At 39.3% G+C, this 496222-nt stretch overlaps 3 protein-coding genes and 2 long non-coding RNA genes across 10 annotated transcripts; 3 read left to right on the top strand and 2 right to left on the bottom strand.

Moving 5' to 3' along the window:
* Nucleotides 1-66854: 66854 nt before the first annotated feature.
* On the bottom strand, nt 66855-103298 carry Arl5b (ADP ribosylation factor like GTPase 5B). Of its 2 annotated transcripts, XM_042686082.1 has the most exons (7): nt 103176-103298; nt 86522-86582; nt 84294-84441; nt 81283-81366; nt 79666-79817; nt 78831-78870; nt 66855-67337 (listed from the first exon to the last, which is right to left on the bottom strand). In XM_042686082.1, the coding sequence occupies exons 1-7, from the start codon at nt 103219-103221 to the stop codon at nt 67236-67238; spliced, it is 633 nt and encodes a 210-aa protein (XP_042542016.1). In that variant the 5' UTR covers nt 103222-103298; the 3' UTR covers nt 66855-67235. The 2 variants fall into 2 exon arrangements, with proteins under 2 accessions (XP_042542016.1, XP_042542017.1); XM_042686083.1 differs by lacking the exon at nt 66855-67337 and having other exon boundaries at nt 77831-78870.
* Nucleotides 72998-76059, top strand: LOC122113134. Its single transcript, XR_006148387.1, has 2 exons — nt 72998-73712; nt 73973-76059. It is a non-coding gene; the product is annotated as an uncharacterized LOC122113134 (long non-coding RNA).
* Nucleotides 103299-103698: 400 nt separating the features above from the next.
* Nsun6 (NOP2/Sun RNA methyltransferase 6) lies at nt 103699-155352 on the top strand. 3 transcript variants are annotated; one of them, XM_042686035.1, is made up of 13 exons: nt 103699-103856; nt 104850-105021; nt 106125-106825; nt 108500-108652; nt 112238-112314; nt 114583-114692; nt 115672-115825; nt 118265-118346; nt 125180-125299; nt 128650-128794; nt 149408-149556; nt 152354-152479; nt 154210-155352. In XM_042686035.1, the coding sequence occupies exons 3-13, from the start codon at nt 106751-106753 to the stop codon at nt 154441-154443; spliced, it is 1425 nt and encodes a 474-aa protein (XP_042541969.1). In that variant the 5' UTR covers nt 103699-103856; nt 104850-105021; nt 106125-106750; the 3' UTR covers nt 154444-155352. The 3 variants fall into 3 exon arrangements, with proteins under 3 accessions (XP_042541969.1, XP_042541967.1, XP_042541968.1); XM_042686033.1 differs by having other exon boundaries at nt 103700-103856; nt 112235-112314; XM_042686034.1 differs by lacking the exon at nt 104850-105021 and having other exon boundaries at nt 103798-103856; nt 112235-112314.
* A 195-nt stretch (nt 155353-155547) lies between these two features.
* On the top strand, nt 155548-160783 carry LOC122113101. The gene is made up of 3 exons (XR_006148378.1): nt 155548-155862; nt 157109-157181; nt 160748-160783. It is a non-coding gene; the product is annotated as an uncharacterized LOC122113101 (long non-coding RNA).
* Cacnb2 (calcium voltage-gated channel auxiliary subunit beta 2) lies at nt 158385-461621 on the bottom strand. 3 transcript variants are annotated; one of them, XM_042686032.1, is made up of 14 exons: nt 461586-461621; nt 453316-453408; nt 261386-261505; nt 189619-189741; nt 187837-187973; nt 185068-185144; nt 178688-178749; nt 175824-175904; nt 175286-175344; nt 167888-167997; nt 163996-164147; nt 162483-162578; nt 160983-161168; nt 158385-160584 (listed from the first exon to the last, which is right to left on the bottom strand). In XM_042686032.1, exons 1-14 carry the CDS (start codon nt 461619-461621, stop codon nt 160093-160095), a joined length of 1824 nt encoding a protein of 607 aa, XP_042541966.1. In that variant the 3' UTR covers nt 158385-160092. The 3 variants fall into 3 exon arrangements, with proteins under 3 accessions (XP_042541966.1, XP_042541965.1, XP_042541964.1); XM_042686031.1 differs by lacking the exon at nt 178688-178749 and adding an exon at nt 179362-179495; XM_042686030.1 differs by lacking the exon at nt 178688-178749 and adding an exon at nt 179362-179495 and having other exon boundaries at nt 160983-161171.
* Between the last annotated feature and the right edge of the window lie 34601 nt (nt 461622-496222).

Genomic DNA, 496222 nt, shown 5'->3' on the forward strand with positions numbered 1-496222 from the left:
GCAGTGGCTCAAAGTGGTAGAGCACTAGCCTTGAGCAAAAGAGCCCAGGGGTAGCACCCAGGCCCTGAGTTCCAGCCCCACAATGCCCCAGTTCAAAAATACCCCAAAACCATAGAGCATGAATAATATAGAGATCATGGAAAACGCCATCAGCAAGAAAAATAAAAGTTGACATTTTCTAGGCATGTTTTACACTTTTGGATGTTTTAGGACCATAGCTAATCAACATAGCACAAGAGGTGTTATTGAATCAGGTTTTCTCAATAAAAGCAGGAACGAGATAGCTTTGCTTAGTTATATGAATTATTACAAACTTTAAGTGAAGCATCACCAACCAGTGATGTTCAAAATTGGCATTACTTTCTCCAAAGTAAGTCTCAAAGTTGGATAATATTTTGTGTAGAATTACTAGAAGAAATAATCTAATTGTACTGCTTTCATATATTGCTTAGTTTTTATATGTTGCTTAGTTTTTACATCTTACAAAAAAAGAAAGCTGGAAGTGGTGCTGTAGCTCAAGTGGTGAATGCTAGCCTTGGGCAAAAAAAAAGAATACTTTGGGACAGCACCCAGGGCCTGAGTTCAAGTCCCAGAACCAGCCCCCAAAACAAATGAACAACAAAAATAGAAAGCTACATCAATTTTTATTAAAGAGCTAGGACATGTATTGATAGAATTTTAGTGTACAATTAGTTTATTGCAAATAATCATTTGCTCTTATTAGAAATTTCACACATGCACTGCAATAACCTGTGAGTTTTGAAGGCATTCGAGGAAGCTGAGAAGCTAAAATCTCCTGACCTTTCCCAAGCCCTTCTCCCTCATCCTCATTCCTATTCCATAAGCCGTAGAAACCTGAACTTCTCATTACCAAGTTGCGTCAAGAAGACACAGTTCATATTCTTCCCAAATTCCATGACAAGCATAAAAATATTATTCTTTCTTCACCTTCTGAGTAGTGTTTGGTCATAAAGAATTCCTCTGACATGAAGTTTTATAGTAGGTCATAAGATTTTCTATTTCAGAAAGGATTTTGATCTTGCCAATAACCAGAGGAAGAAATGCTGCACAGAGCCATCAAAAGGATCTGGAAAGCATTGCTCAGTTCCCCTCTTATTCTATTCTAGTGGACTGTGCTATCTTTTCATGGTCTGGGACTCATAGAACCTCATGCATCATAGGTAGGTGCTCTGTCATTGAGCCATACCATAGCCTTAGGTGACACATGCTTTTCCAATCACATTTCTAATAGGCTAATCATGTTTATAGTATCAAAACATTTTAAAAAATGGATGGTTTATCCTAGGTCTTTGAGTAACCTGCCTTTTGTTATGTGAAAATTGATCATGGAAAGGAATCATACATTATCCCAATTCTATCTACAGTATAAATGTGCATATAATAATACATATAATCTATATTGCAAAAAATAAATAAATACATGTAACTATAATGCATAAAATGAGTAATATTACTTATAATTATAATTCTATACTCACTGAAATGACTCTCTACAAACTGACTTTCAATTTATACCAACCACATCCATACTTAACAAATAAGAAACATAAGCAAAAGAAAATATCTTAGTATTCCTTAAACACACGTGCTCACATTCAGCATTCAAAGTTTGGGGACCAGATTTTACTTGGAGTTGTTGATATTTGTATCCTTCCATAGTAGGTGTCATTGAGGAGATTGATAAAACAGTATTTATCAAAGAGTTTCCAGAATTTTCCTCCAAGCTGCTCATACTCACACTGCAATGTTTGACACTGATACTTTCTTGATCTTGCCAGCAGATGTCAGGGGAAGGTTTTCAAATAGCTAAGACTCAGATGGCTTTTGGAAGAGCTTAATGACAGGCTGTCTGAAACATCAAAGGGTTGCTGTTACTAAAATATGTCATAAAGAACACTCAGCAAGTTGCATGGTTCTGGTCTCCTGGTCACTCTATGGCCAGTGTTGAATAGCTGTGTTACAAGATATGTTGTTAAAATGGAAAGGTAATTTATCTGAATCAATAAAACATGGTGTGGTTTTATTCTCTTTGATAAGCCTGAGAAATTGGGATAATCAGTTCAAATCAATCTCTGTCTATAACTATTACTGATATAGTGGGGCATGCTTTTTCTCCATGTTTGAAATGGTAACAGTAGATAGGAGAAAGGAATCGATCTATGTCACTACAAAACAAAAACCATCAAATTGTAAAGAGAGACTGCAAGAGAGGAAGAGAGGAATAAGAAAATGTCAAAACAGAAAACAATTGACAAAATAATAGCAGGTCCTTACATATTGCTGTGCTTTGGTTGTTTAATTTCCCCAAAAGACCCAACAGCTAAATATTTGGTGCCGAAGGTAGTGTTTTGGGGAAGAGGTGGAGTTATTGGAGGTTTGGGCAATATGGAGGCCCTTAGGTCATTGGGCACATTCCTTCAAAATACAAACTGGAACAATGAAATGAGATGTTAGAATGGCAAAATAAAGAGAAAGAAAGAACTAGGTGCCAGTAGCTCATGTCTGTAATCCTGATACTCAGAAGGCTGAGATCTGAGGGTCAAAATTCAAGGCCAACCCAGGGCAGGAAATTCCATGAGACTCTTATCTCCAATTAAATACCATAAAACCAGAAGTGGCACTATGGTTCCAAGTGGTAAAGTGATAGCCTTGAGCAAAAAGAGCTCAGGGACAGTGCCCAGCCCCTGAGTTCAAGGCACATGACTAGATGAAAAGAAAAGAAGAGAAAGAAGAGAGGAAGGGAAGGGAAGGGAATAAGAGCCAACAATCTCACTTCTGATGTGAATCCAAGGAAAGTAAAAGGATCATAAAGAATGATATGAATTTCCATGTTCACTGCTGCGCTGCATGATTCACAATGGCCAAGACATCAAAGAACCCAAAGTTTCATCATGAATGAAGGGATGAAGAAAATGTGATATGTACACACAAGAGAATATTGTTCAAAATTAAAGAAAATTATGCCCTTCCATTTGTAATGATATTGATGAACTGAAGAACATTGTTATGTTCCATAAGCCAGACACAGAAAGACAAATGCTACATTATCTTTCTTACATGAGGAATCTAAAATACCCAATCAATCTTGTAGAAGTATTGAGTTGGATTACTGCCAGGGAATGGAGGAAGGTGTTTTCTGGGTATTTGTCAAAGAACATAAAGTTTCAGTTATGTGAGCTGAATAGAGTCTAGGAACCTCCTTGAACATACAGCTTGGTGGCTAGCATTAACAAAATTCCATTGTACCTTAAACCTTTTCTAAAAGCATAGATCCTATGTTGTGTTCCTGTAGTGGAGGAAAACATGAAAGACAGGAGATGGACAAAAGGAGAAAGGAAGGAGGGAGGAAGGGAGAAGGAGGAAGGAAGGAAGGACAGAAGGAAGGAAGGAAGGAAGGAAGGAAGGAAGGAAGGAAGGAAGGAAGGAAGGAAGGAAGGAAGGAAGGAAGGAAAGAGGGAGGGAAGGAAAAAAAGAATACAGAAGGGAATTTTAGAAATGATGTTCATTGACTGAAGAGATGATACCTTATCTCTGAACTCACAGTAAGCATTAAATATGTACAATGTTTGTATATCAATTATATTGATAAAATGGTTCTCTCTCTTCTCTTGGTGGTACTGGAGTTTGAACTCAGGGTCTCATGCTTGGTAGACAGGTATTCTACCACTTCAGCGATATGCACCACTCTTTCATTTTGCTTTCTTTCTTTTTCTTTATTTTTTTAACCTTTTCCTTTAGTTACTTTTCTGGTAGGGTCTCAGTTTTATTTTCCACAGAACCAACACCAAACCTAGATCCTTCTACCAATAGTTGCCCAGCCTCCTCGGTAATTAGGTTCACCAGCATGCCTCATCGGATAGAGATGGCACATTAACTTTTGTCTGGAATGCATTTCTTTTGAAATGGTAACAAGAACTTTCATCCTCCTTTGAATGTAACATCTCTAACAGGAAATATCTAACATCCACTCATTTTATATTTAATTCCTATTGTGATACAGAATTTTTCTTTGCTCATTTCTTAATGGCACTTAAACTTTTGATTCAAAGTATGAAGAATATAAAACTCCTGAAATCGTTTTGTCCAATTACACAGAAGGAAAATACATATCTGGAGAATCTATACTACTGTTTTCAAATGGTTCCTGTGCCTTAGAAACTAACAGGAAAATCTCCATGGCTTCAGAAGTACCTAATTAAGGTGATTTCTAGCATGGACATACTCTGTAAAAATACTTGCTCAGGCTGGGTGATGGTGGCTCACATCTGTCATCCTAACTACTCAGGAGGCTGAGATCTGTGAATCTCAGTTCCAAGACAACTCAGGTAGAAAAGGCCATGAGACTTATCTCCAAAAAGCCAGAAATGGAGCTATGATCCAAGTAGCATTGAGCACAAAAGCTCAGGGATAGTACCCAGGCCCTAATTTCAAGCCCTAGAACTGGCATGTGCACGTACACGCGCGCATGCACACACACACACACACAATTCTTTTTTAGAGTCTTTGATTCCATTTAATTCAAATAAAGTCTCCCTTGAGTGAAAACTTAATATTTCTTCTCCAAATGGACTTAATTACCCGAGGTAGCATTTTATTCCTTTTTGAATAATGTTCACAAAAAGATAAGAGTTCAGAAACATTATAACATGGTAAATTCCAAACAGTGAAACTTCATTTGAATTCACCTTGGAGAATTAAGGCTAGCTCCCTGCAGGAATCATTGGTACATCTGTGATTGCCATTTGCTTTAAACCAGAACTGAGGTTTTCAGGCAACATTAGAGCAGGAAGGAGAAAGCTATTTTCCTTGAGAAAAAAGAATGCAGCTTTACTTGGAGAAAAACTTTCAAACCCAATCTTTACTCAAAAGAAGAAACACCCTGCTTTTAAACACAATTTGTGACTGTTATCTGTTTTGACTATGATTCCCCTTCCTAGGCCATTAAACATAAGAGCTGGACAAACTTCAAAAAGCCATCATGAAACAAGGATAGAGATTGAACAAACTACACTGAAAAATAGGACTCATCGGACAATTCTTTTCTTCAAAAATCAAGGACCCATTAAAAACTTTTGAAAGTTTACTAAGTTAAAAAGCATCCTGTTTTTAAAGCTAGGAAATGGTGTTAATATCTGTTATTCCAGCTTTTAGGAGGCCACATCAGGAAGAGCTAGAGTTCCAGAAAGGAGATTGCCTGGGTTGCATAATGAGAGTTTATTTCAGGGAAGAAAAAATTAAGATCTTTCCCCTTGTCTTGCACCATATCAATATAGACAACAAATTCACTGAGTAACAACAACAAACAAAGAAAACCAGTCTTTTAGGATTGATAAAATCTGAAGGGATTTCAGATTTCTTCTCTACACCATCACAAGCACATACACACAAAAATGAAAAACTCATTAGTCCAACCCACAGCTAACCATTATGATCTTGATCTAAGTTATTAAAGACCCATAATTGTCTCATCAGATACAAGTGACAAGCTGGGTGGCTCATGCCTGTAATCTTAGCTACTCAGGAGGCTGAGATCTAACGATTGTCATTTGAAGCCAGCCTGGACAGACAAATCTGAGACTCTTATCTCCAATAAACCAGCAAAAATGCAGAAGTGGAGTTACCACTCAACTGGTAGAATGCCAACCTTGAGTGAGAAAGCCAAGGGAGATCATGAGGCTCTGAGTTTGATCTTTAGTGCTGGTGTGCACGTGCATGCACACACACATACACACACACACACATACACACATATACACATGCATACACATACACATGCACACATATACACACATACACACACACAAACACACACCATTACAGCCTTTCACAGGAGAGAAGATACTAAAGATTGTTTCATCAACTTTCTCTTGCTTTAATATGGAAAGTATATTTCATTTTCTCTTACATAAGCTTTGAGGAAGTTAAGGGAAGAGAGATTTTGGCTGAAGAGTCTATCTGTCTGGGTTGTATCATAAATTGCCTGTGGCCATGGCACTGATACTTGCTAAACAAGTGGTTGGGCATTTTGGCTGCTGTGGCAGTGGACACTTATGCAAGCCTCCATCATCACTGATGGAGGAAAGATAATTGAGCTTACTATTTGTTGAGATGCCCAGAAAAGCAATGGCCTTTCCTAGCTTCTAATATGCTGAGCTCCCAGTTGCCAGAATTTGAAGCTGAATGCTATGATAAAATGAAAACAATAACAACAATAATAGCAGCAGTAGAAAGTCTTATCAAGAATTCAAAACTAACCATGAGGAGAGATTGAAGCCAGTGAAAAGTTAACAAAGAATTGATCCAGCCAGGTCAAAACCAAAATGCACTGAATATCTCTATCCCAGCATAAAAGACAAGACTGAGGTGAAAGATCAGAGATGGAGAAGAGAAGGGGTAACAACAGAAGCAGCCTGCCTGACACAATGAATAGTCAAGTGGAGCCAATGGAGCGCAGCAGGTTGCTTAGTTCCGTTTCCACCCACACTGGCCCAGTCAGCCAGCCCCGTTCTGTATGAGCAGCAGAAACCAGAATGGACACCTGGCAGGTGCACTTCAGATGTCACCAAATCCACTTGGCAAGCTCGTGGGAATTTGCCCTGGACATGTGGAGAGCAGAGTGCCCTTGGCATTGTGTGCTCGGCCCGATTTCTTCTTAGAGTCTTTCGCACTAGCAAAATCTCATCTCCCAAAATAAGTACCATTATACACACAGGTCCATTCAGTGGGGCCTCACCAAGCTTTGTCAATTTCCAAGTGAAAGTTTTGCTCTTACTAAATGATGTAGTAACTGAAGCAGAAGCTTGGTAGTGTGAGCAGATACTAAAAATAAAAAGAAGTGATCTGTGGTGCTTTGTACCCAGAAGCAGTTCATTCTGTGACTTCCCTGACTGCTTGGGAAGGTGGACAAGAAAGAAAGAAAGAATGAACGGAAGGAAAGAAGGAGGGGAGGATGGAAGGAAGGAGTGAAGGAATGAAGGAGAGAAAGAAAGAAAGAAGAGAGGGAAAGAGAAAGAGAAAGAAAGAGGGAAAGAGAGAAATAGAAAGAAGGAAGGAAGGAAGGAAGGAAGGAAGGAAGGAAGGAAGGAAGGAAGGAGGAAGGAAGGAAGGAAGGAAGGAAGGAAGGAAGGAAGGAAGGAAGGAAGGAAGGAAGGAAGGAAGGAAGGAAGGAAGGAAGGAAGGAAAGAAGGAAGGAAGGAAGGACTGGGAAGGTGGTTCAGTGGTAGAGTTGTTGCCTTGCATGCATGAGGCCCTGGGCTTGATTCCTCAGCACCACATAAGCAGAAAAAGCTGGAAGTGGTGCTGTGGCTCAAGTAGTAGAGTGCTAGCCTTGAGCTGAAGAGCTGAGAAACAGTGCCCAGGCCCAGAGTTCAGGCCCCATGACAGGAAGAAAGAAAGAAAGAAAGAAAGAAAGAAAGAAAGAAAGAAAGAAAGAAAGAAAGAAAGAAAGAAAGAAAGAAAGAAAGAAAGAAAGAAAGAAAGAAAGAAAGAAAGAAAGAAAGAAGGAAAGAAAGAAAGAAAGAAAGAAAGAAGGAAGGAAGGAAGGAAGGAAGGAAGGAAGGAAAACAAAAATTTAAAAAGGGAATTCTCCTGCCTTTGCTTCCTGAGTAGCTAGGACTACAGGCATATGCCACTCTACTTGGCTTACAATGATTTGGCATGGTTATTTTGTGTATTTTCTGGGGGTTCATTTCATGTACTTGGTAAAAAAAAATCTCCCAATACGAAGTTTGAGGCTGATAAATTTCAGAAATATGCAGTTAGGGATATTTTTAATACAAGGTTGTTTTTCTCCAATTTTGGGGAATCGAGAGCACATTAAATAAGTCATCAAAAAGATTAAGTCCCCAAAGCTAAAGGAAACTATTAGTAACAAAGAGCTGCTAAACAAGAATAGCCTAGCTTTATTATAATTTCCTGCAGTACTTTCAGAATTGTGAAGTGATTTATAATGTTCTGACAAGGGAATAATATGGCATCAAATGCAGACTTATTAACTATAAAACACCTAATTTCTGAACAGATGCACTATCCCTATTCAGCCACCCCCTGGGGCTAATTCAGAACCACAGGGTTTAATGTGAGGGAAAAAGAGGGTTTTTTTCCTCTTTAGAACAGTAACAACCTAGTCTGCTTCAATTATAAGAAGACATACACACACACACACACACACACACACACACATAGAGCATTATTTGTGTCTCATCAGTGAAGGGCTTTTGAGTATTAGCATTTTTCAACCTAACTGCAGAGATCTAGAAAGATCAAGAGTAGAAGAAGATAAAATAAAAGCAAATAGGATCTGGGTTTCTAATGAGACATCTTTCAGCAAGAGACAGAATTCCTGATCTTTACACAGCCAGCTATGAACACCAGATTCCTGAAAAATGAAATAGGAATTCTGTTCCTTTGGAAGGTGTAAAGACAAATAAAAGTGAACTTCAGCTTTTTAGAGCTGTGCTTCAGATAAACCATGACTTTTGAACTGCTGCCTTCTTAAGATCATTAAAGGAAGTATTAGGAAGCTCTGCTTATACCACAAAGATAAAGGTTGATTGTTCATTTCCCCCATTAGTCAGAACTATAGCAATGTTACAGAACACTCTAAGATTGAGGTACATAGCAGAGATACATATACATATATTAACAAATTATTTCTTTTTATCTAACCATCATGTAACTGAATCATTAGCAATCAGGGAAATGAAACTCAATGGTCACAATAAGAAACTACTTCATACTAACTAGGATAGTTAGAACCTGAAACTCAGGGAAGGCCAGACTTGGCTGCCAACTCTAAACCTAGCTACTTAGAAGGCTAAGATCAGGAAGGTCATGTTTAAAGGCCAGCACAGGCAGAAAAATTCTGCAGGAGTTCAACTCCTCTGAGGAAGATGAATGTGGTATCATCTCAGTTACAGTGGGAAATAAAAAAAAAAAAAACCCAGAAAGAAAGAAAGAAAATAGGAGGATCACAGTCTCAACATACTCCCAAGCAGGAAGTGAGGCTGTATGTCAAAATAACCAGTGCACAAAAGAGCTGGAGGCATGACACACTGGCAAAATACCTGCCTAGGGAGCATAAGATCCTGGTGCTGGGACATCCAGATAAAAAGAAAAAAAACTTAGGTTAGTGTTGAGAAATATGCTGCTGGTAGAAATAAAAAATAGTATGGTCACTTTGGAAAGCAACTTGGTGGTTTCTTAAATGATTAAATATAGAACTGTCACTTAGCATGGAAATTCTACCCTTTGTATACACAAGGTAAGTAAAATGTATTCCACATAGCAACTAAATGTGAATAATGTTGTCTTAAATTTTTCATGTACTAATTAAAATTCAGAAACTAAATTCCCACTATACATATAAAGATATTAATTAGTCATTTAAAAAAGGAATGAAGTATGGCTATCATGCTACAATGTGTTATCATGGACAAATGTTGAAAAGTGAAGGGAATCAGTTACAAAAAATAGCATATATTACATAACTCCATTTATATAAAAGCCCAGATTTGTGTGAGAGCGAGGAAAGAGATAGAGAGAGAAGAGAAAAAGACAGAGAGAGGGAGAATTCAGGGCCTGGACACTATCCCTTAGCATTTTTGCTCCAAGCTGACACTCTACCAGTTGAGCCACAACGCCACTTCCAGATTTTTGGTGGTTAATTGGAGATAAGAGACTCACAGACTTTCCTGCCCTAGCTGTTGTTGAACTGCAAATCTTAAGTGTCAGCCTCCTAAGTGGCTAACATTTTAGCCATAAGCTACCACTACCCAGCTTCAAGATTTTCTGGGGGTTTTTTAAGTGCTGAAAATGTCCTACAATTTACTGTATGCATAGTTGTGTGTATTTGTGATTATGCTTAAAATAACTAAATTATACATTTTAAATATGTGAACTGTGTAGTATGTGAATTAGACATCAATAAAGCTGAATATTTTTAGTAAGGCAAGTTACATACCTATTTTCTTTCTTATTATGAACACCAAGTTCAGAACAGTTTTAGCAAATGGACCAATTTTACAGATTATTTTCAAATGAAATATTTCACTCTGGCTTCTGCTAAAATTTCCCTGCTACTGTCTCTCCATCTCTCCTCCTACTGACTCCTAAGCCTGATTTACTCACTCACTTTTTTTTTCTTGTCTTCACAATTTGCACCTTAAGTGTCTGCTGAAATCCATGTAGCATAGACCTGATCCCTAGGGAGATGCTACAGGATGCTAATAGAACCATTAATGGGAGGTTTTTAGATCATTGGGACATGCCCTCAGAGAAGACTCTGCAAACCCAGGCTCTCCTTTCTTCTGTCTTTTATTTCTCAGTAAACTGTTATTACTATTAATATAAATATGCTTTGGTCTTCCAACTAGTTTGCTGAGTCAAACTAATCTTATATAAATATAAATATATATATATATATATATATATATATCATATTGACAGTTTTTAAATGAAGTAAAATTAATACCCATGCACAAATTTAATTTGTTGGGTTTTACCTCTTTGAAAAAAATCTCATCTTCATATAATCTTAGAGTAATATTTTTTTCACTTTTTGGCTAATATTTATAGAAATTGGCTACATCTGTACTATCTTGGGGAGCTCTTTATATTAGAAATGGAATGACCAGAAGTATTGTCAATAATATCACAAGTTTCAAGAGCTGATAGATCTGGTAACTGATAGTGGTGGTAGTCCTAAATGAGTACTACTCCTCCAAATCCAGTTTGTTTTCATCTGAAAAGTGTTGTATAAAGTTAACCATGACTTTAAAATAAGCAAATCATCCCTAAAACTTACATAGAAGGGAGATGGATAATATTCAATAGTTTTGTTCTTTTAGTTTTATCTTTTTATTATTATCTTCAAGTGATTGTACAGACAGATTTCAATCCAACATGTCAGCTTATGAATACAATGCATCTTGAACAAGGTAGAATATTCAATATTCCAATCTTCAATTGGAAAAAAACCTGTATTTTTCTCAAACATGTGGGCATCTACACCCCCACACTTTAGTACTTCAAACTCAGATGTCTTTTTCAACCATCTGGCAGAGAACAAGAGAAGCTGCAAACTTCCTGACAGTAAACATGAATAAAATAATATTTCCTTACCAAACTTTCTTCTGTTTGCCCATTTCAGCCTCGTGTGTAATTTCACAGATGCAAGAGGCAGAGATTCTCCTGAAACCATGTAACTGATTGTAGTTGCCATGGTGATGGCAGCATCCTTGTCACTTCAGTTTTGCAGAAAAGAATTCATTCCACATAACTTGGTCACTTCTAAGTGTGAAAAATATTACTCTGTTGAAAACCTAGTTAACATGCTCCCTCTGCTGGTTAATAGCTCACTGTCACTTTCTTGACTGTTGGTTCATGTACACGCATTTCCTAATTCACTTGCTTATAAAGAACCATGTTACCTGTACCAAGAAGCCCTAGTGTATCCCCCATCCCTTCCTGTAATAGTTCTAGGGTATCTGCTCTTACCTTGAGGTCTTTGATCCATTTGGAATTGATTTGGTGCAGAATCATTATAAAGATGTAACTTCAGTTTTCTACAAGTGTATAGCCAATTCTGCCAGAACCATTTGTTGAAGAAGCTGTCTTTCTTCCATCCTGTGTTTTTGGTTCCCTTCTCAAATATTAGGTGGCCATAGGTAGGAGAGATCATTTCTGTTTTTCTTTTATTCCATCCCATTGGTCTTAGGCCTGTTCATGTGCCAGTACCAAGCTGTTGTTATTACTGACTTTATAATAGAATTTGAAGTTTGCTCCAGCACTGTTTTTCTTGCTAAGGATTGTTTTTTGCTGTTCAGGGTCTTCTTTATTCCATATAAATTTTTGGATTACTTCTTCTATTTCTTTTAAGAATGTGGTTGGGCAGATGCTGGAAGGGATATGACCAAAGGGAACCCTACTTCATTGTTGGTGGGAGTGTAAACTTGTTCAACCACTTTGGAAACCCTTATGGAGGTTCCTCAAAAGAATCCACATAGAGCTCCCCTATGACCCAACAATACCACTTCTGTGCATTTACCCAAATGATCACAAACAAGGCCATACTAAAGCTACCAGCACAACTATGTTTATTGTAGCATTATTTACCATAGCTAAGATATGGAACCAACCCAGATGCACCTCAGTAGATGAATGGATCAAGAAAATGTGGTATATATACACAATGGAATTCTATGCCTCCATCAGAAAGAATGACACCTTCCTATTTGTTAGGAAACGGAAAGACTTGGAAAAAATTTTATTAAGTGAAGTAAGCCAGGCCCAAAGAAACATAGGTCCCATGGTTTGCCTTATTTGCAATAACCTGTATAAGTCTAGGACAAGCAGAAAAGGTAAAAAAAACTATATACATATAACCATATAAAATGATGTTAAATGAAATGAACCCCAAGATAGGGACACAAGTTTTTTTTCCTTTCTTGCTATTATTTTTAATGTATTTAAAATGTACTATGTGATTTTTTTTTGTTTCTCTTGTATGTTCTTCCCCCACGGTATAACCCCTGTTTTCACTGTATTTGATATCAGTGCCCTGCATCTTGTACATACATTTTTCTTACTTGGGGAGGGGAAGAGAAATAACAAAATGCTGAAATAAGGTTACAGGTTGACCCACTGTAACAATGAGATGTACAAGACACCATGTTGAAAACAAATTTTACAACTTGCAGGGGGGGTTGGTGGTGGAGGAGTTGGGGAGGTGGGGAGGGAAGGTATGGCAGGGGAAAAACAGGAGGAGGTAACAATGCTCGATAAGAAATGTACTCATTACCTTACTCATGTAAAGTATTTTTACAATAAAAAACATATATAAAAAAGAATGTTTGGGGAAATTGATGGATATTGCATTGAATTTGTTTAGATAGCTTTTGGCAGTACTGACATTTTCACAATGGCAATCCTCCCAATCCAGGAGCATGGGAGGTTTTTCCACTTCCTTAAATCTGTTTTAATTTCCTTTTTCAGATTTTTAACGTTTTCATCATAGAGGTCCTTCACCACTTTGATTAATTCCTAGGCATTTTTTGAGGCTATTACAAAAAGAGTTGCTTTTCTGATTTCAGCCTCACTTTTCTCATTGATGGCATACAGAAAAGCTACTGATTTTTGTGGGTTGATTTTATACCCTGCTATTTTGCCAAAGTTTTGGATCAGTTTTGGAAAAGAAACCTATGGAGTTCTTTAAATACAAGATCATATCATCTGCAAAGAGGGAGTTTTTTTTTGTTTTTTGTTTTTTTTGTCAGTCTGGGCCTGGGCACTGTCTCTCAGCTCTTGAGTGCTCTACTACGGCACCACTTCTGCCTTTTTCTGCTTATGTGGTACTGAGGAATCGAACCCAGGGCCTCATACATGCAAGGGAAGCACTTTACCCCTGAGCCATCTTCCCAGCCCCGCAAAGAGGGAGTTTTGTGTCTTCTTTCCCTATTTGGATCTCCTTTATGTTTGTCTCTTGCCTTATATTGAAGAGGAGTGATGAGAACAGACATCCTGTCTCATTCCTGATTATTAGAAGAAATGGTTTTAAATTTCACCATTAAGTATAATGCTGGCTGTAGGTCTGTCATACACAGCCTTTATTATACTGAGGAATGTTCCATGGATTCCTGGTTTCCCCAAGCTTTCATCATATAGGGGTATTGGATCTTGTCAAATGCTTTTTACTGCATCTATTGAGATGATCATGTGGTTCTTGTCTTTGCTTCTATTGATGTGTTGAATTACATTAATTGATTTGTGTATATTGAGCCAGCTTTGCATCCTTGGAATGAATCTTCTTTGGTCATAGTATATGAGTTTTTGATTATTTGTTGAAGTTGGTTGGCTAGAATTTTATTGAGTTTGGCATTGATGTTCATTAAAGAAATGGATCTATAGTTCTCTTTCTTTGATGGGTCTTTATCTGGTTTGGGGGTGAGGGTTATACTGGCCTCATAGAATAAGTTTTGTAGTGATATTTCACTTTCATTTTCATTGAAGATTTTGAGGAGTATTGGAGTGAGTTCTCCTTTGAAGGCTATATAGAAATTGGCTATGAATCCATCTGATTCTGAGCTTCTCTTGGATGAAAGGTCTTGTATTTTCTATTTCAATAATGGATATGAGTGTATTTAGTTGGTATAAATCTTCTTGGTTTAGTTTGTGTATATCAATATTTGCTAGAAATCTTTCTATTTCTTCCAGATTCTCAAATTTGTTAGCATAAAGGTTTGAAAAATATTCCCTTATAATGTTCTGAATCTCGCTTGTTTCTGTCATGATGCTGCCATCCTCATCTCTGATTTTATTTATCTGGGTGTGTTCTCTGATTTTTTGCTCAGATTTGCTAAGAGTCTGTCAAACTTGTTAATATTTTTGAAGAACCAGCTCTTTGTTTCACAAAATAAATGGGATTTACTAAACTGCAGAGCTTCTGCATGGCAAAGGACATAGCTAGCAAGATATATAGAAAGTACACAGATTGGGAGATCTTCACTAGCTATACAATAGACAAAGGCCTCATATTAAAAATATACCTAGAGCTCAAAAAATTAAACCACCCGTTTCTGCTTGTCTCAGACATATACAAGTTGATATTAGGCAAAATGGACCCCAAGATAAGGATTCAAATGTTTTTTCTTTCATGCGATTGTTTCTAACATATTTATAAGATGATTTCTTTGTTGTTTTGTATGTCCCTCCATGGTATAACCCCTATTTTCACTGTATTTGATATTGGTATAATTTGTGGAGGGGAAGGGAAAAAACAAATTGTTTAAATAGGGATACAGGTGGACCCATTGCAACAATGAGATGTACAAGACGTTATGTTTAAAAACGAACTTTACAAATTTGGTTGGGGCAGGGGGTGGGGGGGAAGAGATGGAAAGAGATGTGAAGGAGAAACAAAGGAGGAGGCAACAATGCTTGATAAGAAATGTACTCATTACCTTGCCCATGTAATTGTAACCCCTCTGTATGGTATGTTCACAATTTAAAAAATCAGTTATTTATACTGAAAAATAATTAAACCACCGAATCACAAGCCCTCAAAGAAACAACCACCCCATTAATAAGTGGTCTAAGCAATTAAAAACAGACTTCTCTGGAGAGAAAATAAGAATAGCTAATGAACACATGAAAAAAAGTTCAACATCTCTGGCCATGAAATAAATGCAAAGCAAAACAATATTGAGAGTCCACCTCAACCCAGTTAGAATGGCTGTTACCAAGAAAACAAATAATAACAGGTGCTGGCAGAGATGTGGCCTAAAGAGAACGCTACTACACTATTGGGGAGAATGTAAACTTTTTCAATCACCCTGGAAAGCATTACGGAGATTCCTCAAAAGAGTAAACATAGAACTCTCCTATGATCCAATAATCCCACTCCTGGGCATTTACCCAAACAAGGCCACACTAAAGCTACCAGCACAATTATGTTCATTGCAATATTATTTACCATAGCTAAGATATGGAACCAACCCCGATGCCCCTCAGTAGATGAATGGATCAAGAAAATGTGGTATATATACACAATGGAATTCTATGCCTCCATTAGAAAGAATGACATTGCCCCATTTGTTAGGAAATGGAAAGGCTTGGAAAAAATTATATTAAGTGAAGTAAGCCAGGCTCAAAGAAACATAGGCTCCATAGTTTCTCTCATTTGTAATAATTAGTATATGTCTAGGATCTAGGATAGTCCTAGAAAAGGATTACAATAGCTCAATAGGTATGTACATATATCCATATAAAATGATACTAATTGAAATAAACTCTAAGATATGGAAACAAGAGGTATTTTTGTTTTTGTTTTAGTTTTTAGTGTACTGTATAAAGTTATTTCATTTTTCTTTTTTCCCCCCTTTGGTTTCTCTCCTGTTGTTGCTGTTTTTGATTTTGGTGCCCTGTGTCTTGTATATATGTTTATCTGATTTGGAGAAGGGAAGAGAATCACAATATGGTGAGACAAAGGACAAAAGGTTAAAACAATGTAACAGCAATACTCACAGACACTATTAGAAATGAACTTTACAACTTGTGGGGGAGGCGAGAGGGGGGTGGAAAGTGGGAGAAAACAAGGGAGGGGGTAACACAGTTCTATAAGAAACGTACTTGTTTTGTTACCTTATGTAAGTGTACCCCCTCTATACATCACCTTTACAATAAAATTAATTTTTCAAAAAGAACTGAGCCACCAACATTACTTAGGAATGAACAAGAAAATGGAAACTTAATAGCATAGGATTTTAATGAACTCTTCATTATTGAATGCATGTAATGAACTCTTCATTATTGAATGTAAAATCTTTCCTCCTTGGCAAATTCCAACTAGTCTGAGTAAATTGATAACATGTACGATCATATTTTTACACTTTTGTTTCTTCATTTAAAAGGACTACTTCTAAAAGATTTTTTCCCCTTTGGAAGTTTGCAAGTTTGAACTCAGGGTTTTGTGTTTGTTAAGCTGATACTCTACCACTTGAGCTACACCTCCAGCCTCTTATTCTCTGGTTAATTCTGAGAAGGTCTTGCTTCCTTCACAGGCACATGCCTGAGCCAGTCTGCCTTCTTTGGGTTTCCTGTCATTTCTGGATTGCAGGTGCAAACCACTGTGCCCAGATTCCCTGGTTAGAGATGGGTCTTGCAGATATTTTCTGTCCAGGTTGGCCTAGAACCATAGGCCTTACAATCCGGCCTACTACATATGACAGACATGTATCATGTACAGCTCAGCTAGGTGTTGAGATAGGCTCTTGTGAACTTTTCTGCCTCAACTGGCCTCAAACCACAATACTTCTAATCTCAGCCTATCAAGTAAATATAGATGGATGAGCCACCAGTACCTGGTTACTTCTAAAACATTTTATTAGGCTTTCTGATTCTGAGATAGCTGACTACTAAATCTTCTGACATCATAAAATACTGCCTAAAATATCTGGAATATTAAATACAAAGAATAAAATACCTACATGCAAAATTCTTCTTTATAATCCACTTACAGACTCATCTTCAGCTAGTTATTAAATAATATTTTATACTTTGAATCTCCATTCTTACAACTGCCTTCTCAGTACAGAGAGTCTTTTATTTAGATTTTCCTATTTCCAGTGGATTCTGTTTCCTAGTTCCAATCATTCCAGTTGTACTACACCAGGAATTTTTCCCTAAATTAGGTAAATATCCCTAAATTAAAAGCAATACTCCTATGTTCATAAATTTACGGTTATTTTGCAACAAACTAATGGTTTATTCCCTCCATATGACTACAAGGTTTGTGAAGCTCTAATTTTGATCATACATTTTGCACCTGTATACACACACACAGACACACACACACACACACACACACTAGGATGAAAAGATTGCCTACTTTTCTTCAGATTATCAGAGAGTTATGTCACCCATCCACAGTATAAGCACTCATTTCTTCACTATCTCCATATATACTTTATCCTGATACATATACAAGTGATGAGATGCATCTCACAGAACCTTTCCCATGCCCAGAGTAACCTCTTTTCTCTATAGCCTGTGTCCTAGTCTACTCATCATAAGACACAGTACAATACTCCTTCCACCTTAAAGCTCATCCCAAGTACTTTAATCAACTGGAACCTCTGCTTTCTGACTCCTATTACTCCTGTAATAGCACTCTATTTAGCACTTAATTATTCTCAAATAACTTTCCAGTTATAATCAAATAACCACCTCCTAATAATTAGGTCATGCATATTGATTTTATTTCCTCAACTAGACTGCACATATAATGTCTCCATCTTATCCCTTGGTGTGTCTTTTTTATCAATTTTCTCATTCCCAGAATACAGAAAAGATGTGCTTCATCTGCCCATTTCCAATCCATCCCAAGCACCACAACTAACCTATAAAATACCCAAATTCTTCATGAATAATGAGCTATGAATTCTCTGAAGGCACAAACATCTCATTGCTTTGTTTTATTTAATTATTCAAGCAATCAGACTATTTATGGATTTTAAAAGAATTTTGTTAAAATATGAGTGATCTAAGCTTTTACCTTACTTGAAAAATAAGTCAAGAAAAGAGGAACCTCTTTTGATTTTCAAGTCCTTGGAAGCTCAAAGATATAAATAATTGAGTCTCCAAGGAATATGCATAGTTCACGACAAAATATATAGATTCATACAGGAAAAAAAAAGAATGACAACAGAAATTCCAAAGTAGTGGGTATGAGAAACTACATTTCTATTTCCCACAGGAACTACAGTATATGGAGTTAAGCAATTGCTTAGGTTACAAGGTAAATGTATTATGTATGTATGTATGTATGTATGTATGTAGAGGTCACTGCAGAAATCACCAATTTGTATACATTAAAAATTAGAACCTTCTAAAGGCTTATCACAGGGTTTCATTGTCATTGTCCATGTCCAGGCAACATCTTAGCATCTCATTAGAGGATGTCCAATGTTACATCCATGATTTATTTCTGCATTAGAAAAGAGAACAAAAAAGGGCAGAATGCAGAAAACCCTCCATTTGAGTGTTTAAAACTCCATGCACAATGACATGCTAATTGTTCTCCACTCTAAATACAAGCTAATTGTTCGCCACTCTAAACACCATTAGAATTAAATGGAAAGTTTTCCGAAGCAAAGGGCATCAGGAACCCAGGCGCTGGTTTAATTGCTCTAAGGTAAGGAGTATGTGAGTGTTGTAGTTCCCATAGTAATTTTTAATGTAAGATTAAGTTTGAGAACCTCTGCTCCAACCCCAATCAAAATCATATCTAGATAGTTTTATTCTGAGATATATTAAATAATTTATTTTTAGTAGTGTATTAGTTCATCAGAAACAAACAACAAAAGCCCAAGCAGGCAAACAGCGACTTTTTGCGGGGAGGGGAGGCGCCACAGGATGAAATGAGAAATGAATGCCCATACTGTAGTAAAACTAAATTCTGTAAAAGAGATTACAGGTATGAACGAGAAGAGGAGAAGCAAGCAGTCAAGCAAAAGGGGGAAAGGGAAGATGGGAGAAATCATAAAGCAACAGAAGATGAAAGATATGTGATATAAAACTTATCTTCACTGTCCTCAGACCAATAATTTCCAAAACAAAATTGTTATAGAATTCTACAGTTTCCCAAGTGTTGCCTTGAAGTAAATTGACTCTTCGAAAGACTATTTTGTTAAGGGGATCTTATTAAATCTTTTTTGCCCAGGCTAGCCTCAAATCAAGATCCTCATACCTACCCTACCTCACACCTACTGTAACTGGCATTACAGATGTAATATCCTTGAAAAATAGAGGTCTCCAGGATGAGTGCTCAGAAACAGAGCCATTATTTCTTAGACAGCAATTTCACATCTGTTCCACTAACCCAACCAGAAATGAACAGAATCTGTTGTAGCATTCATGATGAATAATTAAAGTTCCCAGAACCTTTTAGCTCTGGGAAATGACCTAATTTTGTGTCAATTGCATGCTATACCTCTGCTTCCAAATATAGTCTCCCTTTCTTTGAAATTCTGAAACAAGACCAGAGCCAGAAGATACTCTCTCATTCATCTAATTCATCTTTTTCAATGAAAAATAAATTAACGAAAAAATGAAGGCAAGTTCATACTCAAGGTGACATGGCTAATTTGGCACATGCATCTTGTCCTTTCTAGTATAGACTTGCTAATTCAAACCTCAGCTTGTGTTGCTGTCGTTAATGAAAAGCTTAACCTAGGAAGTTTGACAGCAAGTTCTTAAGGCTTTTAATACACTGATTTTCATATACCAAGATGATATTGGTCTAATCTCTGAAAAAAAATTGGTGGGCTTTTGTCCTTTTTTTTGGATTACTTGCTTGCTTTTCTTTATTTTAAACAAGGAGAGAGGGGTTTGGTTTAGTTGCAGCTTTGGTTTTCAATTTTACTCGCTGTTTTCATTCTGTGCTTGGACTTAAGAAAAAAAGATTTGCTGTTCCAGCCAATCTCCTTCCCCAGACCACTAAAGGTGACCTTGATCAAGATTGATCATATTTACAAACTACTGTGCTTAGTGGTGACTCCTTTATACTACTACTTAAAGATAAAATAGTGATAATGATGATGATGATGATAAAAATAAAAAGAATAAAAAGAAATTTATGGCACTGAGTGAGAGTGAAACCCAAGCCTTTGGAGAAACAAACTCTAATGGCATGCTTGCTGGTGGTAAGCATGGTTTGACCTTCATGGGATAATGTTAGAAAGCTAGGATGGCACTGTGTCAGGCAGGTACTCACCTTCATAAAGACATTTCCTTCGCGACATTTCCTAACAATACTTCCCACTTCTCCTGGTGTGAATCACTCCTTCCTGAAAATGTGTTTAGTCCAAAAAATCCAAATATAGACCTAACTCTGACGTTACACTGTCTGACTGAGATTCAAATAGATCTCAAGAAGAAATGATGCTTTCTATGAGAGGTTTCAATCTGCAACTGTGTTATTCCTAAATATTTCTGGTGATCCATGAATTTTTTAACACTATGTACCTGTGATATCTACTGATTTTATGCATATTTGTATCTATTTTTTTCTTTTTATCTTCACCAGATTAACAGTCTCATTAGAACCCTTCCTAAAAGTCTGATAATGATAGCTCTGAAAAAGACTTTATTAACTTCCTGCAAAGAAACTCCTATAATCATCTGAGGCTGGGAAGCTGAGATAGCAAGTACAATTTTACCTGACATTCTGTTCCAGAAAAGGATATTTTACTAGAATTTAAATAATGTTGTGAACAGATTTGTTTTGTGGATTTTGTGTGGAGAAGCTAGGAATGTGGCTTAGTGGTAGAGCGCTTGCCTAGCATGTATGAAGTCCTGGGTTTGATTCCTCAGTACCACATAAACAGAAAAAGCCGGAAGTAGTGCTGTGGCTCAGGGGTAGACTGCTAGCCTTAAGCAAAAAAAAAAATTCAGGGGCAGTGCCCAGGCCCCAGGCCTGGCAAAAAATAACAATATATAAAGATAGAGATATATTATGGGATAGCTAAGGATGTATGGCCAGGTGCCAGTGGCTCACATTTGTAATCCTAGCTACTCAGGAAGCTGAGATATGAGGATTCTGAGTAAAAGCCAGCCCAGGCAGCAGAGTTCATGAGACTCTTGTCTCCAATAAGCTACAAAAATCAGAAAGAGAGAGTGAAAGTGGATCTGTGACTCAAGTGGTAGAGCACTTGAACAAAAGAAGCTCAGAGATAGGGCCCATGCTGAGTTCAAGCCCCAGGACCAGCACACACACAAAAAACAAAAACAAAAAGAGAATATAGTATGATATATATGTATATATGTATATAATGGATAGATACATAGATAGATGGATATCAAATTAAACAATCATAATAAAGGAATCCCATCCCAAATCTTGAAACCTGGTATGATTTCCAAGGTTTTGATGAAAAGTTTGTCAACTAAAATCATTCTGAAGAGTTTAACTAATATGGATTACATTTTTAGAAGGTAATTTATACTTCAGAAGATAAACACACATAGAGCAGAAAATATATTGGCAAGCATTACCTATTGGCTTTTCCTTTAAATCCATCAGTCAAATGATATAAATCAGTTGATTATTTACTCACTGTTTGAATCTTTTACTGTCAATCAGAGAGAAAATTTTTTTTGTTTTTGGGTCCGGTCGTGGGGCCTGAACTCTAGGCCTGGGCGCTGTCCCTCAGCTCTTCAGCTCAAGGCTAGCACTCTACCACTTGAGCCACAGCGCCACTTCCGACTTTTTTCTTTTATCTTATGTGGTGCTGAGGAATCAAACCCAGGGCCTGATGCATGCAAGGCAAGCGCTCTACCACCGAGCCACCTTCTCAGCCCCTCAGAGAGAAATTTTTTAAATTTATTCAGAAACATTTTCTGAATAAATTAAAGGAAAACTAAGAGCTGAGCTCTACCTGTCTATAATGTGTTGACATTATAAGAAAATAGTCACAGCTGGGGATCAAGGCCCATGCCTACCATCTTGGCTATATGGGAAGCTGAGATCAGGAAGACTGGAGTTGAGGGGATTTTTTTTTTTAGACAACAAATGTTAAGTATAGTGTCTTGAGTCTACTATCCATGCCTTGATTGCATATGGGTGTTTCTATCCTTCCATGCCTGAAGTCTCTGTTCTATACTTCGATTACTCCATGAGCTAACTTCTACCACTGTCCACTTGTAGTCTGTCTCCTAGGATCCAGAGTCATCCCTCTTCCTCGTATCATCTAGAGACTTCCTGAGTAAGGCAAACCAGGTGAATGCCAACTGCAAGTTCATCTAAAAATAAAATATAAATACATAGACATGCATCTAGTGATATGAACACCTAATAGGAAAAACCCAGTGGTAAAGAGAACATAAATATAAAAATGTAACTTAAAGGGCTTTTCAAGGTCTACGAGAAGTCATAATCATTTAGCATACTGATGGATGAAAATACTGATTTCCATGAAAATACCGACTTCCATTTGGGCCTTTCCAGGGCTGCTTTACATTTTGTCCTATTAGTAGATGGGTTACAGATTTCAATCCCTTCCCTATGTACTGCCCATTGCATGCACATACACACACACACACACACACACACACACACACACACAGTCAAATACATACACAGATTCACACACTCACTCAAGTACACACTCACAAACACAGTTACCCACATGTACATGGTAAGAAACACATATCAGGGATCATTAAAATTGTAATAACAGAGAGCTTTCCATAGTCTTTGCTTGCAGCCATGATTTCCCATGAACACTTCTCTCTTGCACAGATAACTTCCTAGTCTTCTCTCACATCCCTCCAAATAACCTGTATTGGCTAAATCCTCATTGGCTATATCCTGCATCTCATCACTTGTTTGTACTTCCACTTTTCAGAATTTTGTAATAAAAATCAGAATACAGAATAGAAAAATGAGCAGGAAAGAAGCGCTATAATGTGCATATTATAAATGTTTAGTACTACATTTTAGTACAAGGTAGTAATGTTGGTACTACCAAGCAAATGATCGATGAAAAACTCAAAAGGACAAAATGTATGCTTGTCTCCTGTATAGTGTTTGGATAACACAAACAAATATTTTAATTACTTATGTTTAGACTTGGTAATTATGTACACTTTTGACTGACAACTGTATTTCATGTCTATACTTTATGAGATCTAGTTTCCTGAAATTCCTTTAGCATATCCATTGTTTTTTTGTTTGTTGGTTTGGTGTGTGTGTGTGTGTGTGTGTGTGTGTGTGTGTGTGTATGTGTGTGTGTGTGTGTGTGTGTGTGTGTGTTTGTGGGCACATGTGCGCGCCAATATTAGGGCTGGAACTCGGGGCCTAGTTTCTGCCCTTTAGCTTTTTCTGCTAAAGACTAGAACTTTACCACTTTCAGGTCTTTGGTAGTTAAATTACTGCCTGGGGTGCCTTTGAACCTTGATGTTAAGATCTCAATCTCCTAAATAGCTAACTTCACAGGCATGAGCCACTGGTGCCCAGCTTCTGTTAGTGATTTTAAATTATTCTGATGGCCTTTATATTTCTCTTTCTTTTATATATCTCCAATCACGGTTTCTGTCCTGAGTACCAGTTTTATATTTTGACTGCCTATACATCAATTAAGTAATCAATTAAGTAATTTGCCTGTGTTCCTTCTAAGCCTTCTTCCAATCTCACAGTCTATGTGAACAGCCTCCATTCACCCAACTCTACAGCAGAAACTTTGATTCTCTGCCTGTGAAGTCAACTTCTCTCTAACACTTCCACCATTGTGTCACTACTTCCATAATGTAGGTCCTGGCAGGAAATAAGAGGATATACAGATTAGGCAATTGGAAAGGATGTTAATAAATAAAATTAATACAATAATATGATAAGGAACATGAGAAAATAATATGACAAAAAGGGTAGAGCCTATTACCATCCCTAATTCCTCATTTTATCCCAGTAAAAAGAGAAAAGGCATGGAGGAATTTACATAGAAAAAGTTTCTGACATGGTCTCAAGTCACATCCAGATTATGGCAAACCCTGACAGAAAGCCCGGGGATTATACTATTTGGCACCCCTTTTTATCCCTTCAACGTCCAGCTGAGGCATCTCATTGGAATCCAGAGTTCTAATACTTTTAGATACAGTCTAAATTAGTAAGTTTCTGGGTTAAAATGCCCTAGAGAACTGACACAACCTCAGGAAGTTACTTCACTTATTCAAGACCCTACTACTTCTTTCCTGCTCTGTTACCTTCTAAAAAGTTGCCTCCTAATTCCTAGTCTACCAAACAATTCTGTTTTCTACATTGAAAGAAGACCCTATATACCTCTATAAAAATTCTCCAGCCAGGCACCAGTGGCTCACACCTGTAATCTTAGCTACTCAGGAGGCTGAAATCTGAGGATCACAGTTGAAAGCCAGCCTGAGTAGGGAAAGTCCATGAGACTCTTATTGCCAATTGAGCACCAGAAAACTGGAAGTGGCACTGTGACTCAAGTGATAGAGTACTTGCCTTGAGGTGAAGAGCTCAGGGATAGAATCTAGGCCCAGAGTTCAAGCCCCATGACCTACAAAAAAAAGCAAAAAACAAAAACAAAAACAAAACCTCTCCAAAATAAGGTAGACAAAAAGCTTCCCATGTGTCTTCTCACAAGAAATACATGAATGGAATCAATTTATGGAGACTTGTCTCCCCATCAATGCCACCAAGGCTACTTGGAGGCTCTTTCACAGTCTAGGTAATTTCAACAACCATCCCTCAGTGGTCTAGACCCTAGTCCAAGATGACGCACACAAATTCAACTTGCCTGCTCTGTGAATTGTCATGTTATACTCTACCCACATAACTGGTGAAACCATTAAAGGACCAGACAGTCATTTGGTAACTACAACTAAAAAGTAAACTTATTGCTTACATAAATACAGGAGAACTGTGCTGACTAGGCACTGTCGTTGGGTAAACTACACACTTTGATTTTAAGGAGATTTTAAAGGAAACATCCATTTTGGAATTGTGCTCATTATGGAAACAGGAGTGAGTTTGTGTAAACATGGGTGTTTTGCATTATTATAGAAGGAAGCCCAACATCAGTTGTATCCCTTTTATCTCTTTCAACATGTAAAGCTCAGTTCCCTTTTAGATTTGTATTTAACTGAAGTGCTTTGCTATTAGCCAACTAACGAGGTTCAAAACTTGGTCTGGTGGTTAGTTACCATAGCTCTGTAACTGTCACTGATTAAAGAAGTTTAAAAGCAGTGTTAAGGCTGGAAATGTAGTACTGTGGTAGAATGCTTGCTTTAGCAGGCACAGAGCCCTGGTTTCATCTCCAACACCATTTAAAAACAACCAACCTTTATTTTACTATGTTTTTGTGGTGGTCCTGGGGTTTGAACTCAAGACCTGAGTGTTGTTCTTGAGCTTTTTCACTCAAGGCTAGCACTCTACCACATGAGTACTATACTACACTACACTACACTACACTACACTAACACTACAGTTCTACTTTGAACTTTTTTGGTGCTTAATTGGAGACCAGAGTCCCACTGATTTTCCTGCCCAGGCTGACTTTAAACCTCAATCCTTACATCTCAGCCTCCTGAGTTGCTAAGATTACAGATGTGAGCCACCCAGTTGAGGTTCCATGATTTCTCATCCTTATGGGTTAAAGCCTCATTCCCATCTCATATCTAAAGTATCTTTTCTCATCTCTGATATGACAATCATATCCCTGACATACAAGGGATTCGAGAGATGAATTAACTCTAGAGAAATAGTTAACTCCAAAGGAAAGAAGTAATTCTAACATATCCTAAATGATTACAAAGAAAATGGAACCATCTACTTGTCCCTGGTATAAATCCATACATATGGATCCAGAAGATAAGCCTGTTCATGACATTTCTTGATCCTCAGCATCATTGTATTACATCTGCTATGATCCCATCCACCTCAACCACTTCCCAGTCCTTAGAGAGCTAAGTCTGACAAGAAGATAAATGGAGTTTGCTTCAGTCAGTATATAAGAGGCTCAGCAGCAACTCTAATAGGTCTCCTTAAAGTAAGAAGGCCATAAATCAAAAGGTAATTCTACATTGATGTTAATCTAAGAACATCTGCTCCATATACCCCTAATGGAGTACAAATGTTTGACACAGTGGAGAACCCACTGTGCTGTCTCAGTTTCCTTTCTTGCCCTGCTACTTCCTTGCATATTCCTTCTATGTCCAACCAGACCCAATAAGTTTGGGTCAATTGGATGTCTCATTATTGCTTTAATTCTTTAGTAGAAAACTCATTGTAAAATACTAAGAATATTAATATAGTTGTAAGTTTTTAATGAGTTTTAAAGATATATAGGATTTTGAATCATACCACTCCATTGTATTCTTGCCATTCTTACATTACGCATAAAATAAATTCAGAGATTTGTATGGTATAGGCACCTGTTTCCCAGGATAGCAAGTTAAGACTAGTCTGGGCTATGAAGAGGAAGCTTGCTAAAAGGAGAAGAAGGAGGGGGAAGAGGAAAGGGAGGGGAAGGAGGAGCAGAAGGAGAACTAGGAGGAAAAGGAAATAAATCAATCCTACAAAACTTAAACACTTGGGCTGGGAAGTTGGCTCAGTGGTAGAGTGTTTGCCTCGCATGCATGAAGCCCTGGGTTCAAGTCTCAGGACCACATAAGCAGAAAAAAGCCAGAAGTGGCATTGTGGTTCAAGTGGTAGGGCGCTAGCCTTGAGCTGAAGAGCTGAGAGGCAACACCCAGGTCCAGAAGTCAGCCCCCATGACCGACAAAAAAAAATTTTAAACACTTACTAGTTTATCTCACCAATTAATAACCACAGAAGTGCTCTTTAAATACTTAACAGCACCAAAGTTACTATTGTCAGAGAAGATATCAGCCATCACTTTGCCAAGGAAATGCACACCTCCTCAGTCAACTAAATCCTCTACTCCGGTGCGTGTCCAAGCTCATTGGCATCATACTTGTGGAGACAATTTTGTGCAACTGACACAGAGCACTGCAGTTGAATGATATAAAAGAAGCACTGTAAAACAATTACAGAAATGGAAACCTGAATTAAATGACTCTTAAGACCATTATATGCCTTCAAGACATTTTCAGAAAGCTAAGAAAAACTAGGTGTGAAAGTATTCAATTCGAAGTTGCTCAAGTGAAACAGAAAGCATAGTTTTCTGGCCTAAAAGCAGTACTATAATTTGGTGGAAGAAAGCGAATGAACAAATTCTTAAAAACTAAATAATGTGTAAAAGGAAATCCAAGTACACCTTACCCTCCTCTCAGCTTTCAGCTCAAATGCTAGTTCTTCAGACAAGTGTTATGACTACATTCAATGTGTTCTTGCTCTGAGAACACTATATTTTTCTTCATGTTATATCACCTGTTGCAGAGCTTTTATGTGTGTGATTAACTATTGATTAATGTCTGGCTCCTGCACTGCTCTGTAATCTCCAAGCAGATAAAGTCCATGATACCTACTCTAGAGCCTGACATCCCTTGGTATTTCTTTTTATTTATTTATTTTTATTGGTCATGGGGTTTGATGTCAAGGTCTGGGTGTTGTCCCTGACCTTTGTCTCTCAAGGCTAACACCCTACCACTTTGAGCCACAGTGCCACTTCCAGTTTTAAGGTGGTTAGTTGGAGATGAGAGTATCATGGGCTTTCCTGCCCGGGCTGACTTCAAAACACAATCTTCAGATCTCTGCCTCTTCAGTAACTAGGATTACAGGTATGGGTCACCACCCAATCATCCTGGTATTTATATTTTATTTAGGCCAGTACTGGAGCTTGAACTCAGGGCCTGGGTGCTGTCCCTTAGATTTTGTGCTCAAGGCTTGCACTTGAGCCATAGACACATTTCCACATCTGGCTTTTTAGAGGTTAATTGGAGGTAAGAATCTCATGGTCTTTTATTTCCAGTCTGACTTCCAGCTATGATCCTCAGATCTCAGTCTCCTGAGTAACTAGGATTATAGATATAGCTGCCAGTGGCTGGCTTATTTATTTATTTATTAATAAGTTTTTTATTGTGAAAATATTGTACAGAGGGGTTACAATTTTACATGAACAAGGTAATGAGTACATTTCTTATAAAGCATTGTTGCCTACTCCTTTGTTTCCCCTTCCCATCCCTGCCCTCCTAGGCCGCCCCACCACACCAAAGTTGTAAAATTCGTTTTTCAACATAACGTCTTGTAAATCTCATTGTTGCAATGGGACCATCTGTATTGCTATTTAAACATTTTGTTTTTTCCCTTCCCCTCCCCAAATTATACCAACATCAAATACAGTAAAAACAAGGGTTGTACCATGGGGGAAGGACATACAAAGCAAAAAAAATCATCTTATAAATATGTTAGAAACAATAGCAAGAAAGAAAAACCTTTTGAGTCCTTACCTTGGGTTCATTTCACCTAATATCAACTTATCTGACCTTTTCTGCTTGTCTCAGATATATACTAGTTATTGAAAATAAGGGAAACCATGGGACCTATGTTTCTTTGGGCCTGGCTTACTTCATTTAATATAATTTTTTTCCAAATCTTTCCATTTCCTAACAAATGGGGCAATGTCATTCTTTCTGATGGAGGCATAGAATTCCATTGTGTATATATACCACATTTTCTTGATCCATTCATCTACTGAGAGGCATCTGGGTTAGTTCCATATCTTAGCTATGGTAAATAATGCTGCAATAAACATAGTTGTGCTGGTAGCTTTAGTATGGTCTTGTTTGTGATCATTTGGGTAAATGCCCAAAAGTGGGATTGCTGGGTCATAGAAGAGCTCTATGTGGATTTTTTTGAGGAACCTCCATAAGGCTTTCCAAAGTGGTTGAACAAGTTTACATTCCCACCAACAATGCAGTAAGGTTTCCTTCTGTCCACATCCTCTCCAGCATCTGTTGTTATTTAGAGTTCTTGGTTATAGCCGTTCTAACTGGGGTGAGGTAGTATCTCAATGTTGTTTTGATTTGCATTTCTTTTATGGCTAGAGAGGTTGAGCATTTCTTTATATGTCTATTGGCCATCCTTCTTTCCTCTTCAGAGAGTTTCTCTTTAAGTCTTTTTTTTTTTTTTTTTTTTCAGTCGTGGGGCTTGACTCTGGCCTGGGCACTGTCCCTCAGCTCTTCAGCTCAAGGCTAGCGCTCTACCACTTGAGCTACAGTGCCACTTCCAGTTTTCTGGTGGTTTATTGGAGGTAAGAGTCTCACAGACTTTCTTGCCTGGGCTGGGTTTGAACCATGATCCTCAGATCTCAGCCTCCTGAGTAGCTAGGATTATAGGCATGAGCCACCAGTGCCTGGCCTCTCTTTAAGTCTTTAGCCCCCTTATTTATTGGGAGGTTGTTTCTTTGAGGATTTGTTGTTGGGGGATTTAATTTTTTGAGTTCCAGGTATATTTTAGATATGAGACCCTTGTTGATTGTATGGCTAGTGAAGATCTTCTCCCAATCCGTGGGCTTTCTATTGATCTTGCTAGCTATGTCCTTTGCCATGCAGAAGCTCTGCAATTTCATGCAATCCCATTTGTGTTTCTGGGTCTCTATTAAGAAAATTTCTGCCTGTGCCAAGGAGACCTAGGGTTTCTCCTATTCCGTCCTGTAATGTTTTCAGGGTGTCTGCTTTCACTCCGAGGTCTTTGATCCATTTGGAGTTGATTCTGGTGCAGGGTGATATATACGGCATATTTATTTTTTATCTTACCATCACATTTAGTCCTGTATAAGGCTAACAATGAGCCCATAGTCAAACTGCCTGTTTTCATATCATGTCACTACTTCAGTATTAGACTCAAAGAAAAACCAACTCTTAAGATCTATAATATAATGCCTGTAATTCTAGCCACTCAGAAGGCTGAGATCTGAGGATCACTGTTTGAAGCCATCTTGAGTAGAAAAGTCCATGAGACTCTTATCTCCAATAAACTACTCAGAAAAATCCAGAAGTAGCACTGTGGCTCAAGTAGTAGAGTGCTAGCCTTGGGCAAAAGAAGCTCAGGGGCAGTGCCTAGGCCTCAAGTTTAAGCCCCAAGACCAGAAAAAAAAATCTTAGAAATATACACAGCAACTTATAAGTCTACAATTTTGCTTTCTTAAATCATGGGCTGATTTTGTTTGCACGTAAAAAAAAACATTTTCTATTCAGGCATGTATTGTAATTTAATCCGTAGAAATTATTGCTTAGGTATATACACAATAAATTAATACCATTTGGGGAAAAACACAGGTTTTGTTCCAGTTTGGTTTCTTTTTCCCTCTTCTAGATGTCTATTGAGTCTAAAGTTTACATTTAAAAAAATCTGTTGGGTTTTTTTTCCTCCTAGCAATTCTCAAGTTAACTTGATCTGCTCTTTATCTATTAACCTTAAATTGTTGTACAGATGGGCCATCTATGCCATATACTTCAGCATGGGAATAAGATTATTTGAGGACATAAAATAACACAAACAAGAGCTAATTGCTCAACAGAATTTGCTCAAAAATTCCTCTTAAGAAGAAGAGCTTAAGAAGCCTTAAGAAGAAGAGCTTCATTCCTGAAAGGCAGCCTCTTTCATGCAGTCATTGATATTCTTGTCACCTTTTGCAAATAATGGCGAATGGAAGGAAGAACTTGAGCCCTTGTACTTCAGTAGCCAACGTGTCCAAAAAATCTCAGCACAGCAAATGAAAATTTCTTAAAAATAAGTTATCATGGGCTGGGAATGTGGCTTAGTGGTAAGAGTGCTTGCCTAGCATTCATGAAGCCCTGAGTTCGATTCCTCAGTACTACATAAACAGAAAAAAGCCTGAAGTGGTGCTGTGGCTCAAGTGGTAGAGTGATAGCTTTGAGCAAAAGAAGCTCAGGGATAGTGTCCAGGCCCTGAGTTCAAGCTCCAGGACTGACAAAAAAAAATAAAAAAATAGGTTACCATTGTCTATTTCACATTACTAAAATGATTTTCTATTCTTATATAATCAAATCATGTGTATTCTCTCTTGCCTGAAATAAAATGTGCTTTAAACTAACAATAAAGTTAAAGGAAACTGTAACTGAGAGAAGATCAGGAAAATATTCTCATTTTGAGGTCTTGAGCTTTTTCCTAATCTCTCATCATTGACTCAGAGCCACAAATCTAGTTAAATATTGTAGAAATTAAAATGTTTTGCCAGTGTTAATTAGTCTTTGGTATGAAGCTATTAAAATGTTTATAAAACAACTTAAAATTTTTCCCCAAAGAAAGATGTAAATCATGTACTTATTAACATATGCCAAATGAGAGATTGTCCTCTCTTTAAGTATATAATTTCCTACTTAAGGAGTAAGAACTTCAAAAGTGATAGATAGGCTTTTCTCTAAATCTCTTCTGACTTCAGACATAAGGACTGTATGCACATCACAAAGATATTCAAACTTTCTGAGCAAATTTTCCACCTTTAAAAGGAAAATGCATGGGCTTTCCTACAAAACCTACAACCTACTAATCGGATATGTGCAAAAGGCCTGAATGATTCATTAACATGAATAGTTTCTATTGCTTCTCTGAAATCTGATACTCTACCCCTGAGCCATGTCCCCCAAACTGCCTTCCTGATAAACTAACAAATCAAAATGCAAATTTTGATTCTATTAACATATTAAGCTTACCATTTTCAAAGCAGTTGAATTGACTTCAGTGGCCTCTGTACTTTTGAAAACAAAGTCAGATGTTTCAATTTTGTTTCCATCACCATCTATGAGGAGACTATTTTCTATCCTTCACTCAAGAAAGATGTACTGTTTAGTTAAGCACCAGTGGTTCATGCCTGTAGTCTTGGCTATCTCGCGAGGCCAGGACTGGAAAGCATGACAATTACACTATAAATAATAAGTACAGAGAGTCGCTTGAAGCTTTGCAAACTCAGAGTGAATCAGTGTGTCTAAGGGAATGCTCCCCTTTCTAATAAAAGTTCACTCAAGGTCTCCTGAGGCCAGACTCTACTGGAATACTCACTTCTTATTTCAAGTCTATAAGTACAAATACCAAGTCCAAGCTTTGCTCTTGCACTATGGTCAGACTTGAAATAAATTAAAATAACCATCATGGAAATTAGCATGAACTGTCCTCAAAATCAATACCTTATGACTCTGCCATAACATTCTTGGGTAGAGATATAGATATAGATAGATATTCACACACACACACTCAGATAGATATATATATATAATATATACACATATACCATACACACACACACATATGTATATATATATGTGCACACACATATATACGTTGAATGCGTTAACTCAGTGCCTTAAACTTCTTCTCTACACAAGTGCAGACTTATTCCACTATTCCCTGTCCACTCCAGGTCTTCATTCAAATATTTCAGACTTAGAACTTCTGTGACTACTCCAGATAAAGCAGAGTCAATTATATTGTTTTTCATTTTATTTTATGTTGTTTTATTTACTGGATTTACAAAATTAGAACTTTTGTATATGTATATGTTCATGCTACAAAAATTAGAAATTTTATATATATATTTATTTATACTACCAAAAATAAAAGCCCTAAAGAGTAAGGAGTCTTGTCACCTTGCCACTATGGCCTCTCGAATACCAGCTAACATAGACAAGAAGCACAAGATATATTTTCAGATGAATGGGCTAATATGTATGTATATACATATTTTACAATATGTATAAATTTAATTTACTTCATTGCTTCAATTGAATCCATAAAATTAACAGTTATCATTTTGTTCATAAATGCCATAGCTGGATATAAGTGGAAACAATCAGCTATTACATGACAAGGCTGACAGCAATACAGAAAGAGATGGTTTAATTATTCTCATACACTGCTTTATAATCTGGATGACCCCTTGATCCAGCGATATCCGTTTGGACTGGGAACAGATCTGAGGAAACAGATGAGTGCTCAGAGTCTGCGCAGTCCCCGGCATTTTCCCCAAACTTGAATGGAAAACAACAAAACTGACTAGCAAGACTCTCAATCTCACTGATCTGAACCACTGCCCCCACTGTGCTACTCATGCGTGTAGCAAATTTCTAATAATTTCTTTATATTAATAAGTTTTTATTGTGAAAATACCATACAGAGGGGTTACAATTACATGAGCAAGGCAATGAGTGCATTTCTTACCAAGCATTGTTGCCTCCTCCTTTGTTTCCCCTTCCCATCCCTGTCCTCCTATCTCCCCCTAATCCCCTGATAAAATAATTTTTTATTCACCCACATTTTTATACCCAATGTGGATCAGTAACATCTCCATCACCTTCTTCCACCCAAAGACAGAGTTTAAAAATTAACATAGCTTTTGTATTCACAGGTTCCCTTCATGACTAGACAATGCCAAACTATATACAAATCAAATCATTTCTAGGCCTTATGAAAGAACAGATTTTGTCCTGTAAATGGCAGGTCCCCAAATAAACTGTAGGGATGCCCAGTCTCACATGGCATCCTTCACCATAGCAACCCAGCCAATCTGGAACCCAGCCAATTAGAACCTGGTTTCAAACATTATACCCATGTCTTTTGTGTTCAAAATGTAGTCGTCACAATAGCTATGTGCATATGATTATATAAAATGGTATTAACAAAATGAACTCCAAGAAATGGAAACAAGAGGTTTGTTGCTGGTTTTGTTTTCTGTACCTTTTATCTTGTTTGTAAGTTTATCTGTTTTGGGGAGGGTAATGGGGGAGCATAGAAATGGTGGGTCAAAGGGTGAACAAATGCAGCAGTGATACTCACTGCACACTATGTTGAAAATGAACTATACAACTTGGGGAGGGGGGGGAAATGGAAGGAAAAACTGGGAGAAAGCCAGAGAAGGGTGTCACGTTGCCTGAAAAGAAATGTACTCTCAGGCTGGGAAGGTGGCTCAGTGGTAGAGTGCTTGCCTTGCATGCATGAGGCCCTGAGTTCGATTCCTCAGCACCACATAAGCAGAAAAAGCTGGAAGTGGTGCTGTAGCTCAAGTGGTAGAGTGCTAGCTTTGAGCTGAAGAGCTGAGGGACAGCATCCAGGCCAGAGTTCAAACCCCACGACCAATGACAACAACAACAACAAAAAAGAAATGTACTCTTTACCTGACTTATGTAACTATAATGCCTCTGTGTCTCACCATTGCAATAAATATTTAAAAATTTTTTAAATGCATTTCTCATGTTTTGTTTAGAATAAATAACAAGCTAACTATTTCAGCCCAAGGCAAAAATTATGAGTAATAATTTTACATGGAAACTAGTGTAGTGTTACAGTAGCATTACTGTAGTATTACTGTAGTGCCTGGCCCAAGTCGTCTGATTTTGTATGTGAAAAATGCATGGACTGGAAAAAGAGAAGGGAATAAGCAAGAAAATAAGTGGACTATAGGAGCTAGAATGTTCAGATTCTTTGTTTTAATGTTTTTCTATTAAATTTAAAGCCATATTTAATTTAAAATTATACAGCTGTGTGGGTTAATCACTCCCAATTTGTGTGTGTGTGTGAGTGTGTGTGTGTGTGTTTGTGTGTGTGTGTGTGTGTGTGTGTGCCATCCTGGAGCTTGAACTCAGTGCCTGAGTGCTGTTCCTATGCTTTTTTCGCTCAAGGCTGATGCTCTACCACTTGAACCACAGCTCTACTTCCAGCTTTTTGGGTGGTTAATTGGAGATAAGAGTCTCAGGGACTTTCCTGCCTAGGCTTCTTCAAATCATGATCCTCAGATCTCAACATCCTGAGTAGCTAGGATTACAGGCATGAGCCACCAGCTCCTGGGTATCTTTATCAATTTTACGGTAATATATTTGCCTACATTTCCTTTTATATCTATTTCTTATATTCCTCCCCCTAAAGTCTCATAAAAAGATATTAGAGCTTTTCCAAATGCAATATAAGTATCAAATCTTTAGAATAGAATAGAACAAACATTTCACAAATAATGTTTGCTAAATACAGAATATTTTAATGAGTGTGAAATCATGTATAACACTAATATTTATTAATTTCATAATTTAAGATATTCATTTGGAGAAGTAACCAATCTCCTATTGTAAGATGTATTTCATTGTGGCTTTTCTGTCATTATTCTAGTAATACCTTTACTGAAAGCAAATGCTTATCTCAACTGATCTGTAAGAATATTTACTTTATCATACTCCCTGCTTAAAAAAATAGCAAAACTCTATCAAACATTCAGAATTACCTATAATTTCTCCATTTTCAGGATTCATTTGAAATAGCAGATTTAATTTAACTTCTGTCAAATGGTAACTTGGAGAGATGTATATCACAAAAATCCTATCAAATCTTGAATTTCTACCAGTAAAATGTATTACTTTGATTGACATTTTATTTTGGCTGAAAGCAATTTTGATAAGCACTAAATACCCAACAAAAATTTTGGCTCCGAAATCAAATTTGGACTTTTCCACATAATAACTGTCCTTATTTTAAGACAATTTTAAACATGTTCCGTGGTATCTCTCCCTGCCCTAAAATAAAAATAATCATGTACAAAATGAGGTCTCAGAAAGTAGTTAGGAGGAGTTGAAAACAAACTCTGCTCTTATGAAGAAGTGAGCAAAAAGTTCAACCCTGATCCACTGTCTCTAGCATTTAGTATAATCCTTCTTTACTTTTTCTTGAGCTCAGGATAGAAACTCAGGGTGAGGCTTCATAAAGCTGATTAATCATAACCTGTAACCAGTATGTTACAGATTATACATAAAAAAGCCAAATACTTCAATATACTACAAAATGTTCACTATTCATTTATTGATTTAAAACAATGCTGAACATTTTACAACATACGTGGGGCATTTTTCCAACACTGAAGGTCTAGTTTGGGGACACAATGGTTACTTGCCTGCTATTTATTGTATTGGAGAAGGATAGCCATCATTCAACCAAATTAAGGGTAATTAATCCTGATGTGTGTGCTAAGGAAAATAAAGGTGGATAAGATAGATAGTGGTTAAAACACCAGTCTACTTTTAGTCTGAGGCCAACTGGACAAAAGCACAGAAGTGTGAGACCCCATGTTGAAAACAAACTATTCAACTTGTGGATGGAAAAGGGAGAGATTGAGGGAGGGGGTGACATTGTTCAAAAAGAAATGTACTCTTTATGTGACTTATGTAACTGTAACCCCTTTGTACATCATCTATACAATAACAATAAAAATTTTTAACAAGCACAGAAGTGCAAATGAGATCCTATCTGAAGAATAAATTAAACCCAAGAGAACTGGAGGTGATGCACAAATCGTAGGTTACTTGCTTAGCATACAAAAAGTCTTCAACATAATCCTTAGTAAAGGAAAAAAGGAAGAGAGGAAAGGGAGGGAGGGAGATTGGTTTTCTCTTTGACAACACTTAGTCTATAAGATTACTTGCTTTTTTAAAAAAGGTTTTTCAGAGCTGGGCACTGGTAGCCTCATAGTAGTACTGAGGGAGCAGTGATCAGGAGGATCACAGTTCAGGACAACCTAACCAAAAAAGTTCATGATATCTCCATCTCAATAGAATAAGCTGGAAGTGGTGATGTGCACTAGTCACAGCTATGGCAGCAAGTATAGATAAAATTGTGATCTAGCTGGCCTGGAAAAAAGTGAAACCCTATGAAGAAGAAGAAGGAGGAGGAAGAGGAGGAGGAGGAGGAGGAAGAGGAGGAGGAGGAGGAGGAGGAGGAGGAGGAGGAGGAGAAGGTCAAAAGGGCTAGAAGTATGATAGTAAATAGAACACTAAGTACAAAGCCTTGAGTTCAAACTCCAGTACTTCAAAAAAAAAAGTATTTGGTTTTTTTCCAAGTTGATTAGCTTCAGCATCCTCATGTAACATAGCCTGAAGCTGGGCCCACCCTTGTTGAGATCTATCAGCATCTGTGGTGATGATTTTGCTCACCCTTATTCAAAAATGGTTGACGTGTTTCATTGGAAATGCCAAAAGCTCTCTCAAAATATACTACAGAATACAGCATTTCCCCTAAAGTAGCCACGGCTAAACAAGTTCATGTTATTTGTTTAGCCTCTAAAGTGCATGCATGTCTCCTGCAATGCCCTATTTCATCAGATGGATTCACTTTTGCTACACTTTTAAGAAACTATATCATCTTTTCTTAAACATAGCCCAAAGTAAATGCAAAGCCTCTTCAGCATAGCGATGGTGCACAAATCAACCTAAAAGAGGAGTGATCCACAGAAGTTTTCCAGATGGTGACCAAGACTGCTATAGTCAGGATTCCACAAGTTTCTTCTCTCAAGAGTACACAGGCTTGTGTTGAGAAAAGATGGAGGAAGAAAGCAAGCCTGACATTGAGGCTTAGAAGGGATGAGCAGGCTCAGAAAAGACTCCTTGACATGCCTCTAACCACCCTATTTCTAGCTCCAGGGAAGCTCAGAACACCCACAAAAATGAAATACCATCACTGCCCAGAACTCGATCGACTCTTTTTTTAACCACACTTGGTGTGGAATGAACTCTCGGCAGGATTACAGGGCAGGTTGGGGGGGTGGGGGGAGTGTTAGATTTCTGATTTTCCCCCAGGGCTGAGAAAGGACACAGGACTCATGATGCTTGGTGGGAGAGGATTTTTTTCAACCATGCAGTTTCTGGGAAATATGTGCTTTATACATCTCCTCATTATTAATAATAGATATGTATATTTCATAGAGAAACTTCTTAGTAAGAAACAGCTGTTATTATGAAAGAAAACAATGCAAGGAATTTCCTAGAGTTTTTGTAAGACCTAAGGAGTAAACATGGTGTCAGAGACTGATGGATAGTCTTGGTTTCTTAATATTTATTTGGCCGAGGCTCTGTGATTCATCAGCCCTGTGACACCCAAGATACAAGCAAACCATGCACATGCACACACGCGCACACACACACACACACACACACACACACACACACAATTTAGTGTACTGAAAATCACATTACTGCTGATTTTTAAACTTCAAAGCATTCAAGGACAGCATAAACAAACGAGCACATTTTAGAAACGATTCAATTCAGACTTAGGTTAATACAAGCCAGAATGGCTTACTGCAAGAGAAACAATCCCATTACAAGTATTACATTTGAAAGGCACACAAGTTTTTATTATCACTTGCTTATGGGGATGATTTTAATGGACCGAGACATCAACAGATAGGCATTGTGACTCAAATGCAATTCTCTGTGAACCAGTCATCTTCTCTGCCTATCTGTTTGCCTCCGAGTACCTCACAATGAGAATATCATGGATATTCAATAAATATTATTTGAATTGCATCGAAGTCAATAATGACAAAGCAGATACAAAGTATGGAATTTGTTTGAGAGAAGTTCAATAAGCCTAGTGAATCAAGAATCACATTCACAGCCGGGCGCTGGTGGCTCACGCCTGTAATCCTAGCTACTCAGGAGGCTGAGATCTGAGAATCGCGGTTCAAAGCCAGCCCGGGCAGGAGAGACCGTGAGACTCCTATCTCCTATAAACCACCAGAAAACCAGAAGTGGCGCTGTAGCTCAAGTGGTAGAGTGCTCCCCTTGAGCTGAAGAGCTGAGGGACAGCGCCCAGGCCCAGAGTTCAAGCCCCACGACCGACAAAAAAAAAAAAAAGAATCACATTCATGACCAGTTGACCGGCAAATCTAATGCAACTGCAATTGTCTAGTGTAAATGCTCATGTCATTTCTTACTTACAAGATAATTCATTTTTATAATTTTTTATTATCTTTAAGTAGTTGCACAGAGAAGTTTCAACTCAACATGGAAGTTTTTTGTAAAGAGTAAATCTTAATCAATACTTCCGTCATTCTCCCCCAATCTTCCCCTTCATTTTCCTAGTTCCATTTTTCATATCTATGCATTGAATATTGTGGCTGTGTTCACCCAGTCTTCTTCTTTCCATCTAATTGTCCTCTTCTCACCTGACCTCATCCCTCCCACATGTCCTAACTTCCCACTTTTCATTTTATTAAACTGAAAGTAAATTAGTTGTTCAAAGGAGTTACACTATTGGAATCTTTCCCTATATTATCATTCTTCACAAGAGTATGGTTCCCAAAAGAAATATGTATTGCAGACATTTCTATAACCTGACTTTCATTTTCATAATACTACCTTCTGGGAAGCAAAAACATGTGATTTTTTTTTATTAAGTCCAATAGATTGTCTTTTTTATAGTTCATATTTTTTGTTTCATATCACAAAACAATTTCCAAGTAAAAGTTAAAAAAAGTTTAATCCATGTTTTCTTCCAGCAATTTTAGATTTTTAGGTTTTGCTCTTCAGTCTATATTCCATTCAGATTATTATTGTTGTTGTTATTGTTATGACAATTTTGTGTGTGCCATCCTAGGGCTTTGAACTCAGGGCTTGGGCGCTGTCCCTGAGCGTTTGTTTTTTTTTTTTTTTTTTGCTCAAGGTTAGTGCTCTACCTGAGCCACAGCTCCATTTGCAGCTTTTCAGTGGTTACTTGGAGATAAGGGTCTCACCAACTTTCCTGCCCAGACTGGATTCAAACCACAATCCTCACATTTCAGTCTCCTGAGTAGCTAGGATAACAGGCATGAGCCACTGGCACCCAGCTTCAAATTGTTCTTATACATCTGCTAAGAGTTGGCATAACGTTTTGTATATATATTCCAATACAATAGAGATATTCATAATTCTAATGCTGAAAAGATTTTCCCCTTTAAGTTGATCTAGCACTTTTGTTGAAAAAGCATTCACCATACAGGTGTACATGTAAACTGGACTTGCTCTGCAGTTCTATTGGTTCACATGTCTAATCCTTTACTAAACCATAATAGGGGAGACATTTGCAGAAATTATAAAATACAATGATAAGGAAAATGGGGTCACAGATGATTCAATCCTATTTGTCCAGGCTGAAATTTATTGAGGGTATAAAGTAGGTCATATAAGTAAACATACTATTTTGAACACTTTTTAAAATCAACCTCTCCAATGTAGTATTTCTCAACAGTTAAAGCATTCAATATTTTTCCTAGAATGGTTAACTTTCTCTTAGAATGTATTAGGTGAGAACTCAGGGAATAACTTGTAGTAGAGCAATTACCTAATTGAAGACTAATAGAAGACTCTGGCATTAAAAAAAAAGTATTGTGTAAAACCATACAAGTAAATGGAAGCATAGCTTTCTGGATAAACTCTTATTTGAGAAATAAAATCAGACTGCCAGAGTATCTAAGGATTTTGAAATTAATTCTAAAGTTTCATCCTTTTTCTCAAATTATGAGTCAAAGGAATGACTCTGTGATTGGCTAAAATCACCAGAAAAAGCACAGTTCTACCATGAGGAGATACATCGGGCTAAAGGGTTAATGATAGTTTTGATGTATGTAAAATGTAAACTGAAATTCTACTTCTTGGAAACACCTCAAAGGAATGTGACTTCTCTAAGCTTTGCTTTCCCAACAGTCAAAAGAAATTTATTTTATTATTTAGTTATTTACCTATTTGTTTTTTGGGGGGGTGGAGAGCTTCTCAAAATATAATTTAAAACTATTTTGTACCAGTACAATATATTAATTTTACAATCTTATCAGCTGTTAAAGCATTTGCAAAAAACCACACATTCTACTTCAGCTTTATTGCACAATATCTATAAGAAAATATTAATTTTTAAACTAGAAAACAAAAAGCTTTCAATATAGAAGAGATGATCTGATTTTAAAGACAATACTCTATAAGAATGTCTACCCAGAAGACAACAAACTTTCACAGGTTACCAAGAGCTGGACAGATGCTTCAGCAAATCCGGTACAAAGCTCTGTTTAAAACCAGTCCAAGATACTTAATCCAAACTGTAGCATCATTCTTCATTAGAAATCTAAGACACCACTCAAGGTTTATTTACCTATTTGTTTATTAGTACTGGGAATGGAACTAGTGCCTCATGAATGCTACGCATATTTTTATCATTGACCAGTAACACCAGTCTCAAAATTACCATATGAATATCCTCCTCATAACTAATTGAACAGCTGTTCTTTATGAATTATGGCTCCTCTAGTTGTCATAATGGGCTGTTAACACTGCGCTCAAAGACCTAGTGTTAGACTGAAGGAAACTTGCTGAACACATAAAATGCAAAGGATAGCATATTACTTATTGTCATTTGTGGAATTATAAATTAAATATATGGTTGCTAATGTAACTAGTCAATTGAATTATCTAAGACAGGGTCTTAGCTCTTGGACCAGGTGGAAAACCTGACATGGAAATGTCCTGCTTTTCAGTAGACTTGCCATTTCTATCACTAAGGAGGGTATGTGAAGCTACATGTTATTCAATAGGCAGGAAGAGACAAATGTATTTCCTTCAGGGTCAAATCTGAGTGCAGGTGAGCAGTTGAAGAAAACCTGTGGCCAGCTCTTGGCACAATTCTTGCTTCATTGGTTTTCAGGTCAGGTTTCCTCCAAGAAAAGCTTCTTTTGTATTGTTTTATCTCAGCCTCTGAAACTCTAGAGCACACATTTCTAGAGATTTCTGCACAGCAATTATAATTTTTTCCACATGGAAGCAATGTCTTAGACCTTTGTTGTTCTGACAGAATCCTTTGATCTTTTTCTTCTTCAGACACCAATGCTAAACTCAGGGGTACCTTATTTAAAACAGTTTGTTTTTTACTCCCTTTGTAAGTTCCAGTCAAAATTACTCAGCCTAACTTTTGAACACAATTGTGTGTGTTAGTCTGCAACGTATTCTGCAGGCCTAAATACCACTTTTAAGCACCTTAGAAGTAATGCTTAATCAAGTATAATCTGCATTTAAAACTGAATGCAAGCGTACAGTAGATAAAAAAAAAACTCTGAGTTCCAGTCTGATTAAACTATAAAATCTATTTTAAAAAAGGACTTATGGCAACATCTAATAGATACACACAGGTAAGGTTTTATCTATATTACATACGTTGTATATAGAAGCATGTATACAAACATTATATATATAAATATATGTAAAGGTTAGGTTAAAAGATCTTTGGTTACCTCTAAAATTTTCAAATTGCTCTCGAAATATCACAAAGTACTTCTCAAAAACATGTCCCCCCAAAGCTACTTTGCAGCCATTGGAATTCATGCTTCAGTTATGGGACAAGCTCAAGCAATACTTGAATTAGAAACCTGCCTGCCTTCAAGAGACTCTCAGCACCGAACAAACTCTCTCGGGTGTAACTTTAAACACTGTGAAGATTTTCAAAGATTGCAGACAAGCCACCTGTTTCTACTCCATGTGTAGAATCTCCACAAAACTTTCGCTGGATTTCTCTATTACGAGCTCCTGATTTGAGGAGTATCTTCCTATGAGTTGTTTGGGACACCTCGCCCCACCCCCACCCCCCTTTCATGGTTGGTAAGACACACTGCAATGCATTTTTCTGTAGTCAACCTAGAAAAGGAGCAATTCCCCTGACCTGTGCTTGGTGAGTTGATCATGTAAGACCATTACAAGACAAGTACCCCGAAGGTCCTGCCTTAAGTATAAACCTCCTCATGAGGCCCTGTCCCTGTCCCTTTCTATGCTTCTCAGCTACAGGTGTCTCTCAAAGACCCATCAACCTAGAGTGTAGTAAAGGATTCATTCTTTACTGATTGGGTCCTCGTCGTAATTCTTCTGTTGAACCCCTAATCCCCAAGATGATTTATTTAAGAGATCGAGTAGGTAAAGAAGAAAAGTAAAGAGGTCATAGGATGAGAGCCTAATGCAATAACATTGCACAGGCTACGGTAGGACTGGAGAAGGCAGCAATCTGCAAAACCCAGCAAACAGCCTCAGGGGAAGATAAAATTTCCCTCTCTGGGTTTGAACCCAGGTCCTTGCATTTGCGAGGCAAGTGTTCTCACACTTAAGCTACACTTACAGTGCTTTTAGTTATAGTTATTTGTCAAATAGGAGCTCATATCTTTTTCCCCCCAGACTAGGCTAACCTTCAATCCTCCTACTTAAGTTTTCCACACAGTTGGAATGGCAGGCACATACCACTGTGCTTAGCTTTTATTGAGATGCACTCTTGAAAACATTTTGCCTCATCTGGCTTTGAACCACCATCCCCTCCCCGGCAATATCCACCTCCTAAGTTGTTAGGTTTGCAGACATTAACCACCACATCCAGCTTTCATATACCATTTTCATAGCTGTTATATCCTGGTTCACTGGGAACACTGACTTTCAGATGTGCAGGCCTTAACTGGAAGCTTTATAAATTCTAAATTGCCATGTGCATATTGTCTAGAAGGAAAAGAAAGACTTAGAGATAATATCTCTTCCTCCTTTTTCTCCTCTGACGTCTCTGTCTTTTCTTCTTTCTCCTTTTTTTTTCTTTTTCTCCTTTTCCTCTTTCCTCCTCTGCATCGCCCTCTTTTCTTCTCCCTTTCCTCCTCCTCCTCTTCTTCCTCACTAATGGTATACATTCATTATGTGACAGATAGCTAATAGGCCAAGTCAGTCCTGTCAATGCATTTTCCCTCCTGCTCCTCATAGGAAGCTTTTAAATTAAGCATCATCACGATACCTTTATCATGGACTGGGGACACTCAGAGAAGCTCAGTTACTTTATTATTGGTTCAAAAAGAAGAGTTGAAGGGGCTGGGAAGGTGGCTCAGCAGGAGAGTGCTTGCCTTGCGTGCATGAGGCCCTGGGTTTGATTCCTCAGCACCACATAAGCAAAAAAGAAAAAAGCCAGAGTGGTGCTGTGGCTCAAATGGTAGAGCGCTAGCCTTGAGCTGAAGAGCTGAGGGACAGTGCCCAGGCCCAGAGTTCAGGCCTCACAAATGGGCCCCCCCCCTCAAAAAAAAAGAAGAGTTGAAGTTCAGATTATGTCCCTATTTATTTATTTATTTATTTATTAAGTGTAGTTTTACCCAAGTATGTTTTCATCCTGTGTAGCATTATGTTTTCAGTTTCAACTTCTTGTTTATCCATTTATCTCCCTTAGAAATTGTGTTTTTATTATTAATACTACAGTTATCAAGGGTCAATCGACTTGGAATAGTTTTTTACATTTTATTGGCCTGAAGTATAAAGCGGTTTGCTAATTAGGGCAGCGATATGAACTTGGGTTACATTTTTCTTTTTCCCCTTCATTTTTTTAAATTAAGCAGTGGAAAGGGAATTATTGCTATCTAGAAAGGAGCTGGTTAGACTGCACAGGTAGGACTTACTGTACCATTGCCAAACATAAACAGCATCTAGAACATCAACACCAGGACATCCTGTAAAATGGTGGATCGAGGTGAAAAACAAGTGCCTGTGTTTCTCAGAATATGAGCAAGACATGAACTTTGCACGGCCACATTAATAATTAAACATGTCCCTCTCAGGAGTGGCTTTCCTGCCCTAATCTGCCCTCCATTCTAGATAAGCTTTGTAAGCTTCCTGTAATGGGATGAACACCTCTTCCTCAATTCATATATTGACGTCCTAACTTTGACTGTCGCTGTATTAGAGTGTTATATAAAATGTACCCAAGGCATTGGGTTAGGTTGAGTTCCTATTTCAACAGACCAAATCAAAATAGAATCACTCATGCTTTGTATTATACAAGGAAAAGAAAATTTTAAAAGAGCGGGAAAATCCCAGACTCCTTTTTGCCCCTAAGATTAGTTGATTCCCAGCAAACCAGTCAGAAAGGGCCTACTCAAGGTGAACTGGCTTGATGAGGAATTCTCTTCTGCTTTCCCCTTCCGAAGAAACTAACCTAAAGCGACCTGTTGTTAATCATTCTGCTAAGATGATGATCATGAAGATGATGATGATACTTCCTCAAGTAGCCCTTTACAAAAACTTGTCCTAAATATTTAGATGAAATGTTAACCAATTCATGAATTGCTAATAAAAGCCAAATAAGTCTTCATTAAATTTTTTGATTCATACCAAGAACTAGGTCTCTAGAGACATTATTAATTTAAAAGGAGGTGCACATGAATGAATATCTTACATAGAACCCCACCCCCCTTGGACAACTATTGGAATATAACAAAGAAATAATAAATAAAATAATAAATAACTCAAAAATACTGAAAATAATGATAACACTTGAGAAGAATAAAAGTTAAATAACTTTGGGTTTAATTCTTTTTGTTTGAACATAGTTAAAACATTTGTTTGCAAAAGAGAATTCCCAAATATAATAATATTCCAAGAGCCACTATTTTCTTCGATGATTATATCTGCATCAGCATGCTTTTGTTTGTTAGTTTGTGGGATTTTTTTTGTCAGTTGTGAGGCTTGAACTCAGAGCCTGCGTATTGTCCCTGAGCTTCTTTGTGCTCAAGGTTAGCACTCTACCGCTTGAACCACAGTGCCACTTCCGGTTTTTGAGTGGTTAATTGGAGATAAGAGACTCACAGGGATTTTTCTGCCCAGTTTGGCTTTGAACTGTGATCCTCAGATCTCAGTCTCCTGAGTAGCTAGGATATAGGCATGAGCCACTGACTCCCAGGTCAGCATGTCTTTTAACTTTCAGAAAAAAGCTGGGCACTCATGCTTATAATCTTAGCTACTCAGGAGGCTGAAATCTGAGGATAGTAGTACAAAGCTAACTTGGACAGAAAAGTCCACAAGACTCTTAACCTCCATTCAATTAACTACTCAGAAATGGCGCTGTGACTCAAGTGGTAAAGCACTAGCTTTGAGCAAAAGAAGCTCAGGGATTGAACAAGTTTACACTCCCACCAACAGTGCAGTAGGGTTCCCTTCTGTCCACATCTTCTCCAGCATCTGTTGTTATTAGAGTTCTTGATTATAGCCATTCTAACTGGGGTGAGGTGGAATCTCATGTTGTTTTGATTTGCATTTCTTTTATGGCTAGAGAGGTTGAGTATTTCTTCATGTGTCTATTGGCCATCCTTCTTTCCTCTTCAGAGAAGCTTCTTTTTAAGTCTTTTTAGCCCACTTATTTATTGGGCAGTTGTTTCTTTGAGGATTTGTTGTTGGGGGGATTTAATTTTTTGAGTTCCAGGTATATTTTAGATATGAAACACTTGTCCATTGTATGGCTAGTGAAGAGCTTCTCCCAATCCGTGGGCTTTCTATTGATCTTGCTAGCTATGTCCTTTGCCATGCAGAAGCTCTGAAACATCATGCAATCCAATTTGTCCAACCTTTCTTTGATTTGTTGTGTTTCTGGGTCTCTATTAAGAAAATTTCGGCCTGTGCCAAGGAAACCTACGGTTTCTCTTATTCCATCTTGTAATGTTTTCAGGGTGTCTGCTTTGACTTCAAGGTCTTTGATCCATTGGGAGTTGAACTACTTTGGAAAGTAGTATGGAGGTTCCTCAAAAGACTCCACATAGAGCTCCCCTATGACCCAGCAATCCCACTTTTGGGTATTTACCCAAATAATCACAAACAAGAACATACTAAAACTACCAGCACAACTATGTGTATTGCAGCTTTATTTACCATAGCTAAGATATGGAACCAACCCAGATGGCCCTCAGTAGATGAATGGATCAAGAAAATGTGGTATATATACACAATGGCATTCTATGCCTCCATCAGAAACAATGACATTGCCCCATTTGTTAGGAAATGGAAAGACTTAGAAAAAAATTTTATTAAATGAAGTAAGCCAGGCCCAAAGAAACATAGGTCCCATGGTTTCCCTTATTTGCAATATCTAGTATATGTATGAGTCAAGCAGAAAAGGTTAGATGATTTTAAGCGAAATGAACCCCAAGATAAGGACACAAGTGGTTTTGTCTTTCTTGCTATTGTTTCTAACATATTTATGAGGTACCACATGATTTTTTTTGTTTTGTATGTCCTTCCCCCACTGTATACCCCTGTTTTCACTGTATTTGATGTTGGTACAATTTGGGGAGTGGAAGGGAAAAAACAAAGTGTTTAAATAGGGATACAGGTTGACCCATTGCAACAATGAGATGTACAAGAGCTATGTTGAAAAACAAACTTTACAATTTAGGTGGGGGACATGGGAAGCATAGTTGTGGAGATGGGAGGGAAGGGATGGTAGGGGAAAAACAAAGAAGGAGACAACAATGCTTGATAAGAAATGTTCTCGTTACCTTGCTCATGTGATTGTAACCCCTCTGTACAGTATTTTCACAATAAAAAAAAACTTATTTTTTTTTAAAAAGCAGCTTAGCGATAGTGCCAGGCCCTGAGTTCAAGCCCCGGGGCTGGCAAAGAAAAAAACTTTCAGAAAAAGAACTAAAAATCTTTCAGCAAAATCATCTTAATTGCCAAGATCACAGACATCCTGAAGCAAAGTAAATAATATTGAACACCTTACATGAGTTACATTAGTTATTAATAAAGTTTCTTTTCTCTAAATTTAGGTCAAGAAAGAAAAATGAGGCCATTGAATTGAGTCCTAATTTAATCTTACTGGAGCCCTTAGTAGAAGACAGGCACATATTGCATTAGGAGACAAGATATACAACTCCAAGCCAAGGAAAGAGATCTCAGAAGAGAGCAACTAAAAAGAAAGATAATCTTGGCTTTCTAGTCCCCAAAATGGTGAGATAATAAATTCAATGGCTCAAGACATCTAGTCAGGTAATTTGCTACGACAGAATTATCTGGGTGTAGTGATGCACCTGTGTACTCCCAATTATTCTGTAGGAAGAGGCAGGAGAATCATGGGATACAGTGTAAAACCCTATCTGGTTAACAACAACAAAAACAACAACAAATAAACCCAATAACTAAAAATCAAAAAAAAAAAATTGGAGTGTGCTTCAATGTAGTAGAGTGCTTGCCTAGAAAGTTCACAGCCCTGAATTTAATTCCTAGTATCATCAAAAAGAGAAAGCAGAAGGAAGAGGATGAGGATAAGGAGGAGAAGGAAGAGAAGGAAGAGGAAGAGAAGGAAGAGGCATAAGGAGAGGAGAAGGAAGAGAAGAAAGAGAAATTGTTAATAAGCAAGAGTTTTGATACCAGCTCAGTTCAAATTCTGATCTCAGAATTTGGGAAGTTGAAGCAAGATGGCCATAATTTTAAAACCAGCCTGGGCTAGTATAGTTATACCATATCTCCAAAAGAAATTAAATTACAAAACAACAACAAATAAAAATTCTTCAAAAGCAAGCAAATCCTGATGGTTATTCCCTCATTGGCCATACAAGACTTGAAGGAGACCACAGAAAAACTTCTCAAAGAAATGAGGAACTCAAGGTTTAGACTCGGAAGGTGAACTCATTCAGCTTGACTTCTGGGGATACTCTCAGGATTCTGCACATATAAGTAGGGAAACAGAGAGTGGCATGGTTAAAGAACAGTCTTGAGACTAATAAGGTGAGCAGTTCTTGATGCCTGAAGATCGCAGAGTCCAGGAAGCCTGGTGAGGCTGCTCCAGGAGCCGTGCCTTCTCTTCAGTCCGCGGGAGGAGGGCAGTGGGGAGATCTGCAGGGCTGGCTGGCAGGGAAGGAGTCTGAATAACAGTGGCTTCTGGCTGTACATCCTTTCTTATCAGATAAGAACATGAAGTGCACAGCTCAAGAGGTCACTGCTACGCAAGTGCAAGCCACATTTAAAGGAGTGGTTGTACTGATTACTTTCTTCCCTCTGTACTGAGCTGAGGAAATTAAAAGACAAGTGAAATGTAAAGGATTTTCAGCTCCGGCTGACTCAGATGAAGGCAACTGGAACTAACTCCTTTTCTTCTATTTTAAGTAGGCCACTTTGTCTGATACAAAACTCATAGGTCTCTATGTATCATTAAAATGCCCACAACATTCAGACAGAGAATTTCTCTGTAAACCCCCAATATGACCCTAAGCTCTCAGAAAAGAAACAAGTGTGTTTTCATATCTGCTACAGAATTGGGCATGCTGTTTTCTTGTCTTGTCTTTCAGAGTAGGTAAAGGTTAACATCAGGCAATATTTATGAAATACCATTTGCCCAGCATCTAGGCCATTTCCAGGAAGAAGAGGTGTGGACTTTGTCAGGCTTACATGGTGATGCTTATTAAAAAGACTCACTCAGAAGGGCTAATGGGGATGGTGAATGAGGATAAATATGATTGAAGTAGCTTGTTTTCATGTATGAAAATAGAACAATGAGATTGGTCAATATTGTGTTGGGAATGGGATAAGAGAGAGTTACAGGAGGTGAAAGTGAGTAAAATACATTGTGTGTGGTGTGTGTGTGTGTGTGTGTGTGTGCAACTGTCACAGTGAAATTCTCTTGCCACAACTAATGTATATTAATAAAAAAATTAAATAAAAAGACTCACTAATGATTTTAAATCTATATATCATCTGCAAATACCAAACACACTATAGATGAGTTGAAGAAACCACAAAAGCATTGTGGATTTTGTGTATGTGCCTACCAGCTCAGGGCCTATGTTTTCCTTGCCTGGCTTTCTTGCTTGATTAGTACTCTATCAGCTCCACCTTGGCTTTTTGCTGGTCCAATAGAGAGAGTTAGGAGGAGGTCTTTTCAGAATCTCAATCCTCTGATCCCAGCCTTCTGATTCTACGATTTTAGGAGTGAGGCAGTTGTGTCTGGAAAAATCTAGGTACATTGGGTATTCCATTAAAACAGCTCATTTTACCTAATAAATCTAACATTTTGAGCCCAAAGTTCTAAGACAATAGGGACCTGATGTTTTATAATGAATGTCCAATAAACATTTTTGAGTTCTTACAAAAAAAAAAAAAGAATTTCACGAAAAGAGTTGTGCAGTTGTTTTAACTTGCAACAAGAAATGAAATTGTAGGCTCCTTGGAACCATTTCCTACCAAACCAGTGAATCCCTACTATAAAGTGCCGATTAATGATCCTTTGCTCTTACTGTAAACATTGACTGAAGGTGAGAATAAAAAGCATTTTCCTGGGGCTTCCAGTGGCATGAAAAAACCATACAGAAATAATACATTTAAAAAAAAATAGTTCCATCACACTTTCAGCTAATAGAAGCTTCTAACCACAACAATGACAGTTCCTGTTCCTTTTCTTTAAATTGTTGGTGCTCACACTGTCCATCAAAAGCACATTCAGAGCCCAAATCGATGCAAAGCAGAGACTTGTCTGCAGCCTTGTTTTTTGCAAACAAGTCACCTGTCCATCAGCCAGACTCCCCAGTCTTACTCACGCTGCATCTGAATGCTCGCTCCTTCCACGGTGGCTGACAGCCATGCTTATTTTGTGCAGAGCAGGACTCTTTGTCCCAGTGCTGCCATTCACAAATTTACCAAGCTGCACAAAGGCTTTGAGTACCAATTTATTTCCCCTGGGTGGATCGAGGATCTCTCTTGATTGTCACTACCTGAGACAAAAGTAAGAGAGCTTTCACCTACAAAGTGTACCATTAAACTAAAACATCCAGGGGTGTGGCTTGATATTTTAAACAACACAGAAAGTGCTTGCCTAGAGTGTACAAGTCCTGGCTTCTGTTCTCAACACCACATAAAAATAAATCAAAGGTATCAGCTCCTTTGGGAATCCAGGAGAAAGCTACAACTGTTTTCCTACAGATAGAAATACATAAATGTGGGGACACAGGATTTCCTGAAAACGGACATTCTTTCAGTTCATTCATCGGCTCCCTCCTCAGGTTCACTGACTTGACCGTGGCTTTTGAAATTGATTCAGCTGCCAGGGAGGTAACTGATAGCTTACTATTGCCGGGTCTGCTGCGCCGTTGAAGGTAACCACTGGATAGAAAATAGTTGGCTCTTGACTGTCATATAAAATAGCTGGCATCTCATTTTTCTCCAGTGAGTCTCTGAGACGGCACTCTACTCCCTCACTCTCTGTTGAGATAGCCCCATCCTTCTGCCACAACAATCTGATTTATTTTACCTTTCCCTGGAAGGCTACACAGACTCATTCTCTAACACAATGCACTGCTGCATTGTTGCATCCCCCTACTTTGTCTCTTACGGAAAGTTTCCCATTACTCAGTACTCATTGCTAGTTGAGTACACAGATCAGCTTTCCCACCCTGTGCCTCAAAGCAAAGGATCACTTCGAGGTGTTCTATACACAAGCCTTCAGATGTCAGGCCTACCTCTAGGCTTTGGCAATGACAACAGAAGTGTCTTGGCTAATCTCTAGTCCTGTCTAGACTACAACCTTGGCTGAACTCCTTCCTTCTACCCCTGTCTTTTTTGTTTTTGACAGTGTCTCTTTTTGTTTTTTTTGTTTTTTGTTGTTTTTTGGGGGGGCCCGGTCGTGGGGCCTGAACTCTGGGCCTGGGCGCTGTCCCTCAGCTCTTCAGCTCAAGGCTAGCACTCTACCACTTGAGCCACAGCGAGTGTCTCATGAAGTAAACCAGGTTGGACCCAAACTCCTGATCTTCCTGCCTCAGCCTCACAAAATACAAGGATTACAGGTGTGTGCCTGCATGTCTGGCTCTAAGCCCAGGATCTGAAAAACCACATGATTTACTTCCCTCCCACTGGTTGTGAACTGCTGGAAGGGCATTTCAAAGCACTGAGGCTGGAAGCATGACTCAAGCACCTAATTAGCAAGAATGAAGACCTGAGTTCAAATCCTGGTACTTCATGGACAGATTGTGTTATATTCCTTCACTGAGATATATCATTCAATGCTTAAGAATAAAGGAGCAATTGAGCATAAAAAGAAATGGAAGGACCCTAAATGCACACTACTAAGGGAAGCCAATCAGTGTGGAAAAGCTGGATTCAACTCTATCACATTTTGCAAAAGAAAAATCTGCAGAGACAATAAAGAGATTTGGCAAAGATAAGTTGGGAGAAAGATGCATAGGCCTAGAACACAGACTTGCATGGCCGTGGCACTATTCTATATGAGGTTAGAGCAGGAAACACATGTTATTACATAAATGTCTAGACTCATAGCCATCAAGTGACTCCTCATACATTATGGACTTGAGATCCTGCATCAATGCTGATGATTGTAACTACAATGGTAAGACAGAGAATGAACATTGAGAATACTTCACTGAAACAATGAAGTGGAGCAGTTTTATTTTGTCCTTGTTTTTCTGGCGCTGTAATTGAATATAAAAGTCTCACTGACATGCAGAAAAGTCCTTGGCTTTGAACTGTAATCCTGAAATCTCTGCCTTCTGAGTAGCCAAGATTCCAAGTATGAGCCACAGATACCTGGCTGATTCCTTACATCATTTCAAGTCCGTCATTGCTGACAATTGTAATCATGTTGATAAGGTAGGTGAGGGGTATTGTTTCAAGTCCATCAATGATGACAGTTGTCACTATATGGATGAGGTGGGTGACGCAGGTCTGTCATTGCTGATACTGTAAGTATGCTGATGAGATGGATGATGTGTACACCTGCAGGTCTCTCAATGCTGACAAAGTACATTGCAATGTAGATGGTGGTGGAAGAGGCTGGGCATTGGGAGACCTCTGACTGCTGATCAACGTTGCTGTGAACCCAAAACTGCTCACAAATAAAGTATATTATTTTAAAGCAATTGACAGAAGGAAAGAATTAAATTTACTAAGTAAAGAAATTACCTCAATTTTGTTTTTTATTTTGTGGTTCTGTGTATTTTTTTTTTCCAGTCCTGAGGCTTGAATTCAGGGCCTGGGCACTTTTCCCGAGCTCCTTTTGCTCAAGGCTTGTATTCTACCATTTGAACCACAGGGGCACTTTTTCTGTGATTTTAAAAAAAAAAATGGAGATAAGAGTCTCATGGACTTTCCTGCCTGGGCTGGCTTCTAACTTTGATCCTCAGATCTCAGCCTCCTGAGTAGCTATGATTATGGTGACATATGCCACCAGCGCTTGGCTTTTTTTTTTTTTTTGAAAAGCAGTACAAGATCTGAGAATAGTGCTTTGTGATATATGTAGATCTCTCTCTCTCTCTCTCTCTTTCTCTCTCCCTATGTATATGTATCACAAAAACATTGCTTATACATCATTATACTTAACAATTACAACATGATTGTGAGATAGTACTTTTACAATAATTTCTTTACAGATGTGGAAACAGAGAGATTAAGTAGTTTGCAAAGAAGGCAGAAAAATCCAAGGACAGTTGAGGGCTTTTACTTTCCAGGAAGACAAAAGACAGGACTCTCCTAAAACACTTTTTAGCTGTTGTTGTTGTTTAAGAATAAAGCTGAGTTTGGGGTCATTAAACAGAGTCCTCATAACAAATATCTTGAAAGTTTCTGTTTTTATACTAAGTTTTAAGACTGAGTAGAGAATCCAATTGTACATGGAACTATATTTTCAAGAGGTTCATGTAGTCTTTGTGGATTCCTAATGTAGTTTTTTTTCCAATCTATCATTACTTTGTACTTGTGCTTAGCTTGCATTACAAAGAGCTCTATTTCAAAAGAATGCTTGTTTTATGCTAATATAAGTAAGCCTCCACTAATTAGTTTATATTACCCACATTTGACCAAAGGCAAATGTAATCTATGAGGTATTTATTCAAAATTAATCACAGAAGAAGCTTAAGTCATTAGAATATTTATTGTAAAAAAATGTCCTCTTTGCATCTACCATTCAGAGCATGCAAATTCTAAATGAAACTTAAGGTGACAGTGGATAGTAAATAACTTCATTGAAGAACACACAGTCTTCCCTTCTGAGAGTCATAGCAGGTCCAGAGTAAAGGCAAAATAAATAAATAAATAAATAAAGGTAAGGTAGGGCAGATAAGCTGCTTTCAATGAAGAACATTTTTTGTGTGTGTGAAAATACCATACAGGGGGTTACAATTCCATGGGCAAGATAACGAGTACATTTCTTATCAAGCATTGTAGCCTCTTCCTTCGTTTCCCCTTCCCATCCCTTCCCATTGCCCCACCCCACCCAATCCTCCCCCCCACCAAAGTTGTAAAGTTCGGTTTTTCGACATAATGACTTGTACATCTTATTGTTGCAATGGCAACAATGAAGAACATTTTTATCAGTAGTACAGATAAATGAGAACTAGAAAGAGAGGGAACAAAATGAGGAATAAAGCAAAAAAAAAAAAAAAATCCAAAGTCCTTCGATTAGACCTTAGTCTTTTTTTTCCACTAATTTCTTTACTGCATTTTTTTCAGGCTCCATTCCTGAGGTTCCAGTATCATAAAAAAAAAAATCAAGTTCTCTATATTCCTTCTATTTATTATTTTTATTATTGTTGAATAATAATACATTTGTAATATGAAAGGGGTTTCACTGGAATATTTCCAAATATGTGCACAGTACCCTTTGAACATCTTCACTCCCTGATGCTGTATTCCCATTCTTCCTCGCCTTCCTCTCCAGTTTTTCAAACAATGGTTGGAGGTTTTATTAGGTAACATCATTAAGTAGCATATAGATATAAGTATAGATAGATAGATAGATAGATAATCATCATCATCATGTTAGATTTATAGTCCATAAATGAGTGAGAACATGCAATATTAGCTTTTTGAGCTTGGCTTATCTAAGTCAACATGATGATCTTCAGTTCTATCAGTTTTTCTACAAATGATATCATTTCATTTTTTGTGGTTTAATGCTATTCTGTATATATAAATATTGTACAAAGATCAACTCAAAATGGACCAAAGATCTTAATGTAAGAAAATTTGAAACTATTACAGAAAAGCACAAGAAAATCCTGGTAGATACAGGCATAAGTAATGATTTTAAAAGTTTCTGTGCATTAAAAACAAAACAATTATCTTGCCAGAATCTAGAGACCACTTCATTCTTCACCTCTGGTCTTCCTCAGTGCTTTTCTTAAAACGTGCTTGTGTAAAGTCTGATGCATAAACCAAACCAGCTTCCTCAGACAGTATTTCATTTTCCACGTGAAATTTATCCCTCTTCTTGGTGTGTACTATCCATACATTGTATAACTATGTAAAAATACATTATATTCTGCCTAATGCAACAGTGAGCTAAGAATATTCTATCTGCTTTGCAGGACTGAAATGTGAAAACACAAACCATCTAGTTCCTCTCACAACAGCTATTGCAGTACCTGGAATGCAAAATAATCCCACAGCCAAAAACTAAAGATTGGACAGAAATGTAAGGACCTAATAGAAAATGTCATGAAGTGCTAAAAAGTTTGTTGCAAAAAATGATGGAGAAAAAACATAGAGAAAAGGCTCAGAAAAACCTGATAATAATCATAAGTATTCATTAAGAATTTTATATAATAATATAGCACCTTTGTGTGATTTTTTTTAGTGCACAAATAATCACCAAAGCAGCACATTGAGTAGCCAATCCAAGCATCATAGCCACAATGGAGGAAGCAGGAAATTTAATCAAAAGCATGGATGCCATTAGGAATGCTTGCTAGAAAACCCCACAGTGCATTCATTTTCTATCATCTGTCTCTTATTTCTTCTGCTTTGTGATAATTCAAAGCAGGTTGCCTGTAGGAACAATTTTTAAAGATGATTTTTTTATAAACTTTGATGCTAGGCAAGCTTTCAGAATTTCCCATTCCAATCCAAGCTCAATAAAATCTTTATATAAACGATTGCGGCTGATGGTTTAGTTTTCAATTTTTAACCAGAATGGAATAATACCAAGTATGGATGTCATGTACATTCTCTGTGGTTACACCATGACCATGGTATTAAGTCTATATGACAGTAGGGAATACAGAGAACAGCTCCAATTTCCAAAAACAACTTAAAACTCAGCCCAATATAAAACTCTTCAAATGTGAGCATGGAAATGGGAATATAAGAAATATTTGACAAGGAAGTATAACATATATGCAAGCACACACATTCACACACACATTTCTCCCTGTTTCTTGCTCACTGCTGGGTGGGAAAGATTTCAGAGGCACCATTCACACTGTAGTCTAAGTGAATATTCCCACTGTGGATATTCTCTTTCTTGTTTATTACCTCTTCCATCAAGTGGTCTCATAATACTTCCAATTCCTAGGAAAACCAAATCTTCTGCTTTTCATTCATATTACAACTACCAGGGTTAATTCATACTTAAAGGTACACCTATCTTGGATTTTAACAGAAGCTACACACACACACACACACACACACACACACACACACACACTATAATAAGATTACATACAGCTTAAGGGTCAAGGCTCTGGAATTTCAGGCACAAACTGGCAGTTAACGTTAAGTATTGAGGGAACCTCCAGACTTCGTATTCTTCCCAATAGATTTCATAGATGTGCTAGCGCACAGCTCTCTGATGTCCAGCCAGCTCTGCTTATTTTTCAAGCGATCTCAGCTCCTTACTTACTGTGTTACTGCTGATAATCAAGAAATGTGTTGTTGAACAAAGACAGGCAGGGGAAGAAGCAGAAGGCCTGAAGTTTATAGCCATTATCACTTTTGAACTAAACCTCTCCCTGCTTCAGCCTCTTGAGTGCTGGGGCTACAGACTGTCCCAATGGTACTCAGCCCACCAGTACTTCTCAGTAGCTCCAGCCTCAATCTCTCCATCTGTAGCCACTGTATTGGTTTTGTTGTTGTTGCTGTTTTGTCAGGCCACTTCTGGCTTTTTCTGTTTATGTGGTACTGAGGAATTGAACCCAGGGCTTCATGCAAGCACTCTACCACTAAGCCGCATTCCCAGTGTCCTCTGGTTGTTTATGCATTCTTTCTTTTTATACTGTTCACACTCCAACAACAATAATAATATGATTTCACAGGGCCATGCTGAGCCTTGTCATGTAAATATTTGGTGAAGTTCTTCTGACACCCCTGTAAATACAACTAGTATTGTTTAAAACAAAATCCAAAAAGTTCTGTGGAGTTCTGTCTCTAAAGAAAGGGCCTCACGACTGACTTCTTGCTTACAAAAGCTTGGCCCTGTACGCCTAGCCCAGGTTTTCATCACTCCCTTCCACCAAGAAGACAGGACTCCAGATGGTGTTTCTCCTCTCTCAAATTGCATCACACCTCCAACACTTCACTTTCAATCAGGCCTAATAAGCCCTAATTGCACACATTATCCATGCGACTGCTTCCTGATAGATGAGCTGCCGCTCAGGGTGTCCTGCCACAGCATGAAGACGAACACAGAGCTAGTAGCATCCATCCACAGATCACCCGTGGCATCTAGGATGCGCGTGGTGGCACTGGGCAGCCTACTTGTTGCAGGCCACATTGGTTGGCCATGGAGGAGCTCGCTCTAGCTTTGGCTCTCTGTTTTGCTTTTGCAAAGAGATCAAATCTAAAATAGTCCAGTTCATTTCCAAGCCACTAGCAAACAGCGTTGATGTTGCAGACAAGAAGAGTAGAACATGGGGGTGGCTTTTGTATATTCTGGAATGAAATTAAGAAGAAAAGAAAGGAATAACTACAGTTTGACTATGGTTTGTGAACTCTCTCGTTTTCTCTCTCTCTCTCTCTCTCTCTCTCTCTTTCACACACACACACACAGCTCTATGCGACTTCTTTGGGCAAGGATTCTAAAGTGAATCCTTTTGGTCAAAATTCACTCTAAAAATGAAACGTTCATCACAGAACTTACCCTACAACTGTTTAAAGCTTGAGCATTTAAGCTCTCAACTCCACTGACAGATGATTTTAAATAAACAGAAAGGCAGGGAATGAAGGTGCTTGAGCCAAATACAATAAGCTCACCCATCAAGGAGAACTTGAGGGGGAAAAACAATGAAAATCATGTCTGTGATCAAATTCACTTTATAGAACGTGGAGGACATGTGTCAAGTCAGAAAGGGAGAAGTTACTAGATTGTCTCTGCTGAATTTGGAAACCTGTACTCAGGGAGTGTCCTGTGCTCTTTGGATTCCTCTTCCTTAGTGGTACTGGAGATTGAACTCAAGGCCTCATTTGTGCTCAGCAAGGGCTCTACCAGGTAAGTCATGCCCAACAGCCAGGCTGTGCCTTTTCTGTAAAGTGTCTCTGTCTATAGGAACGGGCTCAGTTAGGGTGGATGACCCAAAGCTTCTGTCTAGACAGGTCCTCCAATTCCTTCTTCTCACTTCAGGCTCCACATGCTATTCTGTTCTGTCTTCTGTTCACTGCGTCCTTCACCAAGCTAATGCCCAGTATCCCCCAGGTTCACTGTCACAGGGGTCAGGACCTGGCCCCTGTCACACACTGTCTTCTCCATAATGCCTTTCTCTCTTGTGATGGACGATCTCTCCAGATTGTATTCCTCAGGGCTCTCTTGCCCATGAGTGGCAGAGACCACGTCTTCTTTATCTCTGTGTCCCTGTCGTGGAGCTTGAGGTCTGGAAGATTTCATACATTAAATGAATGCTTCTGTTGAGTTGTTTGATGAATGTATGAATGAATGGAGAGAGATATGTTGCTGTACTTTTTAATTGTTCTTATAAAGGTGATTACAGAGGGGTTACAGTGACACAGGTCAGGTAAAGAACACTGCCTTTTGGATAATGTCACCCCTTCCCTTGCTCTCTTTGATTTTTCTTCTTGTCCCCACCCACAAGTTATACAGTTCACTTTCAACATAGTATCTAGTGAGCACCACTGCTGCCTTTGTTCACCCTTTGTCCCTCCATTTTTGTGTGTTCCTTACCATCTCAAAGACAGATAAATGAACAAATAAGGCAAAAAGAAAAGAAAACAAAAACACCAACTAAGAAAAAAAAATCCTCATTTCCAGGTTTCCATTTCCTGGAGTTCACTTTGATACACAGTATTTTATATGATCAGCCGCACAAAGGCATTGTACCTCTCTATTCCTCCCCCAGAAATATCCTCCTTTGGTCTCATTGTATGTGCATTTTGCTGACACCAGGAGATTAATTCTAGCAACCCAGATGTAGTTACAGCTTAAAAACAAACAAACAAACACAACTAGAAAAGACCCACACTAAGTCTTGGGCTATTTCCTCACTAATCCTGGAAGGTGTTCTTTAGTAAGTTATGTCTTCAGTTACATTAGATACATATTCTTGCCAGGTGTGGCAGTTTATACCTGTCACTGTAGCTATTCTCAAGGTGATCAGGAGGATGGTGGTTCAAAAGCAGCCTGAGCAAAAGGTTCATGAGACCCGCATCTCAGGCAATAGCTGAGCACAGTGACATACACCTGTCATCCCGGGTATGGTGGGAAGGGTAAAAAGAAGGACCACATTCCACATATACTCAGGCAAAAAGCAAGACCCTATTTCAAAACTAACCAAAGCAAAAAGGAGCTGGAAGCATGGCTCAAATGGTAGAGTACCTAGCAAACCCCAGTAAGTCTAAACCCCAGTAAAAGCCGAATATATGTATTCCTACTATTTCCCATTTTCTAAAGAGCTGTGGGAATGAAAAAATTATCTATTACTAAAAAAAATACACAAGCATACGAGATACTACTAAGAATACATGCAAGGGAGAAAATGGGAAGAACATGCCCCTGGCCCCAATTCCCAGGGGGCACAGACAGCACCTGGACCTCTAGATTGGCTCTTCAGTCAAACCATTGTGCCTGTACTCAGGAGGCTGAGATCTGAGGATTTCGGTTCAAAGCCAGCCTGGGTATGAAAAGTCTGACACTTTTAGCTCCAACTAACCACCAGAAAACCAAAATGGGGCTGTGGCTGGAAGTGGTAGAGCATGAACCTTGAGCAAAAGAGCTTGGGGCTAACACCCAGACCCTGAGTTCAAATTCAACGGCCAACAACCCCTCCCCCAAACCCCACCTGTTCTCAGAAATCTACAGCTTCACATTTATATTTTCTTGGTGCTGTGTTCTAGGATATACTTCAAGATATTGTTTTGCTTGTTTGTTTCTACATAAATTAGAAGACTTAGCAGCTCATGATGGCAATCGTTAATTGGCTCATAGTTTGCCCTGGGCCAGGAATGTGGTTGAGTGCTAGTTAAAGGTCTGACATGAGGCTGGATCATACTGATCATACTGGATCATTCTGAAGGAGGGCCTCCTTGGGAGAGTTCTCATGTGGATATTGCAGGAGTTACTGAGTCATCTGCTGACAGGGCACTGGGCTACAGCTCCTCATTAGCTGTGGCTTCACTGGAATCCTTTCTAGTTGCTTCCATAAGTCCCTCCCCCAAGCAACTCATATTGTAGCAGCTTAGCTTCCCCTCAGAGCAAGACAGTAAGAATAGCCAAAGATGCAAAATACAGCCTTTGGTAACCTAATAATTATATTAAGTGAAGTGAGCCAGGCCCAAAGAAACATAGATGCCATGGTTTCCCTTATTTGCAATAACTAGTATATGTCTCAGACAAGCAGAAAAGGTCAGATAAGATGATGTTAAGTGAAATGAACCCCAAGATAGGGACACAAGTGTTTTTTTCTTTCTTGCTATTGTTTTTAAGGTACCATGTCATTTTTTGTTGCTTTGTATGTCCCTCCCCCAAGGTATAACTCCTGTTTTCACTGTATTTGATGTTGGTATAATTTGGGGAGGGGAAGGGAAAAAACAAAGTGTTTAAATAGGGATACAGGTGGACCCATTGCAACGAGATGTATAAGGCGCTATGTTGAAAAACGAACTTTACAATTTAGGCGGGGGTGGAGGGTAATGGGGGGTCCTGGGAATGTAGTTGAGGAGGTGGGAGGGAAGGGATGGTAGGGGAAAAACAGAGGAGGAGACAACAATGCTTGATAAGAAATGTACTCATTACCTTGCTCATATAACTGTAACCCCTCTGTACGGTATTTTCAAAATAAAAAAAAACTTATTAAAAAAAGAAAAGAAGTAACAGCCAGAGTTGCCACGTGCCATAATGTACTCATTAGAGTAGAGGCCAACCACGTTCAAGGAAAGGGATTACATAAGACTGACTGCCAGGAGGTCAGAATCTCTGGGACTGCCTCAAAAACTGCTTCTATCAATGCATTTCTAGCTCATCTTACTTTTCATTATCTTAATTCAATTTTGGTATTTTGTTGTTTCCCTTTCCCTTAAGTATATTCCAGTAAGGTCACATGACTCTTATTTTTGTTAGTACCCCATGTGCTTGATTAGGATTAGATACATTGGACTTGGCATTCTTCTCAGGGCTATGTCACTAAACATGACCTCTAAGTGATGGGAATAGTAAAGAATCAATACATGAAACTGGGCATGTAGCTCAGTGGTACAGCACTTGCCTAGCATGCACACTAGGCTCTGGTTCTATCCGCAGCACTCAAAAAAATAAGCCAATATATGAAAGCTTCCACATAGTGCACTCATCTAAAACTGTAGAAATATAGCGTTAGCTGGGCACAGGAGGCTTATTCCTCTAATCTGAGCTACTCAGGAGGCCAAGATCTCAGGATTGAGGTTCAAAGCCAGCCTGAGCAGACAAATCCAAGAGAGTTTTCTCTTTAATTACCCAGCAAAAAACAAAAGTGAAGTTGTGATTCAAATAGTAGAGTGTCAGCCTTGAACAAAAAAGCTAAGGGACAGTGCCCAGCCTCTGAGTTCAAGTCTGAGTAATGACACAAAAAAAGAAAGAAATAGGGCTGTGAAGGTGGCTCAGTGGTAGGGTGCTTGCCTTACATGCATGAGACCCTGGGTTCGATTCCTCAGCACCATATAAGCAAAAAAAGCCAGAATTGGTGCTATGGCTCAAGTGGTAGAGCGCTAGCCTTGAGTTGATAGAGCTGAGGGACAGTGCCCAGGCCCAGAGTTCAGACCTCATGAATGACAAAAAAAAAAAACAAAAAAGAAAGGAAGAAAGAGAGAGAGAGAGAGGGAGGGAGGGAGGAAAAAAGGAAGGAAGGAAGGAAGGAAGGATGAAAAAAAGATAACCTCTTTTCAGTTATCTCTTGGTATGTTGTGAATACTTTCCTAGTTAATTTCTTAGTGGCCTTGCTGGATTAAAAATATATCTGATACTGTAGTACATTTGGGTATGTTATATAGCATATCAACAAATTTAAGTGAATGATTAGTTGTTAACAATGACATCGCTGATTGTAGAGAACTCTTGCCTGAATCAGGGAGGTTATGCTGAGTAACCACCAACCACATAGAATAAAACCACCAAGAGTGATTTCTTGCTTCTGGTATATTTCCTTCACATTTGAGATGCAGGGCCATGAAGGGAATCAGTGGATGGTAGTGGGGGGTATTTACTGGCATTGCTTGGAAACTCCAGTGAGTTGAGAAACACTGTCTATTACCATGCCAGAAGAGAAAGAGTTCTTCTAGGTCTTACACTAGCCATTAAAGGCCTTCCAATAACGACATATCACTTCCACTCCCAACTCACTGACCCGAACTACTTCTCATCTTTTGACCCACAAGAAGTCCAGTTCTTCTCTGTGTCCAGAGCTAGGGAAAAGGAGAAAGGCTTGTAAACACCACTGAGGACAAGCTCCACCACCACCACTCCCCAACCCCCCATCAACTTAAACCCTGAGGAAATCTTTTTTTAAAATTTTTATTTTTTGTGAACATACTGTACAGAGGGGTTACAATTACATGGGCAAGATAATGAGTACATTTCTTATCAAGCATTGCAGCCTCCTCCTTTGTTTACCCTTCACATCCCTTCCCCCCCACCCCCCACCCCTGAGGAAATCTTTGATCTAGATTTCCAACTTGAAGGTCAAACAAACCTATTAATATACTGAAATCTGGGACTTACAATGACAACAATGAAAATATTCTTTCTTTAATACCTCATATATTCCTGGAATTTCCATCTAAACAATTTGGCTTTCAAGTTCCCAGAGGCAGGTTCAGCTGAGACTAAGATAGTTATTTGCTTTTATCCCCAGAAATCTGGTACTAACCATGCCTCTGGTGTGTGTGTAGTCTGGTACATGGGGCCTGTATGTTTCTTTAGTGTCTCTGAATATCTACATGTAGAAATCATTGTTTAAAAATGTTCTCTACATTCTAAAATACCATATGGAATACAGATCTTTGAGAAATATTGCGCAGCACAAGGTCTAACTAGATTAATTTCTTAAGAAGTATATAAAATTTTGCTGGGTGCTTGTGGCTGACATCTAGAATCCTAGCTACTCTGGAGGCTGAGGTCTGAGGACCACAGTTCAAAGTTAGCCAGGGCAAGGAAGTCCATGAGACTCTGATCACCTATTACCAAATAAGCTGGAAGTGGAGCTGGGGCTCAAGTGATAGAGTGCTAGCCTTAAGCAAGAAAGCTCAGGGGACAGCAGCCAGGCCACGAGCATGAGTTCAAGCCCCAGAACACACACACACACACACACACACACACACACACACACACACACACACACACACGACTATACAAAGTTTCAATCTGAGAGTTTTGACAATATACACAGTTGTACATAAAGTTTAAAATGTAAAACAGTGTTGGGTGTTCGTCCGTCCCACGAAAGACGGACGGGTCCAAGCAAAGGTAAGTGCGGTGCTCAACCGTTCCCCAGCCTTCCTCAGCCCAGGAGACAATCAGACACAGCGGGGAGTCAAGTCAAGCAGGTAGAAAACTCGTTTATTAACAGAGAGCAGCCCTTTTTAAAGCGAAAAAGGGAGGGTGGCATGGCAGGGGAGGAAAAGGAACCAATCACTGTCAAGGTCACACCCTATCATGACCTAAGCTTTCCCGGGCTGGTTATGCACTGATCATAAGGCAAATTGGGCTCTGCCCACTCTACTCTCTCTCAGCGCCATCTTTGCTGCCCAAGTGCTCTGCAGATTACCCCCTTTCGTTTGTTTTAACAGGATTACATTGGTAAGAATAGCATTGGCCACGCAGGGGGTTTGAGGCAAGTCTGGGGGGCGAGATTCGCCAGACAAGAATAGGGAGGGCCTTGTGCATGATTCAAGAGCCCATCCCAGTTACCTCACATCCCCACCTAGCACAGTAATAAACATCAGTCCCACCACAGTTAGAAATGTCCGAAGCAGTTCAATTAATTCCTGGGCATATATAAAAGCCAGTATCTCGTGAGGTCGTCCTCTCCAGAACACGGGAGCAGCCTGGGTATTGGGAGTTCCACACATGGAGCACGGTACATCCTTGTGGGCCCCCACACTCAGGCTGTTCTACTATAGTCCAGAAAAACAAGGAAAATTTAAAACAAACTGCAGACATAGCAAAGCAATCCTGTGTCTTTTAAGCAAACCTAGTGTCTTTTAAGAAAGCCAGTTCCTTGTACGTGCCTATAAGTGAGCACAGGGGTCAAGATGACCTTTGAGCTTTACTGTCAGCTCCCAAGATCTCACAAAACAGTAATTTTATAATGGTGGTTTTAACTCTTCATCATTGTATTTTCTAGTTTCCGTCCTATTCCATCCTATTATCCATCCCACACCATCCCAGCCCAGTTCTCATCTTGGTGTTAAAATATATCACTTTTCTGTTTTCAGTTCTGTTTTCTCCACAAACACCGAACAAAATTGAGTTTTTACACCCACCTCCTGGCTGGCTGCATCTTCAGCTATGTATCTTAGCAGGACTTGAGCCACTGCCTCCACAATGCTTCCTGTATTCCCAAGCACCAGCCTCATGACTTTTGCCCTTGCTTGCCCTCTGCATCTTTCCCAGAACCTTTATGAAGGTCTCTCTTGCCTTTCATTCATATCTTTGTTTAAAACTCCATCTTCCTTGAAGTTCTTTTCACAGGTTACCTTGCACATTTCTCTCTAGTATGTATCATAGACATAGGACCATCAATTTGCTAATTAGTCTTCCCACCAAAATGAAAGCTTCCCAAGAGCAGCAACTTTTTCTTGGTCACCTCTGCCTCCCAGTACCTGCAATAATAGATGGCACATTGGAAAAGTCAAGCAGGGGCCTGGCTCAAGTGGTTCAGCACCTAACAGGTATAAGACCTGGAGGCCAAATCCCAGTACAACCACCAAAGAAAAACAAACCACAGCCTAAGAGAAAGAGACTTATATAATGCATACAACAAAATAATCTTAGAAGAGCTCAAATCCAAAAAATTTCAGAAGATCAAGATATTTTCCTCAGCACCATAAACTTTCATACTTAGCAAAATAAGTATATGTGATTGACTTTTAAGTAAGTGTTGGTTGTTGAAATTACTAAATAAATGCCCAAGCCCTAGCCTTGAGTTGAAAAGCTGAGGGACAGTGTTCAGGCCCAGAATTCAAGCCCCATGACAGACAACAAAACAAAAAAACACTCCTGGGTTCCAACTATTTCAGAATTTTTAAAAAAGAATTATTTAGATCTTTCAGGATCTGGTTTCTCTTTCCTGTGATACTGGATTGGGTGAAGTGCTACCTGTACAAAATATTTTACTAAAAAAATGTGAGTTAACAAGCTACTGAAAACTTGTGCAGTGGGAAAACTGCAATCAAACAGCCTAGAGGCTTTTATAGTGCAAAGTGAAAGCTTATTCTGCCACCTAGGGGACATACTCTAAAAGAATTTACCTTTGTCTCTGAAGCTTAAGACAAAAAGATTTACTGTTTTTGAACAAGTGAGAGGACACAAAGAATACTTTTTTTTTTTCTTGAGAACTGGGCATCAGTGGCTCATCACTGTAATCCTAGCTTCCAAGGAGGCTGAGAATTGAGGACCCTAGTTCAAAGATGTTTACCTACAATTAACCACCCAAAAGACAGAAGAGGTGTAGCTCAAGTGGTACGTAGCCTTGGGCAGAAAAGTTAAGGGACAATACCCAGGCCTTGAGTTCAAACACCAGGGTTGGCACATAGTTACCCCCCCCCCCCAAAAAAAAAAAAAGTGAGAGGGAGAGAGTTGGGAGGTTGTATAATTTTTCTGTTATTTAGAATAAATTTTACTTTATTGTTATAATAGAGGTGATAATACAGAGAGAGGGATTACAATTACATGTGTCAGGTAACGAGACTGTTTTAAAAGCATTTATAAAGCCCCAGGGCCGAATTAGAGAAGTGTATATACAAGATGCAGGGCACCAACATCAAATACAGTGAAAACAGGGGTTCTACTGGGGGGGGAGGAACATAAACAAAAAAATCACATAGTACATTATAAATACATTAGAAACAATAGCAAGAAAGAAAAAAAAATATTTGTGCCCCTATCTTGGGGTTCATTTCACTTAACATCATCTTATATGGTCATATGTACTAGCTTTTGGCCTTTTATGCTTGTCCTACACATGTACTAGTTATTGCAAATAAGGGAAAACATGGGACCTATGTTTCTTTGCGCCTGGCTTACTTCACTTAATAGAATTTTCCCCAAGTCTTTCCATTCCCTAACAAATGGGGCAATGTCATTCTTTCTGATGGAGGCATAGAATTCCATTGTGTATATATACCACATTTTCTTGATCCATTCATCTACTGAGGGCATCTGGGTTGGTTCCCTATCTTAACTATGGTAAATAATGCTGCGATAAACATAGTTATGCCGGTAGCCTTAGTATGGTCTTGTTTGTGATCCTTTGGGGTAAAAGCACAAAAGTGGAATTTCTGGGTCATAAGGGAGGTCTATGTGGAGTCTTTTGAGGAACCTCCATACTGCTTTCCAAAGTGGCTGAAAAGTTTACACTCCCACAAACAATGCAGTAGGGTTCCTTTCTGGCCACATCCCCTCCAGCATCTGTTGTTATTAGAGTTCTTGATTATAGCCATTCTAACTGGGATGAGGTAGTAGCTCAATATTGTTTTGATTTGCATTTCTTTTATGGCTAGAGAGGTTGAGCATTTCTTCATGTGTCTATTGCCATTCTTATTTTCTCTTCAGAGAAGTTTCTCTTTAAGTCTTTAGCCCACATTTATTGGGCAGTTGTTTCTTTGAGGATTTGTTTTTGGAGGATTTAATTTTTTGAGTTTCATTTTATTTTTAATAGGGATACAGTTTGACCCATTGTAACAATGAGATGTACAAGACACTATGTTGAAAAATGAACTTTACAACTTTGGCGGGGGTGGGGGAGAGTGTAGTTGTGGAGGTGGGAGGGAAGGGATGGTAGGGGGAAAACAAAGGAGGAGGCAACAATGCTTGATAGGAAATGTACTCAATACCTTGCTCATGTAACTGTAACCCTTCTGTACAGCATTTTTTCAATAAAATTGTACAAAAAAAAAGGTAAAAAAAAGCCCCAGGGATTACCTATAATCCCAGTACTCAGAACCTACACAGTAAAACTGTCTCAATCACCACCACCATCATTATCATCAGTAGACTGGACATGTACCAAGTTGAGTTTTGACACCTTTGTCAAATTCTTGGCATCACCTGCTTTGGTGAGATCCAGCCCAGGTTCCAACTCCTCACCCTGGTCCAGCCATCATAGTATTACATCAATTAAGCCCATTGTTGTGTCTGAAGTATTCATATTTCTTTTTTTTTAAAGTCTTATTTCCATTTCCCGGAGTCACAATAATTTTTGGCATACAAGTTTGACTTCACTGGTCCCAGTCATCAACGTTTCAAATATTGCCTATGAAGTCCTGATTCTGTCCACCAAATGACTCTTCCCAGATTCCTGCAGTCGATCCCATGATAACACGGGCGTTTTCAGCATCCACCTGAGTTGTGATGACTATAAATGAGAAAAAAAAAATTGTATTCCTCAATGGTATTGCAACTGTTTTTCCCTAGTACACCACAAGCAGAGGGCAGCAAAGTGAGGGATAGAGAAGACAAGGAGAAGAAAGGAAACATAGAGAAGACAGAAAAAGAAAGGGAAGGTGAGAAAGAAGAGAATAGTCAAGAGACCTAGAACTACTGATTGTGGACAACCTATTTTATGGTCTCATCTTGGACTATTTTTTGTGATTGTACGCTGTCAACTTTATAGTGTGATAATTGCAAAAGCTATGCAATTATCTGTGCTTCGTGACACAAGTGGTTTTTGCCTTTTTGATTTTTGTCTTTCTTCTAGCCTCTGACATTTTGTTGAAAGCCAGAGTGACAGAGGAAACTGAGGCAGATGTACCTTCAGTGTGGATTTTATGTTCCTCCGGCTAGGTGTAAAGCCAGAGATGAAGCTATGATGTCGGAGGACAATTTTTCATAGCATCCTTGTTTTTAGCCTCTCCTGTTGTTTTTTGGTTTCCCTAAAGACTGCTTTTTAAATAAATGATTCTTTCTCTGATTATCAATCTCCCCAGACTTCATCAGTCAGTAACACTCAACTACGAAAAGCAGCCTTCTCTGATCCCAGTTCTCGATGTCTCCAAGAAGTATCTGAAGTAGAGCTCTAGTCAGCCATTAGGCTGTATTGGTATTTGACCTATGTCTAGTATATCTAATTATGGGAACAGTTAGCACCTACTGTACAATTAATATGTTCTTGGTACTGCCCTAAGGGCCGTGGCTGACTTACTGAATCTTTTTAATAACCTTAATGAGGTTTTGAAGGAACTGTGGTTCAGTACGTGAATAATTTCTCCAAGGTCCACAGCTAAGGAGTAAGTCAGATTTCAGATACATGTAACCTGCTATTTACCAGTAAGAATATATATACCAACTTGTCCCCAAGATCAGTTGGGACAATTTAATTTGTCACTGGACATGGTGGCTCATACTTGTAATCCTAGCTACTTAGGAGGTAGAAAGATGAGAATCTTGGTTCAAAGCCAGTCTGGGCTAGAAAGTCTGTGAAATCCTTATCTCCAATTAATCACCAGAAAACCAGAAGTGGCTCTGTGGCTCAAGTGGTAGAGTGCTAGCCTTGAGCTAAAGAGTTGAGGGACAGTGCCCAGGCCCTAAGTTCAAGCCCCACGACCGACAAAAAAAAAAAAAAGAGGCCCAGGGACAGTGCCCAGGCCCTAAGTTCAAGCTCCAGGACTCTCCCCCACACAAACACTTCTTTGCATCATGCTAACAACAACTAAATTTGTAAGTTTGTTACCATGTGAACTTCACTGTTAAAGAGAAATTTATATTGATTTAGAAGCAATAGCTGCAAAAATGTTTATGGATTTTGTGTCAAAATGCTTTCCTAAAAATTTCCTTTCAAGTTGGTTTTGGAATAATTTTCTTTCTAACTTTCTTGGAGCTTGTAGACAGCTAGCTTCACATCATGTGGCATCTGGTTTTAGTCACAGGAAGCAGTCGACATTCAGTAATAGAATTGAAGGTGAGTGCTGGTTCATGATGTGGCTGTTTATTCCATCTACTCTTTTTGCTATTCATTCACATTTTCCATCAACCTTCCCCTCCCCCTCACCATGCAGCCACACAGATCTCTCTGTCTGTCTCTCCTGGAAACTACCTATAAGCTAGCTCCCTGATCCACTGCGAACCAATCAAATATACCTCCTCTCCAAGAAGTGTTTGAAGCATTCTGGCAATTAGTCTGCTTTTCTGTGTAGTTATAAAGCTGTTCAAATGTGAATCTAGAGTTACAGGTTACTGGCTTTCTACTACAAGAAAGAAACAAAGCTTACCGTTGGTAGGAGAGAATAAAGCAGTGATGGCAAAGATGACGTGAGAAAGCTTTTCTTGGTGTTTGTATCTCTGTTGTCCACCAAGTAGCCACATCATTGTCCTTCCTGATTTGCAAAGAACTATCCACCAGGTGGTTTCAACAGAAACCTTGTTGTCTCAGTTTTGCAAGACTCTATATACAAAATCAACAAGTCAGTGGAGCTGATTGTGTCTGAAGGCTTTGAAGGATGCAATCCAGATCTAGGCTTGGCTCACAGAGCTGTCTCTTCCCACTAGTGCTCTACAACTTGAGCCACAGTTCCACTTCTGCCTTTTTCTGAGTAGTTAATTGGAGAAAGGCATCTCAGACTTTTCTGCCCAGGCTGTCTCTGAACCATGATCATCAGAGATCAGGCTCCTGAGTAGCTAGGATTATAGGTGTGAGCCACTGGCGCCCAGCTAACTGCATTACTTCTGTAAGACTGTCTATAAATAAGGTCGCCCTCTGTGGAGCTGTGGGTTACGACCTCAACATAGAAATTTTAGGGGAAGACACATTTAACCCCTAATAATAAATGGCTACACATCTAGTTCTATCCTGTAACAAACATTACTGTACAACTGATTTTATAGATGTTTTTCATTTTAAATGTACAGATACTTTTCTACCAAAGTTCATGTTCTTTCTGAGATAGTTTTTTCCTCTTGCTCATTTAACAAAGGACTAAGATAATGTATGTTTTATGTGGGTGACAAGTAAACTAGACCTACTAATCTTAAAACAGTTCTTAGGCTTCCATTACAGTTGTTTATATCCCCAACTACATTGTAAGGGCCAAAATGAGGCTCAACTGATACTGGTCAGTGTATTTTCTTTTATTTTTACTCAATGCCACAGGATTCAGAAAATGGGATGAGCGATCAAAGCCTTTTCCCATCAGATTTCTTATCAAGATATGCCATTGGGCTACTCTGTGGGTTTGGAGGGAATAGTGTCACCACCCTAACTGTACTCCCAGTGCCTTTAGGTGTGGAACACGGTCTCTAGTAACTCTTGGAGGGTGAAAGTTAGATGCATAGGAAGCTGACCCTTCTCAGAAGGGATCTGAGCACAGCAGTGGTAGGTACATTATTAACTTTATTTCTTGAATTAAATATGCATTTTATGTTATACATTTAAAAAAGCAAAAATAACAACATTGGTAAGAAAATATAAGACAATCCAGGATAATCACTCTCATGTTGACATCCTCTTTAATATAAGGTAATCCATTCCCCAGCAAATAGTAGGGAATGCATGAGCACTTCATGGGAGCTCAAGGGGCATTGTCATGGGCTGAAACCACTTCATGCGTGCCAGTGGTTACTACTGAATCTGCTGTAATTTGGGGTAGATGGAGGGACTTCCTTGCAGCTGCTAGGTGCAACAGATCTGCTACACAAACAGCTCATTCCTAGTTACTTTGATTTTAGAAATGGTTCCATTAGAATACCCAAGCAGTACAAATTCCTACTTACACTCAATTTCACACACAAAAGTCTTGTATCATGATGTATACAAACAAAAGAAGACCACTCAGAGAAAAGGAATGGACTACTGGTGCACAGACTAAAATGAAAAAAAAAAATCTCAAAATAATTCTGGTGAGTGATTATGAGTAATTCAGTGGGAGTATAACAAAACAGCATGTCAGTGGTTAGCTAGGTGCAGGGGATAGCATGGAGAGAACAACTGAACATTAGGGAACCTTTGGAGAAGTAATGAGTTACCTATACCTGGTACAATTTAATGTGTTAACTATATGTCAGAAAGCAGGATTTATTTCATGCTGTCTCCTAAATTTTATTTTTACTAAGTCCTTATTTTCACCTTAACTTTTATGTTGTTGCTTTTCTTTTTCCTGGTCTGTGCTAGGTACCAATCTGCAATACAAGTGTTGTACAACTGAGATGCACCCCGAGCCTCACTTTCAGGAGGAAATAGAAAGAGAAACGATGTAAACAAAGAGAGTTGTTTTTAAAAATAGGCAGGGTGTACACTTACTGGTTCCTAATCTCTCTCAAATGATCATTTGAATGCTCTGTGCAGAGAATTCCTGAACTAGCTGAAAGTCCTAACCTAGGCATAATGTTTAACTCCCTATGTGTGCAACTTTTTCAGATACGTATCTTTCATTACATTCTCAGTGTATGATAAGTATCCCAACTGTAGAAAATTTTAGATAATGGACACAGATTTGCTGTCCTATTCATTATTCGATTACATCTCAAACTTTTCTATGAATGGGATTCGTAGCCAATTGTTTGGATCACATAAGGAAGTGACTCATCACTGGCTGTAATAAAGTTTCTTGGGGGAATATGGAATTGTATCCAAAAACCCAAGAATAATTAGACTTCCCTTTGTAGGCAGGTCATAAAGGGACTATTTTGCAAGTGAACCAGGAACACAAGTCTAATCTAATGGAAGATTAAGAAAGTGTTGGGCAGAGGAAGGTAACTTCCTCGTTCCTCCTCCTAGTTCCAGGCCTGAGGTTGGATTCTGCCCTTGGGGCTGGGTTTTAATCAGTTCCCCTCCCTTAGTCAGTTTAGGTGGGTTATACTTGTAGCAAAAGACCACTAGAATATTATTTGATCCTTAAAAGGAAATATTACATTCACTCTGTATTGGAAAAGTAATTATTTATTATGATAAAAATAAAATTGTAGACTGCAGACTGCAGACAGATGAAAGTTACACTATATTGCACCATGATTGCTAATGAGCCAAACCTGTCTAAAAGATGAACATTCCAGAACAAACAGCATCCTTTACTTGGGTAAATAGTCATGCAAAGAACTCATTACAACATAATTGCAGAAATAAAAAACGTTAAGTACCAGCAAACTAAACATATAAAAGAAGCATTTCATGACAGTAATGAAATATTACACTTTTAAGAACATGTCTTTTGACAACCTTGCCATTAGTAAAACATGCAAACCACTTGTAAGAATGAATTAAGTGAATAAATAAAGTAACTCCTTTTAAAATTTTCTTTGTTAGTGTTTAGATATGAAACCAATGGCACACGTTTCAGTTGCTGGGTTAGGGTTCAGTAGCAATTTCTGGCATGAAATACATTTTTCTTTCTTCTGTACAATATCAAGGAGCCTACAAAGAGATCCACTTCATAATATTGACCTTATTAACACCATCTATTTGACCATGCTGATAGAGCTTTTGAAGAAAGCCTAACACTTGATGGCTAACAGTTTGCATTTAGATCTGAAGAAATGAACATAATAAATATTAATACAGACATTTTGAAAGTGGTTTTACATTCTGAAGCAAGAAGCATATTGTGCAAAGGGCCTGCTGAATCCTCTTTAATGCTGTAAAGCACCGATTTATGTAAAGATGGTAATGTGTGATTATAATCATTATACCTGCTTAGGATAAATGCAAGGGCACGCCATATCTGCTTCTAGTCTTTGTTGTTGCTTCTTTATGTTAAATTATCTTCTGTGGAATAAATGACCTTGGTAAAACTTATAATTAATTCATAATCAAAAAGTTATAGCTATCATTTTATTTCACACTTTTCATGAAATAACCACCACTAAGGATTTGAAAAAAAATAAAGACCTTTTATGACCAGACTGAAAGTTTACTCCAAGAGAATAAAATAAAGGCTTCAGAGTCCCTGAATTTCCTGAGGGAACATGTAAGACCAAGAGAGTATACAGTCTCCTATGAACAAGGATTAAACATGCAGATACACACAAATGAGATAAAATGATGGTCTTTCGCTATCCTACCAAAACTGGTGAAAATATTCTCACAGTACATTATCTGTCAAATTGAAGGACAGCTTTTTTCCCTTTATGTCAAACAGCTAATTATTGACTAAGCACTCACTTATGTGTTTTGATAAAAACCATACGTGAATAGTTTAGCTGTGTGTTCAGTAGACAATTAAGAATAAAATAAAACCTCTAAGGAATGCTATTCCTTAGTTGTGAATTTTGCATATTTCAAATAAAGTTTAGGTAAAGAAAGGCCATGAACAACCAGATGCCTTAGGTCAACAGATAACTGACATTTATGGAATGGGACAAGATCGCTAACTTGGACAAGCACCTTATAGATTGAAAAAAATGAGGTAAGTTTTTAAAATTAAGATTTGGATATTTGTGCAAAAAACATTTTCATTGTTTTAGAGTCTTTGTTTTCTACTCTAAAATCTATGCACAGTATATTTTATGATTTCTCCACTTCTGGGAGAAAATATAGATTATAGGTTTAAAAAATGCAAAACCTACCCTATATGACTATAGTTCCAAATGATAAAAAGCTATGTTTTTTTGTCATATTAAATATTACAGAGGACACTCAGTTGTACTTGTAAAAGACTATACTTTCTAATAGTTTTAAGTGTCATAAATGGAAGAAAGGGGAGAATTTCGTTCTGCCTTTCACATTTTCTTCTTACTAATATTCTTTAGGCAATTTTCTACTCCAAGTTAGTCTATAATATTAAGTTTTGGAACCTATTTCTAGGTATGTCTCTAAAGCTCCACATTCTCATTTCCTAAAGAGTTCACCAAGGTATCTACATTTTGCAACTGCACTGAGCATGTTCTCACTACTTTAAAATGGGAGTAGTTGATTAAAGCCTTCTTACACTGACTTTCTCTATTTAGCTTTGGTCACTTAGAATTCTTAAAATATACTTTTGTGGGAGATTTTGAGCTTTAATCTTAGTAGTAATATTAACTGAATAAAGATGAGACAAACTGAAAATAAATAATCATTTTCAGGTATGTGCAGACATTTGTAAATACTAGCATCCTGAAGTAGAATATACTTTCAATTGCAAAGTCAAGTGGATTATAGTGCAGGATGGCATCTAAACGCAATGAAGTGAACACACTAACCAGTTTATCCAAATTAGCAAAGCAGGAAAATAAGCACAGTACGTTTTCTAGAAGAGTATTTAAATACACACCAGTGCTTGGTAAACAGTTTAATATCATTTTGTAAGGAACTTAGCTTGTTTTCTTGTTGTTCATTGTCATTAGTTCAAATTAAGTTGAACAGCAGCTAATTGATACCATCCCTTTAACTACCTGGCGGTAGTCATATTCAAATAAAATAATAATCGTGGTAGATATCAAATGCCAATAAAGTTTATGTCAGAACTCAAAATATTATAAACCAAATAAATTAGAGGCCTACTTTGCTTACAAGTTTCTCAGTATGGTAAAAACAAGAGAAAGGCCAGGAACAACTGTCTTATGTCAAGAGGTAACTGACAACAAGTGGGTAAACCCACTTCTTCCCACATCCAACACAATATTTTTTCTAGATACAAATGCCATGCTATTTCTGAACTATCTTGCCTCTGGAAAACTGTAAAATATTTTTTTAGCCTTGAAATTAGGTGTGAACATTTTGGTTCTAAAGCCATAGATAAAAAGTAAAGATATATACCGTTAGCCTTAAGCATAAATGCCAGCAAACCTAGTCATCTATATACCTTTTCTTATCTCTTTCTTTGCTTTTTTTTTTTTTTAAATGTGTCTCTGGTATGTGTGTGAGTATGCACTTTTTCATTTATGGCTTGCACCTTACCACTTCAGCCATGCCTCCAGTTCTGGCTTTGGGTAACTAGAGATAAGCATTTCATGGATTTATCTGCCCAGGCTAGCTTCTAATGGAGATCCTCAGATCTCCCACCTGAGTAGTTGGGATTATAGGAATGAGCTACTGGTGCCTAGCTTACCAGTACATTTACTAATGTATGGTTTTCATAGTTTGGAATTAAATGAGTGCCCTTCACAAACAATTCCATCTACAAGTTGTCCTAAGATACTACACCAAAAAGACTTAAAAGGAAAAGCCTTTATTGTTTTCTTCAAGATTTTCTTTGCTTGGAGACATTATAACTCTTTAGAGAATATTGTCTGCAGCATTACCTATATCACTCACTGTTTCCATAGGAAAATAATTACTTCACTTTATGCTAAAGATAATGAAAGTTAAAATTGTACGTAATGACTCTGGCAACCCCAGCACGAGGAGGTGGGAGGAAGGTCAGACTGAGGCCACAGTGAGACCCTGTCTCAACCATCTCCACCTCCCCCCAAAACACTATGGCTATAGGGTGATAATATTTAAAATAATTTTTAACAATGAAATGTCTTTTACCTAATGAATAGTAGAATAAAATGATACTTCTAAAAATAACACAAAAACCAAAAAATTAAATATTCAATTCTCAGTTCACAACAATTTTATATATATTACTATTTCAGGTTGTAAAGAATTAAATTATAATAACAATACAAATATTTGATTTAGTCCTTTAAAAAAGGACCATTATTTCTAATAAAGTTCTTGAGTGTCAGTAAGAATGGTGGGTTCATGTTTAGTTGAATGCAATATATTCAGAATTAAGAAAATTACCATATTTGAATTTGCAAGGTCACTTTTACAATTTAGTTATAACATATCAACAAGATCTTGGTTAAGATTTAATTTATTCTTCAATTACAATAGTCTCCTGAATGGAGGTGGACTCTTTGTTTTCTACTTTTGCTATACAATATGTGGAGTTGAAAGAAGGTGTAACAGAAATTACTCCCTTGTTGAGCCAATTAGTTGCTAATCTGACTTTCAAAGAATTGGCAAAGCACAAAATTAAGAATTTATCTCAAAACATAAATAAAGGCACTAATAACAAACTGTGTTTTCACCCAACAGTAGCATATATAGTTGGTTGACCTACAATAAATATAAAAATCAATGCTTAACTATCTGACCCTTGCTTGGTCAAGGCATTCTCTTGGAGTAAAGGATAATTTGTTTTATATTACTTTACAGGAAATATGTGATGAAGACCTTTTAAAAAGTCTTGCTGGGTGCATGTGGCTCATGCCTATAATCCTAGGACTCAGGAGGCTGAGATCTGAAGATCATGGTTCAAAGTCAGCCTGGGCAGGAAAGTCCATGAGACTCTTATCTCCAACTAACCATCAGAAAAAGGAAGTGCTGCTGGGCTCAAAGTGGTAGAGCATGAAAGCTCAGGGACAGCACCTAGGCCCAGAGTTCAAGCTCCAGACTAACAACAACAAAAATCTTACATGAACTTGCAATCTGAACTTTTCCCAATATTGGCACAATGCCTACTTGCTTGAATGCCATTTTCTTTTTCAACAAATACCTAACACACGTAAGTTCTAATCTGATACTAATATGATTTTTAGAAAGGAATTTAAAAATAAATTGTACCTTAACAACAGTAAATTTGACTTTATACTAGTAGCTGTTTGACAAAATACAATCAACTATTAAAAACACTTTTAATATAATGCTGATATGGTAATATTAAAAAAATAACTGTATAATCTGACAGAAGAAAATTAAACTACCCAATCTTATTTGATACAAGAAGGCAGACAATTATTTCATAAGAAAAAATACTAGAGTAGTATGTTTTTCCTCAGGACAGCTTTATGAGATTTACCCATGGAACTTATGGTAAACAATATATCAAAGCAAAGTTTAGGCAAAGTGTGCTTTAGGTAAAATGGTATTTTCTTAAGTCCCCGCCCTCATCAGTCACACACACACACCATCAAGCATCCATTGATTTATGTCTGTTTTCCTCTCCCACTCTTGATTATGGTTATATTAAGTACAAAACAAAATTAAACTCATCCACTACTTGGTACAGAGTCTTTAAGAAAAGGGTACAAAACAAAGTTAAACAGTGGTTTTCTAAAGTTCAGAAAATGTTTCTCTGGCCATTTTTTTTTCCAGGTCAAAGGTGCTACTAACTAAGTAAAAATCAGAAAAATGTAACCAAGTTCAATTACATTAATTCAATTAAATACAGTAAACTGTTTTCAGTGTGCCTGAAAACTGCAAAATTTAAGTCAACTTAGAATACAAAACATTACAATTAAAATACCACTTCTGAGCAGGAATATTGATAATGTTATAAAATACTGAATCTTATTTTTGATTCAAATAAAAAAATACTGCAAAAATGAAATCTTATTCTCTCAGAATTTTACCCCTTTCATTGCAGCAAAATCACACATTTGAAATAAACAGGATTGAAATTACAGTATTTGTACTTCCCTCTTACGTAGTACTGTTTATTATATTAGCTAACTGCCTTGAAACCTCTTAATGCTACCCAATAAACTTTTGATGAATAATTACTGCTCCTTCAAGGGGCTAGGAAGATGGCTCAGTGGTAGAGCGCTTGCCTTGCATGCATGAGGCCCTGGGTTTGATTCCTCAGCACCACATAAACAAAAAGAAAAAAGCTGGAAGTGGCGCTGTGGCTCAAGTGGTAGAGCGCTAGCCTTGAGGTGAAGAGCTGAGGGACAGTGCCCAGGCCCAGAGTTTAGACCCTATGACCGGAACCCCCCCCCCCAAAATAATTACTGCTCCTCCATTTAAATTTAACTTTTCATTTATAATTTGTAAAACAAAATTAACTGAGGCTCATAGTAGACCCTAAAAACCTAAAGTTAAATTTAGCAATTTCCTATAATATTTTAGAACATGAAGTATAATGACAGAGACATCAAGCCTTTGTAATCTATTACACAAAATTCTCAAGCAAATGTAATGAAAGCCCGTGGTGTAATATGCTAGTGGTAGTAGAAATGCCATCTTAATAAAAAGAAATGCCATTTTAATAAAAAGCACTGCTCACTTTCTGCTTTAGCTGTTGTTCTTAGCAGATGTGGTACCTCCTGAAAATAAAACAGTCAAAATTTTTGCAGATGACAAAAGTTGTTTGTAAATTGCTAGTGAAGTATGCTCCAAGTGTCACATTTAAATTTTAGTGTTGGTATGCTCTAGTAACTGTTACATATACATTAAATAATCTGACACGCTTAAAATACTAGATGCATCCAACAATATTTACCACTGAAGCTGGGCTTTCAAATAAATACTTTACCTTGATTTTTTATCAAATGTTGTAGGCAAAAATAAACCCCCCAAAACAAAAAAACCCTTAATTTCTTCAAGTAAGTAACCAGCCTACATAATTTCTATGCAAACAGTAAACTTAAAATTACTCCATGACAAGCAATAGTATGAGGGAAATTTAAAGGTGAATATTCATGATGTTTAATCTTCCTTATATGTATCTTCTAAGAAGGCATTTTTAGTTCTGATAAAATCTGCTCAAAAGATTAAAATGACTTACAGCATTCAGTGCTGGAGAAATTTACAAATCTACCACTTCTGTCAAATCAGTAACTATCTGAGAAGGAAGGAGTGGTGGCCAAGAATCGAAAGAAATTGGGCACAAAGATTATACATAACAATAGTTCAGAAAACACTAAACATATGACAAACTTTTTTTTAAACAAGGCAATCACTGAGTAATTAGAATAAGCAGAATCCTGTTGCTGAAAACAGTTACACATTATTTTCATCCAACTGAAGATTAGTGCATTAAAAAAAAAAAAGTTAGAAAACAGCTTTTATGTTCCAGTTCAGCTGCACTTGATTCAAGTGTTGCTTATAGAGGTTTGTGTTGTTATAAATTAAACATGCTGCTGCCTCAGCAGCCAAAAGTACTAGGAAAAATGTTCATGTCACAGAATAAATAGAGCAGTCTTTTTTTAAGACAAAAAGTTATCTCACTCCAATCCGGGATGTCATCCACTCCAGACCTTGGCATAACCTATACAAAAGATAGAAGTATTTTAAAAAATAAAAGTCTTTCTACTTCAAAACTGAAAATACAATTTGCAAGTCTTACCTATAGTTTACAATCATTATTTGGATAACTTAGTGACAACAGCCAAGAAATACTATGAGTAAAAATTTTAATGGAAGCTTTACTTAAGCAAAATGATCTTAATCATCTTAGGAATGTGGCCAATTGCCTGAGTTTCCTTTTTACAATAGAGCTTTGGCAGTTTTGTCAGAGACTGCAAATGTCTGCTTCTTCAAACTCTTAGGTGCTGGTGACTATAATATCTGTAATCCTAGCTACTCAGGAGGCAGAGATATGAGTATCATGGTTCATAGCCAGCTTAGGCAGTAAAGTCCACAAGACTTTTATCTCTAATTGTCCAGTAAAAGGCAGAAGTAGAGCTGTGAGTCAAGTGGTAGAGTGAGTACCAGCCTTGTATGAAAAAATCAAGTAAGGGAGCCCAATTATTGTTCAGCCTAGGTATAAAGACCTTGAGATGCTTAGCTTTGAATGAAAAATGCTGAGGGAGAATGCCCAGGACCTAAGTTCAAGCCTTAATACCAGGATACACAGATGTGTGCAGGCGCACACACACACACAGAAAAAAAATTGAATTGCAAAAACTTTACTGCCTTTTGTGGTTAAACATTAAGTTGGCAAATTATTTAAATGATCTATGGTTGAGAAATGACATGGAAGAAGGTCCAAAAATACACTTTTGCAAGTAATTGAGAGAAATCTCAAAGAGGGCATGCCTCCCTCCAGCTGATGAACACTTACCCTTCTCCTGTCAAAGCACAGCAGGACTGAATGTGCCACGGGTGATCCTTAATTGAACTAAGGGTGAGGTATTTAGAGATTTCCGCTGCTGTCATACACCCTTTCATATCCTGTTTATTTGCAAATATAAGGACTGCAGCCTTCCTTAAATCCTGCAATCAATACAAAATATTGCTAAGGTGTGAACTATGATATGACAGACTTAAATAAGGAAGAAGGAGGGTAAAAACTCAGATGGACAAGTTCCTACTTTAGAATTTTATTGAAATAAAAAATAATTTTGAGAAAATTAGCTGACTCACTCTAATAAGACGTTAGAGTAACCAGATGATTGAAAATTTCTAGTTTGCGGGCTAAAGGGGTCAAAACAAAAAGAAAACAAAAGTGATTTTTCTTGGTGGGTCATGGAGCTTGAACTCTGGGCCTGGGCGCTGTCCCTGAGCTCTTCAGCTCAAGATAAGCACTATTAACACACCACTTCCAGTTTACTGGTGGTTAACTGGAGATAAGAGCCTCATGGACTTTCTTGCCTGGGCTGGCTTTGAACCATGATCCTCAGATCTCAGCCTCCTGAGTACCTAGGATTATAGGTGTGAGCCACCAGCGCCTGGCTACAACTGAATTTTAAATATCAGTCTAAAATTAAATGAATTATATTTTAAAAGGTAATATACTACAGAACTGCAGTGCTAGGGAACAAATTGACAATCATTTGACCATGGAATCACATTTCTAGCCTTGAGTTCTATAACATGTAAAGAAAAATATGGGAAGTGGGTGATATCTATTATGTATTTGTGTTTGTAAAACTTAAGCTAATTGATTGATGTTTACTGTACCAAAACATTAGAAATAAGCTAAATGATTATCAGCACAAATAAGTGAAAGCAAAAATCTATATTGATTGTTATATTCATACAGTAAGATACTTTATCATCATTAAGAGAAATGTGTTGCATGTATTAACCTGGCTAAATATCAATCTTGTGAATAAAAGTACAAATTATATAAAATGTCATATGCATAAAACAACATATAAAGTTTAGGGAACATGGAATACAGATTCCACCTCTGTGTAATTTAGATGAATGAAAATGTAATGAAATTATAAAATGTGCACAGGAATAACAGGACACTAGATACTAGATATCTAAGATACTAGATACCTCTGAGACAGAAGAAAAGTGATCTGGTTAGAAAACTATCATAAGGATTTTGTACATTACCAGATATGAGTGTGTTCTGCTATGTAAGGATTTTTTTGTGTGTGTGTGGGTTGGGGACTTATTGAAGATATTTAGAAATAAGTGATCTAAAATTAGTAGTAAAGGATTTTTAGTTATTATGAACAATTGGGGAGAGACATATAAATTTTGCTTTTTTATGACCTCATCTTATCAAAAATTTTTACAGCAAAAAGTAGTTTTAACCTTGAAAAAAATATTTACAGTTAGTAGTGATTTATATATTCATGACTTACAATTTCAACAACAAAGTTTGCTAATGATGAAATAATCAACATTGTCTCATCTTAATCCTGGTTAAAAAAAAGCAAAACCAACAGACAGAAAGCTTTACCAACCATTATTCTTTTAAAGATTTGCTTTTAAAATTTACCTCATGAGCCAACATTCTGTATAATTCTTCTTTTGTAATAGCTAGTCGTTCTCTGTCAATGCTATCAACAACAAGAATGATGAACTAAAAGACAATTTAAAAACAAAGAGAAAATTGAGTGGGCTGTTTAAAGTTTTCTGTAAAATTACTCAAGTGATATAAGCAGTTTTTTTACATGGCATCATCATTATTATAAAACAGGTATGCTTTTTCATCACAGAGAGGTGAAATAAACCAAGCACGAAAATACAAATATTAATAACAAAATTGCAGTTTATACCTGCCTAAATAGTTGCTGCCTAAATAGACAATTCTATGCAATATAAGGTTTATTCTTAAATGTGAGAAATAAAAAGAGTAAAGGTATTACAAATAAGTCTAAATACAAAATATAAATATTGATAAGTAGTACTCTTTCATCATTTTTAAGATGAAATTTAAATAGCTCTCCTTCACTAAAACATCAAGTACTTGCCATCATTTACCACGCTATCAATATGTGTAAGAGTCTCCTGCCTATTAAAAAGAAAAACTAGTATGAAAGAAAAAGAAAACTATTTTTATGTAAAGGAATTTTACAAAGAGAGTATCAACAATAAAATAAGGTCAAGAAAAATGTGCTATAGTGTGCTGAATTATATACACTGGAATGGATATACTAAAGGAAGATGCAAGTGAGATTAGAAAAAGGGAAGAGAACTAGAAATGGAGAACCTATTGGTGAAGATGTACATGCAAAAAAGAGTAGGTCTTAAGGATTAAAAATGCATGCCACTGCAAACACAAGTAAAATGAAATAAAATGAAAGCAACTTTAGTAAGTAAAATTAAGGGGATAGTGAGAATGACATCGGAAAAGCTCAATGCAGAAGAAACTTTTTAAAAAAAAAAAAAAAAAGATTAAAGAATGTAGAAGGTTGTGGTGGTAAACACTTTCAATCCCAACTCCCAGGAGGAAGAAAATAGGAGGATCATTAGTTTGAGACCTGCCTGGCCTACACAGTAAGAAGCAAATGAACAAAAAAAGCTAAAGACCACATAGAGTGTACTGAAAAAAATTAAGACAGGAAGGACTGGATTAGGGAAAGACAACTGGATTAATATAAATATCAACCAAGAAGCACTGTGAAAAGGATAAAGGAGAAGAGAAAGAAATAGGGCAAAAGAAGTATGGACCAAATATTGGGAAACAGCTTTGTGTTAGCTCTTAGAGGTTACCACGAAGGAATAAATCATGAAAATTAAAGATGACAAGGACAAACAGTAATTAGTGAAATGCAACACAGATAAGATCTCTATGTGGAACCTAATATTGCAAAGGCTATGTGACACACTGGCGAGTTATAATAACAAATACATTCTTTGGAGTAATAAAATAACTTTTAATGCAAATGGCATTAATAATAATGTATTTCTTTGTGGATCCAGACTAGAGTTTCAGAGTCTTCTCCAGCTTCCGCAATTTAAACAACTATCCTGTTGTACTTATGTACACATGGAACAGCTAGAATTACCTCTGGCCTATTCATCAAAGATAAATGCTTTTCTCACAGGCAGAGTTGAGTTTCAAAAGCAGAATCTGTGCTAATTAACTCCTATGCTGAAATGTATTCCTGCATCTTTTTATTACATCTCTATCTTCAGTATTTTTTTTTATTGCACAAGGTAAGGTAACCTATAACTATAGTACCTGCTTACCAACTTCATCAGTCTCTCTCTATCCTCATACCCAAATAAAATAATTAAATCCTATAACAAGTCTTGAATATCTGTGATTTTCCCTTCAGTTCATTTAATTCTTTAGAATATATATGTATAAATATATATGCTATTATCATACAAATCTAGAATATACATTTTTTTATTTACAAAGCAACTTTTTCACAGAAATTGTATTACACCCTCCCCCAACTCCAATCTTTAAATGGTTTCATTTTCAAACAACACAGATAGTTAAGTGTACCTCTTTGCCAAGAAAAGTAAGAGAGATATTAATTGTATACTAATACTGTCAAGATAAACTCTCAACAGCACTACATGATCTTAAAAAATATGCCTGTATCCAGGGGAGGGAGGGAAAACAAATGGAGAGAGGATGGGTGAGGAAAAAAAAGTCATGACATTCAAGATATTATATGTGAACATAAAACCAGTTAACTTGAGGTTTGGCAGTGTTGGGGGAGATGAGGGAAAATGATGGAAGAGGTGACATTGATCAAGAAGCATTGTATTCATAAACTGACATGTAGAATTGAAACTCCTTTGAACAACTACTTGAAGGTAACTTAAAAATTTTATTTTTTTTAAAGTGTCTACAGTAGAAATAGAAGCACAATTAGAAAATAACTGAAATTGTTTTCTTAGGTTGGTTCAGAACTAACAGAATAACAAAATAAATAAGATACCTCTGGGGTGGCCTGTAAATTCTTTGTGTATGTGTGTGCCCATCCTGGGGCCTTGAACTCAGGGCCTGGGTATTTTCCCTAGCTTTTTTGTTCAAGGCTAGCACTTTACCACTTGAGCCACATAGAGGTAAGAGTTTCATGAATTTTCTTGCCCAGGCTGGTTTGAAAGAAACATAATCCTCAGATCTCAGCCTCTAGAGTAGCTAGGGATTACAGCTATGAGCCACCAGTACCTGGGCACATTATTTTTGGTTATTAAAATATATCTCAAAAATCCGAATGTTCATTTCATGTGATTTGAAAATATTATGTTAAATTACACTTCAGACCCAGCTGTAAAGTTGTGAGATCCTGGAAAAAGTTACACAATTTCTCTAACTTGGAGATTGACAGTACTGTGTGTATAAGCTTGGGTTAATACTCCACATTGAGTCAATAAAGCTCCTAAAAATTTCTGCCTTTTCTTATTGGAAAGTCATAACTCCTTACAAAAAAGTATCTTAAGAAGAAAACTGTCAATGTATGTATCTTATTTACAGTATCCTAGTTATTTTGTGTGTTTTTCTTTGGTCTTTTAAAATTCTCTACAAAAATAATTCTAGCATACCTCTGTGTTTGAGTAATAAGTATTCCAAGATGATCGTAGTGACTCCTGACCACCAATATCCCACATAAGAAAATGAGTGTTCTTTACAACTATTTCTTCTACATTGCTTCCTATGGTTGGGGAAGTATGAACCACTTCATTCATCAAGCTGCGGAAAGAAAGAAACCATTAAAAATTCTTTGTAAATCTTGAAAACCCAAAGCATGTTTAATCTCTATATTTTAAGATAAATCAACCTTCCTTATTTGTACCAATAATAATAATCATAAGTATGCAAAACAGAAACTTGGGAATTGTTTTGTGCAAATAAAGATTGAGAGAAAGAATAATTCTTGAAAGTTTTTATATGTGTGTGTGTGTGTATGTGTTGGTCTTGGGGCTTGAACTCAGGGCCTGGATGGTATCCCTGAGCTTTATTAGCTAAGGGTAGCACTCTATCATTTTAATCACAGCTCCACTACCAGCTTTTTGGGGGCTTCATGGAAAAAAGAGTCTCAGGAACTTTTCTGCTTAGGCTGGCTGTGAACCATGATCTTTAGAGCTCAGCCTCCTGAGTAGCTGAGATTACAGGCATTATCCACCAGTGCCCGGCTCCAAACAGTGTAATTTTTTTGATTTTATGGGAAAAAATTCCAATGCCACCAAGTCTTATTATCAGTTGGATGCGAGCCAATGCACCAGTATGAGAAGCCAATTTCTATACAGTAACATCATTAGTTGCAAAGTAGTACCCACTGAGTTAGGCTATGCAATATTTTTTAAAGTACCTATGGGAGAAAGTTGAGACTGTTTCTAGACATAAAAGTTAGCTCAGGTTTATTAAGTTATAGTCTTAAAAATATAAGATCAGGCTCAGCAGTAGTGGCTCATACCTATAATCCTAGCTAATCAGGAGGCTGAGATCTGAGGATCAAGGTTCAAAGCCAGGTTGGACAAGAAAGCCTATGAGACTCTTACCTCCAATTAACCAGTTGAAAAGCCTGAAGTGGAAATGTGGCTTAAATGGTAATGAGCTAGCCTTGAGCAAAAAATAAACCTATGGGGTAGCAATGGGCTCCTCAGGACCACACCAAAAACAAAACAAAACAAAATACATAAAATAAATTGTAAATCTATTTCATGAATACTGATAATCCTATAATTTGTGATATATCAATCATTAAGGTACATCAATTTACTCATTCAACCCATATATAATATGTCAAATACTACGCTGGAAAAGGCTTACAACTTTCTTAGGTGCTATGTATAATTTTGAAGTTTGTACAAAATTCTTACATCAAAGTAGCTTTTCTGAAAGATTTTAAGTTTGATGTTTAAAGGCTAATTCCTATTAAAACACATAACCGCCAATGAATAAAAATGCTATTTAACTCTGAAACAACAAATCACAAGTAATAGCTTTTTAGTTAACTAGCTGAAAAATATGTAATGTATTATTTAAATTATTATTTCTGGTAAGCTACAGATGGGTGCACTTTTTATTCTTTTATAGTGCAAGAGACAGAACCTGGACCTTGTACAAGCTAGACAACCTACAACCAAGTCCCTAGACTGATGGGACTTTCAGTGCATGACATGGGGGGAGGAGATAAGACCTTAGAATAGTGCAAAGTGTTTCATAACCATTTGTTAAAATGCTTGGGATACAGAGAGCTACTTCCCTAGTTTACTATTTCACTGGCACTGAAAGGATCATTTCATTGGCACTTAAAAAGAATAACAGAAAGTCCTTAGATAAGCGGACTGATGGGCTGCTGAAATTTCATTAAGAATGAGTATTAATGTGTTTCCCCAAAAGTTTCAAGCCTCTCTTTTTGCAAGTTAACTAATGTGGTATTTTGAACTGTCATCACTTTAGACAAACCTGGTTGTGTTAAACAACTCCAGAGTTCTTAGGAAAATGGAAACTTCTGGGAGAAGTCCATCTATTTACATGAATCGCAGTGTGAGAATAATCCACTTTATTGCCTCACCCCACCAGTATATGTGCTTTATTTCTTTTAGCTTAACATTATTCATTCTTTCAAAGCCACAAATTAATGAGTGTTTATTTAGGAAGCATAAAGCAGTTTCTTTTACTTGTTTTTTAAATAAATTTTATGTTTGGTAAAATATGAAAATTGAATGCTAAAGCTCTTCCATTCTATTACAAGAATGGCACCTTTATTAATTATAAAAACAAAATTTCAAGAACATAACACACACTATTAGTTATCTATACTTACAATTGATAAAGAATGGTGGTTTTCCCTGCATTATCCAGTCCCACTATAATTACTTTGTGTTCTACAAAAAGAAAACAAACCATAAACGTATTATACTATTGCATGCTACAATTACATGCTTTCAACAAAAATTATTAGCTTTCTAATGAGCATAATTTACTGGGCAACTACTATTAAACAGTGTGAACTGTTAAAGAAGGAAACTGTGATTGTTAAGGAAACACTTTATTAGGCTCTCCTCTATCCAGTTCTTTAAGAATGTGGGAAATGAGTTACCTGGACATATAGAACTTACAATGAATCTGGGGAAAACCCAAGTATTAATTTAGATAAGAAAGTGTAACTTTGTAAAGTTAGGTTTAAATATTTATCTACTTTACACACCTGCTTAAAGTCTCTTTAACAGGTTACCTATTTATCAAGTTTAACATATGCAAGTTTCCCACCTAAATGTACCAGGATATTGTTTTCTTTCACTTAGGAATTCCATTAAAAGCTATTAGCTCCCAGTACCAAGCCACACATACTTTCAATCAGCTTCTCATTCTTTCCACTTACAGGAATATAAGTAAATACTTAAGTCTTTCATGTTTTCTCAATCTGAATTCCACACTGGTGAGCAGATAATGTTTCTGCTGTTTTTACAAGAAAAGCCTCTCTAGTCCTTTCCTCCTTCAAGAGCCATGCACTAGTCATTTGTCTTATAGTTATTAAACCCTAATTATTGTGCAAAGTAGAAAACATTATGCACTCTCCTTGGAAGAAGAGAAAATGCCCCAGAAATCATCTTTCCTAGGTTTTAGCCTATTCAGTGTACACACTTGTCTTTCTCCAACAAAGAGATGGTGATGGGGAGTTGAGCGGGTATAAAGAGCAAGCAATAGAAAGGATCATCCTGATTACAATGTAATACATGCACATCTGAAATACCATGGTGAGACCATTTGGTACAATAATATACACTAAAAAAACAACAACAGGAATGAGTATGGTAGAAGTAGTTTATTTTCACAGATGAAAATCCAAACAATGAAACTTGTTGAACCACAACATGGTCTATGAAGCCAATAAATTAGCATACTTCATAGCCTAGTCCTCCAGATGAAAGTCAAAATTCTACAATACAACTAGCTAAATATCAAATTCCTGTTGAAATAAGCCTTAATGTTACATCAAAGCAAAAAAAGGGCATAATATGCAAAGCTGTGATAAGACTGATAAACTAGCTTAGCATGTTCTAAGGATCTAAAACTGAAGTATTGCCTATAATAGACATAGTCCCCTCGAAAGGCTATTGTCACTATGGCAGAAGCCACAGTCTGGGAAAAAACACAAAAAACCTTGTTTGATTATAATGCATCATAAGTTTCCATTTTAACTCTTTTGGCTCCTATTCCCCCCTTTTTTTTTCTTTTAGTCGTTTGTGGGGCTTGAACTCTGGTCCTGGGCACTGTCCTTCAGCTCTTCAGCCCTACCACTACAGCCACAGTAACACTTCCAGTTTTCTGGGTGTTTAATTGGAGATAAAGAGTCTCACAGACTTTCCTGCCTGGACTGGCTTTGAACCGTGATCCTCAGATCTCAGCCTCCTGAATAGCTAGGATTACAAGTGTGAATCCCCTAATTTCTAATTGAGCAGATCTTGAGGTGCTGGCTTATTTGTTCTTCCCTCTAGCATAAGAACAAAAGTAATCTTTATTAGCGAAGGAACAAACCAAATTCTTGGCACCACGGTTTCTTTGATACAGTTGTAAATACTACCTGCCTACCATCTGGGGACCACAGTGTCCCTGTAGCTTGGGTATATACATACACCTGGTTGGGGGAAAATGGAGAGTTCCCGATGGCTCATTGTTCAATAACACTTGCAAACAATCTTGCTTCACATCTTGTATTATGGTAATGATCATAGTCCAAAATGTCCAATGGCCAAACTCAAAATAAAACATCATTTTGAAAGGTTAATCCCCCATGTGAAATGAAATGGGGATATACTCTGCAAGTGAATGACATAAGGGTTTCATTAAAGTTGCATAAAATTGTAAATGCTTGGTTAACTTAGGATGTTTGTTTCAGATTCGTTTTTGCTTAGCGTTGATAGAGAAATCTTTAAATTTAAACAGAACACAATACCTTTATGCTAAAGGTATGTACTATTAATCTTTCAGATAAACACAGCTCTATCTTCTATTAAATTTCCAATAAGCGGGGTGCCAGTGGCTCATGCCTGTAATCCTAACTTCTCAGGAGGCTGAGATCTGAGGATCTCAGTTCAAAGCCAGCCCAAGTAGGAAAGTCCATGAGACTCTTACCTCCAATAAACCACTAGAAAACCGGAAGTGGCGTTGTGGCTCAAGCGGTAGAGCACTTGCCTTGAGTTGAAGAGTGCAGGGACAGTGTCCAAGCCCAGAGTTCAAGCCCCACAAGCGACAAAAAAAAAAAAAAAAAATCCAATAGCTTGAAAATACATAAAACATCAACAGAAACGGATCAACTGCACCTTTTTAAAAATCATGAACAAGGATTTAATTACCTTAGAAATTACCATGAATATCATCTATACACAAGAAAAAACAGCTAGTTCAAAGGTTATTGACTAGAAGCCAACTTAAAAAAAAGTTTGAATCAAACAAGGGTTTCTGTATTGCAAAGGACATAGCTAGCAAGGTTAAGAAAAAAGCCTACAGAATGGGAGATTTTTACTAGCTATGCATCAGACAAGGGCTGTGAATCTAAAATATACTTAGAACCCAAAAAATTACCCCCCCCATAAACCCTCAAAGAAACAACTCAATTAATAAATGGGCTAAAGACTTAAAGAGAGACTTCTCAAAAGAAGAAATAAGAATGCCAATAGACACATGAAGAAATGTTCAACATCTCTGGCTGTAAAAGAAATGCAAATCAAAACAACATTGAGATTCTACCTCAACTCAGTTAAAAAGGCCATTCTCAAGAAAACAAACAATAACAGATGCTAGCAGGGATGTGGCCAAAAGAGAATACAACTACAGTGTTAGTGAGAATGTAAAACTGTTTGACCACTCTGGAAAGCAGTATGGAGGTTCCTCAAGAGACTAAACAGAACTTTCCTATGACAAAGCAATTCTACTCCTGGGCATTTATCCAATAGACCACAAACAAGAAAATACTAAAGCCAGCACAACTGTGTTCATTTTTACAGCATTGTTTATCATAGCCAAAATATAGAATCAACCCAGATACCCTCAGTGGATGAATGGATCAAGAAAATGAATTATATATACACAATGGAATTCTATGCTTCCATCAGAACGATAATGCACCATTTGTAAGGAAATGTAAAGACTTGGAAAAAATTACATTAAGCAAAGTAAGCCAGATCTAAAGAAACATAGGTTGCATGGCTTCCCTCATTTGTTAGAATGTGCCTATAAAGCTACCAGTAAAGACAATGGATGGTAAAAGACAAAAAAATTACACCTGGACGTGATAAATTATACAGGATCTAAACATTCCCATAGTGAGGCCAAAGAAGAAGATTCTTAGGAGAGGATCACAAAGGCTCAATAACTATGTGCATATGATCATATAAAATGATGTTTATTGAAATGAACTCCAAGAAAACGAAACAAGAGGCTTTAAGTTATTTTTCGTTTCTCCTTTGTTGCTGTTTTTGATTTCTGTACCTTTTGTTTCATATATAAGTTTATCTGTTTTGGGGAGGGTAAAGGAGAGCCCAGAAATGGTAGGAAAAAGGGTGTACAAATGCAGCAGTGACACTCACTAGAACCTATACTGAAAATAAACCATTCAACTTGTGGGGAAAAAAGGGGAGAAAATGAGGGAAGAGATGACACTGTTCAAAAACAAATAAACTCATTACCTGATTTATGTAACTGTAATCACTCTGTAAAGCAGCTTCACAATCTTTTTTTAAAGCTGTTCGTACTTTTATCTAGCATAACCATTTCTTACACTGTTCTGTTGTATTTAGCAACTATTTCAGTACATCAACAATCCCCAAGGATTTCAGCTCACATACACTAGTTAATAAAGATTGCACCCATTTAAATAAGTGGGAAAAATGAAGGCTATCATTCGCGTGTGTGTGTGTGTGTGTGTGTGTGTGTGTGTACACTGTCTTAAAAAAACCAAACTGAATATAATGTCTTGCTTTTAAGGAGTGCCTAGATTTTCTGAGCTTACCTGTAATGTTAGCTACTCACAAGACTGAGCTCTGAGGATCTCACTTTGAAGTCAGCCTGAGCAGAAAAATCCATGAGACTTTTAACTCCAATAAACTACTCAGAAAAAGCTGGAAGTGGTGCTGTGGCTTAGTGGTGAAACACTAGCTTTGAGTAAAAGCAGCTCAGGGACAGTGCCCAGGACCTGAGTTCATGCCCCAGGGACAGGCACGGAAGGAAGGAAAGAAAGAAAGAATGAAAGGAAGGAAGGAGAGAAAGAGAGGGAGAGAGAGGGAAGGAGAGAGGGAGGGAGAGAGCGGGGGAGAGGGAGAAAGGGAGAGAAACAGGAGGGAGGGAGGGAAGAAGGGAAAGGAAAGAGAAGAGTCTAGATAAATGAAGTATGAAGTTACTCAAAGGCTATTACTGAATCCAGTAGTTTATACAATTTCCAATCAATGCAGAGCAAGCACAACTACTGTCACATAGTGATACATGATATTACTTGATATTTAAAAGGGGACCTCAGGCTTGAAAACTGTGACAGCAAGCTGGTTCTGTACTGTTGTCTGTTTGGTTGGACAAAATCAATAGGCTATTCATACAGCTCATGCTGTGATCTGAAACAGAGGTAAATTAACTAAACCATTAAGTGTAGGGATTTTCTACACAGTTGTGTTGGTTTAAATGATTTCCGATATAGCTAACTAAAGCAGATGTGGAAAAATACTTAGATTTATACAATGTGCATCATCCAGCAGTAATTTTAATTGTCTAGGACCCAGGAGGTAAGAAACTTCTTTCATAATATATCATTTGGGTTCAAATTACTATCAACAAAAGGTGAGAAGGGAATCTGTCCCTGAAGTTAACATGTATTTACTGTCAATCAGACAAACATTAGGCATTTACCATTGTTTTCAACTATAGGAAGTTGTAGAGGCTTCCATTCCCCTAAAACTGAACTATACAAAGTGATGAGTATACTTCAACTGATTCTCAAAGCTGTACGTAAGCTGTACGTAAACTATACATCCTTTACTTCTAACTCTTCAAACTATGCGCTGTGAAAACTAGGTATTCACTTGATGGGCTGAAACACTGTCAATGTCAAATAATGTTAGCAGGGCAAATGATCAACCCCCACCGTACCAAACTGTGAGTTTAGTTAGGGCAAATTTACCTTTTTAAGAAACATTAACAGAAGTGCCCATGTTTAGGGCAGCAATGTTTGATGGTTGTGGGATATGTGTAGCTTAAAATCTTTTGTGGCTAAGAAAACAATTTTAGGCTAAGACAGGACCATGATGATTGGAATTGTAGTAAACTAGAATTTTAAAAAAGAATCCATTATCCAGGACATCCATCACCTTCTCCTAGAAATATCTTCCTGGACACCAAGGCCAAGAGAGAACCCTTCTGTGTTACTAATCTATATACCTCCAAAGCTCAATGTATGCTTATAATTATAAGAAATGAAGAAAAGGATCAATCTGAGTTTTTATTTTATTTTGATCAAGAAGTTTCTCCATAGTATTGGCTATGGTGGTTGTTTCATTTTGTTTTTTTTTTTTTTGGGGGGGGGGGTATTTTGATTTCTTTAAATAACTGTTTACTTTTCTTTGCAAGTACTACATGAAGACAGAGAATATCCAAGATTAACATTCAAAACAATTTAGCAAGAGTCCTTGCTGTAAAATAATGACTAACAAAGGGGCTGGCAGTAGAGTTTCCATGGTGTACTCCCTCCTAGCAAGCTCAAGATCCTGAGTTCTAAGCCCTGTGCCACCAAGAGATTTTACTGCTGGATACCAGGAACTCATTTCTATAATTTAAAAATAAATTAAAAAAAAATGGGTGGCTAACATGAAAAACATGACAATGAACATCCCCCCCCCAAAAAAAAATAGGGAAAAAAAATAAAAGGAAAGTGATACCGCCTACCACATTTGTTTTCATTTTTACTAAACTGAACAAAAGAATATTCAGTTTTAATATAGAACACCAAATTCAACAACAGATCAATACCAAGGGGGAAAGAAGCATTAGAAAATATTAAATAATGACAGTGTTCTAAGTCTGGATTAAAAGGTTTAGGCAGTAAAATGTCCGCAGATATGATGTCAAATGTAAGATCTAAAGGCTTGGAAAGCAAGGATTACCATACAAGAAGTCTGGCTCCTAAAACAAAAAAAAGTCCCTAAACCTAACCCTACACCAAATTATACTAAACACAAAATTACAAATTGTTACAATTAGGAATGACTGGAAAACTTAAGAACTTGAGATCACACCTTCATCTCCAATTGGAGAACTCCAAAAAAGAACAAAACTACTGACTAGGCCACTGGCTGCCTTGGCTTGTCTTATCCAAAAAAAGTGAGTTCCTAAGAGGTTCCAGGTGGATAATGACAAATTTATTTCCCTGTTCTTTCTGCTGTCCAAACTTCTCTCCTTAGTTCTTCAATCTCTTCCCATGCAGGAACCAACTTCTAGACCTCTAAATCTTTTCCTAGCAGCAATGTTAGTCTGATGACTCAGCAATTCAACATTTATTGAGTCTATTAAGTACCTGAGTCAGAGATATTTGTGACTAAGATTAAATATGGAAAGGACTTTACCCTCAAGAATATTAAAGTAGGATATGTAAACAAGTACATACAAAAGAACTGCATTAGTATAAAATGTTTAATATTTAGGTACACATAGTAGTAGATTTAAGGATAAGCATGATCTAGAATCCAACAGATAAGAAAATGTCAGATATTCTAGAGGGTCATTCTATTTTATATATACCATATATGTGTGTGTGTGTATATATATATATATATATGTTCATCTTCATAATACTTTATGAGAAACAGGTTTTCTTCTTCATTTTACTGATGGAGAAACCTGAGTCTTAGATTAAATAATAACCAACATCATATTGTTAAATGGAAAGGAGAATCTTCACCAGGAACTTGATTCCAGAGATGGGCTGCTAAACTATTAAGGTAATGATTGCCTTTTCAATCATCCTAAACACTATATATTAGTAACAAACTAGATAAAAATACAATGTTTAAAGAGATTTTGCCTTTTAATTCCTCAAATATATTATTTTTAATTTCTAAAATGTGTGAATACAGTCTTTACTGATATTTAAAATTGTTAGAAAGTTTAGAGCCTATCAATTGAAAGAAAGATTTTATATTTTAACTTTCCCTCAATTTAGTACTAAATATAATAGGCTTTATTAATAACTTTTTTCTGCATTTGACTAGTATGGTCACCCAGAGTGATGCTACCCCACTTATGTAACAAATTCTGGGTCTGAGTGTTAGATAAGATAGAAAAACCCCTCTGGTAAGCAGATGGACTAAATACAGGTAAAACAGGAAGACCAAAGAGTGTGAGAAGGCCAACTTCAGCAACATACTTTAAGATCACAGGGTCAAGATGCAGAGAAGCCCTTTAAGAGATAACAAGGATGTACTACCCCAACTCACAAAACAAAAAGGATTATAAGAGTTTAACAAAAACATACCAAAATTGATCTAAGAAACTCAAACGCTACCAATAGAAAAATAATAATCTGGAAGCCATGTTAAGGGGAACAGGCAGTCTAACCTATTGTTTTTAAACTTGTTTGACAATAATCACAGTGTATTTATCCTGTGTATAAATGTATAATGTATACTGGAGCTGGTCTTGGGGCTTGAACTCAGGCCCGGGTGTTGTCTCTGAGCTTTTCTGCTCAAAGCTAGCACTCTACCACTTGAGCCACAGCTCCAACTTCTGGATATTTTAATAGCTAATTGAACATGAGAGTCTCATGAACTTACCTGCTTAGCTAGCTTTGAACATCAATCCTAATATCCAAAACCTCTTGAGTAACTAGAATTACTGGTATGAGCCACTTGTGCTCCAACTATCTGACATCACGACTCAGGAACACTTCACAAAACACTTTAGTAACTGAGATATATTTTGATTTTTTTTGGGGGGGAAGAAGGGGGTCAGTCGTAGGGCTTGAACTCAGGGCCTGGGCCTTGTCCTTGAACTCTCTTTGCCTCAAGGTTATACCACTCCACCACTATACCACTTTGACACACAGCTCTACTTTTGGTTTTTGAGTAGTTAATTGGAGTCTCATGGATTTTCCTGCCTGGGCTTGCTTCGAACCACAATCCTCAGACCTCAGCCTCCTGAGTAGCTAGGATTACAGGTATGAACCACCAGTGCCCAGCTTATTTTGATAATTTTTATTTCCAAAGGTTCATTCCTTTCTTAGATGCTGGTCCTAACTAAACTGACCTTAAAACTTACTAATGGATTTATTTTGGGCAGTTTTGGGAAAGTATGATTTAAGTAAGAAGTATAAGTTAAAGAAGTAAACTGTGTAAGTACAATGAGATGAAAAATATTCAAATCCAAAGAGTCCAGTAAGTTTCAAATAGGAAAAGCAAAGACAATTTGTTAAAAATTAAGCATAACTAATTTGTTAAAAATGAAGATAAAGGCTACATTAAGGTCAGTAAAGGTTAAAATGTTAGCTAAGGTGATATAAGGAAAGAAATGGAGGCCAGAAAGTGACATTTTTAATTCACAGACACAACTAAATCAACCTAGCATGCTGTATTTAGCAAACATAAACTTTATGAATAAATGCAAAATAAAAACATCTTGGGTGTAAGGTTAGTCACTAACTTACCTACATTAAAAATGCTAGAGATCTTCTCATTATTAGCACGGGAAATAAAAAGAGCAAAAACAGTAACATGGGCATATAAGAGGTAAAATGCCAGGCCCTGGTGGCTAATGCCTGTAATCCTTACTTAGAAGGCTGAGATCTGAGGATGGTGGTTCAAAGCCATTTCCAGGCAGGAAAGTCTATCCAATTAACTACCGGAAAACTGGAAGTAGAGCTGAGCTTTGGCTCAAAGTGGTAGAACATCAGCAAAAAAAATGCTCAGGACTGTGGCCAGGCCCTGAGTTCAAGCCCCATGATGGACAAACAAAAGAGAGAGAGAGAGAGAGAGAGAGAGAGAGACAGAGAGAGACAGAGACAGAGACAGAGACAGAGACAGAGAGATTAATTGACTTTTACCCTTCTCTTAAAAACTTTAAAGAACTTATGGCTGTGCATGTGTATATGTGTGTGTGATTAGAGAATGACATTTTGTTTTGCTGGACTTATAAAACAGACAGGACAAAACAGCACAAAGGACTTGGAATGGAGAACGTAGTACTATAGCTTCAGGGTCATACCTTTCAAAGGCATTGCATTAAAGTCTTCCCAGAGTGCAAAAAGGCTAAGAATGCATGTCGTAATCTCTAAAAGGCTTTATTTTTAAAAAAATGCAAAAGCTGGGCACCAATGGCTCCTACTGTGCAGGCAATCCTACCTACTCAGGAAGTTGGGATGAGATTATTTTAAAGTCAGACCTGGTAGGAAAGTCTGTGAGACTTGCCAATCAACCACCAAAAACCAAGAAGTAGAGCTGAACTAGCCTTAAGCAAAAAAGCTCAGGGAAAGTACTAAGGCCCAATACTGGCCAACAACAACAATAAATGGAATTCTAAAAACAACAAAGAAAGTAGAAACAAAAGAGGAACAGGATAACAATAAACAAAAGTATATGGAACAAAAAATAAACAGCAAAATAGCAGACTTTAATATATAACCAGAAACCATAAGTCAAATCCTATCAATTGCACTAAAGATTTCAATTAAAATGGACCTAAAGATTCCAACTAAAGTTGTTCAGAGGATTCTGATTAAGAAAATTTCACAATGGGTTAAAAAATTCAAGGCTCAGCGATATGCTCTTTAAAAGAGTTATGTTAAAACATTAAGGGGAAAAAGAGAATGGATGGAAATGGAGATCATGTTTATTTAAATTAACCACATAGACATTAAAGGACTAAACAAGATTGACAACTACCTTAGCCTAATGCAGATTTATACACACAAATACAAAAATCCACATTTTCAAGTACAATTGGTACATTGACCAAAATAGATCTGAGATGGACTATTAAGAAAGTCTCAGAGCATGTTAAATAAAATGAAAAATTTACAGTGTATTTCCAATCACAAAAAGGAATTTTATCCAAACTATGTGTGTATGTGCCTGTGTGTGTGTGTGCATGTATAAATCTAAGTTAATGGGTTTTTGAAATCTCATCTCAAAATGCTGGGTGTAGTGGTGTGTGCCAGTGATCCCAGTTACACAGGAAGCGCAAGGTAGGAGGATCTTGGTTCAGGCCTAACACCACCAAAGAGTTCAAGATCCTACCTGAAAAATAAACAAAAAGCAAATAGGATAGAGAGTGTCACCAGCTCCTGATAGTCAATTTTTCACAGTCTGACCAACAGGATTTCCAGAAAAGGAAAAAATCCTAAGATAATTTTACTTTTCCCAGAAACAAAGGACCTACATCTTCAGATTGAAAAAGTCAAAAGGTCACATAAAAATAAATGGAAAAGACATGTAACAAGCTACATCTATACATGTGAGGATTACATTGTGAAGATAGCCCAGGCAGGAAAAGTCCTTGAGACTCTTATCTCCCATTAACCACCAAAAGGCCAGAAGTGGAACTGTGGTTCAAGTGATATAGTGCCAACCTTGAGTGAACAGGCTCAGTTCAAGCCCCAGTACTGGAACCAAATAAATAATAACTGAAAAAAAAAACAACAAACATGGAGACAGAAAGTTCTAAGAACTAGTACAAAGAGGGGAAAAATAAAGGTTGATATAGGTCCTCTCAACAACTGGAAGTTAGAAGTCAAGGTAATGTCTTCAAGACTCTGGAAGAAAGGATTCCCAAATCATAATTTTATTGCCAGCCCAATTACAAGTCAAAAAAAATCACAAGGATATACCAATAAGTCTTCAGCATTTGGAATCTGCCACTAAAGAAAAACTAAAGAATGTACTTCAGCGAAGTTAATGTAGGGCTGGGAATGTGGCATACTGGTAGAGTGCTTGCCAAGCATGCATGAAGCCCTGAGTTTGATTTCTCAGTACCACATAAACAGAACAAGCCTGAAGTGGTACTGTGGCTTAAGTGGTAGAGTGCTAGCCTTGAGCAAAAGAAGCTCAGGGACAGTGCCCAGGACCTGAGTTCAACTCCAGGACTGGCAAAAACAAAAAGTTAATGTAAAGCAAGATAGAAAATACCTAGAATGACAGCAAATACCGGCCTTATCAAAAAGCAGAAGGAAACATCTGGTTTGGAGCAGGATGGAGGACCAAAAATGTGGGAGGAGAGACAGACTACATGCTAGATGTCAGGTGAGATACACCAAGTATTCTTGATATTGTGATATATCTTAGCCAAATGTACAAAGAAAACTAAAACAATCTTGTCATTATTTATTCTCAGGGGAAAACATTCAAAAAAGTAAACATAATTAGAAGACAGTATGACTTCACCATAATGAAAATTTATAGTCACAACAACGAAAACACAGAGGGGCAGGCTGGACCAAAAACTTTACCATCCCAATAGGCATATACAAATGATGAAGGAAACCAGATTTTCTCTTCTACTGGAGAAGTGATAATGCTTACAATTTCCATACATGTACAGTATTCAGTAACATGGAAGTATATAGCACCAGCAAAAATAAAGAGTATAAGTATTTCAGTTTTTATTTGAGAAACACTGGTAGTTGAGCCCATGTGGCTCATAACTAATCCTAACTGCTCAAGAGGCTGAGAACTTAGGATGGTGACTGGAAGCCAGGCAGGAAAAGTCCTTGAGACTCTTATTGATATTCAATGAACTTCCCAAAAGCCAGAGTGGAAGTAGAGTTGTGGTTCAAGTGAGAGTGCTACCCTCCAGCAGAAAAGCTCAGGGACAGCACTCAGGCCCTGTATTCAAGCCCAAACCAAACAGCAACCACAACAAAAAAACAAGAGGAGCAGGAGGAGGAAGAGGAGGAAGAGGAAAGAAAAGAAACAGTATACATGGGTTAGTTTTATATAAAATCTTATATAAAACAAAAGAACAAAAAAATACTAAGAGTTAGCATTCAAAATAAGCACATGTCCAGTGAATAATACTGAATAGTGAATATAATATAATAGTGAATATAATAGTGAATAAGACAAAGTTCATGCCTCAAGAAGTTATGTCTATTGAAAGAAAAAGATAATAAGACGATAAATGTATAATACAATTACAAGTTAATGATAAACATTACCCAGAAAATCAGCAATGCTAGAGAATGAGAGGTAGGGAGGGAAGAAAAAAGTACTTTTCTAAAGTAGTCAAGGAAGGCTTATCTGAGGAATAAGCCAATAAAAACACCTGAGTGAATTAACAGAGTGCACTTTACAAAAGTATAAAGAATGTTCTAGAAGATGGAACAGAAAGATAGTGTCAAGTTTGTGTGCAACAGAACCAAAGTCCATAAATAAGAGAATTAGTTAAAAGGAAAATATTAAAAGACAGGAGATCTGAGAAGTTAGAAATGAAAATAAGCTGAATATCATTTAAAAATATAAAATGAGCTGGATAGTATTTAAAAGAAGAATATTAAATGGTCAAGATAGGAAAACCACTGACAAAAAGAAAACCATCAAATTTCAATGTTACTGTTATATAGTTATAAAAGCGAACTATAAACAACGCTCATTTCATTTGTCCTCCTGAATAGCGCAAGATAAATTTGAAGACTAGTGTCAGAACATAGAAAGATGAAACTTACAAAAGTTTAACAAGTAATTAAAAAATAAAAAAGAATGGGGCTAAGAATGTGGCTTAGTGGTACAATGCTTGCCTAGCATGCATGAAGCCCTGGGTTCGATTCCTCAGAATCACATAAACAGAAAAAGCCAGCCTGTAATCCTAGCTACTCAGGAGGCCGAGATCTGAGGAGCATGGTTCAAAGCCAGCCTGGGTAGGAAAGTCCTTGAGACGCTTATCTCCAATAAAAAAACCACTAGAAAACAAGAAGTTGCGCTGTGGCTCAAGTGGTAGAGCGCTCGCCTTGAGCTGAAGAGCTGAGGGGCAATGCCCAAGCCCAGAGTTCAAGCCCCACGACCAAATAAATAAATAAATAAAAAGAAAAAGCCGGAAGTGGTGCTGTAGCTCAGGTGGTAGAGTCTAGCCTTGAGCAAAAGAAGTTCAGGCCCAGAGCTTAAGCCCAGAACTGGCAAAAAAAAGTCTAACTCCCATTTCCTGCATGGTAAGCAAAAATATTTCTCTACCATCTCCATTTAGCCAGACTTTCTCCTACAAATTAAGCTGCCCTCCCCAAAGGAATGTCAAACCTTAGAATCGAAAGACACCACACACACATATACAAGTATATATTTTATAAAAACACACATACAGAACTACAAATACATAAAGTGACATTTGCAAAGGAACTCAGATTGTGAATTATTTCTTATAATTGTGTTGAAGTAAACATTCTTCTGGCTTAAAATTATACAAAATTGCAAGGACTAACAATATTATGTTAAAATTGCTTTACTTACACAGTATGTATTTTAATATACTTATCCCAGAAAAGTATGAGAAGATGTTTGGGGTCTCTAAAATGCTACCCAACATGCACACACACATGAGCATACATACACAAAATACAAATTTTGAAAGGAAATAAGGTAAGGTTAGTTGTTCTTTAACACCAGCTGCACATCTGAATCATCTTTTCACTGATGCCTGGGCAACCTACTCCATTCTGATCTAACAGGTCTGAAGTGAGGACTTGGGCATTGATTCCAACACACAATAAAAACCAGCTCTCCCAACTGAATGTGTATATTGTAGTTATGCAATCAGGAAATGCTGAGACTAGTAATTAACTTGGTTAACAGAAAACAATACAGACTAAGATATGAATCTGATCCCATTATTGTTCCACTTTTAAAATCCATTCAATGACCAAATTCTTCAATGGCTTTTATTGCTTGTTTTTTTTGTTTTTGTTTTTTTTAACAGGCCCTCAGTGGTTTGGTTTCCTATATACCTCTCCAAACTTACTTCATTTAACTCTGCAACAAAGATATTGGACTGCCAAATGAAACTATTTTCAGCGTCCTGAAAGGTGCTAAACGATTTCATTCCTCTAAGCACACTAGTCCTTCTGCTTAGAATCACATGGCCCAGCTAGCATGTCTCCGGAATGTCTCAGTATACCAACTCTGCAGCTTTCCAGGATCCACTTGAGAAAGATTAACCAATTCCTTCATTTTGACAAAAATATGCTAAACAGCTCACCACACTGCATTTTTCTATGTCTGTCTAACCAACTCTTTGCCAGCTTTGAGAGCAATTAGGTTATTATTTATCTGTTACGAATCTTTATACATCTTCTGCTTAATTCAAAACACTGGCTTATGGACTATGCATAACTGCTGCAAGAGTGAGAATAAAACAACAGAATAAGCACTAATTGAAAATTTCCAGGAAACTTAAAGAGCAATTCTAAGTAAAAATGGAAATCTCAGAAATCAGAACAATTTTTGTGATTACAGAAAGCTGCCAGTGAATGTCTTACATCAGCTCTCTATCACCCTTTAAATATTTTACTGCCTTCCGGACTGATTATGGAAGCCTCAAATGAGAAAGACAAACATTAATTAAAAAAATAAAAAAGGGAGAGTGAGGAACCCGGTGAAGTATAAAGGGAAAACCAAATACTTTGATAATTTTTTTTTTTTTGGGGCTTGAACTCTGGGCTTGGGTGCTGTCCCTCAGCTCTTTAGTTCAAGGCAAGTACTCTACCGCTTGAGCCACAGCGCCATTTCTGGTTTTCTAGTGGTTTATTGGAGATAAGAGTCTCATGGATTTTTCTGCCCTGCCTGGCTTTGAACCATGATCCTCAGATCTCAGCCTCCTGAGTAGCTAGGATTACAGGCATGAGCTACCGGCATCCAGCTTCATTTTCTATTCTTCTTCTTCTTTTTTTTTTTTGCCAATCCTGCGCTTGAACTCAAGGCCTGGGCACTGTCCCTGAGCTTCTTTTGCTCAAGGCTAGCACTCTACCACTTGAGCCACAAACGCCACTTCTGGCTTTTTCTGTCTATGTGGTACTGAGGAATCGAACCCAGGGCTTCATGCATGCTAGGTGAGCACTCTACCGCTGAGTCACATTCCCAGCCCCCATTTTCTATTCTTATATAATCAAATCATGTGTATTCCCCCTTGCCTGAAATAAAACGTGCTTTCAACTAACAATAAAGGGTTACAGGCATGAGCCAACGGCACCAGGCTCACTTTGATAATTTTTATTCCTTAAACACAAGTGATATAAACAAGTGATACTATGAACTATGTCTCTTTGAATTTTTAACTCTGTATTAAAACTCCAACATAGTGAATTCATAGAAGGATCTGAAAATACAAACTGCTGAAAAAAGTAAAGGTCGTAAATTTACAGCGAAGATCCAAGAGACTTCAACTCTCCCTACTCCGAAATCACTGAAGTGACATTTGTCTGTGATAACTGCGGATACATACACACACGTCGCTGGGTGTGTAAGTACGTCTGGATCTATACTTGTAAGTCTGAAAAAAGGTTGCTTTCATTCTCTTGTCAATCTACAGAACAAGAGAACTAAAGCCACTTACAGTTTTCACGTTTTAAGTAAAAGATGTGAACATCAGTGGTAGTAAACTGGCACCACCGGGAGAAGCAAAGAAGCTTGCCAATTATGCCGGGCAAAAGAAAAAGTAGCCTGGACTGAAAAAAAACTGGTGGTGATTACTAGAAAACCATTCTCGTCCAGAGAAGCCCTCAACTCTTCCCGGCTTGATTTCCCGCAAACATCAAAAACATCACCGGTTCTAACTCGGAACAGGTTTCACAAGCCCTTTGGACTGGCAGCTTCCACACGCCTCTCAACCTGTGTCTGGACTATCTGCGGACACGTAACACCTTACACGGTGTCCAAGGCTTTTTTTTTTTTTGAGCCTGAGAAAAAAAAAAAAAAAAAAGGGGTGTGGAGTGAGAATGAAGAGCTCCAGAAAACCAGGAGTCTGAAATGAACTCGTCTCCGAGTCCCCCGGGCAGGCGCCCGGCGCCAGGAGCTGCACGCTTAAAGACAAGGCCAAGAAATCAGGAAGAGACGAGGGAGGGAAAAGAGAGGGGAAAAAAGGGGGGGGGGAGGTTGAAAGTTTTAGATTTTCGGGCACAAACTCTTCTGGGGCTGAACACAAGGGTAGGAGCTCGAACCGAGAGGGAAGCGGTCCTCCCGCAGCTCCCGCCCGGTGCCCTGGACGTTTCCCACTCTCCTTCGCCCCCCGGCCCCCAACTCCAAGAATACAGTTCGGGTTCCCAGACACTGAGCGCCTTCTTCCCCGTTCCTAGCCCTTCTCCCCGAACTTCGGGGTCTCTGCCATCCGCTCCCCCCAGGTCTGACACGCTCCGCGGGGTCGGGAGGCGCCGGCCGGTGGTTCGAGTCCAGCCGGCGCGCGGAGCCGCGCGGACCCCCGCGGTGCCCGGGCCGCGGCCTCCCCCCCGCCCCCCGCCGCCTCCTCACCTTGGTTACAGAAGAGGCTCCACAGTTTGGCGAGGAGGAGCCCCATCCTGAGCGCCGGGGCAGGCCGCGGGGGTCCCTCCGCAGCAGGTGCCGCGGCGCCGGGTCCCCCACCGCGGCACCGGCCGGCGGGCACGCCGAGGAGAGGCCGCCGGGGACCGCCACGCGGGGACGCTCGGACGGCCGAGGAGCCGCGGCCGGCCGCTCCGCCCGGCTCAGCTACCGCTGGGAAGGAAGGCGCCGCGCCGAGCGCCTACCGGATGGTCCTTTGTTCCGAGCCCGCTGAGCCCAACGCCGACCCGTAGTCCCCTCGATCTGAACCCACCTACCCATCAGAGCCTCCACCAGCCCCGGGCCCCGCCTCCGTTCCGCCTCCTCTCCGGATCCCAGCACCGCCCATCGCCGGAAGGACGCCGCGTGACGTCGGCGCGCTGACGTCAGCCCACGCCTTCGACGTGGCGTTCCCTCCCGCCGCACTTCCGGTGAGTCAGGCGTCTGGGGCGGGTCCCCTTCTCACCATCTCCCATTACCTTTCACCTGGGCGTCGGGGTCTCACGCCTGTAAATCCTAAGCTTACTCCGGAGGCTGAGAGCTGAAGATCGGGGTGTAAACCCAGCCAGGGCAGGAAAGTTCCTGAGACTCCACTCCAATTACCCACCAAACCACAAGTGATACCATGAACAGGTGACACTTTGAACTATGTATCTTGGAATTTTTAACTGTATTAAAACTCCTACATAGTGAATTCACAAAATACGATACAGACGGCTGAAAAAGTGGAGCTGTGGTTCTAGTGGTAGAGGGCCAAGCTGGGACAGCGCCCAGACTCTTGAGTTCAAGCCCCAGGACTGGCACCAAAAAGTAATAATAAACGTTCGCAGGACAGTGTCAGAACTGTTTCCTTCCCTGGCTTCTAAAACGGGAAGAGATCACAACTTTTGGTGCTGCAGCTGCTGTTTGCTGATCTCTTGTTTCGCTGAAGATGTTTTTCTTATTTGACCTCTTGGGTTTCTGCCATGATTCTTACTCTGGAAGGAATTGTTTGGGAGACCAGCCATACGATGAATGGCTGGTGAGTCCACCTTGAAATTAATACAATTTTAAAATAATAATTAAAAAATTTAAAGCTAAAATTTTTAAAGAAAAAGCAATAAAATTGCTGATTAGCAGAATATAATTCAGTATTACTTTAAAATCCTATTAATGTACTTATTGCTCAGTTGGGGAAAAATTCCTCAGATCATGTTGTACCCATAATATATTCAATTAAATTTTGAGAGTATTGTCAATAATTTAACCAAACTAGAGACTTCTGAAAATACGCTTTTAAATGGAAGAGTTAAAAATTCTAATTATCTGATTTTGTGTGTGTGTGAGACTAACATATCCGTTGAAAAAATTTAAAAACAATCTTCAGGGTAGCCTGTGATCTAAAGGAGGTAATATTCTCAGTTAGAATACTATTTGGAAATAAATTACATGCTAAATTCATGAAATGAGGGAACATGTCATTATAAAAGAAAAGACCTGGTATTATCACTAGAGTTACAACTTGTTTATAAAGTATTATTTGCGAATAACATTTTTCATTAAGATGGAATTCTCATAAAATCCGTGGTTTCACAAAATGCAAAAAAAAAAAGTTTAAAGTAAAACTACTTTTTATATTTCTTACAGCTGTTATAAACTAACTACAAATAATACTGGAAGAACTTGCTGGGGCTGCAACTGAATTCAATTTATTATTCAGTTAACAAGATCAATTTGCGCATAGTTTGAAGTTCAAGTAACAGTGTGTTCTGCCAGAAAGCATGAATATTACTCTTTAAAAAGCTTTTCAACCTTTAAGGTAATGTCCACTGTGATTTTAGTCTAGTTGATCATTTTCCAAATGGGCTGGTGTTGGTAGATTACCCATCCGGAAATAATCTGCCATATGGTGTAAGATATCAATATGGTTTTATTCAGTAAATATAGTTGAGAAACAAATGCTTTCTGGATGCTGTAGGGAATACAAAATTCAGTATATCGTTTCTTTTAGTGAGAACAATGTTGGTAAAATTCAAAGTTCTCTGGCACTGGTGGCTCAGGTCTGTAATCCTACTCAGGAGAAAGAGATCTGGAGGACAATAGTTAAGGCCAGCCCAGGCAAGCAGAAATGTTAGCTAGACTTTATCTCAAAAATAACCAGAAAAAAGTAACTCCAGAGTTATGACATAAATGGTAGGATGCCAGTTTAACATGCTATAAGTATGGTTTCAAACCCTAGTGCTGTCACACAGAAACAAAAAAAAAATTTTTTTTTGACCAAGTTGTTTGATATTCAAAAAGAAGGCTCAGAAGATCCTGAAGGTCAAAGCATTTACCTAGTCAAATTGTCCTTAAATTATATGACTTGGATCATAACTTAATCGATGAGGATATGGCTTTACTTTAGGGCTCATTAAGAGCAGTCTTCTTATATTAGGTAAATTCACTTTGCAACAGGTGCCTCAAGGCATTCATTGTAAACACAGGCCTTGCTTTAGAGGCCTCTGATTCTTTCTTGCTCGGTGGCAGTCATGGTGGCTTATAAATGACCGGTGTGAGCTCTGAAGTTTTGAAGCTGATCCAGTTTCTTAAATTTTTCAGGACCTCTCCTCTCCAGAAACTTTACTTCCCTGCCCTTTGTTACCACCCCGTTCTTGAGGGTGACACCTCACACACCCCTTCCCACAAACCCTCATTAAACCCTCCCGGAATCTGCACTCACGGTCCTGACCACAGAATTGGGGCCATTTCGGTTCCCCCACAGTATACTTGCATTGTCCTCGGCCCAGCCAGGCCTCCGACACGTGGGGAATAGCAATGTCTAACACTTACAGAGAGCTGACACTTTTAAGCATGGCACCTAATTCATTTATGATTTTAGAACTGGTAGAGGGAGAACTTACTAGTACCTCTCTTTGTTAGATGAAGAAAATGAGATGACAAGAACCAGAATTCGCACCCTAGCACCTGCACTCAGAAATCAAGCTCTGCCCTCGGGTGGGGCTCGGCCAGCAGCCCCGCTAGACCCGCCGCAGGTGGAAGCGCTGCAGGAAAGGACCCAGCTTCCTGACGGGCAGCGACTTGCGGCTGAGGATTGGACATCCTAAGGAGGAAGGGGTGGGCAGAACTCGTCCGGAAGTGACGCAAGCAGGAAGCGTCTGCCCGCGGAGGAGGCGTTGTCGGCGCGTATTTGGAAATGAGGACTTAAGCCTGGCGGCCGCGCTCGTCTGATTTCTTCATTTGGCTCGTGGAGAGCTTAACATCCAGTCACCAAGGCCTCTTCCTTGGTTCCCTCCGCAGCGTGACTGGCTTTACCTGACAAGGAACTGCCTGCGCCACTACGGTGGACAGAAGTCGTGGGTGGTGGAAGCGAGAAGTCGCTACTGTGGTGGCGAGGCCACCGAAACCGGGACCTGGCCCGACTCGGCGGTTTCCAGAGACCCGGGCGCCGGCCTACTAGTTGTCAAGACGGCTGTCAACTCGCAAAGGAAAACCACTGTCTCCCAACAATTTTCTCCGAAAGAGAACCTCAACAGGAAAAAAAAAAAATGTCTGTTTTTCCTAAGGTATCTTTGAGACCTGAAGTTGAAAACTACCTTAAAGAAATCTTTACGAATCAAGAGGTGGGTCAGATAATCGTATTTGATGACATTTTTGCATAGTTTTAAATAGTGTTCATTCTGAGAACAAGAGGGTGAATACGATGAACGTTTTAGCACTTAGCTGTGGGGAAAAAAATGTGTCATCTTATGGATGGTACAGAGGTGATGGCTAAGTCCACAAGACAGACACACACACACACACACACACACACACACACACACACACACACACACACACACACACACACACACACACACACACACACACACACACACACACACACACACACACACACACACACACACACACACACACACACACACACCCCTCCCCCCCCCCCCCCCCCTTTCGAACCCACATTCAGGAACGCAGGTGAACAGGATATTGTAATTTGAGTGCCTCTGTAAATGATTTCAGTTGTGCTAGATGGTTGAGAAACCTTTAACTTTCAGTCTTTTGTAATAGCGGGCTGTTCTCATTTTGAAAAAAAAATATTCGTACAAAGGAATTGGCATTCAAAGCAGTTTATGAATAGCATGCATCTTGATCAGTGTCATCATTCTCCTCCATGCCTCCCAGCCCCAAAACTTCCCACAGTTTTCTTAGTTCTGTGTGTTTTGTATTGAATTTTATGCTACTCTCATTTTAACAGATGAGAAAACTCAAGGCACAAGGAAGCAAGCTATTAACCTAATTTCACATAGCTATAAAACTACTGTAATCTGATGATAGACCATGTACAATAAAAAAAATATATATATTTAGGGTTAGAGCTAGCTGCTGGTGGCTCACACCTGTAATCCTAGCTATGTAGTAGGCTGAAATCTGAGGATCAAGGTTCAAAGCCAGCCTAGGCAGGAAAGTCCTTGAGACTCTTATTTCCAGTTAAGTACCAAGAAAGCTGTGGCTTAATAGAGTACTAGCCTTGTGCCAAAAGCTCCAGGACAATGCCCAGGCCCTAAATTCAAGCCTCAGGACTGTTGCAAACACACACCTTAGGGTTAGAATCTCAAACACAGGATTTGCATTTATTTTTTGCGAAAACTATTGTCACTTAACTTTGATTTCCCCCTTTGAAAATTGACAAAGGAATATTTAGCATTGACAAAACGAGAAAGTAAACGTTAGCATTGTTGATTAGTAGGTGGACAATTGGTTTTTGAAGATCAAGGCCTTGTATAGTCAAAGCTTTGGAAGGCTTCATGGTTAAGTCTTCATTTCTGATAGGTATGTTTGTTATTCATCTTTTCTGAAGATATCTGTTACATTTAACAATATAAAATTGATATCCTCTTTGGGTGACTGTGAGTATATCAGTGTATTCTTCAAATATTGGTAATCTTAAAGATTAGGAAAATGTGATACCCTAAAGATGATGTTAGAAGTGTAAGTGCTGAAAAAGTTGGTGGTTTTAAATATGTAGAGTAAAATCCTGAATTTACCTAGCTAATTGCATTAGATGTTTTCATCATGTTATGCTGGAAGTTGAGACTGTTTTTCAAAGCTCTTGATTGATATCAAGCATTTAGTTGCTTTTTACTACATTAAACTTGAACCCTGTGAAGTATATCATTACTAAACAAAACACTGAAATGAAATGGAGCTGTTAGAAAAATATGTTTTTTCATTAGATGGAAAAAATGTATATTTACATTCTGCTGAGTATGTAAGATTGAAATAGTGTTCTTTTTCAGATTGTATCTTTAAGCAAACAAGAAGCAGAAGAGAAGTTTGAAACTCTGTTAAATCACTTAGCCCACCCTCCATCATTCACAACTGTCAGAGTAAATACACATTTAGCTGCAGTTCAGCATGTGAAAAATCTGTTGCTTGATGAACTTCAGAAGGTTTGTACGAAGGTTTATACAATTGTATTTCTACAGTTTGTCATTGCTTCCTATTAAAATCCTATGAAAGCTACAATAATCAGACTTTATAGTTTAGAAACAATGTAAATTGTGCTAGGTTACATAATAATATTAAAACTTGAACTTATAATTCTGATTTAGGATGAGTTTCCAAGCCTGTTTGCTTTATCATTAAAATATGGATGTTTATTCTGACTACCATTTCACAATTAGCTTGTAATGATTGATTGTATAGTTGGAATACGCCCAGACAGATGCCAACCAAATATCGGTAGGCTTTTATTTTTAATGGAACTTAATGGAACTAACACACGGGAAAGTATCAGTAATAAAATAAGGAAATGAGAACAATATAAGGAATGTAGGGGTTTTTTGTTTTAAGAAAATATTGTAAAATTACACTCATCTTCTGGAAGAGAAAACTTTTAAAATGATATTTTATTATTTCCATTAAAACTGCAAAAAGTATTTGAGTTGTTTAGATAATTTCTTTGCTTTCTAAAACTTTGTATTTTGTATGAAGTTTTCCTATAAAGTATTGTAAGATGGGCAAAGCAAGCTGGGCGTCCACCCAAGTGGTACTGTGTAAGCTAAATAGTGTAGTTATTAAAGCTTGCTTAACAACTAATGGGAATCCACAGACTTATTTCTACCTCATATGTAACCAAACTAAAACCAAGAGGCTTTAAGAATGGTTCTATAAATTTCAAGTTTCAAATAGATGATGCAGTTAGAACAACAAACTAATGTGGGAATTTAGCTCATTGGTGGAGCATTTGCCTAGCATGTATGAGGACCTAGGCTTGATCCCTTATACTGAAAAATACAAAAAAAACAAAAAAACAAAAATAGCTATACTATGAGTGTAGAAACCAGAATTTATTACAATAATAAAGATTTGAAGATTTTGGCTTATTTGATATTAATCTTTTTTTTTTTTTGTCAGTTGTGGGGCTTGAACTCTGGGCTTGGGCGCTGTCCCTCAGCTCTTCAGCTCAACACGAGCACTCTGCCACATGAGCCACAGCCACTTCCGGTTTTCTAGTGGTTTCTAGTGGTTTATTGGATTTTCCTGCCTGGGCTGGCTTTGAACCATGATCCTCAGATCTCAGCCTCCTGAGTAGCTAGGATTATAGGCATGAGCCACTAGTGCCCGACAATATTAATCTTTTTAAGAGTAATATTAGACATATAATATAAGCAGCTAAAATAATTACTTTCAGTATTTTTTTTGTTTGGTCCTGGGACTTGAGCTCCAGGCCTGTGTACTATCTCTGAGTTCTTTTGCTCAAGGCTAGTGCTCTACCACTTTGAATCACAGTGCCACTTCTGGTTTTCTGATAATTAATTGGAGTTAAGGGTCTCACAGACCTTCTTGCCCTTGGCTGGCTTGGACTGGGATGCTCAGATCTCAGCATAGTAAGATCTGAGATTAGAGGGGTTAGCCACCAGTACCCAGCTGATTACTTTTTGAATAGCAATTTACATGTGTTTTTTCCTTTATTTGCATACATGTTTTACAAGGGGGTTCTTTGCAACAGTTTTTTGTTTTGGCTGGTTATGATGGGGCTTGAACTCTGGGCCTAGGTGTTGTCTCTGAGCTTTTGTGCTCAAGGCTAGTGTTCTTCCTCTTGAGCCACAGCTCTATTTCCAGCTTTTTTGGTAGGTAATTGAAGATAAAAGTTTTTGGGCATTCCTGCCTGGGCTGGCTTGAAACCATTATCTTCAGATCTCAGCCTCTTAAATAGCTAGGATTACAGGTATGAGCTACCCCACCAGTGCCCAGCTTCATCATGACATTTCTATACAAAAAGTATACTCAAATTATACTCACCCCTTCCATCTGTATTCTTCATTTTTTCTTTCCCCTTCAACAGCTTTCATTGATCTGTTTTGTATGTGCAAATTACTTTGATCCTCATTCACTCTCTTCATTGACCCTCTGCCCTCCCTCTTGATACTTGCCTTGGGTTACTTTTCTATGATTCATTTTTAGTTATTTTTAGAATAATTTACACAAATGGGTTTCTTCATTGTAACTCTTATATTCATGTTACATAATTTTGTTATATTAACCTCATCTGTTGATTGCTCAACAGGTTTCAGTAAGTTTCCTTACACTGTCTTTATACATAGGCCTCAGAAGATGTATTTTACTTTGCTTTTAACAGAAAAAGTTTTGACTACAGTCAGAATTTGGAGAAACTTAAATTGTTTTCATTTCTAGGAGATTATTTCTAAATTTGGGTCTTCTGGAGTCCCAGTCTGATAGAAATAAAAACTAAAGATGTAGGACAGAGCAGGTAGTCACTTTTGTAATGTAACAGATTGGTCACAAAGTTTAGGGTCATTGGCATTGGATAGGAAACTGATAGAGCAGTATCTAACTTTAGCAGGAAAGGACATTTAGTAATGCTTTATACTGAAAATTTTCTCTTCCACATTCCACACTTCATGTATATTCTAAAGAGATTTCCCTATTGGTATTAATAGGTTGTTTGCCTCAGATTTCTCTGGACCACATATTAGAATTAAATTTAAATTTCTCATGCTGATGAGGATAAGGAGGAAACTCAAGGCTTCGTTTTTCAAAGTGGTAATGTAAGTTAGCTTGATCTGTTTGTAGAAAAGTTGATCAATCTTTTTTTTTTTTTCTTTTGCCAGTTGTGGGGCCTGAACTCTGGGCCTGGGCACTGTCCCTCAGCTCTTCAGCTCAAGGCTAGCACTCTACCACTTGAGTCACAGCACCACTTCTGGCCTTTTCTGCTTCTGTGGTGCTGAGGAATCGAACCCAGGGCCTCATGCATGCAAGGCAAGCACCCTACCACTGAACCACCTTCTCAGTCCCAGTTGATCAATCTTTTAAAAACTTAAACACAGTCCAGCAATTCCAATCCAGCCAAAAATGTGTGCACACGTTCTTGAACATAAATAATCATAGAATTATTTTAAAATAGTCAAAAAGAAATATGTTCCAAATAACCCATCAATTAGTGACAAATCTAGAATAGTCCTATAGTGGGGTAATGCCCATCAATGCAAATAATTATTAATAAATGCTATAGCATGGAAAAAACAAAGGGAAAGAAGACACAAAACAATATGTTGTATTGTTCCATTTGTAATGTTGATGAAAAGCAAATATATAGAAAAAAATTAATAAGTGATAATGGTGTTAATTTGTATTGTTACAAAAGTATACAGTTTTGTGAAAGTTAGGTTTCTGTATGTCAGTATGCCCACAATAGAAAAGGTTTTTTTATTTCTTATTCAGAGGCTTAAAAATGATGTCTGCACCTAATTCTATATTGGAAATATGTTTTCAGAGTAAGTCCCTTGAGGTAAACATAGTTTGTGTTTATAAAGCATGACAGCAAAATTGAATCTTATCTAGAACTCAAGATATCCAGAATTAGAAAACATCCTGATCTTTTTTATTTTTCCAGTATTCATGGGATAAAAATTGTTACAAACCAAACTTCCTCTCATGTATAGTGATGCAAAAGAAAGACAACTCCACTATGTTGATTGCTTTCTAAAATCCGTGTTTCTTTTTAACAGCAGTTCAGTGAACTGAATATTCCTGTTATTGAACATCCAGACCTCCCGGACATCCTACTTATTCCTGTGATTGGACCTAGGTTTGTAACTATTTTATTATCAAGCTATATTTTTTTGTCTTCTAAGCAGATATTTGTCACAGGATCAATTATAACTGTTTAAGACACTAAGTTTGTCCATTGTTCACAGATTTCATATTCTGGTGTGGGATATATTACAAAAGAGGACTAGATATGTATCCATTTACCTTGACAATAATTCATGTTAGGTATACTTTGTAAAATCATTGGGATTTTTTTTTTTCACTTTCTGAAAAGCTTCCTTTCATTTATTTTTCTTTTATTTTCTTAAAAAAATTTAAGTGCCAAGTTAAAACTTTTTTTGAACTACAAGAGAAGTACAAAGAAAAACATTTCCTATTTTTGTAGCTGAGCTGCTTTGTAAAGTTTTGTTCATGATTTAACAGTCATGTTCAGTTATACCGTGCATTATCCTACTCCTATCTTAAGACACATTCTTTGAAAATCAGAAATAGATTTTATATTGAGATGTTCTATTACAGAGGACATTTTAATATAAAAATATGCACATTGCTAAATCATAAAGAAATCAAATTGATAGCAATGGAGTAGTGGTTTCTCCATCCTATAGATTATTATGTGGCATTCAGGGTGGGAAATTAAGTGTACTATTAAGGTGTTCGTGATTTGTTAAGTAGCTAAGATAAATTTCTATACTTAGAATAATTACAGAACCTTAGTAATAAAAAATTTAATGTATTTTTGTGCATCTACATATAAAATGGCAGCTATTACGTAGGCAAGTAGGCTTACTGAGAATGTTGGGTTGGGGAAAGAGAATAGTAAAAGGAGTTTTTTTTCTTATAATATTTCTGTTCTACTATAAATCCATATCATAATTTTTAATTAAAAATTGGTTTGGGGCTGGAGGTGTAGCTCAAGAAATAGTCGCCCCTGCCTAGCAAGCATGAGGCCCTGAACTCAAACCACAGTATTGCAGAAACAAAAAACTAAAATCCTAGCTGCTGAGGAGGCTAAGATCTGAGGACTGAAATCAACTTATGGAAAAAAAAAGAGATTCCATCTCAAGCAGTAAAAGGTGAAATGGAGGTATGGCTTAAGTGGAAGAGCAGGGCAGGCAAGCCTGAGTTAAAAGCCTAGTACCAAAAAAATAAAAATAAATAAAAAGTGGCTAAGTATGAGTAACACAGATGTGTGAGACCAGGAAGGTCTAAAGTGAAACTGAGGTGTTGAGCAAGATCTGATAATTGGATATCATGGGTGGAACATGAGACATAATCAGTTAAGCCATGAATTGGGGAACAACACATCTGATGCTAATAGGAGGGCATTAGATACTGTGCTTAGGATGTTTTTCAGGACTGGTCACATTGGCCTCTTTCTTTAGTCTTCTGAGTGTTCAAATGACATCTAGATTTTAATAGAGCACTGAATGAATAGAATACAAGACCATGGACAAGAACTCAAAGGTTGAGCAGCCAAGGATGGAGAGGAGAGAAGACTTACATTTATCTGTGCGCTGGTAGCTCATGCCTGTGATTCTAGCTATTCAGGAGACTGTGGCTCACAGCCAGCCTGTGGCTTCTGTGAGTCTCTCATCTCCAATTAAACAGCAAAAAGCCAGAAGTGGAACTGTGGCTTAGATAGAGCACCAGCCTTGAGCATAAAAACAGGGACAGTGCCCAGGATCAGCACTAAAATAAAATTCCTTCTGGGTGCCTGTGACTCCTGTAATTCTAGCTAATCAGGAGGCTGAGAGCTAAGGATTGTGGTTCAAAGCATTCCCAGGCAGGAAGTCCATGAGACTCTTCTCTCCAAATAACTGCTAAGAACCTAAAAGTGGAGCCATAGCTCAAGTGTTAAGAGCTTTGCCCTTAAGCGGAAAAAGCTCAGGGACAGGGCCCAGACCCTGAGTTCAACCCCAGGCCTAGCACCAAAAAAAAAAAAAGAAATCTTAATTTACCACATTTATGATTTCTTGTGTATTTTTTTGTGTTAGTCATTGAAGAGTAAAAATCTGATTTTCCCTTGATGCCATTAGGGAAATAGTAATACTTTTTAAGTGATTAAGCAGTTTTTATGCCACTCTCTTGCCTTCCACCAGATGGACCTCTTTCAATTTAAATTTTTCTCTGTGCCTTTCTTCCTTTTTTTTTTTTTTTTTTAAAGTATTGTTATTGTATCCCTCTTTTCAGCTTCCTCTTTTTTATTCAGAAAAATCAATTGCATATTGAAAGTTTGGAATGTTTATATGTATTGGAAAAGTGATTACTCTGTTAAATTTCTTTTTCCCTTTTACATTTCTAGAAAGGATATAAAAAAACAACAGTGTGAAGCTATTGTGGGAGCCCAGTGTGGCAATGCAGTGTTAAGGGGAGCCCATATCTATGTTCCAGGAATCGTGTCAGCTTCAAAATGTAAGTATAAGGCTTATTGGGTCCTCTAAAAGTCATGTGTGAAAGTGTTACCTTTTCACTCAAATGTATTTATCCCATGCTTTGTACTTAGTGTAGCCAAGATACCAGATGATGACTAACAAGTCATCTTGTCATCTTGTGCTGAGGAATCAAACCAAGGGACTCATGTATGCAAGGCAAGCACTCTACCACTGAGCCACATTCCCAGCCCTCTATTCTGAATTCCTGACTCTGCTACCTTAAAACCTTAGACTACTGTTCTGTCAGCTGTTAGAGTTGCATCCAAAAGCCACATTGAGATGAAGCTTGATACTTATTTATCTTGTTGATGACATATTACACATGCTTAGTAAGTTAGTCACTGTGTCTGGATGTGGCTAAGTCATTCAATGTGTAATAAGGAAACACTGATTTTGATCTGGTAGAAGTTTGTTCACTATTTTGGCCTCAGCTTGTGTGTGAGGTAAATACCTCGACTCACATAAGAATAGGCAAAGTGACAGGCTTGGTCGGCTCCTTGTTTGTTTTTGTCTGGCCTATAACCTAAAAACTTTTGTTTTTGTTTGTTGGTTTTTCTTTAACTTTTTTTAAAACTTTTTTTAACATTTTTTTTAGGTGTACATTTTTTGAGTAATTCATTTGAAGGCAACTTTTAGCTTTTTGAGTATTGAGCCAAGATATGAAAGCTTATATGAATGTTAGATTTGGAGGAAATAATTATTCTTCTCTGTTCAGATGGAGATTTCCAATTACTCTATTGCTTTGTTTTCACCAAGAAAAGAAAGAAAATTTTCTCATTGGATGTTAAAAAATATTTGAGAGCTGAGAGTTCTATCAATGATCATATTGACATAATTAACAGTTTTAAACTGCTCCTATCCACCATTGATATACTTAGAGATGCCCATTGTAGTTTTGAGGACTTTCTCTATTCTGCAAACGCATAGATTAGTGTAATCTGATTCTTTTCTTTCTCTAGTTATGAAAGTTGGCGATGTTGTTTCTGTATACTCTGATATTAAAGGGAAATGTAAGAAAGGAGCCAAAGAATTTGATGGAGAAAAAGTATTTCTTGGAAATGGGATTTCAGAACTAAGCCGCAAAGAAATCTTTAATGGGCTACCTGAACTGAAGTATGTTACCAAGTGCTATGAGAAATAAGTATCCTTTTTGTGGTTATAGAAAATTAAAAGCAGGGGGCTGGGAAGGTGTCTCAGTGGTAAAGCGCTTGCCTTGCATGCATGAGGCCCTGGGTTCAATCCCTCAGCACCACATAAGCAAAAAGAAAAAAGCCGGAAGTGGCGCTGTGGTTCAAGTGGTAGAGCGCTAGCCTTGAGCTGAAGAGCTGAGGGACAGTGCCCAGGCCCAGAGTTCAGGCCCCACGACCGGACCTAAAAAAAAAAGAAAATTAAAAGCAATATATAAAAAAAAAATCTTACATTGTGTTATGTGCATACTAATATTGGTATAAAATCAGCTGAAAAAAATTATTTGACTCATTTCTATCATTTTCAGAAAAGCCCTTTAGATCAAAATGGTTAGATTAAAAACCCTAAGTAATGACCTGGGAATATAGGTCAGTGGCTTTAGAATTTGTCTGTCATAAATGAAGACCTGTGTTTGATCCCCAGTATTGCCAAAAAGACCCCAAAATGTTCAAGTAAGCAACCAGTCGTGCTGTATTTATCAAATAATTATACTTGGCCTTTTGAATTTTAATTATTGATAACTTTTTGTATGGATGAAGAAGGATATTTACCTTGGTAAAGAATCAGCTTTTTTGTTGTTGTTGTGGGGTTTGAATTTGGGGCCTGGGTGCTCTCCCTGAACTTTTGCACTTTAGTGCTCTACCACTTTGAGTACACAGCTATCTGGTTTTAAAGTCATGGACTTTACTGCCCTAGCTGGTTTTGAACTGCCATCCTCAGATCTCAGCTTCCTAAGTAGCTAGGATTATAGGTATGAGCTACTGGCACCTGGTACCCGGCTTTTATAGATCTTTTAACACTCTGAATTTGTTTACAAAAAAAAATGAAAATTGAAATTTGAAAATAAAGGGCCAGGAATAGTTGCTTACTCTTATAAACCCACCTACTTGGGAGACAAAGTTTTGAGGCTTGTGGTTCAAGGCTAAGCAGTGTAGGATAAAGAGTCGGTGAAACCTCATAACAAGCAAGCTAGGCAAGGTAGATCAATCTGTGATCCCAGTTATGCAAGAAGCATAGATTAGAGGATGATTATGTGAGATAGTATATGAAAAAATAACTAAACCAAAAAGAACTGTCAGTGTAGCTTTAGTGGTGCTATATTTATTTAGCATACGCAAGACCATGAGTTCTAACTATGCTATCACTAAATTTTTTCCCTAATTTAAATACAAGTAAGTTTTCCAAGAGAGCTAGCATTCATGGATGTTTATGGGCAAAACTATAATTGTTCAAGCCAAATTAAAATTGGTTTTAAATCATCTCTGGTTGTTAGTCCTTCTTGGTAAATTAAATCATTCAATGAATTAGGCTCAGTTTTTGTTAGCCTCTTTCAGGAATGCTATAGAGAACTCTATTACTCCAAAGTTGACAGCTGGAATAGATAAGCAAGAATTTGAAGCCATCCATTCAAAACTGGACTATAGCCTTGATTCCTGGGACCGTTTTTCATGTTGTTGCAATTCTCTGTGTAAGTGCAACATTCTTATGAAGAAGCAGGTTGTTGGCATTCCCTAAATCTAGAAAGCAGTACTTTCCAAATGCCACGTGCTGTTTTCTTCTCTTTGGAATGCTTTACGAGCATGAAGATTATGACTACCTGCTGTCTTTATTTTCATTTTGTAGTAGGGAATTATTTTGATGGCCTCGGTTAATGGATGATCAGGGTATGCTCTTCCTTCAGTGTGTGCTGAATAACGTTTTCTGAGCACTTCTGAATGTGGGAGTAGAAAGCAGCAGTTTTTTTCTAGTGTTGGTATTCTCTGTGTTTTTGTGCTCTCTGCTCTTTGATGGATACTGCCTATCTCTCTGAGGTATATGTGTATTTGTCTTTTGAGTCACTAGCCATTGTTCTTTTTTGTGTCCTTGTCCCCTCTGTACTCACCAGCTATACTGCCACTCTTCAGGTGAGACCAGGGGCAAAATGGTCATCCTGGGATTGTAGCAGTCCATGCCTCTGACTGTGGAAACAACAGGAAAGTGAACGCGAGAGTGTGCGTGCTTTTGTGTGTGTGTGTGTGTGTGTATTTGTATGTATGTGTGCTTCACTAAATGGTTCTTGATTGGAAAAGCTAATAACTATAACCATAATTCAGTTGCAGAAAGATACAAATAACTCATTCAAAAACCAGGTGTGGTTTGCTTTTTGATTTATTCAGATCTCTAAAGATCTCTTTTACATAAATGAAAAAGTTATTAGTGTTACCCTTTTTAACACTGAAAGGGCCACTTGTACTCTATCTTCAGGTAAAAATTGAAAAATACCTCACAGTAGTATATTCCTAAAAATGTATACTTTGTGATTTATACAAACTAATTTATACTTTGTGATTTATACAAACTAATAAAGGACTTCTCATTTTTCAGGGGTATAGGCATAAGAATGACAGAACCCATATATCTCAGCCCTTCATTTGACAATGTACTGCCTAGTTACTTATTTTTACAGGTAAGTATTTATGAGAGTGAAATATTCAGTGACATTGCAACCTCAGTAAATTATTTGAAATTTAATTATTTAAAAAAAAATTTCTAACATATTTTGTCATTTATTTGTGGTTTGACCTACTTTTGCTTGAACAGCAAGAGAAAGTTTTGTAAGCACTTTGTTGTTTTCCTTTTTCTATATCGATCTTTATAAACTTTTTGAGACATAGCCTTGAAATGTGTCCAGGCTGGCCTCTTTAATGCTTGGTCCTTGTGTCTACCTCCTGAGAGCTGCGATTACAAATGCTATCACTACTGCAGCATTTTATGTTCTATTTTAAACTATACTCTTTTATGTCTGTTCAAAGGTGATTTAGTACATATTAAAATTACTGCTTTCCACTTCAGAATGTCCCTAAATAATAATTTTAATAATTATATATAGCTATATATAATTATAACAATGATAATAAATGTCCCATTTGTAATGTTGAGTAAGATTCAGATGGTTTTACTACCATCAGATTTTTTTCAGGTGATTACTGTGTTTTAGTAAATATTTACTTTGCCTTTGTTAGTTTGTTATGTTAGATCATTTGATTTTTTAAAAAACTAATTTGCTGCTTTAGTGATACCATTATTCCCAGTTTAAGATGAAGTTACTGAAGACTAGATCTGTTCAAGCTCTTGGCTAAATTCACACTAATGCTCAATAGAGTCTGAACACAAACCCAAGCCTGGATGGATGTGCTGCTTCTCATCCTGGAAATAAACCAAAAGCTATTTTACAAATACAAACATTTCTGGGTGAACAAACAGAAAATGATTGTTTATTACCATCTAATTGCACATTAGTGATGAAGTAGACACAAGGATATACAACTGAAAATATAATAGAGCTGTGTAAGCCACCCCCACCCACTTCTAGCTTTAAAACCAGCTTAGTGGTAGCAGTGACTTTATAAAATATAAATTGTGAAATGTTTCGTGATTCATAATGTCCACATTACCCTTAGAGTCATTTATCACTATTAATGAGACTTCTTTCTTTCCCTTCCTTTTTCTTTTCCTTCCCTCCCTCCTTTCTTTCCTTCTTTCCTCCCTCCCACCTCCCCCTTTCTCTTTATTGGCCCTGGCACTTAACTCAAGGCCTGCATACTGTCCTTGAGCTTTTGTTCTCAAAACTAGCTCTCTACCACTCAAGTCATAACTCCACTTCCAGCTTTTTGGTAGGTAATTGGAGACCAGAGTCTCATGGACTTCCCTCCCTCCTTCCTTTCTCCTTTCCTTCCTTCTTTCCTCCCCCTGCCCCTTTCACTCTCTTTGTTTGCTGGTCCTTGCACTTGAACTAAGGGTCTGGGTGCTGTCCCTGAACTTTTGTGCTCAAGACTAGCTCTCTACCACTTAAGCCACAGTTCCACTTCAAGCTTTTTGGTAGTTGAGGATCAGAGTCTCATGGGCTTTCCTGCTGGAGCTGGCTTCAAGCTGTGATCCTCAGATCTCAGCTTCCTGAGTAATCAGGATTACAGGTGCCCAGCAGGAACATGAGACTTTAAAAAGCTTTTGTAGAGTTTAACCCATCATTTAGTGGAAGCTATTTTATGTAGTATGTACTGATGACCACTGATTGGCCAAGAAGACATTAAAAATGATAATGTAGTAGCAGCTAATATTAAATGAATGACTTATTCCATAGTTTTATTTAGGATTTCATATTTTTCTTATAGATTCCCAGTTTCAAAGATAAAGAAATGGAGGCTTAGTAACATAAAATGCATAGCATATAATAGATACGCAATAATTTTCTAGTTATTGAGTGATTTGCTTACTGTGTCAATAGAAATCAGCAAAACCAAAATTTGAACTCAGCTTTTTGACTTCAAGTCTGTGTTCTTAACCCTAAACCAAGTCTGAACGTGCCCAATCTTGTCCCTTTGCTTTTAAGTGTCAGCATCTAGGCTTTTATAGAAGCTAAGGAGCATAGCCATGACATCATCTCCATTATGGTTTCAGGTTTAATTTGATCTAATGTAAGAGATACATAAGTTGCTTGCTGGTGGTTCACACCTGTAATCTTAGCTACTCAGGAGGTGGAGTGAGATCTAAGGAGGAAGATTCAAAACCAGCCTAAGCAGGAAAGTCCATGAGACCTATATCTCTAATTGACCACTAGAAAACTGAAGTTGATCTGTGGCTCAAAGTGGTAGAGTGCTAGCTTTGAGCAAAATAGCTCAAGGATAGCATCCAGGCCCTCAGTTCAAGCCCCAGGACTGCCAAAAAAAAAAGAGACAGACGCCTTTCATGTACCTATACAGAGAGTCCTATTTCTCAGAAATTTTGTAGTTTCTTCACACCAGTAATTGTCCACTCTGGAGTAAGATGGTATGCATCAAATCACTCAGAGAACATTAAAGAATCTCTAGGGAATATTATTAGAGATTTCTTAAATAATGTTTTTTATTTGAGGATGATTTTAGAATTAGAGTTGAGTTTTAGAATTACAGGTTCTGAATAATAATATGAGTTCCCGTATGGCCTTTATTTCCCTACAGTGAAATCTTATAGTGTGATGAAACATTTGTCAATATTTAGAAACTAATTCTAGCTACTTGGAGGCTGAGGTGGGAGTATCACTTGAGCCTTTAAGTTGAAGTCCAGCCTAGGTAACATACTGATGCCTCATCTTATAAAAACAATAATGTCAGCCTGGCACATTTATACATAACATTAGTATTTTACATATGCAGTATATAGACACTCAGATGTTGTGTATGTCACATTATACTTTACAAATTTTATTCAGACTTCAAAAGTTTTTTCTTCATGCCCTTTTTCTTCCAGGATCTAATCTAGAATCCCACACTGCATTTAATCCTATATCGCTTATTTTGCTCTGGCTTTGATAGTGATTCTTTTCTTTCCTTGTTTGTAAAGACCACCACGTTTTTAAAATATAAGGTATTTTGTAGAGTATCCCTCACCTGGACCTTGTCTGATGTTCTCATAGTTAGCTCGACATTTCTGATTTTAGTTGAAGATACACAGATGAAATGCCTTTATGTTTACTTGCAGATTGTGCTTCAGTAGGTGTGGGGTGGGTATAAGGCATCTATTTTTCATTTGTATATTTTGGACTTCACAAGAGTATTGTTACTTATAATCGTGTTTCGAAACTACCACATAGGAAATGTCAGACTTTAGGATTTCTTTTCCCTAAGAACATAAGGAATATGTTTTTTGTGTTATATGTTAGGCGCTGTGGTAAGTAATTTTCAAGTATTATGAAATCTAATCTTGTTTATTTAGCTCAGTTCTTTATAGTGAATTCTCACTGTCTATAATTAACTTCAATTTCTTCCCATCTTGCCTGAGTAAGACTCTTCTTATTTTATCTTCAATTGTATAATATAAAGTTATCCTATTTTGGAAAGTAACATTTTCTCTGATGTGCTTCCACTATTGCTGTTAGCCAAATGTCTTTTTTTTATTGCCTTGTTACATAAGAAACTTACCAGAATTTTTATTTTGTATTACATTTTTATATTGTATTACATTTGCCATTCTCTCATCAGGAGTTACTGATGCTTATGTTATGGTACAGACATGTAAGCCTGAAGGAATTATATTTGTAGTCATACAAAGTCCATGTGTCCTCATTGATGACTTTCATTTGCTCAATCTTTTTTTTTTTTCTTATTGTGACTGTACTGGGGTCTGTTTAAGACACCCTCTCAGTTCGTTGTTTTTTTTTTTTTTTTTTTTTCTGTGGGCCGTGGGGCTTCAACTCGGCCTGGGCACTGTCCCTCAGCTCTTCAGCTCAAGGCAAATCAAGGCAAGCACTCTACCTACCATTTGAGCCACAGCACCACTTCCAGCTTTTTCTGCTTATAAGGTGCTGAAGAATCGAACTCAGGGCCTCATGCATGTGAGGCAAGCACTCTACCACTGAGCCACCTTCCCAGCCCCCTTCACAGTTCTTTTTTACATTGGTTATTCTCAAGATAGTCCCCCTAAAGTTTGATCCTCCAGTATTTGTTCTTTGCTTTGTTGCTTGGATGACTAGGATGTGCCACCACACCCAGTCATCAGTTGAGATAGTCTCACAAACTTAGGTACCCAAGTTTATCTTGAGCTACCCTATTGCTAGGATTATAGGCTTAAGCCACTGTGTCTGACTCATTTTGATCACCTTATAGAGATGTTTTATTTTTTCCACAAAATGTATAATTATGCTTTTTCCTCTATGTCTCCAGTAATCTTTAGGAGAAACTTTAAAAATTATCAAAATATTCTGCTCATTAAAATTTCCTCTGAGCTTTATCATCTGTTGGTGATCTTTGTCTGAGGTAGTCATTATTGTTTAAAATAAAAATAAAAAAAATCCTCCTTTTCCAGTGTGAGCAGGAAACTCTGAGAGACTCTTATCTCCAATTAAGCACCAGAAAAGAAAACTGGAAGTAGAGTTATGACTCAAGTAGTAGAGCACTAGCCTTGAGCAAAAAAAGCTTAGGGTCAGTGTCCAGACCCTGAGTTCAAGCTCCAGGACTGGCACTTCCACTCCTTCCTTCCCCCCCCCTCCAAAAAAAAAGCTCCCTATTCTCAACATTTCTCACTCAACATTTTAATATAAAATCCTTCTTTTCCTCTCTGCTTATTAACAATTCAGATTCAAAAATTTGTTCTTAGTCAAATTCATTGCTGTATTATTTTTTGCCAGTCCTGGGGCTTGAACTCAGGGTATGGGTGTTGTCCCTGAAGCTTCTTTTGCTTAAGTTTAGCACTATACCACTTGAGTCGCAGTGCCACTTCTGGCTTTTTCTGTTTATATAGTACTGAGGAATTGAAGCCAGGGCTTTATGATGCTAGGCAAGCACTCTACCCCTAAGCCACCTTCCCAGCCCTCATTGCTGTATTATTTTAATGCTAACATTGTCCTAAATTTGACCTTCTAGGAGTCTATTTTCAATTTCAGTTTTTCTGTTTATGTAGGGTGGTGGTGCTCAGTAAGAAACCCAGGGCTCCTACAGCCCAGCCCCTCCATGTTTGTTTCAATCTGGATTGTATGGATCAGTATTATGTATAACTGTAATAACAATCTTGGAAAGTTTGTTAGAGTGAAAATTCATTAATACAGTTGAGTTGACACTAAGATTTTTATATCTTCTAAGAAGTTTCCAAAAGATTTGAATCCCTATGATAGGAGAAGCATACTTGAGTTACAAATCTTTTTATTATAATACTTTATATTCTATATGATAGAAGTGCTAATTTATGTAAATGTGTATTATGTAAATTTCCTTAGGTCGTTATTGTATTAAATGTGTAGGTAGGATGCCTTATTCATTAGAGATTTCTGCTCTGTTTCTATTGTCTATAATCTGTTCACTTAAAAATGCCAACAAGTTGGATGCTTTTACTTAGTGGGTTATTAGTGATGGACTGAATCTAAGGTATCTGACGGGCTGTGAGAGTATTGATTCCAGCCAAGCCTAGAAGAAAGATCTTATTTCCCCAACAGCTCGATGGATTTATTTCCTCTTACAAATAAGGAAACTAGGGTTGCTAGTCTAACTGGTTTTGAGAACTAGATCTTCCCTCTCTCCAATCACATAAACTTATCTAGCTTTAAAATGAGTGTAAAGACCTGTTTGTTTGTTTTTTCATGTAACTCTCCTAATAACTATTGTCTTGAACCAGCATATAGGATAATATTCTTTATTAGATGTATAATTGGAAGAGATATTTTCCCAGTCTGTGGGCTGTCTTTTATTTAGTTACTATGTCCTTTGCTATACAGAAACTTTTTAGTTTGATGTATCCCTTCTGACAAGGGCCTAATATCCAAAATATACAAGGAGCTTATGAAACTAACCCCTCTCCCCCCAAAAATCAGTCAATAAATGTTCAAAGGAGTTAGAGACTTTTTAGAAGAAGAGCACAATGACAAACAAAACAAAAACCACATGAGGAAATGCTCAACATCCCTGGTCATAAAGGAAACACAAATCTAACCAACATTGAGAGTCCATCTCACCCCAGTAAGATTGGCCAGCATTGACAATTTGAACATTAATGCTGGTGAGGATATGGGGAGAAAAGAACACTATTACACTATGATAGGAATGTACAACGATGCTGAAAGGTGGTAAACTAGTACTAGTTTCTCAAAAAAAACACATAGATCTAGCCTGTTGTCCAGCCATACTACGTCTAGGCATCTACATTACAAGTTAGGATACAGTTAAGACACTAGCATATCCATGTTCAATGCTGCACCATTCATGATAGCCAAGTATGAAAACAGCCCAGATGCCCTATCATGGATGAGTGGATCAAGAAAATGATGCTACCACATATAGAATGTGGTTTTATTCATCCATTAGAAAGAATAAGATGTCATTTGCCAGGAAAAGGATAGATCTAGAACAAAACATGTTAAATGAAGTAAGCCAGGCACAGAGTGAGAGATGGCGTGTTTTCTCTCATGTGGAAGCTATATTTAAAATATAGCTGTGCAAGATAACATGTACAGGGCTCTATTCATTTACACTCTGACTAAAGGAGGGTACACTTGGGGGAAGAACCCAAAGGCACAACTCTGAGGAACGTGTGTGTGTGTGTGTGTGTGTGTGTGTGTGTGCGTGTGTGTGTGTGTGTGTGTGTGTGTGTGTGTAAAAAACTGACTGAGTCCAGGAGGCTTTGAATTTGACACTTTCTGTCTCAGCCTTCTAAGTGCAGAGATGACAGCTGTGTGCCACCACATCTAATTTCAAAGGCTATTTTACATTCTGATTCTAAAATAAAAATGATTTAAAATTAATAATTATTGAATTGAGTGAGGTGATTTTCTTACAGAATTTGCCATCTGCTGTAGTAACTCATGTTCTGAATCCTCAACCTGGAGAGAAGATCCTAGATATGTGTGCAGCACCTGGAGGCAAAACAACTCATATTGCGTCACTAATGCATGATCAGGTGAGGCTCTAAACATGTAGTGTATTTCATTGGTTAGGATGGAACCTAGATATTCATCATCCAATTTACATCAATTCCATCTAAAATGAAGATGATTTGTGTCAGCTGCTAGGGTAGGTTCAGTAGACAGTTACTTGTGAAGACTGCAATACAGAACTATTTACTCACAAAACTAACTTCAAAACACTTAAGAGCTTTTCCTGTTCTTTATTATTCAAATTTGTACTTGGTACTATAAAACTACAAAGTAATCTGACAATACATTAGCTCTGTTGAAATAAACATATAATGCAATGTAATATGTATGTGTAGAATGTGTATGAATATCTTTAGGATTATATAAACCTTATGATGCTGCTTTATTGTCACAAAATAATGGAGCAACCTGACTTTATGTAACTTTAGCATATGTACCTAGGTATATATGCAAAGGTGTTTTCTGTTTTTAGAAATTTTTAAGTTTAAAAAAAAAATAAATGAGCTAGGCACTTGTGGTTCACCTGTAATACAGCCTAGCTACTCAGGAGGCTGAGATCTAAGGATTGTGGTTCGAAGCCAGCCAAAAGCAGGGAAGTCTTACAGACTTCCAATAAACTACTCCCAAAAAGCCAAAAGTGGAACGGGGGCTAAAGGGCTAGAGCACTAGCCTTGAGCACTGAGAGGCTCAGCGTCAGGGCCCTGAGTTCAAGCCCCAGGATTGGCAAAAAAAAAGAAAAAAGAAATTGTGTCAGTTCTAGGGCTTGAATTAGTAGGAGCCAGTATTTTTTGCTGGGCTTTTTCCATTTCAGTCTCAGCTGGCACTCTACCACTTGCGTTAACACCTACAACTGGAGCTATGCCTCCAGTCTGGCATTTTTGTTGATTAATTGGAGCTTTTGTGCCCCAGCTTGTTTCAAATTGTAATCCTCAGTTCTCAGCCTCCTGAGCAGCTAGAATTTCAGGCATGAGTCATCACCTCCCAACTAAAATATTTTCTTTTATTATAGGTAGGCATTATCAAAAGTTATTCAAGGCACTATTCAGAAGTCATTGTAGCTTTGTAATTACTCTTCAACTAAAGAATAACAATGTTTAAATCCTAGTGAAAGTAGATATATTAAGAGGAGAAATTCATAGTGCCAGGAGCAATGAGGATAATTTTTAGAACACATCTTTGTGTAGGTGAGATAGGCTAGGAATTACTGCTCAAGTGGCTTTTGGTAGTGGGTGGAGATTTTTATGAGTAGATCCATTTTTGATCAATATGATAATTGTAAGACTTTAAAGGGACTTATAATATTTTTGAAAAATAGAAATACAGTATAAATTGTGTTATTATCCAGATTTCTGGTGAAAACTTCACACTAAACATTATTAACCCTATAGTAATTTATGAAATATTCAGTGTTCTAAACAGAGACGATAAAAAATTTATATACATAAAAATAGGTGGTGGTGTTTTTTTTTGTTGTTTTGTTCACATTACTGAGGTTTGAACTCATGCCTTGTGTTTATTTGGCTAGTGTTCTGTCTCTGAGCTATACCTCCAGCCATATTTCTGCTGGTTAATTGAAAAAAAAATGAGTGTTGAGAATTATTTTGCCTGGTCTGTTGGCCTCAAATGTTGATTCTCTAGATATCAGCCTCCTGAGCAGCTAGGATTAAAGTTGTGAGAACCTCTGGTACCTGACTTAAATGTTTTATTTTAAGGTGGTGGGGTTGAATGCAAGACCTTGTTCATAGTAAGCCGGGGTCCTGTATTGAGTCACACGTCTAGATACTTTATTTGCTGTAGTAAAAAAGGTCTTTCTGAAGAGAGTCTGAATATTACCAGTATAGCCCTTTATACTTTGTTTTGTAATGTTATGAAAGAAATGCAAGACTCAGGTGCAAACAGCTTTATTAGGCTCAGGGGTTTGTGGCATTCACTTAATTTCTATTAGCCTGGCTCATGTATCTGGTCACCTGCAGTTTAGCAGGATGGTTCTGGAAAGTTTGAGTGGTCTTACTCAATGGGTTTGACTGGTTTTCAGTTATTTAAAGTGACCTTAGCTGAGACAGCTAGGATGTGCTGCCTTTCTCTTTTCCCCATAGGTCCTGAGTTAAACCCAGAAAAGTCAGTCATTGATGAATAGTAATGGCAGAAAGGAAAAACAAGCAAATCACCAAGTATTCAAGTGATTTTAATGTCTTTGTGGTAAATTTACTGTCATCCTGATGGCAACAAGTGCAGTGAGCCTTAGTTTGCATGGCAGTGTGAAGGAAGTGTGCATGCAGTGAAGAACGATCCACAGGGATCTTTTTCTGGCATTAAATATCACCATGATATTACTTGAATTTTATATGAATAAATTGAAAATATCAAAATGATCAGTTTTACAAATAGTGTTCACTTCCAACTAAAGGTACTTTAGTTATAGAATAGAATTAATGCTCTTGCAGAGATGATTAGGTCACATCAGATTGGTGATTTTTTTTTTTTCTGGTTTTAGGGCTTGAACTCAAGATCTGTGCTCTGTCCCTGGGCTTTTTTTGCTCAAGGCTCTACGAGATCAGCCACAGCTCTACTTCTTTTTGGTGATTAATTAGAGATAATAATCTCATAGACTTTTCTGCCAAGGCTGCCTTTGACTCACAGTCCTCAGATCTCAGACTCATGGGTAGCTAGCATTACAGGTATGAGCCACCAGTTCCTGGCTCAAATAGGTGATTCTTAATGTTTACCTTCAATGGATGCTTTTAAATTCCTTGAGAAGATTGAGAACTCTATTTTCAGTTTTCATTAGTGTTGGCTAAAATTAAGGAGCTACCATTACAAAGGTTCTTCATAGATATGACTGTGAATATCTTGCAGAGAGTGAACCATGCAGAGGGAGAAATGTGGAAAGAGAGGGTGATTGCGGAGATGAAGATAAATGAACTACGTTATGTTCATATAGAATAGAATAATGAAAATAGAATAATGAAACCCATTAATATTGTTAAAAAATATGAAGAGTAATGGAACCAATTAAAATTGTTTAAAAAAAAAAGGTGGGGGGAGGAATGAGAAAATGACAGGAGGCCAGTATTTTCAAAGTACTTCTAACCTTTTTGTACAGTTAATATATGCTAGTAAACATAGCTAGCTGTAAGATCAATTGACAAGAGTGCATTTTTTATGAAAGATTCAAGTATTTGGCATAAATTGAATTTTTGTTTGGTTGTCTTTGTAGTGCTGTATGCTCCTAGACAACACAATACACACGTGTTTATTAAATTTAGCTTTAGAAGTAGGACTAGGAGGAAAGTAGAGATTCTAATTTTTAAGGTTTTTTTTTTTTTTAGTTGTTTGTGACTGTTTTGGATTTATACTTTCTTTTTCTTTTTAGGGAGAAGTAATAGCCCTGGATAAAATATCCAATAAAGTAGAAAAAATAAAACAGAATGCTTTATTGTTAGGACTGAATTCCATCAAGGCATTTTGTTTTGATGGAACAAAGGCACTTAAACTTGATATGACTGAGGATCCATCAGGTGAGTTAAATTTTGTTTTTTTGTTTATTTTTTATTGTAAAGATACTATACAGAGGGTTACAGTTACATGAGTAAAGTAATGAGTACACTTCCTATTGAGCATTGTTACCCCCTCCATTGTTTTCCTCCTACCATCCCTTCCTTCCCTACCTTCCCCGAGGTTCTTTTTTTTTTTTTTTTTTTTATTGTGATTAAGTGATTACATAATTTCCCGAATTTCACAGTATTGTGGAATAATGATGCTCATTTAAAGTCACAAGTTCATTCTAACTTTCCTGGAGCAAATTGTCTATCACAGTCTATAACATATAACAGTGTACACATATACACCATACATGTGATCAGCAGCATGGGGATATTTAGTAGTGGTTCGACCGGATGAGTGGGAGTTCTTTGTTTCTTGAGTCCTGTTTTGTCATTTCACCTAATATTTTGGATTTAGCATCAACTTATCAGGGAGACCATGTACCATTTATCTCTTTGCTCTTGGCTTACCTCGCTCAACATGATTCCTTCTAGCTCCATCCATTTCCCTGCAAATGCCATTATTTTGTCATTTCTAATGGCTGCATAATATTCCATTGTGTATAGATACCACAATTTTTGGATCCATTCATCTGTGGTGGGGCATCTGGGTTGTTTCCATATCCTAGCTATTGTGAACAGTGCTGCAATAAACACGGAGGTGCACGTGTCCTTGTATATTGGTTCCTGTTGTTCAGGGTAGATGCCTAGAAGTGGTATGACTGGGTCATAAGGGAGGTCAATCTTTAGCTTTCTAAGGACCCTCCAGACTGCTTTCCAAAGTGGTTGTATAAGTGTACATTCCCACCAGCAGTGTAATAGGGTTCCTCTTTCTCCACATCCCCTCCAGCATTTGTCGTTTGCTGATTTGTGGATGTGGGACATTCTGACTGGGGTAAGGTGGTATCTCAGGGTTGTCTTTATTTGCATTTCCTTCACCACCAGGGATGATGAACATTTCCTCATGTGTTTCTTTGCCATTTTTATTCATCTGAGAAGTCCCTCTTTAGTTCCCTTGCCCATTTAGTAATTGATTTGTTAGGTTTGGGAGGGATTAGTTTCTTGAGATCCCTGCATATACAGGATGTTAACCCTTGTCTGATATATTGCTGGTAAATATTTTTTCCCAATTAGTTGGTTGTCTTTCTAGCTTGGTTGCAATAGATTTAGCTGTGCAGAAGCTTTTTATTTTAAGGTAGTCCCATTTGTCGAGTCTCTCTCCAATTTGTTGTGACCCTGGGACTCTGTTCAGGAAGTTCCTTCCTGTGCCTATTAGTCCAAGTGTCTCTCCTACTCTGTCCTGCAATAGTCTCAGAGATCAGGTTTAATGTTAAGGTCTTTAATCCATTTTGAGTTGATGTTGGTACATGGTGATAGGCTGGGGTCCACTTTTAGTTTTCTGCATGTGGGCACCCAGTTTTCCCAGCACCAGTGGTTGAAGAGGCTGTGTTTCTTCCATTGTATGTCTTTGGCTCCTTTGTCGAATATCAGCTAGCTGTAGGTCTGTGGATTTATTTCTGGATCTTCTATTTTGTTCCATTGGTCTTCGGGTCTGTTTTTGTGCCAGTACCATGCTGTCTTTGTTATTATAGCTCTGTAGTAGAGTTTGAAGTTCGGCATGGAGAGCCCTCCCATATTGTCTTTATCCCCTAGAATTGTTTTGGCTATTCTAGGTCTTTTGTTGTTCCATATGAATTTTTGGACTGTTTTCTGTATTTCAGTGATGTACGTCATTGGTATTTTAATAGGAATTGCATTAAATTTGTATATTAATTTTGGAAGTATTACCATCTTTACTATATTAAGTCGGCCTATCCAAGAGCATGGGAGGTCTTTCCATTTCCTAGTGTCTTCTGCAATTTCTTTCTTTAACTTTTTATAGTTTTCATTAAATAGTTCTTTTACATCTTTGGTTAGGTTAATTCCTAAATATTTTTTGGGAGGTTATTGTGAATGGGGTTGCTTCCTTTATTTCCCTCTCTTCTTGTACATTGTCAGTGTACAGGAAGGCAACTGATTTTTGTGGGTTTATTTTGTATCCTGCTACTTTGCCGAAGTGATATATGATTTCTAAGAGTTTGGGGATGGAGTTTTGGGGATTGTGAAGATATAGTATCATATTGTCTGCAAAAAGGGATAGTTTAACTTCTTCTTTCCCTATGCGGATCCCTTTAATGTCTTTTTCTTGTCTTATTGCCCTGGCTAAGGGTTCCAGGACTATATTGAAGAGGAGTGAAGACAGTGGGCATCCTTGCCTTGTTCCTGATTTTAGGAGAGTTGGTTGTAGCTTTTCCCCATTAAGTATAATATTGGCTATTGGTCTGTCATAAATGGCTTTTATTGTTTTTAGAAATGTTCCTCCTATTCCTATTTTCTCCAGAGCTTTTAGCATGAATGAATGTTGAATTTTATCAAAGACCTTTTCTGCATCTGTGGCGGTAATCATGTGATTCTTTTTTTTTTTTTTTTAATTTAATTTTATTTTATTTGAGAACATACTGTACAGAGGGGTTACAATTACTTGGGCAGGATAATGCATACATTTCTTACCAAGCATTGCAGCCTCCTCCTTTGTTTACCCTTCACCTCCCTTCCCAGCCTCCCCCCTCCCCCCCACCCAATCCTTCCCCCCCTCCCCCCCCACACCGACATTGTAAAGCTCCTTTTTGACATGACATTTTGTACTTCTCATTGTTGCAACAGGTCCACCTGAAAATCATGTGATTCTTCACCTTGGCTCTGTTGATGTGTTGGGTTACATTTATTGACTTACGTATGTTAAACTTTACCTGGTCATTGTGTATGATTTTTTTATGTGTTTCTGGATTCTGTTATCTAGAATCTTGTTAAGGATCTTTGCATCTGTGTTCATCAAGGAAATTGGCCTGTAATTCTCCTTTTTGGTTGGGTCTTTGCCTGGTTTGGGGATGAGTGTGATATTGGCTTCATAGAATGAGTTTGGGATAGCTCCCTCCTTCTCTGTTTCTCTGAAGAGCTTGAGGAGTATGGGTATTAGTTCTTCTTTAAAGGTCTTACAGAATTCTGCTATGAATCCATCTGGTCCTGGGCTTTTTTTTGTTGGAAGACTTTTGATAGCTTCCTGTATCTCGTTGTAGGATATTGGCTTATTTAATTGGTTTACTTCTTCTTTGCTCAGTTTGGGCAACTTGTATTTCTCTAAAAATGCATCCATTTCTGCCAGGTTTTCTTCCTTTAGAGAGTATAACTTTTGAAAGTAGTCCGTTAGAATTGTTTGGATATCTTGGGTACGTGTTGTGATGTTTCCTGTGGCATCCCTAATCCTGTTAATATGGATTTCCTCTCTTCTTTTTTTAATTAGTCTTGCCAACGGGCCATCAATTTTGTTTATTTTTTCAAAGAACCAGCTTTTTGTTTGGTTTATTTTGGCTATAATTTTCTGATTTTTTAATTGGTTAATCTCTGCTCTTAATTTGGTTATCTGGCTTCATCTAGTAACTTTAGGTTCCATTTTTTGTTTTTCTAACTGTTTTAATTGCAACATGAGATTATTTACTTGGCCGGTCTCCATTCTCTTGATGTAGGCACTGAGGGCAAAAAATTTGCCCCTCAGGACTGCTTTTGCTGTGTCCCAAAAGTTTCTTTGTGAGGTATTTTCATTTTCATTGAGTTGTAGGAAATGTTTTATTTCTTCTCTGATCTCTTCCGTTACCCAGGCATTGCTAAGGAGAGTGCTGTTCAATTTCCATGTATTAGAGACATTTCTGCGGTATGCTTTGTTATTGAGAACTAGCTTGATTCCACTGTGGTCAGATAGGATACAGGGGATTATGTCGATCCCTTTGTATTTGCTTAAGTTCCTTGCATGAACTATGATATGGTCTATTTTGGAGAAAGTTCCATGAGCTGCTGAGAAGAATGTGTACTGTGTTGTTTTAGGGTGAAATACTCGGTAGATGTCAGTTAATTCCGCTTGAAGTATGGCCTCACTTAATTCGGTAGCTTCTTTGCCAATCCTCTGGTTGGTAGACCTGTCCTTTGGTGAGAGTGGCGTGTTAAAGTCTCCTAGTATTATTGTATTGGGATCTATTTTATTCTGTAAGTTTGAGAGCATTTGTTTAACATATCTGGGTGCACCAATATTTGGGGCATATAAGTTGATGATGGTTATATCCTCCTCTTGGATTGTTCCCTTTATTAATATGTAGTGTCGTCCTTGTCTTTCTGTACTGATTTTAATGAAAAGTTTATTTTGTCAGCTATCAGGATAGCTACACCTGCTTTCTTATTGGGGGCATTTGATTGGTAGATCCTTTTCCAACCCTTTACTCTGAATTTGTTTGTATGTTTGGCTGAGAGGTTGGGTCTCCTGAAGGCAACAGATGGATGGGTCTTGTTTTCTGATCCAGTCTGCAGTTCGTTTTCATTGGCAAATTAAGCCCATTAATATTAAGAGAAAGTATAGAGAGATGTATTGTTGTCCCTGTCATTCCGTTTTCCTAAGTTTTTCTTCTTTCCTTTCCTCCTGTGCTTGCTAAGTTAGACTTTGATTAATGCCTGTCTGGGGCAGGTCCCAGTTCCTGGTTGCTTTCTTCAGGTTGTGTCCCCCCCTCTTAGAATTCTTTGTAATGCTGGCTTAATGTTTATGTATTTATTTAGTTTTTCTTTGCTATTAAAAATTTTCAGTTCTCCATCGAATGTGAATGCTAGCTTTGCCGGGTATATCAGTCTGGGTTGGCAGTTATTTGCTCTCAGGGCTCATATGGTGCTTTCCCAGGCCTTTCTTGGTTCATTGTTTGTGTAGAGAGATCTGCAGTGAGTCTAATTTTTTTTCCATTGCAGTATAGCTCCTTCATTTTCGCTGCATGCAGGATTGTTTCCTTATTATTCAGATCTTTCATTTTTACTATAATGTGTCTAGAAGTGTTTGTCCTGGGATCTTGCTTGTTGGGTGTTCTCTATATGCTTCTGTTATGTAGGTAAGATGTTCTTTTTTGAGGTGGGGAAAATTTTCACCGATTATCTTGTTGAATAGGTGTTGCATTCCCTTGCTCTGAAATTCCTCACCTTCGTCCACTCCAATTATATGAAGGCTAAATTTCTTGGCATTATCTGCTTGCTCTTGAATTTCCCTTTGGCTTAATTTGAGTGATTTTTCCATATCTGTCACTTTTGGTCCAGTTGGTGTATTCTGTCTTCTGTATCTGACACTCTACCTTCCATTTCGTTCACTCTGTTGACTGTGGCTTCTATTGTGGTTTGCATGGAGGAAATGGATTTCTTTATGGATTCGATGTTGGTTCCCATTAAGAGGTGAGATCAATATGTATTACCTCTAATTTGGCATTTATCTCACTTCTTACTGAGGTTTGTGCAGCTTCTATTTTTGCATGCGTCTCTTGTTTGATATCCTGTATCTCTTTTGATAGTTCATCCTTGTGCTCTTCTTGAGTCATTGCCTCCAGCAACCTTTGGATGTAGCTTTTGTCTTCCATTCCTGCTTTGTTCCCACTGGGGCTCTCCCCTGCGTGGCTGCTGGCTATTGAGGATAGCTTGCTATCCTGGGTGGTGGTAAACCTTGTAATTTTTCTGTGATTTTCGCATGGGGGTTCAGGAGACTAATCTTCAATTTTGTTTTGTAGTGTCTGTCTGTGCTTGGTTGCTGATTCTGTACTGGTAGAGAGAGTCTGTGCCTGATCTGGGTTCTGTTGGGAGCCTACCTCCAGCTGCTGGTCTGACCTACTTAGGATTCTTGGCTCTCTGCTGTAGATCGCTGGCAATTCCCGCCTTTGGAAGGGTTGAGCAGTCTAGACTGCTTGTGTTTGCTCCTACGGGTGCTCTTGGCAAGATCAGATGCTCTGGATGCACTCTCCCAGATGCTGGAGTCTGCTATGGGCTCCTGATGTTTTTTTGTTTGTTTTGGGCTGGTTGTGGGCTTGAACTCTAGGTTTGGGTGCTGTCCCTCAGCTCTTCAGCTCAAGGCTGGCACCCTACCATTTGAGCCACAGCACCACTTCTGGCCCTTTTTGCTTTTGTGATGCTGAGGAATCAGATCCAGGGCCTCATGCATCCAGGACTATCATCTACTGCTGAGCCGCCTTATCAGCCTGAGCTCCTGCCTACTATCAGGTGCTGGCGGCCTGTGTTGCCCAATTCCCAGGCTAGAGTATATGGGTGGGGTTTTGGTGGGGTTTGGGCTTCTCTTGTCCTGATCCTCCAGGTCTTTTATTGTCACAGGTGTGCTTCCCAGAGGGTGCAGTTCCCTGTTTTTCTCCCCTCTGCTGAGGCGTATGCTCAGCTTTTGACTTCAGTTGGGAGGAGTTGGTTGTGTTGTTCAGGCACAGGATCCCCAGGCCTGGTTCCGGCCCCCGCCTGGAGCGCGCCGGTTGGGCCTGTGCTGCTGTGTATACCACCTAGGTTATGCAGCCTGGGGTACACAGTTCAGATTTCTTCTATTGTTGGTTGTCTTGACCCAGGGGCGCTGTTCCTGGCTTGGGCATTTAAGCTCCCTTCCAGGGGCGCTCTTGCTCTAGCGGAGTATGCTCCACGGGCTGGTGGACCTCTCAAACAGTTCCCAGTTTTAGTGGGTCCTGTGTCCTGGGTGTTGTGGTAGGGAGTCTGGGTCAGGGTCTGGGGATTCCCTCCAGCTCTGGTCTCCCTTGAGGGATACACTGTCCCCTGTGGGGTACTCACCCTGGAGCTAGTTGTTTCTGTGTGGTGTAGGTCGTCAGTTGCTGTTGCAATCCGAGTTCAGTTGGGGTGGTTGTGGGCTGGGCTGGGCGGTGGTGGCTCTGTGTGATTCTCTTCTGTCTCTGCCTCTGTCGAAGCTGTCGAGTCCACAGTGTCCCCGCTCAAGTGGCTTCAGTGCGGGTGATCTGCAGGCAGCCCCCTGTGCCACTGGGACTCCGGCGGCCCCCGCCGGGTCGTCGCGATCGGCAGGTCTGACACCGGTGCCTCAGGTGGCTTCTGTGCAGGTTATCTGCAGGCAGCCCCCTGTGCCTCTGGGACCCTGGCGGCCCCCGCCGTGTCGTTGGGTTCAGTGGGTCTGACACCGGCCCCTCAGGCGGCTTCTGCGCGGGTGGTCTGCAGGCAGCCCCCTGTGTCTCTGGGACCCCGGCGGCCCCTGTCAGATCGTCGCATTCAGCGGGTCTGACACCGGTACCTCAGGGGGCTTCTGCTCGGGTTGTCTGCAGACAGCTCCCTTTGTCGCACTGCTGGTGCTGGGAGGCTTTGGTGGGATGGAGCCTCTCTGCTGGGATGGAGAGTGAGGGGTGGGGGTGGGATCTTCGTGGAGACTCCTGGCTGGTAGGTTTCTCTGTTCCTGGCGATCCGCTGTTCTGCAATCCGGTACCTGGTGATCTGCAGGCGGCCCCCTGTGTCTCTGGGGCTCCGGCAGCCCCCGCCGGGCCGGCTGGCCTTGGCTTGGCCGGCCAGTGAAGGTTGGAGGAGGGGTCTTCGCTCTTCCTCTGTTCTGAAATTCCTTTCTCTCTCTTTTTTGTTATTTTCTACCTCCTGTTTTTCTCTGAGTGTTCTTTTTGTTGTTGTCGATCTCTTGGGGAGATTAAGCGTTGGAACTCGAACTCTTTTTGGTTGGGGAGAGCTGTGGCGTTTCCCTACTGCCCCATCACCATCTTGGTCTAAATTTTGTTTTGTGTTTTATTTTTAATTGGAAAGTTAATAGCATGTATTCATGTGGAATGTTTTGGCTTAAATATACATGCAGAGTGATCAAAACAAGCTAATTAACATCCGCCATTTGTTTTGTGTGATAAAACATTTGAAATTCACACTCAGTAATTTTGAAACATGATGTACATCATTACTAGCTTCATTCATCTGTATAATAGATCTCAAACACTTCACCCTTTTTGTCTAGCTGACTGTATATATATTTCTTTTTTTCTTTTTTTTGTCGGTCATGGGGCTTGAACTCTGGGCTTGGGTGCTGTCCCTGCGCTCTTCCGCTTGAGCCACAGGGCCACTTTTGGTTTTCTAGTGGTTTATTAGGGTTAAGAGTCTCAAGGACTTTCTTGCCTGGGCTGGCTTTGAACCTCGATCCTCAATCTCATCCTCCTGAGTAGCTAGGATTACAGGCATGAGCCACAGACGCCCAGCTTATATTTCTTTTAGTAGTACTGGGATTTGAACTTGGGGGCTTGTGGTTGGTAGGCAGGTGCTCTACCAGTTGAGCCATGCCTTCACCCATTTTTAATACTGGTTGTTTTGGAGATAGTGTCTCATTTCCAGCCTAAGCATGTGCCTGGATTGTCATCTTCTTAGCTGAGATGGCAGATCACCGTACCCACTTTCTTCCATTGAAATGGAGTCTCATGGACTTTTCTTTCCAGTTTAGTCTGGAGCTCAGTCATCCTGATCTCAGCCTTCCATGTAGCTAGGATAACAGTTGAGTGCCATGGCATTCAATTTCTTTCATTGAGGTGGAGACTCACAAGCATCTGCCTGGGCAGGCTGGCCTCAGACCATGAGGGTCCTGCCTCATCCTCTCAAGTACTAGGAGTGCAGCTGGCATTCAACCTGAAATTTCTTTTTGAACAATATCTCCAGTTGCTTCTTTCCCTTCCATACCTCCTCTCTGGTAACCACTATTATAATTGGTTAGATTCTAAATATAAGTGATATGAAATATTGGTCTTTTTTGGCTCTTGGCTTATTTCACTTAGTATAAGGTCTTTCAAGTTCACTCATGCATTTGCAAGTAACAGAATTTCTTTTTGTTTTAAAGCTGACCAACGTTTTGTTTTATTGATGGCCGATGGATACATGATTCTGTAACATGTCTATAGTGAATAGTGTAATGAACATGAGAGTGCGCAATCTCTTCAACATATCAATTTTACTTCCTTTGCAAATATCCACACTAGTGAAATTGCTGAATCCCCTTGTGATAGTTTCATTCTTTGTTGAAAAGCTCTACCATTTTCCATAACCTCTGTCCTAATGTACATTCTTACCAAGAGGATTCCTTTTCAATGCTCTCATTAAGTTTTCTTTTGGTGTTTTGATAATAGTCATCCTAACAGGTATCAGGTTTTATGTCCTAGATTTTTTTTTTTTTTTTGTAGTCCTGGGGCTTGAACTCAGGGCTTGGGCACTGATGCTGAACTTTAGCACTTTACCACATGAGCCCAGCACCATTTCTGGCTCTTTCTGTTTATGTGACACTGAGGAATCAAACCCAGTACTTCATGCATGCTAGGCAAGTTCTTTACCATTAAGCCACATACCCAGCCCTATGTCCTATCATTGCTTTGAGTTTCTGAATAACTAATGATATAAAACCTTTTTTCTCACCATGTACCTGCTGGCCATTCCTTCTTTTGAAAAACTGCTAGTTCAAGCCCTTTGGGCATGTTTTAATTTGTTTTCTTACCATTGATTTGTTTGAGCTCCTATGTTTTTTGATATTAATCCCTCATGAGATGTATGGCTTGTGAATATTGTCTTCCTTTGTGTAATTTTCTTTTCTCTTTGATTGTTTCCTGGGCTTTTCAAAAGCTTTTTAGTTTGTTATAATCACATTTATCTATTTTTGCTTTTGTTGCTTATACTTGTAGAGTAATATGTAAAAAATAATCTCCCAAGCCAATATTTTCAACTTCTCTCCTCTTGTTGGATTTAAAACTTGAGCTCTTTAATCCATTTTGTGTTTACTTTTGTATATGGTGTGAAATATGGATGATATTTCATTTTCTATATATGGATATTCAGTTTATCTAGTGCTACTTATTGGATACACTGTCCTTTCCCCATTGTTCATTCTTGACACCTTTTTGAAAATCACTTATATTTAAGAGAATGGATTTTTTTTGGTTGGTCCTGGGTCTTGAACTCTGGGCCTGGGTGCTATCCCTGAGCTCTTCAGCTCAAGGCTAGTGCTCTACCACTTGAGCCAGAGCGCCACTTCCAGTTTTCTGAGTGGTTTACTGGAGATAAGAGTTTCTTGGATGTTTCTGCCCGAGCTGGCCTTGAACCTCAATCCTCAGATCTCTGCCTCCTGGGTAGCTAGGATTACAGGCATGAGCCACCAGCACCTGGCTGTGAATGGATTTGTTTTTGGACTCTTTTCTGTTCCATTGGTCAAGTTGTCTGCTTTTATGCCAATATCATGTTTTGATTAGTAGCTTTGTAATATATTTTGAAATATGTGATGCTCCAGCTTTATTATTCTTGCATAAGATAGATTTTGGCTATTTATTGATTTCTGTGTTCTATAATAACTTTAGGATTTTTTTTTCCTATTTTTACATTGAGAGACAGGTATGGTGGTACAGTCTTGTAATCCCTGCACTTGGGAGACAGAGGCAGGGGGATTGGCTATATTAACAAGGCTCTGTCTCAAAAAAAAAAAAAAAAATTGAAAGTGTTTTTCTGTTGTTTTATTTTTGTGCTGGTCCTGGTGCTTGAACTCAGGGCCTGACCTCTCCTTGAGCTTTGTTGCTCAAGGCTAGCACTCTACTACTTGAGCCACAGCTCTACTTTCAGCTTTTTGGTGGTTAATAAGAGTCATAAAATTTCCTGCCTGAGCTGCCTTTGAGCCATGATTCTCAAATGGTCAGCCTCCTGAGTGGGATTTATGGCCACAGGTGCCCAACTTGGAAAATGTTTTTAATATATGAAAACATTATTGAATGTTGCACATTGACTTTATATCCTGTAGCTGTCTTTGTTTTATCAGTCTAGTAGTTTTTTGGTGGTACCTTTTCGGTTTTTCAGATATAAGATTATGTCATTAGCAAACAGTTAATTTTACTTCTTTTCCTGCTAGGTGCAGTTTACTTCTTTTTGTTGCCTACTTATTCCATCTATGATTTTACCCTCTTGTAAGGAAATGCTGAGAGTGGGCATCATTGTTTTGCTATTGATCTCAGAGAAAAAACATAACTTTTCATTGCCTTTATTGTATTAAGGTATATTCTTTACCTAATTTGTTGAGTTTTTAGTAATGAAAGGATATTGACTTTTTTCTAATGCTTTTTTCTTACAAGTTTGCTACGTTCTATGTGTAATTTCAGTAGCTAAATCTTGATGATTTGACCCCCTTTAATATTATATAACCTCTTTTTTTATAGTTTCTCTGGCTAAAAGGCAGTTTTATATAATATATGTGTAATCCCTTCTTTCTTTTGGTTTTCATTTGCATGGAATATTTCCTTAAAGGTGAAGGAATGTTTGAAGGCAGCATAGTTGGGTATTTTTGACTATTCTATTACAGATCTTTGCTTTTGCTGTCTTTTGGTGCTTGAATTATTCACTTATTGTAATGTCCATTAGTGTGCAAGATAGTACTTCTGTCTTTGTAATCAGGTGTCTGTCTCTAGTGGTGGGCGTTCATTGTTGTTTTTAAAATCTCTTTTCGATTTTGGTTATCATTGAGCTTGCACAAACATTTAACAACACGTTTAAGCTGTTAGATAAACTGCATTAAAAACTCAAGATCTCCTCCTCTTGGTTTGTTTGTATTGGCATAGTTTTTGTCTTATATGTCATTTAGCTAAATATGGTAGCTATTATCAATAGTGTTGTCATTTAACCTTCAAATTGAAGGTGCTATTTCCACACCATTATTATATATAATAGTAGAACATTTTGTATCTGACTATGTACATACATTTATTGATGGGCCTTATGCTTGTATGTTTTTGTGTTACTTAGCATATTTTTTCCCCTTCCTGAAAACTCCTTTTTGTAAGGAGGAAACCTGCCACACGGTTCAGGCAGAAAAGATTTTGTGTGTGTGTGTGGGGGGGGAGCACACTGCTGGCCTGAAAGAGATGGAGGCCCATGAAGACAGAGGGAAAGGAAATGAGTAAGAGGAAGGGGGGGAGGAGAGAGTGAGAGAGAAAGGAGGGAGGGGGAAAGAGAAAGAGAGAGGAAGGGAGGGAGGCAGGGACTCCCATTGAGCTGGATTGTATAGGAAAAGGCTGGAGGCAGGACCCCAGCAGATGTAGAAGTGATCTCAGAGTCTGCGGAACCTCTCATTGTCTGAAGAAGGTCTGACCAGGGTGGTTCAGGAAATGACCTCAGCTGATGAGGAAGTGACCTGAGAGTCTGGGGTCCTTTGCTATCTTACAGTCAGGTGATTACTGGTTTCTGGCCAGTGAAGAGGAAGGGGCTGTTCTCCTGGCAGACCTAACACTTTTAGCATTCTTTTTTTTTTTTTTTCCGGTCTGGTCATAGGGCCTGAACTCTGGGTCCTGGGCACTGTCCTTCAGCTCTTCAGCTCAAGGCTAGCACTCTACCACTTGAGCCACAGCGCCACTTCCGGCTTTTTTCTTTTTGCTTATGTGGTGCTGAGTAATTGAACCCAGGGCCTCATGCATGCAAGGCAAGCGCTCTACCGCTGAGCCACCTTCCCATCCCCACTTTTAGCATTCTTATAAAGTATCTCTGGTCAGTTATAAATTGTCAGTTTTTGTTTGGAAAAACTTTAGAACTTCATTTTTAAAAGACAACTTTGCTAATTAAATATGCTTTGTTTCTTGTTGTTTTGTTCAGCCTTTGATTATATCATCAGTCTTTTCTGGAAGATAAGGTTCCAGGGGAAGGGGAGAACCCTGTTAGCCTTCTTGGAGCCAGGGTTATGTGATATGATTCTTTTCTCTTGTTCAGAATGCTCTGTCTTTTATTTTTGCTATTTTATTATGTCTTTGGGTTGAATCTAACACTAAAGATCTTTAATGTTGTACCTGAATGTTCTTATTTTTTCCTAGATTTGGGACGTTTCATTTTTATTATCATCATCATCATAGCTGTTGTTGTTATTGCCAATCCTGGGGCTTGAACTCAGAGCCTGGGCACTGACCTTGAACTTGTTTTGCTCAAGAGCAGTGCTTTACCATTTAAGCCACAGTTCCATTTCCAGCTCTTTTGGTAATTTATGGAGAGAAGAGTCAGGGACTTTCCTTCCCAGGCTGACTTTGAACCTGGCTAAGATCTCAGCCTCCTAAGTAGCTAGGATTACAGATATGAACCACCAGCACCTAGCTGTATTATTATATTTAAAATCTATTTTGTGGTATTTTTTTCTCTTTTCCTTCTTGAAGTTTTAAAATTGGAAAATGTAGTCCTTTGAAGTTTTCCCATATGTCCTGTAAACTTCCTTGGTTCCTCTTTTTTTTTTTCCCTTTCTCTAACTGTATAGCCTTTCTTTCTCTTTTTTCCTTTCTTTCTTTTTTCCTTTGTTCATTCATTCATTCTTTCTTTGTTGTTGTTGTTTCGTTGGGGGGTTTTATATTGCTCAGACTAGTTTTCAATTCCTGGAACTCAGGGAGCTGAGCATACATAAGCCTCTCCAGCACATGTACCCATTACCACCACACCTGCTAACTGTACATTTCCAATAATTCTTTGAGGCCAAATATTCTGTCTTTTGCTTGAATGGTGACATGCTATCATTTTTCTTTCTATTATATTTTTCATGTCCAAAATTTCTACTGAAACCATAAGAAAATTGTTATTTTCCTTGTTTTATTAAATTGTTTCTCTAATTCTCTTTTAATTCACTGAATTTCCTTAAAACAATTTAAATTCTTTGTCAGGCAGTTCATACATCTTCATTTCTTTTTTTGGGGGGGGGAGGGGTTCCGGTCGTGGGGCCTGAACTCTGGGCCTGGGTGCTGTCCTTCAGCTCAAGGCTAGCGCTCTACCACTTGAGCCACAGCGCCACGTCTGGCTTTTTTCTTTTTGCTTATGTGGTGCTGAGGAATCAAACCCAGGGCCTCAGGCATGCAAGGCAAGCGCTTTACCACCGAGCCACCATCCTAGCCCCATACATCTTCATTTCTTTTTTTTTTTTGGGGGGGGTCGGCCATGGGGCTTGAACTCTGGACCTGGGCGCTGTCCCTCAGCTCTTCAGCTTAAGGTGAGCGCTCTACCACTTGAGCTACAGCGCCAGTTCCGGTTTTCTGGTGGTTTATTGGAGATAGGAGTCTCATGGTCTCTCCTGCCCGGGCTGGCCTTGAACCGAGATCCTCAGATCTCAGCCTCCTGAGTAGCTAGGATTACAGGCGTGAGCCACCAGCGCCTGGCTACATCTTCATTTCTTAAGGGCAGGTTATAATGGCTTATTTTTGTTTCTTTGTGCCATGTTTCTCTAGTTTTTCTTTTTTAAAATTGTGCTGGACCTGGGGTCTTGAACTTAGGGCCTGGGCAGTGGCCCTCAGCTTTTGTGTATAAGGCTAGTGGCTCTACCACTTGAGCCACAGATAAGTTGGAGTTAAGAGTCTCACAGACTTTCCTGTCCTGGCTGGCTTTGAACCATAATCCTTAGATTTAAGCCCCCTGAGTAGCTAGGATGGCTTCTAATTGTTCTCATTGCTATGCACTGGTGGTTGTATATTTGAAGATGTAAGTACTTACTAGTCTTTGCAGATTGGCTTTATCAAGAAAGTCCTTCACAATCAGTTCATGGGAAACCCATGTGATATGATCTATGAGCCATCTTGTTCGACTTGTTGGACAGTGTTGTCTAATACTTTGGGTAGGCAGGCCTGGAGCTTGGGTCCCTGAGGATGGACCTAAAGTCTGGTTCCTCTGGAGTGGACCTTTCGATTGGGTCTGCAGTAGTAGGCACACAGACACACACACACCCCACCTGACCCCCACAACCCCCACTCCCACCACCCCACTTTGTTTAGCATGGGTCTGTAGGAGCTGACTGCATACTGAAGTGTATCCTTAGCTTAGTCTGCAGACTACAACCTGGTCCTGAGAGAGTTCTGATGCCTGAATCCAGTGGAATGGACTTAGAGCTTGAGTCCACTGGGATTTTCCTGACAATGGGTCAAGAATTTACTCTTAGTCTGTAGCAGCAGGTGTGAAGCTTGAATCTGAGTTGGTTGTCTTGGAGCCTCACTCTAAAGGGGCAGTCTTTCACCAGGAGGTAGGCCTGGACCCTAGATCTGCTGAAATGGATTTCATCCTTGGGTCCTTTAGTAATAGGCTTGTGGCTAGGACAGAATGGATCTTGGGTTTGTGGAGCACCTAAGAAAATAGATGTCTGACCTTTACCTAGAGTGGTAGGTACAAGCACAGGGCTGGGGGGGCTGCCTGCAGCCCAGCTCCTTAGGGTTCTGCCTGGAAGCTGACTGTGCAGGTTCTACTTTGGTGGCTAGGTCAGTGAGTGCTGGGTGACTGAATGGTGTCACACATTTCTCTGGGACTTGTCATTTTTCTTTTACACTCAGATCTTCAGATTTTATCATCTGTGCTCATCTATCTATATAAGCAGTTTCATTTTTAAATTTTAGCTTACCTCTGGCTGGGTTTTCTAGTAGATTTTCCCTCACATTATTACTCTTTCAATTTCTCAGTTTTCTTTTAAAACATAATTTGTGTTCATGAGACATTGTCATCATATCTCCTTTTGATTTTTAAGTGATTTCCTTTACCTCAATTTTTAAGCATATTTTTATTGGATACTTTAAAATTCTTGTCTATAATTTGTCATCTAGACCATTTTTTGTTTATATGATTGCTTCTTACACCATGTTTCTGGGGTTTTTTTGCATTTCTCAATATGTTTTGAAAACTAGACATTTAAAATGACAAGTTGTAACACATATTGGTATTAATTCACCCCCATCCAAACTTTTGTTTAAAATTTTAGTGAGGTACATTTCAACTTCTGACCATTTCTGCTGTTATTCCTTCAAAGCCTTGGGCTTGTGTACAGCAGATCTCTCTAGGTCTCTTTCTCTAATCTTTGTTTTTCAGTAGATATCACAAACTTACACTCTGCTAACTGTAGGTTAATTGATCTTTTTTTGTTTTGTTTCGTTTTTAACAATGCTGTGGGGTATAATTTGATCTCCTATCTGATCCAAAGACTTTGGGTCCCTTTGTATTGGTAATCCTTGAGGCTAGCACCTGAGGCTATATAAGCCTCTTCCCGCCCCCGCCCCCGCCCCCCCAACCTTCCTAAGGCTCTTCTCATTACATCACTCATTCCTTGATTCTTTGGTAGTTTGCTGCCTTGTGTGTTGGTTAGCTCTTGCTCTCTTGGAGCTCCTGGCCTCCTGTTAATTGCTTTCTGCTCTTTCATTTTCAAGAGTGTCTTGAGTTTTAAACTTTCCAGTAAGGTCAGTTCATTTAGAGAGGTTTTCAGAACTGTTCATTCTGTTTTCTCCTTGGATAAAGCTCTGATCATCTGCTCCAGAGCTGGGGGCAATACAGTGACCTGTTTCTCTAAGAGTAACACTATTGGCTCAGGAGCCCCATGGGACTGGATAGCAGCAGCCTGTGGGAGTTTTGACCCACCTCCCCTAGTTTTGAACCTCTTCACCATGAATGACTTGATGCTTGAGCAAATCGGTTTTAGTTCAGCCTGCTCTGCTTAGGGTACAACTTTCCACCTGCCGTAGGGTCTGAGTGAAGAGAGAGAGAGAGCTGCTCTTACGTGGAAGTCAGCCTGTGTGCAGAATGGAGATAGGCCAGATGAGAAAAGCTTACAACACTACACCTGCTACCAAGCCACCACATTCCTTGCATTCTTTGACCTGGAGCTTTAGGAGATAGGAGAGACTCTTCTGGGCTGTGCCAGATGAGTTAAACTTATCTCCCAACTTCAAATAGAAAGGAGTGTGTCAGAGTTCCAATGCCATAGGTTATCACTATTCCTAAGTGATGTATTCAGAAGACATTTCAAAATAGTTACTACCAAATTACACACCTCCCTGAAGTAAAATTTTTTTGTAGTTGCAAGAGTATATATTTTGTGGAAAAGCTGTGGTGTGTGTGAGTGTGTGTGTGTCTGGTCCTGGGGCTTGAACTCAGGACCTTGTGCTTTTTCACTTAAGGCTGATGCTCTACTATTTGAGCCACATCTCCATTTCTGGCTTTTTGTTAGTTAATTGGAGAATTAAGAGATTTATAGACTTTTCTGCCTGGATTGGCTTCTGTGATCCTCAGGTGTCAGCCTACGTGAGTAGCTTAGGCATGAGCCACAAGTGCCCAGCAAAAAAGCATTTAATAGACAAAAATGCGAGTTTAAACAGTATAAATACTTCTTAGAAATCTATACTCTTTCTAGTTTTGAATAAGAGACTATTTGCCTGTCTAAATTCACTAGGAGCCCTCCGGTGGTGTCCTTGATGAAAGTAGTCATGCTGATCTGGAGTGGTGAGGTTAGGCACTACACTGCCCTCTGCAGGGCTGCTTGTGTGGTTGGGCTGTGCACAAGTGAGTGGAGTGAGAACCTGGCTGCCTTGTCATGGTTAATACAGACCTCAGGCAAAAAGGAATTTTGCAGGCTTATAGTGTTTTTGGCCATTAAGGAAACTAGTGACAGCTGCTTTAGACAACTTCTTTTGACCACAGGATTTAAAACAAAAAGACCCAAACTGCAAAGTTTCTAATATAAAGCATTTAATGTAAATTTACACTAACAAGGGACAATTTAGTGTAAATAAGCAATATGAGGAACCAGGTAAATAGATGTTGTAAAGCAAAAGGGCAGCAGTGTGGCAGCCTACAGGTGACAACTGCAGGGAGCAACCCTTCCTCTATCACTAGAGAAACAGAGGAGTCATTCACCATGACCAAAACACTGTTTGCATCTGGGCTCGGAAACTACCAGGAATGGCATACTGCCTAGCTGTGGCTTGATCCTGCAGACTTTCAGAGCAGGGTACTTGCGGGAGTTGTAGTATCCCTGTAGATGGCTCTGTCTAGTCCATACTAATACTTAAAGGTAATGGCTGCAGAGCACTAATAACAGGGAAACAAGCTATTGCTAGGAAGACAGCAAATAATCTGTAAGGAGAAAGTGCTGTTTTATTCTTCCTGCTTTCCATCCTTCTTTCCTCTCCCATTATTCCTACTGGTGGTTTTTGAAGCCAACAGAGAAAAGATTGTTTTGCTGAGTTCACACCCCAGCATTATCACAGAGAATATGCAAGGATAAATTTATAGTTTATAGTTCAGAAAAAAAATAGGCTAATACCTAGCAACTTCAGGGCAGAACAAAACCACTAAGTCAGGTGTGTACAAATAATTTTGAGTATGATAAAAGCATTCCAACTCCAGAGGAGAGAGAATTGATCAATAAATAGCTTTGAGGTTATTATTTGTTTTGCTTTCTTGGGTTTTGTGTTTTGTTTACAAAACTTGAATTTCCAGATGATTAGAGGTTAATGTCAAGAGTTAAAACTGTAAAACTAACTAGAAGCAGATGTAGATGAACATTACGTGGTATCATAGGAGAGCATTTTAAAGAATGAATGCAAAGATAGAACTCAACAATGAAGAAACCGTTCATATTTAACATTAATGTAGGTGTGTTAAAATGTAATACTGTGGAAAATATTTGTAAAATATAGGGAAGATTAATATCTTCGTGTACAAAGGGTTTTTCTGCTTACTGAAAGTCTGGAAAGGAAAAAGCATATAAAGGATGTGTGGGCACAAAAAAACACATGTTGTAGCTTATGGTGCATGCCTATAATCCTAGCTATTTGGGAGGCAGAGGTGTAGTAGCATTGTAATGTAGTAGGATTGAATGTATCCTTAGCCAGAGCTAAGGTTATTACTAAACTAGAACGACAGCCAAGAGACTGGGAAAAGATTTTTACTAGCAATACATCAGACAAAGGCCTAAATATCCAATACATACAAGGAACTCAAGAAACTAACCCCTCCCAAGCCTAATAAATCAATCTAAATAGACAAGGAGCTAAGGAGACACTTCTTAGAAGAAGAGGTGTAATTATGACAAAGAAACGCATGAGGAAATGCTCAACATGCCTGGCCATAAAGGACATGCAAATCAAAACAACTGTGAAAGTCTAACTTACCCCAGTTAGATTATCCAACCTTGTGAATTCAAACAACAAACGTTGGCAGGTATGTGGGGGGAAAAGGAACCTTACTGCACTTTTGGTGGTAATACAGCAGTCTGGAGGTTCCCCCCAAAACTAAACATAGATCTTCCCTATGACCCAGCCATACCACTCCTGGGTGTCCACCTTCAACATCATGAGCCACATCATGAGCCAGGGTATGATAAGGACACCTGGGCTGATATGTGGCTTAGTGGTAGAGTGCTTGCCTATCATATATGAAGCCCTGGGTTCAATTCCTCAGTACCACATAAACAAACTGGAAGTGGTGCCGTGGCTCAAATGATAGCGTGGCTATGAGCAAAAGAAGCTCAGGGACAGTGCTCAGGTCCTGAATTCAAGCCCCAGGACTGGCCAAGAAAAAAAAAAATCACCTGCACATCCATGTTCATTGCTGCATTATTCACAATAGCCAAGATGTGGAAACAGCCCAGATGCCCGACAATAGATGAGTGTATTTAAAAATTGTGATACCTAGCTGGCCACCAGTGGCTTATGTGTGTAATACTAGCTACTCAGAAGGCTGAGATCTGAGGATTGCGTTTCTGTCCAGCATGGGCAGAAAAGCTCATGAGACTCTTAAATAAACCACTCAGAAAAAATTGGATTTGGCACTGTGGCTCAAGTGGTAGGGCGCCCAGGTCTGAGTTCAAGCCCCAGGATGGGTGGCGTGGAGGTAGGGGGGAATGTGGTACCTATACACAATGGAATTTTATACAGCTATTAGAACAAAATAATGTTATTTGCAATGAAATGGATGGAACTAGAACAAATCATATTAAGTGAAGTTAGCCAAGCTCAAAGAGATAAATGGTACATGTTCTCTCTGATATGTGGAAATTAGATTTAAAATACACTGGTATATGATAAATTATAAAGGATTCTAGATGCAGTGAGACCAAAGTACTCCTAGGAGAGAAACACAAAGGCACAATGCCTGTGTGACTCTTTATATAAAATTATATATATATATATATATATATATATATATGTGTGTGTGTATATATCAAAACGGCCTCTAAGATGGAAATGAGATCTCTTTTTTTCTTTTACTTATTTTTGTTTAATTTTTATTTTTTGATGTCTCTTTATGGTGTGTTCATGTTTATATATTTGGGAGGGTGGGGCATCAGGTAGAGAACTCAAGGGAAAAAAGGTGAAAAAGTGCATCAGGGGAGTTCACTGGACCCTGATGAAATGAATTATACAATTTGGGGGTAGAGATGGCAGGGAGGGACTGGGAGAAAGTAAGGGAACAAAGACACTGTACAAAAGGAAATGGACTTGTTACTTGACTCACGTACATCACCTGCTGTACATCATCTTTATAATAACAAAGTAAACTTTTAAAAACAGCAAAAGTTAGTGAAGACTCTCTGAAAAATGAACTAAAAGCCAAAAAAGGGGCATGATTTAAGTGCTGGAGTGCTTATCTAGCTAACAAGTGCAAAGGCCTGAGGTAAATCTCCCAGACCATAAAAATAGAAAAAGAAGATAATATATATGACCAATTAAATAACACCAGTTTTGATTTAGAATTTTTGGAAAATAGTATGCTAGTGGTAATGAAAGTATGGATTGGGATTTTTCTTAGAGAGATTTTACCAGTATGTGTCAAAATGCTTATAATTAATCTCTTTGAAAAGAATGTTGGTAGGTAAGATTTTTAAATTGCTAGCCATTGCTTGTGTCTTCAGGATTTTTCTGTGTTATACCAAATACTACAGAAAAATGTTTATATTTATTTTTATAGATGTACCTCCGTTCTTACCAGAATCATTTGACCGAATTCTCCTTGATGCACCCTGCAGTGGAATGGGACAGAGGCCTAATATGGCTTGTACTTGGACTTTGAAAGAAGTGACATCATATCAACCACTGCAGCGGAAACTCTTTACTGTGGTAAATAATTACCTTTTGCTGTTAGCAAAGTTGACCTTTGCTAGTTCTATGTTCATATTCCACTGAGAGCAGCATTTATAATAGGTTTATAACAGTGTTTATAACACTGTTATTCTAAGGTGGAATCAATCCAAGAATCCATTGACAAATAAGTGGATAAGCAGAATATAGTTATGTCCAGACATGAAATACTCAGTCTTAAAAAAAAATACATTATTAGGGGCTGGGAAGGTGGCTCAGTGGTAGAGCGCTTGCCTTGCATGCCTGAGGCCCTGGGTTCGATTCCTCAGCACCACATAAGCAAAAAGAAAAAATCCGGAAGTGGCGCTGTGGCTCAAGTGGTAGAGTGCTGGCCTTGAGCTGAAGAGCTGAGGGACAGTGCCCAGGCCCGGAGTTCGGGCCCCACAACCGGGCCAAAAAAAAAAAAGAAAAAATATACATTATTGCTACAGTATATAAACTTTGAAGACATGATGCTAAATACAGTTATCCAGTTTTTATGAAACCACATAAAATAGGTAACTAGAATAGGTAAATTAATAAAGACAAAATTAGATCAGAGGAAAAGGTAGAAGAACAGGGAGGTAATATTTAGTAGTTTCTGAGTGAGATGACGAAAGGTTGCTAGAAATAATAATCCCTGTCATTGAATTGTACAGATAAAGTGATAAAATAGTAAATTTTGTGTTATGCATATTTCATTACGCACAAAGATAAGACTGAGATGATCTGGGGATTTTGTTTTAGTCTTGTAGGACTAGTCTAATTATGTAGCCCAGTTTGGCCTTGAACTCGAAATCCTCCTTTCTCAGCCTCCTGAATATCAGAATTATAGGCCTGTGCCATTATACCTGGTCCTGGTTTTTAAATGTAAGGTACTTTCTTCTATGTTAATTCACTCTTTAAATAATACAAGCAAAAGTAGAACTTTTTCATAAGACATTTAACAAATTTCAAATATTGTGTCTGTCTTCAAAAAGTGAGTTGTTCACGTATAGTTTCTAATTTTTTAAAAATAATTTTATGCTTAACTTACTTTTTTTTGTTGTTGTTGATCATAGGGCTTGAACTCAGAGACTAGCTTTTGTGCTCAAGGCCAGTACTTTCCACTTTGAGTCACAGTGCTACTTCTGGTTTTAGGGTGGTTAATTGGAGATTAGAGTCTCATGGACTTTCCTGCTTATGCTGGCTTTGAACCATGAGCATCTAGGATTATAGCTGCTGGCTATAATTACTTTATAAGTTTTGGGAGACATTTTAGGTAGTATATTAGGAGTAGGAAGTCTAATAATAGAGGCAAAAATATTAAAAATGGGAAGTGATAGTTTCTAATGCAAATGTAGGAGGACCATAACACTTGACAAATTTACTCAATCTCCAGTATATTTCAGAAATTTAGGTAGAACATTTGAGGATTTCTGTCAGTCTTGAACAATAACTGTATTTTAGAATTTGTATAGCACTCCTAGCACAGGAGGATCACAAGTTGAAGCCAGTCTGAACTATAGAAGACCTTATCTAGAAAACAAAAAGGTTTTGTGCTTTTATTCCTAGAGTTTCTATTTTAACTGGGGAGAGATATAAACTAGTGTATGACAAGGCAGTAGTACTATGAAGTAAGTTAAAGCAGAGAAAAGGGATTATTAAGAGTTCTGGTTTAGACAATTTAGGATTGTCCATGAGGTAGTTGGGAGTGCATTACTGAAATGGTGACATCCATTGAAGGAGAGGATTGTGAAGGAGCAAGCAATGCAGAGCAGTGGGACCTCATCCCAAGCTGGTGCAGTATCCTGAGGGGGCTTAAGCCTTGCATGTTCCAAGAGCTGAGGGGGCCCGAGTTGCTAAAGTAGAATGAGCAAAGGGAGAGAAGTGTTGAGAGGGGGCAGAGTAGCACACTTATCTATGTAGAGCCTTGAAGTCTTCTCTAAGGACTTTGGCTTTGACTCTTTTTGTGAAGGAGGGCCTTTTTTTTTGGGTCCGGTCGTGGGGCCTGAACTCTGGGCCTGGGCACTGTCCCTCAGCTCTTCAGCTCAAGGCTAGCGCTCTACTACTTGAGCCAGCACCACTTGCGGCTTTTTTTCTTTTTTGCTTATGTGGTGCTGAGGAATCGAACCCAGGGCCTCTGGCATGCAAGGCAAGCGCTCTACTACTTAGCCACCTTCCCAGCCCTGAAGGAGGGCCTTTAAAGGATACAAAGCTGAGAAGTAACACTATTAATATGACTGCCATAATCAGACTAGATGATGGGAGGCCTGAGAAATAAGCAGGTAGATTTAGCTGTTGTAGTAATTGAGGTAAAAAAAAAACAAAAAAAAACAAAGAAAACCCAAAGTGGCCTGGGCCACAGAAGCAGTAGAAGGAATGAGACATATCCAGAGCCAGTAGTGCTGACAGGTGGATAAGGGGAGTGTGACAGATAAAGAAGTAAAAGGGTATTCTAAGGTTTGGGCATCTGGAAGGATAGGAAGACTATACATTAGTTGTGGAAGAAAGACGTGTTGCTTTTTGGAATTTCAGTTGTCATAGTAGAAATGTTAAGAAGGCAACTGATTCAGAAAGGGAATTTGGTCTAAAAGTAAGTTTTGTGAGTTTCCGGTATAAAGGATAATATCTAAAGGCATAGAACTTAAAGGTAGTATTAGAGTCTTGGTCTAATGAAATGATCGAGTCTGGAATGTGAACTAATTGCACTCTCAGGAGTAAATCATTATTTTATTTCTCCAAATACTTTAAAGGTCTTTTCAGATATTTTTTTTAGTCTTGAGGCATGCATGGTCTTGATCATATCTTTCTTTAGGCAGTTCAGCTGCTGAAACCAGGTGGTGTGCTGGTTTATAGCACATGCACTATAACGCTGGCAGAAAATGAAGAGCAAGTTGCCTGGGCCCTTAAAACATATCCATGCCTTCAGCTTCAACCCCAGGTAAGACTAACTCTGTTCTTTCTAATTTGGTAAATCACAAACTGAATTGTCATACATATAGGGTGCTACTTGAAGAAATCTGTAAAACTTCTGAAAGACTAACAAATTTCTCTGATTAGATACATTTTAAACTACCCATGAGAAGTTTGTTCACATGACAAGGTTTCCCCCTTTGCATTTTTCATTATGTGAAAATGGCAGAGCTTGTTATATATTCTGCCTTTGTATTTATTCCGTGTCTACCTATCTTACATGTTACTTAGTACTTTGTTTCTTAAAAAGTCCTTCTCTACCCTGTTTATTTTTCTGATAAGGAAAAAGTGAGTATCTATCTCAGACCTTAAAAACTGAGATATCAAAAGACCCAGAACAAAATATGGTTCAGAGCTATTGCTTACATAAAATATGTAACATTTAAAAAGCTTTCTTTTAATTTGTTTTACATAGTACTAGTTATGTTTATTGTTAGATTATGTTCAAATCTCTAATTAAGTTCACATTCAGAAATGTTTAACATTTAACTTGGACTCACCTACAATATTAGTAGGAAACTTGAATATATAAATTAATCCAGAAATAGCATCTAAACTCAGAAATTAAGACAACTACATTGTAATGAAAGACTTAAGAATTCACATGGAATTTGTACATAAAAGAAATGGAGGGGCTGGGAAGGTGGCTCAGTGGTAGAGCGCTTGCCTTGCATGCCTGAGGCCCTGGGTTTGATTCCTCAGCACCACATAAGCAAAAAGAAAAAAGCTGGAAGTGGCACTGTGGCTCAAGTGGTAGAGTGCTAGCCTTGAGCCGAAGAGCTGAGGGACAGTGCCCAGGCCCAGAGTTCAGGCCCCACTACCGGACCCCCCCTCCTCCCCCAAAAAAAGGAAAGAAATGGAATGTTTCCCCTTCAATCTCATGGTATATGTTAAAATCCTGTCTTCATTAATATACAGAAGTATCTGTGTAATGATTACTTAAACTAGGATTAAAGATCTTCTACTGTCGTAATATATAAGAATCCCTGAAATATTTGATTGTGTACTCCTCTAAGCTAATTGATGCATCCTTAATTAATATATCCATTTATAATATTGTTAACATTCTGTTTACCACTATGTACCAGGCAGGGTACCACCACCTTTATTTAAGATTCAGAATTGAGAATTTTATCTTTTTTTTTTTTTTTTTTTTTTTTGGTCGGTCGTGGGGCTTGAACTCTGGGCCTGGGCGCTGTCCCTCAGCTCTTCAGCTCAAGGCGAGCGCTCTACCACTTGAGCTACAGCGCCACTTCCGGTTTTCTGGTGGTTTATTGGAGATAGGAGTCTCACGGTCTCTCCTGCCCGGGCTGGCTTTGAACCATGATCCTCAGATCTCAGCCTCCTGAGTAGCTAGGATTACAGGCTTGAGCCACCAGAGCCCGGCGAGAATTTTATCTTTTACATAGGAAGAAATGGAGTAAAATGAAATTGCTGTTTAAGCTCACAAGCTAAAAATGTGTGAATTTGTTTTAATTCATTTGTTTCTTACTCCAAAGTTTAGGCCTTTTGTAATATCACACTCAGGCATGATCAGGTGACTACATATTCCTGTTTTCCCACTGCCCAAATAATGCTGTGTACATTCCACAAAAGTAAAAGGTATTTTTCTGATATAATAGGAACACCCCAATTTGTGTTTTGAGTTAGATGTGCCCGGCCCCCTTACTGATACCATTATTCATTTTCTCCCAACAGGAACCACAGGTAGGAGGAGAAGGCATGGTGGGAGCCGGCCTGTCACTAGAACAACTGAGACATCTGCAGCGATTTGATCCATCTGTGGTGCCATTACAGGACATTGACATTGATTCCCTCAGAGATGCCAAAACAGAGGACATGATCCGACTTGCAAATAAGGATTGTATAGGCTTTTTCATTGCAAAATTTGTAAAATGTAAAAGTACATTAGAGAAGAATCCTCAGAAGTGAAAATTCCATACTTACTTGTTCTTAAATGAAAGTATTTTCAGACCAACTAAATGTAACGGTTGCTAATGAAACAAAATTTCTAGAAATTTCACTAGGGGTCAGAGAGAGAGAGAGAGAGAGAGAGGCCAGTGGTGGGGGCTGCTTTTGCTAAGAAATTGTATCCTTGGTTTATAAACTTTTTTTCCAGTATGGGCACTAGATTTAAAGGAGCTGCCTATGGATGTCCAAAACATTTTCAGTTGGTATATTGTTTTGATTTACGAAGTCTTTTAGTATACCAAGTCTTCAATATATTAGTCTTTTTAAACAATTGTTCGTCTTAATAATAAAATTAGTAGTCATTGTGGTTACAGAAAAATGTTTTGTTTCCAAGTTCCTAAAAATTTTCTAAAAATCCAGGAAATGGGAATTCTATCATTTACCATGGCAATAATTGAGATGTAAGTACTTTGTTAATTGATTCTGCTTATAAATTGGTATAGCCTTCTTTATTTTTGTGTTGTGAAATGAGTACAGTCTCTCCCATAACTGTGTTCAGGAGCTAGATATTTATATCAATTTACAAAAAACGTTTAAAGTCAGAAATTAATAGGACATTGTGTAAATGGTGATGGGTCATTCTTGCTTTCTGTTCCTGATACTGTTTAGCTTGATTAATAACCAGGATTGGGGCTTCTTAGCAATACTTCTTGTGACCTTATACAACTATACCAGTCCTTGAAAACTTCAGTTCTACTGGCATAGCCCTCTTTTTAAATGAAGTTAAACCTCTTTTAAAAGTTTTAACCTAAAAAATGATTATTTACTTTGTAGATAAAAACATGTGAATGAGAATATTCCTTTTATCTTTTGTCGGAGGATGTGTTATCCAAGTTACTTGAATGTACCTGGTGAGAATGAGAAAAACAGCCATGTTACCAAAGAACTGGTCTGTCTGTCCCTGCTGGTCCACAGCATGTTCTCCTAGTGAACAGAAATCATAGAACATCACCTTCAGAAATCTATATCTGTGATAGAGTAAAACAATAATAACTATCTCCTCAAATCTGAACTCAGACGAAATCAGAATATCGTTCAGGTTTTAAAAGTGACCATATAGTCCCCTTGTGATGGCCAGTGTACATGTCAGCCTTTAAAAAGCAGATTATGACCTTAGCTTTCATTCTAAATGCTTTTTAGATAAGGTATATTGAAATATCTAGAACCCAGGCATAGTTGAAAGTCTGTTTCATGTCTTAAACATATCAGTGTGTTTTGTTAGCTTTCATTCTATAATCACCCAAAAGTTACTGGATATTGGGTAAATGTAATAGGCAATTGGAAAACAATTACCTAATAGTTTTTCTTTACCTCATAGGTTTCCATTAGGAATTTTTCATAGATAATTATTCCTAATGATAAAAAGGTTCCTGGGATAAGGTAAGATGGTTTGTTGCTTGACAAACTCTCTTGAGTACCATCTGTATCCTCCTAGTACTCCAGTCTGTTTCTCTCATGGCTCTCAGCAAGCTGGAATCCATTTTACTAATTATTCCTCCTCACATTATACTTGGGGAGCATCGTGGATCTAGGATCACTTCTCAGAGCAAATACTCGATATGTATTTCTTGAATGAGAGAAAAATTTCACATTTTCTAGTTTCAAATACACAACTCCTTACATCCTTCATTCTGCCCTGTGTCTCGATGTCATGTCCTTAACATACCACCTCCAAATTTACATGTATTTTAAGAAATTCTCTAAAGTCTGTTTTCTTCTTGTGCTTTCTGCAAAATCTAGTGTGCTAAGTTGGGATCAAATTATACAAAAGCAGCCTAGCAACAAATGTGTGCAATTTTTTTTTTTTCTTTTTTGCTAGGTCGTGGGGTTTGAATTCTGGGCCTGGGCACTGTCCCTGAACTCTGTAGCTCAAGGCAAGTGCTCTACCACTTAAGGCACAGTACCACTTCTGGTTTTCTGGTGGTTAATTGGAGATAAGTCTTACGGACTTTCCTGCCCTGGCTGGCTTTGAATGTGATCCTCAGATCTCAGCCTCCTGAGTAGCTAGGGTTACAGGCATGAGCCACCGATGCCTAGCACAATGTATATTTTTGACTAACATCAATAAAAACAATGCCAGCAAAACTGAAGAAAAATATTTGCATATTTGAAACTGGACAAAGAACATGGATAAAATTTTTCTTTTAGTGTGTTTCTTCAATTCAGAAATTAATCAGAAAATAAAATGTTCTTGAGGGACATAAAAATATAAGAAAAAAGTCATGGAAATAGGGAGTACAGATGATTCTATAAAAACCAAAGGTGTTTAAACCCCCAACAGTGAGTTAATTTTACTTCAAAGCTCTGTCACATTTTAAATAGAAATATAAAGTACCAATATTTAAAAGTACAGTTTGGCAGAAATGAAACTTACCCAGAACCATCAAGTTACTTTTCTAATAATGTGACTATAATAAAATCACTATTTTGAAAACTACTAGAAGCACATCAGTGAGCAAAAGGGAAAAAGGTAAGGGGTTAAATTTCTCATTAGATCTTAATTTTAAAAATAAAGTTTAAGCTTCCAAATATGAATAAAATGCTGTGCCTGTTAAAGTGAGGGAGATTATTCTGCTGTATCTTGTTAAAATCTTTTCCTTACCTTGAGCTGTTTCTTTTAATGCAGATAGATGGAAGGAGTACTAAAGGAATATGAAGTCATAGTCATTGCCCTAGAGAAGATACTCCACTCCACAAAGGTAAGTGGTGGTCAATGGGTAACACATTCTCAACTACAAGAATCATTCCTAAAATGGAAATTAATACTACTAATAAACAGTGCAGAAGCCAGCTCTTTATTTGTTTTATATGAATGACTTTAAACCAGGCTTTTTAAACAGTTCAGTGTAGCTGACAGTGATGGTTTAACAGGAATGCATAGCAGACCGTGTTAAAAATGTGGCATTGTTCCACAGTACAACACAACTAAGACATCCTACATGTAGCAGCACCTTTTGGTAACAGTAACTTAATGAGCAGTAGAGAAAGGAAAAACTGAAATGAGTATGACAAAAACCATATAACTATTGAGTACATTTCCAGCATTTCCTAGGTTGACTACAAAAGTCATGATTCTACAACTGAGTAGGCTAAGATCAAGCCTTTGCTGTGTGAAAAGACTAGTTTTACATTCCTTGAGTCAGTAAATCATCCTAGGGATGATTTCATTTATAGATTCACTGCAGACTGTTTACACATACCCCCACAGTTACAGCTTTCACATAGGAAGGTATTAAATGAAATCTTTCAGTGTAGTGGATTTGTGCTACCCTACTGTAAAGTGAGAAACTGAGACTCAGGACCTAAATTTAAAAGATGGGCTCCTAATTAACATTATTCTTTGAAAGGGCTTAGTGAGGGCAGCAAGTTAGGTAAATAGCAGTTAATACTAAAAGAATTCAGTTAGGATGAAATAACATGTAGGTAAGGATTAGATTGGCGATCATCTTGATACGATGGAAGCTTAACATAAATAATATATAACAAAACTTTAAATGGAATATGGTTTCCCAATGATCCTATGACTTTTTTTTGGTCATGGGGCTTGAACTCAGGGCCTAGGCACTGCCCCTGAGCTCTTTTGCTCAAGGCTTGTTCTCTACCACTTGAGCCACAGTACCACTTCCAGTTTTCTGGTGGTTAACTAGCGATAAGAATCGCAACAGACTTTCCTACCCAGGCTGATTTGAACCACGATCCTCAGATCTCAGCCTCCTGAGTAGCTATGATTACAGGCATGAGTCACTGGGGTCTGGCTTCTGTAAATTCTTAGAAATAGTACAGAGCTAATTAACAGGTTGATGAAATCACTACGAAGTTACTCATTTTAAAAACTTGTTTTCTTGGACATAATGGAAATAATTGTAAAACCGTTTTACTTATAAACTTGCAAGAATATTTGGCAAGAACCTGGAATAATGGGGAAGCAAAACAAAAGATAGGTTATTATAACTGCTGATATTTAATACATATATCTGAAGTTAGGTATTTTCTGGGACATGCACACTTAATACTGTCTTACCTATCCAGTCATAACTGGACACTTAGACATAGAAAAGAAAATTTAGCCTCAGTACAGCAAAATTGCAAGCTTCCAGCAGTGTAATCAAGAATGGAGATAGTGTCTTCTAGGTTCTCCTTTATAGGTGTCTCAAATAGGAAAGTATTCTTAACGTTTACTTCAAGTCACCCCTTTTTGCCCTGATAACTTCTGAAAAGCAGAAACTTTGGTTATAAGAAGCACTTATGGGTTCTGACAGACAGGGAAGTTGTTCACATTGGTGGTGGGGTGGAACAGGAGGTGACTGGGAGATAAACAACAGGAACAATAGGCAAGGTTAGAAGATGAAATGGGAGAAGTTATAAAAATTTATTTTCCTATGAAATAATTCCACAAGCAGTGTAAACAGTTCTTACTAAAACAGGTACTCTAACACACAAAGATTGTACATTTCCAGTGAAACACTCACAGTACAAGATGCCTGCATTTTTACTCTCTATGAGCAAACACAAGGAGCCGGCAGATGAATGCTTTTCCTAGTTACCTTTGGCAGCAAGCTTTCCTCACAGTCCCCGGCTCTGAAAGGGTTATTAAAGCCACATAGAGCACAATACAAAGCTAGGTGGGCAGAATTCCAGACATCAGTCACTAGTTTCTTCATCCGTCATCAGCATTCTACGTCACCTGAGTTACTCACACACACTCTTGCATCCAGACACACACGTGCACACAGCGGGTTCCGGCTTGTATACTCCAGTGCAGTGACTATCACAGACACTAGCTACTAAGAATGTGTTTGTCACAATCAGTGTGGACTCTATAAAGTAGAACAATCTCTGGAGTTTGGTTATATTTACCATAATTTATGGTTAAAATTATAAGGATAACATTCGAAATCAAACCTGTTCAAGTCAAGCAATCACACGTATTTACAGTATGTACAGACATTAGAATGGGGTAAGTAGATGTTTAGACAATGTTAATACAAATTTCCTGAATGTGGACATTTCTCGTCCCTGTAATTCATAAAGCAAATCTGCTGACTTGGCATTAAGACCCTAAAATAGTGTGATCAAACTGATATATATATTATATATAATTATATATAATAAGGTGTTTGCAGAAATAACATTTACAAACTGTCTATACAGTACACAGTACTAGTACATAGAAAATAGATTCTAACTTTATGATCCCCTTGTGTAAGGCAAGACTGAATCTGTCCCCAAATTTAGTCAGCCAGAGGTACAAGCAAGAAACAGTGGTCCATGAATGAATGGATATGCCAGTCAGGTTTCTGGGTATTAAAATGTGATGAAACAAGAAATTTCCACTTTTTTTCTGGTTACATTTCTTAATACCATTAACATCGTCTGGTTGGCAGCTATCCAAGACCACAGTAACTGCATCTGTACCAAGCCAATTGGTATAGCACTTACAAAAAAAAGAATGTATATTAATACTCTTATTTCATGCTATTGCCACTTATGCAACAGCAATAGAAAATATACAAGACAGGTCATATATGATTGTAATTAAGACCCCAAAGATTTTGAGGCTGCTGTTATACAAGACTCGGGGAGAAAGGAAAAACACAAAAGGGTAAAAAGTCATTGGCGGATGTAAACATCCCTGTTCCACTCCCCAGCATCGTTCCGCTTTTTGGATATTACTTCTCCATCCCTGTCATAGTAGCGATCCTTGGATTTGTGACGGCTCCGTTGTTTGTTGCACTCATTGTGGTCCTGCTCTCGATCCACGTCCCTTGAACGATGCCGAGGCTCCCTGTGTCTGTGGTCACTGCTTCCATGGGTCTCATCCTTGTGGTTATGGTCACGGTGTGAAGCATAGTGGTCCACATGTTCATGGGAATAATCTTCCTTTGGCTCCACATAGGCAGAGTCTCGACTCTCCTGTGTTTCAGAGTCAAATGTCTCCTGCCTGGAGAGGCCTCGACTTGTGCCACTGCGATGGTTGTGGTGTGGGGCTGAGGAAGAACGGTGCTGGGATTTCTTGACAGGTTCCAGGGAGGGTTCTTCTTCCACTTGGGAAGTAGAACGTGCAGGAGCAGAACGATCCATCCTCTGATCACCTTGAGAACCCTGGCAGCAAGTGGAATACACATGCATGTTGACTAAGGTCAGCGTATAAAGAACTAAGAGGTGGGATTTGAATTCAAACAGCCTGCTATCTTAAAGATCATGCAGTTGGTGAGGTATAAAAGTCTGTTTACAGCCTATTTGATTTAGTGTTTTGTTTTTCCAGAGCTGAGGATTGAACTCAGGACCTCTGACTTACCAGGCAAGTGCTTTTCCACTGAGCTAAATCCCCAGTCCCATCAGTGTTTTGTTTTTTTTTTAACAGCTACACAACTCACACCAAAGTTGGTTTTATTTTGGAGAGCATTAGATAGTCTGAGTTTTGACCCCAGTGAATCGCCTCAGATTTTTCCGCCCCCCCTCCCCCCCTTATGGACAGCATGAAAAAGAACTGTACTTACCTGTGAGTTAGAGGCTCGGGTGGGGCTAATAGGCAAAGTTGAAGTGGCTAAAGTACGGCTAAGGAGAGGGTTGGGGAGGCTGCAGCTGGGAGGGTGGGTAGCCTTCCAGTAGGCCTCTAGATAGTCTGCAAGGTGCTCACAAGCATCCTCAAGCTGGTTCTCATCCAAGATCACGTCAAATGACTCCTGCTGAGGCAAACATTACAGACAGCATACTTATACCAGTCAGAACTGATTTCCCATTGTACTGCCCCAGTCTCATATGAGAAAGGAGGAGCTGGTAAGCTGTAGCTCTGTGTATTTGCTCCTGTTATGTGTGGTACTGAGTCCTTTTGGAGACCATCTTGGTTGTTAATTTATCACTGAATGGTTAACCACACAGTACAGGGGGTAATAGAGCGCGAAGGATATGATATTGTAGGAAAGTTACCAATAAGTGATACTATGGCTAAGGATAAAAATCTGAACAGTTTGCTGGGTGGCTCATGCCTGTAATCAGCTACTCAGGAGGCAAAGATTTGAAGATTGCTGTTTCAAGCAAGCCCTAGAAAGTCCATGAGACACTTACCTCCAATTAACAACTCAAAAAAGCCAGAAGTGGTATAGTGATAGCCTGGAGCAGAAAAGCTCAGGGACAGTACCTTAGTGCTGCACCAAAAAAATTTTTGGGAGAAGCATCTTGATACAACGACTGCAAAAAGCCTAATTTAAATGATTGAGGAAAGACTAGCACATAAAATGTAGCTGAAAATATTAACATTTTGACCTGGTCAAAATTTTATGCCCCTCTTAGTTTTTAAAATAAGTAAAGCAAATTTAAAAATAACTATAATATCTATACCAGAAAACACTAGAAGATATCTGTAGTCTCAAGATATAATATGTGAAGTATAGATTAGTGTCAATGTGTTCAGAGCTAAAGACCTGATTAACTTATAGTTTAAAAACTGTTTTACATGGGAGTGGGAAGGTGGCTCAGTGATAGAGTGCTTGCCTTGCATGCTTGAGGCCCTGGGTTCGATTCCTCAGCACCACATAAGCAGAAAAAGCCAGAAGTGGCGCTGTGGCTTAAGTGGTAGAGCGCTAGCCTTGAGCTGAAGAGCTGAGGAACAGCACCCAGGCCCAGAGTTCAGGCCCCACGACTGGACCCAAAAAAACCCAAAAAACTGTTTTACATGATCTCAAATCAGTTTCTCAGACAGGTGCTGGGAACAGACTACTTGCTCCCTGTAGTCAGAAGTGAATGAATATTCCAACGCTAAAGATTTACAATTTACATATATTTGGATCCACAATCTCATATTAAAGCACAAGGATATATACAGGCTGTTTGAAGGAGATGATCACTGGCTGCTACATACTTAGCGCACATTGTGGAAAAGTCAAATTTTACTTTTTGCAGTATCACTGTAAGAGTATTCTCTCTCCTGAGAGGCACTTAACTATTTCGTTTTTTATTCTGATCTCGTCAAGCAGATCTACTCTAGGGAGAGAACTTACTGGAGGACACTGAGCCAGTTTATCAGCTGCCACCATCTGGACATTTAAGTGTTTAGCTTGAGATTTCCCTCGTGATTTTATTAATCTTTGCAAGACCTGTAAAAGAACAGAAGAGTATCTATACTCAGGTAAAGTACAAGATGCATTACTAATTCCTGAATTGGGGAGCTTTTTTGTCAGTCATGGGACTTGAACTCTGGGCTTAGGCGTTGGTCCTGAGCTCTTCAGCTCAAGGCTAGCACTCTACACTTGAGCCACAGTGCCTCTGGTGGTTATCTGGAGATGAGAGTCTCATGAACTTTCCTGCCAGGGCTGGCTTTGAACCTCTATCCTCAGATCTCAGCATCCTCAATAGCTAGGATTCCAGGTGTGAGCCACTGGCACACTGGGAAGCTTTTTTTTTTTTTTTTTTTATAAATAGCTCAAGTCGTTTATGGTAGATTGTTATAAATATCAAAAGACTATACACAAAGTTGACATAGTAACAAGTCTGTTGCAAGCTTTAAACACTAGCAGAGAACTTACTTCTAGGCTAACAGTTTTCAATCTTGTTATCTCATGACTTCAATATTTCCAACATGATCATACTGGGAACTTAATCCATTCAAAAATTGTGTTACATATTAACATCAAAGACTATTCTCTTTTTCAGTTTGCTACAGTGGTCTGTTTTGGCTGAAATAAACAAAACCAATACGCCTATCTGTTGCTGAGAACTATTTTAATTGCATTTTTTCAGATAATTGTGCATATTCTTTCTTACTACACTCAAATTCACCAAATGGTGTTTAACTCATTAAGTTCTGTGGTTTTATATTGGAATTGGAATGGGTTTGTGATTTGTAAGTTTATTCAAATGATAACAGCTGATTCTTTTAAATCTGCAAATGTTGACATGTTTCATTATTTAGTATCAACAATGACATTTTCAGTATTAGCAAAAGGAAGATATTTTCCTTGATTTGTTCTTTGAGATACAAATGAAAGTAGCTGTTATTCAGTGTGTAGTTTAGATCCTAATTCAGTCACACTGCAGTCCCTTTAGATTACTTTTGCATGCTGCAGCTGACCTTTATATAATGCAACAAAGGATACATAGTCTATGTATCCTTTGTTGCATTATATAAAAGCACGTTTAATAACATAGTTTATGTTATTAAACGTGCTTTTAAAAATGTATTTTTAACTACAAGAGCATGATGATAGAGTAACTGCTAGTGTGTTTGGTTCCACACTCTTGAGTTATGCTTAGAGTCATATACTTGGACATTGTAACCAGTACAAAAAGGGCAGATAGCTTAGTATTATCACAAATAATTGTACTTCCTTTAACCTCTAAAAGTACCTGAGCACCCTCAGGTATGGATGGATTACGTTTTAAGAATAGCTGCTCTGAGCCCTGAAAAGTAACCATGTTCTGCTGCTTAGACGAATTTCTTTCTTCCAAGGCTATACCCATTTAAGACCTGGCAATGATTGCATAGCAGACCAGACAATAGTAAACCCTACTTACCTTAGGAGAAGAAATCTTCACATATACAATAATAGGGGCCAAAGAGGTTTTACTGAGTTGTGCTGGATGATTGATAGTGTCTGCATCGAGGACAACCAGTTGTAGTGTTCTTGCAAGTTCAAAAATCCTCTCAATTTCACTCTGAACTTCAGCTATGAAAGGTCAAGCATAGTTCAGTTACTCAGTTATTTAAAGTGTTTTTAAATCTAAAATTCTTCAGCAGAAGAATTGTCAATGTAGGAAATGCAATTGATGAACAATATTTCTTCACACCTTCAGAATTTAAAGAATTGCTCCTGACTACCTCTAAAATTTGTTTCTGGCATCATGCTCTTGAAGGGTTTGGGGGATAGGGTTAGCCCCATGACAGACAAAATTACAAGAGGAAAACAGTAAGTGCCATTATAAGATGTTTGTGAATCTTCTGCTCAGATATTCTGTGAAAGGCTGTGCAAAAATCAGATAAAGACCTTACAAGTGTGTAATGAAAATTGTGTTGCCTTGTGTTACCATCTTGGTTATGAGGGGACCCTGCAAGGTCTCCCTAGTCAGGTGTTTCCAGGAAAAGCCTTCCCTTTCTTCAGGAAACGCTCCAAATACAGTTAGGTACATTCTATTAATGTAGTACTGTATCTGACAGTTCGGAGTACTAGACTGATAGAGCTATCTACATGGTTTTCTCTAAAGGTCGACTTTCCTTTACTTGCTTATAATCTTGCTGTGTCAAACTCCTGAATTCTCTTTTCAGTGACACCAAGACTCTCCATGTTTTGATGGTGAAGTTTTTTGTTGTTTTATAAAATGTTGTATGAGATAGATCTCTTGTCTCTTTTTATGAAATGTGGTTTGTATGTTTATATAATTATTTTCCCATTGACATGCAGACTGAAGTATAGACAGAGTAGCTATAACAAACATGTCCAAAACCACACTTCCATTTCCCAGAAGAATGCTCATGTAATATCCATGTTTAAGAAAAAGCAGTTTCTGTAAGACAGCACTACTCAAATCCAAGTCAAATTTTATACAAAACTTAACAATGAAGCATATGAAAGTCTACTTGAATGCTCAAGAAGATGGGACTGCTCTCTCTCCAGAGATTCTGAAACAAAGGCTCTCCAATTTTCTTTGTCCTGGAGTTTGAACCTAGGGCCTTGCACTTGTGAGGCAAGTGCTATACCACTGAGCTACATCCATATCCTAATCCCTCATAGTTTTTGTTTTGATGGTACTGGGGTTTGTGTTTAGAGCTTCTTTGCCTGGGATTTTTGTTTTTGGAGACAGCTGTTAGCCACATTCAACATGAATGAGCAACTAACTTTAAAATTTTACTTTTAATAATTTAAATAGCCAGAAGCTAACATATTTAAGGTAGTTTAGCTCTATAAAGGATAGTATGTACCTTGCATTTCCCACTGCAATCATGGAGAACAATTCCATAGGCTCCATTAGGCCAGCAAATTTCTCTTTACACCAGGTATTTGCTGGATATATGATTTTTTTTAATTGTGAAAATACTGTACAGAGGGGTTACAATTACATGGGCAAGGTAATGAGTACATTTCTTATCAAGCATCATTGCCTCCTCCTTTGTTTCCCCTTCCCATCACCCCCCACCAAAGTTGTAAAGTTTGTTTTTCGACATAATGACTTGTACATCTTATTGTTGCAATGGATCCACCTGTATCCCTATATATATGGATATATGATTTTTTTTTTAAGACAGGGTCTCATTTTGTAGCCTTAGCCACTCTCAAAACTTATTCTCCTCTTGCTTTAACTTGTAAAGTGCTAGATGTGTTTCATCATGCCCAGCTTGGAGATTATTTTAGCGAATATATCATTCTAGAAAAACCAAGTCAAGGACTGATAGCATGGCTCAAATGTAGAGTGCCTTCCAAGCAAACATGAGGTTCTTGAGTTCAAAGTCCATATTTCAAAAGAAAAATTACATTAAAAAACACTAATGATTTACTCCATAAAATAAGTCCTTTTATTTACCTGAATGAATTTGAGAAAACTGAATTCAAGCTGCTTGTAGTACTAGCTTTAAAATAACCTACTACCAATGAACAGTCCTGGCTAAAAGAAAAAAAAAAAACCATCAAACTCAATTTCTATCAAGTTTCTGCACTTACCAGTTTAAGAACCACAGACTATACCAATATGTTGCAATTAGCAAAACTTCTGAGAAAATAAGAGATGTACTAGACCAGAACTACAATGTTTAGACCTTACTTGAATCCTGATATCATTTTTTATATTCATAATACACTAATGAATCTACTTGATAAAACAGGTGTGAGATAATAATTATGTGGGTAGATGAAAGGAGACCATAAGGAAAAAAGCACTGTCCTTGGCTAGTTTGTTTGGCTTTGAAATCACCTGAGGCAAATGTTACCAATACGGTAACTATCACGTGAATCATTGTGTTAATCTCCCATTAACTTCCCCAATCCCTCCATTCTCAGTTTATTCCTTGGGTCTGCTGGTTCAGCACACTGTCAGCTATTGATCAATCATAGATTCATAGGCTTATTTACATTGGTAAGTATTAGTCCATGTCTTTCCCATGAAACAAAAATTCTGAGAATAAAGTTTATGTTCACTTCTGCATCTCTAGCATTTGTAAAATGCCTAGTACCTATTAGGGAGATAATTGTGAATGAACGCCTAAAGCTACATAGTTCTCTAAAGCCTTTAACATTAAGCTCCAAACTAAGAGTTTTTTTTCTTGCCTGTCTTTAAATTCTACACTTCAGCCAAGGTGAAGCATAATCTACTGTAATCATTATGACTGCCTTAAACCCTTATTTGTCTTGGTTAAACTTCATCATGCTTCCAAGTCTCACACCAGCTCGTTGGAAGCCTTCCCCGGTGGCCTGCATCTCCTGCAGTATTTGCTCATCAGCTCAGTAGAAGACCACTTTCTCAGTCACCTTGTATCCCAGTGGTTCTTATCAGTACTGAAAACTGTGGGTAGGAAGGGCTTCACCTAATTCATCTTATTTCCAGGCTTTACATGCTATTTGTTATCTAGCATATATGCTCAATAAAATATATCAATAGTTGTAGGGAGTCTTAGCAACCAATCTCACTGATTCAGTTCATGAGTCTAAATAAATGACTTGACTTTGGTAATCACTTGAATCTGTGGCATAATTATTTTGTAGCAATTCCTTTGGAAATCAAATAGTGTGAAAATGCAGTTGTAAGTTAATGTTTTCCCCTCACATTTCTAAACCTATATTACTGAAATCTCATCAGTAAGGGAATGATGATAAAACAGTTTTTTATTTATTTTTTTTGAATTGTATTTTTTTTTAATTTAATTTAATTTTATTTGTGAAAACAGTTTTTTATGTACCATATTTATTACTACATAACCACAATTCAGAGTAAACTAAAACTTACGTTGTTAAAAGCCAGCCACTCAAGGAACAAACTAACCTCATGTATCTCACACAACTATTAGAAAATCTACTTTATAAAACCCCAAACTGAACAATCCAGTAATATAATGAGATTTTAGAGAGACGAAATAGCTGCTGTGAAAGGTTCTAAGTTAGATCCACCAGCACATTAATAAGCAGGTTTCAACCACCACGCTGTAAACACAGTAATCAAAACACATGTTATTCTGAATAACATTTTGTTCAGGTATTCAGCCGACATAAATGAAAACAAACTGGAACCAAAACGTCAATGCTAACAGCATATGGAGTTTTTAACTTGAAACTATCATAACCAGTCTTTCCACATTTATGAAATCATTAAGATTGTAGATGTCTCTTTTTTTGGTACCTAGAATTATCTAGTTAGATTGCTCACTGACATTTTTCATACAGCTTAAACTCACCAATGTAGCAGACTTCCATTGCACACTTACCCAAGCTTGACCTTGTATTGGATCTCTCAATTATTGCATGCTTACTGGGATTGTTTAATACTGATCGTTTGGCAAGGGAGATGTCAGCAGTGACCCTTGTGATAGATATCCTGTTGGAGAAAAATAACAGACTAATACTCTAATTCAAAAGGGAAAGAAGCACATGTCCTCAGATTACCAGGTAATATGTATATTTTCAAACTAGCTATTAGAATACTTAATTACTTGTTTTCTTTGCACCTGCTTTGCTTAGCATTTATTGATTATGAAGTACTACATATATATTAAGCACTTTATTTAAATTGTCTCAAAATCTTACAATAGAATTTTATTATCCCGCTTGTGCCAACAAAGAATGTACCATGGGTAGATTATTTACCAAAACTATGTATTTAGTAATGGCAAAACTGAGATTTGAACTAGATTCTTTTTTTTTTTTTTTTTTGGGTCCGGTCGTGGGGTCTGAACTCTGGGCCTGGGCACTGTCCCTCAGCTCTTCAGCTGAAGGCTAGCGCTCTACCACTTGAGCCACAGCGCCACTTCCAGCTTTTTTCTTTTTGCTTATGTGGTGCTGAGGAATCGAACCCAGGGCCTCAGGCATGCAAGGCAAGTGCTCTACCACTAAGCCACCTTCCCAGCCCCTGAACTAGATTCTTAAACCAAGATTCTTCAGCCTTGTGGCTTAGTTCACTGCTGTGACAAGCATCAATCAGAACAAGGCACCCTAGGTCTTCTTTTGGTGAGCTATAAGTCCAGTGGTAGCGAGGAATAAAAATTCATGAAGGATGAAAAATTTTGATGATTTTTATGAAGAGAAGATAGAGGGTATTGAAAGCTAAATGGCTGCTATATGAAAGTAGAACAAATTTATATGTAAGAAATCAGAATAAGGAAGTGGCGCTGTAGCTCAAGTAGTAGAGTGCTCGCCTTGAGCTGAAGAGCTGAGGGACAGCGCCCAGGCCCAGAGTTCAAGCCCCATGGCCGACAAAAAAAAAAAAAAATCAGAATAAGAAAGCACTTTTAGAAGTAAAATATGACACTGACCATCAAAATTTGAGGGTTACAGAGCACAGTTAAAGACATCTCCAAAAGAGTTAACCAAACAAACAAAACAGATGAAAAGCAGCAGAAAGCTAATAAAATAATCAAATAGGAGATAAATTCCAAAGAACAGAAGTTCAAGAAGAGAGAAAAAAGTAAACAGCAGGGGAAACTAAAGGATGAACTTCAGAATTATCTAAATTGTCAAACTGAGATTATCTAATTCAGTGACAAAAAGATCCACAGCAAGACCTGTTATACATTTCATAACACAGTAAAGAACAAACACCTCCAGAGAAGAACAAGTCTTGAAGGGTCAAAAATTGGAATGCTTTGTACTTCACATTAATTACAGTGGGAGTTGGAATGCGATGGAGAAAAAAAGGCCTTCAAATATCAGAAGGAAACTATCCAGCTAAATTCTATACTGTTTAAACCATCAGTTAAAGGAGACATTTTGACATTCAGCGTCTTGGGACATGTCTTCTTTCTAGAAGAGGTATTCAAGATATATTTAAAAAAATTTTTTTTTCTTTTGGCTAAAGTATCAGAAGAAATCTTGACAAAGTCCAAAGTTCTAGGCAAGAGGTATATGAACTCTAGAAGAAGTTGATAGCAGTGGCCAAGAATAACGATGGAGGGGGGCATCCCAGAACATTGCCTGGTAGGGAGAGAGTTTAGAATGCTCCCAAAGAGGCTCAAAAACATGGATAATTTTTGACTTAGAGTGAGGTGAGTCATTAATTTTACTTTTCTGTATTTAGAGATTTTCGTTTTCTATACATTCGGCATTAGTCTCTATTCTCCCTCAGCTGTAAATATTCACAGGATGCAAACATGCATTTATCTAAAAATTTGTCAACATTAACTTTTGGGATACCGGAGGATGAGACAGCTACCAGTATGAGTGTGAGTGTTTGGGAAAAGGGGAGAAATTGGCTTGAAAGGTCAATACTCTTCATGGTAGCAAGTTAGAAGATAATATGTACCACTGAAAACTCAAGCAGCCAATTAAGCACTATAGAGTTAACTAGGAAATATATATTAAAAAAAAATGTAGCTGAAATAGTTGAAAGTGACCGCTGTCTGTACAGGGCATTTTCCTTCTTTCTGGTTTACACTGCCATGTGTTTATACCAGCTCATGGAGAATTGTCCTAAGATTCCCAAACTTCGTCTTTGCTGTCCTTTTGAGTTCAGTCCTCCCTCCAGGGCACCTGCAGAGCTTATAGGTGTTCTGTCCCGTCTGCCTTTTCTACAATGTCATACAAATGGAGTCATATGCACATAGGCTTTTGGGGTAAAATTCTCTTGAAAAACTTTATGAGACAGGTTTAACATTCACTCATGTCATAAATACCAATAGTTTTTATTATAGGGCTATAATTTTTTTTATTTTTAACCTATTTGTACTTTGATGACAATCTGATTTTTGTATTTATAAAACAGCCATCAGAGCTGGAGAGGTAGCTGATAGAACAGTCCTTTCCTAGCATATGTGAAGCCCTGGGTTTGATTCAGAATGAGAGGGAGGGGGTGGAGGAGAAAGCGAGCCCATAAGTTTAAAGAAAAAAAGATTGTTTCATTATTATTTCACAGTTCACTCATAAATGAGATTAGGCTAAATGAAGGAGCATCTGAGGCCTACTAGTGATTATTTTTATTTCTTTGGTTTATGCGGGTGGATGGGTAGGTAGGGAGAAGTCCTCTGGGAAGCTCCAGCTTAAGTCAGCTAATATGATTCCCTACTGTTGATCCAGCATAGCTGTGGAGGAGCCATTGTTTCAGTGCAGGAGTGCACACTATGTGTCACATTCTTCAAGATGCTATCATGCCACACACCTGTACTTCCATCTGCCCAGAAACTGAGGGAAAGGATCCCTTAAGCACAGGAATTTGCGTCCAGCCTGCGCAGTATACAGAGACCCTATCTCAGCCTTCACAGTATCTCAGAATTGCCATATTAGCTTTTAAAGTTATAGACATCCATTCATGCTCTGTAGATTTGGTCTCATTTAGTCAAGGGTGGCATATGGGCCTTTGGATTTTTTTTTAATATGCTTCAGATGATTTGAATATCCAGGCAGGGTAGGACAGCATCAGTTTTGAACATATTACATCTAAGCAAAAAAACAAAACAAAACGTGATGTTTCCCAGAATTTCTGAATTCCAATATGATTTTCCTCACAGAAAATCGTGGCAACAGTGTATATAGCATCTCTTGAATTGCAGACACCACAGTGCTAGAGCTAACCTTTTCAAAATCCCTGGGAAAGAAAACAATTTATCCCATTGGGTAGCTTTCCTTCTGGTTTACAATTTGCTAGTGAATTACCCGTCATTATTCTATAAACTGAATCTGAAGAGTGAGTTTTTCCATGACACAGCTGGTCAAGGCCAATCCAGTTTTAACTAGGCTGCTCTTGCACACAAAGAAGTTGATGGTCGATAATTTCTTTTTCCACCTGACATATTTAAGCTGTTAAAAAAAAATGGAATAGTGGTCTAACAACTCTCTAAGGGTTCCACATCTTTATCATCAGCATTTCAGTTTCTTCCTTGTGGGTTTAGAAACATTTTTAATATATTTACTTAATGGGTTATTAAGAATTTTCTTTTCTGTTTTAGAATGTCATGTATACCTACATGCCTGAAGTTCCTGATGACTTTTCACCCTTTGTTGCTGTTTTGTTTTGCCCAATTTAATTATAGTCACTCTGGATATGTTGCCATGGTTATGAAATAAAGAAGTTTCTATGTCTTGAAATTTTACTTTATGTCTCTTACTTCCTTTGAGAAGCTTTAACTGGCGATCACAGCCCTAGATTGTTGAGCACCAGCTCTGTGACTCCAGAGGAGCTAAGACGTGTCCATTAATTACTAATGCCATATATAAATGACATTGGACCACAAATAATAGATTGATCTAACAGTCAGATATTTGTTTCCTCAAGGAACTCAGTCTGGATGGCTGATACCCCAGAATATAAGTCTGACTGAAATCTCTTTCCCAAATTCAAAACAAGCTCAGGTTTAACTCAAGCTGGTAAGTCAATAAATTCCATCCCATTTCTCCATCTTTGGCATTGAGAAAACGACAGTGGGTTAGCATTTATGGACAGCATATGTCTATTCTAACTGAGGAATGCATGCTCATTTCCAATCTGTCACAAATGACAGAGCCAAGACTAAGGAATAAATGGGAAATTTGGTAGATTAGGTATGCCTTTTATCCTTGGCTAGTGCCTGGCATTCTTAGACCAATCCAGACTATATTTCTTGGTACAAATTCAAAGGTATTTCATAAAGTTATGGGACATAAAAAGAATTTAAGTAGGAGAATTTGTTTAGGCAGATTGTAAATACTCAATCTTTTTGTACCTTGAAACAGTTTGTCTTATTTTATTCATTGGCTTATTTTTGCTATGGTTGTTTTCCTGGGGATTGCCCTTCCATGCATGCTAGCTTACTTGTTGAGCTAGGTCTTGCTTTTCCCCCAGGCTGGCCTCAAAACTCCATCCTCCCTATCTTTGACTCCCAAGTAACTGGGATTACAGCCATGAGCCAACATTCCCAGCCTCTTTCACTTTCTGGTCATTTACTAAGAGTATTTGTTCTGCAGTAAACATTTTCCTCCTTGCTTTTGCCTCCTCTATTGAAAGTCAGTATAAATTAGAAATCATTGTAGGTATAGGACTGGTCTAGAAAATACTATATTTTAAATCTTAAAACTCCTGAAACCCACAGATAAAAGCTATTATACTAATGCTGTAGAACAAAGAAAGAGATCATGAAGGAGAAATACCACTAAACGTATATTCCCAGGTCTTCTATAATGTATTCTTAGTTTAAATCTAAGGTTTCTATTTTGGACTCATGTTTTTGGTATTCAGGAGTTGAATTAACTTTTACTATTGCCAACCATTAGTTCAAGGATGATTTTCACTGGACTATAAGTAAGCTTCATAAAGTCATTTTTAGCTCCTCACAATGCTTAACACTTAGGATATATGCTCAATAAGGATTTGCTGGGGCAAGCTGAGGAAGAAGATGAGACAGGGAAAGTATTCAGTCAATGTTCATGGACAAGTTATTCTACAGGTGACCTCTGGTTTTGCTACCAGTCACATTCTCTGCGTAGGTGCTTAACTACCTCGGGCTGGCTTGCCTCACACCTAATTCTGTGTCATACCTTGATACAGTTGGTAAGACCATTTACAAATCTTTTTTGGATGGGGACATATTAAATTAGTGTTGTTCACTCCCCATATTACCTACATTTTGGACATCTATGTGCCATACTGCATGTTTCATTTATATTCTGCTTCTATATGTTTCAATTTAAGGCTCTTCAGATGAGGGACAGTTACTTCAACACCTGCCTTTCTCTAGCAAAGAGGCATTGATTCTATCTCTTGTTTGTGTTCAGACATTCAAAGTACAACAGTTCACAACGCATTAAAAAAAAAAAAAACCCTGCATGGGTGCTGGTGGCTCACAACTGTAATCCTAACTACTCAGGAAACTGAGATCTGAAGATCAAGGTTCGAAACTAGCCTGGACAAGAAAGTCTGTGAGACTCCTTTGCAGTTAATCAGAAAAAGCCCAAAGTAGCACTGTGGCTCAAGTGGTAGAGTACTAGCCTTGAGCAAAAGGAGCCCAGAGACAACACCCAGGCTCCCCCCCTCCCCCCCAAAAAAGAGCCAGGTGTTGGTGACTCAAACCTGTAAATCTTCTAAGGATTGTGGTTCAAAGCTAGCCTGGGTAGAAAAGGCCATGAGACTCTTATCTCCAAGAAACTACTTAGAAAAAGCCAGAAGTGGGCTTGTGGCTCAAGTGGTAGGTGCTAGCCTTGCAAAAGAGGCTCAGGGACAGAGCTCAGGACCTGAGTTCAAAACCCCACGGACTGGCAAAAACAAAAAGTGGGGGGAGTAACCCCTGCCTTCATGGGGTTTATATTCTAGTTAGAGAAAAACAAACAAAATAAATATGTGAAAGAGCACTACACTAGAAAAAGTAAGAAGGGAAAGAGGACGTGTTTTGTGGCATAGGCAAGTGCAGTGTGCAGAGGCACTTATGTGGACAGGTATCTGGCTCTGTAGCCCTCCCTGGTGGTAAGAAGTATTGGTGAAAAATGTAACTGGATAGACCTAAGAGCATAGAAAAGAGGGCAATTGCACTATACACCACCCATTCAATGAGTTTTGCTGTTTTGCCTAAAAAGTGAAATAAGATAGTCGGAAGGGTCAGATTTGTATATGGTTTCTTTTTTGTTGTTGTTGGTCATGGGGTTGAATTCTGGACCTGGGGCACTGTCCCTGAGCTCTTCAGCTCAAGGCTATCATCCTACCACTTGCATCACAGAGCCACTTCCCGTTTTCTGGTGATTAATTGGAGATAAGAGTGTCACTGGACTTGCCAGCCAGGGCTGGCTTCGAACCATGAACCTCAGATCTCAGCCTCCCGAGTAGCTAGGATTAGGCATGATCCACTGGCGCCCAGCTGTAGTTAGTTTCTATTAAAACAGGAAGTACTGATGAGAAAGAATAGAGGATGTTGATGGCCACATCTGGATTGTATGAATGGGAAGGAGTTGGGGAATAATAGGATATGGTTGGCTGTTACAAAGAACATCCTAAGGGCAGAAGATCAGATAAGCAAGTAGATGGGAATGGGTGTACTGGTGGGAACTCAGGAACACTCTAGTTTCCTCTATCTTCTTAGTGAGACAGGAATGAAGATATATTGTGCACGGTGAGATAAAGAGTAAAGGTCTAAGCAGTGAGAGGAGATGGTAGTAAAGTCATTTGGAAGAGTGGGAAGTTGAATGGAAGAAGGTATAGTTCTGACATCTGAGAAGCAGCAAGGGCCAGATGGGTCACAAATTGAGAGGGAGACTAGTTAGCAGTGCCAGGCCAAGTTCAGTTTATGGTCCCAGGTGCAAGAATTACACCTTGTGTGCAAAGCGGATCTCACAAATACTACTGTATTGAATTGAACTGATTGAGACCCATTTGTCATTATTCAGACATCAGGAGATGTTTTCTGTCCCACCACAGTGTGGTCACTCTTTTTTTTTTTTTTTTTGGTCAGTTGTGGGGCTTGAACTCTGGGCCTGGGCGCTGTCCCTGCACTCTTCAGCTCATACCGCTTGAGCCACAGCTCCACTTCTGTTTTTTTTCCTACTGGTTTATTAGAAATAAGAGTCTCACGGATGTTCCTGCCTGCGCTGGCTTTGAACCTCGATCCTCAGTTCTCAGCCTCCTGAGTAGCTAGGATTACAGGCGTGAGCCACAGGCGCCTGGCCCAGTGTGGTCACTTTAAAATACACAAAAAGCAATCTCTTGAAATACTCACCGCCCTTCAAATCTGTGTTTTAGAAAATCAAACAGTGCTTTCTGCATCATATCTGTGACCTGCAATTAGGCAAACAATAAAATGATAAAAGTATTACTAAGTATGATAAAATTATTCCTACTATGATAAGACAATTCTGCTTGAAAACCTGACTTTGTCTTTGCTTTGTCTTTGGAAAACACAGCATGTGATATTATATGTTCTGTTTCTTAGTTCTGATGAAATAACAATTAAAAAGAATGTTCCCAAGATTTATAGTGGCTTAATGATAACAAGTGCTTTCATGGTCACTCTTTTTAATACTATTTCCTGAACTTAGTAATTGCAGCCAGCAGAACTCTCCTAAGCAACATTTAAGAAAACAAAACTGTGCAAAATGCTAAGCAACATTATCACAGGTTGGAGAGAGCACAAAAAGCAACGTGTTTTGCTTCTGTGAGCTCTTTAGTTTCTAATTGAAGAGCTCAGAATAGGATATAGAGCCACAAGGCACTTCAGCATGAAAAGATCAAGTGCATTACACAGAGCAGTCACTTACCTCATACCCCTTCAGAGAAGGGCCCACGAGGACCACTGGCCTCATGGAAGGTACTACATCATAAGGAGGAGTGTGCTCTGTCTGCAAAGAGAGGAGATACTTTTAGATATTTCTGTAGACATCAGGTACTGAAATATTCTGTGTATAACAAAGTACTCCTTGTTGCAGTCTGTTAGAGTAGGCACTGGCTTTGCAGACATTAAAATGATTTTCTACTTGCCTCAATTCTAAATAAACCCAATTAAAGATTAGTGGGTTTATTTTTCTAATGTTATCAAGTTCCTGAGTGGCCTATGATTTTCTTGTTCTTCCCAAGAAATGCTTTTGTTGTGTTAGTTTCAAAAGCAGGAAGTGCTGCTTTTGAAAAAAAAATAGTTGGTACAACAACAAAACATGCCTCATGCAGGATAGCTTTAGGCTCACTGAAAATTAATATTGTCAGATGCATTTGAATTTTCTGCAGATTTGAGCAGCTCTAACATAGTTACTTAGCAGCTTAGACATTTGTCTTACCTGCACAAAACCTGAATCTCAAAACTCTGACTTTCACTGTCAAATATTTTAAAATTCCAGTTAAATTGTGAGCATTTAAATGGCTTGTATTGTCCCAAATAACATAATCACTGTTCACAGCAGTGAATAATACTTCTGGATTTGGGGCATTTGATTTCTATATAATGGCCAAAGATAAGGCTTATGTGTCTTGGAAGGAAGGTAATAAATGTGTTAATAACATATCCAACATGCTTTAGGAACGTCAAAATGTTCATTGTCAACTTGCGTATATCATATGCTTTTCAAACTTGGTTTAGGTAGCATTTCTGTTATGTATCTAATTTGTGTTCTTGTACAATAGTTTTTTTGTTTTCCTTTTGGAAGAACAGTGGAAGAGATAAATTGTCAATGCTTTTCCACTTAGTTGCTTAAAGTAATTTCTTTCAAAAAAAAGTAATATTAATTTGTTTCATTATATTAAAACTGGCTCTTAAAGTTACAGAAAACAGTAAATTGACACAGTAGTAACCTTTTTGTTAACCTTTTTGTTAATGCAGAAAAGAAAAGCAAGAGATAAGGCTTTTGCCACTAGGATAAGGAAATTATTTGCTTTTAGCTTTATAGGGATCTGGATTAAGCAGTATATGAAAGAAAAAGTATCTTAAAGAATTCCATGCCCCAAAAGAAAAATGTTCTTTAAACTACTTTTAAGAATTTCATGAACTGATGTATTTTTTGTATCACCCTTTCACTCAAAATCATTATTGCTTAACATTTGCCAATTGCAAACTTTCTGGCTTTATTTCAGTTTAAATTTGCAGTGTACCTGTGGGGGGGGGGGGTTTAAAAAGCATTTCAAATTCAAAAGCTTCCATCTGAGATTTTATTAGTAGTTGTAGACTGAATGATAAGAGGGGAGAAAAATATTAACCATGATTGTGCTGTCACATTGATTGCATAAAATTTTACTTAGCACTCAGAATTATTTTAATAGACACAATAAAGGTAAAATACAATTTTGAACCAAAGAAAAAGCAAGACAAACATACAGTGACAGCACAAATGCCACACAAGCACCACCTAAAAGCAATCTAAAACACAGAAAACAAATCTCATGGATTGTCAGGTTGATTCTGTCCCTCCCTCTCCCCGGCCCCAGACTCTACACTGAAGCTTACTACATCATTGAGAACATAAGAGAATGAATACCAGTGCCGAAGGCATCATAAGCATATTTACCAAATTAGTATATTTTATCATTCATTTTATATCACCTGGGATTATATTGAAAATGTTTGGAAACTAAGTCCTTATAACTATACAGTATAAGAACAACTTTCACCATTATAATTAGGAATATAAATGGCATGCATTTTAGTAACAGCTAACAAATTTTATTTCAAGTGTTAAAGTCCTAAGTGGCCCAGTTATTTCATAGCTTTTTTTGGTTCCTTTGATCTGTCCCTAGCATCTAACAATGGTTTACCCATGCTGGAATCAATCGACTTCTTAGTCAATAAGGATAGCTACAGAAATTACCTTATTTGATGGAATAGTGATTTTTTTATGCCCTTTCAAACTTGACAATTTTATCTACTCCTTTCTTAAAAACCCTATTTTGTGATAATTATTTCGAAGTTTAGAAATGTACGAGCAAGCAAATTTCAAAATAATATCATGGTTTTAGGTGATGTTGCTAGTCTCTGAAAGCTAGATCATCTGAGCAGTGCTGATATTCTAAATGTCCACACTATGGACACTGTTATTTGGCTGCAACTTTTAGCTATGATGTGGAAGTAGGACCAGAGCTTAACACATCAATCCAGGTGTTGGTAAGTTTTATCTGGAATACTGAGGGCTTCTCTTCTTAATCCTAATTTAAAAAATAGTTTTAATATCTGACATTTTATTAATAACCTTAGAGCTCTACTGCAGAGCAAAAGTCTCGGGGAGAGAGTAGGTTTTACTTCGTATGTGTGTGTCTGTGTCAGAAGCTACCCATGGTATAGGACTTGATGACATTTGGGAAATACGAGTTTAAAAGACAGCATAGTAGCTGTGGAAAGTGGTATGTAAAAGCTGGGGGAAAGAGAAATCAAAGGGGGAGTGAATGTTCCTTTAAAAAATAATTCTTTGTAGCTACAGAATACATTAAGAGGAAACAGACTATCTGTTAAAGAGGAATTCCAGGGAGTTTCCAGTCAGGGGGTAGGTATCATCAGTATGTAGCATCTTGGTTGGCCAATGGCAAAGGCGCTATACATGGCCACCAGCCCCATTGTCCAACAGGTGAGATGCTGAGATCTGACTGATGGAGATAGCAAGAACATTGGGAAGAGTATTTATATATGACAATAGGAAAAACTCACAGTAAACCGCCAAAACAAGCCTGCAGTTTTCCATTGGTCCTGTTCATCTGCAGATTTTGCACCTAGTGGATTAGAAGTTTAAATACTGACTAAATTAAAACTTGAATAACCTTTTTTTTTAGAACAAGCTATGTATCTGGATATCATAAATCAGACTCTAGTAACTGCTTTATTATGCTTGATTATAAATTAAATTTCTGGAAAAAAGCAAGAGACAAAGACAGTATAAGCATGCACAGTTGAGGTGCATTATATGGAATTGTCAGTGTTGGACATCCTTGAATGTTTAAATAAATTCCCTTAGTGGTAGATATTATTCCATCAAAAAGGATAAGTACTGTAATGATGTTTTAACAGGTCACTCACTAAATTTAGTTGCTTTGAAATGCATGGACTCAATTCATGGCTGATAGATTGTTTCTTAGGACAGAAATTATTTAATAAAACTGGGAATTAATGCTAATGATGCCAGTGGCAGGATAGACACAGCTTATGTCAATGTAAACTTACCGATTTCTGCTTCTGCTTAGCTACAGCAGCATGGAAAAGAAACAAAGAATAACAGAGCATGCATGTTATTGGCTTGTCAAAAGACGCAGACAGTCAACAGGACTAGAAATGTGACGCAGTGCAGTTGAGCAGGTGGACAATGGGAGCTGGGAAGTTCATGTTACCTTCTTAAAGAAGGGCATTCTTTTCTCTTTGGAGTGGGGTGACGTTACACTGTTTGCACTGGGTTTAGGGGAGCGGTGGTTTGCTGGAATATCATTTTCTTCTGCATCTAAGCCAGTAGCATCTATGTCTATAGCTATATACAGACAAACAATTCAAAAAACATCAGGTGGGCAGGAAAGGAAAGACAGGTTATAAAAATAAAATGAAAGCAAATAAACTAACCACTGTAAACCATCTATTGTGAGTTCTCAACACAGTACACAAAGTAAAATTTAAAAGTTCAGAATTTTAAGAATTCAATGTAATCAAACCTAATAAAATCGAAAGATTCCCTCACCAGAACAGTTTGCTTGAGCAAACAGTTGTGTGCTAGAAATCATGAATATTTTAGGGAAACACTTTTAATTTGTAATTTCAGATATAATACTCTCCATATTAATGGTATAAAAGTATAGTACAGAATATACTTGGTTTCACTTGGTACAATATCTCAACAATAAACAGACAGCTGAATTGGGATTGTTGGACACAGTGTCTCAGATTTCTTATTTTACTGATTAATAAGAGTCATGTGAAAAGCTTCACTGAAATTACAACAGACATTTAAGAGAAAGAATTAAGAATTCAATCCATGCAATGCAGAGAAGTCATATAAGCAGGCCCATCATTTATCAGATTGGGTTCCAGGATGAGCAGGAATGAAAGGATTTCAAGATGTATGCATTCTCAGACCTCACTGAAGGCCAATTAGAAAACACTGGATCTAATGATATTCGAAAGAATCCAATCTCATAAAACCAAATGAAAAACCTCTGGTGATTTATAAAGCCACTGGATATTACGTAAGAGACCAAGTGGATGGGTATAAAGACCCATGAGACTGTGCCACTGGTTTCCTCATCTGTCAACAAGCCATTTCAAGTTTGTTGCTCAGCATGCTTCCACTTGAAAAATTTCAACCTGAAAATATAAGTCCTTAATAGTGATAAATTATTTTTTAAAAATGATGTAAAATCTCACCTTGGAGTTTATACATTGTTCCACCTGGAATCCCTCAGATTTTATCAACTGTAGAGTTGGAAGTACTTTTAAGATCACCCTCCACCCTTGAATTTTATTTTTTATGTATTCATTGAAGATTTAAAAGCTGAACTCACAGGTTTTAAGGGACTTTTTCTTGGCAAAACCTCAGTAGCAACAGGACTCAGAACATAGAGAGTTCACACTTGTTTCTATATGGTGCTGCCCTCCAGTGAGGTCCCTTCTTAATTTGGATAGACTCTTTCATTCCCTACTGCCTTCCTCAACTATGGTCATGGCCTCAGTGTCTGGATGCAGAAGAACATAATACAGTGAAGCCTGATAGAAGATTACTTCGGATATCTGAGATTAGGTCAAGGAGAAGAAAATTTAGTCCAGAAAAGCATTTTAAAAATGCTAATGTAACTGCAGTACATTCACATTTAAGGAACAAATTGCCATTTGGAATAACAGCTAGTCTAGTATTGCAACAAAGCTACCATTTTCTGTATTGGTAGCTGAATTCATCTCAGCCTCTTCTATCCTTTTCAAAGGACCAGCGATCATCTGATAGGCATCACATTATTGTTCAGTGTTGCAGTTATTACAGATATTAGATGACTCAGCCTTTTGAAAATTCAGATCTTGTATTTCCTTTTTGTTTCTTATTTTTTTGTTTGATTAGATTGAAAGCCTGTGATAGAGTGAATACCTGGCATTGTTTACCCAGTGTTACAAAGACCAGCTTTGCTTGCATAATAGAGGAGGTCTGATTTTCTACAAAATGAAGGTAATAATAGATTGAATGAATTCCAGGTATTTAGACAGGCTTTACCTAGTAAATATATCTTCTCTTTGTCTATGCATACATACTGGTGAGCTATAACATTTAGTGTGTAGTATGCATCATAAAATATGCCCATGCGTTTGAACCTAAAAGGCTTTTTAAACCACATAATAGCTCATATAGGGAAATTTACTTATGGGCTTATTACATGACATAATTAACCTAAAAGGACTTAGAGAAAAAAATTCCAGAAGTTTACTACATTGAATTTCAATAATGAACTATATCATTAACACTTTCCTAGACATGAAGAAAAGGAGCTGGTTCATTATTTCCAAATTTTTCTAACAAGTGTTAACCGATATCAAAATGTGTTTCCCTTCTGGTGGTAAATACCCAAATACTTTATCCTCTTCATGTATTATGCAGTTTGAGAAGGCAACACTCAAGGCAAAGGATCCTCGGAGCTTTTCTGAAAGCAAAGCTCAATCCAGTTGGGTATCAAGAGTTGACAGGATCCTAGGTTGGTACCAAGTTTGTAGACTGGATTGTATGATTTGTCCATTGACTCTGATCTGCTATGGAACTTAGACTGATTTGTTTTAGTGAGAACAATGGGAATCCTTGAGAGTGAAAATACATAGATATTCAGCTCTAACACTGCCCAGATGTTTGGTTACTAATAACCTGAGTTTGGGATTTAAATTTCTACCTTTTTATTATTTTTCAGTAGAACTGGGAACTGAACTCAGGCCTTCCTTGCTGAGCAAGTCCTCTATTATTTGAGCCATGCCCCCAGACCTTTTGTTGTATAGTTTTGTTTTTGCTTGTTAATTATGGTTTTATCTTGAGACTATGTAGTCCAGGCTGGCCTTGAACTCAAGATGATCCTGCTTCTGTCTCTACAGTCCTGAGATTATAGCTATCTATATGTTGCCATTCCTAGCACGGTTCTTTTTATTCAACATTTCTTCTTTTATTGAGAGATGTTACTTACTCTGAATTTCTTATTTATTCTGTACTTTGGCAACAATACTATTTACTCAGGAAAAAATACTTGTATCCATTTGAAAATATTTTTTCTCATCCTATCACACTAGCATATTTGTTTGTTTATATAGATAACCATGGAACATTTCTTGAAATTTAACTTTTGGCTTAATCTTACAACTTATGTTTAGTTGAACAGAGTTCAGGTGTGAAGTATATACAAGTGTGTAGATGTGGTTACATGTATTATACAAATTTCTACTACCCTGTTACGCAGGTTTTGAAGTGGAAATTACTCCTTGGTCTAGCAACAGGTAGGGAGAATTATAGATAAGGTTTTTGGAAAGCAAAAAAGATAAAAATTGTGATTGTAGCCAATCCACACTTGATAAATGTGCAGCAGAAACTTATGAAGCTTTCCTTTAGGTCACTTGAGCTATTAATATGGAAATTATTAGAGTACAATGTCCTTATTGTAAGTTTGCCAGCCCCATCAGTCATTATATCAAATTATTTATTTTAATAAATATCAGTATATTATCTATGCAGTTCTATTTTTAGTAATGATGAACATATGACCACAAAATGATATTTTATATCTACTAAACATATCTGGCGGCTGGGAAGGTAGCTCAGTGGTAGAGCGCTTGCCTTGCATGCCTGAGGCCCTGGGTTCGATTCCTCAGCACCACATAAGCAAAAAGAAAAAAGCCGGAAGTGGCGCTGTGGCTCAAGTGGTAGAGTGCTAGCCTTGAGCTGAAGAGCTGAGGGACAGCACCCAGGCCCAGAGTTTAGGCCCCACGACCGGACTCAAAAAAATAAAAAAGTTAAAAAAATAAACATATATTGCACCTGGTATCTATTATACATAGAACTTTGTTTTTCTAAAATGCATACACTATGTTGGTAAAATAATTAAAAGAGAAAATGGATGATTTTTGCTGATTTACAAAAGCAAATGTGATTTATATTTTTCCTTCTCATTTTAGGACCAGCTAACAGTCTTCAGGAATCCTTGAGGTAATCTTTAGGGTATACAGGGAATAGGTAAGGTTTGCATAGGAATCCTTGCAACTTCTCAGGTTTGAGATAGAGCAGGGTTAGGCTCCCTGCTTCTGTACAATCCTAGAAGTACTAGCTTCACATAGTAGCTACCAGAGCTTTGATTTTCACTGCAAGCCTACACATTTTACTTAATGTTGAGCAATTTAGAATTAATCCCAAGTTGTACAGTGATACCTTTTTAAGTCAATATGCAACCTAAAGATTGTGCTCATATTTTGCTCCCTTCAAAAAAAAATCCTATAGTTTTTGCTGTCTCTCGTTCCTAATAGCCTTCATGTTCTGGCAGTAGGTATAACTACGAGGAATAATAGAGAAACTAATAGAGGAATCATGTTCTTAAAACTCAATTAACTGCAGTGGGTTCCTTAATTTCTTCATAGACTCACTGTCCTTTCTGATCTCATTTCCAGCTCTCCAGAAACCACACAATCATTTCGCTCTCCTGACCTGGCAACCAAATCCTTAGAATCTTATCGAACTCCCAATTACACATTAGCAAACTAAGACTGATCATGGCTTTCATATAGCTAGCTTTCTATTTATGTAAAATTCTCAAGTTCTCCACAAAATGGTGGAGCTGTCGGAGTTAGGTAGTTAAATTTATTTGAATGTCACATAATTTTTAATGTATCCTGTAACATAAGTATGTCCCATGAAATACTGATATTTGTTTACTTTATTTCAAATTTATTTGGGTGCCCTTGTTTTAGCAAGCCCATGTGTTCATGGTATTATTGTTGTTGTTTGGTTGTACTGAAGTTTGAGCTTTTAGTCTGCTGTTTGCAAGGCATCTGCTTTACCATTTGAGCCATTCCTCCAGCCCCATTTTTTTCTTGTTTTTTCTTGTTTTTTAGGATAGGGTATTGTTCTTCTCTAGGGGTACACCTGAGCTGCAGTGTACCTATTCTGCCATCATCACTGATATATCACAGATAGCATATATATGCATGAACATATTCAGCTTCTCTCCATAGACATACGAGCCAGTTGGGATTTACTGCCTGGGCTAGCCTGGTACCATGAGCTCAGTGTCCCACTGTGGGCTCTCCCCACTGTGCTGAGCTGTGAGTTGCAAAGGTTCTCCCAGTTTTTTCTGCTCAGGCACCACTAAAATGATTCTGTCTATTTCAGTCTTCCAAGTAGCAAGGATTAGTCTGTGAGCTCCTGTGCCAGGCATTGTTCTAATTTCTGTGCATTCCATGTCTTCCACAGTGTCTGACTGGGCACTCACTTTGTCTTTACCGCATTCTCTGTTCCTCACCTTTCTAAAGTTTGGATCTCTTTTTCTGTAACGTTGGTGCCTACCCATCACATTGAGTGACATGCTAGGCACAATGGTTGGGACTAGGGATAAAAAAAAAAAAAATCACATGGCGGCCTGGGAAGGTGGCTCAGTGGTAGAGCGCTTGCCTTGCATGCATGAGGCCCTGGGTTCGATTCCTCAGCACCACATAAGCAAAAAGAAAAAAGCCGGAAGTGGCGCTGTGGCTCAAGTGGTAGAGCGCTAGCCTTGAGCTGAATAGCTGAGGGACAGCACCCAGGCCCAGAGTTCAGGCTCCACAACCGGACCCAAAAAAATCACATGGCATTCATCACTTTGATCTACAGCCAACTCATATTATTGACATACTTCCTTTTTTTTTTTTTTTTTTTTGGTCAAGGCCAGAAAAAGGAATTCTCCATGTTGTCCCTAGTTTCATAGGGCCTTTTATTTCTGATAGTTTAGTATTTGTAGGGAAACAGAGTGACTCAATACTTTGTGTATCAACTCACAAAACTCGGTAACACTATTGCAGAAGCATGAAATGCAACATGTGGTATCTTGCACTTAGCACCTACTTACCAGATGATGGAGGTGTAGATTTTCTGGAACTAGGTACTATGTCACCCAAACTGGATGATGAATTTCCTCCTGATTTACTGAAGTAAAGCAAAAATGCATATTTAATCAGGCACTTATTTCAGATCCTAAAACATTCATCTTGCTCAATATACATGATAGTATGTTGTATTTTTGTTAAATAGATCTTTCTTACAAGGAAGCAAACAGTAATTACCAAGTGGAGATTCCTGGAGTATCTGAAACAATTACGCAGTAATCTCCATTTTCAAACTCAAGCATTCATTTAAAAGGCCCTAAGATAATGGAGAGAATGCTGATGATTTTTATAGCCCTCAGGCTTTATGGCTAGATCACAGATTTCCTTTGCTCTGTATTTTAGAAGCCTTCTGAGACAATTTATAGACTTTCAAGGCTAATGAACAAACTCAGTGAGTGTTATCTTCCAGCCCCTTTGTCTTAGATTATTTTTTGTATAATAAGACAGGTTACTCAAGCTTTCATAGACAACCTGTAAAGGAAAAACACATCAATGAAGGAAAAACAGAGCATTAGGGTTTAACCAGCAAATAGTACACAGAGCATTCCTTAACCATGGCTAACATGGAGGCTTAAACTTGGTTAAGAATGTTTTGAAGAACATATTCTTTAGAACTACCAAATTTTAAAATTTGATAGAAGATATTTGTGCCTTAAAATCTTGTGAGTTAATGTGAAATAGCATTTACGAATTTCACTCATATACAAGAATGGTAATATCCATATTACTAAATAGCTCTTTCACACAAAGGTGATGTGAACATCTTAGAAGAATGGCCTGGAATTTGGCAAGGCGCTACACTCCTTGATGGGCCAAAGTTGATCAGGGCTGGGAACCACTGGCCTGAGGGCTGTCTTAGGCCTACAAAGTCATTTAGTAGATGATGGGAGAGACATATATACCTGAGCTGTCCTGGGATCTTCTGCCTGTGTTGACCATTTTGTATGGTCAATTACTGATACCACAAATATAAAAATGACCTTTAGCAGAAAAAAGTTTTCTCACCCCTGAAAGGAATTTTCTAGAGTGCCTGTGCATCAAAGACCAATATTTCTCCATGTAAATACTAATATTACAATATAAGTTCTGTCAGTAATGGGCTGGAATTTATTGCTACTACTTTGGCATTTTAAAGCATAGAACAAGCATCCAAAATTTTATGAAACAACTAGCAAAAGGACTATCATTTTAACGTTTTTGAGAGACACCCCTCTTACATTTAATAAAGATACCAGATAGGATGTAAAATTAACAAGCAATACTTGGAAAAGCAATCTCTGGCAGTTACATAGGAAATTTACTAGAATTAAAATACATTCTTCTGCAAGTTTTTCCCTCTAAAGTGCTAAGCCTTAATTTCAGTTCAAACATGAGTTTACAGTCCTTTTAAATTTTAATAGTTAATAGACCACAATAGACAGTTTGCCCCATGAAAGTTAGAATGTGTTTGTGACTTTAAGCATCACTATCCCACAATACTGTCAAATTTGGGAAATCATTTAATCACAATAAAGACCTTGAAAAAAAATAATAGTTAAGATATTATTTGAGTTATGTAAAATTGTGACAGACATTACAAGTAATCAACATGGTCATGATGCGTATTGGCCCTTTTAGTTCTCTAAAAATGAGAAGTTTTTCAACTGTGCCCCTCATTTTCTTTGGTTTCTGTCAGGCTTTATATTATACCATGCTTATTAAACACTGCTTAGTTCTGATAATAACCTTTAAAAATAAGAAATGTGAAAGTCTGTGGAAGCAAGCCACAAGTATTTTTCCATAGTTAGATAAAAGTATGGGTCAGGAAATGGAACAAAAGAAAATCAAAGGAAAGAGGATACTACCTTTCCTAGAATAGGGTACAAGTGTGAAAATTACAAAATGCTAGTTAATGAGGATAGACATTCCAACCTCCAAAACATTTGATATTTCATTTGATACTTGAGGGGGGAAAAATCCTGCTAACATTAAATTTGCATTATTATATAGACAAATATACACCGGAAGAAACAGAAACCACTGTAGTCACATTTAAGAGAAGTCCTGCTTATTTCCTACCCTTTTATGTATGGAAAAAGTATGTCCCACTCTGGACTTGTGTGTCCAGGGTTTAATATCACTGCCTGTATGAGTAGTCCTCCCGGTGAGTCTACAGTGCCAAGTAAACAATATCAAGCCTCCTAGAAAGGCTTAGGCAGCCCCAGCCTATTACATAACCCATCTAATTGCTATCTGCAAAGGCAATTTTGACTTGTTTTATACTTAATGTCTATGTGCATAACAGTGGGTAGAACTGAAAATCGAATTTCTCAGGTGAAAATGAAACTAACAAATAACAGGAATTGCTATTTGCCAATGATGTGTGGGGCTGTCATCTCCAAAATGTGTGTCTGCCATGCAGCCAGCTACAGATGCTGGGATTAGTCACCGTGGCTGTTCAGTGCCAGAGTATTTTCAGCAAATGATTAGGACCTCAGAATTTCCTCTGCACTGAGCTGGAATTGAATCTCTATGACCTTAGCTATTTTCATTAATGACCATAATTAATTTGAATCTCTCTCAAATGGGATGAAAATAGAGTGCTGGGAAAGTTTTTAAATTCAGGTGTTTTTAAATTCAGGTAATGCTACCAATAAAACACATGATCTATCTGCTTTTTGATACATAAGATAGTGGGATATGACAAACAACAGTCTTAATTTTTATATAAGTACTTGACATTTTCTTCATACCTGGAGTAGAATTTCCCTTGCTTGGCTCTCTGTTCATGCTGTAGCCTCATGTTTTCTAGTTTTACTGGGCTTGGGATGAATCCGATTTCACAGCCTTCTTTAACTAATCGCCCTATCCACCAGTCATTATTAAATTTCTAAACACAATCACAAACATTAAAATTAGTGCACACAGAAGTTCATGCCTTTGACTTGTTTCCTTCCACATTAACAATATCCACCAGGAAGAAATGTAGCAATCCCAATGATTTATGCCTCAGATATCATAATTCAAAAAACCCTTGGGTTCATGAGATTAGCACACTAGATTGAAAGTCTGTTTGGCATTGTCAGCCATCCATGACAGCTTTGTGCTTTCTTCTCTCCCCATGCGGACTTTAAGATCAGCCTAGATTCTATCACAACTGCTGCTGAACCTAAGAAGGCTGAGTCCAAAGATATATAGTCCTTTCTAGCAAGAGTCCACTAGGAAAATAAAAGGTATAACAGCTTTCTCCCTTGTATAATCACATTAGAAGTATTAAGAGTGAAAGGTAAATACTGAAATCTACCTGAAGCATTTTGTGTCACCACCAAATTCACCTGTATGTAAACAACTGTATAATTATGCATTATAGTGTTTATGATGATATCTCTATATTAGTGTTGATGTGTCTCTTGCAAGTAGAATATTTAGCTAGAATCTGTATGATTTGATTTGATTTTTCTCAACAAAGTATTTCTGAACACTACAAAGAATATTAATTGTTTTCTTCCCATTGGTATAAAGAGATCCTCTTCCAAGCACCGGTTGTATTAATCTAACTTCTTGACACGCAAGATTTAGGCATACCATTACTTGTAAAAAAAAAAAAAAAATCCTACCTTTTCCATGTAACCAATATTTGTATGCATCTTCCAAAAAGTCATTGAAATGGAAGGCTATCCATATATCTGGATTTGGGAATTGTACCCAGGTCTTTGTGAAGGTAAGCACTCTACCTCTTGAATCATACCCCCAGTCCTTAAATTATATTTAGTGCACTAATCAGTTAAATTTTTACATTTCCTGTGACATATCATCCTTTAAATAGAAGTGTAGTCATTGTAAATCCCTACAGATTGAAGAAAACCTCACATGCATGTTAAGAGTATGATCTAGGAGGAATGTCTGTGTTTCTATAGTGTACCCCAGGGCAGGCATTAGATACACATTGACTCTAAACAGAATTTAAGTCAAGGTGAAGTTTTTCCAATTTAAAGATTGTATTATTGTTAATAGAAAGGTAGAGATTTGGAAAAAAAAAAAAAAAGGAATTTTCTTGATAAATCTGTTTCTTGCCTTCTTGGCTCTTAATTTCTCCAGTTCAGAAATTTAGCATCTCAGGAGGTTACAGGGCACCAGTGGTATGAATTGAGAAGTTGTCAGCAGAGAATAGAGCCATGAGAGTTCTAGATATTAAACCTTCCCCAGGTGGCTAAACTTTAGACATAAAGAAACTTTACACCTAGTCAAGGTTAAGCCTTAAAGCAAAAAGTACAGGTTAAGCATAAAACAGGACCATCTAATAGTTACCCAATCTCTAGATCACAAGGCCCAAGGGAGCCCTGAAGCTATTGCCAGAAGTCTTAACTTTTTTTCACTTTCAAAATGTATATTATTAGAAGAAGGTTGAGAGCCACTGCTTAGCATGCATGTTACGTTACACAACTGCAACTAGACGCAATGCTATTTCACCACAGAAATAATTGTTGTTTCAAGGGGAAAATTATACTAATAAAAGTTGAAATTGTTGTCCTTACTTCCTTAACATGCAGAAAATCTTTCGCCTCAAATGAGATGGCCATGCCTGGCACTGGAACATCATCTTCATGGGCTGCACTGTAGCTGACATTTGTCCGAACTGCAAATGCAACGGGTTTTGTCTAAAGAGAAAGGAAAGGAAAAACATTAAGAGGTAAAGAAAAATAGAGCTCTTCCCTTCTTCCTCAAATATGAAACTACAATCAGAAACTGGTATAATTGTCATTTTCCCACTGTTTCTTTATCACAAACAGCTTGTTAGTATTCCCACTGCATGAAATAGCTCTCAGCTACCAACCACCCATTTCTGAACTAGAAATAGGCCATTATTCTCTTCGAAAGCATGAGCAATAAAGGTGAGGAAGTATGAGCTTGCAGCACCTGGAAATCGGGAAACACAAACATAAATAGAATGCCCAGTTCTGTAGAAACCACCTCCCTTTACCAGACTTCTATCTACTTCAATTAATCATTAATGTTGCAGTGTTTTGGATGGAATAAAAAGGACTAAGGATTTATATTCAATGTCTTTAGCAGCTGTTATGCATGGCTACAGGGAATTATTATACCACTGACCTTTTATTTATTTTTTAGTCTTGAGTTAATTCAGCCACTAAGGATAATATTAATTAAGTCATCTCATTATCTGTTACCTGGAAAATTCACAGGTAAACATTTGCTCTTTGCTGTCAATAAATACCCACGAGAATAAATAGGCTCATCAATAGTGAAAAGTAGTGCTCTGACTGGCATTTGTATTTCACATTGTGGGCAATGAATGTCTTCTGAGCAGTTTCTCTTACTCCACCTGCTCTTCATCATGACCTGCTCCAAAGATGAAGGAATCGAAATAGAAGGTCCATCTTCACTGTCTCAGATAGTCCTCAGTTAAAGCATTCTCCATGATTGTGCCTGCCTGTCTATCTGCGTCCCTTGCTAACTTGTGACTGGGGGCGGGGGGGGGGGGGGGAACCAGACATAGGAGGTAGAAACAGACTTGTATAATTTTTTGCTGTACACTGTTCTGCATTAAGGTCAAGATTGTGTGTGTGTTTAATGACTGGGCCTATGTACAAAGGCTGGCCTGAATTGATCAGTGCTCGAGTGTGTGCGTGTGCATGTGCATGTGCGTGTGTTTAATGACTGGGCCTATGTACCAAGGCTGGCCTGAAATGATCAGTGCTCTTGTGTTAGGCTCCCAAGTGCCCAGATTACAGTCCCACACCACCACATAAGGCCTTTAAGGTAACACAGAATCATTTCCTTTTATGAGTGTATATGCTACATAGCTTAAAAGTAATGGGTAAATTGACTCTGTTCTTTGGTTCCCTGTGTTGCATGTAGAACAGACACTTCTTTTTTTGTCAGTTGTCCCTGAGCTCTTCAGCTCAAGGCTAGCACTCTACCACTTGAGCCACAGAGCCACGTCCTGTTTTCTGGTAGTTAATTGGTTATAAGAGTCTTACGGACTTTCTTGCCTGGGCTGGCTTTGAACTGCAATACTCAGATCTCAGCCTCCGGAATAGCTAGGATTACAGGCATGAGCCTGGTTAGAACAGACATTTCTTATGCATACTGTCTTGTGAGTTAAAGCTGAACAGTCTCTCACTGATAACAGTAAGTACCCATTTGAAGGTGGGTGGCATGATAAGGTATAAAAGTGCTCTGTAAACACCAAGGCTATGCCTTGTTTACTACACTCTCTTTGACCTGTTTCTAATTAATATTTTTAGGAAGATAGGAATAAGTGATACAGATCGTCAGAATCTTGTATGTCTCCCTTCCAGGTCCTTCTTCATCATGTATATGACATGATTTGTAGTGAAACTGCAAACCAGTAACTTTGGTAATGTCTGCCAAGTGACAAGCAATATATTGGATATTGTACATGGATTGGTAAATTCATCCCAGCAACAATCATTTTATTCCAAATGACAAAACTGAGTCCATAAAATGTTCTCTTAGCTTATAAACAATGGAGGTGATATACACAAGCAAGTTTTTTTACTCCAAAACCCAAGTCCTTTTGGTAATCTTACAGGCGTTTACTGGGAGGTTAAAGCCATGACTTAGTTGGTAGGTGCAATGAGTTAAATTGTCAGGTACCCTGGAACAAAAAGAAAAGAGCTACACTGATAGTAGTTTTAGGGCACTTAGATATTGGTATGAAATTCTGAAGATCTAGAAGTTGTATTTCCTGACTTGTTTTAAAAATCCGGTTAGTAGAAAATGTGTATTAGGCCCAAGTCTGCCTTTTTGCCTCACTCTAAATGAGCAGTTCCACATGTTGAAACTATGGGTATTTATTCTAAATGTAACACACTTTTGCATTGTTGTACTTCAATCAATTTGAGATCTAATAAATCAGCAGCAATGTCAGATCGGGATCTTTGTTCCTTTGGGTATAACTTTTCTCTCTTCATCTCCTTTTTTTGCAAGCCATATAAATCATATTTCATACAGTAAGAATTGAGATGTTAAAATCCACATGATATTGCAGTTCCTAAAATTGGCATAAGGATAAGGAGAACTTGTGAAAGACCAGAAGTACTGGAGTTCTTAAAAGTAGAGAGTAGAGAGCCAGGCAATATTCCTCACAAAAAAGTGTCTTAAAGGTTGGCCTTAAGAATAACTTGAAGTTATTTCTAGACCTCTCACTGTAGCTTCATTTTGCAAGTTGGTTACTTTTTGGAGGATTCATCACCAACTCTGCCCATCCTGGAATAGTCCAGGATGCACCAAGGATGTCCTTTAGGAGCCCTTGGATTCCCTCAGGCTTGTTCACAAAGTTCATTTAGGTGTAGAGAGACTAAAGTCCAAATCCTACATTATACCAGGCTTCACCATCTTCCTTCCCACTTAGACTCTATTACTTACATTATCTGGCCAAAAGGCCCAAGATGACCTAGGTCATCTACAAAACTTTCACTTTGGCTGATCCAGGCCCTGTAACCATATGGTCCTTAATTTCATATCCAGGGAAACTATTAGCTCATCAGAGGCCTATACAAGCCAATCAGGAAATGTGTTGGTTTGTAGCAAGAACAACTTTCATTTTCTCACAGCTTTTTACAACACAAGGCCTAAGTCTACTTAAAAAATTATGAGATAATTAACTTTAAAAATACCTTTGGTAATAAAGTATGCTAAATAATCATAAATTATTGGTAGTGTATTTACTCTTATTATGAAATAATTATTTCTCCATAAACAATTTGTAAGTAAAATTTATTAAAAATGTACTAGTGTCAGAAGATCGTCGAGTAAAAAGCTGAAACTCATGAATAAAAACCCTTTGATCATGATTAGATGTTCATGCATCAATTTCTTCCTACACAGAAGCATTATGCTTTGCTAAATAGCAAACATACATTTCCATTTTCATTATGATACAACCAATAGTGAATAACAGAAAATTAATATTTTCTGTTTAAGAACTGTAATGGATTAAGTTTTAAATATTAACTACACCCAACTTGCAACCTTTTAAATAAAATTTAGGGGAAAATACAACCTCATTTCCTATAACAGACTAGAACAGAGAGATTAAAAATATCTAGTCCATTTCCTTGATCCAGTAGTCTTGTGCTACACACCACTTTCTTATGAAATGTGATCTATTTAGAAACTTTTAGTTTTCCATACAATAGTCATATAGTATTCTTTTAGACTCTGCTTATAGCACAATCTAAATCTGTCATTAGATTTATAAATAAGAGCAAGACACAGTAAAGAAACTATATATATATAACAGTTTCCAGAAATGCAAAGAGCTTATAAGCATAAACTGTATTAAGTTTATAAATATGTAATAAAATTGTTGTTAAAGAACAAAGGTAGCCATTGAGTCTTAGGGGAAGACTAAGTTGCTGAATAGAAATGAAAATAGTTATATGAATATAGGATTCAGACCACAGGTATCTGCCTTCTTTAGTACAGGATACTTTTATGTACCAGTTATTCTTTGCTGGTTACTATTTCTCAGCATCACTACTTCATTGATAATCAAAAACCCTTCCAATACATATAGGTAAGTTTCAATGCCATTACTTATAAATAGGGAAACATTTCTATGTTACTACAAAAAAATAATAATCTCATCTTCTTCATCAGTGAAATTTCAGAAATCTTTGCTTAATTTATTATAAATTATCTAAGCCAGTTAGAGTAGCAAAACATCATGCTACAGTGCTAAAAACAAGGGAATATGCATCTTGATGACCACTGAGTCAGACTAAAATAAGCCAAGAGTCACAGGCATGAAAATATACATAGGCATGACATGATCTTGTACTTAAATAACCCCATGGACTCCACTCCCAAGTTACTTGAACTGATCCAGAACTTTGACAAAATAGCAGGGTATAAAATTAACCCTCAAAAATCAATGGCTTTTCTATGTGCCAATCATGAGAAGAGCATGGCTGAAAATAGGAAAGCAACAACCTTTGTAATAACCCCACTTAAAAAAAAAAAAAGAACACATAGGAATTAACTAAAGAAGTAAAGGACCTCTATGATGAAACTTTAAAAACTTGAAAAAGGAAATTAAAGCCGAACAAAGGAAGTGGAAAAATCTCCCATGCTCCTGGATTGGGAGGATTAACATCGTGAAAATGACAATACTGCCAAAGGCTATCTACAAATGTGATAATCAATATCCTAACCTCATTCTTCAATGAAATAGAAGAAGCAACCAAAAAACTTATATGGAACAATAAAAGACTCCAAATAGCAAAAAAAATCCTTAGCAGAAAGAACAGTGCTGGAGGAATATCAATACCAAATTTCAAACTCTAATGCGAAGCCATAGTAAACAGCCGGGTACTAACACAAGAACAGACCTGAGGACCAATTGAATAGAACCGAAGAGCCAGAAATGAACCCACAGACCTATAGCAGCTAATCTTCGATGAGGGAGCTAAAAAAAAAAAAAAAAAGAATGGAAGAAAGACAGCTTCTTCAGTAAATGGTGCTGGCAAAATTAGTGAAACACAAGTACAAAACAAAAGCTAGATCCCATATATCACCTTGCACCACAATCAACTCCAAATTGATCAAAGACCTTGAAGTCAAAGCAGACACCCTGAAAACATTACAGGAAAGAATAGGAGAAACTAGGGCTCCTTGGCACAGGCTGAAATTTTATTTTTTTATTTATTTATTTATTTATTTTTTGTCTTGTGAAGTCTTTTTTTTTTTTTTTTTATTGTAAAGCTACTATACAGAGGGTTACAATTACATGAGTGAGGTACTGAGTACACTTCCTCTTGAACATTGTTACCCCCTCCATTGTTTTCCCCCTACCATCCCCTCCCTCCCTCCCTTCCCCAGGTTCTTTTTTTTTTTTTTTTTGATTGTGATTAAATGATTACATAATTTCAAAGTCACAAGTTCATTCTAACTTCCCTGGAGCAAATTGTCTACCACAGTCTGTAATTTATAACAGTGTTCACATGTTATATACCATATTTGTGATCAGCAGCATGGGGATATTTAGTAGTGGTTCAACCAGATGAGCGGGAGTTCTTTGTTTCTTAAGTCCTGTTAGTTTTGTCGTATCACCTAACCTTTTGGATTTAGCATCCACTTATCAGGGAGACCATGTACCGTTTGTCTCTTCGTTCTTGGCTTACCTTGCTCAACATGATTCCTTCTAGCTCCATCCATTTCCCTGCAAATCAGGCTGAAATTTTAATAGAGACCAAGATTGAACAAATGGGACTGCATGAAACTGCAGGGCTTCTGCATGATAGAGTATGATCAATAGAAAGCCCACAGATTGGGAGAACATCTTTACTAGCCATACATCAGACAAGGGTCTCATATCTAAAATATACTTAGAACTCAAAAAATTGAATCCCCCAACAACAAATCCTCAATGAAACAACTGCCCAATTAATAAGTGGGCTAAAGACTTAAAGAAATACTTCTCTGAAGAAGAAATAAGAATGGCCAATAAACACATGAAGAAATGCTCAACTTCTCTAGCCATAAAAGAAATGCAAATCAAGACAACATTGAGATTCTACGTCACCCCAGTTAGAATGGCTATAATCAGGAAATCTAATAACAAGAGAAGCCGGAGAGTATGTGGCCAAAAAGGAACCCTACTGCATTGTTGGTGGGAGTGTAAACTTGTTCAACCACTTTGGAAAGAAGTTTGGAGGTTCCTCAAAAGACTCGACATAGAGCTCCCCCGTGACACAGCAATCCCACTTTTGGGCATTTACCCAAATGATCACAGATAAGACCATACTAAAGATGCCAGCACAACTAGGTTTATCGCAGCATTATTTACCACAGCTAGGATATGGAAACAACCCAAATGCCCCTCATTAGATTAATGAATCAAGAAAATGTGGTACACACACACACACACACACACACACACACACACACACACACACACACACACACACACACACACACACACACACACACACACACACACACACACACACACACACACACACACACACACACACACACACACACACACACACACACACACTGGAATTCTATGCCACCATCAGAAAGAATTAATTTGCCCCATTTGTTAAGAAATAGAAAGACTTGGAAAAAGTTATATTAAGTGAAGTAAGCCAGGCCCAAATAAGTAATAAATGATTACGACAAGCAGAAATGGGAAAAAAGCCATGTACATATGACCATATAAGGTGATGTTAAGCAAAATGAAGCCCAAGATAGAGACACAAGATTTTATCTTTGATTTGTTGTGTTTCTGAGTCTCTTAAGAAAACACAACAAATCAAAGAGAGGTTGGACAAATAGGATTGCATGAAATTGCAGAGCTTTTGCATGGCAAAGGACATAGCTAGCAAGATCAATAGCCCATGGATTGGGAGAAGATCTTCACTAGCCATACAATGGACAAGGGTCTCATATCTAAAATATACCTGAAACTCAAAGAATTAAATCCCCAACAACAAATCCTCAAAGAAACAACTGCCCAATAAATAAGTGGGCTAAAGACTTAAAGAGAAGCTTCTCTGAAGAGGAAAGAAGGATGGCCAATAGACACCTGAAGAAATGCTCAACCTCTCTAGCCATAAAAGAAATGTAAATCAAAACAATACTGAGAAACCACCTCACCCCAGTTAGAATAGCTATAGTAAAGAACTCTAATAACAACAGATGCTGGAGAGGATATGGACAGAAGGGAACCCTACTGCACTATTGGTAGGAGTGTAAACTTGTTCAGTCACTTTGGAAAGCAGTATGAAGGTTCCTCAAAAGACTCCACATAGAGCTCCTCTGTGACCCAGCAATCTCACTGTTGGGCATTTACCTAAATGATCACAATCAAAACCATACTAAAGCTACCAGCACAACCATAGCTAAGATATGAAACCAACCCAGATGCCTTCAGTAGATGAATGGATCAAGAAAATGTGGAATGGAATTCTATGCCTCCATCAGAAAAAATGACATTGCCCCATATGTTAGGAAATGGAAAGACTTGGAAAAAATTATATTAAGTGAAGTAAGCCAGGCCCAAAGAAACATAGGTCCCATGGTTTCCCTTATTTGCAATAACTAGTATATGTCTGAGACAAGTAGAAAAGGTCAGATAAGTTGATGTTAGGTGAAATGAACCCCAAGATAAGGATTCAATGGTTTCTCTTTCTTGCTATTGTTTCTTACATATTTATAAGGTGATTTTTTTTTTGTTGCCTTGTATGTCCCTCCCCCACAGTATAATCCCTGTTTTCACTGTATTTGATGTTGGTATAATTTGTGGAGGGGAAGGGTAAAAACAAATAGTTTAAGTAGGAATACAGGTGGACACATTGGAACAATGAAATGTACAAGATGCTTTTTTGAAAATTGAACTTTACAACTTTGCTGCAGATGGGAGGGTGGGGATGGTAAGGGGAAACGGGAAACAAAGGAGGAGGCAACAATGCTTGATAAGAAATGTTCTCATTACCTTGCTCATGTAATTGTGTAACCCCTCTGTACAGTATTTTCACAATAAAAAACCTTATTAATAATAATTTTAAAAGATTTTATCTTTGTTGCTGTTGTTTTTAATGTATTTATATGTACTACGCTATTTTTTTGTTTCTTTTGTATGTTCTTCCCCCATGGTATAACTCCCGTTTTCACTGTATTTGATTTCACTGCCCTAATCTTGTATATACATTTTTCTAATTTGGAGAGGGGAAGGGAAAAAACAAAATGCTGAAATAAGGATACAGGGTGACCCATTGTTAACAATGAGATGTACAAGTCACAATGTTGAGAAGAAACCACAACTTTGCGGGGGGGGGGGGGGGGGGGAGGGAGGAAGGAGGGGAGAGTGGAGGATGTAAGTGGGACAGAAAGGGATGGTAAGGGTAAAACAAAAGGGGATAACAATTCTGAGTAGGAAAAGTACTTATTATTTTACTCCTATAACTGTACCCCCTCTGTATAGTATCTTTATAATAAAAAATATATACACAGGCTTGTTTTTTTTTTGTTTTTGTTTTTGTTGGTCGTGGGGCTTGAACTCTGGGCCTGGGCACTGTCCCTCAGCTCTTCAGCTCAAGGAGCACTCTACCACTTGAGCCACAGCGCCACTTCCGGTTTTCTGGTGGTTTATTGGAGATAAGAGTCTCACAGATTTTCCTGCCTGGGCTGGCTTTGAACCGCGATCCTCAGATCTCAGCCTCCTGAGTAGCTAGGATTACAGGTGTGAGGCACCAGCGCCCGGCCTACACAGGCTATTATTAAGTACATGGTTACTATTACTATACCAAGACTGTCTTCAAGTAATTTAGCATATCCTAAGGGAGGACAGCAAATGATTTCGAATAATGACCAAAGTTATGTGCACAGTGAGCAATCAAGGAAGAGAAGACATAGGCAACATGAAACTTTTTATATCAGTCATTAGTAAACAAAGATTGTGAAAAATTTCTACGTGCTTTTTCTGAAAACATAGGCAAAATGTAAGACTAGTAAAAATCAGCTCTTCTGCCAGGCACTGGTGGCTCATGCCTATAATCCTAGCTACTCAGGAGTCTGAGATGTCAAGATTGTAGTTCCAAAGTAGCTTGAGCAGGAAAGCCATGACTCTCTCCAATTAACCACCAAAAAAAGTAGAAAGTGGAGATGTGGCTCAACAGGTAGAGCACTAGCCTTGAGCAAAAAGGCTTAGGGATAGGACCAACATCCTGAGTTCAGATTTCAAGCCCCAGGATCTGCACCAAAAAAGAAAAAAAAAACTTTTCAACTATTTACTTAGCCTCTAGTGTTATTTGAAACCCAGTATCACAAAGGACAGAGTTTGTCCTTACACTCTCATGGGGAAGCTCGTGTCAATAGAAGTTTTTATATGGTTGTGTGTTTGGGTATGTGTAGTGTGTGTGTGTTGGGGAAGCTTGTGTCAATAGAAGTTTTTATATGGTTGCGTGTTTGGGTGTGTGTTTGGGTGTGTGTGTGTGTGTGTGTTGCTGGTCCTGGGGCTTGCACTCAGGGTCTGGGCACTATCCGTGAACTTTTTCTCAAGGCTAGCACTCTACCACTTGAGCCACAGCTCTGCTTTTGGCTTTAATTAGAGTCTGGCTTTGAACAGTAATCCTCAGATCTCAGTCTCCTGAGTAGCTATGATTACAGGCATGAGCCACCAGGGCCTGGCATCAAAAATTCTTAGGCTATGGCTTAAGAGTCTTCTGTTGCTGCATTCAAACTAACATTAGCTCTACTGGCTGGCTATCTTTTTCTGTTTTTGCTACCTCCAGTATGAGGGGTAGACGACTATAGATTAATCTTAGTGACTCAGACTATGGAACCACTTTCCCCAGTCCTTTTGCCTTTAGATTGTTTTTCAGATAGGGTCTCACACTGTTGTGTGGACTGTTAGGATTGTGATCTTCCTACCTCTGCCTCCCCGAGTAGCTGGGATTATAATCATTTGTGCCACCACACCCAGCTGCTATCCATATCTCAAGCACCTTTATATTTTCTGTGCTTATCTGTTGTACTTCACCCATATAGCTGTTCTTTTCCTTGGGTGGTTTCTCCAAATACTGCTTGTTTTTTTTGTACTCCCTCTTTTCCCCCAAGCCCAGAATGACGTCAGGCCATCTCCTTAGACCCCAGTGGCACCGTTCTCTGTTGGGCCCAGCAGCATTTAGAACCTCAAGTCCTGAGCACTGATACCTTCACCACCATGGTTCTGTTCAGTATTTAGTTCTGTCCCAAAGATGAGAGTGGCAGAATTGAGAAGAACCAATAATGACAGCCCTTCTAAACTAGTGCTTGGCATTTAAGTGGTTATAAAATGCCTATTCCATCCTTATTTAGGAAATTACACACTACAAAGAATTTCTAAAGAAGCCTTCTAAACAAATGCAAGGAAAATCCTTACAAAGTACATGCTGACAACCACAGGCAGACACATTATATTTTGTGTTAATTCAGTAATCTTTACTTTCTTCTCCACTCTTAGCAGCTGTGATTTTTTGCTAGGTTTACAGAGTTTGAGAGCTCAAGAGTTACACAAGTTTTAGGATTTTTTTTTTTTTTTTGGGTCCGGTCGTGGGGCCTGAACTCTGGGCCTGGGTGCTGTCCCTCAGTTCTTCAGCTCAAGGCTAGCGCTCTACCACTTGAGCCACAGCGCCACTTCTGGATTTTTTTCTTTTTTTTGCTTATGTGGTGCTGAGGAATCGAACCCAGGGCCTCAGGCATGCAAGGCAAGCGCTCTACCACTGAGCCACCTTCCCAGCCCTAGGATGTTTTTTATATTGTTTACTTCACATGGAGTGTTTCTGTTTTTCTTAAACACAACAACTAAGCAAAGAGTCTCATGGTTAAAAAAAAAAAAAACCACCACCACCACCAAAACAGATAAAAAAAAAAACAAGTGTTTTTGCAGAGAACTAGTGTACAGTTATGGGAGCTTAAGTTCCAGACATGAGACTGGTCTGTTCACTTACTCTAGGAACTCATTAAACTCTTTGTGGCTACTTTTACTTCAGTGGGGTAGGAATTACAGCTGATGGATGCTTGGCTTGAGAAGGAATAGTTAGGCCCAAAAGAGTGAAACCAGAGGAAGGCAGAAAATAGCTTAATACACTTGCTGATTGCGAAGTGATCACTCAAACACATGCAAATGAATTCTGATAATTAGCTGTGATGACTTTAAAGGCCAGAGGGGAGCCAAATAATTGCCACTGCCATCCTCACTCAGGTCAGGGCATTTCCAGCTTCCTTTTGGCCTTTTGAAGCTAAGGCTTCAAAAACACTCAGACATCTAAGAAAGATCAGTTTTTTACTTACTTGGACCTCATCTGTGGTTGCTATGGAATTTAGCTTATATACTAGCTTATTTTTTTTGCAAATATTTTTAGATCATGATCACTAATAATTGGCTCAATGTGAGCCCTTACCACATGGCAATGACAGTGCTTAATTTATCTCATGTACTTCCTTAAAGCCTCTGAAGTGTAGCATCACTTCCAGTTACTAAAAAAGAACCTCAGCAGGTTTAAATGAGTTGCTCAGGGTTCTGTGTTTGATAAATGAGGACCTAGGACTCAAACATCAGGGATTTTAACTACAAAACCATATGCTTTCTCATAGCCACTGAAACATCAAGAAATCACACCTACTGCAATATTTTTATTTTGGGGCTGGGAAGGTAGCTCAGTAGTACAGTGCTTGCCGTGCATGCATGAGGCCCTGGGTTCGATTCCTCAGCACCACATAAACAGAAAAGGCCAGAAGAGGTGCTGTGGCTCAAGGTTGTAGAACACTAGCCTTGACTTGAAGAGCTCAGGGACAGCGTCCAGACCCCAGAGTTCAAGCTCCGTGACCGACAAAAAATACATACTTTTTTATTTTCATTTTTTCTATTCATTTTTACAAAATTTCTATTTCATGACATTATAACATAATTCATGGAAATAAAGCTCACTGATTTCTTAATATTTTTATCAATTCATTTTTACAACTTAAATTTACTCTTAATTATAAATTTAATATTATATTTTAATAAATATTAATGAATAATCCATAACAACTAAGATTTACTGTGCTTTTGTTATACATTTTAAAGTATAACCTTTATATTTTCTCATTGAAATATTTAATATATATCTATTTAAAATTTCCCTTAAAATTTTTAACCTTAAATTTAGAAAATTGCGTGAAAAGGTCATAATTAAATCCACTGTAAAAATCAAGAATTTTTTTTTTAAGTGGGGTCAGGATGGAAGCAACCCAGATGCCCCTCAGTAGATGAATGGATCAAGAAAATGTGGTATATATAAACAATGGAATTCTATGCCTCCATCAGAAAGAATGACATTGCCCCATTTGTTAGGAAATGGAAAGACTTGGAAAAAATTGTATTAAGTAAGCCAGGCCCAAAGAAATATAGATCCCATAGTTTCCCTTATTTGCAATAACTAATATATGTCTGAGACAAACAGAAACTGTCAGACAAGTTGATGTTAGGGGAAATGAACCCCAAGATAAGGATTCAAATGTTTTTTTCTTTCTTGCGATTGTTTCCAACATATTTATAAGATGATTTCTTTGTTGCTTTGTATGTACCTCCCCCAGGGTATAACCCCTGCTTACACTGTATTTGATGTTGATATAAGTTGTGGAGGGGAAGGGAAAAAAACAAATTGTTTAAGTAGGGATACAGGTAGACCCATTATAACAATGAGATGTACAAGACATTATGTTGAAAAACGAACTTTACAACTTTGGTGGGATGGGGGTGGGGGGGTGGGGAGGGTAGGGGGGTGTAGGGGTCGGGGTGGAGAGGGGAAGGGATGGGAAGGGGAAACAAAGGAGGAGGCAACAATGCTTGATTTAAAAATGTACTCACTATATTGCCCATGTAATTGTAACCCCTCTGTATGGTATTTTCACAATAATAAAAATAAAAAGTACCATCAGGGAAGGAGATGGTAAGAGTAATAGAAAGGGTGAATATGATCAAAGTATAAAAATATATAAAAAATTTTCATCACATTATAGAGACCATATGCATGCTTTAAAAAAAGTAAAAAAAAATACGATCATATTAGAGAGACAATTTTTTCATCACATTAAAAAAAAACAACTGTTGCCTTCTCTTTTGAATGGCCGTGCATAATTATGTTCATTGAAGAAATAATGCCAAATATTTAGCCAGTCAGACAACTTCTCTTTTCCCTAGAAAGCAGAAGCTGGGGCACAGTGTATGTAGGAATCCATCCATACACAATCTGTCCTTGCACAACCCAGGAAGAAGTAGGCAAGCAGGTATAGGGAAGGAGGGAGGGAGAAAGAGAGAGAGAAAGAGGGGGAGAAGGAAAGAGAGAGAAAGAGAGAGAGAGAGAGAGAGATGGTTACTGACTTGCCTGCCACTAGGTGTGATTGATTGCTTGAACTTTACTCAGAGGTATCACATAAACCTTGTGTCAATAGAGTCTGTTAGGGAGAAGATGTCATTTTTCAGCCTGTCACCCCTGGCCTCAGGTTTGCCCCTTTAGTGTGACTCCTGGCCTCCACCATACCACTTACAATCCACAGGGAAGGCCTGTGGACTCCCCATTCAGGGGGATCTGCACAGAGATGCTGGGCAAAGAAGCATGAGACTGAAAAGATCTTATTAAGGGTCACCTAAGAGATGCCTACAATATTATTAAACTTCATTTGAGATTTTAAAAATGTTTAAAAATTGTCTATACTTCTTTTTTAAAAATGTGAGATCAACAGGTGTTTCTATCTGAATAGATATAGTTCCCCAGGAACAATCTGTTAAATCTCATGCCAACTAACATGGAATAACTTTCGAATGCTCTCACAGCTTGTAAGTCCTAGGAATCAAAAAATGAGCTGAGCGAACATGAAAGTTCAGGATTCTCTTGTCTGCAACTGAGCCCTCTTTCATCTATCAAGCTTTCTCTTGTCTCTTACATGCAACATTCATTCTCAGCAACGGGAACATGGAATTAAACAAGAGGGAAGCCGGGCGCCAGTGGCTCACCCCTGCCATCCTAGCTACTCAGGAGTCTGAGATCTGAGATTCAAAACCAACCCCGGGCAGGAAAGTGAGAGTCTCACCTCCAATTAACCACTAGAAAACCAGAAGTGGCGCTGTGGCTTAAGTGGTAGAGCGCTTGCCTTGAGCTGAAGAGCTCAGGGACAGTGCCTAGGCCAACAGTTCAAGCCCCATGGTCTACAAAAAAAAAAAAAAAGAGGGAGATAGTTTTACTTGAAAGGTGATATTCTGATAGGAAAACAAAACACTGAACTTCATCATTCTTTATACTTGTGATAAGCTGTGCAAAGGCCACACACTGTATGTGACGGCATTTACCACATCTAAATATAGGTATTTATCTTATTCTGGAGAGTTGGGAGGGGCATCAGCCATTTTTGCTTTTGGTGCCTATGCCACTACTGGGGCTTAAATTGGGCCTGAGTATATCTTCCACTTCAGCTACGTCTAGCTTTTTGTTCATCAGTTGGAGAAGATAGAGGACTTTCCCGCCTAGGCTGGCTTTGAACTGCAATCCTTAGATCTAAGCCGCCTAAGTACTTAAGTATTTGGTACCAGGATTTGGTACCAGCGTCTTTAATAAACAGCCAAAAGAGAAATGAAATTCCCACATCTGTAATATTTTCAAGAAACTTTAAATTTTATGATCTTCAAATAATTTGAGCATTTAAATTAAAAATTCAAGTGAAAGTTGGCCCCTCAAAAAAAAAATAATTAATAAACACATATATTCCAGGGTAGCTTTTACAATTGGAAGTTTCTAAAAATTCATTGTAGTGGCGCTGTAGCTCAAGTGGTAGAGCACTCGCCTTGAGTTGAAGAGCTGAGGGACAGCACCCAGGCCCAGAGTTCAGGCCCCACGACCAAAAAAAAAAAAAAAAAAAGAATATGTAGATAGCCATTTGTGTATAGTCTTGGCAGCAAGAAAAATCATTGAAAGCATTTCAGTAGATAAAAATATACATACACATACATACATAGACATGACACATTACATATATTTACCCTCCCACATGTCTATACACATACACGTACATATATACATATATCACAGCATGTGTCCACATATCATACTATATGCATAGTATGTATACTAAAATTCTACATATTTTTCATAATTTTAAGCACTCAACTAGCCAGAGATTTGTAGAATGTTTTCCTTCTCTAATATATAATGACAAAATTGGAGTCAATAATAACAAAGGGATAATTTGCTGCTTTTATTTTGCCTATCCTGCTTATTTAAATTCAGGTGTCATGTTAGCTTTCTCATCATTGTTTAGGTAGATAAACAAGTAATCTGTAATACTGTCAAGCAGAAAAAATCCTGAAATTCATTTTCTTCTAAATGGCGCTGTTATTTGGAATAGCCAAGTCCTCAAGTGATTTTTTTTTTTAACTAGAGAAACATCTGACATTTGTTTTCAATATTTATTTTGAACTGATATGTAATAACTGCACTTATATACAGGATCCAGTCTGGTATTTTGATACATGTATATTTTATGTGATGATTAAAAGTAATCATACCTCATTATTTTTGTCATGAGAACATTCAAAATCTACCTTTCTATCTCTTTTGAAACCTTCAATTTTTAAAATTAACTATTGTGCAAGAGAACAGCAGAAATTATTCTGGAAGGAACTTTTAATCTAGATCTTGACTAGACAATAGAAGAAAACAAAAACCTTCAATATATACTAAAATATACATGCAACCAATCTCATTGCAAGTACTGCTACCTATAAGTACAGTATAAATGGTTTATTCCAGGGTTTTGTACTAATAGACACTTATTCCTGCCTATGGTCTGGAGAAATGCTCTACCCTGATCTACTCTAGAGCTTTCTTCTTTTCATGTCAAGGCTAAGCTGGCTTTTCCAGCTGCTCCAAATGACAGCTTTAGTCTGTCTGTACTAATTACTATTGGTATTACTAAGGGCAACCTATCACTAATAGTAGCATTCACAGTGGTCTAAAGTTCACTATGAATAGCATGCTTCATCAGGTTTTCTGCAAACAAGGTTGTTGTCCTGGTGGTTTCCAAAATAAGAGAATCTGATTGCCAATTAATCTGGAACCTAAGAATATTTTCCTTGTCTAAGAATGTGGCCTTTGCTTTGAGCATGTGATTGCCCTCTGCCTGCTGCCTCTCTTCCTCCTTGAGGCAGTCTGCCCGAAGCTTCAAAGTGGCTGGGTCTGCCAGTGCTAGTAGAATGAGGAACTTCTCAAGAGAGTTATCTATGGATCAAACAGATGGGGCCAATCACTGGGCTCCACCTGTGTGGAGGAGGAGGGAACAACTCCCGGGAAAATGGTAAGTTGGTATCTAGACTTTTGTACAGCTTAGTAGTTCACACTGATTGGCTACTGGCATATGACTTCATGACTCCTAAAACACCTCCCTTGCCATGAGAAGGTAGGGTTACAGAGCCAGAGTCTGTGGTCTCTTGAGACTCACCCTTTGCCGTCCTGTACATGAGCTAAAGGGCACGCAGGTGTCCCTGTACTATAATGTCACATCTTGCCAGCTGTGGTCATGTTCAGATTTGCAGGCTTTCCCTTACCCCACCATGAAAATGCCTTCCTACCAAAATGTATTAATTATATCCTTTCAAAAGACTCCCTTTCTGTGCAAGCAATTTCAGTCAAATATCTCAAAACATCATATTTCAGTATCTTGACTATTAGAGCTAGGAGAGTCCTTTGCCAGAGAATCCAACCCTCTCATTAAAAAAAGAAAAAAACAAAACCCAAAGCCCAGCAACTTTGATCTCATCCAAGGTCATAGCAAGCAGCACGGCAGGGAAGCTACAATTGGGACTCCCAGCCCTGGCCTGATCCAGGACTTTGTCCAGTCACATCTGGTCCTGATAGATGGAAAACTCAAGTCAAATAGCAACAAAGTATGTGTCATTTTAATTGCTGTTTTACAACCCAAAGAAAAAGAAACATGTATTTTTTTTTTTTTTAGAGCAAGAATTGTAAGGCCAGTCTTCTCTCCACTTCAGCTATTTAAAGCAACTTACGTTAATTCTCTGTGTGACTGATAGGGGAACGGACACATTTCTGGCTTCACTTACCAACACACCAGTGAACCAGATGAGTATTGACTGATGGCTTCAGACACTAATAAGTCCACAGTCTGTTCCTAGGAAAATGCTTTGCATGCGTCATTAAGGCTATTTTCAGCGTGGCTGTCTTGAAGTGAATGTAAACTAGCACTGGTGATTCTGAATTTAAATGTGATTCCGGTGAGCCAAGGAGAAAGCCTAACATTATTTTCAGGTGTTAGATAGTGGTAATGATTTTTTTAAGGCCATAGTAAATCTATTGACTCTTACAAGACTTTGAAGCCATTTTGATAATAATCCCTCTTATTAGCTTTATACTTGTCAGTCAGTATTTACATTAGCTTAAAGAGAAATACTGCTGTCTAAAACATGCATTTATTTCCACTGGAAGTCGATCCTACCCTACTACATTGCTATAGTTTGCTAAGTATTCCTCCCTTAAAGGTCTATATATTAAAGTATTGGCTGCCAACTGTGGCACTCTTGGGAGGTGGGAGAACTTTTAACAGGTGGGACCTCGTGGGAGGGAATTAGAACCTGGACAGCATACACAGGCTGAGACAAGAGGCATGAAACAGTGACACCCAGATCTGGAGATATTGGGGTCCTTGCTCTTTAATCTCTCCGTTACTTCCTTCTGCCACACTCTAAAACATCTTCCCACTGCAACATGCTGACCCCAAAGCAATAAGCCACTGACCACGGCTTATTCAGCCGTGAGCTGAACAAGGATTTCTTCCGGTATCTTGTCACAGTAAAAATAAAGCAACTGCATATACTAAATGGGAATGACTTGTGTGACATTTTTCAAGCGAGGTAGACCTGATGTGAAAAGCACTGTCCTGATTGCCACTGGGCGGACACTGGCATGGAAAATTTTCATTGATAACCATTAAAGTCACCAGAATTGATTTCCATGCCTGTCTTTGGTGAAGAACCAGCAATACCACAACAGCCCTGCAAATCCTGCCAAAAACACTTTTATCATTTCACTGAGTTTAGGAAAGGAAACATCCATCTGATGAAACAGAATGTCTGTTATAGTAGTGATGCTCAGATTCTATTTTATATCAGCGTCAGCCACTGGGGTGAAACTTGTAAAAATGTAGAGGGTAAGGCTCACCCCCAAACTCAATTGAAATCCCTCAGAAAAATGAGCTCAGGTAGCTGCACGTTAAAATTTTACAGAATGATCAGATATACAATAAATTCAAATTTCTGGAAGTTGTCTTTAAGAGGCCACTTGTTTTCTAAAGATTGAACTAAAAATAATAAAGTAAAACATTATTAATGAGATATGGTTGTGTTAATATCAATCTAAACCTGAGTTTAGACTAGGACATTAATAACTTATCAGCTCTCCAAAGCTTCACTTTTGGGGTACTCATTAGGCTAAGGAGGTGTGGCGTAGGTGAGTAGGGTAGAAGTATGGGTTTGGTGTGAAAGAAATTAAGACTCCTTGTTAAAGAACAGTTCAGCCAGCCAGTTGTGAAGCTTAAGAAAGACAAGACTAATGAAACCAGTGAAGTATGATACACAGAAAGAAAGTGGGGAGATCTAAACACGTTAGGTGCACACAGATGAAAGAATGGATGTAGGAGGAATCAGTGTTCCAAAGAGCTGCCTAGAGAAATGAAATTTCTAGATGAGACAAGACTTTTATCTTTAGGGGCAGGTAATCTCAAAGCAGTTAAGCAGAAAACAAATGTGTGGGAATGTCCGGATGTTGGATGGCAAGTGCATGGTATTTGGTATGGTATGGAAATTTCATAATTCAGAAAACATCCTTGATACATTGTACAACTATACACATCTTCCTATCTAAACATTTCTTGTATTGCCTTAATGATAAAACTTTTAAGGTCCCTTCTGTATCAGAAATTACAATACTTTTGGCAGACATATGAAGTATGGTGCCTAATTTGCAAGTGAAAAAAAATCGATGGCAGTCCCCAAGCCAGATGGTTGCACATGGTAAAGACTCTAACCCATAATTGTAGCTCTACAACCCCATAATTTCTGTTCCACTTTTAGGGTTGGCTAACTAGTGCTCTAGAGGAAGTGGAAAATCCAAAGACTTAACCATGGGTAATTCAGTGAAGATCAGTGGCAGCTGGATAATGGCTTCCTTTTTTTTTTTTTTTTTTTTTTTTTTGGAGAAAATGATAGTTATGAACAACAGTGAACTTTCAATCTGCCAAGAAAAATACTTCAATAAAATTTTGTGCTAAAGAGGCAGTCATTTTTTATTATATGTTATTTCTTAATTTTGATGCCTCCTGAAAACAAATTCTGACAAATTTTCCAATTCTGTATAATACCTTAACATCTGAACCCTAGTGTGGATGGAAGTTGATGTGGCATTGCTGTAACATCACAGTGATTTGTCACATGATGAGGAAAATAATATAGAGTGTATTTTAAGTTGTTGGGTTCTATCCAAAATGAATAATATCAGGACCCTTAACCTCTAAAGCATGTGATTTTTAGGGTGGAGAACTCTGTACATAAGTAAGTCTAGATGTGATTAAATACATTTTAGTCAAGGACAGACAGAAGGGAGATAAATTGTATCAACTATTCAATTTATTTATGTATCGAGATGGTACTGTGGATTGAATTTATGATCTTGAGATTGCTGGACACCAACACTGATTTTCAGCACTCAGTCATGCTCCAATCTTTTAATTTGTGGTTAGTTTTTGAGATAAAGTGTCACTAACATTTCAAGATGTTTACCAGTGTGGCATTACGAGCATGTTCCACTATGTCAAGCTCTTAATTTACTCTTTTTAGTAACTAGATAGTCCTCCTCTGGTTGTTGGAGTTTGTTTTTTGGTGGTGTTTTCTTTTTTGGCCATGGGGCTTGAACTCTGGGCCTTGGTGCTGTCCCTGAGCTCTTTAGTTTAAGGTGAGCACTCTATGACTTGAGTCACAGTGCCACTTTCAGTTTTCTGGTGGTTTATTGAAGAGTCTCAGGGACTTTCCTGCCCAGGTTGGCTTTGAACCACTGTCCTCAGATCTCAGCCTCCTGAGTAGCTAGGATTACAGGCATGAGCCACTGGTGCCCAGCCTTGGATGCAGGATTTTATAGTAACTGCTGGCTCAAACCATGTGGACCCAGTTGAACTTGGTCTATTAACAGTAACTCTCCATCTCAGAAAGGTCAGCATTCCTTTCTGGGTCTCAGTTTGCCTAAGTGTAAAGTAAGGAGGTAAGAATCACATTATTTATAATCCCCTCAAGTGAATTATTCTATGAATTTTTGTTTCTAAGTGCATTTAACTGGGAGGTTGTTGCTATTGGATGGACAACAGTAAATTATTCTGTTATTTTTATTTCAGTCCAATAGAATCTGCCCCTCCACTTTCAACATTGAATATATGTGTTACCTACAGCATTTAATATATGTTACTCAGTTGGCATTTGATATCTACTACTTTGTATTACTCTGTACAAAGTGTATGTACATTCACTGAAGTATATGTACATTCATCAAACTGTAAGTGGTTGGGAGGTGGGGGGGTCTTTTAAAATCTTTAAAATTAATTTCCTCTTCTTCCCCTTCCATTTCTACCATGATATCCATTTTCTCATTCTACTTCTTTACCATTTTGACAGGCTCAAGATTAGTTGACAATGGTAGCACCTAGGATTAGTGCTGGAATGCTAATTCTGAGTATGTCTCAGAGACAAAGCAATAAGAGCTACTGATGCTGGTGCTATTGCTGAGAGATCTGAAAGAAGAACATGTTGAGAATTACTCTGATTGGTCAAGTTCACTTGGAGGTCAATGTATAAAACAGAGGGCATCTCTCGGCAGTCCGACACAAAGAAACAAACTCAAAAGTGAGAAGCTATATAGAGGGCCCAAATTTCGAGGGCTGCAGAATTCTAACAAGAATATAACAAGTGGGTCCCCTGGGCCAAAACAAAAACAAAAAAACCATCTGGCAAAGGATGGCCAAAGAACATCATGCCACAGAAGTCAAGAGTGGAGAACATGGCAAGCTGAGGTTAGTAATCGACTATTCTGAATGTTGCTGACAGCTTAAGTGAGATAAGGCAGAGCTCATGACTTACCTGACAACACAGTGACTGTTAGTGACCTTGTTGGAAGTCACTTGCTGGAGTGGTTGGTTTTGAGTCTGGTCATAAAGAGGTGAAGAGGGGAGAGGTTACATGGGGACCATTCAGTTGGGGAAAGTCTGGCTTGGGAGGGGGAAGAGAGATACTGAGACTGCATGTAGCTAGAAGATGTGGGCTATAGTTTTCAGGCTCTTAGGAGAGGTAACTCCACAGTATGTCATGCTGATAGATCTGTAAATGAGGGGGGATGAGGATGAAGCAGAAAGTACTGGGAAATAAGGAAGGGACAACAAGAAGACCCTGACAAAAGAGAAATGCTTCTTTTCTAACCAAAATTGTGATCATGCGTGAACTTCTATTTTCTCAGCGGAAGCTGAGGTGAGGTCAACAAATTAAAGAAGTGAAAAACAGAATAAAACACTACAAGTGGGCTAACTAAAATTAACTAAAAGTTCAAGAGAAAATAATCCATTTGGAGAAGAAAGGATATGAAAATCATCCTAAAGCCTATGGAAGAGAAGACTGGTTAAACTTGCTTAATAGATAGCTGTCATTGGAATTTTTTCAGTCATGCTGTCTGCAGAGTTACAGACTTGGTAGAAGAAAAAAAAAGCCCCTCAAGATAGAAAGCCTTTATAAAAATGCTAATGGATACACACTCTGAAAACATAGGTATTTCCCTAGGTTCAAGGTGAAACATAGCCCTGGATTTCTAGGAACTGGTAAAGAAAAGGCTACCAAATAAAGTTATAAAGAAAAGGGTTTACTCCAGTGATAGGTCTACTGCAACAGAACCATTCTGGACGAAGTGCAAAACACTAGTACACAAAAGTCCCAGTGCCTTTACAGATGCAAAGAATTGAGCTTAATTTTAAGAAGGGACACTGGTAGAGAAAATAGAGCTATAGGAAATCTTTGTTTAGCAAAGGGTTTCAATGACCTTGTTATAATGTGCCAGAGAACAATCACTGAACTCAGCTCCACACGTGTGTACATCAGAGTTCTACAGGAAAAAGAAAGTGAATGATTCTGAAGTATTCCTACAAATCTAAAAGAAAAACCCATTTTCCTAAAACATCAGAGCTGTGTAGCAACCTTGTAATGAACTGGAGAAATCCCTTCTGCTGAATTTATCTTTACCCCAAATCTGAGAACTGATGATTGAAAGAAAGAAAAGTATAATAGAAGTGGTAAATTTGATCAGAGTACAGTATATGTATAGAAATAGCACAATGCAATGTCATGGTACAATTTATGCTAATAAAAAGGACTGCAAATGTAGAAACAAAGATCTTTGCACCTAGTTTTATGTTAAGAGAACCAAAAATAAATTAAAAATAAGTAACATGAAATGATCATCATAGAGTTTACATAATCAACACAAGTAGAAATTCCCAGTATGCAAAGTAATAGTGAAACATGAAAATATAAGAAATGCTTCACATTTTTCTAAATTTAACTACTACTTGATTTGCTTGGGAGCTCAACTGCTATTGTGCAGGAAGATATTAATTCATTTGCAACCAACTATTAGTAAATTCCATTATGTATTCTCAAACACAAATGTCAAATAGCACAGGACACTTGTATACATTTTTTTTTTTGCCAGTCCTGAGGCTTGAACTCAAGGCCTGGGCACTGTCCCCTGAGCTTCTTTTGCTCAAGGCTAGCATTCTACCACTTGAACTACAGCAACACTCTGGTTTTTTCTGTTTATGCGGTACTGAGGAATGGAACCCAGGGATCTTTGCATGCCAGGCAAGCACTCTACCACTAAGCCACATTCCCAGCCCCAGTTGTGTACATTTAAAATAAAAACTTCATGGAACCAGTAAATAAGAGATTGGTAAGCTGATTTCCCTCTGGGTCAAAATATTTGAAAAAGAATTTGCTGGGCTGGGAAGTTGGCTCAGTGGTAGAGCGCTTGCCTTGCATGCCTGAAGCCCTGGGTTCGATTCCTCAGCACCACATAAGCAGAAAAAAAAGCCGGAAGTGGCATTGTGGCTCAAGTGGTAGAGCGCTAGCCTTGAGCTGAAGAGCTGAGGGACAGCGCCCAGACCCAGAGTTCAGGCCCCATGACCAGACCCCTCCCCCCCCCAAAAAAAAGAAAAAGAAAGAAAAAGAATTTGCTGGCTTAGCAAATTGTATTTGTAGGCTTGATTGGTAATTATCTATGTCAATTAGCCATGGTGAGAACAAATACATTATACTAAAGAGATGATTTCTAAAATACTTGTTTCTTCAACTATGTTTTAAGATTCTCTTCCCACTTAAAATAGCTGCTCTGAGAGATCACCAGTCTGCCACAAAGAGCTATTACCTATTTAAACTGGATATTCTGACCAGCAGCATTTAAGTGTATTGAAGTGTAGGAAGAACGAACTGATGGCATACAAGCTATAAAGCCAGAGCATATACATTTTCTTTTCCTTTTTTAGGTCTGAGACCAGTGCTTGAACTCAGTACCCATCACTTTTGCTCATTGGCTAGTTAGTGCTCTGCCTCCAACCCCAGGGCATATGTTTTCTCAATGTTACTAATAGAGTTTCTTTCGAAAGTTTTCAGGGGCAGACACAATCACAATAGTATTCCTAATAATAACCAAAAGGTAGAAACCACCCCAAGGGTTTATAGACAAATGAAACCAAGTGTGACAGAAACATACAACAGAATACTATTTGGTCTTCAAGAAGAGAATGCTATCCCTGCCACAGTGTGGATGGCCAACGGTGAAAGGGCCATGCCTACTTCCAAGCCTGGAGCCTTTTGCATTGATCCATGTGTTTTATTTTATATTACACATATTTTACTAAACAGAAAAGACAAAAATAAACATCCTGTAAAAATAAGAAAGCCAAAATAAGAAAGGTAGTTCATCATGGTCATAATCTATGACACTTTGGAAGCAAGAAGCTTGTTCCATTTCTACGGAACAATCTCTGTGCATAAACTCATCTAAACCTATTCATCAAATACCTTCTTTTTGCAGGGAGGTGGGGGGGGGGGGGGGAGCGGTCGGTCGTGGGGCTTGAACTCTGGGCTTGGGCGCTGTCCCTGCACTCTGCAGCTCAAGGCGAGCACTTTACCACTTGAGCCACAGCGCCACTTCTGGTTTCCTGGTGGTTTATTGGAGATAAAGAGTCTCACGGACTTTACTGCCCGGGCTGGCTTTGAACCACGATCCTCAGATCTCAGCCTCCTGAGTAGCTAGGATTACAGGCGTGAGCCACCAGCGCCGGCATCAGATATCTTTTGTTATTTGTGAAAGCACCTTTCCCAGACAGTTTGTGAAATGTCCCACCCTGACACAGTTACTTATAGGAAAAGAGGTTTACTGCCAGCCAAGGCTGATAATGCCACCTCTCCCAAGGCAGAGGGAGAAATGGTGCCCATCTGTTTTCCCAAGGGGCCCCCTTCTACAGTCAAGAGACTAGAAGCAGGAGGCCCTCAACCTGTGCAGCTGGTAACTGAAGACAGCCAGTGAGGAGCCAGGGAGGAGTTTAGGTCTGGGCAGGGGGCATTCTGTGGATACAGAAAGGGTTAGGGATATAGTTACAATTTGCAAGTTGAATGCTTAAATGGCAGATAAAATCCATTTGGTAGAGCCACCATTATATATGTCTACTATGGTAAAGTACATAGTAGCAATAAGAGAAGTCTCAGTGTGGCTCAAACATCCAGTGTGGTGGTAAAAAGATACAATACATGTTGAGTAAATTCACAATATTAATTTCTAGCAACATCAAGAGAAGAATGAAGTAGCAAATGCTGGAGAGCACTGACAGATCTTGTGTTTGGAGTGCTTACCATGAAGTTAGCACAAAAGGGATTCATTATGTATTTAGATCATAACCTGTATCCAGTAACCTCTCTAGTAGTAGCAGATACTACAGGGCAGGAAGAACAGTAGGAAGGCTGTAAGTAGGCAACAGGAGAGAATTTAAGGGAATAAGAACCAAAGGGAATAAACATTGAAAAGGATAAGAAGATTATAGCTCAGAGTTTGTATTTGGAATGAATGAAAAAGAAGATTGGAGAAAATTGTGTATTAGCCAGTGAACAGAGTTCGGCATGTCTGTAAGCAAGATAGATTGGGAGGAAGGAGGTTTCCTCTGAGATAATATGAAAGTGGTAGTTTACATTATTCCATCAAAAATGTGAAGATTACATTAACTAGGTGAAGAAGAATTGGCAGTAAGATGGCTGGACTGGTTGTAAAAGATAAATGGAATTCAAGTGAAGCATGTGCATGTCCATAAAACCAAGATATCTCTTGTTTCTGTCTAACTATACATGCTATTCTTGATAGAAGGAACACCAGTTCTAACAGAACTAAATGTTACCCTCACTGAGTACCCATTATCACACTTTATTGTGCTGCACGATAGTAAGGCTTGGATCTGCTTGACTAATGAAAAGAACCCAACAAGGTGCTGTGGGTTCAGGCCTATAATCCTAGCTATTTTGGAGGCTGAGATACGATGATATCAGTTCAAAACCAGCCCAGGCAGAAAAATCTGTGAAATGCTTATCTCTGAGTAACCACTAGAACTCGAGTGGTAGAACACCAGCCTTGAGCAAAAAAGCTAAGAAATAGTGCCCAACCCCTGAGTTCAAGCCCCAGTAATGGCAAAAAGAGCTTCAGCTAGAACAGCAGAATTCAAAGTCCTCCACTTGTTTGGTCAATTCTTATCATCAGACTGTTAACTTTATCCCTTTGTGGTTGCCAGATAGCTGCCAGAATATGAATGGAGTCTACAGAGTTAAACCATTTAACAAATCTTAGTGCTTTAACCTGCTTAAAATTCCTAAGAGATAAGCAAGTAGAAAGTGTTGAGTGATACATAATTTGCCCTTGAGTTCAGTTTCATTATTTAAATCTCCTTTAGTAACATTCCCCAAACCAATCCACTATTTATCCCTCAAGAGAGTCATTGGTATTTACGTGTTGATGTAGATGTTCCAAGCAGAATTAACTGCTAGCACTGCAGCATGTAATTCACATTAGTCTCTGAAAGTGCTTACTGTGTGTGTGTATGTGTACACACATGCACCCATGTTCACTAGTACTAAAGCTTAAACTCAGAGCCTTTAGATCTTAAACAAAATTTTTGCCAGGCCTGGGGCTTGAACTCAGGGCCTAGCCACTGTCCCTGAGCTGTTTTGCTCAAAGCTAATGCTCCACTTGAGCCATAGCTTCACTTCTGGTGTTTTGGTGGTTAGTTGGAGCTATGAGTCTCAGAGTTTTCTGCCCTTTGAACTGTGAGGCTCAGATCTCAGCCTCTTGATTAGCTAGGATTACAGAAGTGAGCCAGTAGCACCTGGCTTCTGGTGTAGCTTTTTGATCCAGGCTGACACTCTCCCACTTGAACCATACGACCACTCTCAGCTTTTTGCTGGTCAACTGGAGATAAAGAGTTTCTCAGATTTGTATGCTCAGGTCGATTGAACCAGGTTCCTTAAATGTCAGTGTCCTGAGTAGTTAAGATTATAGGTGTAAACCAGCAGTAACCAGCCGTTTACTTATCTTCATGAATCTTTAAGTATACTTACCACTTATCCTTAAATCTTCTAAGAAATTTCATCAGCACTTTTTAAAATAATTTAAATACCATTAAAATAATGACTATTTCTAAATCAGTATCTTAGGCAACACTTTACTAATCACCTTCCCAATATATCAGCAAGAACTCCTGCAGCCAGCCAGCCCCCACAGGCTCCTTTCCACCCCCTGCACTGATTAACGTGCATTCACTGTATTTCCTAAAAATACAAGATCCTCTGATGCAAATTTAATGCTCCTTTTGCAGACCTTTTGTGACATACTGGTGCATATTTTTATGTGAACTCTATGACTTTTGATAGTGACTTTCCACTTCCATGAGCACAGATCACATTTTTAATTTTAAAAAATCACGATTCTTTATCCTCCAATGGAAAGAAAATCATGGTTTTCTTTTTGTAAGCATTACAAAACACTAATATTTAAAGAGCAAATACAAGAAGGATGTACCACATGCACTTCTTTCAAAACTTGCCCCGGTGAGTGACATTATATGTTGTACTAGATGTATTTTAACACAGGAAAATTTCATTTCCAAGTTGGCAGATATTGGTGTAACTTTTAAATGTATGAAATACTAATTCTAGATATAGCTCAAAAATGGAAATACAATAAGCATAAATGTCTGCAGTATTAAGTCCCAAAGGTAATAAAACATGTTCTTGAAAAGGGTCATTAAAAGGGCTATGATGTAAAGAACTGATGACCACTGCAACATTCAATGTACTTATTCACTAGGGATCCTTGAAATCTGTGCCTATCATGTCTCTGAACACATTTCAAAATTCTCAACTATTCAATCGTACTTTTGGATGCTAAGAGTTTGAATCCTTCCCCTGTGAGAACACCTATCACATCATGTTATAACTTTATATTGGATTTTATCTCCTTTTCTGTACTTATGCATGCATGGAAGCCAAAGTACTCTAGAGATCGTAGACGCAGGAGGATAGCAATCCAAGGCCACCTTGGCAAACGTACAAAATTCTAACACACACACACACACACACACACACACACAAAGTGTGGCCTGTGGGCATAACTTGAGTTTGCATGTCTGTTCATCATGCATGAGTTTAAATTTAAATTCAATTCCTAGGACCACCAAAATAAGAAACCTTAGCTCTTGTGACATTTGCATACTGCCTATGAAAAAAATGAATTCTATAGGAAAACAATACATAAAATGTTATGTAAGCTACAGGATGAGAATAACTTATCTGAGATGCTTGGGATAAGAAGCATTTCAGGTTTTGAATATTTTGAATTTGGGGGTATTTAGAATTTTGAAATTAGGACTATCTTCAGCACAAAATCCATTCATGTGTACGCAGCTTGTATACAGTGCCTGAAGTCACTTCAGGAATTTTTTCAATATGATCCATCAGGGAAGGTCAGACATGGGATTTTCCACTTTTGATATTATGCTTTTTCTCTATAAAAAATTTGGTTTTTGCACTTTTAAAATAGGGATATACAATCCATATCTTTAGGCTAAAGTTCAAGGTAAGAAATAAGAATGGCACAACAGACAATTGTTATGAAAAAGGTGTCAGCTAGGCATCAATGGTTCACATCTGTAATCTTAACTATTCGAGAGCCTAAGACATAGTTTGAAGCCAGCTTGGACAGAAAAGTCCAAGAGACTCAATCTCTAAATAACCAGCAAAAAATGGAACTAAGCTGAGCACCAGTGGCTCATACCTTCCATCTTAACTACTCACCAGTCTGAGATCCGAAAATCATGGTTTGAAACAAGCCAGGGCAGAAAAGTCCCTGAGACTACTTTCTAATTAACCACCAAGAAGCTGGAAGTGGAGCTGTGATAAAGCATTAGCTTTGAGCACAGAAGCTCAGGGACAGGGCTTAGGCCCTGAGTTCAAGCCCCATTACTGGAACCAAAAGGAAAAAAAAAAAGCTGAGCTGGAGGTATGGATCAGGTAGAGCACTTGCTTAGTAAGCACAATGACCTGATTTCAAAACCCAGTACAAATAGTGGGGAGGGGGGGAGGGAGAGAAAACAGAGAGGGGGAAGGAAAGAGAAGGGAAGGGGGACAGAAGAGAGAGAGAGAGAGAAAGACAGACAGAAAAAATCAGATAAGTACACTCAGCAAAAGCATCTACCTTGCTGCTAGCATGCCAGGGAGTTTGTTTATTTTGGGTGAATAGAAAGACAGAAATGATACCAGGTAAAGAGTACATCTATTTGTAAGGTCAACCTTGAAACCCGGTGACTGTGAAGATCAATGAAGGGCATGCTAGCTAGATTACTGCTTTAAATGTGCTGCAATCATTCTGCTGAATGTTTTACTTTATTATAATGTACACTGAAAGCCCTTCATTTACTGAATTGGAGGGTATAGAACCTTTTGCAAGGGAAGGAATAGAGACATGGGACAAAGAAGAGTGTGTGGGAAGGAATGTGGCCTGAAGTGGGGCCAAACCACCTTGCCTCCCCTCACTGGCCTTGATTTACTTAGCTGTTAAAAGGCTGAATTGCAGCTCAAAATAGAAGCCCCACATTGTAGCTGACAGATAGGATGCCTGGTATCCCAGGAAAACTTGACTTTTCACAATATCCAGTCTAGAACAGTACTAAATCCACATGACAAACGGATACATCTTAATGAAGAAACCCTGTACCCATGCCTGCAATGTGCATGAACAGAGTTTGAAGCAAACTCCAGGGTGGTGGAGCTTCTGTGAGTCTGTTGTCTACAAATGCCATCCTGCTTCCATAATTCTGAATTTCTTCTAAATTGAATATTTTTCAAAAAATTTTTGTGGGGGGTAGGGGAAGTCATGGGCCTTGAACTCAGGGCCTGGGCGCTGTCCCTGAACTCCTTTGCTCAAGGTGAGCGCTCTACCACTTTGAGCCATAGCACCACTTCTGGTTTTCTGGTGGTTAATTGGAGATAAGAGTCTCACAGACTTTCCCACCTGGGCTGGCTTTGAACCATGATCCTTAGATCTCAGTGTCTTGAGTAGCTATGATTACAGGAGTGTGCCACCAGCACCTGGCTTGAATTGAGTATTTATAAGGGAAATAATCCAATTGGATGTTTTTTATATTTTGGATCTCATCAAAGTACACTATATGCATGAAAACAGAATACATAAAACAAGAGTAAATCCATTAAAATTATAAAAAGACAACATCATTCTCTAATGTACTACAGAGTATCTTGTAACTGCTCCAGAAAAATCTAAAAATCCTTTCAAAATACTATTTAAAAAAGATTTCTATGGACAAATGAAATTGAGCAGCAAGACAGTAATCTTCTAGAGGTTCACAGTGCATATTGACATAGGCTCAGCTGGGGACAGGTGGCTCATGCCTGTAGTTCTTAGCTACTCAAAAAGCTGAGATCTGGGGATCACAGGTCAAAGCTAACATGGGCAGGAAGGTCCACGAGACTCTTATCTCCAATTAATCACCAGAAAACTGGAATAGCACTGTGGCTCAAAGTAATAGAGTGCTAGCCTTGAGCAAAGATGCTCAGGGACAGTGGCCAAGCCCCGAGTTCAAGTCCCACAACCCACAAAAAACAAAGAACATGGGCTCTAAGAAATCTTGCACGTGAGAAATGGTGCATGTGTTTCCAAATGAACCAGTTTCTTTCTTACTGTGAATACCAACACTACTTTTATCACCTATGTCTCTACCAGATCCATGGACTCACCCAGCCAGCCCCACTGACTTTTCCTTGCAGAGATTTTATTTCCAGTCCTATTTCATCTCCTCATTACAAGCTGCTTCTTGCCTGAGTATTGCAACTTGTCTGTTCACTTTGATACTCTTGAATCTTTAATCCAGCAAAATTAAAGTCAACGATTAAGCTGCTTCAAGACTGTTTCTTACTCCCTGGTTTACAATTTTCATTTAGTGAAAGAATAAGTCATGGTATACAAAATAACATGAGGTACTTTTTTTGTTTTTGTTTTTTTTCATCCCAGTCCTGGAGCTTGAACTCAGGGTTTGGGCGCTGTCCTTAAGCTTTCTAACTCAAGGCTGGTGTTCTGCCTGCTTGGGCCACAGCTCCTCTGGCTAATTGGAGATAAGAGTCTCAAGGACTTTCTTGTCATTGCTGGATTTGAACTATGATCCTGAGATTTCAGCCTGGTGAGTATATAGAATTACGTGGGTGAGCCAATAGTGCCTGGTTTAAGGTCATTTTAAAGTCAGATCTGCTCCTGCTTGCTTTCTACCTTTCTCTCCATTGTATGCCCTATGTTGTATCTCAGAAGAATCTTTGACTCTTCAATTTCCTTACATCCATGCACTGGTTCCTGTATTTTTATTGCTTCGTTCTGAAATGCCTTCCTTCATATCACAACTTCTCAGATCTAACCTATTCTCTCTCAGCTCAGCTACAGTTCCACCCCTTCTACACAGAGTGATGATATTCCCTTTATGAATTATTTACTGCTCCTTTTGAAATCCTAGAGTGCCATACTCACTGCACTTGTTATCTCTGGTTTTCTTCTTCAGAACCAAGCATAGTAAGGACATAAACTGCCAATCATATTCATCTTCTCCCTTGCACTGAACACTGTGTCTTGTTCAGAGAACTCTAGACGTGACCTGAGTAATGAATAAGAGGCACTTATGTTGATCTGTTCACAGAAAAGGAAACTTGGGCTCTTCAGTTCAGAGCCAATGACATTGCTAAGTCAGTATGTGGCCAACGGAAAAGAAAATTCTCCATGTTCTTCCTCCAAGTGTAACCTTCTTTAAATACTGAGTGCTGTAATCTTGTTAAATTGAGGCTCGGTTGGTAGCTATAAACACCCAGTTCAAGATAAACTATCAGCCATAATAATTGACACCAATTTCCAGAGTTCCAGCTGTTCTAGCTTCCCAAAGTAGTCAGAGGGCTCAAATTTCCAACAAAACTTAAATACTGAACCGAGAAACAGCAGAATAACATTAAAATGTCAAATTCTATGCAAAACTACCAGGACCAAAAGCAAAACATGCAAATGATTCTGACTTCTATCCTCCTGCCTTAGACCTGTCTAGTGAGGAAAAACTAAGGCAAGTTCAAGATGGTTCTAACAAATAAACTACTAGTACTTGGGAGGAAAAACAAATGCAAAACCTCAGAGCTAGCTCACTAGTAGTTTCTCATTCAAAGAATATGAGTGAGGGGCTGGGAAGGTGGCTCAGTGGTAGAGCGCTTGCCTTGCATGCCTGAGGCCCTGGGTTCGATTCCTCAGCACCACATAAGCAAAAAGAAAAAAGCCAGAAGTGGTGCTGTGGCTCAAGTGGTAGAGTGCTAGCCTTGAGCTGAAGAGCTGAGGGACAGCATCCAGGCCCAGAGTTCAAGCCCCACGACTGGACCCCCCCCAAAAAAAAAAAAAAGAATATGCGTGAAATCACATAAAGTCACTAAAAAACATTAAACATGGGCTAATTCTGTTCTTTGTCTTTGTTCCTTCCATATAGACTTTTTTTTGTCAGTCGTGGGGCCTGGGCACTGTCCCTCAGCTCTTCAGCTCAAGGCTAGCACTCTACCACTTAAGCCATAGCGCCACTTCTGACTTTTTCTGTTTTATGTGGTGATTAGGAATCGAACCCAGGACCTCATGCATGCAAGGTGCCTCCACTGAGGCACCTTCCCAGCCCCCATATAGCCTTTTAATGGCATGGTAGTTCCTGCCCTTTAGCCAGGATATCACAGGATCTTCTCTCAATATGAAAACTAGAGCTCTCTGCCTTTTTCTAGCTCTCTCTCTCTGTTCTTTTCTATCTCTCTCTCTGCTCTTGTCTAGCTCCTCTCAAGCTCTTTTCTCTCTCTTTCTTCTCTCTCTCTCCCAGCTCTCTCTCATTCCCAGGCCTTTCCCAGCCACGTGGAGTGCCAACCTTGCCTGGTCCCAGCAGGTCTACTGAATAAACCTACCCCTTACCTGAAAAAAAAAAAAAAGAAAAGAAAAGAAAACTAGAGGGAGAAGTTGTGCAAGGCGATCGTTCTACCACTCACCCACACACAAAGCCCTGAAGTTCACATTTACTGAATCATACAGGACGCTTTACCAAATGGTTATTATTTTACAAATTATAGAAATTTGCTGAAGCAAACAGAGCAAAATGGACTACTGTTAATGAAATATGAGTTCAAATCCTGCCTGTTCATTTTGGTTGTATGGCCTTAGCCAAGTTACTTGTAGTTGCCAACCTCCATGGAAACTAGGGCACGACTAGTACCTACTTCTTATAGTTATTACAAATATTAAGTGAGATAATATCTGCAAAATGCTTAGAAAAGGCCTTGGCAATGTTGTTTATCTAAATAGTTACTAAAATAAAAATAGAATATGCAATCAATTCAATGGCTGGCTAAAGGACACATAGGTAAATAAATGGAAGAATGTCATGTGGGTCATGGGGGTAGAGGGAGGATAGAGAGTGGAGGAGGGTGAAATGGTGGAAATACTTTATACAGATCTGTGAACATAGAGCAATGAAGCTTGTTGAGATTGGTTTAGGGATGAGGGGGAGTGACAGAGGGAGTGAACTGGATCGAGGGTTCATTGTGTGCATATGTGGACATGTGCAAATAGGATCATTTCTACAACTAACTGTTGCTAATAAAACATTGTTTTAAAAAGAATGGGAGATTATGGATGGAGGGAGGGACAGTGCTGGGGATCAATCTCAGGAATTTTCTACACTTGGCATGGCTCTACCACTGAGCTATATCTCCAGTCCTAGGATCAAGATTTTATCTTAAATCCTCCTGAATCATTTTGTTTCAGTCCATCCTCTATCTTCAATGAAAAGTGTGCTTAATAAAGTGAAGAAAAATATACCCCAAGTCTATGGCCTACTCTCTAGCTAAAAAGGTATCTGTCATAGGTTGAATTATGTCCTACAAAATTCTGGTGCTGAAATCCTAAGCCATAGTACCTTAGAATGCAACCTTATTTGGAGAAAGTGTCCTTATAAAGTATAATAGCTTGAATATGAAATCCTTTCCTGAGGCCATGTGTTGGGGTCTTTGGTCCCCAATTTGCAGTACTATTTGGAGAAGTCCTGCAAACTTTAGAAGACAGGAACTTGCTGGAAGACGTAGGTTATTTGGAGGTGAGCCTTGAGAATACCTTGTCCCTGGTCTCTTCCTTTTGTACTCTGTTTCCTGTCTGCCCTGGGGTGAATATCTCTCCTCTACCACATGCTACTGCTGCCATGATGTTCTGCCCAAACACATGGAGCCAAATGACCATGAACTTTACCCTCTGAAACTGTGAGCCAAATCACAAAACAAATACATACAAGAAATCAGGTTACAATGAGGTTATTAGGTAGGCCATCTTGCAAAAATGCCATCCTCACTAAACCAGAAAGCTGGCTAGAGAAGACCTATATAGAAAGAAGAGATGAGAAAAATGTGGCGAAAATGGCCATCTGTAAGCCAAGGAGAAAGGTCTGAAACATATCCCTCCTTTTATAGCCTCAGAAAGAACTAGCTCAGGCTATGTCTTCATTTTCAATTTTTAGCCTTCAAGAAAGACAATGACTTCCATTGTTTGGGATCCCATTCTGGGGTATTTTTGTATGGTAGCTCTAATACAACCTATGACCACAAACCATGTTCAAAACCACAGTCTAGGAAGTCACCTCCTAGAACTAATCCGACCATTCTTGTGAGGGCATTTCCAACACAAATTACCTCAAATTGTGTGACTTACACAAAAGAAATCTATTGTGTCACAGATGCGCAGCTGAAGACTAAGACAGGTACAGAAAGTTTGGTGAGGACCCTCTTTCTGGTTCATAGCTGACATCTTCGTGTTCTGTTCTCACATGGTAGGAAGGAGGAGATGGCTTTATGAGAACTCTTCCATGAAGGTCCTTAGTCTCATTTATGAAGAGTCTTTATTATTACCCATCACCACTTTCTACTAATCTAGACTTGGATGATAGGGTAGGTCAGAGTTTCATCACAAAAACTTGATGGGGAGAAAAACACCAGATTAGCAAAAAGGATCAATAGGCCAATGGGAAGGATGAAAAGGAAGTGTTTTATAAGGTCTGGTCTAGTAAAGAATCATCTAGTCAGTTTCCAGCACCCATTCAGGAAACAGAACACTCTTCTGATGGTATCCTGAATGATCCTAGGGAGATAAAGAGCGTTAATAGGATCCTTATCTTGGAAAAACAGTTTGGCTAAATTAGTTAATGTCTTTTAAGATGAGCTGGCAAATTGAGTCTATGGCTTCCTCTTCCAGTTGCTCAGGAAACAGAACAAAACAACAAGTAAACAATAACAGAAGCCAGAGAAACACACAGTGCTAGGAAGATTCCATGGAACCCTATCAGAAATGTTGATATCACTCAAGCTGACGAAGATCCCCTGACACTCTGGGGAAGCTAATGACTGCTGGTCAGTGATGGTAGTGCTCTCCTGGAAAAGAGTGATTCACTGAGTCACTGTAAATGCAACACCCCATTAGGGCTCCAGGCAATAGACGAGGACATAAACATTAAGGCAACATATTAAGCCTTTCAGCATTTCACAATCAGTGAACGGAAACCCAGAGGAAATTATGATTGGGTAGAAATTGAAACCGTTGAGCCAGTAAGTTGCAGGAACTTTATACACTTAAAACTCGTTTTGTTTTTTGTCGGTCATGGGCCTGAACTCAGCCTGGCCACTGCCCCTCAGCTCTTCAGCTCAAGGCTAACACTCTACCACTTGAGCCACAGTGTCAGTCCTGTTTTTTCTGCTTATGTGATGCTGAGGAATTGAACCCAGGGCCTCATGCATGCAAGGCAAGCGCTCTACCACTGAGCCACCCTCCCAGCCTACTTAAAACTCTTTAATGGACTCCATTTTTGTTTTCTGGAGAACTATTACCATCTTTATTTTATGCAAAAGAAGACATCATTTTATTCTATTTCAACAGAAAGAGCCAAATGCAAACCAGGTGTATAGACTTTTATGCTACCTAATATTGCCATTGTTCATGGAGAACTATCTAATCATGGGAGGTTATACAAGGAATTATGAGAATAGCTTAAAGAACTTAGGAAAATGAGAGCAGATGTATCAATGTACTTGTCTGTACACACACACACATATAGATATATATGCATGTGTATATATGTGTATGTATATATATATGTACGCACACATTTGCATATATATATATGTATATATGCCACACTGTGAGGCAAGTATGGTGGCACATATTTGTAGTCACAGTTAGTTGGAAGGCCTAGACTTACCTGAGACCAAGTAGACCTTCTGGGTAAAGGCCATCAGATCATATCTCAAAAACAAAATACAAACAAAAGGGCTAGGGTATGGCTCAAGAGGCCCTAGGATCCTCAGTAAATTAGAGAGAGGGGGGAGGGAAAGAGAGGGAGAGAGGGAAAGAGGGAGAGAGAGGGAGAGAGAGAGATCACATCACATCGTAGATCAATAATAAAATACACTTTGTAACTTTTCTCACCCATACCTTACTAAAGCTGGAAGAGGTAAAGAATTTTGTTAATAAAGAAAATGAGAAAGAGGAAAGTATGTGAGGATGGCATTGTAAAGCAAAGGGGCATCATCAGGAGATGATGAAAAGCAAATCCCACCAAGCTAGCCTTATCCCTTGATGGATGGCTATTACACTGGATCCAGGACTAAGGGTAAAAGACTGTGCTTCGACCACCTGTCCTCCTGCCCCACTTGCTCCTAATCCCATGGCCTGTCCCCACAAACATCCAGTGCTTTTCTTTTTCTCTTCCCCTCCCACTCAGTGCTCTTAAGAGTTAAGGTTAAATCAAGTCATGTCACTCTAGCTCAACACCTTGTAGCTGGTGTTCTAAACAATCAAATACAGCCCAAAGGTGCGTCTCTAAGTCCCTGTGTGACCTTCAGCTTGTCACCTTTTCCCATTCCCTGTGCTCAGACATACATGCAGTATGCTGGGTTGTCTCTAGAATGTGTGTTGGTGCCTCTGCCTTTATCTTCCCCACTGCCTGAAACACTGGACTCCATTCTCCAAGTACAACCCTCTACAATACACACACACTACACTCAGAGACCTGCTCAAATGTCATCTCCATAGAGAAGCCATTTCCAATCACTCCAATGCATCAACCCAACCTTCTTCTGATATGACCCCCATTTTCCCTGGAAAATTCCTAATGACTCCCATTTTCCCTGGAAAATTCCTAAGATGACACAAATCCCTGAGATATTAAGTGATATGGTCCTGAGGGTAGGGGATGGACCATGGATTAGAACTTTTCTAAGGTACATAGAGAAGCCCATTCTCATTTTCCCCCTTTCCATCCCTTCATCTATGAAGAGATTGAATGTTTATTCAACATAAATCCAAATATATATATAGCATATATATCAAATATATATGGATATATAATATATTACATATTAAATATATATAATCATTTACTGTTACATCGTAGTGTGTGTGTGTGGCCTAATTCCTCCAACTAGACTAAACTTGTGTGCACATACTTTATTCCTGGCAATTGGAACAAGGCTTGCATAAAGTAGGTGAAGAGGACAGGCAAGGAGGAAGAGGAAGATCAATATTGCAGCTATGAATCAGAACATTTTGTTGGTTCGTTTATCTGTCTTGGGGGGGAGTGAATAAGGAGGGCTCAGCTGGAGGGACAAAGGGTGAACAAATGCAGCAGTGTTATTCACTGCTATACAACTTGTAGGTGAGGATGGGAAGGCAAAACAGAGAGAGAGCAAAGGAAGGAGTGATATTGTAACCCCTCTGTACATCACCTTTACCACGACAATAAAAACACAATAAAAAATTTAAAATTTTTTTAAAAAAATCAGGAGACTAACATCTCTTCTTCTCCAGATGACCAAATAATTAAGCTGACTTGTAGTTGTCCCAACCATCAAGGATCTTAATGTGTGATGTGAAACTCTGAAGAGATATTCAGAACATGCCTTTGAAAATGGGAATGGGAGGTAGGAGATGTGCATAAGTTCCAAACAGCTGATATGTAGATCAATATCATATTATACTTGAAGGGGATGAAGCTATCACCCCAAATAAGTTACTTGGGCATCAAGGTCATTTTGACCTGCAGGAAACAGAAAATAACAGAGATGTGAGATCTGCTTTCCTCTCAGCTACCAAGGAACCAAGCTTTCCTAGGGACCCCCTATCCTACACCAGGAGCTCGAGAGAGTCCTTGTCACAGGTAGTGGAGGATTGGTGCCAAGATGAAAACAACCCCATCTCCCCACTTACAGCCACTTACCCATGATGCTTCCAACTCTGAAGCCCCGATTCCCTTTCTTTTGCTAAAAATGGTGTGTTGCCAATGTCCATAGCTCATGCTTGTAATTCTAGCTCCTCAGGAGGCTGAGATCTGAGGAACATGGCTCAAAGCCAGCCTGGGCAGGGCAGTCTGTGAGACTCTTATCTCCAATGAATTTTCAAAATGTCAGGAGTGGAATGGAGCTGTGGATCACAATGGTGGAGCACTAGTCCTGGGCACAAAAGTTCAAGGACAGCACCTAAGCCCGAATTCAAGTCCTGGGTCCAGCATGTACAGAATTTGTGTGCAAATCGTCAAGCCTACCAACTCTATTTCATTTTTTCCCTCCGAACTCCTGTACATAAAGGTCCATAAAGTTCTATGCCTTTTTCTCAAGATAATCTGTATTTTATCAGTTTAATTCATAGACTTCTATACAAAACCTAAGATATCAAAGCATTTTTTCCTCATTGACAACCTTCACTGAGCCAGTAATTCACATGTATTTCTAGTTCATTCCATTCAGTACTTGGCTAGATCATAACCCAAGAATTTAATTTGATGTGTGCTCTACTTTGTTCCAGTCCTATTTATAGCACATTCAGAGAGAAGGAAACCAGGTAAGAGGGTATAAAAGCTTGTCACATGAGGGTTAGGGCATTTTTAGGCCAGGAAAAGAAGTATAAAGAAAGATGATCCTATACACTCCATGAGGCTCAGAGAGAACAGAACTCAAGCCAAAGCATCAGTGGTAAAGCAAGACAGTCCTTTGTTCTGTGTAAATTAGAAGCTTTGACAGCGCTGTTGGCAGAGGACACAGGCACCCAGCCAAGAGGAGAAGAAATGGCCTTTTTGGAGGGCTGTGGTGCTTCACAGCAGATGGATAACCGGCTTGGAACACCACCGTGGTGTGTGATGTAAACACAGGCAGAGCCCTGGTGGTCTGGGACCTGGTCATCCAGCGTCCACTCACCAGCTGTGGGGCCTTCATTGCCAATGGACAAATTTGGGCATGAGCTTCCTCATCATCAAAGTGAAGATGAAAGTGGTGGCTGGCCAACCTGGCTCCTGAGAGCCAACGTCCTGAGGAGACAGTTCAGGAAGGACTTGGTGGTAATCGGAGATGAGAATCCAACTGAACCAGATCATTCGAAACCCCAGCATGAGGCCACCACTTCCAACTAGTAATGCAACTGATATTTCAAACATTGAGATTTGATACAAGATGATCTTTGCAGGAGAGGGAAGACTCTGCTCACCAGAATATCATTATCTTCTCTCACTTCTGAAATTCTGCACAATGATACCACTAACTACCCTCAATGTTTTAAAGGAATAAGAAACAGTTGGGCACCAGTGGCTCATTCCTGTATTCCTAGTACTCAGGCAGCTGAGACCTGGGGATAGAGGTTCAAAGCCAGACCACACAAGAAAGTCTGTGAGACTTTGATCTCCAGTTTATCACCAAAAAGGCAGAAGTGGAGCTGTGGCTAAAGTGGCAGAGTGCTAGCCTTGGTCAAATAAAAGCTCAAAGACAGAGCTCAGGCCCTAAGTTCAAGCCCCAGGTCTGGCACATATGCATGCACCCCCCCCCCCACACACACATATACAAACACGAAAAAAGAATGTGAATGTAAATTTAGAAAATGGAGCTTAGTATAATAAACAGTCATTCACTCTTTGTAGTTTAATCTATGTTGGCAGAAAGGTCCATTAGAAACATTTCCATCTTTCTTGTTATATTTGATTACAAAATCTCCAGGAAAAAAAATCTAGCTTCTTTTTTTTTTTAAAGAAAAAAAATCTAGCTTCTTTTTTCCTCTATGATCTTAGAGGTTGTAGGCAACTTCTGTCTAGGCCCAAGGAGACCCCAAAGGTTAGGTGATCAAATGACAAACAGCTCTTCAGATGGTAAAAGATAGCCACAGGTGGCAAAGATTCCAACTCCAACTCCATTTTACCCTTGTAGTTAGGTAAGGTCCAAGTAACTGACTCTTGGTTATTGAAATGTGGGTGAATTTTCTATCTTCCACACTTTAGTCTGGCAAGAAAATGTCCCATGGAGTTGTCCCTTGTTAGTTCTCCTCTTTTTTTTTGAGACAAGATTATTAGATCATTCACTATGTAGCTGAGGCTGGCTTTGAACTCATGATCCTATTGCCTCTATCTTCTGAATGCTGGTTTCATGTGGCACTAGGCCAACTAAAATATTTTCTGGGATTTTTCTGTAATGATATGGTATGGCTCATTCAAGACAGGTGCTCTACCACGAAGCCAGAACTTCTAGCCTTCCTTCTGTTAGATTAGCTCCGGAAGCTATGTTTTGAAGATGGCAGGATCACAGGTAGAACTTAGAACTCCACACACCGCCAAAAGAAGAGTGACTCAGTGGGTGTTGGATTGAGACCATATATGAGACACACACACACACACACACACACACACACACACACACACACACACACACACACGTGGTATCTAGGATTGTTATAGCAGGTAATACTATTATTCAAACATAAATATCTAAAATTTATAGACAAATTGATTAAATGGTACATCATATAAATCTATACTAATGATTTCCAAATCCTTATTCATATATCCTAAAGAAACTTCCTATGAAATTTTTACCTGCCTTAAGGACAGTGATGGAGATATTAGGTCATTTCATTCTCTTATAGAGGAACCCATCCAATTTGTTGGAACCAATGCTTATGTACTTCCTGAGTTTACTATGACACTAATACTTAAATTGCAAGTTCATATGACTGGAAACAAATGTGAAATTTCTACTGAAGTGATTAAGACAAATTTATCAGGTGGCTTATATAAACGCATCACAATAAGTTTGAGATCATTCAGACCAATGTATCTTCAGCCAACAATACATTGTTGTTCAAAACAAAGTAACTGAGAACACGTTCCAGAAACCATGACAGATTTGGGAGGTTTCAAAGACAAGGTGACATTTCCATTTCTGAGGAATCACTGGGAGGAAAAAGAAGTCTTATATATTCAGCCATACGTGGTAATCTCAGGGAAATTTTTATTTCTGAACACTTACTTCTACATATTCTCTAAGTGTAGATGGAAAAAAACATAAGCATGATTTATTTTTATCGGCTGTATAAGCTTATTTGGTTTGGGCATCTTCATGGAATGGGAATTCAGTAACACTTTATATGCACAAAAATCTCTGATGATTTTTTCAGCTGTTTTGGGGCTCAAAAAATACCAAATAATGGGGGAGAATGATGAAGAGGCGACATAAAAATAGTACCAAGTGGGCTTTCCAAGCAGCAATACTTCTGATTATAAATTGATATTAAGTCAGAGGCAATCCACACACAGATTTTCAAGGACAAATTGTTAACCTACTTATTTTTTTCTAATGTATTTAAATTATTGGTAGAGGGCAGAGAAGAGAAATGTGACACTGATTAATAGGAAGAAAATAACATTGTTTTGATTACTTGATTGACTGATTTTTTGCTATTATTCGCCGCTTTGTTTACCATGATCCAACCCTTCCAGAGAATTTAAGTTTATATTTTCTTGCCAAAAGTACTGGGTCAGCAATGTCTACTTGATATGACTTATTTTAGTCAGATTTGAAATTAAACAGAAATCCTTAAACTTCTCTATCATAAAGGGTAAAGTGTTTATTAGACTAACCATTAGTCATAAGATACAAATTAATTCACTGTGTTCTTTTTTATAGCATCTGATTGGAGATTTTCAAGGTTATGTATACCTATTTTATCTTTTAAACTCTTCTTCATAGAAGGCAAAATAATAGTTGTTTTTATTCTAAACTTCTCTTTTTACTAAACTGTCTAAACTTGATCTACAATGATTCTCTAGATTCTGTTTTTGTGTGTGTATGTTGGTTCTGGGGCTTGAACTCAGGCTTTGGTGCTTTCTTTACGCTTTTTTGGCTTCATGCTAGTCCTCTACCACTTTGTACTACAGCTCTATTTCCAGCTTTTTTGGTGCTTAATTGGAGCTACGAGGGTCCTGAACTTTCCTGTGTGTGCTGGCTTTGAACCACCATCCTCAGATCACAGCTTCCTGACTAGCTAGGATTACAGGCTTGTGCGCCACAGGTACCCAGCTGTATTTTTTCTTTTTTTTTTCTCTCTCTCTTTTGGGTCAATCATAGGGCTTGAACTCAGACTCTGAGCTCTTTTTGCTCAAGGCTAACACTCTACAATTTTGTGCCACAGTACCATGCCACTTCTGGTTTTCTAGTGGTGAATTGGACATAAGAGTCTCACAGACTTTGCTGCTCATCTGGCTTTGAACTGTGATCCTCAGATCTCAGCCTCCCGAGTAGCTAGGATTATAGGTGTAAGCCACCAGCACCCAGTTAATTTATTTTATTTTTTTATATTGTGAAAATACTGTACAGAGGGGTTACAATTACATGGGCAAGATAATGAGTACATTTCTTATCAAGCATTGTAGCCTCCTCCTTTGTTTCCCCTTCCCATCCCATCCTCCCCTGCCCCCGCCCCCAGCACCCAGTTAATTTTTTAATTGTTATTATAAAGGAGATGTACAGAGATGTTACAGTTCCATAAGTCAGGTAAAGAGTACATTTCTTTTTGGACAGTGTCACCCCTTTCCTTGTTCTCCCCCAGTTTTTTCTCTCTCATCCCCACCCACAAGTTATATAGCTCATTTTCAATGTAGTGTCCAGCAAGTGTCACTGCTGCATTTGTTCACCTTTCCCCCTCCATTTCTGTGCCTCTCCTTACCCTTCCAAAGACATATAAACAAACAGAACAAAAAGAAAAGAAAACTGCTTTAAAAAAAAAAACCCTCTTATTTCCATTTTCTGAAGTTTATTCTATTGCTATCATTTTTTGTGCCTCTTCCTCGCCTAAGATTATCCTCCTCTGGTCTCAATGTGTATGAATGCTTAGAGTCCTGCATGATTTATCATGTCCCCTTGTATTTTAGTTCTAGATTCCACTTATATATTCTCTAGATTCTTTAAAGAATCATTTTTCTCCCAAGGCCAGTCTGCATGATAAATGCTAATATTCTGAGCCCACTGGCGCTATGAAGCCTCCAAATGGACCAGGATGCCTTGGGTACTAAGGAGATTTTGTAGTTTTTATGTGTGTATGAACATAAAAAAATAAATAAACTCAGGGTAGATAAATCCACCGAAAAGTCTAGGGGAAAGTAGTCAAACATCTATTTGGTGATTATTTCACTACTTTATTATTGTCAGACTGAGTCAAGAGAGTGAAAGTTGGGAAGAGTTTGGGAGTTTAAGGGACGTCTATGACTTTACCCTCAATGAAAATTGTCCCTTCATGCAGGTACAATATTGTCAAATCAATACGTTCAAGTCAGGTGGCTTTTCATGTCTGCTTAATGAGCTATATTGGATTATTTCTAACTCACACTTTGCTTCCCTTTGCCTCATTTTTTTTTTTTTGGTATATCACAGGGTGTGGATACCTGATATATTCATAGTTATTGAACCTCTGTCCCTGGTTGGATTCTCCCAATGAAAGGTACTGGTGAGATATAAAACACAGGAGAGCCAGGCACTGGTGGCTCACGCCTGTAATCCTAGCTACTCAGGAGGCTGAGATCTGCAGATCACAGTTCAAAGCCAGATCGGGCAGGAAAGTCTGCAAGACTTCTGGCTCGAAAAAAAGCCAGAAGTGGTGCTGTGCTTCAAGTAGTAGAGTGCTAACCTTGAACAAAAGAAGCTCAAGGACAGGGCCCATGTCCAGAGTCAAAGCCCCAGCAAAACCAACCAAACAAATAAATAAAACACAAGAGAAAATCTATATAGTTACTTAACCATCCACAGACAAAAGATTTTTTCAGTTCACCTAGGCAAGCAGTTCTCAAATTCTTCTTCAAGAACCTCTACAAATCCTTAACCTCTACAAATCCTTGAGACCTGTTTTGAAATCCCACAACGTCAAACCCAGTTCATAATTGTACTAAGACACCATCAGCCTTTTCATATGGCATCTCTTGTGACTGCATGGTGAAATTTTCCAGATGCTGTGTGACCAGAGATAACTTTATCATTGAGAGTTAGAGGAATGGGTGCCATGTAGTCTCACGGTTTCCATTTTCCCATTTTGATTTCTCATGCAAGAAGTATCAACAGATGTGACCTGTAGAAACAAAAGCTCTTTGGGCTCTTTAGGCATTTTCAAGAGTGTGAAGTGATCAGGAGACCAATGGTTTGAGAAAGGCTGTTATTATGTTCCGAGGATCTGTTGCCCAGTACTTCAGGTAGCTCTATCATTATTGTAACAATGTCAATTTTCAAAGGCTACTACTGGCTAAGCTGAGACCTGGGTTTTTTGTTGTTGCTCATGGGGCTTAGACTCAGGATCTGTATGCTGCCCCTGAGCTTTTTTGCTCAAGGCTAGTCCTCTACCACTTTGAGCCACAGCTCTAATTCCAGTTTTTAGGTGGTTAATTGGAGATACAAGTCTCGTGGCCTTTCCTGCCTGGGCTGGCTTTGAATCATGATCCTCCTAGCTCAGTAGCTGGGATTACAGGTGAGAGCCTCCAGTTCCCAGAGAGACCCGACTTCTTTTCCTCACTTTGTTCTTTTAATCCCCTCAGGTTTCCTGTATCCTATCACTTTGTTTCTGAACTATTTGCAGTGATTTTGTTTTCCTGACCAAATGGGGAATAGATCTGAATGTGTTTCTACTAAATCTTACAATCTTGCCATGTTGGAAAGCTCTTCTTCATCCCCATTACCAACTAGAAAATATCTTCCCTCAAACCACTGGCTTCAGGTTGGTGAGACAGACTCTTGATATACTTTGTTTTTATATGATTACTCTGCCTAAAGCATTCCACCTGCTCTTTAAAGCCCAAACAGAACAAAACTGAAAAAGCTCTGCACAAAACTCTACCATGATCCTTACACATGCTAACACTGTTTCACAGTTTGTTCTGAGGCCAGAGTGTTTCCAAGAGGGTCAAAGGTATTCAATCAAATAAGTAACTGATTAAATTGTCTTGATTGTAGAAATAAGTCATAAACTTTGCCATAAAAAAATCATTGTTCCCTGTAGGTATTTACAGTGCTGTTTTAAAATTCTTATAAACCCCAAATATCATGATCAGACCTATCATCTATTAAATCTAGTACTCGCAAGACAAGTGGCTTTTCTTTGCCCATACCAGCTATCCCCAGCATCTCCAGATGTTCTAATCACTCCGTGCTAATCCAAAGCAATGCAAACAACACTGCTGAGTCCCAGAAACACCAGCCATGGGCCTGAAGTTCTTCCATGCTTTGTCAAGAATCAAGGACAACATAGCAATCAACCTCTGCATAATGCAGAACTGTTTTAATCCATTGCCTGGCTTCCACTAAAACTGATTTATAAGGAATGACAATATATTAACGTTGCCCAACTTCACAAGAGGAATGGCTTATTTATGGCCAGGAATCCAGTTCTATTAAGCTGCGTGCTGTTCCTAAAACAAAGCTTGCTGTTATTTGCATAAAACAGTCCATCTTGATCACGCTGTATCTACCGGCAGCACTGGCATGCTGCTTTGTACCTAATGGGCTCTCGAAGATGTGTGTTCATTAATGAGTTAATAGTACCATCTCAAGGTGAAAAAGAAATAGCAAGCACAGACTACTGAGAGAACAATAATGAAGCATGCTGACACTAGCCATCGACCTCTTATCTCTTCAAGGTCAAACATGTATTTTGTTGGCTATATTCCCTGTTGTTTTGAGATATAAAAATATAAGGGAGCTTTGTACTGAGGGCTTGGTGGGACACACACAGCACACATATCCACAAACCACACCCTTTCATAGAGTCCAAGTTGTTAAGTTTTAACTTCTCTAACTTCCTATGAAAACCTTCACCACGACCAACATACCACATATGAGTAGCAGGACAGACAAGGGGACAGGATGATAAAGGAATGTCAGGGAACTTTGGATGACAAATATGTCTGTAGCTTTAAAATTGTAATTCTCACTTCACATGAACATATGTTTGTCGTTGTTGTTGTTTAAACTTTAACTAGTTTCAGACTGAGGGAAAAGTCTTAGTAAGTTAACCAATAGTTTAGAGTATGAAAGAATTATTTTTAGGGGTTGGAGGCATGGTTCAGTTGGTAGAGTGCTAGCCAATGAGTGAAAGCAGCAGGTACTGAGTTCAAGTGCAGATCTCAGACTAAAACTAAAAGTTCTTTTTTAAACAACAGTATTTGTAATCCCAAGTCTCCTTTGAAAATCAACTGATGCTTCTTTGCAATGATAAATAGTCGTCTGGAGAGAGAAACGTACTTAGGAAGAAGAAACCACAGGGTCAACAAAAAAGATCTTTGTTGTTTATTTTGCTTTCTTGAATGTCACAAGCGGAGAGTGATTTGATCTCAGTTCATTTACTTGTTTCTGGCATTTTAACAGGAAATATATTGTGATTTCAATGTAAAGCTTTTAAAGAGGAGAAAAAACTTGGTCAGCTCTTAATGCTTAGATGGAAACTCTGTGCTTACATGGACAATTTTACGCTAACTCTCAGAAAGTTCACTCTAGATGACAGTGGGTTTGATAATCTGTCTGAGAGATAATCTTGTGAAAAATCAAGGCAGGTATTTGGGGCAGATTAGAGAAAAGGGGTCTACTTTAAGCATCAGTAGGATGCCTAAAGATTTGTTCAATACCCAGGAGCAAACAGGAATGATGGAGAAGGCAAACAATTCAACTTTCACATAGGGTTGTTTGTAGTGTACAGATCTCAGATAAAGGAGGCCTCTAGACAGAAATATAAAAGCACATGACTCAAATTGGACATAAGTGGTAGAGAACATCTTAATGTGGTCATTTGGTTGATGTATTTCAAAGTGAATATGTGAATGCTTTTTGGGTCATAAATAGAAAACAGGTAATAAGTATAATACCTGCATCATACTTCCTCCAGGTCATTTACATATTTGCATTATACCCACTCCTTTTCATAGCTTCCTTTTAAAACATGTCTCAAGAACACAACCACACGTCAGAATACACAAGTCAGAATACATCATTTTACCCAGCCGTTTGCAGAGACATTACACAATAATGAGGTATCTTTATATTTGTGTTCTAAGACAAGTTCTTTCCTATGTACTCTAGAACAGCCTTGAGCTCATGATTCTCCTGCCTCTGCGTCTCAAGTGCTGAGATTTACAGCCTTGTACCACCATGTGTGGAGATGAGATACCTTAAGAACTTAACCTGCAACCCCTAAAAAGCCCTTGTATGTAACTTTTAAGAGATTAGAAACAGCTGTTTTGGTCACCTTCCGTGCACCATAGAAATACAGAAAAGGGAACCAGTGGGAGGGAAAGAGAATGCAACCACAAAGGTCAATACATATGCTACCAGATTGCCACTGTACTTGATTTTGGTAACCTGCATCTTGTATATACATTTGTCTAATTTGGGGAGGGGAAGGGGAATAACAAAATGCTGAAACAATGACATAGGATGACCCATTACAACAATGATACCCACAAGACGGTATACTGGAAATGAACTTTACAACTTCGGGGAGGGGGAAGGAGTGAGGGACGTGGGGGAGGGAAGGGATAGTGGGAGAACAACAAGGGAAGGGGTAACAATGCTCAATAAGAAATGCACTCCTTGCCTTACTCATGTAACTGTAACCCTCTGTACAGCATCTTTACAATAAAAGAAAATTTTTAAAAAGAAAGAAAATGGAGGGAAAGAGCACAGGTCTGGGGAGATGGAGGGAGACTACTGAAAGGGGTGACATTAGTTGGGTGCTGGTGGCTCATGCCTGTAATCTGAGGATCTGAGGATCACAGTTCAAAGCCAGCCCAGGCAGGAAAGTCCATGAGACTCTAATCTCCAATGAACCACCAGAAAACTAGACGTTGCACTGTGGCTCAAGTGGTAGAGCGTTCACCTTGAGCTGAAGAGCTCAGGGACCTAGGTCCAGAGTTCAAGCCCCACAACTGACCCTCCTCCCTTCCCCCCCCCGCCCGCAAAAAAAGGGTGCCATTGATCAAGATGCATTGTATTCATAAACTGCTTTGCTGAATGGACAAAGGACAACTACTTAAAAGAACAAAAAATATTTAAAAAATAGAAACATAGAATTATATACAATAAAGCCATTTGGAGTGACTATGCAGTTCTTAGACAAGCTTGTTACTAGATTCAATTGCACTATAGTAGAGAAGCTTTGATGTCTGGAATTAAACTGTACTTTCAAAGTTGGATAATGTCTATTTCTTATTTACTACTTTGGGTAATGGGATTCTTTTCAAACTTCTTGATGTTTTCTGTAGAATTAGGAGGTAAATAGAATCACTGAAGTCATAGAGGTACATTATATTCTGAAAAGCAATGTCATCATTGTTCAAGCGTCAGTGTCTTTTCACACACGCTTCCATGGCTAGTAACTTCATGAGGCCTCCTGGTGCAAACAGGGGCACTGTAAGCACAGATGGATGAAGAGGCTGCCAGGCTAACATAGCAGCGTGTCTCCTAGGAAACATTTTTAATCAGCAGAAGGAGCACACCCTAAAATAATAAAAGCACATTACAGTAAGCCCATAACACAGGCATTAAGCATTAAGGTCTGTGGTGTCCCTAATCAACAGTGCAATAAGTCAGCTTTACTGCACTCATGTCAAATGCCCTTCACAGTAACAATCTCATGGCTAGCATATCGCCAAATGAAATTTTCAGTCCCATTATCTTACAGGAGCACTGTCTTGCACATCATCTGTCACTAGACAAATCATGGTTCTGTAGCCTGTGACTGTGGTTGTAAATAACTGAGTTCGGATAAAATAAAAACTCATTAATGTATGTGCCAATTGTGGCAGTGAGGCTGACTTTACATGTTGCGCAATCATCCCATTGGAAGATAGCTAAGAACACATGTTGACTGCATGACAGGACAGATAATGGTAGAAATTTTCCAAGGTTCCTGAAATAATCAAATCCTCAGATTGAACAGGCCTAATGGATCCTAAGCAGGAAAACCCACTAGGGATGACACACCTTCACAGAGCCTCATGAACCTGCGCCACAAAGAAAGGAAGAAAGATCTGAGGGGAGTGAGGTAGGAAAGAAAGATAGGATACAAAGGATTAGCAACTATCATGGCAGCTGGCTCCTTAACAGCCAAGCCAAAACGTGGTAAAATGTTGTAGTCCCAGTGCTTGAGAAAAGTAGACATGAATGGAAAACTATTTACAAGCTCGGTTATCTTTCAGAAATAAATTTTTGCAAAGACTGAGAAAGTGCAGCAGTAGAGAGCACTGGACATGGATGAAAGTGAACTATGCAACTCATGGGTGGAGATGGGGGGGAGGGAATGGGAGGGAGAGAACAGATCATACTATGTGAAAGGAAATGGACTTATTTATTACCTGACATATGTAAACGTGAGCCCACTATACATCACCTCTAAAACAACAATAAAGTATTTTTAAATGTTCTCATGAATTTTAAGAACAATAATGATCTCAGGAGGTGTCTCTAACACTCAAGACAAATGGTAAGCCACTCTTGGACATATACTCAGAGGAAAGTGATTCTGCACACAACAGACAGACCTGTGCACCCATGCTTATTGCAGTGGAATGATTCTCAATAGCCAATTTGCACAATCAGGCTAGGTGCTCATGGGTGGATGAGTGGCTAAAGAAAATATGGTAGATGGGGCTGGAAAGGTGGCTCAGTGGTAGAGTGCTTGCCTTGCATGCATGAGGCCCTGAGTTCGATTCCTCAGCACCACATAAGCAAAAAGAAAAAAGCCGGAAGTGGCACTGTGGCTCAAGTGGTAGAGCGCTAGCCTTGAGCTGAAGAGCTGAGGGACAGTACCCAGGCCCAGAGTTCAGGCCCCATGACCGGACCACCCCCCCCCAAAAAAAAAAAAGAAAAGAAAAGGAAATATGGTAGCTATGCACAATGGAGTATTATTCAACAATGACAAAGAATAAAATTACATCACTCACAGGAAAATGAGCATTCCTGGAGATCATCATATTAACAGAAATAAGCCAGACTCAGAAGGAAAAATTTGCATGTTTTTCACTCATATGTGGGATCTAGAATTTTGTTTCTTAAAAAATATAAATGAATACAAGTACAGGACTATTAAGGTGACTGGCAGGATGAGGAGAGCCCTGAGAAGGAAGGAGGAAGAAAAGAGATGAGGGGAGAATATGATCATATTTACATATAAATATGTATATGAATATGCATTATGTATACATATAAAATCATAATGAAACACAGAAACATTTTGTAAGAAAGTTAAGCAAAGGCAGCGGGTCTGGGAGGGTTTCTTCTAGGAAGGAGGATAAGGAAGTGTAATACTGAGCCGGGCGCTGGTGGCTCACGCCTGTAATCCTAGCTACTCAGGAGGCTGAGATCTGAGGATCGCGGTTCAAAGCCAGCCTAGGCAGGAGCGTCTGTGAAACTCTTACATCCAATAAGCCACCAGAAAACCAGAAGTGGTGCTGTAGCTCAAGAGGTAGAGTGTTAGCCTTGAGCTGAAGAGCTGAGGGACAGTGCCCAGACCCAGAGTTCAAGCCCCATGATCGACAAAAAAAAAAAAAAATAGTGTAATAATGTGTAAATATGGTCAAAGTATATTATAAGCATGCATACAGATGTCACAATGAGATAATTTACCTTGTTCAATGAACATATACCAATAAAAAGAATCAGTAACAAAAGGTAGTCGAAAGAATATAAACAAATATACAGGGCTGGGAAAGTGGCTTTGTGGTAGAGGGCTTGCCTAGCATGCATGAAGCCCTGGGTTCAAGTCCTCAGTATCACATACACAGAGAAAGTCAGAAGTGGGGCTGTGGCTCAAGTGGTAGAGCACTAGCCTTGAGCACAAAGAGGCTCAGGGACAGTGCAAAACACCAGGTCCTGAGTTCAAGCCCCAGAGCTCGCAATATATATGTATATATATATATATTATATTATATATATGTTAAAAAGGTAAATAGTATTTAACATGCAATGTCAAGAAACAGATTAAAGTAAATTAAGAGCTAAGAATATAGAAGACATGCAGGAGCTGATCAGGCTTAAATGTCCTAAGGTCGTTATATTTCCAAAAGAAGGGTGAAAGTACAGATTATGTCTAGGTGATTTTAACAATGCTTGCTGAAATTTCTGTGGTAGCCATTTCAAATCATCAAATAAATCCAGGGTGGTAAGGTAAAACTTTCCAATATGATTAACAGAGAAGAGCATGAGAAATAATGAGCTAAGTACTCAACTTAAGTAAGAGAGCCAAAGAAATTAGAACCAGTCTTATAAAGAGGAAGAACTAAGGAAATAGAAAATAAACACAAACTGTCATTCTTTGAAAGTATCAATAATTGTTAGATTTACTAAATTGAGAAAAGATATAAAAGTGCTAGAGACTGATAAAAATGACATTATAATAATATATAAGAATATAAATAAATCACATATAATAAGACCACACATAAAATGGTGAAACTACAGCAATTAAAAAAAGCTTTAAAAACTATCACACTCAAACTGACTTTATAAAATAAAAACACTTGTGTTCCATAATAATTTAATTGAATCTTTGTACAATTCCTATACATTATATATATATATATATATCATCTGTATAGGAATATACCTTAGTGACCTCTAGACATTCTTAAGATAAAAAAAATCAAAAGCAACAAAAGATCAACATAAATTGGAACCAGTGGCTTATTTCAGTAATACTAGCTAATCAAGAGGATGAGATCTGAGGATCATTGTTTGAAGCCACTTCAGGCATACAAACTCATAACATTCCTACCTTCAAAAAATCTAAGTGAGGGCTGGGAAGGTGGCTCAGTGGTAGAGCGCTTGCCTTGCATGCATGAGGCCCTGGGTTCAATTCCTCAGTACCACATAAGCAGAAAAAAAAAGCTGGAAGTGGCGCTGTGGCTCAAGTGGTAGAGTGCTAGCCTTGAGCTGAAAAACTGAGGGACAGCGCCCAGGCCCAGAGTTCAGGCCCCACGACCAGACCAAAAAAAAAAAAAAAATCTAAGTGAGAGTACAAGATTCTGAATTCAAATCCCAGTACTAGCACAAAATAAAAAAGATCAGTATATGTGTATACATATATATAATAATAAAACCTTGTCTTCTTTAATATATATATATATATATAACCATTAAAAGAAAAAGAATTCTGATCTTAGTAAAGGATGCAAAAAAGGGGCATTTGATTGAATTCAATATTGATTTGTGATGCACTCAAAACCATCTAGCAAAGCAGAAATAGAAGAAAACTTCTTAACGTGATAGTGTGTCTATAAAAGTTTATATATTTGACTAAATGGCAAAGTAAAGCACTGTCAATAATATGAGTAAAGCAAGAATGCTCAATATTACCACATGTGGTGTCACACCCAGAGAGATCCTTGCCAGTGCACAAATTGGGATAAAATTCAAAATAGAAAGGATTTAGTTTGTCATTCATGTAACAACATTGCCCTTTCCATGACTCTTAGAAAACCCAAGAATTTACAGAAAATATTTAAGCACTTGACAAGGCTTAGAATGCAAAGATTTTTAGAAAAAAAATCTAGGTGCAAACCTAAATAATGTAGTCATGACTTTAAAAACAATTTGTGTGCATACACACACACATGCAAAGGATCTAACTCAGATCCTCAAGCATACTAAGCAAGGTCTTTACCAGTGAGCCAAAGAGTAAGCCCCTAAGAATAGCTTTTATGTAAAAAATTATAAAATAGTGATGAACAACATTCATGTGCTACTGCTTTATCTTCCTGGGTAAGATGACCAAATAAAACAAAGTAATCTGCAAGTTTAAATGCAACCCCCAGTGAAATCTCAGCTGAGCATGCTTCTGTTCTTTTTCTTCTGTTTAACATCATATATGATATCTAAAATCTAAAATCTGTAATGCACAAAGACTGTAAATTCTGTCCAGAGAGTGCTGATATTAGACCCAGGATACATCAGAATTTCAGTTAAAACTATGACAACAAACACAGAAGAATGCCAACCTTAGATAAAGATTCCAGAAGCATATCTATACATTGGTAGAAAAGAGATGTTTGGTTGAGACACTTATTTTTATATAAAGCTCTGGAACAAACAGGTATCCCATATGAAATCAGATCCCTACCTCACTCAATATAGGAAAGCTCATTCTAGAGAGATCACAGGGATTCAATTTGAAAGATAAAAATTTTAAGCTGTTATAAGGGAACATAAAGCAAACTCTCGTGCTATGATGCAGACTGTAAATTCTGACTACTCTGAAATCCAACTCCCATCGCTTACTAAAAGTGGGTTTTTTTGGTTGGTTGGTCGTGGGGCTTGAACTCTGGGCCTTGGCACTGTCTCTCAGCTCTTCAGCTCAAGGCAAGTGCTCTACCATTTGAGCCACAGCGCCACTTCCCAATTACTAAAAGTGAGGCTGCATACACTTCATCACCCAACAACTCCACTGGCTTGGTTCCATGCACACAAGAGAAGGGCCTGCACATGCGCATATGCACAAATACTCCCACAGCACAAATAAAACAACTCAAACATCCATTAATGAAGGAACGGAACACCTGGGGAAAAATCCATTCTGAATTGCAGGCATATGTGAAGAAAATAAATTACCATGACACAAGTAAAAAAAAAAGGATTTATTTCCACCCAACTCACAAAAGAACACATTAGTCTTAGTTCTTCTTAAACAATGGCTTGAAAATACAAAAACCAAGGGACATATTGCATGAAGTATACGAAATATAGTAAGGAAGCATTTGATTATACTAAGTTCAGCATAATGATAATCTCTAACAGAGGTAGATGGCTTAAGGGAAGAATAAAATGGGTGTCTTCAAAGCTAGTACTGAAAGTGTTTTTTTTTTTTTCTTTTTTGCAGAACTCATATTTGAACTCCAGGCCTTTTAGTTGCTAAGCAAGCAATCTATTCCTCGAGCCATGCCCCAAATGTTTTTTTGCTTTAGTTATTTTCAACAGTGTCTCACACCTTTTCCCTGGACTAGCCTCAGGTTGCAATCTTACCTACACTTCCCAGATAACTGAGATTATAAGGGGCTACCAACATACACAGTTTGCTGAGATGTGGAGGCCTCACTAGCTTTTTTTGTGGGGTGAGGGAGGCGGGTTAGCTTGAAACTATTGTAACTATACTATCCTTCCTACCTATACCTGCTGTGTAGCTGGGATTACAGGCATGTCACCCAGTATGAAGATCTTTTCTGACTGCAAGTGCTCCCATATATATTATCAAATTTATTAAAATCTAATTGGAAAGCCAAGCAGACCTCCTTATTTTCAATCAATTACAATATATTTTCAGGCAACTCCTGAACAAAAATATTGCTAATATATCCTTCAATGGTAGCATATTTATCCAAAAAATCCTCTTAGTCATGAAGTCATGTATTTACATTTTGTTTCTTCAGCTCTCTTCCCAAAGGAAACAAATGGAATGATCCAATAGTCTGTACATGACAGACAGTAAACATTTTATGCCTCACGCCTGAGTCCTTCATGTTACTGTTTCCTAATTCCATAATTCTCCTAAACATGTCAAACATCAAACTCACAGGGAACAAGAATTTAGGACCCTTGTTTCTGGGATATGTACAAGGTAGATTTTATAGAGAGCCCTTCCATTGTTGTATAATGTCACCACAATGGAACACCTCTTCACAAAGGAGGCTGGGATGTGCCCGGTCCCTAGCAGCTGCAAGGGCCACCTGGATAGGAATTCAAGCTTTGAGGAAGATCACCTCAGCTTCATCAGGGTCCCTCTGCTTTCCTCTGCCCCAGGCCTTGTTCACAGTATGGTGACAGGGCAGCAGTAGCCCCCCCAGCCTACAGGCCATGCTGTGATAAGACCTCTTCATATCATTTCTACTCCTAATTATGAAAGCAATGGTTTTTACTAACGGTTGCACAAAAGCAGCCCAGAGTCATCTTGCTTGGGACTAGCTACACTGAGGTAGATGCAAAAAAAAAAGTCACCTGCTTGTCCCCTAAAGCCCCATGTATTGGAGACATACACAATAGCATTAAATACAACAAAACAAAACAAAAGAAGGTAAGTTATAAGGCAAAGGTGGCACAGTGTGATTACTGGTTTTTAGGATTCCCTTCACAAATCACTGTCAATTCACTCAACAGATCATCTGATTCATTCCATTATATATACATATATATGTATGTACATATATATTCAATTATATATATTTCGACAAAGGATTTTAATTATAAGGGTCAACAACCCAGGCCTCAGTCCAAATTCTTCCAAGTTGTGCGTATTTGAGGAGAGAAAATATGGGTCAGAATGATGGGAGAAAGTCACAAAGAAGCTTTTGGGGATTAATAGTGACAAGGGCAGATGGAGGGCTGGTGGGACAAAATGGCACCCACCAGAGCACATGGCTATAGAGTGGAGGGACTCAATGGAACTTTGCACCTTTGGGCTGGAAAATGTTCTTTTGCTGCAAGCAAATTAATAATTCACTTATTTGTCTAAGAAGGCAGAAAGATGACGGAAGGCTTCTATTTAAACCAGGGGGAAAAGGACAAATGGGAAACAGTCTTGTCTTCTGACTATTCCCTTTGTAAATTGATGTTTCAATGATCAAAGCAGATAGATAACAAAAGCCAGATGATATGGGATAACTATATGGAGTTATAATAAGACCTTTTCATGTCATTTCTACCCTAAACCATGCAAGCATTGCTTTAAAGGTTGCATGAAAGTAACCTAAAGGCATCCTGCCTATGACTTTATGGAGTTAACAGGAGTTAAAGCGACTGAGCAGCCCACAGACCAGTAAAACCAGGCACAGAGCCAGGCTAGACCACAGAAAAGGTTAACTTCCTCTATGAGGTATAGCTGACAGATGTTTCACCGAGGTTCACTTTCACAGAGTGCCGTGAAAAATCTCAGCAAAACATTGAAATCACTAATCATTGACAACTGTTTAAACTAGAACATGACTAACAGCTATGGCATATGAAAGCACTTTCAGTACTGTATATTTGTCCTGTCTACCACCACATCAGACTAAACAGGATCGCTAAACCCAGAACTTGAAATTTATGGGGTAATTTCCTCAAGTATCTAAGAGCAAAGGAAAACACTCCACACACTCAAGGAGGCAATATCCCACAGATTCTTGGTCTCAATCATTCTTTTTTTTTTTTCTTTTTTGTCGGTCGTGGGGATTAAACTTTGGGCCTGGGCACTGTCCCTCAGCTCTTCAGCTTAAGGCTGGAGTTCTACCACTTGAGCCATGGCACCACTTCCAGTTTTCTGGTGGTTTATGAGAGATAAGAGTCTCATGGATTTTCCTGCCCAGACTGGCTTTGAACTGTGATCCTCAGATCTCAGCCTCCTGAATAGCTAGGATTACAGGCTTGAGCCACCAGTGCCTGGCCAGGCTTAACCATTCTAAGTAGAGGAAGAGGGTCTCACCTCTCTCTTCACTCTCTGTGTCTGTGTGTGGGAGAGAGAGAGAGAGAGAGAGAAAGAGAGAGAAAGAGAGAGAGAGAGAGAAGGAGAGAGGAGGAGAGAGAGAGAGAGAGAGAGGGAGAGAGAGAGAGAGGAGAGAGGAGGAGAGAGAGAGAGAGAGAGAGGGAGAGAGAATATCCTGGGGCTTGAACTCAGAGCACCAGGTGGCTGTCCCTTAGCTTTTTCCCTCAAGGCTGGTGCTCTGTCACTTGAGTTACAGCTCCATTTCCAGCTGGTTCAAAACTTGGTAGTCAGATCTCAACCTCCTGAGTAGCTAGGATTACAGGCATGAGCCTCCACTGCCCAGCTCTCATTTATTATTATGGGATCTGTGAGGACCCTCACATATAACCAAGCTCTGGGGATTTAAGTTGACCATATCTCTGGAGAAGGTCTCCAGGTTTTTATCATATATTCAAAGGCATCCAAGATTCAGAGAAAAGATAAAGAACTACAGTTATGGGTTGGCTCAGTGGTTCAAGTGATAGAAGGTTTACTTAGCAAACAGGAGGCCCTTCAGTTCAAATGCCAGAACCACCACCAAAAAATCCCAATCCTTTATGAAAAGGTGGCATGTTGTGAGCTATTAATATAAACATTTTTCAGTCAAGGAAACAGCACATGTATTTTAGGGAAATGTAAATATTATATCAAGGGCTACAATTATAAGATTTTTTTTAAAACTGGAGTTAAAGAGTTTCTCTTGGGCCAAAGTCAAAGGTTGATAGCCTTTGACATTTTACACACATACAAATGTCTCGAAGACAAATATTCAAACATTAGTTTGAATATGGTTCAGTTCCTACTTTTGTATTTGTACCAAAGTATTTGTCAAAAATATAATATTGAATAGTTTATTTTTGTTGAGCTTTAATTCTTACAACATTCAGGGTAAAGTATCACTTTGAAATATACATTTTAAGGTAGAAGACTGCTGTCGGTTCTTGTATTTAATACAACTTAAACTCCTGTGTATAAAATCAGACTTAAGTATTAAATACCAACTAAACTCTACACTGAAAAAGTTTATATGGTTACAGGTGAAACCTCAATTAGACAACTGTGATTGTTATATTGGGGCTAACTTGATTGGACTTCTAGGCTCCCAGATTAAACAAGATTTCTGGCTATAATTGTGTGGGTGATTCAGATAAATGTACTCGATTTGAACTGGTAGACTCAGTAAAGTACAATGCCCTTCCCTTTGTGGGTCTGGATCATTCAATCTGTTGAGATCTTGGGACAGAAAAAAAAAAAAAAAAAGGTAGAGGAAAGATTTGGCCTTTAAAAAATCTGACCTGTCTTATGGAAGGTAATTAGGACACAGGACTTCTCCTATGCTTAGATTTGGATTTTTGTTATTACGTGGGATTTTTGGCCTTTGAACTCTAATGGAGATTTTGCAACAAGTTGTCTTTCATCCCCAGCTAACAAGTGGAAAATCATGGTATTTTTCAATCTCTCATAATACTTCCCTCCTCTTGTTTCATAGATAGATAGATATACATAGAGATATAGATATTTCTGTCTTTCCCATTGGTTCTGTTCCTTCGTTGATTGATATACACACTCATGCTCAAAGAACAATCTTGGTTTTGTGGCCAACAATACCAGAGAATACATTGATCCATGCAGTAAGCTTAAATAACACCTAAGCTTTGAATGTATTCCTTTGTCTGAATTTTGAATCATTTAAATAAGAAGATATTCACTCAACCACCACAGCCGGAATGTCAACTCAGAGGCTGATCATTGGCTAAAAAGGACACCAAAACTTATGGTGACTGCTCAGCCTTCATCTTTGGTTGCCATGTCACATGGACTTCCATATATCTCCTACTAAGTCTCAATTTAAAGTGAGGAATTGATGAGGATGGTCCTGTATAGCCATAGTTACTATCTAAATTATCTTCTTAGATCAGGGACCAAGGCTTAGTCATTCTATGGTCCCCTGGCCCCTCACATATAGATGGGTGACTTTATAAGTATGTTGAGCAAACAAGGCATCAATGGAGGGCATATGGAGATGTTATTCAAAAGATGTCTGTACTGTACTTTATTTATATGTAATATGGTGAGTTACTTGCTTGACAACAATAAGCAAGTCATCATACACTGAGCGGAGGAGCAAGTGGTACTATGTCTAACTGGGCTACAGTGACATTCCTTGTTCTGTTTATCATAGTATAGGATTCCTTTAATTTTGTTCTGTGTGTGTGTGTGTGTACATGTCTGTGTGTATGTGTATGTATGTGTGTGACACCGGATTCCTTGTAAAAGAACCTGTAACTTAACTCTCATTTGTAAGGAGTGCAGGCTGACTCAAATCTAAGGTAACAATTGGTCTAATAAATATTGCATTCAAGGATGATGATAGCTACTCAAAGAGGACAAGGAAATCATTAAGTTGTTTAAAATCTAGGGAATGGAACTGGATGCCAAGGAAGACTAGCTTATCTTCATTTCTGTCTACCTCCCACCAGGTCCAAGGAAATAATAGGAAGATGGTTTGGGGCATGAAATGTTCAAGAGTAGGCATTTCCTTTTTTGAAATAATAAATAAAACAATGATAGATAATCCTTCCAAATAAACACCTGCACTAAGAACTCTTGGTAGGAAGCCAATGGAATGCAAATGATTTTGAAAACTGATAATGTGATATATCTTCCTTCCTAAAAACAGACTTCAGTTAAAAAATTTTTTAAGCCTCAAGTATTCTTTTTAAACATCACAAAATAGTTTCCTTATCTTCCTTTGTAATCCCTTCTCACTTTGCTCTAGTTAATTGGAATACCTAACTTCACATTTTTGTCTGCTATAATTTTTAGACTGTTCCTTTCACCTCCTCCCTTTTGAGAAATAGGTGACAAGTTAATGAACTTCTTTTCCAACACTTTCATTGTAATTCCAGTCTTCTCTCTCATCCCACATAAACACACTTTTTCTCCCCTGTGGTCTTCATATACTCTACTTCCAGGATATTTTATTAATTTTCCACTTCTCAACAGGAAGAAACCCATGACAGTAGTTTCAAGCACATGTTATATTCAGTTAGCCAGGGACAGAGTTGCATATACACTGGCATTTTTCTATTAACATATAACTTACTAGATTTGAAAATTTTTTTATACTCTATAACTGAGTTTATTTTTTCAGCATTCTATTTCTTTTTCATATTTCTCCCCCCCTAGATTCAAGAATTTTAACTAACCATATTTGTTTAATGGAAATATGGGACCCTGTTTAATCCTAGCGTACCACAGTCTAGGCAAAAGCACAAGACCCTATTTGAGGAATAAGTGAATTAAAACAGGGCTGGGTGTGGTTCAAGTGATAGAATGTCTGTATAACAAGTATAAGACCTTGAGTTCAAACCCTAGTGCCACAAAAAAAGGTTAAAATATACAAGTGGATTTATTCCAAATATGTATCAGAAAAATCTGAAGTTAAACTTAAGGCTGGGTGCTGGTGGCTCATACCTGTAATCCTAGCTACTCAGGAGGCTAAGATCCAAGGATCAGGGTTCAAAGACAGCTTAGGCAGGAAAGTCCATGAGACTCCTATCTCCAATTAACCACCAGATAACCAGAAATAACACTATGGCTCAAAGTGTTAGAGCACTAATGTTGAGCAAAGAGAGCTCAGGGACAGCACCTAGTCTTGGAGTTCAAGTCCCACTGCCAACAAGAACAACAAAAAGAAGTTCAACTTAAAAAGCAAGATTTTTTAAAAAGGTGAGGATTTTGCTTGTTCAGTCTACTGTGGTATTTTTATTTTCAAAATTGTTTTGATGGTTGCCTTACTTTATGTTGGCTCTTATGGCAAATACTTCTTTTCCTTTAATCCCTCCACAGCATAAAATGAGGGGAAAGTAATAGTGAGATTATAATTTGTCCATTGATTTCAAGAAAGGAGGTAAAAAAATAAGAGCTTATGAAAGAGAAGCCTGGAGTTTGCCCTACACTTAAGAGCCCAAGGGCCTTGGGCATAATTCTTCAGAGTCTACTACCATTTCTTCGTCTAGAAAACAGGATGGTCTATCTCTCCTTTGTCACAGAGTGGTCACATGGAGCAAGAAAAGTTACCCAATGCCATGCTAAGCACTGTGACACTGCAAACACAAGCTCTAAATTGGTCAGGAGGCTTATTTTGTTTTGTTTTGTTTTCTCCGTCCTGGGGCTTGAACTCTGGACCTGGACACTGTCCCACAGCTCTTCAACTCAAGGTGAGCGTTCTACCACTTGAGCCAAAGCACCACTTCCAGTTTTCTAGTGGTCTATTGGAGATAAGAGTCTCATGTACTTTCTCACTGGAGCTGGCTTTGAACCATGATCCTCAAATCTCAGCCTCCTGAGTAGCTAGGATTACAGACATGAACCACTGGTAAAGGGCTCATTTTGTTTGTTTTTTGTTTTGGTTTTTTAAATATTAAGCAAAAAGGAGTTTACAGTATTATTCACAAGAGCCACAAGGTAGGCACAACCCCATGTCCCTTGCCAAATGGATCAACTAAAAATCAGCCAAATCTGCCGCAGAGAAACCATCTCTGGAACCCAGGAAGACCCCAAAGGTATGAGAAATACCGATACTTTATACCTCTTGGCCTGGACACTTCAGTTGGCTTACAGCATTCCTGGCCACCTTGATTTGAACCCATTTCCAGTGAATTGCGGGACTCTCCTCTAGCCTACTTCTGTTCCCTAAATGACACTGAATTGCACAAACCCACTCCTTATCAGCGGTGTCCAAGTTTACATTTTCTCTGCAGAACATTGGTTCTGTTTAACTGAACCCGTTTCATAGTTTGCAGATTGATTCTGCACCCATATAAAGCAGCCTTTGCTCTTATCTTAACTTCATTTATGACCTCTTGGCTTATAAGATGAATAGACTGCATATGTGGTACGCACATTCAATGGAATGCTATTTAGTCATAAAATGAAGGAAATTCTGTCACACCTACAACATGGATGAGATTTCAGGACACCGAATGAAGTGAGTCACAGAAAAACAGTGCTATGATTCACTTAATAGGCAGTATCTGCCTTAGGGATCAAAATTGCAGAAACAAAATGAATATTTTGGTTGGCTGGAAGAGATGAAAATGTTGTTTAGGATTGGTGCACAGTTTCAGTTTTTCAAGATGGAAACATTCTGTAGATGTGAATGTAGCAGGGTGAACACAAAGGACATTCCAGAATCACTTAAAAATGGTTTAGAAGGTTAAAGCAAGACTTTCATGTTTATATATACTTGCATGTTAAGACTAATTGACACAGGGTGCCAGTTGATCACACCTATACTCCTAGCTACTCTAGAGGCTGAGATCTGAGGATCAAGGTTTGAACTCAACCCAGATAGGAAAATCCATGGAATTATTTTCACCTCCAATTTTAACCACCAAAAATCTGGAAGTGGAGCAATGGCTCAAGTGGCAGAGTGCTAGCTTTGGGTGAAAAAGGGTCAGAGCTCAAGTCTTGTGGTCAAGCCCCAGAATGGACATGGACATGGACACACAGACACATGGACACACGGACACACGGACACACACACACACAGAAATAGAAAATAAAGTGAGATTCAAAACAAAATTCAATGTAAATAGCAGCATCTGTTGAACGGTTCAGTGAGCATGATTCCTGGCCGACTAATCATTAGTAAAGATTCTACCCCTACAGAGACATTTGCACAACAATGGGCCCTGTGTAATCCAAATTGCCCTCTGCACCCTCTCCCTATTCTTGGACTGTATCAGTTGCTATAACCTGTATCAGTTGCTGTAACACATTACTCAGTTCAGTGACAAACATATTTCTGTTCTCACCATTAGACCATGAGCATCGGGAGGGGGAAGCAACATCTGAGATGGCACTCCTTCAACGCCTACTCAATAACACAACAGGTCTCATCACTGAATGAGTTAGTAATTTCTCACCATCACAGTTTCAACACCTTTACTTAGCTCTGACACACTCAGTAGAACAAGGAAAGGAAAGGCTGGTGATATTACACTCTCCATAGAGCTCTGTGTTGTTTCGTGTTCATATGGAGTAAGGAAAAAAGGAAGGAAAAACATGGAGCATCTGTAGCTGTTTACAATGATCTAACAAAGTCATTCAGTTATAGCTCTTTTAGATACAAAGACCGGAGCCACAAAGTTTCTAATAATCTTTCCCCAATCCATTTATGGTTTTGAAATAGCCAGAACCCTGTATTATATTAACAATCCTTATAAGGGTTCTGGAGTACAGTTTTAAATGTGGGCAAGCCCCAGACCTCTTGAACTTCCATTAATAAAACCCATAAACGCATGGAGGAGCCTGGTGAACTAGACAAAACACTAAGTTCTTTTTTAATATGTGTAACTCTTCACCCATAAGAAACTTAAAACCTACTTTTTGGGGGGAGGGGGGTCCGGTCGTGGGGCCTGAACTCTGGGCCTGGGCGCTGTCCCTCAGCTCTTCAGTTCAAGACTAGCGCTCTACCACTTCAGCCACAGCACCACTTCCGGCTTTTTTCTTTTTGCTTATGTGGTGCTGAGGAATCGAACCCAGGGCCTCAGGCATACAAGGCAAGCGCTCTACCGCTGAACCACCTTCCTAGCCCCTTAAAACCTACTCTTAAGTAGACTGTCAAAATAACTGTAACCCTAAAGAACTAGGAAGCAACCACTGATTTTATTTCCCCAGTATTCAGATGCTTCTCAAAAAAGAGCCAATGAGAAAAGCCAAGAGTGTATTAAACATGTCTTGCTAACTAGGGAAGAGATTGGAGTTAGTGTGATATAGTGTGTCCAAGGTCAGTGCCTATCTATATGCTCCAGGGGTTCACCGTCCAGCTGAGGAGAAGGGATGCAAATCTGAGTCACAGGTGGGGATGCGATGTGACTCACCACCCAGCTGCTGAGGGACCAAACCAGTGGCAATGTCAGGTCCCACTCAGATCTGCAGCCACTCAATGCTCCAAACCAACATGGCGGCATAGAAATTAATAGATGCTCAGCCCATAACAACTATAGAAGAGGAAAGAAAAAAAGGAGTATGTGACAGCCAGGTGCTGGTGGCTCATGCCTGTAATCCCAGTTATTCAGGAGGATGAGATAGGAGGATCACAGTTCAAAGCCAGCCCAGGCAGGAAAGTGCATATGACACTTATCTCCAATTGTCCACCAAAAAGGCCAAAGTGGAGCTGTGGCTCAAGTGGTAGAGGGCTGATCTTGACCACGAAAGCTTGGGGACAGCCCCCCAGGCCTGAGTTCAAGCTCTAGGACTGGTACAAAAGAAAAAATGGGGGGCAACATAACAGTGAAAACATTAAAGTCAAAGAAAATACACTTCTGACTCTCCATAGAGCTCTCTCTATTACACACTTAGCTCCTGGATGGGAAGAATCATGCCTTCCAATTGCCTTTCCCTCTCCCATGAGGCCAAGCACAGTGGGAGAAAGTTCTAGAAAACTCCTTCTTCACATGGGTCAGCTTGTTCCATTACCATTGCAGTCTTTTATTTTACAAAGGGCAAAGATGACCTTTCCATGTGATTGACCCGAAGGTCAAGATGCCAGTCTATGACAGAGATGAATTGGAGTCCATGACCGAGTTCAGTTGTGATGAAGATCATGTAACTTATGGTACGGAAAATATTTCCTGTTCTATCCTATGTGGGGGAAAAAAATGTTGGTTGGGCCTTGCAGTCAGGATTCAAGTTAGGGAATATCGCAGATGAACTAATTCAAGGGGAAGATTCAGGCAAGAGAGGGTTTGAAGGAAAAGGAGAACTCCCTTCTGATGGGTGACAGAATTAAAAGATGTCACAAAGGACAGGACTGGAGGTCCACACACAAAAGGAAAGGAGTCAGAATAAAGAAGGAGGTGGGTGGTGATGGCTGGAGCCACAGCAGCATGACACAGTAAAAGAGGGCATCGGTTCAAATCTTACTCTGGAGACAAAATGCTCTGATCAATAGAAAAGTGACATAGAATCCCCCATCACTAGCATGAGTGGGGGCCCCTCTACCTTTCCGGCAATCCATGGACTGCTGGGACTCTGTAGAGTTCACTGAAAAACTAAGAGCTAGCTCAAGGCACCAACTGCAAGAAAGTCAAAGGCCTGAGTGTTTGGTTAGATGGACTTCCTTCTTTCATTGGAGGGAACTAAACCAAGGCAGACCAAACAGGAATAACCAGAGTGGGAGCAGAGGTGGGCTTCATGCTGTAGCCAGCTCCTGGAAAACCCGTCAGCTCATTAGAGAAGGAAAGCGTGGCTGTAGTCAAAGGAAACCGTAACTCAAGGTCAGTGGATTATACAATTAGAAGGTCACTAGAAGCCATCAGGAAAGAGACAAAGACCAAAGTCACCTTCAGCAGCCAGGTGCCGGCGGCGCACGCCTGTAATCCCAGCTACTCAGGAGGCTGAGATCTGAGGATCACCATTCAAAGCCTTGTCAGGCAGGCAAGCCCGTGAGACTCTTATCTCCAATAAACCACCAGAAGAAGGAAATGATGAGTGTGACAGAGCAGAAAAGAGCTGCCTCATTTTCCCCTGGCCCCTACTCCAGGCTGTGCACTCACTCTGAGCTCAGCCTGTGATGGGCCCGCCTGTGACCACTGGGACATATGCAGAAAGAACAAAGAGGAGACTTGATTGTCACCAGCTCAGCTTGCTCTCCCTTGGTGCAGCCCTGACAGCAGCGTGTGACCAAGCGCTCACCCTCCCCTGCAGGGAAGATGAGGGACCACAGAGAGAGCAGCTGCCGGCCAAGCACACCTGCCGGAAGCCAGCTCAGATCAGCCAGACCCCCACCTCCCACATCAGCTGGGCAAGGCAGCCTGAGAAAGAGCCAGCACCTGAATTCTATGTGACCACCTGAAGACTTTTGCCCTTCTGCAGGATTCAGAGGACTTTTTGCTTATGAGGATTCTGCCCTACTTATTTTTAAATGATCTACGATGTATAGTCATTAGGCATCAGAAGTTATGACTATTGCCATGATAATTACTGTCTATGTGCAGGTACTAATGCAGACACCTAGCAGCTCCAAGGCCCTCCAGACATATGCTTCAGGACCTGCAAAGAGGAAAATGCAACCTAAGCTAATGTGTCTTTGAACACTTAGCACATCCAGACTTCTGGAAATGAGCTAACATATTAAGCCAGTATTTATTTATTTATTTATTTATTGGGTCTGGTCATGGGGCCTGAACTCTGGGCCTGGGCACTGTCCCTCAGCTCTTCAGCTCAAGGCTAGCACTCTACCACTTGAGCCACAGCGCCACTTCTGGCTTTTTTCTTTTTGCTTATGTGGTGCTTGAGGAATTGAACCCAGGGCCTCAGGCATGCAAGGCAAGCGCTCTACCACTGAGCCACCTTCCCAGCCCCTAAGCCAGTATTTTTTCTAGCTCTTAAAAGCTAGGCTTTTTGACAAAAACTAAAAATTTTAGTAGCTTGGTCAAAAGAGAAGTAGGGAAAAAAAACCCTCAAAACAAGAAGACGGAAAGAAAAACAACTGCAGGGGCTGGGAAGGTGGCTCAGTGGTAGAGTGCTTGCCTTGCATGCATGAGGCCCTGCTTTGATTCCTCAGCACCACCTAAGCAGAAAAAGCCAGAAGTGGAGCTATGGCTCAAGTGGTAGAGTGCTGGCCTTGTTCCCCAGGCCCAGAGTTCAGGCTGTATTCAAATACCTGATAAAGGTGAAAATAAGAAGAACAGAGACAATACAGAAGAAGAAATTAACAAAGCAAAAGATGATTTCTAGAATGGAAATGGTCCTTCTCAATGGAAAGGAAGTAGGAAGCCAAGCACATAATAAACAAAAAGATCCACAAGCCATAACCATGCCAAAATACCAAAGGAGGAAGAATGTTCAAACTGTTAGAATTACAAATACCAAAATCACACTCAAAGGCACAGTGCTAAAAACTAGAAAACCACAAGTTACCCTATGGGGCCAGGGTCAGGGCTGGGACACTGAGAGCAAGGGAAGGGGTCACATTGCCCCCAAGAAATGTACTCATTGCCTGACTTTTGGAACTGTAGCTTCTCTGTACAGCACCTTTATAATAAAAATAAATATTTTAAAAAGTCATCCTATTTCAAATCTTAGGGAATGGTTTTTGCTCTTCCAAATTTCACCCATCTGAAGTCTTAGTTGAATGTGAAGGTAGACTATCTAGCTGGCAAGATCTTGAAAAATTAACCTTTATTTTTTTTCTTCTGGAAAGTGCCATGTTTTCTTAGCCTGGCCCCCACTTCCACTGATTTCACTTCTTGGCCTTCACTTTCCAACCTTCACTTCCTTCACTTATATCGCTTTCTAATTTTTGTCTGACCTTACCACATTCCAACTACAGTAAGTACAATGTCTTTAGTATAGTAGCTATTCAATGATTGAAAAAAAGGCTTAAAATGCAACCATCAGCCAGGAGTTGGTGTCTCATGGCTGTAATCTTAGCCACTTAAGAGGCTGAGACCTGAGAATCATGGAAAGTCCACAAGATTCTTATCTCTAATTAACTACCAAAATAAAAACCTGGAAGCGGAGTTGTGGCTCCAGTGGTAGAGTGCTAGTCTTGAGCAAAAAAAGCTTAGGGACAGCAAGCAGGCCCAGAGTTCAAGCCCCAGGACTGGAGTACATGTGCATGTGCACACACAAGCACGCACACGCACACACACACGCACACACGCACACACACGCGCACACACGCACACACGCGCACACACACACACGCACACACGCACACATATTTAACAATCAATTCTACTAAAAACAGTACACTGAACCCATTCTATCTCTGTATGTAGATTTCCCACCTCACAACCTCTGAATATAAAACAGAAAGAAAGGCACATTTTTGAGAAGGGCATAAAGAAAATTGTATTTACAATTAAAATACAAGGTGATCATTTGATTTTCTAATTTCAGCTCTACATATTTGCACATGAGAAATCAGAACATATGCAAACAAACTTCTATATAAATGCAGATAAGAACACTACCCACAATACCTAAAATATAGAAATCACTCCAATGTCCACCAACTGGCAACTATATAAATAAATAGAATAAATAGAATATGGAATATATAAACAATGGAATATTACTGGGCAGTAAAAAATGCACCTTCTGATACATAATGTAGCATAAACATGAAAAATGTATAACTACCAGGTACAGAGGCCTACACTTGTAATCCTAGCTAATTGGGAGACACAGATAGGGAAATCACCATCAAAGGCAGCCTAAGTCAATGACAGCAAAATTCCTGAGACTCCATCTCAAAGGCTCTAGGTGTTGGAATGATGCATACTAGGGAAGCACAGTCACACACACCTGTTATTCCAATAGCATAGGGAAATAAATAGGCGAATCACAGTTTAGGCTGGCAAGACCAGATAGGGAGACTCTATGTTAAAAGATAACCCAAACAAAGAGGATTGGGATTCTGGCTCAAGTGGTAGAGCTTGCCTGGCAAGAACGGAACTCAAACCTTAGTACTGCCACAACTGAAACCAAAAAGGGATTTAGATAATACTCACAGAGGACCCAACTACTTTATGGTTCTTTTTAATAAATGCAATGTCTAGAAGAGAGAAATCTAAAGAAGGTGACCAGCGGGTTTCTAGGGTTGATGGAGCTAAGTAGGGAGAATAACCATTTTCCATGGAGTTGGGATTTCTCCAGGGAATAATGACAACAACAACAAAATTTGACCAGACATGGTTGCACAGCCGCAAACACATGAAAAAAACCACTGCCCTACCCACTGTGAAAGGAGAGAGTTTATTGAGATACAGTTGCTTTTACCAAAAAGATCATTGTGGGCATAAATGAATTTCATAAAACTTGCAAGTAATATCAAAGGACACAATTTTAAGGAAAGATGGTGTCTAGTTTTTCCACACTGAACCAGATCAGGATACATATATGAGATCAGAAAATGCCAAGTTCACAAACAAGGTCATGCCAGTTGATTATTTGCCTCTATATTGCTTATGAACTCTCTTCATTGTACCAGTTTAAGAGAGACCATAGCAAAGTGGTAGTGAAGAGTTCTGGGGGTTTATTGGCAGCTCAGTGTGCCTCGTTATATAACCTTTTGTAGGTCATTTAATTTCAAAAGGCAGTGAGTGTCTCTAGTTCCACTACTTGCCAATTACCTTATTTCATAGAGCTATTATTAAGGCAATTAATGGATAATGGAGTTCATCTTTCTATGAGATCAGAACCGCAAATCACAGCTGCAGTCTCTACCAGGTGTTTGCACAGACTCTTGACACTGGATCTTTAGGGTGAGTAAAAACACTAACTTATAATGTCTTTGTACTGTACAGTATTTTGTACCGTAGGAAACATTTGATTATTCCCAAATGGAAATACAAATTGATTAAACTATTTAAACAATGAATTCTTGTTTTTAAACCTCAAGGTTTTGTTTTGAAATAGGTCCCAGTAACAACAGATGTCTGATGACATTCTGTCAAAGGAGAACAGATTAATTCAACCTAATGAAGAACTAGACATCTAGAACCCTTCTTTTGTATTTTTCCTCAAAATATTGGAATAAGCCATCTCTACTAAGCCATAATTTTAACATAAAATAACTTAAATCTTAATCCTTTATCTTCTTGCATAACATATTCAAATCCTCACATACTCATTTGCATACATCAAAAGTTTAAGGCAATGACCCAATTAAAAAACAAAATGAATGTCCCCAAAGGTGGAGATATGGCTCAAGTGATAGAGCACCAGCCTTGAGCAAACAAAAACTCAGGGACAGTGCCCAGGCCCTGAGTTCCAGCCCCAAGATCAGCATAATAAAGATTTCAAAATGGATATAAACGTTTTCATTAAAACATGGAAAATAGTCCTAGTATTTTGCCTTCACTTAAAATTTTCCTCTTGCTCACTCATGTTCTATGTAATTTGCATCTGTAAAGTTTTTTTTTTTTTCGATCAGTTGTAGGGCCTGAACTCTGGGCCTGGGCACTGTCCCCTTAGCTCTTCAGCTCAAGGCTAGCTCTCTACCACTTGAGCCACAGCACTACTTCTGGTTTTTTCTGCTTAGGTGGTGCTGAGGAATCGAACCCAGGATCTCATGCAAGCAAGGTAAGCACTCTACCACTGAGCCACCTTCCCAGCCCTACCTGTAAGCTTTTTAGGCAGCATCGTCTGATTTAGGAACAACATTTTAAGCCACACTAGGTTGCAAGATTTAAAAGTTCTCTCAAGTTATGCCACTTAATTCATGAGTTAGAGCACACTATCATGGTGGGGGTAGGGGGATGCTCCATTTAAATAACTGAATATTGGAAAAGCAAATCTTTAACACACTGGGTTACATGATGACAAGATAGGAATTGAAGCAACTGTTTGATTTGGGTGAGAATCACATGAATAAATTAGCTACAAATAGAACAATCTTATTTCTGGAATACAAGCTGCTATTTTTTTCCCCATGACTTTTCTTTACATCCAGGTATAAAATACGGAATATAGGATTTTCATTCATTCTTTCTCTCCCTCCCTCTCTTTCTCTCCCTGCCCCCCATTCTCTCTCATCTTTACGTGTTGCAAAAAGGGGCTTCAATTTAACACGTCAGTTTGTGAGCACAATGCATCTTGGCAATGCACCCCTTCCATCCTCCTCCCCCATCTTGTATCCCCATCCACCCCTTCAAGTTAGCAGAATTTTGCATTCTCAGTTAGAAAACGCACTTTCTCCTGTACAAATCTGGGGCAATTCCCTTTACCAGACTCATTAGTTAATGTGATTGATCTGCACTTTCAGTGTTTGGAATGATGACTTTTGGCAGGTGGATGGCTTTGAAAGCAGCAGAATCCCACCTGGCCTGGTCCATACCCACTGTCACCGTTGTCCCCAGTTAAGACTGTCAGACCTGGAGATTTTCCCACCAGCCCAAGTGAGATGATTGTCTTGATGGACAGCAGTGTTGTGCTTTTGAGAAGTCAAGGTCTGGGCTGAGAGGTCATGAGTGTTGTATAAAGGCTATCTAAGCTTCTGACACCAAATTCCAAGGCAGGATTCCCATAGCAACCCACACAGATTTCACTCAGAGATGCAACAGCTAACAGGGACCTTGTAATACTACCTTAATTTTTCTAATAAGATCAACATACCACTTAACTCAATTCCAAAGCCGTAGTTTTGTTTGTTTGTTTTTGGAAAGGTTACCACTTGACAAACTCAGGTCCCTTAAATTTGGACAATCATCTACTCTTTAGAAATAGTTTACATTCAAGTGGATGCATGGGGAGGGGGGAAAAGAATTCAAGTGACAATGACTTGAGTCATCATTTCATAATGAAATGAAATTCAGCCTGAAATAAATTCTTCCTCAACTTCCTATCTAGTTTCCAGTTTCCTTTTTCTTTCCTCACTTTAGTATAATTCCATAAAGAAGAAACAATTCCAAGGGGAGGGACTTTTTAAGGATTAATAAAATCCATTGTTGCTGGGCATCAGTGGCTCACGCCTGTAATCCTAGCTACTCAGGAGACTGAGATCTGAGGATCGAGGTTCAAAGCCAGCCCAAGCAGGAAAGTCCATGAGACTCTTATCTCCAATAAACCACCAGAAAACCAGAAGTAGCACTGTAGCTCAAGTGGTAGAGCACTAGCCTTGAGCTAAAGAGCTGAGGGGCAGCGCCCAGGGCCAGAGTTCAAGCCCGTGACCAACAAAAAAAAATAAATAAATGAAATCCATTATTACAGCATATACTTATTTGTTTAATTTAAAAGAAACCATTAAAAAATACGTAATGGGGTTAAATTTGTAGGAGAAGACTGTTGAAGGCTAAGAAAATAAACATTAGCTTATAGGAAATTTGGTGGTTTTTTTTTTTTTTTTAAAGAACAGGGTTAACTAGGAAAATGAAATAAATATTTTGATATGAGATGCAGCTTTTCTTTTTGTATACTTGAGATCCTTTTGTCTGGTCTAAATAAACCAGCTGCCCTTGGAAAGAAGCTGCTTAGATTATGAAAGAGCATAAAAGTAAAAATCCATGGTTACACACTACACTTCCTTTTTTTTTTTTTTAAGCCACTGGAAGAAACGATTCTATTCACTGTACCTTTTGAAACCAGGTAATGCTCGGCTCTGACAGAGCAAAATCCAAGCTTCAGGAGACACTTCCACAGGTAGTCCATTGCCAGCGCAGCCCCACCTACCTCTCAAAGAAAGGCCCTGGGAAGCCAGAAACAGGCTTACCTTTGCCTTTTCCAACTGGGCCTGGGCCTGCCGCTCTGCCTCTCTGCGCACTGCCTCACGGTCCTCCTCCAGAGACACATCTGAATCGGATGGACGGCTGGTGTAGGAGTCTGCCGAACCCTGCAGAGGAAAAATATATAGTTTAATACAAACTCACTCCATGATGTGTGCCTTGGAAAACTCTCATTGGCCTGGCAACTTGCTTCCTGGATTGTTCTATCAATTCCTGAAAAGAGACAAAATGGATTATTTATTTATTTATTTATTTTTGCAGTGACCCACTTAACAAAACCCACTTTCTTTGTTTGCCTTGAAGGCCATTCCCTAGGGTAGCTGAACCTACCAAGTTCTCATTCCTGCCCAAGGTTTCTCTTCCAAAACAACGAGACAAACGGGAACACAGAACAAGTGTTTTAGAATGCAATCAGCTTGGTACTGCAATGCTGAACAAGCTGAAGGGCACAGATGGCTTTCAAGGATAGTCTCAGAAACAATCTCCATTCTAAAGCAAGTATGGACCACAGGAAAGACACACCAACCTACCAAAATGCACACAGAAGTGGGGCTGTGAGGGGTTAGCAATTTGAACTCTGCAAAAATGTCACTGCTGTGATCATTCCTCCCCATAATCACAATAATCCTTCCTTACCTTTTTCTCCACCTGCTACCTTCTCCCACCGCACTGTAAGGCGCTAGCAGCCAGCTCCATTCCCGTCTTTGAGCAACACATTTAAAAATACCTGTGCATGGATATTTAACCAGAGCAGCCTACAGCAAACACCTGCGTGAGCGATCTCATTTGGCAAGAAATCACAATGCAGAAGGAACTGGGGGAAAAAAATATAGGAATCTCTCTCTCTCTCTCTCTCTCTCTCTCTCTCTCTCTCTCTCTCTCTCTCTCTCTCTCTCTCTCTTTCTCTCTCTCTCACTGCCTTACAATCAGGAGCATATTAACTAAAACAAACCACCCTCTCCATCAGCACGCACTGCAACAACAGCAAAGCAAAAGCAAACCACGTCTCTGGGAATGGAAGCCCTTTGCACTTACACAGATCTCAGAATTCCTCAGCCTTCCTCCCTTGGCTCTTTTCAGAAATCTGATCCAGGTGGCCTTCATTAGCCAGACAGCGCCTTTCTCATCCGCAGCTGCAGCCCCGGGCACAGATTCTCAGCTTGAACTGAGCCCTGGAGAATGCCAGCACCTTTCCCATCCATGCTCCAGGCAAGCCCCTCTTCTGTCCCCTGCTGCCTCCCCGGTGTTCATTCCTTGCCCCAGAAGCCTCTCATCCAGGCAGATTCTTATTTTCCCATTCCAAGGAGAAAAGGGGTGGGGGAGAGGAAAAAAAAAAGCAGCACACACTGGAATGCTTTCAAAATAAAGAACACCTCAAGTGCATTCAAAGACCGGTATCAACTCGTTCTAAACTTAATGCACCTTATTTCCTTGAATATTCTCTTCCCATCTCTTGGATTCTTGTCGGAAATGAATTGTGAGGAGATCTTTAAAAAAGCAGAAGTGCAGAAAATATAGGCAGCGGTATTTGCAAGTGCAAAGTTCAAGCCTTATCTTTAGAGATCTGGAGGGGGAGGGTGGAGGAGGGAGAGAGGAGGGAGAGAGGAAGGAGGAGGAGGACTTACTCCCCAGGAACTGGGCATGCTCCACATGTAGCCCTTTTACGCAAATGCTCACATCATACTGTTCGTCTATGTCAAATTGCCATTTTACATCAAAAGTGTAAACAGCTGGGAGAGTCTCTGCTTCTATAGTAACAGAGAACATGGAATGTTGATCGAATTTCTGTTTCACTGGGAGGCTGCTCTCAAAATCCAAGCATGCACTCTTCATTTAATAATCTTTTTTCTCATTACCTGTTACAGAAAGTATATCCTGTGCCATGAAGGTGATCTGCCTGTCCTAAATACTATAGACAATATTAGATGGCAAAATAAACAAACCCTGCTCATCCATCATCCTAATACTGCTTTTTATTGCTTTGTGACTTCTTCAGCAAGATGTAACAGTGAGATCTGGCCATTTAATTAGGACACCAAAGTAATCACAGCTCTATAAAGCAAAGAGTTTAACGGAGCTCAAAATGACTTTGGACTGCTTCTCCAACTGAGAAACTACCATTTGAAACAAGCCACTGGAATAAATAACTGAGTTGTTACAGCAATACTTCAGAAGAAATTTCAAGGCTTAGGTGATTTAGTAGCTTGTGTTAACAGTCACAGAATACAGTAATTGAGTCCAAATTCTCCTTGTGGATAAGGGAACTGAGGTTTGAGAAAGAAACATACCAGCATTATTCATTTCCTGTGCAAACTGAATTACCTTAAGACTTATTTATGAACAAGTATACACAGAGAATTTTTTTAAAGAAAATTCTAATATGGACTGCATATTTATGACTGTAACAAGAGGTCACTGTAAATTCTCATGCAAGTAAAAGAAATGTGTTAAATCTGAAGAGTAAAGGAGATTGAGAAAGAACTAGAGAAGAAAATAAAAAGTAAAAAAAAAACTAAAGAGAAGGAGAGAAAAAGAAAAAAGACATATAGACAGAAAGAGAAGGAAGGAGAGAAGAAAAATAGAGAGGAGGGGAGAAAGAATCTTATATTCTTCCTGTCCTCCTTTGCATTCTGGGCTAATATGAATCATCATGATTTAAATGCTAGAAAAAATTCAGAATAAGGGTTTCAGAATAAAAGCCAAAGTTTGTACCTCAATTCCACATTATTATATAAATCAATATTTTGATGTCTATTGTTATAAAGTGCATGAATATAGAAATGCATCACAAAATTTGTTCAAACACAATATACAAGGAACAAATGAGTCTTTCCACATTGACTTAAATGGCAGGTGAAGTCTAATCTTCCCAGGAACTTCTCATAGTAACAACAGCATACTACAAAATGACTAACAAGCACAATTTGACTCTATATTGGGTCACAGTCCCCATGACTACCCATCTTGCCAGTCACCCAGTTGAAGGTTTGGGTCATTTCTCTGCTAAGGTACAAAGTTTGTGTCATTCAGGGACCCATTATTTCAAGAAGTGCATAAGGAAAGGAAGAAGGTAACACACACACAGTGTGATCTCATTCCCTTTTAAGTAAAAAATTTTAAACCCTTGACTAATAATCAGATGTAACTTTGACTTTGCGTGATCCTGTTGACACCAATTTTCAGGTTTAAAATTTAAGCATTAGGGCTGGGAATGTGACTTAGGGGTAGAGTGCTTGCCTAGCATGCATGGAGCCCTGGGCTCAATTTCCAGTACCACATAAACAGAAAAAGTGAGAAGTAGTGCTGAGGTAGAGTGGTAGAGTGCTAGCCAAGAGCAAAAGAAGCTCAGGGACGGTACTCAGGCCCTGAGTTCAAGTTCCACGACTGGCAAAAAATAAAATCAAATTAAAATTAAGCATTAAAGAAAAGGTCTTCACCAAGTTTTACTGAGGATGTTTTGAATATCTGCCACAACTTACTAACATCATTTTTCTAGTAAATGATACAACTATGCAAGTGAGCTTTCCTATTAGCTTACTGAAGGACCCAGGTTCATTCCTTGCCTCTGTAGCGGTATAAACAAAAATTGAACGCATTTTTCAGAGCGAACTTAAAAATACCCCAATACAACTAACCATCACAAAGACAGTCACTGTTACAAGAGACTCCTGTTTTAGCCTCTCTTGTGGCTGCTGCATTGGGAAAGTCACCCTCTAAATATATGCATTACAATTAACCTCTTTCCCTTTGGGAGTATGGATTTGTGCAGTTAGAAGTGCTACATCTAATTAAGCGTTTGCCTTTGCTACCATATGGACTTTCTGGGTCATCGTGCCTCAAGTTGTCTTGAGTGAGGAACATCTGGCAGTCATTTTCATAACTCCTGAGCAAGTTCATTACAAGATGTACCCTGAAGCTCTCCAGTGCCTATAATGTGATTATTTCATCTTTTACAATATCTGTCCTGGTAGTCACATCCCATTTTCAGCCAGGCATATTTCCTCTTCTACAGGATAATAGTCACATTCCTCATTGCAAATTCCCAAGGACAACTGGAGCCTAATGCCTCCCCCACAGTTTATTCTAGACCTTCTCTTTTCTTCCAATCCTTAGAACTTATGCTACATATGTGTCCTTTGCTTAACCTCAGATTCATCCAGGCTTTTCTCAACTCTCCAGTTCTTTCTCCACTTTTGGACCAAATATTTGCAGAAGAAATCATCACCCTTTCTTTGCTTTTTATATTTTTTACTTGTATTTGTAAAGTAAGTTTGCTTTCTTTTTCTTTTGATATTGTACTCCACTGTTTCTATTCTTTTTTTTTTTTGCCAGTCCTGGGGCTTGGACGTTGTCCCTGAGCTCTTTTGCTCAAGGTTAGTGCTCTACCACTTGGGCCATGACACCACTTCCAGCTTTTTCAGAGTAGTTTATTAGAGATAAGAGTCTTATGGACTTTCCTGCCTGGGCTGGTTTCAAACCTCAATCCTCACATTTCAACCTCCTGAGTAGCTAGGATTGTAGGTGTGAGCCTCTGGCACCCAGCTGTTTCTAGTCTTCTATATTTCCAGCACTCATTTTCTTGATCCTTCTTGTATTTTTTAATATATTTTTAAAGATACTGTACAGAGGGGTTACAGTAACATGAGTAAGGTAACGAGTACATTTCCTATTGAGCATTGTTACCCTACCCTTTGTTTTTCCCCTATCACCCCTTCCTTCCCCACCTCCTCCCTTTCCCCTTCCCCCCACAAGTTATAAAGTTCATTTTCAACATAGTATCTTGTACATCTTATGGTTACAATGGGTCAACCTGTATCCTTGTTTCACCATTTTGTTATTTCCCTTCCCCTCCTCAAATTAGAAAAATGTATGTACAAGAAGCAGGGCACCAGAATCAAATACAGCGACAAGGTATTTTTTCTTTTAAATTCAAAATGGTAAGAGTTGTAAGCCTGTATCAGAGTGGCATGTGTGTCATTGAGTTCTGTTGGAATCTTCATATGAAAAGTAAAGCAATGCTCTTCTGCATAACCATTTTGTCATAATATACCAAGGATGCGGATTCTTTTCTTTTTCGCCTGAGACTGGGACTTGAACTCCATACCTGCTGGCTCCTTCCAACTGAGCCATGCCTCCAACTCCAGAATTCTGATTCTTGATGAAACTATGTCCTCTTATACCATCTCTCAAACCACCTCCTCATACATAGGACTATGCAACTCAAATGCCAACTCAACTCTGTTATTTTCCATGGCTCTCCCATGAGACAGGCATGCCCTCCTGGTCAGGCCCACATTTATTTTTTAAAGAATAAATAGAAAAAGACAAGGACCAAGGGGAAAGGTTCTATCTTGTACTGTCTGGAGGTAGATGGAGATCATCATTTGTTTAAATATATAATCATTTTCTTGTTTCTCAGAAGAATTAACTTTTGTACTTTGAAGTGTCCTAGCTTTCTCCTAAGACATGGGAATTGGTATCAATTAAAACAATTGATTAGTTTTAGTCTCTTCATAGGCAAAACCATAAATGACTCGCTGATAAGGAGACATCTAGACTGCAAAGGCCAAAATGATGCAATGTATTGAGATAAATTTAAGCTTTATAAATTTAATATTTTCTTACGTAGTCTATACTCCAGTTTGCAATTGTGAGGTAATTCATATAACTCAAAATTACACTATAATGAACATCTCAAATGTGATTGGGCTATCACCTGGCTAAATATCAAAATAACAGAAGTAACAGGAATCTTTACAAGGTCTGCCCTGTGTGATACTTCTGATTATGTTAAACCTACAATTAAGTTTTCACTGGATCAGAGACTAGGAAAATCTGTAAGCTTTGTGTAGCTATACTAGACAGTAACCAAATGATCAAATTTTCTAAGTTAAAAAGAAATCCTACCTGCCTGCCCAAACCACATACATTTATTAAGCACAGATTACTTTCACATTCTCAGTGATATAACTATAAGGCTAATACTGGGAAATACTTTTTCTTGAGCACTGATTACTTTGAAATTCTCAGTGATACTACTATAAGGTGAAAGCTAGAACTATGGCTATAAAAAAGAATAAGATGTTCCAGGCACCCATGGCACATGTCTGTAATGCTAGCTACTCAAGAGACTGAGACATGTATAATTGATGTTCAAATCCAGCCTGAGCAGAAAAGTCTGAAACGCTTATCTTCAAAAAGTCAGAGCGGAGGTATGGATCATGGCTCTAGTTGTAGGGACCAGTTGTGAATAAGCAAGTACAGTGCAGAGTCCTAAGTTGAAGCCCAGGTACAGGCCAAAAAAAAAGGATATTTCCTTTCAATCAACTTGATATTGTAGTGGAGGATTCTATTTTTTACAAGCGAGAGGAAAAATATTTGCTGTGGAAGAAAATTAGAAAGATTGAGATAATAGAATGACGTTGGGAAAAATAGCATTTCAGAGATGACAGTAAGACAAAACCAGAAGAACAAATGGGAAAACGCTTGTAAGGAAACATGCAGGGAAGAGAGAGGTGCACAGAATATGCTAAGGCCCTGAGGACAAGACAGCTATGACTGACAAAAAAGAGTAACTACTTTTCAGGAAGGCCGATTTATTTTCTCTCTGTCTCTGTCTCTCTCTCTCTCTCTCTCATTTGTTACATGTACATACATTCTCAGCTCCTGGAAATGGGAGAGTCCTGCATTTAGATGGAATTATCTGGGTCTGGTCTTGGGGCTTGAACTCTGGGCCTGGGTGCTGTCCCTCAGCTCTTCAGCTCAAGGCTAGCACTCTACCACTTGAGCCACAGTGCCACTTCCGGCTTTTTTTTCTTTTTACTTATGTGGTGCTGAGGAATTGAACCCAGGGCCTCAGGCATTCAAGGCAAGCGCTCTACCACTGAGCCACCTTCCCAACCCCTAGATGGAATTATCTGTAAGATAATTTTGCCTCTCTTAAAGAGTAGCTGTCAGAAAACTCTACAAACCTGGAAACATGGTGTCTTCGGATATTTAAACAGAAATTTTGGATTTTCGTCCTTCTAACTCAACTATCTGTGTTTCTTTTTCTTGTTGTTTTTTTTTTTTAAAGATTGACTTACATAATGTTAATACTTAGGACAGTCACCTTAGCATAATTGGGATTGATATACAATAAACAGAAACTGTTAAATTTTTGTGTTATGTGTGTGGGTCAGGGGTAGAAGGGGGGATCTTGGGGCTTGAACCCCAAGCCTAGGAGCTGTCCCTATGAATTTTTTGCATCAAGCCTAGCACTTTACCTCTTGGGCCACAGCTCCGCTTCCAGCTTTTCTTCCCTTCCCCATCCCCGAGGGTAGGAGATAAGTAATAGTAGCCAAGAATCTTATAGACTTTCCTGCCTAGACTGGCTTCAAACTGTGATCCCCAGATCTCAGCCTCCTGAGTAGCTAGGATTACAGGTATGAGCCACCAGTACCCCACCAATAGTTTCATTTTTAATGAAAGCTTACCCCATGTCAGGAACTATGCTGGATCACAAGCATTACCCATTTCTGCAGTGAATTTTTACTAATATGAAGACTGAGGCAGAAAAGGTATCTGACTGAAGATACATAGATATTCCATATATACATATATGTATATACAAAATTTTAGCAATATGAATTTGAATTTAAGTCCCATGAATGCATCAATTCCTAAGATAAAAACTGGAACTTATCTGTATATACAGCTAATGTTTCCATTATTCTTTTCTTTTTAATTGTGAAAACACTGTACAGAGGAGTTACAATTACATGGGCAAGATAATGAGTACATTTCTTATCAAGCATTGTTGCCTCCTCCTTTGTTTCCCCTTAAGTTTTCTTGGTCTCTCAGTTTCTCTTTCTCTGTCTCTCTTTCTCACTCTCCCCCCTCTCTCTCTCAGAGACACACACGCACACACACACACATACACACACAATTGTTCACCTTTTACCTTTCCAAAGGCTCAGTGAAGATACAATGAGGGGCCAATGAAAACACAGATAAACTGTTTTTTTGTTTTTGGTTGGTCGTGGGGCTTGAACTCTGGGTCTGGGCACTGTCCCTGAGATCTTCAGCTCAAGGCTAGCCCTCTACCACTTGAGCCACAGTGCCACTTCCAGTTTTAGTCTCATGGACTTTCCTGCCCAGGCTGGCTTTGAACCTCAATCCTCAGATCTCAGCCTCCTGGAAGCTAGGATTACAGGCATGAACTACTGGTACCCGGCTCTGAGTTTTGTTTTGTTTTGTTTTTTAAGACATTATACTTAAAATTTATATAGCAACCCCTTCTTCTAAATGACGTAAGGTTTTATATTTTGGAAATATGATTAAGGTTTATTTTGTGTATAAGTATGTAAAGTCTCTTTTATTATTAATTTTACTTTTTTGCCAGGACCTTCAAAGTTCCAACGCTAAAACTGCAGAACACTTGCTGTTAGAGCCACAGGAAGTCCTGGGGCTTGCTCTCTCTGCACATGAGGCTATTAAAAAGAAAAGAGGCACCTGGAGATTTTCTTACAGAGGGTTGAAAATATGTTCTAAATGGGACATGTGGAGTGAATGCTCACCACTGCTGCTACGGACTTCCGCTATCCCTACAGAGGGGCAGCTAAAATTCATAGCAGAAAACGTCACCATACAGATGGCATCCACAAAAGTCAGAGGTCTTCAAAAATCAAACCTGAGCTGGGTAGGGCAGTTCATGTGGGAATGGCGGAGGAAGTTACCTAGGCTAGCTAGCAAGAGTCTGTACCAAATAAACACCTGAAGAACACAACACCACCAAAACACCAGACAAATAGAAAGAAGACTGTTTAGGAAGAGAAGTGGAATCAGAAAGAAGGGAAAACAGAGGCAAGAGATGGTAATGGGGTGTATATATAAGATAAAGATCAAGGTGCATTATGCATAAGTGTGAAAATCTCACAATGAAACCCATTATTTTGTATGATGGATATATATTAATAAAAATCAAGTTAGTATAGGAAGAAGATATTTCTTTACCTAATTTTGAATGAGTATATAAAGCGTATAGAGAGGCACAAATAGTTGTGCATATGTGTGTGCATATTTGTGTGCATATATGTATATATATTCTCATTTACTATGGTAAGGAGGATTGAAAGAAGAGCCTCAAGGATGTTAAAAAATTCTCTACCACTGAACTCTATCTTAATTGGATAAATATAAATTTAAACATATATAAATAATATAAATGTAAAATTCCCATGAATATTAAGGATTCTTTACAACTTAACAAAGGCCCCTTGATAAAATTACACATCCTCATTTTAGATTTTGTAGTGAGGTTTGACATGGAAGCAAGCTTGGCTTTGAAGATTCTAGGCAAGTGAACTTCTACTGAGGGCCACCCCCAGCTCCCAGGCCTTTGCTTGAGTTACAAAACAAATGACTCTTGCTTTTGTCTTCAAAGATGAGTCCTTTCCCTTAGCCCCAACATCACAAATACTGCGCAGCCACCAACGCACCTCCAGGTAATTCCAGCAGCACAGCACACTGCCATGGGGCAGATAGGACTGCACTCCTTACAGACTTCAGCCTCTCACATGTTCCTGGCACAAACTTCAGCCATCCTACTTAAAAGAAAACTTAGTAAGAGATGAAGAGGTGTAAATAGAAAGGAAGATTAGAAAATCCATAAAAAAAAAAAACCCAACTCATCACAGAGGAAAGCGGACATCCAGACATCTCTATGAATATTTCCTTTTTGAATATCTAGCTGAAAAACTCTAAATTATGGTCCAGATACTTAGTAGGTTAGAAAATCTTACAGATAATTGAGCCAGGTGCTAGTGGCTCACACCTGTCATCCTACCTACTAAGGAGGCTGAGATCTTAAGATTGAGGTTCAGAACCTGCCTGGCAAGAAAGTAAAAGTACACACACACACACACACACACACACACACACACACACACACACACACACAGACACACATAGACACACACACACACACACACACACACACACGCTCGCACACGTACGCTATAAGTGAAGCTGTGGCTCAAGTGGTAGAGCATTTACCTTAACCAAAAAATGCTCAGGGACAGTGCCCAGACCTAGTTCAAGCCCAGGACTGGCACAAAAAGAGAACTACAAAAACTGAAGAACATTCATGCCTATATTTGTGATGATGAATATATTTGGTGAAACAAAACCCTGAATCATTTCTGTATATACATGCATATATATTGATATATTAATGTTAAATATGTTAATATAATACATATTAACAGAAGTTACAAGATTGGATTACTTGTTATCAGTGAGATATTTTTTGCTCAAGGCTAGAGTTCTTCCAGTTGAGCCACAGGCTCCTCTTCCAGATTTTTTAGTGGTTAATTAGAGGTCTCATAGACTTTCCTGTTTAGACTGTCTTCAAACCTCAATTCTCAGATCTCAGTAGCTAGGATGGATTAAGTAGCTAGGATGGATTACTTCTCTTTTTATTTTTTTCCCTTAATGTTAATGTTTTTGTGAATAAAAGCACAAAGTTCTTCCTATCAAAATTCAAACATCAAACAAAATACCTTGAAACTATTGGTATTGCAAAACAGATCCTAAGCACATACCTATATTTTTAACCTGTTGATCTATCCTTGATAAGTTTTATGATTTATTTTTATTACTGCTAACAGATGCAAGTAGACTCCTGACTTTCCATTGTTTTTAAGTAACAGGGAAAGAAAAACAATAGAGACTATTATTCTGTGCAAAGCAAGATAAAATCACATCTGAGATACCACAGTGAAAGAAGCCTTTTGGTGTAATTATTACATAAATATAACTAAAAAGGAATGGCAGGAAAGCAAAACAGCCTTACAGGGGAGGGAGGCACAGGTGGAAAGAGAAATGGATTAAGGAAGAGAGTGAATGAGAATGAATATGGTTGGTTGATGGCATTTATTTGCATGTATGAAAATGGAACTATGAAACCTGGTGAAAGAAGGGGGCAGAATGAGACTATATATATATATATATATATATATATATATATAGTATACATATAATGTATAATGTATATAAAGTGGGGGATGAAGAGGTTGATCAGAGGATATACTATTCTCATATATAGAAATGTCACAATACAAACCCCCTTGTACAACCAATAAAAAGATACTACAAAACCAAACCAAACAAAAAATAAAAGATCAAAGGCTGAGGTAGGAGTTATGTCAGGTAAGACATAAAAAGCCTCAGAAACAAAATGTTAACATTCTGAAGTATTGTATTCCCTGCTAAAAATGTATGAAATGATTGTTTAAATTTCCACTGAGCTTTCATCACGTGAGCACTTAGATAATTTGTTGGTACTGGGTGAGGTATTTAAGCAGGACAAATGACTCAGTAAATTGCTAGTAAATTATTAATATACTGTTCTAAAAGTCTGACCTTCTAGAAAGCTATGACTTTGGTTCAGAGAGATTTTTAATATCAAAAATAGGCTACACAATCAGGGATTTGCTTGGAAAAATACCAGTGGAATGGAGCTTTTAGTAATAGGCACGACAGAACACCCTAGTGACCTACTACAGTTAATTTACCCCTAAAGCGACTCACACACCTTTGGGAAAAACGAGGAGAAATCTGGTCCACATGCATCGATGTACATTAAAAGACAGGAAATTTTAGATTTTTCATCTAGAAACAAAATTTCCTGCTCATTTTCTATGAAAACTTTGCAATATCTGTTTCTCCATTTTTGTAGTCATTAAAAAATCTATATAACGGGCTGGGAAGGTGGCTCAGTGATAGAGCGCTTGCCCGGCATGCATGAGGCCCTGGATTCAATTCCTCAGCACCACATAAGCAAAAAGAAAAAAAGCCGGAAGTGGCGCTGTGGCTCAAGTGGTAGAGAGTTAGCCTTGAGCCGAAGAGCTTGAGGGACAGAGCCTAGGACCAGAGTTCAGGCCCCACGACTGAACCCCACCTCTCCCCAAAAAATATCTATATAACATTACTTGAATTTTTCAATTAGAGAAGAAATAATTTTCGTATTTATGATAAAAGAAAAAAGTATTCGGGCTGGGAATGTGGCTTAGGGGTAGAGTGCTTGGTTAGCATGCATGAAGCCCTGGGTTTGATTCCTCAGTACCACATAACCAGAAAAAAACTGAAAGTGGCAATGTGGCTCAAGTGGTAAAGAACTAGTATTGAGCAAAAGAAGCTAAGGGACAGTGCCCAGGCCCTGGTTCAAGCCCCAAGACCAGTAAAAAAAAAAACAAAAAAAAAATCAAGTTAGCCGGGCACCGGTGGCTCATGTCTGTAATCCTAGCTACTCAAGAGGCTGAGATCTGAGGATCACAGTTTGAAAGCAGCCAGAGCAGAGCAGAAAAGTCCCTGTGAGACTCTAATCTCCAATTAACTACTAAAAAACTAGAAGTCACATTGTGGCTCAAGTGCTAGCCTTGAGCACAAAGAGGTTCAGGACCAGTGCCCAGGCCCTAAGTTCAAGCCCCATAACTAACATATATGTATTATTCGTAATAATATATAATATATATTCAAGTTATTCTACAACATGACAAAATAGCCAAGACACAGGAAGCAGATACTCCTAATTTGGGGGATTCTCAGTACACCAATTCACCAGACCCCTGGGGCCATAGAGCCTCTTTATCCCTCTTAATTCTGCTTTCAGATCCATCTTTAGGTTTTCACTAAAATGTCTTTGTGAAGTGCCAATGTCAAAATCATGGTCTGACAGAGATAACTGTAGCATTGAAAATAGCAAGCTAAGAGCTCCCAAGATTCTTTTTTCTCTGATTAAGATTCCTCTAGGTTCTCATTTTCTGGCATTCAGAATATACATTTAGGTAATTATTTACATTATTCATTATATAGGTAATTGTTTACCTTAACAAGGAAGCATCACAAATACAAGGATTTCTGCTGCTTCTGGTTACTGTTTAACACCCAGGATCTAGCACAGGGCTTTGCATACAGCAAGAACTCCAGCAATGTTTGTTGGATAAAAATGTTTGTTATTCATTTCTATGAAACCATCACTGCTTGTCCTTTCCATCTCACTATCATAACCCTAGTGAAATTAATTAACATTACAAGAGTCATTCATCTCTTGTAGACTTTTTTTTTTTTTTTGCTGGTCCTGGGGCTTGAACTCTGGGCCTGGGCACTGCCTCTGAGCTCAAGGCTAGCACTCTACCACTTGAGCCACAGCTCCACTTTTGGCTTTTTCTATTTATTTGGTGCTGAGGAATCGAACCCAGGCTCTCATGCATGCTAGGCACGCACTCTATCACTGAGCCACCTTCCCAGCCCCTTCTTGTAGATTCTTGTTGTAACTTTCTACTTGGTCTTCCTACTTCTACCTTATACCAGAAATCCTTGTATCTATGCTCAATGGCCAGGTTAATCTCCATTACTACATAAGATCCCACCCCACTGTTTAAGATACATACATTTCTTCCCATTGATATCCAAACCCCTTACTAATACAACTTGGCCTTTGCTCACATCCCCATCCAATCTTGTACCACTAGTAACTATTTGGGGGTAAGTGGAAAAGAATTTGTCTATCATATCAAACTTAGAATGATATTGGATGTTAACTTCTATTAAGCTTGAGGAGTGTTTCACCATTTAGTAAATAATACAACATCTATATTTTCTGCCAATGGGAAATCAAAGGAGTAAGTCAACACTTTTACCATTCTATACTCTGGGAGACCACAGACACATCTGTAGATAAAATGGTCAATCCACAAAAAGTACAGATTAAAAAAAAATTGCTCCTGGATTAAGAATTTGCAGAGCAAATTATTGCAGAAGCAGTTACCTTCCAGAGCAATCTGCACAATGCTAAAAGAATTCCAGTCAAGAAATGCTCTTTCTATTTTATTAATCCCTTTCCCTTTGGCCAATAATGCTGTTTTGTCATACAGTGAAGTAATTTATAGATGTCTTCAGTGGAGTTGCAAGAATCTAATATCAATGCCTCCATTGGACGTCATTTATAACACATATAATTTTATTTAAGATGATGGCATGGCACAAAGAGATAAAAGTCTCACTCTATATTCCATGTTCAACCCTGTTCAAGTTCTCATTTGTGTATTCCAGGGAGAACTAAGGACCGTTTGCATATAGAGTTCCGAGAGATGACTTCTTGGGCTCAGTGGACCCCATCTGCTTGTAGTCGGTAGGATTTTGAAGCTCTGGGTGAGCCGTTGCACAGGACATCATTAGGGAAGGGTTTTCAGGACCTATGTCTGTCTGTGGAACACATTATTTTCATTCAGAGAACAGCCACCAATACAATGCTACTCCTCCACATTCAAACACTGTAGACCATTAAATCATATTAAAATGAACCTTCTATTATTTGGGGGAGGTGGGGCTTGTGACATGTTATTACTGACAACAGAACCAAGGGATAGCCACCAGTAGTATAATTTTCCCAGCTGGCCCTACATCTGGAGACTCGGTCTTAGCAATTAGGAGGAACAGCTCTGTAGGTCTCACTGTTCCAGCTGCTCTCATTCTTCGTGAGTCCTTTCTGGGGTGCTCCCAAGCAAGGCAGCCCACCACAGAGGGAGGGCGATACATTTTGCTTTATGTGTTGGCTAGGGGGAAATGCACTAATGAGCATCCTGCAATTCGGACTGCAGAGACACGGTTACTTATTTTTGGTATAAGAACAGGTAGCATCCCTGTTGGTAAGGTATTTCTTTCCTTTCCTAGTCATCTTTTCTTTAATGATCTGTGATGTATCTTTCTCTAAACCTAAAGTGAAAAACTTTACTTTCCTAGTTAATAGCTTTTTATTGACTTCAGAAAGTAACTTAAAGAAGGACCAATCTCAAGAGTTCCTTTCCTCTACCCCCAAAACGTACTTGCAGAGCTAGGCACCTATGGTTCATGCCTATCATCCTAGCTACTCAGGAAGATTATAGTTCGAAGCCAGCCCAGGCAGAAAAGTCCTTAAGATTCACCTCCAATTGACCACCAAAGAAGCAAAAAATGGAGCCATGACTCAAGTAGTAGAGCACTAGCCTTGAGCAGAAAAGCTTGAGAAGAGCATCCAGTCCCTGAGTTCAATCCCCAACACTGGCACCCATGAACAAAATGGAATTTACTTGTATCCCTTGGGTATACTGGAATATTCAAGGGTTTAACCAATCGAACTTTTATTTTTGACTAAAACAAAAAAAATGGAAAGGATCCTTGGTGATTTGATCAACAGTTGAAAAGAGAGCAAAGAAAAATTAGATTCATTCTTGAGCTGTAAGGTTTAACTTGAGTGAATCACAATCAAATGCCAATTTAAAATTTTTTAAATTTTTTGAAAAACCTTGAAAACATTATACAACATAAACTAAGGGAATCACAAATGAACACAAAGTATATGGTTCCATGTTGTATGAGGTTCCTATTAGTCACCTTCATAGAGTTATGAAAGCAGAATGTTAATTAGGAACTCCAGGAGGTTAGACAGAATAGGAAGCAAGGTGTTTAATAGGGACAAATACTCAGAGGAAAAGACAAAACAAAGTTCTGGAGATGAAAGTTGGTGATATGTGCAAAATAATGTCTATGTAGCTAGGCACTGGTCACTCACACCTTAATCCTAGCTATTCAAGAGGCTGCCATGTGAGGATGGAAATTCAGCCAGCCCAGGCTGGGAAGTCTTTGAGACTCTTATCTCCACATAACCACGAGAAAACCAAAAGTGGTGCTGTGGCTCAATGTGGTAGTATGCTCATGGACATCACCCAGGCCCTGAGTTCTTGCTCCATGACTAATAATAAGAATTAATAATAATATAAATATGGCCAATGTCATAGAGCTGAACATTTAGAAATGATGAAAATGAGGGCTGGCCAGATGCTCTTCAATAGATTAAAGTATTAAAAAAAAAGTTGTGTTTATCTAGGTGTTCATGTGCATATATGTACACACATACACATATATGTATGTGCATGTATAGGTATATGCACATACACATATATTTATATATACAAATACAGATATACATGTATATATACATACACACACATACATGCACATACATATGAGCACTACATTATATACACATATATACATATATGTATACATACATATGTACAGGTATACATACATATATAATATATATATATATATATATATATATATATATATATATATATAATGGACTTTTACTCATCCATCAGGAAGAATGACAGTATATCATTTGCAAAGAAAGGGATCAACCTAGAAAAATGAAAAGGTCAGGCCTATAGAGACCAGGGAGGTATATTTCCTTTCACATGTGAAAGTTTTATCCAATTTATAAATATATATATATATATATATATATATAAACATATGCAAGGTCATATACACACATGCACACACACATATTAACTAAAATGTGGTATATGCAAGGGAGAAATCAAATGGTGTCATTTGTTTGAATAATGAATGAATACCAGGAAATTGGTACTTGAGGTATGTTCAGGGCAGGGGGAGGGGGAGTGAGGTAAAGATGAGAGGGGAGAGAATGTGTCATAATATTCAATGTATATATGTGAAAATGAAATTACAAAAAGTGAGAGGATGGGTGGGTAGGTTGGGGACAGATGGGGGAAAATGATGGAAGGGGTGACATGGATCAAGATGCTCAAAAACTGACATGTTGAATTGCAACCTTTTGGTACAACTACTTAAAGGCAATAAAGTTACTATGTACAAATAGGGGCTGGGGTGTAGCACAGTGGTAGAGCAGTGGCTCAGCATGTGCCTTCAACCCCTACCATTATTCGTATACACACAGACACACACAAAACACAAAGATAATGTAAGGAAATCAAAGGAAGCAATTCTCTGTGAAGCCAATTGCTACATTAGAATAAATGGCAGAGGAAAGAATACTGCTTCAGTACTGATGGTGTAACAGTGACAGTTCTAATTTACTAAGGAATTTATACACTTTGAATAAAGCAATCAAATCTAGAGAACCCAATTGCTCTTGAGCTCCCGAAATTGTAAAACTTAGAGAATCCCAGGTCGCGTCAGTGTTTTAGGTAACCAAGAATGTCAGCAGGAAAATACTCAATTAACACTCATTCAGAATTAAAATGTTGACATATCACCAAGTATGCTGTCATTAGTTGAGTATAATAATTCGGCTGTGAAAAGTGACACTTTTTAGCTTGCATTCAGGCCTCTGGAGAGGCATACTATAATTATCAGTTGAGTTTTCTTTATTGCCAGTCTCTGTAATTTCACCCTCCCAGGTTTCTGAGCTTCTAGGTGGGTAACTCCACCTCCCTCATGCAAATTCTTAATTACACCATTTCCCTAATGACAATACCTTCTCCAGCTGCCAGGGTTTACTGTTCTGACTCCTGGTTGATGCACAATGACCTTTCAAAACAGCCAAGAGAAAGAGTTCAAAGGGCCCATGCATCTCATAATAACCATTTTCACTCCTTCCTCAGATCTGGTTTGGTAACTTAACATGTGAATAGACGAACAAAGGTTCACATTTGTGTTGGTCAGTAGAATTTTCAGAAACCCCCATGAAGCTCATTATACAAAGGGATATCATTAAATTCCCAAATTTGATGCTATACTTGCATTAAAAAAATTGCACAGCACTTTTGCTGTTATAAAAATGCCTCAGAGTTCTAACCCCACAGATAATTGGCTCCTGGGTAAAGGGAGCCCTGAGGTCTCTGTCTGTGGCTCCTGTGCCAAGGATAATACTCACATGACAAGTGAAAAAGTCTTATCAAGTGCTGATTTTAGTTGTCTGCAGATGAACCTTTATGGGAACTCAGTCACACTCTGTCTGTGGCCTCCTCTACTCCACCAGAGAATTGCAGGTTTGCAACAGAGACCTTGAAGTCGGAATTATTTACCTTTGACAGCAAAATTTGTCAACCTCTGTATTATGAGACAGTCAGATCACTTTATCGTGGATTTCTTTCATGTGGTTTTTGCAAACCAATAATATATTTTGCGTGTGTGTGCTGATACTGTGGCTTGAACTTGGGGCCTGGATGCTGAGCTCTTTCACTCAAGGCTAGTGCTCTTCCACCTGAGCCACAGCTCTACTTCCAGGTTTTTGTGGTTAATCAGAGATAAGAGTCTCTTTTCCTGCCCTGGCTGGCTTTGAATCTCAATCCTCACTTGGCTTAGCTTACAGATAAACCCCCTTACTAAAGTAGATAAGTTGGTGACAAATAACTTGAGCTTGCCCTGGGTTCATTCTTTGAAAAGCATAGAATTTTCTGAAGAGGAAATCTTGGCTGCCTTCCAAAGGAGGCCTGCAAACACCCCCCAGCTATTCCCCCCCTCCCCAACTCAAAATCAGGGGGGCAGGGCTTCATTTTTCCCTGGTCCTAACTATGAGTCACACAGTGAGGGGCAGGATCTGAAAGTTGTTACTGCAGCTCTTGGGGGAGGGGGGCAGGGACAGGGCTCCATCAACTCTAGTGGAGGAGGGGAAAGGAGATATTTAAATGTCAAGGAATTCAAGAGCTGCTACTATGGTCTAACATTTCCAATTTGAGGATTCTTGTGTGGTGCCAAGAGGCCAGGACACTATTTTTCAACTTGTAATCCTAAAAACACAGCACTGTGACAAGAATTGAACCCTAGTCCTCTGGAGACTCCCTTTCTCGTGAACAAGCCATGATTATGGACTTTGAAAAGCCCATTCACATGTGTAACAAAGACATGCCTGCCTGCCTGCCTGCCTTAAGCCAGCTACGTCGAATCTGCCTGTCTTTGGGCTCAATATGTTTCACTCATATTGGCATCAACTTCAGCACAGAGAGTGAACATTTCACCCACGTTCTATCACTCTAACCTCTAACTTCACGGCAGTGAGGCAGGTACTATTCCATTAGAATCCCCATTTCATAGATCGGGAACTGAACTTTACACAAGTTGATTGGCTCACCATTGTCAAACCTATGAAGTGGCAAACATGAAAAATGCCTGGTTTGACTGTCTCCAGGAATTCCAGCAAACTTCTCTGAAAACATTTAAGAGCCTACAGAGCTGAGATGCTAGTCTAGTCCTGTCTAAACAGCTGGGGTGCTAACCCTCAGACCTGTACGAGGAGCTCAGTGTAGATCAGCTCTTATAAACAAGAATAAATGTCCAAATCAGTGGGGATTTTGGTAAATTGTGTTTTTGTCTTTTTTTTTCATAGTGGGGATTGAACCCAAAGTCTCAAGCATGAAAGAACTCTACTACTTGAGCCATACCACAATCTCTTTTGTTTATATTTTGTTTTTGAGATAAGATCACACAGGTTGTTTGGGCTGATCTCCAACTCAAAATCTTCCTGCCTTCCATTCCTGAGTAGCTGGGATTACAGAGATGTATCACCATACCAAGCTGAGAGCTAACATGAAAACATTTATGTAGAGGTGATCATAAACACTGGAATTTTTAAGTGCTTAATAAACACGCTAATTGTATTTGAGGTTTTAAAAACATCTGAATGCTTAAGAAAACAACCCCAAATTTGATTTCATAAATGAAAATGACCTATGCCAATACATTTATAAGGCCTTTGCACTTCAAATGAACATCACTTCCTCTGCCTTCCTTTGTCACATATGGACCAGCACTTTAATACAGTGACTCATGCTTGACTGTTTAACATGATTACACACTTGAGATCTTTTATCTTCATTGTAGATGGAGCATATGGTTCTCAAGTTATGTAAAAAAGATACAAATGATTCATGAAAAAAGTGGTAACTATATTCAACAGGTGTGTATTTTAAACACAGAACAACTAATTAATATGTTTACATTCCCCAAATGCTTCAGGAATATATTCTAGAAGAACATATATATATATATATATATATATATATATGTATATATATATATATATATATATATATATATATATCTCAATAAAAACCTGGAAGTCATTTTCAGAAATGCTTCTTTTGGAATGTTAAGCCCATCCTCATACTTTCTACTGACTTTTTACCTCATACATTTGAATGGAACTTTTACTTACTTTGGAAATTTTGCATGAACCACATGTAACACAAACAATAACCAAAGTGAGCAAGAAGTAAACATTGCATATTACTTTTTTTTATGTAGGAGCAAAAGGACTGGGAACTTGGCCTGACAAGTCTAAGCCATGAGTTCAAATCCTGACCTCCATAAAAAAGTTCTTTTGTTTTATAATGACTCATGTAGAATGTATGTAACACTTGGAGCTTGGATTTCAATGCAAGTCCAAATCCATTCTTTAATACAGTTTTTTTTTTATCTTAATGGTTAAATGGGTAGTAACCTAAGGTAGAATTTATAAAATCAGATCAAATCATCTGTAAGTTATAAAGATATGAGGAACCAGAAATATGATTGAGCATAATCTTTCTAAGAAATACATAATTTGAAATACATAATTAAAATATTCTAGCTGAGAGAAGTGTTTCACACTTGTAATCCTAGCTACTCAGGAGGCTGAGCTAGGGTGGAATTTGATGTGGGGTCAGCCTGGGTACAATGTTCACATGACACACCCCTGAAAAAATTTCAACCAATAAAAAGCTGAATATGGTGGTACAATGCATGTTAAATGCTTCATTTAACAGATAGATAATTTTATAATTTTACTAGAAATCAGAGGGGTTTGGGGGGGGAAGGGAGGATGTTGGGAGAGTGGTAGTGGTTGTTTAAGAATCTAAATTGCTGCCATGCACTGGTGGCTCTATAATCCCAGCTCCTCAGAAAACTGAGGTCCAGAGACCAGTGGTTCCAAGCTAGCTCAAGCAAAAATGTCCACCAGCCACAGCTGTTCTGGAGGCATGGCTCAAGTGGTAGAGTACCAGCCATGAGCAAGGACATCTATTGAGAACACAAGGCCCTGAGTTTAAGCCCCAGGACCAGCAAAGAAGCCCTAAATGATACTAAGGAATATCAAAGTAGTGATGCTGTTCTCACAGCTGGAATATGAGACTCTCCCCTCCCACATCTGGTTGGGCTCTTTAAAAAAAAGGCATTGAAAGATGAAAAATAATTATCTGCAACCATGTCAGGAAATGACAGTCTGGCAAACTGAAAAGTCTACAATCAGAATAAAATCAAATTTTAATGTAATTCATATATTAGAAAATCTTCATTTTTCACACAAGGGTCTTGCTCTCTTACCCAGGCTGATCTTAAACTGGGTTCAAACAATCTTCCTGCCTTAACTTCCCAAGTAACAGGGACTACAGGTGTGTGCCAGGACACACAGCTTTGATGTGATGTAATGTATTAATTGATTACTAAAAGCAAAAGAAACCCCAAACTATTGCTAGCTGTGAATCTATCATTCAAGTTTCTATGAATTAGGTTAATCATGTAATTTAGACCTACCCATCATAAAGCTCTTATGGTTCACTGAAGAAGAAGCAAACATTTCAGGAGCTGAGGCAGAGGGGAAAATAAGTTGCCAGAAATGTCCATTTCCCATCCTTTTAAATGGATAGAAAGGTTTTCTTAAGAATTGACACTTTAAAAAAGACACATAAAAATTAAAGGTTTGAGTAACTTCTGGATTCCCTATCCTCCCCCCACAAGCTAAAAAGAAAGTCCTAAGACCTCAACAAACATATTGCATAGATTTCTTTTCTTTCTCATTTGCGTTTGTGTTAGGTTATGAACAATCTATATAGGAAGAGTGATAAAGACTATAGTGAAGAGTTAACACTACACTGGTTCCCAAATGCAGAACAATGTCTTCTTTTATCAAATACTAGGTAGTACACACTAAGAATGTCACCTTGTTCTGTCTCAACATTATGATCCAAAGAAAAGAGTACAACAATTGACTCTATTTTCTTATAGCCTTAAAAAAATAATAACAAAAACCTTGCCAGACATCCTTGTTGTACAAGGACAGGATTTCTGCCAAAGAATCCATTATGTTTTAATTAAAAAACCATTTGACCAAAAACTAGACTAGCCAAAGAGGTTGTGTAGATTCAAGTATAGCAACATGTCAAAGAAGCCTGATTGTGGGTAGCATCTGGGAAAGAAATACTAAGGCAGACCAACTACAAAGTCCAAATCACCTTGTATTTATAAATAATTGGCCATTCAATAGTTGTTAATAGGAGGAAGGAAGGTTGGGAATTAAGCAGATGGTTGAAAGAGTATCTGTATAGTCTTTTTACATTCTGATGGGAATCTCAAGGCCCAGGAAGTTAAATAATTTACCGAAAGTCAATCCGTTAGATCACCTTTTCCAGAACTGTGGGATGGCAAACAATAGAGTGAACAGAAAAACTGAAAAGAGACAAAGGGGTGCAGAACCTCCCCCCCAAAATGTTTTTTCATCCTTTAAACCAAGTGGATTAAATAAACTTCTACAGCTCTTTCTATTCCTGGCACTCTAAAAATCTCTACATACAACAAGATAGCACTTTGAAAAATGCTACCTAGAAGAATGGGAGAAAGAAGAATGCTGGGAGGAAGAGAAGGAAGAAAAGGAGAAAGAGAGGAGGAGGAGGAAAGAAGACAGGAAGAAGAGGATGAGAAGGAATAGGGAAAAAAGGGAGGAGGGGGAGGAGGAGGAGGAGGAAGAAAAGGAGGAAGAGGAAGAAGAGGTGGCAGCCATACTTATAAACTCCACATACTGTTTTAAAGCCAATCTACTTCCTGAGGTGTGGCAATTGGCTTTCAGAGATACTGATTATTTTACTTTAAGGTTGCACCTGCAAGATAGATTCCTAAATCATTTGGAAGTCAAAAATAAAATAAAGGAAGTGGTGCTGTGGCTCAAAGTGGTAGAGTGCTAGCCTTGTGAGCAAAAGTTCACGGACGACACCCAGGCCTTGAGTTCAAGTCCCACAGCCGACAATCAATCACTAAAAGGGAAGTGGTGGCCCATATTTCAATGATTAATAAGCCCCCTCCCCCATATCCCTTTTCCATTTGTGATCGTTTGCATGACTTTGCATCTGTTAAACCTCTAACGCTGTCCTCCTTTCTCCCAGAATCAAAGTCATCTACTGTGGAGAAGGATTTCATGGAGGTAGGGGCCACTTAAAATGTTTCTAATATTGTCACATATGGGAAAAGAACAAAAACAATTTTGGGATTGCAATGTTTTGCTCTGTGTAGACAGACATAAGGAAATCTATAAATAAGCAAGTTATTTTCAGGCTTCCGTTTTTTATTCTATTGTTGGTTTCTTAAACCCAATTCGCACCTCTTTATCACCAACCTGACTTCCTTCCACGGCCTTTTCTTCCCTAGCCAGCTTTCTCCATCATAATTCAGCAGCTAAACTATACATAGGAAGTATTCTGAATTGAAGCAGGCATGACATGCCACCATGATGGTTACCTTTTCTGAGAGTTCAGGGGATAGCTATCTGCCATGGTAGGACAGCCTCATATAAAGAACCAACGTGGAATTTATCACATTCCCTGTTGTATTCCAGCAGCACCTGGCACCTAGTGGTTGCTCATTAAATATTTAATCACCTGGATGAGTGTGTTTCCTGTTTTCATATAGTCCCATTCATTCACTAATTCATTAACTCATTCATTCCTTACCTAGGTCCCATGCACTACTACAACACAGACAATTTTCTAGTTATCAAGGCTTCTACGAGATAAGGTATGAACCTTGTTTTTCCTCTCCATGGAGCTTATACTCTACATTGATAGGAATGTTCCAAAAGCCTTTTGCAACATTTCTGGTTTATCTCAAGAAGAAAGGAACAGTACAAACTTCCTGTGCCCAGAATCCAGGAATATAAAAACTCTGCATTGTACGGGGACATCCCAGGTAAACACGGTCAAGATGTCTGAAGGTTTTTCCTTCTGAATTTTCTAGAAAGTAAACGACCATGTCAATCAATGGGAGATTGTACTTTGAAAATTTTTATCAAGAATTGTTAGACATGGACACCTGTGTCACACACTGCTGCTACCCAGCATTCACAGCCACTCAGAGATGTTCCCTATGTAGAAAGACATCTGACCACTTCTCCTGTGTGCATGTCAACTTAATTATAAATGGAAGTGCACACCATTTAAGAATGGTGAACTTTGCCAGGCACTGTGACACACACACCTGTAATCCTTGCATGTAGGAGGCAGAGCCAGGAGGACTGCAAGTCTGAGACCAAGTCTAAACTACATAATGTGCCTCTATGCTTAAAAAAAAAAAAAGTACTATGCCAAGCACCTATACATAATAGAATGGCTTCATTTCAGAAGTGATTTCTTAAGGGAAAAAAATTGTACATGGGTCAATAGGTACTCATTTACTGCTCTGAATTTTAATGCTCTGAATCCTGACAAACTGTGTAGATGACAAGCCTACTTTGCTAACCAGGAAGGCTAACTCCCACCAATGGCTCTGCCTCACTTTCCCATCCTCACTTTCCCATCCTCTTGCCACTGGGACTTACGCTCATTGTATGTTGAGGATGTTCTATAGAAAGTCCTGCCTCTAGCCAAATAGCAACAAATTACAAATATACAAAATGACATTATTTCGGCTGGATCCAACACAAGGGGTTACACACACATCCAATTGGCCGCCATCTTTCTCCCCCTGAGACTCTTCGAACAGCTTTTTGACCTAATCAAGGCCACAGCAAGGAGCTGATGGAGTAGAAGGACTGAAGGAATGCCTGAGTTTGGGCACAGGGCAGAACAGAAAGTTCTCATGGGATTTCACCAAGGGGACCATGCTCACAAGAGATCAGATTACCAGGCAAGCAGTATCAGGGAGAGAGGGTCGCAGACGCTTAAAACTTCATCATACCTTGTGTCAGGAGCTCCACATTCTCATGCTGCATTTTATCCTTGAGTCCCATAGGCATGTACATTGTGATCTCAAGTGTAGAAATAAGGAAACTAACTCCCAGATATATTGATGATTTTTCCAGTGTCAGCTCATTAAGATTTACTCCAGTTTTTTTCTGTTGTTGTTGCTATTACCATTGTTGATTTTTCTTTTGTTAGGGTCCTAGGGACTTACATATCCTAATCAAGACCTCTTTTTATTTTATTTTATTTTTGCCAGTCTTGGGACTTGAACCTAGGCTCTGTTCCTGGGCCTCTTTGGGTCCAAGGCTAGCACTCTACCACTTGAGCCACAGCACCACTTCCAGTTTTTCCAGCTATAAGAGATAAGATATATGGAGATAAGAGTCTCATAGACCTTTTTCCCTGGGCTGGCTTCAAACTGTAATCCTCAGATCTCAGCCTCCTGAGTAGTTAGTATTACAGGAATGAGCCACTGGCACCATGATAGATCATGAAGCCATATCCCCAGCCACCATTTCAGTGTTTTGAAGGAATGTATGTAGGCTCATTTTAGTACCAATCAAGTACTCATCAAGTTACCATAAACTTGCTAGTATCAAAACTCCAATGTATATCCTACAAAATTAAGAAAGGTTGAGAGAAGGGGAGAGATGGATGAGAAACTTGAAAAAGGATGATGCTAATCAAGACACTGTATTCATAAACTGCTTGGTTACGTGGCAACTCCTTTGTACAACTACTTAAAGAAAAATTTAAAAATTAAAAAAAGAATCAAGAGCCATCACAATATTAAACGGAATTGAGGTTTAGCTTATGCTCATGCAAGAAAGAAAGCCTTGTTCACAATATTTTATCCTAATTTTGGACAAAGAAAGAGAGATTATGATCAGAGTTTATAGACTCACTGGACATTCTTTGGTAAACAAGATTAACAAGTCACCCATCAGTACCTGGAGAGCAGCAAGAAGGAAGTTTCAAGAATTAAGTCTTAAAAACTCGTTTGCAATTCACATTCTCAATGACTGCACAATATCAACAGTTTATAATCCTTGCAATATTTCATTCTCTCATACTAAGCCTTTGTTTTCTTTTCTCTTCAGTTAATTTCCCATGCTTTTGTGTGTCCAAATGGACACACTTTCGAGTGTACTCTGTGTTAAATCAACACAGATCTATTAAAGGTAAGGAAAGAAATGCATAGACGTTCACATTGTAAAGATACCCTGGAAAGAACAGTCAAGAGATCCATACCCTTAATTGAGATTTTTCTCAAGGCTAGATTCTGTACAAAATAAAAAATTGCTTAAAGTCCAATTCCAGTTTTAAACTATGACATCACGTTGAATTACAAGGTAAGTCATATTATTTTGAAATCCTTTTTCTATTAAAAAAGGGTTATAAATTGTTAACTTATTAGTTAACTTATTAGTACCTTTACACCAGAAAGATTACATTTTCCTATTATCAAGCCACTTATAATATTCACTGTGAAAAATACAGTTAATGATATAGCCTATAAGGTGCAACAATTGCAATGATGTAGTGTATTGGATAAGTATATGTCTTACTGGTCTGTTGATGGCTTTACTGATAAATAATGTGTACTTCTTCATTTGCTTAGGTGAGAAAATCTACTATAAATATACATGCTACATAAAACATTGTCTCTTAAATATGTCACATACTCTGAAATGCTACAAGTAATCTTTCCTTTTAGTCTCCTGTAACGTAGTCCCTTGCCATTCACAGCACACTTTGAAAAGTAGCACATCTAGTTAAGAGGACCACTTTCAAACCACAAACAGAGAGAAAAACTAAGTGAATACGTGTTCTTAGAAACAGGACCCCTGGAATGCTTTATAAACAGGTATAACATGGTTATCTGTCATTCCATGACTACTACTAGATACTCTTTCCTGTCCCAATTTATCAATCTCCCTGTTCTGTATTCTGGTGTCCTTCCACAATTACATTAATCACTGACCAGATTCAGCGATGTAAGAGTGTACACACAGGGATATCACATGGCTCCAGAGGCTAAGATAAAGCAATCCCCAGTGTGTGACAATGAACAAGAGCAGATGTCTTTTTCCTGCTTCACAGAGGAGTTCTGTAATAGATCAGATCTGTACAAGTCACTTCAATTTCTGCAATCTGAAAGCTAACGTGAGTGTCAATGAAGGAGAATTTCTTTTATAGGGGCAAAGAAGGAGAATGAGGCCAATGAGGTTCTGAGATGCATCAGTAGGCTGAACCTATCAAGCCACTTATAATGTTCACTATGAAATTCACTTAAAGATACATCCTACAACGTGCAACAATTGCGCTGATGTAGTATATTGGATGACTCTATGTCCTACTGGTCTGTTGATGGCTTTACTGATAAATGTGTATTTCTTCATTTGCTTAGGTGAGAAAGGGGAGGAGGGTATTCCATGGTGAATACGGAAGCAGTAGATCTATAAACATGCCATTAGTCAGAGCCCGGCAAGCAGGGGACTCTGAGCCAGGGTTGGAAACCATCTGGAGGAAAGAAAATCTGAAATCAGCTAAGTCAATATGTGTATTTTCCATGTCCTAATCATCTATTTTCTTAGATTGCAAAACCCACCATCAGCCACTTTGACTTGTTGAGTTGGTGAACAAATCAAGATAAAACATCTCATAGGTACTTTTTTTTTGGTCAGTCGTAGGGCTTGAACTCTGGGCCTGGGCACTATCCTTGAGCTCCTTCAGCTCAAGGTGAGCACTCTACTGCTTGAGTCACAGTGCCACCTCCAGTTTTCTGGTAGTATACTAGAGATAAAAGTCTCACGGATGTTCCTGCCCAGGCTGGCTTTGAACCACAATTCATAGGTCCATTTTAAAGAGAACTTTACAACTTTGGGAGAAATATGACTGTGGAATCTAAAATTATGTTACTTTTCTCCCTCCTAATTTTTTAATTAGGAACTTGATTTAGCTCATTGTGTGGAGCTGAATTAATTTGGTTTCCTCTGTTCCACATTAGGGACCGACTGGAAATTATGCAAATATACTGGCTTGCATATTCCTTCTCTTGGCTTGTGTAGACCACCTGGGTTTCCAATGTGTACAAAAGGTCAGGAAAGCTAAGAATGGAATATTCTGTGTGTGTGTGTGTGTGTGTGTGTGTGTGTGTGTGTGTGCTCGCATGCACGTGCGTGAGTGTGCAGGTGTGTGTCCATGCATGCCAATCCTGGGGCTTGAACTCAGGGGCTGTCCCTGAGCTTCTTTGCTTAAGGCTAGCATTCTATCACTTAAGCCACAGTTCTGCTTCTGGCATTTTGGTGGTTTAAGACTCTCAGACTTTCCTGCCTGGGCTGGTTTGTAACTGTAGGTGTAAGCTAGCACAGTGCCCAGTTTTTGGAATAAACTATTCTTTTTCTTTTCTTTTCTTTTTTTTTTTTTGCCAGTCCTGGGTCTTGAACTCAAGGCCTGGGCACTGTCCCTAAGCTTGTTTTGCTCAAGGTTAGCACTCTACCACTTGAGCCACAGTGCTACTTCTGATTTTTTCTGTTTATGTGGTACTGAGGAATCAAACCCAGGGCTTCATGCATGCTAGGCAAGAACTCTACCAAGCCCTGGGATAAACTATTCTTAAGAAGAAGTTGAAAAATATTTAGAAAATCCTGTTTATACCAAGTCCATCCTTCTATATAATTAAAAATGGAATTAGAAGGATGTATGTCATGAGACAAAAACCAAGTTCGGGTAAAGTGAGCAAAAATCTTGACTCAGTCTAATTTCTCCAAGAAGCCTTCTTGTTTATAATGCTTATTTTTAACACAGAATTTTCTTCTATGACATAATCCATCAGAAGATAGCATGTGCTTAGTCCTAAATCTGTCATTGCAAAACACATATGCAAATTTTAAAAGGAAAAAAAAACCTCAACACACTCTGATGAGAAATCCAGCTATGAACATATATTTTAGCAAGAAAAAAAATTCACATGTGCCAGCTTTGTGAAAATAACTTATCTTGTATAATTTCCTATAAGAATGATTCTATGTCTTTGGTTTTTTTCTTAAAAAAATAATAGCTGGGGCCTAATGGTAACCAAACATAGCTCATTTTGTAAAGTTTCAAATTGATCATTCCACAAGATGGAATTCTATTGTAGTAAAAATGGTTTACAAATGGATGATGATTTTAAAGCATGAGTTAAGTTTGAGAATGTTCCTAGTACAGTTGGGTAATTGTCAATGAATTCTGTCTAAGCAGCATGGAACACAGTGGCCTTGGGCTCTGCAATGGGCAGACCCACCAGGGCCATCTAACTATAATAAGATGGCTGGTAATAAATGGTTTGCCTGCAATGGAGGGCCTGCACAGAGATCTAGGGAATCAAAGCCCTTATTCCTAAAGGAAAACTGGCCTGGCTGCAAAAGGAGCTAGGGCAATAAAAAGGTTATGAGAAACAAAACAGCAAGGGACCAACAGGTCGCCCACAAGGCTGCTCACAGCTTCCACTTCCTGCATCGGCACTGGCACCTGTGTCTTCATAGACAAGTGACACACCTGTCTGTGTGGAGATTCTCCACGTGACACACAGATGACTGGTATCTGCCTCATTGAGGACTCTATTAAGATTCTGCACACAAAATATTTGGTCTTATGCAGCATAAATGCTCCATATGGGGGTGTTTTTCTTTTTTCCCATAGTTAAAAAGAGTAAAGGCCACTCAGAAGAATGAGAAATGGGACTTGTCCCAAGGGGGCGTGTGTGTGTGTGTGTGTGTGTGTGTGTGTGTGTGTGTGTGTGTGTGTGTGTGTGTGTGTGTGTGTGTGTGTGTGTGTGTGTGTGTGTGTGTGTGTGTGTGTGTGTGTGTGTGTGTGTGTGTGTGTGTGTGTGTGTGTGTGTGTGTGTGTGTGTGTGTGTGTGTGTGTGTGTGTGTTGTTGTTAGTTGTGGGGCTTGAACTGGGTACTGTCCCTGAGCTCTTTTACTCAAGGTTAGCACTCGACCACTTTGAGCCACAGCATCACTTCCAGTTTCCTGTGGTTAATTAGAGCTAAGAGTGTCACGGACTTTTCTGCTTGGGATAGCCTTGAACTGCGATCCTCAGATCTCAGCCCCCTGACTAGCTAGGATTACAGGTGTAAGCCTGGACTTTCTTCAATTTTAATGACACTCTGCTTTTATGTGTTTGGTTTTATCTTTGAGACAGGCTGGCCATTAACTCCCAATCTTTCTGGATCTACCCCTGAATGCTGGGATTACAGGCATCTACCAAGACATGCAGCTTTAATGACATTCTAAAAACCAGGTTTATGCAGAAAAATAGTAACAGAATGTAATAGGATGAAAAATAGTAATAGAAACATGCATTCTTATTCGGCTATAAAAATTAAATCAGCATATAGATTTTATGATCCAAAGCTTTTCTTGCTTCAGTAACAGGAAACCATTATTATTCACAGATACTCTTAGCCATTTGGGGAGTTTGATTAATTGGAAGCTCAGTCCAAACTGGTTTTTGGGGGAGGTCAGTTTAAATAGCTTCCAACAATATTGCTGCCACTAAGCTGTAACTGTGGCATCACATTGCTCAAAAGTGACCCTTCAGTGGAGAGTTTCATGGGAACTCCAGTCCTATCAAATGTCTTACAAAACTGTGTGAATGTCTACCCTTCCTATGAAATACAAAGATGAGAACAGGTTCAAGGTATTTGAAAAGTATAATCTTTTACTTTAGCCTACATTGTGGTGCTGGTTCCCATCTTTAGCTATAATACAAAACTCATCTTAATTATCATCATCTCATTATTATTGTTGTTGTTACAAGATATGTATCTTAATTATCATATTATCATGGTCATTGGCAGTGCAAAACATGTATCTTAATTATCATCTTATTATTGTTATTGTTGTTGTTATTGGCAGTACAACACATATGTATCTTAATTATCAGCATCTCACTTTTTTCATTATTGTTGTTGTTAGTGGCAGTACTAGAATTTGAACTCAGGACCATGCATGTGCTAGGCAGGCACTCTACCACTTCTATCATGCCCCAGCCCAATTAAATCACTTCCAAAAGACAACTGCTGAATTCTAGTTTCACATTTGTCTCACAACTTTTATCTGGAGACTTCTCTGAATATTACGTATATAACGGAAAGACTCCTAGTACGTTATTCCTCAAAATCTGCACAGTGGCAAACCTCTTTTTACCTTGTGGTTCCGTGAAAGTATGTGAATTTCTTCCACATCAGAGACTCATTCAGTCTAAGACAGTTGTAGCTGTAATACATGGAGATAAGCAGTACCCTCAACCACAACATGAGGCGACTTTATGTGCTTGTAGTTGAGAAGCCTTAATAAAGACTCAAATGCAAATGAGCATTAATTATTCTTAGCCCATTGTAAACACCTGAAAGCTGAGCTGTGCTGGGTGTTCAAGATGTCCTGATGTGAACCACAGGCTGGAGAGAGTCTTTCCAGATGATTTCCCTCAGCAGTGCACCTTATTAAACCAAGTCACAAAACAGCCCACCAACCTGACCCTGACAGGAGGGCTGGCAAGCTCATTGGGTTTCAGATGGCAGGCATATTTGTGCTATCGAAAACTTGACATTTTTATGGATCATGAGTTCTGCAATGGCTCAGGTCTTAAAGACCAAATGACTCGTCGGTATTCCAAGGTGCTTTGAATATACTGTGTTACCATTATGAGTGCTTACAACTTCCAAAATGAGCAGTAGATAAACAACTATTTTGTATACACTTAAATATATATAAGATTTATATATATAAATATATACATAGTTATATAATTTACATATATGGTATCCAGCTATCTTGGTGGGGGGAAGGGTGCACACATGCCAGTGTGCATGAGCACGCTGGCCCTAGGCTTGAATTTAGGATCCTGGGTACTCTCTCTGGGTTTTGTGTTCAAGGCCAGAGCTCTACCACTTGAGTCACAGTTCCACTTCTAGCGTTTTGATAAGTTTATTGGAGATAAGAGTCTCACCAAGTTTCCTGCCCAGGCAGGGTTCTAACTGTGATCCTTGGGATCTCAGCCTTCTGAGTTGTTAGGATGACAGGCAGGAGCCACCAGTGCCCAGCTCCATACACCATTTTATAGGTCAAAGAAATAGGCCTGAAAGATAACCTGCTTCAAAACCAAGAAGCCAGTGCTAGACTGAAGAATAAAGCTGTGTTGTTCTTCTCTAAATACAGTGAGATCCAATCATTCTGTCACATCTTCAAATCAAAGCAGCTTTCTGTCCACAAGTAAGTGAAGAGGATTAGGAGGCTGGAAATGATCAAGGCTGACTAGAAAGGAGGCCAGTCCCAGTGGAGAGGACCTTTCTCACCCTGACACATCTGTATTGGTGTCACAGATAAGAAGCCCAGAGGATTTCCGGTAGTAGAATTTTTTTTCTTCTTTCATGCTTAAATGCCACTAATAAAAAGTTGACAAAGCTATGAATTGAAAACAACATTTAAGGGCAGAGAATTACAATTTGTAGGCTTCACAAAGGGCAGCATTTACATGAATGTAAAAAAGACAGCGAGTCCTTTACTAAGAAACAGTATGGAAAATTACAGATCTCCAACCCTAAGAGGAATACGTCCCTGAATGACTTTTGGGAAATCTATTACCTAATTGTTGTCACTCGGTAAATATGTTAAACCATGCTGAATTCTCCAACTTCCAATGGGTCTCTTCCAGGCCAAAGCAATCCTGGCTCAGTGAAAACTTGGCTAATTGGCTTGTGACAAAGTTGGCAACGGAAAAACCTATGAATGTGAAGATGAGACAGAATTCACTTTTCATTATCAATCACAGTATGATTCCGCTTTTTTTCTTATTCTATATAGCAGTTATTAGCTCTCTGTTCAGAGTAAGTTAGATGTCTGAACAGAGTTGAAAGCCGATTGTTCCACTTTCTAAAACTGAGGCTTAACCTTATTTCTAGTCCACTATTCTCTTCTAAGTATACTAATCATCTTATTTGCTCACAGTACTTTTAGTAATACGAGCAGGTGTTATCGTATAAATGTAAGATGCATTTATAGCAGGGATAAATTGATAGCTCAGGATGAGAGCGTGAAAGCTGTCTCATAGCTAATTCTGAAAAGCGATACTCTTAATATTTCACAAATACAAGTGAATTTCGATCTAAATACAGAAAGTTTAGTAAGGAAATTGACACAGAAATACAAAGAATAGAGAAAACTCAGATAAATATATACCGTAACTAGTGACTCTCTAATAAGCAATATTGTCTACTTACATTAAAACAATTATTACCTAATGAATGTCGGGCACATTATGATAAAATTAAAATACATTATAATATTGTTTTGTTACATGTTGGTTGTTTTTGGACAAGATCTTATACTGTGCTGTCAAGCAGGCCTCAAACTTATCATCCCCTTGATCAAGCTCTGCAGGAGTTTGGGCACACAATGGATACACCACTGTGCCCAGCTAGTTTTATGTACAATTACTTTTAAAAGAAATATGAAAGGCAGAGCCAGAGATAATAAGAACATTTAAGCCTCCTCGTTGTTCAAATAATTCTGTATCTGAGATTTTTTTCCAAGGAAATTAATCAATGGATCTATCTTTTTTTTTTTAATAGTTGACTGGAGATAAGAGTCTCACGGACTTTCCTGCTTAGGCTGACTTCAAACTCTGATCTTCTTAGCCTCCTGAGTAGCTAGGATTATAAGCATGAGCCACCAGCGCCTGGCAATAGTACTAACTTTTAACCAATGTATTTGAAGGGCCAAGATCTGGAGTTTATCAGGCTTCATAATGAAGCAACTTTGTAAATCTGTGTCATGACTTTACAAAATGATCATTTCTACAAATGGATTGCTTTATGGGGGCAAGATAACATCACAGGTTTTCATCTCCGATGACAAAGCCAGCACAGTTAGGCACATGTCCTAGCTTCTAGGTCTTATCAACATTATACTTACATTCAGATACAAATTCCATTTGGAAAAGAATGTAGCCTTAAGCCATATGTTTTATAATATATAGGAGTACAGGTCCATAGTAACTTCTGCTTTTTTTCTTTTTTTTTAAAGGGCATTAGTAACAGAAGGTAAGAAAGTGGAAGGAAAGAGAAAGTATTAAAAAATTCATTTAGACTCCTACTTAATGTTCATCATCTTTTTTATTCTCTGGGGCATATTTTTCACTCCGGAGCTCTAGCTGTTGGCCTTTTGGACCGTTTTGAGAACTCAGTGAGGGTAGAAAATCGTCATTGATGTCTAGACGGTAGTATTTACACAGAGTTAAGAGGGTTTACAGTTTTCTTCTCCTCCAGGGCCTTCTGATAATGAGTCTACAACGATTCAGTTAGGAGTCCTCTTTCATAGGGCATGTATCTAATATTTCCTCCTTTCTTCCAATGCACAAATAAAAGCCAACTCATAACTTTCCCTTCCTGCCTCCCATAAATGTCATGATCAGGGATCTTGGAACTGAGGCCTTTCATTCTTAGTGACTATGAAAAGATTGGTAGGTGTCTGAACTCCCATAATAACTGGACTAAGTTAAGCCATTTATGTACTCCTGCAGTCTATATGTACCCTAGGCTCCTTTTAAATTCTCTTCAAATACAAACATTATCCTCCATAATTTTATGGGTGTTGATAATGAAGCGCAGAGAACATAACACTTTACAAATGACAGAGCTGTTGAGGGGGTGGTCTAGAATTCAGCACCATGTACAACTGTATCTAAATACTTGCTCTTAAAGCCCAGTCAGAAAATTAAAAAAAAATCATGCTAACAGCCTAAATAAATAGAAAAACGTAGGCTAATCTGAGAAATCATTTATAGATGAAAAAAAAAGATGAAAAGTGGCAATTTTGATCTAAGAATATAGGTCCACAATTGCAGTCAAGAGATATCCCGTGTTCAAGGATTTTGTATGCAACAATTCTAGAATCCACGAGAAGATAATAAGTGTTCTTAATAACAGGCAGACTAACATAAGTAGATCTTGGCCTTCATTACTGAAAAAGTAATTATCTCTACTGAATTGCCTTGGTTGACTGATTTCATTTTAATGCACAATGAGAATTAAGTGAATCATTTCCAAATGTGTGTTCATGAAGTTGTGGTTTAGAATGGCTTCAGAAAACAAAACTGATGCCAGGCGCTGGTGGCTCTTGCCTGTAATCTTAGCTATTCAGAGGCTGAGATCCGAGGTTCGCAGTTCAAAGTGGAAGAGATATAGAGGGAAAAAAAACTAAGGGATAGTGCCCAGGCCTTGAGTTCAAGCCCAGAACTCAGACAGACAGACACACACACACACACACACACACTCACGGCACAACTCATATAAAATTGAAATCATACTTGTATTAGAACAAAAATAAAGATTATATAATTTATTGAGCATGTCACTTAGCTATTTTACCATATATGCATGGGCATACCTAAAATACACTAGTCTTTTTGGCTATCTATCCATATATCCACTTAGCCATGTAGCAGTCCTTATATATTTAAATTCTATTTATATCATTGCCTAATACTGTAGCTTATATTATGAATATTTATCTAATATACTTTATATTATTGTCTAATTCTTGCCATTAATGGGGAAGTTTAAGGAAGACTGCACTGAAAATGCTAAGTGGTTATAGAATGAAGTACTTATAAACACTTATTTAAAACCTTAACTAGCCAGGCACTAGTAGCTCACACCTGTAGTCCTAGCTACTTAGGAGGCTGAGATCTGAGGAGTGGTTCAAAGCCAGCCCGGGACTCTTATCTCCAAATAATCACAGAAAAATCCAGAAGTGGGACTGTGGCTTATGTGACTGAGTGCTAGCTTCCAGCAAAAGGGACACAGGGACAGAGTTCAAGCTCCAGGACCAGCAAAAAATAAAAGCTTAACTATGCAAACAATAGTTCTTGAGTTTTGAAGTCTTGAAGTTTAAAAGCCTGTCCAAACATACGCTTTAGGGAAATGGGAAGGAAGCTGGGTATAGGGGACAGATTTGTAATTAGACTGGGGACATAGCAAGACCTCATCTCAAGAAAGAAAGAAACAAAAAAGACATTACTTTCCTATGAGTAGTAGCAAGACCATAGGGGACAGACGTCTAGGTTTGGAAAACAAATGAGTTAAAAGAGTAAAAAAAAAAAAAAAAAATCACTGGGCAGAGTCCCCATAGTAATCCAGGACAATACTGAATTTAAGTGGAGGCTAACCCATTCATTTTAGAATCACGTAGACTGACACGCTCACTAAATGACTGTGACATTACTGAAGCCAATTTCCCTGCTGGAACTATTCAAAAAGACCTGTGGAATGTACTTGGCAATTTAACTCTATGGCCAAGTTAGGCCCTGGGTTATACATTTGCCTCATTCAAAGCAGAATTCTTCTACAGGAAAAACGACAGCAGTTATGTCATGTCTGATAATACTCTTAAAAAGCAGGCGTGTTTACCAGAAATGATTATTCCAGGTTTCCTCCAAAGCAGGCACACTGAATAGGTACTGAATAATTTCCAACTTAAACATGAGTAGCATCTGAAAACTGGAGAAGTGTGTGTGTGATGTATCAAATGCCCCAACCCCATTGTGATTAGTATATAAATAGACAACCATATTGGAGCCTAAAATAAGACAGCTTTGGTAGATAAAAAAAAAAAAGAATTCCTTTTTCCAGGGCAAAGAAAGAACCTGTGTACATACATAAGCAGTCTACCACTGTGCTATATCCCCAGTCCATAAATATCTCCAGCCTACAACATACACATTTCCAGCCAATTTTTTCCCCCTACTAAATGTACAGCAGGTTGGGACAACTCAAAAACAATAACAACAACAACCACAAATCACCTTGGGAAAAAATTTAGGAAGTTGTTCTTAACCAATTCTAATTTTTGTGTGTGTGTTATGATTAACACGGATATTGGTTACCTCATGATATTACTATTTACAAGCTCGAATTGACTTTTAAGTTCTGGAATTTCTTTTCTAAAGTTTTGCCTAGAGTAACAGTAGTGATACCATTACCAACAGTCTAAGTTTTAAAAATAATGCTCTGGAAACATACATATTACTATTTCCAATTGTATACGATGATCATGAAATCACATTGCCAGACATATTTTAGCCATGCCATTAATAATGATATGATCTTTTCTGTGAAAGCGCTAAGTGAAATTTGAAGACCCAAATAGTCTGTGCTTAAGTATGTTCAACATTAGACCCTCATGTCTGGGTTATATTAGAAATAGAAAATAACAAACAGCAATAAAAAGTTTTCATTTGTAGCAACACAAGAAGTAAAATGATCCTGATTTACATAGAAAGGTCTAAGAAACAATCAGAAAGCTCAGACAACAGGCTGTTTACAGACTAGCCCACAGCTGGGGGAAAGTTTCTATTCCCCATCAAGAATCTAGAATCCCCCTCCTCCCTCCCTGCGTTCCTAAACAGATCTCAGCAATTTCAGTTTAAGATCAGAGCTACAGTTTTCCTTGCTTAAACCCTCTCAGTATCAGAGGGAAAACCCTGTAAATGGCATTTCTGGCCAGACAAGAACATCTTTAACAAAGCAAAGCATCCAACCTGATTTTAGCTGGAGTTCATGAACCATTCGGGACAGTGGCCTTTCCTTTAAACCACACCACGCCTCTGGCCTCCCTCCCTGTGTGTGTCTGCTTACCCCAGGAATCCTGCATTTAGCCTGTGGAGACAGGAGGCGTCGGTCAAGCATGCCAGAGAGTTCCAAGTTCACTCCAGCGGGAAGAAATCTACAGGAACAAGAGCTGGGGACCAGCTACAGGCAGCCAAGTCCTGCTTTGCTCAATAGCCTATCAATCGCTCCCGTTTTCCTTGCTGGCTTTGCGGGATGCAGTCTTTTAAAGTCAGTTTGACTTTATGACTTTCTAAAGGCCTGCAGATTACAACAGCTCTGTGTGTCCCAGAACTACTGAACAAGGGTAGAAGAGCCCATCACAGCCAATTAAGCAAATGCAAGCAGGCAAGTCTTTTTCCTACGTCCAATGACGTCACGTGGCTTGGAAGGGAGCCCACTGCAAAGTTGTCAGAGCAGAGTAACACTTCATTAATATCACATGCGTGCCTTCAGGCAGTGCTGGACTGGGTGCAACTACTTTCTGCAGTGTAGAACACTGGATTGCACAACGTGGTACAGTCTGAACATTCAACGACCATCCTGAAAAAGTCCGCAATTAAAAAAAAAAAAAGTGAAAACATTCTTCTACTCCCAACCGGATGAAGAAATATTTTCTTTGTGCACACAAGAAAAGGCTTCTCTTTCTCTTTGGTGGCCTTTCAAGTTCTTAATGTGCTTGAAGTAGAATCATTTTTATAGGCTTACAAGTATCACATCGGTACATTCATTTTTTTTTAATTCAAATTGGAAACTTCTTTTCATCCAAAGAGAATTCAGCCACACAAAGTTGTACATGCCTCAAACCCTAATAATGAGGTCATGAGTTCTAGGCCACACTGGACTACATAGTGAGACAGTCTTAAAAATAAGTTAATTAAAAATTAAAAACAGCCAGGCACTCTTGGCTCATACCTATAATTGTAGGTACTCAGGAGGCTGAGGCCCAAAGGACTTCAGTTTGAAACCACCCAGAGCAGAAAGGGCCACAAGACTCCATCTCCAATTAACCAGCAAAATGCCAGACTGAAGGCATGGCTCAAGTAGAGAAAAGCCTAAGGATCAATAAATAAGAAAAAAAATGCTTCACTTACGAAACACAAACCCAAATCACAATTTAGTATTTCAGACTCATTAAAATGGAAATACTTAAGAAATCCATAAAGAAATAAAGAATAAAAGCAGATCATAGTGAAAGATGACAGAGCCTGTAAGCCAAATCTAGTCATCTACCTGTTGTACATAACCTACAAGAATGTATTTTCCACTTTTAAATGATTTGGGGGGGAAAATTGCACAATCAGTCTAGTAATTCTTTGGGACCCATGAAAACTATAAATTTCAAAAGCAATTGTTTTTGTACCAGTCTGGGGGCTTGAACTCAGGGCCTGAGTGCTGACCTTGAGTTTTTTTGCTCTAGGCTAGTTAGTGCTCTACCACTAGAGCCACAGCTCCACTTCAGTTTGTTGTTGTTGTTTTTGTTTTGGGGTTTCTTTGGGGGGTTAATTGGATATATGCGCCTCCTAAACTTTCCTGCTTGGGCTGGCTTCAAACCATGATCCTCAGATCTCAGCCTCCTAAGCCACTAGGATTACATGTAAGAGACACCAGCGCCTAGTTACAATCAACACTCATGAATGAAAGTTTATTATGACACAGCCAGCCTTTTTCACTTATTATCTGTGTCTACTCTTGCCTAATTACAACAGAGTTGAACAATTATGATATATAGCACGGAGCTCATAAGCCTTCAGAAGTGCCCATTCAGCTCAATGCAGAGAGTTTGGACTCTCTGCTCTGCAGCAGTAGCAAATGTCTATTCATCAGTGGTGGGACTATTTTGTGTCAGGATGGCAGAGATATAATGAGATGCAAAGAGGGTGTAGAACATTTGTGGCCTTGGACTCTGGGCTCAGCATTCTTAAATTCATATAAATTTTGATGGACTGCAAAACTATGTAGGTGGTTAAAATATACATATGAAAAAGGATGACTATCTAATGCAACATAGAGAATATTGTCTCAAGAGGAACATGTTTGGTTTTTTTTACTTGTCTGCTTGTTTTTTGTTTTGTTTTGCTCAAGGCTAGCACTCTACCATTTCTGGTTTTTTCTGTTTATGTGGTATTGAAGAACTGAACCCAGGGCTTCATGTATCCTAGGCAAGCACTCTACCACTAAGCCACATACCCAGTCCCACATATTTGTTTCTTAAAGATAGCTTCCTACCCCATTAGTTTGTCATACTACTGTCTATGTTTCTTTATATTCTGAAATAATCGTACACAAATGAAGTAGGAAAAACTGTTAGAAGAAGCATCACACAAAAAGTGGATGATGGTCACACAGTTGTGAAAATGCTAGTAGGCTGGGAAGTTGGCTCAGTGGTAGAGCGCTTGCCTTGCATGCCTGAGGCCCTGGGTTCAATTCCTCAGCACCACATAAGCAAAAAGAAAAAAGCCGGAAGTGGCGCTGTGACTCAAGTGGTAGAGCGCTAGCCTTGAGCTAAAGAGTTGAGGGACAGCACCCAGGCCCAGAGTTCAGGCCCCACAACCAGATCCAAAATAAAAACAAAAAGAAAATGTTAGTGGACATTTATTTTGTGTAACAAGTACATATGATACTAGAACAAGAAGAAAAAAAGTACTTTTGTTTTAATACTAAGGAGATTGTTAAGAATACTTAGAACTTGTAAACTGAAAAAAACATGAGTTATATTTATAGTGGCTGTAGGTTGCTTGGAAGTGGTTTGAAGGATTCGTTTTCTTCTTTTGGAAAAAATGTAGTACTGGCAGGGTGCTGGTGGCTCATGCCTATAATCTATGTACACAGGAGGCTGAGATCTGAGAAAAGCAATTTGAGCAAGCAGAGGCAGAAAAGTCCATGAGACTCTTATTTCCAATTAAACACCAAAAAAAAAACCAGAAATGAAGCTGTCTCTCAAAATGATAAAGAGGTAGCCTTGAGACAAAATCAGGGACAGTGCCCAGGTCCTGAGTTCAAGTCCCAGACTGGCAAAGAATAAAAAAAGGAAAAAAAAGAATACCTTTCAAACTTGCTACCGTAGGGTTCTTTTACCTTTTCAGTCTCAAAGACTATTTCTGTTAGGGCCTAACAGGCAATAAAGAATACTTTAATATTCTAGTGAACCTTTTTTCTTCTATTTGTGATACTTCCAGGGCTTGAACTCAGGGCCTTTTGCTCTTATTTGGCTTGTTTTGCTCACAGCAGGCATACTACAACTTGAGCCATCCCTCCAACCCAGCCTTCACTAATGGAAAATAGGGTCTCATGGACTCTTGTGCCCAGAATCTTCTAAATCTCAGCCTCCTGATTATCTAGGATTTTAATCTCGAGCTTCTGGTTTCTAGCTGAAATTTTAATTCTATTTATTCTGAGTTAGGATATTTTATTCTCTGGAAACTGACAGCAGTGAAAACAAATTTGTCTAGTAGAAATAAATTTGCTTAAAAATGAAAATGATAGCCGGTTATATGAAAGATCACTGCCTGGATAATGGTTTCACTGCCCTGCTGGATATTAGCCAAATCTAATGTAACAGTCTTAAAGTTAGATACCCATTTTGAATTGGAAACACAGTGTTCTCTTTGGACACTGACAAATGTAGTTGCTAACTTGCCAAACCCAGTCTATTTTAATTTATAAATGCATTAAAATGAAAAATGAAATAGCTAATAATGATTTCAGTTAAACAAAGTATTTAATTTAAAAAAAAAGAACTGGTACTGAAACTGAACAAAATGCATGGGGATTTCAATGCCTTTCCAAACTCATAGAAAGTCTTATTATGAAACAGCATTCTTCTTAATTGCAGTATACTATTCTTCTCACCATATTGTTTTGTTTTTTTTTTTCATTTCTTTGAGATGGGATTGAGAGACATTTTATTTATATTCTTAGGAAAAGCTCAAGGAAGAAAACAGAAGAGAAATGGAGGAAGGATGTCCACACAGTATGGAAAAACAGACCAGTGAGAGGGAAAATCAGCAAAGAACTCAATGAAGTTGCAATAGGACAAGAAGGGAGGAATTCTAGATACAGGTCCATTTGTTGTGCCAGAAACCGAAGAAATAAGAACTTCCAGACAACTTGGTCACTTACCAGTTGGAAAGAAACATTAATTTGTATAAATAATTACATCTCCAATCATAGTTTTTCACTTTTCATACTTTTGGTACATTTTCAACTTAGATATCCATAATGTAGGTGATCCATATTAGGTTATGTTCTGCTGTCTTATTTGTTGGCATAAAGCAAATTTTCTGGTTATAATTATTTTCATTGACTATTGGAAAATAAGGAAACAGTCAAAAACACCCAAAACCACATTGACCCTTGCTGTCTATCAGTTTCCTAATCTACAAGACACGGGGAGTCAGACGTCAAAGAGGATTGTCAGGATTACAGGAAATGTCCAGGCCACATCTGGCATATCAAAGTTTCAAAAATAAAATTCATTTCCTTTGTATAACTCAGTAGTTCTCAACTGGGGGTGATTTTACTCTCCAGGAGACATTGAGCTATTTCCAGAGCCATTGTTGATGGTTGGCACCTCACTGGTATTCAGTGGGCAGAGGTCTGGATTGGGGGCTAAACATGGAACAATGTGCAGAGTCACTTTGGAGCAAAGGACAACCTAGCTCAGGAGACCCACGGTGCTGAAACTGGGAAAAAGATGCCCATGCCGTACCACAATGCTACTGGTGTGAGGTGCTTTCAATGATAGCCCACCAGGACTGAACATGGCAAGCCCAGAAATTTCTAGATCCACTGTAAGTCATCTGAGGGAGGGGAGTGGACAGAAGAAGAGGGAAAACAGAATGAGACCCCTGTTGGAGCCCTTGGAGCTTGGCAGCATGCCTGAGGTTTCTTCATTCCTTCCATATCCACGCCATGATCATTTTGCCTTTGCTTGTTTCCAGTCCCTTTCTAGCTCTACCTGTAAAATACCTTTTCTCAAATTAAAAAAAAAGGCTTAATGAGAATGAAATGGCATTATAGCTCAAGACACCATGAAATGCTATTTTTGTAACTGAAGATGCAGGCTCACTCATCTAAGAAGAGACGATCCTTCTGGTCCTATGGGCATGCACTGGTGTTTCACTCTAATCAAACAGAAGGACTTCAGTCATTCCCAAAGAGCCCTTCAGTGGATCTCAATCTTCAACTTGAGGCAACTTTGCCATTTGTTGTTTTAAACACTCAAACAGCAGCAGAGCGTTCTGAATGGGGAGGTGGTGGTGGCCAAAGGATAAATATGTTTTGTTGCCAGGAGACAGAAAACTATGCAGAATTTTGGAGGTCACATACTTCAAATGGCCAGCCGAGACTTCAAAGTGCAGACTATTTATCCAACAGGCTAGGACTGGGCAAAAAAATTCTCTTGATCACACCCCAATTTAGCCCTTCTGCATCTGTACTATTGTCTTTGATTACAAAACACCATGATGTAGCCCAAATATGGATAATATTGCTGTCTATTAGCCAGCCAGTGAATCTTACCAGCACAACAAACCTCTCGTGTGTATCCACAGACTAGAGCTCACATGTGTTTTTGGTAAATAACAGCCAAAGATATCATTTTCTCAAGACATTAAAAATAGGAAACAATCTCACAGGCCAAGTTATTAAAAAACAAAACAGAATAGAACAGAACTAGTCACACCCACACACAATCGAGTTTTCTTTCTGAGTAACAATCTATGTTGTCACACATGGTAGCCCCTTCAACTTCATCTCAAAGAATTTCAGAAAACATCTGATGGTTGACTGAGGTCATGATGAGAGAAAGCCAAGCAATTTTGTCCCTAAGTTCTTTTGTTTTGCTTTGTTGTTGTTGTTGTTTTGTTTTTCCTCCCAGAGCAAAGGACAGAAACCAGGGCCTTGTGCTTGCCAGGTAAGTACACTTCCACCGAGCTAAATCCCTAACCCTGTGTTGTTTGTTTTAGCCCAAATAACCTGTACTATTGAACTTCCTTCCTCAGATTTTTATTCACGTCTAATTCATCTGGCTATAAAGGAGGTAAGGACCATGATACAACTCACTGTTACTCAAATAAATGATCCCACCCCTTTGCAGGGGGCGCTCTGGGCCTCTTGATGGTTCAGCAACCACTCTACTGCTCATTTTCAGATAGTCTCTTGTTTCTGCGCAGGGATGAAGTTGGGTGAGGATTCTCTTCCTTCTGCTTTCCACATAGCTAAGACGATATGACTAATACACCATGTCCAGCTTTGTGTGTTCAGATAGGGTTTCATGAACTTTTTGCGCCTCAAATTGTTTTCCTCCCCATCTCTACCTCCCAAGTAGCTGGGATTAAAGGCAAGAGCCACTGTGCACAGTGCTCTTTTAATCTATGAAAAGTTTAGTAGTCTCCAGGTACTGGTGGCTCATGCCTGTAACCCTAGCTACTCAGGGGGCTAGGATCTGAGGATCACAGTTCCTGGGCAGGAAAGTCCATGAGACTCTTATCTACAATGAACCACCAGGAAACCAGAAGTAGAGCTGTGACTCAAAGAGGTAGAATGCTAGCCTTGAGCAGAAAGGCTCAGGAGGAGTGCCCAGGCCCTGAGTTCGAGCCCCACAACTGACAGCATCAGACCTACGATGTTCTGTTTGAGACAGCACGTTAAATTCAAGCAGATCTCTACATATCACCTGAAAGAATCCAAAGAAAACGCTTGAGCTTGCGAAGCCTCAATGTTGGATACTGAACACTTTAATAAGCAACGTTATCTGTATACAACAAACCTGCTCCTTTACACTACTCTAGAAAACATGGTAGGAAGACCAGGTGCTAGAGGAGAGCTCTGTGGAACACCTCACTCCCTTATGGATCTATTTCATTGGAAAGTTGATCCCCAAAGATGGGGCTTGTCATATTTTGGTATTTATAACCTAATATTTTACCTGGTGAGCCTTCCACTCCTTCCACTAAAATTAATCAAACATCCGATCGATAACATTCAATAATAGTTGAATAGGTCTACATGATGTGACACGACGATATTTCAGCATTTTTCTTTAATGGCCACTAGGCTATAGAATATTAGATATGTGGAATGTTAGGGAAATAAACTGGGCCCAAAGTATCTAAGTAAACATTCTCACTTGCTTTGAACCATCCCTTCCCAGCCTTGTGAGGAAGCAGCCGCACCAGGAGCTTTAAGTTATAGCAATGCCTGACTTCTATCCCATGAGATTCTGACTTAATTCATCTGGGAGGCAATGCGTATTTTTATTATTAGTCTCCCTAGATAATTCTTATTTGTAGCAAAGATGGACAACTATTGCTTTAGGGTCATGAAAACCTTCCCCTTTGCTCTACAGACTTCATCATTGTTCAGACTCTGAACCTGTAATTCCCATCACCCCTGAACTTGTACCATGAACACCAGTATTTGATGACTTCCCTGGAGGTTGGCACCGCATTCCTTACCCACAGTATCTTAAATCTTTCTGGTCTCTTCCACAAGTGACTGACAATCTCATTGGATACCTCAAGGCAAATCTTTTCAAATACATTGTTAGGATGATTTTGTGCCAGTACTGGGGCTTGAACCCAGGACTGTGTGCTCTTACTTAGCTTCTTCACACAAGGTTGGTGCTCTACCACTTGAGCCACACCTATATTTCCAAGACAACTCTTTAAATCTAGTCCTAAGGCTTTACCAGCTTCATGCATGTGAAACTTCTAATGGGTCCTCAGTGCCCACTCTGCTTTTGACCTAAGTTCTGCTGGCTTTAATGGTTCAATACCAGCCCTGGTGGGTCCCTAAGTCCTGGCTCCAAACGCCATGGTGTATAGACTCCTGCTCATCTGCAAGATAAGGATTACCCTATACTTATGCTCCCTAAATGTGTTCTTTAACAACACTCCTGTAGCAATTTAGTAGTTCCAGATGTGCATCATTCAACAAAAACAGGATTTAGGTATGTCTGATACTTTTGGGGGCTAAAAAAATGAATCACAAGAAAACAATGTTGTTTTTATTAAGAAAATGTAATGGATACACTCACACATCCTTTCCAGAGCAAGCCTGGTCTTTTGCGGTCACTACACTTGGCCCCTGAAACCCACAGGTGCGTTGGAATAACATCAGAGCATATTTAAAGGCATTATCTCAAATAGGATGAACGAATTGGGAATGTTCTAAAAAGGCATTCTGTAATATCATGGAAATTTAACCTCCTACTCTTTAAGAGCTGTGTGAGTGACACATAAAAAATCATTACTTCCTTCTCTGAATTAACACAGAGTATAAATGAACATTTGAAGAGGTCTCCATGGTCATATTATTATGGGAAGCAGGGGCATATGAAAGCAAAACTTCCCCCAAGAAAGTGCCCAGTGGGATCTGATTTATTCGCAGTACTGAACACCCTGGCACCAGAGGGCACAGCAGCTCTGATGAAGTCTGGAAAGGGAGGACCTGCTTGTTTACCGCCATCTGCTTTTGTTCCCTGGATGAAAACACACACATTTTCTGCTTGTTGCTTTTCTTGCATGAATAACAGAGATGAGCAGAGTTCCGTGAGTAGTGAATTGCATTCCAGTTGGCAAAGACTGAACAGGTCACTTTAAGACTTCAGAGCTAGACTGACTTCAGGGAAAGGACTACAATGCCTTTAGAGAAAAACTTTATATCTATTCATTCATTAATTAATCTATTAATTTCTGTTGGAGTTCCCCATTTATCTCAAGGTTACATGCAAGGTTTCATTTCTTCTTGAAGTACCCATTTAATTTTAATTTTTTTCTACTGCTTTATTATTATTTTTCTTTCTAACTAACTTCAATTAACTGCAGAAGCTCCTATCTTCTATGCATTCATCTTAAAAATTGGAGACAAAGGATTTGGGCTATACAGCAGGAATCCACAGCAAGATGCACTGGCATCAAATCTTGCCTCCCACTGTACAGCTGTGTGATCTAGATATGCTACTTCGATTTCTGTATCTTGTTTTCTGCGACCAAGAAACAGATATAACCCAGTGCCAGTAGCTCACACCTGTAATCCTAGGCACTCAGGAGGTCAAGATCTGAGAATCAAGATTCAAAGCCAGTTTGGGAAACAAATCCATGAGACTTTAATCTCCAATTATCTAGGAAAAAGCTAGAACAGGAGGTATGGCTCAAGTGATAGAACACCAGCCTTGATCAGAAAAGCCAAGCAAGAACATAAAGCCCTATCTGAAACCTTGAGTTCAATCCTCAGTATAGGCAGATTTTAAAACAAAGAAGAGAAAAAAGAAAAACAGATACATTAAAGAAAAAACAGACGCATGATTTGTGGAGACCAAAGTACAATACAAATTCAGTGTCTCTGCCAGTCATGGTAGCGATCTGAGGACAGCATAGGCAAAGTTAGGTAGCTGTTATCTCAAAAGCAAAATTAAAACAAAAGGACATCACAAGTGGGATGGGGGCCAGAATGACTTAAGTGGTAGAGGGTTGCCAAGGAGGAATGAGACCCTGGGTTTAACCCCCAGTATAAAAACCAAACCAAACATGTGGATTTTCTTATTCATAATTATTAAGGATTCACAATGGTGGTAACAAAGTATTAACCCAAAGGGGAAGGACCCTTCTAAGTATTGCACCTAAACCTGGACACACTAACAGTATATATCATCCAATAATGTAAGAAATAAGATAACATATATAAAGTGCTCATCACAGTGTCTGTCACATGTCTGCTCTCATACACAAACGTGTTATTTGTCTTGCTCTGTATTCTGTGTTACCAACTTCCTAACTGGCTTTATTTCTTCTTGTAGAATCTACCATGTCTTCCATCCACTCATCAAACAGACACTCGTGACTGGAGACACTTGCAATAATTAGGCATTGTGGAATAGGCCTTTCCTCTGGTCCCTAAAAGCAGTTGGGGCTTGGCTTCCTTTTGAAGCCTTTTCTGATCTCAGGTAGAGTGTTACCTTTTGCAATCCTTGCTTGTTCCTATACAGTAGTACATGGGCCACTCTGGAGATGTGAAGATTTCTCTCACATCTCTCTGTCCCCTGTAACTGTAGAGCATCTCCCACCAGTACAGATGTCATTCTTCTGTGTTCCTTGGCCCTAACACGCAGATGGTGTGAATCAATACTTGGCAAGTAAATGCATGACTTATCTGTTCCTTAAAAACTTGAGAACTATTCTTTTCATGCCATTGTGCTCCTGAAAACAGTCAAGTGTTTGAAATATTTTTCCCCAATAAGTGTATTGCAGCAAATAACCCAAGCACAGTAAGAGAAACAATACAGGTTGTCATTCATTTGTGAAACTGAAAGCTGACATTACAGAGGGGTTGAATAGAGGTAATTAGAGGTGATCAAGGGTATGGGGAGGAATAAAAAATGTCAAAATCCAGTTACATAATGAACTAGTTTTGTGTTCTAAAACATAGAAGAGTAACTAAAAGTTTTGACAACTTATTATATATCTCAAAATAACTATACAACACAGCATTTATATAAATAGCATTTCTGTATGTGATTATAGAACTATGTGTGTCTATGTAATTTTTTTCTGTATGTGATATATGCAACTATGTTCTTTTTACACATGAGACTATGGAGACATGGAAGTTAAATAACTTGGCCAGGATCACAGTTGGTAAACTACAGATCTAGAATTCTGTTCTGGAAGCCTAGATGCAGACTTTATGTCCTCAAATCTCATATCTTACCACTTAACATACTCATATACTTTTTTGTGTGCCAGGACAATTATAACATATTTTAAGTACTATTTTTTCATATTTTGCTAGAACAGCATTCATTAAATATACGTTCATTCAGTCAGAACAAAAACATAATTCATTTTGTATGTAAAAGTCAACCAAAACAAATAGAAAAAAACCCAGCGCTATCAAGTCATCATGTTTTTGCTTTCAAAGACCAATAACTTTCCAGTGCTCTTTCAGAGGAGATCTCAGTTAACAATCAGAAACATCTAAGAGTATAAAACATCTAGGTATAAAAGGGATACAGGAGATTAACATGAGAATGGAAGTAGTAGAAATGAATTCTGGTCCATGAAGCATCCAGGTTCTTGGGGAGACAGCATGAAAGAGAGGCTGGCCCAAGTCAAGGACATTTAGTGGAAAGGTGACCTTGCAGGAGACTGAAGAGCAGAAATGTTAGAGCAGAACAACAAATCTATTCTCTATCTGTCTGGACTCATGTGCTGCCATACCTAGCTTTCTGCTCCTGAGTCCCATCAGGGTCACTCTTCCTGAGAGTCTCTCCCTGGAATATACCATCCCTTGGAGCACTGTGCACCTTTCAACCAAGTCTGAGCTCAAAGGGAGAGGACTTTGCTCTGTGTTAAAATGCCCACCCTTTCTCTTAATTTGTCCATTCATTTGCTCTCCTTATTGATTTTCTTTCTGAGGTAAAATAGGACCTTCAGAAGAGCAAAAGTGAGCTGGGTGCTAGTGGTTCACGCCTGTAACCCTAGGTAGTCAGGAGGCTGAGATCTGAGGATCATGGTTCAAAGCCAGCCTAGGCAGGAAAGTCCATGAGATTCTTATCTCCAATAAACCACCAGAAAACCAGAAATGGCACTGTGGTACAGGTGGCAGAGTGCTTGCCTTGAGCTGAAGAGCTCAGAGACAGTGCCCATGCCCAAAGTTCAAGACCCATAACTGACAAAAAAAGAGCAAAATTTTATCTTCCAATAACTCAATGCCCACGGCAATGCCTTAGCACACAGAAGAAATCAATAAATGTACATTGAATAAACATACAAATAACTAATACTAGGAACTTTCAAAGAAAGAATGGTGTTCCTTAGGGTTAAAGCTAAGAAAATGTTTGGTAGGATGAAAGTAAAAAAGAAGTCATTAAATGAAGCAAGAAGACTTTCAATTAAGTAGTTTCTTGGGAATTTTTGAGCGAACAGCTGTTGTGAAATGGGATGTTAGGACCATGAGGAATGGAAAGCAAATGCTATGGGTTCAGAACATGTAGGACATAGGTATTGTGTTTCCTTCCCTCACTCAGTAGAAGTGATGACAGAAGTCAGAAACATTGTTGTTCTTAGAAAAAAAAAGCTCCCCTTTTCTCCAAGTCCAACAAAAATGTTGCCCTTTTGGGTGGAAATAATAATAATTATTATAATTGGTGGTGGTGGTCATGAGGCTTCAACTCAGGGCTTGGGCATTGTCTCTGAATTCTTTTGCTCAAGGCGAGTGCTCTACCACTTTGAGCCACAGGCTCAATAAGTCTCATGACTTTTCCTGCTAGGGCTGGCTTTGAACTACAATCCTCAGATCTCTTCCTCCTTAGTAGGTAGCATGACAGGAGAAAGCCACCAGTGCTATTAAAAGAATACCTAAAAATGAAGTCAACTGGGAGGGTTTGATACGGCCAAGGGAGCTGCAGGTTTCTATAAAGAAAACATGACAACCTGAAGAGAAATCTTTTATTTACCCTTATAGACTGCTTTTTCAGGTTATAATCAGTTCTACTCCTTGATAATTATTTTAAATATGGAGAGCATTTGAGATAAAGTCAAGAAGGTCTTACCGAACTTCTCTCTGGTTTATGCGGCCTGGTTCGTTAAAGACTATCAGCCACCTAACATTTATTGAGATCTTAGTGTATGCCAGCTTCCATTCACTCATACATTCATAGTACTAGGGATTAGATCCAGGGTCTTGAAAATGCTAAGCAAGTTCTCTTCCACAAAGCTTACCTTTCCATTCCCTGGCTTCCATTTTAAATTCTAAACCTATATAAATGAATAAGGTACATTGGCTCAACAAAGAAACTATTTCAAAGTACTTGGCAAGTGCTGTTTCAAGTACCTAGTAGCCTTTTAGAAACAACATACAAATGATTCAGTTGTCAGTGGGTGTAGTCTTGGAACTGGCTTAGATGAAGGTCAACATTTCAGAAATTTCTTTAGTCAATCAACCACAGCTATTTAACAAAGATACACCATAAACATACAACTAAATAAATTCGGCCAGAAAGCAAGATGATAAATAGATCTCACAATTTCTGAATCCTTTTAACACATTTTTATGATCACTTAGGCCCTGGATGTTATTCATCTTTGTAACAGAAATACTATTTCTCTGTATGAGAAATACTGTATTTCTTCTCTGCTCTGCCCTTAGTGATGTCAGACTGGCAATAGTGGGAGAATTTACACAGTGAAAATTGCCAAACACTACACAAAAGAATTTATTTTTGGAATAGCTGGGCATTAAATAAATAAAATCAGCACACCAGTGAGCTTATCTTCAAATTGAAAACTATTTCATATATGTCTTTATCTAGGTAGGTGGGTTATAGTGTGGGAATTCCCATGGGCAAGAGTCATTAACTACAACAAACAACAACTACAAATAATTCAAATTCCATTTATCAGGAGTGCTTCTGAGCTAGTAAGTTTTTGAACAGTGTATATGTGTTTTCTTAATCTCTTAGTACAGATTTTAAGGGGGTTCCACCATGAAGTAAAATTCTACTGAATTAGTGTTACCATTGTGCTAAAAACACATTTTGCATTGAAGCCTGGCAAGGTTTTCATTCTGCAATAATGTTTGCTGTATTTGCTATAGCAGATAGCTATAGTATACTATAGCAGATAGCTGTAGGGTTCATGCATGTGGAGAAGCAAGACTAGAAATTATTTGACAGGGAATTTAAGGCAAAAGATTAGTTTGGTGATTTTGGTTTATTTTAGAATATCTCATTGTATTCCTCTTTCCAAATGCGAAATGACTGGCCTTGGGATTTCAATTGCTTAAATACATTTCTACCACTCAACAAGGAATTTTTTCAGACTTGAATAATAGGGGAGAAAAACTGACCAAATTCTTGATATTTACAGATATAACAAATGTGTGTGCCAGGCTAGGCACACATGGCCTGGTCATTTTTCCAAGGTTTCCAAACACTTGAACATCTTTGCTCTCTCCTTAAGCATAATGGATAATTTAACTAATACTGCAAGTCATTAGTAGAAATATTTCTTAGGATTTTTTGGACAGGTTAATAAATTAAAAGGTTCTTTATGATTTAGTAACAACTCTCTTCCAAAGAAAACTAGTAATGACAATGTTGGAATTATAAACTAATAATTACAAATACTGAGATTTTTCTGTTGCAAAAATCTATTCCAAATTATGTTTAATCATTCATTTACCCAATGATCAATATATACTGATTATAAAAAGCCAATAAAGGGCCTATGGCTGTGGCTCAGTGATAGATTGCTTGCCTGGCATTTATTTAGTCCTGGGTTTGATGCTTACCACCACCAAAATAAAATAGACAACAAGTACTAAAAACCAACCACCCAACAATACTTTGAGTATACTATAAAATAATTTGGTGGTTGACACTTCAGGTTAAAATATTTATTGTCTGAAGCCACTGATAAATTGATTCCTTTCTTCAAAAGCCTATAATATTACAGTGGACAGGAATTAATTATCATAAATAGATGAACCCAGTGCTACTGTTTTTGTAGTAACCACAAATAGTAACAGCTGTTTGAAAACGATTAACTAGAAGAATACACTGGTTTCCATTAGAAACATAGATACTTAGCAGAATACAACTGCAAGTACTTTTAACTAGCAACAGAGTGAAGAAGCAAACATCACAAGGAAGAGCAATCTAAGATAAATTCTGTAGATATAGAACATCCCCATCCCAGTCTCATGCTGTAAGTTGATTATGAATTTAAACAAAGCTCTGCGTTGAATCTCAATTTCTCATCTTCAGAACCCGAGCTTGGGAGAAATAAGCAGTACTGGCTTACTCCACACTACTCTCAGGACAAAAGACAGAATAATCCAAAGATAGAATCTGAGTGTAAGAGAGCAAAAAGGAAAATAAATTTATTATTTATTTATTGTTGGTCATGGGGCTTGAACTTCGGACCTAGGTTCTGTCCCTAAGCTTTCACTCAAGGCTTGTGCTCTGCCACTTTTGGCCACAGCACCAAACCTTTAGTTTTCTGATGATTAATTGGAGATAAGAGCCTCATGGACTTTCCTGCCTGTGCTGGCTTTGAACCATAATCCTCAGATCTTAGCCTCCTAAGTAGCTGGTATTAGAAGCATGAGCCACCAGCGCCAAGCTGAAAATAAGTTTTGTAAAAGTATAAATTTCTAGTCAGGCGCCAGTGGCTCATGCCCCACAACCACTACCAACAACAAAAAAGTATAAATTTCTATTACTATGGTGGGGATTTTTACCCACTCCTATGCTAGGAGATAGGTGGCAAGGCGAGAAGACATCTTTGGTTGTCATGACTAGATTTCTCCCGCGCTCTGGCACCTAGGAGAATTCCTATAGACCCTCCAATGTACAGCAAATCTCCTTTGTAATGAGAAATCAGACAGCCTAGAATATCAGTAGTGCTGGAATTGAGAACTTTTTATAATGATAGACATTATAACACTAAGGTACATAAAACAAAGGGCATATACAATGCCAATCACCAAGGCTTAATTTGCAATCCCTTTCTGGTCTAACAATGAATAACTTTCATGGACAGTGCTCTCTCTACCCAGGCAGCCAGATGAATTGATTTCTTCATGCATGCTTAATATTGGACTTCGCACCTTGCATGCTTTATTCTGATTCAAATTCATCATGAGTGACTGAGGCCTGTGATTTTATTAGTACAGAAAGTGATTGTAATTGTATCAAGAATGCTCTAGAAGTCAGTTGTCATTTTTTCTATCAGACAGCAATTGTCAAGTACCACGACCTTGAATGTTGTGATATAAAAAATAATAAACTTTATAGGAGAATGGAGTTGGGTGTCAGTTGTACAGCCCTCAAGGGTTCTGTGGTAGTAAGCAATAGAAAAGACAAGCAGGCAGGGTTTAATCAAAGGTGTTTGAGTTTGATGGGAAAGGTACAATATACACAAAACTTAATAACCGAAGACAGGCAAAATCCTGTCCTGGGCAGAAAGGAGAAAGGAAAAGATGAAGATTTGAGTGAACTCTCATTCCATCTCACATCCATCCACAGCTTAAAGAACAGATGATCAGAGAATTAAGGATGTTATCACAGTTGGAGATACAATTTATTCAGTCGTATTTGGCTCCTTAACTAGATGATATGAACTATTGTTTTGTGGGTCCTAACACACACACACACACACACACACACACACACACACAGACTATGAGAATTGAAACCAGAAATATTTCAGTGTTCACCATAACCAGAATATAGAATCAACCCCAGATGCCCCTCAGTGGATGAATGGATCAAGAAAAAGTGGTATATATACACAATGGAAGGCTATTCTTCCATCAGAAAGAATGACATCGACCCACTCGTAAGAAAATAGAAAGACTTGGAAAAACTAATATTAAGCAAAGTAAGCCAGAGCATAAGAAACATAAGTTTCCCTCATTTGTGGTAGCAAAAATTGTTTCATAAATAAAAAAATAAGAATTAAATACAGTGAAGGGACATAACATGAGAGATAAGTAAAAACGTTAAGGAAAATCACGTACCTATTTTATAAACCTAACTTAAAAATGAAGGAAAAATTTTCTATCACATGTTTCCCCCCCTTAGCTTAAACCAGACTAAGTCCTAAATCAAATTATTACCATTAAGTAGATTGTTATAGAGAATTAAAAGTATTGCTGAAGAAATACAAAATCTAATCTCAACTAGAAAATTCCACAGCCTAAGATTCCAAACATATCCCTAAACATACTAAACAATGGGGGATGGGGTGGACATCAACTTCCAAGTTGAAAAGAAGCAATTTGCAAATAAATTTTCAAAGCACATAATTTAATAACGATGAATCGAATGAGCATTGGTATCACCATCTTGAAAAATTATCAGATTCATGCATCAAATTACTTTTTCCTCTACTGCAGGACAGAGTAGGAGAGACACTTGAACTTATAGGCACAGGAATGAACTTCCTGAACAGAGTCCCAGGGTCACAACAAATTGGAGAGAGACTCGACAAATGGGACTACCTTGAAATAAAAAGCTTCTGCACAGCTAAAGCTATCGCAACCAAGCTAGAAAGACAACCAACTAATTGGGAAAAAATATTTACCAGCAATATATCAGACAAGGGGTTAATATCCAGTATATACAGACAAGGGGTTAATATCCAGTATATACAGGGAACTCAAGAAACTAATCCCTCCCAAACCTAACAAACCAATTACTAAATGGGCAAAGGAACTAAAGAGGGACTTCTCAGATGAAGAAATAAAAATGGCAAAGAAACACATGAGGAAATGTTCACTATCCCTGGTGGTGAAGGAAATGCAAATAAAGACAACCCTAAGATACCACCTTACCCCAGTAAGAACGTCCCACATCCACAAGTCAGCCAACAACAAATGCTGGAGGGGACGTGGAGAAAGAGGAACCCTATTATACTGCTGGTGGGAATGTACACTTATACAACCACTTTGGAAAGCAGTCTGGAGGGTCCTCAGAAAGCTAAAGATTGACCTCCCTTATGACCCAGTCATACCACTTCTAGGCATCTACCCTGAACAACAGGAACCAATATACAAGGACACATGCACCTCCATGTTTATTGCAGCACTGTTCACAATAGCTAGGATATGGAAACAACCCAGATGCCCCACCACAGATGAATGGATCCAAAAATTGTGGTATCTATACACAATGGAATATTATGCAGCCATTAGAAATGACAAAATAATGGCATTTGCAGGGAACTGGATGGAGCTAGAAGAAATCATGTTGAGCAAGGTAAGCCAAGAGCAAGGAGACAAACGGTACATGGTCTCCCTGATAAGTGGATGTTAAATCCAAAATGTTAGGTGATATGACAAAACTAACAGGACTTAAGAAACAAAGAACTTCCACTCATCTGGTCGAACCACTACTAAATAACCCCATGCTGATGATCACATGTACAGTGTATATGAGTACACCGTTATATGTTATAGACCATGATAGACATTTGCTCCAGGAAAGTTAGAATGAGTTTGTGACTTTAAATGAACATCATTATCCCACAATACTGTGAAATTTGGGAAATTATGTAATCACTTAATCACAATTTTAAAAAAAAACCACCAGAAAACTAGAGGTGGCGCTATGGCTCAAGTGGTAGAGCATGAGCCTTGAGCCGAATTGCTCAGGGACAGCTCCCAGGCCTAGAGCTCAAGCTCCATAACTGACAAAAAAAAAAAAAAGAGAGAGAGCTCTTTCATGTGATTGTTTCTAACATATTTATAAGATTAGTCTTTGTTGCTTTGTATGTCCCTCCCCCATGGTATAACCCCTGCTTTCACTACATATGATGTTGGTATATGTGGAGGGGAAGGGAAAAAACAAATCATTTAAACAGGGATACAGGTGGACAATGAGATGTACAAGTTGTTATGTCGAAAAACGAACTTTACAACTTTGGTGGGAGGGACGGGTGTGGGGGGGAGTATACAAAGGGATGGGAAGGGGAAACAAAGGAGGAGGCTACAATGCTTGATAAGAAATGTGCTCATTATCTTACCCATGTAATTGTAACCCCTCTGTACAGTATTTTCACAATAAAAAAAATACTTTTTCCTGGAATAAGGGTTCAAACCTCTGGTGAAATGTTCCCTTAGCACGAGAGACCCTCTCTTGACTTCCTTTAGAAAAACATGTCCAGAACTGTTATTCTTTGTCTCCTGATCCCCATTCACCTTCTTCAATACCCCTAACAGCATGCATTTATTGATTGGTTGGTTGGTTGGTTGATTTGGGGTCTCTGGTCTACAATGCACAACGTAATTTTCTTTGGAAGTGGATTTTGTTTTTCCTCCAAGGACTTTGGGTCCCCAGTGCACAGGACAGGTAGTCAATACTTATAAATTAGAGGCATAAATTAAGTCTTCCAAGCAATATTTCTTTGCATAACAACTAGTCTTTAAAAATGACATCATAGGGCTGGGAAGGTGGCTCAGTGGTAGAGCGCTTGCCTTGCATGCTCGAGGCCCTGGGTTCGATTCCTCAGCACCACATAAGCAAAAAGAAAAAAGCCGGAAGTGGTGCTGTGGCTCAAGTGGTAGAGTGCTAGCCTTGAGCTGAAGAGCTGAGGGACAGCGCCCAGGCCCAGAGTTCAGGCCCCACTACCGGACCCCAAAAAAAAAATGACATCATATATATATATATATATATATATATATATATATATATATATATATATATATATATATATATATAACATCAGTAACCTAATACCAATTTTAAATGACTTTTCTATTGCCATTCTAGCTGTTTAATGATATTCCTCTGTTGTGCCCATGCTTAAAAACATATGCCTTTCCTGATTCTAATGTTTATCAGGACCTTCTTTGTAAAACAAATGAGAACATATAGGAACCAATAAAATCCACAGTTTCTTACAGGTCTATGGGTCATGCCTAATGCCAGGGATGATAGGAAGGATGGCTGGGATTAACCATATAGCTTTGGTCTCATTCAATGGAGATGCTTACGTCCCTGTCAAGTGCTGGCTTCAATACAAAAATTCTAATGTAAACTGGGAGCTAGTGGCTCATGCCTATAATCCTAGGTACTCAGGAGGGTGAGATATGAGGATTGTGGTTCAAAGCCAGGCTGGTGAGGAAAGTCTACCAGAAAACTAGAAGTGGTGCTGTGGCTCAAAGTGGTACAGTGCTACCTTTGAGCAAAAGAGCTCAGGGACAATGCCCAGGTCCTGAGTTCAAGTCCTACAACAAACAACAACATAAAATTCGAATGTCACAATTCTAATGTAACTGCTAGAGATATTATGTCTCCAGCTTCCTGTCTCTCAAACCTCTCCCATCCCCCGTCCTCTTCTATCTTCCATTTTATCTTCCCTCTTCCCCTTCCATTAGCTATGCCCAGATTCATTCTCTTTTGTCTTTCCTCATTAAAGGGTAAGATAGCAGAATGAGGTCAGAAAGCTGCCATTTGAATTTTTAAACATTTTAGAAACATAACAAGCAACAGCTTCCTCTTTACTGAACTATTGAAAAATGTTCATTTTAGTGGAAAAAAGTCATAAGGAGCAGAAGAGAATGACAATGATATCGCTTTCTAAAGTATTGCTTAAAAATAAGGAAGTCATATGACAATGCATTCAAACCAAAATGTTTGTAGTTTGGTTTCATTATTATTTTTTCATTCTCATTTCAGAGTAAGTTTCTATCCAAATGTCACTGATTTCAAAGTTCCTTCATTTTCTGCCTGATACTCCTACACCTCATTGACATTTTAGACAAAAAGGTCAATTGTTCACCCCCAAATTGGTCCAGTCATACCCTTGACTCATGTTGCAAAGAGCCAAATGTGTCAAACGTATCTTCTGCTTTTCCTAACTTGGCGGCTCCAACACCTGGCACACTTAGGGTTGTTTTGGCAGACTGATGTGTAGCCAACTTACTATTCATTATGGCTCCCACAGCCATTCTCAGGAAATGTTGAAAGTGACCTTATGGGAAAGCTCAATACTAAGCCAATCAGTCATTGTTAATACACTCACAGAGTACAGGTGAAAAATTACACTTGGGGTGTTGAATGCAACTCAGTGCTTGTGTGAGTTCCTGGGTTCCATCCCCTCTACTTTAGAAATAAAACTGAAATGAAAAAAAATGTACACCTAGGATTTTTTTATTTCAAGAAATAAAGGTCACATAAAACTTTGGTGAATATTATGCAGATGTAAACCCATGATACTTTTCTTGTTTTAGCTAACTGAATCAGTGCTAGTCTAGAGAATTCATCTTTGTTGGTCCCTGCAAACGGTTAAATTAATGGTGTTTTATGATCATGGATGTGAAGATTTCTATTTTTCCATATCTTTTTTACTGAAGGGGGAAACTTCTTGCTGTAAATTCCAGATTATCTGATTTCATTCAAGGATTTCTTATCTTTTTGCATTCGTGATACCATATTACAAAGCTCTTTTCCTGTGTCTATTAATATTATTTCATTCATGCATCAAATAATTATTGAACCTGCTAATTGGGAGCTATCATTGTATGGAGAGCTAAGTATCTTGCTTGTGGTAAACAAAATAGATAATATATGATCTTTCTTTCGAACTTCACAGGGCAGAAAGGGTTCAGAAACCAACACCTGTACAAGATTGCAACTTATGATGCCTGCCAGGAGAAATAATAATAAAATCTTTTAATCTACTCTTTTTTTAGGTTTTTCCAAACACTTCCTTGCCTGGCTTGATTTTCTTCTCTGTTCATTCCAGGATGACCCATAGAAGGTTTAGTCCTTACCCCTGGACCATGGCTTTATGAGCTAAATGGACTTTTACATCCTCATTGAGTTTCTTTTTATTTGTTTATATATTTTTATTGTAAAGATACTGTACAGAGGGGTTACAATTAGATGAGTAAGGTAGTTGAGTATATTTCCTATCAAGCATTGTTACCCCTCCTTTGTTTTTCCCCTACCCCTCATTGGGTTTCTAGTTGAAGAAATACAACACTGATATTTTCTTGTTGTTTCCCTAATGTATTTTAACTAAAGGATCTCAAATCCTGAAATTTTTGTCTAATCACATTTTTTTAAATATTGTTACCTTAATTTTGCACCTTCACTTACAATAAACCTACACTTGGCCTTTCCCATGACTTTGAATACTTGTGCAGTTTCTTTGGGCTGCTGATTTCCCAGAATCACTTGCTTCTTCTTCTCTGTCTGGCTTACCTCCCAAAACCCAGTCTTTCCCCAGTTCATTCCTTAGCAACCCAGCTGTCCTTTCTCTTTGGCTGTCTTAATCTTTTAACTCTAAACACAATCTCAAACATTTTCTTGGGTTACTGTGAAGTACTCGAGAATTTCAGTACATACTCTTCATCAAATTTCACCATGACAAAGAAGTCATCACAGCTTCAATAGACTTTTTTTTTCATTTTTCCCTTTATCTCAACTGGCCTTTCTAAGGACCTCTTACTTACTTTCTAAGGACCTCTGCTCAACTCCACCAAGACTGATGGGAACCTAAATACAATTTGCTCAAAATTTATGTCACCAACTACAAGAAGTTGACATCTTATTATATGTGTTCTGATGTTCTTTTAAATTCTTTCTAACCCTAACCCTTTGCATTTGGTCTTCTTTTCTTCCACTTCTTCCCAAAATTTGTTCTCTGCCTACAAGTCTGCCTGCCTCACTTCAACTTCCGTCTTTCCCATGTTTCCTCCTTCTGGGAATATCCTAAATTTTGCTTATTTCTATTCTCATCACTCACATTTTCTTTATAACTCACTGCATTTTTATTTTGCTCATTTCATTTTTGAAATCGCTGCTTTTGTGGTGGAAATTCTCCAGCCCCTGCTGGAGAACAACAAAATGTTCTCTTGCCGAAGTTAATTTTAATCCAGTCAACTCTTTTCTCCTACTGAAATCCCTTTTCACCTTTAGTTACCATATCAGATACTGCTTCTTGGCCTCGCTTCCTGGCAGCTCCTCACTTTTCATTGCATTCTCTTACCATGTGAGAATTGCTTTTTAAAAAATGGTGTCAGTAAGCATAGCCTGGTTTCCCAGTCAGTTTTGTTTGGCTTATAATGTTGAGTGTGCTCGTTTGTATTGAAGCCAAGAAATGAGGAGAATTTACACAAAACCTTGTCATCTGGTGTGTCATGAAAAGACATAATTCATATTAACTATGGAATAAGGCTAATAAAAGAAAGTAGAAAGCCAAATACATATAAATGGATATTTGGTGGTGAGGTAGTAGCAAAGACTCTTTCATCCTGTAAGAACCACAAGTCATGTTCACTAAAGATTTCAAGGATTCATGCTGAGGTTTTACTGAGTTAATTATGTGTTCTGTTCCCAAACCTGTCATTTTATCCACATGTTTACTTTCACAGTCTGTTATTTGTTGTATCTTATATTATTCCCCAGTCTTACTTCGAAATAAGTTTGACTAAGTGTACTTTAAGTTATTTTCCTTCTGCATGACCAGTGTAAGATTTAAACCCCAAATTCTGTTCAAATACACACACACACACACACTACGCTAGATAGATGACATTTTTGTCTAGAGATGTTACATTTATTTAGTTACATTTATGGCCCCAAGGTTTGAACTCACAACCCTGGACTTACTAAGAACGTGCTTTATCCATTGAGCTACTTTACCAGTCCAGCCTATTTTTGCCAAATTATTTTGGGTGCCAATCCTGGTGCTTCAACACAGAGTCTGGACACAATCTCTTAAAGGCCTTTTCACTCAAGGTGGGTGCTCTACTACTTGATCCACATTTCCACTTAAATGGAGATAAAGGTCTCATGGACTTCCCTGCCTGGGTTATCTTAAAATGGCAATCCTCAGATCTCAGCCTTCTGAGTAGCTAGGATTGCAAGCATGAACCTGATTCTGCATTCATTATTTTTAAGATATTTCTTTATGCCCAGTCCAGCATGGACTGAGATCTTCCTATATGTGCTCCTGTTTGTAGCCAAGATGGCTCCACACATCCACAGATTGAGATGGAGTCTTAAAAACGTTTATACTTGGGCTGGTCTCCAACCTTGATCCCCTAATCTCTGCTTCCCAAGTAGGTAGGATTTCAGGCTTGACCCAGTGATTTGAAAATCATTAATTTCCAAAGTGATAAAAATTCCCATGGCAAAGAGGGTAAGAATGGAAAATAGCTAAAGGTGGGAAGTTAAGAATCATCTGCATAAGAAAAGCTATTCTCTGTGTTTCTCCCTTCACTCCCTTGCATAAGACCACAAAAATATATATTCTTGGCAGTGATTAATCCTAAAGTTCTATTTCTCAAACTTGACACTTCAATTTCCATTACATCTTCTTCTAAGAATAATGAATACATCCTTCTGCCGAGGAAATAAAAAGTGAGAGTAGAAAATACTGCATGACCTCTAAGCAAAAAGACCATCCTTGTTTTAATTAAGAAAGAGCAGAGAGCGATTTCTTCTTGAGACTTAATCAACCACATCGAAATGTTAGCCTACCTACTGTAATTTTTAAACTCCTAATAGCATACAGCTAACATATTTGAAAGATTTACTGATGTTTTGAAAATAAAAATCCGGGCAGAACATGGGAAGAATAAATGTCTGCACAACAACAGCATAAATCAAGGTGGTGTTGCTTGCATTTGATTTCTTGCCTTGGTGCCTCCTAGCATACTGAGCCTGGTTGCCAGGCAACCAGGGCAGCTTTGCTGAATATAGATATTAACAGGTTTAGGTTGCACTGAAAAAAAAATGGAGTGAAAATGATCACAACACAAATATGTTCTTCACCTGGAAATTGGGGGAAACAAGCAAGCTTTTAAAGCAGTATTTCAAAACAAATGTATTTAATACCTATTACTATGCTCCACAACTCTTTGATCATACAAAGATAGTTCATTTCTTTATTTGAAGAATCTTGTTGGTTGTGTATTGTCCCTTGTCACTGGGATTTGCAAATTTATGTTTAAAAACACTGGTAGTTCCTTCCTAGAAACTGAATACATTTCAATCTCATTCTAATAAGAGGGAGAATAGCTTTACAATGTTGTATGCTCAATAATATATACAGTCTAAGATGCTGAATGCCAACACTTGCTCTAGAATTTTGTCATTTGTTGTTGGAAGTGTATTGACCACTTCTATCAGTCCTCCAAAAAGTAGACTAGAAAACTGATTTCAGGAAGGTAAATAACTAGAGCTACCACTAGTTAAAGATAGAACTAGGAGTGTACCCAAATGAACAGCTCACCTCTCTGGGTAGTCAGGAGACCACCCAGTCAGGCCTCTCATCTTCATTTAACCTCCAAGGCCTTTAGTTCCTGCTTGGCTTTTGTTGTTCAAGACTGGAGCTACTTGAGCCATACCTCCACTTACAGCTTTTTCCTTATTAATTGGAGCTAAGAGTCTCATGTACTTTTCTGCTCAGGCTAGCTTTGACTTTCAATCCTCAGATCTCAGCTTCCTGCGTCGCTAGGATAACCAGTGTGAACCACACTGCTCCCAGCATCTCTCATCTATTTTTTACATGATTACTGGGAAAGTAGCAGAAAATAAAGCGTCTCAATGGGACTTCAGCACCGGCTCTAATGAATAGAAAGAAGTGTGTCATGTGAGTCATGGACATGTTGAGATGCGTCTTTACTTTCCTTACTCTTTCAAATATTGCTCACATCTTACCTATTCATCTATATGCCCTCACTGCCTTGGGTGGTGGGGGGAAGTAAGAAATAAAATCTTTATTTCTTTATCTCCAATGGTTACACCAATGTCCAGAAAAGTATGAATCTGATTTCCTTTGCTGTGAATAACATCATGAGACGAAGCGACCTACATTAAGTTTCAGACTTCAAATACCTGCTAAGCCAAGCCACATATGGTGGTATACACCTATAATCCCAGTATCCTACAGGCTGAGGCAGGAATATGGTTGAATTCAGAGTCAGTTTGTGTTACATAGTGATATCCTATCTCCTGTCCACCTAAAATAGGACATTTGCTTATGGGTATGAATCTATGAGACAAAGAGTCTATCTCTGCTCAGCTCAGGTTGCAAATATCATCTGCCTACAAGATTAGAAAAATCTAACCCACACTTGATGTCATTCATATTAAAAATATATGTGCTATTATTGCTGCTGCTGTTCAAGTCTGCACGCAACAAAGGTGAAGGCTGTCGTCACAAACCTTCCAGCAAATTACTTAGAAGGCTTCTCATCTGGTTCTGGAAATCACTAAGAAAGAGAGTACTGCAAAGTCTATTCAACAGCTTGCTGCCAAATGATTGATTCTGTATCAGACTGGGATACCTAGTATGAACAATTACAAGAAATGTATTACATATTATTTCTTCTTTGTGCTCCAATAGGTTGGTTGCATTTTTATACCCAGCCTTCCTATCTTAAATAGCATACATTACACAGGCTATTTTTGGGGCACCCAGGGAGGAAGAAATATCAATCTCCTTCCCATGCATAAGCAGTGGATATTCCTTGTGGAACTTTGCAAATCAAGCAAGACAAGAATCCTACCATTTACCTTTTTCATTTTCTTTTTTGCTGGTCCTGGGGATTGAATGCAGGGCTTGGCTGCTGTTTCTAAGCCTCTTTGTGCTCAAGGGTAACACGCTACCACTTGAGCTACAGTGTCACTTTTGGCTTATTTGAGTAGTTTATTGGAGATTAAAGTCTCACTGGGCCTTTTCTGCCTGGGCTGGCTTTGAACAGAGATCCTTAGATCTCAGCCTCCTGAGAGGCTGAGACACCAACACCTGGCTGTCATCTACCTTTGGAGGTTTACCTCTGTGCTACCAGAGAGCCAAACCAGCTCGTGTCATTCTTTAGGCTGGACACAGGAAGATAAAGTTCATAAAGAGTTTGGAACTAGCAAACTGTGCCAGGATGAAAAATACCGAACTTGTGTGGTGACAAGATTGCTAATATGTTTGCACTTTGGAATTGAGAGTCCTCCTTCTTTTCTTGAACAGAGTGGGTGTTTGCTCTGTACCCTGGAAGTTTCCATGTCATCTTCATTTTGGGGGGAAGAATGAAAATTAAATTTGTCATCTTCTCACATTGTCTCATTTTCTTGAGAGTAGCTAGTTCTTAGGAAATTCCCTCTTTCTTTCTTGCCCAAATTAGTTTGAATGCTCAGTTCCGTTTTATGCCAGAACCCATGGTATCATTGAGTTTGCTTGCATTTGAAATGTTATTGTGAAAGGAAAAGATAAACATCAACATTCTTGTGCTGTATGTTAACACATAGACACATGTTGTAGATGCGTACTATTAGTTCTCGTAACACAGATGTAAAGTTACTATACCCAAGGGCTACAGCTACACCTGTGGTGGCAACCCTTCCAAAAATCTATTTTTGTTTGGGCTTAGAAGAAGCAGCAGCTATTAAAGGAGTGTGGAATGAACTAAGGAGCAGAAGTGCAAATGGAGCTACAGAGGGGAGAATGGTCAAGCATGCATAAAGGACAGAGATTTTCTCTATGAGGAGCAAGATCAGAAGTGTAGCTTGATATTGGACACTGGGTACTCTTCAAGGTCAGGAAATAAATAAAAATTAACAAAGTAACACAGTCAGGATGAATTCTTACTGATATTTGTTAGGCTATCCCTTGTTTTTAACACACATTTCCCTTGCATTCTTACAATTATTCTTCACAGTCACCAGTGGGGTGTGTATAAGGGACCCTATTTAGTGAATAAGGTGATTCTTTTTTTGACTATTTTATTTATTTATTTGTGCTGGTCCTAGGACTTGAACTTAGGGCATAGATGCTGTCCCAGAAATTTTTTGCTCAAGGTTAGTGCTCTTATCATTTGTGCCACAGCTCCACTTCTGACATTTTGGAAGTTTATTGGAGATAAGAGTCTCATGGACTTTCCTGCCTGGGCTAGCTTCAAACCATGATCTCAGCCTCCTGAGTAGCTAGGATTTCAGGCATGAGCCACTGGCACCTGGCAATATAATGACTATTAAAGAGATTAATTTGCCCAAAGTCAGAAGGCTTTTACTTCTCTGCCTAATAACTCCTCCACCATGTAATTTCAGAGTACCATCACGCAGAGACCTTTTTAGAGAGTTCCAATATTTCCAGTCCACACTTTCCCAACTCCTTTCTATGTGAGTCAGCCAGTAATACTTCGTTTTCACAATGAAAATGGCAATCTACTGCCCAAACCAGAGGCCTTCCTTCTGAGAATGAAGGGGGGCATTATTGATAATTGTGGGCAACAGATATAATTTGGGATTTCTAGTTACCATTTATATATGCATAATATACATTACATATTACATATAAAAATATATAATTTATAAAAATATAAAATATGCATTGAAATATATAAAATATGCTTTAATATGCAGATATATAAGATACAAATGTATATAATATACAATGTACATAATATAATAAATATATAATATATAATTATATATTTGTGTTATACACAAATATATATATATATTCCTGTCTTGATGGATCCAGGGCCTTATGTAGGTTAGGCACATAGCCTATTACTGAGTATTACCCAAACCCCACCCTGATTTTAATAAACACCTCCACAAAGGTTAACATTTGTTTGGTAACTTAATTTGAAATTGCTCATGGTAAAAATCTTCACTTTTTCTACATTGGAAAGTGGCATGTCTCAACTTGTCTCCATCTACAAACTCACAGGGTCCCCCAGAGCAGTTTTCTCAGTGCAGAAGGAACCTGTCCTTGTTCCCTCTCTGTTGTGCTTTACCTGTAAAGGAAGGCTGCCCCATCTATCACTCTTACATACAGTGGAACCTCCAGATGTGGCCTGTTCTCTCTAGAAGAATGAACAACCTGGTTGGCCAAGGCAGCTGATGTTTCCCAGAGCAAATGCTCTGCTACACTCAGGCAGGAATAATGGGCACAACCCCCCCCTCCCCCCAAACTCTGTTCTTTGAACAAGTTGTGGTTTAGGCACACACTGTAAATTCATGTTTTGGAGTTTGGGGGTTTTGTGTGTGTGTGTGGAGGGAAGGGGGCTGTTGTGGGGCTTGAACTCTGGGCTAGGCACTATCCCTGAGCTCTTCAGCTCAAGGCAAGTGCTCTACCATTTGAGCCACAGTGTCACTTCTGGTTTTCTGGTGGTTAATTGGAGACTAGAGTCTCATGGCTTTCCTGCCCAAGCTGGCTTTGAATTGTGATCCTCCTTTCTCAGCCTCATGAGTAGCTAGGATTACAGGCATGAGCCACTGACACCAGGCTAAATCCATCTCTTCATCTAAAGGAATGATTCATCATTGGTCTTCCCATTTCTGGGCCGTCAAAGCCACCATGATGGCATCTAAGATGATCTATGGTATATGTGATAAAGACTTCTGTCTAGAAAGGATGCCAGTATGACTCCCTTCATGGTTTAGTCTTCATTAGTTTAGTAATCTCAAGATTCTATCATATATGACATTCTTTTCTGCATGGGCTTAAGTTCCTTCTTTTTGCCATTTCCCCAACACAACCCCAAAGGTCTGAGCAAGAGCTCATCTGATTTTTCCCACCTTCCTTGTTTGCTGTTTTTACTTCCTGATCCCCAGATTCAGAACCTCCCAAGCAAAGACCTTGGCCACAAGAGATGCACCTCAGCATCTTCATGGAACATTTATGGCCACCAAACACACTGTGATTTCCCCCTCGGTCTCACACGTTAGAACTAAAGATGTCATCCCAGCAAACCAGAAGAAAGAAATTCCACCTCTTCTAAGTTTCTCCACTCCACAATAGGACTCAGACCCAAAAGTGGAAAGAAGGTAGAGAGCACCAAGCAGGGGCCCCTCTATCTCCAATAGCCTGTGCTTCCAAATGCTTCAGTCTGCAAACCTGTAATCTTAGGTTGGACTGGGAATGCTTAACTTCCCTAAGGGCAGGAAGGAAGGAAGTGTGAAAACCATCTGATCTGCTTGGAAATGAATGAGAATTAAGGAAGTTTGTTGAACAGAAGTGTTTAGAATGCATGGGCAAAGATATCATTTCTAAGTAGAGGCTGCCACACTGTTTATAGATCCAAAATCCTAAGTTACTTAGTGTTTCTTCAGTGGGGGTGGGATGGCCAGGACAAATGAACAAACTGGATTTTAATAAATTACTTGAGCATTTTGGCACAGTGTAAGTACTTTATATACACAATTGTTAAAATATTCCTATAGAAGAAGTTTCATCATCCTCCCTTAGCGCTTGAATACACTAAACCTCAGGTTAATTATCCCTCCAAGGACACACAGATGGCTGCAGAATTAGGATTAAACCTTGAATCTGTCTCTGCAGATACAACACATTGCCAACAATTTTTTGAGTTTGAGGATATGAGATGATAATGTCATCAAGCTCAGAAACTGGAAAGAGGTTAGCTTTGATATAGGAAAATGTCGACGTGTTTCCTTTTACAAGGCTAAGAACCCTGTGAGAGGTGAAGTTCTACAAAATATGGATTAAAAATTTATTGTAAAGATACTGTACAGAGGGATTACAGTTATGTGAGTAAGGTAATGAATGCATTTCCTATTGAGCATTGTTTATCCCCTCCTTTGTTTTTCCCCTACTATCCCAAATATGCTTTTTAATAGTGAGAAAATACAACTAACTGGACCAGACTACACAAAACACACACTTCTAAAGGCATGGTGATTAGCTATATTATGTATATTATACGATCACATTCACTAATGCCAACAAGGTGTCAACTCTCACGTGGCCAAGATTAGAAATAAAGTTATTATGTTTATATTTATGTATATTCTTGGAGGAAAAAACTGCCTCAAGTGTGTGTGTATGGAAGCATCTTAATGGCTAGGAGTATAACTAACTTGTTTATATACGCAGACACGGTATGCTTTCTTGTCCAGTGTGAGTGAAGTTGAAAAAAATGAAAGCCTACATAAGTGTCTGAACTACAGTAAGTATAATCCCCCTAATGCTTCTTCCTAAAGAAAGGGAGTGGCAAACATCACAGCACGAAAGAAACAATCCACAATCTGCTATTGTCTGAAAGACCAGTTATCTCCCTGCTGCTAAGAACACGCAGATGGAATTCAGGAATAAAGTCAGCAGGAGGTAAATCTCTAAGAAAGTCCTAGACTTGAAATTATTCAGCCCGAACTTGGCCAAGACACAAACAAGGCAGTCAGAGAGGAGAGGAAAATGCAAAACAAAAACAAATATAGTGACTCTTGATGATCTGGAAGACATCTACATGGGATAAAACATATAAATGAGTTCATATGACCAAGGGAAGATAATGGACTCTTGTCCCTGGAGATGCCTTTCCTCCCTCAGCAAGAGGTCACAGTCTCAACCTTTGTGTGGTATGTCTGGTAGTCAGGTTAGCGTGTCAGCCAATTTATACTGCTATCTCTTATATAACAGCAGGTACATACTGAGTTTACAAAGAGCACCTCTATGAAGAAATGGAAAGCAACTCCGAAGTTCTGTTCTCTTTGCTCTATGAGCTTAAGTACTCACCATGTTCTGTATAATTTCCCTTCATCTTTTAAAATACATCGATTCATTTCTTATGGTGTACAATACAGAGAACAAAAACTGTGGATAAAACGTACTGTACCCAAAAATTATATAAAATTTCATAGATTTCGAATGCTACAAACTTCAATACAATTGGTTTCAGTTCTTCAGAATTCAAAGAACAGCATGAGAATTTGTACCGGGTCAGGAACTTAAGGGGGTTCTTTTATTTTTATGTTTTCAAGGTGAAGAGACATTTCAATAAAGTAGGTCAGTCTAGAATAAAGGAAGGTCTGCAGCTCTAACTGGTCTCTGTATTTCTCCTTAATAAACATCTACACAACCATATCCCAAAAACCAGAATTCTGATCAGGAACGCTAGTGCATGAGAGAAGGTAGAAGCAGGAGGATGGTTAGTGTGAGACTAACCTAGATTACATAACAAGATGCTGTCTTATTAATTAAGCAATAGGCAAAATAGGATTTGGAATAATCATTCACAGTCATCAAACACATGACATTTCACTGTAACAATATAATTATGTATTATTTTATTACAGATAATTTATCAATTATAAAGGTACAACAAAAATATAAATTGCTATTGGAAGAGCTGTATTCTCTAAATCTGGGTCCTTAATTCCAAGCCATCCTTTTGAATATCACCTTTATTTAAAAATGTCTCCTAATTTCTCTTAGACCCAAAACATCTTCATGTGCATGAGAAAACTGGCTGGAGAAGTTAAAAAGAGAAGAAATTTCCCAAGTCTTTAAGAGCCAGAAAGAATTGTTTGAACATGTCCTGATGCTCATCCACAAATCAGACCTCACTCCCTTCTCTCCCTCCTTCCGGCCATCTGTGACCTTATTTGGAAACTGCCCATGTGTACTTCCTGTGGTGCCTCAACCAGGAAGCATTGTAACATGGATCTCTGATGGTTGAATGGAAAGACTTATATGTGTCTTGGAATCCAAAGGACTAACTGGGGAATTACGGAGGACATGCAAGTACAGTCGGTCTGCCTTATTTGGTTTCTGCGTTTACAGATTCAAAACCAGGATCAAACATATCTGGGGGAAAAAATGAATCTATTCTGAACATGTACAGACTTTTTTCTTATCTTGAATCCCTAAAAAATCCAGCATAATAACTATTGACATAGTACTTACACAATAGGTATGACACATAATGTGGAGATCATTTTAAGTATTTGGGAAGATGTGTAGGTTATAGGAAAATAAGCCATTTTATACCAGGGACTAAAAGCCCTTAGATCCTAGAATCTATCTCTTGGAAAGGCAATACATACAAAAAGACACAAGAAATTCAGAGAATGTCACTATAGTTCAGCTACATTGGCCTTGAATTACTCATACATGCCAGAACTGCTCCTGAGTTAGAACTTTTGCAATGAGCATCTTATTTTTCTTGGAATGCTTTATTGTTATTATTTCTGGCAGTATTGGGGTTTGAATTCAGGACCTCCCTCCTATGAGGTTAACACTTTTTCCTTTAAGCTGTATCTCCAGTTCTGGCTTTTAAAGTGGTTAACTGGAGATAAAGTCTCTCCAAGTTGTTTGCTCAAGTGGGATTGGAACAGAGATCTTCAGATCTCAGCCTCCTGTGTAGCTAGGATTACAGATGAACCTGTAATGAGGTATGAGACCCAGCACCCAGCAAATACATTATTTTTAATATTTTCTCATAGCTAATTCTGTTAACTTTCTTCACATCTTTGCTCATATAGGTTTGGCCAAACAATCTGCAATGCACCCCTTTTTTATTTGTGGTACTTCCTGACTCCTTCCTTGTTTCATTTTATTGTGTGTGCAAATAAGCATGTGCACTAGTCCTGGGGCTTGAACTCAGGATCTAGGTACTGTCATTGAGTTTTTTTGCTCAAGGTTAGTGCTCTACCACTTGAGCCACAGCTCCACTTCCAGATTTTTGTTTTTTGGTTTTGGTGGTTAACTGGTGATAAAATTCTCACAGACTTTCCTGCCCAGGCTGGCTCTGAACTTCAATGTTCAGATCTCAGCCTCCTGAGTAGCTAGGATTATAGGCATGACCCTCCAGTGCCTGGCGTATTTTACTTCTTATGTATCTCTCTCATGCTTATGTATTTACCTTTTGTTTGACTCCCTTCACCAGAATGTAAGTAATATGAAGTTTATTTTTAGGTTTGGATACTACTGAAGATTGAACTCAAGGTTTCAATGATTACTAGGCAGGAGGAGCTCTACCACTTGAGCCATGCCTTCAGCCCTTATCACTTTAGCTGTTTTTTCAATAAGTTCTCCCATTTTGCCTGGTTTGGTCTGGACTATTATTCTCCAGATCTCTGTCTCCCTAGTTGCAGGAATGACAGTTGTAATCCACTGTACTTGGCCAAGGTCAGAGCGTCAGAGATTCTTTTTAAGAACTCTCTCTCTCTTTCTCTCTCTCTCTCTCACACACACACACACAAGAATACAACTTACTGGCATATTCTCAGAGCCTACAATATCAATACACAGGCACCTCCTTATGCCATAATGCTATTCTTCACCTCATCTCAGAATCAGTAGTGACTATATCCATGTCTTTTCTATTTTGCACACAGGATACTGCCAGTGCAGCACCGTGCAACCAGCTATCATTCCAATGATACAGAGTGTACTCAAAGAAGGGTGTGGCTTGTAGTACTCAGCAACATGTGCTCCTGTTTATCTCAAGAGGCCAAGTCTGCCTGAAGAGTCAGGGAGTCTGGGATCAAGAGATATACCACAATTCTCACCCTGTATGTGTATTCTGAGGTTAAAGCCACAGGATAGATACATTATTCTCCTCTGAGATTCAACTTCTGTAGGCATATGCCAGTGACATTGGCTAGAAACTGAACGCCTGCTACCTTTCAGAAGGATTCAGAGAAATGACATTCAACACTAAAAACATAGTCATGCCAACCAATGAATATCAAAATAATGGTCACCAACTCCACATAGCTCCCTGCACTAAATCTTCGAGGCCAGGAAGTATTGATTCCTGGTACAATGAGCATATACCAACCCAATTACTACCGTCCCTGTGATGTAATAGTAATTATACTACACTTTTGGCAAAACCTGACAAAGACCCATCTTTAATAGAGTGGATATACACATTTATTTTTTTTTCACTGATGTAAAAGGAAGCACTTCGATGCTACTGAAAAAAATACTTCTAAATTATTAGCCCAAAATTTAACTTTTCAAACAATATTAGCATAATAAAGTCTGAAGAAAACCAAACCGGGTGGTAGCCTGAGCTCTCTGAAATGCTCCATTAGGTGGTTGTTGCTTTGAAGGATTGAGTTTCTTAGGAGGATGAATGAGATGAAGGGAGGGAGAGTCATTTGAAGCTGCTCTCTTCGTTAGTGTTTATTTGACAGTAGGAAGTGGTGACCTTCATTTTGGGAATCAGAATTAGTTCCTCAAGTCATCTCTGAGGCATATAAACAGATCTCATGACTAAGCCCAGGGCCTCTGATTTATATCCTTCAATTATGAGGAAGGGGTAGCAATTTCAACAGTATCAAGAAAAAAATCAATTTTCATAATGCATAACTTCAAACATGCTGTCAGTGTGTCCATGTTCTTTAGAGAATTGTGTGTTAGATGACCATACATTTCTTTCATGTGAGTTCTGTGAATAATTGTCACTAAAAGGAAACCACTAGCACTATGTTCACATAGATTAAGACTAAGTTAATTGGTGCATTCCAAATTAAAGCAGTAAAAATTATGTCTTGGACAGAAAGAGTTATTTATAAGAGAAACATAATCATGGCTTAGGGATGTAACACAATGGTAAACCACTTGCCCAGCTGTGTATAAGGGCAGGAAAGTGGGAAGGTGGGAAAGGCAGGAAGGCAGGAAGCAGAAAGGCAGGAAGGCAGGAAGGCAGGGAGGCAGGGAGGTAGGGAAGGAGGGAAAGAGAAAGAAAGAGAAAGAGAAAGAAAGAGAGGGAAAGTGGGAGGGAGGGAATCAATATCTGGCAATAATCTAACAATAAATTCTGAGATCTTTAGATTTGCATGTGCTAGTACCACTTAAAAATTTGGTCTGACATAGCTAGCAAGATCAATAGAAAGCCCACGGACTGGGAGAAGATCTTTACTAGCCATACAACGGACAAGGGTCTCATATCTAAAATATACTTGGAACTCAAAAAATTAAACCACCCAACAACAAATCCTCAAAGAAACAACTGCCCAATAAGTAAGTGGGCGAAAGACTTAAAGAGAAGCTTCTCTGAAGAAGAAAGAAGGATGGCCAATAGACACATGAAGAAATGTTCAACATCCCTAGCCATAAAAGAAATGCAAATCAAAACAACATTGAGATTCCACCTCACCCCAGTTAGAACGGCAAAAATCAAGAACTCTAACAACAACAGATGCTGGAGGGGATGTGGACAGAAAGGAACCTTACTTCATTGTTGGTGGGAATGTAAACTTGTTCAACCACTTTGGAAAGCAGTATGGAGGTTCCTCAAAAGACTTCACATAGAGCTCCCCTATGACCCAGCAATCCCACTTTTGGGCATTTACCCTAATGTTTACAAACAAGACCACACTAAAGCTACCAGCACAACTATGTTTATTGCAGCATTATTTACCATAGCTAAGATATGGAACCAACCCAGATGCCCCTCAGTAGATGAATGGATCAAGAAAATGTGGTATATATACACAATGGAATTCTATGCCTCCATCAGAAAGAATGACATTGCCCCATTTGTTAGGAAATGGAAAAACTTGGAAAAAATTATATTAAGTGAAGTAAGCCAGGCCCAAAGAAACGTAGGTCCCATGGTTTCCCTTATTTGTAATATCTAGTATATGTATGAGTCAAGCGGAAAAGGTCAGATAATGTGATGTCAGGAAAATGAACCCTTAGATGTGTATTTTAATGTTTTTTTTTCTTTCATGCATGTGTTTCTAACACATTTATAAGATTATCTCTTTGTTGCTTTGTATGTCCCTCCTCCACAGTATAACCCCTGCTTTCACTATATTTGATGTCAGTATAACTTGTGGAGATGGGGAAAAACCAGTTGTTTAAGGATACAGGTGGACCTGATGCAACAATGAGAAGTACAAGTTGTCATGTCCAAAACGAGCTTTACAACGTTGGTGCGGGGGGGGGGGGGGGGGGAGGGGGGAGGAGAAGGATTGGTATTAGGGGGGGAGGGGGGAGGCTGGGAAGGGATGTGAAGGATAAGCAAAGGAGGAGGCTGCAATGCTTGGTAAGAAATGTACGCATTATCCTGCCCATGTAACTGTAACTCCTCTGTACAGTATGTTCACAAATAAAATTAAATTAAATTTAAAAAAAAAAAATTTGGTCTGAGATGTACAAGTTTATGTAAAGGAAGGAATCCATTTGCCTCCTAAATTAAATGTGTCAAGTTCACTAAAAAAATACAAAACAGTTTACAGATGGTAATTATTATTTTGAGCTCAGTCTAAAATAGTTTGCCTTTGGTAAAAAAAAAAACAACCTGGAAATAATATTCAAAAGTCAAATATGATTAGTACTAATATGCTGTCATTAATTCCCAAACATTTAACTTGGTGTATACATATGTACTAGTGACTGTGGAAATTACTTAAGACTAGGAACCCATAAAATATCGATTATTATCTTGCTTCTAAGCAGGTAAAAAGGAACATATTGGCAATATCCCCCAAGAATAAAAACTCCATACATTTTACCCTTAAAATTTGACTCAACACTGTTGATACTATTAAGCTGAGTGTCTCAATTTTTAGAAACTAGAATTCCCACTTGAAACTAATAGTGCTCAAAATCTAATACATTTTAGACTCACAAACTTTACTTCGCAGGAATACATTTTAAATGCTCTATGTATATTGTGAAGGTGAAGCAGGTGGAAAATGGCAAAACCAACCTAGAGTTTGCACATCTTATAGCTCATCTTTTAGCAAGCACATCATCATGATTTCGGCAAACAATTTCTAACACTATATATTTATCCTGCTTTTCTAAGACAAATGCTTTCTGAAGGCCTTCCACCTAACTCCCGCTACCATGAAACTACACAATGCCTTCAGATTCTCAAAGTACGTTATTTGCAAGAAGTAGGCAACCATGTACTTACCCAGGAGACATTTTTACCCTTAGGTGATTTTGGCATGGCCTCGTGCAGGACTGAGATAATCAGTAACAGTTTTACCAACATGGAAAAATCCAATGGAGTATATCCCAAAATGTCTTTGTTACCCAAATGCAAAAAGTTCCCTCATCTGCCAAGTACAGACATCATAAGTAACAATGAAGAGAATCTTCAGATAAGCCATCTTCCTTTTCAGTATGAAGCAGGTGACGATACACATGACAGTCACTCATCAATTACACTCACGTTGTATGTACAGGCATGCGTGTCTTCCACAAAAATCTTCAGTGAAGAATTCCCTTAGGACACAGAAACCTCAATCCACGTGGAAAGGTCCAAAAATCATGCATGTATCACCTCCCTTAGTTCTGTAACAGCAATGCCCAATTACTCTCCAAACTTTACTTAAAAGACAACAACACCAACTCCGTGAGCTATAGTTTGTGACTACTAAGAAGAAAAAAAAAGACAGGAAAATTGCAAAGAGCCTTTTGGAGATTTGGTAGGATAGCTGTTGCTGGCATCCATTTCAGGAGGCACAGGACTCTAGGGCTGCTCAGTGGATGAAAAGAGAGCACAGCTCAGTTTCAATAAATAATACAGAGTCTCAAGTGCAATGTGTACCTGGAAATGCCTTCTGCGCAGCCTCACGATGTAGGAATCGCTCTTTGTCTCTGTCTCTCTGTCCTCTCAGAGACTCACAGTGCACCTGTTGTTGATGAAGCCACTCTGGGAAAACTTGGTATCCTAACAACTGGTTCCATTGGCTTATAAGGTAAGAAAAACAGGATTCTCCCAAAGGGAGCAAGTTAGAAGGCTCAGATTGCAAAGCAAGGCTGGAAAGCCACCGTGGTTTTCCTTCCTTTGTTTCTGTGTCCTGCTGTCCCTCTACATCTCCCTCCTGTCAATCTAGATTAACCAAGGAGATCCAGGCTAAATTTTGCTACTCTCAGTAGTGATTAGTGTGAGCTGATCAAATCCGATTATGCAGGCGGGCCTCTCTGCCTTCTCCTTCAGCAAGCAACACCAGGTGACTGCAAAGCCAGTTCTCCTCCTCCATGCTGGAAGCTTTCTCGAAGGTTCTGCTGAAGGGAATAGACTAACAAGTGAAGATCTGGTCACCTACGACTGCTCTGTCGCACACAGAGGTGAGCAGAACTGTCACTGTCACTGTTCACTTGCTTTTCTTTCAAATTCTAGTCTTTTCAGATAGAAAGTGAAATTATTATAAAAAAATAGATTCCATGTTTCATCAACACTTCTTTTCCTAGCAGGGTGGGGTGGCTGGCCAGTTTCACCAAGAGATTGAGCTGGGAGGAATCAACAAAAGGACCTGAGATACTATTTGCCAGTCATTGCACGGAGGAATTTATGTATGTTCAGTCTCAAGCTATCTTGAAACTAGGTATTAATGTTGACAAGTTAAAGAGGAGAATGTTAAAATTTAAATATAATAAATACTTCTCAACAAAGATCAAATAAGTCAAAGCTATGCTTTCCGGGCTGGATTTCTTTCTGTCTATTTCAATTTCTTCTAAAGACAGTGTGTGTGTATGGGAGGGGGTATGAATGAATGAGAGAGACAAAGAGAGACAGACAGACAGACAGAGACAGAAGGGGGCTCCTCTCTGAAATCTAATAACATCTGATTGAGTCCTTTTCAATCTCTTCTAAAGAGTGTGTGTGTGTGTGTGTGTGTGTGTGTGTGTGTGTGTGTGTGTGTGTGTGTGTGTGTGTGTGTGTGTGTGTGTGTTTAAAGGATCACATGTTGCCCTGGTGTCTAAGATTTCTTTGGAACTACACATCTCAATTATTTAAAAAATGGTAACAATGGTTAAAGAGCCCCTTCTAAGAAATAGTGTAGAATAAGTTTGTGCTCAGCATAAAACAACTGAAATAAGGCTGCAGAACTCAGTCCATATACATCAGCACTGCCAGGCTGGGCTTCCATCCCTGAGAACTTCCTGTAGTCAGACAACACAGTCAAGGGTGAACAGTTTACCTTTTACTTGAAACAACAGTAAATTCATGATGTAGATTTTGAATGGCTTTTAATGACTTTGGTTTTATATTCATTTGGTCTTTTTTGGTAGGACAATCTTAGGATTTAAGAAAGGAAAAAAAACCCTGACATTACAACTAAACTTGCAGATATAGTTTTTTTTTTCAAAATCAGTTCAAAATCAGAAAGAAAAATTAAAATAGACCCAAAAGTAGAGAAGGATTTTTTTTTGTAATGCTAGGTTGGCTTGCTTGTGATGTACTGCTTCATATGGGTGTGCTATGAATATGTGTGCTTGCTCACATATGCATAGTATATGTGTGTCAATGTCAATGTATATTGTCTATTGGTATGTGTCTATGTGTATCTGTATATGTGTGTATATGTAAGTATGTGTCTGTGTATCTGCATGTATGAGTAATATGTGTGTACAAGTGTATGTACACTCACCAGCCTCTTTTTGCTCTAAGATCCTAAGGACATGGTTCAATCTACTATATTTTTTCTCCTTAGGGACTATCATGTTCTATGTTGCTCAATAGCTGTTGTTGATTCATTATGAAATTGCTCTTTGAATACAAGTTTTGGTTTCTACAATACTATTGAAAGATGAAGAAAGCAATTAAGGAACTGATGTTGGGACTAAAATATGAACATTAGAGATTATACTTATTTAGATCTGTATTTTTGATATTTCAAAGTTTTTTTTTCTAACCATGAAAAAGCACTCAGCACGAGCTTAGTGTTCTAGATGAAAAATGTTGTCTATGAATGATCAGAGATTTAATTTCAGATCCTTCTCAAAATATGTAATTGAAAACTACAGCTAAAATGTGCCAAGCCAGGTGCAGGTGGCTCACACCTGTAATCCTAGCTACTCATAAGCTGAGATTTGAGGATCACGGTTTGAAGCCATCTCAGGCAGAAAAGTTCCCGTGAGACTCTGAGCTTCAACTAACTACTCAAAAACCAGAAATGGCATTGTGACTCAAGTGGTAGAGCGCTAGCCTTGAGCACAAAGAGGCTCAGGGACAGTGGCTAGGCTCTGAGTTCAAGCTCTACAACTGACAAAAATAAATAAAATGCAATCTTGTGGCTTTGAATCACATGCTATAGGTTAAACTGTGCCTACCTCTTCTCCAATAACAGACATGGTAAGGTCCTATAGAATTAGTGTCCTATGAAAGAGGGCCTGATGCTCTATGAATATGCAGGGAAAGGATGATCATGTGACTAGCACAGCAGTCATACATCTGCAACCCCAATGATGCCCAAGGCTGCCAGCGGCTGGCAGAGGTGCGGGTGGACTCGCTCTGAGAGCCATTAGCAGGAATATTACCCTAACAATTCTTGCTTTTCAGACTTTTAGCCTTGAGAACTTTGAGACAACAAATTTCTATTGCTTTAAGCCACCCAGTTGTTGGGTGTTTTATGAAGAATGGCCCCAGGAAACTGATATAGATGTCAAATCCTTTTCCTTTCCAATGACTGCTTTCTAGAGTATTATAAACCTCTTTTGATCACTTCCGCACAAAATCTCACAGGTAAAAAATATCAAAATTCATTTGTAAAACTTGACTGCTCAAGTATTACGCAGGCTATCCAAGTTGAACTTTATTTTTAAAAAGCAAACTTTGTTCCTTTGAGTCCTTTGTTGTAGTACTGGGGATTGAACTCAGAGCTTCATGCTTGCTAGGCAGGTGCTCTACCACTTGGGCCACACCTCCAGCCCCTCGGAGTTGAACTTTAATTTATACATAGATCATCTGCAAAATTCGTATTAGAAGTCTTGTTTACGAGGGGCCTCTTGGACCCCAAAGAGTTTATGGATATACTGATTCATGAACTTGAACTTGTGTAGGGGAAAATCACATCCTTATTCTCAGTAACTGCTAACTAAAATCTATCGTTTCTTTACTTACAAATACTAGAAACAAGCCATGGTGGCAGTATCAGCATCTAGGCCATCAAGAGAAATCACAGCCATTTCCCTATCAGATTATAATTGCTTCAAACATACTGAAATTATATGTCCATCTTCTAGTTAATGTTATGCACACTGAATTATTTAAGAGGGATTTACAATGGGCTTTGCAGTTGGCACTGCAATGTTTGAAAACAAAAATAACCCTAGTACATTGCTGGTATGCGTGCAAACTACTATGGAAAGCAGAGAGAATCTTCAAAAGAACTACTCTGTGATCCAGCAATACCACTCTTGGACATTGATCCAAAAAAATTACAAATCAAGATAGAGTAAAGAAAACTTGCACAACCCTCTTCATTGCTGCACTACTTGCCATAGCTAAGTTATGCAAACATCCCCAGATGCTCCATAATGTATGGAGAAAATGTGATATGTTTGTGTGTTGAAATTATACTCATCCATCAGGAAGAATATTATAATATTTGCAGGGAAATGCATGGACCTGGGAAAAATTACATGAAGGGAATGCTCAGAGAGACAAAGAATGCATTTTTTTCTCATGTGTAGAAGTTAGATCTGAATTATAAATGAAAACATATACAGGGCCATATGCAGATATACACATACCATGTGTCTAAAGCATGCTATATCCAAGAGAGGATTCCAAAGGTGTGACACCTCTGAATAACTTACAGTGTAATGAAATGAATATCAGGAAACTGCTGAACATGTTAGGTCAGTGGGGGAAAGGGCGGAAGGTCGAGTGGAGAGAAGAGCAAATGAATGGAGAAAGGAAGGGTGGGCAAATACAGTCATAACATTGAAAACGGGGGGATGGGTGAGCTGGGATAGATGAAGAGGAAATCATGGAGGGTAATACTGATCAAGATAAGCTCACATGTTAAATCGAAACCTCTTTGTACAAGCAGAGGTAATAAAAAGTTAAAATTCAAAAGAAAATCATACTGCAATTGTTCCATGATGGAGGGATAATGTAAGGACAAGGAATGATAGTACAGTGTTAATGGGAGAATCCACAGAGTGAGCCTCTGAGTGTAATTAAGGTTCTTTCAATTTTGCTGCATATTTGAACTTTTCAGCATCACATTTTAGAAAAAATGTTTACTCGCACTTCAAAATCATGATTAGTAATTATACCCACCATTAGTTTTGTTGTTGAATGTACCGACACAGAGCTTATATAGTACTATATGACAGATTTTGTTCTCCATGAATTTCAAAAACTATATCCCTCTATGACTAGTTTTATAATTCTACAATTGTGTCTGTTTACAGAAAATTACTCCAAGGACCATTTCTCTGGACTTTTATCAGCCTCTGTGAGGCTGTGCAACTCAATAAATTCAAGAATTTCATCTCTATAATTATTATTAAAAGACCAGTAAATAGAAGTATGTCCCTCAAAAGCTATTTGAAAGGTAAAAACATAGTTTATTTGGTCAGTGAAATCTCAAATGAACAACTAAAAAGTACATCTTTAAAACATTACAGCGGTATAACACTTGTACGAAATAAAAACGTTGCTTTTAACTAAGACATACTTGGATGAAATTCTGTGACCAGTAGCTTCATATGAGCCAAAAGGCTCCCTAAACTGGATGGCTTTAAACAACAATGACCGTTCTGTGGATCCACTAGGCTCAGTGGGCAATTTACACTTAGGGACTGAAGTGTAATAATGGTTCAAGAACTATTTGGCTAGTTTCAACCTTGGTTCAATGTGCTGCTGGAAGGAAGTTCATGAAGTGTCATTCACATGCCCAGTTAATGGTGGCAGTCTGCTAGAGGCTCCCCTGGGGCTGGTGACAGCAAACCCTGAGCCTTCTCTATATGGACTGAGCTTCTCATAGCATGCCACTTGAGTTCTAAGGGACACCAAGCCCACAGCAAGGAAACCCTGGGGAGAAGGAGAGGTGGAGTCCTACCTAAAACCTTGACCATCATACCCCATCACTTCCACCATGCTGTATTTGTTAAATAAAAAACAAACAAAAGTCACAGAGGCAGCTGAGAATCACAAACAGACTACATGAAGGAGGAATCCTGGGCAGTATAGCTCATAGGAAGGGAGAAGAGTATGTGTAGTGAATGGATACAACCCAGGTATAAAACTACAACCTACCTCCAGGTCAAGGCCTGAGTATAGTGCTGTATTTTGTGAACTGGAACTTACAACTATTAGCTGCCACTCATCAGTGCTCTCTATTTCTCAATGAGCCCCAAATGAATGCCTTTCCCGTGATATTCTTAATTTCACCCTTGGATACATAAAAATGCAATCAGATGTGTGATTTAGGACTCTCAAGTTCCCCACTGGCTCTAAGAGTTCAACCACCTCTCATTCCCTTCCTCCAATACGAGTTGTTTCTTTGTATTTTGTTTTTTGCTGGAGAGGGTAGATATTTTTTGTTTGGTTTTGTTGTCTTTGGATGGTACTGAGGGTTAAACTAGAGCTTCATGCTTGCTAGGCAGTGACTCTACCACTTGGTCTATGCTCCCAGTTCTTTTTGTTTTTCACCTATTTGAGATAGGGTCTTACATTGTTCCCCCCTGGATGGCCTGAATCAAAATCCTCCCTTTTAAGATGCTCTTTTAGCTGGACAACAGACACATGCCACATCCAACTGTTGAGATGAGGATTTTGTAATGTTTTATCCATGCTGGTTGAAAAACCGCAATCTTTCCAATTTCCTCCTCCCAAGTATCTGAGATTACAGGTGTAAGCCACCATGCCAAGTTGGAGGGAGTGGTTTTGTGACAAGATCTTGCTATGTAGTTTGTCCAGAGGATCACAATTCAAAGCCCGCCTAGGCAGAAAAGTGCTCAAGATTATATCTTTCTAGTGCGGTGCACTTTTTTTTCTGCCTTGTTCACTCAAAAAGAGTATCTTTTACTTGGAAAAAATAATATTAAGTGAAGTAAGCCAGGCCCAAAGAAACGTAGATCCTTATTTGCAATAACTAGTATATGTCTGGGACAAGCAGAAAAGGTCAAAAGCTATGTACATATGACCAGATAAGATGATGGTAAGCAAAATGAACCACAAGATAGGGACATAGGGATACAAGTGGTTTTTTTTCTTTCTTCCTATTGTTCCTAGTGAATTTATAATGTACCATGTGATCTTTTTGTTTCTTTGTATGTTCCTCCCCCATAGTATAACCCCTGTTTTCACTGTATTTGATGTCAGTGCCCTGCATCTTGTATATACACTTCTCTAGCTTGGGAAGGGAAGGGGAGGGGAGGGGAAAAAACAAAACGTTTAAATAGGGATACAGGTTGACCCATTATAACAATGAAATGTACAAGACACTATGTTGGAAAATGAACTTTGTAATTTAGGCGGGGGGAGGGGGGAAGGGGGTGTAATTGGGGAGGTGGAAGGGAAGGGATGCTAGGGGAAAACAAAGGAGGAGGTTAGTAACAATGCTTGATAGGAAATGTACTCATTACCTTGCTCATGTAACTGTAACACCTCTGCACAGCATTTTTACAATTAAAAAAACGTATTTTTTTAAAAAGGGCATCTTTTGTAATACACAGAAAAGGAGGCCTTAATGCCTATAGGAGTCTTTGGTGTACAAATAAAAGAGTAGACATTGTATTCCATTATATATAGAGAGATTATATAGAGAGACATTATGTAGAGAGACATTATCTATATAGACCCACTATATTCCAAACCTGGCTATGACATTTATTTGACATACAACATTGAGAACAGTCCCCCTGTGTGCCCCTCTTTTCATTTATATAATAAAAGGACTTTATAAGGGCTCATAAGTTATATAAGGATTACACATGAGCTTATGTAATTTTTAGGATTATAGCATATAGGTCAGTGTTGGTGTGTAGAACACAGAAAACACTCATGGTTCATTATTTTGATTCTTACCAATGCAAATGAAGACACCAACTGTGGCGGAACATAAGATATTAATCATTGGAAGTCACATTTAGGTCTATTCAAAACCCAGACTGTGCATGTACACATTTTTGAATGGAGCCAAATGAGCAATGGATAAGCTTGATTTTTCTGAAGTTAAGATGAATATAATGGGACAATTGATGAACTCAATAGAAGGGATTTCAACAAACACACAGGTTATAAAACCTAGCACCAATGAATTGAAACAGCTGTTAGAATTTGTTCTCTTGGAGAGGACATTGTTTTATTCATCTTGAGCCAGAGCTAGTGGTACCAATAATGTTGAAGAGCTCTTTATTAGTTTAGGCCAATCAGAACGTTTCTAATAGCTTGCCTCAAATTCTGTCTATAGGCAATGATACTTCTTGGGAGCATTTTTATGATTTATCAACAAAATGCTGACCCTGCTTGAATTATGAACTCTTCAAGGGCAAGAAGCATATTATTTTTGTATATACTATTATGACATCTTTTATACAAAATCTGTTGGCTGAAATGCTACAAATGGCTGCCAAGTGAACTTCAAAGACATCCCAGTGCACCATGCTGCAGCAATACCCAGGCAGGCCAAGGACATGGGAAATGTCGCTGAACAATAGTTTCTTAAGCAAGGGTCTAACCACATCCTGTCCCCTTGGAGAGACTCAGCAACAATGACTTGTCATTATTAATAACAGTCAGAAAGCCATTTTCTGGTTCTTTCGGACAGTGATTGTTGGGGGCAGGTGGGGAGAAGGGGAAATGAGGGGGTCAGGGAGGGAGGGGCTTTCTGAACTCCTTCCAAAGAAGAACAGAACCATTTTTATTATTATTTTTTTTTACCAGTTCTGGGACAGCTTTCAAAAAGACAGCCACATCCTTTTAGATTTGATTAATTTGGCCAACCAACTAAATGAAAATGTCCTTGATAAGAAGGTGAGGAGGGAAGATGGTCCAGAAAGAGGACTCATGAGTTGCAACATGGATCATTTCAAATACAACCTACTAGAGATTATTAAAAAAAAAAAAACATAAATCAAACAACAACCACCAAAAAAATGAATTGTTTTCAGGCAACAAGTAACTCAAAATGTGTTGTAAAATAAATGTGGAGCGACTTGGTAATAACATGTTAGTCTATTTAAATCATGCTTTAAGAACAAAACAGAAAAACTGAGATGACTATATCTACAGTTCATTATCTTGTTCTTGTCTCAATGGTTCTTATCATTGGGGACTTTTCTTCTGCCATGATACCTCACTTTGGGACTAAGAACTGGCCTTGTCTAACCTATCCTATTCAAATCCAATGTCCTAAGATGTCAGATTTGTCCTTGAGTACCTCTCTTTACTTCAGAAGAGTAGTGTCTTATTTCTTACCATATCAAGTCTTAAGCCAAATCTCGTGTCTTTTCGGTCATGACACATGTACAGCAGTAAAATGGATTAGACATTAAATGAATCGATGCAGCAACAGCAACATTAAGAATAATTTTCTCGAAGGGGGGTGGGAGAGGAGTTGGGGAGGTTTGGAGGGAAGGTATGGTAGGGGAAAAACAAAGGAGGAAGTAACAATGCTCGATAGGAAATGTACTCATTACCTTACTCATGTAACTGTAACCCCTCTATACAGTATTTTTGCAATAAAAATAAATGAAAAAAAGAATAATTTTTTCGTGGGCTGGGAATGTAGCTTAGTGGTGGAGTGCTTGCCTAGCATGCATGAAGCTCCTGGGTTCGAATCCTCAGTACCACGTAAACAGAAAAAGCCAGAAGTGGCGCCGTGCCTCAAGTGGTAGAGTGCTAGATTTGAGCAAAAAAGCTCAGGGACAATGTCTAGGCCCTGAGTTCAAGCCCAGGACTAGCTCCAAAATAATAATTTCTTTTTGGCTAGGCATCAGTGGCTTACTCCTGTAATCCTAGCTATTCAGTAGGGAGGCTGAGAGCCGGAGGATCACAAATCAAAGCCAGCCCAGGCAGAAAAGTGCACAGTACATCTCCAATTAGCCAGAAAAGACTGGGCGTATGTCTCACGTAGTAGGGTGCAAGCTGCAATCAAGTGTGAGACCCTGAGTTCAAAAAAGTACTGCCAAAAAAAGAATAACTTTCTTATTAGATTTATCACTATACCAATCTATATAGATGAACCAGAAAATATTTACTATCGAGATTTACACCACATTATCTATAAGCTCATTATGTTATAGCTGTTTACAGGAAACTGATTCCCTGGCAGTTTCTCCTCTGTGATCTTCCTGAGTGAGGATAGAAAGGGAAGAAAAGTAGGGGAGAGGTGAGTGTCTAGATGATAAGTTTGAGGAAAGGGACTTTGAGTCACCTTTGTACCCACAAGAGTAGCTGTATCTGATCTGTGCTAGACATTAAATAAACACTGATTCAACGGATAAACATAAACATCACTAAACTAAAAATTAAGATGTCTTGCTTTATAATTCAGATATCACGCGTTCAGTTTTCTTGTTTAGCAGAAGTCTGCATATGTATTTCATCTTGACCGTAAGTGGATTTATTGTATCACGTCATTAAATTTATGACACTTGGCGTTCCTTCTCATCATTTCAGCCGATCATCATCATCACCTTTTTGTTTTTTTGGTGCTGGTTCAGAGGCTTGAACTTGGGGCCTGGGTGCTGTCCCTGAGCTTTTTTGCTACCACTTGAGCCACAGCTCCATTTCCAGTGTTTTGATGGTTAATTGGAGGTAAAAGTCTCATGCATTTTCCTGCCTGGACTGACTTTAATCTGGGTTCCTCAGATCTCAGCCTCCTGAGGAGCTAGGATTACAGATGTGGACCAGCCACATTCATGGATTTCAGAGTGCTGTATTTGATCCAGGTGACCAAAGATGCACTGTATTCATAAACTGACATGTTGTATTGAAACCCCTTTGTATGACTGTTTAAAAGTAATAATACAAAAATTAAGGATAGAGAACATCCCCACACTGCAATGAATCACAGCAGAAGAAAGAAAATCCAAACATCTGTAAAATACACTCCAGGAGGGAGGGCCTTACACTTGAAGTAGAGGCTCATCCTAAAGCATCTAAAGCTATTGAATTCCCAAAAACGAGGTTTCTATTCTTGTTTAATTATAGTGATAGTCTAGAGATGAAAATTCCATGAGATTGGTTGCTTTGCTGAGACAGACCAAGAGCAATTCACAGAAACCTTAAAAAATCATAAGACTTCAAATAAAGTGATTTCTAGTATGTATGAAAAAAGTATGGCTTTCTCCTTAAAAATTATTTGTGACTCACGCTGGTGTTATAATTCAGTGGTAAAGTGCTTGCTTAGCATACACAAGACCCTGGGTTCAACCTCTCGCAGGGCAAAAAAAAAAATGAATAAACAAATGAGTGAAGAAATGTAAATAAATTGTAACCCTCCATCTTCCAAACATAAAAATTCATAGACAACCCTTGCTTAGAGCTCATAAATAACAAGATCATACAAAATCATTAAATGCAGGGTGCACTTGTCTGGAGACAGAATCTGTTTCTGGAAACTTTTTGCATGTTGTTAATCACCTTTTTAAAGGAATTTTCATTGTCTTTTCTGGAGGAAAGAGCACTAAGAAGTAGCAATAGATACAGTCTGAAGATTTGTAAAATATTTTCCTTATCCTTTTCAGCTACGTCTACGGCTGAAATTTATTTTCCTCCAGATAAGTACACAGGTCAATTGATTTGAGGCAGATGTACTGCAAGGTGTTGAAAATTGCCCACCGACATTAGAAGGTCGCTCTCTATTTCTTTCCAAAGCCTCCACCATTATTTAACAGTTGGAGATTAGTAGGACCTCTCAAAAAATGAGACTAGCTGGAATTCAGATAGCCCAACTGTATCTTTCATTTAAGATCCCAGAGCTATCTGTGCCCAGATGCGTGGTTCCAAAAAGATGACATGAACTACATCTTACAACAAAGACTGTCTCTTGAAAAGTATTCAGTATTGTTAGTTGAGCTCTTTCCTCAGTATGTTCTAAGTGTTTCTTTATTCAATTCTTCAATCTTCTCATGCTATTCAATGTTGTAATTCAACAAATTGCTAATGCCTCTGGAATACATTTGAATGTAATTCTTACTGCCATTACTAGTTCCTTAAATCATTTCAAATAATTTAAATATCTATTAAGTTCTTACTCTCTATAAATTTTAACCAAGTGCTAATCCATTTTTTTTACAATTCTGGATTTTTCCTTACAAAGCATATCGTTATTAGTTACTTTTTCCATAATTTCTATTTATGTAATTGAAGAGCTTAACACTTTACTTTCTAAGTTAATTTTAACCACAGAAGAACAATGGTATATTTGAAAAGTCATATCCTGTCCTTTGCATGTGCAAAGAATATCTATATTTTGTGGCTACCTAGAATCTATGTTCATTTTTTTCTAGAAAGAACACTTAGAATTTTCTTTGGGATATTCTCCTCCTCTGTCTCCTGGTGGGTATGAGAGTCAGTCAGCTAGCCTTACTCTATGTGGCCTAGGGAAGAGATCATGCTGGGTCACTCTGATCCTCTCTCCCAGAAATTGGAACCTTTAGGAACTCGATACCAGTTCACCTGAAGCAAAGTGACTTCCTCAGAGGAAGGGCTCCACAACCCAGCCAGAGCCCCTCAAGTCCAGATTCTCAGGACTACCCATCCCAACTCCAGACCACCTTCAGCTCAGCTCTCCCCCTGACCAAGGGACTACAAACAACAAAGAGCATCAAAAATCACAGAGATTACTAAAGATATACCCAGAATGTATATACCTGGCAGGCTCTGTGAGATTGGGAGAGTTGTTGGTGGGGGGTAGGAATCTGCATTTCACTCACTCATTCATTCATTGATCCATTCACAAACATCCATGGGGAATCTAATGCTAGAGACGTTAAGAATACATTGAGAAACAGGGCTATAAACCACCAATGAATTTCATGTTTTTAATTTAAAAGAGGTAAATTCTATCATGTATCACCCAAACCATAAATTAGCTATCCTCTATAAAGCTCTAAACAGTGATTAGTAATACAAAGGCGTTTAAGCTGGGGAAAGAAACAAGCAGAAAGATTTCACATTTTCCTGTAAGTCATGGTTGTTATTATTGTTCAATGCTGGATATTGAACCCAGGGCCTGGCACATGTTTGAGCAAGTGTTCTACTCAGTCACAACCTAGCCCTAGATTCTTTTTAAACCCCTGCCACTCTAGAGAAAAAGATTGTGTTCTGACCCATCCCCTTGAATAATGATCACTCAATTTCATTGTCTCTCTGTCCCAAAGAAAGAAACTGACTAAGGGAGATGACCACCGAGAAGTCAGTGAGGCATTTGGGAGATGTTTCACAGAGCCAGTGACACGGTTACCAACCCTCCCCTCCAAAAACAAAGAAAGAAGAAATGTGGTACAAGTCAGAAACTGCAGGAAGCTCAATGCTTTTGCAATGACAATGAAGAAGTTCCCTCCCACCCACTCCGAACTCTTTCCTACAGGTTTGTTGTTTGGAAATCCGAGTAGATTGTATACATTATTTATTCCTCATGTAGGCAGAAGGAGAATTGTGGTATGCACACAACAAAGGTGCAAGGAAGAATAAAAACCAACAAACAGAAAAGGAGGCACTTTTGATGATTCCAGCAGAAGATGATTGGCTCTTGCCTCAATGAAATAGCCAGGGAAAAAACACACACCCAGGAGGCCTGCTCAATGGGAAGCAGATCTATTCAGCAGAAAGGTCATCCTGGGATTGAAGGTTCTCTACACCAACACAAAAGGCTGTACTTACCTGAGCTTGAGCTGGAAAGGGGGTGAGGATGATTGACACATCTCCTAAAATTAAAGCGAACTACTATAGCATTATTCACGGTACAGATGTTAGGGCAGCTTTTTTGTTGATGTTTTGATCAGTTATGGGGCTTGAACTCAGGGCCTGGGGTGTTGTCCCTGAGCCTCTTTGTGCTGAAGGCTAGCACTCCACCACTTGAGCCACAGCACCACTTCCAGTTTTCAAGTAGTTAATTGTAGATAAGAGTCTCACAGAGACTTTTCTGCCCAGGCTGGCTTCCAACCTCGATGTTCAGATCTTAGCCTCCTGAATAGGATTACAGGCATGAACCACTGGTACCTGATTAGGGCAGCTTTCTAATACATGTCAAAGCCTTTAACTCAAGGACTTCTATAATCTGATGTTGTTTTATTTTTAAATGACCGTGCTTAAAGATACATCAAAATATTTTTGCTTTTAAACATACTTACCCACTATTAACCACTATTTTTAAATAAAAGTTATTTTGTGGTTTGTAGTGAATTTCATCATGCAAATCAAAGCTAAGCTATTGTCTATACTTAAGTAGGTCTCTGTTATGGGTAAATAAGCAGATCCTTGCTTGAAATCTTTGAAAGCAATACACAAACTATAAAGAGTGAGGAATTGGGCCAATTTACTCAACATAGTAAACTCATTACCCAGTTTCAAACTCTAGTCACAAAATTTCTCGTCTTCTTTTCAAATGGTTCAAACAAAAGAACCAAAATTTCAACTACCACAAAGTGAAATGTGTTTAAAAACAAAAGTACATAACCAACTTTACATATATAATGAAAATTTCATGTTATAATTTGATAATATCTCTCCAGCATTAGCTTTATATTTATCCAACAAGTCTGTCTCTTGAGACTGTGTAGGAGAGTGTGCATTGTGACTAGACAGAGGGGTACAACAATGAAAAAGGATTGAAAGCTGGGTTTGGTGGTTCTTGCCTGTAATCTCATGGCTTGGAGGTAGAGGCCGGAGGATCATGAGTTCAAGGCCAACCTAGACTATACAGAAAAACTATTTCAAAAGAGAGTGACAGAAAGAGCAGGGAGGAAGGGAGGGAGGGAAGAAGAGAGAAAGGAAGGAGGAAATGTAGACTTCAAAGGAATTGTAGATGTTTAAAGGAATCAGGATAATTACAGCCAATGATTTTATAGGCAAGAAACAGGAACACTGAACCAAGTTTGGGCAACTGCCTTTACTGAGGTGCAGTGAAAAGTGAGCTCTGGATGTTGAGAAATTATCATCATGCCATTCAGTGCCACGGTGCCTTCTGGCGAAAGTGCTAAGGGTTAACTAAGGTCATGGGGGTACCCAGTGGCTTGGTCAAAAAGGATCTGATAGCATGCTAGGCAGATTGTACCAGTAGTCTCCAAAAATGAGAATCCATGGAGAAACAACATTACATTTTGGGGAAAGTCACAAGGGTAGCTACTATGTGGAGGAAAAGTAATATGAAGGCACAGGTCAAGAGGTTGTTTCTCTAGGTTAGACAGATGGAAGACAGAGAGCACATCCAGAGATTACCAGTCGTGAGTGACAGGATCTGAGAGTAGGACACTGACTGTTTCTGGAGTAGACAAGTGAATACACAAAGACATCTTTTACTCCCACCAGCAAGGTAGGAAGAAATATGGAAGGTGAGGGGAGAGTGAACAGAGGATGATTGAGAGGACTGAACTCACACTTGTACCTGTGGAGTCCCAAATAGAGACACTGGAAGCTTTGGGGAAGGTACATTTACAGTTACACTCAGAAGAAAGGTCTAAAGAGGACATAGAAGTCTGTTAGGTATCTGTATTTACATTGAGTTAGTTTCCCTTCCATTTCCCCAGCCAATACTCCTACACCTACTTTGTCAGGTTTTTCTTCAACATTCTTCAAGCAAACTGATCATAGCCAGGAAATGCAGAGATCAAATGCAGAAGAGAAGAAATAGGTAGAAGGTGTGGGCAACACTTGTGGGCATCACTGGGTGATGCCCCAGGTGAAGAGTCTTTCCAGATACTGGAATAGGGCCATCAGCAACAGATAAGGAGTATCTGACCACCTTCACTTGCATATGGCCTTAGTGAGGTAAGATAGGACTCCACGGCTAGTCACAAATTAATGGAAACATTTTTCATGATGAAGTACATTCATCTGCTCTCTGTTTTACTTAGGAAATGAGCTAATAACAAAGGTATGGCAAAGTGCCAATAAACTTAATAGGCTCTGATCATCCTCTAGGGGACAGGGTCTTAGCAAAGCCCATCAAAGGATTTGACCCTGACACACTCCTGGTCACATCTGCATACAGTATCCTAGGAGGGACAAAACTAAAGAAGGCCAGACCTGGCCCTTCTGTATTTTGATTATCCATGTTGATTTGTTCATTTCTCAACCAACAGATCCCCCAACTTATGGGTTATTTCAACTCATTTCAAGTTTTATTTCTATACAAATATAAATAAATGTACATTTTATGAGTAGAAATTATTTTAATTTACTATAAAATGTAACTTCAATTCAATGTTAATATTAAAATAATATGTGGATATTTAATATATTCCTATATATTTCTATGCTTAAAATATTTCTATGTAAGTATAAAAACACCTGAGAATTGCCATTATATACGTCAGAGAAATGGCAGAGAATTGATTGAATTTTTTTTTTTTTTGTCAGTCGTGGGGCTCAAACTCTGGGTATGGGTCTGTCCCTGAGCTCTTCAGCTTGAGGCAAGCACTCTACCACTTGAGCCACAGTGCCACTTCCAGTTTTCTGGTGGTTTATTGGAGATAAGAGTCCCATGGGCTTTCCTGCCTGGGCTGGCTTTGAACCATGATCCTCAGATTTCAGCCTCCTGAGTAGCTGGGACTATAGGCCATGAGCCACCAGCATCCGGCAATTTTAAGGCATTTTTCACATGAAATATTTGAAATACTGCAAACACAAAAGGTAGCTATCATAAATGTTGAATGATAGAGACATTCATGGATTCTACATCCATGAGCCTTCTAAACCACTCTACTGCAAATACCAATATAGACAAACACATGTAAAGAAAACATGATCACACTATTTACACTGTGTTGCACCTTAAATTTTATCTAGGACTCAGAATTTAAGCTCCAGTCCTTGTGATCAGTGTCAGCCTTTCCATCATTCTCCCTCAATCTCTACTAAATCCACCTCAAGTGACTTGCTTCCATTTTTACCTATGTACATAGAATATTATGACTGCATTCATAGACCCTTCCCCTCCATTCTTCTGTCCCCCCCCTCCCTTTGAACCCCTCAGACAAAATATGTTTCAGCTTCCTGATATTCTACTTTTTTTTGTCTGTGTGTGCCAGTCCTGGGGCTTGAACTCAGGTCCTGGGCACTGTCTCTGAGCTTTTTGTGCTCAAGACTAGTGCTCTACCACTTGAGCCACAGTTCCATTTCTGGCATGATTTTGGTGCTTAATTGAAGAGTTTATGGACTTTTTTGCCCAGGCTGGCTTCAAACCACAATCCTCAGAACTCAGCCTCTTGAGAAAGCTAGGATTATAGTCATGAGCTACAGGCACCTTCTTAGTATTCATTTTTTAATGCCATCTTAATTTCTAATACACTTATATTTCTACCACAAGCCTAGGCCTCTGTGAATTTTTAACTTCTCAGAAGAGCTCTGAGCAAAGAACAGGTGCTCAGTAATTGCTTCGTGAAGAGACAGCTTCGTGGAGGTCAGCCTTTACAGGTGCTTCCTAAGCAGCAGCGATCCTTCTAGAAGCAATCAACACTACACAGCACGGGAGAAGGTGCTCAGATGCAGGGATGGGTGGGAATGACATCAATTAAAACAGGTCACACTTGAGTACTTATAATATGCCAATGGCTTATGTAGTTTAATGCGCGTAATATTCACAGACATCCTGAGGAAGATTCCAACAGAAACAAACACAGACGATGGACAACTTGTCCAAGATTCTCCACTATGCAGTCTGGGCCCTCCCAAAGAGTCTGTGCTCATTTTTCATATAAACCTGTCCTGCCCAGAGCAAGGGAAAGCAACAAGTAACCCCTAAGAGGTAAGCCGAAGAAGATCCATCCAGGACTCCTGGACAGTCACCATCCAGCTCATTCCTTACATACACACAGAGCTGTTGGCTTAATTTCATTTTACATCAGTGATCCTTAGTGTTTATAGGCACATTACAAATCACCCATCTTGCTCTTTATTAGTAAAATGTTGTTGCAGAGGGAAGCTTACAACCAAAGCACATTTCAAAGGTCTAAAAAGAGTAAGTAGTATTTCCTTTTCTTTTCCTTCCCTCCCCCCTTTTGTGTGTGTGTGTGTGTGTGTGTGTGTGTGTGTGTGTGTGTGTGTGTGTGTGTGTGTGTGTGTATGTGTGTGTGTGTGTGTGTTTCTGGGGCTTGGACTCAGGGCCTGAGCACTGTCCCTGAGCTTTATTGCTCAACGCTAGTGCTCTACCACCTTGAGCCACAGTTCTATGTCTGGCTTTTTGTATGCTTAATGGGAGATGAGAGTCTCAAAGACTTTCCTGCTCTACCTGGCTTTGAAAGGTGATCCTCAGGGGCTGGGAAGGTGGCTCAATGGTAGAGTGCTTGCCTTGCATGCCTGAGGCCCTGGGTTTGATTCCTCAGCACCACATAAGCAAAAAGAAAAAAGCTGGAAGTGGCGCTGTGGCTCAAGTGGTAGAGCGCTAGCCTTGAGCTGAAGAGCTGAGGGACAGCACCCAGGCCCAGAGTTCAGGCCCCACGACTGGACCCCCCCCCCAAAAAAAAAAAAAAGAAAAAAGAAAGGTGATCCTCAGATCTCAGCCTCCTGAGCAGGTAGCATTACAGTCGTGAGCCAGCAGCGCCTTGCTAGTAGTATTTTGGTTATACAATAGTTAAAAGTACTTAAATATGTCACTTACTTCAGAAGTTATAGTCTACTTCTTTGATATGGCATATATCTTCTTAAGGATTTCTCATGTCCTTGAGAGATGAGTATGAATTGGAAAGAAATAAAATTTAGAGCCTTAATGATGGCATGAAAATTTGAAGGGTCAAAGTAAGGATTTCAACACGGTCAAAGTCAAATGCTATAAAAAACTCACACAGTCCCAAATGGGAAAAGTCAGCAGTCTCTCATATGTGAATTTGACTTTATAATCACAGGTCTTAAAAGTCAAATTTTATCCCGAAGGACATGGTATAATATATCTGGAAAATCTCCACTCATTTAAAGTATATTGTATATACTTTATATTAGTTTCTCTGTATTTATATGCAAAGGAAAGCACATATAGTTTAAAGGACAATTCTGATTTTTGAAAAAGCATGAATTATGAGTGAAAAACTACAATTTGAGAGTGTATACTACTTCACACCTGGTACTTCAATACTTCAAGTTCAGTAAGAATTGGTTTTTATAACTTAAAAGAGCCACAGAATTTTCACATTATCTGATTATAATCCTGTCATTTAAACAGGAATATATTCAAAGCAAGATGATCAAAATTCTCTGCAAGAAAGAAGAAGAAAAGTTTGACTGCCAGCTGGTCCACATCAGACAGTTACCAGCCATTTCCCTCTCTTCCAGCTGTGCTATACTCCTTGTTATGGTTCTGGGTTCTGTGGTTTCATGCTGCTGGCTTTTGAAAAAGAACTATTTATCAGGTACTATCTAAGTGCTGACAAGCCATTTTAACTCTCAAAACAGATCTTCATTATCTTAACTGTAGAGGATACTGATCAGACTCCAAAAAGAGAGAAGAAGTGAAAATATCAGTAATGAAATGAAAATATTAAGATTCAAGCCCAGGTCGAGTCTAATTCTACAGTCTAATCATATCTTTTAATATATCATCCTGTGTCCCATTCTTTTATGGTGCTAATCATCAGTTGATTTTCCCCTTGTCAGTTCTTTGTGGGACAAAATTGCCCCTAAAGATGGATAACTCAATAGAAAAACAAAGAAGACCTTGACTAGACACTGTCCAAAGGAGGATAACCACATGGCCATCAAACATACAGGCAGGTGTTTTGATTCATTCTTCATTAGGGAAATGCAAAATGCAACTATAGTGAGATACTTGTACTTAGACTAAAACCAAGCATAGGGGAGGCACAGCTAGTAGAGATATAAACTAATCAAGCCTTTTGGGAGTCTCTTTGCCAATTTATTGACTTAAAATGAACTTAGGTATACTATACCCTATGACGTGATAATTTCATTTACATCTAACACAAATGCACACATAAACACTCAATGTCACAACTGTCATTAGCAATGTTACATTAGCCCCAAAGTGGAAAGTACCCAAATGCCCATCAAGGGTGAATGGATAATCCATTTATGGCTTAGTCACACATGGAATATTATAAAACCATGAAAAAAAGTTACAACTACCACTACATCCAAGATGAACTCATATGGGTTAATTTCATAAAAGGATAAGCAACTCGTGGTAGGTAAAACCAAAGTATAGTTTATGAGTGCATCCTTATAGAATTCAGAAATAGGAAAATCAAATGCATGATGTGAGAAGTCAGACTAATGGGTTTCTGGGGGAGAGGAAAAGGGAAGAAGGGTGGTTTCCATTGGGAGGGAGATTAAGCATGCTGAAGAGGGGAGGCCTGAATTCTTGATCTGGGTCCTGATCACACAGGAGTATCCACCTGAGGAGGAGGATTCTTCAAGCCTCACACAGTCTTTCTACAATCACTCTACCACATGTTGGTCTATAGGTCGAACCACCTTAATCCTTGGAGCCAAAGTTCAAAAAAATGTTTGGAATTTGGAAGAGCTCCAGTTTTTTAGACTAAGCCTGCTCAACCAGAAAGGTCTATGCCTATGTTCCAGATTCTAAAGGACTCAAGAATTGGAAACATTTCTGGTCCATAGCATTTCGGATAAAGGATATTCATCTTGTGCATGTGTCTCTGACACCACAGGGGACTGAGTCCATGGCTCCTCGTGACTGCCAAAATTCAATGATGCTCAAGTCCCTTATATATAAAAAAGTTGGCATAGCACTTGCATTTAATACATCTCTCCCACAAATATAGTCATCTCTAGATGTTGTAATTCCTAATACAATGTAAATGCCATGTAAATAGTTGTTAGAGTAAATTGCAAGAAGAAATGTCTGTGCACGTCCACTACAGATGGCATTTTTTCCCCAAAATATTTTCCATTCACAGTTGGTTGAATCTACAGAGGAGGAATTCATGGATATAGAAGACCAACTGGGTCTCACTAGAAAGTTCAGGGAAAAAAAAAAGAGTGTCAATCTTCCTGAAGCATGGGCCTGTCAAGATGTTAAAGTGCGTTACAGAATGCACAGAGAACTTGCTGTGTTTATATATCTTCTAAAGTTAATATTTTCCTAGCTGGTAGATTTTTTTCATGTCATTTAAGACTATTTAGGTAAACAGAGAAATGACTCTTAAGATATAAAGCAGGGTTCTCAATGATTTCTGGGTATAAACGAAATAATGAAACCTAGATCACAAAAGCAACCATGTGAGAAACAGATTTCTGCATTGAATCTTATGCAGGAAGACAGGAGAAAAACATAGGAGTCCCTATGTAGACCCAACTTAGCATATGAAGGCAATGTTAAATAGGCCAAAGCAAGGCAGTTCAGGAAAAGTAACAGCTTACTGTAATCCTTCTGTACATCACCTATATAATAATTTTTTTAAAAAGAAAGTAACAGCTATGAAAGATGCCCTTTAGTGGATGAATGGATCAAAAAAAATATGCTACACACACAGACAGACAGACACACACACACATATACTGGAATTCTACCCAACCATTACTAAGAATGATATTGTACCATAAGAAAATGGAAAGATGTGGAACAAATTATATTAAGTAAGCCAGACCCAAAGGAAACAGGTTGCATAGTTTCCCTCATGTGTGGTAACCAGAATGTGCCTATAAATCTACAAGTAAACACACTGGATGGTACAAGACAAAAAATATACTAGGACATGATAAATTATACAGGTCTGTAGGCATTCACACAGTGAGACCAAAGGAGGATATTCTTAGGACAGGAACATAAAGGCTCAATAGCTATATGCATCTGACCATATAAAATAATATTTATCAAAAAGAACTCCAGGAAATGGAAACAAGAGGTTTTTTTTTCTTACTTTGTTGCTGTTTTTGTTTTCATTTCCTTTTGTTTTGCTTTTTTGTTATCTGTTTAGGGGAGGGTAAGAGGGGGCACAAAAATGGTGGGACCAAGTAAACAGATGGAGCAGTGCTATTCAGTAGACACTAATTTGAAAATGAACCGTACAACTTGTGGGTGGTTGGGAGGGAGGGAAAAACTGGGAGAGAGCAAGGGAAGGGGTGACACTGTTCAAAAAGAAGTGTATTGTTTATCTGACTTATGTAACTGTTACCCCTCTGTACATCACCTTTATAATAACAATAAATTAACAAAATAAAACAAAAGGTCCAATCCTAGAAAGGAAAAGCAAGATCACCTGCACGTAATAGCTCTGGAAACCCATGTAACTCAAATTCCTTCAGAAAGACAGTATTAGAGTAGGAGGGATCTTGAAGGGGGCAAAAAGGCAAAAATCTGGTAGGATATTGATACACTCACACACATACAGAGTCATACATCACTTAATAATTGGCATGCTGTCTGAAAACTGTATCATTAGGCAATTGTGTAGTCATCTGAATACCAGAGAATGTATAAATGGAGACAACCACATCCCTAGGCATTATAATCCGAATGGGTTCCTGTCCTATAGGCAGCCTGTCATTGACTGAAATGTAGTTATGAAGTTCATGGCTGTATTTATGCCATCTTGTTTGTATATTATTCATTCATTCATTCATTCTACCTACCTACCTGTCTGTCTGTCTGTCTGTCTGTCTTTCTAATCTCTGTATCTCTACCTAATCTATCTATACATTTACATTTAAGTACTGGCATGACCAGAATCATCAATACTTTCAAATTAACAATAGAGCTGAGAAAGGACAGCAGGACAGTCTGTCTGATGGGACAAGACCCAACCACTAGCACCACAACTCAACCATAGGCCTAGGACTGTCCTTTTCTCTGTCATTGACACGATTAGTAAGTAGCCTCCAGATCTCTTAGCTTTGGAGCAAAATTAGGACTTATGTACAGCTGGCTCTATACTCAAAGTAGCCCTGTTTTCCTTAGCAAACAAACTATATACATACTTAGAGTAGCTGCTTTTCCTCCAAGGAAATGTGTTTCAGATCGCCCATTTCCAGGCCTCTGAGTGGCCATCGGGAAGTGAGATTGTCAAGACAGGGTAAAACAGCCACAGGTGGGTAACAGGTTACCCACCAGCTCCAAGCCAGCTCTTCAAGGTTAGCAAAATAAAGGAAAATGCATCTCTACTGACAGAGGCTTCTTTTCTCTGTAAAAAATATTTGTGCTGTACATTTTGTGGTTCCTTACAGAGTAAAATATTGTTTGAAATTAGTAGCTGAACCAAATCTGCATACTTTTTAGTTAAGAACCCAATCGGGAAATTATATCGTTTCTTGTTTACATATTTAACACAGGAGCCAGAACAAATAGAATATAAATGATCGCCTTGAGACCGTATTTCAGAAATCCCCTATCCAAATCGGCAAACATAGCCACAGCGTTGTTCTCATTCCCTACAGAAAAAGACACAGAATTGCATTAAGCTACAGAATTCTGACTGTACAATCCCATGGGAATAATGGTTTTTAATTTCATGCCATCTTAATTTCCAATTTAAGACAGTCTTTCTGTGGATGATTTTTACACACCAAGAGTTGGTAGCACATATTCCCAAAGATGATGTTAAAAGGCATTTGTTCTTCTCTTGGAGAAGAGAAATATCCGTCTCTGCAGATGTTCTCTTTAAAGCTCCCGATCACCTCATCACAATATACATTCTCCACGTATCAACTGTTGCGTTCAAAAGACAAATAAGACTGAAGATGTAACAATGACAAAAAAACCCCTTTTCATTAAGGAGGTCTTTAAAGGATCTGATAGATCCGATAAAAATATATTTAACCCTCCCCCAAGCTCGCAATATTGGCCTCCAACTTTTACTATTTACATCCTATCCAATTTTTGACCTTGTTGGTCCTGGAAAATAACTCCTGAATCTCATCTACTGACCCATTTTCCAAGGTCACAGATTTAGTCACATTAGAACCTGAAGAACTGATTTGCCTTGTCAATTTTGCTGCTTGCTTGCAGCCAGGAATCTCAAATCAGTGTCAAAGGATTCAGTACTGCAGTCTGGCCAGCCTGCATAAAGCTCCTATTCCCTTTTACAGCATTCCCTGTAACAAAAAAAAAAGGTGCTGAAGGCCAAAGGGGCGTGAAAATAAAGCAAAGTGGTTTCCCAGAGCCAGTCTCCTTCAATTAGCCTCCAATCATTTCTGAATAGTGATACCTCTGCATTTGTGCAAGCCTGCGTTGGAGAATTTAATACTCAGACAGCCATTTTGCAAAAGAAAAAGAAGAAGAAGAAGAAGAAGAAAAAGAAGAAAAAGAAAAAGAAGAAGAAGAAGAAGAAGAGGAGGAGGAGGAGGAGGAGACAACCAACTCCTCCCCCCCCCCCCCCCACACACACACACATTATAGCAGTGCAAATAGTCACAGGATGATGAAGCTGTTGTAAATGCTGGCATTATGGTAAAGCTGTGTCATCCATCCAATGATTATCAACTGCTACTTTTCTGAAGCTGTTCAAGATAGGATTTAATCTCAGCCTCTGGGGCTCTGAATGTGACAAACTCCCTAGTATTTATCTCTAGAGCAAAGCATTTTCTTTTTGGTGCCATAATCCACATATGAAAACAGGACTACACTAAGTGAAAGAGAATAGCAACTGGTTTCAGCACATACAGCTATGGGCGAGCTCTCAGATCAATCGCTGAGCCAGTTATTTGCAACCTGATTAGCGTAATAGAGCACCAAAGCAGACAACAACATCTCTGGAAGGAAGGGGGGAAAATAATCTCAGAAATCTCTCCTGAGATCTCAGGTGCCTTGAAAAGCTCATGCCACCAATGATCGATAGTCTGCTTGGTTCAGCACGGGGATTAAAGCATCTGAAAGAAACAACATACACCAGACAGATACAAAGGACATTTAAAACTGCTAGGCATGATTGTACAGCAAAAGAAACTTACATAGGACACCCGTGCTCGCCTGCGATGTACCAGCCCGCAGCACTGCATGAAGAGGAGGCAGAATGCAGTTGGCGTATGGCTTCACCGAGCTGGGCTGTGCCTGGTCGTCTGGTCACAGCCACTATCCATTTCTTCCCACCTTCCACTCCCAGGTACAAGGCATGAGCAACTCAACCCTTAGCTTCTGCCTTCTAGGTAGTTGCTACAAAAACCATTTTCCATAAGCATGCCAAACTTTGTTTTCTGTCTCTCTCTCTTCTTCTCTTTTTTTTTTCCTCTTCTCCCTCCCCACCAGGTAATATGAGACTTGATTCTTCAGGGGGTTTGCTTATTGGCAAAAATCTACAAAAAGTAGCATTGCTGTTCTTGTAGGAACTCCTGCGAACTCAGGATTTTGACTGCCCAGATCATCCAGGTTTCTGAGCCACATTTGCACAGGAGCCATGCTCAAGTCAGGAGATTTTCAAACATCAGACAGGCTTGCATTTTCCCCCAACCTCGCAGTCTGCTGCTTCGAGAGGAGGAGGCCTACGCCTGCCTGCTGCTGTTTTATTGACTGCTGGAGAAAGCTGCTGCTCCTGCTTGCTGCCTGTGACTGCCTTCCCCACGATGCACACGCGGCCACAGGCATCCTTGATTCACTGTTAGCTCTGTCACATTTTGGGCAAAGCTGATTTGTTATTGCTCCCTCCTCCCCTTCGGCTGAAAAAAATGACTGAGCCCTACACTTGCATTCACGGTGGTGGATTCCCAGGACTACAGAGCCGCCCTCCACACTGTCAGAAGCTTCGTCCTGCAGTATGTATTTCACAGGCATTGTAAGAAGGATTTTGTTGGTTGTGGCTCAGGACCTGACTCACCCCATCACTGCGGCTACACAGTCATTCTTTTGTGTGTGTGTGTGTGTGTTTGCTGGCAGCCAAAGGCTCATTTTCTACATGGAAGCACGTTAAGTAAGCACAACTCTGGCAAGCAAAATTTGATCAGCATCAGATCTCATTAATTAATTAGATGATATATCACCTTTGATGGAAGACCCAGGCAGCAACACAAGGCTACTGTCCCAGTCTGAGCACTTCCAAGTCAATATTCCTTGCGAGCTATTCTGTAGATGATTCCCTAAAGACACAGTTTGCAGAGTATGAACTGGTCCTGACATTCGTCTTCCAAAGCAAGGTACATAATGCACTGTTGCACCTAAAAAGGTGAATCATTGATGCACTGGGGGCTCAGCTACTAATCTGGATTAGATCAACTGTTCTAATAAGCAATGATTCACATAACCTTTAAGCGTGCTATAGATATTGATCCATATTTTCCCCCCACGCCCAATTCCCTCTGCATACTGCTGCCACTTAAGAGCTGCATTAATTATTTCCTGCTATACCTTAATATCAAGCCACTATCACCATCTTTAGACCCATGTAAAATGAGAGCCTGTTAATTCAACATTTTACCAGTATTTTCTGTAGAGCCTATAATTTAAAGTAACAATTTTGTTTACTATTATTATATTATTATTACTTATTGCTACTACTCCTGCTAGGCACCACTAAGACCTGAAAAAATCATCTCTTCCTTAATAAAGCCTTCTAGTTTGACTAGTAAAGTGACCAATCCACAAAGTAGTTACATGTTTTGCCTACTGGTAACATAGCATGAGTATAATTAATGGTATAATTACATGATTTTCATAGTCTAAAAATTCTGTAACTTCCCACAATTTGGAAACTCCTAAGACAATGAAGAGAAAATAAGAATGTCTTTTTGATTAAGTCTGAGACCTAAGGTAAACTAAAAATTCTCAACTGCAATTCAAATTGACTTTTGGACTATTTCCTGGTTGGAGGGGGGAATTAACACTTTCTGTACAAGATAGACAATTTTAAAATTTTTTTATGAAAATATAGTACTGTAAGAAAACAAAATTCAAGTCCAAATTTTTCCTTAGGCCCATACACTACACATTTAACGAAATAACTGAATAGGAAGAAAGAATAAGAACTCCAAGTGAAAAGAGGAGAGAGACAGTGGAGAAATGATCTAGCTGTTTTTTGTTTGCTTTTGTTTGTGTGTGTGTGTATACTAGTCCTGGGGCTTGAACTCAGGGCCTGGGCTCTGTGCTTAACATTTTTGCTTAAGGTTGGTACTCTACCACTTGATCCAAAGCTCCATTTCTGGTTTGTTTGTTTTTTTGGTGGTTAATGAGAGAGAAGATTCTCACAGACTTTCTTGCTTGGGCTGTCTTTGAACCTTGATCCTTAGATCTCGGCCTCCTAAATAACAAGGATTACAGGTGTGAGCCAGTGCCCAGATTTTCTTTGTTCTGAATTTGATTTGGAGTTCACTTTTTTTTAATGAGCAATGATGTTTTTAACACAATTTCCAAGTTCATTAGAGATTCCATCCACCTTGTTATTCAAGAACCCATGAAAGAATACCAGGCCTTCACTAGTGGGATCTGACAAACATTTAATCAATTCTTATTTGCTCAGCCCTTTGTGGAAGAGTATGAAATGAGTAAAACAGAGCCCATATGAGACTCTAGGCTCTTTTTTTATTTTGTATTTTCTGGTGCTAGTACTAGAGCTTGAACTCAAAAGCCTGGGCACTGTCCCTTAGTTGTTTTTGTTCAAGGCTGGTGCTCTACCACTTGAGTGACAGGTCTAGTTCGTTTTTTGCTAGTTATAGTATAGTCTTATGGACTTTCCACAGATCTCAGCCTCCTAAGTAGCAAGGATTGCAGGTGTGAACCACTGGCATCCTACAAGCTCTGAGTTTTGTTTTTCATTTAGACAATGCCTCATGGTATAGCCCAGGCTGGCCTCAAACTTGCATCCTTCCGCTTCTGCCTTCCAGAGGGCTGGTATTAAAGTTGTGTGCCACCCTGCCCAGCCCCCCCCTCACACACAGAGTGAATAAAGTCAATATTAATTATCCCTGGAAAAACACTACAGGGTTTCACTGACGTGGGTATCCTGAGCTAGCCATTGCAGCACAGACAGAACTGCATGCAGCGGAAAAGAAAGGGAGAAAGACTCCCAGAATCAGTGCAGCAAGTTTAAAAGCAGACAACATTCAGAATATTCACAAAATCGTGTCTGTTTATATACAACCTATAAGAAGAATGCATGTAGATGAAATATTTATGTTATATTTCTGGCTGTATCCAAAGTCTTCAAACTAAGCTTAGTACTCCTTCAAGTTTAGTCCTTACCCATGCGTACACCTCTAGCACTTAGCACAATAAATGGCCTGGCCGTTTATCCACTTATTTTTTTATTTTTTTTTTATTTTTTATTCTTTTTTGGGTCCGGTCGTGGGGCCTGAACTCTGGGCCTGGGCGCTGTCCCTCAGCTCTTCAGCTCAAGGCTAGCGCTCTACCACTTGAGCCACAGCGCCACTTCCGGCTTTTTTCTTTTTGCTTATGTGGTGCTGAGGAATCGAACCCAGGGCCTCGAGCATGCAAGGCAAGTGCTCTACCACTGAGCCACCTTCCCAGCCCCCCACTTATTTTTTAAATCTATGTCCTATGTTCTGATAACAGAAATTGGATATATGCCTGTGGGGCTAAGATAAACTCCTCAATCTCCTTTGTAACTTGGATGCTCTTGTGACTGGGTTCTGAACTGTGGGACAGAAGCAGAAATGACATGGGCTCTTAGAGGGACGAGATGATGCCTTCCCCTTTCTCTTCCCCACTGGCCTGAGCTCGATACATCACTGGCAGCTGGAATGGCCATTTAGGAAGAGAACGTGAACACAGCAGGAAGTTAGGAGGACCCGAGTCTCTGGGCTGGAGAGCTGTCATATTATTCCTTCAACTAAACAGTCAAGTCCTCTGTAACAATGAGGAATCAGACAAAGGAAAGGGTGAAGACATAGAAGCTAATAGAAGGGTGGTGGCCAGAAGCTGGGAGGGAGCTGGTCTGGAAAGACATGAAACAATCTGTACTAAGGTGTAATCAGATGGCACCAAGAAATTCTAGAATGTTGTTGCACAACACGGTGAATATGGGTAATAATTACAGGGCATATATTTCAAAAATCCAAAAGAGACAATTTTGAGTATCTTTAGTATAAACAAATTATAATTTTTAAGTATAAACAAATTTTAATATAAATGATAAATACTTTAATATAAACCAATGAGAGGACAGAGCTATTTAACCTGATTTATACATGATACAACGTACACATGTTTGAAAGTATCAGGTGCTATGATAGTTGATTGTGATATAAAATGTTTACTCTTTTGTTATTATTATGGAGTGGTACACAAAGGGGTTGCAATTCAATGCATAATAACCTGGGAATTGTCCCTGCATTTTTTTTTTTTTTGGTCACAGCTTGACACACAGTTCCACTACCAGATTTTTGGTGGTTAATTGAAAATAAGCATCTCACGGACTTTTCCTATAGTTTTGAAGCTGGCTTCAAACCACCACCTCAGATCTCAGCCTCCTGAATAAACATTCTTTCTCATACTGGTTAAATACTGTCCAAAAATACATGTCATAATTTTTTGTAAAATCCAGAGTAAATACAGAATAATAGCTACAGCCAGGCGTAGTGGTGCATGCCTGTAATCCTACAGCCTACTTGCTTGGAAAGTATAAGTAGGAGAATCATGGTCCAGGCAAAGTTAGTGACTGTATCTCAAAACCTAAAAGCTAAAGGATTGTGACTCAAATTATAGGACCCTTTTCGTAACGAGTACCAGGCCCTGCCTCAGTCCAATCCTTAGGATTGGAGAAAAGAAAAAAAAATAACAGCCAAAATATACTGACTCATAATTTTCAGTCCCACAGGATGACAAACATTTCACATACACCATGCTCATGAGAATGCAGGAAGATAGGATCTGCTTTCCTCCCCAGTTCAGGAATGAAGGAACTACGGGCATCCCTGAGAGCTGGGTAATCTGCCCAAATCAGGGGCAGAGTCAGGACTTCCTGATTCCTCCCCCATGGCCTTAAACACCTTCCTCTACTCTTGGAACAGGTACAAATTAATTTTACAAGAAGTATAAGAAAGTGATGTATTCATGAATCCGAGCATCCAGTGGCCTTTCCCCACCCTAGGCTGCAGTCTGCCTTCCAAGTCGCCCTCATCTTCTGCGAAGCCCAGTTGAATCTCCCTCCTCTGCCTTTCTTGCAAAGTCTCCAATTTTACCAATTAGAAAACTTATTCTGTGTCACCCAGCATTTCAACTATGTTAATCATACCTTGACTATATATAGGAGCTCGCTGACACAAGTGAAATTATTTAAGACCAGATTTAATCTATTCCTGTCACCCACCTTGTTGGAGAACTTAAAAGCAATTTGCAAGAATGCATTGAGAAAAAAAAAACTGTGTTTCAGCAGGTGAAGAATAAAGAAGGATTAAAGGACAAAAGGAAGATGGAGGAACAAGATGGAGGTAATAATGAGGCTTGAGATGCATCCCATAATAGCCAATGAGCTTCCTCCAAGGAAGCCATGAATTTGGCTCTAAGCTTTCTAGCAGCCAAGTCAAAAAGGGAAAGTCGGTCAGTTACATAATTTACTGGCCATAAGCTTAAAATAAACCCAATGTTCAGAAGTACCACTCGGCTTGGCACTCACAGCGGACACTGAATTCTCCTGAAGCCCCATAAAAAGGAACATCGTGTAAGGCACAAACAGCATCCTGACGGGAAATGCCACTGTGGGGTTCAAAGAGAGGCTTCTCAGAGGATGCCTGACCTTCAGATGATGCTAAATGTCTCCCAGCAGAGCAATGTGCAATAAAATACTCTGGGGCGGAGTAACGGAGAAAGGGGCCACCCCAGGTACTTAACTCCTGACAGACTTGGCCTGACTCAAGAAAAACAGAACACAAGAACAGAAAGAGCTAATGTGTGTAGATACAGAACTGGGCAAGCAGGGATGACAACTTTGTTGGTCATCCCTGGCTTAACCTCCACAAACCAACCAACACACCTGAGAATAGCTCCTTAGTTCATGTCATATAATGCATAGACAGCAGACACTGCGTCTGCGCACAGAGCTGTTGAATTCCAAAGCACACGCTCCCTCTTGTACAACTCCAAGACTTGAGGCAGGGCAGACTCTGTGTCTTTGAAACCATTCCCTCAAGTATGGATTCTCGTCTGCGAGCTTCTTATGAATATTAGATAGCCTTGACCTTAAAACGATTCCACCCAGACCCATATTAATTACTATCCATAAAACTGGGCAGAGAACAATAGCTGAGAACACGGAAGTGAAAGCCAAACCACTACCTCTTACGGCCAAGATCCAACTGTTCCCAATAGGTTCCAGAGAGAGGGGAGAAAGAGGAGGGAAGATGGCTACAGTGTACAGACACTATGGGAGTCAGAACACACCTGGAAGGCAGGTAGAGCGTAAGCAGATACTACTGGGCCTTTGGATGAGTAAGGGTTTAAGACAGTGGACACGGGAAAAGGGAAATGAAGAAAACCAAAGATAAATTTTTGCCAAGTTCAGACACCTTGGCCTGCTGGTTCTACACTTGGCTCCTATGGTGGTCCCATGTTTCTGGATTACTTAGATCTGTCTGGCTGAATGGCTTTCTACATTTCGAATAAACAACTTCAAAAGAGATGATAAAACAGAGCAGGTTTAATGACCGGAGGAAGGCATGAGAACAGATGCTAAGACCATCAAACACGAATCCACCTATGTGTCACATCATTCAATGAGGTAATTTTCACATTTTGGGAAGTATTTTTGGAGGACTACACATCAAAATGAGAAAGTACACTGAGTGTGTATGTCTGCATGTAGGCATTTTAGGAGAAACAGAATTGCAATAAAATGACCAATTTCTCTATTAGAGACATCCCAAATCCCTTAGTGAACTGTCTAAAAGAAAATAGCACATTGTGGCAGGTACTTCGATTATGTCATCTTCCTTTAATGTGTTTTTGTTTTTAGCATGTCATCTCTTGAGAGGACAACATATACTATTCTTCTCTAACCTAACAGGAAAGCCAGTGCCCTGAGATCAATTTAATTATTTTAGAGGCTGAAAGAATGTTTGGATGCAATTCAGGATGGCTAGGTACTTCTTATATAGAGTGTCAGGTGGATAATGAAGAATAAAGGAGAATTAGTCAAGGGTGAAGAAAATACACAGGATATATTAATGAGTAAAGGTTTCTATTGTTTGGCCAGAAACAATGGCTCATACCTGTAAAATATTCAGAAATTTGGAAGGGTAGCACTTTGAAGCCAGCCTAGGAAAAATAGTAAGACCCATCTCAACCAATAAGCTGGGCATAGTAGCATGCACATGATCATGTGAATGGTGTACATTGGATCATATTTTAGGCTGCCCAGGCAAAAATGCAGGACCTTATTTGAAAAGTAACGAAAGCAAATAAATAAAAAAAAGCAAAAAGAGCCTGAGATTTGGCTCAAATGTTAGATCACCTGCTAGACAAATGTGAGATCAAACTCTATTATTGCTAACAAGAGTTCTACATAATCCCAAACTATATTTTCTTGGAATAATGCAAGAAAACATTCATCAGGACCTTATTTTTATATGGTATTTTTAATTGAAAATGTGCTGAAACTTTCATGGAATGATTTCCCAAGTGCCAGATTTCATAGTACATTTCTATTTTCTTCTAACCTCAAGGCTCAAGCTAGTATTTTGACATTGTTGGATCCTTTTCAAAACATGCAGTTAATACACAGTGGGGTTTTCAGAGTGGTTGCTTGGTTTAAATAAGTGAATGAATAAATACTTTTAAATAGTCCTTGACATTGAATATACCAGGACGGTGTTCCAACATCAACAATAGTAAACAAAATAAATTTAGTGGAGATAAGAATCTCATTAGAGGATGTGAAGGATAAACAAAGGAGGAGGCTGCAATGCTTGGTAAGAAATGTACACATTATCCTGCCCATGTAACTGTAACTCCTCTGTACAGTATGTTCACAAATAAAATAAAATTAAATTAAAAAAAAAAAAAAAAAAAAAGAATCTCATTAGACAAAATAATGCAAAAGAGGAGGAGAAAAATAGTTATTTATATTTTAAAAATCGAATAGGCAGAAATGAACTGACAAAGAATTTTTAAAAAGGAAAACAAAACTGATATGTTAGTCCACAGGGGAATTTATTTTTTGAAATTAAGACAATTAGCTATGCATTTGTCTAATGGAGAGTCTCCTGAATTAAGGAAAATAGATAAAAATTTTGGTGTGGGGGGAATGTAAAGATGGTTAAAGGTTAAAAAATAAGGCCTTAGAGATACAAATAATAAACTGGGGTTCACAGGCTAAGATAAGCTCAAAATTCTGTCTTCAATTACATTCTGAGAAAATAATATATATTTGTTAATTTTTCTATTTTATCCAACAAATACCACAAGTACCTTCTGTGTACCAGGCCAATTTAGCAACCTTTGCTGCCTACCTGAGCACCAATGGCTCACGCCTGTAATCCTAGCTACTCATGAGGCTGAGATTGGAGGATCACAATTCAAAGCCAACCTAGGCAGGAAAGTCCGTGTGACTCTTATCTCCAATTAATCACCAGAAAACCAGAAGTGGAGCTGCAGTTCAAAGTGGTATAGTGCTAGCGTGGAGAATAAAAGCTCAGGGGTGTGCCGTGTGTTCAAACCCCAGGACTGACAAGACCAAAAATAAAGCTGGAAATTGAGCTGTGATTCAATTGGTAGGGTTAATGGGAGATTTGGCCCAAAAAGCCTGGGGACAGTGCCCAGTCCCAAAGATCAAACCCAAGTACCATGTGCACACGCACACACGCACACACATGAAAAGCTTGTGCTTCCAATGGAGAGAGGCCAACAATAGATAAATGTACAAATATTTTTAAATACCAACATGCACTTTTTTTCTGGTTGGTCGTTGGGCTTGAACTCTAGGCCTGGGCACTGTACCTTAGCTCTTCAGCTCAAGGCTAGTGCTCTACCACTTGAGCTACAGTGCCACTTCCAGCTTTTTTCTTTTTGCTTATGTGGTACTGAGGAATCAAACCCAGGGCCTCATGCATGCGAGGCAAGCACTCTACCGCTGAGCCACCTTCCCAGCTCCCAACATGTGCTTTTCCCCCCCAGCATTTTGTGGAGGAGGAGAAGGATAGCCTTCTATCTTATGTAAACTGGGCAGGAGACAGCTTCTTGCAAAGTGTAGAGCACAAGAATGCAAAGGAATGACATCTGGGACCAAGGGGAAGAAATACCTCAGCAAATGCACTGCGGTAGAACACATGGTCAGCAGGTGCCTGCAGACAGAGCCCACTGAGTGGCCAGGGGATCATTCAGGTTCATGAGGTCGCTGTGGGGAATGGCCTCTGCTCTACAGATGAGGGCAACACTGGAGAGCTGTGGATATGACACACAGTGACATGCAGGCTGACGCACGGAGCTAATGAGGACAAAGAGCTCACTTCTGTCTACCAGTGGGTAGATTTAATGGTGGCAGTAAAAGGAAGGTCTTTTCAAAAAGCTGCTATTTTCTCCAATGAAATTAAGTTCAGAAAGGCTTGATCTAAAACATTCGTGGGAGAAAAACATATTGAAAAGCACTTGGGTTCAGGGTATATTTTTAAAGGCAGAAGTGAAAGAATGCTCCAGTAAATGCATACTGTGTGGAGGAGAAAGAAAGGAGCCATGCCATGAGAAGAGTTGGGGGCCGGAGGGCACAGATGGGGACAGGGCAGCCAGGGCTGCTCCATTTCCTAAAAGGAATGCTTACAAAAGAGTACGTTCGGAGGAGAAAACTTTCAGCACATAAATGGAAGGACAAAGGGTGAACAAATGCAGCAGTGGCACTCACTAGACCTATGTGGAAGATGAACTATACAACTGTGGGGGGGGATAAGAGGGAAAAACTGAGGAGAGAGAGAGACAGACAGACAGACAGACAGACAGAGACAGACAGAGACAGACAGAGAGAGGGAGAAAGAGAGGGAAGGGGTAACACTTGTTCCAAAAAGAAATGTACTCTTTACCTGACTTACAAAACGACAACTCCACCATTGTAATACATAACCTTCATAGTAACTATTTAAGAAGATGAACTCTTGAAGGGAGGATATCAATTTTGAGAAAGCTGTATGCTATCATTGTAACAATGTCCACGAGGCATCTTCTAAATGCTGAAAGGAGATCTGAGGGACTCACCACGTCCAAGTAAGAAGAGGGGAAGGATCTAGCAAAGGCATGACTGATGAGAGAAGTTAAAAAATGCGGAATGGCCAGGTAAAAGTGGCTTCTTTTATACCCACTTAACAGATGAAAACACCAAACAGAGAAGTTCAGCAATTAGATTATGCAGCCAGGAAAACAGAGCAGGCAGGTCAATTCTAGGCAGTATGGACAGAAGGTCGGTGTTCAACCCTGCTCTAGTGTGAATAGTGTCTTCCTCCCCTCCCCAAACCATGCCTCCAGCCTCTCTGTGTGTTGGTTATTTTCAAAGTAGGGTCTTGTCTTGATGTTCTGGCCACTTGGGCTGTGATGTTGCTACTTCCTTCTGCTGGGGATGACAACAGGTACACAACTGCACACAGCCATTGTTCTTGCTCCATATCAGACGCTTGCAACCACACCGGGCCACTGGCTGAGATGGAGTCTCATGAACTTGTCTGCCATCCACAAATGATTACTGTTCTCTGCCTCCCAAGAGGCCAAGGTAACAAGCATGAGCCATCATGCTCAGCTTATAGTTGGGATTTTAAATGTGCCCTAAAGGCCCATGTATTGAAGGCTTTGTCTCCAGGTTGCTACTGGCAGATAATGAGACCTAAAATAGTAAACAGGAGGCTTTGAGGTCTGTGATGAAAGAGAATGGTACCCCAATCTCTTTTTCTTCCCCTCTCTTTTGCTTCCTGGCCTTGAAGGGAAAAAATAATTTTGCTCTGTAATATGTACCTGCTCTGGGGAGCTGCCTTACCACAGGCCCAAAACAAATGGCACCAACTGATCACAGAAAGAAAGCTCTAAAATGGGAGCCCACATAGACCTTTTCACTTTATAAGTTGATTTCCTCAAGTAATTTGTTATAATGGAAAGCTGATTAAGATGCACCATTGTGAGTCACACAATCCTTCATCTGAAGCTTCTTCGGTGAGGGGCTTGAACCTAGGACTTATCTCTGGAAGAGCCCCAGAAGGATGGGGGCTCTGAGCCACTGAGAGCTTCCCTACTGGGTAACCTAGCCAACAAAGCAGAGCAGGAGAAATGTTTCTGAACAGTTGTGCACAGGTCCAAGCAATTGCTTTTTCTTTCTCTGCAGCGCTTCCCCAACGATACTTTTGGATGGTTTTCCAAACCCTGCTTAATATGGATACTAGGTCAAGTTCAAAGCAATGCCAGAATTAGAGGGGGAAAAAAAAGAGCCAGGCACTAGTAGCTCACACCTGTTATCCTAGTTACTCAGGAGGCTGAGATCTAAGGATCACAGTTCAAAGCCAGCCCCAGCAGGAAAGTTCATGAGATTCCAATCTCCAATTAATTAATCCAGAAACAGCTGGAAGTGAAGCTGTAACTTCAAGTGGTAGAGTGCTAGCCTTGAGCAGAAGAGCTCAGGGACAGTGCCCAGGCCATGAGTTCAAGCCCCACAACCAACAAAGAAAAAAGAAAAAGAAAAGGTGTTCTACAGAGAAACAGAGCAACACTTCCTCCCTGATACCCTACCTTCCCAGGGTTCCAGATTCCAGGCACACAACTGCACACAGCCATGGTCTTTCCTCTAATAGTTGGAGTAACAGACACTCTGCAGAATATCATCATCCGCCCTTGGGGCTCCCTCACTGCAGAGAAGAAGGCCCAGCCGCAGCTGCAACACCTCACTTCTTTCTGATGCACAGGTCCTCCCGTGGTCCATGGTCACCTCAAAAAGGCCAAACACCTAGGGCCTCATTTGGGGGCAAAAATATAGACCCAATGTAACTCCATCCTAGACACACACACACATGCTCATATACACAGACACAGACACACACACAGACACACACACAGACTCACACAGACACACACACATAGACATACGCACACAGACACACAGAGACACACACACAGACACACACACAGAGACACACACATAGACACACACAGAGACACATACACAGACACACACAGAGACACATACACAGAGACACACACACAGACACACACACACAGACACACAGAGACACACACACACACAGACACACACACAGAGACACACACACAGACACACACACACAGACACAGAGACACACACACAGACACACACACACAGACACAGAGACACACACACAGACACACACACAGACACACACACAGACACATACACAGAGACACACACATAGACACACACAGAGACACATACACAGACATACACAGAGACACACACACAGACACACACACAGAGACACACACACACAGACACACAGAGACACACACACACACACACACACACAGACACATACACAGAGACACACACATAGACACACACAGAGACACATACACAGACATACACAGAGACACACACACAGAGACACACACAGAGACACACACACACAGACACACACAGAGACATACACACAGAGACACACACAGACACACAGACACACACAGACACACACACACAGACACACAGAGACACACACAGACACACACACAGAGACACACACATAGAGACACACACAGACACACACACACAGACACACAGAGACACACACAGAGACACACACACAGAGACACACACACAGAGACACACACACAGACACACACACAGAGACACACACACAGACACACACACAGACACACACACAGAGACACACACAGACACACAGACACACAGACACACAGAAACACACACACAGACACACACACAGACACACACACACACACAGACACACACACAGACACACACACACACACACACACACACACACACACACACACACACACACACACACACACACACACACACACACACACACACACACACACACACACACACACACACACACACACACACACACACACACACACACACACACACACCCTTACTGCACATCAAGTGTCTGGATTCTTTCCTAGAGCTGCTTAGTGGCTTAGAGCAACAGAGATCGACTCTTCCAGCTGGAAGCTCTAAAGCCTAGCGTGGATTTCTCTGGGTCAGAGTCAACAGTGAGGAGGGCATCACTCCTCTCCCCCTCTCCTCCCCCCCCGCCAGCCCCCAGATATACTAGGGACATAGCAATTCTCCTGCCTCACCCAGGCTTTTGAGGCTGCCGCATTCCTTGGCTCATGGCCTCTTCCCATCTGCAAAGCCATCAGTCATGTCCCTTGCAACTCTGCCCCTGCAGTCACAACGCTGATCCTCCTCTCTCCCTTCTCTGACCTTAGAGACTTCAGATTACACTCGGCCTATCTGGCCGATACAGAACCCGCTTCCCAACTCAAGATCTCTCACTTACGTCATAACTGCAAAACCCCATCCAGGGAATGAGTGACACGGGGACATTATTCAGCTCTGTGTCTGGATTAAAGGTAGCTCCCCATCAAACCCTCAGATACCTCAAGTCCTCTTAACACCCAGCTGGCAAAAGAATCCAAAAGGATGCTCAGAAATTTGAAACAAAGGAAATAGAAATTCGGGGCGGGGATGTGACTATGCACATCAGTCTTCTACAGACAAGATTATATAAATTATATAATTATGTTATATAAGAGTGTAATATATATGTTAGCTATATTATGTAAGTATTATATATTGTATCATATTTTGACTTTTCAAAGAGAGGTTATGTTGCACACATTGTATCTTTCAGGGATCCTGATGGGGCAGACATAGAGGAGTAGAGAAATGATTCTCTTTTAGTTTCAAAGTGATTTTTTTTTGTTCAAAGATGAAATTTCGATGTCTACCATTCATTGTGGAGTTCAGTGATCTTATTCTACATGAATCGCAGCAAAGAAACCAGACATCCGTGGGCTCCAAAATGGACTCTTTCATGGAGGGGGATTTATACAGAGTCCTGAATTGTCTTCTGAGGATGGAGCAGAATGGCAAGGTCATTGTGGGACACATCAAGGACACCATAGTTGGGAGAAGCAAGCCCGGCTGCTCTTAAGTGACAGACCATGCCACGCTGGGCCTGTCCTCACTCCCCAGCAATCAGCACCTCCATTAGCAGCTCACTTTCACAGTGGGGAAAACAGGGTGCCAAGAATGAACTCACATGTTCAAGATCACATTACCAATCAGGATTCCAGCTCAAAGATAGTGGATGCAATTCTACTGGAAATAGAGTGATATTGATCATTTAGAAGTTACCAAAGAAAATTCAATCTCTACCTTGACGTATCCCAAGAAGTTTTTGTACATGTAAAAACATCACTCCTTTTGCATATGAATACACCTTTTAATCCACATAATCCACGTACTTTTTTGATGGCGGTGAGATTTGAACTCAGGGACTCATTTGTGCACCTCCACAAAACCATGAATCCAGTAGTTTCTTTCCCTAGCCATTTTTGAAATGGAAAAAAAAATCACTTCTTGCTAAGACTCATTTCTGCAATATTATATATATATATTATATATATATATATATATATATATATATATATATATATTGTTGCTTCCTGCCATGGCTGGGCAGACAGTTGTTCACTACCACATCTGGCTTTTCCATGGAGATGAATCCTGGAATCTGACTTTTCTACTTGGCCTGGCCTAGAATTTCAGTCTTCCTGCTGACAGCCTCTCACAGAGCTAGGAGTAGCAGCCATACACCACTACACCCAGCTAGCTATTGGTTCAAAAAAAGTCTCACAAACATTTTGCTCAGGCTGGATTTGTTTGGAGCAATCAATCCTCCTAATCTCAAGTAATTGGGATGACAGGACTAAGTCACCAGACTGGAAATATACATATTTCTGAACTTGATTTTCTGATTGTTGATTCCTTACCAACTTGTAGAAATTGTTTATGTGAGATTTTGTCTCTTCATGTATATCTTCTCTGAGTGTTTTCCTGGTGTACCTTTTGATAGTATGGTTTTCTTGGTGAATATTTTCCTCTGGCATCAACAGTGAGACTTTTAAACTTCTCCATTGTCCTGGCAAATCAACATACCCACTGTTTTGATTGGTTTCATATTCAATCCTCTATTCTAGGCATGCTCTATTTTATTCTTTAATTAGTTTTGACATAAAGTGTGGATCTAATTTAATAAGTAGTTAACTAGTTATACCAATATAATTTCATGGTGTCTGTTAAATAATTGTTGTTCCTTTTATGTAACATGAATAAAGTGAAGGTTAGTAGAAACTTCAATTTACATAATAGGACATTCATTTTTTAACGTGCTCTTTTGTTCTATTTACTTATTAGCGCATCTGTCTCTTATTATTACTTGAATTATTTTCTTGAATATATTTGCAATATGAATATGTATGCTGTTGACTATGAATATGAAACTAAGTATTGACTGGAAATGTACTTTAATAGGTATTTGAGTATTGCCTGTTACTTGAATATATTATTTCCTGTTACTTTAGCCATTACTTAAAAGATTCTTTGGGGCTGGGAAGGTGGCTTGCCTTGCATGCATGAAGTCCTGTGTTTGATTCCTCAGCACCACATAAGCAGAAAAAGCCAGAAGTGGTGCTGTGGCTCAAGTGGTAGAGCTCTAGCCTTGAACTGAAGAGCTGAGGGACAGCACCCAGGCCCAGAATTCAGACCCCATGACCAACAACAACAAAGATTCCTCTGCTGGCTTACCCCTCTTCCTCCCTGCCAAAATAGAACAGCATATAAAAACTCATTTTAGCTAACAGTTCCTATTTGTATCAATATTTCAGAAACCATCTATTGGATTTGCAGCAAAAAGTGCATATAAAGATTGAAAATTCAACTGGGTGCTAGTTCTAAACCAGTCCAGGCAGAAAAGTCCATGAGACTCATCTCCAATTAAGTACCAAAAAAGCTGGAAGTAGAGCTGTAATTCCAGTGCTAGAGCACTAGCCTTGAGCAAAAAAACTCACCAACAGAGCCCAAGCCCTGAGTTCAAGCCCTAGGCCTGGCATCAAAATAAAAAGATTACAAATTCATGGAATATACTGTAAACAAGTGTGAAAAGTCACCATGAAATCCCCCACTGGTATAATTAATGCCACTAACAGATAAAGATTCAATATTTCTGTATTTATCAAGGAGTTGTGCAAATTCCTACTTACTTGATTAGTTGTTTTTTTTTTTACAGCAATCATTCGTGTTAGTGAGAAAAGTTTTCTATTGAGAAGAGAATGTGCCCAGTACATTATCTATCTCATGACTATGTTGAGCACACAGGATGCACCAGGATCTGTGTGAGAGCTGGGGCTTCACCCCAGGGTAAACACACAGCCCTCAGCCCTCAGGATGCCTACGAAAACTGCAGCTCTATTAAGTGGCTCCAAGAAGAAGTTCAAATGATGCAAAAGCGGTCAGATTTCCCTGTGAAAATAAGGCAAAAGCTGAGATCTCAAAGATGATACCAATAACGAGGCGAAGGAACAGGGAACAGAAAGCGAAGGAGAGAGATGTGCAGGGGTTGAGGCTGTGTTGGAAGCAGCTCCCTGAATACAAGGCCAGTGTGCAGTAAGGCTACACTGTGAAGAGAGAAGACAGTCATGGTAAATCAACCAAGGCCTTTAGGCAGTGTTTTCGAGCTTTACCGAGGTACGGCTGACAAGTCAGATAGGATATATTTGAGGGACAACTTGATATTTTGATTCGCACGTTCACTGTGAAATTGTGCCCAATGGCAAGTTCCTGAACGTACCCACTGCTTCATAGAACCACGATGGTTCACGTGTCATAGTGAGAACATCAGAGGAGAGAGCTACCTTCTTCTTAGTCAATTCAAGAAAACAGTGGAGGGATATTCGTAATCTCAGTGCACTGTCCACTCGATCTCCAAAATTTATCCTGAAAAACTGAGATTTTCAGTGAGACCAAAGAGGATACTCTTAGGAGAGAAACAAACAGACAATGTCTATGTGCAAATGACCATAGAATATTTCTTTTTTTTTTTAATGGTGAAAATACTGTACAGAGGGGTTACAATTACATGGGCAAGATCATGAGTACATTTCTTATCAAGCATTGTAGCCTCCTCCTTTGTTTCCCCTTCCCATCCCTTCCCATCCTCCCCCCCTGCCCTTCCCCACCCAATCCTCCTCCCCCCTTCCTCCCCACCCAATTCTCCTCCCCTTCCCCCCCTTAACCAAAGTTATAAAGTTCATTTTCGACATAACGACTTGAACATCTCATTGTTGCAATGGGTCTACCTGTATCCCATGACCATACAACATTTCTTTAAAAAAAAAAAACACAAGACTTTGTACATGTGGACTGATTATGTCCCCCTTCCTTTGCAACCCTTCTTTCTGCTTCTAAGCTTTAAGGATTTTGTGTTTGTTCTAAGAATGGTGGGAAGTCAATGAAGAGTATTAGCAAGAGAGACTCAGATGTTTTGTTTTGAACAGATGACTCTGGATGTGTGCAGCCTGGGAAATGAGCCTGATGAAGGCTCAGATGGCCAGCTGACTGGGCAGAGGAAGGGAGAAAGTGGGCCATCTTACTCCAGAAATTTATATGGTGAGATCAAAGGATTAGCGATAGTCTGACTCACAAGTTCAAGGGAGAGGAAGGTGCGCAAGAATGACGGTAGGCTGTTGGATTTTGTAAGCAGGGAAAGAGAAATACCAAAGCTGACAACAAATGAGCCAGGTCTAGGGGAGTAAAACCACAAGCTCAGGTTTAGACAGGGCAAGTCTGAGTTATCTTTGAGAAAGTCAAGACATGTCAAGAAGATACGACCTTCTTTCCTGGATAAAGGTTAATAGAGTCTCTTGCTCATATGGTTCAGGTCCTCATTATCTTACCATAGGAAAATCAGCAATCTCTAGTTAGCCATGTCAGACTTCAAACACACACACACACACACACACACACACACACACACAGTTTATTTGAGTCACTGTGAATCTTTTGCAACATGTTATTTGGGCTATATACTAATGTGGTTCAAAAGAGAGGCCAAGTGGACCCATACTAAATGTCAAGTAGAATATGTTTTTGCACATTTTCCAATGTCAATAAAATGCTCCATTTTTTATGCTAGTTCAAAGCACAGACTATTCCTATCAACCTAGTTGCTCGATATTTGGTAAAAATCTTATGAAATATGAAAGCCTTTAACCTCTCAGCACTGACTTTTTTCTCAAAAGTCATGTGACATAATTGTGTCACAGAAGCACAGTAGTAGTTATCTGTGAAAGACTGGGTGAGTTGGGAAAGTAATGTTTGTATATATGGTTTCTGACATAGGATTCCAAGACTCAGAACTCCAAAGGCCTTCTTAAGCTAAAAGCACAGCTAGGTGCTAGAGGCTCCTGCCTGTAATCCTAGCTACCAAGGTAGCTGAAAACCAGAAGGTCATTGTTCAAAACCATCCAGAACCAAAAAAAAAAAAAAAAAAATCCTGTACTCCATTTCCCAAATAATAGGGCCGCACGTGTGGCTCAGGTGATTGAGTGCCAGCCAAGCAAGCAAGCTCAGTGAGAGGTTGCGAGTTCCAGTACTGTCTCGATAAGCGAAAGCAATTCATGCTTCATGAGACTTTAGAGAAGGATGGCATCTAGAAACTAAAAACAGAACGAGACACAAGACTGACTGGAATTTAAAATATTTTCTTCCCTTTAAATAGATTCTATTTTTTAAAATAGACTAAGTTTCTTAAAACCTAATTAATATAAAAATTATATCCAACACTCACACCTAGAAGCCTTTCTTTGTTCAATGGTATAAAGCCAAGTACCATTTTAGTCTGATTAGCCACTAGGGGGCAAACTTTGCTAAAGAATAAGGCTACCATTGAAAGAGGTTTTTGTTTTGTTTTTGATTTTTGTTGGTTTTTTTTTCCTTTTTAATTACTGATCATTTTTATTTTTTTAAATCTTTTTATTGTAATGATACTGTACAGAGGGTTGTTGTTTTTAATAACCCTCAAATCTTGGTGAAAGCATTTGGATTATAGTTGCCATCAAATTTCAAAATGCTTCCATTAAAAAACAAATTCACAATTTCCCAGTCGCAGATTTTAGTTATGACCTAACTAGGCCTCTTTCATGTTCTGGAAAATGCAAGGCCAAAAATAGTTGAATGGGCTGGCCATTGTGTGCATGTTTGTCAATGGCCGAGACGGGGTTCAGGCCGCTGGCACCCTATTCTAGTACTTTTCCGTTCTTTTTGAAGCACTAATAAGGTCAAAGCAGTACTGATTGTCTGAATGTAGCTATTCTGACCAATATTAAGTTATATTTCCATAAAGAATTTTTTGAAACATTACAATCTCATGTTGTTTGGCAGCCAATCCATTCGTGAGTTACTATTTAAAGCAACTCAGGAGTTCAAAAGATTAAAATGACCCCTTGAGAAATTGTAGCGCAAGTTCCTTTGGGGAAGATTAAACTTTTCCTGTTGTTTTCGTTTCATGTTAGGTAGAAAATACCAGACAGCAAGGAGTTGGAAACAGCATCCATCAAGTAATGAGAAAAATGAAAAGAATGATGTGGGTTTGTGATAAGAAAACTAGAATTGGAAAACTGAACCAAGGTAGATGTAAACACTCCCGACTCTCTATGGAGAGGTAATGTTGGAATATAAATCCTCAACAAACACTTTGGTTGGGTGAACTAAAGAGTAGACTTGAATTGGAAAGGTTTTGTGAAATGATGCCAAGAATTGGAAAACCTAAACAAACCTGAATCATGGTTCAGATCCAAGCATTCACTGTGCCAATCCTAATGCTGTGTCAAAGAGGAACATGGGAGCTATAGCAGGTCAAATGCAACAAGGAGAAATGCTTTTGAAAATGGCCTTCCTAGCACACTATTATTGCCTCATGCCAGTAATCTTAGCTACTCAGGAGGCTGAGATCTGAAGATCTCAGTTCAAAGCCAGCCCTGGGAAGGAAAGTCCTTGAGATCGCCAACTGACCATCAGAAAACTGGAAATGGAGCTGTGGCTCAATGTGGTAGAGCACTAGCCTTGAGAAAAAAAGAGCTCAGGGACAGTGTCCAGGCCCTGAGTTTAAGTCCCATGATTAACAAAAAATAAATTAATTAATTAAGCTTAAGACAGTGACCAAGCCCAGAGTTCAAGCCCCCGGACCAGCAAAAAGAAAAAAGGAAAATGGGCTTCATATTTCCTATCCTAGAGACAACTCACCTCCAGCCAGCACTTCCATCTGGAATTCTCTAGGGGGCAAGATGACATCGGCTCCAAATTGGCCTCTGTTCCATATGTCAGAAAGAATGGCGGGGAGGTGGAACAAGTAGACCTTCCCATGAGCCTTCACAACAGCTTCTGGGACTGGAGGTCAGGCTTCTTGGCATCCCATGACACGTGCTGCTTCTTGCCCTTGGGACCATCATTCCCAGAATTCCCCTCTGCCTCAGGCACCCCAGATTGGCCCAGTGCACTTCAACAGCTTGCATCCAGCATGCCTCTCCAAGGGCCGTGTGCTCAAAGCCCAGTCCCTAGTGGGGTATCACTGCGAACTCATGGAACCCTTAACTGCAACCTAGCAGGGTGCCTGTCAGCAATCAGAAGTGTGCCCTCGAGGAACATAATGGGATCTCAGCCTCTTCCTCCTCCTTCCTCTCTTTTTATTTCCTTGCTACCAGGTGGGCCCCACCTCACAGTCTGCTACAATGTACCCAACACTATGGTGCCAGCTTATCACCAACTGAAACCACCACAGCTATGAGCTCCAACAGCCCCCTTTGTCTTTTGAAGTTGATGATCTCAGGCATTTGATTAACAGGAGCTCAGGCTGGGCACGGATGGCTCATGCCTGTAATCCCAGCTACTCAGGAGGCAGAGATTTGAGGATCATGATTCAGAGCCAGCCTGGGCAGGAAAGTCCATGAGAAGAACAAATCCATGTTTCCCACTATCTTTTCAATAGCTTAGAGGGCTGGAAAAACAGAGACCTGTTCTTCACATGTGCCAATGACCTCAAGTTGGTGACAGTCTGGTAGCACACGTAGCTGCAGGCTTTGTGAGAGCAGAGTTTCACATGAGGACTTATCAGCCTTTCCTTCCTGCACTACAGTTTGCACTTGAACGTGGAGTGCTGGAGTCGGCCCTCTTCATTTATTGGCAATATTGCTACTTTTATGTGTTTACTCGTAATTTCTTGGTTTATTCTTTTTAAAGCTTATAAGCACTTGAGACTTGGGAGCTGGTCCCCAGTGAAAACGTAAGTTTTCTTGCTTACCTTGACTAGCTAGCTTGCTTTTTGTTAAGTTTTAGAAAAGGAATGGTATCTTTAGCAGAAATTAAACATTAGTAGTACTGGGAGTTAACCCAAGGGTTGAGTGTGATCATCAAAATGGTGGCTTTAAGGAAATCTGTCAACTCCTGAGTAGCTAGGATTCCAGGCATTAAACCACTGGAGCCTGGCTCAATGTGGCTTATTCTTTCCTGGCACTACTTATCAAGAGGCTGAGTGGTACAATGGTGAACTCTAAGGCGGGTAGAGCCTGGTTGTTGTTCAGATCTGGACTCACCCTCTCTCTCACTAAGTTCTCCCTCCTGGAAGAAGACAGAGGTGATCATAGCAATCCTCTGACTTAAACATGTGACCACACAAGAGGTGGTAGTGGTGCTATAAAGCATATTGCTGCAACTTCTTTCTCTAAGGCAAATTCTTCCTGCTTTGCTTTTTTGGTTAACATTTCCTCCACTATCCACACCAAAAGAATAACACACACACAAAAAAAGCCTCATAATTTTCTTCAAAAGAGAGCTCAGCTGCTTTGCATCAATACCTTTGGGGGTCATTTTTATAAGCTTGAAGAAGGAAAATAGAACAAAGCCAGTGAAAGGTAACTTCCAAAATAAAGCAGTATTTCTGGGGGGGGGGGGGGAGTTGGTGCTTCCCAAACATGTCTATACACAGATAGGATTGCAATTTCACAAAAAGAAACTAAGTATTTCCTGTTGCTTACCAAAAGACCTAGAGTAGGGGGCTATAACTCTTCACACTGTAAATTGCAAGTACTGAGGGAAGGGTACATAAGGCACTCAGAATTCTTAGAGGAACGAAAGGGCGACTTTCATTTAGATGGTCTGCCTTTATCCTTCCCTGCCTCAGACCTGTCTTAAAGGGCTGCCAATCAACCAGGATCTTCTCAACAAGTTGTCATGAAGAGACACTGACTGTGTCAGTGGATGAGAGAGACAAATACCTTTGTTCTAGAAGGGACCAGCATCTAACTGGAGACAGGATTCAAATGTGGCAGAAGATACACAGAACACTAAGAGCCATGTTTCTCAGCCACACACACACACACACACACACACACACACACACACACACACACACACACACACACACACACACACACACACACACACACACACACACACACACACACACACACACACACACACACACACACACACACACACACACACGGGGCAGTATTTTGTATGTAGAGCATTCTTAGAGGGTTTTTCAAAAGCTGTCATTCTGCGCGACATTCCCAAGTTCCAGCTTGCTAACTTACTGCTCTTCCCGACTCAAGACACAGGTAGAGCTCCATGGATTCCTTCTTGTTCTTGTCTTCTTTTCTCCTTTTCTTTTCCTTTGCTTTCTCTCCCCTTTGTTTCATTCCCCTTCCCTTCTCTCCCTTTCCAATTCCTCCCTCCTTCCCCTTCCTTCCCTCTCCTCCCCGACCTTTCCCCGTCCTTCTTCTCTTTTCCCTTTGTCCTTTCTTCCTTTTTTCCCTCCCTTCCTCCTTCCTCCCTTCACTCTTTCTCTTCCTCCCTCCCTTATTTTTCTTAAAAGATTTTATGGTTCATTTAAATCCATCAGTGTAAACGTAAAAACATAGTGAGACTCGTGATAGGCAGCAGTTAGACATAAACAACAGGGAAAGGCAAAGGAAACTTGAAATGAGGATGTGATGGCAAAGGCTCTGTGCAAGTGCTGTAACGAACCTTCTGGACTCCCTGAGGGCCTCAGCCCTGTAGACTGAACCTGAGGATAGCAATCCCTCACGCTGTGCAAGCAAATGCTCAAATCTCCAAGGCCAACCAATGTTCTCACCAGAGAGGCTACATGCTTCAAACCATTGGATGCTCCTTTGTAACAGGGAAACTTTCTGCTGCCCTGAACTGTCCGTGTAAAGGCAGGAGAAAAGTCTGCCTTCTCTACTTCCATTTTGTATTAGAACTTGTTCTGAGCCATTCTTTCGGCCGCCACTTTACAATCTCCTTGGAAGGACAGAACTGGTCAATGCCATCTTTATGACAAGGGACTGAGAGCCTTGAAGGACAGATGAGCCCCAAAGAACCATGATGGCCTCTAGTGATCAGGCTGCACCCTGGGGCAGGAGAAGGCTGTCTCCTGGGAATCAATAACAAGTTCTTTGAACCCCTGGAGAATCAGAACTGAGATAACAACCAAGCCATACCTGTAACTGAGACCTTTCAACCAGGCAGCAATTTGCCCCTTCTCCCTCAGTCTCCACTCACTACCCTAAAGATGGCTGAAGTTTCATGGACACATCTTCCTGCCACTTTTCTTTCCTCATAAACTTTCCCATCACTTTTACCACGTTTGAGGTGTTGCCTGAATTCTCTCATTAGATGCCAGGACTGAAGTTGACAGTTCTCCTCACTCCTCAGTACTAACCTGTCCCCATTCAGAGTCTCCTTGCCATCATCCATTCCAATTCAACTGAAAAGATCATTACATATATAATATATATTATATAATATGTAATATTATATCTCTATATATGTATAGTCAGTCATTGGGCTTGAACTCAGGGTGCCAACCACTTTGATCCACACAGCTCCACTTCTGGTTTTCTGATGGTTAATTGGCAATAAGAGTCTCATGGACTTCCCTGCCCAGTCTGGCTTCGAACAGCAATCCTCAGATCTCAGACTCCTGAGAAGCTAGGATGACAGGTGTGAGCCATCAACCAGTGCCCAGCACTTTTTAAATGTAGGTATGTTGATGATTAATCTTATATCCAACATGTCTCATTTTAATAAACTAAAGCATAAAGATGGAATGCATTGCATTAATCCTCTAAGAGCATATAGAGGGGGCAGTGAGGGGCAAGGTCTTGAACATGAATGTCATTACATATCAGTACATGGCCATATCCTCACACTGTGTACCTCTTTGGAAAAATATGTGTATTTGTACAGTATTGTAGAATGATGTCAAGAGGTCAGAGCTTTCGCTGTTTTCTTTTTGCTTATGCATGTAACTGTAACCCCTCTGTACAGCATCTTTACCATAACATTAAAAAAAAAGAAGAAAGAAAGAAAGAAAAGAAAAGAAAATAGTGGTACCATAGGTTGAGTATGACAAAGGACATTTTCTCCACAAGAGGGCAATCATCCTCCTTGTTTTCATTTTGTAACTGCAAAGCAACACACACACACACACATACACACACACACACACACACACACACACACACACACACACACACACACACACACACACACACACACACACACACACACACACACTGTTGACTTAAAATATTTTTATAAGTCCTGTTGCTTTTGTTGGAATAATTCCATTTTGGATGTTGCTGTTTGTTGAGGAGTAAAGGGGTTGGTGTGTTGTGTCCTTTGCCTGGATCCCTGCTCACAGTGGGTTAGCTTTTTTTGTTGTTGTTGGTCCTAGGGCTTGAACTCTGGGCTTGGCCACTGTCCCTGCGCTCTTCAGCTCAAGGTGTGTGCTCTACCGCTTGAGCCACAGCGCCACTTCCAGTTTTCTAATGGTTTATTGGAGATAAGAGTCTCACGGACTTTCCTGCCAGGGCTGGCTTTGAACCACGATCCTCAGATCTCAGCCTCCTGAGTAGCTAGGATTACCAGTGTGAGCCACCAGTGCCTGGCTGGGTTAGCTTTTTTGCATGATATAAAATGAGGTGCTGTTGACTTTGGCTCCTAGGTGTGATACACAATTAAGCACTTCTCCGTGTGGCATACAAGCACTGGTCTTTGAATGACTCACATTAAAATCATTGCTGTGTTCTGGATTCATGAGGCAGGCTTATGAAGAAATAAACCACAGGTGTCCTCTTACATATTTGTTTTCCAAGCGTGTTTCTGTTTTCAAGACACAAGGGGTGGCACTCCATAATTCGGTTTCTGAGAATGGCAGGATTGAGACTGTGTCTAAATTTGCTATGTTTTTGAAGTTTTAGCTTCAATCTAACGGACTATCTAAATGAGAAATAAGCAAAAAAATATTTATGAAATACTCTAAGATCAAAACTCTGCTTCTGGTCCTGACTACACATTTCAGCCAATAAACCTAAACATGTAGAAAATCTGAAGCTAAACATTAAGAATCTCTACCCAAAAATACTGTTTCCTTTGTATGTGATAAATTCAATACCTCGGAGGGAATTGGTTTATTCAATCAGAACAATCATTTTGAACACATTTTAATATTCAATACTTTTTTCACATTTCCAAAGACTTTTAAATAGGATCATAAAAATGTAAATATGGCCGGGCACTGGTGGCTTATGCCTGTATTCCTAGCTACTCAGGAGGCTGAGATCTGAGGATCATGGTTCAAAGCCAGCTCGAGCAGGAAAGTCCATGAAACTCTTATCTTCAATAAACCACCAGAAAACCGGAAGTGGTACTGTAGCTCATGTGGTAGAGCGCTAGCCTTGAACTGAACAGCGCAGGGACAGTGCCTAAGCCCAGAGTTCAAGACCTATGACCGAAAAAAAAAAATGTAAATATGTTCTTTAAATAATTTTTGTAGCCTACCAAGTAAAAGTGAAAGAAAAAAAAAGTGCATTTTCTATTTGCTTCTTTATTTTTTTTAGCCATGCTACTTTGAACTATTTAACCCCTTGAACTTTAAAATCCCACATTAAATTTGGCTGGCCACATATCTGTGGTCTAATAAGACTAATTTTAGATCTCTGCTATTTTCCCAAGCAGAAATTACAACTAATGTTTTCAACTTCTGCCTCTACCCCTGAATATGGAAATGGTCATCCTTGTTTTCTAAGAATAAATAAATAAGATTGTGCAGCTAGAATTAGGAATTTAGTCTTCAGATTGGCAACATTTCAGCCTCATTTCTTCGATTAATTTAACCATAGAAATACGAGTTTTTCATATCAATAACATAAATGTCCCTCACATGACTGAATTAGAAATCCAGTTGAGCAAGAGAAGGGGTGAGATATTATCCAAAAAGAAATTTCCTCATCACCTGGCTTATGTAACTGTAATCCCTCTGTATATCACCTTCATATCGTATGTTTAGAAAAAAAAACTGTAAAAAGAAATTAAAAAAAATAAAGAAACCTGCTTGAGGCAGGTGCCAGCTGTACACCTGTAATCCTATCACCTCGGTAAGCGGAAACCTGAGGATCTTGATTTGAAGCCAGCCTGGGCAGGGAAAGTCTGTAAGACTCTTATCTCCAATTAACCACCAAAGAGTAGAACTGTGGCTCAAGTGGTAGAGCACTAGCCTTCAGCCCAAAAGCACCCAGGACCTGAGTTCAATGCCCAGTACTGGCACACATGCACATGAGCGCACGCGCACACGCGCACACACACACACACACACACGCACACACACGCACACACGCACGCACGCGCGCGCGCGCGCGTGCACGCAGTGCCATTTTTCAAAATAAGACATCAGCTATCCCAGCCTTCTGTTTGTGGGGTTTTCACTTGTGTATAAAAGACTTTGAAACAATGTGAAAATGTTTTCTCTTTTTGGATGGTACAGCTTCCTCCCTTTAGATGAACAGATTTATTTTTATTTATTTGCTTTTTGAAGGTGCTGAGTCTCATAGACTTTCCTGCCCAGGCTGGCTTTGAACCACCATCCTCAGATCTCAGCCTCCTCAGTAGCTAGGATTACAGGTGTGAGCCACGGACACCTGGCTTCTCTTCCAACCTCTTCCAAAGCCAACCAAACTCTGGTGGGTCCAACTACCGAAGCAGCCAGGGACAATGAATACAAATCACAAGCCTCTCTCATTATTACCAGCCTGCTACTCCACTGAGAGAATGTTGAAAATATTTGAACATGATTTAAATGAGGGTCTGCAAGGTCCCATTCCTGGAACAATTCTGATATTTCTTACAGAACCTCACCTTCACGTTCTGTAAAACAGAAGCCTAGGACATTTACTGTGAAAACTTCCATATCGCTTTTCATGCAACCTGTAAGGTATAGTAGGGACTTAATAAATTGGAAGCTAGTGGTATGGTTTTGACGTCACTGGCACATACCTATTTTCTTCACTTCCCAATCTCTTCTGCCAGGGAAAAAGTCTTATTGACTCCTTCCAACTCCATAAGACAAATCAAAGAATACGATAGATTATAAGCTTTAAAGCTTATTATACAGAGCCAGACGCTTGAGAAATAGCAGGTTATATATAATGAAGAAAAGCAAATGTCTACAGCAAGTAATCACGCAACCTTGGCCTTGAGCAAACAGAGAGTTGGCTGACATTGGACCAGAACAAAGACCTTGGGGAAGAGCAACACATGTGATCATCTTTGGAGTCCATTCTAAGCTCATCTGGTAATTGGCCACGATTGCTGATGGACTGGGGTGCAGACAAACGTGTGTGTCAAGATGCAGATGGGAATGTGGTAGAACGGGAGGGCTTGGGCTCTTTAAGCTAGCTCTGCTCCCATTACCCAGAAACTTGGCTTGACTTCAATTTGGCTCTGCTCACCATTGCTGCCTTTAATGAAGTTGTTGCTTTAGAAAAGGGGCGCCTACATCAGAATGAGCTCCAAGAAATAGGCACACTTCCTACTGTCGGATGCAGGAGACCAGGTTCATGGCCGCCCTCTACCAAGGACACGCTTTGGAACCTGATCCAAATTACTCCCGCTATCTGAATCTCACTAAAATGAAAATATAAACATCTGCTCCATTCCTTCATGAGTTAGAGGGGGGAAAAATTCTTTGGAAAATAGAAAGCAGCTAGAAAATGAAGGTCTGTGAGTAGTCAAACAATGTTTTATCAACTAGAATGGAATTCCTTTCATTTCGTACAAAACTCGCTTCTCAGAATTAACTGCCTATCTACATGAGTAAACCTGCTTCCTATTAGCATGCTGAGGGGAGAGACAGAAAGAAATCAGACATTTCTTTTGAAGGAAGAACTTGGGAAGAGATGAAGAAAGAAGGAAAAGACCCCCAAGGGAAGGCTTCATAGTATGGAAGCCAGATAGGATTGAGTTCAAATTATTTTTTTTTTCTGCATTTATGTCTGTTCCAGTTCTGGGAGCCATTCTATATGCCCAATAGTGGTATTAATCAAGAACACGTTTAGGATAAAGATTACAAGGAGAATTAAAGCAGGATCTGTTGGTAGGTGAGTGGAGGGGTAAATATGGTTCAAGTAATTTATACGCATGTATGAAAACACAGCAATAAAGTGTGCTGGAATTGTTTTTTAAAAAGAGTAGTAGAGGGTGAATTTAATGGGGTACATTACATGTAGGGGAAATTTCACAGTGAAATTCTACCTTGGATAACTCATATAGTTTCATAAAAACTCTAAAGAAAAAAGGAAGGGAAGGGAAAGAAAGGAAAGGGAAGGGAAAGAGAGGGAAGGGAAGGGAAGGGGAGGGGTTTAGGAAGGGGAAAAATTGCAAGGGAATACCACAGGTTGAATGCCACATCTGAAAAGTTCAACATCTGAAATGCTTCAAAATCCAAAACATCCTGAGCACCAAATAGGATTCAATGTACACAAATTTAATTTTATGTGAAAACTATTTTAAATAAATAATTACATTCAGATGAAATATTAATTTTAGTGTGTAGATCTGAGTCCTATCCCCAACATATCTCATTAGGTAGATGCAAATATTCTAGAATCAAAAAAATAAACATCGAAGGGCACACGCCCTGGCCCAAAGCATTTTATTTTGTACTTTATGTTCAATTTGTGTTTTTATTTAAACGGGTATTACTAATCCCCAGGTCAATTGAAAAGTAGTACTTATCAAACTAAGCTGTATTATTGTCAAAGACCTAAGTGGATCCACTATTTTCAGGGCAAAAAAATATATTTCCTTATTGTAAGACAAAATGATACATTACTAGAAAGGCAGACTGTACTTATTTTCTATCATATATCTGATATATATAGCCTTTTCACTAGATAAAAGTTTCCATTTTCTGAAACCTAGATGTTCTTGTTTCATTAGACAAAAAAATGTAAGGGGAACATGTAAAAAAAATTTCTGCAGTGGAATTCTTATTACAACCACCGGTTTTTTTCAAGAATAAAAATGAAATTAGCATGCTAATAATGCTATGTCTAGTAATAAAAACTCCTTGGCACTTTTGAATTTTATTAGTTAACATGCAATCGTTTTATAAAGAAAACAACACTGCTTCTCTGCTTTTAATGTTTAAACGTCTCTTTTTTTGTGGAGGAGGTTGTGCTTTTGCCTTGAGCTAGCAGAAAAAGTTTCCACTTGGTTTTTGTTAATGTTGTTTCTTTGCATTGGGATTGGGGGACAGGTTCTCACAATATAGCTCAGGTTGGCTTTGAACTTCTGATACTTCGGCCTCAGCCTCCCAAGGGCTAGAATTCCTGGCCACACTCAAAACTGAAAATGTCATATTGTAAAAATAAAGAAGAGTCAGCCCAGAAGGATTCTGTCCTGTCTGTTTCTCTGCTCAAGTGTTTTTTTTTCTTAATAAAGTCGGTAGATTAAAAAATAATAATAAAACTGCATGACAAAACATCGCTGTTTATAAAAGCCAACTCTCAGAATTTAGCTAGAGCAATTCAACTATTTGGATTTTGATTAAACATTTGGGGACACCCAGGAACCTGTTCACTGCTTTGAGTTTCACAAGTCAATCTCACTATTCCATAATACTGTGAATATCCCACTGATACTCATTTCAAGTCTCTAGCCATAGTATTTTCAAATACTGTACTTGGGAGAAGATACCATGTTTCTAAGTTCTGCTAGATGGTTTTCTTTTCTGTAGCTTCAGGAGTTTTTCTTTTTCCTTTTTTTTCCTTTTTTTTGGCACTCATAAGGCTTGAACTCAGGGCCAGGACACTGTATCTTAGCTCTTTCTCTCAAGGCTAGCACTCTACCACTTTGAGCCATGGCTCTACTTCCGGTTATCTAGTGGTAAACTAGAGAGAGTCTCATAGATATTCCTGTCCAGGATGACTTTGAACCGTGATCCTCAGATTATCGGCATGAGCCACCAGCACCTGGCAATAGTAATCATCATCATCTCTGCTAGTACTTGTGGCAATCAGGATCACTGTTATTGTGTTGTGGATGGATGTATATACTTACGCTGGAGTACAGTTCTATGTTATGCTTTGATGAAGAACTTTGGGGTGAATCTGTTCCAAGGGATTACAATGTATCTTGGCTTTCCTTGCAATGTCTTCCTTCTTTCTCCTTCTGAGTCCTTCTCTCTCTCCTACAGCAAAGCAGCCAGCCATGCAGACTTGCTCCACCCCACATCAAGGTTAACGTCTCTCCATTGCATGCAAGAATATCTGTGGTTTCCCATAAAAGGGAACAATTCAAACTGCATCCCTTAGGGCTCACTAGATTACAAAAATAAGCACCGACCATGACATCTTAGTAGTTAGAAAGAGGAGCCACAATGGAAGTAAATTTTGTTCAAGCCAGAGAAAGGACAGCCAATAGTAACCATCAGTAATAGTAATAGCCAGAGACAGATGGACAGGGGTCAGGAGCTAGTGAATGCTAGAGAAATCTAGATATAAAAAAATGACTAGCATGACAGGCACTGGTGGCTCATGCCACCTGTAATCCTAGCTACTCAAGAGGCTGAGATCTGAGGACTATGGTTCAAAGCCAGTCCAGGCATAAAAGTCTGTAAGACTCTTACCTCCAATTAACCACCCAAGAGCCAGAAATGGATCTGTGGTTCAAACAGTACAGCACTAACCTTGAAGGGAAAAGAAAAAAGCTCAGTGAAAATGCAATGCACAGACCCTGGGTTCAAACCTCGGATCAGCATTTAAAAAAATAAAAACCAAACAAACAGACAAACACATTAACTTGTAATACCTGAATTTCCACCAAGTCTATATTCCAAAAGATGTCCCAACTGCCTAATGAAAATCTGTGACATACAGAGCCAGGGTGAATCTCCATGATGCCTTTTTTTTCTTTTTCTTTTTCTTTTTTTTTTCCAGTCATGAGGCCTGAACTTTGGGTCTGGGCACTGTCCCTCAGCTCTTCAGCTCAAGGCTAGTGCTTTACCACTAGAGCCACAGCACCACTTCTGGCTTTTTCTGCATATGTGGTGCTGAGGAATCGAACCCAGGGCCTCATGCATGCAAAGTAATCACTCTACCACTGAGCCACCTTCCTGGCCCTTCTGTGATGCCTTCCTGCTGGTTATTCCTGTCCTAGGCAGCCTTCTCCAGGGCTGTAGGCCTTAAGAGGAGCATGGTACAAAGATTAGGAGCAGCCTTGCCTAATAACTAGATTTAAAAGCCAGTCTACTAAGCATGCCCTTTCTGAGAAGGTCAGATATCATTGCCAGCAGCCCCTGCAAACTAAATCACCAAGTCATCTGATGCTTAGTTTTCACCACCAGCTCAAATTGCTTCTTTCCCCAGCATTGGAGAACAATGTCTGCTGAGTGATTTTGTACTGGAGGGGAGAGGGAACATATTCTAACCAGGCACTCTTGGCAACTTACTTGACTTCTTATAAGGACAAGAGTGGAAAAATACCATTCAGGATTCTGGAGGGAGAAATACTTTCAGAAGAAGATGCATTTCAGGCAGACAGACAGACAGCCACGCAAATGTATGCACACACAACCGAGCGAATGGTGATGAGGCTAATGGAATTAACACGTTATCACAGAGAATCCTTAATGTCCCGTCTAATCAGAAATGTGAAGAATTTGTAACTTCTACGACTTCAACTGAATTCATCCTAAGGTGACCAATATATTGGGGAAAACAATCTCTGTCTATGGGATATAATCAAGTATTGTTTAGCTGAATTCTAGTTAAAATTTCACATTAGCTCTCCCATTCGTCCCCCTCAAACAGCTTGAGATTTCAGCGAGACAAAGTCTAACAGAGAACTTACATGTGGTACAAATTAATCAAACAAAAATATTTCTCTAAATTGATAATGACCAATTTGTTCCGCAGAACTCTGCCTCCGACCTTTGCCAGCAAAGCCCCTGAGTCTACCATCCAGTGGACTTCAGTTCTGTGGCTGAGCTTGGTCATTCACACCTGTAATCCCAGCTACTTGGGAGCAGGAGGTAGGTAGATCATGGCTCAGACAAAAGCCCAAGCCCCTTTTGTGCTAAAGCAAAAGGTCTGGAAGTGTAGCTTAAGCAGTCCAAGCACAAGGGTCCTGAGTTGACGGTCCAGTACGGGAGCAAAAAATATTCAGGATCCTCCACACTTCTGGAACATTCTGCAAAATGTACCATGTGGCCTGAAAGGTACATCAGTTTGGAGCAACTCTGAGATCGAAGATGTAACGGGCTCTTCCTAATGGTGTGCACACCATCTGAAAAGTGCAATGTGTGAAATTGCTGGCAGCAAGGAAGGACCAGGAAGGACAGTATAAAGGCAAGTGTTTTCTGGGGTGGTGATGAAGAACAAACAATACCCTTAAGGCACGAGGTGGTCTGCTTCCCTGTCACTACCTCCTTCCCTCTCTTGGCCACAGCCACACTAGTCTCCTTGAGGCATCGGAAGGCATGCGCACCTGCTCTACGGGCCTTCACAGTGCTGGATCCCTCTGCTAGGACTGTCCTTGCCAACCTTCCTCACCTCGAGTTTGGCTCAAATGTCACTTTTTCAACGAAGACCATCTTCACCGCCCCACCTATGCCGGAAATGCCTGGTTTCTTATCCTGATTTCCATTTTCTTTTTTTTTGGGCGGGGGGGAGAAGGGTCCAGTCATGGGGCCTGAACTCTGGGCCTGGGCGCTGTCTCTCAGCTCTTCAGCTCAAGGCTAGCGCTCTACCACTTGAGCCACAGCGCCACTTCCAGCTTTTTTCTTTTTGCTTATGTGGTGCTGAGGACTTGAACCCAGGGCCTCAGGCATGCAAGGCAAGTGCTCTACCGCTCAGCCACCTTTCCAGCCCCTCATTTTCTTATTTCTATACCACGTATGAGCCATACGGAATAGCTGAATTCTTTGTGATATTTATCGTTCATGGTAATCACCTCCAACTAAAATCCAAGCTCCACGTATCCAGGAAATTTTCTGGCAAGGCACCTGTGCTTTATCATGTTCTCTCTCCTGCATGGAACACTGCATCTGCTAAATATTTGTTCAATAAATATATTAAGAAAGGAATGGATACAAAGGAAGGATCACTGTGTTATCTCTAAGGCAAATCAGTCAACCTAGCCAATAGGTGAACTAGTTGGGGGGAATGGATTTGTACCATTTCCATTTCAATTTGCTTGAAATCCATCTGCACTGTCATTGGCCCCAAAACCCAGGCAGAAAACAGTAACTTAATATACTTATTTATGCACACTTTTAAGAAACAACTTATAAAGAACTTTGCTTCGGAGTAGTCTGGAAAGGTTCACGAATCACTCTTCTTCACATAAAATGTTTTTTGGGGGAGGGGGGCTTAAAGTACCTGAGGGACTACAGGGAAAGGATGGGCACCAGCAGATGGCACTAGAATTCCCTAACTCCAATCTACAGATTGGCATTTAGGGCACTGATAGCTGTACAAGCTATTATTTTTAAATGTACTTTACAAAAAGTGTGTTTAAGAGCTGGGCACTGGTGGCTTACATCTATAATCTTAGCTACTTGGAAGGCTGAGATCTGAGGATCAAGGTTCAAAGCCAACCTGGGCAGGAAAGTCTGGGAGACTCTTATCTCTAACCAGAAAAAAAGCTGAAAACGGAGCTAATCTTGAACAACAACAAAAAAAAGCTTAGGGACAGCACTTACTCACACATACACACACACACACACACACACAAATATATAGTTTGTTAAGGCACTAAGAAAGAGGCATTCTATCATTGTTTTTGCTACCACTAATCAAGTCAGGTACCAATAATGATTAAGATGTTATAATGACCTATTCGCTAATTTTAAAAAAAATCCCTATTTTTTTTCCTGGAGTCTGAAGGACCAAAGAGATCAGTAGAAAAGCTTTTATTCTAATAGCTTACCAGATAAAAACACACACTCAAGAATCTTAGAAAACATTCAGACTTTCTGATACAAGAGGATATGATTATAGGATGACTCCCATGGGGGTCCCCAGGGTCCACAGAATCATGAACTCAGGAGTCACAGATCAGTATAAAAGCACGAAGACTTAACCTAAACAAGAAACAATAAATGCCACCCTAATATTCGACTAAAAACAAAGCACAGGCTGCTCTTCATTATCAACATGGCTGGGGAGTGAGCCGTGGAAGGAAATGAGAGGGAGGAGGATGGATACTAATCACTTAAAAGGCTTTTCTTCTTCCTCAAACTCAACAATTTCTCAGTGCTACGTGCACCCAGATGTACAAATAAAATACATATGTGTGAAACCTCAAACTTTAATGAAAGAAAAAAAGTGATCTGGTAACCAATAGCTAACTGACTTTATCAGAACACACTGAACCAAAGAGCTTGGTAGTTTTCATTTTTATTTTTTCAAGACCTTTCCAATCACTTTTTTTTTTGGTCAAAATACATTTTAAGAAAAATCTGAGTTTTAAGTTTGTGTCCTTTAAAAAAATTAAAAATACTTTTTGTTTTTTTGCTCACTTAAAATTCTTTGCCGATCTTCAGATGGGTCCCAGAAATGGCTTATTCTCAAGAGGCCTTGGAGCACAATCCTTGCTAGTACAGAGCCAGAATACAAGAAAAATGTCTGATCTCCAAGACAAAACCTGTGACAGGGTTATAAAAGCCTGGGACAAACTAGTCCTTCTGTCTTATGTAAATGTGAGGTGCTTCCAAACTGAGAGAGTCAGAAGATGGAGAAATAGGTTTGTAGGCTGCCTGGGGATACAGACATTTACTTCAACCAGAGGCCTGACTAATTCCAGCAGCAAACACTAGATGTCACTGCTCCCATAAAATGACTTGGCATAAAGCTAAATGGGAATGTGAGAGACACTCAGTCTACCTTTTACCTCTGCTGTCTTAAAATAGACAGTGTATTAGCCTATTTCCCACCAATAAGTCCCAAGAATTTTAAACTAATTCTCTTAAATGTGACATCTATGTAGGCAAGAAGCATTACTTTCTTGATATGATCATCAGGGCTAAATTCTACCTCTTCCTTCTCTGCATCAAACATTCTATATCTGTGACCCTAAGAGTTAAAACAGACTAATGCATTTGATCAAAGGTCAAAGTCCCTTTACTATTTGCTGATACTGGCGTCTTCTGGCTTGGTTCACAATTTACGTTGCCTTTTTTCTATCCAGCATTTTCAAGTTTGGCTACAGAGAGGGCATTACTGTTTGTCTTTGTCTTGCAAGCTTATATGTTTGTTTGTTGGCAACAAACAAGAACCAGGTGATGAAGCTAGGTGATGGGTGTACAATATGTACTTAATCAAATTTAATTAAACTTAAAAATAAAACTCCAACAGGGACTTGATAGATGGCAGAGCTGTCTGACTGTCTGTGAGGGAAAAGTAGACCATTTTATAACTGGTCTTAGAGTAATTAAGCAAATAGAAAGCAAAACTAGATTCTTCCCTCTTTAGTCTCAACAAAAATAATCAAAAAATAAATAGAAAAAACTAGGAGAATATTGTGCTTTTATATTATGAGAATCTGTAAGATTTTCACAAAATGAGAAACTTACAAATGTTCAAGAGGAAAACTGCTAAACTTGTCAGTATCACAATTTCAGTCATTCTTCAGAAATAAAGGCATAAATTGAATCAACTGGGAATAGACAGTTGTAAGACATAAAAATGATAAAGAATTAGTGTAATACAAATATATAAATATTAACAAACCCATAAACATAAAATATGACAAGAGATATAATGACAAGGTGTAAAAGCAGAAAATTATACTAATAAAAGCATTCACAGTCTGACATTTCCAGTCTTGATAAGGAGTTAGAACCAAGCGCTGTTAGTCAACATGTAAAAAATGCTACAACTCACTATCTCACAATACTGTGAAATTTGTGAAATTTATGTAATCACTTAATCACAACAAAAAATTATTTTAAAAATGCTACAACTATTTGGGGAGAATGAGTTAGCATTCTCTAGGGAAGTTTAAAATATTTTACACTTTACCAAGTGAACCTTTCCAGTCCAAGGTATGCCTTTAAGGAGAACTTCCTAATCCGGGCCACAGAGCCAAAAGAGTTCAAGAAGTGACTTGAGCTATTAATTGACTCAGCTACGGGGTTGGGGCTGAATGCTGCAGCTGTGAATGGCATGTAAAAATAGTATTTTCTACCCATGCCATAACCCAGGAAAGCTGGACAAAGCACCAGCCTTGAGGAAAGGCTGCATCTTTGTGCCAAGATATTTGCATCTGTTGGTAATGGAAGAAAGGAAGACAGGGAAATAGTAATGAGGGAGGAAGGGGGGAGAAAAAGGGAAGGTAAATGAAGTAACTGAAGGAATGAATTTCAACGATGCAATGAGTGAAATGTGCTACAGTCACACAAGAGAATACTGAATGAAAACAAGTGTGTAACATTATAGATGAATCACACCCGTGTTTAACAGACCGGCGTGTTAGAAACACCCTACAGTATTCTATTTATATGAAGCTGAAAAATATAAATACATTTTATAGGAAGAAATGTCCAAAAACATGGTACATGTTTAATCTGTAAGACATATATCCATATTAAAACCTAGTTCACATCACATGGACCTGGCTTAAATTTAGGGCAGTGGTTTCTGTCTGTGCGAATAGGAGGCAGTGTCTGAGAAAAGGACTCCATGTTGGCCATGAAAATGAACCTGCTTTATAAAGCAGAGTAATGGACACACAATAATTTATTATTCTTTGTCCTTTTTTTCCTGTGTGACTTAAAAATAGCATGATACATTTTTCAAAATAGAAGGGAGACAAGCTACTTCCTAATAAATTTCTATATAAGGAATAGGAAATTATGCCCCTCCAAGGCTAAAGGTTTCAGAGATGGCACAAATGTCTAAATAGAGAGTCACATGTACGGTGGCCCTGTACTTCAAAACGTAGGGAGGCCCTGTCTACTGAGCCATCCAGTGCACTGTGTTCTTTTCCCTCTTCCTCTTTCTGTAGTCTTTGGTTTCTCTGGTTCTTTACCAATGTTTACTCATTTAATATATACAATTTCACTACACATGCAATGCCCATTTAAGAAAGGAGCACACAGGAGTTTGCAAGAATGAGTCAGGTGCCAGTGGCTCATGCTTGTAATCCTAACCACTCAGGAGGTTGAGATCTGAGGATCATGGTTTGAAGCCAGCCTGGGCAGGAAAGTCCGTGAGACTCTGATCTCCAACAAACTACTGAGAAAAAGCTGGAAGTGGCACCATGGCTCAAGTGGTAGAGTGCTAGCCTTGAGCACAAACAGGCTCAGGGACAGAGCCCAGGTCCTGAGTTAAAGCCCCAGGACCAGCAAATGATGATGAGGAGGAGGAGGATGATAATGATGATGAGGAGGAGGAGGATGGAGAGACTAGTCCAGATCCATGCAAATTAAGGGATAGTTGGTCCCATGATCCTGACCCCAAACCAAAAGCCATAGACCACACCCACTCTATTGTTCTGCTTTTGTTTTATGCACACAAATTAGACATTTTACTAGCACAGTACTAGCCTAGAACTCACGAGGCCCAGGCTTCCATCCACGGCCTATCATTTACATTTTATAGATTTTATAGTTAAAGGCATTTAAATTCCATATTGGGGTTTTTCCCATAGTTTACATTAGGATTTGCTCATGGTGTTATACATTGAATGGATTTAAACAAGTATAGAATGACACAGATCTACAACTTACAGTCTATTTAATGCCTTGAAATTCCTCTGTGCTTATCCATTCCTTCCTTCCTTCCCTAACCTCAGCTAGCCATTGACTTTTACACATTTTTTTCCGTTTCAAGCTTTCATAGTGTTTGTGAGCATATAAACTATAACCACTTCAGATTAGCTTCTTCTACTTACTAAGGAACGCTTAAGTGTCCTCTCTGTCTTTTTGTTTTTCATAGCTTCATTAAAGTTTTTAAGGGAGGTTACTGAGTCCCTGATCATTACGAAGATGAAGTAAGCTGAGAAGGTGAAGTTACCTATAAACTGTGAGGTTCCTAATGAGGACATGAACTCTGGTACCCATCACACATCTAGAAGCTGGCCATCTTTACGCAGATGCCGTTTTCAGACAAAGAAACTGAAGTAAGTAAACGTAATCAAGGTTATTTCTGTCAGAGGGTGGTCCAGCCAGACAGCAGGTCTTTCTATAGCCCTAAAGTCCAAGTGGTTTTTGTTGTTATTTTGTCAGTCGTGGGGTTTGAACTTGGAGCCTGGGTACTATCCATGAGCTCTTTTGCCTAAGGCTAATGCTCTATCACCTTGAGCCACAGCACCACTTCTGGTTTTCTGGTGGTTAATTGGAGATGAGTTTCAGGGATTTTCCTGCTGGGGCTGGTTTCAAATCTCAATCCTCAGATCTCAGCCTCCTGAGTAGCTAAGATTATAGATGCAAGCCATCAGCAGCCGGCAGCCCGAGGTTTTTGGTTTTGTATAATACTCTTACTTCCTTTACAGGTTCACCACCCACACAAGCCCTGGGAAGTCTCAAGTCACCGGAACAAGATTCCTCTTTCTTCAAGGGGATTAGATCAAGTGCGGTATGCACTTTCTAATATCAGTTCCTGATCATGCAAATGATCACATGAAATTCTTCTAGGTACACATTTAAAAAGATATAGATGTACCCCATGTGTATGGATGCATGGTGCTTCTATCCTGGAGCTACACTGTCCCTTCAACTCACTTAGACTGCTTAGTCACCAACTTGGGTGTAGAGTGTGTGTGGGGGGGGGGGGGGGGTCCTGGGGCTTGAACTCAGAGCCTGGGTGCTGTCCCTGAGCTTCTGTTCTCAAAGCTGGTACTCTATCACTTAAGCCACAGCTCCACTTCTAGCATTTTGAGTAATTAATTGGAGATAAGAGTCTCATAGGCTTTCCTGCCCAGGCTGACTTCTGAACCATGATCCTCAGATCTCAGCCTCCTGAGTAGCTAGGATTACAGGCATGAGCCACAGGTGCCCAGCTTGTGTGTATCTTAATGGAAACTAAAAGACTTGCCTGTCAGGTGCCAGTCCTACCTGTAAACCCCCATATGAAGCCCTCGGAAATGTGGTCACAGGAAGAAAAGCCATTCATTTTCAAACTGAGGGCTGCGACACTTTCTCCCCTTATGAATCCAAAGACCTTTCATCAATGCCGGCCGGCCAGGTTTCTCTTAGAACAGGCCTCTGGAGCCTGCAGTGTTAAAGAATCCAAGTGAAAGCTACTGATTGATAGGAAGCTTGGTGGGGGGGGGATGGATTAGGAAAGAGAAAGCTACAGCAAGGGTCATTCTGATTACAATATACCATATACATGTCTAAAATATCAGGGTGAACCCCTCGATACAAGTGAACACACACTAAAAATACAAAGGATAGTAAAGTAAAGCAGGTTCTGTTGGAGGGGGATAGCAGGGGATGAGGGAGCAAGGGGAGCAGCCGAGGGTGTGAGTGACTGGGTTGCATTGCACTGTACAGAAACGAACAGCAATGAACCCCTCCTCAGCACAATTATCTTATCTCCAATTAACTCGCTTAAAAGCTAAAAGTGGAGCTGTGGCTCAAGTGGTAGAGTACCAGCCTTAAGCACAAAAGCGCAGGGATCACACCCAGCCACTGAGTTCAACGTTCAGGACTGCACCAAAAAGGAGGAGGAAGAGAATGAAGAGGAAGAAGAAGAAGAGGAGGAGGAGGAGGAGGAGGAAGAGGAGGAGAAGGAGGAGGAGATGGAGGAGGAGGAGGATAGAAGAACATCCATCCATCTATCTATCCATCTATCTATCTATCTATCTATCTATCTATCTATCTATCTATCTATCTATCTATCTATCTATAATATTGCTTGAGATCAAACTCAGACATGCTAGGTAAGTCATCTCCCATCAGGCTAAACCCCCCCAGTCTAAAATACAGGCCTTGAAAAGTTTATTTCCATACCATATTTTAGTTATCTTGTCCAAAGTTATATTCAACACAGAAAGAGTTCAACAAGACTAACAGAGAAATACTAATTCCTAAGTATAACAAAAAGGGTTACTTATGTTAACCTTTAAACAAATTTATTAGGACTGAGGGTGTAGTTCAGCAGGAGAGCATTTCCCACCCTGTGCAAAAGCTAGCAACACTCATCTCGAAAACAAGATAAAAAGCAAAAGAACTGGAGGCATGACTCAAGTGGTAGAGCGATTGTCTAGAAAGCCCAACACCCTGAGTCCAATCCCCAGTACTAACAAAAGAAAACATTTATCCCATGAATATTTCAAAAGCCTAGCTGACACAAATACAAGGCATATCTATGGATAATTTTGGGGGGGCAGGAATAAGGATCAAACCCAGTAGTTTGTGCTTCCTCGCTAGGCACTCTACCACCTGAGTCATATCTCCAACTCTTTCTTGCATTGGTCATATTTCAGGTAATATCTTGCTTTACACCTACGCCAGACTGAACTGTGATCCTCCTATGTGTGCTTTTAAGTCCAACAACTGTGCATAATATCTGGTGTGTCGGTGCCTCACTCCATGTTATACTTTCTTGGTGAATGTGGAATGAGTGTGCTTCATTACATGGTCACCAAAAACATAAATGACCCTTTATATGAAAGTTTACATGTGACAGCCCTGAACACACCATAGCAACAGAGCCAGATTGATGGGATAAAAAAAAGGTTTTGGTTACCATAGCAACAATCACCGGGGAGCATCTGTATGCCCAACATGGGCAATGCAAGCAAAATGAACACTTTGAAAGTCTACGGTGGGCCACTTCATCTATTTAAACAGAATGTCAAAAATGTAACATTTATTTCCTCTATGCCAGCAGCTTCTCCCCCTACTTGCCATGTCTTGATCTGCTTGCTTTTATTTTTAAATTTGAATGAGCTTGTTTGGATTGAAGCTTATCAATCCAACCTTTATATAAAAACAACTCGGTGTTTCCCCACTGTAACTTCCACACATACACACTCAATGGATGACTGGCGTGGGCAGAAAACAAGGGTCACGTAAATTTGTGTCAGATTTCAAAAGGCACACTCTAGAAAATGCTGTTATGAAACTACCGTTCATTCTGTTTACTCAGTATTTCAGCAACCTGCCCTTCATAATAGTGGTCGCTAGCAAAAAAAGCAGGGAAGGAAAATTATAGCACAATTAGTTGTTCTTTCTTCACTGGTGTGTCTATGCTAAGGTTCTCTGCTACAACCGTCAGTGATTTTGTACACGGAACTCAAAGTTCTCTGTGTATGTAGCTATATATATACATACATATGCACATACACGTGCCTGTGTGCACAGGGGTTTATTTGCATTTTATTTATATCTCCCACTTGGTAAGCCATAATTTGGGGGGAGGGGTCTGATACTGGAGTTTGAACTCAGGGCCTTGCATTTACTAGCCTGACAGTCTATTCCTTGAGCAATCTCCCAGCCACTTTTGCTTTCATTATTTTTTGAATAGGGTCTCTCTGTTCAGGATTAGCATCTGGCCATGATTCTTCTACCTCCCCCTCCCATGTTAACTGGAATTACAGCTGTGAAGCACCAAGCCTAGATTTTTATTTTTTTTGGTCGGTTGTGGGGCTTGAACTCTGGGCCTGGGCGCTATCTCTCAGCTCTTCAGCTCAAGGCTAGCACTGTACCACTTGAGCCACAGTGCCACTTCTGGTTTTCTGGTGGTTCATTGGAGATAAGAGTCTCATGGACTTTCCTGCCCAGGCTGGCTTTGCACTGTGATCCTCAGACCTCAGCTTCTTTAGTAGCCAGGATTACAGGTGTGAGCCACCAGCGCCCTGCTGGATTTTTTTTTTTTTTAAATGGTGCCACCATAACATTTTTTGCCTGGGCTGGTCTTGAAGTGAAATCCTCCTGCGTAGCTGAGGTATGAGTTACCGTGCCCATCTGAATGCATCTTTTTTAGAAAGATACTGCTTGATGTAACACAGGAACATTCTAACACATTTTAATCTTGGATAAAAAACAAAAGTACTCCCTTTTTAAGGCATGCTTTGTGTAAGTTGAGTTCTAGTATGTTACTGAAATGACGCACAGAGGAAAAGAGAAAGCTATGAACATCCAATAAGGAACAATAGATAATTACCAGCCCTTTTGTGTTCCAAGGACCACACTTCATGCACATTGTCCTCATGAACACTGGCTCTCCATAATACCAGCCTCTGCCCCATTGGGCTTTCCTGGTAGACTACAGAATGAACAAATTTTTCCCTGAGAATTGGATCTGGGTTCTCCTCTGCCACACTTCCTGTGTTCCCTTGGCACCCAAGAACTGTGACAAATTAGCATTCAGCCCACTGAAGAGCTCTGCAGGCTGGTGTCTTCCAAGGATGAGTGACAAAGCTCCAAGCACCCATCATGGAAACCCTCAGTGACAGCTCAGTTAATAAGGATCCTGTGCACAGCACCTTCCGAACAATGGAAATTCAGTCTTGTGTACTGACAGATATAATAGGAAACTCATCTAATTACATCGTGTTCCCTTTATACCCAGAGAAAGGGAATTTCTGCATGAAAACATCACAGGTTACAAAGTCAATGTCTTCCTAAGCAAAGACAAGTAAGGGAGAAGTTACTGTTTCGAGAAGCTAGCACATTCCAGATAGAAGTGACTACAGGGACACAAGGCAGAATAGATAAACATCCCAAAATAGGACTTTGGATTGAATTGCAAGGATGGGCTCTGCTTCAACCTTTTTCAGTTCATTCAACTTGGCTGCCATGTAGGGAGCATCTCGGCCCTTCCATCACCAGGACAAATGTTTATATTCCAGTGTCGTCACAAACACTTACGGCGTATGTACTTGCTAGTCTCACTGTACAGATGAAAGAAAGTAGTCAAGAGATAAAGCAAAGAGGTGGTTTTGTTTTGTAGAACGATCTATGGTCATTCTTATGAACTTGCCTCCCTTTTATTAATGGAAAGAAGATGTGTTCAAATTTTACGCAACTCATAGAACAGGCTCAAAATGATCAAAAGTAGACAGAATTTTTCCCAATTACTGGTGGCTCATGCCTGTGATTCTAGTTACTCTGGAAACTGAGATCTGAGGATCATAATTAGTAGCCAGCCTGGGAAGGAAAGTCCATCATGTTCTTATCTCCAATTAACCACCAAGAAGCTGAAAGTGGAAGCAATAAGTGCCAGCCTTGAGAGAAAAGGTCAAATGAGAACGAGACTCCCTTGGTTCACGCCCCAGTACTGGCACAAATGAATGAACAGAGTAGAAAGGATTTCTAAGTGTCAACCCCAAATACATATATATATTAGCAAAAATCAGAAGTTTTATTGATGACTGCCAGAAGAGAGATATTCAACATAGTATTCTTTTTTAAATTGTCACTAATCAGTGTCTACGAAAAGATGTTTATGCTATAGACATTCTAGAGCAGTAAACGTAATGTAACAAATGCATAGAAACCACTATTAGTAGCTTTTGGTTTTTATTAACTTGTCACTTATTTGGCATTTGATTGTAGTGCTGGAAATTGAACCTGGGGCTTTGGGTATGATACCTGCTGAGCTACACCTCTGGCTCTTCTTTAGTGTTTTAAATAATCTTAGATGCTTTCGCATTTTTGGTAACAACATTTAAAGATATTCCTTGGTCAGAGACGCCAATTTCGTTCACCACTAAATTAAGTACTCACTCTGAAAAGTCACTATTACCACACTTCATTCTTTTATCACTCCTCTTATAATACAGACAGGTGTCTCACAGCTAATCAATGGATCAGCAAATCCTGCGTCCTCTACCTTCCAGTGCAGGCAATCAGAAGAAGAATCTGAATACACTGGGATTGTCTTGCTGGCGGGGGGGGGGGGGGGGGGGATACTGGTCAGAATATTCTTCAGTAGACAGCAGGCTGTGGTTTACTATACTCATCACTCACATGCCATCACATGTCATCATTTGAACTTAACCAGGAACCAGAACACAGATGGTATGGGAGGGGGCTATCCACAGGCAGAAGCACAAAGAGCAAGCTTGGCAGGGAGTAGGGTGGTATGCAACAACGACGGCTCCTATTTCAAATACATCCCCTTCTAACAGTACCTTAAATTTTTATTCAGATCATGCACTGTGAAGGGCCTTGTGCTCACTGGAGAAGCTGGTCCAACCTCACTGGTGTGTCAGAGGAACCCCATCTTCACATCATTTCCTGGCTCTTCAAATCCAGCAGTACCACATGGGACATGACCCGTCACCTCAGAAATGGTTCAGAAACAGGCATCTGACCCCAAATCAAACCAGTGAAATACAGAGACCTTGCCTACAAAATTCCATCCTCTTAAAGCATAGTTTGGGTTAGGCAGGGTAGCTCGCGTTTCTAATTCTAATGACTTGGGAAAGAGAGACAGAAGTATCCCGATGAGAGGTCATCCTTGAACAACAACCACCAAAAAAAAACCTACCCCCAAAATAACTAAAGCCAAAAGAGGCGAGTATGTGGCTTACATGGTGGAGCACCAGCCGAGGAAGTGTGACACCCTGAGCTTAAGTCAGTACCAAAAGATAGTAACTCAGAGCCAGGACAATCACACACACACACACACACACACACACACACACACACACACACACACACACACACACACACACACACACACACACACACACACACACACACACACACACACACACACACACACACACACACACACACACACACACACACACACACACACACACACACACACACACACACTCCACTGGAGTGCTCAGCCTCTGTCTTGAGGTCTGCTTTATCTCCAGACTTTGACTTCTGTCAGCCAATAAAATTCCTATTGCCAAAGCCAGTAGAGTTATCTTTTCTGTTATTCCCAAGCAAAAACATTTTGGTCCATACACCTTTGGTATGAAACCAGACTGAGCGTCTGGAGTAGGTTACTAGCAGAGGGGGAGAGAAGATAGGAAGGAAGGGATTTGCTCATCTGGTAAACATTTACTGAGCTCCCTGTGTGCCAGACTCAGATGCTAGTGCTAAAACACCAGGATCATCACTACCCTGTCCAGCAATGAACAAGTTCTATGTCTGAAAACTACTGGCCCAGATCATGATCCTGTGAGAATGTGAGGGATGAAAACAAGAGAAAGGGAGACAGAGAAAAGAGGAAAGGGAAATTAGAAGAGGTTAGGAAGAGGGAGGAGCCTTAAACAATATCCCAAATTGAAGGAATTGTTAACACAAACACACACACACACACACACACACACACACACACACTCAAACTTAGCAAGGGATAGAATCAGAAGACACTTTACTGGAAGACTCAGAAAGACAAGAAAACTTAAATCTAGCAACCCAGAACACATTCATTCTAAAGGAGTCTTAAATTAATTCTGGGACAAAGGAATACACATACACAGTTATGGAGATGGTATGGAAAGGAGGAGCAGGTGCCCCCTTGTGGAAGGAAGATGAACTTGTTTTAGGAACCAAGGAAGACATGGTAGAATCAGACAGAGGGGGTGCTGACAAAGGTGCTGTGGCTGTGTTTCAACAGCTATGCCATGGAGGTTAAAGTCAGCTCTGAAACCACATCCTAGTTCTAAAAGTCTGCACGCTGTGTGACAACAAGCCATGGACTTAGTCTTTTGATGTCATACCCACATAGTCAGGATGGCCAAAAGAGTAAGAACTTCCTTTCAGTGGGGTTTATTCTGAGGACCAAACAAGTCTAGAAATGTAGAGGAGATGCAAAACACAGCCCAGCTTGAGACACTGTAACCTTCCTCTGCCTGCTCTTATGTGCACTAAGAATAAGAAGATCAAGAACTAAGTTGTAAGGTTCCTTTCTGTCCACATCCCCTCCAGCATCTGTTGTTGTTAGAGTTCTTGATTTTTGCCGTTCTAACTGGAGTGAGGTGATATCTCAATGTTGTTTTGATTTGCATTTCTTTTATGGCTAGGGATGTTGAACATTTCTTCATGTGTCTATAGTACAAGTTGTCATGTCCAAAACGAGCTTTACAACGTCGGTGCGGGGGGGGGGGGGGGAAGGATTGGGATGGGGGGGGAGGGGGGAGGCTGGGAAGGGAGGTAAAGGGTAAACAAAGGAGGAGGCTGCAATGCTTGGTAAGAAATGTACGCATTATCCTGCCCATGTAATTGTAACCCCTCTGTACAGTATGTTCACAAATAAAATTAAATTAAATTAAAAAAAAAAGAATTAAGTTGTGCTTTTTGGGCTTTTCTTTTGGTGGAAATATTGGGATTTGCATGACTTGTGCTTCCTAGATAAGCATTTTACCACTTGAGCCACACTTCCAAACCTTTTTTCTCTGCCTACTGCTGAGTCCCTATTTATTTATTTTGGGGCCAGGACCAGCCTGTCTCACAATTCCATACTCACGCTTCCCACCTTCGCTAGGATGACAGGTGTGTACCATGCTGAGCTTCTGCCCTGTTGAGATAGATCTTGCAAGCCCAGGCAACAATGGAACAGTGACCCTTTTGATTTCAGCCTCCTGTATGTATCGGGATGGTAGTAGTAACACACCACTAGGCCCCACTAGTCATTGAGATGGTATCTAGCCATGTGACTGCATTGGCTTTGAACGGTGATTCCTCTAGTATGATTCCAGATGTGAGCCACGAAGGTCTGGCTAGAAAGAAGGAATCACAAAGGGTACCCCAGAGATCCAGCTGCAAGCTCATTTGAAGACTGCAAATGTATTTTGTGAAGGAACAGAGGAAGAGGATGCTCTGACCCAAAAGGTGGATGGCTCATGCTGAATCAAGCTCAAGGCTTTGACCTTAGGCTCCTCCTCAGTTTCAGCTCAAAGAAAAGGTGGTCAGTGTCAGAGCTAGGGGAGACTATGCCAAGCAGCCACAAGGCCAGCTTACCATCAAAGGCAGGTGTCACTCAGACCAAGAACCGCCTCTGCTCCGTCAGGCACGGACGACCCAAGCAGATTCTATCTTTGACACATCAGCCTGAGGACAGCTGAGCATCTCCATGGCTGGCGGCCAGTGGCTCATCATCCTTAGTCTTTCAAGGAGTGAAATGCACTTATGCGACACAGTCTGTTACCACAGAACAGGGCCAATCCCGCCTCTAAACTTGAACTGAGAGCTGGCCTTCCCAACCTCACTGGGCAGTCTGAAGCTATCTATTACCCCGAAAAGTCTGTTATAGCTGGAGTGGTGGACTAGGGTTCATGAGCTCACACTTGTGGGGTTTTCTTTGTTGGGATGAGGGATACGCTGTTTGAAGCCCTGATGTTAGTCTCCCTTGTTTATATTGGAACATCTCTTGTGGCATTTAAAGTCTCAAAATATGTACTTTTATATAAACTTACTAAACTGGCTAACAACTGTTTAATGATGGCTTAAAATAACTCCACTGAAAAAGAGCAAACCCCATCTCAGGATCCTGAGATGGTCTTGAACTCTCCTTTTGAAGAGCTTGGATATTTAAAGAAATGTCTTGTCTTCATTATATTTAGCTATGTATTTTTTAAGTTCACAAGAAAAAAAAAACCCTAACAAGCATACAAATACTAAGATTCAACCTAAGTGGAGTTCTCTAAATGCTGAATCTACAGGAAAAGTTAAAACTAGAAGAATTATTTGGTTTTGTTTGCTAGTATGAGGGCTTGAACTCAGGGCCTGGAACTCTCTCCTTCCCTCTCTCCCTCTCCCTCTCTCACCTTTCTTGTTCACAGTTAGTGTTCTACCACATGAGCCATGCCTCCAGTCCAGCTTTTGGCTGGTTAATTGGAGGTGGGGGTCTCCCAGACTCTTCTGCCTGGGCTAGCAGAATCTCAGCCTCTTGAATCACTAGGATTGCAGGCATCAGTCACAAGTACCTGACTTTGAGGACATTTTTACTGTTTCCAAAATAAATCCTCTGAAAAAGAATCAAAATCACTGTGATGCAAGCACATGGAGCTTTCGAGAAGAGACCTGCAAAGATAAGGACTAGATGGGATCTCCGAGTCAAAAATCACTGAACCTTCTAATGGGTGAGGGGTACTAATCCACCGCCTCTCCCCCATATCCATCTGTACCTTAGTTCTTGATCTTCTGTCCCAAAATGAGTCCAGGTAAAGAAGAAACTGCAGAATCGGACTTTATTGGGTCCCTTCAGAAATAACACCAAAAGCCCAAGAGGGAGCTGAGAACTACACATGTTCCAAGCTATGTAGAGTTCCAGAATCCCTGGAAACCCGAGTTCTGGCCTCCAGGACTTCACAGCACTAAGTCTAGATATGTGTACAAGGTCTAGGGTTTGCACAAGGCTCTGAGAAACAGAGAAGTCACAGATGCAAAGACTCATTGCATGCTAAACTAGACAGATGGATGTCTAAAAGACGTGGCTCACACCTGTAATCCTGTAATCAAGAGGCTAAGATCTGAGGATCACAGTTTGAAGCCCGCCCAGGCAGGCAAGTCAGTGAGACTCTTATCTCCAATAATCCACTCAGAAAGCCGGAAGTGGCGCTGTGTCTCAAGTGGTAGAGCACTGGACTTGAGCACAAAGAATCTCAAGGACAACACCCAAGCCCTGAGTTCAAGTCCCAGGACCCACACACACAACACACACACACACACAACACACACACACACACACACACAAACACAGAGCCTGGAGGAGCAGGCACTGATGTGACACCAGGGACCACACAGTGGCCTTGGAGCAACACAGGGACCTCTGACTGGCTGGGGAGGCTTTGACTCTGTTTCCCTTCCTGTCCAGCTTCTCCTGTCCTCCCTATGTACAAAGTCCAACATTCCCCCTTCCCAAAAGTATACCCTGCTTTCTCATTCAATTCTACAAACCATCCTCCAAACCAGCACTCTAGAATCTTCTTACCCCTGCTCCACTTGGTATCCCTCCCACCCCTCCCCACCCCACCCCCACACCAACTAACCTGTCTTCACGCACCCTATCATCATTAGTGTTGATGCCATCCAAGGTCCGCCTCATGCCTGCAGAATGAGAAGCCTATGAAAACCAGGAAGCTCTTCTGCTTGAGCCATGCATGTTTCTTCAGCATGGGGATGGGTCACATAAATGCTCATCAGTATTCATTAAGCCAATGAATACATCTCAGACTTTGTCCAAAAATGTTTGGCTTCCTTTCTAGAAGCCCTCTTCTTCCCTACCCCAACTACTCACCCCATCTTCAAGGAGAAGGGGCTGCAGCCTCTGAGACACAAAACAATCAGGCCACCATGTCAGCATGAGGAGATCGTAAGTCAGGACTGGGGGCCACGGGCTTCACTCCCAGAGGGAGTCCCCTCCTGTCTGCACCCTGCTCTCCTCTCACAATAGCTGGCAATGCAGGTGAGGTTGAGTTTCTCTTGCACTTGAAGGATGCTTCACTCAAGTGGAAGCTAGGGAGGTTTTTAATAAGATGCCATTTGTCTTTCATATCCACAGGGTGGATAGAATTCTTTTTTAATACAGAAAGTGTTAATGGAGATGGATAGAAAGCAGAATATTTTTTTCTTCCTGGCAAGAAGATATAATGATTATTCACTCTAAAAAACAAAAAGCCAAGATATAGAATCAACCCAGATGCCCCTCAGTGGACAAACGGATCAAGAAAATGTGGTATGTATAAATAATGGAATTCTATGCTTCCATCACAAAGAATGGCATTGCCCCATTTGTAAGAAAATTTATACTAAGTAGGTCAGACCCGAAGAAACATAGACTGCATAGTTTCCCTCATTTGTAATAATCAGAATGAGTCTATAAATCTACAAGTAAATCCAATGAATAGTAAAAGACAATTACACCTGGTCATGATTAATTAAAGAGCAGTCTAAACATTCACACAGTGAGAACAAAGGAGGATATTCTTAGGAGAGGATTACAAGGGCTTAATAGCTCTGTGCAAATGATCATATATAATGATGCTTATCAAAATGAACTCCAAGAAATGGAAGCACTGTTTTCTTTTTCTTTCCTTTTTTCTTGGGTTTATTCCCTTCTGTCACGTTTTTGATCTCTGTACCCTTTGTCTTGTATATAAGTTTATCTGATTTGGGGAGGGGAAGGGGAAGCTCAGAAATGGTGAGACCAATTCAGGAGTGAAACCCACTAGACACTATGTTGGAAGTGAACTATACAACTTGTGGGGGAGAGTAGTTGGGAGGAGGAAAAACTGGGAGAGAATGAAGGAAGGGGTGACACTGTTCAAAATGAAATGTACTCATTACCTGATTTACATAACTGTAACCCTTCTACACCACTTTTATAATAAAATTAAAAACAAAACAGTTCGGCAGTTGCTCGCAATGTCATTTGTGGATTTGCTTTATGATACTACAATTCTACTACTAACACCCCAAAGAATATTTTCTTAAAGAGGAAATCAGAGAAGATGGCATACACACAGGTTCAGAGCAGCCCCAGTCAACATCCTTCCATTACACGGACAGAAGAGCTCACATGTTCATCAGTGGATGAAGGAGTAAACAAATCGTGGTATGCCTCCTTCATGGAATATTATACAGCCATAAGAAATGTGGAGAACCAACATTTTAACTGAAAAGGAAGCAAACACAAAGCGGGGTGCTGGTGGCTCATGCCTATTACCTAGCTGCTCAGGAAGCTAAGATCTGAGGATCGCAGTTCAAAGCCAGCTGGGGCACGAAAGTTTGTGAGAATATTATCTCCAATTAACCACCAGAAAACCAGGAGTGAAGCTGTGGCTCAAAGTGGTTGAGCGTTAGCCTTAAGAAAAAGAGCCAGACAGCTCCCAAGCTCTACTTCAAGCCCCACAACCAATGGAAGGGAGGAAGGGAAGGAGAGAAGAAGGGAGGGAGAGAGGGAGGGAGGGAAGGGAAGGGAGGACTGGGAAAGGGGAGGTAGAGGGGGAAAGGAAGAGAAGGAAGGAGGGGGGAGGGAGGTGAGAGGGAAGGAGAGGGGAGAGGAAGAGGAGGGGAAAGGAAGGGAAGGAAATGGAAGGAAAGGGAAGGGAAGGAAATGGAAGGAAATGGAAGGAAAGGGAAGGGAAGGAAATGGAAGGAAAGGGAAGGGAGGCAGGGAGGCAAATACAAAAGCTTATTCGTTGCATGATTCCATTTACATGAAATGCCTAGAAGATATAAATCAGAGAGAGAGAAGGCATATGAGCATTTGGAGGTGAGATAGGAGATGAGGAGGAGGAGAGATACAGTTTAATGGGGGAAGGAATGATGGAATATATTGGAACTAGGTATAGATAGTAATTGTGCAATACTGTGACCATATTAAACACCACTGAATAGTTCATTTTAAAATAGTGCTGCTTCACCATCATTAAATGATGAAAACTTAGTGAATGAATGAAACCACCGCCTTAAGCCCACTTGGCACAGACACAGAATCCTTGATGGTGCTGGTGATCAGATCTACAAGGATTTTGCTTTAAAGTGAAATGAAGTAACGAAGTGGATTTTTGGCCTTGTTCTTTTTGCCCCTGTTTGCATTGGCAATATGAGGGATGAATCTGAAGATAGGGCTGTTGGTTGGTCCAGGGTTCAGGCATAGCAGATGCCCAGTGTCCTCACAACCAACTCCTAATATGGCTTCAAGACCTTTGATGAAGCAGACATCTTATCTCTCTTGCTCTTCCCTTATCAACACCTAGCTCAGTTCTTGGACAAGCTGTGCTGCCTGAAATAGTTTCTCTGTCCTCCTTTCCCTTTCCCAACCCCCACTCCACCCTTCCCAAATCCTTCACCTATACACATTCTCCCAGAAGGCTTCACGAACACACCACCTCTTTCAGCCAATCTCCCAGGACCTCTCTTCCTCAGCCTGGATTACTCACTTTTCCTACAGGAAAAGCCCACTCTAATGGACCATGAGAGCCTAGGGACCCACAGAAGTTGTAGCTGAAGGGAAAATGTGGAGAGATTAGAAGCAGCTTTCTATCTACCTCTCTATCTACCAATACCTCCATGAATAGGTCTATATGAATAGGCAGATGGGCCAGCTCTTGGACCTCAGGTACAAACCCTAGAATGAGTGTCCCTTTGGAGTCTAACCTCATGGTCTGGGTGCTGTCCCTTAGCTTTTCCCTTCAAGGCTGGTGCTCTACCACTTGAGCCACAGCTCTACTTCTGAGTGGCCCTTTGGGCTAGTATTTGATGAATGCTTACTGCTCCCAAAGCCTGCAGAAATTTCAGCTCTGAGAACCTTTCACTCCAGTTTCAAGGAGCTCCATCTTTTTTAAATTTTAATTTAGTGTACTGAGGGGTTACAGTTACATGAGTAAGGCACATTTCTTGTCCAGCATTGTTACCCCCTCCTTTGTTTTTCTCCTACCTTCCCTTCCTTCCTCCACATCCCCTCTTCTCCTCCTCCCACCCTGAAGTTGTAAAGTTCATTTCCAACATAGTGTCTTGTGAGTATCATTGCTGCAATGGGAGCTCAATCTTTCAAGGGCTCAGGGGCCACTCTACTTGTGAATTAAACACATCTCTGTGGCTTATAAGAGACATCATACACATCACACACACACACACACACACACACACACACACACACACACACACACACACACACACACACTCACTCACTTAAAAAGACATTCTGCATAAGGCTTTAAACATCACACATGTGTTTCCATGTTCTTTAACAGGAGGGACTTTGTTGAGGAAGACTGGCTAGACATCATTATCACTACTTCTACATGGAGCCCCAGACAGATACCCCATCCCATGTACAACAGGTTAGCCTAGTGTACTGTACGGGAGCCAATTGGCACAGCCTGGCTGCTCTTGGGCAAGCCTTACTGGACCACTGTGACCCAGGCCCGTTTCTCTCTCAGGTCAAATCCCCTAGCAGGAGGGAAGTATTTGCTGCTCAATGTTTACAACCCACAGGAGGAAGAAGAGATGGACTTGAAGTCAGCCTCCCCTCACACTGGGGTAAAATGCTATAAACTCCGACTAGAAAGTGCTTGACTGGTAAGATTTAGTTTTGGAGAGCCGGCTCTGTGTGAAGCCACAACTGGCCCTCATTGTTTGTCTGGGAGGAATTCTTCCCCCCATCCAACAAACATCAGTTCTTACAGGTTGACCAATGAAATAAAAATCTTTTTTTTTTTTCCTAAACCAGATCATAGTGGTGCATGCCTGTAATCCTAGGTACTAGGAGACAGAAGCAGAGAGAGGCCAGACCAGGCAAAAGTAATGAACATGTCTCAAACACAACAACAAAAATATATACAAACACAAGGGCTGGCAGTATAGCTCCAGTGGTAGAGCACTTGGCCTAGCATGCACGAAGTCCTAGGTTCGATCCCCAGGAACACACATGTGTGTACGCGCACTCACACCCTTTTATATTCTCATCAAGGGTCATCGCTAATTGCACAGGTCACTAGAAATGCTCAGTGAACACTGGTATGTGCCACTGAGATCATCTTGAAGGGAGGAGGAGGCTTGGCTCACCATGGAAAACCTTCCTCCAAGGTCAGGTCCTCACCTCTCATAATCAGCTCACTACCACCACCAACCAAGTCAACTGCTGCCACTCAACTGCACCAGCAAGCATTTCTACCTCAGACTGGGAGACTGAGAAATGAAGGGTCAAGGCACTGATCCTGTCTGCTTTGTAGACAGTTGCCTTTATCTTCCTCTTGCTCACTCTTTCTCTCTCCTTTTCATCTCCTGTCATTCCCTCTCTCCCCACTTCTGTGTGCCAGGACTGGGGCTTGAACTCTTTCTTGGCTTTGCTCAAAACTGGCCCTCTACTACTTGAGCCACACCTCCACTTCTGGCTTTTTGCTTATTGGTGGTGGTGGTCATGGAGTTTGAACTCAGAGCCTGGATGGTGTCCCTGAGCTCCTTTTGCTCAAGGCTAGTGCTCTGTCACTTAGAACCACAGCTCCACTTCTGGTTTTCTGGTGGTTAACCAGAGATAAGAGTTTTACGGACTTGCCTACCCAAGATGGCTTTGAACTGTGATCGTCAGCCTCCTGAGTAGCTGGGATTACAGGTATGAGCCACCAGGATCCGGCCTGTTTTTTTGTGTAAGAGCTTCACATTTACCTCATCACAGTTGCTCAGCCTCATCCTAACTGCCTCTCACTGCTGCATCATCAGGAGAGGATTAGAGTTCCAATGTGTATATGGGGGGAGGGGTGTACAACCAAGTCCACAGCACCAGCGGACTACTCTCACTTCAGAACCCCAGGTGGTGGCGAAGCAATGACCATCTCTGCATGTCCTCTGCACACAGCCTGCCTCTCGCCCACCCACAGTGCTGGCCAGCATGATCTCTAATGAATGCTCCATCGGCTTTGGTCTCATTCTGCATCCTACAGAGACCAACCTGGCATACAGACCCTGGTCCCATGTTGAGACATCAGTTCTGCTGGGAAAAGCACACTGCCCAGGCGTCTAAGCTGATGTTCAAAACCTGCAAGAATTGTTCACTTTCCATGAACGACGGTCTTTGTCACAAAGCACCACAAAACAACCCTTCACAGATTCATAGTCGGCCCTATGCAGCTCTTCTCAGAGTTCTCATGGGCAGTGGGGCAAGCTCACCAACACATACAGCATCTTCATCTACACAAAAACAGCTCAGGAGTACAGCTCACACCTGTAATCCAAGCAGAGAGCTGAGAATCAAGGTTCAACGCCAGCCTAGGCAGCCAATGATCTGACACCAACTCTTACCCTGTGCTGGTTTTACTAACGGAAACAATGCCAGCCGTCCAATAGGAAAAATGAACTTAAACTACAACAAAATAAGATAGTATTTGGTCACTAAAAGCACTACAGAGTATTCTGCTCGATGAAGGAGGAAAAGGTTCATAATATTCAACTGAGCAAGGCCAATAGCCATGAAACAATGCATGCATTATGAAATCACCAATGTTGAGCTTCTAGAAATGCCAGAATTGGAAAGTACAATATCTGCAGGGGTTGTAATGAGTATTTTATCTCTTTTTACCCTATATTTATTTTTAAGTTTCTCTTCAGTGATCATGAATTACACACAAACAAGGGACACTTTTGAGCATTAAATTCTCCTTTGAAATGTGGTGCTCTAAACCACAACTGATATTCTAACAGTAGCCAGCTGTGAGATATCAGACTACTAGCAAATTGTGAAAGCCCAAGGCTTTTAGGAAGGGGTTACTGATAGGAATTGAAGATGGATACTTCTGTAGCCAAGTGTTGGCTGTGCTGGTTGATCTGTAGTCCTCGCTACTCAGAAGGCTGAGATCAGGAGGATCATGGCAGAAAGGTCTTTTGTTTTCAATTAACCACAAATGCAGGACTGGAGGCATGGATCAAGAGCACCAGCCATGAGCCAAGAAAACTGGATGAGGGCTGGGAAGGTGGCTCAATGGTAGAGTGCTTGCCTTGCATGCATGAGGCCCTGGGTTTGATTCCTCAGCACCACAGAAGCAGAAAAAGCTCAAAGTGGTGCTGTGGCTCAAGTGATGGAAAGCTAGCCTTTAGCTGAAGAGCTGAGGGACAGCATCCAGGCCCAGAGTTAAGGCCTCACAACCGGAGAAAGAAAAAGAAAGAAAGAAAGAAAGAAAGAAAGAAAGAAAGAAAGAAAGAAAGAAAGAAAGAAAGAAAGAAAGAAAGAAAGAAAGAAAGAAAGAAAGAAAGAAAGAAAGAAAGAAAGAAAGAAAGAAAGAGAGAAAGAGAGAGAAAGAAAGAGAGAGAGAGAAAGGAGAGAGAGAGAGAAAGAGAGAGAGAGAAAGAAAGAAAAGAAAGAGAGAGAGAGAAAGAAGGAAGAGAGAAAGAAGAAAGAAGAAAGAGACAGAGACAGAGACAGACAGGAAGGAAGGAAGGAAGGAAGGAAGGAAGGAAGGAAGGAAGGAAGGAAGGAAGGAAGGAAGGAAGGAAGGAAGGAAGGAAGGAAGGAAGGAAGGAAGGAAGGAAGGAAGGAAAGAAAGAAGGTGGATAGAGTGCAAGACCTGGGAAAAATAAAAAGATACTTCTCTAACATAACATCTCTTATCCCTTCCTGGACTCTGTCCTGATACTAATTTGAGCTCATTTTACAATATGAAATAAATATACACAAAAAGTAGACCCAAATCTTAGCTTTGGTAGTCACATTCCACATTTTTTTCCTATAATAATCAGATACTTTTATCATCAGGAAAACAATGGCAACCCTATTTTCATTTAAAATATCCCCGTTGCTCAGCACAAGTGGCTCATTCCTGTAATCCTAGCTAATCAGGAACCTGAGATCTGATGATGGGGTTCAAAGCCAACCCAAGTGGAAAAGTCCTCATGAGACTCTCATCTCCAATTAACCACCAGAAAACCGGAAGTGGCGCTTTGGCTCAAAGTGGTAGAGCACTAGCCTTGAGCTGAAGAGCTCAGGGACAGCGCCCAGGCCTTGATTTCAAACCCCACAACCAACAATAAAATAAAATGAAAATCCCTGTCATGGGCGCAAAGGATGGCCAAGTGGTAGAGTACCTGCCTTGCAAACTGGAGGGTCTGACTTCAAACCTCAGTACTGCCACGAAAGATATTAAACATCCCTTTCATTTTCTCAAGATGACTTACAGATGAAATGTTTGTCTCCTTATACTTATCTATGTTTGTTAAGCTATCAAATAATACCACGTTACTTAATCTTATTACTTATTTAGAAATTCTCACCCAGGCACCGGTGACTACTCAGGAGGCCAAATGTAAGGATCAAGGTTTGAAAGACTTTATCTTCAATTAACTAGCAAAAAGTAAAAGTGAAGATGTGGCTCAAGTAGAAGAGCACCCAATGTGAACAAAATAGTTTTTTTTAGTATTTTTTATTGTAAAGATACTGTACAGAGGGGTTACTGGGGTTACATGGGTAAGGTATTGAGTACATTTCCTATCGAGCATTGTTACCTCCTCCTTTGTTTTTCCCCTACCATCCCTTCCCTCCCCACCTCCCCAACTCCTCCCTCCACCACCCCCGAAGTTGTAAAGTTCGTTTTCAACATAGTGTCTTGTACATCTCATTGTTACAATGGGTCAACCTGTATCCTTATTTCAGCATTTTGTTATTTCCCTTCCCCTCTCCAAATTAGAAAAATGTATATACAAGATTCAGGGCACCCGAATCAAATACAGTGAAAACGATTATACCAAACAAAATAGTTTTAAGCAAGACTATAAGGCCCTGAGTTCAAGACCCAGGATCAGCACAGAAAATTTTGGGAAACAAAGTTTACAAAGTTTAGTAAAAAATTTGGAAACTCTGGAAAGCATTTAAATAATAAATGAAATTTTGGTATCATGCTTATTGTTACAAACAGAAATAGGAACCTTATCACGCAGTTGTCACTGAGCTAACCGCACAAAGGGGAACTCAAATAACACTGCCAACAGCCCAGCACCCTGCCACATCCCCCATCATCAGGACGCTTCCCATTGCTGTCAACCACATTTGGACTTCTCTTCCACAGCAGATATTGTCAAAGCCCAACATCAGGCATTTCACATCTTTCAGTCTTCCCTATTCAGTCTTTATGGACTATGCTGGACATAAGAAAACATCCTTCAAATAATTTGCATTTGCTGGGTGCCAATGGCTCACACCTGTAATCCCAGATACTCAGGAGGCTGAGATCCAAGAATCATGGGTTAAAGCCAGTCCAGATAGGCAAATCCATCCATGAGACTCTTATCTCCAATTAGCCAGCAAAAAGCCAGAGGTGGAACTGTGACTTAAGTGGTAGAGTGCTAGCCTTGAGCAAAAAAGGTAAAGGACAGTGCCTAGGCTCTGAGTTCAAGATCCAGTACTGGCGTGCACACATGCATACACGCACACGCGCACACACACACACACACACACACACACACACACACACACACACACACACACACACACACACACACACGATGGTACATAGCATAAGTAAATGCATATACCCAGTAAAAGCTTTTAAGACAACTCTCGTGATTGGATGAAAAAGCACTTCCCAGAGAGGGGCTGTATTGCCTCTCAGAGCCATGCTGTGTATTACAGCTAAATGCTTCCTTTAAAATGTCACATGATATTTGAGAAACAAACACCCCATGTCTTGAGATACAGAGCTATCCTAAAAAGAACTTTTTCCCCTACTAAACCAATCATTTTATAGTGCCGCCTCATGAGCTATTTCTCTTCATTTTCCGCTGTTTGGAGACAGTATGGGAAATTTGCTATGCAATATGGCTTTCTGGCTTACCTTAGCAAAATCTAGCAAATGTTCTAAATTCAAGAAAAAAAAATGTCAAAGCAAGTCAACTGGAAGGCTGTTTCGGATTAATGTGTTCTCATTTCCTTCCATTTACTGTGTACTTACAGCGGCAATGAGAGTATCAATTTCCAAGAACAGGATGATAATGAATGGTCTAGAATTCTTTTCTCCCTCTGAGTAACTGACATTCTCTATGGACACGTACCTGCACTGCCTCTGAGTGCCCAGACTCTCTGGCCTTCCTACCAACCCTCACCTGTGGTGGACCCACCTCTCTCAACTCTACTCACTTTTTTTCTGATTTTCATTTTTTTTCTGCTCTAAAAGCAAATTTTTTTAAAAGAATTTACTGTAAAGGTGATGTATGTACAGAGAGGTTACAGTCACATAAGCACTGAGTATATTTCTTTATGAACAGTGTCACCTCTTACCAAATTTGCTCCCAGTTTTTCCCCTCCTGACTCCCCCACAAGTTCTACAGTTCATTTTCAGCATATTATCACTGCTGAATTAATTCACCCTTTGTCCCACTATTTCTGTGTTTTCCCATCCCCTCCCCAAAATAGATAAACTTATATACAAGACAAAAGGTACAGAAAAAAGTGACAAAGGGGGAAAAAATAGAAACAGTAAAATACAAAGCCTCTTGTTTCCATTTCTTGGAGTTCATTTTGATAAACATCATTTTACATGATCATATGCACAAAGCTATTGAGCCCTTTTGATCCTCCCCTAAGAATATCCTCTTTTGGTCGCACTGTGTAAATGTTTAAAATTCTGTTCTTTATGTCCAAGTCTAATTTTTTGTCTTTTACTATCCATTGGATTTTACTTGTAGATTTATAGACACATTTTAATTATTACAAATGAGGTAAATCATGCAATCTATGTTTCCTTGGGTCTGCCTTACTTTGCATCCAAGTCTTTCCATTTCCTTACAAATGAATCAATGTCATTTTAAACATAAGAGTTTCCCTATTACCCAGTAATCCCACTCTTGGCCATTTATCCAACTGACCACAAACCAGGTCACACTAAAGCCTCCAGCACAACCATGTTCACTGCAGGGTTGCATACCATAGCTGAAATATGGAATCAACCCAAATGCCCCTCAGTGGATGAATGGATCAAGAAAATATATGCACAGTGGAATTCTATGCTTCCAGTCACTTCTTCTGGAAACCTTCCTAGTTTACTCTGGACCCTTTGACCCCACATCCATTTGTGGCTGCCCCTGCTCTTTTGGCTATAAGCCATGAATGGCCTTAGTTAAATTGATTAACCCTTCTCCCACCTCCTGCTTAAGGGAAAATATTTTATTAATTACTAAATCCCCAGTGCATGACACAGTGACACTTGTATAAAAGATACAGATACAAATTATCTTTATACAATAGTATCAAACTCTGAGTTTGATCAAATGAATTATATAGTAATAAATATCCCTTCCCAAATGGAAACATGTTTTTGTTTTTGTCCTGGTTGTTCATATGTCTTTGGGAGGGTGAGGGGATGCACACAAATGGAGAGACAAAGAGTAAACAAATGCAGCAGTGGTACTGACTGGACACTATGTTCAAAATGAACATTATAACTCATGGGTGGAAATGAGAGGGAAAAAGCAGAAGAGAGCAAGGGAAGGGGTGAAATTGTCCAGAAAGAAACATACTGTTTACCTGACTTATACAGCTGTAACCCCTCTGTACATCACCTTTAAAATGATAAACATGTAAAAAGGAAGGGAGGAAGGAAGGGAGGAAGGAAGGAAGGAAGGAAGGAAGGAAGGAAGGAAGGAAGGAAGGAAGGAAGGAAGGAAGGAAGATCGCTTCCCAAGAGAACTTTTATGAGGTATTCTATCTCATGGTTACATATTTTATTCAAATATCTGTGTCTCTACCCAAGTGAGAATCTCACTCATATACTCCAATTTCTCTTCTGTTACCATGCCTGCCCATCATGTTTTCATCAAGGTAAAAAGCCATGTTTCCATTTTCCTGTTTTCCAAATGCAAGCTACTCTGACACCAGTACTATTTCACCTAGTATGTGGACAAAAGTACCCTGCTAGAAGCTGTGTCCAAAACAGTCCAAGATGCCAGAACAAATTTATTCCTTTCACTATTTCCAGGGCAACAGCAAACCCAGGATGACCTTCCTGTTCTTTTGCCAAAATGCATTAAAACCCTGCTCAAATAAACGCTTACCAGAACCAGCTGAGCTCACCCTAGAAATGGAATTTACATAATGCATTTCCTATCTGGAAGTGATCTCACCATTTAAGTCATCTGATTGTGTTAATAAATTACAGGTTGAATAGTCAAGCTACCAAAGAACTATTTGGAGTTTGCTTTGCTCTATACCTCTATATCTGGTGGTATCTGAATTTAAAGAAATATGTCAGTTAAGGAATGATCTACAAAATACCTAACAAAAATAACAGAATCATTCACAATCTGTTCAAAGGTCTTCAAAAATACTGTGGAAACCAAGGAGACATAACCCCTAAATGTAATTTGGCTTCCTGGCTAGATCCTGAGGCAGAAAAAAAGATCTAAGGAATAGTTGAGAAGATCTGAATAAACTTTTTGTTTTAATGAGTCACCAAGTACATTTGTTGTGACAAATGTACCAAAACTAAGCTAACATGTTCACAGTAGAGGGAACTGGGCACTGGTCACATAGGGAAGATCCCACACCATCCTTGCAGTAATTCTGTAAACCCACTATAGTAAAAAGCTAGTCAAGAACAATGCTTTTAGTTTCTTTTAGAGTGTGTGTTGTTGGTTTTCTTTGTTGTTGGTGGTGGTTGTAGGGCTTGAACTTAGTTTAGTGCCTGAGTGCATTACTAAGCTCTTCTGCTTAAGGATAGTGTTTTACCACTTGGTGCCACAGCGCTACTTCTAGTTTTCTGGTGATTAATTGGAGTTAAGAGTCTCAGGGCCCAAGATGAGAGATTTTTTATCTTTCTTGCTGTTCTTGTTAATGTACTATGTGATTTTTTTTGTTTCTTTGTATGTTCTTCCCCCATGGTATAACCCCTGTTGCCACTGTATTTGATTCCGGTGCCCTGCATCTTGTATATACATTTTTCTAATTTGGGGAGGGGAAGGGAAATAACAAAATGCTGAAATAAGGATATAGGATCACCCACTGTAACAACGAGATGTACAAGACACTATGTTGAAAACAATCTTTACAACTTGGGGGAGGGAGGAGGGAAAGGAGGAGTTGCAGAGTGGGGAGGGAAGGAATGGTAGGGGAAAAACAAAGGAGGGGGTAACAATGCTCGATAGGAAACTGACTCATTACCTTACTTATGTAACTGTAACCCCTCTGTACAGTATCTTTACAATAAAAAAAATTTTTTTAAGAATCTCAGGGACTTTCCTGCCCGGGCTGGCTTTAAACCATGATCCTCAGATCTCAGCCTCCTGAGTAGCTAGGATTACAGGTAGAGCCACCAGTGTCTGGCTGGTGTTTTAAACTCAGGTGTCTAACACTTCCAATAACAATCGAGTGACAGTAATAGAAGCTTGGTTTTGCCTTCCTCTAAACCTTCTACCTTTCTCTTATTGTTTTTTACTCAATGCTACTAAGTTCAACAAGTGTTAAGTTTACACATCAAGCCCTGAGGCAGGTCTACAATGAATGCAAAAATGATGGAAAAAAAATAAAATGCACACTCCCTCAAGGATGGCTGCAGTATCAGCAATCAACTGTTCACTGCTGCAGGGAAGTACTTGGGGAAATGAGTTAGGCACCAGTGGCTCACCCCTATAATCCTACCTACTCAGGAGGCTGAGATTTGAGGATTCACACAGTTCAAAGACAGCCTGGGCAAGAATGTTCCTGAGATTCTTACTTCCAACTAATTACCAAAAAGCTAGAAGTGGAGTTGTGACTTCAGTGGTAGAGTCTAGCCTTGAGGATAATGACCAGGTTCTGAGTTCAAACAAGACCCATTAAAAAAAAAAAAAAAAACACTTGGGAAAATGAACTTGGGTAAATGAAAGATTTACTTGGACTCACAGTTCCAGAAGCCCAGTCCTTGGTCTCTTTGGCTCTGAGGTAAGACCAAATATGGTTGAGAATGCATACTAGAGCAGCTGAGAAGCAACAAGGAAGGACATAGAGACAAAGTATAGTTCCTAAGGACATATCCTAAAGGACCCAGTCCCGCCTCCTAGGGTCCATCATCTCCCAACAGCCTATCAAATTACGAAGCTATCCATGGACACGTCCATGGAGCCCTCCCTCATGATCCAATCACTTTCCAAAATCCTTCCCCTCTAAGCACAGAGATATTGGGGACCAAGACTTCAACATCCAAACATCTCACATCAAAACTATAACCATATCTAGGTAACTCTGATGCTGCATTTCCTACGTAATGACAGCTACTCATGGTTGAGCACTGTTTTAACTCTCGTCATCCTTTTCTAAATTATCTTTAAGGAGTTGTACAAAAGAGTTGCCATTTAACCAAGTAATTTATGATTATAATGTGTCTTGATCATTCTCACTCCTCTCTTTGACCCACCCCTTCCCTCTTCTTAATTTTCTTAATTCTTGACTACACTGTCCCCTTCCTTCTCCCTTCATTCATCCTTTCTCCTTGGGCCCCACCCCCTCTCTTAATCCTCTAAACACCACACTCTATAATGATGCTATCTCAAGAGAGGGGTGTATGGAGATGCTGACCGACTCAGCACCTCTCTCCAGAGGCACAGCAGGGGGACTGGGAGGCAGCACTGAACTTGGGGGATTAAATGAACTGTGTATACTGCTAAGACTACACTGTCCAGGCCTCTGTGCCACACAAACTCAGGAGAGTTCCCCTGGCTGTGGTGACACTTGAAGCCAACTTTACATTACCCATATTTTGTAAAAGGGGAAACAGAACATAGTGGAGAAGGGATAAAGTAAAAGTGCTAGGAAAATAAAGAACTCTGGTGTTTTATCTACAGCACACAGCAGGCACTTCATGTATTACATCCCACTTCATCCTTCCAACTCATGTGTTTGTGGAAATGCTGGAAATATGTTCTACAAGCTGTTCAGGAGGTTTAAAAGTTATGTCCTCTGTCAAATCATACTACAGCAAAGCAAGATTTTGAGCACAAGTTTGTCCAAGCTGAATAGACAAGCTCTGAACTATACTGATCTTCTAGTTCTCATTACCTTAAAAGAGAAGGAAGAAGGGAGGGAGGGAGGGAAGAAAGGAGGAAGGGAAAGAGGAAGAAAGGTAAGAAAGCAAGGAGGAGGGAAGGAGGGAGGAAGGGAAGAAAGAAAGGAAGGAGGGAGTTAGGATCAACTCTACTTTTTGCATTGTGGGATTAGAACCCAGGTCATTGCTGATGGTAGGCAGGCACTGAGGGTGGAGTTAACCCACCCTCCTCTTCCTCCCCTAGTGTTGATGCTCCAGTGCAAATTGTATACTTTTTCCTCAACTACTTGTATGTGCATTGATTCTATGCTCACATTCATGAGCATAGAATAAAAAGGATCTGGGTAAAAAAAAATCCCCCAAAATGATAGTTCAAACTTTATAGGTGGGGGTGGATTTAATTTTCTTTCTTGATGTTTTCCCCCAAATTTTCTATATATGCCTGTGGGGGGGGGAAGCAATATAATTAGGGGGAAAAGCAATATAACAATCACTTAACTCACTTAAGTTTTAATTTATATATATATTACAATAAAATTGCATCATCTCACATTTTGTTTTGAATGCTTCTTCCTTACTTCAAAACTAGCAAATAAGCACTAACACATATGTGGGCCCAAGGAGGAAAGAGCCCATAGGCTGTTCCCCAGAGGCCATAGGCCTCTGTTCCCCAGAGGCCCAGCCCATAGGACTGCTTGTTCAAGCCACCAAGAGCATCCCTGCCAGCATTCTGGAATCTTGTGCACAGACATCAGTGTACACAGAGGCAGGCAGGTCGATTACTAGAAAAGTGCTTGTAGGCATCACTAATTAACTCTTATTATTCATCTGGCTGTTCTAAGCTCATCTCAAATTGCAGAATGTTACCAGTCATCTCTTCGAAGTAGCAAGAAAAGTGCAGCAAATACATGATTTTCTCCAAAGGTTCAACTTTAGGAGAGTTCTCTAAAGAAGGAGATCAAGTTTCAAAACAACAGGAGGTTTACCTAGGGCCACATCTCAAGTCTATTCACTTCTAAGATGAATGACTTTAATTCTAAGAGAGTGACTTGAATTTTCAGCCTTGCTTTTTATCAGGAAGGATCTTGCTTAACATTTGTTGTTTTTATGGATAAGGGGAGGGACTTAGGTGAGATCATTGTGGTCCAGCTCTTAGATGAAGCGACTTCCAGGGCAAAGACCATTGCCAGGTCAGTGGGGATGCCAATGACACACTGACCATGTTCCCATTTTGGCTAAAAAGCCTTCGTGTGGATCTCTTAGATAAGGCTTATGGTCCTTTTTTGTTGTTGTTGGTGGTGGTCATGGGGCTTGAACCTGTCCTCAACCTGTCTCTGAGCTCTCTTGCTCAAGGCTAGAGCTCTACCCCTTTGAGCCATAGCTCTACTTCCAGTTTTCTGGTAGTTAATTGGTGATAAGAGTCTCACAGACTTTCCTGCCCAGGCTGGTTTTGAACCATGATCCTCAGATCTCAGCCTTCTGAGTAGCTGGGATTATAGCTGTGAGCCACAGGTGTCCAGCTTCCTTTGGGAAAAAAATCTGTTTTTCTGAGTTCATCATCTTCTCTTTGCAGACATTTCCAAGGCATAGACTTTCTCATGTTATGGATAAGAACTGCTGAAGATTGGAGAGGTTCATCTTCACACAACATCACTGATGACCAAGACTTAAAAGACAATCACATCTGGGCCAAGCCTTTCCCATGACATCATCTTGCCTGTGCTGATGTCATAGCAGGACATTACTGCCTCAGGTTGAGACAGCCAGGTCTCTGATAATTAAAGAAAATGACATGAGAAATTTGAGGTACTGCCCATTTCAGACCCTTTCCTGAGACAAAGTCCCCAAATGCTCAGCTTTGCACAATTTCTCACCTAGTTCAGGCTTCCAGTCTTCCAGTCTAGCTTCCAGTCTTCCTTGTGCCTCTTGTTGGGTGCAGAGAAACAGTGATGTGTCTTCTCATTCCATCTCATCCTGTTACATTTCTCTGTGGGCCAAGATCATTCTTTTCTCTCTCAAGAGCAAGAGGCAAACGAGGCTACTAGGTTTCTAAACTACAGTCTTATATGGCCTCAGACTTCTCCCTTGCATAAATACTTGCTGATATGCTAACTGGGAAGCCAAGAAAAGAGACTATAAATAGCCCGAGCTCTAGCCAACAGAGGAAGCCGACTGGTCGTCATGCCAACTAGTACATATACGCTTGGGGTGGAATCTTCAGGACATGCCTTGTTTGAAAGTCTTGTCTATACCAACATCATGGAAAACAACACCTTGGTTGGCAATAAGTTAGAGGTGTTCCTATGAAGTTCATAGAGAAAGGAAAATTTCCTAAGTTTGACCACTGTTGCTGATGCTGAGCTTGAATTTCTTATCTGAACTCAGTTTTAAAGTCATGCTTTCAGGTTAAAACACCAATGAAACAAAAGTGCACAAACTTAAGATTTTATGTCCACTCATTGGAAACCATCTCTACCCAGTGATGCCCAAACACTTAAGAGAAAGATGAAAAGATGCATGTCTTAATATGGTATCTCCAAGAACTTGATTCCAAAGCATCAAATCTGATCACAAAAAAAAAAAAATCAGTCTTACTCAACAACCTGGTATGTTTTAAATTAAATGGAAAGAGAAGGTGGTGTTGGGGTACAAGACAGGAAGAAAGAAGGAAGAGAATGGTGATTTTGGTCCTTATATTTCTTTTTTTGGTTTGAGACTGAGACTTGAACCTGATACCTCACACTTGTACTTATTGGCTTGCATTCTACCAACTGAGCCAAGTCTCCAATCCCGTTGGTCCCCGTTTTTCTCATCTTCTTTTATCCAGGGCATATGAGGTCTTAGGATATAGAGCTACAACAATGTGCCAGATAGCAAGGCCTCCCGTCCAGACATTCTAATGGGATTATCATATTTTCTGGTACTCTGCTACCAGGAAACAGAACAAAAACTAACGTTATTAGCGTCTATCTTCCAGTCTTTCCATCTCCATGGAAATGTCTTTAGACACTTCACATGGTCCAAGTCTGTTCTACAGTAATGCCTAGAAAATTATTATTTGTTTACACAAATGGATCCACCACAGCATGAACTTGCAAGAAATTCTCCGCCTCTTTGTCCTTAAAAAGGTAGACTCACATGCTCTACAAAGACCCAAGTACGGTTGTGTATCTTAGCCATTTCCCTCCCTCACCCCAATACCAAGCAAAGTTTGACAGGTGAAATACCCAAGGCTCCCAAAGGGCTTCATTACCAGGCCTGGGGCTGAAAGGTTCCCAGGGCTTCAGGCAGACTTGCTAATGCCAGCTCTTTTCAGGGTCCCTATCTCCATAGCAAGAGCAAGGTGAGCCCTCATAAATTTCAGAACTAATGCAGTGGAAGCACCATTCAGATTTGGCTAACTTTCTGCTACACCTTGCAGCTAACAGGTATATATTCAGGCTCACTTGTGGAATTCTTACTTGTAACCAAAGATCTTTCTGTTGCTTATGCTAAGTGAAGCAAGAGAGAAAGAGAAAGATCCTCCTCCACAAACTCAGTGCTGTATTCTAAAGGAATAACCAAAAGTAAAGAAGAAGTGAAGCAAAGACAACTTCTGCTAGCCAACAGGATCCCTGAGGCCAGAACACCTGCTCTGTACCATTTTCAGTGTCTGGCATGTACTTAAATGTTGACATATATATGTATATGTATATGTGTGTGTGTATCTCAGATGAATAAAAGTTTCCTGAATGAGAACCAATCAGAGCTGTTACTAATGACATATAGTTAGAAGCTCAACCTTCCATTTTCTTTTTGGTGCCAGTCCTGTGACTTGAACTCAGGGCATAGGCTCTGTCCCTGAGTTTTGGTTGTTTTTTTTGTTTTTGTTTTTTTGGGTTTTTTTTGTTTTGTTTTGCTCAAGGCTAGCACTGTACCACTTGAGACAGAGCTCCACATATGGCTTTTTTGGTGGTTAACTGGAGATCAAGAGTCTCACCAATTTTACTTGGCCTGGCTTTGATCCTCAGATTTCGGCTTCTTGAATAGCTAGGATTACAAGCATGAGCCACTGGTGTTGGCTTCAAAGCTCCATTCTCAAATCACTCTGCTCATCATTGGTCAAAAGAAAACCAAGGTATGCACAGGCATTACAAAGGTGATACCCTTATTTCTATATGCCTGTGTATCCAGAGGGGTTTTATAGGTCAGGTCTGGTCACTTTTCTCAGTGTGCCAAACAGAGACATCAGTAATGGTGGATGTCAGTGAAGGGAGATGTAACTGCTGCTGCCTGGGCATCAACTGGTGAGAAGACATGAGATACCAGTTCAACCAATTTCTCTTGTACAAACATTTGCTTGAGGTATTGAGGAAGAATTGGGTGACAGAGACCATTAAATAGTCCCGGCCATCAGTGGTCATAGGTGGTCAGCTCACTACTCAGGTAGTGTTTTAGTAAGAGTCATCTCAGGTGGTCTGCAGGAGAGGCTGTCTCAGAACAAAGGACATGGGTACAAAGGGGAGGCAGCAATGCCTGGCTTCCATTCCTCTCTCCATTAATTCATGGGTCCAAGTAAGGAGGCAATGCTTTTTTTTTTTTTAGCAAAAGCAACTTTTAAAACACCTAGTACACTTGGATTTGAGATTATAGACATCAAATTCCTTTCTTATCCACCTTCAATTCCTTAATAGAAACCACAGGAAAGGAGAGAAAGGAAGGGAGGGGAGGGGAAGAGGGAAGGAAACAAATTCCAGGAAGGAATAAAATATGCTGCTCCCAAAATTAATAATACCAGGTTGGTAGTTCAATCCTAGCTACTCAGGAGGTTGAGATCTGATTCAAAGCCAGTCCATGCAGGAAAGTCTGTGAGACTCCTATCTCCAATTAACCACCCAAAAATCGGAAGTGGAGCTGTGACTCAAAGTGGTAGAACACTAGCCTTGAGCAAAAAGAGCTCAGGGATTTTCCCATCTTATCCACTACTCCTGACAAAAGACAAATTTATTTGTATAGTCTGCCTGTCTCTGGTTGTAAAATACTGATAAATCATCTTTCCTATGATTTTTTTAAATGACCTGTTAAAAATAGCTTAATTATTATGAAATGGCTGTTAAAGATGGTACAAAATACGTAAAAATATTAAGAAAATTTAAAAAAAAAAGATCTCAGGGATACTGCTCAGGCCCTGAGTTCAAGCCCCATAACCAAACAGGAAAAAAAAGCCAATCTCAGCACTCAAAATATGTGTGTTTTAGTCTAACATGAAGAGCTCCCTCCATGATCTACTGTGAAAGCATGCAGGAAGTTTCCCCACTGGGTACCATCACAATGCCAGGATGCAAAGAATCTAAGAGACTGGCATCCTCTGTCTTTCTGAAGTAACTCTTTAGAAGTCCTGTGTGCATATGCAAATGTGAGCTGTAAGTATATGTGTACATTTTTTTGGGGGGGGGGTCCGGTCGTGGGGCCTGAACTCTGGGCCTGGGCGCTGTCCCTCAACTCTTCAGCTCAAGGCTAGCACTCTACCAATTGAGCCACAGCGCCACTTTCGGCTTTTTTCTTTTTGCTTATGTGGTGCTGAGGAATCGAACCCAGGGCCTCAGGCATGCAAGGCAAGCACTCTACCACTGAGCCACCTTCCCAGCCCTATGTGCACATTTTTACATGAGCATATATATATATATATATATATATATGTACTGTAGAAAAGTGTTTGTGTATGAACATTTTACATGTATCTTGAGTGTGCCCACATATGTGCTCTGTGTGTGTGTGTGTGTGTGTGTGTGTGTGTAGAGAAGAGATTTCAGAAGCACTTCATCAATTGGAGCATGTGAGCTTTAATGAAGGGAGTGTTTCTCATAAATATCCCTTTTCTCCTAACTACTTCAGAGGCTGATATCTGAGAATCATGGTTCTGAGCCATGCAGTGTAGACAAATTCAAGAACCTCTCACCTATACTTTAAACACAAAAAGCTAGGCTGCTGGTATAGCTGGAGATGTGGTTCAAGCCATAAAGAATCTGAACTGTATTTTAACATAAACTAATGCTGGAACAGATCTCTACCAGAGGCTCTCCTGTGCAGGGCCTAAATGAAGTACACATGCACACAGACAACCTGAAGTCAGAAAGAAAGAAAAAGTGTGTCAAAGCCCCATCTTCAAAGATGATCATCTCGCAATAAGCAAAAAAAGCAACCCATTTAGAAGGACAGACTCTTTGTTATCATAGAAGAAAAGCTTTTGAGCACTCTTCCTAAGTCTCTTTTACAAGATTTGTATAATCAACTACCCATTTAATAAAGGCCATCTGAGACTCACCAACTTTGTCTTTTAGCTGCCAAACTAACCCCACTCCTGCTAGTCCCTCCCCAGCTTACTCATTTTGCAAGGGCATTTGTAGTACTTTTATAGAAATATAAAAGCTAAACATTTAAAAGTCTCAGTGAATTGCCAAACATTTTAGAAACCAACAAAACCATAACAAGATCCAGCCCTACCCTTAGACACAAACTTCTTTTCAGTAGTCCTAGGAAGAGAATCTGGGGCTTCCTTATAAGCGCTCTATCAATTGGGCCATATCCTCAGTCCTTTACTTTTAGTTTTTCAGCCCAAGGATGGCCTTTGGCTGCAATCCTCCTACTTCTATCTTCTTATTTAACTGAAATTACAGATATGAGCCACTCTACCTACAGACATTTTCTATTAATATAAAGCATACAATGCTCTTGTTTCTCGTGCTAAAACTCATTAGTGTGAAAGCATGTCTTCTCACATCCAAAAGCTTCAAGATCCACTATCTCAGACTACTTCTAGTAGTAGAGAATATTAAGCTGTAAGCTATATATTATATAGGATCCTGTATTCATCCCAAAAGAAGGCTAAACTATACTCAATGTTTCTATAACCTATGGCTCACCAGCATCTCTTTAACATGTTCCAGAATCTTTCAAACAGGAATGTATCTCACACCTGTGGGTACCTTGTAAAAATACACACTGTTCTAAAATAAGCCACCAGCCAGGATGTTTTATTAGTACCACTGGACACAACATTTATAGAGTTTGTCATGTACCCGGCAGAGCACTAATGAAAACCAGGCTATCTGATGAATTCTTTGTCTACTTGATAGGCTCTTATTTTTCACAATAGCTTTAATAAGACTGGCTATAGCATAAAAGCTAAACCTCATAAGAGTTAAGTAACTTGCCCACTGCCAGACAGCTGAGAGTACAGGCTTGTGGATTTGAACTTGGGCTGAGATATTGCTCTGGATGCCTAGGTACTTCTGCCACTAAATGACACACATGGACGTGCAAATCTTACACTGTCTATCTGCTACACCATCCACTGGAAACAAAGTCAAATTGGTGGAGGCTTCTATAGGTGAGTGTTCATGACTCATTAATAAAACTTTGATGATAAAGTTAGCCTGGCAAGGATGCCTGGTGCATATATACCCAGGTGAAGTTGATTTTTGTATCTTAGCTCTACAATCTTGGGCCTAATTTTCCTGAACGTCTGTTTCCATTCTGTGGAAAATAACTTGAAAGAAATTATCAAAAAAATCCATGTAAAACTGGAAATCACAGCACCAATGGAATCTAAGGAAGTGAAGAATCAAGGAAACAGAGAAGTATTTTCAATCAGCCATTCAGCATTTTGCCACTTGAAGGAACAAGACCCTGGTGATATTCCCTGAGGTAGTGGACCATCTTCCCTGTCCTTTCCTCTCTTCTTCACCTAGCTATCTTCCTCAAGTGAGCCTTGAGTAACTCACTGTGAAGGACAAAGAATCCAGATGATGAGTCTACTTTGACTCTTGTATCCCATGTTGGAGGCCACAGACTCATAGAAGCACCATATGTAGCCAAGGCAGTCATGCCCACTGACAGTATGCTTGCCCAACGCTCCCACCATGTACCTGTCCCTAGAATCCACCCTCATCCTCTTTTCCTGGTTGAGCTGCACTTTCCTCCATGTTAAGCATTCCATCTGTCCACACTTCCAGACACATATCTAATCCAAACTGGCCCATCAGAATATTTCTTCCTTGCCCATGAAGATAGATCCTAAAGGTAACATATGAACTAAGCAGGTCAACTATGTCTTTCTCTGTGTTTCCTTGTTTATTTTTAACTCTGAAATTAAGAAAAAAAGAAGAGGAAGATTCCATCTTTTATTCTGGGCAACCTGAGCTGGGAGGGAAGGAGCCAGGAGTTTCCATTTGATATGACCATGGCTGAATGGGGAAACATGTTTGTTGGTGGTGAAGAGGCCAACAGTGATGCAGGACACCCAAGCCTGGCAGCCTCCTGTGGTCTCCAGTAAAGTGACAACAAATCTCCCTATTGCCTATGTCAACTGGACATGGGATTCCAACACTTCCCATCAAAACATCCTCATGTCTCACAGTCTTCAGGAGCATCAGAGTTAACTCCCAGACGAGATTCCTGACACATGGAAGAAAACAGGACTACCAACATCTCATTGAAAAATTTTCGATGCTGATAAACACACAGGACAATTATTACTGCAGAGATCTGAACATAACAAGGGCAATTTTGTCTGCATGGATGCGCCAACCATGCCGGCAATGATAGAACCAGGGGGACCCCACAGAACACACACTGTGTCCTACACCTTGCCAGCTGACAACAGCATCTGGCTTTCCACTGGATCAAGATTCCAAGCAAAACTTACAGTGATTACTTTTCAAATACATTCTAGATCGTAATATGTTAATTTCCCCTAATTAGCAAGATTCTCAAACATCTCATTAAGTTTCCCTACGATGTCTAGTATTGAGATAAAACTTGACAACACTATATTAAAGCTAAAAGAAATAATTATCAAGAATGTGACTATTTCTAAAACCAATGTGACTTCCGATTCTTCCACGAGCACATCAGGGCTGCTCAAATGATTTTTAAGACCATAATTAGATTTTGCTAGTATTCTCATCCCCAAAAGGTCTCCCAAAAGGATTTTTGCAAGATATACTAAAAATATTCGGACATTATATACTGACAATTGGGGAAGGTTTATCACAGAGACGAAAATTTGATAATTAAAAATATATACAGAGGCAGTGTACATGACTGTAAGTACACACTCAGACATGCATATACCTATACAGATATTAAGATCTGACCTGTACAATATTCCTTAAAGGCTCATAAATTGGAAACTTGGTCCTCAGATGGTGGCACTAATTTGGGAGGTGATGGCCACTTTAAGTGGGTTCCAGCTGAAGGAAGTGCTTCACTAAGGACATATTTTTATCTGTGTTCCCCTTCCTGTTTCCTCTTTGCTTCTGAGCTCCCATGAGACAAGCAAGTCTGTTCCACCACATGATATATACACATGAGCTACCAGTGTCTTGCTTATTTTTTCTTTAGTTGTTTTTAAGTGAACACATATTCTTTTCATAAGCAGAAAGAAACACCTATTTGTAAACATAAAACACAGATGATAATGTTAGATATTTTATGCTTAACTGCCTAATAAATACATAGATGTCTTCTTGAAGAAAAGAATTCCTTACTTCTTCCAAGACTTTCTAGCTTGGTCACCCCATGGCCAAATCATATCTGTCTTCAGTTGAGATAGGTTTTTAAAATATGTGTCATAAATATAAAAGGATGAATCAGATTTTCTGATTTGTTTGTTTGAAATTTGTTTTTTGAAATTAGCACAAACACAACTGCATTAACACTCCTGATTTTCATTGACATTCCTTTGGCATAGTAGCTACTGGTGGCATAATAAAGGTATTAAGATTAATCTGGCCCCTACCCACCACTTATTATGCATCCTTAATTAGATGAGAATTATGAGTAAACCAAAGGGAAGCAAGTACTTGCTTTGAAATTTTCTTGGTTGTATACAGACTCAGATACAGCATGTTTTCTGAGGGTTTTGCAAAAAAAGCACACATCCTAACTAAATTAGCCAATCTGGCTTTTGTAAAGGTGCCACCATGAAAAAAAAAATCACCTGATTTAAGCAAGGAGCCTATAACAGACAGAAACAGTGCATTTACTTCCCAAAGTGTATCCAACCACTTTTCCATTAAATGGCCCAAGCCAGTCTTCCAATTGTAGCTCCCTACTCCAGGGAATAAAAAACAAAAACAAACAAAAACAATGGAGGAAAGAATTCAAATCTAGAATCAGATTTTATCACAAAAAATATTTTCTTAATGCGTGGGGAATAAAGGTCTTTTATATAAAAATGCTTAAAATACTATGCTTAAAATTAATTTATAAGAGAAGGAAGTTCTTTAATTATGTGTTAATGAATTGTATGTGTTGTTTTGACTCTGGTGTTTTTCACTCCATTAGTAGACTCTCAAGTTTTCTCTTCCAGAAATAAAACACAAAACATCTAAAGCCCAAACAATAATTACAAGGAACAACTGTAACTATATAAAACATACAACCTCTCCATCATTACTTTTTAACACTCAGAGGCATCATAAATGACTTCAAGAATTCCACACCACAGGGGCTTACAGGCTACACTGCTGGGTGGAGATGGAGGGACATTTGCTAAGGAGCCTCATTGGCTTAGAAAACATGGTTTTCACTCAGGCTGTAAAAGCAATGGCTTGATCTGAGAAGTGTTAAGCTGTGATGACTACTGAATGATCAGTTTCTTATTCACAGAAGGTTTTGTGAAGATGGAGATGAGGAATCTGAACTTCCTTTCTCTCCCACTGGCTACATTATTACACTCACTGTTCAGAGGAGCTGCAGTTGACATACTATCCTCAGGTTCCGGAGAGACCTGAGTAGAACCTCAAATAGAATACATACTTTTTTTCTTACCATGAAATAAGGATACTGGGTCTAACCAGTGCCATTTTGGCCATGTGATGGATGATAGGGAATTGGGTTTAACTGGCACCATCTCGTCATCATGGTAGAGGGAGGAAAGTTCCACCCCCAGAACGGGTTGGGGTTGGGGGTCAAAAGAAAATAGTTTATGTCCTTTGCCATGCAGAAGCTCTGCAACTTGATGCAATCCCATTTGTTCAACCTTTCTTTGATTTGTTGTGTTTCCAGGTCTCTATTAAGAAAATTTTGGCCTGAGCCAAGGAGACCTAGGGTTTCTCCTATTCCATCCTATAATGTTTTCAGAGTGTCTGCTTTGACTCCGAGGTCTTTGATCCATTTGGTGTGGATTTATAAGGATCTAGCTTTAGTTTTCTACAAGTAGTTAACCAGTTTTGCCAGCACCATTTACTGAAGAGGCTGTCTTTCTTCCATTCTATTATTTTAGCTCCCTTATCGAAGATTAGTTGGCTATAGGTCTGTAGGTTCATTTCTGGGTTTTCAATTCTATTCCATTGGTTCTGAGGTCTGTTCTTATACCAGTACCAAGCTGTTTTGATTACTATGGCTTTATAGTAGAGTTTGAAATTTGGTATTGATATTTCTCCAGCAGTGTTCTTTCCGTTGAGGAGCGTTTTTGCTATTCGGGGTCTTTTATTGTTCCATATGAATTTTGGATTGCCTCTTCTATTTCCTTGAAGAATGAGGTTGGAATTTTGATAGGTATCGCATTGAATTTGTAGATAGCTTTGGGAAGTATTGCCATTTTCACAGTTAATCTTTCCAATCCAGGAGCATGGGAGGTTTTGCCATTTTCTAAGTTCTGTTTTGATTTCCTTTTTCAAGATTTTAAAGTTTTCAGATCAATAGAAAGCCCACGGATTGGGAGAAGATCTTCACTAGCCATACAATGGACAAGGGTCTCATATCTAAAATATACTTGGAACTCAAAAAATTAAATCACCCAACAACAAATCCTCAAAGAAACAACTGCCCAATAAATAAGTGGGCTAAAGGCTTAAAGAGAAACTTCTCTGAAGAAGAAAGCAGGATGGCCAATAGACACATGAAGAAATGCTCAACCTCCCTAGCCATAAAAGAAATGCAAATCAAAACAACATTGAGATACCACCTCACCCCAGTTAGAATGGCAAAAATCAAGAACTCTAACAAAACAGATGCTGGAGGGGATGTGGACAGAAGGGAACCTTACTTCATTGCTGGTGGGAGTATAAACTTGTTCAACCACTTTGGAAAGCAGTATGGTGGTTCCTGAAAAGACTTCACATAGAGCTCCCCTATGACCCAGCAATCCCACTTTTGGGCATTTACCCAAATTTTTACAAACAAGACCACACTAAAGCTACCAGCACAACTATGTTTATTGCAGCATTGTTTACCATAGCTAATATATGGAACCCAGATGGCCCTCAGTAGATGAATGGATCAAGAAAATGTGGTATATATACACAATGGAATTCTATGCCTCCATCAGAAAGAATGACATTGCCCCATTTGTTAGGAAATGGAAAGGCTTGGAAAAAATTATATTAAGTGAAGTAAGCCAAGCCCAAAGAAACATAGGTCCCATGGTTTCCCTTATTTGCAATATCTAGTATATGTATGAGTCAAGCAGAAAAGGTCAAATAATGTTATGTTAGGAAAATGAACCTTTAGATATGTATTTAAATGTTTTTTTTTTCTTTCATGCATTTGTTTCTAACTCATTTATAAGATTATTTCTTTGTTGCTTTGTATGTCCCTCCCCCACAGTATAACCCCTACTTTCACTATATTTGATGTCGGTATAACTTGTGGAGGAGATGGGGAAAAACAAGTCGTTTAAGGATACAGGTGGACCCGTTGCAACAATGAGAAGTACAAGTTGTCATGTTGAAAACGAACTTTACAACTTTGGTGCGGCAGGGGGCGGGGATTGGGGGAGGGGGCTGGGGGGGGGGGAAGCTGGGAAGGGATGTGAAGGGTAAACAAAGGAGGAGGCTGCAATGCTTGATAAGAAATGTGCTCATTATCTTGCCCATGTAATTGTAACCCCTCTGTACAGTATGTTCAAAAAAAAAAAAAATAAAAAAAAGAAAATAGTTTATAAGCATGCCTATCTAATGCCCATGTCTATCTACTTTGTAATGGTGCAAGAACTTATACTCTCAACTACCATCATCTGTTATAGTGGGTAGTAAAATGCTAGGGTTGTCAAATGGGGGGTAAAGTTAACAAAAATCCCAGCCTCCAATATCTGCTCAAAGTCTTAATTGGCAGTAAATTTTAGGCTTGCACCAGCTACATACATTTCTGTTCAGGAAAAGAGGTTCTTACCCAATAGGGCATGGACCTTAGATTGTGTCTCTATTGGGGCACATCAGAGGTAGCTCTTATGCATTGTAAGGGTCACCAAAGGTCAGGGGTCACCAAAGATCAGGTTCCCCAGACAGCCAGAAAGAATGCTTTTGCAAACCAGAGTACTACAAGCTGCACTACTGTAGCCGAAGGAGAAATCTGTGTAGTTGTTAAAAGCTAAATGTTGTCTGGAGTTAAAATATTACTCCTAATGACATCTGATCCTGGCAATCCCCTGGTAAAATAGTCAGGGCCAACACCCCTAACTGAGCTTGAAAAAGTTACAGAAGATAGATCTTCGCCCATCAACTGCCCTTAAGATCAAAGGACCAATGTCATTTTTAGGAAAATGAGGCAGGTTACAGGCTTAAGCCCTCTATGTCTTCCCAGGAAATCTTAACCAAAGTGGAAGAAATCTGGTTAACAAAAGTTATAGCCCTGGTAAATCAACCCGGGCCACTGCCTAAAAACAACCTTAAAAACCAGGCCCCAGCCTGCCTAGCCTATGCTCTGAGTGGAAGCAACCAGGAGAATATTGAGAGATTTCCCTGAAGTCAGACTCCTGTCTTAGGTTAAGTTAATATTGCTTTTTGCATTTTATTATAATAATGTTCCTGCAGAACTTGCAGGCAACTCAGAACAAAATGTACAATTGTCTGGGAGATGCTGCTTCTGCCCAGCTCAGTCAGATCCAGCCCATCCCTTCCAAGCTTGAGATTCCATTTTGGTTAAGAAGTTCATCAAGGATGGTCTCATAGCCACTTGGAAGGGACCCTATATTGTCATCCTGACCACCCCCACCATGGTAAAAACAGACGGGACCCCTGCCTGGCTTCATCATATGCCATTTTGGATCTGCTCAAACTTAAGACTTTGGTGTCACCTTTCTGTCAGCTCCTTCTCTGGAGCCTCCTTCTTGTCACACTCTTTCTGTGGTACATAGATTTGTAAACCTTACCCAGCCTTACCCGGGAGGGGATTGCTGGTAATGTTGAAGTTCAAAGTCTCCTGACCATATGGGTGCCAGTTACATGGAGCTAGCAGCTGGAGACTCTTTAAATTATAGGTGAGAACAGCCTAGGCAAAAAACGAAAGGGACACTGAGAAGCCTTAGGAAAAAACACGTTTTTATGCTAATGAAACAGGTGTAGCACAAGAGAGCCTTTTGTAAAAGCTGTTTGAAGTAACTTGGTTAGGCTCATGGTCCTAAGGGACCAATGCGGCTCTCTCACTAGTTAATCAATTATTTGATTTCTTCACATAAAACCAGTGGAAATGAAATAAGGACAGGGGGGTCTAACCAGTACCATCTTGGCCCAGACTAGCTCAGGTACCATAATGCCAGGCCCTTGTTTCATGTTTTATGTCTCATGTCTCCTGGCTTTCTTCCAGTCAACACAGTGTCCCACCTCAACTCTCTATTGGAGTTGATCTGGTTGGTTGGTTCTGTGTTTCTGCTCTTTCTTTGCTTTGCTACTGCCACAGCTCAGTTTTCTAACAGTGTTAGGTATATTCGAGGGGCTGCGGAGATTTGTGAAAGGAGTCCACCTGCAGTTGCTGGCTTTCTAATAAAGACTACCAGCAGTTAGACCTCTCAAAATGTGACCTGTTTCTCATGACTGAATTCCCATGTAATAACATCAATTCAAACACTGCCAAGAAGAGTTACAGAGTTGGGCAGTCCAGTGAGAGAGCAAAATCAATGTGCAACCCCAATGCCAAACACACACACACACACACACACACACACACACACACACACAAACACACACACACTCACACACACTCTGCAAGTAGCATCAGGACACTCCTAGCCCTTCAACTTAAAGAACAGGCAGGGAAATCCAGGAGGATGGAGGCTGGCTCAAGGCACAGCAGTCTTTGTTTTATTCTCAATAATTAGAATTGGAAACAGAAAGAGATTCAGGAATTCTAGAAGTTTCCAAGAACTTCCTCCTGCTCATTTCTTTTCCCCTGCCTCCATTCGACAGAGATATGGAGCTGTCAACACCATTTCTCTTTTCTATCTGCACCTGGACAGACCTCACCAGCCATAGGAACGGATGTACAACTAATTTATCCTCAAAATGATAAATGGATTTAACCTCTCAAACAGAGATCTAGGAAAATGTTATGTGTTGAAAGTTTAAACCCTGGCAACTTATAGGTGTGTGCAATAGTGATTGTTTCAAGTTTGAACTGCCTTGATTTTTAAGATCTGACACTGACCATTTTTCACAGAGAATACTTATGACTATAATAAGCTGGGTGAAGTGACACACATCTGTACTCTCAGCCCTCGGGAGGCTGAGACAATAAAGATCTCAAGGTCAAAGCTAGAGAGGGCTACATAGCAAGATTCAGTTTCAAAACAACTCAGTAATAACAATAATGGTGATGATGGTGTTACATTACACGAGTAACCCAAATTAAGACTAAATTCAATCCTAAATTAAAAGATGTACACATTCATTTTACCTTATACAGTCATACATAGGTACATATATATATGGATATATATAATAGATAAAAGCACTTTGTACTTAGAGCCTGGCTTATAAATTATATAACTTTCTCAAGCAACATAATTTGACCTAAAAATATAAATTAAAACAAATCATTTTTGACCCAAAAACCTACAATGCTTGAAACCACAAAACATAAACCATTGGTGGTCAATCTTAGGTCAGTTTGAGAGGAAATTAACAAATGCAAATGGTATTTGCTAGCAAATTTATTTCCCTTTGAAATGCTTTACACTGCTGGAAAATACTCTGAAAACAAGAAATTGCATTGGTGCTGAACATGTGTGGACTTCTTATTACTTCCTAAGAATCTAGTGTAAGTATTTCCATAGCACTTACATTATTTGATGTACTATCCATAATCCAGGTTGTGTGCCAGTGGCTCACATCCCTCATCAGAGCCACTCAGGAGACAGAGATTGGGAAGATTCTGGCTGGAGAGCAATGCTGGACCAAATGTTCACAAGACCCTGTCTCAACCAATAGTTTGGTATGCCATGTCATCCTTGGCTACTCAGGCAACAAGCATCAGGAGGACTGTGGTTCCAGGACAGCTCAGGCAAAAAGTTTCCAAGATTTCCTCACAACAGAAGAAGCGGAAGATCGTGGCATATACCTGTCATCCCAGCTATGATAGAAAGTCTAAACAGGAGGATCGAAGTCAAGGCTGACCCTGGGGCAAAAGATAAAAAGTTCTCTCTCCAATGTGAGAAAGGCAAAAAAAGAACTGGAGACATGGCTCAAGTGGGAGAGTGCCTGCATCTACTATCACAGAACAAAAGAAAAAGTAAGCTAGAGATAAATTGAAGTTTATGGAAGGAGACCCATGAGCTGGAAGCAATGCTATGTTACTTCACATCACCAACTTGATCGTCCACATTGTGATGCTCAACGTGGAGGTCTTGGGACAAATTCCCACCTACTCCTAGATTCTAAGGGGATGCCACCTGTGAATAAGGCATTTTGTAAGCTACATGCATCTTCCCTGGTGCAGTTACCATCTTGAGGAGCAAAGAGAGATGGTCATGCAGGTGGTGCACCACTTGGGCATCTCAGGTACAGTGATGCATTTGTTTTAATTTTGAACACTTGCAGAATTTGGGTGCACTCTACTTATTTGGCTCCATCTCCTATCCCACTCAGAGCCATAATGGACACAACCCTCCTCTCCTTCATCCCACTGCTCCTCCCTGCCTTTGCAAAGGATGAGCTCTCTTGGCCTGGCGCATCCTTTCCCAAACACTGCTGAAAGATGCAGCCTCATCCTTCAGCCTTCATTAGACTTTCTCTCCACTTCCGCATGGCACAAGCAATCTGGTCCATGTGTGTATCCTTCACATTCTGCATTCACCTCTACTGTAGAACTCTTAATCATGGATGTGAAGGCACAAGTATATTCAAGAATTCCATCATTTCATTCTACATCTGGCTGGTAGCCTGGAAAACAGTACTTCCCATACTGATGAACTAATGAATGAGTAGTCACACGAGGACAGTGCAGACAACTTAGCACAAATAGAATTCAAGAGAGTCAGGTCTAGATCTATATCCTAGCCCTATGTCTAATGTAGTTTTTATACACATCTAAATGGTCAGAGGAATTATTTCATCATCAAAGAAAAGCACCTTTGAATCCTGAATTCACAGCTGATCTGCTCTGAAGAAGATAGACTCAACACAGACATGTGCTTTTGAAACAACTGTGCTTGTAAGTCAGGCTACCTGCAATGTCATTTATTTAACCAGTATGGTATAGGTTATTAATTCATGTTCTTAATCATGTCTTTGCATTTTCTCTGAACTGCAATGGAGAAATGGTGGAACACACCAGTAGAACAGTTTTGGTCTGTTTACAAGACTATTGTAAACACCTCCCCCAAGACTACTAAGAGCTGTCTAATAAATACTAAGCAATTCTTCTTCCACAAGGGGGTAATTACACAGGGTAAAGAGCAGAGTCTCTAGGTAGCCAAATAACCTATTTTTCTCAAACAAGAACAACAAAAAAATTCCTTTTTCTCCCAAACAAATGGCCTGAGGCAGAGACAGAATGGTCAATTCTCAAACCTATGAGACCACTAATGACTACTTATATGTAAGGGAGAATAATCCGTTGGCCATCAGCATCAGTTCCAAGGGGTTTACATAATTTCATGGGAAAAGCCACTAATGGGAGTTCACCCATTGCCAGAGGCTATAAAGTCCCTAACCTTCGTGAACTTGATGCTGTCAGGAAAACCTATTGGTGCTGCAGTTGTAGAGAAGTTCTGAAACATTCCCAAAGTTACAACACCCTGTAATGAAGTTGTCAGGATCAAACATCAGCCTCTACCTCCCCTCAGTGATCAACAGAACTCAGAAGCTAGCAAGCATGAGTTTTCTAAGGAATCTGTCACCAACACTAGTGCCCATCCCAGCATCCCAACCTCCATTAGAAGTATGAATTACTTCTCTATGCCTTAGGCATAGGTCATTGTCACCAGTCCCCTCCCACCCTGTCTGGTCTTTCTCAGAGTTTTCTGCCCGCTCCTCCTCACTTCATGTCTCCCTCCTGTCCACTCCCCTCCCCCCAATAGCTATTCATTTTTAAAAAATCCAAACCTGTAAAAATAAAAATGAAATTGCCGCACCTTCACACAGGCTCATTAACTATGAGCACCTTTCTTTGGTGCTCAACAGAGAACTAGTTCCTCCATGGCTCTCCACTTTAACCTTAAGCCAGCTCTTAAGAGCCTTGTCCAGATGTTGCTGGAGTCCTGGCTTGGGTGGGGGACCCTGTGCTTCCTCCTGGTTACAGTGGCTGGCTTTGGCCAGAATCACCTGGTGTTGACAATCTCCTGTTGCCTGACAAATACCTAAACACTGCCTTGAGTATACTAATCTAGAATAAATACTGTGTGTTAGCCAGGTGCCAGTGGATCACGCCTGTAATACTAGCTACTCAGGAGGTTGAGATCTGAGAACTGAAATTTGAAGCCACCCTGGCCAGGAAGGTATGTGAGATTCTTATCTCCAATAAATTACTCAGAAAAAGACCAAAGTGGTGCTATGGCTAAAGTGTAGAGCACTAGTCTAGAGCCAAAGGAGCTCAGGGACAGCTCCCAGGCCCAGAGTTCAAGCCCCAGGACCAGCAAAAGGAGGGGGTTATGGGGGGCAGGGGGTGGGGGGAGGATGGGAAGGGATGGGAAGGGGAAACAAGGAGGAGGCATTATCTTGCCCATGTAATTGGAACTCCTCTGTACAGTATTTTCACAATAAAAAAAAATAATATGTTCTTTCCAGAGTATGAACTTGGGCAAAGGAATGAACTTCTCAAGGTCTCTATTGATCACCTGGTGAATGGGATATGAATGTGCTGATGACCAGCATGCTTAGCAGAGTGGCTGGGACACTGCCAGTGTCCATCAGCCAATTGTCATCTCTGTCAAACACTGAATCTGACAATGCTGGATGCTCCAACTAGCCAACCCATCATTGTTTTCTACAACTTTTCTTACCTCAAGATACTGACTCAAATCCATCCCAGCAGGGAAGCCTTCTATTCATTGTAGGCCCCCTTCTATCTCCTCCCCGTAAGCCTCTAGCCTTTCAACATACCCCACTGTTCAAGCACCCAAGTGTTTACCATCCCAGGAACACACTGTGTATTTACACCCTTCTAAGTTATAGTTCAGATCAACACCCAACTGTTTCCTATGCTTACTGCTGCTCAAAAGATAGTATCATTTCCTCCAGACTCACAGGGACTTTTTTTTTTTTTTTTTTTTTTTGGCTTCTCTAGGAAAACACTTCCCACAGGTTCACAAGAATGGCTATTTATATGTTAGTAAGCATAGTTTTACTATTTCTCTGGGAGCTAGTTCCTACTTCATTTTTTTTTCCCTCATGAGTCAATCTGACCCCTTGATCTCTTCCAGGTAATAGAGCTCAATCATGAGTTTTTAATGCTAATATAACCCATGGCTGGGGAAATCTTTCACACAGCTTTTGAGACCTGACTTCTTCAACACATTCTGGCCCCCGCAACAGGAAAACTTGAAATAAAACCTGTAAAAGACTGAATACAAAGTTCTTCATCGGGAGCCGTGCCATGTGAACGAATATATATCATCAAAGAAGCCAGCAAGAGATGACATGTGATCGCTGAGATTTTTTTGTTCTACAAGTAACAAATACATAGCAGGGCATTCTGACCTCCGTGAAGGCTTTCTTCTTGCCACAGCTCTTCCAATTGTCAGAGGAAAAGATTAAGTGAGACTCTTAATTCTTCCCTCTTCAGGGGAGGAATTTAAACTTCCATGAGCTGGAAGTTAATAACTGCAGCAACTCAATAGATCAACTCACAGGCGGGGAGAAATGGAAGTATAAAAACTTACTTTTGAAACAGCAAGTACAAAAAAAGTACAAAAATCACTTTAAAATAATCTTGGTACTTTATGGAGGACATGGATGTTGATATATCATTACATATTAAAAAAAAAAGTCTGCTGGGCACCAGTGGCTCACCCCAACAGGGAAAAAAGTCCACTAGAGACTCTTACCTACAATTAAACATCAAAAAGCCCAAAGTGGAGCTGTGGCTCAAATGGTAGAGTGTTAATCTTGAGCAAAAATGCTCAGACACAGCACCCAGCCTCCAAGTTCAAGCTCCAGTATAGGTGCACAAAAGCAAACACTTGTGTATATGTATGTATACATATATACATACACATACATACACACACATACACACATATACATACATACATATATATACATACACACACTGTTTTTTAAATATAGGAAAAAAATGGTAAAAGGAAACCTGAAAAGTCATATTCATTCATGTGTCTAATTTGCATAGGTATAATGAAACTAACATCATTCGTGCATTGCCCACATGCAATAGTTCACATGTAGTTTACCATCAGAGAAATTATACTAAAAGTTGAATCAGATTCTAGGTTATGCTGATGAATTTAATTTTCCATAGCTCCCAGACTTCTGATATGTCATTATCTAGAAGTTATTGATACCTTAAAAAGATTTCACACCATGGAGAAATAGTCTAAATAAAAATTCCATCTGATAATATAAAATAGTATTCATCAAAAAGAACTCCAGGAAATGAAAACAAGAGGTTTTTCTCTTTGTTGCTGTCTTTGTGGGGTTTTTTTGTCTTAAGGAGGGTAAGAGGAGCATAAAAATGAAGGGAAAAAGGGTGAACAAATCCAACAGTCATTAGACACTATCTTGAAAATAAACTCTATAACTTGTGGATGGGATGGGGGGAAAACTGAGAAAGAGCAAAGGAAGGAATGACATTGTCCAAAAAGACATGCACTCTTTACCTGACTGTAACCCCTCCTTATTTCACCTTTATAACAACAATAAAAAAATCATGCAAGAATTTTAAAGTGGATTCTTAAGGTACTGGTTGAACTTAATACGCTTATTAAGTACTTTACTTATACCAATTCATAAAAAGAGATGAAGGCATCCCATATCTGTATGAATCTATTGAAGCAGAGATAGGGAATTCCTCTTTGGTTCTTTACTTTTCTAGAAAGTGGTCTGTTTCTGATTTTCTAGATAACTAGCTTTTTGGTTCAATGTTTGCCGTCATCCATTTATTATTATACCAGATACTTGAGCTATAAGGAAACAAAAATGATTCTATATAAAGCTCATTGGAACAAACACTATCTGTTAATGGTTGTATAGGGTCTCCCCAAATTCCTATGTTCGGGCTCCAGCCACTCAGGACCAAGAACTATAGATAATTTGGAGATGAGATCTTCATAAAAGTAATCATTTCACATGGATTCACTAGTGTGGACCATACACCAAATGACTGGCATCCTTACATATGGGGGAAATTTGGGTTCAAGGCCAGGTAGAGATGCAAGTGGCCATCTGGAAACCAAAGAGAACAGCCTGGAACAGATTGTCCTTTGAACCAGGGTTCAAAAATGTTAGGACTTTCTAAGCAAGAGAAGTATCTGAGGTCTCAGGCCCCAGATACTCAGACAAGACAAGGAGATAAAATGCAGGCTCAGCGAACAGAGGTCCAAACAGGCAACTGTCTTCAGGCTCTCTTACGACAGGTATAAAGGAAGAGAAGGAACAAGGACTGGGAACTCCCTTATGCTAAGAGCACCAAGGAAGACCCAAAGATGCAAAGCACCATACCAAACAGAATTCTCTAAAATATGGCAATGTATGACTGATTGGTGGGAAAGCTTTCAGGAGGTTCCCAAATCTATATGTTCCCCAATGTAAGTCCATAGAAGACTCAGAAAAGGTTCTTGAGTTTTCCTGTGACCATCTTCTTTCCATTACTTGATTCTCAAACTTGTAAAATAAGCTGAGACCCAGATAAGGAGCAGGGGAAATTTCAGCGTCTTTCCCCACATCCCTATCTGCATCACAGAACACAGGTATGAGGTCCCAGGTATGGAGGACAGAGATAAAATTTCAATACTGAAGTTGTTAAACTAAACCATACTGAACTTTTTAGACATAAGCAAAACACACACACACACACACACACACACACACACACACACACACACCACTCAAAAATGAACTTCTTTGGCATCTGACAACCATCCAAGGTGAAAATTTCCAGAAACAAACCAATAGGGACAGGAATCAACAACATTCTCAGGTAGAGAAGACAGAACTAATTCCAGCTTCTACTACACTAGTACCTCAGATAGCTCACCTGAACAAAAAAATGAATAATTCAAACAAGTAACTGATCTTCAGCAAGACTCCGAAAAGTTTAGAATTTAATGGAAACATACCCTTTGTGGTCAGGTCAGTGCTCAATGAAACTTTCCCTAGCCACACTTACTAGTTGCTCTATGTGAGATTAGCTGAAGAAGGTTTAAATTATTCTCATGGGAATAGTACATTTAATAATTTAAAAATCACTGTGTGGGAATTCTATGACTTCACATGGCTTAGCCAAACAGACAATGATTAAAAATAGAAGAAAACAGGGTTTTGATGGAAACTATAATTCCAAACAATCTGTGAGTCTAAGAAAATAAAGATCACCTGCAAAAATAATTCTTGGTTTTAAAGTGATATATTTATCCCAGTGCAACAATTCTCCCCCCACCCGGATACATATTTAACCCACAAAATAATAGAGAACTTAATTCAGGACAGGATTCTCATTCCAAATACATAAAAATCGACACTAATGAGGAAGATTGCTTATGCAACCCTACCCTTGCACTCCTACAAAAATTATGTTCACATGGACACAGTTAAATTTAATTACTGTTAAAGTACAAATTCTAAATTTTGATTTAATGCTGTGTAAGATACATACATCTAAGGGACAAAAAGTAAAATATTCTTTGTAAAATACTCTTAACAGTTGATTTTTCATTGAAAAGGTAAACATTTTTATATTGACATATTTATAAAAAGTTGTTGAGAGAACACAAAACAGATTCTGCCATTCACAAAATCCACGTGAATGTCTAGAAAGATAGGAAGACATTTACAGGAAACCACAGCAGCACTAAATCTACCACCTTGTTATTTATAGTTGTGTTTGTGACAATTTCAGTCTAAGAAGGCAACAAGCCAGTATTTAAGGGCTGAGAGATTTATCCAACCTTAAACATATCAGTCTACACAGGTCTGGATTCTGTAATCATTATCACAGTTTAATCTGCCTTTGCAAAACAAAACTAAAAAATAGACCGTGTGTCGCTGTGATTAATCGTTCATATTTAAAGCCAATCTGAACTAATACAAAAGATCCAAAAAAGCAGCAGAACATGGTACTGGGAGACAGTGGAATTTGTTTAGAATACCATGTTCTCAAAGTGTCAGGCAGCCTTCTGTGAAATATTTGGTTCATTCCATTTTGTCATCCTGATTTGTATTCTGGAAGCCCTTAGAAGCTACAGGATCATCTCGTTACAACCACAACATATGTCGGTGAGCAAAAACTTCACATCAGCTGCTGAGGAGTTCTTCTCTGCTTTACCACAAAGAATAATTGGACTTAAAAGTTCCAAGAACATGATACTGAATCCTCAGACTTAACTTTGCAACACAGAGGTCACTCTCTGAGGCTCAGGGATGCAGCCAAACAGTTGGCCAGCGTTCACCATACATGGCAAAGTGGTATAGGAGAGCTCAGATGACCGTGGGCTCTCAATGAAAAGTGACCATGCTGGAAAATCATCAAAATAAAGCACAACTGGCAACTTCTCTCCTTAGCATTTGGTGTTCTTCTTAGGAAAACTGCCAGGTACATCAGGGTAGCCAAGGAGATCACGTGACTTTAAGAGAAGGAAGAAAAGAAAAAAATAACAGAAGCTGAAAGAAAGAAGGAAAAGAGGAAAGGCCAGACAGACAGACAGACAGACAGACAGATCAGGCTAAATAAGAACACTGCTCCCATCTACGCCCACCAGAGTTGCTTTAATTTTGATGTCCAGGACGTTATTTGCAGATGTACATAGTTTCCCTTGACCTTGGCAATATCAAAGAATTTGTACAGTTAGCAGTTCTTGCACAATCACTGGAAAAGAACAGCACAAATGTTCTACCCTTCAATGCCAGGCCAGCCTTGCTGCTGTTTATCCCACCTATTTCCTTCCAGTAAACTAATTTATCCTCTGGGTGCCAGTGGCTCATTCTTGTAATCCTAGCCACTCAAGAGACTGAGATATGAGGATTGAGGTCCCAAGCCAGCCCAGGTAGGAAAGTCTTTAAGACTCATCTCCCAGGAATCACCAAAAAAAAAAAAAAAAAGCCATAAGTGCAGCTGTGGCTCTGGTGGTACAATGCTAGCTTTGAGCAAAAACAATCTCAGGGACAGGACCCAAGCCCTTGGTTCAAACACCAGGGCAGCACCAAAACAAACAAACAAACAACAACAACAAAAAAAACCTAATTTATCCACATAGGAACTGCTGCTTTTTCTTCTTTCTAACCAATAGAACTTAGGGATTTTTCTTTGCTTTTTTAATGAAGTTGGGAAGAAAGATCTAAGTTAGAAGAAAACTTTTCCACCTAGTAGACTATTAATTATGCAAAGTACTAAATGCAAAGGGTTTAAGGATTGCAGCTTTTCCAGAGTTACAGTGACAGTAGTAGTCTCATTCACTCATCTGCTCACAACGCAAAGCCAAAGACAGAGTTGAGACTACAATCAAAGACCACCCTGGTATCTATAATTATCTACATAACAGCCCAAGATAGTCACAAATACCTTTTTAGTACATAAACAATATGAACAACAGAATCCATGAATTCTATTTACCGTGCCTCAAAGTTGTGTTAATACTTCCTAGCATCGGTTAAAATGGAAATATCTGCTTATAAAGCAAAGGCCTCAACAGCCTGGAAATGGCTCCGTAGGAGCCTAACTTAAAGCCAGGGTTTGTGTATGTGCCCAACTTCCCCTCAAGGTCAATATGAGCCATTCTGGGACCACATCAGCCAGTCACCCTGGAAACAATGCAACAGCCCTGGTGCCGGTGGTTCATGCCTATCATCAAACTACTAAGAAGGCTGAGATCAGAGGATTGTGATTCAAAGCCAGCCCAGACAGAAAAGTCTGTGAGATTCTTCTCTCCAATTAACTACCAAAAAAAACAGATGTGGTGGTAGTTCAAGGAGCCTTGAGCTTGGAAACAGTGCCCCGGCACTTAGTTCAATCTCCTGGACCAGCACATATACATCAAAAAACCCACAGGCTATAGGTGATTCATGCTCAAGCTCATCTCTGTTTATCATCTTTTGTTGTAAAGAAGGAAGGCTTTCAGAAGGCTCCGCCAAAAGTATGGTTTTTGAATTTTATATGAGAAAAGACAAAATATTCTTCCAACTCCAATTTTCTTCATCACCAACAAGTATGGTGGAATATGGTTGAAATTGTGACACCAACTGAGAAATTTGCGCAACATTTGAGGGAAAAAGGAAAGGTTGGTTTTTAAAATTCTCATACAACCACTAGGTGCTAGTGGCTCATGCCTACAATCCTAATTCCTCTTGAGATTTGAGGTTCGTGGTTTGAAGCCAGCCCACGCGGGAATGTCCATAAGACTCTTATCTCCAATAAATTACTACTTTAAAAAAAACCCTGAAATGGAGCTGTGGCTCAAGTGGTAGAGAACTAGCCTTGAGCAAAAAAAGCTCAGGGATAGCACTCAGGCCCTGAGTTCAAGCCCCAGGATCAGCACCAAAATGAAAAATCCTCATACAAACAAGAACAAGTGGCTCACACTTATAATCCTAGTTACTCAGGAGACTGAGATCCAAAGTATCTCACTTCTAGGCCAACAGGGACAGAAAAATTTGCTAGACTCCATCTCCAAAGTATAACAGCAAAAAGTCAACCTGGAGGTATGGCTCAAGTGGCAATAGTACTAGCCAAACAAACAGGAGGCCCACACACACAAAAGAATCCTAAAGTCTAGTGAAAAATTATAATGCTGATGATCTTATTGTCTTATAAGTAATAAAGTCAAAAAGCAGATAACTTCTTATCTTTACATGCATTCTTCCTAAAGATTCTGAAATGGAGGCCTGGGTACTGTCCCTTAGTGTTTTTGCTTTTAATTTTGTCGTTCATAGGGCTTGAACTCAGAGTCTAAGAACACTTCCTAAGCTCTTTTTTCTCAAGGCTAATGCTCTACCACTTTGAGTCACAGGTCTGCTTCCAGTTTTTGAGTGGTTAACTAGAGATAAGAGTCTCACAGGGACTTTTCTGCCCAACTGACTTCAAACCAAGATCATCAGATCTCAGCCTCCTGAGTAGTTAGGATTGCAGATGTGAGCCACTGGAGCCCAGCTCCCTTAGCTTTTATTGCTCGAGAATGGCATCCTACCACTTAATCCAAAACTCCACTTCTGGCTTTTTGGTGGAGATAAGGGTCTATCTCACTTTTCTGCCTAGGCTGGCTTTGAACACTGATCCTTAGATCTCAGCCTCTTGAGCTGCTAGGATTACAGGCATCAACCACCCAGCTCAGTAAAATTTTTAAAGAACTCACATAAACAACAGTGGACTCTATGCCATTAACTTCATTGCATCTTTCTACCTTGAAACATCTCTGCTTCCAATTCATGACCTGTCAGCCAGCTTCCTGGCATCATTTCTGAATTGCCAGAGCTATGGGGACCAAGAAACAATCTTTTCTTCTCTACCTCCACCAAAATTCAGCCTGGATATAAGTGGTAGGGGTTACATTTTCCAAGGGCAACTTCCTTTGTCTCTGAGGCAGAAGAAATATGAATGCTAAAATGGCAAAGCTCCTGGGTGACTTCCTTCGACAGACTTCCCTAAGTGACAATGTCTTCGAGCCCTAAACTCACCCCAGAATCATGACACCTGTTGTGCCCAGGAAACTGTCAGACCACAGTACGCATATCCTGGGCACCTCTCACAGTCTTCCCAGGACCCTCTGCCCAGAAATACCATCGGAACATTGCTGTAAGCAGGTGTCTCTTGCTTCATCTTTTCATTCCCAAAGATTCTTAGCAAACACCATCTTACTGCTTCACTCATTCTCATCGTCTAGCTTTTCCTGCAACCAAAACAATCTATAATTGGCCTAGACCAGGACCAACATTGTTCCAGTTGAAAGTTCCCCAGACATATACTACTGGGGTTCTCAGCAGCTATGGGGGAACTGGTGACTAGGAAGAGCTCTGTCTACATACACACACAAAAAAAAAAACCAGTATAGAGCAGTAAACAGCTGTGAACAGAACACAGAACACTAGAAGAGGCCCACCAGCAGACTCAATGAACATAGGGAGAGATGGAAGTAGAACCAATCTCTCCCTCCTCCCCCTCCAAATAAATCCAAAACTCAAAAAGGATTTATAGCAGACCCTTCTGGCAACAAACTAATGTCCTGGTGAAGAACCCAGAAAAGCAATTTGTAAAAGTGACATCCCAAAGAATGTGCTATTTAGACAGTTTTCCCAGTTGAAAAACTCTCCATATCCAGAGAATGAGTTGTCACCAATAGAAAGGTATTACAGGATCACACCTGTCATCCTACTTAGGAGGCTAAGATCTGAGGATCCCAATTCAAAGGCAGCCCAGTCACAAAAGCCTGTGAGACTCTCATCTCTAGTTAACCACAAAAACAAATGAAGACAACAAAAAAAGAGAGTGGAATGTGGCTTAAGTGACAAGTCAAGCAAGAGCATGACCCCCAAAGTACTAGCACAAAGAGAGACAGAAGGCCAGAGGACAGAAGGACAGAGAGAGAGACAGAGAGAGGAAATGATCAATGAGAGAATTGGCCAGAAATGGTCATCATTTAGGCAAGAAAGAGGTTCTCTTCAACTCTTCCATCCCCTACTCTCCACCATGAGGAGAGAGATCAAGATGCATGTATGCATTTCATGAGATTTCACAGATCACCACAGTCCTTAGGGACCTGGCTGTCTATACGCTCCTCTGGGACTCAAAGGCCCTTCTGGAACCATAAAAAGAGTGTTTATCTGTTGTGTGATTGAACTTGAAACATCTGTTTATGGGATGGTCGCAGGAATATACCACAGTATAACAGAAATGAAGACTACAGCTTTGTCTCCATGGACAGCCACTTATTCAATGACATCTCATCACTCTATTTTAACCTTCAATGTGTCAACCACTCAAGACCATGTGCTTGGCTCAGTCTAAATCCAAAAACAAAAGCAAAGAAGAAAACTCAAGCAAGGACAACCACCATATCTCCACCTCATTCTCCAAAGAACCACCCAAATCCAAAAACAAACAAACAACCAAAACAACTGTAATATTCCCAAAGCACTTCTGTTATTCTGCTACAAAGAAACCCATGGTAATGAATTCTACCCCTGACTTTTCTCGACCTGCCAGAAAAGGAACTGTAATTATCCCTCCAACGTTCACTTAAAATACAAATATTTTCATTAGGACATAAGACCGTACAAGGTTGGCTCCAAAGTTCAAGTCAAGCAATACTCAATGGATCTTAAGGATGAGAGTTTAAAACTACTTTAAAAAATGAATTTCGTCTTAAATATACTTCTGGAAACGTAAATCAGCTTTCCTACCTGACGAACGAAACTATTTGAGGTAGTATCAGAGGAGGTACTTCCGTCAGATCCTTTAAATCTGTTCTTCCTTCTGGCTCCTTTTCCATAGGACTACAAAAAATAAAAAAATAAAGGGGAGAACAGATTATTATTAGACCTTTGTACAAGGAGAATCCAGGCTACTTCTATACAACAAGACAGGCTGTAAATGCACAATAAACTGCCATTGTACAGAAAACACTGGAAAATCAGTCTATATGGAAAAAAGTTTTTAGATAAGGCATTTAATAACTAATGCATTGAAACAATTCACAGCATTTGCAAATAGATTAGAAGCCAAGAGGCAAAAGCCACGGAAGAAAAAGCATTCAAAATATAGGCATTTAAATTAGGCCCTGGTTGCGCACGCTTGTAATCCTAGCTGTTCAGGAAGTTGAGACCTGAAGATCATGGTTTAAAGCCAGCATGGGCAGAAAAGTCCATGAGCTTCTTATCTCCATTACCAAAATACTAGAAGTGGAGCTGTGGCTTAAGTGGTAGAACACTAGCCTTGGGCAAAAACTCCAAGTCTGCCACCAAAAAAGAAAGAAAGAAAAGCAAGCATGAAGGCATTTTAAAAGACTAGGGGAAATCTTGAATGGCAAAGTGCTTGCCAACTATGCTTTCCCTAGTACAAGAAAAAAGAAAAGAACGAACTGAAGGAAGAAAAGGAAAAGAGGAAAGGGAAGCATTTAAGAACAAGAAATCAAAGTTAAAAATAATTAAGAATAAAGAATTGAGTCAAGCACAAATATGTACAAATGAACTTATTTCTTCACCAATCCATGTATAATGCTAAGTATAAAATTATTGCATATATTATAAGTGAAAAATATAACGACACAGAGGTCTAGAGTGAAATACATATAAAGTCCTGTCTATTGCAGACTTTCAGCCTATTTCTTAAACCTTTTCAGAACTATTTTTCTCATCGTAAAACTGAGATTAAGTATTAAACAAAATTATACTTCCTAGAGCAATTTTAAATATTATATGGAATACTTTATTTAGAGCATTGGAATAAGATTGGGCATATGTAAGGATTCAAAATACACAAACACATGAAAATTGGAAAGTAGGAGACAGACTGAAACATAACAATTATCAGGCTTCTAGATACTTTATCCAATTATCAAAATCAATATCCCATTTTTAGTCACTATATTCATAGTTTGAAAATGCTACTGGGCTGTTTGGTGCATTCATGAGGTTTAAATTAAAAGTATCTTCATAAACCATCATATATGCAACACTTAGGCAAGCTGAAATCTATCACAAACATTTGTGTTATGAGTAATTTAGATTAATCTGTAATCAGCAGGAGAGTGGTATAATATTAAAGCAAATTTTTTTCTTTAAATATGTTTGTTCTCTTCCAAGTATCTAAGGGGTTTATATAATACAAATGGGTTTCCATGGCATTTAATTAACTTTTTAAAAAGGAAAGACCAGCTCGGCCCAGCTTTCATAATGTAATGTACAAGATTCACTTCACAGCTTATTCTTCTTTCTTACATAAACATTATTCAGTAAACTGTTGAAAAATAACATTCTTTTATCAACACCCTTCCTTTCCCAATTATTGGTAAAGGACAGAATGCTTCACAAGGCCCGAGAAGGCTAAAATAAGGTCTGAAAAAAATCTAAAATTAAAAAAGATCTATGTTATTCCATTATTCCATATGGAAAAATACTTATTACCCTGAAAGGCTTTTTAAGGCCTGTCATATTTCTTTAGACGAATTGGGGATGACTTGGGTTAAACATACCATTTAACCTCATGAGGAGCATACTTATTGTTTTGTTTTCAGAACAGAGACAACATAATGTTACTCCATTAATACTTTCTCTTCAGGTACCATTTTCAGATGAGTGGAAATGTGTGTCGTTACAATTAGGTGATTGTTTGCTTTAGCTTTCTCCTGATAAACATGTTTTCCTATTCAGCTGCCTCACAATTACACAACAGACATTAGAAGAGCCACAGGAGGAAGATATTTAGTCCTAGGGGAGGCTGTTGAAATTTTTAAAAAAAAAAGAGGGGGGGAAGAAATGGGCCTATTTAAAAGTGTGAGTTAATTCTTCTAGACCTCTGGGAATACCATTTACAAACATTATTTTTAGGCAGCTTAGCTTCCTACAGGGTGAATGCCTGATGGATTTATCGCCATTTTCAACAGTCTGAAGCCACTCTTTCACACAACATCTATAGCACAATGAATCACAAGCAAACTGGTGACAGTTTTGAGGAAAATATATACTATCTTTTCAATCACTTGGGGGATTTTGTTCCTTAGCTTCCATTAGTTATAAAAGGGAGGTATTTCCCTGCTACATTTCCCCACGCATGCATTAAAATATTCCAATCTATCTCAACCTTCCCTCTCCTCCCATCTTACCTTCCTCTTCTAAAACCAATGTCAACAGGTTTCGCTGTTCTATTTTCATAGCTGCAAACAATCTACTTTGACCAGACTCATCTTCCTCCACCCTCCTCCCACTAGTACCCTCCTAGGTTGAGTTGAGGTGTGACTTTTGGAAAAGTGCTAACTTACTTGCGTTTCATAGCATCTGTTAAAAGCAAAACAGATCCACTTAATTATACTCTAATTCTGCAATTTTCCTCATTCAGTAATTTCTCTTTCCAACTGTCCTTCTTGTAAACTTCAAAGTGACAACATTCTTTTTGACAAGAGAAAAAAAAGTAAAATTTCAAGTAGAGTTGGGAAGTCTATTTTTATGTACCTTAAGACAAAGTTAGTGAAAATTAAGACTGCTGCCAGTATCCTTTAAGCTAGTGAGCATCTAAAACTGAGTCCAACTCACAATTAAGGAAGGGAGTATTTTATCTGAAGGAATTAGAAACAAAAAGAAGACAAACCATCTTCTAAATGAAAATAAAAATAAGATCAAATGTCCTAATATTTAAATTCAAATGTCCTAATATTTAGTTGATATTATGTGGAAATAAAGCACTGTTTCCTTAATTTTCTACTTGTATGAACAATGTAATTTTTACTTTTTAGCAGCACTAGGTACATGACACTCACTGTCAGAGACAACCCTTGGAATGGTAGGAGGAGGACGAAGTGGAGTGTTGCCTGAGATATGCCACCCCATAGATCCTTGCTGGCACAGGCAGCTTCCTAAGTCCTTCTTGGAACAAAGCTACCACTTTGTTTACATTCCCTTAACTATATGAAGCTTAATAAAAACAAATTATGTCTGTATAGTGAAGAGGAAAAGAAAACTCAAGGCACCTAATTTGTTTTAGTTGTCCTGAAATACCAAATTAAGATGTCAGAAACTTCTAGATTTCTCTAAAATTCACCTTTAAAAAAAATATTAAAAGCTGGGCTTCAGTGGCTCAGGCCTATATTCCTAGCTAATCAGCAGTCTGAGAACTGAGGATCGAGGGAGAGGGAGAGGGAGAGGGAGAGGGAGAGGGAGAGGGAGAGGGAGAGGGAGAGGGAGAGGGAGACGGAGACGGAGACGGAGAGGGAGGGAGAGAGAGGGGGGGGGAGGGAGGGGGGAGGGAGGGAAGGAGAGAGGGAAAGAGAAATAAAGAGAAAGGAAGGAAGAGAGAGGAGGGATGGAGAAAAGAAGGGAAAGAGGGAAAAAAGCAAGCAAGCAAGCTGCAAGTGGAGCTGTGGCTCAAGTGGTAGCGCACAAACAGACATGCATGTGCAAATACACACACAATATTTAAGATCTTCAAAATTCAGCATGATGTTAATATCCGCCTTGCACAAATCCTTCCTTGATAATTAAAGAAATGGATTTGTCTTAAAGCCCAGTCAATAAGGAGTCATGGTTTCAGATGGAATTCAAATCCGATTTCTGAATGGTTGAAGCACAAGGTACTAGTGAATTCTTGAAGTTACTCCTCAACTGGATACTTCAGCAGGGTGAACAAGGCTGTCAGGGCAGCCGCCTGGGGACAGCTCTTCTGGGCTTGATGGGGAGGTGGCAGCTCCAGCAAAGGGAGCTGAGTGCTAAGGCTATTTCTCACCCCCTCCATTCATGCTCAGTGAAGTTGATCCCTTCGAATTTTAGACTTTCCCTTTATAAATCAGATCAAAATCAACTTTAGCTCTCTGTAGTTTGAAAGAAACAGGCCTCTCTGCTACAAAAATCATAGAGTGCCACTTCCCACTGAGGGGTTAACAGGCTCAGCTTTTCTTAAAGAGCCAGAGCTACATTTCTATATAATTCAAAGGAGTTAAAAGTTCCTATCAAAAACTATAAAGAAACTACAACTACCAGAACTAAAAAGAGGACCACTCAGACATTGTATTTCAGATTTGTAGAACATTCAGAAATTCTCCTGGCATGCTTCTATTTTTTCTATGCAACCCCAGAAATATATTATATACATATACATATATATAATATATAAGCATTCAAAAGGAAAATGACCTGTAATAAGGAGCAAAGATTTTTTAACAAAATATAAAGCACAAGGTCTATGACTGCTACATCTGGAGACTATATAAGATTGACCATTACAACTTAGACCTAGAAGTTTCTATTAAAAACAAAATTAAAACACACACACACACACAAACTGTGGTGATTTGGTTCTAAGGATACAGGCATATAGCCAGTGCCCTGTATTGCTAAATGCCCTAGCTATATTGCCAGGACTAGTACTTGAAAAGCAGCTGGTGAGCCAGGCTGAGATAGAACCAGCTGGGATTGGTTGCTAGGTGCAAAACAAACAGGGCCTATGCTCGCTGTCCATTTTCAGGTGTGACTGGAGATGCTAGCTACAATCTCTGAGGCCTAAAGGGCTGAGCTATTGCTCTTGGTTCTTGTCTATTTCCTCTTTACCATTGTCACTTGTGTCCCATTCTCTAGGCCTTTGTCCAAAAACTCTCCAAAAGAATCACAATAGGAGTCACCTGGGGAAAGGATATTTTTCTAGAACTGCTTGAGAGGAAAAAAAAAAAGGCAAACAGCAGACAGGGGGAATTAATTATGACTCTGTATTTGCATTTCATTGAACTCAACAGGCTCAAAATATTATCGCTTCAACCTGTGATGAATTCAAATGTTATTCCTTGAGGATGTGTTATAGTCATTATTGTGTGTTAAGTTTTTGAAGTCTGTTCAGACTGGCCACAGTTCAAGAGCTCAGAAACCACAGGTAGCTGGGGGCTATTGTAATGAACCTTGCAGATCCCCAGTTTGGAGAAAGTCCTACAAGAATGTTTGGCTTTGGAGGTAGCCCTTGCCCAAGTTTGCACTGTTTTAATAAGTTACCTACAAAGTAATGCAAGGTTCTTTCTTCAGAACTTTTTAAGAATTTCTAGTGAGGTGGCTATTCACGCTAAGAAATATATCCACTTTGCTTTTTTAACAGTTCTAGATGGAGGGGGAAATGCACCCATTATTACAGAATTCTCTTTGCTAGGATATCTGTAAGGACCATGGAGAATTTGTAAATCTATAGTTTTTGCTTTCATCATAGAAAGCATGCAATATAATCCTGAGGTGAAAGGGAAAGGATTCTGAAAACACAAGAAATGCTTGAATATTCTATTTCTAGATAGAATCACTATTACCCAGTGTCTTAGCAAAGAGTGCTTTCTCTTGCAAGCCAGCCTCTTTTAATTTTATCTGGACTCTGTTCTGCCCAGAGATACAATGGCTGGCATTCCCAATGCTCACAGAAACCTCTGATGTCAGGAGTTAGCAGATAAAGTAAACAAAGTAATGCTGCCCTACAATAATGGATGTAATATGAACACAATTTAGGTAAAATTGCTTTTGCTTTGGGAAGGCAGAGAAAGCCAGGGAATAGATGTTGTAAGGGTTAAATATTTAAACCTCACCCGGAATTATACACATCTAAAATCCATTCCTCTCTTCCCCTATTCTACCCTGATTCTATGCACTCACTTGCTAATTGTTCAAGCTTGACCTTTGAAATGTTTGGTGCTTAAAGGACCTGCTGGGTGGTTATTTTATCTGCCTAAGTGTTCTGAGGCCTCCAAGATGTGGCTTCTGATTGACTGCCCAGTCAGTGTAATGCCTAATTGTATGCAGTGTCTAACTTCTCACACTCTCTTCAAAGTAGGAGTTTTGAATGCATGCTGTAGATTACACTTTTAAATCTGGTGACTGCTTTGTGTGTGGCTCTCTACCACCTCTCTCAAAAACATTCACCTGGCATTTTTTTTTAATCAAATGCCACCTCTTCTATGAAGATCTGCCTAAGTCCTCAAAATAGAATACTGGTGACCTTTCCTCCTCATGAGCCTTACAAAGTTCTCTTCTCTACTTAAGAGATACCATTGCTGTACATTTTTCAGACTTGGAGCTACTGGTATATCAAACCTTTGAAGGAAGAAACTATCTTCCAGTTATACATGTTTGATGACTTACCACATTTAATAAATCACCAACGAAATTAGTACCTCTTATTGGAGTACAGTCATGCTTTTAGGGAAGGGAGTAAACCCTATCATCTCCAATGATTCAAGCACTCTATTTGGCTGTAAGTGTAAAAACAAACAAACAAAAATCCCCCCAAGGAACATTAAAAAAAAAAAAAAAGCTCTAAAAGTCCCTTACTGGATCAACACTCAAGACCTCCATAACCATGGCCTCTGAATTCAGTTTTTACTCTTGCCTAACTTGGCACAGGTTGGCATAAAGGCAAATGTAAGCTGTGTGGACCAGAATTCAGATCCTAGTTACTTGTGTGTGTGCCAGTCCTGGGGCTTGAATCCAGAGTCTGGGTGCTGTCTCTGAGCTCTTCTTGGCTCAAGGCTAGCGTGGCCTATCACTAAAGCCACAGCTCCACTTCCGGCTTTTAGTGGTTAATTGCAGATAATAGCTATGTGAATACGCCCGTATAAAATGATGCTTATAGAAATGAACTCCAAGAAATGAAAACAAGATTTTTTTTTATACTGTTTGCAGTTATTTCTTTTTTCTCTCCCCCCCCCCCTTTAGTTTATTTCGTCTTTGTTTTTTTTTGTTTTTTTTTAAAGAGGCTCATGGACTTTGCTACTGGGACTGGCTTCAAACTGTCAACCTCAGATCTCAACTTCCTGAGTAGCTAGGATTGCAGGTGTGAGCCTATACTCTTAACTATTGAGTAAACCACATGGTCAAGGCAGATTAAATCTGGCTTTTTTTACCACTCCAAAGAGACAGATTTCCTATTATATAAGTTTTTAAGATTCTCCATTCTTTCTCCGTCTGGAATCCAACTATGTTCTCTAAATGGAAGAAAGCTCAACAGAGCGATGCCCAGCCACAAGTGCCCTCGCTCCAGTATCAAAATACAGTCCATTTCCACTTTCAACACAACAGCGGGTGGAGGACACGTGCAAACATTCCCGGGGGGCAAGGGTTGCACCCACACCCTACCTACCTACCCCACAGTCACGCTCCTCTCGCATGCTCTCCATAGCTGCTGTATTGTGTGTGTGTCTGTGTGCGCACACACACGTATGTGTTCATACGCGCACGCAGGCATAATAGTCACAATTCACAACAGGACAAACATAGGCTTGGAATCAGCCAACCCAGGCCATTTAAAGCAAGAGGAAACGATTCTGCGGCAAGGAAATGTAACCCTAGCCTCTCAACCAACCGACCAGCCCAGACTCGGGGACTCCCCAAGTCCTCACCAGCGCCACCCCCACACCGCTAGTATAAACGCTGATCTAGAGGTGTCTGTCACCCCAACTGTACCTGCCAAAGCGTGACGTCAGTGCCACCTTCTCACCGTCCAAAGCCCACAACTGGTATCTCCTACTTCACAAGGTGTAGAGCCAGGACGATTGCTTTTTCTTCTTCTTCTTCCTCCTCCCCCGCCCCCACTTCCTCACCCCCAAACTGCTATTACTTTTTAGAGGAGGAGAAGAGATCCCCGAACTGCCTGAAATGGCTAACCTTTTCTGGAGGAACAATAAAGAAACAATAATCACAATAACAACAACTTTCTCTTGATTCCCACCTAGCTGCCTCCTCTCTCCTTGGAGGATGGGGGGGTGGGTAGGAAAGTGGGGTTCCGGACAAACCTTGTCGAGTGCCCAGGGCAGGGATCTCAGATCGGAAAAGCTGCCCCCCCCCACTCTCCGCACCCCGCACCCCTGCCCGCCCCCCTCCACCCCGCTCCCCTCCCCACCCCGCGCTGCGGCTTCCCCACGGGGGGCCCTCCAGAGGGCCGGGCGGAGAGGGCCCCCCCCGCGGGCGGCGCACCCCCTGACCCCCACCCCCCCAGGACTCACGATCTTGAGCAGGTCCAGTCCGCTCGCCTGGTTCATGGCTCTCCATGCGCCTCTCCCGGGCAGGGGCGAGGCCAGCGGGGCGGCGGCCCCCCGGGAGACGCCGGGGCGGACCGGCAGGTCTCCCCCGCCCCCTTTCCCACTTGCTTGGCAGAAGCCGAGGGTGAGGGGGGGGGAATGGAAGCCGAGGCGGAGGCCGGCGCCCGGGGGGCCGGGTCCCCCCGCCCCGCACGCGCGCGCACACACACACACGCCCGGGCGCGGGGAGAGGGAGGCGCGGGGGGCGCTCGGGCGCGGGGCGGCGGGGCCGGGACGCAGGGGGCGGCGCGCGGCGGCTCACAAAGCCGGCCGAGGGCGCGGCGCTCGCGCTACCTGTGCTCCGGGCGCCCCGCTCTCCAGCGGCTCCATCTGGATCCCGGGCGCCGCGGCCGCCGCTGCGGGAGGCGACTTGGACATGTCGCTCTGGACCATTGGCGGAAAAATCGGAGGTGTGGCGGGGGGAGTGGGGGGTGCAGTCCGCTTCTCAAGTCTGCGACCGGCCCTCCCGGCGGCGGGTCCCCTGCTCCGCCTCCTCTTCGCCCCTCTCCGGGGCGTGGGGCTGGGGGGGGGGGGCGCGGGACGCGGCCGGACCGCGTGCGTGAAAGCGAGCGGCGCGCGGAGCCGGCGGGCGGGCGGCGCGGGGCGCGGCTGGGTGGCGGGGAGAGGGGGCTCTCCGCCCGCGGTGGTGGAAACGCCAAGTGCGAGCGCCCGGAGGGAGGGAAGGAGGGAAGGGGGAGGGGGGAGAAGGAGGGAGGGGGGAGGCGCGTCGGAAAGCGAGAGTGACACGCAATCCACCAGCCCCAAAAAGTTCCTCGGGGAGGCGCCCAGCCCGTCCCCGCCGCCGTCGCCTTGGAAAGTTTTCCGAGGCATCGCAGCCTCGGCCCTGGCGCGGCTCCCCGCTTGTTTTCAGGTGGACCCGGGGCCTCCCCGGCGCGGCTGATCGTTATGAATGTATTCGACGAAGGATCCGGCGGGCGATTGAAAACACTCGGTGCAGTCGGCCACCAGGGACCCCGAAGGCACGGGGTCGGACTTCCCTCCCCCCCCCCCACTCTCCCCCCTCCCCTCCACCGCACCTGTGTCCCCGCGTTTTCCTGTACTCCTCCCCACTCCTTTTTTTCTCCACCAAGGAGCTTTCTCAGCTGGGCAGAACTGGGCTTTTTCGATGGGGCTGAGAAATCCTACTGTGAAGTTTGGGACAAAATAAACCTTTCCTTTAGATCCTAACCTCTTAATAAAATGGCTTAGAAGAATCCAGATTTTCCTGGGGTGTGTGTGGTGGTGGGGGTTAACTTTTAGTATGACAGGATGCATCTTCTTTTTCACAACTTTGACTTGAGTGGCAATCTCTGCTGGTACCAGTTTTCCGGACACATAAGGTCTCCTACTTTCTAACAAGAGTTGTATATTCTGGAATATATGCCATGTCTTCCAATTGCCCTTCCTACCATATTTTACTGTGATGTAGGCACCACCTTCCTTCTGGGCTCTTCTCTGAAACAGCTATCTCTTGCAAACCTCTGGCCACCAAGCACTAGTCCTAAGCAGGCCCTTAACAACAAAGCAGGTGTTGTGGTAGGCTTAGAAAGTTAGGTAGGTCTCACCCAAGTGCCATTGGTTTTCTTCACCTCCAGTGTGAATGCCATTGTTAGTTATATCTCACTAAATGTTAAATAGAGGCACTGAAATATGGGTTGGCAATTGTTTAAAAGGTCAGTGGCCACTTTAAAACACACACACACACACACACGGAAGTGGGGAGCTAAGAAGCTGTAGTTTAAGATATGGGTGACCCTGAGCACTCATCCATAGTTCACACCTGTAATCCTAACTACTCAGGAGGCTGAGATCTGAGGATCACTGTTTGAAGCCAGCCCAGGCAGAAAAAGTCCATGGGACTCTTCTCTCCAATTTTAACTACTAAAAATCAGGAAGTAGAGTTGTGGTTCAAGTGGTAGAATGCCAGTCTTGAGCAAGAAAGTTCAAGGACAGCACCGGAGTTCAGATTCCAGAACCAGCCCACACATACACAAACAATACCAACAACAAAGCCAGATGTGGAGCTAAACATCAGAGCCCAGATCCTGAATTCAAACCCCAGTACATAAAAAGCTAACCATATCTGTGCATCTAGAACACAACTAATAAAGTGCAATTTACCAGCCCTTTGGGGTTTCTAAGTACAGAAATAGTATATAGAAACTAATTAGCATACTTGTTGGATGAGAGAGTTAATGAATTAATGAATTCTAATGGGGTTTAAAACAACTCTGCATTGGATGATACATTTCCCCCACCATGGGAAATATGTTTTTTGTATGGCATCCTTATTTGCCATTCCCTTTCAATTATGATCATTTGAGAAGTAAAATTTTTTATCATTCATCAGCGTTTTTGATAGACCACAACGTATCAAAACAACCTGGAAAATAATTTTATAAAGTTTTTAGTGACAGCCAGAGGGCAAATAAAGTTTGAATTACATGTTCAAATGTGATTGAGGACATTCATTTCTTGTAAGTTAGGATACAGGACACTTAGTTTCTGTGTTTTGTTTTGTTTTTCTACCATTGGACAGAGTTCCTCGAGAGCAGTGATTGTGTTTCATTCATCTTTGGAACTCCAGCGGCAAACATGGTGTCCTGCACTTAACTGCAATGCAAAAAAACATTTGTTGCATAAATGAATGAGTGACTGACATGTGGTCTGTTTTCATGTGTCACAAAACAGCATAAGATGGGTACCAGTGGCTCTTGCCTATAATCCTATCAGGAGATTGAGATCTGAGGATGGAGGTTCAAAGCCAGCCTGGGAAAGTCCATGAGACCCTTATCTCCAATTAACCACCAGAAAACTGGAAGTGGCACTGTGGCTCAAGTGGTAGAGCGCTTGCCTTGAGCTGAAGAGCTAAGGGACAGTGCCCAGAGTTCAAGCCCCATGACTGACCCCCCCCCCCAAAAAAAAGTGATCAAAAGTTCCTCCTTTCAAAGAGACTGGTATCTGAATACACTAGAAAAATAATTTTTTTAAGCCCAAACAAACAGCTCACTGATGCCTTCTATCCTAATTAACTTTCTTACCTCTAACATACACTTGGGCAGTGTTTAAAAGCCATAGGTGAAAGTGAAAAATCGAGAAATAAAGCCTAATTCTTTTCAAGACACAAATGCAGGAAACTCCAGCTTAACTGGAGGAGGGTATTCATATGCAGATTTCCTAATTAAATTCTTGCTGCCCATTAGCCCTCTAATGGGCAGACATTTCCCAGACACTACTGATGCTCAGATAGCATCAGAGCAGGGACTGATAGGAAGCACTGGCCAAGAGATGGAGAAGTTTAAATATCTTTTTTTTTTCCCTCCCTAAGTGGAAACCATAATTATCGTTACTTTATTTCTCCTCTTTTGTTGGTAGATTTGTGACTACGTTTAAGATCTTGGGGGAGGAATTCCTGGAGAAAAATAGATGCCATATGTAATTTGTCACTTTACGTTGATCATTTTTCACCTAGCCCGTCTAGATTTCTGCCCTTTTTAATAACATCTGTATAAAATATACCTGGCCTGGCCCTGGGCCAGTCCATCTCATGACAGTGCACAGGGGCTCTTTGTAAACCTATGCTACTGAATGAATGCTGGACTCACAGAATGCTACATAAAACCAGATAATGGTGCAAATGAATCCAACATAAAATGGTTATCTATATGTGTGTAGTAGAAGGTTAAAACCAAAACATGCAAATAACATGCTTAACCTCACTTCCTAAGAAAAGACTTCATGGAGGTGAGATTTCATGAGTTCTTAGATTTATCCAGGAAAAAACAGTACCAGCGTAGCTAATATTCATGTCGCACTTTTGAGGTTGTAAACCATGTTCCCATGTTATCTGACTGATTTCTCAACTAAACCTTGTCCTAAATCTAACACACAATATTTTTGCTTATCCATGACGTACTAGCCTTTTTGTTAAGGTTCTATATACATTGTCTTATCTCTGTGGCAGATATTACTATGTCTAATGTTGGTTATAGTATAAATGAAGCCAAACTTCTGGAATAAATACAGCCGAAATATAGAATAAATTAGGAAGAACTATGTTCCTTCAATATTGGGATAGTCTGCCACATCAGAAGCAGCTGTGGCTCAGGCTGGCATTTTGAGAACAAGGCTTAAGCGACCCAAGTCAGCATGGTAATGCCATCTAAGTTAGTCAAGCTAAAAGAAGCGTGATGGCAGAAAATAATGGGGCACACATCTTCTCACCTTTTATTCCCTAAAACTCTTATCACTTGGATAAATTGACAAGACAGGCTAAGAGATGTAGTCCAGTTGTGTGCTTTAGGAAGAAGAGTAGATTTTGAACACTTAGCAAAGACTGACTTAACCAAGGCTGATAGGTGGTAGGGCACAACTTAACCTACTTTTTTTTTTTTTTGCCAGTCGTTGGGCCTGAACTCTGAGCCTGGGCGCTGTCCCTCAGCTCTTCAGCTCAAGGGTAGCGCTCTACCACTTGAGCCACAGCGCCACTTCCGGCTTTTTCTCCTTATGTGGTGCTGAGGAATCAAACCCAGGGCCTCATGCATGCAAGGCAAGCACTCTACCACTGAGCCACCTTCCCAGCCCTTAACCTACCTTTAAACCATATGTCTAAGTCAACTATAGTTATCTGGTGTACTTCACAGGTTAAGACAGATACTGGTGAAAGAAACACATTTATATATTTCAGTGTTTGCACATAAGTGACTATAGCAATGAACTTCCTACAAATGGACTAATTGCATGCATAGCTTTGAACTGTAGAAACTTTGTCAATACATGTGGGGTGTGTGGCTGTCTGTCTGCTGCAACCCAGGGACAAAGTCACAGTGGTACCTTTGTATACAGGATACAGAGCAGGATAATTCAAAGAAAGGATGATGAATATGATTACAAAATACTATGGGAGAAAACAAAATTAAATATTGGGAAAGAATGTTCTAAGTAAAAAAGACCAAAAATACAAACATAGAAAGGGAAGACATTCAATACAACTTGAAAGAAAATTGGTACAGAAAATTATCCAAGTTACCCTATCATTATCTCTCCTACAGGCCCAATCTAAATTTTGAAAAAATAAAAAGTTAGATTTGTTAGCAAAACCTTTGGCTTCCTTTTTTTTTTTTTAATGGAAGGCACAGAAAAAAATATATATATATGTATATATATATATATATATATATATACTCATGCATCATAGAACTATAATACGAGCTGGATGCTGAGGACTCATGCCTGTAATCCTAGCTACTTAGGAGGCTGAGATCTGAGGATCATGGTTCAAACCCAGCTTGGGCATTAAAGTCCATGAGACTCTTATCTCCAATAAACTACTTAGAAAAAGCCATAGGTGGCATGTGGCTCAAGTGGTAGAGTGCTAGCCTTGAGCACAAAGAGGTTCAGTTCAAGCCCCGGGGACTGGCAAAACAAATAAAAAAAATATATAAGATGAAGCATATCTGAATTTTATACATGCAAAGTAGCCGATGCTTTTGTACCTTATTATTCAGGAACCTCAATGTTTTAACTGGGAATATTGGTACTTGGAACACAAGTACATAGTATTCTAGAATACACAAGTATTCTAGTCTCCCTAGTGGCTAGACACATTTCTGGTGTTCCACTATGCTGAGTGAAAACAAATTCTGGTTATGAACTCTTGCAGAGGCACACAGTAAAGCTGAACGTGCATTATAAAAAGAATGTGGGTCATCAAAAGACAACATAAAGCCATCAGGCCTGCCCAGAGCTGCTAACTCGGACTGCTTTTAAGCATGGTTTCATGTGGGTAGCACATAGTTGCACATGGCCTTTTTTTTTATCCAATCTGACAACTTCCAATGTTTAGTTAACTTGTTCAGTCTGCAGAATGGAACCTAATCATTGATAGAGTGAGATTTAAGTCTAGGATTACAAAATATGTTTTCCACATTCTGTTTCTTCTTTTCCTTTTCTTCTTGTTTTTATGTATAATGATAGTAATGTGTATGTTTTAATATTTTTAAAAATCTTCACTACTGGCTTATTATTTTTTAACTTCACTTAAATATTTTTAGTGTTCTGTGGTTCACATATGTGTTTTATTATGCTACCAATATTCAATAACATTATACCACTTAAGTAAACATGTGAGAAACTTAAAAGTTCTGTGCTGCCAATTCATTTCTATTGTGTTATTGTTATTGTTGTCATACTGTATAATAAACTTTTGGTTGCATATTAAAGATGTTACATATTTTGCTTTAGCCAATTGTTTTCAACCTAAGTTCCAAGTTTAAACTACTTTTTAAATTTGAAAATAATAAGATTAGAAAAAATTTTAATTTATACTTATCATTTTATCAGGTCCACACAACCATTTTTTTCTTTTGCTTCCTATATTTGCAGTTTTTAGTTATGACTTTCCTTTTGTTTTCTAATATGGATTTAAAAACTGATTTTTCGGGGGACTGGGAAGGTGACTCAGTGGTAAGAATACTTACCTTGCATGCATGAGGCTCTGGGTTCGATTCCTCAGCACCACATAAGCAGAAAAAGCTGGAAGTGTGGCTGAGGCTCAAGTGGTAGAGCACTAGCCTTGAGGTGAAGAGCTGAGGGACAGCACTCAGGCCCAGAGTTCAGGCCCACAAGTGACAAAAAAAAATTAAATTTTTCTTACCCAGTTATAACCAAATGGTTATGCTATACTGTTGGGGTATTAAAACAATCCATTTTTTCTGATATAAGCTCCACTTGTTCATGATCTGTTATCTTTTAAAAATATTTTTGATTCATCTGGTTAGTAGTCCAGGAGATTTTTGGTTCTATGATTTTCTATATAATCTGACCATTTCTAATTGATTGTTTTTAACACCTTTTTTTTCTTTTAAATACTTAAAGTTTAAGTTGCATTTCTTTAGCAACTTAAAGGATAATTTTGGCAAATAGTATTTAAACAATTTAAATTATATATTAGTTTGCAACATAATCTAAAAGATTAAAAATTAGAATACACAAAATTAGAAGAAGTCGTTAGAAAAAAAGTAAAAAGTAAAATATGAAAACAATTTTACATGGCTTTAAAAGGTACTTTCCTCTAAATTAAAATTTAACATCTACTAAAGTGAAAAGTTGATGTTTAGTTGAAGCTATCAATATGAATTTTTAAATAAAAATTTTAAACAATGCCAAAGGTGTTAAGGCTTTGAGAATTAAACTATTAGAATTAATTGTAATTAAATTATAATTATACAATTGTATTAAATAAATATATCAATATAATTGTATTGACATAATTATATATAATTATATTTTAATTGTAATTTATTATAATTAATATTACATTGTAATTATTACTTATTCTTATTATATATTATAAACTGTTTAAGGATCTATATGTACATGTACAGAGTAAAGCATAAAGTGATTTGTTTCATGTTCACTAAATTTCCATGATCACAGTATGAATCTGTTGTAAACACCAATATAATTGACCCTTCGAAGTTAAGAATTAGAATATAAAGAGAAGTGAGGAAGTAGGCTTTCTATTTACTGGCATATAACACAAGAATCTGCTTAAGACCTGTTAAAAGGCTTTGAAGAGTTAAGTAGTCTTTGTAGTTATGTAAGTGATTTCCCTACTTAAATCCTCCACACACTTTGAAACAATGTATCTGCAGGGACAGCAGTGCAGCTTTGGTTTAGTGTTTCCTATTTTAAAGATATAGAGCATGACCTGCTGGAGGCTGGGCTACATGATGCAGCATGTAGGCTTGGGTGATAAGTGTCTGAGCATAAGTGTGGCTCTGGCTGTAGAACAGAGTCCTACAGCCACGGCTGAAAGCATCTGGAAATCTTGACTCCGAGGATATGCCTTGAACTCAGCCAAAACACAACTGCTCTTAGACAGCCTTCCCAAGTGTAGGTTCCAATTCCAAAATTACAAAGCAAACCAGCAAATAATGAATTAGAGTTAGCAAACAAAAAGGAAAAAATAGCCTTCTAATAAAGAGTGTTGCCATTCTAGTTGCAATGACTTCTAGACTTCAACAAGAGTGCACTTTGTTATTCAGACTTCATGTTCCTCATTGTTGAAAAGGAGATACACTAAATTTTTACCTTCCACCTTCCTCTAGCTCTAAAATTCTGATGACATGGAGAGAAGCAGAAAGCATGTGAAGGTGAGCATGCCCGTAATCCATGGCTCACGCCTTAAGCAATCCTAGCTACTAAAGAGGCTGAGATCTGAGGATTGTGGTTCGAAGCTAGCCCAGTAGGAAAGCCTGTGAGACTCTTATCTCCAAATGGCCACAAAAAGCCAAAAGTGGCTCAAACAGTAGAGGAGTAGGCTTTAGCCCAAAAGCTCAAGGCCAGCACCCCAACCCAGAGTTCAAGCCCCAGGCAAATAAAAGACAGAAAAGGAAGAGAAAGAGAGAGAGAAGTCAGGCAGGTTAGCAAGCAAGCATGTGAAGACTTTTTACTGTGTTCCATTTTATCCTCTTGGTTAGAGCTATCCATCTCAATGGAGTCTTTTAAAAAGGATTTCACATCCGTCAATGCCTTTATACTGTATTCCAAATAAAGTAGCAGAGAGCATCAGAAACCTGCACTTACTGTGTTCAATAAGATGGCAAGTGTTTGGCTTTATAAAAAGAAGACTGACTACAGCCTAATATTCTCTTATGAGAGGATACAGTGATCAAAGATTTTGGTACAATTAGAAGCATATTCTGTTTTGTAAAACACAATCCAGATGTCAGCATTAATAACTCTCTGTATCACATAGTTAAGGAAAATGTCTCAACCATACCCTTGAAAGGGCTTTATAATGACAACAGTACTTCCTACAGATATTCTACATTTAATCTAAGTGTTTAAAGAGCCATACCGATGAGAGTAGTTTAATAATATTTTGGCAGTACGGAGCAAATTCTACATTGATGCCTTTGGGAAGAGTGTTGCGTTATTGCCATAGACAAAATAAAACATACAAAATGTCAGGTAGAAATAATAATAGTCATTGTTACTGTTGTTGTTATAATTGTTTCCTCCATTTCTTTTCTGCAATTGTTGGCAGGAGCTGTGAATATCTCAAACATTAGATTTTTAGATAGTGTCCTTCTTTGGAGCCTATTTGCCAATCACTTGTTTACTTGCTCCTTTCTGTCTATGAACATGGTTGTCCAAATGACACACAAGGAACACACCTTGTGAACACACATCTCAAACATACAATAACATACAACATGCACACAATACAGACAAGAACCACATACCTAACACGATACATACCTCAATCCCACACACTAATCACACACACATTTATAACATACATACACATACCAACTACATACTCATACAACACACACTACATATTTACCACACATGGAAACCCAACGATGATGAAAAGGGAGATCTTATAATAGGAGAAGGCTGATATTTTCTCCACAGGAATAACACAAAGCCAGGCATCAAGTAATGGTGACTAAATAACATTCATTTCTATTGAAATATACTCCCCAAACTCTGGTCTCAACACAGAAACCATCACTTCTTTCTTCTTACTGATGACATCAATGCAATCAAAACAAAACCCTGAACACATCTAGAATAAAAGCTTATTACAAACATTTCTTGATTTCTTTTTTTCCACTTCTGTCCTCACTATCCCTGCTGGAACCTTCCATATTCTCTCCTGTTCCTGTTTCACACCTGTGCTCAGTCACCAAGGGGATTACATCCATTCTTCCTTTACAAATGTCCTTTCGAGCAATTCTCCCCTTCATCTCCCAAGTCAGCATCAACTCTGTATTTCTCACTTTGCATCTGGAAACTTGTGTGATTATTTAAATGCTTCTCTCTCTCTACCCACAGTTAAATTTCGCCGATAGAGTCACAGGAAAACAAAACAAGAGCTGGTACAGCAGTGGTACAGCAGTGGTACAACCAGGTCCTGGGTTTGATGCCTACCTAGTACAGCACAACTCAGCTCCTGCTAAGTGTAAAATGAGTTATTATTACTATCATATTATTATGTCTTTCTGTTGTCTGGTGGTGGTGGATTTTCTCATCCACTTATAGGAAATATATATATATAAATCTAAATCTAAATATATAACTATATAAACAAAATACATATATAAATACTTATATCTATATATACTTTCTCTTATATTTTATGAATACCTTTGCTTTCTCTGTGCTTACCTGTCCACCCTCTTAATGTGTTAAGTAATAAATAGGTATTTTTAACCATAGTGTCGGCCCCCAAATACACATTAATGACTTTCAAAAAGAGTGAAAATCAGCTACACTCTCTTAGTCTGGAATTCCTTAAGAAACCTGGACAGTTTAGAGAAAGGCTATTATTTCTCACAGAACTCAAAGCCTAGTATCAATGCAGCAACACATTCCTCATTGAAGGCAACATCTGTATGTCCTCAAATTGTGGAATGGGAGAAGGGGCTAAGAATCTCTCTTGAGCCTATTCTCTAAGGACACAAAAGTGCAATTATCCACTCATGATTAGTAGTAGTAGTAGTAGTAATAGTATCATCATCATCATCATCTACTTACCCATGTCCAAAGGAAATCACTATACTATCTCCATAATGATGTTAGATTTCAATATAAATTGTGGATGACAATCAGACCATAGAACTCACATCATCTGATTTTGGACAAAGTTGAATGAGAAAAGTTTCTTGTTTGTTTGTTTTGTAATACCTGAGTTTGAACCCAAAGCCTTATACTTACTATCACCCTACCACTTGAGCCACTCTGCCAGCCCTTTTAGTGTTGTGTTGCTTGTCTTCAAGATAGGCTCTTGCTTTATGTCCAGGCCAGCTTGGACTGTGATCCTCTTACTGGCACTTCTGTACATAGCTGGGATGATGAGTGCTCACTACCACACCCAGCCACTGTGCTTCCCCTGTATCTGGGAAAAGAGGCGCTTGCCATTGATCCAACCATTGGTGGAAATGGACTCTCATTGAGGCTTTTGCTTAGAAGAGTCTAGAGCCCATGATCCTCCAGATCTCTGCCTCCCCAAAACTAGGATTACAGGATTGAGCGTCTTTGCCTAACTAGTAATATTTTTCTGTTATTATTGTTTTGATAAATGGCCTAGGTAAACTACATGCAAGAAAAGGATCAGGAAACAAATTACTCCTCATTGTTACATCCCACTGTAATATAAATCCATTCCTAGATAGATTATAGAGATAAGTATAAAATGAAAAACAGGCAGCTTTTAGAATAAAACAGAAAGATACCTTTCTGACTTTGGGAAGGGTAAAATGTGTAAAGGGTATCTCCATATTGTCGACATAAAGAAAAGTAGTAAATTGGAGTGTACTAAAGATTTATCTTGGAGTTATTAGACTGAATCTCCTATAGGTAAAAAATTCAAAGAATATTCATTCTTAGCTCTACATCTTCTTCTCTGTCTACCTTTAGTCACCTTCCCAGCACTGCAGCACATTTTGGTTCTGCGAAAGTAAAATAAAGAACATTTAAAGAAGGAAAAAAAACATCAGGCACCAGTGGCCCATACTCTAGCTACTCAGGAAGCTGACATCTGAGAATTACCATTTCCCAGGCAGGAAAGTCCATGAAACTCTTATCTCTAATTAATTATCAAAAAGCCAGAAGTGAAGCAGTGACTCAAGTAGGAGTCTTGAACAAGTTTACCTCTAGTATTGGACAAAAAAAACCCCTAAGTGACAGTGCCCAAACCCTGAGTTCAAACCCAGCACTGACAGACACACATACATACAAAAAAGAAATATATATATATATATATGCATACACAAATACATGAAAATATATATCTATACACACACATATATTCTTCTTCATTAGTGTATTTTTTTCCTGGTCTTGGCAATGGTCAGAAAAATAAATGTATCTACTAACCTGTCACCTGCTATGAATGGACTTGATATGCATGTTATATTTTTTAAACAAATTGTTAGTTGCAAAATAAAGACCTCACATAAGGTAACTTGAAAAAGAAAATCTGCACAGTATCAGAAATCAACCATATTTCAAGATTAACTGGCATGGTTTTTCTGTAAACTGAAGAGGGATTAAGCTTCAATACCTATGACTGGCTTGGACGTTGTCCAGAATCTAAGAGAGTCTCTTGTGATTTAATCGGTATACTACTATATTCTGCTTCTCATGTAAGAACTGTGTAAGCTTTAAGCCCTAGATCCCTGGTCAGCCCCTGTGACCAGTGAGCCTTTTTCATTTCCTGGGAAGCGAAGCCTCTCTGATGTGGGTTCCAAGTCTGAGATCTGCTTGCTCAGGAGCTCAGTGCCCGTGCCCTCTGATGGCTTCTCACAAGGTTCTTTCATGATGGCTTCAGAGTCTTTACTATTAGAAACTGCCTGATTTTTATTGTTTCTTTTGTTTTGGGCAGTCATGGGGCTTGAACTCTGGCCTGGGCTCTGTTCCTGAGCTCTTCTGCTCAAGGTGAGCACTCTACCACTTTAAGCCATGACTCTACTTTTGGTTTTCTGGTGGATAATTGGAGATAACAGTCTCATGGACATTCTTGCTGGGGCTGGCTTTGAACCTTGATCCTCAAATCTCAGCCTCCAAACTAGCAAGGATTATAGACACGAGCCACCAGTGCCTGGCTGCCTGATTCTTTAATATTTCCCTATTAAAATATAAGACTATGATAGGGCTCAGCTCATCATGTCATTACCAACCTACATCATAAACCATGAATCAACCTTCGAAATAGGTGTTCTTCTCTCCCAACATTCCACTCCTGTATTCTTCAACAGGGCCTTCAAAGGTCATATCTAATATATCTCCAATACACCCCTAATTCAACAGAGAACCTCACTGTGTGGTTGAAAGGTTACAGACAAAAATCTGGGACATTTAATCTTTATTGCAGGAATTAAATAAGGATGTGGCAAGAACCTGCAACCTTTAAGTAAGAGGAAGTTCCAAATCCATGAGAGTCTGGTGTCCGTGTGTGGTCTCAGAAGCCTTAAATTAGGGAGATGCTAATCTAGCCCAGATCAGCTCTTCTGTAGAATTCCATGGCTCACTCATGGAATGACATCCATTGATGAATTGAGATGGAGTACCCCAGCTTTTTCCAAGAGCAGTTGGATTTATAATACATATCCTTACTGTGGAACTCAGATCCATCAGATCCCAATACTTCTTAACAGGTCAGACAGATGCTATTACTACTGAATTATTAGGTAGGACGTTAAGCAATGGTCTAATATTTTTCATTAGTTGAGAATTAGGCTAAAAAGAATTTCTGATGATAATATTTAATTACTAGGACTGTTTAGAAAAGGTGACTTTTATACAGGGTCAGTTCTCACTGGTGTTTAGAACAGGCAAAAAAAAAAGAGCTTTGTCCACATGTGACAGAGAGAAAGCACTGCTTTCATTAAAGTTTTATAAGGAAATTAAAAGTTTGCCCCACAATGCCCCAGAGCCACTCTGTATGTGGGTGGAGAGACAGCTGGGAACACAGAAACAAAGAAGAAAACACTATTGCAGCAGAGAAGTGGGCAGGAAAAGAACCCTTCTCTATCAGTTGATGAAGCTGCAGGAGCCTAGGACATTCTGATGAGGGTCCGATGATTGACAGCTGGGTTGCCCTGGAAACCACCTGGATCTATCCTGCCAGCCAGGCTTGCCTTTCACTTATCAGCTCATGGAATGATAAAATTTCATTAGTTTCACCTCTCTCTCTCCTCTCTCCCTCTCTCCCTCTCTCTCCCTCTCTCTCTCTCTCTCTCTCTCTCTCTCTCTCTCTCTCTCTCTCTCTCTCTCTCTCTCTCTCTCTCTCTCTCTCTCTCTCTCCTTCCCTTTCTTTCTTCCTACTGCTGTCTTTCTTTTCCTCTTTTGAGAATGGTTAGTGAGCCAATGGAATGATACAGGTCAAAGAGTGGGGAAAAAAATAAGCAGATGTATTCTTCCTGAAGCCTGAAAGTTTAGGAAGAAAATACTAAGTTAGGAAAAGGTAATTTTTCCCTACCAGAAAGCTTCATTAAAAAAACAAAACTGGTAAAGTAAGCCAGGCCCAAAGAAACATAGGCCCCATGATTTCCCTTATTTGCAATAACTCATATATGTCTGAGACAAGCAGAAAAGGTCAGATAAGTTGATGTTAGGGAAATGAACCCTAAGATATGTATTCAAATGTTTTTGCTTTTATGCGATTGTTTCTAACATATTTATAAGATGATATCTTTGCTGCTTTGTATGTCCCTCCCCCACGGTATAACCCCTGCTTTCACTGTATTTGATGCTGGTATAATTTTTGGAGGGGAAGGGAAAAAACAAATCATTTAAATAGGGATACAGGTGGACCCATTGCAACAATGAGATGTACAAGTCGTTATGTCGAAAACGAACTTTACAACTTTGACTGGGGCGGGGGGGGGGGGGGGGGGGGGGGGGGGGGGGGGGGCCGGATAGGGGAGGATGGGGGCCCGGATAGGGGAGGATGGGGGTGGGATTTGGGAAGGGGGAAGGGGAAACAAAGGAGGAGACAACAATGCTTGATAAGAAATGTACTCATTATCTTGCACATGTAATTGTAACCCCTCTGTACGGTATTTTCACACACAAAAAAACTGCAGTCAATTTTTTTAAATGAAATACATGTTGATTTTCAATGAAATACTGAGTTGAGACTGGCCTTCAGTTGGCATATTTGATAGTGGGAACAAGCAAAGGTTTTGATGTAGATGAGCCATAGGTAGAAATATTAACCAAGGCTAGGGGTAAAGAGCTAGCTGTGCAATGCCCAAGGTTCTGAATTGTATCACAGAAGCAATGAAGAGCCACTTCTATTTTAATAAAGGGAATCACTGGATGGAAAACCCATGGGTGCTGGAAAGAGATTTTTGTCGTCACTCAAGGCATCAGCATTTAAACCATGGTAATGGATGTTGCATGTGGGAACAATGTAGAGGAGGGAAGGTCAAGGATGGGACTAAAGACAATGGGCAGAAAAGAGAGGAAACAGAAATACAAGATCTGAGACACGCAAAAGGTACATCCTAGAAGCCCAAGTTTCAAGATTAGTTCCCTCTTCTTATACCCATACCACCACTTTCTCTCTACTCTTGCTTTTTATGGTAAAATAGGGTGAAGGGTTATCAAAAGACTAAAAGGAGGCCCCCTTTCCAATACCTTCTTAACAGAATAGCTAACTGTAGACTTAGATTCTCAGTAGGGAATAAGGAAAAAAGTGATAGCTAGGTACTGGTGACTCATGCCTATAATCTTAGCAACTCAGGAGGCTGAGCTCTGAGGATTTTGGTTTAAAGCCAGCCATGGCAGGAATGTCCATGAGATTATTGTCTCCAATGAACTACCAAAATGTTTGAAGTAGAACTGGGCTCAGTAGTAGAGCATTAGTCTTGAACAAACTCTGTGACAGTGCTCAGGCCCTGAGTTCAAGCCCTGGGATTGGCACATACACAAAAGTATCATAGCAATGCAAATGTATTTTTACAGTCCCTTTGCATCCTTTCTGTGTCCAATTGCCTGGGAAAGATTTAAAGCATCTCACATCATCTGTATTTTTCATAGGGAAGATGATATAAAATGAAAGTCTTTAAATCATGGCAATAGAAGCAGGCAAGATTGGTAATTAAGAACAAATCTAAATATAGTAAGAGAGAGAGAGAGATCTCAAAATACCAGTAGACTGATGAAGGGGTTATTCTAATATAAATAAGTCCAAGTGTAGAACATACTTATTTTATTAGAAACATAAACAGAAATGTTTGAAAAGCACTCAAAAAAAAAAAAAAAAAAAGCAGAGCAGGTCTTTATTCCTAGTCCTCAGATAGTTTCTATCTACATGGCTTTCTTTCTTGCCTTGTGAAATGAGTCCAGATAAATGTTTAGTCATTTTCCCTTTATCAGAGAATGTCCAAGTACCTACACTTCAGACTTCACTGCATGTCCAAAAAAGGACTCCATCTCCAGTATTGTGCTGGCTATTTCTGATAGAGAATCTTCAGATGCGTTCTTTACTGGTCCCAAGATTAAAGTCTGCTTTTAGATAGACTTTTTTTCAGTTTAAATAACTGCACAAGTTAATCTCATCTGTCATGAAAGATTCTGGGGAAATGTTTTTCAGCACTCAAACCTGCAAAACTCAAAATTAATTAAGCGTCTATTTGGATACATTCACATCTTTCATTCAAGTAGAAGTCACTGGGCTTTCCCATTTTTGGAAAGTTCTATAGCCATAGGAGAAAATCCAATGTGCAAATCCAATTTTATCAACAGAAAGCTATGGCGATCTTATAGCCATGGTTATGCTAAATACACAATAAACAACAAACAACATCATGGTAATGAGGCCAGTATATTCTACTCAAGAGAAAGAGAAAAAGAGGCTGGATGGAGCAATGATTAATGCACATGGTAAGTAGCTTCACACTTTCATCTTGCTGTCATATAGAGTTTCTCCACTGAACTTTTTGAAAACCTGAATTCTGTAGGGGGAAACCCTTTCACTTCTTTGACTATTAGCACAAGCCTTGGACCAAGATTCCATGGATTTCTCCAGTACTCCAATATTCCAAATACTTCAATCTCAAAAAAATAGTGAGTTAAAAGCATTGATTTGTATCCTTTTACAATAAAAATGGCAATTGTAAGTACAGAGAAAATGAGGTAGAATAAAATAAGTCATGAGGAGACAAGAAGGGCATTCTGACCCCTTGACTCCAAGACCTCCTAAGATGGAAGCTCTTCCCAGTATCCATGGCAGATCTAGGCTTACATTCCCAGTCTCAGACTTAACTCTGATCTCACATGACCTGTATGCCTAGATCTATCTCAAAGATCTTTGGATTTAATTATGACCATAATTCTAATACCATAAATGATTAGCTTGCCATTACTTATGTTTTAACTAACCAAATGACATGACCAAGAATATCTATCAGAAGGTGCAGAATATTGAATATATTAGAACATTGGATTGATGTTCTAGACATGTCGTATTGATTTAGAAGGTGTCAGCTATTATGGACTATGAAAACAGACCTATTCAAGTACCTGTGGCTCATGCCTGTAATATAGCTCAGGAGGCTGAGATTTAAGGATCATTGTTCAAAGCAAGCCCAGGCAGGTAACCCCAATTAAGGCCCAAAAATGTTGGAAGTAAAGCTGTGGCTCAAGATAACCTCGAGCAGAAAAGCTCAGAAGTTGTGCTCAGGTCCTGAGTTCAAGCCCCAGGGCTGGCAGAGAGAGACAGAGAAAGAGAGAGAGACACAGAGACACAGAGTGAGACAGGGAGACAAGGAACGAGAAGAGAGGAAGAGGAGAGAGAAGAAGAGGAAGAAGAGAGAGGAAGAGGAGAGAGATCTAATAGTTTCCCACATTCAATCTACATATTTAAGTCCTCAGACAAACATCCTTCAGCATTGTTTCCAGACAAATCGTGGAGTTTGCCTGCATTTAAAGGGAATGGAGATGGTCTGAAAGCTGAAGATGCCGACTAAATATTTGTGGTAAGACTAGAGCAGAATATGGCCTTTTCCCCAACTGCTACAGAAAGAATAGCATCTACAGTTGCATTGAGGAAAAGCATCAGCCCTCCTACTGGACTGGAAACTTGTTTCGAACAGTATATGGCCCAGTAAACAGAGAGGGCTCCACAAGTATCACACAAATAGTATTTTTGTTAATATACTTGTGGGTTTTTAATCAAAAGAGCTGTGATTGTTCATCAAATCCATTAGAAAGAATGTTCTTCATAGCTTAAGAGAGCTTAAGAATTGTTCACTTTCATTCTTCAGCGAGCACAGGCCAGGCCAGCAGAGGGCAGAATGACAGATGATGCCATTGTTTTATGGAAGACTTGATTATAAACTAGACAAGATAGCAAGAGCTTGTTCTAGGGGTAGAAGAGATGAGGGACTCTAGGTGATTGTTGCTTGCCTGGTACAGAATTCATAGTGTTCATTCATTTCTCTTGGGAATAACAGTGTGTTGTCACGTCTTCAGTAGGATGACTGGGGGGGGGGGGGGGGGGGACAACAATCCAGTTCCTGGCTGGATGTCAAGTCAAGAGCAGGGTACTGCTATATCCCAAATGATATAGCTCCCTCAAGACCTGGAGATGCACACAGAAACATCTAACACATGTTAAAAGATGGTAATCTACAGCTCTTTTTTTTAACCAAAGGATTCCCCGGGTCCTAAGGAGAGATTCCACGTTCATGAAAGCAGCAACCAAAAATAGATAAAGTTACTTCAAACAATTCTGAAAGATTTAGTGAGCTTCTGACATAGGGAAGGACAAGGGTCGTTTATTTTCTCTGGTAGGAAGGAACACCAGAAAAGATCAACATTATTCTCAGCAGTGGAGAAGAAAACGCTCATCATCATCCTACCCTTTCCTACTCTTGCCTCGGTGAAGGTATTTTGACTTTTTAGAACAAAGTACGAAAGGTCATTCTAGAAGCATCCACATGCCTGGCAGTATTATTAATTTATGATAATTTCTAATGACTAAGCTTTCTTGTTTTGCTTTCTCATGTTAACAATTATGGAGATGTTTTAAAAATGGATATCTTGGTGATAGTAATCTTTAAGAGCATTCTTTGGCAACCTTATTATACTACATATAGATTTTTATCTACACTGAGTTACAGCCTCTTTAGGTCTAGAGGGGTTTTTTTTTTGAGTATTATAATTAGTATTTAGAAACTTGTTCAGTTGAGGCTGATGGTTGCTCATTGGTTGTTTGGTTATTAGCATGCACTAAGCTCCAGGTTTGATCCCCAGTACAGAAAATCAATCATGACATCAAGAACAAAAAAAATGATTTTTATAACAGGATCTACCTCGCAGAGTTGTTATAAAAACATGTTGACATGAGGTACCTCTGTGTTCTGTTCAACACTTGGCACATGAGAATATTCAATGTTAATGGTGAACAATAATCTTATTAGCAAAGCAAAACTTACACAGAGTAGCCAACTGGGCCTTTGAAAATGAGGTATTTCTTATCTTGTTATGAGAAAATTGGAAGTGATAAAAAATTGCATTAAAATACTCATGCTGGTAAAAAAATAGTCCTATTCAATAAGGAACTTGACGAATATCATATTATCAAGATGCATGATCACGTCTTGATCTGTGTAAGTTCACACAAAATAAATTAAAAGTAGCTTCCTGTGCTATGATTTTTGTTCTTTTTGCTGTATGACTTATGGTAAGTCAATTAACCTTCCTGAGTTCCAGGTTCCAGTCTAAAACTCTTATTAACCCTATTTCCCATATAGATTGCTCATATAGCAACCCACTGATCCATATGATCAATGATCGAAGGTCTCCATGGGCTTCAATTGGTGTCTAAGATAGGATAAAACAGTACCGTATAATAGATTATCCTAGCTTTATTAAGTGGGGTCTGGAGATACAAATATTGTAAAATACTTGTATGTAAATGCTGGGGGGGGGGCGTTGGGGAAGCCTAGGAAATTTTCCTTTCCCAATAGGTAGCCCCCATTTGGCGTAGAAATGGAAGGACCTCACAGAAATCAGTGGATGCTGAATACCGAGTGCTCTCCTGAAAGCCCTTTGAAAAACCTAGCCCTGGTGCTGGGAAGATGGCTCAGTGGTAGAGCGCTTGCCTTGCATGCATGAGGCCCTGGGTTCAATTCCTCAGCACCACAAGGGGGGAGGCTGGGAAGGGATGTGAAGGGTAAACAAAGGAGGAGGCTGCAATGCTTGGTAAGAAATGTATGCATTATCCTGCCCATGTAACTGTAACTCCTCTGTACAGTATGTTCACAAATTAAATTAAATTAAATTAAAAAAAAAGAAAAGAAAAGAAAAAAAGCTGGAAGTGGCGTTGTGGCTCAAGTGGTAGAGCGCTAGCCTTGAGCTGAAGAGTTGTGGGACAGCAACCAGGCCCAGAGTTGAGGACCCACGACCAGACCCAAAAAAAAAAACAAAAACCTAGCACTCTCATGGACATTCTGAAAATTCTTTTCTGCCCTTGTCTTTGTGATGTTCCTTACTGAAATAACAATGTTTCCAGAAGGTACTACAGGGAGAAAAGGAAATGTGTGCTGGGCCACCAGGAATGACTGAGTCAAAAAGAGTACAGGAAAATAATCACAGGAACAGAAAACTCATAGCGGAGCCACCTTTGCTGTTTAGCAGGGGGTTGAATGCAGAGCCAAAGGCAATTTTGATGGCTGGAGTCAAATAGATGGCAGGTTATGGGTTGGGGGACAGAGTCTGGAGACCCAGCCTACTTGCCATAAGCAAATTCAGAGTGTCCTGGTATTGAATATTGAGAATAAAAGACAGCCCCTTGTCTGAAGGGTCAGAATCCAGCAGCCCTCATTGGTGAAGCAGGTCAATAATCACTGGAAGGCAGGGTATTGTTCAATGCAGAAGCCTCTGGTTCTGTGGTGCTATAATTCGGGCAAAGAAGATGGGAATGAAACCAAATCTATTCTGAAGCCTCAGCATGCAGACTTAATTCCTGAGAGACAGGAACACTCAAGCCATAAATTTGTCTACCCTGGCTCTTTCAGGTCTTTTTGGCTTCAGTTTGTTGGGGTCTCTAGCTTCTTTCCAGGACTGGCCTTGGAGTGAGATCTTCTTACCTCTGCCTCCTGAGTAGCTGGGATCATAAATGTGTGCCACCGTATCTGGTTTATTTGTTTTGAGATAGGGTCTTGTTAATTTTTGCTCAGGCTGGCTTAGAACCTCAATCCTCTTATCTCTCTACATCTGGAATATCCAGGGTTACAGGCATTTGCTTCTGAACTAGCCTGCCTGCCTGCCTGCTCTCCTTCCTTCCTTCCTTCCTTTTTTCCTTTTTCTTTCACCCCTCTTTCTCTCCTCCTTTCTTATTTCTAACTATATTCTCTTAAAAGATTTGTTTGGAAATCTCATCATCTTAATGCCTATATACTGCTGAAATAAAATACCCCAAACAGAAAAAAAAAATTGTCAATCTTGGGGCTTGAACTCAGGACCTGAGCACTGTCCGCAAGCTTCTTTATACTCAAAGCTAGTGCTCTCCTACTTGAGCCACAGTTCCATTTCTGGCTCTTTGGTAGTTAATTGGAGAGAAAAGTCTCACGGACTTTCCTGCTCAGGCTGACTTTGAACCTTCATCTTCAGATCTCAGCCTCCTGAGTAGCTAAGATTACAGGCATGAGCCATCACCAGTTTGCCTGAGAAAGGGAAAATTAAAAAAACAAACAAACTAACAGAAATGTCTTCTTTTTACCTCTAGAAGCTGGGAAGTCAAAGTTCAAGGTGTCAGACTGCATCTAGAGAAGACTGGTCTCTCTCCCACAAAACTACAAACCAAGCTCATCCTTCAAACCCTTTACAGAGCTTCTGTATCACGTTGGAGGCACCACAGACCAGTACAGGAGCACTGGGGAATCAAGTTTCAGCAGGAATTTTAGGGGGTAGGACACAAACACTTAAAGAGGGGGAAGAGAGAGAGAGAGAGAGAGGGAGAGAGAGGGAGGGAGGGAGGGAGGGAGAGAGAGAGAGAGAGAAAGAAAGAGAGAGAGAGAGAGAGAGAGAGAGCACTGCTTCTCTCCTTTGCCTAAAATTCCTTTGCAAGGACTCAGATCTAGCTCTTTCTCTTAAGCTGGCCAAATAGGGAAGTGGAAATAATAGGGAGCATTTACCTCCTGCCAAGTTCTGTGTGCTATCTTATCTCTATCCATCAACCAATAAACCTTCAAGGTTAGCACTTTCATCCTGGCCTTTCTCATGTGAGACATCTCTGGGGAAGTTGGGAAATGTCTGCCCGGAACAGAATGAAGAGGAAAAGATAGATCTGTGACACCACCTCATACTTCTGGTTATTTCACTTCTGATTCTGGTCTTGGGGGCTGGCATTCCTCTGGGAAGGGCCCCACAAATTTGCCTTTTGGGTAAAGCCAAATTCTCAGTGAGGATGGGCAAACAAAAGGAGACAGCTCTGAGCTAGACGCTGGTAGCTCACGCCTGTAATCCTAGCTACTCAGGAGGCTGAGATCTGAGCATTGAGGTTCAAAGCCAGCCAGGGCAGGAAAGTCTATGAATCACCAAGGAATCACCAGAAAACCAGAAGTGGAGCTGTGGATTCAAGTGGTAGAGTCCTAGCTTGAGAGAAAGAGCTCAGGGACCGTGCCCAGGCCCTGAGGCCCAAGACTGACATTGAAAATGTATTCCTACTTCATTGTGGAGAAAATACAGAAGAGTTCAAACATTTTTTCATACTTGTTCCTGATGCTTTCCCACTCTCCAAAAAAGTTATTCTTAACATATGTGCTTGATGTTTCAGGGTTTTACAAAAGTGAGACCATATTGGCTAAAAGTAGTGGGAAAGCTACAGATAACTTAGAATTCAGTACTCAGTGTACTGTGCTTTCATTACCCCATCCTCTGTGGCAGAGAGACGTGCTCACAGCTGTCTATCCTCATCCACATCCAGGCCAAAGCTGGGTTTTTTCCATTGACTATATGACCTAGTAGGCATTTTTCTATAGTAAGACCGTAGCTTTACAAAAGCATTATTTTACCCTCCTAGGGCTCTGTGCCCCTCCCCCTTTTTTGGTGTTTTCCTAAGCCTTCAAGCTTTTTGAGAACATCCTTGAAATTTCCAGCGCTTTGCACATAGTGAGTCCCTTCCTTCCTCCCTCTCTCCCTTCTTCCCTCCTTCCCTCCTTCCCTCCCTTCCTTTGACAGGGTCTCACTGTGTAGCCCAAGCTGTCCTAGAACTTGTAATTCACCCACACTGACCTTCCAAGTGCTGAGTTTACAGTTGTACTCTACCATGCTCAGCTGGCACACAGTGTTTCTTGTTCTTTGCTATGTGATATATTTCCAGAATGGAACATGCTTACAAACTCCAACTTGCTCTTACAGAAAGTTAAGTTTTTCTATTTTTGTACAGAAGAAAGAAAAATGCCTCAGAGGTGATCAATTGTTTACACGATAATGGCAGCAAGTGTAAAGAAATTCTTGATAGGAAGGCCAAATCAATACCATATAGAAAGCAGAGTCATTGGGGACTTTGGAGCAAAAATACCCCTAGTTATGGGTGTGTGACACTTCATTTTGTTTTATGGCTTTTTTTTTCTTTCAGTTTGTGTGCTTGTTTTTGCTTTGTGATACTGCAAACCCTAGTATCTGTTAGGAGACAAAAATATTAAGTGCATAAAATAGCTGCGGGGAATGTTTTCCCACAGATTAGTTAAGGGGCGGGCTGAAGATGTGGCCACATGAACAGTAAATGACTCGGATCACATTTGCAGCTGAGATCTGGCAATCAGAGCCTGGTAATTTAGAGACAAACAACTAGCCTGGCTCCAAATTTTCATGAACTTTTCTGAAGGAAGATAAATAAGGAAAAGGGTCTTCTATGACTTTAGGTTTGTTTTGTTTTTTTCCTCACAATTTATCCTAGGCAAAATTTATTACCTTTAATTGGTAGATGATAAAAGGTTAACTTACAAATGTTAACTAACTTTCTAAGTTATACTGCTAAAAGCTGGGGATGGAATGTAGGCTTCTGTACCTCGGATCATCTGCATTCATTCTTGTTTTCTATTATCATGCTGCAGCCAGTAGGTTGGTTAAAAAAAATGTATTTAAAAGTATTCTGAAACTCAGAAATCATATTACAGGATCTTTCCGGCAGAGTTTTAGAAAGATGGGAAGTAAGTCATAATGAATAATGTTTCTATTTGCTATATTGGATTTTTTAAAATTAATTTTTCCTTTTGTGGGTTTCAGTCACCTGATCTCCTTGTTCATGTCTTTTGTCATTGTCACAGTCTAAGCCTCAATCACCTCAATTGTGATTCTTGGGCTTCTTCCTGGGCTGCCCAGGACAGAACCTTGGTCAGCTACTTATTCACACAACAGTTTCTTCTAGACACTCCACAAGATAATTTCTAAAAAGTGAACTTTGAACCCTTTCCCTACCCAGTTTTTCTTTCAACCCACCGTTTCTCTCTCTCTCTTTCTCACCTTCTTATTTCCTTCTTCCCTTCCTCCTCCACTTCCTTCTTCCTTTTCCAGTGCATGCACTCCTGCCTAGAATGGTAAGTGCTATCTGCCCTATGACTCCTCATCCCAACTCCTAAGCATTCTTTCTGATTCTTTGTCATTTTATTATGCCTGAGATCTAACTGCATCTAGCTCAGACCTTCTACATACTTTGTTTTCTGAATTAGTGCAGTGCTTAGGGCTCCCTGCTAGTCTGTCTTCTGGTTATATAACACCTGGTGCCCTTGAAGGGACCAAGTTTCAGGGTCTAGCATGCAGTATGGTCTATCCTGGACCCAGCAGACCAATGAGCTCAGGTTTCTCACAGAACATGTTGGCTGTCGTGGCTAATGCCTGTAGCCCTATCTATCTGGGAGGCAGAAGGAAGAGGATTGTTTCTGAGATCAGTCCTGTGCAAAAGCACTACCCTCTGAAAAATAACCAAATCCAAAAGAGCTGGAGCCATACCTCAAGTAGGGAAGTACATGCTTGGCCATCACAAGGCTTAAAGTTCAAATTCTAGTACTTCACAAAACAGCCACCACCACAACAAAGTACCTCACAAGGAGCACATACCATATCTATTCTTGAAAAACCAAAAAAAAAAAAAAAATTGGTTTTCTAATTCTTTGCTCCTTTGGTTCTCTCTCATATCACCACAAATTAAAAATCCAATGTTGTCATTACTGTATGTTGTTCATATTTTTTTTAAGATGGAAAATGAGGAGAACCTCTTAAGATACCAAGCTGAAGTTGAATAACAAAGTTTTACTTTGCCTATCTACAAGCTGAAGCATTAAAAAAAAAAACAAAAAACACAACAGTAATCTGGCCTGATATTTGCATATGCCCTAAGTTAGAATTCCTCTCATTTAGGGGAAAATCACATTATAGGAATTTATATATAATCGCTCCTTTCTACAGAAAACCTTGGTTCTAACTACTCTGTAATTTCTAATGCTATTATATTTTGTGGAGGCCACCCAAAGTACAGCCTGGGGGAAACCAATGATTAAAGGCAATAGACATGAAGAGTGGGTGCAGTGAGACAAGCACATTCTGAAATAGTTCCCCATCAGGCTGCTGAGCAAAGCACCCCGAGTCTTTTCCAGAATGATGGCCTTTTCTCTGTTGGTACTCAGGGTCTGTGCAAACAGGAAGCTTTGAACTCCCTTGGGCATACTTCCCGGGACTTCCACATATCTTCTTCTGGCCATTGTCCAACAAACAGCTACTCAGGGATGAGGCCAAGCTTTGTTTGAAGTGCTCTATGTGTTTTGGCTTTTGCTCAGAGAGGCTATCCACCATGTTTCAAGCTCTCTTTCTAACCATCTCAGATCTTTCTTCTGGAAACAGAGCTCAGGGTCCAATTCTACCACTTCATCTTCCTCAATAGTTAAAAAGTGAGAGAGAGGAGAGAGGGAGAGAGGAGAGAGAAGTGAGAGGAGACAGAGGGGAGGAGGAAGAGGGGGAAAGGGGAGGCTGGGAGGGGAGGGAGAGGAGAGAGGAGGGAAGAGGGGAGAGGGGAAAGAAGGAGAGAGGAGGGAGGGTGAGAGAGAGAGATGGACTTCTACCTGAAATGAAGTGTCTAATGTTAGTTATGATTCAATATTTCCTTTAATAACACAACAGAAGCTGAGTATATGTGACTCATGCCTATAATCTTAGCTTCTCAGGAGGCTGAGATCTAAGCCTTTACAGTTCCAAGCTAGCCTGGGCAGGAAAGTCCATGAGACTCTTATCTCCAATTAACCACCAAAGAGGTAGAGTTGTGGCACAAGTGGCCAAGCACTAGCCTTGAGCAAAAAAGCTAAGGAGTTCAAGCCTCAGTAACAACACAAAAACAAAGAAACAAGAATCTGTCTGTCTGTCTATCTATCTATATATCTATCTATCAAATAATGACATTTAAAAAAACCACATGTATGAAGTGAATAACTGGGTAAGCTTCTATTAAAACATCAAGATGCCAACCAGTTGCCATTTATGGCATTTTAATAGCATTCCTCACACAGCAGGCTTTGACTAACTCTCAGTGGTAAGGTGTTCACTTGCTGCTTTTATTTTGCAATATTCCTCCTAGTCAAACACAGCTCCCTTAAGCAATCTACCCATTCCACATCTGTTTTCAGAGATTTCTTTAAGACACCAAGAGTCTATCAAGGTATTAACACTGTTGGGATTTTCCCAACCATGGCTGTAGATTTGATATACTTGGCCATTTCCACAGCTCTGAAGAAAATGAGGTTATGAAGGGAGAGAAGAAGATAGGAAGGCAGTTCTGTACATGGAACAGCTGGACGCAGGAAGACTCGGAGCATGGACCAATCCCAGGATGTACATACATACCTGCTTCCTTGCAAACAGCTTCAGACTGAGGACAGGAGTAGGAAGAGGCAGAGGAGGGAACTGGAGTCGTTCCAAGGCCAGGTTTCTGTGCCTTACAATTTTCCTAGGCCTCAGATGTCTGCCATCGTTTATCTTGACACCACATGTCATATTTTTTATTTACCAGGAGCGTCCTACAGTTCGCTGAACAGATGTCATTTGGGTAGAAGGAAAAGGGGTGAATGAGCCAGGAGGCTCCCTAGGGAAATGAGCTTTTCAGTCAAAAGAACAGAAGGCAGAGGCCTTGCGAGGAATGTCTTGGTGAGCTCAGGACAGGAAGGAGGAAGAGAGAGACTGGGTTTGAGAAGGGAAGAGAGAGACTGGGTTTGAGAAGGAAAGTCAGATTTGGGATTGTCCTGGGTCCCTTGGTCAAGCTTGGATTTTTATTAAAATAAAATGGACTGGTTTTGAGCAAGAAAGTATCCTGATGAGATACAGATTTTAAAAAGTCCTGGTTACTATATCAAAAATAATCTTTTCCTTAGAGCCATATCTTCTGATGAATTGTTTGACACTATTAACTCTAAAAAAATTTCATCCATGGATGTTGCTATTTCTTGAGCAATTCAATGAATGGAAGTCTCAAAAGCAATCAAAACAATACAAATCATTTTGTGTATTATATTTGAACATTTATACTTATATATTATACTACATAATACTATTATTATAATACTGATACCAGTATTTTATACTACATTATGCTGTATTATATTATATTGTATATTAGAAAAATTAAACACATTCACTTATAACTAAATATGATTTTTACATAACTAGCCAGTTTTCTTATCTACAGTTGAATGACACATTTGGATTAGTGCATTCATTCAGTCATTTAATCAAATATATAATAACAAACTGACATTGAGCAAGAGCCCACTGTATTCATAAACTGTTTTGTTAAATGGCAACTCCTGTGTAAAACTACTTAAAGATGTTAAAACTACAATAAAAACACAGAACAGTTTCCCAATGCTGTTAAGTAGTATACATTTTCCACAGTCATGAATTCATAGATGGATCTTGTGAACAACAGAATACTGACAAGCCATTTCTATTCAAAGGAAATTTGTCTTCCAGTAAATACTATTGTAAATAGGTAAATGCCACTGTAAACAATAAATGATACAACTCAATTCTATCCACTGGATTATGTAAATTATATTAAAGAAAGAAGAATGAAGTTCATATATAGGTGGAAAATGCATCTGTCCATTTCTATATCTTATATGTTTGTCTTCTGAATTATACAGGAAAAAGAGCAAATAAAAATGTAAATACAAAAATTCTACTAAGAGCCAAGAATTATGATGGGAAAAGACCTTATCATTGGTGAGTTCGTGTTCTATAATGAGAGACATCAATAGTCTAAAACAAAGATACTAGTCTTGTGTTTGACATTAGTGGATATAATTAGCATCTTTTAAATTATGATTGGAAAGAAGCTATTGAACAGAAAAAAGAAAATTCATAGATTGTGCTATCTGATAATGATGGTTAGTTGGAGATAAGAATCTTGGGGATTTTCCTGTTTAGATGCATGGCTTTGAACCATTTGAACCATGGTCCTCAGATCTCAGCCTCTTGAGTAGCTAGGAGTATAGGCATGAGTCACAGAAACCCAGTAATGTTTGTTTTCTTGATACTTACTGTTATCACTGGCATGAGATTAAAAACCTCAATATTGTTTTGATTTGCATTTTCTTTCTGCCCAGAGATATAGAGTATTTCTTTATGTATTTATTAATCATGTTTTCTAAGAATGGCTTTCTCAGTTTATTAGTCCATTTAATAAATGGGAAAAATTGATAATGCACAGGGAGCTCTCTGTTATTAATCCCTCACCAGATAAATGTATAGCTGGCAAACATTTTCCCCCATTTTGTAGCCTTCTTTTTGCTGTGGAGTAATGTTTTAGGAAGAACATACATTGGAGAAAAGACAGCCTCTTCAAAGCAATCCAAAAATTCATATGGAACAATAAAAGACCCCAAATAGCAAAAACAATCCTTAGCAGAAGAATATCAATTCCAAATTTCAATCTGTAGACATAGTAATAAAAACAGCTTGGTTCTGGAACAAGAACAGACCAGAGGACCAATGGAATAGGACCAATGGAATAGGAATGATGACCCAGAAATGAGCCCATAGACCTATAGCCATCTAATCTTTGATAAGGAGCTAAAAAAAAAAAAAAAAAAAAAAAGAATGGCAGCCTCTTCAGTAAATGGTGCTGGAAAAAATTGATTAAATAGCTGTAGAAAACTAAAGCTAAATCCCCATATATCACCCTGCACCAGAATCAACTCCAAATGAATCAAAGACCTCGGAGTCAAAGCAGACACTCTGAAAACATTACAGGATGGAATAGGAGAAGCCCTAGGTCTCCTTGGCACAGGCCCAAATTTTCTTTTTTATTTATTTATTTATTATTTTTTTATTGTGAAAATACTGTACAGAGGGGTTCCAAAATTTTCTTAATAGAGACCCAGAAACACAACAAATCAAAGAAAGGTTGGAGAAATGGGATTGCATGAAACTGCAGAGCTTCTGCATAGCAAAGGACATAGCTAGCAAGATGAATAGAAAGCCCAGGGATTGGGAGAAGATCTTTACTAGCCATACAACGGACAAGGGTCTCATACTTAGAACTCAAAAAATTAAATCCCCCAACAACAAATCCTCAAAGAAACAACTGCCTGATTAATAAGTGGGCTAAAGACTTAAAGAGAGACTTCACTAAAGAGAAAATAAGAATGGCCAATAGATACATGAAGAAATGCTCAACTTCTTTAGCCATAAAAGAAATGCAAATCAAGACAACTTTGAGATTCCACCTCATCCCAGTTAGAATGGCTATAATCAGGAAATCTAGTAATGACAGATGCTGGAGGGGATGTGGCCAAAAGGGTACCCTATTGCATTGTTGGTGGGAGTGTAAACTCTTTCAACCACTTTGGAAAGCAGTATGGAGGTTCCTCAAAAGACTCCACATAGAGCTCCCCTATGACCCAGCATTTGCGCATTTACCCAAATGATCACAAACAAGACCGTACTAAAGCTACCAGCACAACTATGTTTATCACAGCATTATTCACCATAGCTAGAATATGGAACCAACCCAGATACTCCTCAGTAAATGAATGGACCAAGAAAATGTAGTATTTACATACAATGGAATTCATTGCTTCCATCAGAAAGAATGACATCACCCCATTTGTTAGGAAATGGAAAGACTTGGAAAAAATTATATTAAGTGAAGTAAACCAGGCCCAAAGAAACATAGGTCCCATGGTTTCCATTATTTGCAATAACTAGTACATGTCTAGGACAAGCAGAAAAGGTCAAAAGCTATGTTCATATGACCATATAAGATGATGCTAAGCAAAATGAACCCCAAGAGAGGGACACAAGTGATTCTTTCTTGCTATTGTTTTTAATGTACTTATACTATGTGATTTTTTTGTTTCTTTTATATGTTCTTCCCCCATGGTATAACCCCTGTTTACACTGTATTTGATTCCAGTGTCCTGCATCTTGTATATACATTTTTCTAATTTGGGAAGGGGAAGGGAAATAACAAATGCTTAAATAAGGATACAGGCTGACCCATCGTAACAATGAGATTTACAAGATGCTATGGTGAAAACAAACTTTACAATTTCGGGGAGTGGGAAGGAGTTGGGGAGGTGGGGAGGGAAGGGATAGTAGGGGAAAAACAAAGAAGGAAGTAACAATGTTTGATAAGAAATATACTCATTACCTTACTCATGTAACTTTAACCCCTCTGTACAGTATTTTTTTTTAAATTTAATTTAATTTTATTTGTGAACATACTGTACAGAGGAGTTACAGTTACATGGGCAGGATAATGCATACATTTCTTACCAAGCATTGCAGCCTCCTCCTTTGTTTATCCTTCACATCCCTTCCCAGCCTCCCCTCGCCCCCCCTAATCCCAATCCTTCTCCTTCCCCCCCCCCCCCCCCCCGCACCAACGTTGTAAAGCTCGTTTTGGACATGACAACTTGTACTTCTCATTGTTGCAACAGGTCCACCTGTATCCTTAAACAACTGGTTTTTCCCCATCTCCTCCACAAGTTATACTGACATCAAATATAGTGAAAGCAGGGGTTATACTGTGGAGGAGGGACATACAAAGCAACAAAGAGATAATCTTATAAATGTGTTAGAAACACATGCATGAAAGAAAAAAACATTAAAATACACATCTAAGGGTTCATTTTCCTGACATCACATTATCTGACCTTTTCCGCTTGACTCATATATATACTAGATATTACAAATAAGGGAAACCATGGGACCTACGTTTCTTTGGGCCTGGCTTACTTCACTTAATATAATTTTTTCCAAGTTTTTCCATTTCCTAACAAATGGGGAAATGTCATTCTTTCTGATGGAGGCATAGAATTCCATTGTGTATATATACCACATTTTCTTGATCCATTCATCTACTGAGGGGCATCTGGGTTGGTTCCATATCTTAGCTAGGGTAAATAATGCTGCAATAAACATAGTTGTGCTGGTAGCTTTAGTGTGGTCTTGTTTGTAAACATTAGGGTAAATGCCCAAAAGTGGGATTGCTGGGTCATAGGGGAGCTCTATGTGAAGTCTTTTGAGGAACCTCCATACTGCTTTCCAAAGTGGTTGAACAAGTTTACATTCCCACCAACAATGAAGTAAGGTTCCTTTCTGTCCACATCCCCTCCAGCATCTGTTGTTGTTAGAGTTCTTGATTTTTGCCGTTCTAACTGGAGTGAGGTGATATCTCAATGTTGTTTTGATTTGCATTTCTTTTATGGCTAGGGATGTTGAACATTTCTTCATGTGTCTATTGGCCATCCTTCTTTCTTCTTCAGAGAAGCTTCTCTTTAAGTCTTTCGCCCACTTACTTATTGGGCAGTTGTTTCTTTGAGGATTTGTTGTTGGGTGGTTTAATTTTTTGAGTTCCAAGTATATTTTAGATATGAGACCCTTGTCCGTTGTATGGCTAGTAAAGATCTTCTCCCAGTCCGTGGGCTTTCTATTGATCTTGCTAGCTATGTCATTTGCCCTGCAGAAGCTCTGCAACCTTATACAATCCCATTTGTCCAACCTTTCTTTGATTTGTTGTGTTTCCGGGTCTCTATTCAGAAAATTTCGGCCTGAGCCAAGGAGACCCAGGGTTTCTCCTATTCCATCCTGTAATGTTTTCAGAGTGTCTGCTTTGAGTTCAAGGTCTTTGATCCATTTGGAGTTGATTCTGGAAAAGGAAATCAACACAGAACTTAAAAAATGGCAAAACCTCCCATGCTCCTGGATTGGAAAGATTAACATCGTGAAAATGGCAATACTTCCCAAGGCTATCTACAAATTCAACGCAATACCTATCAAAATTCCACCCTCATTCTTCAAGGAAATAGAAGAGGCAATCCAAAAATTCATATGGAACAATAAAAGACCCCGAATAGCAAAAACGCTCCTCAACGGAAAGAACACTGCTGGAGGAATATCAATACCAAATTTCAAACTCTACTATAAAGCCATAGTAATCAAAACAGCTTGGTATTGGCATAAGAACAGACCTCAGGACCAATGGAATAGAATTGAAAACCCAGAAATGAACCTACAGACCTATAGCCATCTAATCTTCCATAAGGGAGCTAAAACAATAGAATGGAAGACAGACAGCCTCTTCAGTAAATGGTGCTGGCAAAACTGGTTAACTACATGTAGAAAACTAAAGCTAGATCCTTATATATCACCCTGCACCAGAATCAACTCCAAGTGGATCAAAGACCTTGAACTCAAAGCAGACACTCTGTACAGTATTTTTATAATAAAATATATATGAAAAAAAGACAGCCTCTTCAAACACAAGTGCTGAGAAAACTGGAAATCTACTTGTTGAATACTGCAATTCAGATTCCTATAGTGATATCAATTCAAGTGGATCACAGATCTTTATGTAAGACCTGGAACTTTGGAATGACTACAGAAAAACACTCGAATTTATGGGCATAGGCAGTAACTTCCTTAATAAACTTCAATTACCCATTAAAGGAGAGAAAGGATTGACAAATAGGATTGCATCAAACTCAAAGGAATTCATTTCTTTTACTATAGCAACTATAGATAGGAACCAGTAAACTCTCTTTTCCTCCTGAACAGCAGGGATAAGCTTTTGTTTTTGTTTTTTCCTTTTTTAAAAATTATTATAAAAGTGATATACAAAGAGGTTATAGTTACATAAGTCAGGCAAATAGTACATTTCATTTTGGACAATGTCACCCCTTCCCTTACTCTCTCTCAATTTTTTCCTCCTCACTCTAACCACAAGTTGTATAGTTCATTTTCAACATAATGTCTACTGAGTACCACTACTGCATTTGTTCATCATTTGTCCCTTCACTTCTATGCCCATTACCTTACCAAAAACAGATAAATGAACAAGCAAGACAAAAAGAAAACAAAAACAGCAACAAAGGAAAAAAAACCCACTTGTTTCCATTTCCTGGTGTTCATTCTGATAAATGTTATTTTATATGATCTGATGCACATAGGCATTGTGCCTTTCTGTTCCTCTCCTGAGAGTATCCTCCTTGGTCTCACTGTATATGAATGCCTAGAGACCTGTATAATTTATCATATCCCAGGATATTTTAGATCTGGCTTCTACATATGAGAGAAAACATGTCTCGTTTATCTCTCTGAGCTTGGCTTACCTCACTTACCATGATTTGCTCTAGGTCCATCCACTTCCCTGCAAATGATATAAATATTGTTCTTTCTAGTGGCTGTGTAAAATTCCACTGTGTACAGGTACCACATTTTTTTGGATCTACTCCTCTATTGTAGGGCATCTGGGCTGTATCCATAACTTGGCTATTGTGAATAGTCCAGCAATGAACATGAATGTGCAAGTGTCTTTACAGTATCCTGGTTTGTGGTGTTCTGGGAAGATGCCCAGGAATGGTATGGCTGGGTCATAGGGAAGATCTATGTTTAGTTTTTTGAGGTACCTCCATATGGCTGTCCAGAATGGTTTTACTAGTTTACATTCCCATCAGCAGTGCAATAAGGTTCCTTTCCCCCCACATCCCTGCTAACATTTGTTGTTCAAATTCATGCTGTTGGCCAATCTAACTGGGGTAAGATAGAATCTCAGAGTTGTTTTGATTTGCATTTCCTTTATGGCCAGTGATGATGAGCATTTCTTTATGTGTTTCTTTGCCATTCTTACTTCTTCTGTGAAGTCTCTCCTTAGCTCCTTTGCCCATTTAGTGATTTGTGTGTTAATGTTGGGAAGGGTTAGTTTCTTGAGTTCTTTGTATATTTTGGCTATTAGGCCTTTGTCTGAAATATTTCTGGTAAAGATCTTCCAATCTGTTGGCTGTCTTTCTAGTTAAGTAATTATATCCTTTGCTGTGTAGAAACTTTATTTTGATGTAATCCCATTTGTCAAGAATCCTATCTGCTGTGCCCCTGAGACTCTTTTCAAAAAGTTTATGCTTATGTCTATGAGTTCTAGTGTTTCTTATACTCCTTCTTGTAGTAATTTCAGTTTCAGGTCTGACATTGAGATCCTAGATCCACTTTGAATTGGTATTAGTGCATGGGGACAAATAGGGATCTACTTTTAGTTTTCTGCATATGGATGCCCAGTTTTTGCAACACCAATTATTGAAGAGGCTATCTATATTCCACTGTTTATTTTTGGCTCTCTTATCAAATATCAGATAACTAAGTATATAGGTCTTCAAGCCTATTCCATTGATCTTAGGGTCTATTTTTGTGCCAATACCAAGCCAGTTTTGGTATTATAGATCTGTAGTAGAGCTTGATAAGTGTGGGTTTCTTAAATCAATTGCCAAATACAGAACATAACCGTTAACAGTAGAGAAAAAGGTAGGGTTTATGGGTTTCATAGTTGCATTCTCTCTTCTCTTGTTTTTTTGAAGATATTCCTATGTAGGATATAAATTGGGAGTCAAAAGTAATCTTTTGTGATTTAGGAGACAAGAACCTAAAGAGTGTGTATGCTTATATACACAAGGAGAAGACAGAGATAAGGAGGAAGAATAGGAGGGCAGGCAGAGTAGAGGGGCAAGAAATACAAATGAGAAGGATATTCCAGAATATTCCAGGGTATTCCA

Source organism: Dipodomys spectabilis, unplaced genomic scaffold, assembly GCF_019054845.1.
Source record: "Dipodomys spectabilis isolate Male_0828 unplaced genomic scaffold, ASM1905484v1 ptg000096l, whole genome shotgun sequence".
NCBI classification, from domain to species: domain Eukaryota; kingdom Metazoa; phylum Chordata; class Mammalia; order Rodentia; family Heteromyidae; genus Dipodomys; species Dipodomys spectabilis.

What these genes read in the sequence shown, in the direction of transcription:
- Arl5b (XM_042686082.1), bottom strand. Translation starts at nt 103,221, where the DNA reads ATGGGGCTCCTCCTCGCCAAACTGTGGAGCCTCTTCTGTAACCAAG. An exon ending in ACCACCATTCTTTATCAATT is followed by an intron (nt 84,442 to 86,521) that starts GTAAGTATAGAT and finishes TTCTTTCCGCAG; the next exon opens with CTTGATGAATGAAGTGGTTC. An exon ending in CTTATTACTCAAACACAGAG is followed by an intron (nt 81,367 to 84,293) that starts GTATGCTAGAAT and finishes ATTGTCTTTTAG; the next exon opens with TTCATCATTCTTGTTGTTGA.
- Nsun6 (XM_042686033.1), top strand. Translation starts at nt 106,751, where the DNA reads ATGTCTGTTTTTCCTAAGGTATCTTTGAGACCTGAAGTTGAAAACTAC. An exon ending in TGCTTGATGAACTTCAGAAG is followed by an intron (nt 108,653 to 112,234) that starts GTTTGTACGAAG and finishes TCTTTTTAACAG; the next exon opens with CAGTTCAGTGAACTGAATAT. An exon ending in ATTCCTGTGATTGGACCTAG is followed by an intron (nt 112,315 to 114,582) that starts GTTTGTAACTAT and finishes TTACATTTCTAG; the next exon opens with AAAGGATATAAAAAAACAAC.
- Cacnb2 (XM_042686030.1), bottom strand. Translation starts at nt 461,621, where the DNA reads ATGAACCAGGCGAGCGGACTGGACCTGCTCAAGATC. An exon ending in GAATGCCCTTCTTTAAGAAG is followed by an intron (nt 175,905 to 179,361) that starts GTAACATGAACT and finishes CTCTCTTTGCAG; the next exon opens with ACAGAGCACACTCCTCCTTA. An exon ending in TGAAGATTTCTTCTCCTAAG is followed by an intron (nt 162,579 to 163,995) that starts GTAAGTAGGGTT and finishes GTTCTTTTACAG; the next exon opens with GTCTTGCAAAGATTAATAAA.